This window comes from Myodes glareolus, chromosome 12 (assembly GCF_982192425.1).
Source record: "Myodes glareolus chromosome 12, mMyoGla1.1, whole genome shotgun sequence".
Taxonomy (NCBI): Eukaryota; Metazoa; Chordata; class Mammalia; order Rodentia; family Cricetidae; genus Myodes; species Myodes glareolus.
In genome coordinates this window covers 16,913,413-17,404,764 of record NC_142037.1, presented here as the reverse complement: position 1 = coordinate 17,404,764, position 491,352 = coordinate 16,913,413, and the positions used below count along the sequence as shown (strand labels likewise).

The window sequence follows — 491,352 nt, the reverse complement described above, 5'->3', positions numbered from 1 at the left end:
GTAGACCAGGCTGGCTTTGAACTCAGAGATCCGCCTGTCTCTGCCTCCAAGTGCTAGGATTAAAGGCGTGCGCCACCACCGACCCAGCAGTGGGTTTTATTGGAGTTATTTTCAGGAGCAGAAATGAGTTAAAGACGCTGCATCACCAAAGTCCACCCCGTGGGTGATGGGTCATAAAAAACTGGAGGCAACAAGAAGATGGGTCCAGTTTTCTAAGTCAGTGTGCTAGCCTGTCTCTTTCTATCAGTGACTTGAAACTTCTACTACCTGAGTTATTGTGGAGTGATGTGTGGCATGACTTTGTGGTATTCCTTGGCTTTCCGACTGCCAGGATACCTTTCCCTTTGGAGCTGTAACATTTGCATTAGGGAAACCTTGCCCCACCTGAGCAGAGTCGTAAGTCTTCCATGGAGAAGCATTTCCCCTCAGCACTGTAACATTTACATGGTCTTTGTGCTCCTCCCACCCCGTTTTTTTTCATGTGTATGGTATTTTGCCTGCATATATGCCTGAATGAGGGTGTCAAGTCCCCTGGAATCGGAGCCACAGCCGATTGTGAGCTGCCAAATGAGTGCTTGGAATTGAACACCGGGTCCTCTGGACAAGCAGCCAGTGTTCTTAGCCACCGGGCCATCTCTCCAGCCCCTGTGCTTCTGTGTAGGTTCTTCGTGAAGCTTGCATCGCAGCTGCAAAAATGATCATCTTGAAAGTGACTCTCCATTGCCAACCCCCAAGAAGTTACCCTGCAACCAGACCTGAAGTTGTCCCATCTACCCCGCAGCTTTTAAAAGCCGCCCATCCCTCTGCTGTTGGGTCCACCTTTCCTGATTCCAGACTCACCGTCTTGTTGTTTTCTGCCTTCTCTAATGCCCACTCCAAGTTATCTAAGTGCACAGTGTCGTACATCAGAGATCCCTTCAGGGAATCCACTCCTTCAAACTGAACAGAGCATAACCCTCCAGGTTTGCCTGTGTCTTTGTGACTAGCAGGACACTCCATGTGTTGAGATCCTTAAAGATAGCATCTATGTTGTCATGATTACATTAAATGGGAGATTTCCCATGTGAGCCATGTAAGAGGGCTTTGTGGGCAGCCCTTTCTGGCTTTGGACCCACGGCCACCAACACAGTCACCACACCCTCTACCACCACCGAAGCTGCTGTAAGCCAGACTGTTGGGCTGTGGTAGGTATTGAGGTTTGCCGTTTGCTGTCTTGGCTCAATTTTAATAGATAGCGTTGTTGGGTACAGTAATCAGGGTTGGCATTTATGACCTCTCAGAACTTGAATTACATCTTTCCAGGTTCTTTGGGCTTTGACTATTTCTATATGGAGCTGGCTTTTGTCAGCTTGCCACAAACTAAAATCACCCAGGAAGAGGGAAATTCAACTGGGAAACTGTTTCCATCAGACTGGTCCATGGGCATGTCCCTGGGACATTCTCCTAATTGCTGAACGGTGTGGGAGGGCACAGCTTTGGTGGGCAGTGTCATCCTTGGTTAGGTGATCCTTTTTGTGTAAGAAAAGCAACTGAGCAGGCCATGGAAAGCAAGACAGGAAACAGTTTTCCTCTACAGTCTGCTGTGGTTCCTTGCCATCCATCAAGAGGCGGCGGAACCTGGGATAACGGAGCTGATCAAGGAGGCAGACTAAAGTCTCACGCTGTAGCCACCTTTACTCGGAGCAGCAGACAGTTTATGATCTGAGGGTTAAGAGGGGTCACCTGAGTAAAGTGTGCAGTCACAAAGGCAAGCCTCGTAAGACAAAAACACGTTTTTCCATAACCACATATAAACACGTAACAATAGCCAGTTGTAGTGAATAGAACAGTGAAGTAAGCTCACCTCTGTCTACTACACTGGGGAGGGGCACCAAAACACATTCCAAGAACAATCCTGGGCTTCGAAGAAACTGAGGTCCAAAGCTCTTGTCTTGTTTTCTCACAAGCACATGGACTCTATCTCTCTGCAATCAGAAATCTTCCCTAAGTAGCTTTTGACCAGGTTATATTCTGTCCCAGCAGCAGGAAAGTCAACTCCCCTCCGTGTAAGAAGCGGTGGCTCTTTAAGAGGAAGTGCCTGCCCCATTTTCCTTAAGCCTGGGCTTGAAAAAATGGCCTCTGTAGCAAAGGAGTCAATGCAGGTAAACTTGTCTGTTCTCCAGGGAAGGGCTGGTTGAAGTGTCTCACAGCCGAACTCATACAACTACTGCTATTTGTCTCATGGTTCACTGCAGATTGTGAGACAGCCTCAGATGAGGGTGTGTAAAGTTATTGAGGGGAAGGATTGAGAGAAAGTTAGTGAGTCAAATTGTCCTCCAGGGAAGAACTTTATTAATATTGTCTCAGCTCATAGGCAGGCACACAGTATAGCACAGTGGGGAACAACCGTGGTCTATAATAGGACTTTTTTCTTTTTCTTTTTCTTTTTCAAGACAGGGTTTCTCTGTAGCTTTGAAGCCTGTCCTAGAACTAGCTCTTGTAGACCAGGATGGCCTCAAAGTCATGAAGATCTGCCTGACTCTGCCCCCTGAGTGCTGGGATTAAAGACGTGCACCATCATCGCCCAACTATAAAATGGCATTTTTAAAATAGATCTTAAGCACAAGGGTTGAGAGGAGGAAAAAGATGCCCAGGAAGAAAATAAGACAATTGATAGCATAGGTGGGCTTCCGGGGGGGGGTGGGTGGGAGGGGAGGAGGGAGGGAGAAAGAGAGAGGGAGGGAGGGAGGGACAGGGAGAGAGGGAGGGAGGGACAGGGAGAGAGGGAGGGAGGGACAGGGAGAGAGAGAGAGAGAGAGAGAGAGAGAGAGAGAGAGAGAGAGAGAGGGAGGGACAGGGAGAGAGAGAGAGGGAGGGAGGAGAGAGAGGGAGGGAGGGACAAGGAGAGAGGGAGGGAGGGATAGGGAGAGAGAGAGAGGGAGGGACAGGGAAAGAGAGAGAGGGAGGGAGGAGAGAGAGGGAGGGAAGAGAGAGGGAGGGAGGGAGGGGGGAGGGAGGGACAGAGGGAGGGACAGGGAGAGAGGGAGGGAGGGAGGGGAGAGGGAGGGAGGAAGAAGGAGGGAGGAAGGGAGAGAGAAGGGACAGGGAGAGAGAGAAAGGAAGGGAGGGAGGGAAGAGGGAGGGAGGAAGGGAGGGAGGGAGGGAAGGAGGGAGGAAGGGAGGGAGGGAGGGAAGGAGGGAGGGAGGAAGGGAGGCTCTGCATGCTGCTGCAGACATAAATAGGATTGTGAACGAAGTTCTGGGAAAGAAGACGGACTTTGCCTTGAGTGCTCTACAGGGTTGATGGACTGCTTAAAACTCAGTGACTATGGGATGTGGTGGGGCCAGAGCTTAATTACAATGCATCTTAGGCTATCTTTAGCATCATTAGTTGCCATCCCTTGCCCACCTCTGTCTGACCTAATATCCTTGTGATTACCTGGTGAAGAATTTTGAAATGCATTAACAGATGCCTAGTTTCCACCCGCCAAAGCTAACAATGTCACCGGATAACATCTGAGACCTAGCAGAGGTTTCCATTGTTGGCTACAACCTATTTACCCAATGTACCCCCCAATGTATTTAAAGAATATTTTGATTTTTGACGTTCTCCGTCCTTTTACTATAAAAATTTCATGGAAATTATCCTTTGGGGTTACAGAACTTGGGGTAACCAAAATCTTCATTCCTAGGCCGTGGTCACCCATATTTAGTCTCAGAATGAATCACCTTTCTTCTACTTTGAAGGAACGGTGTTTCCTGCATAGACAAGACTTTGTGGGGTTGAAGCTGCTATTTTCAAAAGGTCACTAAGGAGCCTAAATGAGGTCACAGGGTGGGTTCTGGTGGAATTACAACAGATAAACTAAAACTATATCAACAGGGATGCAGGAAGGTAGGATATTTTGCTAAAAACCAAGTTAACATCCTTTTTAAAAAAATATTTATTTATTATGTATACAATATTCTGTGTGTATGCCTGAAGGTCAGAAGAGGACACCAGACCTCATGTGAGCTACTATGTGGTTGCTGGGAATTGAACTCAGGACCTTTGGAAGAGCAGGCAATGCTCTTAATTGCTGAGCCATCTCTCCAGCCCCCCAAAGTTAACGTCTTGAGAGTCTTAGGGACTGTCTGGGAAATGAATGGGGTCTTCCCTACGGTCTTAAGCCTTTTCCTTGTTATTTTAACTTTATAGAAGCAATATTCTGTGTCCACCGCCTTTGCAGCTCATGCCTTTATGTCAATCGTTGGGATTCTTCCTTCTCGGCTGGCAAGGCTTCAACCACCTTTGTGGGAAGGGACTTCTTTGCCTCTCCATATCCCCATAATCTCCCATCTTTTTACCCTGCCTCAGAAGCCTTCCTCTTTCTCCTTCCAGCAGGGCTCACTCAGGGATGGCAAGGCCTTGGCTCCTTCTTCAGTCTCCCTGTGTGCTTTCTTTCTCTGTTCTGCAGAAAGGAACAGGGTTACATGGTGCTCTGGCTATGTGCGTCCAAGAAAGGTCTACAGATCATTAAAGCCCAAGATTTTCTCTTATTCAGCAAGAGAAGGGTATTCATTCCACTTGAATAGAGGCATGAAGCTCCTTTTTCGAGCAGAGCTGGCTATTTTACAGAAAACAAAGGAGTTATACATTAGCATGGGGTAACTGGCTTTTCTGAGAGGCTACCTAACAATGACGAGAGACAATGGTTTAATTATAAGCCACACAGTTAAAAGATGCCTAGCTCACACACAATCTCTGAAAAAAAAATTCACTATGCCTTTAGAAAGAGATTTAAACTGGTGTGAGTCTAATGAGGGGCCTGCTTTGTTCTCCGTCTCAGGGCTTTCGGAGAGCTTCCGCTGTATTCCAGGCTCTGGCCTTTGCCAACGCTGTTCCCACAGCCAGGGGACCTTATTTCTTCTGTGTATCTGTTCTGACTTCTCTTTCATTGCTTATTTCAGGCATTTCCTCCTGGTTGAACTTTTGGTTTCTTTTCATCTTCAGACTTTTCTGAGTTCTGCTGACTATGGCATCGTATCCCTCAGCCCAGGCTGCATTCCAGCTGCATGTGTGTGCCATGCTGTCCCACAGGACTCAGCCCAGGCTGCATTCCAGCTGCATGTGTGTGCTCTGCTGCCCTAAGGACTCAGCTCAGGCTGCATTTCAGTTGCATGTGTGTGTGATCTCACCTCTGTAGACATGAATTACTTAAGTATTCAAATCATTCTTGTATTCTACCCCCTAACATAGACCATAGCAACACAGTTTTTTTTGAAAATTAAAATATGTACACACACCATTGACAATTATTCAGGTTTTCAGTGGGCAACTGCTTTAAGCTCAGGAAAGGCTGAATCAGTAATCACACATTTATTAAAAGTTATGGCTATCATGGGTATGCCTGCACAGATAAAGACAGATAGTGGTTCAGCACATGTCTCTAAGGAAATGAAACAGTTTTTTGCTTATTATAATATTAAGCATATTACAGGTATAACGCACAATCTTACAGGTCAGGCAGTTAAAGAAAGATCAAATTGAACTATAAAGGATATGCTAAACAAACAGAAAGGGGTGGAAAATGCCCCCAGAAATAGATTACATAATGCTTTATTAACTTTCAATTTTCTTAATGCCAATGAAAAAGGAATAACAGCAGCAGAGAAACACTGGATAATAGAAAAGTCTTTTGAATTAAATCAACCGGTTTATTTCAAGGATGTGTTGATCTCACAATGGAAGTCAGGAGATGTGGTATGTTGGGGAAGGGGTTTTGCTCTTGTTTCCACAGGAGAAGAAAAACTATGAATACCATCAAAGTTAGTAAAGATTCAGTTTGGAAAGAAGAAACCTCTCGAAAAAGAGAAATGACAGCTCATCCACAATGATGACAACCATACAGATGGTAAGGAAACCTCATAAAGGTCGGGGTGAAAGACCCCCGATTTGGGGAGACTCTCACTCGAGCCTCGGGAAGACGCGAACCCCCCCAGTAACTTACGAGAGACCGTCCTTGCTGCAATCACACGAGGTTTAATGACAAGACGACAAGATGACAAGACGGGGACCAGTTCACTGGGGCCGAGACTCATAACCCACGCAGGGGAAGAGTTCGACCTCGAGTGACCAGGAGAAGTAGTTTTTATAGGAAGAAACCACATAGCCCAGTAATTCGAAAGGGGGGGGGCAGGGAGGATGTCACAGAAGATTCCAGTGATGATTACAAAGGGGCAATTCCCTGCCTCTCAAGATCATTCTCAAAGGTCGTAATCAGCTAGTTCCTATTCCGGTGATAATTACTAGGGGGTGACAATTACTAGGGGGAATCTCTTTGTCTCTCAAGATTACAATCCACCTTTATCTTCAGCTAGTTCCTGGAACCCTGGAACTGGTTAACCTTAGATTTCTGATTCTTCTCTTCCTGTTAGATTTTTGGCTCTATTTTCCTGTTAGGGGGATCTGGATTTATCCAGGTCTTTCAGGGGTAGGGTTCTATTCTTATCTTTGCAGGAAAATACTCATCTTCAAAAATTCAAGAGACCCTGGATGTGTGAATGCTGACAGATAGAAAAATAACTCTCCTCTAAGGATCATTGAGAAAAAGGATTATGATTTTTGATGTCAGGTAATTGATACATATACATTTAAACACACACACACACACACACTCACACACACACACACACACAGAGGAATATATAGAGCTTGCTTTGGAGTTAGACACTAGCTCTATCCCTCTCTAAATCCAAGCATGTTGTTAAAATAAAAATTCAGAGTTTCTGTCTCATGTCAGGAACCATGATATGGGACAGAAAGAAAAAATTTAGAAAAAAATTTTACTTTTTTTCATATCTATTTTTGTCTCTATCGTACCTTTCATTAACTATTTATGTTTTTATATGTCTATATAAATAATGTTTAAGTTTTCCACGATGAACAATGAATTTTCCTGCAGTAATCTTTGAAGTTACCAGGAAGAAGATGGGGCCCCACAACAACAACTCCACCTGGTTGATATGATGTCATGATGCTGATAGTGTTATATAAGACCCATTTTGGATACCAGCTGCTCAAGATGGTTCCAACTTGGTTAGCTCAAATGGTGTACTTTTTTTTACAACGTTCTGGCCAGAACTCCAAATAGAAATCTCAGGAAAACCCTAACAAATACTCAGAGACTATTTGCAATTATACCAGACAGTAATCTTGGAACTTAACCATTGTAACACCGGGTTCTGTGTTACCCTCTCAGTACAGTTCGCGTGCCTCTGTACCGATTGTGAGTCCCAGCAAAGGCCTGGTGATTGAAAGAAACACACAAGAGACCTGGGTCATTTGAAAGGAGATCAGCTGAATGCCGCTTTATTCAATTTAGGGGAAAACCTAAATACTTGGCTGCTGCAAAAGGATTACCTCTCAGGCAGGTGGGCTCTGGCTGTTGCATAAGGATTTCCTCCCAGGCAGGTGGGAAATTACCATACCAAAGATGAAACAATGCCCTTCAGCTAATCACCAGGCTAGGGCAGAGGGAGCACAGGAGCAAACAGGATGCTTAGCTGGCTGGCCAGAAACCATCCTCAATATTCACCTCAAGGAGCAAGGGTAGACTGGGCCCTAGAAACCATTATTTTACTTTCACAGGATCCTGAAAGACCCCCGAGGGATGTCTTCCTTTCGAGAGAGGCTCCCGTACCCACGAATCAAACGAAACCACACTTACGGATGCAAACAGCAAGAGGTTTATTCGAATACACAGGTACCTGGGGCGACAAGGTCTCTCGGAAGACTTGCGCGCCCCCAGGTTGGGGGTGAGGGGTTTTTATAGTAGAGCAAAAGCGCGTGTACAGAAGTGGAAAGCGTGGTCATGGGGATTCATTCCATTGGTCAATTCAAATAAGGCTAAGAATGCGCGCCGAGTGGCACATTCTTGACCTTTCACCTAAATACCAAGGAGGGGGTTGTCCAGGGGCTTCCTGTTTTCCTTATCTCTTCCTGCCTTCCTAGCTGGAGACCCGATGGCCGATGGCCGGCTGTAAATATCCTGACTCACATCCTGTCACAGGACAAAAGGCCTCCTCCCCTCCCCCTTATTTTATAGGCTTGATTCTAATGCCTTTCATTCCAACATTCAGGGTGGTATCTTTTCTTTTTTTTCCTTTTCAATCCCATAGAAGGAACATCATCCCCAAGACAGCTGAAAGTAATTCTAGAAGACAACATCCCTTCTCCCAACAAAGTTTGTCCTCAGGGTTAGGGACATAATTTAGGGGTTGATTATAATTGGTATAGGGTTGGGTGTTGTGGGGGGAAATTTTATAGGCTCAGGGTTCTCTTTGAAAAGGGAAAATTGGATGGAATAATAGATTAGTGTGAGCTTACACTAATAATAATATGAGTAATAGAGTGAATACTTGTGAGTTATTATTTATAGACAATTACATTGGTATAAATTCTTGTATATTGATACAAAGTCAAATTATATTGAATATTATATGCATGTATGCTTCTACCTCAATATATTTTTATATATTGATATATATTTATCATATTGCAATGTATATTTCTACCTCTGATCAAGATACTCATGCTTTGTTTACATTCTGAAGTCATTGTCTTCACTCGTTGCACAGTTGTTTATTGTATAATATTCTAACATGAAGTCTCAGCCTTTAAGTTATATAGGTATTAAGAATTATAAATCAATAGTCATCTATGTTTGTCATACTTACAGTTAGACTAATCAGGTTCTTTAGATGCATAGAGATTATATTCTGCATAGATAGGTACTCTTCAACCACTTCAAGAGCTGTAGAATATGGCATTTAAATAACTTAGGGTTCTGTTGAAGTGAGACACGATTGCTCTTGGCAACACTGATCTATTTCTGAGAGAGCGTTGAACACTGAAGACACACACTCTACTTGGAGCTTGTTTTCTTGGCAAAACTGGCCTTGGGGCAAGGAACTGCCCATGCCTCAACTGCTGACAAGGTACATGGTATCCGGAAATGGATAAGGAGGACTGTCAAATCTTGCCAAGATAGGGTAAGATGGTTTTGAAAAATTTCCTGCCTTAGAAAATGGTCTGTCAGTTATTCTAGGCCTTTGCCAAAGTTGGTTGATTCAACATTGCAGATGAGACTTTGGGTGATTGCCCAGGTAGTCAGTTGTCTCTGTTATTTGTTGCACATTTTGGAAGTTGCTTGATTGCACTTCCGGCTTACTCAAGTAATATTATTTCCCTTCTCAGATCTTCAATGGGGTTGAAGACTAGATAGTTGCAGTTACTTTCCTCTCATGACTTGTCCAAGTTATTTATTATACAAGACTTAAACTAGTTAGGACAGGATAATTATTGAAATATTTGTTCTTATTGTATATAATTTTGTATTGGACTTAGAACTCTCTTATTTAAACAAAAGGGGGAGGTGCTTTAGGAAGTTCTACAGCCAGTAGTTACCCGTCCACTGGGGTGTGGCCTCTTATATTATTTATGCTGATGTAGAGCATGCGTCAGGCCTCTTTTCTGGCTGTGGGATTTGGTTTCTGATCTCCGTCCCAGCAGAGGATTCTGATTTGTGAGTCTACCCCTAAATAAATAACCGTCTATTTCTCAGTTCTGAGCTAGTATGGGATTTCTTTTAAGTGTCCTTCTTCACACTAAAATCTAGAGAAACAAGTCATTTTAGTTTCAGGTATTTAGCCAAAATGGAGGAGCTTTGCTGAATGGTGAGGCCATGGTTAGTGCTCCCCATCCAGTCTCAACATTTCAGTGCTGGTCAGACTGAATCCCACCATGTCTTCCTCCAGCATTGGCTCACATTCCCTTTCTTCTTTGAAGGCAGATGATTTAAAAGAGAATTATCTGGTGGGAAAGAGAGGCAATTGGAAACATACTAAAATGTATTTTGTAACCTTGATTTTTGAGGTGTATTCGGTTCCACAGGTTGGATTTTATTCCACAATGATGACCAGGCAGGAAAGGTTTGGCTTAGACTCCACTACACCTTTTTGGAGCAGGAACATTTCACTCAGAAAAAAGTTTCCACCTGGTCATTTCTTGATGTAACACACACTTCTCAACTCAAAGGGGAAAAGCTAATTTATTCTTGAGTCAAATATAAACGGCCCTGGCCTGGGAATACAGAATCCAAAATAGAAATGGTTTCATGAAGTTTTTAGATTAACAGAGCAAAGGAATGTTACAAGTCAAGGCCTCTTCAAATACATTCTTGGAAACATCAGGTGGGAGGTACAGCAAAGCGTGGGCTCCTCTGTTATAGGCCCAGATGCTTTCTGATGACACTCTTAGCTTTTGGGTTGGTGGGAGCTAGTGGTCTGCCAACTAGCATTGGACACATTCCCAAAGAACTTACCTGATGGTCACGAGTTGTAATCAGCTGAATTTTTATTTAAGCTGCAGCCATCCTCAGTTCCTGTGGTCAGACTTGGGGCCACAGCCCATCTACAAGGGGAGGGCCACTTTTCAATCCTAGAGGCCACACTGTTCCTTCAGGCAAGTGTGCTTCCACGGATGTGAGAGAACCCCCCTAGTCTTTGGCATTCCTCGGATTCCTGGTGTCTGAACTTCCTCGGGTGGCTCACAGGACTGGCCTCAGATCTCAGATGCAGTCTTCAGCTGCTATGGCTTTTTTAGACAGTGGTGAGCGATAAATAGCTAGTAAGAGAACTAAAGACAGCCCAGGATGCTTGTCTGGGGATCACCAGCACTTCAGCTCTCCAGAATCACAGAGGTTCCAATCAGTAGAATACTCAACACAGGTGAGGCCTCCGGCCCCGCCCCGACCAACTTCACACAATGTTTATTTTCTCTCTCTCTCCTCCACCCTTTCACTACTGGGGATTGAACCCTGGACTTTGCACATGTTAGGCAAATGCTCTACCGGGCTAGTCTTCAGCCCTTGGATATTATTTATGGAATTGAGAGAGCCTAGATTAATGTCTTCATGTGTTTTTTAGTGGCCAGTTTTCTTTTTTCCTCTAAAGGGAACCTCATTTGAGACAGCAGTGGGTAGTGGGATGAGAGAGGCCACTCTGAAGTCCCAGGTTCCTGCCTCCAGCTGTCTGGGAAGAGAGAAAGGGAGTGGGTTTTAGCTGGAATTTTCCCTCTAAACAATTCAGAGTATTAACGCAGAAGCAGAGTTCTCAGCCCCTGGGGAAGAAATTAAAACCGAGTACACCCATTTGTTAAATCTTTGTCATTGTTTTGACAGAAATGCAAAAGAAGTTTAAAACAAAGTTGGTATTAGGTCTCAGAAACTCAGGACAAATGGCTGAGGTGCCAGTTAACTTACCAAAGCAGGTAGACGCTGGCCAGCTCTCCTAGCATCCCTCAGTACCTGTGGCTCCTCCCAGCATTCCTCAGTACCTGTGGCTCCTCCCAGTACATCTCAGGCCACCCTCTACCCTAAACCTCTCCCTTCCAGTAGCTGGGCTTCTACCCACTTACCTTCCGCCAACCTAATCCCTCTATAACTCAGCCATTTTGGCTATGAAGCTCATTTGGTCTCTTGGCCTGTGCCCCGTTTGTCCCACCACCATGGTCGGGTTTAGTTGGTCAGCCATGTTCAGCCTGGACTCCCCATCCTTTAGGAACAGTCATCTCCTCCTCCTTTTATTTCATTTTTTTCATTCATCTGGTGCTAAAACCGTGGGAACGGTGTAAACGAGCTCCTTTCCAAGGGACGCGGCCTCGCTGAACCAAGTTGCCGATTTGGCTCTTCTAAGTATGTACGGGTCATCTGTTTCTGCTGGCTTTAGCCACCCACCATATTTGTTTCCAAATTCTAGAGCCTGCTTCTTCCCTGCACCTCCTCTAACCAATGGTCTCTCCTTCCCTACTTGGTAAGTGTCCTCCCTGACTCCTGGAGCCTGCTATGCTCTCTGGGACACCCACCCCAGGGACAGCTCCCTACTATGCCCTCCAGGTGACCACCTTACGGGTATCTCCCTGCTGCACGATCTGAGGCCCCATCACATGGGCAATGAATACAGAAGGAACTTGTTCTCTCTGTACACAGCAAAAGGGCAGTGCGGTAACAACCAACAGGAAGACAGCTTGCATGGCTGCGGCTGTGTGCATGGGTGCCCACCATGAAGAAGATGGCCCTGTCTTTAGCAAGCTTATAGTGAAGTGGGGGTTAGGAAGGATTAGTTTTACATATTTTAGAATTTAATTTTCAAATTATGTGTACGTGTGTGTGTGTGTGTGTGTGTGTGTGTGTGTGTGCAAGTGCCCACAGAGGCCAGATGAAGGTCTTGGACCCCCTAATGTTAGAGTTACAAGTATCTACAAACTACCTGATTTGGGTACTGGGAACTGAACTCAGGTTTCTTTGCAAGATCAGACCGTGTTCTTAACTGCTAAGCCATCTCTCCAGCCCTGCTGTCCAATTTGAAGTGCTGTGAATGAGAGGGCAGTAGCTCTCTTCATCCTGACTTTTGACATGAACACAGACCATAAAAGCAGGGCCTCTTCCCTCTATCCGGAAGACTGGATTTTTTATAGATTAGATAGATTTTTTTTTTTAGCACAATGTAAATTACTTCTCAGTCTCTACTTACAAGACAATCAAAGGAAATTTAAACTCTTAAACTTGTGACTGTGATAACAGTAGCAGTGTTTGCCAGAGCTAGATTAATAGGCTATCACAACGCCATCGGTTAATGGCAAAACTCCGAACTTTTGAAGTCTTAATACAACAGTAGCATAGCAAGGGAAAGAAATAGGAAACACTTTCCATTCTTTAATGCACCTTAAATCGCTTTTATATCGCCGCTTAAGCTCTCACACCTTCCACCCTCCATAACCTGTATTTCCATGGCTTAAAACACTTCTTGGACCCTAAAACATTTTTAAGTCCCCACAACTTAAGCTTTTGTATCCTTAGACCTTACACAGACTTAACTGATGTAGGAGGGTCATCTGTCTATATGTTACTTTCATTGGTTAATAAGGAAACTGCCTTGGCTTTTGATAGGGCAGAATTTAGATAGGTATAGTAGACCCAAAAGAATGCTGGGAGAAAGAAGGCAGAGTTAGGCAGACACCATGATTCCCCTTCCCAAGACGGACGCTGGCTAGACTCATGCCGGTAAGCCACGACCTTGTGGTGGCATTCAGATTATTAGATATGGGTTAGTCAAGATGTGAGAGTTAGCCAATAAGAGACTAAAACTAATGAGCCAGGCAGTGTTTAAATGAATACAGTTTCTGTGATTATTTCGGGGGTAAGCTAGCCAGGAGCCGGGTGGTGGGATGCAGCCCGCCACTCTTTTATGCAACACTTAACGCCTTTTTCTAGCTAATCCCTTGCCATGAGGCACAGTCCTTATAAAGCAAATTCTTATAAATAAAGGAATGGTAAAAAGTTACATTGCTATCTGTTTTGTGAGCTCATCTATTTCCTGAACCTGGTAACAAGTTCAACGGTGCCTAGACCTAGTAGTGGCTCTAGGAGAGTGAGGCCCACGGCCTGATCTTTACACACGAGGAGAACTGAGAAGGTAGCTGCAGTCTTGGCTGCCGCTGTTAACTGATAAAGCTGTCACTAGCCTCGCCAGTAACACCATCAGAGACCTGAGAAGGATGAATTTTCCCAGAGTAAACCAGAAGTACAGCCCAGGCAGCTTCCAAATCTCTTAGATATGACAGGGCTACCTGGACAGTCACCCTCGGTTCCTCCATGGTTACTGGGGGCAGAGGTCCCAGGGCGGTCAACCTTCGACCCTCAGGCCCAGAAGATCTGACAGACTTTCCTGTGAAGTAGGAGCTTGGAGGGACTGGCCTGCCTTGTCTAGGCAAAGGGGGCAGTCAACTCCCCAGTGTCCTGCTTGCCCACAGTTTGGACCATGTTCTGGCAGCAGGTGAGGTGAAACAGTTTTTTGCCCAGTGGACAGCTTTGCCACATTTAAAACAAGCTCCTACTTGTTTTCCATCATCTTCTTTGTAGGAGATGGGGCGCTGCCAGGAGCTGGTTCGTCTTTTGATCACAAAAAGCTTTTTTTTTTTTTGATGCAGTTACTCTGAAATGTCCTGAAACTTGCTCTGTAGACCAGGCTGGCCCTGCACTCATTGAAATCTGCTTGCCTCTGCCTCCCAAGTACTGGGATTAAAGGTGTGTGCCACCACTGGGTGACTACAAAAAGTTTTTTTATTAAACATTTTAAATAGCATAATCTGCAGATCTCTGAAGAGTTTAAGAACCATCTATCTATTAAGTATACCTGTCTAGCAGTTTGGTACTAACCAGTTAGCAAAGATGTAAGTAGTTAGATATACATATTAAATCTGCTTTTGTTAATCTGAATAGACCTTTATAACCTTAAAATTTTTGTCATCAAACAGTATATTCTGAATGAGTTGAATCACATAAACAGTGTGGTGTAGCAAATGTAATCTTAAATATCTATCATCATACAAAAGTCTATACCAATTCAAAACATTTCAGACTTGTTGCCTCCTTAGTCTAAAAAGAGATACAGTGATAATCAGGGAGATTATTAGAACTAAGAAGTTTTATAACTCTTGCTTTCATCATGTAGTCATTTTAAGATGTTGAAGTCACATGGCATGTAATCTTTAACCTCAGTAAAGATGGTTGTAAGCCATTGGTCACTTACATCCTGATGAGGTCACCAGCCAAGACGGAGGAAAGTCATTGCTATTAAAAACATCTATTTTCCTAGTAGATCTATCTATCTATCTATCTATCTATCTATCTATCTATCTATCTATCTATCTATCTATCTATCTCCAATAAAGACTCAGAAGTCAGATATTGGGGTGAAACCTGATAGATCAAAGAAGTGGAGGAGGGGCGACCAGCTGATCTTCCCCTTTTTACTGGAGACCCAGAGAGGGAGTATCTCTCCTCATGTCCTAGACCAAAAAGACTGAGAATCTCTAAGTCCCTCCCTACTCCTTCCTGAGCCTCTCAATCCCTTTTCCTGGGTCCTCCATACTTTCTAGGCTAATTTTTGTCAACTAATTGCTGGCTCTGCCTCCGATCCAAGGTTAATTTTACTAACACAGCTTCAGAGTTTCACAGTGTGATCAAATATCCTGCAACATCTATCTATCTATCTATCTATCTATCTATCTATCTATCTATCTATCTATCCATCCATCCATCAATCAATCATCTATCTATATTTTTTAAATGAAAGTTGAATCCAAGTTACATACACACACATAGAGAGTTGAGCCCAAATTATATACACACATATAGAGTTGAATTGTATTTATACACATGTATAGAATTTTAATTATAACCTTTTATAAATTTAAAGCCAAATTTTGTTACAGATTATATAGATTTTTAAACCATAACAGATGAGCAACTTACAAATCCTGAGATAAGATTTGACAGCATAATCTAAAGATTTTTTTGTTTTTGAGAGTAGAGTGCAAAGAAATCACAGTGATAAGAGATTTTTAAGAATGGGGAAGTAGAACCTTAGAGGTAAGAGATATTTGGATGTGAGAGCAGAGCAAGTTTAGATATAAGATATTTGGGGAATCATCTGTTTGTGACAGTATAGTAGTTAATGATTTGTGAGAATTTGGAATGAGGTTTGCCAAATTTTGGCCACTGATTTGTACTGAGACCAAGCAGCTGTAATAAAATCTGAGCCTGTGGAGGAAGAGAGAGAGAGAGAGAGAGAGAGAGAGAGAGAGAGAGAGAGAGAGAGAGAGAGAGAGGCAAAAGTGGAACACTGTGAGGGTGTGTTCCTCTAACTTCCCAGAGAGGGAGGTGCGAGTTGAAGATGTAGGACTGTAAGTTGTAGCCAGAGATAGCCAGCAGAGAGCAGGAGAGGAGGGAGCTGTACACGTGGGACAGAGTTATGTGGAGGATACAGCCGGCTACAGGGAGCAGCGGCTGAAGAATCGGACTCTAGAATGTGGAATCAAATTCACAAAGACCTTAGGAAGGTTAGATCATTTGACGCTACAGAGCTCCTGGGGCTGGCCAGCTTCTTTGCCGCTCCTCTCAGTTTCTGGTAACTCGGACTCTCACTTTGCAACAAGCTTACATGTCCATCAACCCTAGCCTAAAGATATGACATTTACACAGTGTGGGGAGGGAGACGGCACAGAAACAAACAGGGCTTAAGTGAAGAAAATGAAATAGGAAATGAGGATTTTTTTTTTTAAACCTTTCCCCATTGCGTGGTCAGCGGTGGCATTTAGATTGATTAAGGGTTATTGAAACCAGACTTGTCTGGAGAGGAGTGGTTGGATGTCCTCCAAAAGACATCCCAAGAGGGAGTGAGGAGGTAGATGATGCAGTTCCTATAGGTGAGGTGGAGAGAGAGGTCCAGAACCTGAAGTCTGAAGCATCCCAAGGACTCAGGGAAGGCAAGTTGAGTCATCACCTCACACAGCTCAAGGGGCAGGGCTCAAAACCCGAGGAGACAGGGCACCTGGTACCAGGACTTTTGAATGAAGTCATAGGGTGAAAACTTGTGTTAAAAAAAAATGAAGCTCCATTCAAAGGAAATAGTCAGAGGTGGAGACCTCTGCCTCCAAGTGGTAAGTATTTTTCTGACCAACAAGCCTCTCCGCAGATGCAATAATCCCAATCAGACCAAATCAGACCGAGTTAGAAGATGCCCAGGTTTAATGGGTGCCAGCACTCCTGGGTGGCCCCTGGGAAAACACAGAGAGGGGAAAGGAGAACTAGAATAACCACCGGAGAGGGAAAAGGGGAGACCACATGTTCATTCTCTGGGGGCAGTTTAAATAGCCTGTGAGAGTGGTCTTGACTCTCCCTGGGGAGGGGTACCGTCTGGCCGGCTTTCTTGGAGGTGGAGTTTGGACTGAGGCAGCTGCTAGGGGAGAAAGCTTTGAAATGGAACTTTCCACCCAACATTTCAAGATGAATATCCAGGCCTGGGGTGAAACCCCCAACTAAACAATCCAGATTCTTTGTATAAAGGGGTGCCGGGGGGCTGAGGTGATGCTTCCAACCAAACATTTCGGACTCCTTTTGGATAAAGGGGCACTGGCTCAAGTCTGGCTACTTCTTGTGGGCATGGGGCGACGAGGGAGAGGGGAGAGCTGGGAGTTGGTGGGCTCACACACAGCAAGAGGTGTGGCTGGAAAGGCATCCGGTTTACTGCCTTCTTAGGGACATCAGGCATCTGTTCCTTGAGGGAGATGAAAAGACAGGAGGCTAGGAGAAAAAATATTGTTAGTGCCCATCTTGTTTGTACCGACAAAGATGAGTGTGCCAGGATGAGGAGCAGATAGGCCCTTCATTGTGGCATCTTGGAAAACCGGAGAGTGGAGGATCCTAACTGCTGGATAGACCAAGTATCCTGCATAGGGGCCTGCTTGAGCCTGGAGAGATGGTACCAGCATGGGTGTCTCAGAAGCTTTGTGGCTGAGGGGGTGGTGAGGATTACCGGGTGAGGTCCTGTCCATCGAGGTTCAAGAGACCTAGGAACTAGCTGTTTGAGGAGTACTCTGTGCCCTGGGGAGGGTGGGGCAGGTTCAGGGACATTTGGGTCCACTGGTGTTGGGGCAGGAAGACAACTATCAGCATGTGAACAGAGAAGGGACCTCAGAAGGGAGAGGTAGGGGAGATACCCTACCAGTGGAGGAGTTTGGGCTGGGAAGTGATGGTTAAGGAGACAGGGCCTGTCATAAAGGAGCTCAAAAGGGCTCAGATCTGTAGGGGAACATGGGGGTGGCCTGAGACGGGAAACGACAATGGGGAGAAGGGAGTCAATGGAGAGCTTGGTTAGCTGTTGTTTGATGAGTTCATTGGCCCTCTCCACCTTTCTCGAAGATTGTGGGCATTAGGGGTTGTGGAGTTTCCAGATGTTGAGAGCTTCTTACATGAGCTCCATGATCCTGGAAGTGAAGGCTGGCCCATTGTCCATCGGGATGGTGTGTGGGACGTCAAACCAAGGAATGGTGTGGTCCAGGAGTGACTGAGCCACCACATCTGCTATTTCCCTGGAGGCCAGAAACGCTTCTATCCACCCTGTAAAATTGTCCACAAGTGTTAGGAGATAACGGAGTCTTTTATGAGTAGCCGTATGGGTGAAATCAACCTGCCAGTCTTTGCCTGGTTGATGTCCATGAAGCTGATGCAGAGACTGACATATATGAAGAGCTCCTGTGGATTGGCCTGGGCACACACCTTGCAGGAAGAGTGAATCTGTGAAATATAATCTCGGAGATGGGTGGGGTCAAAGAGGGGCTCTAAGAAATGGAACAAGCTTTGGGGCCTATGTGTAAGGTCTGGTGGATGTCTGAAATGATCGACAATGCCTGGTCTTGAGGAAGAATGAGACAGTTATTTAAGTAGAACCATCCATCCTTTGTTTTTTTTTTTTTAAAGATTTATTTATTTATTTAATTATTTATTTATCATGTATACAGTGTTCTATCTGTATGTGTGCCTACAGACCAGAAGAGGGCACCAGATCTCATTATAGATGGTTGTGAGCCACCATGTGGTTGCTGGGAATTGAACTCAGGACCTCTGGAAGAATAGTCAGTGCTCTTAACCTCTGAGCCACCTCTCCAGCCCCATCCTTTGTTTTTTAAATGAGTTTGTCCCTCTCTTTAGGTTGGTAACAGGGCTGGTAGGAGGGAGTCAAGAACAAAATATATTCTGTGGAATCACAGGAGCTGGAGGCCAGCCCCCAGGCCACTGAGCCAGCCTCGGCATTGCCTAAGGTCACTGAGTACTTGAAGGATTGGTGTCCCTGATAGTGAATTATGTCCATTTCTGTGGGGAGCTGGAGGGCCTCTGAGAGGTTGGCTATAAGGAGTCCGTTAACTATGGGAGTACCCTGGGTGGTAAGGAAGCCCCTTTCCTTCCAGAGCGCTGAATGGGTATGGGCTATTAAGAAGGCATATTTAGAGTTAGTAGAAATATTAGCCCATTGGCCCTTGGCTATCTGGAGTGCTCTAGTCAAGGTAACTAATTCGGCCTTTTGTGAGGAGGTTCCCATTGGCAAGCAGGTCGCTTCAACTGTGTTAGTGGAAGTGACCACTGCATATGCTGCCTGGCTGTTTCCTGATTTATCTATAAGGGAACTTCCATCAACAAACAGGGTGAGTTGGGGATCTGTAAGTGGCTGGTCTGAAGACCCAGCCCAGGTGAGGTTAAGGTCTCTACAGCCTCTAGGCAAGAGTGAGAGGAGATACCAGAGCGGGAGGGAACAGGAAGGAGAGTTATAGGGTTTAGGGCAGGACTGGAGGCCAAAGTAATTTGGGGGTTTTCTAGAAACAGTAAGTGAAAAACCTGGACTGGTGAAGACCTAAGGAAAGAGAGAGAGGGATGACTCAGAAGGTCCAAGAGGCAGTGGGTGGAATTTACCATGATTGGCCTGGACAGGGTGATCTTGAGAGCCTCCCGAGTGAGTTCAGCTGCTGCTGCCAGAGCTCTCAAGCATGGTTGCCATCAACGGATGGTGAGGTTCAGCTGTTTGTATAAAAAGGTGACAACCTGATTCGAAGGTTCAACCTGTTGGGTTAGAACTCCCGTGGCCACTCCTGACCTCTCATGGGTGGTAAAGTCTCATGGGGTCTGGAAGAGCAAGAGCAAGGACTAGTAGAAGGGCATCTCACAGTAGAGAGAAGTGGCGGCGGATGATGGCCGTGTAGGTGAGAGGCCCCGTTGGGGTCTCTCTGGCTGCCTGGTACAGAGGCTTGGCTGTAATGACAAAGTTAGGGATCCAATGACAGAAGAACCCTAGCAGGCCCCAAAATGAGAGAACCTGAGCCTCTGTGGTTGGGGGCTGTAAATCCTGCAGGGCCTGGACCCTGTCAGAGGTGAGGGTCTTAGACCTTGGGCTGAGTTGAACACACTAATATACCACCATGGGAGAGCACATCTGAGCCTTAGCTGGTGAGACTCGATATCCTAGGGATCCGAGGGAGTTCAGGAGTGCAGAGGTGGCCTGTTGGGACCAAAGAGAAGGAGATCATCAACATACTGGAGGAGCGTGCTAGGACCTGGGTCAAAGTTTGAAAGATCCTGAGCCAGAGTTTGGCCAAAGAAATGCGGGCTGTCCCGAAAACCCCGAGGGAGAACAGTCCATGTAAGCTGTCTGGAGGACCAGGAGTCAGGGTCCTCCCAGGTGAAGGCAAAGAGGAAGTAGAGTCAGGGTGTAAAGGGACAGTAAAGAAGGCATTTTTAGGTCCAGAACTGTAAAGTAGGAGGTGGCAGGAGGGACGTTAGACAGAAGATTGTATGGGTTGTTAACCACTGGGTGAACTGGAATGACTGCCTCATTTATGAGGTGAGGTCTTGAACCAAGCGGTAAGCGCCAGAGGGATTACACACGGGAAGGATGAGAGTGTCGCAGGGTGAGTCGATAGGAATTAAAAGTCCTTGAGATAGGAGATGGGTGATAATAGGCTTAAGACCGTGGTGGTGGGTTTTAGGCATAGGAAACTGGGGTCTGGAAGGGAAGGACGAAGGGTCTTTGAGGTGAACTAGGACTGGCTGGTGGGGAGTAGCAACCTCAGGAGTGGAAGTGTCCCAAACTTGGGGATCTACTGGATCAGGGAGGGTAGGGACAGGCCAGTCTGAGATAGAACCTTGAGGCTATTAAGGTGAGAGGAAAGTGTGACTCAGGAGAGGGTGTGGGGGACAAAGTGAGTGTGTCCCCAAAGCAGCTGAGAATATCTCGACTAAGTAGAGGTGCAGGACAAGCAGGTGTGACCAGGAAAGAATGAGAAAAGAATCACCCTGCAAGAATGCTGGGCAGTGACAGGGTCTTAAGTAGGAAGGAGTGGGTCTCATCTACCCCCATGACTGAAATTGGTGAGGGGAACGTAGAGCCCGAGTGAGATGTTAAAACACAGTAGGTAGTTCCCGTGTTCAAAAGAAAAGTAATGGGTTTACCTGCTACTTGCAGCGTTACCCTAGGCTCGGAGAGGGTAATGGGAGTCACTAAGTCTGGGCCACATCAATCCTCTACCAGGCTGAGTAGTTCGGAGGCTGGCACAATCTCACTTGCCAATGCTGGTGAGGCTGGACCATCATGGTGTGGCATAAAGAACAAGCCCGCATAGGAGCATTGTGATTTCCAGTGTCCAAGCTGCTGGCAGTTAGGGCATGGCCTCATAGGCAGTTGGAGGCCCAGGGCAATATCTTGTCAAATGGCCGTTTGGGCCACATTTGTAGCAGGCTCCCAGCGAAGTTGACTTAGGTTGAGCTCTGGTGGATGGTATAGAACCTCAGAATCAACTTCCCTGTCCCCCTTCTGGGGGTCCTGGTGGCCTCAGGCAGCTTCTAGGGCTTGGAGCATTGCTGCAGCCTTGTCTGTCGGCAGGACTCAGCTGCCTCTTCTCAGTCATTAAAAACTTTAAAGACCATTTTCAGCAATTTCTGGGGGTTTGAGGACCCTTCTCAGCCTTTTAAAATTTTTTTATAATATCTGGTGCTGACTGAGAAATGAAATGGGCAGCCAGGACCGTGGCTCCCACTGGGGAGGCTGGGTTCAGTCTAGTGTACTGAACCATGGTCTCTTGTAATCAGTTTTAAAAAATGGCTGGGTTTTCATCAGCTAGCTGTGTGATCTCCTGAAGATTGTCGAAATTAATTATTTTTTCTGAGACCATCTCCATACCCTGAAGGAGACAGCGGACCTTGATGTCCCACCTCTGTGGCCTGTTTTGGTCTGGTTGATAATCCCAGTATGGTTCTGTGGTTGGCAAGGCCAATTCTCCCACTGGGACTGTATCGTCTATTAGGTGGGTCTGGTCTGCATATTGTTTAACTACTGCCTGAATTCTACTTCACTATTCAGGAGTGAGAGTAGAGACCTGGATGACAGAAATCACACCAGGTTAAATCGTAGGCCTGGCTCAGATAGTGAAACTCCTTAATATGAACAGAAGGTGTAGTAAAAAAGAGCAGAGGGCCGGTTTCCTGCTGCCCGGCTCCTGGCTACTTTACACCTGAAATAATTACATGGAGACTGTATTCATTTAAACACTGCCTGGCCCATTAGTTCTAGCATCTTCTTGGCTAATTCTTACATCTTGATTCAACCCATTTCTAATAATCTGTGTTCACCACGTGACTGTGGCTTACTGGGAGAGATTCAGCATGTCTGACCTGGTGACTGGCTCCATGGTGGCTCTCTACCTGCCTTCTTTCTCCCAGCATTCCATTCTGTCTACTCCACCTATCTAAGCTGCTGTCCTATCAAAAGGCCAAGGCAGTCTCTTTATTTAACCAATGAAAACAACACATAGAAAGAAGACCCTCCTACACCAAGAAGGATTAGCAGAGAAGGAACCCAACCACTTTTCTGTCTGAGAGAGGTCTAGAAAAGAGAAGGGAACGTGGACTTTAATAATGCCATCAGCTCCTGCTACCTCCCTAGAGGGCAGAGAAGGGCAGGGGTATGGTGAGACCTGGTATGAGAGGAGATGGGAGGATTGGGAGGGGTTATGCCAGTGTGTAGAAGGAGTCCAAGAGGTGGGTTGTGGCGTGGAGTGGAAGGGAGAGGCAGTAGGAGGGAAGGGGAGGGGAAGGAGGTGGGTAAGGAGGAGGAAGTTGACCTTTAACCTTTTTTTGCCTGGGGAAGGAGTGGGAAGGGGTGGGTAAGAGGAAGAATATGGAGAATGTTGCTCCACAGGAGGGGGTTGGGTAGTCAGGGTTTGAGGGAGTGGGGGAGGGGCCAGTGTCTCTGGCAGCATGGTCATGGCGGAACTTTTAGGGTCCAAATTCCCAGATAGTTGGAAATCTGGAGGCACTGTGACCCTGGTGACCAAAGTTGGTGCTGTAAGGTACTGGCTGCTAAGGGAGGGATGGGAGCACAGCGCCCAGAAATCATGGACATATGAAAGTTCTGTCCACTTATCCCCATGCTGGCAAAAATTTTGAGGTCCCAGAGGATGGAAAATTCAAGAGTTCCCTCTGGTGGCCATTGTGTCCCATTGTCAAGGTCGTATTGAGGCCAAATCTTAATGCACAGAGAGATTAGCTGTTTGGGACAGATGGTATCGGGCAGTTCCAATTTGTAAAGATTATGTAGAAGGTAGCCCAGGGGCGATAGAGGATCTGGCTTCCAATTGCAAGAGCCCACTTTACAACTCTATGCCAAATCTTGAGACTCAATGCCTATCACAATGCGTCCACAGTGGTAAGACTCTTGAGTCAAAAACAGAGGGGTGTGAGAAATGTGTGGGTACACGTCCCTACCCATGCAATCCCACCTCAGCAGGGACTGCCTCACTGCTTGTGGGGTTGGCGCCTGGAATGGACCATGGCTTCCACAGACACCCCAACAAATGACAAACATAAACGTAAGGGTCCTGGACCCTAATGGCAAGTACTTGAGAAAGGGGAACTTACCCAGACGAAGCTGATCTTAGCCTGGCAGAGAGCACAGGTGAGAAGGGCATTTTCCAACATGTAGCCCTGGGCCAGTGAGAAAAACAGCCCCTTCCCCTCCGAGGGACTTCCAAATGTTAAGTATTTTTTTCTGACCAACAAGTCTCTCCATCAATGTAATAATCTCAATCAGAGCAAATCAGACCAAATTAAAAGATTCCCTGGTTTAATGGATGCCAGCACTCCCAGGTGGCCCCTGGGAAAACACAGAGAGGGGAAAGGAGAACCGAAATGACCACTGGAGAGGAAAAAGGGGAGATCATGTGTTCATTCTCTGGGGAGCAGTTTAAATAGCCTGTGGGAGTTGTCTTGACCCTTCTTGGGGAAGGGTCACCATTTGATGGCCTTCTTGGCCCTCCCTGGGGAAGGGCCACCATTTGGTGGACTTTCTTGGAGCTGGAGTTTGAACTGAGGCAATTCCCAGAGGAGGGAGCTTTGAAATGGAGCTTTCCACTCAACATTTCAGGATGGATGCCAGGGGCCTGGGGTGAAGCCCCTCCCCCCAACTAAACACCAAGAGTACCAGAAACTCAGAGAAGCATTTATATTGACTGAGAGAGATCACTCACCAATTGCTGGTGATTGATGGAAGGCCAAGATGTTGGTGGACCAGAAGGTGGCTCTGGTGCAGGTGGAATGGGTGGTTAGCGTCCCAGTGTGGGTCAGACCACAGATCTGAAGAGCCTTCCAGTCATCAGCACCAGTGTTAGGATTAGCCAGGGAGAGGTCCCTTGGCAGTCTGGACCAAAGTATGCTGCATAGATCACACTACACAACAGATCTAATGCAAGATCTAACAGCAAGATCTAACAGATCTAACACAAGAGGTCCATTGTGTTGGAGGAGGGCTCCTTGTTGGTTCTTGGTCACTGGACTAGCTTAGATCCAAAATAATCACATAGAAACTGGTATCAATTAAAACACTGATTGGCCCATTAGCTCTAGCTTCTTATTGGCTAACTCTTATATATTAATTTAACCCATCTCCATTAATCTGGGTATCACCACGTGGCAGTGGCTTACCGGCAAAGTTTCAGCATGTCTGTCTCTGGCGGAGGCGCCATGATTTCTCGCTGACTCTGCCTGCTTTCTCCCAGCATTCAGATTAGTTTTTCCCACCTAGCTCTGTTACCCTATAGTACTGTTATAGGCCCAAAGCAGTTCCTTTATTAACCAATAATATTCACTGCATACAGAGGGGAATTCCATATCATCATTGTGTATCATGGGGAGTGAAAGGCCAAGTGGGGACATGAGAGAGAGAGAGAGAGACAGAGACAGAGAGACAGACAGAGAGAGACTGGGAAACAGAGAGAACCCTGATGTCCACAGGGACCTTTTAAAGGGTGCATGTGTTTCATAGGAAAATATGCAACTTGTGACAGTGGAAATGCTCCGTACCTGGAGGTGGCAGGTGATGATGTAAGCTGCTGGCACCTAGTCAGGTTGGTGGAGTGCCTGATTTACAATGCAAGGAGAAACCATTAATGAGTTTTGTACTTAGAAGTAGATGGATCTGGTCATCAGTTGTAAAGCTCACTCTGGCTTCTATGGAGAGGCTTGGAGGTGTTCCAGAGAGGACTAGGAAGGTAGGGAGACTATCAGCCACACATGACAAATCTTAGAGACAAGTAAGTCAGGGTGTGGAAGTGGAGAGAGGGCCATGTTGAGATAGACATTTATATATTTATTTATTTATTTGGTGGGGGTAGAATTAACCCCAACTTCTTTAATCATAAATGACACTAGTTCAGAGCTTCTTGCCTATGGAGCAGACGTGCTACCTCCAAGTGACAATATCTAGACCTCTGAGATAAAATTTCAAGGAACTATTGATAGAGGTTAATTTTATGTTCTTTTCAAAAGTAACAGATGGCTTATGGGTTAAGAGCAGGTGCTAATCTTACAGAGGACTGGGTTCTTCTCCCAGCACTCACATGACAGTTCACAATCATCTGTAACCCCAATTACAGGAAATTTGATTCCCTTTTCTGGCTCCTATGGGTACCAGGCATGCCCATGGTACATAGACATATACGTGGAAATAAACACCCATGCACATAAAATAAAAATCAATTGATCTTGGGAGGCTGAGGCAGATGGATCGTTGGGAGTTTAAAGCCAGCCTGGCCTACATAGTGAATTCCAGGACAGCCATGAGTGAATTCTAGTCCAATAATAATAATAATAATAATAATAATAATAATAAATAAAAAAATGACAAAGCGGTTTTAAAGCCATTCTGAGTTGCTGATGTCAGGCCCCTGGGCCATATCTCCTCTGCGCAGGAATGAGATATCTGTGAACATGTTTAGGAATCTTCCTGAGAAATAGGAAGGAACCTAGAAAGACAGTGGCTAAGAGCATAAAATTATGTGGTAGAAACTTCTAGCCGTTCCCCACCCCAATCTTATAAAAGTCATGTATTTCCTGTATTCAGTATTTGTGTTGGAAGCTTCACCCCAGCTCCTGGCAGTCATCCTTGGGGCATCAGTGAAGCACCAATGGACCACCAATGGAGCAAAAAACTCCATCTCAAGCTTCCTCCCCCTGGGAGTTTCCTTGGGCTGGATTCCACTTGCAGGAAAGCACAACAAACACTAACCCCTCCCCAGGGAGGGTCAGGACCACTACCACAGGCTATTTAGGCTCATGCCAGAAAAAGGAGAGAGAAACATGTGTTCTCTGGGCTTTGTGTGGGCTTCTCTTCTCTGGCTTTCCTGCCATGCTCCTGTGCCACCCGGGAGTGCTGCATTTATTAAACGTGGGCATCTTTGATTCGGTCTAATTTGGTTTAATTGGATTTGTTTGCATTGGTGGAGAGGCTCATCTTAAGATTTCTCTGCAAATTTAGTTGCCACCAGTCATCCCTCTCTTGCAGCTATCTGGCTTTCTCTCACATAAAACCTCTTAAGGAAGATCCTTTTGTGGTTTTCAAGGGAAATCTCTGAAAGGCTCTGCTAAGCTGCTTTTGATACATCAGTGTTTCTTTCTAATGCTCTTGGATTTAGGGCCCTTTCTCCTGATAAGGCTTATTCCCCAAGGGCAGTTATGTGTCCTTTTTCTCTCCCACTGCAGCTGGATCATACTGCTCTTTACAAGGATATTTAGTAGCAATCTTGGTCCGGATTTGTTACATTTGTTTTAGACTCAGACATTCAACCTCCAGATAGAAGTGTTAAAACAGGAAACCAGGAAAATATAATCAGCCTGGTAGGGTTGAAGTTATTTAAAGGAACCTCAAGTCCTGGCTAAGGGACTCGTGAAACAATGGCCCCAAAGAAACTGACTGGAAATCCCATGCTGGGAGAAGAGAAAGCCTAAGGCCTGGACCAGCCAGAAGGGAACCTTAGATTGTCAGATCACCTGCAGGAGATCCTAGCACAGACAATGGAGGGGGAGACCATATGGTACTGCCAAGCTATGCAAAGCTCTGTAGCCACAGCAGCAATTTAAGCCCTTCACTTCGTGACTCCAAAGATGGATTTGAGGAGTCAATGAATCTCTTTGTCCTTCTTTCTAATGTGCCTCATTAAATAAATTCTTGTTTTTTTTTTCTGATGTTCACCATTATTTGACTTTTAATTGGCTTATGGAGGATGGGTGGGCAAACCTGGCTTATTGGGGTATAGGCTGTGACCTCATGCCCTGTAACAAGACCTCCCACATTCTTTAATGGAAAGAATTGGTGCTGGGTCTCAAACGAACTGAGATGCCTACCTGGTAGAGAATCCTGGTTCCTCAGCACTTCTCACCCCACCCCCACCTGGTACAGAATCCTGGTTCCCCAGCACTTCTCACTCCACCCCTACCTGGTACAGAATCCTGGTTCCTCAGCACTTCTCACCCCACCCCTACCTGGTACAGAATCCTGGTTCCTCAGCACTTCTCACCCCATCCCCACCTGGTACAGAATCCTGGTTCCTCCGTACTTCTCACCCCAGTCCTCATCCTAAACTTTCCACCCCAGGGACTGGACTGGGTTTCTCTTCCCCCAGTTTCTCTGATTCCTATATAACCTAGTCATTTTGTCTGCACCAACCATTTTGCCTCTTGGCTCCTTGCTCTTCCCTCTTCCCTCCCCATTTTCCTCACATGGTCCAGATCAGTCTGTTGGACATGTTCACTCTGGTCTCTTCCAGATGTCTCTGCCTCTGCCTGTGCTCCCCCTTAATCTATAATAAAAACCTCAACCTCTTAGGAGCAGTCACGACCTCCTTTTATTTCTTTTCTTTTTCATTCTATTGGTATACAAAAATGACTATACAAAAAACAATCTACAAAATAGCTATACAAAGATTCAACACAATCTCCATAAAAATTCCCATGCCATTGGTCACAAAGATATAAAAAAAGCTTTAGAATTCATGTAGAAGCAAAAATGACCCCAGATAGTCAAGCAATACTGATCAAAAAGAGTAAAACTGTGAAAGGTTTCGGTACCACTATATTGGATCTCTCCACCAGTGTAATACATCAGATCAGGTCAAATTATTAAGTCCAGGTTTAATCTGAACAAAACATTCCCAGGTGGTCCCAGGGGAAGAAGAGAAACCACGAGGAGGGGCTTTTAAATGCCATCCAGGGTTGAAGTTTCCAATGATGTGCTTTCTCAGGGGCAGAGTCTAGAATGGGAGGAGCAGGGCTGAGTGGAACTTCCCAACAACTGTATGTTATGTGAGAAGTCCTTCGGTATATGTGTTGCTTTTATTGGTTAATGAATAAAGAATCTACCTTGGCCAGTGAGAGGGCAGAGTAGAGCTAGGCAGGGAAAACTAAACAAAATGCTGGGAGTAAGAAGGCAGAGTCAAGGAGATGCCATGTTGCCCTGCCAGAGACAGATGCTGGACGGAATCTTGCTGATAAGCCACAGCCATGTGGAGACACACAAATTAATAGAAATGGGTTAAATTAGTATGCAAGAGCTAACCAATAAGAAGCTAGAGTTAATAGGCCAAGCAGTGATTTAAGTAATATAGTTTCTTTGTGATTATTTTGGGAGTCTGGGCAGCTTGGAAATGAATAAGCAGCCTCCTACTACAAATTGGCACACCAACGTGGTCAACTATATGCACATAAAACCTGAGAAAGCTTAAAAAGGAATCCTAGACACAAAAGAACAGAGTTAAGCATGGCTTTTTGGTAGCGACATTTTCACAAGTGGGTTCTGTCTGCTAGAAGCAAGCAGAAGCATGATTCCTTTAAGAGAGGTCTTTGTGATTCAGCAGTAGCAAAAACAAAAACCCAAACAAACAAACAAACAAACAAATGCCTGTGGTGTTATGAAATGACAGCTTCCTGGGTCATGCTGCCAGCATGAGCTCTGGTTCTTTCAGGAGGTCGAACATTTAAATGGGGTTTGTGGGTAGCATGCTGCAAGTTATTTGGTGGCAACATGGGCCAACTGGTTATCAGAGTTGAAGTGGTGAGGATGACTCCCACCCAGCAGTCTCAGAGGTAGTGAATGGACCTCTGCCATGATTAACTAGGTGGAGCCAAAAGGCAAAGCAGCCTTAGTCCTAGCCAAGCTGCTTTAGCATTTTAAGAAGCATTCCTGGTCAGAAAATAATTACAGATACACAATAAAGACAGATTCAGATTAAAAAGACATCTAAATGGGTCACGGTGTTGGATAAATGTATGGAGGCTTGGGAGAGAGAAGAAAAAGAGTATAGATAGTTATAAAAGGAAGTAAATGGTTTATAAAAAAAACAAAGTCTTTAAAGAGACAGAGTACATACAGTCATAGATTAAAGGAGTAAAGATAATAAAATAAATATTAGCAAGTAATAGAGTAAAAACAAATAAGCCACATAAAGATGGAATATACACAGAGAGTCTGGTTTATGTATATTATTATATTTTATTTGAATTTTTTGACTGTTAAGGAGCTAAGTACGGAGAGACATTTCATTGTACAGACTGCTAAACTAAACCAACACATACACTCTAAAGGTATCTTGACTTCAAAATTTGGGTCTAAGAATATGTTGCTTTGGAAAAGAGGCTCTTCTTTTGTTTCCACAGAGGATGAGAACCCATGGAATCCTTCCAGACTAATATGGTTTGATAAACCAAGACCCCCAGAAAGGTTGCTGTAAACACCCAACAAAAAAAATCAGGAAGCAGTTTGGAGAGAACTATGCCCAAGTTCCCTAAATGATTATTTATAAACGTTTGTTTGCATTTAAAGGGGGAGATATGTTGTAGAGATTTGCATTGGTATGGATCTTGGTTTATTAGTACAGATTTTAGGTCAATTTTGTTATATGTATATTTCTGCTCTTGATTAAAGTATTATGTTTCTGCAGCTCATTTAAAAATGTAAAGTATAAATAAGAAATATACGTTAATAGATAATCATCTATAATAGTCAAGCTTGTAGTCATGTTAGTTAGATTTTCTAGATGTACAGAGATATATTTCAGTTAGATAGGTATTCTTCAAACCTTTCAGAGACCTTCAGAATATGGCATTTAAAATGTTTTAGAAACTTAGACTTTTAGTGACTTTTCTGCTCTAGGCAGCACCAATTACATAAAGATGAAGATGAGCATCGAAGAGGCTCCTCATGGAGTTTGCTAGCCATTTGGGTAAGGGACTGCTTGATGAACTGGACATGCAGGACCCACAGAGAAATGACTGCTGAATTTGCCTAAAGGTGAGATGATCCTTTGGGGTTCCTGCTTCATGAAAGAGTCTGTCAGACATTCTGCAGGATATGGAAGAAAGTGACTGACAAACTGCCAATATATGTGGAACTATCTTTGAAATTTCCTGTTTTATTGAAAAGTCTGCCAGATATTATGGGCCAAAAGACTGAAGATGGGTGGTCGCAACATTACAGAAGGACTTTGGGTGACTGTCCAGGCAGTGAGATGTCTCTGTCAATTCTAGAGTTTTGGAAGTTGCTTACAATGCACTTCCTGTTTACTTAGATAATATTATATACTTCTGTAGTCTTTGATGGAATTGAAGAATAGATAGTTATAGTTTTCTATAGTTATGGTAAAAGATAAAGTATATATAGATATTGTAACTGTAATTCTTGCTATTAATTCTTGATACCTGTTTTGTTACATGTAATTTTACTATGTTAAAGTTAAAACCTTCCTTTTTATTTAGACAGAAAAAGGGGAGATGACATGGGATCTCCTTTTGTATATGTGTTGCTTTTATTGATTAATGAATAAAGAATCTGCCTTGGCCAGTGATGGTGCAGAGTAGAGGTAGGTGGGGAAAACTAAACTGAATGCTGGGAGAAAAAAGATGGAGTCAGGAGAAGCCATGTAGCCCCACCAGAGACAGATGCTAGATAGAACCTTGCCAGTAAGCCACAACCATCTTGTGATACACAGATTAATAAACATAGGTTAAATTAATACGTAAGAGCTAGCCAATAAGAAGCCAGAGCTAATAGGCCAAGCAGTGATTTAATTAATATAATTTCTGTGTGATTATTTCGGGAATCTGGGATGCTGGGAAATGAACAAGTGGCCTCCTACTACACAGTGTGACCTTTTTCTTCCAGGTACAACATGAGCTCCATTTTGGAGGGCAGAGTATGGTGGCCTAGAAGCCCCGACAACTAACTGAGTAATGGCAATGGAGTATCTGGCATTCCTTTGCAAGGTAAAGGAGCAGAAGACCACAATGTGCAAGTCATCAGGGATGATACTGGATTATATAGGAAGCAGAAGGTTGACTTAAAAGGGGGCTCCATAATGCATGAGGTCATTATCCATGATGGGATGGGATTTGGTGTTTTGGAATCACCCACACTTCTATAAGAAACTTCTCAACTATGCTCTGTAAATGTGCCCAATAAACTCATTGGACTGTTGTAGGTCATATCCTGGTCTGTTGTTGTAGCTATATCTGGGATGAATAGGCATTTGGTTACATCTCCCCAGGAAAAGTTAATGCAATAGCACACCTGATTTCAAGTTATAGTACAGAGTCATAGTAACATGGAAACAAATACAGAGATCAGTGGGATAGAAAAGAAGAACCAGACCTGAACCCATACAGCTATAGCCATATGATTTTTGACAAGGATGCAGTCATGAGCATACTATGTCAAAGACATAGAACACAGTTGTATCTTTATATGGTGCTAGGATTTATTGAAAAACAATGAGTTTACAAGGTTCAGTGTTTTTACTGACAGCAATTTATCAGATAATCCTGCCTACATTGGTAATATGGCCAAGGCAAATGCAGGTTCTTTTATTTCAATCTTAATTTTGTACCAGGCATCATACAGCAAACACTTATATTTCTCTATATATGCATATATGTTGCTTATAAGGTGAATATGCATAAAGAGGCTGTGATGGCTATTCTTGGTTGTTACCTATATCTGAATTCACAAAGACCCAAATGGAGAGCATTTCTATGAGACATTTTTGATTAATTTGAATTAGAGATGAATCCACTTCTAATCTGGATCTTTGAGGTAGGAAGGCAAGCCCTTAATCCATATCTTTTGAACTGGAAAAACCTACCTTTAACCTGGTCATACTTTCTACTGGAAACCTATCTAAAGACACTGAAGAAGGAAGCTTTTGCTCTTTGCCTTCCCGTTCTCATCTTGCCATCATAGCAACTTCATTCCTTCACTGGTGTTAGGACCTACTTCTTTGGAATTCCAGCATATGCTGAAGACTTTCAGAGACATTTAGCCTTGTGGTCCGAGTAACTATTGAATTCCTGAACTTTCTGTTCATAGTCAGACATTGTTGGATTAGCTGAACAGTAGCCTGTAAGTCATTTAAATAAATTCCATATATATGTTCTGCTACTCTAGAGAATTATGACTAATATAGAGGCTATGGTTGAGTTCAAAGGGTTTCAGAAGTAGTTGATGGAAATGTTAAAGTAATCTGTATAGATAAGGAACCCAAGCCTAGTGGCAGGATGGAGCTGCTGCTGGGGTTGAGTCCCAGCTGAAGTAGAGACTTGGAGAAAAAGAACCCACAAACACCACTTTCCTAAACCAGTATAATATCCAACCATTCTCAATATTCATTCTCATACACAAAGATAAATGTAGTCCTCATCAAAGAGACTTCTTTTTGCAATTGTCGGAGACCATCATGGAAAAACACAACCAATCAAAAGGCAGAGTTGAGTTATGAAGCCCAGTTCCTATTTTGTAGATATATCTACAGAGCAACCATCTGCACCTAAGACTTAGAGGACATTTTGGAGGGAGATGAGTGGTAGAAAGATTTTGAATGCCAGAGGAATCAGGGGTTTTGCTGAGACCATGTCTCCTAGTAATGTCAGAGGCGACACCTATACAGTCTCACCAACATGACCACCTAAGCATGTGCTGAACAAGGACAGTGCTAAAGTGGACGGGGAAAGCCCGCAAGGCCCCAAACCTACACACTAAGAAATGCTGGAGAGTGGGGGAAAGAGTCTTCTCCAGGGAAGAGGGCACCCGTTGATTATATAATACCAAATGGTCAACCCAGTAAACATACATACGAGTAACATTATACAGACTAAGCAGGTTATATTTATATATGTACATACATGTTTGCATGTAAGAAGAATTTATGAAAAAGAGACCATGAAGTTGAAAGAGAGCAAGGAGTGGCATATGGGAGGGTTTGGAGGGAGGAAAGGAAATTGGGAAAATAATACAATTATATTATAATTTCAAAAATAAAAAGACATAATAAACATATCACTACTAAAACAATAAAGTTTTTTATCTCAAAAGAAAAGAAAAAGAAAAAGAAAAAGTAGGACATACCCTGATCTAACAGATGCCAAACTGTTACATTGGGGAAAAGATAGACACTTTCACAAATGGTGATGAAAAAGCTGGATGTGCAGATGGGTTTATCTCTCAGATGTAGATCTGCACACTCACACACAAAATCACCTCCAAATGTATCTGAAACTGTTGGAAGGAAAAGTAGGGTATGTACTTCAAGATACAGCCATAGATAAAGACTTTCTATGTAAGACTCTGTTCACTCAGAAAATAAGGCCAATCACTGCCAAATGGAATCTCATAAAGTAAAAACTACCCACAACAAGGAAGTGGTTGGGTGAGAAGACAGGGTACAGAATGGAAGAAAATATTTTGGTGGCTATACATCTCACAGCTGATTAATAGCTAACAAACACAAATTCCAAACTAAGCAATAAGAAATCAAACATACAATCAATAAATGGACAACAGTTCTCAAATGGACAATAAACTTATAAAAAATGCTCAACTCACTAGTTATCAGATAAATAAAAATCAAAACCACATTGAGATTCTAGCTCATGCCAGTCAGAATAGCAGTCATTAAGAAAACAAACAAACAAAAAATGCTGGCAAGGATGAAGAAAAAAGGAACCATTATACATGTTAAGTTCTTTTCATTTGGCCCACTAAACCTCTCTCCTGACGCAATAAGCCAATCAGACCAAATCAAACCAAATTAGAAGAACCCCAGGTTTAATGGATGCCAGCGCTCCCAGGTGGCCCCCAGGACAACATGGGGAGGGGAAAAGGAGACCCTCAATGACCACTGGAGAGGGAAAAGGGGAGACCATGTGTTTGTTCTCTGGGGGGGGCAGTTTAAAGAGCCTGTGGGAGTGGTCTTGACCTTCCCTGGGGAGGGGTCACCATTTGGCAGGCTTTCTTGGAGGTGGAGTTTGGATTGAGGCAACTCCCAGGGAAAGTGGCTTGAAATGGAGTTCTCTGCCCAACATTCCAAAATGGATGCCAGGGGCTGGGGTGAAGCCCCCAACCATACATTCCAGACTCTCTGTATAAAAGGATGTTAGGGAGTTGAGGTGATGCTTCCAACCAAACAATACTCTGCTAGTGAGATTGTGAACTAGTCCAGCCACTATGGACTATACTGAGACGTTTCTCAGGAACTAAAAAGGAATCTATATATGAATATTTGTGGATATTTACCTAAAACACTCCAAGTCAACATATAGAGCTAATTGCACATCAATGTTTATTCCAGTAATATCCACAACAGTTAAGTATGGAACCAGTCTAGGTGTCTAACAACAGAAGAGAGGAATATATACATTTTAATTTATTTTTATATATTTATACTTACACATGTTAATATTTACTTTAATATTTACACATCCATAAATTTTATATTGCAATACATCATATTATATTTACTTATATATCAATATAGAAACATATATTTTTACAGTAATAAAGAAGAGTGAAACTATGTGATTTGCAGGAAAATAGGTGCAACTAAAGGTTATCATATTAAATTAATTAAGCCATTCTAAGACATATATTTTCTTGTTTGTGGTTCTAGATGTTATACACACACAGAAAATCATGTATGTATACATGATATGGATGTAGAAGCAAAAATATGTAGAGAAACAAAAGGAATAGGAGGAAGAGAGGAGAGAAGAGGATAGAGAGATGGTATAGAGAATACACCTAATATGCTACATATACTTGGATTGAAATGTTCTTCTGTACTATAACACCATGTACAATGAATATACACAATGACAACTTAAATAATAATAGTAAAGCATAGGGGACATGTAGATCCTTGTGCTCACAGATAAGCACTGGAGAAACCAGAAATGTTAAACATGCAGGGCTAGGGGCTGGAGAGATGGCTCAGAGGGTAGAGCATGGACTGCTCTTCCAGAAGACCTGAGTTCAATTCCCAGCAACCACATGGTGGCTCACAACCATCTATGATGAGATCTGATGCCCTCTTCTGGTGTGCAGACATACATGCAGACAGAATACTGTATATATAATAAATAAATATATCTTTAAAAAACATACAGGGTTGTCTCCCATAAGGCTGGGAATGGAGGTGGTTAATAACCTGGTGATCTCAGCACTATCTGTGGTGGCCTAGTCACACCAGCCCCTCACACTCTTGTCATGTACTTTGCTTACATTGAGTCTGCTCTAATCTGTAGATTAAATCTATAGATCTATAATCTATAGATGCAGTTAGTCTACTGAACCTATCTTTATAGAAGATGTCACTTGTACTTTACAAAGAGTTTTGAAGTAATCATGTCTTAAGTTTTGCTTTGCATATGGGATTGAGTTAATTATAACCAGAAAACCTTTTTCAAATTGTGCTATGCTTAAATATGCCTAAATTAAATTGTCCAGTGTCAGACTCTTGAAGTTTGAACCAACACTGGCTACTGAGTAGTGTTGAACTGAATTTTCTTCTTGTCTCTCCTCGATCAATACTCAGCTGGCTGTGGTGTTTGAAGATACCCTCAAGCCCCCAATAAAGCACCTGGGAATAAATCTAACCAAGAAAGCAAAAGACTTCTTCAATGAAAACAATGAAGAATGAAACTGAAGAAGACACCAGACAATGGAAAGACTTCATATGTTCATGGAACAGCAGAATTAATAGTACAAAAATGGCTACTTTACCAAAAGCATCTCACAGATCCAGTGTAATTCCTATCAAAATCCTGATGGTATTCTTCATAGAAATAGAAAATAAATCCTAAATTTCACACAGAAACCCTGAAAGATTCAAAATACCCAAACTAATCCTAAGAGGAAGAACAATGCTGAAGACATCACATTACTTGGTTTCAAATTATACATAGAGCCACAATAACAAAAACATTGTGGTACTGGCACAACAGCAGATACATATATCAATCTAACAGGATAGGGAAGCTGTCAGTGACAAGACCCTAATCTGACAAAGGTGTTGACAACATACGTTGTAGGAAAGACAGCCTCTTCAACAGCTGGTGCTGGGAAACTGGGCATTGCTACCTTGGCCCACAGGACCAGACAGTAAAATGTACAGCTGATACATCACTAGACTAACTAACTGGAGTATTTCAGTGAAGGAAACCCAATTTGCAATGCTTCTAGAACACCTGTCTTTCGAATAGTCACTGTCCTTTCCGTAAACCCTTGTGACGCCATAGCGCCTCTCTTTTTCCATAGTGGGATTTGTCCCAAAAATCCTCAGCAGCAATAAGCATACCCCCTTCTGTACTGGCACTGGATGACCTTTTCCCACACTGTGGGGCCCTGCTGTGGAAGTATTCACTCAGTCAAAGAAACCTTTGTCCTCATGGTCAGATCTACATGAAGCTAGCCCCTCCCCCAAATTATCCTTTATGGCGGAACATCCGAAAAGGAGAGGAACCTTGCATATAGACCACATAGAACCTCAAAAGACAGGCACGGAGTAGGAGAGACAGCATGTCTGCCCTTGCTGATAAACAAGACCAGGAGGCCCTGAATTCTCTACCGGTCAACTCAGGATTGTGTAACCTACTGGCCCTTGCTCTGTTCTAGCAAGTTGTTAATGTTTGTACTTACCTTCACTTCGGTTTTATCTGAAAGAAGATCTTAGTCTAGGAAATCAACAGTTTGCACCTTTACCCCTAGAGATACAGGAAAAAAGCTTGAATCGCTAAACCAGCCCCAGAGAAAGGAATTCCTTCTCACCTGGGCACCAGCGGGTACAGCACCCAGACACTTAACCAGGGACTGGCAGTGGCCGTCTCTGGAGTTTACATAGCTGCAGATCATAGTTTTCACTTTGATCTAGTGTTAAGAAATTCCCTCTAATTCAGCTAGTGAAAATGCCAATGCAAATCAAGCACCATCCGGGTAGCGCTCTCTGGTTGCCATGGTTACCACAAATGCTGTGTTCCCAGCTGCCCTGGAAGGAAGCAGAAGTACTCAGAGAGCGCAACAGCACTGCTGTGTTTTCTTCCTTTCCCCCCTACATTTATTAATTACAAACTTCTACCTTAACTAGTCACACTTAAGAAACGTAGTCAGTACACAACCCCCGGCCCCTTTTTCCACTTCTTAGAATTCTGTACTGATTTAAAGCTCCATCCTTAATTAATCCTTCCAGTAACTGCCAGAGAGCTTCACAGCCACAGGTGCCTGCTTAGTCAGACTTAGCCATTTCTGTGGCCCTGTGAAATGCATGCTTGGTATCATTGCTTTTGCCTAAAGAATTGCTGATCATGTCTGCATGTGTAGATAAACTGAAAGCCTTGTGGGGAGCGAGAACTTTTTTTGAAAAATAAAGAGACCTGAGGAGGAAACACGTTTGACCTGATTTGTTCATTCCCAGCCCTTTTAAAGCCAGATTTCAGTAGCAGTATGTGTCCTGTTCTGATCCTGAGAGGGTGCTGAGGCTGAACTCAGAGCCCCTGCACTCAGGCCATAACACAGAGAAGGATGAAGCTAGATGCTTACCTCTCACTCTGTGCAAAAATCAATTCCTGGATAAAATACCTTGGTGTAGTCTTTGAAATGTTGAGAATTAAAAGTAGGGAAGCATTTCAAGTTATAAACATAGGCAAGGACTTTTTGGAAAGGATCAAAAGGACCACAATAACTCAGAAGATAATTCTAAGAGTTGACAAATGGGTTTGCATAAAATTAAAAAATCTACATAGCAAAGGAAACCATTGACAGAGCAAAGACAAAAATTGTCAACCAGACATGTGTTTGGAGATTAATATTTATCATCCATAAAGCATTCAGAAAATTAAATACCCCCATTCAGTCAATAAATGGGTAAATGCATAGAACAGACAGCTCTCAGAAGAAGAATTAAAATGGCCAGTACATATATGAAAAATATTTAACTTTCTTAACAGTCAGAAAGTACAAATTAAAACTATATGTCTTAGGGTTTCTATTGCTGTGAAGAAACACCATGACCACGGCAACACTTGTAAAGGAAACCATTTTAATGTGGTGGCTTACATTTTCAGAGGTTAAGTCCATTATTATCATGGTGGGGCATGGTAGACATGGTGGACATGATGCTGGAGAAGTATCTGAGAGTCCTAAATCTTGCAGGAAACAGGAAGTGAACTGTAGCATGAGGGCCAGCTTGTTGGGGTTTCTGTCCCGCCCAGTACCCCAACAAGCCAGCAAGTCCCAAGGAAAATCACATGGAGTCTACATCAGGTTATAAACTGATTGGCTCATTAGGTCAGGCTTCTTGTTAACTCTTATAACTTATATTAACCCATTATTCTCATCTATGTTAGCCATAATGGCTCAGTACCTTTTCCAATGTGACAGCTTACATATTGCTTCTTCAGTGATCTGCGCAGGAGTGCCTGAGGGACCTTCCTCCTCCGTAACCTTATTCTATTCTCTTTGCCCCGCCTCTACTTCCTGTCTGGTTGACCCGCCTATACTGCCTACCTGGCCAATCAGCGTTTTATTAAAATACATGATTGACAGAATACAGATAATTCTCCCACACCAGTGAACTGTCTCACTGGGTGTGACTTGAGCATTATATGATAACTCAAGCCTGCCTTCACAGTGACACACTTTCTCCAACAAGGCCATATCCACTCTAACAAGGCCACACCTCCTAATAGTGCTCCCCCCTCTAGGGAGGGTTATTTTCATTCAAACCACCATACTACATTTGCCTTGACTTACATGGCTTTGGGGTTGACCTGACCTGAGTGATGAGGGCTATTTAGTCTCTGCTTCTTGGCTATTCCAGTAGTGTTGGTATGAGTTTCTTGTGGAGTGGTCCTTAGGTCAAATCAGACATTGTTTGGCTACTTCCATGAGTTCTTTGTCACCACTGCCTTAGTATATTTTGCAAACACGACAGTGTATTTTGTAGGTCAAAGGTTTTGTGACTGGGCGGTGTCCATGTTTCTCTTTCAGTAGCCTGCAGCATACCTCCCCACACCAAAGAGACATAGGGGTGAAGGCTCCATGTAGGCAACAGCTTGACTTCTCTATGTTCAATGAGTTGTTCAATGCTGTCCTCAACAGAAGGGCCTGGCAGTCAGTTTGCAGAGAGCAACTGTTTGTCTTAGCTGCAGCCTGGGTTGTTTGGGATTTCCATAGAACCTGCTTTGGCCAGCAACTCAATTGAATTCAACCTAGACCCACCACCAGAACCTTGCCTGACTATGAGAGATGGCCAGTTGAGACTCTGTATCCCCATCACTAGGAATCCTCATTAGGATCTCCTTCATAGGCTCCTAGAAGTTTTTACTGCACTAGGTTTCTATAATACCCCCAAATGCCCCCAAATGCAGCCATTTCTCCCTGCACTCTTTCCCTCCATTCCATCTCCCCCACCCCCGATCCTTCCTACTCCCATCCCCACCCACCCCCAGTCTACATGTAAAGTCTATTTCCCCTTTCCAGGGATGTCCACGCATCCCCACTAGACCTTTCTTCTACCTAGTGTCTCTGGGTCTATGTATTGTAGCTTGGTTATCATTTACCTAATTGCTAATATGCACTTAAAAGTGAATACATACCATATTTGTTTTTCTGGTCTGGGTTACCTTACAGGATGATTTTCTTTCTTGTTCCATACATTTGCCTGTGAATTTCATGATGTCACTTTTTGAAACACCTGAGTAACACTCCATTATGTAAACATACCACATTTTGTTAGTCCATTCTTCTGTTATGGGACATCTATGTTATTTTCAGTTTTTGGCTATTATGAATAAAGCTGTAATGAACATGGTTGAACAAGTATCCTTGTGGTAGAATGGTTCTTGAGATAGATCAAGTCCCAGTTTTCTGAGAACAGGTGTATTGATTTTCATAGTGGCTGTACAAGTGTGCACTCCTATCAGCAACGGAGGACAGTGTCCCCCTTGGTCCACATCCTCGCCAGCATGAGCTGTCACTTGTGTTACTGGTCTTAGTCATTCTGACAGGTATAAGATGGAACCTCAAAGTGGTTTTGATTTGCATTTCCCTGATGGATAAGTATGCTGAATATTTATTTAAGTGTTTTTTTTTATTTTTGCCATTCCTCTATTAAGAATTCTCTGTTTAGATCTGTACACCATTTCTAAATTGGATTTTTTAGTTTTTTGATGTCTATTTTCTTGAGTTCTTTATATATTTTGGATATTAGCTCTCTATTGGATATGGAGTTGGTGAAATTCTTTTCCCATTCTGTAGGCTACTGTTTTGTCCTGTTGATGGTGTCCTTTGATCTACAGAAGCTTTTCAGTTTCATGAGTTCCCATTTATTAATTGTTGATCTTAGTGCATGTTATATCAGTGTTCTGTTCAGGAAGTTGTCTCCTGTGCCAATGTGTTCAAGACTAGTCTCCACTTTCTTTTATATCAGGTTCAGTGTATCTGGTTTTATGTTGGTCTTTGATCCACTTGGACTTGAGTTTTGTGAAGGCTATAGATGGTGTGGGAAGTCCTTCTGTATATGTCTTGATTTTATTGGTTAATGAATAAAGAAGCTGCTCTTGTCCGATGGCTTAGCATTACTGAGATAGGTGGGGAAAACTAAACTGAAAGCTGTGAGAAAGAAGGTGGTGTCAGGAGCCAACATGGAGCCGCCAGATGAAAAAGGCTCAAGCCATCAGCTAGAACCTTGTGGGTAGGTTACAAACCTTGTGTTAAATATAAAATAATAGAAAAAGGTTAGTTTAAGAGGTAAGAGTGAGCTAGAAATATGCATAATCTAATAGGCCAAGCAGTGACTTAATTAATACAGTTTTTAGGTGGTTATTTCAGGGCTGAGCAGCCAGGAATGAACAAGCAGTCTTCCTACAACATATAGATATGGATTTATTTGTATTCCTCTACATGCAGACATCCAGTTAGACCAGCACCATTTGTTGAAGATGCTTTCTTTTTTTCCCCTTGTGTATTTCTGGCTTTTTTGTGAAAAATCAGGTGCCCATAGGTGTGTGGGTTTATATCTGGGTCTTCGGTTGAATTCCATTCATCAACCTGTCTGTTTTTATGCCAATACCATGCAGCTTTTATTATTATAGCTCTGTAGTACAGTTGGAAGTAGAAGATGGAGTTCCCTCTGAAATTTCTTTTATTATACAGGAATTTTTTAGCTGTCCTGGGCTTTTTTTCCCCCCATATGAAGTTGAGTATTGTTCATTCAAGGTCTGTAAAGAATTGTATTGGAATTTTGATGGGAATTGCATTGACTCTGTAGATTGCTGTTGGTAGGGTGGCCATTTTTACTGTGTTGATCCTACTGATCTAAGAGCATGGGAGATCTTTCCATCTTCTGATGTCTTCTTCAATTTCTTTCTTCAAAGACTCTAATTTTCTTTATCAAAAAAGTCTTTCACTTGCTTGATTAGAGTTACCAAAATACCAAGATATTTTATATAATTTGGGGGATGTTGTGAAAGGTATTGTTTCCCTGATTTCTTTCTCAGCCCATTTGTCATTTTTTTAAAAGTTAATCATGTATCCATTCACTTCACTGAAAGTATTTATCAGCTGTAGGTGTTCTCTAGTGAAAATTTTAGGGTCACTTATACACTATCATATCATTTGCAAATAATGATAATTGGATTTCTTTTTTTGACTTCTTCCTTTCTGAGTTACATCTTCTTGATCACTTTAATTGCTTGTTGCCATGGTTAAAACTTCAAGTACTATATTGAATAGATATGGAAAGACCTTGTCTTTTTCATGATTTTGGTGAAAAATGTTTAATTTAATTTGATGTTGGTTATAGTCTTTCTGTAAGTTACTTTTATTATATTGAAGTATGTCCCTGGTATCCCTAATCTCTCTAGGACTTTTATTATGAAGGGGTGTTGGATTTTTGTCAAAGACATTTTCTGCATCTAATGAGATAATCATGTGTTTTTGTTTCTTTCAGTTTGTTTATACGGGTGAATTACATCAACAGAGATATGTTGAATCATCCCTGCATCTATGGGTTGAAGCATACTTGATCATGGTGGATGGTCTTTTTGATGTGTTCTTGGACTTGGTTTGCAAGTATTTTGTTGAGTATTTTTTGCATAAGGAAAACTGGTCTGTAATTTTCTTTATTTTTGTGGTTGAGGTGTCAGGGTGACTATGGCCTCATAAAAGGAGTTTGACAATTTTCTTCTGTTTCTATTTTGTAGAATAATTTGGAAAGTAGTCTGGTAGAATTTTGAGTTAAATCATCTGGCCTTTTTTTTTTGGAGAATTTTAATGACTGTTTCTATTTCCTTAGGATTTATAGGTCTATATAAATTGCTTATCTGTTCGCAATTTAACTTTGGTAAGTGGTATCTATCAAGAAAATAATCTATTTCTTTTAGATTTTCTAATTTTGTGGAGTTTTAAAGTATGTCCTTATGATTCTTTGGATTTCTTTGAGGTCTGTTGTTATATCCCCCTTTTGATTCTGATTTTGTTAATTTAGATATTCTATCTCTGCCTTTTAGTTAGTTTGAATAAGGGTTTATCTATCTTAATGATTTCTTAAAGAACCAACAACGTTGATTCTTAGTATTGTTATCTTTGTTTCTACTTTATTGATTTCAGCCCTCTATTCATTTATTGCCATCTGCTCCTCTTGGGTGTACTTACTTCTTTTTCTTTTTGTTCTAGAACTGTCAGATAGATGTGCCATTAAGTTGCTAGTATGATATCTCACCTTCTTTTTTCTTGGTTTTTCGAGACAGAGTTTCTCTGTCAAACTCACAGAGATCCACCTGCCTCTGCCTCCTGAGTGCCGGGCTATCCATTTATTTATGTAGGCATCTAATGCTCTGAACTTTCCTTTAGTACTGCTTTCATTGTGTCCCATAAGTTTGGGTATGCTGTGTATTCATTTTCACTGAATTCTAGAAAATCTTTAATTTCTTTATTTCTGTCTCGACCCATGTTTTATTCAGAAGAGGGTTGTTCAGTTTTCATGAGTTTATAAGCTTTCTGTTGTTTCCTTTGTTAATATCCAGTTTTAATCTATGTGGTCTAATAGGGTGCAGGGATGTATTTCAGTTTTCTTGTATCTGTTAAGACTTGCCTTGTAACTGAGTATGAGTATGTGGTCAATTTTGAAGAAAGTTCCAGAGGTGCTGAGAAGAAGACATATTTTTTTGTGTTTGGTGAAGTGTTAGGTCTATGTGGTTTGTAACATCTCTTCGCTTCAGCATTTCTCTGATTAGATTTTGTCTGGATGACCCGTCTATTGGCGAGAGTGGAATATTGAAGTCTCCCATTATCAGTGTGTGCAGGTCAATATGTGATTTAAGCTGAATTGAGTTTCTATTGCAAACTTAGGTGCTCTTGTGTTTGGGACATAGATGTTGAGAATTGAAATGCCCTTTGGGTAGATTTTCCTTTGATGAATATACAGTGTCCTTCCCCATCTCTTTTGATTAATTTTTGTTTGAAGTCTATTTTGTTACATATTGAAATGGCTACACCAACTTGTTTCTTAGGTTTGTTTGCTTGGAATATCTTTTTCCAACCTTTTACCCTGAGGTACTATCCTTTATCCCAAGGTCTATCCTTGTTGTTGAGGTATGTTTCTTGCATGCAGCAGAAGGATGGATCCTGTTTTCATATCTGTGCTGCTAGTCTGTGTCTTTTTATTGGAGAATTGAGACCACTGATATTGAGAGATATAAATGACCAATGATTATTGATTTCCATTATTTTGTTGTTGTTGTTGTTGGTGGTGGTGGTGTGTGTCTGTTGTGGGACAATGGTTTTACCCTGTAAAGATTTTGTTTCTCGTACTTGTTTAATAAAATACTGATTGGCCAGTAACCAGACAGGAAGTAGAAGCCATGTAACGAGAATTCTGAAAAGAGGGAAGCTTAGTCTCCAGTCATGAACCAGATGCAGAGGAAGTAATATGTGACTGCCTCACCGAATAAGGTACCGAACCACGCGGCTAACATAGACAAGAATAATGGGATAATATAAGTTATAAGAAGCCTGAGCCAATGGGCCAATTAGTTTATAACTAATGTAGACCTTTGTGTGTTTATTTGGGACTAAACTGCTGTGGGTGGCACGGCTAACATAGAGGGACCGTGTAGGACAGAAAACCAAGGTCAACATCTGTCTGTGTGTGTGCATGCACTTCCCTTCTTTTGGTTTTGCTGGTGTGAGATCATTTATCCCACGTGTTTTTATAGGTGTAGTTAACCTCTTTAGGTTGAAGTTTTCTTAGCACTTTCTGTAGGGCGGGATTTGTAGATATTATTTAAATTTGACTTTTATTATGGAATATCTTTTCTCTCCATTTATGATGATTGAAAGTTTTGCTGGGTATAGTAGTCTGAGTTGGCATCTGTGGTCTGTTAATGTCTGCAGTACATCTGTCCAGCTTTTAGGGCATCCATTGAGAACTCAGGTCTAACAGGTCTGCCTTTATGTTGTCTTCCTTTTTTGAATCTATACTTATGATTGTGCCCAATTTTACATAAGAGTTCTTCATAAGGTAAACAAAAATATTTATTTAATGAAGAGAACACTGCAGTAAAAACAAGCATAGACAAAGCGTGAGTAACTTACAGAAAAAGATAAAAGAAATAAATACAGTCAATAAAGATTTTTTTTTAAGGTCCCATGAAATGGGTCAGCACATAAAGATATTTGCTGCCAAGTCTGACAACTTGAGTTTGATCCCTAGGATCTACGTGATAGAACAGAACCAACTCTTGCAACTTGTTGTCTGACCTCCAAACATGTCACTGTATATGTGTGCAAATATACTCACATAAATAAGTAGATGAAATGTAATCTTAAGACCTTGGGAACATTTTTACAAGGACAGGAAAAGAAAGGAAAGAAAGAAAACTGCTTAATTTCCCTGTCACTGGATCACACTGTGGAGCTCTGGGCTTTGTGAGCTCTGCTGAAAGAATTCAGATGAACACACAAAGCATAGAATAGAAGATAATTTGAGTTCATTACAAAGTAAAGTGAAGTACTCTCGAGGACTGAGAATGGAGTAATAGCCAACAGGACCATATAACACACTCAAAGCTTAAGAGTAGAATAGCCAAGGGGACCATTGCCATCAGGCATACTCAAAGGGTCAGAGCAGAAAAATGGCCTGAGGGAACACGGTGCTGACCTATATTTCATGTAGGCTTTGTAATATTTCTAAAGTTTCTAGAATAGAAACTTTATTTTCCTCAGAGGCATTTTCTTGTGCAGGTGATTGACAGGATCATTTGGATTGACTCTCAGGGAGAGGACAGGGCTATGCCTTTGTTCTTTAGCAGAAAGTTTCTTGCAAGATAATTGCATCATGACCTCATAGGTAACTCAGGCTGTCATATCTCCATCCAGAGCCTGAGAAAAGACTTAAACCCTGTCATTTTGACCAGTGACCAGAGAGTTCTGCAGTGGCAGTCTCTGATACACAACTAGCTACCAAATCAACCCCCTCAAGAGTTAAGACTCTAAAATCACTCAAGAAGTAGCTACTTCTGGATGACACAGGATGTAAAAAGGTTTAGGGTGACCATTCTTGTTGACTTTCACGCCTCAGAGGATAATCAAGGAGACTCAGGAATATGGGGTTAAGTTTCCATAAGGCTGTCTGAAGGCAGATCAAAGGTAAACAGAGAAAAAAAGGCCTAAAGAACAACAGGACGGAGGCAAGATAGAAAGACAGAAAAAGTATAGAGACAAGGGAAGGAAAGCGTGGGGGACAATAGGCCCTTTGTCCCAGGGTCTCATATGCCTAATCTGCAGAGAATCTTCAAATGTTCCTGCTAGTCTAGACTGCATGCACACATAGATGAAATATGTTTTCCAAAGATGTCTTTTGAAAACAATAAATAAACCGTGCTTACTTAGGGCCAAAACAACGCACAACCTCACCCTTCTGGCATCCCTGCCCATTCCTCAATCTGAATCACACTCCCCATAAATCCACTTTACAACTTGGTTTACAGACGGACATTCTTTAACCTTTAACCTTGCAGTAAGTTTCACTCTTTGACTGATGTTGGAAGAGGGAGGAATTCTCAGCAGCCTTTACAGATGTAGCCTGAGCGACCAAAGTCTATGAACACTCCTTGAGAAGATACCTAAGTACGATTCTGCTTTGAGACGGCCATCCCCTTGTTGGGCCATGTCTTGTTCTTTCCTTGAACAGCTCTCCTTCTGAGCCTAAGATCTGTGTTTAAAGTGTCTGTTAGGCCTGGGGAGAAGCTCTGTGAGAAACAACACTGGTCACGAAAGCTTGAAGACCTGAGTAAGAAGACGGGCATGGCTGTGCGTGAGCCTCTAACCCCCATGCTGCAGATGTAGAGGGAGCCGGATCACTGGGGCGTGTGAATCCTACTCCAGTTGATTCTGTTCTTCAGCGGCCTGTCGAAAGGGAAATGAGATTTAGAGATGGCAAGTCTTGGGACAGCGTGTTTCTCATGGTTCAAGAAGCTGACGAGGAAGATATTTGAGCCTGACCGCCCTGCTTGGATCTCACCCAGATAGTGGACCCCACAGCAAAAGGGCTAGAGAAGGACAGTTTTCAAGTGGGTGAGGTAGAAGATGCTCACAGGCAAATCCCTACAGCAGCAGCCACCGAGGAGCCCACAAATGAATGCCTCCACCCAGAGTTCTGCAACTAGACAGCCCAAAGGAGCAAGGGCAGACAATAAAGAGCTGTAACACAATCATTTTAGGAAGCCTTGGGAGCTGCTTCTCCTTTGTTCTTTGCCTCCTTTAGAAGGAGCTAACTTTCAGGATGCCAAAGGCTCTAACCTTAGAGAGGAAAAGACTATATTATACGATGAGTCTGAGATCAGAGAATTAAGCTGAAGACTATTTAATTTTATTTTTATATGAATTTTAAACTCAGCATGTGGAGCAATAGGTTTCCCTGTGGCATTTTCATGTGTCTGTATAACGACACTTCGTTCTAACCTGTTCCCTTTGGCCACTGCCTTCTCTCAGTGAGGACCATTTTAAACTAAACAAGACTGAGTCTTAGAGCACATTTGAGAACCCAGGATGTTTGAACAAAGCTACACACTGAGAGGCAGCTATTATCATGGATCGGTAGACCATTGGACAGTGAGGATTTATGTGGCTAACTGAGGAGTCACTGGGGTAAAAGACGAGAGAGAGAGAGAGAGAGAGAGAGAGAGAGAGAGAGAGAGAGAGAGGAGAGAGAGAGAGAGGGCATCCAGAGTTGGTGTTTGAGTCTGCTAGGTTGCAAGTTTGGAAATAGGAAGAATTCTCTTTTTGCTGGGTTGGGCTATCACAGGGGACTGGCTAATCCAGACATGGAAAGGGAAGCTGATTTGTTACTGTCTCAAGAGTCTGTAAACCTCAGTCCTCCCACCCCCTAGATTTGAAAGTTTCACCTAACAGTTTCCCCAACTGGAGAGGGAGTGAATCCATCAAATCTTTGTTTTGGAGAGTGAGGAGATGCAGAAAATTCAACTGAATGTTTAAGTATATCAATTTACCTACAGCCTCTTCTCCCTCTGTGTCTGCCTACCAGGAATCTATCTGACTCCTAGATAGCTAGGCCCTCAGAATGACCATCGTAGAGGCTGTAATTACCTCTCAATATCCTGGGTACTTTTTGATTTAACTCTGTTTTCATAAAGCAACTCCTTTTTTATTTTTTTCAGGAAGGTGCCGACATGTGACCAGGTACAGCCAATGGGATATAAGTGTTGAGTGTAGGTCTAGAGAGAGGACTTTTGTAGCTGTTGTTTTTATTTTTTTGTAGTTCTAGGAATTGAACCTTGGCTCAACCACGAAACCTTATGGAGTGTCTTAGAGTGGTCAGTGTAGCTACCCCTGAGATCACGAAGCTGAGAACGCTAGAGCATCAGTATAAAAGGCTTCTAGGTTCTTAGTTATAAGCCTGCCATTCCAGCCCTAGAGACTTTCTACATGAGAACGAAATCAAAGTCTTTTATCTAAGAACTAATAACATGTACTTAAGCTCCCACTGGGTGCCTGTCATTTACAAACAGCAGCAGCTAATCCTAGCATGATTGCCCAGGTAGCTCCGGGCCAACAGGCAGGAACCCTGTCTCCATCCCTGGGCACACACTCCTGTCATCACCACTCACCTGGCTGCCGAGGGAAGCCTAGTGTTATGTTTTCCTCTCTGCCCTCACCTTCAGTCCATCAGCAGGGTCTGTCGACAACCTCCAAGACAAGCCGAATCACCGTTCTTCTTCAGTTCTCTATGCAATAGCCTCTGAGGTCATCGCTCCACACCAATGCTTGCCCTTCCCAGGCCAGTATTCAAGGGAAGTCAAAGGGTCCCAGTTCACGTCACACTCTAGTGCAAAGCCCTTCGGCTTCTTCAGTCCCACCTCAGACGCGAATCCAAAACTTTTCAATATGGTGAGAACAAGCTAAGACTAGTCTCTCAATTTCAAATTGCTATAAAATTCTGTCTTTTGACCATACTACGGCCGTTACACTCACGAACTCACAGCTGCAGTGGTTACGTGCATACGACCAAGGCAGTAAACATTCCAGCATGGATGGGGAAGGGCTCACGAGTCTTAAGCCCTAGCTAAGAGCGAATGGCAATTGAGGGCTGATTTTTCTTTAGGGAGTACAGATCCCAGTGATGCCCATGCTCTGGCTCACGGCCCCACTCCCATTTAAATGTCACTAACTGGATTGGGTGGATTATAAAGGAGGAGGGGGAGGGTGATGATGAGGATAAAGATGACAAGGAGGATGAGGAGAGGGGGATATGAAGGTGAGAGGGACAAGCATTCAGGGAGGCCGGAGTGAATTGGAGGAGGGTACTTGGTTTGATATGATCAAGAGATATATTGTGCAATGTATAAGTCTATCAAAGAATAAATAAAAAATTCAAAAGATAATTTCTTAATTTCAAAACTAAGATTAAACTATAATTATCAAGACAATGTGGTATTAGCACAAAGCAGGCTTGCGTCTGTTGAGCTGGCTCAGCAGGTAAGGGTGAACACTGCTTGACTACCCGAGTTCAAATACTCGGTGCAGGAGCAGTTCTTCCCAGAGAGGTGAGTGGGTGCTAGCCTGGGCAGCCTGCCTGCCTCTTCGGGAAGGGAGCACAGCCCTTCCCCCCTCAGCTTCTGCGGCAGGGTCTTCGGTGTTCCAAGGGACCCCTCCCCTCCCCCCACTGCTGCGGGCCCTTTGTCTCCTGAGTCCTGGGAAGACCAGCTAGCCCTGTTGCCCTGCTGAGCAGTTCTTCCCAGAGAGGTGAGTGGGTGCTAGCCTGGGCAGCCTGCCTGCCTCTCCGGGAAGGGAGGACAGACCTTCCCCCCTCAGCTTCTGCGGCAGGGTCTTCGGTGTTCCAAGGGACCCCTCCCCTCCCCCCACTGCTGCGGGCCCTTTGTCTCCTGGGTCCTGGGAAGACCAGCTAGCCCTGTTGCCCTGCTGAGGAGTTCTTCCCAGAGAGGGCTGAGGAGCTCTATCCAGAGAGTGCTGTGAAGTCCTACCCAGAGAGTGCTGAGGAGTTCTATCCAGAAAGTGCTGAGGAGTTTCATCCAGAGTTGGGGAGATGGGCAGGCGCCAATGCAAGAATTCCTCCAACAACCTGAAAGGCAACATGACATCGCCAGAATCCAGGGAGCTCGAAACTAGAAGAATTGAACACCCTACTCCAGAAGAAATAGAAGAAATCGACTCTAAGCGCTTCTTTATGAAAATAATAGAGGAACTTAAACAGGAGGTGAAAATCTGCCATAAAGAAATGGAAGATAAGTATAACAAAAAAATTGAGGAAATGAGTAAAGAATTGGAAGAGAAATATACCAAAAAGTTTGAAGAAATGAGTAAATCCGTAAATGAAATTCTGGGAAACCAAGAAAAAACAATCAAACAGGTAATAGAAACAGTCCAAGATTTGAAAACTGAAATGGAGTCAATGAAGAAATCACAAACCGAGGGCCGGCTGGCTATGGAAAATCTGGGTAAACAAACAGAGACTTCAGAAACAAGCTTAACCAATAGAATACAAGAGATAGAAGAGAGAATCTCAGACTCTGAGGACACCATAGAGAAATTAAACACTCTGTCCAAAGAAAACAGCAAATCCAACAAATTCTCATCACAAAACATTCAGGAACTGTGGGACACAATAAAAAAACCAAATCTAAGAATAATAGGAGTAGAAGAAGGAGAAGAATTGCATTTCAAAGGTCCAGAAAATATACTCAACAAAATTATAGAAGAAAACTTTCCCATCCTAAAGAACGATATTCCTATGAAGGTTCAAGAAGCATACAGAACACCGAATAGACTGGATCAGAAAAAAACATCCCCTCGTCATATAATAATCAAAACACAAAGCATTCAGACTAAAGAAAGGATATTGAGAGCTGCAAAGGAAAAAGGTCAAGTAACTTATAAAGGTAAACCTATCAGACTTACACCAGACTTCTCGATGGAAACCATGAAAGCCAGAAGGTCCTGGATAGAGGTACTGCAGAAACTAAGAGACAATGGATGCAAACCCAGACTACTTTACCCAGCCAAGCTATTGTTCACTATCAACGGAGAAAACAAAATATTCCAGGATAAAAACAAATTTAAACAATACGTAGCTACTAATCCAGCCTTACAGAGAATACTAGAAGGAAAATCACAACCCAAGGAATCCAACATTCCCAACACTGCCTACATTAACTCAGACATCTAGCGACCCTTCACAAGCACAACTCAAAGAAGGAAAACACATACACGCTACTACCCAAAAAAATGACCGGATTCATCGATCACTGGTCATTAATATCACTTAATATCAATGGTCTCAACTCACCTATAAAGAGGCACAGACTTAGAGATTGGATACGAAAACAGGATCCAACATTCTGCTGTCTACAAGAAATACACCTCAACCACAAAGACAGACACCTACTCAGAGTAAAGGGTTGGGAAAAGGTTTTCCAAGCAAATGGACCTAAGAAACAAGCGGGTGTGGCCATTCTAATATCTAACAAAATCGACTTCAAACTAAAATCAATCAGAAGAGATGGAGATGGACATTTCATACTCATAACAGGAACAATTCATCAGGAAGAAGTCTCAATCTTGAATATCTATGCCCCTAATATAAAGGCACCCACATATGTAAAAGAAACTCTTCTAGAACTCAAGGCAGTCATCAAACCACACACACTAATAGTAGGAGACTTCAACACTCCTCTCTCACCAATGGACAGGTCAAACAGACAGAAACCTAACAGAGAAATAAGAGATTTACTGGAGGTACTGAATCAAATGGACTTAACAGACATCTATAGAACACTCCACCCAAATAGGAAAGAGTATACCTTCTTCTCTGCAGCTCATGGAACCTTCTCGAAAATTGACCACATACTTGGTAACAAAGCAAACTTCCACAGATACAAAAAAATATTAGTGACCACCTGTGTCTTGTCAGATCACCATGGATTAAAATTAGAATTCAACAACAATGGTACCCCCAGGAAGCCAACAAACTCATGGAAGTTGAACAGTCAACTACTAAATCACCCCTGGGTCAAGGAAGAAATAAAGAAAGAAATTAAAGTCTTCCTTGAATATAATGAAAACAAAGACACAACGTATTCAAACCTATGGGACACTATGAAAGCAGTGCTAAGAGGAAAGTTCATAGCACTAAGTGCCCACCTAAAGAAAACAGAGAAAGCACACATTGGAGACTTAACAACACACTTGAAAGCTCTAGAAAAAAAAGAAGCTGATTTACCCAGGAGGAGTAGAAGACTGGAAATAATCAAACTGAGGGCTGAAATCAACAAAATAGAAACACAGAAAACAATTCAAAGAATCAATGAAGCAAAAAGCTGGTTCTTGGAGAAAATTAACAAGATTGACAAACCCCTATCCAAACTAATCAAACGGCAGAGAGAGAACTTGCAAATTAATAGGATCAGAAATGAAAAGGGGGACATAACCACAGACACAGAGGAAATTCAGAGAATCATTAGATCTTACTACGAAAGTTTATATGCCACAAAGTTGGAAAATGTAAAAGAAATGGACATTTTTTTAGATAAGTACCATATACCAAAGTTGAACCAAGACCAGGTGAACAATCTAAATAGACCTGTTAGTCGTGAAGAACTAGAAGCTGTTATCAAAAATCTTCCTACCAAAAAAAGCCCAGGACCAGATGGTTTCAATGCAGAATTCTACCAGAACTTTCAGGAAGAGCTAATACCTATACTCCTTAATGTATTCCACAATATAGAAACAGAAGAGTCACTGCCTAACTCCTTTTATGAAGCTACAGTTACCCTAATACCAAAACCACACAAAGACACAACCAAGAAAGAGAATTACAGGCCAATCTCACTCATGAACATCGACACGAAAATTCTCAATAAAATACTGGCAAACCGAATCCAAGAGCACATTAGAAAAATTATCCATTATGATCAAGTAGGCTTCATCCCAGAGATGCAGGGCTGGTTCAACATACGCAAATCTATCAATGTAATCCATCATATAAATAAACTGAAAGAAAAAAGCCATATGATCATCTCACTAGATGCTGAAAAAGCATTTGACAAAATTCAACACCCATTTATGATAAAGGTGTTGGAGAGACTGGGGATACAAGGATCATACCTAAATATAATAAAAGCAATATACAGCAAGCCGACAGCTAACATCAAACTGAATGGAGAGAAACTCAAAGCCTTTCCACTAAAATCAGGAACGCGACAAGGCTGTCCACTCTCTCCATACCTCTTCAATATAGTGCTTGAAGTTCTAGCAATAGCAATAAGACAACATAAGGGGATCAAGGGGATTCGAATTGGAAAGGATGAAGTTAAACTTTCATTATTTGCTGACGATATGATAGTGTACATAAGCGACCCCAAAAACTCTACCAAAGAACTCCTACAGCTGATAAACACCTTTAGTAACGTGGCAGGATACAAGATCAACTCCAAAAAATCAGTGGCCCTCCTATACACAAAGGATAAAGAAGCAGAGAGGGAAATCAGAGAAGCATCACCCTTCATGATAGCCACAAATAGCATAAAATATCTTGGGGTTACTCTAACCAAGGAAGTGAAAGACCTATTTGACAAAAACTTTAAGTCTTTGAAGAAAGAAATTGAGGAGGATACCAGAAAATGGAAAGACCTCCCCTGCTCTTGGATTGGGAGAATCAACATAGTAAAAATGGCAATTCTACCAAAAGCAATCTATAGATTCAATGCAATCCCCATCAAAATCCCATCAAACTTCTTCACAGACCTTGAGAGAACAATAATCAAGTTTATATGGAAAAACAAAAAACCCAGGATAGCCAAAACAATCTTATACAATAAAAGAACTTCTGGAGGCATTACCATCCCTGACTTCAAACTCTATTATAGAGCTACAGTATTGAAAACAGCTTGGTATTGGCATAAGAACAGAGAAGTCGACTTATGGAATCGAATAGAAGACCCAGATATTAACCCACAAACTTATGAACACCTAATTTTCGACAAGGGAGCTAAAGGTATACAATGGAAGAAGGAAAGCATCTTTAACAAATGGTGCTGGCATAACTGGATGTCAACCTGTAAAAAAATGAAAGTAGATCCATATCTATCACCATGCACAAAAATCAAGTCCAAATGGATTAAAGACATCAACATTAATCCGTCCACTTTGAACCTGATAGAAGAGAAAGTGGGAAGTAGTCTACAAGATTTAGGCACAGGAGGCCTCTTCCTAAGTAGGACCCCAGCAGCACAGACAATAAGAGAAACAATGAATAAATGGGATCTACTGAAACTGGGAAGCTTCTGTAAAGCAAAGGACACTGTCAGTAGGACAAAAAGGCTGCCTTTTGACTGGGAGAAGATCTTCACCAACCCCTCATCAGACAAAGGTCTGATCTCCAAAATATACAAAGAACTCAAGAAACTAGGCACTAAAACTCTAATTAACCCAATTAAAAAATGGGGTACTGAACTTAACAGAGAATTCACAACAGATGAACTTCGAATGGCCAGAAGACACTTAAGGTCATGCTCAACCTCCCTAGCGATCAGGGAAATGCAAATCAAAACCACTTTGAGATACCATCTTACACCTGTCAGAATAGCTAAAGTCAAAAACACCAACGATAGCCTATGCTGGAGAGGATGTGGGGTGAGGGGAACACTCATCCATTGTTGGTGGGAATGCAAACTCGTGCAGCCACTGTGGAAATCAGTGTGGCGGTTTCTCAGGAAACTGGGAGTCAACCTCCCTCAGGACCCAGCAATACCACTCTTGGGAATATACCCTAAAGATTCCCTAACATACTACAAAAGCATTTGTTCAACTATGTTCATAGCTGCACTATTTGTAATAGCCAGATCATGGAAACAACCTAGGTGCCCCTCAATAGAAGAATGGTTAAAAAAGGTGTGGAACATATATACATTAGAGTTTTACTCAGCGGTAAAAAACAATGACATCTTGAATTTTGCATGCAAATGGATGGAAATAGAAAACGCTTTACTGAGTGAGGTAAGCCAGACCCAAAAAGAGGAACACGGTATGTATTCACTCATAAGTGGATTCTAACCATAATTAAAGGTCTTTGAGCCTATTATTCGTGATCCTAGAGAAGCTAAATAAGAAGATGAACCTGATGAAGATTATTTAGCTATCCGCCAGGAGGTAGGAAATAGACAAGAGTCCCAGGTAACCTCGGGTGCATGGGGGGGTGGGAGGGTCGATGGAGGGGGAGAGGGCTAGAGAGAAGGGTGTAGGGGAGGAACGGGGAAAGCTTGGTGGCCGGGGATGGGGGGGGGGGAGGGAGGTAGGATGAATATGGGATCAGGGAACAATATATTTCAACTAAGGGAGCCATTTTAGGGTTTACAGGAGACTTGATTATATATGGGATCCCAGGTCCAAGGAGAAATCCCCCAGATTGCTCTCTGGACAGAGGAGAGGGTGCCTGAATCGGCCGTGGCCCATGACCATACTGATGTATATTTTGCTTATCACCATAGATCCTTCGTCTGGCGAAGGACGGCTATGCAGTCGGAGGCCCACATTGGAGCAACGGATTGAGCCCCCCGAGGTCCGGAGGGGGAGCCCCGAGGTCCGGAGGGGGAGCGGAAGGAGGAGGAACATGAAAGACGAAATCAGTACTGCGAGGGATGCTATCACCCACTGATACAAGGGAACGGATCTGATGAGAATTTACCAGGGCCAGTCGGACTGGGACTGAACGAGGACGTGATCTAGCCAGATTCTCGGAATTTGGCCGGATTCTCTGACTGTGGCTGGCCCGGGGTCTTTCTGAAAAGCCATTGACTATGACACTGGGACCTGTTTCCTCTGCATATGCTGGATTTTGGGGATCCAGTCTGTTTGGACGCTCGCCTTCCTGGACCTGGAGGGAGGGGGAGGGAGCTGGAGCTTCCCACAGGGCAGGAAACCCTGACTGCCCTGGGGGACGGAGGGGAAGGAGGGGGGGAGTGGGGGGAGTGGGAGGGTGTTGGGAGGGGGGGCGGAAATGGAAACTTTTATAATTTAATAAAATTTACTAAAAAAAAAACAAATACTCGGTGCACACATGGGGGAAGGAGAGAACTCTGACTTCTATACATAAGGCTCACACACAATAAATAGCTAAATGTATTTTTAAAAATTAAAAAAGAGAATCCAGTGAAATAAAATGAGATTCAAGAGATTTGAAACTTCAGGCATCCAGTTAATTGGTTTGATAAAGCTGCCAAAGCAATTGAATGGGACGACAGGCTTTCATTTAAAGCCTTTTAGACAGGGCTAAGCTAAATGCTTAGCACGAATGCCAGTAACCCCACTACTTAGATATAGTGAGGTGAGAGGTAGAGACAGGAGAATTATGCAATGTTTCAAGGCCAACTTCTAGACAGAGTGGGTGACAAAGACCAACAACCAGGCTTGTCCTCTGACCTCCACATTCATGCCTCTACTGACATCACCACATTAACGCATGCGCGCACACACACACACACACACACACACACACACACACACACACACACGGAAAGAGGGTGACAGGGGAGGACTTTAGCCCAGATGGTAGCTTAAATATGGAAATGTATAAGCAATGCAAAAGAATAAATAATGCGTACAAAGTTGGTAATAAGGAAATCAAATCTGTTTTACTAGAAATTCAAAGGTTGGTTGTTGATGTGGGAAAGAGAGATCAAGTAATATGGGCGTTCTAACCCCAATGTCTCTCTAGCTCTTGTCTTCCACTGGGTTCCAGAATGCCAGGAGTAAATACCAGACAAATACCAGCGCTTGTCTTCTACTGGAGTCTCCAGGAGAATCTTTTTAGGGAACCTGACTAATTTAAGAGAAATGGCCCAGCCAGGTGGTGGTGGCACTCGCCTTTAATCCTGGTTCCCGGAAGGCAGAGACAGACAGATCTGTGAGTTCGAGGCCAGCCTGGTCTCCAGAGAGAGGTTCCAGGACAGGCTCCAAAGCTACACAGAGAAACCCTGTCTCAGAAAACCAGAAAACTAAAAAAAAAAAAAAAGAAGAAGAAGAAGAAGAAGAAGAAGAAGAAGAAGAAGAAGAAGAAGAAAGAGAGAGAGAGAGAGAGAGAGAGAGAGAGAGAGAGAGAGAGGGCCTGACTATACAGAAAGCAGATAATCCTCAAACAAAACACAGCCTCTAGATAGTCTCTAGAGAAGTCCACAGTTGACGACTGTGCTGTATGATTTGCCTCCTGGTAGTCATGGCACTTGCAGCTTGCTTTCACACTGAATGGGAGCTGACAAGGATGAACAAATAGGACGCTGCCCGAGGATGGAGCATAAGTTTGAAAGCTGAACTCCAACTTGTCCTGGAGCACTCGCCAAGGAGGAACTGGCGTGGCACGACAGCACCTATGCAGCCCTGTGCGGGGAAGCGAACGAATTCCCTAACATTTTATGAAGAAAATACATAGATGTTGCTTGAAATAGATAAATAAAGACATGATAATATAGACACGCTCCTTTAGTATAGTGTATGGAGGGGCTGGAAAGACGACTCTGAGGTTAAGAACACTGGCTGCTCTTGCAGAGGACCCAGGTTCACTTCCCAAAACCCACATGACAGCTCCCAACCATCTGTAACTTCAGTGCTGGGGGCTCCAACACACTCTTCTGGCCTCGGCAGATGCCAGGCACGCAAGTGATGCACAAACATACATGAAACACGCATAAACATAAAAGAAAAAAATTAAATCTTTTAGAAAAAGAATAGTAGATATAACCTTGGCATGGTGATGCATGGCTATAATCTTAGCACAAGGAAGACACGATTGCTTGTTGGAAGCCAGCCTGATCTATACAGCAAGTTCAAGGTCAGCTACCCAAAGCCCTGTCTCAAATAAGGACTGATCATGTAACTCAGTGTTTGTATAAGCTGAGTTCAATGTCTGACCCTGAAAGAAAAGAATAATCCATATATAAACCCAATAGAAAGATAGGAAACATGCATACTAAATGCAAACCCAATACATAAATAGAAAACACACATAGTAAATGTAACAACAGACAAATAAACTAATTTGCATGGAGCATGAAACATTTATTAGGGATAAGAATAATGACACTCAGAGAGGAAAGGTCATCAGCTGGGAGACTTTTGACTTTGGCATCAACAGATTTCCCACTTTATCACATAGTTTATGAACCAAGACACTGGCCCTCAGAGCAGTTGCACATTTCCACATGTTTACTGAGAAAAGATCACTGAATTAAATTGTGTTTACACGGCAAAGTTCATGCTAGTCGAATATGTATACTTGTACTCTTTGTGGATTTAATGTAAATATTTAAATGACACTATCTGATGCCGAGAAAGCACTAATCTTCATTTGCAAACTCGTGTGTGCACAAAATTTAATTTTCTAGGCATTTAAACATCCAGCTTAATTTCCCTAGGCACCCTATTAACCTGATAGTAGAAATTAAATCGCAATCAATTTCAAGTTCTCTCCCAGGACACTTTGTTGCCTTTAGAGTTGTGCTGATGTTCCGAGGGAGATGAGAGAGGACAAAGAAGGCTCCAGGTTCCCTGCTCCTGCCCCCTCCCAGCCTTCCAGCCTGCCCTAAGTCATCCATTCCCAGAGGGCAGTTCACGAGCTGTGTGTCACCCTTGGTCTCAGCAGTGAGACCCTTGTGGCTGGATCTCCTCCATCCCCTGTTGCTTTCACGCCCCTCTGGGGCATTCCCGGCTTCATTGCTTTATCTCTGTACTTTTCTGAGTTACAGAAAGCTCTGATGCTTTCAAAGTTTTGCTGGCCTAGAAACTGAGTACAATCTTCTTTCCCCACTGACGGCCGCTGCCTTCAACCTCTCATTTGTGAACTAAGGGCATTCCCTGTCCTCAGACCCACAGTGCTGTGTGAGATTCTCTCATTTCCCCTTCAGACTCAGCCTGGATGTGAGAACCTGCAGATAAAATGTCCCTTACCTGGGGTTCACCGGCTCTAGATACTCTCTTTGCCAGTTTTTCTTTCTATGCAAAATCTAGGGAATAAATAAACCTTGCCATAGCTCCTCCTCCTTCTCACCGCCACAGCCACTGCCGCCTCCCACTAGATTTGAACTGTACTCTCTATAGAATAAATGGTCCTAACAGACATTTGTAGAACATTCCACCCATTCAATGCTGAATGTGCATCCTTCTCCATAGATCTGGATACAGGATAAATCATAATGATAGACTATAGAGGGGCTAGAGACATGGCTCCACAGGTAAGGGTACTGGCTGCTCTTCTAAAAAAACTGGGTTCAATTTCTAGCACCCACACGGAAGCTCACAACTGTTTTTAAGTCCAGTTCTAGAGGATCCATCATCCTCTTGTGGCCTCCACAGGCCCCAGACACACATGTGCTGTGCACACACACACACACACACACACACACACACACAATATTCATACACATAAATAAATAAAAGGGTCAGAACAACAAGTGAAATAGAAACTTCAAGAAACACAAAAGATGGGGCTAGAGAGATGGCTCTGTGGAAGACCTGGGTTCACTTCCCAGCACCCATAGAGTGCCTCACTTCTGTAGCTTCAGATCCAATGTACTCTTCTGGCTTTCTTTGACACTTGCCACAGATGTGGTACACTTACATACACGCAAGAGAGACACCCATACATAGAAGAGATAAAACACACACACACACACACACACACACACACACACACTAATGGAAGAATGAGTTGATCCTTTGAAAAGATGAATTTGCTAATACTTTAGCCAGATTAATGAATAGAGTTATGAAAGACTCAGATAAAATGACAGATGAAAAAGAAGTACAACTAATATGACAGATGAAGACAAAGGTCCACTAGGAATTTCTTTTCCTTGCTTTTCAAAATGTATTTATTTATTTATTTAGTGGCAGGACAGACAATGGGTATGCCTGAACACATGAGGAGGCCAGAGGACACTTTGTAGGGATCTTTCTCTCCTTCAGACCCTGGCTGTCTGCAGAGACAGCAAATGCTTTACCCACTCAGCAGCTTCCAGGCCCCATTTCTATAAAGAAATATATGTCAATAATTTGAAAAATTTAGAAGAAATGGAAAAAAAATTACTGAAACCATGCAGCCTACAATGGCCGTATCAGGAAGAAACAGAAATCCTAAGAGGACCATTAAGGAATATTAAGACATTCAGTAATAAAACCTCTCATACACACACAAAAAAAGCCAAGAACTGTACTACCCACGTGACTTACAGATTCTATGCACTGTGCTTCAGAGTATCAATGAGAATGATAGTCTTCACAGAAATGGAAATAAATACAAAACTTCCCATGAAACTGATGCCATCAAGGTGAGGTTGTCTAGGACTGAAGAAATACCTTTTCATCTGTTGACTTAAACACAAAAGAGCAGAAAAGGCAAGGTTTTAGCATTCAGCCAAGTGTTACTTAAGGTAAACACACACACACAGACACCACCCAGACACACACCACACACAAATATATACACATAGCACATACATACACACACAATACAAACACACAGACACATACCTCACACAAATACACACACACCACCCACACATACACATACACCACACAAGCACACATCATACACAGACACATATACCATACACACACACACAAACACCACACTATCCGCACACGTCACACAAACACAACACACACACACACACACACACACACACAATTTGAAAGTCTCCAGGAACTTTTTCCTCTGGCAGGAAAAAGTCTATCATGTCTGACTTTGAGAATGAGAAGAATCAAGATATTATCCACCACAAATGTTTAGTGAAAAGTACATTAATCCCCCTAGAGTCTCTTTTCTTTTTTAGGGAAAAGTTCGTCTGATTCCTAGTCCTTCAGATCCACAAAAGACCCAAATAGCCTCAGGCTGGTTTGAGAATAAATAAGTAAAATGGGAAGAGGGTTCGTAACACCTGACTTCAGGATACACCACAAAGGTTGGATGGTGGTGGCGCACGCCTTTAATCTCAGCACTCAGGAGGGGAAGGCAGGCGGATCTCTGTGAGTTTGAGTCCAGCCTGGTCTACAAGAGCTAGTTCCAGGACAGGCTACAAAGCTACAGAGAAACCCTGTCTTGAAAGACAAAAAACAAAGCAAAAAGGACACCACACAGCAATAGTAACCAAACATCATGCTACTGCCATAGAATAAATGTGTGGATCCACAAAACAGGATGGAAAATGCACAAATACACTTAGAACCAATCAAACTTTGATGGATGTACCAAGAACACACACTGAAGAAAGGACAAACTCTTCAGTAAATGATGATAGAAAAATCTAGATATTCCACAGCCAGAAGAATTGAAACTAGACCCCCATTGCTTCAAAAATCAACTAAAAATGGACGTACATGTGAGATCTACACTATTAAACTACAAGAAGAAAACACAGAGAGGGGGAACTTCATGCCATTGATCTGGGCAAAAACTTTTTGGGTAAGACCTCAAAAGTATAGAGAACAAAAGCAAAATGATGAATGGAAATTTTTCTTTAAGGCTAGGCCTCATATGGACTGAGCTAGCTTTGAACTCTTGTGTAATGAAAGATGACCCCTTTCTTGGACTCCTGATTCTTCATTTCTACCTCTCAGGTTCTGAAAGTGCTGGTCTGTGCCATCACACCTGGTAACAAACCAAATAAAATATGCTGCTCTACAGCCAAGGAAACAACAGAATGAAGCACTGACCTATGGAAGGAGGTGGAGGTATTTGAAAATTATGCGTCTGACAAAGAGTTAGCATCCAGATTATAAAAGTGACTAACCATTCTCAACAGCCAAAAGGAAACAAAAATAATTCAGTTTATAAATGGGCAAAAGACAGGAACAAGTGTTTTCCTCAAGAAGAAAAGCAAATGGCCAAGGGGTATAGATAAAAATGCTCAGCACATTGATAATCAGGGAGATGACATCAAAACCAAAGTGAGAAATTATCAAAAAGAAATCCAAGGTACAAATTTGAAAGGATCAGAGTGATGGCTCAGTGTTTGGGACTGAAAAGAGAAGGCGGCAGTTTTTGGCTCTGCTCTGGCTCTGTGCGCCCAGGAGTGAGTGTCAGCGGCAGGCTTTCCCACAGGACCCAAGAAACCTGTGCAGCAGTTGCAGAGGGAGGGGTCCCTGAGCCTGCCTGCCGCTCCAGCCGGTTCTGGTGCACAGGCTGGCAGGATTTGCTGAAGGAGGCAGAGGCAGGAGGATCAGTTAAGGAGACTATCTGGCAGTTTGTGTTTTATTTCTGCTGAGTTTTCTACTATGATTTATGGCCAGAGAGCATTATTCATTATGGTGATGGGGACCGCGATCACTTTACAAGAATGTCAGCAAGGATTCTCAGGAGTTTCGTTTCTGGAATCCAGCCAGTGTGGTATAGTGTCTAATTTTCGCCAGGGCATTTTTCGGTTTGACCTAACGGTCGGAGCATGCGGTTGTCTGCTCTCTTTCCTTTAAGTTATATTTGTGCCACGCCCATGCTAGTCCAGCCACTCCCATACAGCCTTGCTTGCTGAACAGCCGGCCTTAGGAACTTCTGTAGCTGGAGGGCTTCTGTTGCTCTGCCTCTACTACAGGCATCAGCAACAGCAGCAGTGATGTAATATCGCTATTCGCCCAAGACACTGGGCTTCCTCCGAGTGCAGTATGGGTCAGCAGGCTATGGAAAGACCAGTGATTAGGACAGGCTTGGTCTAATTATATAGAAAAGAGGGAGCTGTTGGGGGCTGCAGACCCCTGGCCTCTTGACTTTCTTTGCCTGCTGGAGTGAACTGAGAAAAACAACTTGTTTACCTGTGCCTGCAGCTGAAAGATCCCGGGAGCTGGGGAGTGGCTATCAGTTAAGGATCCCTATATCAGCTTTCCTGGAGCACAATAAACTTGGCATTCTTGTCTCAAGGATGACTTGTGTCCCTGTGTCTCTGTCTGTCTGTGTGTTTTTAAGTTTTCAGAGTGGTTCCCAGCTCGCGTCCTGTCCCGTAGTGCAGTGGTTTAGAGCACTGTTGCTCTTGCAGAAGACCCAGATCCAACTCCTAGCACCGGCATGATGGTTTATAACCAAGCATAACTCCAGTTCCAAGGGATCCAGTACCCTCTTCTGGCCTCGTTGGGCACCAGGCACACATCTGGTACACCTACGTACATGCAGGCAAGACACTCATTTGTATAAAATAAAATGAATAAATCAAACAATTGGAAAAGATTCAAAATTGAAAAGAAAGAATATCAACTCAGGCTGTGAGTAAAGGCAGCCCTCATACGCTGCTGGTGAGGGTGCTACTCAGTTTATCCACTACAGAAAACAGTAGAGAGATTACTCAGAAACCCAAATGAGAATTACCTCACAGTTCTCTAATTTCATGTCTGTGTATACTTCTGTCTTAGTGTTATCGTCACTGTGACAAAACAGCATGACCAAAACAACTTGTGGAGGAAAGGATTTATTTCATCTTAAAATGTTAGGTCCGGGGAAATCAAGACAGGAACTCGAAGTCGGAACCTGGAGGCAGACACTAATGCAGAGGTCATGGAAGGGCGCTGCTAACTGGCTTGCTCAATCTGCTTTCTTTCAGAACCCAAGGCTCCCAGCCCAGGGGTGGCCACATTCACCAGGGCTGCACCCTCTTCCATCAATCACTAATTAAGAAGATGCCCTACAATCAAATCTTTTTTAAAAACATTTATTTATTATGTATACAATATTCTGTCTGTTATGTATGCCTGTAGTCCAGAAGAGGGCACCAGGTCTCATTACAGATGGTTGTGAGCCACCATGTGGTTGCTGGGAGTTGAACTCAGGACCTTTGGAAGAGCAGGCAATGCTCTTAATCGCTGAGCCATCTCTCCAGCCCCCCTACAATCAAATCTTATGGAGGCAGTTTCTTAATTCAGAGCCCCTCTTCCCAAATGATTCTAGCTTGTCAAGTTGACATAGAACTAGCCAGTATGATGTGGGATTCCCCTCTGTATCCCGTGAATATGCTTTATTACCATTGGTTAATAAAGAATCTGCTTTGGCCAGTGCCTTAGCAGAGTAGAGCCAGGTGGGAAATACAAACTGAGATATAGACAGAGAGTAGGCAGAGTCAAACAGACTCAAGCCTGCTGCAGAGAAAATAAGACATGTAGAAAATGAGATAATTCCATGGTTATATAGCAATACATAGATTAATAGAAATGGATTAATTTAAGATGTAATAGCTAGCTAGAATTACACCTGAGACATTGACCAAACACTGTAGTGATTGATATAGTTTCTGTGTGATTATTTGGGTCTGGGCAGCTGGGAAATGAACGCACCATTTCTGCTTACACCAGTACAATGTCCAAAAGAAATGAAATCAGTGTAATGATGAGATATCTAAACTCCTATTTTTATAACAACTTTTCACAGCAACCAAAATGTGGAATCAATTTAAATGTCCATCGGGGAGCGAAAAGATCAGGGAGCTGTGGAGTGTTCACACAGGGGAGGACAGTTGAGTTGTCTTGTCATTGGCAACAAGAGAAATGAGTCTGGAGGACACTGTCTTTTAAAACTAGATTGCACATGTATAAAGAGTTCATTATGAAGCCAATTGTTGGTATAGCTAATATATGCTAATAAGACCCCTTATTGTATGGAAATGGAGTGCATATAGAATACTAATTATCGGTAACTGCAAAAGCTGGGGGCAGGGGGGATCTTACAGCAGGAATAAAGTTGAGACAACACATTTTAATGTTTTATTGGACAATAGTGTGACTATAATAGATTTCATAACAATAACATAGATTTCAAAACAGTAGCATGACTATAATATAGATATAGCATAACAATAATACATATTCCCAAACAGCCAGAAAACAGATTCCATGCTATCAGCACACAGGATTATACATATTGTATACACTAATCACTTGATCATTGCATGCTGGATAAGCATGTTCAGAAGTAATATCAGGCTAGGCAGTGGTGGTGCACACCTTTAATCCTAGCACTCGGGAATCAGAGGCAGGCAGATCTCTGTGAGTTTGAGGTCAACCTGGTCTTCAAAGTGAGTTCCAGGTCAGCGGGGCTGTTACAAAGAGAAAACCTGTCTTGAAAAACAAATTTATATATATCTGGGTCAGTAAGGTAGTTCAGTGAATAAGGGCAGTTGCCACCAAAGCTGATCCCCTGAACTTGATTCCCCAAACCCGCACAGTGAAAGGAAAGAACTGACTCCCAAGTTGTCCTCTGGCTTCCGTGTCCTTGCTGTGGTACTCACTCCTATACTCAGATGCACAAAATAAAGAAACATATAAATGTAATAAAAAATTAAGATCAAATCATTCCTTTTTTATGTCCCTAGCCCCCAGGGGAGAGAGAGAGAGAGAGAGAGAGAGAGAGAGAGAGAGAGAAACAGAGAGAGAGAGAGAGAGAGAAAGAGAAAGAGAGAGAGAGAGAGAGACCATCTTTTCCTCAGTTGGGTGGGCTCAAGGTCAGGACAGGACCAGCCAAAATTTTGTTCCCTGGTTCATTTCCTCGTGTCTTTATAACAGGAAGGGACTTAATATTATATAGTTAATTATATATATATAAAATTATATATTTAATATTATATAGCTAAATATTCTAGAACTATGATAGAATTTATTGCCTAAAAAGTTATTCTTTTGACATTATATATATATATATATATATATATATATATATATATATATATATAAACTACTTCAGCATTAACATTTTTTTGAGACAGGGTTTCTCTGTGTAGCAGTCCTAACTGTCCTGGAACTAGCTCTCTGCACCAGGCTGGCCTCCAACTCACAGAGATCTGCCTGCCACCGCCTCCTGAGTGCTAGGATTAAAGACCTGCGCCACAACCACCTGGTTGTGATTATTATTCTTAATCTGAACAAACACCAAAACTTTTTTTTGAAAAGTTGTAAGTTGCAGCCAAGAGATGGGAGAGGCAAGTGGGGCTCATTAGATAAGTCTCTGAGGATCCCAGGCTCCATCAGACTAGGCAGATAATTAGATCTCATAGGAAAACAAAGCCATCCTGCATGTCTCCAGCCCCAGATCCAATTCAGGTTGGTTCCACCTCCAGTCATAGGCTCCACAGCTGGTCCTTTTAGCCTTACCCTGGATGGGACCGCATCCCCTGGATGGGACCGCATCCCCTGGATGGGACCGCATCCCATAAGTAGCTCCACCCCACAGTGATCCTGGCCAACTCTGTCTCTGGTTCCATATGCCAGAGTTGCCCACTCCATCTGTGTGTGGACCATAAAAACTTCACTTAGTCCCTTCAGCATTGGACCCTATGCATCACCTCAACCTTGTCAGCACAGGCTTTGTTTCCTAAAGGCTTCCCCAACCCACCCAGATTGCCACACCATCTTGAGATTCCAGTCTAGTAAACTAAGTATAACTAAAAAACAAAGTTTCTCAAATCCAGAGAAAGAGATTGTTATTCCTTTTGATCTCTGGTCCCTTTAAGGGGCAAGCCACGCCCACTCCCAGTGACGTCTGACCTCTCGTCGCCATCTTTCTCTCTTTCTCTCTCTTGTCGTGTGCACACGTGTTTTTCTGTCTTTTCTCTCTCTCCTTTTCTCTGTTTCTGTCTTTCTTTCTCTCCCTCTCCTTCCCCCTCTCCCTTTCTTTCTCTGCCCCCTCCCCTTTTCCTCCATAGCCCCAAATAAATATTTTAATCTCATTTTACATGTCCATGTCTCTGTCTCCTGCCTGCCTGCCCACAGCCAGCTCTGCTGCTCGCTGCAGGGAATCCGCACCGCTCTGGCAGCCTCTGCCTGGCTCGCGGCTGCTCTGCTGAGCCCGCTGCCTGGGGATCTTGGGCAGGCTGCTGGGGGAGGGGATGCCGCCAGCATTTTTTAAGGAATATTAGAGATATCATCCATGCCCAGAAGTTCACAGAAAATACCAAATAGACAGGAGCAGAAGAGAAACTACTCACGCAATGTTATAGTTAAAACACTGAAAGCACAGCCCAAAGAGAGGAGTGGTCAATCCTGACCCAGTACTCAAGCGAAAGCTACAAGAAAAAGGACTGAGTCACTTACAAAAGTAAGCCAATTAGAATAATGGCTGATTATCTGATGGGAACTTTAAAACTCAAAGAGTCAATAAAAATAAATTCCAAATTCTGAAAGGCCACAGCTGCTAGCCCTGGCTAATATACCCAGAAGAACTATTAAAATTGAGGGAGAAATAAAAACTTTTCATGATAAAAATAGATTAAAGGAATAGATAGCCACCAGACTAGCTGTGCAGAGGGCAGTGGGGGAAATACTTTGAACTGAAGAAAAATATGTACACTCAAGAAATCATAGGGGAAAAGAAACAGGACCAGGACAGTTAATCAAAAGAGATAAAAAAAAAACCCACAAAATTTAACAAAATTACAGGAACTAATACACATATTTCAATAATAAATCTGAATGTTAATGGTCTCAACTTGAAAGACCTGAATAAATCCAGATCCCCCTAGCAGGAAAAAATAGAGCCAAAAATCTAAGCAGGGAGGGAAGAATCATAAATCTAGGATTAGCCGGTTCAGTGTTTCAGGAACTAGCTGAAGATAAAGTTAGATTGTAATCTTGAGAATAATCTTGAGAAACAGGGAGTTTCCCCCTTGTGATTATCATTGGTATTTTTGGGGTACTATGTTTCAGGAACTAGCTGATTATAATCTTGAGAATAACCTTGAGGAGCAGGGAGTTGCCCCCTTGTGATCATCACTGGACCTCCCTACCCCCTTCGGATTACTGGGCTGTGGTTTCTTCCCTTAAAAATCCCTTCTCCCAGCTACTCGGGGTCGAACTCTTCCCCTGCGTGGGTTATGAGTCTCAGCCCCAGTGCACTGGTTTCCGTCTTCCCGTCGATTAAACCTCATGTGATTGCAGCAAGGATGGTCTCTCGTGAGTTACTGGGGGGAATCGTGTTATCCCGAGACTTGAGTGAGAGTCTCCCCATATCTGGGGGTCTTTCAAATTTATCAATAAAAAGACATAGACTAGGGCTGGAAAGATGGCTCAGTGGTTAAGAGCGTTGCCTGCTCTCCCAAAGGTCCTGAGTTCAATTCCCAGCAACCACATGGTGGCTCACAACCACCTGTAATGAGGTCTGATGCCCTCTTCAGGCCTGCAGACATATACACAGACAGAATATTGTATACATAATAAATAAATAAATATTAAAAAAAAGACATAGACTAGCTGATTGGATTAAATGGGAACAATCTAATTAATGAGAACAATCCTCTGCTGCCTCCAAGAAACACACCTCACCACCAAATAGAAATCACCTCAAGGCTGGGAAAAGACGCTGCAAGGAGACAGAACTAAGACAAAAGCAGGTGTAACTATTCAGTTGTCAGATGAAACAGGCGTCACTAGAACTAGTCAGAAGAAATGCTGTTCCTCCAGGGAACAATTCATGGAGAGAACACTACAATTCCAAACATACAATCTCCAAGCACAGATGCACTCAGTTTCACAAAACAAATATTACTTGTTGTAAATCCATAGATTAATCTCAACACAGTAATTGTGGGAGATTTCAATACCTTACTCATAGCAAAATACAGGTCATCCAGACGAAAAGCAAGTAGAGAAAAAAATAGAGCTAAATCACAAATCAAAGGAACATGACAGACATATATGAAACATTTCACCCAAACGCCAAGGAATACTCTCATCAGCTCACAGAACATTCTCCACAATAGAATAATCTTTATGAGACAACAAATACCTCAAATACAGGGAAATGGAAAAATCGAAGTGACATCTTATATTCTATCGAGCCATAACCAAACAAAGCTATATATCAATGGCAATAAAAACCGCAGAAAGTGGTCTTGTAAACTCATGAAGACCAAATAGCACACTCTTGAATGAAGTGGATCACTAAAGGAATTGTGAAAGAAACAAAAAAAAAATCCTAGAAAAGAATGAAAATGAAAACACAACACACAAAAATCTGTGGAATACAATAAAGGCAGCTCTAGGAGGAGAGTTTATAGTCCTAAGGACCTACATTTTTTTTAAAAAGGAGATTTTTTTGACCTGTACCCACAGGTCACTCTTCAGTGGTAGGTTCCTCAGAACCTTTGAGGACCAGGGAATCAGAAATTAGGAAAGTTAGGGTCAGAAAGTCTTACACAAGCTATGTCTGTGTCAAGCAAGCTAATAAAAAGTACAGCATCTTCTATAGTATTGGCAGGGGGAGATTGAAGCAGAGTCAGCAGGAAGCTAAGAAATGTCGACAAAGAGAACGCAGGCTCCTTCAGACTCAGCTGCCTTAGGACTGATAACCACAGCCGAGAGGGAGGACTGAGTTCCCAGGTACTACAGCCATGACTCCTTCCAGGTCCTGGCCTCAGCCCTGCAGCAGACCTTGCCAAGTCGGCCCCTGGACAAGGTCACTGAACCAGTGCCATCTTTATCATCTCACCAGGGCCACTGAGAAAGCCTTGGGTTGGCCATGTTTCTAACAGAGATCCCAGCTGGGTACAGTGGAACTCAGGAGTCAGAGGCACGCAGCTCGGCATAGATTCAGGCCGGTCTGGTTTACAAAGTGAACACCAGGCCAGCCAGGAACACTCAGTAAGAGTCTGTCTCAAAAGATAAATAAACAAAAATTGAGATATCAAATAGCTTAAGGATGTACCCTGAGGCCTTGGCAAAACAAGAATAAATTAAGCTTGTAGAAGAATAAATTAAGGTTGTAGAAGGAGAGAACTAATTAAGATCAGGCCAGAAATCAATGCAATGAGAATTTAAAAGAAAAACAGTGAAGGCAGTGGTGAGGGCTGGTGAGGTAGCACAGTGGTAAAGGCACTGGTGAGGGCTGGTGAGGTGGCACAGTGGTGATCGCACTTGTTCTCAAGCCTGATGACACTAATGAGTCCCTGCATCCAGTGTGGTGGTGCTGCGGGAGCTCCTTCCACTCCTTCAGCCAATAGCCGCTGAGATACCAGCCCAATGGGTGTGGTCTTTCTCTCTTTAAAAAAGCAGCGGCTGTCCTCCACTCTCTCTCTGGTTTTCGGCTCCACTTCCAGCTCCTAGACTCCTTTCCTGATCGTGCTGTTGTTTGGGACGGTAATCTGTTAGTTTTTTCCCCTTTGAATAAATAACCATTCTATTAATCATAATTCAAAACTGGTGTGAGATTGTTTGTGACTTACGCCTTCATCTGGCACCCAACGTTTGGTTCTAGAACCCCCCTTCTTACCCTGCTCAGCTGCCTGCCGCCAACTCGGCTAGGCACGAGCCCTCCCTCAGCTGCGGCCTGTGCCCTGTGTGTGGAGCCAGCAGTTCAATATAAACTATCACGCAGTGGCTTTTCTTGTTGCAATTCTTTATATTCTCTCATTACACGCCTCAGATTGGCTTCAAGCCCCCATGTGGATTTAAACTCCATGCCTCCCGAGCTCCACAGGCTTGGGACAGTCTCTGCCCACCTGGTTTTCTCTTTTCTGAGTTGTTTTTAAATCTCCCTTGCAAGTGCGGCACTTGAGTGGCGTGAATCAGAAACAAGTGGTTGCCAAAAGCTGCAACTCCTCGGGGCCGACTGGGTCACGTGGAGGCATACGCGGCTTCCAGGTTGCTCTTCTCTACCCCTGGATTCTGGGTTTCTGGTTCCGTGTATGGAATTGATTTAATTACATTTTCTTTGTTGAGCAACTTATATTTCCTAGTTTTTAACAAACACTAAGGCAGACACTGAAACAGGACCCCGTTTCCATCACCTTTGCAGTGGTTCCAGTCGCGACTTGGCAACAGCGCCACCTACTAGGTAAGAGGTAATATGGCAGTTTTTATTTCCAACGCCAATTTTACTGTTTTCTTTATTAATACAATGGATTATGTCATGCAAGGTTTATATGACTATGGGAAGACATTAATTTACTTGTTACTAGGTTTCAGTTTTCTTTTCAACATTCTATCATTAAGGAAGATACGATTTTTATGGACTAATAATGAACGGCTAGTTGAAAGGATTAAAATTATTGAAAATCAGGGGTTATCTGAACAAGTAGATACTATGATAGACAAAAATGACTCCATATCCAAGGATACTAAGAAGTTACCTGAAAGAGTTCAGGCTGTTGAATTTGACATTCAGACATTACCACAAAGTTTTGATAAGGTAACAGATAGAATGTACCTCCAGAATGGGAACCAAAAAACTGATACCTTAGTGAAATTCCTAGAAACACAGGTAGGTCAGGAGATTCAGGATTTAAGAGAGACAATGATAAAAAGATTTGAAATGATTGAAGAAATTATTGGAGTTGGTGAACAGAGTAAGAAGGCACAAGGGCGGGATACAATGCCACCACCAGCTGTTAGAACTGGCTTACCCAGGGTTCTAACGACATACCTGTAATTTATTCTGAAAAAGCGTCAACTTCTAAAGGCTCAAAGGAAGTTAAAGAAGCTAGATGGACGCCAATAGCAATGAATGATTTAAAAGAAATTAAGCAAGCTGTCGTTAATTATGGCTTGCACTCTGCATTTGTTAAGGAAATGATAAGGACTTGGGCCTCTAATGTCAGAGCTATCTCCCATGATTTCTCTCAGTTAGTGTCTGCAGTTTTAGATGATGGACCTTCCTTGATGTTTGGAATTTATTTCAGAGAAGAATCCAAACATATGGAACAGTAAGGAAGAGCAAAAGGTGTGGAGGTTTCCCAAGATCAAATTCTTGGTGTAGGAGCATATGCTGATCCACAAGTCCAAGCTCTTTATGACGAAGTACTGTCATTATGTCACAAAGCAGCCTTGAATGCTTTGAATAGAATACAAGATCCAGCAAAAAGGGTCGAATCATATACCAGGGTTAGACAGGGACAGAGAGAACCCTTTACTGACTTTGTGCAAAGATTAATTAAGGCTCTGGACATAGGGGTAACAGACCCAGAAGCTAGACAAATACTTCTTGAATCTCTAACTTTTGAAAATGCAAATACAGAATGCAAAAAGATAATTGGGCCTTTAAGGTCTAGATCAGCGCCTATGGAAGAATGGATACAGCATATAATGAATGTTGAGACGTTTAGCTATAATGATGAATCCTGGGTAGGAGAAGCGATTTCCAAAGCTATGAGGAGACATCAAACTACCAGGTGTTTTAATTGTGGTAAATTAGGACATCTGAAAAGGGATTGCAGGCAAAGAAATTCTAGGAATAATATTTCCTCTGGGAATGACAAAAGTAGGAGACCTCAGCCTTCAGGTATATGTAGGAGATATGGTAAAAGCCGACATTGGTCCAACGAATGCAGGTCAACAACAGACAGACAAGGCAACCCGATACCATTGGGAAACCCCTTGAGGGGCCTCTCGCAGGCCCCCAAGCCAAAAGTGGCCCAGTCATTCCCAGTTACAGTGGAAAATGTGTCTCACCAAGAAAATTGAGAGCTCCAATGTCTGCCGTAAAAAGCAATACTGGTCTAAATGATGAATTACATGTGGAGAATGAGTCAAAAAATTCAGTAGGACAGAGTAAACGTATATTTTGGCAGACCTCTATTAACGATCAAAGATCAAAGCTAAAGACTCTGTATAAATGGCATTTTTATTGAAGGCTTATTAGACACAGGTGCGGATGTAAGTATAATTACTCCAGAATCTTGGCATCCGAATTGGCCTCTTCAAGAGGTAGATGTTCAGTTCCTGGGAATTGGAACCCTATCTCGTGTAAAACAAAGCACGAGATGGGTTGAATGCATAGGGCCTGAAGGGCAAATAGGAAGACTAAGGCCATATATAGCCAATATTGCAATAAATTTATGGGGCCGTGACCTGCTACAGCAATGGAATACCCAGATTAACATTCCTGTAGTTCCAGGAACTCACGATTCTGGGAAGGATATGATGAGGTATTATGGAAAAAGGTCACCAGCCATTCAGGCTGTACAAGAACATACAGCCAATAGCAAACCTTTAGAGGTACCAACAGCCCTACCTTTAAAATGACTAACTGAGAAGCCAATATGGATCAAGCAGTGGCCTCTAGCTGAAGATAAATTACAGGCTTTGGAACAGCTGGTACAAGAGCAACTAGATGCTAACCATATTGAAGAATCAACTAGCCCTTGGAATTCTCCTGTGTTTGTTGTAAAAAAGAAATCTGGTAAATGGAGAATGGTGACAGATCTAAGAGCTGTCAACAAGGAAATTCAACCTATGGGTCCACTACAATCTGGAATTCCTTTGCCTTCTCTGTTACCAAGAGGATGGCCTCTTATAGTTATTGATTTGAAAGATTGTTTCTTTCACTATACCTTTGCAAGAAAAGGATAGAAAAAAATTTGCCTTCACAGTGCCTACTTATAATAATTCTCAGCCTACTAGGAGATATCAATGGACTGTCCTCCCACAGGGGATGCTCAATAGTCCCACATTGTGTCAATATTTTGTTAATAAGCCACTGGAAATAATTCGTAAGCAATTTCCCAAGTCCATAATTTATCATTACATGGATGACATTTTATTATCTGATTCAAATAAAGATACTTTGGAAAGTATGTTTGAAGAAGAAAAGAAAGTCTTGCCTAGGTGGGGATTACAAATTGCCCCTGAAAAGATTCAAAGAGGAGATTCTATTAATTACCTAGGTTACAGAATAGGGTTAGAGAAAATTCGAATGCAAAAGGCACAAATTAGGAGAGACCGGTTACGGACTCTTAATGACTTCCAAAGATTGTTAGGAGACATTTCCAGTCTACAACCAGCTGTTGGGATAACACCTGATCTAATAGTTCATTTAAACAAAACCTTAGATGGTGATAAAGATTTGAATAGTCCCAGAAAATTGACAGCTGAAGCAGAAAAGGAACTGATAATGATTGAGGAAAAATTACAAGAGGCACATGTGGATAGGGTGAACCCGAATCTTAGTTCCATCCTAGTCATACTGCCTTCCAGAATTTCTCCTACAGGGATTTTAATACAGAGGGAAGATATTATTTTAGAGTGGATATTTATACCTCATAAGCCAAGTAAAAAATTAAAAACTTATGTAGAAAAAGTCTCTGAATTAATTATAAAAGGTAAACTGAGACTTCGTCAACTAGCAGGTATAGACCCAGCAGAAATTATAGTGCCTTTTACTACTGAGGAAATAAGAAAGTTATGGGAAGTTAATGAACCATGGCAAAGAGCTTTTGCTAATTTTTTGGGAGAAATAAACAGCAACTATCCCAAAAGTGATAGACAACCTCATAAAGGGAACTTCTTGGATTCTTCCTAGAATTGTACGCGATGCTCCAATAACTGGAGCCCGGAAATTTTATACCGATGCAAATAAATCAGGGAAAGCAGGTTATAAATCGGAAGAATTGAGTAAGGTGGAACAAAGGCCTTATAGTTCTGTCCAGAAGGCAGAATTATATGCCATTCTTATGGTGCTAAGGGATTTTAAAGAACCTCTTAATATAGTTACAGATTCACAATATGCAGAAAGAGTTATCTTGCATATTGAAACTGATGAATTCATACCAGATGACACAGAGTTGACTTCATTGTTTATCCAGGTACAGGACATAATTAGGAATAGGCTTTGTCCAATGTACATAACACACATCTGGTCCCATACCGGTCTGCCTGGCCCTCTAGCACAAGGTAACACTGAAATTGACCAATTATTGATTGGAAGCGTTTTGCATGCCTCAGAATTTCATAAAAAACATCATGTCAATAGTAAAGACTTAAAGAAAGAGTTTTCCATTACATGGCAACAAGCTAAGGACATTATAAAGAGATGTCCTACTTGTTCTTTCTATAATCAAACACCGTTGCCTGCAGGGAATAACCCAAAGGGTACTCAAAGGAATGAAATCTGGCAGATGGATGTGTTCCACTTTATGGAATTTGGTAAATTAAAATATGTACACCACACCATAGACACGTATTCAGGTTTTCAATGGGCAACTGCCCTGAGCTTAGAAAAGGCTGATTCAGTAATCACACATTTATTGGAAGTTATGGCCATCATGGGTATACCTGCACAAATAAAGACAGACAATGGTCCAGCATATGCATCTAAGAAAATGAAATGCTTTTTTGCTTATTATAGTATAAAACACATTACAGGCATACCAAATAATCCTACAGGTCAGGCAGTTATAGAAAGATCAAATCGTACTATAAAGGATATGCTGAATAAACAGAAAGGGACAAAAGATACCCCCAGAAATAGATTGCATAATGCTTTATTAACCTTGAATTTTCTTAATGCTAATGAGAAAGGAACAACAGCAGCAGAGAGGCATTGGATAATAGAGAAAACTTCCGAATTAAACCAACCTGTTTATTTCAAAGATGTGCTGACCTCTCAATGGAAGCCAGGAGATGTGCTACATTGGGGAAGGGGTTTTGCTCTTGCTTCCACAGGAGAAGAAAAATTGTGGATATCATCAAAATTAATAAAGATTCGATTTGAAGAGGAGAAACCTCTTGGAAAGGAGAAATGACAGCTCATTTACAATGATGATATTCATACAGTTGGTAAGAAAAACATATAGAATGGGGGCAGGGTTCTGTTCTTATCTCCACAGGAAAACACTCATCTTTGAAAAATTCAAGGGACCCTGGATATTTGAATACTGAAAGATGGAAAAATAACTGCCCAATAGGGACTATCAAGAAAACTGAATAGGTTCTGTAAGTAAAATAAGCTAAATTATATTTCTAAATTTATAGAGCTGGTATTGGAGTTGGACTCTGGCTCAGTCCCTCTCTAATTCCATGCCTGTTGTTAAAAGAAAAACCCAGAGTTTATGGAGTTTCTGTCTCATGTCAAGAGCCATGATATGGGACAGAAAGAAATATGAGTTTAGAAAACATCTTTACTTTTCTTCATATCTATCATACCTTTCATTAAAAATATCTATCATGCCTTTCATTGAATATATGTACGTCTGTATATGTCTATATGATTAATGTTTAAGTTTTCCACAATGAGCAATGAGTTTTTCCTGCAGTGACATTTGAAGTTTCCAGGAAGAAGATGGGGCCCCATAACAACAACTCCACCTGGTTGATATGATGTCATGATACTGATAGCGCTACTACAAGACCTGTTTTGTGTACCAGCTGCACAAGACAGTTCCAACTTGGTTAGCTGAAATGGTGCACATCTTGTACAACATTCTGGCCAGACCTCCACAAACTACTCAGAGACTATTTGCAATTTTAAAAGACATTGATCTTGAAATTTAACCATCATTTTACTTTCACAGGATCCCCCAGAAAGAACGTTGCCCCCATGACAGCTGGAAGCAATTCTAGAGAACGACATCCCCTCTCCCAGTAAAGTTTGTTCTTGGGTTTAGGGACATCATTTAGGAGTTGGTTATAATTAGTATATGGTTGAGGGTTAGGGGAAGAATCTTATAAGTGAAGGAATCTTTTTTTAAAAAAGAGGGATAATTGGATGATGGGATAATAGATTAATAGATTTATACTTGTGAGTTATTGTTTTTAGACAAATATATTGGTATTGATTCTTGTATATTGATACAAAGTTAAATTATGTTGACTATTGTATGCATGCATACTTCTACCTCTGTTTAAAACATTTTTTATGTATTGATATATATATTGTATTGGTATATGTATATTTACCATATTGCATTGTACATTTCTACCTCTGATTAAGATTCTTATATATTGTTTATGTACTTATATATATATTTGCCATATTGTAATGTATATTTGTATATTGTTTATATTTGAAGGTCATATTGTCCTCATTTATTACACAGTTGTTTATTGTCTTAGTCTTTAAATTAGATAGGTATTGAGAATTATATAGACCAATAGTCATCTAAATTTGTCATTTATAATTAGGCTAATCAGGTTCTTTAGATACATAAAGATTATATTCAGTATAGATAGATAATCTTCAACCTCTTCAAAGAGCTGTAGAAAATGGCCTTTAATCTAATTCAGAGTTCTGTGGTAGTGAGACACAATCGCTCCTGGCAACACCGATCTATTCCCGAGAGAATGTTGAGCACCAAAGACATTCCACCTGGAGCCTTTCTTCTTGGCAGAACTGACCTTTAGGTAAAGAAATGCCGTGCCTCAACTACTGACAGAGTTACAGAGTATCCGTAAATGGATAAAACAGGACTGTCATATCCTGCCAAGACAGGGTAAGATAATTTTGAAAAGTTTTTTGCCTTTGAAATAGTATATCAGTTACGTTAGGCCTTAGCCAAAGTTGGTTGCTTCAACTCTGCAAATGTGACTTTGGGTGTTTGCCCAGGTAGCCAGTTGTCTCTGTGATTTGTTACATGTTCTGGAAGTTGTTTGATTGCACTTCCTAATTACTCAGGTAACATTATTTCCCTTCTCAGATCTTCAATGGGATTGAAGATTATATAAATGTAGTTACTTTCCTCTCATGATTGGCCAAGCTATTTGTTATACAAGACTTAAGCTAGTTAGAATAGGATATTTGTATTTATTGTATATAATTTCGTAGGTTTGTACTTATTGTATATGATTTCGTAGTAGGCTTAGAACTCTCTTACTTAAACAAAAGGGGGAGATGCTGTGGGAGCTCCTTCCGCTCCTTCAGCCAATAGCCATTGAGATACCAGCCCATTGTGGCGTGGTCTCTCTCTCTTTAAAAAAGCAGCAGCTGTCCTCCACTCTCTCTCTGGCTTCCGGCTCCGCTTCCAGCTCCTAGACTCCTTTCCATTAGGATGGTAATCTATAAGTTTTTTCCCCTTTGAATATATAACCATTCTATTAATCATAATTCAAAACTGGTGTGGGATTGTTTGTGACTTACGCCTTCATGGTGGAGGGAGAGAAATGACTTCTGGAAGTCGTCCTCTGCCCTTCACAAATATGCCATGGCGTGTGTCCCCATACACACACACACATACATACATACATAAAACACTGTCCTTTGCCCTTTATAACTGTGCCATGGTGGGTGTTCCCATATATACATGAAACACATAAATAAGTGTGCCATGGTGTGTGTTTATCATATATACACAAAGCACATAAATAAGTGTGCCATGGTGCATATTCCCATACATACACAAAACACATAAATAAGTGTGCCATGGTGTGTGTTTATCATACATACACAAAGCACATAAATAAGTGAATGCAACAAAATAAAAAGAACAATGAAACACATAGTTGGGTTTTTGAGACAATAAATAAGATTGATGAAACCTTAGACAAATTGACCAACAGAAAAACAGAGAAGACCAAATTAATCAAATTAGAGACGGAAAGGGGACTAATACAGCAAATAGTTTACCAGTGGGACTCAGACAATCCTAAGGAATATTTTAAAAGCCTTGTCCAACCATTAATATGGAAAAATCTAACAGAAAGGAATGAGTTTCTAGATAAAATGACTTATCAAAAATTAAACCAAGATGAAATAAACAGATCTGAAACCTGAAAGATGATTGAAGTGCTAATCAAAAGTCTCCCGACTAAAAATACCCAGGACCAGATGGATTCAATACAGAAATCTAATAGAATTCCTGAAAAGAGCTGATACCAATACCACTCAACTCATTACATAAACTAGGAAATGAAGAAATGCTTCCAATTTAATGAGACCAGTATTACTCTGATACCAAAAACCAGAGAAAGACACAACAAAGAAATAAAATTACAGACAGATATTCCTGATAGACATACATATAAAAATTCTCAATAAAATATTTTATAAAAGTTCTAACTCTTGTAAAAACATTATTCATCATTGTCAAATTGGTCTCATTTTAGAGGCACAAAGATGGCTCAATATACACACATCAATGAACTTCATCACATGCTTTTCTAAGCGAACTGAACCTCAAAGCATTCCACTAAGATCAGAAACAAGACAAGGGCGTCCACTCTGCTCACTCCCATTTAGTGTTTCCCTTGAAGTCATAGCTAGAACAATTAAACAAGGGAATAAAAGGAATAAAAATAAGAAAAGTAATCAAGAATATTTTCATTTGCAGATAAAATGATTGTACACAGAAAAAATAAAAAGACCCCAAAGACACCATAAAAGCAAATGTTCAGAGCTGATTAAACGCCTCTGGCAAAGTATCAGAATACAAAACTACCATAAGAATCTGGGACCTTCCTATGTGCCAATGACCAGCATGCTGACAAAAAAAGTGCATATCAGTCCCGTTCACAATAGCACAGCCCAAAATAAAGTGCTTAGGAGTAAGCCTGACCAAGGGAATGAAATCCTTTTACAACAAATCTTTATGACATTGAAGAAGGAAACTGAAGAAGACATTAGAAGATGGAAAGACTTCCATGCTCATGAATTGTAAGAATTAACATCATGAAAATGGCCACCCTAACAGAAGCAATCTACATATTCAATGCAATCCCCATCAAAATCCTTAGATCATTCTTCACTAATATATATATATATATATATATATATATATATATATATATATATATATATAGCATGTGGATGTACAAAAGGATATTCAAATCTACCTTTTAATTTATTTATTAAAATTTTATTCTTTGTGTTTTTCACATCATATATCTTGATTCCGTTAATTCCCACTCCCTTTTCATTTGCCTTTCACCCCTGCACTACTCCCAAAAATAAAATAAAATTCAAGAGAAAAAAACTGAAGAAAATAAAATGAGAATTTTTTTTTAAAGGGAAGGAATTAAAAATCTCATCATGGAAAGAAACTTCAGTGTGACCCAGCAAGTCATACTGTATACTCCTTGGTCCATACATCACTACTTGCAAGTATATATTGTCAGGAGTCATTGGTCTGGTTCAAGGCCACTGGTCTCTACTACATGTACAGTGCTGTCCCACTAGGACTCTTACTGGACTTCCTGCTGGTGCCCTGTGTTGTGGAGATCCTGCATCTTTGGGTCTGTGCGTCAGGTCCCTTCAGATGCTCCAGCAGATCATGGATGGAGTGGATGCTAGGGCAGGCTAAGACATAACCCTGGGTCTGGTTTGGGCAGCTGTAGAGTTGGTCCAAATCAATCTTGAACAAAGAGAATACTGCTGGAGACATTACCACATCTGATTTCAAGTTATACTAGAGAGCTATTTTTAGCAAAAACCTCAAGGACTGGCACAAAAACAGACAATAGACCAAAGGGATTGAATAGAAAACCCAGCTATAAGTCAATGTAACTAAATATACCACATATTTGACAAAGATGACAAAAAGTAGACATTTGGAGAAGAGATAGCATCTTCAACAAGTGGTGCTGGGGAATCTGCATATCAACATGCAGAGGACTGAAACAAGGTTCTCAGGGAGATATGAGGAAGATTGCAAGAGCCAGAGGAGATGGATAATTCCAAGGGAGTAGTGTCCTCCAGACATAATAGGGCTGATGCACATATGAATCCACAGATACTATGGCAGCAGTTATGTGTCCCGCGCTACCGTCTCGCCAGCAAGAACCACGCGGTACACATAGGATACTTCTGCAGTAAAGCTTTAATGCCCCTTGGGAGAGCGGGCATCAGCCAACATGGCGGAGACCCAGATAAGATGGAACCCAACCCTTATAAAGGAAACAGTTCTCGCTTCTGACGTGTCACTCTTGGATGGGTCCACTGCCCATTATCCCAGATGATGCCTCGGGAGTAGGCAGGGACGCAGCGGTAGAGAGTTACCAAGCACGTGCGCTGGGATTAAAGGCGTGTGCTACATCACCTTGAACTCACAGAGATCTGTTTGTCTCTGCCTCCCAGGCATTGGGACCAAAGGCGTATACTACCACGCCTTGAGGTCACAGAGGTCAATCTGCCTCTGCCGCCCAGGCATCAGGACTAAAGGCGTGTACCGCCACACCTTGGGGTCACAGACGTCAATCTCTACCTTTGTTCCTAGAAGCAATGGAGAATGTGGTCCGGCCCTCCACAGTTATGGATAGAGCATCAATGAACATAGATGAGTAAGTATTTCTGTCATAGTATACAGAGTCCTTTGAGTGTATACCCAGGATCGGTGTAGCTGATGTTGGCTGTGGGCTTGCTGTAAGTTGCTTTTATTATGTTGTGATATATCTCTTGTATTCCTAGTCTTTCCAGGGCTTTTATCATGAAGGGAGGTTAGATTTTTGTCAAAGGTTTTTTCTATATGTAATGAGATGATTTGTGTATTTTGTCTTTCATTCTGTTTATGTGGTAGATGCATGTGTAAAAACATTTCTGAAACTCAGGGAAGAAGCCAACTTGATCATGGTGGATAACTTTTCTAATGTGTTCTTGGATTTGGTTTGCAAGTATTTTATTGAGAAATTTTGCATCTATGTTCATAAAGGATATTGGTCAGTAATTATATCAATCAGAGTTCCCTAGAGCAGTGGTTCTCAACCTTTCTAATGCTGTGACCCTTTAACACAGTTGTTTAATTGCAGATGTAGTCAAGTTGATAACCGTGAAAAGTCATCACAAGCCCACCCCTTGTCAACTTGACAGCCAATCATTTATATCTCCTTATGTCATGCTTAATTACTAAATGAAACAATAACCAGGTCATAATTATGCCTAACTGATATAGCTATGCCATGCACATCCACAAACACATATAAGGATAGGTGGCAATGTCTCTTGAGAGACATGCTTTTAGTATCTCAAAACTTAAATATAATAACCACTGATATCTCTCAACTGATGTTATATTAAATGATAAAAAATAGAGAAAAAGCCAAATATTTGTGCAAACACATACATACCTAACAAAATATGGCAGAAACACTCATGCCAGTTATGATCCTCATTTCTGCAACTCGTCACATGACCTTAGCTGGTATTTATTTTTTAAAATTGTTTTTATTGAGCTATATATTTTTCTCCACTACTCCCTCTTCCTCTTCCCTTCCCATCTACTCTCTACCATGGTCCTCATGCTCCCAATTTACTTAGGAGATCTTGTCTTTTTCTACTTCCCATGGAAATTAGATCCATGTATGTCTCTCTTAGGATCCTCTTTGTTGCCTAGGTTCTCTGGGATTATGAATTATAAGCTGATTTTTTCTTTGCTTTGTGTCTAAAAGCCACTTATGAGTGGGAACATATTATATTTGTTTTTCTGGGTCTGAGTTACCTACTCAGTATGTTTTCTAGATCCATCCATTTGCCTGCAAATTTCAAGATGTCATTATTTTTTTTTCCTATGGTGTAGCACTCCATTGTGCAAATGCGCCACATTTTCCTTATCCATTCTTCGGTTGAGGGGCATTTAGGTTGTTCCCAGGTTCTGGCTATGACAAATAATTTAGCTGGTATTTATAAATACCTTCCTCTATCACCCATTATTTATTTTCTCCACCCTCAGCGAGTGCCTTAGTAGGCTTTGCTTCTTTTCCTGGGAGAGTGACCCATACCTTCATTCTTGAAGGGTCTGTGATCTCTGTCATCCTGCCTGATTGGGTTGTTGTAGTTTCTCATTGCCTTTAATCATAAGACGTGGCAGCACCGAGGGATGCCCTAATGATCTTCCGCACCTCAGACATAACCTTTCTAACCTCCATTGTGAAGAAGCAATCCAATTTCCCCAATTTCTGTCTGAGTTACTATCCTATTTCTGTGGACCAATAGAAACCATTAAAGAAAGCATTTAATTGGTGCCTTCTTCAACTTTAGAAGGTTAGTCCATTATTATCATGGTGGGGAGCATGGCATCAGTTAGGCATGTATGGTGTTGGAGAGGCCAACTCCTAGTAACAAGACAAAACCTCCTTCAACAAGGCCACACCTCTTGATTCTTCACCAAACAGTTCATCAGCTGTGAACTAAGCCTGCAAATATATGAGGCTATGGGCGTCAATCTTAGTTAAACCATCACATTCTACTCCTGCCCCCTGGAGCCTCGTTCCCATATTGTGATGGCTAAGAAAAGCTCCATCTTAGATCTGAGGCCAGCCCTGTGAACAACCTGAGGCTGTTAAGACAAAAACAGGAATTCTAGGAATGAAAAAGACCCTGAATGTTCTCTCCTGCCTGTGGAAACACTGTTCACAAGAATTGTGGCCTTGGCCTTTAAAAGCAGCCCTCCCTCTTTATCTTGGGTGGGTTGGGACTCCATCCATAACTCCTGTATCCAGCAGACCTGAAAAACCAGTGCCAAGGCTTGCTGTTAGCTGAACAATAGCCAGGCACACTTTGACTGTGCTTGTAGAGGCCTCTGAATTGCCTGAGGGCAAAATTCAGGGAACACTTTCCTAGGTAACCCTGTGTAATCAAGCAGCTTCAGGGTGATCTTCTCAAAATCATGCTTTTTTTTTTTAATTAAAAATTTCCACCTCCTCCCCGCCTCCCTTTTCCTTTCCCCTCCCCACTTTCCCCTCCCCACCTCCCCCTCCCTCTTTAGTCCTAAGAGCAGTTAGGGTTCCCTGCCCCATGGGAAGTCCAGGGTCCTCCCCCCTCCATCCAGGTCTATAAAGGTGAGCATCCAAACAAACCAGGCTCCCACAAAGTCAGTCCATGCAGTAGAATAAAAATCCAGTGCCATTGTCCTTGGCTTCTCAGTCAGCCTTCATTGCCAGCCACATTCAGAGTGTCCATTTTGATCACATGCTCCAACACTCCCAGTCCAGCTGGACTTGGTGAGCTCCCATTAGATCAGTCTCACTGTATCAGTGGGTGGACACACCCCTCGTGATCCTGACTTCCTTCATGTTCTCCCTCCTTCTGCTCCTCATTTGGACCTTGGGAACTAAGTCCAGTGCTCCAATGTGGGTCTCTGTCTCTATCTCCAACCATCGCCAGATGAAGGTTCTATGGTAATATGCAAAATGTTCATCAGTGTGGCTATGGGACAAGGCCAGTTCAGGCATCCTCTCCTCTGCTACCCAAGGAACAATCTGGGGACCTCTCTTTGGACCTGGGAACCCCTCTAGAGAGAAGTCCCTAGCAAACCCTAAAATGGCTCCCTTAATTAAGATATTTACTTCCCTGCTCCCATATCTACCCTTCCTCCATTCCACCCATCCCATCCCCCCAAGCTTTCCCCAATCCTCCCCTTCTTCCCTCTTTCTACCCATCTCCCCTTACATCCACCCCCAACCCCTGTGCACCCAAGTTTTGCCTGAAAATTTTGTCTACTTCCAATATCCAGGAGGATAACTATATGGTTTTCTTTAGGTTCACCTTCTTATTTAGCTTCTCTAGAATCACAAATTATAGGCTCGAAGTCCTTAAATTATGGCTAGAATCTACTTATGAGTGAGTACATACCAAATTCCTCTTTTTGAGTCTGGGATACCTCACTCAGTAAAGCGTTTTCTATTTCCGTCCACTTGCATGCAAAATTCAAGATGTCATTGTTTCTTTACTGCTGAGTAAAACTCTAATGTGTATATGTTCCACACCTTCTTTAACTATTCTTCTATTGAGGGGCACCTAGGTTGTGTCCAAGTACTGGCTTACCGCGCCTGCGTGGGCTGGAACCAAGAGTCTCGGCGGAGGGTGTCCAGGTTGAATGAATTCATAGAGCATGAGGTTGAGGTGGAACAGCTTCTTTATTGTTCTGCTGAGGCTATCTTTTATACCATGGCACCAAAAGAGGAGGGGGCTGTGAAGGGACTGTCACCTGACCCAAGCAGGGATCAAGGAATGATCACGTGCACTCAAACTTCCTTACCCAACTCCAGGAGCAGAGGGAAGTTATTATGTTTTCTTTGCAGATAAGCACCTCAAATGGGGGCAGGGAAATGTAACTCAGGGCTGCAATTCCCACACTGGCTATTACAAATAGTGCTACTATGAACATAGTTGAACAAATGTTTTTGTAGTATGATAGGGCATCTCTTGGGTATATTCCCAAGAGTGGAATTGCCGGGTCCTGAGGGAGGTTCACTCCCAGTTTCCTGAGAAACTGCCACACAGATTTCCACAGTGGCTGCACAAGTTTGCATTCCCACCAACAATGGATGAGTGTTCCCCTCACTCCACATCCTCTCCAGCATAGGCTATCATTGGTGTTTTTGAGTTTAGCTATTCTGACAGGTGTAAGATGGTATCTCAAAGTTGTTTTGATTTGCATTTCCCTAATCGCTAAGGAAGTTGAGCATGATCTTAAGTGTCTTTTGGCCATTCAAAGTTCTTCTGTTGAGAATTCTCTGTTCAGTACCCCATTTTTTAATTGGTTTAATTAGAGTTTTAGTGTCTACTTTCTTGAGTTCTTTGTATATTTTGGAGATCAGACCTTTGTCTGATGAGGGGTTGGTAAAGATCTTCTCCCAATCAGTAGGTTGCCTTTTGGTCTTAATGACAGTGTCCTTTGCTTTACAGAAGCTTCTCAGTTTCAGGAGGTCCCACTTATTCATTGTTGCTCTTATTGTCTGTACTACTAGGGTTCTACCTAGGAAGTGGTCTCCTGTGCACATGTCTTGTAGACTACTTCCCACTTTCTCTTCTATCAGGTTCAATGTGGTCAGATTAATGTTGAGGTCTTTAATCCATCTGGACTTGAGTTTTGTGCATGGTGATAGATATAGGTCTATTTTCATTCTTCTACATGTTGATATACAGTTATGCCAGCACCATTTGTTAAAGATTCTTTCTTTCTTCCATTGTATAGTTTTAGCTCCTTTGTCGAAAATCAGGTGTTCATAGGTTTGTGGATTAAGATCTGGGTCTTTGATTCAATTCCATTGGTCAACATCTCTGTTTTTGTGCCAATACCAAGCAGTTTTCATTACTATAGCTCTGTAATAGAGTTTGAAGTCAGGGATGGTAATGCCTCTGGAAGTACTTTTATTGTATAGGATTGTTTTGGCTATCCTGGGTTTTTTGTTTTGCCATATAAACTTGATTGTTGTTCTTTCAAGGTCTGTGAAGAATTTTGTTGGGATTTTGATGAGGATTGCATTGAATCTATAGACTGCTTTTGGTAAAATTGCCATTTTTACTGTGTTGATCCTCCCAATCCAAGAGCATGGGAGATTTTTCCATTTTCTGGTATCCTCTTCAATTTCTTTCTTCAAAACCTTAAAGTTCTTGTCAAATAGAGCTTTCACTTCCTTGGTTAGAGTTACCCCAAGATACTTTATACTATTTGTGGCTAACGTGAAAGGTGATGTTTCTCTGATTTCCCTCCCTGCTTCTTTATCCTTTGTGTATAGGAGGGCAACTGATTTTTTTGGAGTTGATTTTGTATCCTGCCACAGTACTAAAGGTGTTGACCATCTGTAGGAGTTCTTTGGTAGAATTTTTGGGGTTGCTTATGTACACTATCATATCATCTGCAAATAATGAAAGTTTGACTTCTTCCTTTCCAATTTGAATCCCCTTGATCTCCTTATGCTGTCTTATTGCTATTGCTAGAACTTCAAGCACTATATTGAAGAGGTATGGAGAGAGTGGACAGCCTTGTCTTGTTCCAGATTTTAGTGGAATGGCTTTGAGTTTCTCTCCATTCAATTTAATGATAGCTGTCGGCTTGCTGTATATTGCCTTTATCATATTTAGGAATGAACCTTGTATCCCTGATCTCTCCAAGACCTTTATCATAAAGGGGTGTTGAATTTTGTCAAATGATTTTTCAGCATTTAATGAAGTGATCATATGTATTTTTTTCCTTCAGTTTATTTATATGATTGATTACGTTGATAGATTTGAGTATGTTGAACCAGCCCTGCCTCTCTGGGATGAAGCCCACTTGATCATAATGGATAATTTTTTGAATGTGTTCTTGGATTCTGTTTGTGAGTATTTTGTTGAGAATTTTTGCATCAATGTTCATGAGTGAGATTGGTCTGTAATTCTCTTTCTTGATTAAGTCTTTGTGTGGTTTTGGTATCAGGTTAACTGTAGCTTCATAAGAGGAGTTAGGCAATGACTCTTCTGTTTCTATTTTGTGAAACACATTAAGGAGTATAGGTATTAACTCTACTTGGAAGATCTGATAGAATTCTGCATTGAAACCATCTAGGCCAGGGCTTTTTTTTTGGTAGGGAGGTTTCTGATGACAGCTTCTATTTCCTCGCGGCTTACAGGTCTGTTTAAACTGCTCACCTGGTCTTGACTTAATTTTGGTAAATTGTATTTATCTAAAAAAGTGTTCATTTCTTCCACATTTTCCAATTTTGTGGCATACAGGTCTTTGTAGTAAGATCTAATGATTCTCTGAATTTCCTCTGTGTCTGTGGTTATGTCCCCCTTTTCATTTCTGATCTTGTTAATTTGCATGTTCTCTCTCTGCCGTTTGATTAGTTTGGATAGGGGTTTATCAATCTTGTTGATTTTCTCCAGGAACCAGCTTTTTGTTTCATTGATTCTTTGGATTGTTTTCTGTGTTTCATTTTTGTTGATTTCAGCCCTCCGTTTGATTATTTCCAGTCTTCTACTCCTCCTGGGTGAGTCTGCTTCTTTTTTTTTCTAGAGCTTTCAGGTGTGCTGTTAAGTCACTAATGTGTGCTTTCTCCGTTTCCTTTATGTGGGCATTTAGTGCTATGAACTTTCCTCTTAGCACTGCTTTCATAGTGTCCCATAGGTTTGAGTATGTTGTGTCTTTATTTTCGTTGAATTCAAGGAAGACTTTGATTTCTCTCTTTATTTCTTCCTTGACCCAGGGATGGTTCAGTAGTTGACTGTTCAGTTTCCATGAGTTTGTAGGCTTTCTGGGGTTAGAATTATTGTTGAATTCTAACTTTATTCCATGGTGATCTGATAGTACACAGGTGATTACTCCAATTTCTTTATATCTATGGATGTTTACTTGGTTACCAATTATGTGATCAATTTTTGAGAAGGTTCCATGAGATGCTGAGAAGAATGTATATTCTTTTTTGTTTGGGTGGAATGTTCTATATATGTCTGTTAGGTCCATTTGGTTCATTACATCTGTTAGTCCTCTTATTTCTCTGTTAAGTTTCTGTCTGGTTGACCTGTCCATTGGTGAGAGAGGAGTGTTGAAACACCCACTACTAGAGTGTGGAGTTTGATGTATGTTCTGAGTTCTAGTAATGTTTCTTTTACATATGTGGGTGCTTTTATATTAGGTGCGTAGATATTCAGGATTGAGACTTCCTCCTGATGAATTGTTCCTGATATGAGTATAAAGTGTCCATCTCTGTCTCTTCTGATTGATTTTCGTTTGAAATCTATTTTGTTAGATATTAGTATAGTCACACCCGCTTGTTTCTTTGGTCCATTTGATTGGAAAATCTTTTCCCAACCCTTTACTCTGAGGTAGTGTCTGTCTTTGTGTTTGAGGTGTGTTTCTTGTAGGCAGAAGAATGTTGGATCCTGATTACATACCCATTCTCTTAACCTGTGCCTTTCTATAGGTGAGTTGAGTTCATTGATATTAAGCGATATTAATGAGCAGTGGTTGTTGTCTCCAGTTATTTTTTCTGGTGCTTTGTTTGTGGGTTTCCCTTCTTTGAGTTGTGCTGGTGGAGGGTTGTCAGATGCTTGTGTTATTATGAGTGTTGTTGGCTTCCTTGGGTTGTGGTTTTCCTTCTAGTATTTTCTGAAGGGCTGGGTTTGTGGCTACGTATTGTTTAAATCTGTTTTTGTCCTGGAATATCTTGTTTTCTCCATCGATGGTAAACGCAAGCTTTGCTGGGTATAGTAGTCTGGGCCTGCATCCTTGGTCTCTTAGTTTCTGCAGCACATCTATCCAAGACCTTCTGGCTTTCATGTTTCCATTGAGAAGTCAGGTGTAATTCTGATAGGTTTCCCTTTATATGTTACTTGACCTTTTTCCCTTGCAGCTCTTAATATTTGTTCTTTATTCTGTATGTTTTGTGTTGATTATTATATGGCGAGGGGATTTTTTTAATCCAGTCTATTTGGTGTTCTATATGCTTCTTGTGCCTTCATAGGAATATCCTTCTTTAGATTGGGAAAGTTTTCTTCAATAATTTTGGTGAATATATTTTCTGGGCCTTTGAGCTGTAAATCTTCTCCTTCTTCTACACCTATTATTCTTAGGTTTGGCTTTTTCACGGTGTCCCAGATTTCCTGGATGTTTTGTGTTAAGAATTTGTTGGATTTGTTTTGTTCTTTAATCAGTGAGTTTATTTCCTCTACAGTATCTTCAGTGTTTGAGATTCTTTCTTCTATCTCTTGTATTCTGTTGGTAATACTTGTCTCTGCAGTTCCTGTTTGTTTACCCAGATTTTTCATATCCAGCCTTCCCTTGGTTTGTGTTTTTTTCATTACCTCCATTTCATTTTCAAGTCTTGAACTGTTTCTCTTACCTGTTTGATTGTTTTCTCTTGGATTTCTTGTTTTTCTTGGGTATCTTTGAGAGATTTATTCATTTCATCTACTTTTTTGTTTGTTATCTCCATTTCTTTATGACAGATTTTCACCTCCTGTTTAAGTTCCTCTATTATTTTCATATAGTTCCACTTAGAGTCGATTTCTTCTATTTCTTCTGGAGTAGGGTGTTCAATTCTTCTAGTTTCATGATCCCTGGATTCTGGTGATGTCATGTTGTCTTTCAGGTTGTTGAAGGAATTCTTGCATTGGCGCCTGCCCATCTCTTCCTTCAAATGGAGCCAGGAGAGTCTTGGTGTCTTGGTTCAGTTTTTGCTGTGACTGACTCTCTGGGTAGATCTCTTCAGTGCAGGAGCAGGAACTGTTCCTGTCCCTCTAGATGGTACTCCTCAGCACCCTCTGGATAGAACTCCTCAGCACAGGCACAGGGATAGCCCTCTGGATGGAACTCCTTAGCACCCTCTGGATGGAACTCCTCAGCAGTGAAATAGGGACAGCTGGTATTCCAAGGACACAGGAGACAAAAGGGCAACTGTGGGGGCAGGGCAGAGTCGAGTGGAACACAGAAGACCCTGCAGCAGAAGCTGGGCAGGGGGACTGTGCTTTCTACCAGGACAGTCCACCCCGGATAGCACAGACTCACCCCTCTGGATAGAATTCCTCAGCACTGAATCAAAATCATGCTTTCAATAAATTGAAACTTTTGAAATTGAGGAGATGGACCACTGAATAGAGATAGACATTAGCCATGTAAACTAGGTGATTTGAGTTTGATCCCCAGAGTCCAGCTGGATGTGGTTGCACACATCTGTAATACCAGCACTCCTACATAGGAGACAGAAGAGAAAGTTGCACACATACACACTCAAAACTAGGTAAAATAATCAACCAACAAAAAACTTTTAAACAAGGCTGAGAGATTTTGATGGTTATTACTATTGTTCCTGGCTGCCACAAGAACTTTTTGGTGGGAGAGATGGCTCAGTGATTAAGGAACACTAGCTGCTCTTCCAAAGTTCCTGAGTTCAATTCTCAGTAACCACATGGTGGCTCACATCCATCTATAATGAGATCTGGAGTCCCTTTCTGACCTGCAGGTGTACATGCAACAGAACACTGCATACATAAAAAATAAAGAAACCTTTCAAAAAAACAACTTACTGGTAAGACATTATTGCTGAAGACAGAACATACTTTGCTCATAGGACATGGAGAAATCAAGTTGATACTGACCAGAAAGCTCCTTCCCTGCTGCTAGCTTTCAAAGTACTAGAAGGTGTCAGGTAGCCTGTTGGGAGAAAATCAACAGTCTTACTTAGCTGCTGATCTTATGAGCTGAAATGATGACAAACTTGGCAAAATATGTTCATGTGTGCAACAGTGGCATGAATGTTATGGGGGATAACCAACTGCTTTCTGGTTGGATTTAAGGACCACTCCACAGGAGGAAACCCATTCCTGTTACTGTAAATCTGACCAATAGCCTAGCCCATAGCTGGACAACTCATAGACTACAGAGGTGAATCTGTTATTATTTTGCTAAATGGATATAGTATCAAGTTGTTATATATATATATCCCTGGACACATAGATTAGTGTGGTTCTCAGACATCATCAGTTTCTTTGTGCAGTGGACTCATTGGGGTTGGGGGGAAAGGACACAGAGGTGGAGGGATATGGGTGGATCTAGGAAGAGGTAAGAAGAGAATGGGGTGGATATGATGTATGAATGAAATTTTCAAAGAAGTAGTCAGTTGTTGGGTTTTTTGTTTTGTTTTGTTTTGTTTCTTCATTCCAATTAAAACTTCATTGGAAGCTTTGGGGCTTCTTGGTCAGAACAAAGTAAACTTTGAAGCTGAGAGTTGAGTGAGGTTAGAGGAAAGGGACTTCCTAGGTCCCTGTTATCACGGATCGTAATGAATCTCACGGGAAGTATAGCACCATCCAACAAGAGCAGAGAATCTCAGATGAGTTAAGTCTGAGCTATGCATCTTTGTGCATCTCTGAATTTCCGTGGAGACCAAAGAGAACTTCTAATACCCTAGGCCTCTTCCCAGTCCACAGAGACAAAGGTCTGCCGTGACTATTCTACCCCAATCTTCTGTGGGCGCAACGGGCCTCGAAGATCAAGTCCAGCATGTAAGATCCCGTCACACGAGTCATCACCGAGTTAGCAGATAGAATCTCTCTAATACAGACTGAATATTTTACTTTCTTAGGAAAGTGGTCCAGCAATCCTTGGGATCAGGAACACTAGAAGCTGCCTAAGGAGTTTGTAAACCCAGTTCCGGTAAGTTTCCAGGGGTAGCTCATTTTTGGGAGGGCCGAGGGAGGGAGTATTGCAAGGGAGATGGGTTGCTGGAAAACGTGAAGGTTTGGTGGCACACAAAGTGCAGCGGGGCAAGACCTGCCTGTGTTTGGGATCTGCACAACATCTGGCAGCCCTGGAGCTCCCATCGTGCAAAAGTCTGGGGATTTCCTGGAGCATAGTCCTTCATGCGTCATTGTAGACCCAGAAGCTTCCACGAAGGACAGTTATTAGTCAGTACCGCAGCCACCAGGGAGCAGGGCAATATACTTGGTACAGTTTTTGGAATGGGAAAAAGCATCCTTTCGGACTATGCCTAACCACCGGTTGTTTGTTCCCAGGTGTTCTTTTAAACAGACCTTTTAAATTAAAACAGATCTTTTAAATTAAAACAGATATGTATCACTTTCCTCCCTTCCCTTTCTTCTCTCCAGCCCCTCTCAGTATGTTTCTTCCAGCCTCTCAAACGCCCTCTTCACAAATCAATAGCCTCCTTCTCTTTGATTATAATTGTGCATACACATCTAGAATATGTACGTATATGTATGCACAGATATATAAGTATGTCGAGGGGGGATAATTCCACAAGGTTCCACTCCTAAATGATGAACTTTAGGTAATCATGATTGCTAGGAGAGGGAGGATTAGTCTTTCCCAGGCACGAGTCCTTTATTGATTTTTCCTATATTTTCAACCTTTTGTTTCTTCTTTGTCAGCAAAATGTTTTGCCAAACTCCAAACCCAAATAATCTCACCATGTCAGTTTCTCTTATTTTTGAATTTTAATTTAGAATATTAATTAAACAATAATATAGAAGAAAAGAAAAGCCACTCATAATACTCTATTTTTGCATGTCCATTTTCTCTCCTAGTGTCTGGTACTTCTCCATAAAAGCACATATTTAACTCATGTATAATGTAGTATGTTGTCATTTCTCAGATATCACATTGGTTCCTCCTCTTGCCTGTGGCAGAGTTCATTTCCTATACAGAAAGAAGCTTGCCTTGAGCAGGTGTGATGGTGCACATCTGTATTCCCAGCATTTTAGAGGGTGAGGCCAGAGGATTGCAAAGCTGAGACCAATCTAAGGGCAATATTAACTCATATAACCTAGAAAGAATAATCACTTAAGGTATTCTCTAAATATTGAATTCACAAACAACTCTGGATGGCAGTTTGTATTACTATCATTTGATTTGATTATTGCGGATGTTATATAAAAGCACTAAACATGATAGAAATGCATCTTTTTACCTCTACATATCAGTTTCATGGACATGTATTCCTAAAAAACAGCAGCCAAATAATTACAAAGTGTTTATAATAATGACATTTCATTTTATCAGTGTATGAGAAGCAAAGGGGTGAAACACACAACCTGCAAGCATAGCCTTATAGGTCAACACATAGATGGTAAACAACATAAAAAACATGGCTGAGTCCAGACAAACCAGAGCTGTGGTGCTTGAAATGAGCCTCAAACATACCTGATAAGGGCTGTGCTGCAGAGCGACCCTCCCAGCCCTAACATCCAAATCTTCATAGCCTGGGAAAAGTGAGATGGCCCAGTGATTAAGGGCACATACTGCTCTTGCAGAGGATCTGAGTTCAATTCCCAGCCCCAGGGAATCCAACACCTCTGGTTCTGTGGGCGCCTGTACTCATGTGCACACAGACCCAACGTATATACATAGTCAAAAATATAAAAATAAATCTTAAAATGAGAAAAAAAAAAACATTGTAGATGCTGTCTCTGTGGGCAAACAGATGAGTCTTTCTATTTCTTTTACTCTACACTCCTGGACTTTCTGTAATGAACTGTTAATATTCTGTATTGCTATTTATTATTATTGTGTGCCATGGAGCAAGTGTGGCAGTCAGGGAAGCACTCTGGGGACTTGGTTCTGCCCTTCCACCTCTACATGGGTTCTAGGGATTGAATTATGGTTGTCGGGCTCCCGTAGCAAGTGCTTTACCCACTGAGTCATCTCACCAGTCCTCAGATAATACTTTTATAATTCTGACATATTTGAAAAGTGCTTCTCCTAAACCCACTATATTTGTGATTACATTACACTCACATTATCCTACGGTTTGGGTCATAAAGGAGAAGTGAAGATAGGCGGCAATATGTAGCTGCTTGCCCTGTGTCCAGCCCAGGACTATGTATCGGCTATGGATTATCTGCTTTAACCTTGGAAAAAGTTTCCACACATACTGTGGGTTTTTTTTTTTTTTGGTTTTTCATGTGGATGAAATGGGATTCTTAAACTGAGGTAATTGGAATCTGGATGCAGTCACAATCTTATCTAAAATACCTTCCCTAGCAAACTTGGCAAGCTTTTTGTCAATGATGGTGATAAGAGTTTGATTCCCATTTGCAAAGTGAAATCTTTTAATGAGTTTAGGAAGCCTCTTACAACATTTAAATGAATATGGAAAAAGGTATCATCCAATCTAAAATAATGAAAAAAATTTCTGACAGAGAAAAGATAGGCTACATAAAAAATTGCTTCAATTTTTTTTTCTAAGACCTACCCCAAATTTTCTAAAATGATGTCAAGGTTTATGGTCTGCTTTTGACTCTGAAAGATTTTAATCACCAGCCTGAGGAGTGAGAAGGCCAAGAGCTGAAAACACCAAAGGAGTCCTCCAGCTCAAAATGTAGTACTCATTCCTCCGTATTTCCCAGCCCGTATTGTCTTCATTCCTCCGTATTTCCCAGCCCGTATTGTCTACTCATTCCTCCGTATTTCCCAGCCCGTATTGTCTTCTCATTTTTCCATATTTCCCAGTCCGTATTGTCTACCCATTCTTCTGTATTTCCCAGCCCATATTGTCTACTCATTCCTCCATACTTCTCAGGCCTGTACTGTCCCCAGGTGCCCAGAACTCAGGTCTGGATGCTGAGCATGATCCATGAACATCCTCAGCAGCGGTGGGAGGAGCCATGGAGAACAGCACCACCGTCACTGAGTTCGTTTTGCTGGGGCTGTCAGATGCTTGTGAGCTACAAGTGCTCATCTTCCTGGGCTTCCTCTTGACCTACCTCCTCACACTGCTGGGAAACTTCCTCATCATCTTCATCACTCTTGTGGACAGGCGCCTGTACACCCCCATGTACTACTTCCTCCGCAACTTCGCTGTCCTAGAGATCTGGTTCACCTCTGTCATCTTCCCCAAGATGCTAACCAACATCATCACAGGACACAAGACCATCTCCATACTAGGTTGTTTCCTCCAAACATTCCTCTATTTCTTCCTGGGTACCACGGAGTTCTTTCTACTGGCAGTGATGTCCTTTGACAGATATGTGGCCATTTGTAACCCTTTGCGCTATGCCACCATCATGAACAAAAGAGTCTGTGTCCAGCTTGTGTGTGGCTCATGGATGTCAGGATTACTTCTCATCGTGGTTCCCAGTTCCATTTTATTTCAGCAGCCATTCTGTGGCTCCAACATCATTAACCACTTCTTCTGTGACAACTTTCCACTCCTGGAACTAGTGTGTGCGGATACAAGTCTGATCGAGTTCCTGGGTTTCGTTATTGCCAACTTCAGCCTCCTGGGCACTCTGGCTGTGACTGCCACCTGCTACGGCCACATCCTTTACACCATCCTGCGCATCCCTTCCGCCAAGGAGAGAAAGAAAGCCTTCTCAACCTGCTCCTCTCACATCATCGTGGTCTCTCTCTTCTATGGCAGCTGTATCTTTATGTACGTCCGGTCTGGCAAGAGTGGACAGGGGGAGGATCATAACAAGGTGGTGGCATTGCTCAACACTGTAGTGACACCAACACTCAACCCTTTCATCTACACGCTGAGAAACAAGCAGGTGAAGCAGGTATTTAGGGAGCGCATGAGCAAGCTTCAAAAGTTGAGCCAGACATGAAGAAGAAAATCATTGCCATTTGCCTGAACAAAGTTTGCTAATGAAATCTGCCCTGGTAGTCGGTGATTTTCTCTGGGAGGGCAGTTCTGTGTGATGTGCTCTAATGTGCAGTCCCTTCTTACACGTGCGCAGTCATCCGTTCTGTCTTGTTTGGGGAGAACAGAAATTCCAATAGACCAGTACTATGTGTTGTGCCTTGATATTTTGGACCCTAGCCTGTATCTAAATTTTAGAATTTACCCTTTCTTAAATGCTGAGAATATACTTGGTATTTCTTTGCTGGTACTTTTCAAATTTGATAAAAGTATGCCCAAAGAATATATTCATGGATAGACTTCGAAGTAATACATAAGGAACAATTGCTTAAGTGGTATAAGTAAAAGTAAAAAGCGGTGTAAGTAGACTAAATAAAAAAATATAATACAGGAAGCACTAAGCCAAGGGCTGACAAGCAGATAGAAGTAACGGTAAAGATGCTGCAGTACATTAAAGGGTCTACCTAGCAGGCAGTGAAAGTCAACTTTCCCAGCAGAATGGTGATGTACATCTTTGAGCCCAGCACTCAAGCAGAGGCAGGCAGACCTCTGTTAGTTGGAGGCCAGCCTGCACTAAATAGTTAGTTTCAGGACAGCCAGAGCTTCACAAGTGAGATCCTGTCTAAAAAGAAAAGAAAAGAAAAAAAAAAGAAAGAAAAAGGCAACTTTCTAACACAGAGTTAAATTTAGGAAGTAGTTCCAAAAGCTGTTTGAAGGGGAAGAGAGTGTATAAGAAATGCCACAGTGAAACCCATCGCTTTGTACACTATCTTAAATGTTAATCTAGAAAGAAAACACTTAACTGTTTAATGATATGATTTTTCAATTGCATCAAACATTATCAAATACTTAGACTAATTCTAACAGAAGGTGTGGAACCCTTTCCTCAGAACTATAAACCAGAGCCTGGAGAGATGGCTCCGTGGGTAAGCGTGTCTGCAGCTCTTTCAGAGCATGGGAATTCCATTCCTGGCGTGATGTTAGGAGGCTCATAACTTCCTGGAAGTCCAGATGAGGGGAATCTGAAGATTTGGGCCTCTGCAGGTACCCCTTAATATATTTTTTTTTTGTCTTTTACATATCAGAAATTGTCAGATCTAGGAACTTTGGCTGCTTGATTGACAAATGTCAGACCCTCCCACATTAGGTCTCCTGGAAGAGCAGCCAAATAAGTTTGTGTCTTTAGCATTTATTTTTTTTTAAATGTAAGAGATTTATCTATTTTATTTTATGCGTATGTATGTTTGCCAGCAAGTGTATATGTGTACCACATGTGTTCTGTGTACCACAGTGGGTGTCCTGTACCCCCAGAGGCCAGAGAGGAACCAGAACCACAACCCACTAAGCTGTTTCCTCAACCCAAGAGTATATATATATATATATATATATATATATATATATGTGTGTGTGTGTGTGTGTGTGTGTGTGTGTGTGTGTCTTATTTGGTGTGTGTGTCTTATTTGACTATTTTTCTTTAATACTGAGAATCTGAGAAATTGTGAGCTGCCATGTGGGTGTTGGGAATGAACCTAGGTTCTTTGCAGAAGTGGTAGGAGCTTTTAACCACAGAATCACCTCTTCAGAACCCTATCACTCTTTTCTTTTATTTCATTTAATTTTTTCTTATACTTTTTAAGATTACAATATAATTACATTATTTTACCCTTCTTCCTTCCTCCAAATTCTCCCATACACATTCCCTGTTTTACTTCAAATTCATGGCTTCTTTCCTCCAATTATTACTGCATGCATATATGTATTTGCGTATATGTGTGTGTGTGTGTGTGTGTGTGTGTGTGTGTGTGTGTACAGCCCCTTGTCCAGCTACAGCAGCTGCTTCCCCATGTGGAACCCAACAAGTGCCCAGGCAGGCAAGGAAGCCAGCGCAGTTTGAATGTGAGCCCAGAGTTTGTACATTGAAAACATAATCCCAATGTATAATCTCAAAACTTTGCCTCGGGGTCATGAGAGCTCTGCCCTCAAGATAGATTAATGCCATTATTACAGGAGTCCTTCCTTGCCAGAGTTCCTCTTCTTCTTGCCCTATGATGCCTCCTGCCGTGTTACAATGCAGCGAGAAGGTGATCACCAGATGCAGTCTTTTGTACTTGCAGAACTATGAGTTTCATAAATTTCTGTTGACCACAACACATCAGCTTGTAGTGTCTTATTGCAGTAGCACAAAACAAAGACACATGGTTCATATTTTTTTTTCAGAAATTTTCAACAACATTTTAAGAGCTTCCTTTTTCTCAGATTCAAAATATGAAAGAAAAGCAGTCTAATATGGTAAAATTATATATTCTCTGGCACCAAGGAGACAGTTCAGTAAGTAAAGTACTTGCTGAACAAGCTTGAGGGCCTGAATTTGGATCCCCAGCCTTAGAAGCTGGGCACGGCTGCTAATACGTGAACCCAGTGGTGGGAGTTTGTTGTACGGACACAGGCAGATCCTTGCCCAGCTGTTCTGTGAATCAGTGAGCACCGGTTCAGTGGAAGAAAAAAAAAAGTGGAGAAGAATAGAGGAAGACACTGACTGCTTGTCCCCACATGTACACATATGTGCACACACACAATTAACATAAAAATAAATAGAACTGTCAAGATGATTCAAGAGGTAAAGGTGGTTGCCTCCTTTAGCCTGAAGACTCGACCCAAGGAAGGAGAAAGCTGACTTCTGCATGTTGTCTTCTGACACATGCAGTGTGGTACACACACACATACACACACACCCCACAGACACAGATACACACACTCTCTCAATGAATACATGTAATAAAAACTTAATTTAGAATAAATAGATACTGCTGTGTGTCCCATGAAGAAGATTTAAAAGATTAAATCTGGGCCATTGCAATCTTCAGTACCAGAAAAAAGGGGTTTACATGTTTCCTAAGTGAAACAGAATGAAATAAGAAAAAAAATCACAGACAACTCAAACATTGGAAGCCAGAAAAAATATTTCTAAACAATCTACCTGTCAAAGAAGATATCAGAAAGGAAATGAAAACGCTTAGAATTTTGAAAACACTTACTTTGAAGGATAACCAAAATATAAGAAAATTGTGAACTGTAACTCAATGAGTGCTCATAAAAAATTCATAGCATTAAATGTTTACATTAGAAAAAGGAAAAAGGTATTAAGTAAGGTCCCTAAGTTTTCACTTTAATAAACCAGAAAAGGATGAGTAAATTAAGCTTAAAGTGACCAGAAGAAATGGCTTGACAAAGATAAGAACAGAAATTGATAACTGGGAAACAGAAAAACAAGAAAAAAAATTTAATTAGTTTTTAAGTAGTTAAAAATGTCAAGAAAAATTTAACTATCTAAAGTCATCATAAAAAAAGAAAAGAAGGTGCCTGCTAAAGGTCGGAAGCAACCAGTTGCCCCACCCAACCACGATGCCTAGGCTAACAATCACAGCCAGCATGACACAGCCCCTAAGGGTGCACACCTTGTCAGGAGCTGCCAGTTCACTACTTGGACCGTTCATCCTGCTCCCAACATCCCTTGGTCCACTTCAGTTCTTCGTTAGTGTCGAGGTCCCATGAGATCCCCCCCCCTTCCATGTCAGCATGTCTTTTGGTGTCATCCTTTTTCAGGTCTTTATTTAGGCAGCCATCTTGGTGAGACTTCATGGGAATAGCTCTCTGTCATTTCTAGGAGACAAAATGTCGTAGCAAACTTCCTGTTCCTCTGGCTCTTAGAATCTTATGTCTCCTTCTCTGTGAGACCCTTGAGCCTCAGGTGTGGGAGTTGTGTTGTATTTGTATCATTGGGGGCTGGAACCGAACAGTCACTTGTTCTCCACCTTTTAATAGGGTTTGGTTTTCTGTAATAGTTTACAACTGTTGCAAAGAGAGGTTTTTTTGTTTTGTTTTGTTTTTAGTGAATGGTGGGATCTATGCTTATCTGTGTGGATAAGGGCTAAGTATTTAGAATGTAGTTAGGGATTGTGCTGCTTTAGTAAGGTGCTGGTTGTAGGTTCTCCTCCAAAATCCATCTTTTTCCCCACCCTGGGGAGTTGACTAGGCTTCTGCTACCATGCATGAGGCTGCTCTTGTTGCTCAATAAATCCTGAGGATGATCTTTTGTCTGGGAGAATACAAAAGGAAAAACGGAGGGAGAAATAGATCACATTGGGCTGGCTTTGCTTAAGTGACTCCAAGAATTAGACACTGTCTTTAATCAGGCACCATCGAAACATGTGAGCTATGTTAGAGAAAGGTCCCTGGCTTTGCAGGAAAACGTATAGCCTGTGCCACTGGACTGAATATTTTGCAAATGTCTGTTAAATCCTTTGGTACAGATTAACTTCATCAATTTGATGCAAATAGAAGCAAGAAATTCATCAGGCAGTTTGGGGGTAGGGACCTTGAAAATCAACAGTTCTGTTTCTTTTATCTTTGATAGCCAGTTATTACTAGGAATATTCCTGGTTCTACCTGAAATTCTGTCCTGTTTGGAGGCTTGGAATGCCCACAATGTTTAAGGGCACTGGTTTGCACTCTGGTTTCCTGTTTTTATCTTTCTTCTCCTTTTACGTGGAAATGCAAAGAATACAATTGCCTGAAGCTACTTGTGGTAAAAGAAAACAAAAAATAAAAAATGCTTCATTGGCCCTGAGAGGTGTTTCTGAAACTCCAGGTACAGGGATGGGAGAGCAGCATGGATACCTTGTGGGTGGGGCAACGTGACCAGGTGACCATCCTACCGCCATTGTCTCAACCCAGTAAGGCCTGCTAACTCTCTGAGGCACCCAGACACTCCATTCTCTGCCTGCTTTAGTTTCTTTGTTGATTACTTTTGTTTGGATGATCTACACATTAATAAGACTGGAATATTGAATTCACCCTGTCTTGTGAAATTGCATCAACTTTTGGTGCACATATTTGTAATTGCTATATCTTCCTGATGGATTGTTCTTTTTATTGATATGTAGTGACCTTCTTTATGAATTCTGCTGGTTTTGGCTTGAAGTCTACTCCACTGGATACAACTATGGGTACTTCTGATTAGTTTTGACTTCTGTTTGCTTGATTTATAAACATTTACCCTCAGTCTCTCTCTCTCTTTCTCTTTCTCTCTCTCTGAGTGTGTGTGTGTGTTTTTTTACAGACAGCAAATATTTATATCATAATTTTAAAATCTAGTCAGCAAGCCTAGGATGGATGTGTTGGTTCAAACCTGTAATTATAGGGCTCAGGAGGCTGTTGCAAAAGGAGCGTAGTAAGTTTGAGGTCAGCCTGGGCTATGTAATAAGTTGAGGTTAGCCTAGGGTACGGAGTAAGATTCTGTCTCAAAAAACCGAACCAAAGAAACAAGGAAAATAGTATTTAAAAAATCTCCGCTGATTTCTTTGTCTTGATGTTTACTGATTTGATGCATGCTTAGTCCTTATTGTTCCCTCCTTGAGAGTCATGTTTGGTGGTTTATTGAGTCAGACATGATGGATTCCTTCCTAATTCCACTTTGTTTATCCATTTCTCTGTAGTGTTTGCTCGGTGCTCCCTTGCTCGAGACAGCCTTTCCTTCTCGGCGTGTAGTGTTTTTGGCTATAGCCCTGGTTGGTGGTCATGCACTGCCTTAATCTGTGCTTGTCTTGACATTTCACTTTTCCTTTATTGATTAGAAAAGATCACTTTGATGAGCATAGTAAATTTTGGTTGATGGTTATTTATTTTCTGGGCTTTAAACAATAATTTTATGCTTTTATGGCTTTGGAGGTGTAATGCTATTCTGTGGATTTGTTTTTGTGAGTTGGCATTTTTCTCTTGCAGCTTTTAATATTGTTCCTCTGCTTTGGACATGCTTAATATAATTTGTCATGGTCAGACTCTTATCTGGTCAAATCTATCTGGGATTATAAATGCCGCTTGTACTTGGGTATCCACCACCCCATCCCCAGATTTGGGAAGTTTTCTGTTACAGTTTTTTCGCTTGGGTTTTCTGTGATTTTGGTTTTTGTCTCTGGTCCTGCTACCGCATGGGTTTGGGGATTTGGTATTGGTTATGTCTGCTAGCTCTTGGGTGATGTTGTGCTTGCTGATGTTTTGTCGAATGAAACTTTCTCAGCCTCGTCTTCCATCCCTGACATTACTTCTCCTGCTTCTTTTAGCTACTGACTTCCACGGTGCTTTAACTCATAGAGTTTTTCATTTCCAGCGTTTCTGTCTGATTTTTCCAAGGTCTCCATTCCTTGTTGACTTTCTCACCTGTGTGCTGAATAGATCTCCTGTCTTTACTGCTCTGCTCGCTTCTTTCCTTTATGACAGAACTGATAATTTTAAAGCAAACTTTTGTGCTTAGTTTTCTTGAAACATGGTAGTGCTCTTTCTTTCGAGGTACCCAAAATGACAAACCAATGGTTGCTGTTTTCAGTCGGAATCTGTATTCGGTATAAACTGAATGTGGATGCCTTACTTTCTCCGATTTCAGGGTTGGGATTATTTTACTGTTTCAATAGTGAGTACACTAAATTGACCTTCTTGTTAATATTTTACACTTCATACAATTCTTACTTTATTAAAAATTTTTAGTTAGTACTATCTGGTAGGTTTTGTGGATGTTCATTCCATTTTTGTTGAAGTTTTTTGGAACCTGACCATTCTATAATAAAAATGGGGGAAAAGTTAAAAACTACTTTTGTAATTACAAAGAAGATCTAAGCATACAATGGAAATGATGGAAAGAGTCGGTCGTGAGGAAGAGCACAGTGCCAGCTGGAGTCACAGGTAGACAGCCACACACTGCTGTTTCCCTTCGGAGCAGCAGACATCCTCAGACGTGTGGCAGGATGTATTTAACTCATATATAACAAGCAATGTCCTTTTATAGAAGAGTACTTGATCGCCCTTAGAGGAAGCATACTTAGGTTCTGGAAAAACAAAACAAAACAAAAAAAAACCCAAACTATTAGAAGGAAAAGTTACACCTTTCAGAAGGATGGACAGACCGGATGGAACTCTGTGGCTTCTCAGTGTGGAAACTGCGCTGGGAGGCAGAGAGCCCCGGGAAGACAAGGACAGCACCTCATTAAAGGGATTTTTATTCCACCCATCTCTTCAGCGTGGCTCAAGGGGAACAAGCCTTCTTAGGGTGGTCCTGCTTCTCTGAGAGGTAGTCTCTTAGCTAAGTGATCGACCCTGTCCATCCTGAATAAGAGGTTTCTACCCAGGCCAGAGTTTCTAGTCTCTTGATCAGAACTTTCTGCTAACGAGCCCTTACTGCTCCGTTATTGCTTCCCTCTCTGGAGCAAAGCTGTGTGTGCTCTCTTGTGGCTCATAACTATATTGTGATAACAGGGCCCCAGCCACTTCCAAATCCCTTGGCTGCTAAATGCTATCGGGCTGGAAGTTTCTAATCCCTTGGCTATTGAGGATCCTAAGTTTAGCATAGAAAGTTTGCCCTTTTCTCCCAGTTGTAGAAGAGTAACTTTGGATAAAGTTAAACGAACCTCATTGAAGGAGAGAAAGAAAAATGTCAGACAAGTCTCCTCTCAGAACTGGGCCTGTGGGGTTACAGACAAGTACAGCCGGGTGTACTGAGACTGTGATGGACCGGGTGCAGACCGTGCTCCAGGAGCTGAAGGGTGATTCCTCCCGCTCCGAACTGGCTCACCCTCCATGCTGTTAAGATTTCTCTGTTCTCTCTCATCTCTGGTCACACTAACACATGTCTGTCTCAGAACTTGGGCGCCCATCTCTTTAGACGAGGTTTCTTGTTTCTCTTACACAGAAAGACCCTCCTTCCTTGACATTTCTGGTCCTCCTACTGTTGTTTTCTTTCTTCCGTAGCAGCGCCTGGTCTTATTTGCATATTACTATTTGTTTGTCTTTCTTACCAGAGGAAAATTTTGAAGGCAGAGACACTGACCTATTCATTTTTCAAAAACCATGGAAACGATTTCTTCCGTGCCGACTTTGCATGGCAGTATCACTTGTCTTTGCCGTTGCTAGTACTGACTGTTTCCAGTAATTGTACACTTTTGCTGATGTGTTTGTAAACAGCCTCAGGGGTTTGAACTGATTGTCTGGCTACTCCTGAGGGGCGAGCTTTGCCATGGGCTCATTCATCATTTGCGTATCTTATGAGTTACTCATTTAGATGCCCTTACACAAGGACAGATGTTTATTTCCTAGCCTTCCTCCTTTCTCACTTTCTGTGCCCTCTTTCCCTCCCATCTCCCTCTCCTCCTTCCCCTCCCCTTTCTCTAGTCTTTGTTTTTGTCTTTCTTGCCCCTCCCCTGCCCTTCCATCTCCTCCTCTTCTCTTTTTTCTAGGACCTTGCCTTGTTGTCCGTCCTGACCTTTATGTATGCTACCCAGGCCTCCAGAGTGCTAGGCGAACTATGTACCACTGAGTTACATCTTCGGCATTTTCTTCTTATTTTTTTCTAATGGAAACTTTTTTTTTCCCACATGAAACAAGCAAAGCTGTTATATAAATGGTTATTCTTTTGACCCCAACACTCAGATTAAGGTTCAGTGGAGTCACTGGAGCCCCTGGAGAATGCAGGGAACAAGACCCTAATGGATCAGTTTAATTCCCTTATATCATAAACTGAGCCTCCAGCCTACTCAAGCCTTTGTTTTGGTTTAACTTTTACACATGAACTGTCCTTGCTTTTTGCCAATTTTATTTATTTTTTAATATGAGAGATTTGTTGTTCATTTCGGCTTATAACTGGGTCACATCAGACAATCAATAATCTATGCGACTTTTTTCTCATGGGCCAATACTCTTATATTTCCTCTGCAGATCTTTTGGGATTGCATGTTTAAGAATACTCTGGGTGTCGCACCCCTTTAATCCCAGCACTTGAAAGGCAGAGGCAGGAGATCTCTGTGAAGTTAGCTCAGTCTACATAGTAAGTTCTAGGACAGCCAAGGCTATGTAGAAAGACCCTGTCTAAAAAAACTAAAACAAAGACAAAACTAAAGCAAAACAAAAAGACAAAAAACAAACAAACAAACAAAAAACACCACCCAAATAAAATCCAAAATTAAACAAAAGAATACTCTAAGCTTAGGCAAGATGACTGACTCATGGAGGTGAAGGCACTTACCATGCGAACCTGACAACTTGAGCTGGGTTCCCGGAGCACAAGTAAATGCAGAAGTAGAGAAACAACTCCACGGTGTCCCCTCATCTTCACATGCACAACATGGCATGCGCACATACATGCACACACATACACACACACTGTGTGCACATACACAATGTATACTCATACACAATGTGCACAAGCACATTGTGCACACACACACAGACACACACAGACACACACACACACAATAACAAATACAATTGCAAATAACAATGCCCTGACCACTTTGGGCCTCTTGAGTGATTTTTCTTGGAAAATGTTAAAATCTAACTTTCTGAAAGCCACAAAAACTGTGTCTGACCCTTTTTTTTTTTTTTTAACACGGTGGTAAGAGAAATTTTCCACACAACAAGAATTGGCTGGGTGATCTGCTTCTAGCAAGAGACAGTGTCCTGATATTTTGAGGCCCAGGACCCTGCTGGAACTTAACTTTGATCAGATACCGATCCAAATTACGAAAGAAGCCCCATGCTCTCCACTCAGCTTCCTTCTGCGCTCCAGTCTAGTTCTGTTGTCTTTTTAGAACTGTTTCCATGGCATGTTATTTACAGGCTACCACGGGCTTCATTATACATCCTCGTACATGTCCACATCCCGCGTTCATAGCACCCTCCTTTCTGTTGTCTTTCTCTTCCTCCCATTGGCCCCCTTCCTTATTCCACTTAGTTCCCTTCTACTTCCAAGTCTGGTTTTCCTTTTCTGGGTATGACCACTGAGTTTCATTAGGGTTGTTTATAGGAGCACGTGTGTCTTACTGGTGGCCACAACGCTAGGTTTTAGAGCTAAAATACATTGCAAAACAAATTATTACAGAGCCACGGGGCAGCGCCTGGCTGCAGTTCATTTAGGACACCATGTTAGTACATGTTGTTTCATAGTTTTGTTTGGAAAACTTTTCTCTTTCCCTGTTTTTTTTTTTTTTTTTGAGAGTTGAGGGAACAATTTCTTCAATTTTATCGGAATTCAGGACAAAACAAGAAAAACACCCCAAACCACATGGAGACCAGAAGACAAGACACAACTCCTCCCCACACACCTCCCTGGCCCTAGAGTGGGGACAGAGTGGGAGTGGGATAGCAGGAGGCAGGAGGCTATTGAACCTCAATCCAATCCTGCAGGTCCCAGGCCTGCAAGGAAGGGCTGTGGGGTAACGGGGATTGAGGGACTCTACTTTCTCACCAATTTGCCTGCCCTGGAGCAGGCAGCCCCACAGCAGCAAGGGCCCCGGGCCATGCACACTTTCACGACAGAGAAGCAGCTGCAGTGAGGCATGAGGGGCGATTATCTGGGCAGAATCACGGGGGGTGGAGGGTCCCATGAGGTCCCCAGGAGCCAAATCTTGAGGTGGCAGGAGCCAGCTCGTGAGTGAGGTCCTGAGTGAGTGTGTCAGTAGCTGGGCCCCTTTCTCCTGCTGCCTACAGTCCTTCCAATACCGCTGCTGGGGCCTGCCTCTAGAGAAGTGGGCAAGAAAGCTGCCCATTCCAGTTGCTGACTTGCATGGCGGAGGTCAGCTGGAAGACCTGGGCAACTTCGGCCACCTGCCCCAGAGGCCTGTGGGAAGAGGACTGGGGTGGGGGGGGGGGACAATGGCTTGATTGGCTTAGATCCAAGATGGTGCACTGCTTGCTTGTTGGGTCCCTCGCGAGCTGGGGGACTGCAATGGGAACCAGCAACTCATTAGACTGGAAGCAGAAGCTTCTCCAGAAATTCTTTACAGCTGCCATCTACTGAAAGGAGCGGTGCATGATTACTGGGTATGTCTTGACCTGGACCCTGGCAGCTGTGACACCAGACTGGAGCCTTTCAGCCGTCAGAGCATCAAACTGAATGGGTACCATGGGATCCAACTCCCCATGACATTGAAGGACGGCCAGGTCCTTGGCACTTCCATTGGCTGCTTGGGGAAAGTTCCGATGCAAGGCAGCCGACAGCTCAGTGCCAGGATGCCAGCCAGAGGTGGGGGCAGGGAAGGATTGTGTAGAGGGACACGGTCCTGCCCTGCGAAAAGTCACCCAGGGCAATTTCACTGGCAGGAATCCCATTCTTCACCTCATATTCAATCAAAGTCTTGACGTTTTCTGCTGCCTTCTTTAAGCCAACTTCATCTCCGGGGCATCTGGACTCAGTCAAACCAGGGAGGTATCACTATCTTCATGGTGCACATCACAGGGTTCCTGGGCAGATGGGGACAGATGCTCTTGACATGAGGATGGCAGTTGGTGGAGAGTGCGTCAGCCTAGTCTTGCCCTGTGTCTCCAAGTCCATGTAAAATAAATAACCGTGGCCGTTTCCAGCCCATTTCCAGACACAGCGGCAGCGCTGGTGAGTAGGGGTGCAGACATGGTGTTACCACACAGACACTGCAGGACTTCTGGCTGGTGGGGACGCACTTTCAGGAGCTTCTGAGGCGATTCTCCCCTTTCTCCCGCACAGACACGTATTCTTCCATACTTTGAAAAATTTAAGAACAATACATGATACCTAAATTAACTTCTGTTCAAATTCATCAGAGGTCAATAAATCTCTTCTGATGAGTTGTGAGCCCTGACAAAAGTCCTGTTCCTGAGTTAGGCACGGTAGCGCACAGCCTGGGAGGTTGTGGTGTGGTGATTGCTTTAGATCAGAAGCCTGTGGTTGGCCTGGACCACACACTGGGGCCCTGGACACTTCATGTCATCAGCTGTATGCTGCAAACACTTCTTTTTTTCCAAAGTCAGGCACTTCAAACCGAGAAAACAAAACATCAACGCAAGCTGCAACGCCCATCTTTTAATCTTTTCCAGCTGTTACTTTGTACAATTTGTTCTCGTGTGTTAGTTAAAATATGCGGTTGTTGAATTACAATGAATTAGGTCTCGGGACACTCCAGGGAGAAGGGACACCAGTCTCTAGTGAGACAAGGTCTGTAGACTTCAGTCCTTTGGCAAAGCCACCGACCAGGGATATGGAGTTTTCCTGGGCTAGAGAACTCTGGGCACCCAGACCATGAATGAATCGTTAGTGTTCTCTAGGAATGAGTTATTATCATAGTGCCCAAGGTGCTAGAGGGGCATTGATTTTCCTTCTTAGTCTCAGTCGAGTGACCTTTGACAGGATAGTGACAGAGACTACTATGACGCAATAGTACTGAATTAACACTACGAACAGTTGAACATGGTGGGACACACCTGAGTCTTAGCACTCGGGAGGACAAAACAGTAGGATTTAAACTCTAGTCTAGTCTGGGCCACACAGCAAGCTCTAGGTCAGCCTGGGCTGTACAATGAGACCTTGACTCAAAAAACAAAAATTGAGACAAATAAAACCTAAAAATAATTAGAGAAGAGATGGTTTGTTCCGAGGTATTTCACCAGACTTGGGTTGTAGCTCACCTTCAAACTCTCAGGCGTCTTGCAAAGTAGACCAGGTCCTTATGGGAGGCCAGAGAGGAAAGAGGAAAGATAAGGAACCTTTCTACCACATCTGCGTGATGACTGGATTCAGAACCACCAGGAAGACAAACATCTGGGTGTGTCTGTCAATTCCAAAGAGGTCTGACTCAGGCGGGAAGACCCGCCCTGAATGTGAGAGGTTTCATTCATGAATTGGGATCCCAGGCTGAATGAAAAGAAGAAAGTGAGAGGGGCTACAGCTTCATCTCTGCTTCCTGACTGTGGACGCCATGGCTGACAGCTTCAGGCTCCTGCTGCTGTGTCTTCCCCATCACGATGGTCTGTGCCCCGCACCCCCCCCCAGTCAAAACAATCCTTTAAGTTCCAAGGAAAAGAGTAATTAATATCCCATCCAAGGAAGACTCTGAAAATCCAAAGGTCACAGGATGTCTAAAGCGACAGACACCACACACTCACCGCACACTATCTGGGACACTATGCTGACACGAGTCATATAGGGTCATTTTCTCTGCCTGTGCATCACACCAGGCATTGTGCTCTTAAAGCGTAGTGATGTATCAGAGAGCAGAGACACACTCCTCAGGAGTTTCCCCTTCTCTTGACAATGAAATCAGACTTGATTTTGGTCTACCTTGATGAAAAAGTTAAAATACAGCATATTTCCTGGTAGTCCCGGCACCTCCTGTGTCTTCAAAGCACTTTATCTGAGCAAGTTCTCCTTACAGACTGCTAGGTCTTTAGGGTCCTGAGGACATGGCACTGTAAGTCCTTGGAGCCCATCATGAATGGTGCCAATTAGGTAGTCTGTTCACAGTCATTTCCTAGTCCCAGCCCTGGGAATGTGAGGAGGAGTCATCAGATGGTGTGTGTGTGTGTGTGTGTGTGTGTGTGTGTGTGTGTGTGTGTGTGTGCGCGCGCGTGTGTGTAAGGCACATGCCATGACACACATGTGGAGGTCAGAGAACAACTTGTGGCAGTCAGTTTTCTTCCATTGTGTGGTTTCCAGAGTGAAACTCAGACTGGAGACACCTTTGCTCACTAAGCCACATCGCCAGCCCCCTACACATCCTCCGACAGGAGAGGCGGCTCAGTGTGTAGGAGCACTTACCCCTGCAAGCCTGACGACGTCTGGAGTTTGATCCCTGGGACCCACACAAAGGTGAAAGAGAATCAACCCCACATGCGCTGTGTGTCATGTGCCCCCTTCCACTGTCCCTCCCCTTTTTTTTTTTCAGAGAGAGAATGAACACATTCTTTACACAGCCATGGATCGGTGTGAGCGGGTTCATGGCAACCTCAAATGCATCCCAGGACTAGTGGTCTTTCTCTCTCACGTTGTCCTTTCCCGCCTGCCACCCCTCCATTCAGGCTCAGCTGCCATCACTTCCGCAACAGGCTCCCTGTGATAGTCATTACTTTTCCAGCTACGGTTTTTAATTACTTTACTTAAAAATTGGTTAAGTGCCTCTCTCCATGGAGACTGGGATTTCTCATCAAGGAAGAGAGCATGTCTTTCATTTTTTCTGTAGTCTTTGTTCCTTGATGTCTGTATTTTTTACACTCATTACAGATGGTTGTGAGTAACCATGTGGTTGTTGGGAATTGAACTCAGGACCTTTGGAAGAGCATGCAGGGCTCTTAGCCACTGAGCCATCTCTCCAGCTGACATGTGTAGTAGTGCTAAAATACATCCACTGTACAACCACCTCCGGCAGAGATGGTCCTGGGACAGGCCAGTTATGTAACAACCCCAGAAGGCATTTGTGTCTGTTTGTCTGTGAGTTCAGCATGTATCAATTGCAGTTAGAGCTGGGATTCTGGGCTCGCTTAGCCAGCAAATGCAGGTACTGTTGGCGATGATTTGAACATTGTTTTGATTATCTGGCATATCTTGCTTATTTGGCTTGATCAAAATCAACATTATGGAAATATGTACCAAATGTGTCCCTTGTCCTTACACAGCTTCTATTTAGGGGAGAAACATGGATATTAAACAAGTGACAATAGCCTTGAGCTTTTTTCAGAGGTTTTAAAATCTATGTGTATGCACATGCCTGTGTGATGTGTGCGTCCACAGGGCTAGAACGTACACTGGATGCCTTGAACCTGGCATTACAAGTGTTTGTGAGCTTTAGAGAACTGAACTTGTTCTCTGCACAGCAAGTGTTATTAATTGCTGAGCCATTGCTCCATCCCGTGTGTGTGTGTGTGTGTGTGTGTGTGTGTGTGTGTGTGCGTGCACGCATGCATGTGTGCATATGCACATCCATGTGGGCATGTGCATGCAAATCACTGCAGAAGCCAGAAATCCACTTGGGAATGGAGTTCCAACTGGTAGTTGCCAGACAGACATGGGACATGGGTGCTGGGGACTTAACTTAGGTCTCTGGAAGAGCAGCAAGGGCTCTTAGCCACTAAGCAGCTCTCTTCAGTCCCACATTTACAATTTCAAAGAGGGGCAGTTGAGTCTCAATGGAGACATACAATAGGAACTTCTAGGTTGGGGATGTGGGAAAGGCAGGTTTCTCTGTGTAAGGGAAATGTGAGCTGAGACTCAGAATGGAGAGAAGTTGGGAAGTAGGGTTGTGAAGGCCTAGTCCTAGGTAGACAGGGGAATGACTGGGCAGAGTATGCGCCCAGCACCTCTCAGTTCTCCTGCTGACTAGGGTTGAAGCCCTCTTCCGTCAGGAGCAGGCTGTCTGAGACAGTCTATGGGAGGCAGCGACACATGAGTGGTACCATTTTGGCTTCATTCTCTTGTTTGGGGACTACACGGACTGCTGTGAGGCAGTGCCGCCCAGTGGTCTTGCTGGACCAATATTAAACAGCATCACAGCAAACAGTTTTTACTGTTCTTTATTAATTTAGAAAAACAGCTCGAGGCAGCTGGACCAGCAGTACAAAGCACCAGGAGTTAATACTATTCTGGTGAAAGGGTTGGCTTTATAAAAGAGGAGAGGCAGGAGCTGCCCTGTTTCTGGGGCCAGGCCCAGCCTAGCACCCAGAGCCTTAGAGCAGGACCTGGAATGAGATCCATGGGAGAGGGCTGATGGGTAATTCTGAAGCAGAGTGAGTTGGAGACCATGGTGACAGATGGCAGGCATAGAGGGTCAGGCAGTGAGAAGCATTTTGTGTCTGATGAGGACAGAGAACTGCTGGCTTAAAGCTCCTCCGTGAGCCACAGGCAGGAGCTCTCAGGGGACCTCAGCTCTGGGGCTAGGTAGAAAATGCTGCAGATACTTGTGGATTTGGTGAGTCCAGACACGACTCCAGGGCAGAAGGGCCTTTCCCCTTCTCTGCCAGGAGCCGTCTTTGCTCTATACTATACATGGGGCTTTAGGGCCCAAGGCACAGGAGAGGCTTAAAGCCTCACAGTGGGAAGAGGAAGGGGAAAAGGTCTCAAGTGTCTCAACTTAGGAAGCCAGGATTGAGACACAGGGCAAGATAAGAGTGTGCCTGTATAACAGGTTAGGATATGGAGCAAGATTAGTTTTAAACCAGCTCCATAGCAGAGGTGTTTGCATGGAAGCTTAGTGAAAGAAGCTTACACTATGAGCTGGAAGCCAGCAGACCTGGGCTATATACCCAGTTCTGTTGGAACCCAGCACGCAGAGCCATGCTTCATCCAGCCCTGATGTGGTCCATCCTTCCTCTTCTGCCAATAAGGTCATGGGACGGGCTGTGCAGGTGAGCAGAGCTGCCCTTGGTGGGTAGGCGGGAACTGGGTTTAGATGCAGGCATGGAGTGATGGAGAAGGAGGACGTTCCTGCATGGAACCTACTCTCTGACACATTCCCAAACTAGAAAGGCTGCGGGGAGCCCCTCTCTGTCCAGAGGAAGGGAAAGCCATGCAGGGAGACTGCACGGCTCCTGCAATCTCCTCATAATCACCACCAGGGAACACTTGGCGTGGAGAGAGTGGGTGGCACTAGGCAACCCTTTATGCTCTTCCCCAGAGTGGGGAGTTCAAGGCCTCTTGTGGATTCTGCCTCTTGCCCCTCAGCATGGGATCAAAAGTGCTGTTTTTCACTGTGGTCCTATCTCGGGAACAGCCCGACTCTGCCTGGCTGGCACGTGTTAGTTGGTAAGGAAAGGACAGAGGTTCTGACTAAGACAGGGAGGTGACAGCAACTCTGGCTTCCTCCTCTTTTTCTCAGAGCAGCTCAGTCGACCGAGTTACAGATCTCTTCTACCACAGCATTGAAGATATGCGGCTGGTCGGCATAGACGTGGTGCGATGCCCCCTCGATCTCCTGTGGACATGACAGTGGGCTCAGCTCTCAAGTCCCAGCACTGGGGAGTGGCCCCACCGGTTCTCTCCCACTCTTCCCTCAAATATTGCTTGCCTGCTGCCCTTAGCTCTTCTCAGAAACAAGACCCCCACCTTTTCTCTGAGCACGGCGTGCTCCTTTGTGCAGTGACTGTCAAAAGCCCATTTTATTTTAGGCAACATCCACTGTGTCTTTCCTGCTCAGAAGCCCCACCACTGATCTGTTTTGTTTTATGCAGGAAACAGGACCGTAGGCACCTCCTAGGAGGTGCAGGGGACAAGTGTGGCAACCACTACCCAGCTACCTAGCCTGCTGCTCACTGCTGTGGTTTAAGAGGGACAATGGGGAGGCGGGAGGTCTGGAAAGGAAGCACATGCCTGGCTGCTTATCGGGAACCTGCCTCTTACCTGAACTGGACTGCACAGAAATGGACATTCCAAACTATCTAGCAGGGGGCTGGGGAGAGGCGAACTTTCAAAGCCAGTGCTCTATCTCATCTGTATATTTTTGTCCTGATTTTGATCACCCTCTGTCACCCACTGTCCGCTGCAACCCCCACTCCTTGGTAAGTCAACTTACCATGTCCCGGACATAGGAATCCGGCCTTTGCATCTTCACCTTTTTCCCCGTGCTGGTATCTATCCAGGTGTTAGCCCCATAGATCATGGTGATGGGCACATCTTTTCGAATTAAGTGAATACGCTCCAACATGGGGCGCCGGGCCCAGCCAAAGGACTCCATCATGGCTTTGAATGCCGTTTCTCCACTGAGGGAATAAAACAATGAGGTGATTGACATATAAACAAACCCCAAAGCAGGAAATGTCAACTTGTTGCTTTTCAGAGGCTGGGCTGGACCTTACTGTCTTTATAATCTTCTCATAGCCAGTGCTGGCTCATTAAATATTGACGAGATTAGGAGATGAGTGACATACCTCAGGGCATGATGAAAACCCCCATGGCAAAGGGAGCTGTGCAAGAACAGACTGATTATTTATTTAACATATATTTACACCTGGGCTGGGTGAAGGGATACAGGAATGGGACAGATGCTGGGCCTTCCCTGCTTGGAGCTAGCACTGTTGCTTACATCTTTGGAAGGTGGTAGCTAAATAAATAATCTGAAGACTATGCTTTAACTCAAAATGTCCTAAGGATTATTATTATTATTATTATTATTATTATTATTATTATTATTATTATTTTTCCCGAGACAGGGTTTCTCTGTATAACAGCTCTGGCTGTCCTGGAACTAGCTCTTGTAGACCAGGCTGGCCTCGAACTCACAAAGATCCACCTGTCTCTGCCTCCCGAGTGCTGAGATTAAAGGCGTGCCCACTGCTGCCCAGCGGTTCTAAGGACTATTAAAAGGGGTTGGAGCTACAGAACACGGGTAAGGGGCTTAGCTTCTGAGGAGACAGAGGGAGAATTCACTAGAGGTGAGCCCTGAAGAGTGAGCATTAGACCGAGAAGGATGTGCTAAAGACACTTAGGGATGAAGAATGAAAACACACCAGGCTTTTGAGACTGGGGATCAGCAGCTGCTGCTAGAGGAACACCACAAATGTGAATTCAATCTCCCTACCAGGTTTATGTGAGGCTGGGGCAGGAGCCAACTTTCTGACTAGCTTGTAGCTTTTTGTGGGAGGTAGGGAGGTTGAGGACAACATTCCCTCCTGGGCTCTGCCTGTTCAGTGTAGTTACATTTCTGGTTTCCTTTGCACCTCGGGATGAATTCTGTCTGTACCAGCAGAAGCAGAGAACATCTTAGGAGACATGGTACCACGAACTCTGCAGTCTGTCAGACATGCATTTAAATCGTGTCTTCTTAGCAAGTCGTGTAACCAGAACATACCTCAGTTTTCTCATATACAAACTGGAGGGAACTATGCCCACTTTCCCAGGACACGATGAAAAGAATGAGCTCCTAAGTCTAGGTGGATGAAGAAGGCACTATTCAAACATTTTCCCTTGGGTCAGAGTCATGTTTTCCAAAGGACTTATGGGAATTACTGAAAATTTGTCAACTAGAGTAAAAGAGCTTGGTGCTATAAAATGTCTGGAGGGAGAGAAAGAGAGCTGGCCACGAGACGGGGCTGATGATGAGCCATGAGGACTGAGAGCAGTCCAAGAGCAGGAAGCTGGGGGTGCCCACTTTAACTGCTGAGGTTCCTATGGCGCACTGCTGAGCTGGAACCCTGCTACTAGCTAGAATCACGTGCAATACTAGCTCCCACACTTCATCGAGACTAATGCTCACAGTGTGGCTGAAAGGTCGAACCTCACCTCCCTCACAACCTTGGGGTCATAGTGACTTGGACAGTCCTGCAGGGTCAGGGTGAGGTCTCCACAGGGTGGTGCTACCAGTGTGCCCTGCTGGTATCAGCCTCTCACAGTGTCTGGCTGTGGGAGATTATTTTCTTGGCTCTGTCCTGGCTGTCAAGGCTGCCACACCTGCAGGTCAGCAGCTTTTGGAGCTTGCCTGTGAGTAGTCAGAGATGAGAACTTCTCAGTTCTCAGGACACTTCTATACTTTGAAAAGAGTGGAAGAATTTTTTATGCCCATTCTAAGCTATTTTGAGGTGTATATAACTGAAATAAACGCACATTCTTTCTTTGAATATATTCCAGACACGTATCTTATAGATATGTCATGTGTATTTATACAAAGGGACACATTCTAAGAGTCTCTCTGAAGCAATGTTACATGAAATATTAAACCGAAAATGAAGAAATTTGGAAATTGAAAATTGTGGGTAGGCAAAGATGTTTCTTTCTCTGTCTTAAAAACAAACAAAAATCATATTTGCCTATAAAATCAAACCAAAAACCAACATTTTTTTTTTAAAAAAAAACAGTCTTTCTGTTAACAACTGCCTTTTAAATGTCTTCCATACTATTTCTCATCAGGCCTGCTGCTGAGGCCTAGGGAAGCCATGAGGTCTGCAGAGAGGAACAGCTTCTTTAATTAAATCTATTATCTTCTATTACCTTTAGTGGCCACCCCTAGGGAACTCTCTGGAAATGATCAAGCCTGCTGGTGCTCATGTTCCCCTGAGTCAGAGTTTTATGGAAGAAGACTCAGTCACAGAGCTGTGCAGCTCTTTAAGCCGCCCACCCTGGGCTGGTCCTGGGAGCTGCCCTCACCTGGGATTCTGTGCGTTGCAGTGGTAGATATATTCCGAGATGGTATCGTCCTCAAAGAAGTCTGCAAACTTGCGCTTGAAGTCAGGACGGAATCTCTGCACCAGCCCAGGCCCTGGGAAAGGATTGAAGAAACAACAGCATGATGCTGGGAGTGTGGCATGTGCCTGCAATCCCAGCTCGCTCAGCAAGCAGAGGCAGAACTGTTTCAAGTTCAAGGTCAGTCAGGGGATCCAGTGAAACCCTATTTAAGCTCCTACCAAAGAACAACAATCACCCAAATCCAAACACAGAAAACCATGGAGTGGTCAGTGTGGGTGGTGGTGTTGGGGACAAAGAATAAACTCCTGCCTGCTCATGTTTAGACAACCGGAACCAAATTTATCTAAGGATTTGGTTCCTTTATGCATTTAACATGGCAGTGGCAAAAAAGGGTGAAGAAGCCTGCTGGGAAGAAACAGATGACTTCAAAGTCAAAGCTTGATTGCTGCTCACCAGTGAGTTTAGAGACAGCCTAACATCCCCAAGGAGCCAGGAGATTTTCACTTCAGCAAGTCCCAAGACTTTTCCTACAGGTTCACAAGTTCTGTGAGTGTCTGCGGTTAAGAGAATTTTCATTTACAGCCTAGGTGTGTCCCCTCCTTCCCCGGCCTCATGGGAACTCTCATAGTTTTTTTATGATAGATAAAGAAGATAGCGGATGAAACTCCCCTTTGCGAGCACTCTCTCACTTTCAGGCTGTAACAGAATACATGGAGAGTGACCTTAATGGCACTGCTGGCCCAGGCTCGGGACACTGCACCTCTCATCACAGTACACATGTACGCCATCAGTATATGCGGGCGGACTGGAGGACTGGACCTACTGGCCGCTTTCTCTGCCCTGTAGGTTTTTTGTCTGTGAGAGGTGTCTGGGGAAGAACTGGGAATATAGCCACAGACCCTGCCCTCCTCTGACACAATCCCATGGCTGCGAGGCAGCCAGCCAACACAGTAGCTGAGGCCCTGAATGAACCTGGCCAGATCCAAGGCCAGGAAAGGAGAGAATGGTTAGAGCAGAAAGGATGGCAGGGGTGTCTGCTCCCCTTTGGCACCCATGTCCCTTGCTTGCCCCTCTTCTTCCAGAACTCCTGTGCTAAACTTCTACATCAGGGTTCATTTTCTACGGTTCAGAAGGACTTATCTGCATGTGCTACGTTAGAAGCTGGGGTTCAGAGCCCTCCTTGCTGTAGGTGCTGGAGAGCAATGGAATGGGACCGAGTGATAGTTACTGCAACAGACAGGTTGTCATATAAACTCATAGCAGAGAAACAGAGAAGCCACATGCCATAACCCCTTCCTTTCTTTGGGATCTGCCGACATATAAGGCAGTCATTCTGTTCTCTCTGCTGATGCAGATGGAGGGAAACTATAACAATTGTCTGAAACCTCCAATAAAGAGATAATGTCCTGATTATCAGTTTTAAGTGATAATGCCAGGTCAGGCTCTGTTTTATGAACAAGTGAGGATGGCAGGAGACCAGGTGCACCAAGGCAACGGTGAATGGGGTGGCCTCAGTTTTAATGCAGAGTTCTTCTCCTGGAGGTGACTCACCCCAAGGCCCAGCCACTCGAAGAACAGCCAGTGGATTGGAACGCCCCAGGACAGATGCCACAGCCTTGACCCAGGTTGGAGGTGCACGGATCTCACTGGGGTCAGTTGGTCGTAGGGGAAAGCCCCATGGGTCCACCAGGATAAGGTGTTTAACTCTACATTAAAAGAAGAAACAAATAGAGGGTACACTGTGTTTGCTTGGAGGTCTCATGACTCTTAAACTGCAGGGCAATGAGACTTTTACTGGAAATCAATATTGGAATGTGCCTGGTAAGGCACGGAATCCATTCATGAGGGGTGAGGGTAGTTCATATTACCTCTCAGGATACTTGATAGAGTAAGAAGTGGCCAGGAATCCCCCCAAACTGTGCCCCAGGAGGATCATGGTGGGGATTCCCATGGTCTCCCGCCATGTCTCTATTGAGGTCACAAACTCATCTTCAGCTCCTTCTGGGTCCCTTGGGAATGTTGGCCTTGAGCTTCTCCCGAAGCCAAGCAGATCAAAGGTATGGAGTGTGCGGCGGGCACTCAGTGAATCCATGTTGAGGATCCAGAGGCCCACGCCGCCCCCAAAGCCATGTACCATCACCAGAGGGGTACGGTCCTTTTGCTCTGGGCTCACAGTCACCGTCCAGATCTTGTTCTGGTTTGGGAGGGAAACATAACGGGCCAGGAACTTGTTCTGGAGACCTGGGAAGGGAAGAATTCCAGGGTAAACCAACAAGCCAGTAGGCTGAAGCCCTCTGTGGTCGCTGCTTCAGTTCTTGCCTCCAAGCTCCCGCCCTGTAATCTGTGAGCCACGTAAACTTTTCCTCCCCAGGTTTGATTTGGTCAATGTTTTATCTCAGAAACAAAAAGTGACCTTCAACAGCCCCCATCCATCTCCAGCCTCATTAGACTGGCTTTAGCCTGAACCCTAGGCTAGTAGGACAAGCCCCTCCCCCAGCCCTGTCTTCAGATCTGATCCAGTTCCTTGGCTTCTACTTTTGATTTGATGTGTAAGTCCTGGACTTTTCTTTGTCTTTAGTGATTTCCATCCACTAACTCTGTTTCTTAGCCCTAAATCCCCAGCTGTTCTTATAGTATGGGGAACCGAGAATGACAACAATTTTATATGGTCATTCTAAAAGACTTAATAAGTACCAGAGTAATTTTTCTTTTATACTTCATAAACTAATGAATTCAAATCCAAGGGAAATGTGCAGACCATTTGGTCTGTAGGCTATAAGAGGGATCAAGATGCTGTACCCAATTCCCTTTGGGTCCCTGATGTCAGATGACCCTTGGACTCATTGTTCTTGAATTTGCATGTGTTTGGAGATGAAGAGAGAGACTGTGGTCTAGCTAGGTAGAGTGGTGATGGGAGTGGGTTGAGCCAAGGACTTATTCCTCTTAGACACTGAGGTGGGGCAGTGTTTTTCCTTTTGCTAGTGTGGCAACAGTCATATGAAAGAGCTTCCTGGGTGAATCAGATGCATCTGGATGGAGGCTTGAGAGCTGTGATTCCTTTCAGGCCAGAGACAGTAGCTCCACCTGGGCAGAACAGCAGGGTTGGTCATGATGGGGTGGGGTTATGGGGAGATATGACCCTGGGGTCTGGCTGGAACCAAAGGCTAGTGCTGCTCATGGGTCACCTTCTTCAATATTGCTCATGCAATCTGGTCTGTGTGAACTCCAAATAGCTGTGGTAACCAGGCAGCTGGTAGGTTACATCTAGTAGAAGGCAGGAAACAGCAATATTAGAAAACACAGGATTGCTGACACTCAAGTAGGAAGGCGGGGAATTAAAATGTTCTTAGTTATGTGTTTAGAAGAGAGGGAAAAAATAAGAAGACAGGGAAAAGATGAAGAGGGCGAAATATCTGTGTGCGTTACTGCACACTGGAATGTACAGGGTCTAAGGAGAGACTGGAGGATGTGGGAAGGACTACCACGGGGCTAGGGAGCTGAGGGACCACTGTCATGAAATACTGTGTCCTCTGTCTGTCCCTCCCCTCAAACCACCGATTTTCTTTCCTCTGGCCCATACACTGCTCATTAGGAATCAGTGGGCTCAGTGGACCCAGCTTGGAGAAGATCTTGTATCTTTTCCAGACATTTTAAAAGGAGGAGCAAACTGTTCCCTCTACTTACACTGGAGGATCCTGGCTTCCACATTCTTCAGCTGAGACATGGAAGTGGGGCGCCAAGTGGGGAGCCAGCTACTCAGCCAGCCCTGAGGCCTACGAGACAGAGAGGCACTTGTTGGCCACACTGAAAAGTTCCCAGTCTTGCTGATAGCCCCATGAGTTATCAGGGTACAAGGTGTTTCCAGCCGCAGGAGGCCTGCTCCTCGAGGCCTTCAGGTCAGCAGTGCCCTAGCAGTCCCATATACTGTTACTTTTCCTTGGCAAATGGCTATTAACAACAATGGCCCTTGACAGATAGCAGAACGCCATGTACACAAAACGACCTTTTCCCATCTAGTATCTTTCTGGAGTGTCACAATTCCCCTTTGTTACTGGTTATCATAATTTATGTTCAAGGAGATTTCAAAGGGAGAAGGAGTGACTTTAATGTTTCCATTATTTCTGTCACCCCCAGAACTAGCTGTTCTTTTAGGGTAGGACAGACAAGTTCCCATGCCATCTGTTGTCTTACACGCTTCAGGAGGTATGGGCCGCTGTTAGTCCCTGACTGCGAAACCCATCAGCTCTGAACTTGGAGCAGGGAGGGCTATCTGGGTTCACGTCCTCCTGTCCACCAAGAGAAAGAGGTGACTCTGGCCTACCTCTTCAGGTTGTAAAGTGAGAAGTACGCTTACCTATGTCCTAGAGTAAAACTGGTAACTCATCCTGCTTTCTCCTTCACACCCAGTGACTAAGCCACTGAGATTACAAGCCCTAGTTCTGGAGGGAACAGAACTCCTGGCTCTGACTTACAGACCTGCCACTGATAAATAGACTGGCTTTGAGGTCTAGATATGAAAGGAACCTTGTCAAGTACCTGTCACAAATTGAATTGCTCAATGAATCATAGTTTCTATTCTACTTTCCCTATCTTTCATGTTATTCCTCTTTTTGTGAACTCTGTCTAGGTGAAGGCTATAGGATGGTTGCCAGAAGCTGCAGCAAGGGCTTGTGGGTATGAGCATGAGAAGACAAGGCCATCCTGTGGAAGAACCATCCCAGCTACTCGTAGCAAACACAGTGGGCTCCCTGAACATCACAGGAAGCACAGATGTTACATTAGGGTGTTTTCTGGGAAACCACCTAGTTCATTCAGTCTCTGCTTCACAGGTGAGCAAGCCGATTCCCAGAGAGGTCACCAGCAAGTTAGAAAACGAATATCTCCTCTGTGGACCTTCGAGTCCCAGCTTTTTGAGGCACATCTGAACACTGTAGTATACAACCACATTTTATTTGTATTTATTTTCTGAAGGGAATGTGATCTAAAGCCAGAAACTAGAGTTCTAATCCCAGCAAGGCCACTTACCAGCAGTAGGGAGTGACACATTAGCTTTGTGTGTCAGTTTCTTCAGCCGCAAATGGGAGGTAATTGTATCTACCTCACAAGTTTCTAAAAAATCTGTGAGTTAACATCTAAAGCATATAGAATAAGGCTTAGAAATGATAAACTCCAAGTCGACACTATCTTCCCTCAGCCGATCATTACCTGTGTATATCATTACTATTTTTAGGTGGCTGCTCTCAATGAAAGTGTGAGGTTTGAAAGAAAACCTAGGGTTGATGTGGGAGTGGTATATAAATGGCTTCCATCATATGAAAGCTGTCAGTCTAATCCTAGGGACATCCAGGACCCTTTTAACAGTCTGCCAGAATTCCCAGGACCACAGCTCTTGACCAGTCTCTAAACAGAAACTTCCTCTTTGCACTGTAGAGACTAAAACCAGTCAGACCACGGCACCTGTAACTGCCTACAGGAGCTCATGAGAAATGCTGTCCTCCAGACAGTGTGCTCCACAGTCCCGAAAGGGGTGGAGGTGGGGAGCACAGGGTATGTGTACACCTTTGCCTTTCTTCCCCAGACACTGATCCAGAAAGAGAACAGGCACGTGTCTGTCTCGCTGTGTGCTAGTGCTATCAGGGAGGAAAGGGCTGAGATGGGAAAGTGAGGCCAACTGCACAAAGCCCCCGAACCTGGCCTGGGTAGTGCCTCGTCCTCATGGGGTAACAGAGCAGCTCTGTGCTGGGAGAAAACCTGTTCTAGACCCCTGTAATTTTGAGCAAGCCTGTAAATTTCTGTGGGCACCAGCATCTTCTGCTTTATTTGTGAAATAGAGCCGAATGACCTGCATCTTCTCTGGCTCTAGTGCTGTTTCCCCGAGTCTCTGTAGGCATCGTAAATTTCTTCTTAGAAAGCAATACTCTCCTGAGAAGTTCCTTCAAGTACCCAACGCTATTATTTACTATCGTTACAAAGTTAATTCCTTCTGCCAAAAGGACAAATATTAGGTCAAGGGAAGGCCTTGTTCCCATGAAACCCTTGGAGCTGAGTCATTCTCCAAGTAACTTTTTCCTGGTCCTGTTAGACCGTCATCACACCACCCACAGGTGGCATCCCAAACTTGATGCCCTTGGGTGAGCGGTACCCTCCCCCTACCCTCAACCTAACAAACCTAATTCTGAACCCACTGCAGTAAGCATGTGTTTATAATGATTAAAAACATCATCAATTAGGATTGCAAGCAGAACGTGTCAAGGCGGCCAAGGGCTAAAAGAACTTGCAAGCCAGGTCCACACTAATCCCAGCACAGTAGGGACTTCTTCTCACGCCTTCTCCTTCAAGGCCTTTCGCACCCACGACTTTAGTCCCGGGGCAAGTCTCAGCAAGCACCCGCTGCTGCCCCCACGTCCGCGTCTCTCAAGCTTGCTCTGGGGGCGGGAAGAGCAAGCTTATCCATTGCACATTACCACCAATCAAACTGCGCTACCAAGGGGTGCTCGCGAAGACTAAGTGGAAGTCAGACGCCCCAGGCTGCACACAAGCTCAACCCTTAGCGCTCCCCCCAGTTCCGCAGCCTCCTCAGCGCACCCCATCCCTCCCTTCAGAAGCCAACCTGAAAAGGAAAGACGGGGAAGTCTGAAGCTGTCTGCAACCACAGACAGTCCCCGGATCTTGACCCGAACAGACAGACAGAGATAGAAAGAGAAACGGACAGGAGTAACTCACTGCTGCTCCAGATCATCAGCCATAGTAAACAAGCCCTGCCGGGTCGAGCTGAGCCAGCCCATCCCTCCGCCTGACGCCAGAACCAGCTGACCCAGAGAAGTATCGGATAACAAAGGGGGCGGAGCCGGAGGCGGGGCCTGGGCCGCTAGTGGGGTTCAAGAACCAGCGTCCCTGTCCCACCGGCCAGCGCCACTCCTGGGCTGGAACCTGTGGAGTACTTCCTTCTGTTTGCTCCCGCTGGCCTGCGTCCGGGCTGAACACTAGGGTCTAGCAAAAGTATGATCCTAAACCATATCACCCACCTTTGGGGGACAGCGAGGGAGACAGGTTTAAAACTCCCTGTTCCTCCCTGAAATGCCATCCGCCCCGCCTCCATCTCTCCCACAATTAAAGAGTGGAAGGAACTGCCTTGACTTTCTCTCACACTCCGGAGCTTCCCTGTATGGCTCAGGTCCCTGACGCTTCACCTGACTTTCCTAGTTCGTCTGTCAAAATGCTTTAGATGTTCGTAGAAACATCATACGTTGCTCCCTAAAAAGGGGGCCTTGGATATTGTAACCCAAGATTTTCAGATTTCAAAAACACAAAACCAAAATGCCTAGATAAAATTGAAATTGAGACAGAAAGCAATTTTTAAAACTAAGTATGCTCCCTGCAGTATTTGGGACATCCTGTATTTACAGCTCTAAACAGAGCTGTGACATCTGTCAAGATAAGTAAGCATTCCTCTGCTCTGGGGATCTGTCTCCAACCTAGTTTCCAAGAAGAAATAGCTCGATCCCGCTGCCCTTTGGAGGAACTCCCCTCCCAGAGAAGGCCCAGCTAAAGAACTAACATTAAGGCTGGCCTGCTTTATGTATGTGGGTGTGAGATACAGAATATGAGATGTGACGACATGTCTTAACCCAGAACATTTCAGGTGGGTTCTGAGGAGGAGTTCAAATCTTGAAGCTGGCTGCAGAACTCACTTGAACTGGCAAAGGGGGTGTGATATCACCAGAGCTGCTCCATTTCAGATTATCCACTCCATTAGCTTAAAACCACACCTCAGGAAAGAGAAATTTACAAAAATACCTTTCTTTTTCCCTTTTCCTTCCTACCTCTTTCTGAGACTCTCTCTCTCTCTCTCTCTCTCTCTCTCTCTCTCTCTCTCTGTGTGTGTGTGTGTGTGTGTGTGTGTGTTATGTGTCCCTTGTGATTCTCCTATTTCTACCTCTGGAGCGCTGGGATTATGTTATGTGCTTCAGGCATGATGGTTCAGGATGGGGACTGAATCCATGGTTTCCTGCCTTCTAGGCAGGCACTTTGTCTGCTGAACTATGTTCCAAGTCCTAAAGTATTTTTACTTTGATCTTCTTGAAAGGCCTAGGAGAGTCTGAGATTTCTTCTTCACTAAAACACAGTAATGTTAAACTGATCATTATAAGGGTTTAAAGTTTAAGAGAACTGGAATTTTCAGATTTTTTTATTCATTCTTTTAGCCAAGCATAGTGGTCCTAAAATTCAGTACGTAGAACCATTGGGAAGCCTGCTAGCAACTTGGACTCCCAATTCCTCACATCCCTACCCAGCTAATTTGTTCTGAGGCTGGAAAGCTGCAATTTTTCAGAAGCATTAATGATATTCCAGGAGACCTGTTAGCTAGTTAAAAGTCTAGAGCCTCTGGTCAGAAATCTGGGCCAAGTTCAAGTTCTTGGCTTTCCCAATTTCCGTTTCCTGATCTTGGGCAAGTAATTTTATCAGGTTGCTTCTTCCTCTGAATTGTGCCTCATGAGAATTAGCTAAGATATTTCAAAGAAACATTCAGCAAACTTACTCTAAAAATGTTACATCTTATGTTCAAAGTAAAATATGTTAGCACAAAGAATCCAATGATAAAAAGACAGGAAATGAAATGCTCTGGTGGTCCCCACCAACTTCGTTAGGAGGGCTTTGGAAAGCTGATAACTATGTAATCAGAACTTAGAGCACCCCCCCACAACAAAGAGACCTCTATTTCTCTACCACATGACTATTTTCTTCAGAACAACACTGAAAGGATGGTGAACATCTATGTTTCTCACTACTAGACACTAAGTTTCATGGGGAATCTTACCTATCTAGTACTCTGCTTTGCTCTCAGCATCAGGTGAGTCAGAGTAGGTACTTGATGAATGGATGGGTGAACAGTTTAGTAAGCAGAAGCATGAATGGTTGTCTACAGAATGAAGGGCTAAGTGCTAGCTAGGGTTTGGGGGCTATAATATAAGTGACACTAGATAGAAATCCGGGGTTGTTTTCACAGGCTAACTAAAGCTCCTACTTTCCTGATAACCTATAAAATGGGGGTCCTTTTGAGGCAAGGCTGATCACGTGGAACTGGAATGTTCTAGATTTTAGAGCGCATCTCACCAGAGCACAGGGAGCATTTGCATTCTGTCTCCACATGTGCCAAGTAAGCTTTAGCATAATTTCCTTTTATAATAATTGTTTAGAAGGAAGAAATTTGAATATATGGAAAATGCCTTTTGCAATTAAAGTTATCCTTAAGGTATCCCTGGAACTGAGATAACCCAGGATTGGGTGGATCTGCTAAAACTAGATACAATGAAATGAACCTTTGGTACCTATCTAGACAGGCCTCTGGAGAGAAAAATGTGTTTTTCCCTTCTTATCTTGAAGTCAAGACACAAGATGTGCACATATGAAAAAAATGCATCCTCCTGTCTACAAGATTATGATTTTTAAATGTACGATTATTGTCTCTTTAACTTTTTAAAAGATTATTTTATGTGTATGCATGTTTTGCTCGATTGTGCACCACAAGCATGCTTGCTGTCCAAGGAAGTCAGAATGCATCTGATTCTCCTGGAACTGGAGGTAAGGATGGCTGTTAACCTCCTTGTTGGTGCTGGGAACCAAACCCAGGTCAACCACAAGAGCAACAAGTACTCTTAACCACTGAGATCTCAGCAGCCCTATTAATATATTCTTTAGGGACAGAATCTAATTGGTTAACCCCCTCCAAAAGTAGGTGGAGCGGATAAGCTGGTTAAGCCCAGGCCTGGAAGGAATGAACCATTCCTTCAAATGGGTGCTGCTGACTTTTGAATGAACAAGGTGAATCTTAGACTATACAAAGGGATTGGTGAATAAAACAGCTTCAACATCCTCTGTCCAGTGATAGCATATGTGGCTTAATTAAAAAAAAATAAGATTCATTTATGTGTGTGTGGGATGGGTGGTGAGGTAGGTACACATGAGAGTGGATGCTCACACTGGCCAAAACACCATGTCAGATTCCTGTAGAGCTGGAGTTACAGGCATTTATGAGCTATCTGACCTGGGTACTAGAAACTGAACTCAGGTCCTCTATAAGAGCAGCAGGCACTCCTAACTGCTGAGCCACCAATCCTACCTTTGGCTTAGTTTTAAATGAACACAAACCAGATAAACTTTCCTTGGCTACTCCTAGCTATATTTCTATTGCTCGGGCAGCCACATGTGTCTAGCTGTCCCCACACTGATTGGCACAGGTGTTCTCATTAAAGGAAATTCTACTCAATAGGGTAGTGCTGCTTAGCATGGTGTTTTCAGTTCCCTCTTGTAGGGAGCTCAACAATTCTTAGTAATTCTCTTCCCTGGGTAAATGATACTCTCATAAAGGAAAATAAGACCAATTCTTTTTTGTTGCCAGAGAAGACAAGATTGAAGTGCTCTCAGTGTGTGTGTGTGTGTGTGTGTGTGTGTGTGTGTGTGTGTGTGTGTGTGGTTTTTCAAGACAAGGTTTCTCTGTGTAGGCCTGGCTCAGTTTATAGACCAGGTTGGCCTAGAACTCACTGAGATCCGCCTGCCTCTGCTTCCCAAGTACTGGGATTACAGGTGTGCACCAACACCACCTGGCAAGATTGAAGTTTTTATGGGACTCCCCAAAGAGCTAGGAAAGAAGGAAATCAGAAAAGGATTCCGAGTTGCTATACTGCAGGAATGACAGGATAAAGGGCTACAGGCTCACTAGAGACATTTGTTGCTTGACTAGAACTTAGATAGAAAGCACCATAGTTGAGAAAAACTCACTTTGTGTTGATTGAAATTTGATTTAGCTATAATTTTCCTTTTGAAAAGAATCCTGTGCTGGAGGTACAGGTCAGAGGTCCAGTATTTGTTTAGCATGCTAGATACCCAGAAACATGTAACAAATAGGCAGCATGCTTTATTTGTTGAATTAGAGAACAAGGAAAGAAGGGTCTTGGTCTAATTCGGACCAAAGTTTAAAACGTGAATAGTTACATGCGGGAGTAGAGAGAAGGAAAAGGAGTCAAGGCCAAAGTGAAATACAAAGCGGGGAAGAACTGAGAGAGTCTCTTCTCCATGGAGAGACTCTCTTTATGAGAGTCTTTTCCTACTCAGACTTAGGATTCATGTTTGTCATAGTAGAGAATATAATTTCTTATTATAGGAGAAAGAATGTAAAATCACGGACTTTGCCCAAGGGCACTTCCTTGGCCTTCCACTCTCCCGTATCTTACGTTGTTGGGCATCTTAGTCATGAGGCCTCTAAAGTCTTCTCGGATTTCTGACTTAACTTTAAATCCAGTTTCTTTTGCCAGCCATCTGACTTGCAGTCCTGGTACCATCTTTTGTATGCCCAAATTATTGGAGTTCTGCAGTATGGCTAACTTTGAATTATTTGGAGAAGCAGAGGAAACAGTTCATATCAGAATGAATCATAGTTCATAAGAAGAAACATTTTCTGAACACTTACCATGGACCATGCACTTTGCTAAATCTTTAATGTTTTACATTATCTCATTTAATCCCAATAAAACATTGTGGGGATTCAGGTATTGTTACTTCCATGTCATAGAAGTGGAAAATGAGACCTGGGTGTCATAGCGATGCATATCTGTAATTTTAACACTTGGTAAGCAGAGGCAGAAGGACTGCAAGTTTGAATTCACTCTGCTGTATATAGTAAGTTCCAGGCTAGGCTACATAGAGAAACCTTGACAAAAAGAAGAGGAAAATTAAACCACAAATTAAGCACTAAGTCATCAGATCGAGATTAGATAATTAGTAGCAGGTGGAATCAAAGTTCAAAGCCATCTTTGTCCAATTCTGGAACTTGCTCTTTTATCTACTGCTAGGCACATGAACTTTTACACATACTAATGACTCACACTACTCAAACCCATGGAGTATGATTTCCCCCATTGCTAGCTTAGATAAACTCATACACCGAACACAAAATTTTTCTTATAAAGTCAGGTAGCTGAGGAAAAGTTTTGGGTCATTCTATTAGAAAGGGTGGTGCTTGCTCAGTAAGTGATGAGACAAGCATTGATTCTGGCTTCCTAGGACATTGCCATGGAGACGTTAATGGTGGTAGTTGAGCAGGAACAAAGGGGAAAACTCCTGGAAGAGGCTGAGTGATGGTACAGAAACTTCTTAAGGAATTCATAATTAGATGATTATGAGGATTAGCCACTTGTCCCCTCTGTTCTTAGGTTGAATACCAGAGGTGTCTGCTCTCCTACTTGTGATGGGACAGTGAGAAAAGTGCAATTGCAGATGTACGTCATATTACGTGGAAGAGGAACCGAACCAGTTTGACTCTTCTTCCTGCCCCTACCCGCTCTACAGTAACACAAGGGCACCGAGGCTAATTTTTTAAAGCAGTGCAAGCTCCTCGTTTGTGAATATGGATTTACCTCTTCTAACAGACTAAGATTTCCCAAGGACACAGATGGTTCGCTGGAACCTACCAAGGGTCTTTACTTGCTGTAGGATTGTGGTGCTAAGTGTTTCCAGGCTACATACAAATAAGCGACAGCAAGAGAATGCTGTTCAGTTGCTGTTTTAGAAATTTTGCCCATTTATCTAGCTAGCGCAGTTGAAGGTGAGACTTAAATGCTGAAATGAAGTACCTAATTATGTGTGGGTAGAAGTGGCAACCGAAAGGTGAGAGATACTATGTTTCGAAGGTCTGTTTTTTTGTGAACTTGTACGGCAATGCAAAGCAGAAGGCAGAGCTTAAGTTTTCTTAAAACCTCAAACTTTCATATCATTTTCTATAAAAGGATTCGGAGAGGGTCAGGTTGAACGAGACAAGCTCCTGCGAGCCTTTCGACGTTGACATCTTGGGATATTACAATAGATTTAAGATGTCAGTTTGGTACGAATTGCTGCTGATTTTGACCTTACACTCTACATTCAAGTGATTACCTCCCTTTTTAGACAATGTCTGTGTTTGATTAACCTGAATGTCCCTACAACTTAACCACAAGTTAAGTTTGTTGGTGGCCAACAAACGTTTGTCGAATGAATGAATACCTGCTGGTTTAGGTCTTCGTAGGCCCAGGTCCGGCCTTCCAGTTCAGGATTCTGTAGAGGTCAACCCTCACCTGCCAGTGTAAACTGGTGCTTGCCCCGGATATACATAGTTCTCAATGCGAAGGAACTTGACTTGTTCTAACGATCTGTCATAGGCATCTGCAGACAGAGGGTTTGAGGGAATTAGGGCCAGGCAGGTTGGATCCCTAGACCGCCAGGTTGGTCCCTAAGCAGAGTCCCACGTTTAGCCACTGAGGACATGGGACCAAAGAGAGTCGGAACTTTCTGGTAAACTACGTTGTCCGCGGTAAAACCTTTCCCCCTGTTCCTGTCACAAATCTCGTCGCCAGGGTAACGGTGGGCGTCAACAAACGCAGGGCGGAAGTGAGGGTATAGTACACGTCTCCTGCTCAACGAAAGCCCAGAAGCAGGCGCACTAATCTATTTCCGGTTGTAGTTCTCAGTCTAGGGATGCAATCTGCGTCTGCGTATTAACTGTGACGCGCCAAGGCCGACCTATCCGCCTGCGTGGGCGTGGCTAGGGCCCGCCAGCGCGCACGCGCGAGCTGCTTCACGCTGTGGTCGTCCGGTGGCCGAAGTGTCCTGCGTCCGTCATGTCGGCGTCGGTGGTGTCCGTCATCTCGCGGTTCCTGGAGGAGTACTTGAGCTCCACTCCGCAGCGGCTGAAGTTGCTGGACGCCTATCTCCTTTATATACTGCTGACAGGGGCGCTGCAGTTCGGCTACTGTCTCCTCGTGGGCACCTTCCCCTTCAACTCTTTCCTCTCCGGCTTCATCTCTTGTGTGGGCAGCTTCATTCTAGCGGGTAATGATTCTGTGTGCTCGTAGGAATGTTCCACTTTGGCGCGCAGCTCCGTCCTCACAGTGCCCTTTGGTAGTTTGTAGGTGGCCGTCGCCTGTGAAGTCACGCATGCTTTTCTTGGGATTCAGGAAACAGGCCCAGAAATGTTGTTACGTTTCTAATGCCAAACAGCTGCCTAGGAGCTGGAACTGAAGATGTTAAGAAACTCTTTTCTGGTGGTCCACCGCAATTAATAATACTTCTCTAAGGAAACCTCCTACTTCAACTTTGATGTACCTTTAATACAAGTTTAAAGTTGGTAGACCCTTAAATGAAAAAGCCAACCCTGAGCCATTTCTGTCACCTTGGCCTAATCCCCACTCCGTCCAGGGGAAGGCAGATATAGGGATGTAAATATTGGTGATTGCTTGTGATTGCTTGTCTAGTGGGTGCTGGTTTTTAGTTGCTCCCATTTATTCTCGTGATTGATGTTCCCCTGTGTTTCTCATCCCCCGAGCTCAATTTTTTATTCACACAATTTTTATATTAGCTTTTCTTTCTGGCCTTCCACATTTGGTAATCTTGTAGTTTCTTGGGATATGTTAGTACCATCAGCCAGAGTTGATACACTAACTCTTTACTGTTCACGATGATAGTAACCAACCAGGAGAAAGAGCTTTGCTGAGAACTTCTGATTTTTTTTATTTTTATTTTTGTGTCTGGTTATGGAAGTATTGAAACAGGATGGGGCTGGAAGCTGATTTTAAATAAACCTTCTCCTGTTGAAACCACCCGGTTTTCATGAGTCTCTGGGTAATTCTGGCTTCCCAGGACTACGTAGAAAAGAATGATCTGCTGGAAAGTTAGGTTTGCATGATAAAGTCAAAGAGTTTGGCTTTTCCGTTTTCTTTTTTGCAGATGGCTTCTGCTTATGCCAAGTGCTTTTTTTTTTAATCTTTCTTTTCAAAAATATTCTTTGTGGGTCTCTGTGTATATATAATGTATGGTGAAGCGTCAGTACATGTCTGCATGCATGCGTGCATATATGGAGGTCAAAGAGCAGCAGCATTCATTGGCTAGACTGGACTGGCTGGTTAACCAGAGAGCCTAAGGGGGGTGTCTTCATGTTGCGTGGGGAACTGTCTGTCCCCGCTCCTGTTCTGTCCAGATCTACAGTTATAGATGTGAATGTCACCATGCCAGGTTTTCATGGATGCTGGGCATCTGAACCATCGGGTCCTTATGCTTTGAGGCAGGCACTTAACCAACTGAGATAGCTCTTCAGCTCCCAGGCCTGTTTTTTGTGCCTGTTGAGGCTAAAATTATCAGGTTCCAGTGGGAGCTGTATGGCTTGTTATTGAATAGACTGCTTAGCGAAAGAACACTGTTAGTAGTGAGACGGTGTCGGCAGTGAGGAAATTATTAGTAGTGAGGTTGGTGTCAGTAGTGAGTAGATTTCCAAATCTTTTAGGTAACAGGCAATAGAATGAGAGAAATAAAAGTGGGCTCAAGGAAGAGAGAAGAATTTCTGATCATTCATTGTTGCTGCAGAAAGTTATCATTTGCATCCCCCACCCCCTGTGAACTCAGGGACATTTTGCCCCTGAGCTAAATCCTCAAATCTGTCCGTCCGTCCATCCATCTATCCATCCATCCATCCGTCTATCTTTTTCTGGACAGGGATTCAGTGTGTAGCCCTGGCTGGGAAGAATTGCTTGTCAGGCTGACCTTGAGCTCACAGTGACCCACGTCCCTTTACTTCCTGAGATATAAAGATGTGTGCCAGGAACCTGGCTGCCATGTTTCTTTTGGTAGCATTGAGTTTACCAAATCCAACCTCTTTTGCTAACCCAGACCATTGTCTGGTAACTTGTTTTAATGAACATTTTGAAATTTGAATGTTTAGCCTTTGTTCCTATTGTTGAGACAGGAAATCTTATACCTGCTGAAGTTTTGTTTTGATTTTTTTTCCCCCTGTGTTTTTATTGGAAGACAATGGAAGGGGCAGTTTGACTGGTGAAGGGAAGTTGTAGGAAATCACGTTGAAGGATTTTGAAGGACCAAGTGGTGCTGAATGCTTAAACTTTGGGTGTCAGACCTATTACTATAGGAGATCATCTAAGAATTAAACACGAGAACATGGGCCAGTGAACTGTCTCAGTGGGTGAAGGTGCTTGTCACCTGAGAACACTGAGTCTGACCCATGGGACCTGCGTGATGGAGGGAGAGAACTGACCTCTGCAAGTCATCCTGACACCTCCACGTGTATACACTACACTAAGTGAATCGTGAGTGGACGTACAGACCAGCCATCCACAGCAGTTCTTTTTTGGAAGTAAAGGACAGACTTGTAAGTTGTTGCATGACTTGGAGGAGGATGCTCTTTCGCTTTGACTCTTCATCCGTGCATGGGTGCATTTGCTCTTGGAAATTGGTCAGTATGTTTTAAATAAGTTTAGAATGCTGCCGTCAAACTTTTAAAAGTCTTCTGTCTCATCATGGCTGGGCGACTTACTCAGGGTCTCAGGAGAGGGGGGGAGGTTACTGGCCGCCAGGATGAGCTTGTTCAACAGTATAGTGTCATAGGATTTTAAAGGACCTTGAGGGAGTAATTTTCCTTTCCTATTTTGTTCTCGCAGCAGACTGTTTATCTTATGGTTAGCTCTCACTCGAGGAGGGACATCTGTCGCTTCTGAGTTAACATTCCAGTGTTGGCAGCTTTCTTAGTTTCATTTTTTTACCTAACTGAAATCTGCTCATTTCAAGTACTGGTAAGTGGGAAGTAGTTCAGTCTGTCCTTAAAATGAGTATGGCTAAAAATAAGTCTTACTAGGCAAGTTTTCCATCACTGAGCTTCATCCCTAGCCGGTGAGATTATTGTTTTAAGTCACTTTGCAACTTCGCTCCCTCGGTTCTCAGACTTAAGAAAATGGTTTTGCCTTTTGAGAAAAAGAGTTTGTAAGATAGCTTAGTGGGTTAGTGTGCTTGCAGAGCAAGCATGAAGATCTGAGTTCAGATTCTCAGCTCCTGAGTCAAAAGCCAGGCATGGCTACATATGCCTGTAACCCCAGGGCAGGGGGCAGGACAGAATCAAGTGGATTGCTGAGTCTTGTTGACTGCCAGCTCAGGTTCAGTGAGAGACCCTGTCTCAAAGGGTGAGAGAGAGAGCAGGACACTCAGTGGCCTCTGGTCTTTGAACGTATGCACACAGGCATGTGCATCTACACACATGTACATACACTACACACACACACACACCACATCCATACACTTAATATGCACACGCCCGCACACACACAAACAATAAATTTAAGACATTTACAAAACAAAGTTTTAGTACTCCCAGTTAAGAAATCCCAAAGGAATTTGAATTTGAGAAACAAGGAGTCTAATCCAGAGTATTTTCTGTCTTAAGGGAGTCACTGGCTTATGTGGACTACTGAGGGAGTCTGGCTACTTGAGGGAGTGTCTGTTAGATTTGTGGACCCCTCTTAGCTGCTATCCAGGAGATGGGAAATTTGCCAACCTCATGGCTGATTGTCCTGTTTGTAAATGTCCTATCCATCACTACTTTTTATTCTCGGTACCTCAGGCTGCGTCCTGACTGTGCAGCCTCTGGTATCTCGTTTAGCTTGATCTGACTTACCAGCCTGATTGTGTTGCTTAACCACATTTGTCTGTGGTTCCCAGAGTAGAATTGTTTTTATTTTGTTTGTTTTTTATGACACATAAGCTCTTTTGGGAGCCGGCCTCATTGATTCCTTCCTCTCCATCTCAGCCTCTGCCCTTTATGCTCCAGTATCGGGAAGTTACTTACCGTTCCATGAGCACTGATGTCAGGCTCCTGTGCCTTCATTTGGCTCTCTTTCCCTCTCAGTTCAATGCTTCCCCCCTGTGGAGAACCTTTGCTGACCTCCCAGCCGACCCAGGGCTCTGTGTCCTTGCTTCACTCTGTGTCTGTGGGGGATGGGGGTGGAGCTAAGGAAGAAGAGAGATGGGGCTTTTCCACCAGGCTGCATGTGCTGTGCTTGTCTGCCCTCTGGAAGGCGAGAGCAGGTGCTTCCACACCTGCATCCTTGGTTAGCACTGTGCGTGTTAAATTGTGGCCTGTGTCTTAATTTAAGGAACATGGGGTGCTGTTTGCCAGACTCTGCTCGGGTGCTGCATATTCACCTGTGAGGAGCACAGATGTGGCCCCTGCTCTTATGGTCTGAAGGGATTGGAGGCAGTAGATGAAGTGGCGCTGGTGAGGATGGGAGCAGCTGGGTGCCCAGTGGTCCTGCAGTGTCCCTAGTGTGTTCACTTTCCCAAAATGTGCTTCGTAACCTCTCACACTTTTCTCCATTCCTTTGGCTGTATTCACGGTTTATTTTAGTTTTCACTAGCAGAGTGAACGTGGCCAGGAGCCCCTTCATCTTCCATTGAATCTCAGCAGCCCGCCTGCCCCATGCCTGTGTTCTCTGCGTCCCACTGGGGTGTCATGTCCCTAACACATCAGCTGCCAGCTCCTCCGCTTACTCAGGGGCGCTTGTGTCCTCTTGTTGGCCGGATGACTTCTGCAGTTATCTCTTTGTTCAACATCATGGATTTTCTCTCTATTGGATCATTCTTATCTGTTAAACATGCTCTAATGTTTAATTTGAAAAAGTTGAACCAGGCATGGTGGTTCACACTTTAATCCTAGTGCTTGGGAGGCTGAGACAGGAGGATCTCTGTGGGTTTGAGGCCAGCCTGGTTTACATAGTAAGTTTCAGGCCAGCTAAGGCCATGTAGAGAGACCCTGTCTAAAACAAAAGAACAAAACAAAAAATTCCCTTTAACCCCAGCCACGCCTAGCAGCCATCTGTTTCTTCTCTGTCGTCACAGAACATCCTGAAGGAATAGTTGCTGTTTCTGCCTTTCCCGCTTACTCCTCAGCGCTGCCTGGTGCGCTCTGTTCCCACCACTTCTGACCCTCTTACCGTGATGCCACATGGAGAGCATCTCCCTCACCTTACCTCACTGCTTAATGTTAGCATGTAGCTCAGCTGCCTCGTTCTTTCTGAGTGAAACTCGCTTCCCCACACTCTTGTGACTGCCTGGTCCTTGCTCTTTCTCACCTACTGCCTTTCCCTCCCCGTTGTGCTGGGTGTTTCATTTTGCATTTTTTACCATAGGTGAATTTAAGTTCCATCTATGTGCATACAATTATCTTATTTATCTTTTTAGTTTGGGCCTGTCCTCTGAGTTTCAAATTAGTAAATCCAGTTTCTGACGTCATTCCTCTTCTTGATGTCTGTCCTGTCTCTCTAGTTTATATATCCCAAATAGATCCTTCCCTGCCCCGCCATCTGCCTCTTCACTAGCAGCATAGAGTGTCAGCCTTGAGTAGATTGTTCAGCCAGATTCCAGGGGTCTCTCTTGATCCCATAATTTCTCCTGACTTTCATGTCCCAGCCAGCTTTTGACGTCTCCAGAATATTGAGTGCTTCTGTCCCTTTCATTTCTGCCCATTTTTATCTCCTTAACCTTGAGCTCTTCAGTTCCTAGGTCGTTCATCTCTAGTCCTACAAGCCATTCTTCACGTTGCCGTTCTAACCTTTAAAGAATGTGAGTCATTTATGCCACCAGCTACCCGGACCCTGCGGTGCTGTTACACTGCCCTTTAAGTGCAGACTTTCCTGAGACTTGGTCACCGATGTCTGGTGTCTCTGACTTGTTATGCCTAAGATGTGTCAAGACTGATTTTACTATCTTGATTGCTCTGTCCCAGATCTTTACATGGCTGGCTTCAAACATGGACTTTAGTAGCATCTTAAAAAGATGTCTTTCTAGTCTTCTCATCCTGCTCCATTTTCTTCTGTGTGTGCCCTGCCCAGAATGTTCTTGTTTGGTTGCTGACTTGTGACTGGAAACACGTGTGTTTGTCTCCACAGACTGTAAGTTCCATGGGAGCCAGACTCCTGGCTGGCTGGCTCTGTGCCACATCCCAGCATCTAGAAGGATGCTTGGTAAATATTGTGCTGGACAAATGAGCATGTAGGAGGTGGATGGACCAGGACTGCTGGCAGGCGCCTGCCTCGGGAGAGAGTCCGTTCCCGTCTTTGGAAGTGCTGGGAGACACTGCAGGCCCATTTCTGGAGCAAGCATGTTTTAAGCAAGCATGTTTCTTTACCTTTCTTGTGTCCAGAGCAGCTGAGGAATGTGACATGTTTAACACATGAGTAACACAGGTCCTGGAGGGGTTTTAATTCTCACGGGACAACTTATCTGTCCCTGGGCATGGTAAGTATCCTTCAGAAAACTTCCCAGGCTATTCTTGGAGGCTCCTCCGCACACCTATCTCCCACCACTTCTCAGACAGTGTCCTGCTTTGCTTTGCTGTAATAAACACTATGACCAGTATCAACCTGGGGAGGAAAGGGCTTATGTAGCTTACATGTTACAGCTCATCATCAAGGGAAGACAAAGCAGGACCATGGAGGTAGGAATTAAAGCAAAGACCGTGGAGGAATGCTGCTCGCTGACTTGCTCTTCCTGGCTTGCTCAGCTGGTTTCCTTATACAACCCAGGACCATCTGTCTGGGGGGAGGGGTTAGTATTGCCCGCAGTGGGCTGGGTCCTACCATATCAATCATCAATTAAGAAAATGCTGGAGAGATGGCTCAGCAGTTAAGAGCACTGATTGTTTTTCCAGAGGGCCCAGGTTCAATTCCTAGCATCCACATGGCTACTCAGAACTGTCTGTAACTCCACTTCTAGGGGATCTGACATGCTCTTCTGGCTTCCTGGGGCACCAGGCACACAAGTGTTGCACAGACATGCATGCAGACAAAACACCTGATAAAGTAAAATGAAAAAAAAAATTTTTTTTTTTTTTAAAGAGGAAAGAAAATGGCCCAAAGTCATACCCATAGACTATTCTGGTGGAGGCAATTCCCCAGTTGAGGTTCTCCTCTCTGAGCTGACTCTAGCTTATGCCATGTTGGCAAAAAAACAAAACAAAACAAAACACCCTCAGCTGACGTAGGCATTTTATGCATCAAATGGGGTGTTGGGAGGGCTGGAGAGATGGCTCAGCAGTTATGAGGACCCAGGTTCCATTCCCAGTACCTATATGGTGGCTCACAACCATTCTTGTGACTCCAGTTCTGGGGAATCTAATGCTGACTACTAACCTCCTTGGCACCAAGCAGACACGTGATGCATGTATATATTTGTAGGCAAGACACACATACACATAGAATAAATGTTTTTTTCAAAAATGGGGTGTTGGTCCCGATGACCTCTGAAGCACATTGGATGCTTGTGGGGTTGATTTGTGCACTGTTACTGAATTGGAGTTATGGTCATTTTAGGGTTAGATCAGCCATGGCTGTATCCACCTTCATAGAGGTGATACATAAAGGTGAACTTTCCTATTGTTCCCTTATAGGTACTCCAAACACGACCTTGTTTTTTATCCCATTGCTGTTAGTAGTTCTGTGTCTTTATCTCCTGAGTTTCCGTCAGATTGCTACCAAGTGATAGAATATTTATCATGTAAAATAAAGTTGTGAACATAACAATTATATATAAAAGCTAAGGTTTTAGAAAGAGCAATATGGGACCCAAGGCAGAGCAGTTGCTGCAGGAGCATGGGTGCTTGAGTTAGGGTCCCCAGCACTCGCCGGAAAAGCTGGGCCCCGCCACACATATCTGAAGCCCAAGCTGGGAGAAGAGGAAAAGACAGGCAGACCCTTGAAGCTCATTGGCCAGCAAACCCTGCTGAATCCATGAGCTGCAGGTTCAGTGAGAAATCCTGCCTCAAAAGTAAAGCGGGTGGACTGGGGGGAATGGCTCAGCGGTTAAGGTCACTCCCTGCTCTTCCAGAGGATCTGAGCTTGGCTCTCAGGACCCACATCCAAGGCTCGCAGCTGCCTGTAACTAAAGCTCCAGGGAATCCAATGCTCTCTTCTGGCTTCCAGGAGCACCTGGACACACGGCACACAGGCAGCGTACAGAGAAACACACACACACACACACACACACACACACACACACATGCACAAAGTAAATCTTTGAAAAAAACAATTAGGTGGGTATGAATAAGGAAGTCTCCTGAATTCAACCTCTGGTCTCCACACATGTATGTGTGCACCTATCCTTATGCACATGCACACATGAACATATACATACAATATATACAACACCACAGACACAATACAGAAAGGGCCTGGAATGAGTGAGTGCTTTTGGCGTTTCACTTAGTGAAAGTGGATAGCCTTATTGTCAGTGTATAGAGAATTTACCTCATTCTGAATAATTGCATAGGATTTCATCTCAGGTCTGTAGTATAATTATTCCCTTTGATGACTTTTGGACCATTTCCTTTTTTCCTTTTTCCTTTCACATTTATAAACATAATGTGTTTTGTTAGGCACATTCATTAGTCAAAAGATAGAAACATTTTAAATACTAAATAACATTACAGTTGCTTCCCCAGAAGGTGGTCTAACCTGACCCTTCACAGCAAGGTTTTAAGTGGTTCCCTTACTCCAGCCAGTGTCCTTTGTAAAGATCAGTGCTGTGGTGGAAGCTGTTGCTATGGTGACGAGCTCTGGAGCAGGAGTCTGACTATCCTCTCCTTTGGGTGGACTCTTCTTTGTTAATGCTGGAGTGGATGCTAGCCTGAAGCAGAAGTGATTTTTTTTATTGCAGCCGTAAAGATATTTGAATAGAGAATACTCCTGAAGCTTTTTTTCATGTCTGAATGAAGTTAGAGACTTCAGGGATACAGAAATATGGCGGGAGAGACCAATCAGGAGTCTTGTGTTGGGTCTTCTGCCATCTTTTGAAATGGATAGGCGGCCACTAGAACTTTATCAGAGATAATTATCTACAGTGAGAGGTCTGCAGGAGCAGAGGAGCAGCTGTATTTACAGTCTCTGCCGTGTATTATGCAGGCATCTTGTAGAAAGTGTTTAGTGTTTCATGGGGCTGTCATTCAGCCCAACTTTTGTTACTGCTGTATCTATAGCCCCATGTAGGTACAATTAGACACCTTTATCAGCTAGATTAAGATAGTTCTTAGGGTTGGGGGGGGATATAGCTGTGGATAAGCATAGTTTTAGCATAACTCTGATGTGTCATTTTTCCCCTTTATTTTTCCTTTAATAAATAATAGTTAAGATTGTAAAAGTGAGCCAGGCAGTGGTGGTGCACACCTTTAATCCCAGCACTCGGGAGGCAGAGGCGGAGGCAGAGGCAGATGGATTGAAGCCAGCCTGATCTACACAGCTAGTTCCAGGATGACCAAGGCTACACACACACACACACAAATCCTGTCTAGAAAAACTAAAATCAGCCAAACAAAAACCAGCAAAACATTGTAAAAGTATATAATTTAATGCATTTCCTATTTAGTTTTTGCAGTTTTATTTATTGTATGTGTGCACGCATGCTGCAAGGCTTGTTGGCAAATGCCCTCACCAGTAAGCTGTCTCGCAGCCCTATTTTTAGTTCTAGCTTCTTGAGACAGTTGTCTTATGTAGCTCAAGTTTACCTTGAACTTGCTATGGCGAAGGGTGACGTTGCATGGAACCCTTCTCCATCTGCCTGGGAAGTGCTGGGGTTATGGGCGCGCCACATCATTGCCTGGCTTGGGATTGGTTTTTAGTTTCTCTGATTTAACTACCCCAGATCAAGACAGAGAAGGCTGTTGTGCCATACAGGATCATCTCCGTCCACGAAAGATGAAAACCACCGTCTTGACTTATTTTGCCTAGTTCATTTGTTATTTCACCTTTTTAAAGACAGAATCTTCTAAAATTGTTTTTATTGAGCTATACATTTTTCTCTGCTCCCCTCCCTTCTCCCCTCCTCTTCTATCCTCTCCCATGATCCCCATGCTCCCAGTTTACTCAGGAGATCTTGTCTCTTTCTACTTCCCATACAGATTAGATCCTCTCTTAGGGTCCTCTTTGTTAAGACAGAATCTTAACTCTAGCCCAGACTGGTCTCAGACTTGTGGCAGTTCCCCCTCCCCCCAACCCTCACACCAAGTTCTGGGATTACTGGTATGTGGTTCTGTGTGTATGGAATCATCTAGCATGTACTCTTTATGTCTGGACTGAAATTCACTCAACTTGTATCTAGCAGAAGTCCCTTTCCTTGCCATATTGTACTTCTTTGTTCACATGCACTAATTGCCCTCTGTGCTGTGAACAGGTGTGAACTGTTTCTAGCTTGGTGCACATGTAGGTGTCATTCCTGTGCATGCATCGTGGGTGTGTGCATTCATTTTGGTAGAGGAGAATTGTCATGGGATGTATTTGTATATTGATTAGAAATGATTTGTTTTCTACTTCTAGATAATGACTTTGTGTTTTGTTTCTTACCCAGTTTGTCTGAGAATACAGATCAACCCCCAGAACAAGGCGGATTTCCAAGGCATCTCTCCAGAGCGGGCCTTTGCTGACTTCCTCTTTGCCAGCACTATCCTGCACCTTGTCGTCATGAACTTCGTTGGCTGAACTGCTCCCGGGTCCTTAGTCGTGGAGCTGGACCGGCAGAACGTAAGTGATAACCACAGCCCTTGTCCTGTTGGGTTGATCTTATCAGGTGGAATTAGAGGGGGCTGGCTCTGCTCCCGGTTGGAAGAGTCCCCGTGGTGCTGTGAGACGTTTGCAGATTTCCTGGAGGTTCAGTGTATGTTGTCGGCGCGATCATCAGCCTGCTGTTCTCGGCAGCCACGTCTTAGTGTCCTGCAGATCATTAAGGTACAGAGTGCAGTGTGCTAATGCAGTGTATTTTACAGTGACTGTGAAGGAAATTAACTCAAGATGTAAAACTGTCCCTTTATTTTTGTTGTTCTAGGCAGGCTTTCTCTACATAGCCCAGGCGATCTCAAGCTAGTCAGCCTCCTGCCTCAGCCTCCTTCCTGCTGGGATTACAGGTGTGCACCCAAAGATTTTTGAAGAATGATAAATTTCAGGCTTTGCTTTTACATGTGTTCCTAAAGTTTTTCCAATTTTGATTGTCGTGATGTTAGGTGTGGCCTTTGTTACCTGATAGGCATTCAGAGTAGTATGAATGAGTGACAGTTGGTAATATGTGTCCCAAACTTAAACGATAAACTTGGATTAACTTGGGAGAAGATTTGGAACCAGACTGATCATTTGCTACATCCCTGTTGGCACTGAAGCCATTTCTTCCCCCTAAACAAACTTTACAGAACTCTGGTAGAGAAACAAAAGTGGGCCTGGATCCTGTGGCAGAACTGAAACCTCTCTGCCCCCACCCTCCCAGAGTGGATGGCCTCTTCTCCACCCTCTCTCTTGCATTCGTTACTTTCCCATTGCTGTGATAGGACATCATGGCAGAGGCAGTTGTAGAAGTAAGTGGTGTTCACGCTTACAAAGGATCAGAGTATGTGATTGTAGTGGTGGGGATCATGGCAGCAGGTAGATACGGCACTGGAGCAGTAGCTGAACGCTTACATCTTGAGCCTCAAGCACGAAGCAGAGAGCTAAATGGGAATGGTGTGGGCTTTTGAACCTCAGAGCCCACCCACAGTGGCACACCTCCTCCAAGAAGGCCACACCTCCTAGTCCTAGCATTCAAACATATGGGCCTGTGGTCTGTCTGTAAGCTGTGATAAGTACTTGGATTTTTTTTCCATGCACATCAATATATGAGAAAATGGGCCCAGAGCAGTTGAGTAGCCTCTCCAGCTGCAGTTATGTGGTTGTAGAGTGGCCTCTGTCTGTTGATGCTTTGGTTGGTGCTCGTGCAGCTCACCAGGGAATGTCTGTGCTCTCTTTGTCTTTGCACTGTGAAGTTTAGTATCATTGTTTCTAGGTAGGAGAAGAGAATCTTAGAAAACAATAACCTTTTGGGGAAAGGTATCTCGGGACAACCTCTGCACACTACATGGCAGCCTGTGTTTTTGTACTAGAAGGATTGGAGCTCTGAGACAAGAATCACCAGAGTGGCGCATTGCAGAGTGCATGCAGTGCTTGACAGGGGCTGCACTTCGTGTTCTAGCAGGAACTAGTCACTCACTTGAGATGGCTCATGAGTCCCCGTTAAAACAATTCTGTTTGTTCAGGTAAAACTTTCATTTTAAGTAGTGGTAACTGGTTGGGATGCTTTAGTCACTGAAACATTGAGAATCTCTTCATCCTACCATCCTCAGACAGCTTTAGTTCTTGGAGACCTGATCTGCTCCCATCCCTCCCTCATCCCTAGTTGGTACCTGTTAAGGAATACAGAGGAAAGGAAAATGCCTTTAAAAGTGAACAGCCGAGACCTCAAAAAGTGTAAACAAAAACTAAAGAACAAAACTGGGTGTCGTAGTTATTGCTTCTATTGCTGTGAAGAGACATCATGACCACAGCAAATCTTATAAAGAAAACGTATAATTGGGGCTGGCTTATAGTTTCAGAGGTTTAGTCCTTTGTCATCATGGTAGGAAGCATAGCATTGTGCAGGCAGATGTGGTGCTGGAGAAAGAGCCGAGAGTTCTACATCTGGATCTATAGGCAGCAGGAAGTGACAGTGAGCCACTAGGCCTGGCTTGAGCTTCTGAGACCTCAAAGTCTATTCTCTCCCTCTCCCCCAGTGACACACTTTCTACAATGCCACACTCCAACAAGGCCACACCGAATAGTGCAATTTTCTTTCACACCACCACACTGGAACTTTATTTCATTTGGTAGAGTGCCCTGGGTTCAGTACCAACATTGCACAAACCAGACATAGTCGTTAGTACCAGGAGGCTAAGGCAGGAGGAGTTCAAGTTCATCCTCAGCTGCATGTCGAGTTGGAGGTCAGCTCGAGCTGTCTTAAGTAAGGGAAAGACCCGTGTAAATACATGGTCAAAATGCAGCGTGATTAGAGTGTTACCAGAGATCAGAACAGAGTGCTGGGAGAGACTGAGAAAGGGTGACTGCCTGGGAGAGGCAGTGATGAGGGAATCCCAGCTCTACGGTTACCAGTTAACTGTTTCCGTTGGGTGCCTTGAGGGTCGCTAGGAAATGGAGTCTCTGGTGTTGCCCACCTTGGGTTTATGAATACGAGGTGTAACTCTTTGGCCTTCTGTGGAGGTGTTGCAACAGCTGTGTTTTCTGATTGCTTCACCAGATTTGCTGAGGTTTTTCTAGATGAGTTACGGTATATATTTAGGAAGGAATAGAACACATTTCAAGGGTGTTCTCAAGGTTCAAAAAGACAGCAGATGATGGAAAATTATTTCCTGGCACTGCCATGATTGGAGGAGGACTTGGCTCCCAAGAACTCAGTATTTCAAAATTATGACAGAAGAGACGAAACAGCAGGCTCAGCAGAACCCATGTAGTGCAGATGATATTAACAGCTCAGGGCCACCTGCTCAGCTGGGAAGTACGGGCTCAGACTGCAGTATCAGTCTCTCTGGAGAAAAGAGGCTCCTAGGAAAGTGGAGTGGTGCTCTTCTCCGGGGTCTGCCCAGCACGCTTTCCAGAGATCTTTGATGTGACATACGCTGCCCTGGCCCACACATTTATTGTCCCATCTCTATGGCTTTAATTTAGCTGTATACTCATGGTGCCAACTATAGTTTCCAAGTGGTGTCTCAGTCTTTACACTAACTCAGAAGGTAGGATAACAAAGTAAAACAAAAGCCAAACCACTCAATGCTCTGAGAAAACACTTATTTACGAGACACTGTAGGAGCTGACTTCCTTATTCCTGTGTAATGACATGCGGGGCTGTAGGGCAGCACGTTTGAGCTAGGTTCTCATGTTGCTGCTTAGAATTTGTTTTTCTTTTTCTTTTCTTTTCTTTTTTTTTTGAGACAGGGTTTCTCTGTGTAGCCCTGGATGTCCTTGAACTTGCTCTGTAGCCAGGCTAGCCTCAAACTCAGATCTACTTGCCTCTGTCTCCCGAGTGCTGGGATTAAAGGTGTGCAGGTGTGCGCCACCATTATCCAGCAGCTGCTACCTACCATTCTTTTTTCAGTTGAGAATGCACATTTTAAAAGATCTATGATGTAACTGATTTTTAATGAATTTGAAGGTGACATTTAAAACCATACAGAGAAGGCTGATCAAAAGAAGATATCATTGGGCTGTGAAAGCCAGTGCGGTTCAGCAGAGCCGAGGAGGAGCAGAAGTTCCCACTGATGTTTTGAGTGCTTGTGCAATCTCATTTTATATTCAAATAGCCTCAGGAAGATGAGTTTGCTGTTCTCAAACTGTAGGCCAGGTACTGAGAGATCCAGAGAGCCTTGTGAGGCATCTTTTGTTTGTTTTGGCTTTAGACAGGGTCCCTTGTAGCCCAAGGTCACTTCAAACATGTCCATACTGGAAGATGACCCTGGGCTGCTGATCCTCCCTCCTCTGCCTCCCCCATACTGGGATTACAAGTATAGGCATCCCGTAGACCCAATTTCAGATTCCTTTCTTAATTTTTAAAATAGTAATTTTTTAATTTTTAATTATGTATATATGTGTACATCTATGTGGGTTTGTCATGTTAGTATCTACCCCTGCCCAGTTACCCACTGTAACACCCTATTCTGTGTTACCCCCTTGGTACAGTTCGCGCACCATTGTACCGTACGTGAGTCGGGCAAGGGCCTGGAGATTGAAAGAACACACAAGAGACCTGGGTCATTGGAAAGGAGATCAGCCGAATGCCGAATGCCCTTTATTCAACTTTGGGGAAATCCTATTATACCTAGCTGCTGTATAAGGATTTCCACCCAGGCAGGTGGGAAATTACCATACCAAAGATGAAACAATGCCCTACAGCTAGTCACCAGGCAAGGGAGAGGGAGCACAGGAACAAACAGTGTTTTAGCTGGCTGACCAAAAACTGTCCTCAAGATACACCCCAGGAGCAAGGGTAGACCCGGGCCCTACAACCCACCCCAGTTCATTTAGTACTGGCTACACATCAGTTCCTCTGGTGGGCACCAGCTCCCGTGGTATAATGGTTAAAGCTCTGAACTCTGAATCCAGCTATCTAAGTTTGTATATTGGAGGAACCTATTCCTTGAGGAAGAGACTTGGTCGGTCATCCTCATCAACTCAGACCATGAAACCCATGTAAACGGGCTGCCCATGCATGCTGCAGCATTGCCAGGGGCATCCCTTCACTTCACACTCCCCTGGAGCTGGACCACGTGTTGCAGCTACCTACCAGCCTAGATGTCACCCTCTAAGCTCTGCTGCCACCTAGTGGATGTACATTTCCTCCGCTGAGATGCTGAGAGTGTATTACAGAGTTATATTTAGGTGGAACAGCAAAAGCTAGTTCCTTCCCAGTCACAGGAGGGCAGCAGAGGCTCAGGGGAGCTGAAATGCTGACTGGCGGTCGCTTTGTATTCTGGCCAGCAGTGGGCAGTGCTGAGCTAGGAATCCTTAGCACCACCCAGGGTTGCCTTACCGGGGTCTCCCTTGTCAGTTGCCTTTATTCCAGACCATTTATTGCCTCTAACATGAATTCTTGCTGGCAATAGATCTTTGATTTTTTAGTTGATGAGTGGGTCCTGTAACCTTTTCTCAACTCCTTAGCCCCTCAGGGGCTGGAAAGTGAGATTAATTCTTTACGGTTAGTCCTGATAGTTAAAAGCATTAATTGACTTTGAATTGGAGGCTGAAGTCTTCTGTCTTTTACGTAGAGAGAGAGAGACCATCAGATGTAGTCAGATGTGGTTGTGGGCGTGGCTGTGTGCAGCCTTGACACATGGTCAGAGGACAGAGGACCACATGGAGTTGCTTCCTTCCTCCTGCCACCAGGGCCCTGGGGCTGGAACTCAGGTTGTTGGACTCAGCAGGTGTCATTGCCCACGGATTCTTCTCATTTAAATTTATTTTCAGTTTTGTGTGAGACAGTTTTGCTCTGTGGCCAAGGCTATTCTTGAACTCATGATCCACTCCTTTGTCTCCTGAGTGTGGCCTACAGGATGTCACTGGTGTACCTGACTCAGGGGATCTGTGCTAAGAATTCTGTTCCTGTCCTCATTCCCTGGGGACCCAAAGTTGTCACCCTGGTGTCTGGGCTCTCAGGTCCACACCTCTCACATCCTGCGTCTGTCACATTGCTTTAAAAGTGTCCACTCTTGTTCCTATCTGCACTGCACACCCAGGTTCCTGAGGGTGGGGATATTTTTATTTATTTTTAAAGAATTTTTTTAATGGTTTGTTTAACTTTATTTTATGTGCATTGGTGTGAAGGTGGATTTACAGACAGTTGTGAGCTGCCGTGTGGGTGCTTGGAATTGAACCCAGGTCCTCTGGAAGTCTGTGCTATCTCTCCAGCCGAGCCATCTCTCCAGCCCTGAGGGTGGGGCCCTTAAGGGTGGTGACAGGCCTCAGTTTTCCTGCCTGTACAGTGGGGGGTTTGGCCTTCATCACAGTTTCTTTTTACTAATGTTGTTTATGATGGTCACTATTTTGTGGACTCAATTTGGGCTTTGCTTTCTCTCTCTCTCTCTCTCTTCTCTCTCTCTCTCTCTCTCGACTTTGTTGCTACCACGCCCCCACATTTTTCGGCGTCATGTCTCTTCCATATGCACCTTTACATCAGTGCGTAGTTTTCTTGTGTGCCCTGTGGTGGGGGAGACAGAGCCTTGCACCTGTGTTATACCACGAGGAAACAGCCTTGGCCAAATTTCAGTTGACTTTAATCCTTGGTACTAAGTGAATTAGTGGGCACTTAAGAGTGGACACTTGGAACTTAAATGCGGGCGTTGTTCTCTAGTTTCAAGAACTTTTGAGTGATGATTTTAGATTTACACATATACATAATTATATATAGTATAATATATTATAATATATGGTACATATATCATATGTATCATAACATAATAATACATATTATATATATATTTCCTATTAAATTATGCTTGTTAAAATACTAAAGTTGCTTTCTTTATTGAATGGGAAAATTGAAGAGAAGTTCATAAGAAGACATGAACATGGAACCTTAGGTGTTTCTGCAGAGTCAGCCATCTTTACTGTGGTACAGGAGAGCTGTATGGGAATGCAGATTGGGAGACTTGACTCCGTCTACTGGCACCTTGTTCTGGGTCTGCACCACCCACAACAGTAACCACTAGTTTTGTGATCTATGTTGGTTGGTGGATATCTGAAAAGTGACTCACTAACCAAGGAAATAAATTTTAATTTCCTTCATTTTTTAATTTTTTTTTTTTTTTTTTAGACAGGCTGTTCTGAATCCTTGACTATCCTGGAACTCAATATATAGCTAAGGAAGGTCTTGAACTTGTGATCCTCCTGTCTCCACCCCCCATCTTCTGGGATTACAGACATGTGCCACCATGCCTGGTTTTATGGATGCTAAGTATCAAACCCAGGGTGTCATGTGTGCTCCGTAAGCACTCTACCTACTCAACTCCATCCTCAGCCCAACCATAGTTTCCCCTAATTTTACTAAATCTGTGTAGATGCTGGCTACTCGGTTGAACAGCACAGCTCTGGATAAAATGTCAGGGCCCTTAAGGGTGATAAGCTGTCAGGTTCTAGTTTTGTCATTTCTAAGATGAGAGGGTTAGCCTGGCTGATTTCTGGAGTGCCCTTGGTTTCCAGACGTTACGATTGGGGCCTTGTAACATGAGCGTGATCCAGACTGACCTGCTCTTGGGAGCTCTGCACAGTGGTCTCTGACTTATTGCAGCCTTGGTTTCCGTCTTAATTGGGTGATCAGAATCCAGGAAAGATGGATGTGATGGTGGCAGTTCAGGTGTCTGAGTAGAGGGCTGGCAGCAGAAGAGCATGTCCTGGAGGGAGCTCTGCCCGGCACTGATTTCACCTCTGTAGACATAGTCTTCAGTGTCCCCAGGTTTCTGCCTGGGTGAAAGACGGGACCTCCTGCACCTTTCTCGGTAGGTGTCTTCTGCTTGTGTGACTCACTGTCAGGGAGGAGGTTCTCAGGCAGTTTGTGTCGCCTTTGCTCTGTTAACAGTTGAAAGCGCTTTTCTGAGTTGTCCACCAGGCCCAGTTGTGCTGAGCTAACATTTCAGAAATCCTGAGGCCTCTGTTGTTTGAATTCCCGCCAAGTACATCTTCACTGCAAAAGGAGGGAATTGAGTTTTCTGAAAACTACTGCCAGAGATGCTTTTTTTCCTGAGCCCCTTTCCTTTTCTGTGGGCTGGCCTTGGTATCTCAGGCTCAAGTGTTTTAGTATCAGAAGGAAGTCCGCCCAGCTCGGGGCAGCAACCCAGCCATGTCTGCGGCCGTTTCCCGTCTTACCCAAAGTAACTTACTTTAAGTAAAAACGAGATCACTTCTTCTAAAGTCCTTGGCCCTCTGTGAAGTTTTGAGAAGTCTTCCTTCTGTCCTGAGTGTCCTCAGACTGGCACAAGTGCTTTGTGAGGAGTGTGGGCAGGACGGTGGTGCTGACAAGAACCAGGAGAGCTGGAGGCTGCTTTCTTCAGCTCCTCTCCTGCTGATGGAGGTGTGAGCGTTGTCTTTATAGACACTCCTCTCACACAGTGCTCGTGACAACAGTTGGCCTCGTTCTGGTTATTGTAGTCTGGCTGAAATGCTGTCTTGTGCTCAGGAGTGAATACTGTAGCTGCCTCGCGGGTTGAGAGTTTAGATGGAAGGATTTCGGACATGACATTTTACCTTTCTGCTTCTGTCTTTCAGGTTCAGAAGAATCTTGAGATGTCAGCTCGTTGAACATTGATTCTTCAGATTTGTTCTTGAGGACTCTGACTGGGTATGAAATGAGTCCCGAGAGCTCCCTTTGCTGCAAGTCCGGCTTCACAGTGCACACCTGTTAATGCGAAACCAGCCTTCCCTAAGTGTAACCTTACTTTCCAAATTAAACAGTTTTTCTGCTGCCTCACCATGCCTCCGACTGCCATATTTTCTTCTCGCACTCGTGTGCAGACTGTTTCCCTTCAGCTCCGTGTGCCCTCTTCTCACACTCGTGTGGAGACTGTTTCCCTTCAGCTCTGTGTGCTCACACTGACATGCTTCTGGAGAAAGGTGAAACGTGTGTCCTTTAGGCAGTGTAAGCCGGGTGCAAAGTGCATGCATATGCTTGTTCAAGAGTGTGTGTGTGTGTGCACACGCACACATGCTCAAGCACACACGTGAGAGAGGAGAGAAATTGAGAGGTAGAAACTGACAGTATGACTGTGTGTGCCTGTGACTTGGCGCAAGTGTCATGTGTCTGTGTGACTCTGTATGGGAGACTGTGTCCCTGTGGTGTGTGACTATGTATCTGTCTGTGGAGTGTGACTGTGGTATGTGCATGTATGTTGAAATAGCCAGGCTAGCTAAGGATAAAACAATTATATTTTATTCATTATAAGGGGAATCCAAGCACAGTGATGTCCCGTGGGAAAAGGCACAGAGAGAGCACACAGGGAGGTGCACACGTTTTACCCTGGGTCCCAGCGAATCTATGCCTTAACTAAGACCCCCACCTCTTAAAGATGATTGACTAACAACGTTCCCCATCATCTCCCCCTTTTGTCTAAACAAGAATGATCCAAACCCAATACAAAACTATATACCATAGGAACAGATATCAAGTATAAAATTACAAACAACATAGGCAATATTAAGCAAGGAACATGATAAATGTTTTAATAAGCATTCTATTTTAAGGAGTCTAAATCTTGCATAGGAAATAAGCTTGGCTAAATCATAAGAGGAAGGTAATTACGACTATCTAATCTTCAACCCCAACAAAGGCCTGAGAAGGGAAATAATATTATGGAGTGGACAGGAAGTGCAATCAAGCAGCTTTCAAAGCGAGCACAATATGACCCAGACAGTTAGCTACCTGAGCAATCACCCAAAGTCTTATTAGCAATGTTGAAGCAACCCTCTGGCTAAGGCCTAGCGTAACTGACAGACCATTTTCGGAGGCAGGGAATTTTTCAGAACTGTCTTATCCTGTCTTGGCAAGATTTGACAGTCTTTTTTCCTTGTATCCTGCATATCTATTTCCAGATACCATGTACTTTGTCAGTGGTTGAGGCATGGGCAATTCCTTGCCCAAAGGCCAATTGTGCCAAGAAGAAAACAAACTCCACGTGGAGTGTCTTTGGTGCTCAACATTCTCTTGGGAATAGATTGATACTGTCAGGAGCAATCATGTCTCATGTCAACAGAACCCTAAATTATTTAAATGCCATGTTCTACAGATCCTTGAAGTGGTTGAAGATTACCTATCTAGGCAGAATATAATCTCTATGTATCTAATGAATCTAATTAATCTGACTGTATGTATAACAAACATGAACAATTATTGGCCTATAATATTGAATACCTGTATAACTTAAAGACTAAGGCTTCATGTCAGGATATTAAATAATCTGTAAACAATGCAAATAAGGACAATGACCTCATAGTGTAAACAATGTGTAAATATCTTGTTCAGAGGTAAGAATAATATATAATACAATACAAAAATATATCCTAAAGATTGTATCAATATACAAATGTCCTAAACAGAGGTAGAAACATGCTTGTATACAATGTGACAGAATAATTTTGCATAGGTGCACACATATTGTAAATAGAAATAACATAATTTGAACTTGCATCAATATACAAAAACTATACCAATGTAAATTATCCACAAATAATAGCTCATAAATATTCACTCTATTACCCACTATTATTATCCCCTCCCTTTTTTTATAAAAAAAAAACCCATAGTTTCCATCCCAACCCTCTACCTGATACAAGTAACAACCCCTAAACGGTGTTCCCAACCCTGAGGACAAACTTTTGGGAGAGGGAGTATGGTCCTCTAGAATTGCTTCCTGCTGTCATGAGGTCAATGTTCTCTTTATGGAATCCTGCAAAAGTAAAGTGATAGTTAAGTTTCAAGATTACTGTCTAGTATAGTTGAAAATGATTTCCAAGTAGTTGATTCGTTTTTTTTTCCCCAAAGTTCTTTTCTGGAGTTCTGGCCAGAACATCACGAGAAGTTGCACCATTTCAGCAGCTGGTACCCAAAAACCGCTCATAATGCCATCTCAGCCAGGTGGAGTTGTTGCTGTGGGGCCCCATCTTTTTCCTGGAAACCTCAAAGATTACTGCAGGAAAAGGATCTATAGGAAAGTCTCTTGTTCATCGTGGAAAACTTAAACATTATTCATAGAAACAGACATTAAATAATATGATATAGACAAAATAGACATGGAGAAAGTGAAATTTTTCCTAAAGTCTTCCTTCTGTCCCATACCAGATGGCTCCCGATATGAGACAGAAACTCTGAATGTTCCTTTTAACAGCGCACTTGGATTTAGAGAAGTACAGAACCATTGTCCAACTCCAAAACCAGCTTGTGTCGCCTTCCAGAGCTCCCCAGTCTCATCACAGTTGTCTTCAGAGATCCCAGTTCCCATCACGGAGGTTAAGAATTGAAGCTCAGATTTGTGCTTCAGATCACGGTCTTAGAGAAAACAGAGAGAACAGAAAATCTCTTTAAGGACAAAGCTTGCTTAGAATACAGGTCTGGTGGCTGAAGTCTAGGCATTGAGTATCAGCTGAGCTCTGCTTCCATCTCAGGAGCAGGAAGTCTGCCATCTATGGGAACAGCCCTGCTGAGTTCCTCTGTAGCTGCTTATCAGATGACCTGTGCTGCGGAGGTCCCCCCGGCTGCACACCAGCGAAGCCTGGGGAGCTCAGCTCCATTGCCTGGGCCACGCTGGATCAACTCGGTCTCTGGGGGGCAGCTAGTTACCTAGGTGATTTGAAGGTGTGGCCAGGTTGCTATTCCATGGACAGACACTCTTCATTAGTAGTACTGACCTCACTCAGGAGCTATTTGGAAAGGAAACTCACAGGCCTTCCCCAAGCACAGAAGTAAAGCTTGTGTTTTAACAAGGTCCCAGGTGATTGTTGTGCACATAGAAGCTTAGATGTGCCGGTCTTGAGCGCTGGATTCCAGCCTTGCCTATCTTGCAATTACTTTTGAGCTTGGCAAAGCTTGAGCCTCGGTTCTTATCTGCTCTCTGCTAAAGGAGACAGAGAGGATGGAGAGAGGTTCTAGATACGGTTAGCAAGCTTTTTAGGATGTCTGGGTTCAATATAATGGCAAAGCCTGGCAGTGATTCTGTGGACCATGACTTAACACCATGGGGAGAAATTCACTAAAATGACTTAAGAGACCCAGTGTGCTTCACACTCACGCACAGACATGTAGCTTTACCAGGAGGACTGGATAATGCTTAGTTTAGTTCTGATAAATAACTATTTCAAAAATAAAAGTGCTCAGATTTCAAGAAAACAAGTCAGCTAGAAATGAGTAATAACTTTGTCAGGGAAGACATTGCAATAGCCTTTAATATGCATGCAGGTTTGCATTTCTCAATGATTTAGAGCCACGTGGGACAGGCACTGAGTTTCCAAGTATCAGATTTGCTTTTGTCTCAGGGGTTGTGATTTTCCCAAAGTATTCTTGATAGCAGCCACATCTTTGGTGTATGTTTCCCCAATTACAACAGTACGGAAATCTGCAAATCACTTTTGGAGTCTTGAGTTCAAATATGAAAGTGCACTGTAGGTTGCTGATTTGCTGTAAGCTTGCTAGCTTGCTCTGTGATTCTCAAGTCCACGTGCACAGGAAGATTAGCAGTGGTTCCCTTTGTCAGGAAAATGCCATATTCCTCCTTCCCCACAGTTTCTGATTCTGAAGGATTTGTTTTGCTGACTCAGGTCAAAGCCTGTGCTTGGAGTCCCACGTATGGACTGAGGGACCTCCTGCTGGTCCCTGCTGCTTCTAGCTCAGGGCACCTCTCTGGGTGGTTATCTTTCATTTCCTGTGCGCTTTCTGTGGGACTGCAAGCCATTTACCACAACCACTGTACATTGTCCAGCTCTCTGCAGCGAGAGGAAGCTCCGCCCTTTGCACCTTCTGCCTACACACTTCCTGCCTCCCCCACATGGAAATGTCTCTCGTGTTTCCCCTCAGCAGCCTTGCTCTTTGATCACGGCCTTTAATCTGGGGCTACAAAACCCTTTCCTTCTGATGGCTGGAAAATACTGGCGGAAGTGTCAGACCTCGTCCTGGTATCAGCTTGTTTCCAGCTCCTGGGAGCTCACTGATCCCGTGGATCTGGGCTCTGGAGTCTAGACGACTATTTGAGAACTCTGTGACTTTAAGGTTCCTGTTGGTGCGATAAAATACCATGACCAAAATAAACAGCAACACCTTGGGGAAGAAAAGGTCGATTTCAGTTTGCAGCATGTAGTTGGTCAGCCATGGTAGTCAGGGAGGAGCGGATGCAGAGGCCAGGGAGGAGTGCTGCTTACTGACTTGCTCCTGGTGCCTTGCTCCTCCTGCTTTCCTATATAGCAGGACCAACCTGCCCCAGGGTGGCCCCACCCACAGTGGTTGGACTTTCCCTCATCAGTTATGAAAAAAGCCCCACAAGCTTGCCCACTGGCCAGTCTACAGGGGCATTTTCTCAGTTGATGGTCTCTCTTCCCAAATGACTGTAGACTGTGCCAAACTGGCATAAAAACTAGTCAGTACAAGACTACAGCTAATTTTAAAAAGATTAACATAAAAATGACTTTTCCCTCAGTGTTTTTCTTGAACATGGATTTCAGTGAGAAAGAAAGAAAGAAAGAAAGAAAGAAAGAAAGAAAGAAAGAAAGAAAGAAAAAAACAGAAGAAATCTTATGTTGAAAGATTTTTTGACAAAATATTTTACCCACTGAAACAGTTTGTCTGAGCTAATGGGAGCTCACCAATTCCAGCCAGACTGGGTAGGAACGAGCATGGGACCAAACTAGTCCCTCTGAATGTGGTTGACAGTTGCATGGCTGGGGCAGATGGAGGGGCCACTAGGATTTATCTCCACTGCAACTGCCTTTTTGGGATCCTATTCTCTTTGAATGTATACCTTGCTCAGCCTAGATATAGTAGGGAGTATCTTGGACCTTCCACAAGGCAATGTGCCTTACCCTTTCTGAGGATTAGATTGGGGTGGGGTGAGAGGGTGTGTGGAGGGAATGGGAGAAGGGGAGGAAGTGGGAACTTGGATTGGTATTTTTTTTAAAAAGTCTAAAAAATTAAAAAAAAATTTTACTTGCTTAATTTTGAATTTATATATCTGAATGCACACAAAACTCTTTGGCACCATGTGGGCAGCCCAGTGTGGTCTGTGCTTGCACGGTCTAGAGGGTTGAACTGAGGCTGTGTTCTGCCACACACCGTGTTCTGAACCTTAGTGGGCCCTCTGTCTCTAAATTCTGTAAATAATTAGGCGCCTGGGCTCTGCTCAGTGGGCATGAGGCAGCAAAGGTAAGAAGCAGCCTTGCTGACCAGGGTGAGTGAGCCAACACGAAGCCCGTGTGTGTTTGGTGTGGTATTAAGTGGCTGTGCCCATCTGCCGTTTAAGGTCTACGACCCCATGAGGTTCTAGAATCCCGTGAGGACAGTAGTCTCATGGAGTCTTGGTTTGCCAGTCTAGGGTGTGATCTTATTCTTTCTGAAGGAAGCGTTTCCGTTAGGCTGTTGGATGAGCTAATCACGACGAGCATGGGAGCGATGGCATTTTGCCAAGTCACTGCTCCACAAACACAGGAGTTCTCATGGGAACAAGGAACTCTGAGAACCCTGACGTGGCGCTTTTCTCCCTCGGTGGCATATCCAGCCTCGTGGGCTCTCGCCAAGCACCTGGCTTGCCAGTGGGAGGAGAGAAGTCTCATAGGATACCTATTCCAGCTGCTCTGACAGAGGCGATCAGCTGTGCTTTAGTGTTGGTTTATGAGTGTGTGTGTGTGTGTGTGTGTGTGTCTGTGTGTGTGTGTGTGTGTGTAGACAGCTTACAGAACTGGTTTTCTCTGTCTACCACGTAGGTTGGAATCAGGTCATTAGGCTGGAAGACAAGCACCCTTTTGCCCTGTAACATCTTGACAGCCCTAATTTTTGTTTGTTTTAATTTTCAAAAACAATTTAAAAGATTTTTTTATAAATTAAAAAGTTGAAATTAAGACAGTACATCATTTTTCCCTTTTCTTTTTCTCCCTCCAACCCCTCCCGTGCACCCCCTCCCTTGCATTCTTTGTAAGTCATGGCCTCTGGCTTCCTTTTCTTTAACTGTTGCTATGTGTGTATATGCATACATGATTTCAGGGCTGACCGTTTGGTGTTGGGTAGCCGACTGGGGGCTCTTCCCCGAGGAAGACGGTTTCCCCTCTCAGTGTTCTTTAGTTGCCTGTCAGCCATTGTCTAGGGCAGGGCCTGGGTGCTTCCCTCCCTCTGCTAATGCGTCTGACTGTGTCGTTCCTGTTCCCGTCTTATTAGGCAGCCATGTTGGTGAGATTTCGGGTATAGCTTCTCTCATGTTTCGAGGGAAACAGACTAACTGCTTGTCTGGGCCTTAAAATCCCATTGCCCCCCTCCATGTTCTCTAAGCCTGAGGCGTTGGAATTGTGTTGAAGACGGATCAACTGGGGCTGGGCATCCCATGATCGCTGTTATTGGCATTTTGACAGGATATGGTTCTCTTTCTTTCTGCACGCACGCATGTGTGTCTGTGGGTGTGAGGGGAAGGACATTTTGGCAGGAGCCGGTTCTCCCCTCTTCCATGTAGGGACTGGGGATCAAACTCGGGTCGCCAGGGCTGGCAGCAGTACCTTTATCTACAGAGCCATCTTGCCAGCTTGTCTTTTGTTTCTTCCTCATCACTGAACTTTTGACACAGGGCTGACAAGACGGCTCAGTGAGTAAAGACACCTTCTATGCAGTCCTGGCGACCTGAGTTTGACCCCAAGAGTCCATGTAAAAGTAGGGAACTGGCCCCACTGAAACTGCCCCCTGACCTTCACATGCACCTGGCACACGCTCCCCACCATGACAACCCTCTTCGTCACAAGGCTAGTACAATTTGGACGCGAGGGAAATGTCGCCTCAGCAGTGAGCCCTGCCCGCCCATGCTCAGTGGAGTGTGCAGGGCTTTGTTCTAATCCCAGAGATGAACAAGTAGGTGCTCACAGTCACGTAAGAGTCACTGGAGCAGAATGCTGGGCCTGGTGGAGCTCCTGCCTGCACCAAGGCCTCACCTAGTCCTGAGGCTTTATGTCCGCTGTGTTTGGGGGGAAGTTAGGGCAGGAGGGCTGATCCACCGTGGTCTTCTGTAAGTCAATTCACTTGCTTCCTAACTTGTAAAATATTGAAATGAAATTGAAATTTATGCCCTGGCAGTGCTGAAGCATGCGTGGGCAGCCCGTATATGGCGGTTCTGTTGAACTTGTCCATATTGGGTTTCATGGTCTAAGTTGATGAGATCTCTTCCCCAAGAGGGCACCAAATCTCATTACAGATGGTTGTGAGCCACCATGTGGTTCCTGGGAATTGAACTCAGGACCTTTGGAAGAGCAGGCAGTGCTCTTAACCGGGCAGATAAATACCTTGCCTCTTGTTGAGGCTTGTGAACCTCAGAGGAGGGAATGTTTGCTTTGGTGTTGAGTAGCACACGCTGTTGGGAGCAGGAGTTCTAGACAAGAATGCTGCCAGTTCATGTCACCTGGTGCATCACTGCAATAACTTAACTTGGGTCAGCAAGGAGAAGGAAGGACATTCTATAGTGTCTTAGAGTCTTCACCGAGAGCGGTCTCTTGAGGCTCACCTGAGTTCCTTCTGCCTAGGCTGACCATGAGGCAGACCATTGCTCCCACTACCTAAACCCCACTCTTTGGTCCCCTTCACCCTCTGAAGCAGGGCTGCCCATCTCACATTTGTATGTGCTTCCTCTAGCTAATGCTTTCCTTTTTCCTGGTTGATGATTTTATGCGGGTGTTTCAGAGAAAGGGTGGAACTGGACAGCTCCACAGTGGGTTTCAGGAGGCTTTGAAACTGCGATGCTGTGGCCTCTGGATGGGGTTTTGTTCACATTCCCAAAGCACAGCCTGGGCTCCTCTCTCAAAGGTGGGGAGCCCTTGGGATGACGTGGAGGTATCCGTGGCCTGAGGAGCTGCTCAGAAAACCTGCCTGTGGAAGATACTTTGAGGCAGGGTGTCCTACCACTGGTTCAAGGAGTCCTACAATCAGGAATGTTCCTAGGGTACCAGAGAGGAGGGAAGGCATGTCTCTCAGCGATGATACAGTGATAGGCATCATGGAGGCCATGGAGCACTGTGGGGCCTCCTTGTTGTCCTGAAGTTTCTCCATCATGACTTCCCGGGACCTGGAAGCCATGGAAGGACAAACATGTGTGACAGTGAGAAGCTGCTGGGGTCACGGTAATGGGAGAAGCGGCCGTCTGTTGAGGGGGACTCCGTGAGCCCAAGCATACCTGGGCATTGATGTTTCTAAGCAGCAGCCTGTTTTTATCTCAGCATGGGGGAGCATGGGTGCATCTGGCCAAGCACGGTCAATCTTGCATGCAGGATTATGGCCTACCCCTCTGCTCATTCTGACATGCCACTGCTTTCCGTCTGTCTTGGGATTTCAGTTCACTGTGCGTTAGCACAGTCATTATCAACAACAGTGGGGAGTAGGTGGGCATGCGCTTCCATCTCCAAGTGAGTAATGAGAAATTGGGACAGAGTAAGGATAAAAGCCCAGGAAAGAAGGACGGCGAAGCTTCCAGAGCAACCCCTGCCTGCTGAGGATGCCAGTGAGATGTGAACAGAAGCCATGGAATTCCGGCCCTGGCGTTGCTCACATTCTGCCTGGATTGTTTGCTCCCTGGTTTTGGGCGCTCTGCTGAGTTTCACTTATGCACACTCAAATGCAGTAAACTGAGGTTTTCAGCTCGATGTGTTTTGACAGGCATCGACCAGATTTCAGGCCAGCAGCCCTGAATTCCAAACCCATGTGCTCCATTCCCACCACTCCTTCCTCTCTGGACACTGCCTGTGAGTGCCTGTCATGGGTGATCCCTTTGGCCTGTTCTTCAACTTCATCTGTACGGAATCTTAGAGTCCCTGAAACCTGGCACAGTGTTGGTTTCCTGACAGGTATCCCGTGTAAAAGAAAGCCTTGGTTTCTAAACTACCCAAGAGAGAAAATTGGTACCAAGTGGGAAACTGAGGCTGTGGCTTCATAGATTAGGAGGAGTGAAGCCACAGATCCTGGGCCAGCCAGGTTCCCATAGTCATTCCATCTACTGTACCCTCCTGGCTTCGTTCAGGGTGGCTTCTCTCTGGGTGCCTCTTGTAGGTGGGTCTCAAAAACCTGGGCAGGCAGCGCCCCCTGCTGCCTGAGGTTCTGGTCCGAGGCTCTCCACAGGGTAGCGGGCTCTCACGAGTCTGGAGTCCGGTGCAGTGACTGACACAGGGCAGGAACTTGTGAAACGAAAGTCACCTGCCATTCTATTTTCCCTTGGAAAGAGTTTTTCCTAGGCTGTGGGGATTTTCCTTATCCAGATAAAAACAGAAAAAAAAGGGAGAAGCCTACTTTTTTGGTGGAGCATTACCGCCCCCGTGTGGTATCTTGCGACACTACAACAGCGGGGTACCCAATACTGAAGCTTTTCAGGTTCCAGGTTCTGCGGCTTCCTTGGACCCTGGGAAAGACGATGTCCACCAGGGCTATAACACTTAAGTATCAGTTTGGAGTGGGAACGAGAGAGTATGGGGCTTCTTGCAGATGGTACCTTTGGGAAACCAGCCTTAGGGGTGTGTGTGGACAGATGCAGCCTTCACATCCTGCCCAGTGCAAGGTGGGCGGGAATAGGCTTTCTCCCTTGAACTAAGTATACAGAACAGTCTAATATCAGGGCAGTAGAGGTTGGGGGGGTGATTTCTGGGGAATGGAGCAGCAGTGCCTCCCCAGCCGGTTGTCAGGCATGGGTGTTAGCACCAGGGCCTGCAAGCCCCTCCCAGTGTGCTTGGTGGCCTTCTTTTCTGCACCTGTGGTTGGGCTGCGGTCTAACGGCCCAGCCTTCCTCTTCTGGGCACGTGGCCTGGAGAGATGCTATCTCCAACTCTGTATTTTTAACTCCTCTTTCCAGAGGATGTGGCTTCTGCGGAGAGCTTCAAAGGGTGCCCTGTTTGCCCCTGTCAGCAACCATGACGTCACGGAAATGGGAGGGGGCTGTTCAGACCCAAACACCTGGAGGGAAGTGGGGAACTTTCCATTTCCTGTTCTACTCTCGGCTATTGATTCGGTATCTGACCAGCTTGCCGTTTCAGGGTGCAGCTGTCTGTGATTCTTGGAGGAGATCCTTACGTGTCTGTGTGAAGAGGCCCGAAGCTGGCTGTGCGGCCATGTGGCCGTCCACAATGCAGGGGCTGCTGGTCCTTCAGACTGCCCCAGCGTAGGCATTAGCAAGAGTCACCTTATTTGACAGCTCTCTCTCACACTCACTCTGGAAGGATCCCTTGGGGACCCAGTCTTAGCTGTGTGTGGGCAGAGGCAGCCTTCACATCCTGGCCAGGGCAGGGTGGGCTGGACATAGCCTTTCCCCCCTTGTACTGAGTGAGCCAAAAGCCATTCTTCCTACGTGTTACTTGAGGGAAGTAGGTTTGAGGGGACTAGTATGGGTCACAGGAGAAACTGAAGGAGACACCGAGTGACCTTTTGGCCCTGGGATGTCAGTGGTCATGTACAACCAGAGCTGAGACGTTTAGAAACCCGTGTTTCCCAGGAACCGTCCTCCAGGATTCAGGGGGCCTGTGGGTGCTGGCACGGAGTGCCCTCCTCAAGGGGCCACCACTCAAGTGTTCATTATTCTGATAGATTTGCCAGCTTACCCTACGCCCTACAGGCGGTGGCTCACCCAGCTACATCCTCTATTAATCCCCCGTTCTTCCCTCTGGAGCGCAGCTCTCTCCCAGGACTAAGTGTGCTGGTCCTCATGGGTTGATTTGTTGGTGTCTGTCGGGTGCCAGGTACTGCACTATGAGGACCGATGAGCAAGGCGCTCCTCCCGCCCCAGTAGCAGACACAGTCCGGCACACGTCCCCCCGGGATGTCATCTGATAGGAAAGTGGTGTCAGGGTTTCACTTGAGACTTGGGAGTTGAACTTCATGGTGTACCCCAAAGCAAAAGGAGACAAAACAAAGCTTTAAGCCTCAGACGGTTCCCTGGGTGGTCAGAGTGGAGCTCCTACCTGGATGCTCCCTAACACAGGCCTGTCCAGCCTGTCTGCTTCCTGTCTGGCTCAGCCGTGACCCCCGCTACACTGGGGAGGGGCTGGGCAAACCTCTGGGGAAGTCTCAGAACACCTTCCACGTCCTAGCCTTGGGACACGGGGTCCAGCTTTCTACTACTGGAGCTGGTCTACAAGACTCCCTTCAGGGAGCAGGGCGTTTGTCCAGACTCTGGAGGCATCCATTTTACAACTGGCCCTGGCAATTTGTTTGCTGCGGATGGGTGCCTCCCTCTGTGAGTCGGTCCAGGCTGGTTAGGAGGCAGCAGCAGCTTTGTGACCACTGTCTCTTTGTCGTGTCTTCAGGTTTCCTCAGTAACCCCTTCCTTCTGGACTACGCAGTGGTCGGCCTAGAACCTGCCATGAAGGAGTCTCTTGCCTGTTCCCAACACTTGTTCAGCCCCTGTGGAGACAGCCCCAGCATTGAGGGGATGTTCTTGTTCTGATAAGATAGCCATTTTTCAGAGAGTGAAGTTGACATCGATCTCTTGATGGCCTCCTGCCTGCCAGGGCCTTGGCACAGCCTAGCTTGGGTTGGGCCTGGAAGGAAGAAACCTTACTCCAGGGGTGTGGGTGAATTTTCAGCCCCTGACACATCCCCTCACCATGGTTCTAGTAACCCTAGGGTTCTAGTGGCCTCTGGATGTTGCTGTCTGATGGCACTGGGCTAGTGTGGTTCAGTTGAGGCCTGGGCCTCTTTCAAGTCTAGAGGAGGGGTCTGTCTTTGGCTGCTCTGTTGCCTTCCAGGCTTTTTGCTCACCCCATGCTCACCAGGGCCCCTGCAGCTTCTGTGTAGCTATAGCCAGTTTTCAGGGGCACCCCTACTCCCCCATTCTCCACACTTTCTTTTCCTGGATCTTTCTTTTTTCTTTTTATAAGAACAAAGTGAATTACTTCTTCCTGGAGGAGAGAGACAAACTAATTTGTCCTAAGTTTTTAATGGTTGATAAAGGCTTGCTCTACTAACCTTCCCAAGGGCATTTTCATTTAATACTGGGAAGAGAATGGTTTAATTAAAAGAAATTCCCAGTGGTAGTTCCCTGGCATCGTGTCAGACAGATGAGGAGGGGCTTTGGGAAGAGGCCTCAGAGCCCCTCCTCCACGTGTGAGGGTGGCCCTGTCATGGTGGTGTCTCCTGAGGCTTTTCCTTTTAGTGATCTTGAAAGGCTTCTGTGTAAGCTAGCGATGAGGCACTTTAGAATAATGAGATTCTGTGGTTACTCTGGAACATGGGTTTTGCTGTAGGTGGCCTGCAGTCCTGTCCGACACTTCATAGGTGGTGACCCTGAAGCTCATAGAAGGGAGGGACAGGCCCTCCATCACCTATACAAGCTGGTAGCCCCATCCCTATGAGAAGAAGCAGGCCTGGGTTACAGCAGGGAGGATCTGCCTATTTCTGGCTAGCATGGTGGTAGACACACGGGCAAACCATGGAAGGATGGGGTGGTGGCGGGGCAGTCCTGGGAATCAGGAAGTACTTTTTGGTCTTGAGCAGTCAGCTGTTGGTTGGTCTCTGGAGTGTATTCCTGTCAGAATCCTGCCCTTGGGGATGACTGACAGCAGAGGCTGGGCAGAGAGCTGTGTGCACTAAGGCCCCAGGGACTCTCACCTATGCTAGTGGTGAGCATTTGGGACATCTACTCTCCTTGACCAAGTCCCAGCCATAGATTTATAGGGTGAAACACTTCTCAATGACAAGACTCTCTGAGCATAAAAGAAAAAAAATGTCCCTGGAGAGCAGGGGCCAGTGGGTGACAATGTTGGGGACACTTGCCATTCCTGTCTTGTAAATTTCAGCTATAGGTCAGGACACCCCTCCCCCACGCTGTCGGCCTGTTATGAGTGGCCCCAAGGCATGGTTTGAACTGGGACCCACACTTGTTAAAACACCTTCCTGGCCCTTGGCACAGCTTGCTTAGTGGAATTTTTAAGAGTTCATTCCGAGAAGAGGTTGGGCAGCATGATACACACACTTCGGTTTCTCTCGCCCTAGCTGGTGATATGCAGCATGAAATGTCCCCACCAAACCCAGTCAAATGGGATCACAGTCTCTGCTCTTCTGAGTCATCTTTAATGAAGCCATACACAGCAGAACGATATACAGTACAGCTCAGATACACACAGGAACAAGGAGGGTCTAGACAAGGAGTTAAGTTTTCTACACATTGAGGAAGGAATAATGTGTATTTCTTTATGGATGCTTTAAAAGAACCAAAACAAAAACATGCTCTTTACAACATTCACCAGGAGCTGCAGTCGCGGGGTTGGGGGTGGGGGAGAGCAGGGGTGTGTGTGTGAAGGGTCTTCACATCCAGGAGAAGCCGCAGCCCCTGCCTGTCTTGAGTGGCCGGCAGCAGTGAGGAAGTGGGGTAGTAGCGGCTCTTCAGCGGTCTCCATCACAGATTCAGGAGGCCCAGTTGATGGGGTTGTGAGCTGCTTAGACTCAAGAGCCTCCTTTAGGAGGTGGGCCGGCTCCTTTTCGCTTGAAGAGGGCTAGGAGGGGTGATGAAGAGGAAGGAGCTTGGGACTTCAGCCTCCTTCAGTCTGGAAGCCTGGAGTGAGGAAGAGCAGAGGTCAGGCTTGGTCCTGAAGACTAGGACTCAGGGATGCCACGGGGATGGCTGTGTTTGGGGCTGGGCAAAGTGACTGGGGACCTTGTCAGGGCAGAAGCGTGAGGACTCTAGCCAGGCTTAGGGGTAATGAATATGGCGTCTTCCAGCACCAAGCTGAGGGAGGCATGAGGTACACAAGCATCAGAGTTGGAATCTCTCCTCTACTCATCGGCCGCGTGGCTTTTGATGTGACCTGGCCTCACTTTCTTCATTTCTAAATAAGGATGATCAGAGCTGCTCCTCATCTGTCTCAGGAGGGGCGTGGCCTAGCTGAGGATTCTGAAGGGAGGGTGTTCTGGTAAACTCCCTTCAGGCCATCACAACAGCGGCCTGTGACAGGCAGTGACAGAAAAGTTCTGCCCATAATCCAGTCTTAGGATTCAAAAGCAAATTCCCATGGGGAGGGGTTGCTCTCAGGGCTGGGTCTTACTCTGAAACCCCCACCCCCACCCCTTCTTCAAGCTCTGATGCTGTCTCACCTCAACTGGACCACAGCCGCAGCGTCATGAGCAGGTTAAATCCGGCCACTTTCAGGAGCAGGATTCGGAGTCCCATTACTGACAGGTTTTGAAAGTTGAGGTTCATATCTGGGAAATCAAGAAGTCATAGCCGTTAAGGGTGTGCGCACAAGAGGTCTGCACAGCAAGGCGCTATGAACTTTCCCAAGAGCTGGTCAGGCTGGTGTGGGTGGCTTCAGCTCCCAGGCCCATTTCTTTGAGCCTTTGCAGACATCCCAGGGCAAAGGTATTTGTGTATTCCTCCAGGGCAAGAGCATCGTGTTTTAAGGCCACAACCACCAAAGGACTTAGGCCGCATAATATTCTGAGGCCCCATAGGCTCTGGGATGAGGCTGGGGTGGGTGCTCAGAGCGGCTGTCACACCCTGTGGGCCTGGGCTCCTCAGTGACACCACAGGAGCGACAACTCAGGAATGAGGTGGCCCCGAGACAAGACAAACCTGAGGCTGTGTGGGTTCTACCACCTTTCTGGCAAAGATTCCCGAGATGCCGAGCGACAGTGCTCTCCGAGCGACAGTGCTCTCCGAGCGACAGTGCTCGCCGAGTGACAGTGCTCTCCGAGCGACAGTGCTCGCCGAGCGACAGTGCTCTCCGAGCGACAGTGCTCGCCGAGTGACAGTGCTCTCAGAGTGACAGTGCTCTCAGAGTGACAGTGCTCTCAGAGTGACAGTGCTCGCCGAGTGACAGTGCTCTCCGAGCGACAGTGCTCTCCGAGCAACAGTGCTCGCCGAGTGACAGTGCTCTCAGAGTGACAGTGCTCTCAGAGTGACAGTGCTCTCCGAGCGACAGTGCTCTCCGAGCGACAGGGTTAGTCAGGCTGCTCTGAAGGGGCTCACAGCTTCCCAGCCTCACAGTAAGCAGCTTCTTTGGCTGTCCCTACAGAGCCGCTAATAAAAGAGGTGCGGAGGCCTGGAGTGGCTCCCTGGCCCAGTGAAGCTGAAGACGCATCTTGCTAAGCACTTAGAATGGGAAATGAAGTTGACCATGCTGGAGGGACTCAAGACAGACCATGGGCAGCTGGGAGTAGGTTTGGAAGTGCTGTTCCCATCCCCAGAATTATCCCTTCTCCTCCCCTAGGCACTAAAGGTTATTATGGGCTCCTGGCTTCCTCCAGCATCGTGCAAAACTGGGCAGGTCCTTCTCTTACCTGTTTCAAAGCTTTTCTCTATCAACTTGGCATCACAGGGAACATCTGAAAGGGAAAAAACAATTTTCTTAGAGTCTAAAGCATGCAGACTTTTACGTGATTCTTTGGAAGAGAACGGGGAGTGGACATACTGCCAGGGGCACCTAATGGCACAAAGGTCCTAATGGGACCAACACCCTGACTTCTGGACACTCTTTCATTCTTTCAACAAATATGGGCTGTGGAAGTATATGTTATGTTACATGGACCGCAGAGTCAAAATAGTCCCTGGACGTGGCAGGTTTCAGTCCAGACATATTCACAGTGACTAGGGCCATACATTTTCATGTATTCCAAAAAAGTTCTGGTGCCCCAATTTTTCCCTTTGTCATCTCTTAGTTAGTATCTAGTCCCATTGACTCAAAGGCTCTGCCTCCTTTCTTGAAGCCCCATTGCTTTTCCATCTTTATATAGTTCTAGTCTTGAAGCCCAGGTAGTGTTGGCCACTGGAGTCCCCACCACCACCTGTCAGAGTTCCATCATCTCTCTCCTGCATTCCCGTTCTTCTGCTGGACCTACTACAGTCTGCCCTCCGCACAGCAACCAGCCTTACAGTTTATGGTATTTAGTTATTTTTTGGAGACAGGGTCCCAGGTAGTCCAGACTGGCCTTAAACTGAACTTGCTGTGTAGGTGAAGATGACTTTGAACTTGTGATCCTCTCGCCTCCACCTGTGGTCTGGCCCTTATTTATATCTTCCAACTCATGTCCTGCAGCTTTTCCTTGCTCTTAGCCTTCCCCTTTTACAGGGTCCTCTCTGGCCTAGACACAGCTGGTCCCTTCTTATCCTTTACATTGCAGAGTCAACACATTTCCTCAGAGCCTTCTCTGAGGTGGCTGTTTCCTTAACTCCATCTTAACGAATATATCAATTACAGTCCGACATAGCGGACATGTCCCTCTGCTGAGAGCTGATCTTCCTTGATCAGAATGGTGCTCCCTAGGGTGCTCCCTCTACATCTGACATCTTACGTTACTCCAGCATCTGGGACTCTGTGCCCACACACTCTAGGCAGACATAGAAATCAGGGCAGACAGCTGTGCGGCAGGAAGGGCATGGGAACCGTGCCTGGGAGAACAGAGAGGGCAAGTGTGGCTCCAACAGGAAGGTGGTGAGAATTCAAAACAGGGAGACCAACTGAGACCAATGCTGGACCAATGCCATGTCCTGTTCTCTCGCCTGTTGTCGGGCTAGACATTTGTGGCCTGCTAGGACAGGACACTAGTAAAACAGGACGTGGGTCTTGCTGACAACCGATGAGTACCTGACCCAAGCAGCTCTTAGACCACAGACTTGAGCTGGGCCTCCCCTGAAGCGAGGAGACAGCCTTGGGTGACACCCACCTGAGCTGGGGAAGGAGGCATTCTGTCTGAAGGCGTCTTTACAGTTCAAGCTACTGTGGTTGCTCCAGGCAATGGCCCCATTGCTCTTGGAGTCCATAGACCGCATGTCCAGCACGGTGTTGTTGGAGACAAACACTTCAGGTGGCACGTCGTCCGACTTGTTGACTTGGGAACTGAAGTCGGTGAACAGGCAGATGGTGTTGTTCTTGGCCTGAGCATCTCTTAGCTGGTACACAGCTGGCTTTGGGTCCTGGATGTCTGTGGGCCAAGAGAAATGATGTGAGAAGATGGTCCTGTTCCCTTCTACCTTTTGTGTCCTAACAGAGGCCAGAACTCGGATGCCAGTGACAGGCACAGACAGAGCGCTCTGGGTTAGCTGGTGGTGTTCTCAGGATTTAGACCAGAAGTGACACCTTAGAAACCAGCTGTTCATGATGGGCAGGGACAGGCACAAATCCTGAGTCCTGGCCAAGTCAACCTCTTAGTAGTTGCTCTCCACGAGGTCCTGTCTGGCATTCTGGAAAATCTGAAAGGTGGGGCCACCAAATCCTCTTGCCATTCTTTAACTTAATAGCATCTTCCAAACTCAGTAACTCTAGCCAACAGTTTTTCTCTGGAAGGATGAAAACAAGCTTAGAAAAAGTGGACCAAGCTGGTCCTCTAGAGTGTTCTCCCCCAAGTAGGCTGGACATTGGTGGGAAATGCAGGCGTGTGATATTTAGAAATTAAGTTGGAAAATCTATCATATCAGCAGGTGATTTCTCTTTCATTGGTAAATGTAATGAGGGACAAACCAAAACACACATATCCAAGTCCCAACTCTCTAATTTACCACCGACAGCCTTGATTAGATCAACAGGCAGCTGAAGTCTCAGAACTTTCACCTATAAAATAGACATGTTGCTTCATCTACCTTTCCAACCAGGCTCTTTTGAGAAATGAATATTTCTCCAAATCAAATGAAACTAATCAAGCACACAGCACTCAGCAAAAGTGCCACAGTTTCACCATGAACACATACAATCAAACAAACCCACTACACTGTCTATTCCAGGAAGTAAAGTTTTACCATGAAAACATACAATCAAAAAACCCATCACACTGTCTATTCCAGGAAATGGGACCCTTCCTCAGTGCTGAGACAATTCTTTATACTTTTTCTGAGAGATTTTTTTTTAAATGTGACTCTCGCTGACCAGTTTCCCCACCCCTTCCACCTTCAGAGGAGGAAGCAGAGGCTGACCGGAAGGAAGGACTTAATACAGCAGACCACCTAGAGAGTTTCCAGCAGGGCTGTGTGTCCTGATCCTGTCCTGTGTGTCCTGATCCTGTCCTGTGTGTCCTGATCCTGTCCTGTGTGTCCTGATCCTGTCCACTCCCACAGTTCCTCACTGTGCATGAACCGTTTTCTGCTCACTGAGACAACCAGGGTGGTCTTGGCAATGCAGGCTTCCAGCTGGATCCTGAACCAGAGCCATCAGGGCCTGGCACAGCTGCCTGAAGCCCGGTGCCACCTGAGGATCAGCAGAGCTGGGAGGGCGCCGCGATCTGACACGGAGCTTTGGCCCCTTTCAGACAAGAAGATAGGGCTGCAGTACAGGAGCTTCCTAGATTTTAGTCCCTTTCATTTTTGGCCCTAAAGACATCTACTGCCACCTCACCTTTCCCCCTGAAAATCAGAAACAAATCACCTTTAATTGGAGGTCTTTGGGTTCTGTCCCTGTGGTGAGACCTCCTATTTCTACCTCATAAAAAAATCACAGTTTTACCACTGAATGGCATCAGAGGTCACTTTAGCGAACTGGATCAATTTCTCAACTACAAGTTCAGCTGTTTTGGATCTTAACCTGTCACCACAATTCCAAACGAATACAGAAGGCCAAGTCTGAACGTATTAGCACTGTAGGTCCCCAGGGGCACTGCAGTGGTGGAAAACACCCTTGCCACTAAATCTGTGCCCTGTAGTTAATGACTGGGAACTCAGAAACAAGAGTTAGTGACACGGATGTGGGTCCCATTCAGGCTTGGATAGCATCAGGAAATGGCCCTGCAGGCTTTTCAGGAAGGATGCCCACCGCTCGTAATGGTTCCTTACAGAGAAACCCATGGTTGTCTTCCTCGGAGGCTGGGATTAACTCCTAGAGTCCACTAAAGACAGAGAACAGAGTCCCCGGCCACCCATGGAAAGAACTGACCCCTCTCACTTCACACCAGACTGCATCCTAAATTGGATTCTCAGTTTTCATGTGGCTGGCCCTGGTCCCAATTTCTTTTCTGTATTCTCTAGAAGGTTCTAATATTCCTTCCTTCCTTCCTTCCTTCTTTCCTTCCTTTCTTCCTTTTTTCAAGGCAGGGTTTAGCCTTGGTTGTGTAGCCCTAGTTGTCTTGGAACTCACTCAGTAGACCAGGCTGGCTTTGAACTCACAGAGATCTGCCTGCCTCTGCCTCCCAAATACTGTTATTAAAAGTGTGTGCCACCACCACCTGGCTAGTATCTCCTTTTTGTTTTCTGGCTACTATCTTCTTTCTGTTTTGTTCTCTTAGTCCATTTTTATTATCAGATTTGCCTACACAGGCCACATCCCCTTGTTCATCCCAAGCTGGGATCTCCTTTCTTGTTGCCCTCTGCTGGAACTCTGACCCCCTCCTCTCTCCGACACGTACAGATCTTATCAATCTGTCAGGGCTCAACAAGTCTTTTCCAGCACAAAGAGTCTCTGTCTAGGGTACCTCCTACCAGGACTTTAACCCATCCGAGTCTGTTTATCTGCACCGCCAGTTAGCGACACTAGAATAGTTTGTAGGTTGCTAAATGTGCAACAGTTCTGGAGCTCCGGCTGACTTTTGTGCTGTTCGGGGACAGGTCAGACATCTATCTTAGGCTTTTTTATTTTCATCCTAACATTATCTAAAATGATAGCTACTTAGAAGGCATTTAAAAGTGTCCGTTGAATGATTAAAGTCATATTTTAATGAGTTTGACCTAGAGAAGCACAGATATTTAAGATGGATAGTGATGCCTTCCCCTTCGCAGACCTCTGTAAAACAATTAGCTCAGAACCCCCAGTAAGCCTCACCCTGCCATGGTAACAGTGGCCATCTCCAGGGGAAGGATTAATGACACTGGCCTACAGGGCTGCAAATGGTGCCACTCGGGATGACTCACCAGATATTACTGCCACGTGGGTCCCTTTCCCAAATGTGAATTTCCCACTAAGTCCTCCAGTGTTCACACTGCAGGTGACACCTTTACAGAAGCTTCAGGACACCTTCCCGCTCTGTAGACAGAGACGCTCGTCCCTCACGGGGTGGAGGGTCATATTCCTAAGACTGAGCCCTCTGTTGTGTTATACTGCAATGCAGTCTTCGTTATTAGTCCTCTCCTTCTGTCCAGTCTACCGTGGTGCCCCGAACTGAAGCGAAATTATGTGACTTCCATAAATTCAGTAGAATCCATGAGCTCGAAACCCCCTGCTCAGAGCAGCAGTACCTTGGATCCTCTAGTTGAAGGATCCCGATTACCACCTGCCTCGTGATTGTCAAGGGGTCAACGCAAGGATAATGTTTTCTCAGTACTTAGTGCTGACTGGGGTGGGGTTTTCTAGAATCATTTAAGATACTCCGGGAGAAAACACTCAAGCCGGTGTCTTGGACCTCAAGGAAGAGGAAGTACTTGTGCGTCCTGCCCTTGCCTCATTCTCCGTATATGGCAGAATGCTTAACGTGGTCCCTGCTCCACAGTTTAGTCTCGGGCTAGAGCTGAATCCCCACTCCAGATAAGGTCTCTGCAGAACCCTGTCTGATAGCACTCTGCTGGAGCCCACTGGGGTCTAGGACACTACCCCAAACTGTCCTGAAGTTCTTGGCTTCTGACCACTTCTGTTTACAAGGAAGCCGCTGCCCTTTACCATAATGTGGACCTTAGGAAGGGGAGACGTGCTGACAGCGCCGAGGGCGCATTAGACTCTCTCCCGGTGACGGCTTTCTCGCTACGTGCAGGCGACGTCCCACATTATGATGTGGTATGAGCACATTGTTGAAAGTGGAAACTGTTAAATACAGCTGGTGAAGGTGCGGCCAGAACTCCCCCTCGCCTGCCATCCTCCTTGTCAATCTCCTGTTCTAGCCTTGTTATAACATGTAGCTCACCAACCACTAACAGAGCGCAGCCATTTACCCTTGGGTGAGGGTTCCGGGACTCAAGGTTCTGAGAGAAGCCTCTGGGAACTAGTGCCCCGTTACCACACTCATTAGCTGACCCGGAGTTTAACTACCTGCTGCAATGAAAGAGAATTTGTGTTTGCCATTAACCCAGCTCTTCCTCCCTAAGGGCACTTAGCTAATTTCCTGAATGTTCAGGTTATCTGGTGCTGGTTTTATCAGCTTCACTTGAAAGCACTGAGTATCTGCATTTCTTTTAATTTTTTCCCCATAAATTATTCTGTTTGGATTTTCATTTATTCAATTGGCTCTCGGCACCTCTCTGACTTCAGTATGTGAACTGGGAACACTTTAGGCTACCACAAGAGCCTGAGGAAATAAGAAATAAAGTTTTGCACACCCCGCGTTTGCTAGAGAGTTCACTAACAGGCCATCAGGTCATTGGCATGGTCATACTCACATGGGCGCACAGCCAGTCTGGTCCCTGACCCAAAGGTCAGCGTAGTGAAGCCACCATATGACACACAATAGAAGGGTACTTTACAAGAACTCTAACCTGGGCTGGACCAGCCTGGATGGGGCATTCGCCTCCTGCCTCAGTTTACCAGTCTCCCACAAGACCGAAGAGAAGTCTCAGCACTGATAACTTTCCTCAGGAATAGTCTCACAGACCTTTCTGTTAGCTGCCCTGGAGCCAGTGGGGCCTTCCTGAAAGGTAGGTACCCATTCTGGCCTCTACACCACAACTAAAGATAAGACAGGCAACTTGGAAGAATGTGAAAAGCCATGGGTTAATTACAAAATTACTTTTAAAGTACACATCGCTTCTTTTTGTTTTCTGACAGAGTCTGGCTCTGTAGCCCCAAGGCTGGCCTTGGACTCGTGATCCTCTTGCCTCAATTTTTTGGGTGCCACCATGCCTGGTATGACATGACTCTTGAGGGAAGACTGCACTGGGCAACACGCGGAAAACATTGGCAAGGTTCAGTGACAGGACTGGGTGTAGGAGGGCCCTCCCTTAAGGAGATGCGTCTGGTATTCCTGAGGGTGTGCAGACTACAGCCGTCACATCCACAAGAGCACTGCCTAGCTGGCAAGCCTGGAGGAAGCTCTGCCTCTTCCTGGAGAGTCCCATGATAAGGACTGACACCGTATGGGGCACAGACCCTAAAGTCAGAGCAGTGTGGAGCAGCACAGCTCTCAGTGAGGATGCCACAGGGCCTCAGTCCTCCTAAATTTGGGTGAAAAATGAATCTGAAGCCCAGAAAGCATAGAAATGTGTGGTGCATTCCGGTCTGAAGGCCGGAAATGCACCTTAGCATTTTAAAGTTTATGAAATCTTACAATAGGGTAAGCCATTGCTTCTCAAGCTTACTATTTAAGGTTAATGTTACTATTCGTTAATATCGTGTGTGTGTGTGTGTGTGTGTGTGTGTATTTATTTCAGCCTTTGGGTGTTTCATTTTAAATGCTCATCTAATTTTCACCGTTAGGTTCTCTCTGCTCTGAATCCGCTTGTTCTCCTATTCACTCCTGCGGCCACAATTAGGGGCCTCGCCGGTGCTGATTGTTTCTTTCTAATCACTATGAAACAGCTTCATTTCCTTCCCACAACTGCACCGAGGCAGCTGAGCTGCACCCGCTTCTGCCCCTCCAGCAGTCCCAGCCTCAGGGATCTGCACACACAGACAGGATGGTGTCTTCCCAACAGGGTTGCCTGCCAGGAACAATGTCAATGTGAAAGCCTTCCGAACACACATTCTTGAGCTTCCTTCCATGATTTCCTGCACACCTGGGAGCTGCGCATTGCAAAGCTGATTCCAATGCCAACGGGACATTTCCTCAGTGCACCTCTTTTCCTGGTGGTCCTCAGATGGACACACAGACACCACACCCTTATCCCAGCTCTTCCTTCCCTGCTAAAACCTATTTGTGCTGAGCCCTCATGGGACACATGTGAAAGTCAAAGGACAACCATTCCCAGAGGTTACCTCCCATTTTCTACCATGTGGATTCCAGGGATTGAACTCAGATCACAGAATCAGAGAGCAAGCACCCCAGGCCAATGAATCATCCTTTGGTCCAGGAGCCGTTCCCCACTCCCAACAGTCATTTGCCTGATGATGCCTACATCCTGCACTGTGCTGAGGGCTAGCAATGAGAGAGCAAGACTTCTGTCCTCGTAGAGATCATGGCAGGAGGATGAAAACAAACACGAGGCAATCTGGAGAGGTTGGCTACACCCTCGTTTGTAGTCATGGCAACTCGTTTGTGCCTCCCAGAACCTGGGAAATCCTGAGCCAAAACTGTCTGTTTAAACTTGGGATCCTGGAGGTAGAGACCCTGCATTTTCTCATCCTCCCTCCCTCCCTTCCTCTCATCCAGCGTAATGGTTGTGATACTGGAGTTGCTCAATAAATAGCTATTGCATGGGTAAACTCTGAATATTCTCTTTTCAATGCAACCCTAATATTTATATTTGTTTGTTATGTCAATTTAACTTCCATAGGGTCTAATTTTCCGAATTTTGTATTGTTTTTGGCATTGTGTGGGCTTTACGTTCCTCCTTATCTCCCAGCTGAGTATGGAGTTTCTTAAGAGTGTGTCCAAAGTTCACTATCTTTGGGAAATTTAATCCATCATCTTTTATGAAACTAAATGGTAACAAAAGTAAAAATAAATCTTTTGTCATACTTGGAGTCACAATTTCTTCTCTGATACAGATCTAGAAACCACAGAAGAGTCTATTCCTATGATAGAAAAGTTAATTCTCCTTGGAAACTATCTTAGAAAATACACCATTAAGTCAACAGCTGGAAATTTAGGATCGGAATCAACCAAATCTTATGAGGAAGCACACAAAATTAGTTCAGGAACCACTGGTTCATTATCTAAGAAAGCGAGGGACTTCCTAAGGCCAGGCACTTACTTGGATAAACGTGGAGTCTTGTTCCGCTCCCCAAAGTGAGCTGGCCTACTGCCTGGCCCCCCACCCTGGCACAGCACAGTACAAATACCTGCACTCCGACTGTGCAGTTACCTGTGACCCCTCAGAGTCTCCCAGGGAACAAAGCTTTTATGTGGCCCACTTCATGGTTTTCATATTATTTCCTCTTTACTTGTAGGTTAATACCCAGTGAATACTCTCCCAATGTTTCTTTTTCCTTCTTTTATGTACCTGCATCTTGCTAACACAAATATGATTTTACTTATGCCTCCAGAAATGCCAAGTCACAATGCCATGGTGACTATGACCAAAGAATTAGGATGTACAGAGACTGGACCAAACCTCCTCACTTAGAGAAGGAAAAATTTACATTAAGGTGGCCTTTGAGGTGTGGGGTCTTCCTTCACATGGTGTAGGTGAGATCAGTAGCTGGGCTGTGGTATGAGTCATAATAAATCCTGTAGTCAAGTAGATTTAACTTAACCTTAGTTCTGTTTTTCTGAGCCATGTGATTTTGGGTAACTTGATAACCCTAAAACTCTGTTTCCTTATCTGTAAAATGGTCTAATATCAATTAGGATTGGTGAATGCACTGGTTTAAGAAGGACATAGCCCAGTCACTGGCATACCAGGTATATTGTAGGCAGTAGCTAATAATAATATGTTATTATTATAAATCCCATCATGTTTTACATGGAGAAAGGGATGAGGCTTCTTGTAGCAAAAGGAGACCAATTTTTGTCCAGGATTCCTCAGCATCCTGACTGGGACTCTGTGGTCTAGGGGAAAAGACATTGAATGGACAGGAGGTGGCCAGTGGCTCCGACACAGAGGGAGCAGTAGGGTGGGCTCCGCGCTCAAGAAGAAAAGGTCTTCAGAAGCCTGACAAGAGTAAACCATCTTCTCTAAATTTGGGTATTCGTCCTCTGAAGCAGAACCCGTATCCATTATTCAGCACAGCCTCATTAGACCTGACACATTATAGTTATTCCTGGTAAGCAAAGGACTCCGTTAACGAGTGCAGACCACTCTGCTCTCACTGTAGGACGTCCTTCCCTAACTCAATCTGTTCCCAGTAATCCCCAAGGATCGTTTCTGGGGTACTCACACGGATGAACAAGGAGGCTGGTCCCTCTCCCAAAAGTCAATTGATAGTTTCCGCCCAAGGCACACTGTGAGGAAAGCCTCTGATGAAACCTGTCTCCTGGGCCCTCCCTTTCCCACTGGTCCTGTTGTATTGGGGCAGCAATGCTGGGGCAGCCAGGAAAGCACTGGCTACACTCCTGTGTTTATCAGAGTATGCACGCCTGAGTCCTGGTGCTTAGTGGGATGGATGGGCACTAAGGATGGGTATTGCAGAATTCCTCATCCCCCAACCCAGTTACACTGAAAACCTACCATTCTCTTGTGAGCATAGAAGGTAGGGATGCCCTAATACCACCACCATCAACCACTTGTCTGTGGAGCAGACAGTCTGTCTAGTCTGATTCCATTTCTATTCTTCCAGATGCAAGGGGCTTCTGAAGGTGCTCTGAGACGGGGAAGCCAGGGGGTTTTAGACAGCGTGTGCTGAGCACCCCTAAGCTTCAGTCAGAGCCCTCTTTCCTCTGCTCCGGTTTTCCTTCCCACACTCTGATTTTTTCAATCCTAGCTTTCTCACCAAGTGAGCCTCAGGCATTTGTTTCCTGCAAAACCCTGGCTGAGTGACTTAGGCTTTTATCCTGTCCTCTTTCCAGCCTGGAGAGGGACCCAAGGCCATCAGATTTTCCCTTTTTTCCAGTGACCTTGATTCAGACAAGCCCTTGGTTCTAGGAATCCCAAAGTCATCAGAGAAGAAAGTTGCAACTTTTGGAAGACTTTGGGAAACAGAGCTCACGCTGCCTACTTCAGAGACGGGAGAGATCACAGAAGTCTCAGCCAAGGCTGCAGTCCTAACTGAGCTGGGCACTCCTGCCATCTTAGGCCCTTGCCTGCTGCTGGCTCCATGCTGATCTCCTACTGTGGTTGAGAGTTGTCAGTGAAGAATCCTGTGGCTCCACTGAGCCCAGGGTGAGAGGAAGGGGCTTTCACAGGACTCAGCATTGACCTGGACCTCAGAGTGTCTCACACAGCAGCGAGGTGTCCCCAAGATCCCTTCAAGCCCTCATTTCTGTGATCCACTGTTTAGTTTGAAACCAAGCCTCAAAGAATAGTGGGGGAAGCTTTATAAAGAAAACAGGAGTTGTCAGATAGAGAGGGTGGGAGAAAGCAGGGCTCCTTGAAGTTTAGGTCATCTGAGAACCCTGTTTGTGAGTAATATATCACAGATGGATATAATATACCACAGATGGATGGTGCATGCTCTCCATGCCCTGGAGTCAGGAGAAGGACTTGTCCAGCACCATGGTAGGAGAAGGAGGAGAGGTTGCAGTATAGGACCATTTGGGGAATAGGTCCCTTAGCTCACTTACTTGGTATCACCTCCACTTGGGTTCCCATCCCCAAAGTTAGCCAGTTGTATCTATAGGCGCACTCTGAGAACGGCCTTCACAAAAATCTTGTGGAGGATACACACCCTTCACAGTAGCTCTGAAGCTGAGACCCAGCAACAGGTGATCTTGAAGTATTTCCTGCAATGGGTGTTATGAGGACTCAAAGACATCCTTGTTATGAGAGCAAGCAGTGCCAGCCCTCAGGGCTACCCATGGCCTCCATTTCCCTCATCACAACCACCAACGGTCATCACTGTTTTCCCTCATTTTGGACAAAAGAGTCTTCACAAAACTGTGAAACACTCTGTCTCCTGTGGCCCTGAAGGGTGGGAGAGTTTCTAAAGACCCGAGGGAGTAGGCAGCCATTTCCTTATCTGCTACCATTGTGTGAAAGGTCCCGCTTTCTTGTGGATAGATACAAAAACCGTTTTTCATTTTGCTAGGGAGAATAGAACCAAGAACACGTACAGCCCACTGAACTAGGGCACATGCTAAGAACACGCCAGGACGTGACTCAGAGCTGCCCAGAGTCTCTCTGGGACTGAGCAAGAGCCGTGGGTGACTCACGCTGGACTCATTTTTGTCTGTCCTCATCTTGCTCTAGGATATTAATTGCTGATGGCTTTTTTGTCCTCAGAAAGTCAGACATCTCAGTAAGAAGAGACTCGAATCCCTCCCCAGAACCACGGGTGCAACTGTCTGTCTCCTGCCAAGGAGCTTTAATTGTCCACTGTTATCTCTGCCCACCTCCACCCCAATTTGCTAACAGACTGAGGGATTTTTAAAATTTATTTTTATTTATTTTTGAGGCAGGGTGTCACTGTAGAGCTCTGGATAGCCTGGAATTCACTATATAGAAAAATCTGGACTTGAATTTAGAGAGCTCAGCCTGTCTCAGCCTATCAGACATTGAGATAAAAGGTTTGCACCATCACATAGAGATCACACCTCAGTTTTCTTCTTTGTTCTTAAACAAACAATGGTCCCTGGTTTGTTGGTGATGCTCAATAATCATTTACTAAGTTGAACTGGATTTTATTGAACATTATTATTGGGACAAAGGGACCAGTTTGGGAAGAAGTTAAAAGCTAAGTATATTCTGAGTTGCAAAATCTAAGTGCTTAGACAAGGAAAAACCAAGAAAGCATTTCTGAGAGATAGCAAGGAGACAAGTACACCAAAGCACTGTGGGGTTCATGTTGATTCTGAGCAGAGAGATGGGAACTGAATGAACAAAAAAGAAATCACTCAACGGAAACAAATGCCACCCCTTTCAGGACCTTGACAGTGATTCCTTTCAAAGGGTAAAAAGAATAATATAGCAGAAATGTGCACTCTAAGTCAGCAGCGTCGTTATGATCAGAAGCAAGACAGTCATAACAATGATCAGTTACACCCAAGACAACAGCTTCCAATACAACAAAGCAAGCTGAGTGGTGTTTCCATCACTCACCAGGGCTCTGTGACATAAATCCATACAAGGTGGCACCTGGAGCCAGGCCTAGGATGCCAAGGGCACACTCAGGTGTGTTACTAAATGTCCCAAGGTCTGTGTACATACACCAAAGCAGTGTGGGGCATGCCATTTTAGCCTTCATTTTCCTAAGACTATTGGAAGATGAAAAGAAATATGGCAGAACCCAATAGGAGATTCTGCTTGGTATACAGCAGGCTTCATTCGGTCTGAAAACCCATTCATACAATTAGTTTCCTTCCTAGATGGGGCCTATGGCAGTTTTCTCTGTTTAAATAACTGGCACGTCCTATTTATTATATGCTGTTTCCAGGTATGATACTGAAGGATACTATATGAAATGTAAGCCTATTGTCTGCTTATTTTCTCATTTAAATAGCATGCAAAGCCTAGAGTAACTCCTTATCTCCCCTCAACAACAAAGAAAGAAATAAATGGAAACAGACATCCTTCCTTCTGTAATGTAAGTCAAGTTAGTCATTGAACTCACTTGGATCAACCAGCAGCCTTGTTCCTGTTCCAAAGATAAGTTTGAAGCCTGTGTTGCTCACAGTGATTTGTCCTGTGACAAAATGGGCTATTCCTTCCCTTGCCACTTTCACAACACAGCTGGGCACAGACAGGTCTGGGAAGCCCATGGCGAGTCTTTAGTAAAAGGTTTTGTAGGTTTTCTGTTCGTGAATGAATCTTGCACTCAGCCTGCAAGATGGTCATTCATTCAACAGTGGTCACAGCATATGGTTCCAGGACCAGGTCCCAAATTCTAGACCCTGCCTGGCTTGCATTAGTATTTTTATGATATTGGATGATTAAAGCAACCTTTCTTAACTGCCTTTTAGGAAGAAAATAAGTTTTGAATTAGATGAATTCCAAAATAAGAGCTAAGTGGTCTATACCCTAACCCTATAATCTAGCAACATCCAAAGTGCATTTTCCTGGAACTCACAAGGAGCCAGGCACTTGCAGACAGCTAACCTGTGGCTGTTCTGCTGGGGAGAGAGAAGAGACAGCGAGGGAAGGGGAGGGGTCAGCATGAGGAGTGTCCGCCATTTCCCTCTTCCTTCTGCCCACTGGGCTAAGTGATCCCAGCAGCCCTATGCTCTGCTGTGTTACAGAAGAGAGGACCCTTTAGAATGGGAGCATCTAGATCAAGACTTTCTGAATCTTTAACTTACGGCAACATCCAAGATGGAAAAGCTAAACTCCATGTATTTCCCTACTCTCTGTGATTGGCATTCTCTCTCATTTGTAAGTGAATCATGGCAGAGTCCGTGACAACATGGAGGAGAAAGGACAGGGCTTTGAGGTCAGACAGGTTGACCAAGTTTGGATTCCAGTCTCTCAGATAACTAGCCATAGAATGTGGGGCGATAAATTATCATCTCCCCACCCTGTAAGGTAGAGAATTCTTCCCCTGCAAGTCTCATTTCCCCACCCTTAAGACAGAGAATATTGTCCTTCCTTACAGAGCTCTGCAGTCAAACCTCATCTAACGCTGTACCCACACGTCATCATGTCATAGGCACTGATATGACGGTTGTTATCATTTCTTTTCCCTCGATGATGCTGATGATGTTGTGTGTGTGTGTGTGCGTGTGTGTCTCTGTGTGTGTGTGAGTGTGTGTGTATGTGTGTGTGTATGTATGTGTGTATGTGTGTGTATGTATGTGTGTGTGTATGTATGTGTGTGTGTATGTATGTGTGTGTGTATGTATGTGTGTATGTATGTGTGTGTGTGTATGTGTGTGTATGTGTGTGTATGTATGTGTGTGTGTATGTGTGTGTATGTGTGTGTGTATGTATGTGTGTGTATGTATGTGTGTGTGTGAGTGTGTATGTGTGTGTATGTGTGTGCGTGTATGTGTGTGTGTGTGTGTGTGTGTTTTCTGTGGACTGAACGCTCACCATCAGGTTTGTATATGAAGCATTTTCCCTGCTGAAGCATCTCATGGGTCAGTTACTATTAATACACTGAGCTAGAATACTGATTAGCGGCGTTATTCATTACGGTTATATAATATCCCCCTCATCAGATTTGTCTCTGAAACATCTCCAAATCCACATTCTTGAATTGCATGAGCTCTAGGGTCACCAAGTGGGGAACCACTGGACCACAGATGCCTGCACCCCTCATCTCCTGGGAGAGTCTGAGGCTCACAGAGGATGATGATTTGTTCAATATCACACAGAAAGTTGATGCCAAATCAAATTTAGCTTCATGTCTGAAACTAGAATCCCTGGGGTCTCTTGCTGGGACCGTGCTGACTCTTTGGGGACATTGGTTTGTGTAGGTGGGCACTTAGTCTCTGGAGTGAATTTAGCTTAGCTTATTTGGGGCATAGGCTAAAGCACCTTGAACATCCTCAATGGTAGTGGAAGCATAAAAGGTCTATTGGATAGCGGCCGTGTGATTTTCTGCTCTTCCAGTCGCCTCTGTCCATTCAACTCCACTTAGCAAAATTCTCAGGTTAAAATTCTAATGTTAGTCACAGCTACTGTCAGCCTCATTCTTAAAGTAATGCTGAATTCCACCTTAGAGAAAATATGCTCAAGTCAGTCTTAAACACTATATCGAGATGGCAATCTTAATACTTCATATAAAAATAAGATACAATGACAAAATCCCATCTTGTCTGGCTCACTGTAGTTAGCACAGCACCCCACACTTACACGGGTCCACTCTTAGCTGGGTTCCCCTTCCAAAGGTGAACATGTTTGCTCCTTTCCAGCTCCCACAGTGTCTGAGGCCTCACAGTAAACAGTCTCCCATGTCACCTCTCTCCTCACCCTAATGATTTTGGAAACACTTGAGATTTAACAGAACTGTGTGACTTCTTCATAGGAAGAACAAGTTCTCGCTTCATAGAGCCCTGGTGGAAAGGGGGAAAAAGGCTATTTGAGTCCGAGACCCAATACCAACTTAAGGGAGAGACAGAGTGGGGCGGAGTGGTCTCCAGACAAGAACGCTGCTGTGAGTTACATTTCTGATAGGCAGCAGAGAAGAGAGCATGCATCTTTTTGATTCTCGGTCTAATGTGTCCCCTTTCTCTACATCCTGGGATGCCCTGTGCTGTTTGGTTCATTCCTGTCTCCCTTCCCTTTGGCCTGGAAATTCTGATGTCTCTGGGCGCTCAATTTCAGTTAAACAAATATTTGTCAAATTTGTAAAAGAACCATGTTAGATATTGTAAGGGATGGAAGAACCTTTGCTCTCACGATCTCCACATTAGCAGTGGATGTGCTTAGCGGTGAGTTTCTGTAGCTCTATGTGTTACAGACTAGGACTGCACAGCTAAGGTGGCCATACAGAAGGTGAGGACTGTGAGGGACACACAGTCCAGGCTTCTCCCAGGAAGCTAGTCTATTTCTAGAGAGGCTACCTTTCCCTGGTGATCTGGGTCTTAGTCCGCACTCCATCCTACCCTGGTGACTTAGCTCTGCTGTCATTTATAGCTCCTCTTTTACTGTCTTGTTCAAATGACGAGCCCAGGAAGGTACAGCCTTAAATTCACACATTGTCAACCGACAGAACAAGGACGATGAAGTCCGTGGAAGACAGCAAGCAGGGGCCTTGACCCAGACTAAGGGACACAGCAGGAAATGAGAGCAGCATTACCTGGGGAGACGAGAAGCACAGTGCCCTTTCCAAAACTGAGTTTGCCGTATCCTGAATTCACACTGTAACAAAACCCTACACAAAAATGGCCTGCAGTGTAGGGCTTTTCAGCCATGATACAGATTGGAAGGAGAAAGAGAGCTCATCATTTATGGGGAACATATGATATTCTAAGAGGCTTAACAATCTACATACATTACATCACCTGGTTAGGATGGTGACCTTGAACATTATTATCGTTTTTTATAACTGAGGAGCAGTAGACCTCAGGCTAAGCAGGCTAGACTACCAGCACTACCAATAAACATTCAAATATCTGCATCTATATGATATTTTAGCAGAGGAATCGCAAATCTCAGAAGACTCTCCTCACCATTCCTAGTTTCCTAGTGTGGGAATACTCTCTCTCTCTCTCTCTCTCTCTCTCTCTCTCTCTCTCTCTCTCTCTCTGTCTCTCTCTCTCTCCCTCCATCCCTCACTACCTCTCTCCATTTTTTGACTAGAACCAGTGGGACTCTAATAACAGTGACTCAATCACTCCCCCTCCTTAGTTTGTCCTTCATTACAGAGCCATTTCTTGGAACATAAAGGCATTTTCCCCTCAGCCATCCCATTATTCCTTTCTTACTCCACTTACCAGGGCTGACCAGCAACCTAGTTCCACTCCCAAAGGTCAATTTATAGTTGCCAGTATTCCCACAGTGCTTCTTAGTCAGTCAAAAACACCCTTGAGCACACACATCAGACTTAGGCTGTAACTTAGAGGCTGTAGCTTTCCCTCTACGAACAGGCTACCCCTTAGCTTTCTTCTATATTCCAACCAAGTGCACAGGTCATTTAACTCAAACCTGGCCATTTGTGGTACCAGGTTTAAAAATGAAGTTGCTTTCTTCCCACGTCTCTGGATCTATTGCCCCAAACTCCCAATTTTCAACTCTATTTATCCAACAGATGTATCTAACCCTTCTCTCATCGCCACAACAGTTATTTTCAGATTCTTGCCACAGTGCCTCCCTAACTTTAATGTCAATCAATTGGCAACTTCAAGAAGCTGTGTCCAGATCGCTGTAATTAAAGGCTCCCCCACCCCAGTCAACTCATCCTGCAAGCTAGGGGCTTACTCAAGTCGCTCTCTGCCTTCAAAGTCAAGTGACCCCCTGATTAGATAACACGACGCATCACACTTGTTAAAGACAAACACCAATTTCACTGCTTTAGCTTTGTGAATCTGCCCTTCAACATTTGGCCCCACAGGCAACGTCTTAGCTTTCTTTCCTATTAGAAGAGAACGTGGGTGAAACAATACTATTAAATGCTAAGAGATGGGTGAGGGATCCTATAAGTGCCTTTGCTCAAAACTCCCGAAAATGACCCGGAAAGAGAAGGTCTATTGTACCCATTATGTGCCCCAAATGCCACCATCTCAGAGACAACCCGTGGGAGAAGAAGGGCGCAGACCCTGGACTCACTTGGGATGACTCGGAGTTTTGTGCCAGTTCCAAAACTCTGGTAACTCCCAGAAGTCACACAGTCAGGGAGGTCTTTACAAAATGGCTCATTTCCCTTGCCATTTGCATCCAGTAGCTCTCAACTCACTCCACCCCCACGAAAGAGAGAGCGTTTCTGACCAGTGTCCATGGCGACAGAGCCACACGAAAACAGCCCCTTTACCAAGAACATGTATAGCCCCTTCATCCTAAAACACTTCCCTGTCTGACCCAGCTTTTAATTTTTTTTTTTTGTTCTATAGACACGTACTTTATATGTGGGCAGCACTTCACAATCTGTGAAACATTTCCACATGCATTAACTTATCTTCCTAATACTCACGAGGTATTATTAAATGCTTTCTTCTTACAGATAAAACTGGTCCAGTGCACTAGTCAAACCAAGTTTGGAGGACCTGGCTCCATTTGGCTAAGCTGCCCTTTCTTTAGGATCAGCTCTGTGAGATATTACTTCTAGGGAACCTTCATGGCTTATTTCATTCACAGCCAGTTCGGTGCCCTTATTTTAATAGTTTTCCTATACAAGAATGCATTTGTCTGCATGAACCATTAATTCTTCGACACTTGTGCTTCCCACATACTGCAGCAGGTTCAGAGGGCCTCAGCCACCACATTAAGCCTCTCTTGAGTGATGTCTTGTCCCACTCCCCAATATGAATATGTTGTAAATCGTGGTCCTGCACTGTCTGACAAAGACGCCCAATCTGCTGTGGTCATGGATTAATATGATCAGCATACAGCTCTCCTCCCTCATGGGAGCTCTGCTGGGGATTCCCCCTTTTGATTGCTGGAATAAATGCTAAGCCATGGATTTAAACCCATGAAAGCCTCTTTTCAGGACTCAATAACAGTGGTACCATACATGTAGCAGAAAGCCCAAGATAGTACCGGCTGACAATTCTCCAGCCAATTCCGAAACACACTGCTTTTAAAAAGATTTGTAAAATTTCACTAAGTAGTTTTTTTTTTTTTTGAGTCAAAGGCTGTCACTTCTGATCCAAACTGTAACCTAGGAACCACCACCTGGGTATACTTTCATTTTCACCAATGTTTAGCAAATCACATACATCCCTCTAGTAATTTTTCTTTTATCATTTTAAGCTATTAAAATAATTATGAACATATAGTTAGACATGGGACTGCAACTCTTAATAATACATTGTTGCTTTCCTTGTTAAACCCAAATTCTACCAAATCTACTTATCTTAGATGATAAACAGGCAATATATAAATATAGGAATTATAATCAACGGCTGTCAGGTCCTTACTGGAACTGACTGACACCACGGCTCCCTTTCTAAATGTCAATGTTCTGCCTGCCCGGTGGGCACAGTGAAATGAGGCCCTGCACATCCCTCGTTTGCTCACTCTTTCAGACTCACCAAGCATACAACTGTACACAACAGAATCCTCTGCTGGCCTTGATGTTGACCAGGATCTTGAGTTGTCGGTGTCTATACACACAGCAACAAAACCATAATTTTTTGAGAATGAAAGACAGTTTGGGGGTTGGATCTTAATTCACACAGAAACTTAACACTAGACACCGAGGAAACACTGGAAACCATTCACTAGCCCCTGTGACAGAAACATCTAGGAGTGGGGAAACAATAAACAAATATATAGATTTATGAGGCCAGGTGATATCAAATGGCGTGCATAGAATCAGGTTGGGTAACAGGATAGAGGGCAGCCAGGCAACAGTGTGTTTGATAGCTTGTTAGACTGGCGAGGCAGAAAATTTCTCTCTGAAGATGTGGAGGAGTTAATCATCACCTTTGTTGACAGACAGCAAACGGAGGGCAGAAAGATCAAAGCTTGGCTTGGAATTACAGTGTATCAGTGAGGGACATTACATCATGCCCCTTTCTGCCGATGTACTATATGAATATCACCAAAAAAAATGCTTTCTAAGAAAAAGATAAAGACAGACAGATAGGCTAGGGAGATAATTCAGTCAATAAACTGCTTTCCATACAAGCACAAGGACTTGAGCTCCTTGCTGAGAGCTCACAGAAAAGACGGGAGTAATTGTGTGCGCGTGTAATCCAGCACCAGAAATGTGCAGGCTCACAGGGCCCTCTGGAAGTCTAGACTTGCTTCGTCAGTGAGAGACTTTGTCTTGAAGATCAGCATAGATGAACCCCAGGAACAACATCCCCCACTCTGGCTTCTGCACGAATGTGTGCACATATATGCACAATTACATGCATGGGAAACTAGGAAGCTAGCTAACTCGGCAACTGGGAGATGTGATTTTGGCTGTTCAGGACATTTCAGCCATCAGATGATGCCAAGTGGAAGACAAGGTGGCACTTCAGAGTGGTCTTTTCCTCTGATTGGGACTGGGTTGGCTGCTGGGCATAAAAAATATCTTTGTAAATTCTGCTTCTCTATTATGGTTGTAACGATGTAAACTACCGCCTGCTTTTCTAGTCATATGGGAAAGGCACAGAGAGAAGAATGGAGACATTTGATAGCCTGCTTACATGTCCAGAAAGCTCGCCACTTGTCTCAACAATGAATCCAACTCAGAATCCACAGAAATACTTACTAAGATACACCTTGAGCATGGTCCCTCTTCCAAAAATCAGCTTCTGGCCACCTGAAGAGGCCACAGTGATCTCCTCCACCACAAAAACCAAAGAGTGCTTGAGCACAAAACCCCCCAGGGTTCTTCTGCTTGGCTGAGATAGAACCCTAGACTAAGCACGTATTTGTTAAATTCAGGAAAAATATTAAACTCCCATGCTCGTTCAGATGGAAGGAGACCCCAGGAATCACTTGGTCCACTCTCCCAACTGCATATTTCTTTACAGATTGTAGTTGTGAGGATCTCCAGAGAAGGCCTGATTCTTATGATTTCTCCTCACAGCTGCAGAGGCTCACCTGATTTCCAGATTCAAGCCTTTCTCAGCCATAGCCAAAGTCCACCAAACTTGCTCACTCTTAGACTTACCCTCAGATTGGAATTTCACATAAAGATAAAACTTAGAAGTCACGAATCGTGTGTCTAACCATGCATTCCAAGGACATTTCCCACACATTAGCTCAGTCATGGTGTCCTCCAGGGCAGGGAGAGCTGGAGTGGTGAAGCCCATGTTACACCTGAACCAGGGCTGAGAGATCTCCGCAGATCCCATGGGAGTATGGCTATCAAAAGGATGTTTGCTATTGTTTGGCTTCTAACTGGACGCCTTAATAATTATGTTGTGCCTGTTCATACATTGATCCTAGCAATTGATCCTTGCCTTTCAAGTACCGTTTCTGTTTTATTCCTCCTTCCAATCTAATAAAAAGTCCCCTCTCCCCAAGAAAATAAATAAAACGAAGCCCCGTCTAGCCTCACTCCTTCTCAAAGCAAACTGTCTTTGTAATCCTTACACATGTTCCCTGAGCCAGGAGATAAGGGTTACCCCTATTTCAGTTATGATAACTGGGAAAATGAGAGCTGGAGGAGACCAACCAGAATGACAGCTATAGAGGCTACAGACAGCGAGATATTGAACCTTAGAAGATGTGGGTCCTTGCTCTGCCATTGTCAAAGTGTTGGAGTCACAGAACCACTCTGAAGAGAAAGAATCACTTTTTCTGCCTTTCTCTGCTCCTTGGGACAGTAAGATAGGCTTATTTTAGGAAATCTGTCACAGGATGCATCAAGATAGCAACGTCCTTTATCTGCACTGAATTCACCCATCCATTTATCCACACTATACAAGAGAAATACTGAGCATTTTAAAGCCAAGTTTGATACAGATTAATTTGAGCCAAACTATACTTCTCTTAAAAACTGATGCCCGGGCTCCCCTTTCAAGTTTGGGAACGGACTGTGGTTCAGGCCCAAACACTCACCTGGCTTGACTAGCACCCTGGTTCCTTTGCCAAACGTTAGCTTGTTCCCTGCACCGTAGTCACACAGTGATCCGAGGCCCAGCAAAAACACAGGGACCAAGGAGATCACACTCAGCAGACACCTGGCAAAGGACATTCCCTACGCTTGAAAAGATGGAGGGCTTTCAGCGTTCGGGGTAAACCTTATATAGAGATGGAATGACTGTACGTGAGCACACATTAAAATCTGACCTGTTTGCTTATTTGATTATTTCTCAGCTTTGGCCATTCAGACCTTGGCATTCAAGGGTAACAGGTGTGAATCATAACCTCATCCAGGAGCCTGTTTGACCGCGTTTAACCCACGAAGGAACCAGGAACTCTGGAATCTTCAGAGTCAGGCTGTTATTCACCTAGAATGGAAATGTGCTAGACAATGCATTTCCTAACTGAGTGTCTCCCTTTCATCTGGTACCCAAGGAAGAAGGAGACTTTAGTCCCGGGGCTGATGTGCACTGTGACTCAGCTTTCCTCTCCTTCTTTAAAGTTTAGATCCAGAGAAGGTGGTAAGCAAGCATCTCGGGAAATGTACAGAACAGCACACAGGGGTCATTCTCCACCAACAGTAGGCAATAGGGCCTCTCACAGGGAGACAGCCAAGAACTACAGGACCCAGGAAAAGCCAATCTTGTACAACTGTTCTTCACTTGCCTGCTCTGGCTTCAAATGTTGGTCAATGGTACAGAGCATGTTTGGGGTTGCTTCCACTCTTTCTAGTACAACTGCTCTCCTACTTCCCTTTGGTAGGAACCCCCACTTTCCTCTCATGGGCTCCTAACAGGAACTTCAGGCTGTCTCGGCCCTTCTCTCTGCTTATCATACCAGACTGCCTGGGAGGTGGTGAGGAGAAGAAATACTTTTATTTCCTATTTTCTTGTTTTTTTTTTTCTTTTTGAGAATAATGGGATTCATTTGTCCCCATTTAAAGTTTCTCCACAGTAATGTGTCCCTGGAGTAGAGAGGAGTCCACTCACCAGGCATGACAGTCAGCCGAGTCCCGATTCCGAAATACAGCTTCCCCAAGGTTGAACCTTGGTCTGCACAGTGCTAGTCGCCTTTACACAAACCGGTGTTCCTCATCCTCCCTCCCTGGCTTCCATCCTTCTATGCAGCCCCAAACTTTTTTTTTTTTCCTGTGCAGTCAGCAGCCTAAGGCAGATAGTCAGTCTCAGAGGCTGTATCCTAAGGGACAAATGATCTGTGGTAACAATGGTCTTTCCGCCTTCAGAGTCCTCGCCTATCAGGAAGCAATTACACAGCCTTTTGAGAGTGTTTAAATTGGAAGGACCTTCATCCCCTGGTCCTATTCCCCAGTCTAAAGGCTACTCAGTTACTAGGACTGACATTTTGCTTGGATCCTATTCCAAAGTTGAACTTGTAAAAACTATGGCAGATTAGATATGTCCTCTGAAAAATCACCCCCCTTCCCTCATTCAACCTCTGGTCTTCCTTTGAGGTATTCCTTTTCTCTCTTTCTTTTTCATCTCTGGTACCTCTTCTTTTCCCATTTACTGCACCGAGAAATCATACTTCATTATCTTTTAAGTGCAAAATTCTCTGTAGGCTTCAACTTGATCAATTTGATGGCCCGTTTCTTGGCTATCAAAATATTAAAAATAGAAGGAGCAGGTTTAGCTCACCCTTTTTGTTTCCATGCAAGAGTCACGGGGATCTTAGCATTTAGAGCTGACAGACTGTCAGAGCTGATGGAGTCCAGCATCTAAAATGTCACAGAAATCCCTTCCACAATGTCCTGTGCAGTGGCTCTGAGGACCCAGGGTGAAGATCTCACAGGGATATCTCCAGACTTCACAGAGTAGCCTGCCTGCACACAGTGGCTCCACCTGTTCAGAAGCTTTCAGGGAAAGCTGGGATACATTTTCATCCACTGCTTTTGATTTTGCCTTTGGGATTAGCCTTCCCTCATCTCCATAACAGTTCTTCAAATACTGGAAAAGCCATTTTCTAAGAGTCTCAGTGTGCCCTGAAGACAGTCTTTCTGTTTCTATCTGACCTTTTGAGGACTTTGTCCTTAACAAATACATCACTGTAAGGGCTTCTATCTGCCAAGGAAGAAGTGGCGAGGAAGGAGAGAATGGCAGAAAACCTAGGGTTCTAACCCGAAGAGAGAATGCATTTTGAATTTATTAATTGGTCGCTAACCTTACTTCCCAAGTGAAATTGCTCATGCATGTATCCACCATTTTGTTGCAAAGCATTCTGGATTTTTGCATCTCACTTACTGATCTTACAGTCATTGCGATTCCCGTTCCAACATGAACTTGTAGTTATCAGAGCCACAGGCTACTTCACTGGGTCCAAACCTCAGCAAGACCCTGGTTATGAGAGTTAGGTGTGGGGACGTGCAGGCCTGCCCGCTGCTCTTGCTTGGCCCTGCATTTCCTCTCTATCATGTGATAACTGTTTCAACTTTACCCCTGAGAGTGGGATAACATCTGCCCCAGGGGGGCATCAAGGGGGTGAATTGAGATAAGGTACAACAGGTTATACAAAACCCAGGGTTTTGTATGCAGAAAAGGCTCAATAAATGTTAGTTATTGGATCTTTTATGAATGCATAAAATATGTCATATCCGCCTTATATGTCTCATGAATATGTCTCAATATGCCTTATGAAATCCTGGATACTCAGAGGTACTTTAAATTATATTCAGTTTTTTGTATGTGTTAATTAGTAGAAACAGTAGTTTTCCTTACATTGGGAATTTCCCTTGTGAAGGATGTCAAGAGCCTCCTTGTCTCTTTCAGAATGTTTATGGGATCATGGGATTTGTTTACTCTATATCTGCTCAAGAGATATAGAGACAAAGAGCGCTAAAATAAAACATTGGGCAAGGACTCAAAACAGAAAGAATTCGAAGCAAATATAGACGGAGAGGGAGAATTGAGAATAATGGGTGAGTAAGTATAACTTACTTGGTTTAACACTGAGTTTGGTGCCAGATCCAAAGTAAAATGCATTGTAATTAGACACACAATGTTCAGTGCTATTACAAAAAGCCCTCTTCTTCAAAGGGAGGCTCCGTATGGAAACGTGACTAACCAAGCTGTGTGCCGACCACAGGAAGCGCGCCTGTTCTCTGCAGTCCAGCGAGAGTCGCGAGCAGTGAGGAATGAGCCGGGAAGACACATTCGTTATCAGAGACAGGCGAGATAAGGACAACTGATTCTCCCCAGTGTTTATCGATTTCTTTTCTCTAGTTTTCTGCTTGGGTCCATTCCTATGTCCCCGTACTCTATGCTCACAACACTCGAGACAAGAATGCTGGGAGTAAATGCTCTCTACTCCTCGCCTTCCTAATCGAAAGAGAAAACTCCCCTAGGTGGACTTGACTGTGAGGAACGTTCTTCCACCTGAGGTCCGGGGCTAGCTGAAGCCTCGCCCTTAACCCTGGGTCTGGATGGTACTGGGCAGGTGCCCCTGCGCTTCTCTTCAGGGCATCCTGAGCCCTGGAAGCTGGAGGGGCCTTCTAACAAGACCACGTGATCCTGTCGACAGCATACCCACTTTATACAACCAAGTGCACCTTGACATCGACACCGACATCCTTTTCAACCTGCACGGAAAAACTCTACATTACAGTTTTATTTTTGCTTTCTACTTGCAGATTTCCCTTCAGGAAAAAAAAAAAAAGAGAGAGAAAGAGAAAAGAGGCTGCGGGGGTGGCTGTCATTTGCTAGTCTAGAAGAAACATTTATGGGAAAATATTTACTGACAATTTCAGGAAACCCCCAGTGCCAAGAGTTGCACACCCACACTGTCTGAATTTAAACAGATCTCAACAAATGAACACAGTTATGAGAAATAAAGTAGAGGTGACTTCAGCCTAAGCTAAGTAATTATACAACTTATGTAGCTTTGAGGGCCGGGGCTTGCTTGCTCTGACTTGTGAAAGTGATAAGCCTGTGCTACAGGAATGCTTTGCCGGTAGGGCGCCCAAACACTATGGAAAACGGGGATGCATTTTAATAGCTTAAGCAGGCACCAGTGTGTTTAAGGACTCGTGTGGCATAAGCTGGAATTTCTAAGCTAGAAATGTAGTTGCCTAACTGGGTGAAGTTAAGACTTAGATAGTTCTGGGTAAAGCCACCTTGTAGCATTTGGTTTGGTTCTAGTGGGACCACAGTGAGGGTAGGAGCTCCCCTGCGGGGCTGCAGGCCTGGTTCAGCAAGGCTCCTGGGACTGCAGGCTTCTGTGCCCCTCCCTTCTGTGGAATCCTGGTAAGCTACTCTTTCTCTACGTGGTCTTTGGTGACCGACTCTCTTCTATTTTACCCTTCCCAGTATACGTTGCTGGTGGCTCTTTCTCATTCTCAACCCCCGACTCTCAAAATAACTTATACACATTTGTTTCCTAATTAGTTGGTGTAAATAAGAATTAACCGTAGTGGCCTACCAGGTTTAACTGTCAGCTGGGTTCCAGATCCAAAGGTGAGTTGCCAGCCGCCAGAAGTTGCACTGTGATTTACCCAAACACAAAAACCTCACCAGAGAGGTTAGAGTACAGTGCAGAGTTCCTTCAGAGAAGGCCTGCATCCTTCAATCTAGGCTGCTCTGGGGCAACCAAATCCCTAATCTACAAACTCTAAATGAGTCCTCCTTTGTCTTTCTAATTATGGAATTAGAAATTCCATAGGAATTCGATCCCTCTAGGGGAATCTTTGATTTCCTTTTTTCACCACAGAGTTCTGAATATCAAATATGTGTTTCTAAACTCTATACAGTAAATGCTCTTTGATTTCAGATGTCAAACCAGCGTGCAGATTTTCCCATTTAAAGAAACTCACAATGGCAGAACAGAGAAAATCTCCACTGAGGGCACCAAGAAGATATGCTTCAAGAAAACTGCCCTAATTCTCATCCTCAGCCCAAGTTTGTAGAACCTAATTGTGGTGGACATGGAGCTGGCATCAAGTTAACTTGGCTCCACTTTCATAATGAAATAATTTCGTTAAGATAAAATTATAAGAATATTGCCAGTTTTTAATTTCAATTTTAGTCATTTTTATATGGGGCATGTCTCTTAAAGGGACAGGATAGATTATTACACCCATATCTGTGTTGATTTTTATCTGCTAATGGTCTTGAAAACTTCAACAGGCGTTACTTTCCTAAGATAGTAAGACTAGCAGACAAGGACCATTCCCAGAAGAAGTCGCTATGTGCATTGGATCGATGGGAGAAAACAATGGGACCCATGTCCAGCAGAGGGTTCTGTGAAGCCATTATCATATTAGTTCTGGATCCTTCTGGATCCCTGGCATTAGCATGAACCTGACACAGGGTTGGTGCATGAGGCCATCTGTTAGACGAGTCCTGTGGATTTCTCAGAATTCCAGCCCCAGACTTAAGGTCCAGTCTCAGTTCAGCCGGAGAACGGCTGTCTCAGGTTGATCAGTGGGCTCAATTTTATTATAAATGATGAGAGTCTGAAAGGATGGTCTCAGAGTCTGCTCAGCGAGTCTGCGTCATATGGACTTTTGGCTAATGTTCCAGGCATGGGGGAGTGTCCTTCAGGACTCAAGGATACATATTTTTCCAATGTAACTTTTCAGATTTGACAGAGACTCATCTCTTACTTTGGTCAGTGCTAATTATTTACAAAAGATTCATTCTAAACAGGGACCTAACCTCAAAGTGAATAGCGCCCCAGAGAGCTCATTAAGGAATTAGAAATCTTGTCACTGATTACTGCACAAATTCAGGGGCTATGATCCTAGCCAAAGCCCAAGGCAATCAGTCATGTATCCTTAGTCCTGACGCATATATTCTGGGAGCAATTCCCAGAGTGATTCCTCCATGGCTCATTTTGCACTGAGCTGCCAGATCCTAAGCAAGGAGACTTCTGGCCTCCTCTTTGACACTCATTCTCCCTCAGTAGGCATTCTTTATATAGTGTATAATTGACTCAAAACCAGCCCTTAATCCATAGACATTGCTTAATCCAAGGATATAATTTTATACTTACTGGGCTTGATAGATAGCTTGGTTCCCAGTCCAAAGATAAGCTTTCCTGCCTGGTTATAATTCACACTGTGTTACATACCCTGTCAAAAACACGTCCAATCTGCCTGAACACATTTCTAATCCTCCACCCCCAAAACCACAGCCGATTGCTCCCAAGCTACAGCAGGAATCATGGCAGTGCTTCTTACTGTAACTTCTTCTGAGGGAGAATAAGAGCGCTCACACGCAGGAGCCTGATAGACAATAATGCGGAGTCTTATTTATCCAAAAATGTTTCTATTTAATGCCAAAAATGCTGTCTCATTATTGCTTAATGGCTCTGGATATTGTTGTTTGGGGGAAATGGCTTCCTTCCCAACGTGTTTCTCAAAGGCTTACTGGGAAATGAGTGTCACACAAAGGTTAAGAAGAAGGGATGCCAAGGCTCCATGCAACTGGGCTTACCTGGGGTAACCATAACCTGGGTTCCCGTTCCAAACTGCAATTTCCCCAAACTGGTAGTTGTCACACTGTGACAAACACTTCTACAAAATGGCTTCCCCAGAGAAGAGCTGCTAAATGAAGACAATTGGCTCATGGGGAAACAGTCTTGCTACAAGATGAGGGGTCTGCATGATTCAAGAAACATTTTCCTCTTTTAATTTCTCTCTTTTCAAGACTTTTAATTCTCTGCTTTCAAGACTTTGAGGCATATTCTCTGTGCAGTACAGCCAGAGAGAGGCACCGTGGGGTTCATAAAGCCTGCGTGACTTTGAGATTCTGCGATGATGGAATCCCTCGCCTCTCAGAGCTTATCTGACCCCAAACCCCTTCCTCAGTGCCACTGGGGTGCGGCCACCACCCGTCTCAGCTCTTTGAAAGAGCCTGGGGTTTGGGTTCTGGAGTCCAGTGGCAAGCCTGTCTCAATGCCTGTTCTGTCCTTGTTGGAACAATGCCAGTCACCGAACTCTTTGTCTCAGTTTTTAAATCTACCAAGTGGGGATAACTATACTGGAATTTACTGCCGAGCAAGACCCTGCCATGAGACAGTTTGTTCACTGGAAGTGTGGCAGTGTGGACAAACCCCAGAACTAGGTTCTTAGTGAAGTCCTGTGCTATTCTTCCCCTTCCACCCTTGCTCCTCCACGGGTGAAGAAGGTGAGAAGATACTGGGCCTTTGTTCATCTGCCCATGTACTTTTGATTCAAGGAGTTCCCTTGCCCCTGGGAAATAGATTGTCCTTTTGGAGATAAATTTACTCAGTGCATAATTCAAATTATTTGCTGCTTACTTGGCTCACAAGCAGGCTTGTCCCTGTCCCAAAGGCAGAGGAGACACTGTCCTTCTGTACAGTGCTTGTCTCAGCATCAAAACCCAGCTCAGGTTTCTCCCTCACAAAGCACCGGGAGAAGGGAACCTCCACTGCAAATCCTCCAGTGGGAGCAACAGCTTGAATTCCCCACACCTCCAATTAGCAAACTCTCCTACTCTGTCCTCATGGGCTTGTCCTTCAGCCCCTCCTGAGATCACAGTGGACCTCTGGCCTCAGGTCCCTCCAGCTGACCCCCATGCCAGCACCGCACTCATTGTGTCTTGTCACTTAGGCGTACTTACGGGGATACACAGCTAATCTGGTGCCAAGACCGAAGGTCAGTCGCCCGCCATAGTTATTTGCACAGTGCTTCTGTGCTCAGCAAAAACTCACTAGTGCTTCCTCTCTGTGCCCCCAGTGCATCTCAGCACCACAAGAGACTCAGGACTGGAACCTGTATTCTGGCTTTAGAATACAAAAGCCATCCCTTTTGAGTCTTGAGAACAAAGGGAGTTTGGGAAGCAAGCAAGCAATGGTTCTAAGACTTAGCCCAGTAAGCCGTGTACGCATCCTGAAGGCTGGAACTCTGCATTAATCAGTCTTGTATTTTCACAGAGAGAGGCTCTGGAGGCTACAGAAAGCTTCAAAAGATTCTCTCATTCCTCCAAATGCCTGGAGGCAGAACTGCACTTCCCTCACCCCTGATAGGAGGTGTCTATCTCCTTTCAAAAATCCTCTGGAGAAAGCGCTCTGGCTATGACTCCTGACAGCTCATTTCCACTGTTCAAAAACCTATTACGAAAGTTTTACCACTAATGTGCTCTTTTCTCGCCGTATCAGCTGCATCTTATACTCTGTGTCCTGGCCAGGCTGGAGAGCGAAGCCCCTCAGTCTTGTCTAATGCATCCTTTCCCAGACTTAGAACTGGGACAGTGCCCACCTGGTCCTCACAGCTTTCCCCTGAAATAAATGGTCCTCATTCACATTCCTGAACTTGGTTGAGCTTCTGTCTCCAGGCTTGAGAGCTTTGTCAGAGGCAAAGGAGTTTCAGGAACCAGATGTCTAATGAGCATCACTGCCCAGAAGAGTAGGGCCGTTTGAGACAGGTTATCTTTCCTCTAGTCTCCCCTGCTTTTTGGTGATACGGAAGTCCCCTTTAGGAAAGAGGCTCCAGGTATCTTGGAGAGAGTTGTGTTGTGCTGGGGTCAAGGTGGTGCGTGGCCCCAAGAGCCTGGCTGTGCAGCTCTGCAGAAACCTTGCCCTGTCCCTGGGTTCCTGCCTCTGACACTGCAATGTTGTTTTTTATTATTGAAATGAGTCAGGGTTCTTTCTATTTTCAGTGTCAAATCCCAGGTGAAGAATTTCATAGAGCAGGCTGACACTCCCCACCCTCCCTCCTATTCCATCTCTGCTCCTGATGCGTGTCAGAGCCTTGACAGCAGGGCCCAAAGGGTGAAGCAAAAGCTCTACTGTGCATCAGAGATGACGTATGTCATTATTATTAATGGCTGAGGCTTAATGATGGCTCCCTGTGTTCTGGGCACTCTGCTAAATATGTGAACTGTATTATTTCATCTGATCGTCACGATAATTCATCAGGGTAGATGTATTTTTATCTTCATATTATGAATGGAAAAGCTGAAAAATTTAGATTTTTTTTTTTGTCTCTAGAGCTCATGCAGTATTGCCCAGCCATCATTGCTTCAGCTTTAAATGTCTAGGAGGACAAAGGACATTTCACAGAAATCTTAGGATTAGACTCAGTGCTGAGCCTCATGTTCCAAGGAAGATATTTATTTTTCTTAATCCAGATGCACAAAGTCCGCCTGGTTCTTTTCAGTTATTTAAATTGTAGCAGAGATCAGAATTAAATGTGAGAAAGTACTTTCAGGCAGTGAGGGTTGCTAGATTTTGGAACTGATTACAGAGAGAAGAAGCCTGAGATCTTTTCTGCTCTTGACCGTTAGACAGAACCAAAGTACATCCCACAGGCCCAGGGAGCCTGCTAGAAAGTCTAGTCAAAAGTGGTGGGGTACTGGGTTCCCTAGAGCTCCCTCCTAATGTCCTCAGTGGCTTAAATATTGTTTATATCTTTATTCCGTGCCCCCTCCCCATTTCCACCTCATTTTAAAGCAGGGGAGAGAAACAGCTCTTTTTTGGCCTGAGGAAAGAATATTAATAAAGATCCCAAGCAGATGCATGAGATTAAAGCATTTTTCAAGCTAATGACTTGATTGATTTCCCCTAAAGGCCCAGGCTAAGAAGAAGGCAACTTACTCGGCTTCACGGTGAGCATGGTCCCGTCCCCAAAGGTTAATTTGCCTGTATTGGTGTTACACAGTGCTCTGTGCTTTTGCAATAACCTTGACTGGAGCCTCTAAGAAGACAGGTGGAGGTGGGGGAGGCAGGCAGGAAAACAAAACCTGAAATGACTGCCCATGGCCAAAACAATCTCCCTGTAATTAGGTTAGAGCGTGGGAGGAATACTGATAACCAGCCACTTCCTGGCTCCGTCCTATTTGCCATAATTTTCCTTGAAAGAAAGACTCTTAGAGAGAACTCCTGGGAAATTCACAGAGTGGCTATGGCCTGTCTCTTGGGGCTGAGTCTTGTTACTCCCACAGGCCTTTTGTCTGTTTTTACCTAGTTCTTGGCTCCCCAACTCCTTACTTTCCCTGCACCTTCCCCCTCCTGGTGGTTCACATATTTTCTCAGGGAGAAACTACATAGATATTAAAAGCCCAAGCACAATGCCTCAGGGAACATGCACATTGATAACCTTGTTCCGACTGCTACCCCAAACCACACAACACAAACCAAGCAACGAAAACACCACCTGTGTTTTGACAACCTCTGCATGATGGAGGGTGGGCTTCTTTCAGAACATAATTAGCTAACAAGAGGGACTTACTCTGTGTGAGTGAGAGTTTGGTGCCTTTCCTAAGAGTGAGCTGGTTCCTCCCAGTATCTGGCAGACACAGATTTTCCTTTCTTTGTGAAAACTCCACAGATGCTGAGGGAATCAAACTCCACACATAGAGTTTGTGTGACATTGAAGGGAAGGGTCAGGGGCAATATTGTCTTTATCCTTACTTGGAACTGTTTACAATAAGAGCATTTTATGTATTACACAGAAAAACTAAAATTTGTTACTAATTAAAAATTAAATAGACATCCACAATAGATTTAAAAGTCACCCCTTAGCCCCAGACTTTCTGTACTTCATGTTACCGGGTCTCAGGTTCTCTCCAAGGCTTTGGGCTCCTGGGGCCAGGGGAAGGAGCTCCCTTGGGATGTGTGGTCAGGGAAGCGAGGGTGTGAGACACAGTACAGGGTAGGTCCAGCCTGTGCTTGCCCATGGCTCTCTGGCTGGAGTTTGGTTTACAGTAGTTTGATTGCTGTGTCTTCCTGCTTAACCGTAGTGACTTAGCTCCTAACAAACATGACCTCTCTCCCATGCTTGAACAGAGGACCTCATGTATGCTATACGCGCTCCTGAGCTACATCTCCAACCCCTAACAGACCTTTGATGGGGGCAGAGGGTTCCCATGAGCACTGAAGGTCAGAAGCCATTGTTGATGAAGGTTAGAGCTGGCTAGGCACTTTCAACCATAGAAAGTCTTGCTTCCTTTCCTAAGACAAGCTCCCCACTTCCTGGATTCCCATGGTGACCATCTTTCTATGCACCCCACACCCCCCAGTGCCTGGCCCAGTGTTTTTCTTGGGCCTTTCTTCTTGTTAATCATTTTTTCCCAGTAGAATCATCCAGAAGTCTCCCCATTTAACCATAGCTGTTATTTTCCCTTTGAGTCCTTATCTCTAACCCTTACACAAGACAGTATAATGAAAACATGTCTGGCTTTGCCTGTCTACCCTGACCATAGAGTTTCCATAGATGGATCTGTGATCCAGGAAGGCGTTTCTGAGCTCCCTGAGAATGTCCAAGTCATGGTTAGCCTGAGAAAACTATCCCAAAGGAAATCCCTGGTCCCGGCCTCGTGATGAGCACATTGTTGGATCTGAATAGACCACAGACATGGAAAGGAGGAAACGACTGAGAGAGGGCTGTGGAGTGAAGGGGCTCCTGCTCTTCGTCTCTGTTGTCTCCAGCATCAAAGTGGCTCTTAGAGAAGGTGTGTCCTGCCCATCCCTGAAACAAGGGACATGATGAATCACAGGGATAGAGTGTCAGGACACCAGCAAAGGCCAAACACAGAAGGTGGACCTTTTATAAAGGATGGGTGAGAGATTGTGGGAGTCATAAAACAAAGCAAAACAAAACAGAGCCAAAAATCACATTGAATGTACAGTCAGCTGGGGACAATTGGGGGTAGGGTGGAGTGGGGCAGGGAGACTTGAAAACGGATTCTGGACAAAGTTTCTTGATTTTCCTTTCACTCCTCATAAACAATGAAAAAGCTCTCTGTGTTAGCTGGAAGAGTGGGAGCATTTTCTTCTGCAGTAGAGGTAGAGGATGTGGTGTTTGGCTGAGCTGAGGAGTGCCCTGGACCTGAGGGTGCCCCTTGTCTCAGAGTGTAAGAAACTTTCCCACACAACACTCAACACAGTGGAAGACAATGTCAGAACGTTAGAAAATGGAACAGCACTTACTAGGGAGAACATGAAGCCGGGTCCTTTTTCCGAAGATGATTTTGTAAGCATTTGAGTCACACTGTGATTGGGACCACACCGAAAACTTCTAGTGACAGTTTTTGGGAAAGCTACACATCCCTGAAAGGATATTTCACCTTCAAGGGACTTAACAGATCCCACATTGCCTCTTTGGTTGTAATAAGCAGTCCCCATTACCTATTTGGCCATCACTCTGTCTCCTTGTTATTTTGCCTGAATTTTTTGCTGCTTATTGACCACATTTTACACCGAGAGTGAGTTCTAAAAGCAGCAGCTCAACAAACTCATTTAGGATCTCAAACACAGTTCTGTTATTGCAGGCAAAAGGAATCTGGCAGGCAGCCCTTTCTCCAGAGCCTCAACAAGGATGTGGACAGGAAGGGGCAGCTTGGGTCCATCTCACTTTTCACCTCACACTCAACACTGAGATGAAAGCTTGGGAACAAGCCACATCGCCAACCTCTGAGGACACTCTCCTTGAGTCAAGCAAATATTTGTTGTACCCATTATAACCTTTCCTAGCTGGGGGCACTGGAGACCACTCATTTTGACTCAGAGGGATTCTTGGTTTTGGGGAAATGTACGTATGTAGCGCATGGATATTCTCTTACCACTAAGAGAAGCTCATTAACTCTGAAAAGACCCCTGCTTGGCACTCAAAGAACAAGTTCCATTGTCTCTCTCCTGCTCGTCCACCTGACCACACAGATGCACCTCATCACAGTCATTGAAAGAGATCGACATGAGATAGTCAAACTGTCAGCTCTGAAACAAGATCAGTGAGCCAGAAAGCCCCTTCCCTGTCTCTCAGCAGTCCCTCAGCAAAGCACTAGAAGACAAACTTCCCCTAGTTCAAATCTCCTTGGTTGCTTATTCTAGAGTCACAGGCACAACCTGCTGTGGGCTTTAATAACCTGGCCAGTCAGTCTGAAAACACTTGCCTCTTAGTATTCATTGTCTGACATTTGTGTAGGTCTTAGCTCCTAAAATAGCAATGTGGAGAAAGCTGACCCCCTAGGAGCACCCCTAGGAGTGCCAGGCTCCTGATTGCGTTTCTCCATCACCCTCCAATGAGGCACATTTCTAAGTTTCTATCCTACAAGGAGGCATTGATTATTGAACAAGAATCTTGTCATGCCTGTCACTTTTTCCATGATGAATTCCCCTTCAGATATTTACAAAACCACCCTGAACAATCTGTTGCTCTCTGAATGGCTTTTCCGGCCCCACTGGATTTGAACAGCGAGGCTGCGTTTTTAGTGGAATTTGATGTGGATGATGAGACCAGATGTGGGCATTTACCAAAGCAGGACAGTGCATGGATTTCCTGTTAGACTTTTGAAGACTAAATATGTGTTAGACATGAGGGAGGAGAAGGTACATCATAAATATCATTAGCATTGAAAATGAGATAGATGCTCATTTTTAATACAAGACAAGTTCTGTGGGCAAAATCATAATAAACACACAAATCATTGCAGACTGTAGTTTCGGAGATACTGAGGCTGTAAATAACTCATGGTTTCAGTATCTGCCTGGGAGAAGAGAACCGAGCTAGTGTATTAAAGGCGATTTGGGCTGGCCTCATTTCCCGTCTATTTATTATTATTGCTGTATTCTCAACATCATGAATGTTTCCTGCGTTAAAATGAACATTCACTTTAAGAAGGACATTTGTTTCCTTAATAAATCACATTTCTGCTATAGTCAGAGGATTTACCTGTTTGGCCAAATACAAGCAGAACATGGACACTTACTGGGCTTCACCGTCAGCTGCGTCCCACTTCCAAAGAAGAGTCTGTTGTTGTTATTCCCACAGCATTTCCTGCCTTTACTGAAACCCTTGGCAAGACCCAGCCAAACACACGGCGTCACAGAGAGTAGGCAGTTAGACTCGCTATGCTTTTTTGTTTTTTTTCTTTGTTTCTGGAAATTGCATTTTACCATAGGAACAAAAAGAGCGGTTCTACTACATAAAGCCAGCCATTTCTCCTTTAAAAAGGCCAGACTTACAAGCTTTTAAGACTCCTCCACTCCAATGTTTCTGAGCTGAAACCTACACAAGATGAATCAAACAATTTGTTAGCAGTTCTGTGTCCTGTGTGGGCTCAGCTCCAGATATGTGGGTCTGTTTTGGAAGGAAAATTAAGATGTGGTCTAAGGAAGAAAGTTCCCAGACAAGCTGACTGTAGAAACAAACAAAGATGGTGTGTTCCTGTAATCCACAGGGATCTCAGCAGCCACAGAACCTTCTGAACTCACCTCCAAACTTGACCTTGGCTCTGTGGTCCTGTCCCTCCCTACTGGTCCACTTATTTTGGCGCCTTCTCAGTGTACAATAATGCTTAAATAATTGTCTAGATATTTCCTGAAGAAATTCCACCATGGGCTGCCATGTGGTTTCAGTCAGGAAGGGTTGGGAGTAAAAAATCCATGATCTCTCACCACCTTAGGAAGATCCAGGCCTGAAATGACTGGAAGAAGTGACCATCTTCCATCATACAAAAGTTTGTATAAGAAAGGATAAGGGTGCCAAAAGAGCTCGATTATCTCCAACTGGACTTCGGTTGGGCTTTAATAGGCATGACATCATTTTATTGAAAGGAGAAGGTGAGCAGTCCAGGCAGGGACAGCAGCAGGACGCTGGCCTTCTGTAAGGTTAAAAGTAGGGATTCCCTGACAGCATTTCAAGTCTGGAGGGACGGCAGTGACTTTATCCCAGCCCCAGGTAACTGTGATGTTGATCCATCAGGTTTGAGGAAGGTTCAGAATGGATTTTATTGTCCCCTTTTTAGTCAGGGAGAAACAGGTGTCCGGAGTAAAGAGAAAGGACTCCTCCCAGGCCAAGGGGGAAGGAGACAAATACAGGGAGCATTAGCTGGGTCACAGTTCAAAGATGGAGTTAATCTACCCCAGCCTTGTTCCCCCCACCCCAGTCATCTCATCAAAGATGACTCTGGAGTCTCTATGGGAAGAAGAAAAAGGTATACCTTAAGGAAACTGATGCAGAAATATATATATAAAATCCACAGAGAGATTCCTCTACACAAGCTGATCACGACTATCAGTGACTAGAAAGCCAAACTCAGAAACAGAGGCTCTTCAGTGTGGGAGGAGAGGACTTTCCCACAATAGACTACACAACCTTCCTAAGGTTTATCTGAAAATTAGCACAATTTCCTCCTTCCTGGCTGAGGTTGCCTTTCAGTGGGGGGGGGGGGCATCAGAGTCCAGCATATTGTGACACACAAAGGAGGACACAGCAGGCAACGAAGCCAGCCTTGGCCCTCCTCAGCAAAACTTCCATTTGCCATGGCCAGATCTAGCACACAAAAGCCATTACTCACGTACTTGGCTTGACAGAAAGCAGAGTGCCAGTCCCAAAGATGAGCTTGTTGCCACTACCCCCGTAATTCACACAGCCCTGCAGAGCCTTACAATAACTCCCAGGAAAGGCCGTGGAAGATGTGGTTAGAAAAGCGTTGTGTGCTTTCATCTCAAGACTGTCTTAGCACCACTGTGGCAGAAGTCAAGAACCAGGAACCCTTTAACCTCCAGATTCTTCTAACACTGACTTTTAGTTGATGTCTTTGTAAAGTTTGAGCTACAGCCCCAAACCCTGAATAATCAACAAGTGACCAGGAGCTTTGTAGGTGTTTACTTTCCACATAGGATGGTGGCCCAAGGTGAGCATGTCAGGAAAGCTGCAGCCACATTTCTGTTTGCCTACTGGTCTTTGACCTTCCTCTCTTCTTTGAATTTATTTTCCTAGTGGGATGGGCTGGCTTGTCTTTGGGAAAGAATTCTAAACATACCAGAGGGAATTAGACATCCCCCTATCCACTTGGCTCTGCTATTTTAGAAGGCTAGTCAAGCATTATTCATTCTGGAAGCAAGCAGATTAAACAAGGGAGTCGGTGGCGGTGGCTGACATTGCCTCTCCCTGGGAGTGAAGACCCCAACGGGCTGAGTGCATTGTCTCCAGCAGTCTAGATTGTTCTTCAAAATAGAATTTGCATGCAGCACATCATGTATTATTCAGCTAGTGCCTCCTTCCTTACTGTCATATATCTGAGACTTACCTGCCTTTATAATTAGCTTGGTCCCAGAGCCCCAGATGAACTGATAGTTGCTATCCACACAGACACAAAAACCTTAACAAAAACACTCACTGTCCTTCTGGGGAGCCTATTAGAGATAAAGCCCAGATAAAAACTCCAGAGCGAAGCACATAAAACAATGTTGGAATATTGACTATTGAAGATTATGTGTTCATTTAATTACATCTGATTCCCTTGCCCATTATAGATTCCAGACACAGATGACAGAATCAAATGACTAACCATCCAAAGTCAGTCTTGGTCTCTCTGCATACAGGGAAGTGGAATTCACAACTGTTTTTAAATTAGAGAAGTTGAACTCACTTTATCTTCCCTGATACTCTAAATAAAACTGTAAATGAGAAATACATCATTTTCTTGGCATCCTAAGGCAGTCAGCTCTCTAGTGTCTCATTTCCAGAAGAACTGTGTTCTCATACAGATGAGATGTATGTTTACAGAAGGTTGTATCTGGCAGAAGTGACTTCCTGTGCTTGTGTGGACACAGCAGTCAGAAGTATGGAGGGTGCCCACAGAACCCAGTGCTAGGCAGGGTGGCCTGAACATACCAGGTAAGGCTGGGGATTTATAGAAAACACCTTCAAACTGCTCCATGTTTTCAGAACTTACTTGGTGAAACTTGTAGTCTGGTCCCCATTCCAAAGTTGAGTTTGTTGGTAGTGGAAGACACAGTGATACCAAGGTCTACAAAAACCCCTGGCCCTGCTGCTCTTTCTGCTTGTGGTAGCAAAGGACTATAAGGAGCAGAGATTTGGGGTACAGTAAAGCTCCAAATGCTGCTTCATCTCCTGAAAATGTCCATGGCCCGTGCTTATTATGTTTCTAATTAACAACCTAACAGTGTGAGAGGATTCACCTGTGAAAGCGATACATCTCAAGCTCTACGCCCATTTTTGAGGTTTTTGGCTGGACTTAAATTATTTAACTCTTCTGCTCATCAACTTTTCTGCCTCTGAAACACGTTTGATGACACGTGGCCCCTTTGATTTTATTAGAGAAAGTGTGAAGATAAGAAAGGTCGCTGGTGCAGTGGGTCACAGCACTACCGTGGGTTAACGCATTCTGAAGAATGCGGGGAAGATGCGCATGTTCAAGTCAGGGTACTATTAACCTGAATAATGGGGAATACGTTGGCTGAAATGTGTTGTCAAAGCGACTAACACAGAAACTTTCTTAGTGAGAAATAAAGGAGACTATGTCTGTCTCATGTATCTTTCACAGTACATTTGGTAGACACAACCACTTCATCAGCCAGAAAAGACAGGCTTGGAAAAAGGCCATGGAATTCGGAAGTCTAAGGATGGGAGAGAAGACACGACTGTCCTCACAGCAGCAATGAGCATAGACTAAGTACCCACACCAGCTATTCCCCTTGGCTGTTGGTTGCGTTAAAAGGAATTAGTCCAAGTTATTTTTAAAAGTGAACTTGACATTTTGAGTAGTTAAACTTGACCCTTTTAAGAGCTAAACTGGCTGTGTCTGCAGACCCAGATATCATATCCTATCAGAGAATCGCTGTGAACTCATGGGACGACAAGAGAAGACACTTACGTGGTTCAACAATCACTTTTGTGCCCGGTCCATATTGCAGCGCATCCCCAGAGCCAGTCTGCCCACAGTGGCTGAGTCTACTACAAAAACCTCTTCAGAGCCACCCATAGTCCAAGGTGGCAGCTAAAGCTTCTTAGGCCTGAGAAGACTTGGGCATGTGTATTACGAAAGAGGTGCTATGCCTTATTCCTGAGGCTCTTCCTCCTCCTGACCCTGCCCGGTCTTCTAATTGGCACCCAGGAACCACAACACTGCCTCCACAACCGTAGGGGCTCTGCTGAAGGCCACCAAAGAGGACTCTCCCAGGTCCCCCGTCATTTGAGGATCATTCAGGGGGTCAAGGAACTGCTCAGAAATACAGCAGGCTTGCCAAAGAGCCAGGCAGTGGTACGTGCTTGGGTTGTGGCTGGGCATTGTAGACAGAAAGTCAAAGGAGAATGAAAACATAGGTGTTAGAGATGAAGGGACCATGGTTGGATTTGGAGACAGCAGGAAGAAGACATTAGACACACTAAGTGCTAAGAGCTAGATAGTAGGCACACTAAGAGCTGATGCCCGCCTCGCCCTTCTTTGCTTTGTGAGTACACATGATTTCTAGGAGGGCAGCTCCTGGCTGTCAGTTGCCCTCACCTATTTAGATTCTTCCTGGGCAAGTTCTCAGTGCGGCTGAGAAACGCACCACACACGTACTGACCACCTCTCGTCTTCTTCCTGTGTTACCAAGCTGTCCGACCAAGTGTTCTACATGAGTGGCTTGGAACTGCAGCCACAAAAAGACACTCAGAATCTGTTTCTCTCTTCCTAATTAGGCTGTCAATCTGTTTAGCTAATAAGTCGTATAAAGTGCCTTAATCTCTTCCATGGAAAAGAGTCATATAAATGTAAGCTAGCAGCAGCAGCAAGTCACATGGCCTGCTGCATGGCTTGTCTTTGTGTGAGGAGATGCTGTTTGGAAGGAAGCCTCTCTGTGAGGGGAGGCCGGGCGGGAAAGCACAACAGCGTTTGTTTTGATTAGGCCAAGTCTATGCTGCACAAAGTGAAACAGATTCGGCAATTACTTAGGTAACGTGACAGTCAATTCAATCAATGTGAGCCCAGGAAAGTTTGCTTAGAGGGGAGCCTAACCATTTGGAGCAGCTACTGGCATTAATCAAATTAACCGGACATTGGTGGTGTACGGACAGGCACTGATAAATGCACCCTGATTGGGCTCTAAAAGGCTTCTATTTTATAAACTTAGTGTTAAACCCAGCTAGATGTTTGTACCTGTTCTCTACTTTGGCACTGCCCTTGACATTCCCCACTTATTTCTAGAATACCCGCCTTACATTAGGACTGCAAAGGTAAGAGTGACCTCTCCCCAGAGAGTCTTATCAGGTGAGCGCTGGAGTCTCATTTAGAAGCTCATTAGTCGTCCCAGCTGAGAGCCCATTGCAGATGAAGGGCGTTTTCTCAAGTGGTAAAGGACTTATGAGGAATAATGGTTAGTCCTGTTCTAGTCCCAAAGACGAGGCTGCTTGTCCAGACGCTGGCACGGTGTTCCTGTCCTGTTTAAAGCTCTTTCTCCCTCTGCTAGATGTGCTCAATCACCAGGGTCATGCTGGACACATTTGGACCCCTACTTAGTCAGAACCAATTCATTAAAACATGCTGTATTGTTTTCTTTAACAACAACAACAACAACAACAAAAAGCCAACAACAAACAGCCCCCTAGTTTTTCAATGGAAAGCTGGCCAATTTTCACACTATTTCTCCTTGTAAGACAGACAGTGCTTGAAGAATCTTGGAGGCTACAGCTGTGGCTTTCACTTTAGAATACTACTATGATAAAAAACAAAACAAAACAACCCTTTCTTTTCTGTGAGTCAATCAAATTTACATTCCATCTACCATAGCTAAAAATTTCAGAGCCAACTCACTGCAAATCTTGCCTGACTTGGCCACAAGCTGAAACCAAACAGGCAGCAAAAATCTTGCTAGTTACTTTACATGACTTCTACTTTATAAAAAGGAAATAAAACCCGAAACCTAGACTTTTTAGTTAGAAATAGAAAAGGCAAGGAAGACTAATAGAAACGAGCTGAGGCGATAGCTGTGGCCCGTAGGGAACATCCAGACTCACCTGGCTGCACTTGTAAAGTTGTCCCTAGCCCAAAGATGAGTTTCCAGTTGTTGCCAGTTCCACCCCAATGCTGCACTTTACAAAAACTGTCAGAGCGGTCGTTCTTATCTTTCCTTCCTTTCTCCAGCAGTCTAAGCTAGCCGCAGTGAGAAGACACTAACCAGGGCACTCACTGTAGGCTCTGCATTGTAAAATCATCTTGAAGGTGCTAGCTGTTAATGTCATGACATCTTGGAAGGCTGGTTACCACCCTACCCCCACTATACAATGGGAGAAAATGAGGTATAAAGAGAATGACAACCTGGTTAGACACAGCAAAAGGGGAAATGGGTCCCACGGTGCTCCTGAACATCCCTAGAGAGAATAGCTTCTCAGGAATAGCCAGAGTTAAAGCAAAATCATCTTCTTTTATGGTATGTCTAGCAAGGTCACAATAAGACTCCAAGCCACAAAAACTACAGGCTGTAAGGTCTATGGGGAACCTTTGATGGGGAAGTATTCCCTGTATGGTCCCTGACTTGGAGATGACCCCAAGTCTTGAGAATTCCCAGAAGCACTTGGCTGGTGAGAGACAGTATTGACCAATAGCCCATGTGGAGGGTGGAACAAGATGTCCAGTCTAACTTTCTCTGACATTCGTGCTCCCTGGCAGCCCTTCTGAGATGAGGCAGCCCAGTTTCCCTGTAAAAAGAGCCTCACACTCCACCTGCCTTCCTACCATAGCCTTCTTGATTCCTTGATCTAGTCATTTTGATTAAGCAATCAGCAAGAACCCAGCTTCAGTGGGCAGGAGAGAAATACTATTAGTGGATATTTTAACATTCGGAGTGGAAAGGAAGGAGATTCTGGGATTTTTTTTTCAAATGGTACAGACAGTGAACATGAAGACTTACTTGGATTTATTGCCAGACTTGTTCCCAAACCCCAAATCAGCTTACGGTTGTTACCAACATTACACAGTTATAGAGAGCTTTACAGAAATGGAGCAGCCAATATGGACCAGAAAATCCCTTTCAATCTCCAAAACTGGAAGACATGCTCCTTCAGCGGGGACCCTGGCCAAGGAGGTCGTCGGGAAGACAGTTTATTATTGTGTCTAGTTCAGGACACAGGCAGAGTGGAAGCGCTCAGCTGAGATTAAACACCTTCCTTCCACCTCTGGGCCCTGATGCTCTCTGACCAGCACAGCAGGGAGTGGTGCAGTCTTGACCATGCTGCTTCAGGATTCCCTGACTCCAGTGCTCACCTCCCTGTGTTGAATAGTCTTTAGGTTCCCAATGGTGAAGTCAAAAAGGACAAGGAGTCTAATTTCTCCAGTGCACTTGTTCCTATGCCACACAACTACACACATGCCTACCTTCACACATACATAAGCTACATTCATACCACACAATCTCTAGATTAACAGAAAAATAAAGTCGAGTAGAGAAAACAGAAAGCTGGACTTAGTGTTAGGGCTTCTCTTTGAAATTAGAGCACTTGTTATTAATACAGTAGAGATACTCACGGGGTTTGACCATTAACCTTGTTCCCCCTCCAAATGTGAGCTTGTCGCCTGCATTATAATTCACACAGTGATCTTCAGCTCAGCAAAAACCTCCTAGAAGCTGAGCTAAGTTTTCCCTAAAGACCTGCTGGAAGGAGTGATGCTGTGAACATAGAGAATATTAAGTAATTGTCACAGTAATAAGCTGGCGCAGAATTCTCACACTAGCTTGGATTTCAGGTCTGTTTCCACATTGGACAAGTGAAGGGTGTTCTTCCTAAACATTCTAAAGAAGGCATTCCCTTGCACAAGCCCAGAACACTGACTGTCAAAGTCCCAGCACATCTTCAGTATTTTACATAATAATTCTCCAGGGTTCTGGACAAAATATGGACAGTTCATGTTCATGGTACCTAAGACTGTCACCACAGTGAGAGAGGCTGAAGGAAGCTGTCACTGTCTCCCTGGCAAGAGAGGTCAGAATGTTTGATCCACATTTCAAGGGTGGGGCCAGGTACTTCAGACCACAGTCAGCTCACACATCTAGGAGGATGGCTTGTCCTCAGCACCCAGAAGGAGAGACAGTCACACACACTTCTCTGCCTTGGATTTTGCCTCTGATCACAGATATTCTCGGTCCTCTGCTTAGATGGTCACCAGAAAAATGACTTTAGGACTTTCCACTTCTTTTGGTCCTTGTTCTAGGGGAGACCTCTCCATCCTCAGCATCCCTTCCCAGGAGCTAGTGTGGCTCAGGAACTAGCCTGAATCATTCCTGTATGACTAAGTAATTCCTTCCATTCTTTCTAAGTCCTCCGCCGTGGAGAAAGGAAGAGGAAGTACTCTTCCAATTTTAACAGACTGAAGGAGAGTCTGAGTCAAAAGCTCCAGGGTACACTACTCATGCCAAGTGTCAGCGTGGTCTCCTTATTGTGTGCCACCTTTCTCATTGTGTGCCAATCGGAGGATTCGGTGCTTAGCAGCTATTAATCAGGAATGGATCTCTCTCTCTCTCTCTCTCTCTCTCTCTCTCTCTCTCTCTCTCTCTCTTCCCCTCTCTCTTTCTCTTTCTGTGTGTATTAGAAACATATAGATAAAGTAGCAACTCATAAATTTCTGACTTGGGTTTACCAAGGACCATCAGCCCACGAACCCTCTTTTTCCTCACACTCACGCAGACGCTGGCATTCCTCTCCCTCCCATTTGTCTACTGGGTCCCTTACTCTGACCTTCTTATTATTTAAGAGAAGTTTACAATTTTTCACATCTCCTTGTGAAATTAGGTCTGGTTACAGCTGTGCTGAATTTTCAGGCTACGTGATAGGAAACTCAAGTGCTTACAACCTGTCCAAGTCTGAGTGGGTATTAGTCAGGAAGTTTGCTGTGTGGACACAGGGCAGAGGTGTGAGTGCATGCAAGTGTTCAGCGGAAACAGTTTGCCTGGGGCAGAGAGGTTACTAAGGGGAATATCTGGAAATCACGTTAAAGTTTAGGAAGCGCCCAGGTTTCAGAGGGAGTGACAGGCCAGGCAGTGGATATGATAAAAACCCTGAGACAAAACTGTGAGTCCTCAGACAGAGCAGTAGGTTAGACAGGGAGAGAGATGCAAAGAGGGACAGGAAAGGCAAGTGGAAAAGTAAGGACTGAGAATATCGTTATAGAAGAAGAGAATGAAGAACACAGGATTGCTATTTAAGAAGTCTCTTGAGGCCTCAGACATACCTTTCTGTTTGTTACATTTTACAACAAAGTCTTAGTAGTGCAGTCCCGGCTGACCTTGAACCTGTGACCCTCTTGTACCCATCTCCCAAGGGCTAGGATTACAGATCTCTACTACCAAGCTTGGCTTCATTAGCTTTCTTCTGAATAATGAGAAGTTCAGCACAGTGGTTCCACAAAGTTCTTTTAACCCTTTCTGTTCAGAGTTGAGGGACCCAGAGCCTCTTCAGATAGCAGTAATTTTAGCCTCTGTCATCATTTGTAATGAGTATTTATTCTGCTTACCCTGTCCCTCACATGTGAGCATCAACAATTTTGAAATCAAATCTGTCTTGCCTATACTACTTACTTGCTAGAACCTTCAGTCTGGTACCCGCTCCAAAGACGTAGTTGTAGCTTCCTGTGTTAGCCACAGTGTTCTGTGTCTCTACATAAACCAAGGTAAGGCTGCCATTGTGAAAAATTAATATCCAGCACTGGAACACGACAGGTTCATCTTCACTGAGAGGACTCAATGCCATGTTTTCACACAAGGAGTTTAGTTGGCATTGTATCTCGTTCTACATAGAAAGTCCTTGTTCTGTCTGTTGGGTTTGAGTTTGCAAAACCTCCCTCAATTTCATGCTACTACCCTGTGTGTTCATCAAATAAGTGAAGAGGCTGACTTAGCAAATGTCCTAGCACTCAAACCCTCAAAAAATATTCTCCTTAGGATTCTCTCTGAGAGTCAGTTTATGAACCATAAAACAAACCAGTGACATTACTTCATAGATATAGTTCATTTTAGATTCCAAACAGTATTGACAATTAGCTGGAGTCCCTTCTCTATTGATGTCTTTTTCTGAAAGCTTTTTGATTATTAATAATAGTGAAATCTACTCTCCGAAGATGAAGCCATCATGGGTTGCTATGGGAAGAAAAAGCTGTGTTCTCTGAGGGCCGTTTCAGAAGAAGAAACGGCCAGTGGTCATGCATGGGAAAGTGCAGACCATTTTAAGCTGAGTGCTTTGGCCACTCACCCACCAGAGTGTACAAGCGCTGTTATCAACACAGAGTCCTATTCCTGTATTGTTTCACGCATTGAAGGAAATTGATGAAATATTACAAAAACACTATGAAGTGGCAGCTACTTCTGTAAAATGTGTGTCTGCATGGAAGATACTTATTTCTGTAATTCTAATAGAAAACAAAACAAAACAAAAAGCTACCCAAACAATTAACAGAAACTCTGGAAGTGTGGGTAGTCTGTAAATCTTCCATATTGCTTCCATTTGCCCATCTCTATAATGCTCTCCCTGACAACTTACAACTCACAGTCTACTGCTTCATCACAGATAACCCTGTGGAGATGGGGGACCTCAGTCTCTCATAGGACCCACTTAGCCAATGACACACAGCAGTAAAATTGTCTAGGATGAAGAGGAGTTGCTGTCCAAAGACAAACAAGTCCATTGATGTGACAAAGCTAGGGTCGTCCTCTGACTAGAGAGAGTTCCATGGTTTGGCCACTTGCTCAGAATGAGAAAGCCAGGAACTGCGGCTGTGTCTGTGTCCCCCACCCCTGTCCTCAGCCCACTTGCGTTACTTCTCAGTTCTGCTCAGATGACATGGCATAAGCCCGATTGGGCCCTCACCGCTTATCTGTTGAGGACACGCTTCCTTGGCTACGCACTGCGGCTCAGCAGACCCCTTTCCATTCGTTTGTTTCTGTCTCTATCACAGAGCTTTGCTTCTTATCTCGCCTTTTCCCCAAAGCCGTAATGTGCTTTGTGGACCTTCGAGAGAAACACTGATTGCAGTATTAGTATAATTCATCAAACTGCCCGTAGACCTGATAACCAAGTCCAGCCTCCAGGGAGACATGTATTCATATCTTGCTCACACATCCGACATAGTTAACAACTGCATGCTAAACGAAGCAATTAAATTTAGCTGTGTTTCAACAGGCCCCAGTAGATTTCTTTCCAGAAAGGATAATTAGTTAGCCACAGGAACTTAGCGGGTGTGACCAGCAAGGAGGTGCCTTTGCCAACATGGAGCTAGTGTTTGAGACCCACAGCACATTCTCTTGAAATGACCCCCTCATCAAGTCTCCTCCCATGGCCCTGACAGAAGGTAATGTCTAAAAGCCAATCACCCGGAGTCATAGATCATGGCTCACTGAGGAACCTCTTCCACAATACCAGCACTGAAACTACCACTGTGCCCCACGATGAAATGGGCCTTTACTCCTGGGGAAGTACCATCCTGGGAACGGGGGCCTTCTAAAGTTAGGAAGCTCAGAGTTTGCTTCCATCCAGCATATGGAAGTACCAGTCTGGACAGAGAACTGCCAGGGGTATTTTGGTGAGTTTGTGGGTGAAGTAAGATGGGAGAACACCCCCATCCCCTCTAGAGTGCACTTCAGTTACACACTGGTGCAGTCTTTGGAGTCTTTAACACTTACTTGACTCAACAGAGAGTTTAGTGCCTTTCCCGAAGGTTAGCTTTCCTAGGCCTCCTCCAGAGTTCACAGTCATTTGGGGCCTTACAATAACCAGCAGGCAGGAAGGATGGGAAAAGACCTCATCTTTCCCTCTAGTGGAAGTCTCACTCCTTGCGGCTGTAGTTCCCAGGGTCTTGGCAAGCTTAGAGCATTCTCTAAAAATGAGTAACAGCTGGCTGTGAAGCTACAGCTGAGCTGGATCATAAACCACTAGCTTTGCTGCCACAACATTGAATTCTGATGGCTGCTCTTGCTTAAGACTTACAAAGACAATAAAAAGGTCAGGTAGAGGCGGTAAACTTAGGGGTCAGAGAGTGACAGTTTTTGGGCAGGTAGCACCATGCTTCCTCCAAAGGCAAAGTGTTTTTTTTTTTTCTTTTTTCTTTACAAAGAATAACAGTAGAGAAAGCCAACCAACTAACCAACAGATAGAAATGCACTTCTTGAGTGAGGCAAATACAACAACCTTTACATGAAGGAAACCAGATACAGTTGACGGCCCTCAGAAGGTGTGTGTGTGTGTATGTCTTTGTATTGAGGAAAACCTGGTTTTTGAATAGTTAGGTTTTAATTTTAACTCACATGAACATACATAAAGTGCCCTCAGCATTCCTGTATAGCCTGAGCTCATGAAAAAAGAAAACAGGACCATTAAATACTTTTTGACTAAATCCTTGGAATGGCCAGAACTCATTAGCTAACAGAGCAGGAGCATTAGGAAGTTGGAAACACTGCTCTTGGAGGTGGTGCTGTGTACCCACTGAAACTGTACGGAACAGTAAAGCCACCCACTTGTGCTGGCCTTAGGATGGGCTCAGTCCTCTCCTTACTTGGTTTCACTGTGAGTCTGGTACCAGCTCCGAATCGCGGGGCATTGTTGCTATAGCCACAGTGATACACACTCTAGCAAAAACGCCCTGGGAGACGCCTGTAGTTATCTCTGAGGTAGGGGCAGGGACAGAGGAACTAGCATGCCTTACTCTGCAGGGCTTTTCTGCAGGAATACCAGAGCTATCTGTCACATGTCCACACTGCGATTTGTCAGGGCATTCAGCACACCTAACTGGAACTCAAATTGGTACTCAGAGACAGCTAATCAGCCTTCAAACAGGTCCCTGAACACTACCAAGCCAACAGAGCCCAAGAAATCCTGTCCAGCTACACAGACTATCTTCTGTGGCCTGTGGCTTGTTCCAAAACTTCTATATTCATCTCACTCATAGGTTAAGAATGCTGAAACTCTTCTTCATCATTTTGTGCTAGTTATCATCAGTAATTTCACAACTCGTAAATAATGAGACAGTAGTGCATTGGAGGAAAAGATCCGTCATTTGCTTCTGTTCTCAGAGGGTCAAGGTTTTGCTTTGATTCCACCAAGAGCCCAGTAAGGTTGTCCTCCCAGAAGGCACGTGCACAAGGAAGCAAGCTCCCCCAGGCTCTCTGTAGAGCGCCCATTAACAGATCACAGTAGCCTATTTCCCGTGCTATACTTATCACCCTTGGGAAGTTGTCAGAGTGACTTGCTGCTCTCTGTTTGAGAGCACTTTCACCCTGTTGCTAAGTGACAAGGTTCCAGTGATAAATTAATTTCCAGCCCCGCTGTTCCCAGGAAAACAAGCAGTATGAGGAATTCAGAAGAAGCCTGGAGCAGAGGTTGCTCTCACGGCTGGAAGGGGAAGATGCAGTGATAGAAATCAAGATAGCACGAATAATAATTGAAGGCTGGTGTCCTCCATGAGGTCTCCTCCCACTGGAAGACAGGGAGGACTATACACAGCCAGGACATCTATATAATACTCCTTTTCTTAAAGGAGTCCAGGTAAGTCCCTAGTACCTACCAAGGCTGACCTGAAGTCTTGTTCCCGTCCCAAAAGTGAGCTTCCTGCCACCGCCGGTATTTACACTGTGAGACACTCCATAACAGAAACCCAATGCTGGTCTTTCTAGTCAGTCTCCACTGCCTGCCTCAGAGTTCTCCCCATGGTGTCTTTGAGACAAAAAAAATTTCCCTGAACTCTAAAATATCAGCTCCTGTGAGGGCAGAGGGGCAGAGGGCAGAGGGGCAGAGGGGCAGAGGGGCAGAGGGGCAGAGGGGCAGAGGGGCAGGGGGCAGAGGGGCAGAGGGGCAGAGGGGCAGAGGGACAGAAGGGCAGAAGGGCAGAGGGGCACAGGGCACAGTTGCAGAGGGCAGAGGGCTCAAGTCAGATAACTGAATGATGAGCATATCCTGCCGGTTGCCCTTTTGGCCCCAGTTGGTCATAGGCACTGGCTAGTTCATTAAAACCAGTCAAGTTCACCTCTGAACACACTGGGCATCGAGCTCTTTGCCCTCTCTCTTCTGGGTTTATGGTAATGGATCTGACTTGTCATTCTCAATGAGTGATGCAGCGGAGTAACCAAATGATTAATAACTGCTCGACTTTAGGTCCCTAAGGCTGAGACAAAGCCGTGAAGACAGACTAGGAGACACCACGAGACTCTATTAGCACAGCGCTGCAAAGCTTCCTGTGAAAACAGTTTGCATTTGCAGAGACGCTGCCGGCTAAGGGCCTGGTGTATCTTTATGCCTTGGCCTTAAGCTCATCGTTTTTGTCTGTGGGAGTCTAGAATGTACCACAGTGGACATGTAGTCATAATCAGAGACAAGGGGCAAATCTCAGGAGTCCTCCAAAACATGGCCCGCGTGACTTCCTTCAGCCACATGGCTCAAAGCCTTCTATACACTGAGAACAGTATCGGCGGTGGCAGTTGTGCCAGCTGCCTGAAACAGGATTTGGAAATGTCCCCACAGACCCCTCGTTTAGATTCCCACCTCCCAGGTAGAAGCACTTACGGGGCTGGATAATCAGCCTTGTTCCTTTCCCGAAGGTGAGTCGGTTTGCATTTCCTGTATTCACACCCTGAGGCAAGCCTTGACATAAACCTCTGTCTCAGAAACGCACATCCTGAGTCCCCAGGATCCCCTACCGAGGCAGCACCAGCTTGTTACCCTGGTTTAAGCTAATGGTCTTTTCTTTCTCTGCCTTGTTGAAATATTTACCACTGGTCACCAAGGCAAAGGATTGAATAATACAGGTCCCATATAGTTACTGATTTTGACATTGTTCATGTCTTCCAGACTGTTTGGAAGTTCCTGCCTACATGGAAGGGTTAGGTAGAATGGAAGAACTTAGCCAAAAGTATTTAAAAGACTATAAAAATAAAACACCAAAAACCACTGACAGTTCATATGTCTGAATCTAAAGGAGGACAAATCAAATGTCAGTCTGGAGCAAACAATAGGAGAAGGCACAGAAAAGACCCCACTTTGTGCTGACATCATGGGCCTGATGTCTGCACTGCTGTTTTCCTCGCTGCCGCCAATAGCAGTACAGAAACAGAGCTGGCACTCGTCACCAACCTCTTCTCACCAGCCGTCTGCCTGGGCTTTCCCCCGTGCTGGTGCGGGATGCCCTGCCAACCATCAGTGCGCCGCTGTACGCAGACCCAAGACGCAGGCTAAGGAGAAATCTCTAAGCTCAACGCCACAGTCCACACTTGCCATTTTGCAAATCTAGACACCAAACAGCAAACAGCAGCTCTGCAGACATGGCAATTTGTTTCCCAAGTTGAAACTCAGTTTTCAAGCTGTGGGCCGCACCAGTGTGTTTGGTGCACAGTGCGCTCCAAGGCGATGGGTGGAAATCCTCACACGAACCACACCAGGGGCATGCGTGTACTGCACCTGGAGCTTTGTTTGCTTCTTAGAACCAAATATGTCTATGCTGGTCTGTTCAGCATACAGAGAAGATCAGTCTGTACGGTATACAGGGAGCCTGGCAGAGCGGAATGCGTTTGTACTTACGAGGTCTGACGCTCAAAATGGTTCCCAAGCCAAAGGTCAGCTTGTCTCCATAACCCACACAGCCTCGAAGTCCTGGACAAAAACTGCACCTGGGCCTGAGTGTGGTGACTGTGGGGGGTGGGGTGAGGTGAGGGGCGGGGGGTGAGTGACTTGGTGCTGGAGACAAGGCTCCCAGGTTCGCATCTAAGGCCTGATGGTATTTGCCCAGAAAGCTGACATTAGAAAGACATTGTTCTAATTACAGACTCTGACGACTGTGTATCAGAATGTGGCTCCTGTTTGCTCACCGCCTGGACCAGATAAATGCTGCAACCCCCCAGGATTCACGGCTTCTTTTCTCTCAGGACTTCCCTAGCCCTCTTGTCAGAGTTGCCTTAATCTCATTAATTCTACCAGGTCCTCCTGTTCTCCATAATTCCACTCTGCTGGAATGTCCTCCATCTCCAACCCCAGTCACTGTCCCCTCCTGACCATCTCAGGACCATCTCTTTAGAGGTGAACTTATTATGGTTTCATCATGGTGTTCGAATGTCTGGAGCTGTGAGCTAGCTTAGAGGCAATCTGTCCCCTTCTGGGGACATCCTATTCCAAGTTTACTTTTGGTAGCGTTTCCCCTGGGTGTACTGTGGTCTCACCTTGAGACATTTTTTCTGAAGTTTCCAGCAACTTCAGCATCAGGGACCAGGCTGACAATTACTGGGTCCCCTGCTTCCAGGGCTGAGCTCTGCTGCTGACATTCTTTAGAACTCTGAGCCACCTGTCCCTACATTCAGAGTGAGGAAACCATTTTCCTGCCTTATCTAGAGAGAAAAGAAAAAAAAAAAGCCCCTTGCTATCTAAAAGTGCCTTATCCAGCGTGGCTGGAAGGTGATGGTAGTGTAAGTCTCACTGTAAGAGTCTGAGGTATCCAGACCCCCAGGATTCAGGCTTCTAGTTTTCAAGGCAGAGAACAGAGACTTCCCTAGGAAACAAAGTAGTTTGACAGCTGGGAAACCCCAGGTTGGAGAGGTTCCATCCCCTAGTTCTTGCTCCCTCCATACGGCTTTCTGCTTTACGAGGCTGCCTTTGGGAGCATGGTGGAGACATTTAACCTCTGCAGGTTGTCACCACAGGTGGGACTCTATCTGCCTCACGTGTGCACATCACTCTGTGTGTCCAGCGTGCCTTTGTCTGGCTATTGTCTTTAACTCTCACGTCAGTTTCCAGCAGTTCAATCTAGATGTCAATTTTGTAAATCTAGACACCAATAGCATGCAGCACGGCCCACAGAGGTGGTGATGTTTTCAAGGTAAATCTCGGTTTTCTAGCTGTGGACCGCACCACAGTGCCTGTGTGTAGGTAGCATGCTCTCAAAGGCAGTGTGATGAACTAAAAGCATATTGCTGTCACACAGACAGGCTCCTTTTGGGGGAGGAGAAGAAACTGGAATTTCCCATAATTTAGTTTTTTTCCTTTGCATTTGGTGTTTCGCTTTCCCACCTTAGGTACCTCTGCCTCTCACAGAGCATCTGTGTTCCCACCCTTCCCAGTGTCTTTGCCATCTGTAAATGAGACACAACACTGGATTGATTCTATATCATGGTTCTGCCAGGAGTTCTCTGCCTGCATCCCTGCGTCTCCTGTGAGTCTCTTTGATAGCTTATGTTTCTACCGTTTCTTCCCAACACTTCCAGCAGCCAAAGTCAGAATCATCACACAAGATAGAGGAGGAGATGCGCAGGCATTCTAAATTCTCTTCGCATGGCACATGACACCAGCGGCAAAAATGGAATCGTGAATCACATTTTCTAGTTATGAATTAAATATTCATGACTGGAGTTTTCCCCCAGAAAACTCAGATACTTGGCTGCCACCTCTCTTTGCCAATAGTGGAAAAGGACATGGAATTTCCCTAAGCCTGTATAGTCCGGTTGGATCCCTAGAATCTAACAGGCTGGTTTCTGGACTGGGATGAAGTACTTACTGGGTTGAATGGTGAGCCTGGTTCCAGCCCCGAAAGTTATTTTGTTGTTTCCATATTGGCACAGTGTGCCACGCCATTACAAAATCCCCCCCGTGCCAACCCTGTGAACTCCCTGAAAGGCCTCGTAAGTTTCTTGTGAGCCTCCTCCCTCCACACTTGCACAACCGTTTCCTCACACTGCCTGCTGCGTCGGCGGAGACTACAGGCTGTCATCGGGAGCGCGTGGTGGGTGACTTTCTGCTAAGTTTGCCTTGAGAGGACGGGAACCCCTTTTCCAGTCTGGGTGCTTTCAGTTCACACTTGTGCCTAAGATACAAGCCGGGGACCCCTGCCATGCTTCTCATGCCCTGACAGCTCCCACATTGCAGTTTTCTGTGAGGTTCCCTCTTGTTCTCCCTGGCCTCTGCCCCTCTTCCCTCAGTTGGGTGGTCCCTTCCACCTCTGTCCCCGAGGTGAGTCCCTGTGGTGGAGACTGATGTCTCAGGTCACGGCCCTCTTGGGGAGCGGGCAAGAGCAAAGGTGACTGCTGCAAGCATCCATTGTCTGTTCTCCTCCCTCAGGAATTAAGACCTGTCCTGGCATAGGCCATCCTTGGAGGAAGGCAAGGGGCCCTTGCAATGTTCCTGACAACATTCTACCCAGGAGCAGGGGAACCGAGTAGCAAACTTTGGATAGCTCCTTCTGTAGGTTCAGGATTTACAGATGGCAACGGGAAGAACATTTTTTTCACTTACTTGGAACAACAGTCAAACTTGTCCCTGTCCCCAAATAGAAGTTCTGGTAACCTGTGTTCCACTGTGACAGGAACCTCAACAAAAACCAGCAGAAGTCAGAGCTAGAGTCTACACCTGGGCTCCCCATGTGGGCAAGCGGGAAGGGACAGGCTTCACTTTCCCTGTCGGGACACTTGGCAAGGGAATCAGAAGGAGGAAGTTGCTGCTGGACGGTGGCCTTCCTCTTGGGAGGGGACTAGAAGGACGGCTGATAGGCATTTGCTCTGGCTTACTGTCTAATTTAGGTGTGGCCATTGCTTTACGCTTGGGTATTTAAATTTTTCCTTTTAAGGCTTAATTTCTCTCTTGTTGATTATATGATTCTGAAACACACTGTAAACCCAGGACTCCTTATGAAATCTCTTGGCTCTGGGGGGATTTTATTTCTTTATTAAACTCTCTGCGCTAATCTAGACTGAAGCTAGGACCACGCTGCTATACCCCACTCTGCCTCACTCCCCAGACCCTCGACTCTCTCATGCCCATCACTCCCTCCACCTTAAGTATCTCCATATTTGGGGAGAAGGCAGCCGTAGACCACAGGCGGCCTTTAGTCACCACCATCAAAGCCCACACTCTCCGCGACACCTTTTAAGGACTGACCTTACACTTGCTGCTCTTTGACCTCTTGTGCTGACCAGAGTGAATAGACCCCGACTCCTTCAGCTTTGCGTCCTCATCCACCCTGCCACCGAGCTCCGCGTTTACGACAATGAATTCCACCATATTCCACGGCAGCGGTTCTCAAGCTGTGGATCGTGACCCCTTTCATGGGGTCGCATATCAGATACCCTGGATATCAGGTATTTGCATTACATTTCATAACAGTAGAAAATTACAGTTATGAAGCATCAATGAAAAGAATTTGAGGGTTGCAGGCTGTCCACAACATGAGGAACTGTATTAAAGGGTCACAGCGTCAGGAAGGTTGAGAACCACCGCTCCACAGACAACATGCAAACTTACTTGGAATCACTGATAGGGATGTCCCCTGCCCAAACACCAGCCTGTTGTAGGAGGAGGATGTCACACAGCAAATCAACCCTTTACAATAACTAGCGGGCGACTCCTAAGAAGCAAAGATCCTAGATTTTTGTGCTACAACATGGGTCCTGTTCAGCCTATGGGATCTGAGAAGGAGACACATTTTGAAGGGACTCTGTTGGGGACAGCAGGACACTTGTTAGGAGTATACAGTTCTCCGTGGCGTCGTCAGAAACCCTGGTACCCTGCAGCAGGTTTTAAAAGGCACCATCGGGCCCTGTTGTCTTCTCTTCCTGTCTTCATGATTTCTCCACCCCCACAGCATTTCCATGGCACCTCATTCCTATCTCCAAACTAGCTTGGTGACACCAGGTCCTCAGGCATCATCGATCTACCATCTCAGAGACAGCGTATGCTCAGCAGCACACTGTCGCTCAAGGGTTAGCAAAGCCAGGCTCTCCAAAGCCCAGATCCAGACTGCCCACACCTTACCTCTGGTCAACGTGTTGTTCTCATTTGTCTGGCTAATGAAGGGCTGACCTTTCTAAGTGGATGTGTTTTCTGAGATGACAGCTGCCAGGGAGTTAACACAAAGACCACGCACTGGAGGCATCTTGGCCTTTCAGACCCCTCTGGCATATTTCAGTCAATTGGTTCCTGAGCTAAAATGTCAAGCTCTCTGTGTTGGTGCTCACGCTCCTGGGCTTGGGAAACTGAACAGCAGTAGCAGCAGCAGCAGAAGCAGCAGCAGCAGCAGCAGCAGCAGCAGCAGCAGCAGCAGCAGCAGCAGCAGCAGCAGCAACAACAACAACAACATGAGCAGTCCTGGTACAACCTGGACTGTGCCCATTAGGGCCGGACTTTACTAGCAGGTGTCTTGCACATTTGAGACATTTGTACAACCCCACAATGAACCTCAGAGCAATGTTGCTAACAACCTTGCTCCACACCCACCTGGTGTGAATCTATGCTGCCTAAGGCCAGATAAAAAGAGTCATGTCTGATACGTCCTCTGCACACTTAGAATCTGTGCTGTGCCCTCTGCCTGCAGAAGAGTAGCCGTTTCAGACAGGACTGGGCACACTTCTCTTTGCGAGAAGACGCTGTCCTTGGTAGAGTTCCTAGGATGGCAACTATAGTGGCGACAGCTTTCTCTTTGATCCCTTCCTCCTGGTTCAGTCCTGCCAAGCTGCACTGAATGTCTCCTCTGCTTTTTAACCGCTTCCTCGCCTGCTTGCCACTCACTGATTTTATTATATCTAAGCACCCATGCTCTCCTAGCTCCAGGCTCTCTCTAATTCATGTCTCTTTGGCTCCCTTAGGGTCCCTACAAGGAAGATCTAGAAGGCCTGAAGTGGGGAAGGGAACCAGGGTGTGGGGGACACAGAGTTGGGCTCTCTCTCCAGCTTGTGTCTCTCTCCACACATCGACTTTGCTTCACTGCCACACATCTCTCTGCAGTGGGGGTTTTACAAAAGATGACAGAAGGAATTTTACGCATCTTAAAAAATAGTCGCATTTCTCTCTTTTCCCAGCAGGATCCAGCTGCAAATATACCGGAACCAAGTCTTCCTATCTGCTCTAGTTATTGGCAAGGATGCAAGTTACTGTGAACCTTAAGAATGGTTTTAAGCTCTGGATCTGACACTCTTTGGAATTATTTGTCATTTTTTGCCCATGGTTTCAGTGATAGGGAATGGACCCAGTAGCCCCTTCTTTCTGGGGCTTCTTTCTCTCTTTCCTTTTGTAGTTTTTGCCTTTATAGATACAGTTGGATATATTCAGGGGACTTAGAGGGATTTGAAGCGAGACCTTATGGTCCTGTACAGTTGTCTGTTTTCCCTTCTCTGCTTCATTTAAGACCCTCCAAGCTGAATAGGACATAGCTATTCACGTTCTGATTCTCTCTCTCTGCTGGGGAGGGCTCCAGTGGAGATGGCCTTAGCTGTGCCAAGAAGAGTTTAAGATTGCTACACGGGGGACCTTTCTGATAGGGAATGCTGTGAAATCTAAGATGACTTACTTAAGAGGAGTCAGTTGGAAAGAGTTCCCTTCTCTCCCCAAAAGTAAGAGCCCCACTTCCAGAGAAGGCTCTGAGAGCAGAGAAGATCCCAGCTTTCCAACATCAGGATTGGCTGCTCTCGGGGAAGAGACTAGATGAGACTACAGATGACTAAGGCCCCTGAGCAGTGTTAGTTTTCTTAGGCAAAGCACGGCTCCTAAACAACACACAGTTCTTTTAAACCCATGCCAGGGACGACCCTTCAGAATCCCATTGTGCTGCCATGTCCTTTTCCACTTACTTGGGTGGACCCTAAGGATGGTCCCTTGTCCAAATGTCAGCTTGCCAGCGTTAGCACCAGTAGTAGCACTGTAACAGAGGCCTTTGCAAAAACACCTGGTGGAACCCCCAGGCTCACAGATAGCTTTCCATTTTAGTTTTTTGGGGGAAATAAACTCACTCGGAAAGGCCTAGGCCTATGAGGCTGAGTATGACCTTCTGAAGGTCAGGGACCATTTCTACATTTGGTCCAGAGACACTGACCAGCCGCACCCAGGGCCTGCCTCCCACCCCTTTCCTCTGGTTTCACAACAAGGCTTCCTGATTTCTCCTGATCAGTGTTCTCTTCTAAAGGTCTCATTTCCATTTACAGCACCACTTTCAGGACAATTTCTCTGTTCAGCTCGCAAGGCATGTCCTTCCCTCCCCTCGAGGTGTCGCACATTTCTGATGACAATGAATTGATTACAAGGAGACAGGAGGATAGTGTTCCGCCATTTGGAGGCTGACTGGAATGAGAAGAGGTTTAGACTCAGCCCTGGGAAATGCTGTCTCCTCAGTTCCCTTCCTGCCTTATCACAGGAGAGGGAAATGGTGGGCACACTGAGCTGAGCCTCCACACAGCGTAGCTTTCTGCTGTTCTTGCACTGATGGCATGCACGCAGTAGCTCACAGGACGTTCACCTCTGAGCCCGGGTATCCCAGTGAACTATCTGTTAACGTAATGAGCTGTTTGGGGAAGCCTCTCAATCTTGGAAAGAGCTGGTGACCCTACCATCTGTGCAGAGGTCTACACACTTACAGAGCAGGCCTGGCACTTCCGTGGAGAATGACATGTCCTCATGGAGACGTCCCTGTAGAGTTACTTGGGATGGCTGTAAATTCCATGCCTTGATCAAATGAAGTTCCTAGTGCTGACAGTCACAACCATGGGAAACTGGGGGGTTTGTTGGCTAGTCTGATGGATGCCACAAAAAGTTGCAAAGAGAAAAACTCACATGATTTTATGATATCACATATTTTAGTCCTTTAACTCAATTTGACTTTTATACTGTTAAGCATTTTTTTTTTTCTCAGCTAAGTTTTTGGTAACATCTCTACCCTGAATCATTCATTAGTGTCCCTTTCCTGGAGCCACTCTTTTTAAGAGCTTTGCCTGGTCTGTTTCACAACAACCCCACCCCACTGTGGCTTTTCTCTTGATCACAGAGGACAGAGCTGAATAAAAGAAACTAGGAATCTGGCTTCTATGCAGCACCCTGGGCACACAGCCTATACCAGCACACCCTTCAAAGTTCTCCTACTTTCACGTTAGCTGAATTTTAGAACAGGTCAGTTTTGAAGTAGATTCTTAAAACCCACCAGCAACACAGATTTTTTTTGAAAGTGTCAATAACAACCACAGTGACTTTTCTGTAAAATTTTAACTGTTTCAGTGCACACACGTCCTCACCAGTGCACACACATCCTCATCAGAGCACACCCATCCTCACCAGTGCACACCTATCCTCACTAGTGCACACCCATTCTCACCAGTGCACACACGTCCTCATCAGTGCACACCCATCCTCACCAGTGCACACCCATCCTCATCAGTGCACACCCGTTCTCATCAGAGAGGGCAAGAGCAGAGACTGCTCTATTTTGTTCTCACAACTCAGAGGATGGACAGATTCCTCTAGTCTCAAGTGAACTAAGAAGAGGCTGAATGATTACCAAGAATATGAAAGGGATTAAATGCTCTTCCCAGTGAACCTCACAGTCTCTTCTACAGAGATCTCAAGTCTTCAGGCAGGACTAAGTACAGTGTCTTTAAGAGAAAGAGCAATAAGGCAAAAGAAAAAGATCAGGTTATAGGATTCCCATCATTAATGAAATTTCAGGGTCCCACATTATTTTGGGGGTAGTTTTAGTATCTACATTACTTTTGGGTCACTAAATTTGAATAGTCACAACATACCAATTTTCTCTCAACCTTTCTGGAAAATCCTTTCCAGCTTTAGCCGAATCCCTCTGAATCCTATATTCAGTTTGCCTTCCTGTACCAATAATGTCACTTAAGGCAAATTGTTAGGATATTTTTGGCTAGAAGCAATTTAGTCTTTGTACTGTGGCATTGGGCATCATCTCTCCATGATAAATCCATTCAGATTTAGAAGCTAAGCTGGGACACTTTGGAGGGGCAATGCTTGGGAAGAGAGGCATCTGAATGTCCCCTTCTGCCACCCCCTTAAGACTTACTTGGATTCACAGTTAAGAGAGTTCCTTTTCCAAATGTCAGTGTGTAGCCGCTTCCACTGTTCCCACAGCCTGGGGAGGCTTTACAAAAACAGGAACTAGGGCTGCTCTTGCAGAAGGGCCCTGGCTGCTCTCGTCCCTGCACTGCATTATAGATTTGCCAAGACGTGGGCTTCTAGAGGCCAGTGGAAGGCTGTGATATAGAAACCCAATACATATATATGTCTCTCTACGTCTTAAATGCGATTTTTTATTGCTCTTTTTATGACTAAGCTGCCACCTTCGTTTTGGTAAGCCTTTTCTCTCTCTTCCTTCCTAATTGTTTTCTCCTGCTCGGTACCCATGTAGTTTCTAGTTTATTGCACTTTTTGGGTCACGATTTCTCTGCTGTTTATTGAATTACTTACAATCAATTCACTAGTTTCTGGTCCATGGGAAAAGGATTTCAGAAGAAAAAGAGGCCAGGGATACACCCATTACATAAGGCTGAGGGCTTGCTCATCCTAAACTGTGTCTGTCTCTTCAGCAGAGCTCTGAGGACACAGCCTAGAAAGATGGTTGTGGAGACCTATAAGCAGCTTCGGCCTCCATACCCAGTCAGGTCAGCCTGTCCCTTGCTCACACACCAGCTTCTAGAAACCACTCTAGGAGTTTGGCCACACCGCACAGCTTTACAAAGCTTGTATGCAAACTGCACAGCAGAGCCTCTTTCCTCTCTTGAAGAAGCCAGGTCAGGTGCCTAGCAGTCAAGTCTGCTATGGAGCCTCACAAACCTGTGGGGTGTGGCTGCACCTCCCTGCTGCGCTTCTCTTGCCCTTCACAGCCTCCTTTACCAGTTGGAGACAGTGTACTGGAAACTTCAGTTCCTTTGTCAAACATTTAACATCTTTATCTTTTTCTCCTTCATAGATCTTAACTTCTTTTCCTCCCACCCTTCATCCAGCCTTTACAGAACTTTCCCTGAAACAGTTGGATTAAAGGAATCTTTACACTTAAAAGTCTCCCGAGTGAAGTTAAGCTGACTTCCTACTTAAAGTTCCTGGACCGACTCTGGGGCCTCCTCTTCGGGGACTCAAAACACCGCTCTAAGACAGGAAAGGTTAAAAGGCACACGGAGGAGCCAGGGAGGAGCCTGTTCCCAGAAATCCTCTCATTTTCTGTGCTTAGGTGGATTTTTTTTTCTGAACACCTCCCCCTCCCCAACCCACAGCCACTAACAGGGAGCTGTCCTCAAAATCAACTCCAGAGTGTCCTTCCCATGTGACCTCTAGTCCTGAAAGAAAACACAGCACAGTTTCTCGTTGTGCAGCACAAGAGGACTGTGGGAGGATCTGTTTGCCTCCCGCCACCTGCCCTTCTTTAATAGTTTCAAACTAGTCACAGAAACGCCCCTTTAGGCTGGAGAAATGTGCTAAGTTTCTAATCGCTTCATCTTTCTTCTTGCTATCCATTTACTACAGTCATATATTTACAATCTAAATTTCCATTTCATTTCCATCTCAGGAGCTCCCTAATGCACTTTTCTATTACTTCCAGAACACTGTGCAGAATGACAAACTCTCAAAACAAAACAAATCACAAGGACTTTTTGGGCAAGAGACTGACATTTCTGTCTGCTGAAGACGGGTCTGGGATGAACATATTATTATGACTGTTCCAGGCAAGACCAAACAGGCAGCCCAGACAACTGGGCAAAGAGGCTCGCGGGATTGACAGGCCATGTCTAAGGAGTTATCTACTGAACATCACTCCTTGGGATTAATTTGGATTTCCTCTTTAATCTGCTTCTCAAATGTCAGTTTCCTATCTTTTTTAGAACCCCTCTGGCAGGGAAAGCTTAAGGTAGATCTCAGGGATGCGTTTTCAACCTCAACTGATATTTCATCTTCACACATCACAAATAGAGGGACCGAAAGAAAGACTACAGCACTATGGGAAAGAATTTAAAACAGTTCCTTGGGAAGTATAAGAATTATAAATAAAATAGAGTTGTATATTTTTCCTGATTATATTTCTCATATTTGGAGAGCTCTAAACAGCCACTCCAGTCTGGAAATGCAGCCACTGACCTGCCTGTCCCTTAGGCCCCTGTGAATCACTAGACACATAGGTCAGCACCTAAATGGTTTTCTATTTGATGCTGTTTTAGCATGAAGGACTTAAGGAAGGTCAAACAGAGGCAACACAGTGGTTCTGAGGACATTTTGATTCTGGGCTTTGTAAATGTGGATAATAATTCAACCATATAAGTGCATTTGCTTTGAGATGCCCAGTTGGGTAACTGATATTTTGGAATTATGAGTCAATGTAACTCCTAAATAATTATTTGGAATAAGCTTCCTTTGGTGTAGAAAATAGAAATTGTCTTGCAAGGCAAAATTTCAGCAACACTGAAGCTGAGAGAGATTAGGTTGTTTTGAGAATGGCGAGGCAGCACCCAAAGCATCCTTCTGGCCTCAAGGGGTGAAGAGAAGGGTTGTTAAGATGCCTGGCCTAAGAGTCCTTTTCCAAGCCCAGAGGCCAGTTTATCAGCAAGAACACAGAAGTGAGAGAGTATCAGAAGTCTCCTCTGGTGCACAGAACTCAGTCCAGGCAAGGACGCAAACATTCCGGGAGGACCCAGTTAGAACACAGCAGTGAGCATCATCCTGCGACATAGTCTCAGAGGCTCCTGGTCCTTCTGACTCATTTGAAATTTGCTTTAAATGTTGCCTCTCCCCTAAACATCAGATTTTCATCATCAGTACCAAAGAATCTTACACAACTTTGCCTAACTAGCTTGACTCTAAGAGTTTGACTTATAGAAATTCCAGATAGTTCATTTCTTAATTGTGTCAACATGGAAGCCTCTCCTAGTCATGTATGTGAAAGGAAGGTGGTCATTCAGTGTCCAACGTGCACCTCACTGTCTCCTCCTGGGTCAGGCTGCTTGTGATCCTATCGCTGTTGCCTTGTGACCAGCCTATGCTCTCCTCACCCTCCTTCCTTTCTAGATGTATTTTGCTCCTGAACACTAACACTTCACCTCAGCAGCCTTTAGTCAGACATAACCCCCTTAACAGAGTCAGACTTAACATTTCCAAGTGTTTAAAAGTGTCGACAGCAGTCTAAGGTTCTGGTGTAGGGGCTGGCTATGGTGCCACCGTGACCAGTTAGCAATGTAGCGGAAGATGCTGGTCAGCGGGTTATGTGGTTGTTTCCAAAGAATTTCTAAAGTGATGGCTTAGGTTTAGAAACAAGTAAGTGTCATCAAACATACCTGGTGTGACCCTCAGAATTGTTCCTTTTCCAAATGTCAGCTTACTGTTGGTTCCAGCAGACACACAATGACACATGACTCTACAAAAACTCAGTTGTCCAAACTTCCCCTGAAGCTCCAGTGTTTGCTTGTTGGTCTAGAAAGCTCCCAATAAAGCCAGCATTGTATAATGAAGAGCAGTGGTGGGTTTTGTAAACTATCCGCAAATTCCCTTTTCCTCGTAGTTTTGGTCACTTTTCTGGAAATGTATTAGCATCCATCCCCACTGCTTGCCCGCCCAGCAACACAGAGGCTCAGACTCCTTCTCTTCCCTCTCTTCCATTTCATGAGAGAAAAACATAGAAGCCCAAAGAGTAGGTTGATTTTCCTTTAGTTCCGAGGAAAATCCCACCAATTGCAGTTTTCACAATCACGTGCACAGTAGCCCGACTCCTGGTGCAGTGGGCCAGTGTCCTTCTCATCATATTATCAGGTAAATAGCGTGTAGGGCCAAGGGCGGTGTCCTGCATGTGGCAGGAACACACCAGAAATTGTTTGGACTGGAATCAGCTAACTAGCTGCCATGGTGTGGACTTGGGGTATAAAACAGAACAGAAAATTTGCATATCAGGGGTCCAGAGAGAAACTTGGAATATTAGAAATTAAAACTTACACACGCTGACTGTCAGTTTTGTCCCTTTCCCAAAGATGAGCTTCTCAGATCCTCCTTGGTTCCCACAGCCACACACTGCTTTACAAATACTCTCTAGACTTTCCTGCCAACTGCCAGGAGCCAGAGCTCTACCAAGTCTCCCAGGGGGACAAAGGCAGAATCATGGTGCAATTGTGCAATTACAGGGCTATTTCTGAGTGGGACAATGGAAAATTTTTGATCACTCTTTTACCTAAGAGATTATTAGATCACTGCCTTATTAATTAGGTAAGTAATCAATCCAGTTGGTTGGCAGGTACAGATAATTTGAAGGAACTCAAGGCTCTGGGGTCAGAGGCTTAAGTTTGACATTAACGGCAAGTGCTTTAATTTGCTTTACCTCAGTTTCCCTATCTGCAAAGTGGGAGAATGGCAACAGTTTGTCAGTGCTGGTTTGGGGGTTAAGAGTTTATGGCTGGGTGACAGGAGTCTGTCTGTCCAGTGCCGGGCCATCTGTAAGACACACCTCTGGTTCTTACAACTGGGGAGAACGAGGCTCCAGCGACTTCCCAGATACAATCTCAGTCGTAAACACTCATCTCTGGTACCTAAAGGTCATGAACTAGAGGCTTACCTCTAGTTCTTCCTTCCTTTTTTGTTTGTTCAATTTTATTCATTTAGCCTTTTTTTTTCTTTGTCTGGGTCTCACTAGCTAGCCCTGGCTAGTCTGAAACTCACAATCTAGACCAGGTTGGTCTTGAACTTGCAGTGATCCTGTGCCTCTGCCTCCCATGCACTTAGCTTACAGGTTAGACCACTACGCTTGGCCCTTGAGTTCTCTTTCTTACTGCATGGACTTTATGAAATTATTTGCCTCCCAAGCATCCTTAACAACAGGGAAGTCATGTTTAAAATGAGGGTTGCAGCTGCACCGAGCTCAGAGCCACATCAAGAGTAAGTGTGATAATACATAGAAAGCGTGTGGCCGGTAGATAACAGGCCCTCATTGTTATTTTCTTCCATGTCAAATATATTGTACATGACCTTAAAAAAAATAATGACCTGAAGGTTTGGAAATTCTTGTGAGATTGTAGAATTCTAGAGTTGTCTCTTTACCTGAAGACCAGCACAGCATGAAGGGCACAGAAGAGCTGCCAGACAGTTTGACATGGGGGTGAGGGCTGTTATGTGAGCCTGTGGGAAGTTGGACAAAGCGCTATCCACTTGCAGGTGGATCAGGTACTTTTCTCTTTTTAAAAAACCTGACTGAACCTGAGTCTTGGCAGACATAGGGCAAGAAGCCGTATGCCCATTAGTTGGTATGAAAAAGATCTCAAATCACATTTAGAAAGAGGGTTAGATACTCCCACACTTACCTGGATTTACTGTGAGTTTTTTCCCCTTCCCAAGTATCACCTTAGAGCCACTGACTTGCTGGGCACTGTGCTGAAGGGCTTTGCACAAACCTGTGACATCAACCTAATGAGAACAGCTTGGCAGAGCTTCCCAAGGACTAGAAGCTTCCTCCACTGTCCAGGTCTCAGAAGAGGAAGAAGGGACATCATTCTTTTAGTTAACCTGGGGAGTTGTGACTGAGGCAGTGCCCAGAGATATGGTTCTTACTTGATGATTCCAGAAGGCTTTGCAAGACAATTCTGTATCTGTAATCCACGGGTCAAAGCCATCACATCATGCAATCTCTCCGAATTTAAGCTCCCCTGGGAGAGTCAGCTGTGCAGTGTTGACGAGCAGGGTCCGATAGTTACGTCATTATCTGAAGGCAAGGCCAGTGTTCCACCCAGGCTTCTATTTTCCTGTCTCTGTGGACAGCCTCTCCTCTCTGCTGTTATCTGGTTCAGTTGCTGTCAGTCATTGTCCCTGCCTCAGCTCGCTTCTCCCAACCCCAGCTAACAAACACATAGTGAGTTTACTTCTTTTTGGAATCAGAAATTCTATTTTGGCTAAACTTTGTATAAAGAGTGTGCTGTCTTCCTCCATTCTGGGAGGATCTGGACTGGTCAGGGTTAGGAGACATCTGGGCTCTGCCCTGGACCTTGGGATCAGGCTCAGCCGTGTGACTTTGAGCACCCTTACTTCCTCTCTGAGTTCCACTGTCCTTATTTGCAAAGTTGGGAGGTCATTAAGGAATCTAAGCTGTGAGTTTTTCATTTGCTTCTCTGGGTTTAATGTGTTCAAAAATGCTGTGTCATTTTTACCCCCTGGCTCATCTAATTCACCTCATCTAAACAAAATCAAACAAAAAAAAAAAAAAAAAAAAAGGAAAGTAGGTCTCTACTTAGCACACTAGGAAGTGGTGGTTTCCAACCCTGCCATCTGCCTTAGTGTTTGATCTTCTTAGAGTTTGAAGTCAAAATTCTGGAACCAAATCCTTAGGGGGAGCTACAGTTTCTTAAAGGAATTCAGATAATTTGAAACCCAGCAAATAAACCAACACCTTTGGTTTAAACACAGCTCTTCTTAAGCTTCATGCCCTTCAGTTGCAAATGTGGTTTTTTCTCCGGCTTTTCTGCAGGACCTGCTGTCTGTCCTTGAATCTGAGACCCTCTGGGAAGGGAGACTGACCTCCCATTGGATAAGGTGATTCCCTATGCAGCTTGCTCCAGGCCTCCAAGTACCAGGTGCTCTTACTGAGCGAGGCTGCCGAGGCACCTCTGAGTGAGGCTCGCTGGGCTGACAAGTCACGAAGCACCTCAGAGTTCTTTACGGAGTGCTGGGTCTGTTCCTCAGTGTCTCCAGCGATATCAGGCAGGAGTGGAGGCCAGCATCTTGAACTGCCATTTGAGGTTATCTCTCTCTGACTACTGCAGCCTAAGATGCAGGCCACGAGAAGGAGAGACCAAGCGTGTCAGGATGCTCCAGATTTCTTCTCTGTATTCACAAGGATCAGAGAAACCTGGAAACCTTACTAAGCTATTTCTCGCCTATGCTGTTCTATAGGTGTCAGGAAGGTTAACTCTTGGTTCTTTACCACTGACCTAGAGTGGAGGAGAGCCCGGGGCCATCAAGTATACCAGGCGGGCCAGGTTTCTCTTTCCACTACACAAATGTACAGAGTATTGCCTGCCCTTCCTTGGGTACCAGGAACCCAATATCAAAAACACTGTTCTTTAGATGGTTTCTCCCTGTGGACTTCAGCTTAGGAAAACATACAATAGTGGGAGAGAACTCTACCCTACAAAGTAAGAAAACACACGCTAGAGCCAATCAGAAAGTATCACTGCTGATTACCTGCTGTTGAAGGTTATCGCATGTTGCACACGCTTTTTTTTCTGAAGTCATGTCGCTCAGGGCCACTGTTAAATAAGTCTTGACTTCATGACGAAAACCGTCCGTCCACATGCCCGGCCCACTGACAAAACATTTGTCTCTGTCTTGGGGCAATGACAACATCTTCTCAGAAATCTTTTCGGGTGATCCTTGGGAAAACGGTGGATTCCTAATAAGCATTTGTATTATGAGTATGTATTAAATATTCATATTTTGTTCCTATTCCTTAAGGAACACATCAATCTCTTCTCCAACAATTTTCAGGTGGAAAAAAGTAATTCGGTCAGATGTTATTCGCTGGGTTTCATGACTCTTCCAGTCATGGCTTCAAAGGCCAGTTCCTATGAATTCTGTACCCACAGAAGCAAGCACCTTTGCTAAAGCTTGCCGCATCATCGTGGCTCAAAGGCAACGACTTTGCTCTTTCCTCACCAGAAAGAGACACCCTCTGTTACTCAGAGACACCCACCTTCCCTGAGAAGCGGCTGGCCTCTTTTCCTCTGGAGTAGACGAAGGAGGGATAAGAGTCCATTTCAGGATGAAGATGATAAATAAGATCTCAAAAGCTTATCACACCACGCAGATTTTTTCCCCTAAATTGATGGTTTTGTCAAAGGTTGCTTTCAGCACTCTGTTCTCTCCCAGATGCAGTAATAACTGAATTTCAAGTTGGCATCTGGACATGGACCTCAGGCTCCAATGAGTCACACACATTGAACCAAGACATTCTGCTACCTTCAATAAAGAAAACATGCTTTCCTTTCTCCTCCTGCTGGACAATGGGGACTCAAGCAACACACGGGGTGATATCAACTCTTAAGCCTTTGGTTAGCCTCACTGCTCAATACAGTGGTGAGCTGGAGCGAGAGACCCGGAAGAGATTGCCTTTCCCAGTGTGCTCGCTGGAAAGGTAGAGACAAATTTGTCTCAGGTCCTGTAGGTAGGTTTGAGTCATGGCTAAGACTAGAACTCAGGGCATTTGAGTTCCAGTGTTACCTTCTGCATCTCTCTGCATGTGCTACAGAGAGCAGGACTTTCTCCGGGCAATCTCTCCCTACAGGATATTGGCTGGCCCAGGGGATGATTCTCCCTCTTAAATAGTGGATATGGCACCATGAAGAAGGACTTGGCAAATGAGAGGTAGAACTTCTTCATTTATCTCTAAGCAATCAGGCACTAACAATTGATAGCAAGGGAAATGGCCCGCGGGATACCCAGGGAAGCCAAGGAAAAGACAGAGATCGAAAAATTTGCCCTTTACCGAAAGGATAATCCAGCAGGGAGTTGGCTTTGATTAGTGTCTCTTCAGGACTCATTATGCGGCACGACACTGCATGTGTGGATGGCAAATACGAAACAGTGTGGTCCTGCCTCCTCTCCTCGCTCCCACAGTGGGACGATGAAGAGAAGAGCACTCTTCCCTCTGAGTGTAGATGTGACCAAAGCATCCTTCTTACCAGCGTGCTCCAGGGAGCCACTACCAATCGTCAGCTCTTGGTAGCTGAGATGCAGCCTGCTGGCTCTTGCTGGTCAAGAGAACAGCTGTGGAGCAGATCCAACAGATTGCGGTTGAGAAATCTGACTGTTGGGAGTCAGACACAGTTCCATCATAAAAGATATCAAAGACCTGGTAGGACGAAGACCATCCTTCCCCTAGGCTGCTCCGGAAGCGGCATCCAGGACATCATCTTCAGAGCGTTTTTCCAAAAACCAGCTTTCTAGAGGGTAATGCGGGTGGGTGGGTGGGTGGCTGGGATCATGGTAGGGTTCTTCATGCTTATTCTTTCCCAAATCTGAAAGGTCTCCCCCCAAACCAGGAGCTTGGGGATGTGTTGGCCCTTGTCTTTCTTTGGAGCACTTCCTGGTATTCATCAGGCCGGGTTGTCCCCAGGCATCTTGGAATGGAAGGTGCCACAGGAGGACAATGGTGCCAAAGCTCTTTCTCTGGACACTTGTTCCATAGCCACACATGCCAGATGCCGCTAAGGCTTCCCTTCCAGCACGGATTTGTAGTATCCCACAGTGTATCTAGTGTTCTGCATTCGTCCAGACAAGCGTCCCTATTCTTGACTGTGACTTAGGCATTTTGAAGGCAAAAATGTCTACTTCTCTGGGTCTCTTAGAGTAAATCTCATTTCCTTGAAGCCAGTCCTCTTTTCGTGACTGGCGAAGAACGGGCCCACAGGACCAATACAGAAGCAGCTGTCAGTCTCAGAGGTGAACGGGGGATGGAAATAGAAGAGCAGCTTGAGATCAGGTGTGCAAGAGCCTGTTTTCCCTCCGACCAATTTTCTGCTGAGCTCCAGCTGGACCTGTTTATGGAGATGGGTTGGTTAGGGCAGCAGAGGGCGCTGCAAGGTCAGAAACAAAGCCACCCCAAACAAAACCTCTCCCCTATTTTATTAGTTAAATTCATTCTTTGACAATTTCATATGCGTCTATAATGCATTCTAGTTCCCTTCACCCCACTTTCTCTGTTTTTCCCCTCCTCCTGCTATTCCCCTTCTGCCTTATAGGTCCCTTTCCCATGGTCATGACTTTGTGTTTTGTTTGGTGAGCCACTCAGCTAAGCCAGGGTTACCTGTGTGACTATGGGAATGGAGCTATCCAGTGGAGCCTGGAAGGCCGACTGCTGGGTACACAGCTGAACATAACCTGCCCCCCAATCCACCACTACCCAATAGTTCAGCAGGGAGAGGTAAGGGCCCAGGAACCCCCTCCCCATGCATGACTGGCTGTTGATAGGTCCAGGCTTGTGCAGACCCAGAGCAGGCCACTGTGGCAGTTGAGTTCCTGATTCCAGCAGCTGGGTCACATGCAGGAGACAGCATTCAGCAGCCCTTCTCTCTGTCTTCTGGTCCTTGCATTCTTTCCAACTTTCTTCAAGTAACAGGAGTTATCAAGACTCAGACTGAAGGATAAAGGAGGTTTTGTTTACCCCTCTTGAGAGTTGATTTTAAGCTATGAAAAGCAGTCCTGCCTTTTAGGTGGTAGGTGATGCCTGCAAACTTCTAGTTCCCTGAGAGCTGCTCGGGCTGCAGGTAGCAATGTATCAGGGAGATGACTCTAGCTCTTGAGGGCGGCATTTAGTCAGTAGTGGGCTACCACATCCAGATAGAACTTGGGGCTCACTCAGTCATACAAAAGTTGCAGCCTTTTCGAAGACCCAAGAGCAGTGGGCGTGAAGGCTTATTTCTCATGATCCCCAGAGTCTTTGGATTTAGGGGAGAGCACAGCGGGCTCAGGTCTCAGGGGAGAACAGTGCTCTATGACAACATGTTTGCAGCACTGACATCATAAAGATAAAAAATTCTGGGCCAGTGAGATAACACAGCATGTAAAGGACCCTGCTCCCAAGCTTGTTGGCCAGAGTTCCACCCTCAGATCCTCAAGATAGAAGGAGAGAATAGAGTTCTGCAAGTTGTCCTCTGACCCTCTGCCAAATATGTCATAGTTTTTGAATAATGCATTTGAGTATGTTCAAATACACACACACGCCTTTGAGAGGTATGGTCTTTAGTTTTTGGTTTTTTTTTTAGCTGTTGATTGATAGAACAAACCTTCAGCTAAATTTAACAGCCACCCCCCCCATATTTAGTTAGCATCTTCTCTCTGAATAGTTTTGAGAACACTGATCTTAGGACCATATTAATCTGCATATTTGATGAATGGGTGCTGACTGCAGAAGCCCAGCTGGCTTACTGTGCAGCCCCTCAGAAGTGCCCTTTCTGAAGAATGCCTTTCAGGAAAAGGACACCACATCTGGAGATGTCACTCATGCCACCGAGCATGGCACCCAGCATCTGTGCCTCTGTGTGAGCTGGCTGCATGTGTCCCCTGTGAGGGGCCGTGGAACCCATGCTCTTGCATGTGGTCAGATATCACTGAAGCTGGGCAATAGGAGAAGTCATTAAGAAAATGGCTCAGTCCAGGGGTGGACTAGGGACCTGGGAGCTGTGAAAATGACTTCTGCCAGCAGGGGTTGAACTGTGTGCAAGGATCCCTTCAAGCTGCAGGCTCTGAGACGGAGGGCAGCCCTTGCACTCTGAATCTTCCTCTCCAACATGCAGGGCCTTAAAGATGCTCACAGTGGGATGTTGGCCCAGGTAGTATTTCCCCTGAGAACTCTCCATGCCTGTGGCTGCCAGATACAATTTAGGAAGTCAAATGAAAATAGAATTCCAGATAAATAATGAATACCATTTTTTTAAAAATGTAGAGTGATGTCCCAAATACGGCATGTTCCAGATATTAGTAAATTTTAGCTGTCACTTATTTGAAATAAATATTTACTGCTCTCTTGTGTTTGTGTTTGTGCTTCTGCTGAAGTCTTTCCTCTTCTCTTTCTCCTTTTCTTCCTCCTTCTTTCTCTCTTTTTCCCCACCCCTGGAGATGGAGACCAGAGCCTCAGGATGCTAGGCAAGTACCTCACCCCTGAGTCTCTCTGGTGAGCTTTTCAGTGGAGCAGCCTTCTTCTATTGCACATCTACTTATTGAAAGACAAACTTTTCATCAGTGAAAAGATGAATGCTGTCATTAGTCTTGTGTGTGTGTGTGTGTTGAGACTAAAGAAAGAAGTGATAATATACATATTACAAATTCTTGTGATTTCAGATAGCAATCTGAGGTAAAATTCCAACAGAGTTGTAATTCAGTAATCCAGGGTGGCAATGAGTTAGGAACAAAGTGGAGTGGCCAGGGACATCTCACTGGAATGAAGTTAATGAAGGACTAGGACCAGAGTTTTAGACAGCTAGAACTAGCTGGGACAGGGAAGTCGACGGAGGACTACAAGAAAGGCTATAACAGCTGAGGTAGACAGAGAAAGCAAGGAATACATGTGAGTAGGGCTGGAAAAGAGGCAAGGGCCAGAGCTTTGTAGGAGCTCAGAGACACAGGCAAAGAGAGCAGTTAGCGTTCGAAAGACCTGGAAAATGGATGGCTCAGGACAAGAACAGAAGCAATGGGACCAGTTAGGACTCTTTGCAGTGGTCCTTGTAAGAGATGATGTTTGCATGAAGGGGCAGAGGGGAGAGGGGGAAGGAGATGGGTTGGTGATTCCAAGTGCTAACAGGTCTTGTTGATGAAGCAGATGTAGGAAAAAGGGTGGGAAGGAAGGGCCTTTGTAGACACTTCATGGGGTTGAGGAGCGAATTAGTGTTTCTGATTCCAGAGCAGTGCTTCCTAAATACTGTGTCATGGCTTACATGTAAAACTGGGTTGTTGGGGTGCGTGACTGGGAGGGGATGGCACAGGGTCTCCAGACACCCCAGGCATGCAGGGCTTCTCAGAAAGTACCTGAGTAAGCTTCATTGCATTTTACCTGCCAGGAAGCTCTCTCTGGGGCAGTAATTTTACCGCTGTAGCCAAGTGTAGGCTGTGGACCGTCCCACGAGACAGGAAGATACATAGCACAATGCAGTAACCACTGTCAGGATCAGCAAACACCCCCTAAGCACCAGAAACCAAGGACTTGTAGGGTCCAAGGCTGGAAAAGGTGTTAGAAACAATCTTTTTCAGCCATTTTCCCACCTTTACACAGAGGGGTAACGGACTTACGTGTTGATTTTACACATTGCATACTACACAGGGACTAATCCATTTGCTCTGTTTATCGAGCTCTACAAGGTGAATGCACAGATGTCAGGTGCCCTGAGACAGGGCTACTTGAAGTGTGATTCATGGACTGGTCCCAGCCTACGATCAGAGACCCTCAGAATGGAGAGCGAGTTACTTTATGAATTGGGTATGCCAAAGCACGCCGTTGCGAAGATGGCAGTTTCCTTCCCTTTATCCCACTTTCTCAACCTCCCTCTGTCCTTCCCTCCACCCCTCCTCACATTTATTTTTTAAACCAATTCATTTTCACTGTCAGAAGTCTCAGTCCTAGACGGTTTGGAGACCAACATTTCTGTAAACAGCAGCAGTCCCTCGTGGAGGCGCTCACCTCACAGTTTCAGCTGACCCAGTCACGTGACAGTCACGTGAGCGTCTGCCTGCCTCCCCTCATTTCCGGTCTATCTCCAGCCTGTCCAGAGCCCTGTGAAGATTAAAGAGCTCCCAGCGGCCTCCTCCATGCGCTGCCTCCTGCACGAATCTAAAGGATGATTCTTGGCTTGACTCTCAGCCTTTTGTTCACCTGTAAGAGGTGCATTCCTTTTGCCTGTACCCGTTTCCCTTTCTCTGACCTTTGGAAGCTTGGTCCCTTGTTCTTGCCTGCTTAGCTTCTGTCTAGTCATTCTCTGCCTGTGACATTCATTCCTGTTCTCTATTGAGTTCCTCTGAGCTGGTCAGCGTCTGGGAACTCAGAAGTTACAGTTGTCTCATTTCCTCTTCACAGACAAGGATGCGCTATGTATCCCGCTGACCCAGAGCTCACCTGACAAGACAGTCGCAAGTGGCAGTGAAGTAACATTGCTTTGCACTTACGATGGAAATTTTCCAAATCCAGATTTATTTTGGTATCGCAGAAGGCAAGATCTGTCTTTTCAGTTCATCCTTTTCAGGGATGATACAAGATTCTATGAAGCAGATTTTGTTCAAGGTCGGTTTTCTGTAAGACACAGCAAGGTCTACAGAACCTTCCACCTGGTGATCTCTCCAGTGAGACCGGAGGACAGTGGCACTTACTATTGTGCTTCAGACACCACTGTGATGCAGGTGCCCAGGCAGCCTGTACCTAAACCCCTGGATCACAGTTGAGGAGTGGCCTCCTTCTACAGGAAGTCACATATCAGGTTGTCAGGCATCCTTCTCAGTCATCTGTACCCAAGCCTAGCCTTTAGTGGTGCCCCCAAGTGATTGCTAATAAAAGGCCTGGGCACAGCTGGGGAAGACTCTGGCTTCCAAGGAGCAGAACATCTCCCTTCTGGCTCACTGGGCCTTTGTCACCTGCGTCTCCTGTGATTGGCTTTGGAGAACTACAACTTGAGGAAATACCTTTTCTCTACCCTCGAGCCTGTGCTGTTTGCTGTGAGGGTATCAGGATGGTGCAGGTGTCAGGCCAGGGACATCACCACCACTGCATCTCCACCATCTCTTACTCGTTGCTGTGTATTAATTAGTAAGCATTCATCTGAGACTCCAAGTGGATTACTAAATCCACTCTTATCTTACCTTCATCCTGTATCTTGCTATGTTAGTCATGTTGTTCCTCCTGAGTGTGCTCTGAAGCCTCCATTTTACTTATTTTGTTTGCACAACGTTTCTCTCTCTTCATTGAAGATCATCCCTGGCCAGTTGTCTAAGAACTGCACACATTTTCTAAGGTGCTGAGTGTGGAGTTTAATGGTATCCTGAGACAAGACCATTTCCTCTAGGAATAACTGGTGTGTGATGTTGAAACAGATGCCCCTTCAGTTTCTGAGACATGCTCTCACCTTTCTCTACTTCTTTATTAATGTCTGCATCTTAAATATACCGTCAGTTATTAGATACAACCCTAGGGATGGAAGAGCCCAGAAGTAAGAGATAGTCTCCCAGTCTCCCAGATGGCTCATGACAGCCAGGGATACCGTGTTGTACTTCTAGAACTCTGTTGGAGCCAGACCCAGGAGGCTTATCAAAATGAATTTGGGCAGGAGTTTGCACACATTTTAGACACAGTAAGTGAAATGTAGCCAGTATGTGGAGCAACAGAGAGGATGAGGTGAGCAAACCACAGGTCACGGTCCATCCCAAGGCAGCATCTTTCCTGGATCCTGCCTCCAGTCTTCACATACACACACACACACACACACACACACACACACACACACACACACACACACACACGCGCGCGCGTGTGTGCACGCACACACACATGGGAGCAGAGGAAGAACAATTTCTGGGAGGGAGAGGGCCAGTGGGAGGGGTTAGGAACATGAGAGAGTAATGTGGGTGGTGGTGGATCTGAACAAGAAGATAATGTCATCCCTGTAGGAAAATCTTGTAATCAAACTTGTTATTAAAACTTTTGGAGGTTCATTTTGGTGGAAGAAATTTATAATCCCGTGATGTGCTAGGATTTTTTTCCGTGGCATGCTGGGTCAGACTCGTCTCATTTGTTGCTGACAAGAGGCAGTCCTGAAGCTCCATGTAGTGACATTTAGATTGACACATTGTCCTCATTTCGGTGATGCAGTGAGCTCATGGGACAGTAACTTTGGGCTGACAGTCTTGAGACCTTGGTTCTGTTCCTAGCAATATATCTGCCTCACTGAAAGACTTTTGCCCAAGTGCAAACCTTTTTCTCCTGGGGGTGGGGCGGGCAGGGCAAATGTTTTGGTCCCTTTGAAAAATGAGGATGTGATCTTTTCTAACAACTTCAGAATAGCATTCTGATGTCACAGCCAGGAAGCAGAAGTGAGTGTTGGGGACTAGGCAGTCTTCATACGTACCAGGTGAAGTGTGGAATGCTGTCATTGCTGTTCCCTGGGTAGATCTGACTTATCCTCCTAGGTTTTCCTGAGCCCAGGGCCTCCCAGCATCATTACCTCCTTTGGTTTGGAGTCTGTGGCCGATGGTGGCAGAGGAATTGCCAGGGGTAATTGCTCATGTCACACCACGGTCCCTGCTTTATATTTCTTGTAGTAGCTGAGGAAACCACAGCGCTCCTACCTTAGTGATACCAATAAAGCTGTGGCCTTGCTGGGCTGGGCTGACAGAGCCGAACCCCACACTGAAGGTGCTGCTGTGCTCACAGAGCAGGAAACCAGGGCCTACTCCTCCAGACAGGCCCCTCAGGCCTGGGTCAGGAAGCTGTGGTGTGGCTGACATGCCCACTCTGGCTTCCAGCAGACTAATAGCTCAACAGAGCTGAGTGCCTTCTTCCCAAGCGGTCCACTGTAAGTGACAGCAGAGGTTGTGGCTTAACAAATGCAGCAGAGGCCTGAGAGGAAAGGCAGAAAAGCACCAACATCAAAGACCAAGGCAAAAGGATCTGTGCCCAGTGATGTCAAAGCCCAGGGCACAGACTGGCCAGAAAAAGACAATAAAGGTGCTGCCTTCACAGGGAGAAAGAGAGAGGTCACATTCCTGTCCCTGCTTCCAAAACTGTTGCCCAGTGAGTGGTTGGCAGGCCGGGCACAGGTCTCAGTTCCATACCCTCTGTACTGTGTCTGGGACTCAGCCAGTTTGTGCACGTGAAGTCAGTTCACAGAAAGAGGTATCCTTCCTCTCTGTATTTTACTTTCATCTTTGGTAACAGAGTGGAGAATGATTAGATGTGATTGTAGAAGCTTTATTGCCTGCTTGGAGTGCCTTCAGGAGCCAAAAATGAACATAAAGTATTAGGAGAAACAGAAAGTGCTGAAGTCCTTGGCGCCCTAGTGCTGCTGGGAAAACTCTCCGCATGGTGTGGGAGCAAAGACAGAGAGTGGACCATACTGGCCTCAGGGGAGGGAGGGGCGCTGGCTAGGAGTGGGTTGATTGCAGCTTTCCATGTTTAGCTAACAAGACACACGTTCTCTCTCCCAAGACCATTTTCCTCCTGGGTAATTAAGCTGGTGACTTACTGCTCCCCACTTTCTAGTTCTGGGTAAATAAAGAAGGATGGAACACCATTTTCAAAGTATAACAGTTATAGGGGTAAAAGAAAATAAGTCTATATTTCCATAGCTTTCCATGCTTTTATAAAGCAGCGTGTAAAACCAGGCCCACAAACATCTCTCCCCAGGCCTTTTCTACTAGAATGGAGGATTAGCTGGCTGCAGCCATCACAGAAAAGCTGGTTTTCCTTTAGCCCTTTAGATGCAGTGGTGATGGGTCAGTTCGAAGCACTAAGGAGTTGGAAGCCTTGTAAGCTTTTGGTTTCTTTCAGGAATCATAGTCTCCTCATGCCAGCCAGCCTGTAAGTCAAGGAAAGTCATTACAGAATCATAGACCCTGAGTTCTGGAAGGGGTTGCAGGGGTGATGTTATTTTGGGATGCCATGCTTCAGCACTACAGACATCATTAATCAATTGTGGAACATGGCAGAGGTTCTGCTGGTATAGTAACCATTCTTTTAACCATTCTTAAACCCAGACCCAGAGAGGTTAAGCAAACTGGCCATGGAATCAGGGACCTAGTCACAAGGTCAGGACTAAAACTTGGTTTTCTGATGCCTAGGGCAACATTCTTTATACTGCTGTGCTGCCTGTGGCCTCCGGACTGCGAGTGAAGTAGCAGGTGGGACTAGATATCCATTTGGGAATTATTGGCTGTACTTAGGAATCAATCCAAACCTCAAAATTTTGGGTCATTCCTTGAACAGAAATTGATAAACATTTGGAAATACTGGGGAAAATAAGGGGAGGAAAAAAAATAAATTATTTTTGTGCATGGGTGTTTCACTCACACGTGTGTCTGTGGACCATGCATGTGTAGTGCTTTGGGCAGCTAGAAGAGGGTGTCAGATACCTGGAATTTGAGTTACACATGGTTGTGAGTTGTCATGTGGTTGCTGAGAATTGAGCTCTTGTTGTCTGGAAGAGCAGTCAGTGCTCTTAGCCACTGAGCCATCTCTCCAGCCCCAGGAAAGAGGAGTTTCATAGGCAAGTCTAGCATGTTCTCTCTCTGTCTCTGTCTCTCTGTCTCTCTGTCTTCCTCCCTCCTTCCCTTCTTCAGTCCCCCTCTTTGTTCCTTCCTCCTTCCATCCTTTCTTTTGATAGCCCTGGCCAGCTTGATGCTATAAGTCAAGGGTGGTCTTGAACTCACATCAATCCTATTGCCTTAGCTTCCCAAGTGCTAAAATTATGGGACGGTACCACCATACTTTCCTTGTTAACAAACATCCTTCCCAATTTATAGTATAGTTAGGGTGGAGTTGCGAATATGAAGTGAGAAATTCTTACCTTAAAAGAAGAGTAACTTGGCTGTAAAGAGAAAGTTGATGGCGACACTCTTGACAAACAGCATTCGGAGCTCCAGCACTATGAGAGACGTCATGTTTACCTTCTCGCTGTGAACTATGATGGAATAAAAGTAAAACAGCGGCTTCAGGAGGGGCCAGATTTCTCTCTACAGTGCCAACAACTGTCACCAGTCTGTTCCAAATGGCCATGGCTCTTCCTGGCCTGTACCCCCAGCGTGGTGCCAGACAGCACTCAGAGCCCTCAGGCTCCTGTGCCCACCCAGACAGGAGGGAAACACCGGCTCACAGTCTGGCCAGCTCTGCTGGGATGGAGTCGGGGAGCCAGTGGACTCAGTATGATTTTTTGTTTTCTTTTGAAGTTTGACGCTTTGAGGTCTCAGGTGACAATGACAGAATTTGTTTTAACCACTTTATTTGAACTAACCTTTTGAGCCATGGCAAGTCTCTGAAGTTTTTGTGGCACTTTCTGGTTCTGGTGGTTTTATGTCATCTAGAAAAAACAAGAATGGTTGAGATTAAATTGGCAAGCAAGAAGCAAAAGGAGGAGACTCTGGGTTGGTAAACTGAGGACAAGAGGGTCATAGCTGTTTCTACAGAGGATTTCCCCGATTTGGGGCTTTTGGCGTCATCAGGACAACATCAAGGTCTCTAATCTGTAGGCAGAACAAGGGTGTTCAGTCAATGATGAGACAACCACCCTTGTTGAATTTTGGGATTTAAATGATACCTTCGGTGCCAGGCATTTATATGAAAAAGACCGTGGTTGGTGAAGATGAGGGAGGGGATTAAATAAGAGGAGAGACGCAGAGCAATTCCTTCTTAGCCAGAGATGAGTGCTTTCGGGGTTTATTTTTATTTATTTATTTTTTTAACAGCATAATGCTAAATCAGAAGTAATCTATGCTGGGCTCACACTGCCCGCTTCTCTTTTCCTCCAGTTTTCCCATCTTAGCTCCTTCAAGCTAGATACTCACCGGGAGAATGTGCATGTGGTTCAAAGTCTGTGGAGAGCACAGTTCCACTGTTGTGCTGAACTGAACATGTCACTGAATTCGGATCTCCATACTGACCAAGCTTGACGGCACTGTACTTCCCGCTGGGGGAGATGACTATAGCAGGGTCAAATTCCGCTATCTTCTTGGACGACTTGAGACTTATATTCACGTCCTTGGGATAGAAGTCCTTCACCAGACAGGCAACATTCGTTCCATTTTTCATGATGAAAACAGATGGCTTGGTAGGAGGCTGAATTTCTGAAAATATAATGAACTGAGATGATAATTTACAGTCTTAGGAGAATTAAACTGGTGTTGGCTAGAATCTAGAACACTCTATACCTTGTTGGTGGTAGCCCTGATAGCCTTTCATAGACATATGGACAAGGTGAGAGGAAAGAAGGGACAGTTAGTTTGGCTTCTATTAAGGAGTGGAAAGAAGACAGGATTGGAAGAGAGATGGGGTGTAGCAACTATAAAGAAATATCTAGAACTGAGGATCTAATACAAGGCCCTGGGTGTGATCCCTGACCTGCATAAACCCACCATGGTGCTATATACCACTGATTCCAGCAGGAAGATGGAAACAGGAGGATCAGGAGTTCTGGGTTATCCTTGAGTAGCAGCACAGTCTCGGCTATAGATACCCTGTATCAAACTAAACCAAACCCAAACCCCAACCCAAAGTGTGGGACCCTGTCCTCTCTGATCCTTGAGACCAAAATACTGGATGCAAATAATGTTTACGCTAACCAGCTAAGCTTCCTGCTAGTTCCGTCCTTGGTTCTGCTACAGCCTGGTACATTAGCCTGAGGGATCTATTTTACTTTAAAATGGTAATTTCTCAACCTGCCTCAAAGAAGCTCAGGCGCCAAGGCCCATCTAATCTGTCTGACATTGCCTTGTACCCTCGACCACCTGCCTGGGGAAAAACTCCCACAGAGGCCAGTTTCCCCAGCCCCCTCTGGGTGGGAGGAGTTTTCCTTTACTGGGGCCTTTATTCTCCTTCCTGCTTTTGTTGGGAGGAGGCCTTGCCTTTTTGATCCTGGTTGCCCACTGGTATAAATACCTGACTTGAGTTTAATAAAGTGGCCATTTACTCTGGTAAATGAGCAAAGGTCTCTTTTTTTTGTGTGTGTCTCTTTTAACCCTCAGGACAGTCGTCCATTCTCGTGGGCCCGAGTTCGGGAAGGCGTGCACCTGAATCGGGTGTGGATATCCACTGGAAAGCGGACTCTAACACCAAAGAAGGCTGGATAGCTCATTTGGTGAAGTGCTTGCTCTGCAAGCACGAGAGCCTGAGTTTGATTTCTAGAGCCCACATAAAAATGCCAGCATGGTGGCAAGTGCTTGTAATCTTAGCACTGGGGAGCACAGATGGGATCTTCAGGGCTTGCTGACCAGCTAGTCCAGCCTATTTGGTGAACGCCAAGTCAACAAGAGACTCTGTCTCAAAGGAGATAGGTAGTATTTCTGAGGATAATACTCAGTGTTGTCCTTTGGCTTTCCTGTGCTCATGTGTGTGTGCCCCTGCACACACATGTCTATCTGTGCATATACAAACATTTTTTTTTAAAAACCCAAGCTGGACTTTAGTTATCTATGATTTGTTAGTTAGTTGGACAACTGAGGTCAGGATGAATATCTGTCTGGGTCAGCTGGTTAATTTTAAATATGGGAGCCCTTGGAGGAGATTATGGAAGGCACTCATACTTTGCATTGTGTCAGTTAAAAGCACAGGCTTCTAGAAAGGTCTGCAAAATCAACTCAAACTCAGAGGGTGGCAGTTGGATTACTGTAAGGTGTTTTCCTTGTTCTGTAGACTGGAACAGACTGCACTGGAAGGAAAGGCTGGATTTCTCTCCGTTTGGGTGGATATGAATTCTTTTCCAAGGGCCTGCCTACTATACAATCTGAGTGTTTTTGTTTATGTTTGTTTGATATAGTCTTTAAATGTATATCAGGCTGATCAAACTCTTGATCCTTTTACCTCACTCAGCCTCCTAAGTGGTGAAACTAAAGGTGTTTGCTACCTCCTTGGAGTCATTTCTTTGGAGACAGGGTCTCATGCATCCCGGACTGGCTTTGAACTTGCTATATAGTCAGGGATGATCTTGAACTCGTGACTCTTCTGTTTCTGTCTCCTGAGTGCTAGTACTGGAGACAAACACCATCAGCAGATAACAGCTATCATCCCCAGAAAGTACATAGAGCAAGCTAAACCAATTACTTACTTTATTCTAAGAGGGGCTGTGGAATGAACGCTGGTCCCAGAACTGGATCCTCTACCTGCCTCTACTTTCATACCTTGCTTTGACTATAACCCAGCGCTATTCTAGGTATGCACTTTTTTCTTTCCTTAAAACTGGCAGTTTTGACACGTTGAGAAAGACAGTAATAATTCTCATACTGCCTGATAGAAGCTTCTGAATTGTGATAATTTTGTGTCTATAGAGACTTGGATTCTACATTATCTTTGAATAACCACAATAGAAAGAGCCTTGTTCTTCCCTACAATAAGGAGCAGCCACTGACCTGTGAACAGATTTCTAATCCTAAAACTCATTTCTGACTTTCAACAGTAATTTCTCTCGTGAACAGAGCCCATAGGCTCATAGTATTTGCTAATAAAGAGCTGGGGTTGTTGGTATCAAATGAAAACTATGTTGAATTACAATGTACGTATCTCTTATGGATTATGATCAAGACAGCAGGTCTTTTTCTAAGCAGAAAATCTTGGTAGTGCATATGCAAGTAAAAAAGAATTGACTTTTCTAGTGCTGTATCCAGAATCTGGGTTTGAGTTTTAGCAATGGGATCCATGGTAGTAAAGCTCTGACCAGGTCAGTGGGTCCGGATTGGTTGAGAGGAGTGGTTGTTACTGGGAAGGTGCCTGCTGATCTCCACAGTATAAATAGATCATGGTGGATCTGGGTGAGCCCAAGAGAACAAGCTGCCCCGAGAAGGCTTGCTCATGTCTACATCATAATTCTTTTTATTTTTTCTTCATCAAGAAGCTCAAATGAAAGATTGGGATCTGGCACTCAGGGAAGGAGACAAATTTCCAAGATTTTGACTATTTTGGCTTTAGCTCTAGACAAGATTTGGCTTTTTCTTTCTTTCTTTCTTTCTTTCTTCCTTTCTTTCTTTCTTTCTTTCTTTCTTTCTTTCTTTCTTTCTTTCTTTCTCTTCCTCTCTTTCTTTTTTAAAAGAGTTTCTTAGAATATTCACTCGTGAGAAAACCTTTGCTTTTTTTTATTTCCTGTTTTGTTTTCTTACACACTGCAGTCGCTGCTAGCAAAACTGATAACCCCAGCACTAACGGCTGGAAACCACAAGTCTTCATTACTTGCCTCCTTCCAGGAGCATGGCATTTCTTGTTCATTATCCTGTTTGTGGCTTAAGATGTATTGTGACTGATTTTCAAGAGAGTTAGGAGTTAGAAATTTGTTCAATTGGAAAAAAAAATCAAACTAACCAAAGCAAACTCAAACCCATCTTGTCAGTTATTCAAGAGCACGATTCAATTTGAGTAAGTTGGACAGTGAAAGCTTGCTTGTGTTTTCGCTATTTGAGACAGGGTCTCTAAGTAGTTAAGGCTAACTTCACACTCAATCCTCCTGCTCAGCTGCTTGTGTGGGATTTTAAAATCTAAACACATCAAGAGATTATCATCAATTAACATTTGGGTTAGGGAGATTTTTCTGAATAACATGAATATTATTATATAGCTGGCAAGGTTTTCTGGAGACATGCATGCACACACAAGCTGAGACTTAAATGTATTTGTTGGGGTTTCGAATTGAACACAGAGCATTGACTTAGTAAAACATTTTCTCAGGCTCTCTCCCTAAGTTAAGATCCTTTCATTTAAAACAATTGAAAGAAAAGTTTATTCAATCAATTCATTGGCCTCTGGTTGGCATGGTAACCAAAGAAAACAGCTATCTGGTTTGAACTGACCCTTTCTTTTTAAAGAAGTAGAATGTACTCCATGTAGTTGTCGTATGGAACTTAGTCGACTTTGCATTTGATTTAAACAAATATTTGAAGATAACATTTAAAGGAAAGATTCCACTGTGTATCTTTGAGAACAATCTCTTATTATTCCACGAATGTGACTGTATTTCAACGCTTTCTTTCAAATGTATTCACTTGGACAATACCATTCATTTTCAGTCATTCTCTTAAGACACTCATACAGTGCTAAAATTACATGTGGGCAAACAGCGGAGAGATAAGAGACCACGCTCTCTAAATGCTCTTTATGATCTTATTGGTTCTCTAGGAACTGTGGCATCTATAACACATGTCACTCAGAATTTCACGGTTCTTTGCCAATCTGGGATTTTACTTAAGCCCTAAGGTTTGCTCTACCTGGTCATTCTCACCTGGTTAACCACCTGTCTCCAAAGCCTTCCTAGCGGAGGGATATTTGTGCTCTGTCAGGAGGCATGGACTAGTCAGCTTAGCCGAAGGTGTGTGTAGGAAACAAGCCACTTCCTGGGGAGTTTGAGCCCGAGTGCGCCTGTGCCTGCCGCCCTTCCCCCCAGTGCTACATTTACTAATATAATTTTAAAAAGATTCCTCTGTTTTCTAGGTTGACCTGAAGATTTGAGAAATAAGTGAAGACTAGAGTTTTAGTATCTGTATACTAAAAATAAAAGCAATTACAGAAACATGTGAGTAGCTCAGTGTTCTCGTGCTGGCTCCCTTCCTTTCTGTTCCACTCTGTCTCTGAGATGTAAGCAAATCTACTAGTTATAATTTGTAATATAAACTGGGTGGTAGTTCTAGTCTCAGGACTCAAATTATCCACAGAAGTGAAGAAAAAGATCTACTTACGGGGCTCCACAAAGAGCTTCGTGCCAGCTCCAAAAAACATCTGCCGGGTGTTCCAGGAGCACATTATAGCCTTGCTTACAGATAACCAGTCTGGGACTAGCCCTGGGCCTGAGCCTGAACATCTGTGCCATTCCCCACACCCTGAGCCTCAGCCTGTAGAGCCCACAGTTCAGAGAATTACAAAGTTGTCCTTGATAGGACAGGGGCCGAGTACACAGAATGCCCTTCTTTGAGCTAATAGTAGCTGAACGTTTGGGTAGGAAAGTGAGCAGGGTGTTTCCATCTCAGAGGCGCCGGGACAGGGCTGAAGTAGGGCAAGAGAGGGTGACAGACTGCTGGTTTCAAGAAGTCAAATTGAGCTCCCAGTTTTCTGAGAAGGCTTTCCAAGAAAAGCACAATAGCGGGATACAGAGATAGCTTACTAACTTCCTTACCCTGACTGAAAAGCAAGGACAGGAGGCCTTTGAAACATCATTTTCTCATACTTTGGTTCCTTTCTCTTGAGCCACAGATAGTGTGTCCTGATTTGAGTCCTATTTTTCCTCCATTACTCAGGGAGTTTCATGGTAGTAATGAGTTTGCTTCCTAATTGCTGAGCCTAGAAAAGGGCCAGGGACCCGAAAGTTGAGTAGCAAAGTGACTGTGTTTGACAGGACCCCACTAGCGCTGTGTAGTGCGTGTAGGAAGGAGGTCTGTCCTTGTGCTGCTGTCCTCATTTAGTTTGGTTTTATAATTTCTTCTGATTCTGGAGCCTGATGGACGTCTCAGGAATGTATAGTAATCATATGACTACGTGGATCACACGATCTCTCACCAAACTCAGGACGTAGAGCGAGAGCCAGGGAAAAGAGACTGCCAGTTAAGGACCATTAATCGAAGCTGAAGCTCTTAGACCTGAAGACTTGATTTAAAATTCTTACTTTCCCCAACCGAGCTTCACATATCGCATTAACTTCCACCACCGCTGGCAGAACCCAGAGAAGAAAGTAGGATATTGCTGGGACGTGTGGTCAGTGGCCCAACAGAGGGTAAGCATTTGTTTTTCAACCCCCTTTCCCTCACCCAAAGGAGTAGCCTCAAAGATTTGACTCTTAACACAGAAGATAATTCTGAATTTCAAGTAGAAATGGTTTAAAGAGAAAATGAAACACAGTACTATTTGCTCAGATGCAATTTGCCAAACATCAATCAGGCTGCGATCACTATAACATAACATGGCTTCCCTCCTTCTTTTCGTTGCCCTGGCTTCCTCTCCTTAGAAATAAGGATACTAAGCAAATCCCTGGAAGCAATAGGCAATGAAGAACCCTTACCTATTAAATAAACAAAAACCCTTAAGGTTTTATTATCCTCTGAAAGGCAGAGACCGAGTTGACAGTACCAGTCACTTAGGACTGCCAGACTTCCTATTTCCCTGTACTGTTCCCACTTTATTTCCTCTAGAATACGGAAACCTCTCATGTCACCATGTAAGAGATATGGGCTTGGCATTTTGGAGGTCATTTGAAAGACCGTTGCTCTCTGTCTTGGCTCCAGCTCTTGACTGTTGGTAGCCAAATCACTGAATCTAGAGCCTGGATTTGCAAACCCTTGACTGTGTTACCTTTGGACAGCGCCTCTAGGAGAACTCCCTCACTTCCCTACTGTTCTGCAGCCAGTAGCTGTGCTTCCGTGGGTGAATACAGGTCCCCAAGACCTTGTGCAGAGTCTCCAGGTTCAGAGCTAATAGAAGAGGTAAGCATGACCCTGGCTAGGATGGGATCTTGGGGATCACCTAGCCTGCAGTCAACCTTGCTGGTGTAATGCAAGTTTTCAAGGAAAAAGAAAAGAGACCAAGATGACAGATCAATCGATCTCTCAATAGACAGATAAATAGATGATAGAGCACATTTAATGGCTTCTTTTGAGTCTTTTCATTGTTTCTAACCCAACTTTTCACCATGACAACAACCCTTTTTCCTCTGAGAGTAAGAGAGGCTCATCTGAGCAAAGCTGCTGTGGCCCTAGTTCCCAGCCAGAGAGAGGGCCAGAACCAGAAACCCGACCTACGGCTTTTCAAGGTAGTTGTAGAAAATCTATTTTTATTAGTCTTCAGGATAGAGTTTCCCATTGTGCATCAAGTATTTTCTTATGAAAGACCTATTGGCCCTCAAATTCTATTGTAATTCACTGCAGCAACTAATAAATTTCAGATTTAGACCCCATCCCCAATATCCTGAGAAACTTCAGTCATTGAAACTGAGCTATAGTAACTCTAAGGCCGTGGTTCTCACCCTTCCTGATGCTGAGACCCTTTAATACAGGTCCTCATGTTGTCATGAACCCCAACCATAAAAATATTTCATTGCTGCTTCACGACTGTAATTTTGCTACAGTTATAAATTGTAGTGTAAATATCTGATAAGCAGGCTATCTGACGTGTGACTCCTATGAAAGGGTCACGCATTCCCTTCCGAGGGGTCATGACCCATAGGTTGGGAACCACTGCTCTAAGGGTACGAGCACAACGTGGTTCTCTGATGAGTGGGCGCCCATTCCCGTAGACAGGCTGCGCTGATTCAGTGCCAGCTTAGGCATCAGCTGGGCTCTTTGCTACTCATCCCTTCCAGTCCACCTCGTCTGTTGGCCTAGGGTTGGCGGATGAGGGTAGCATGAGGAATAGAAGCTTCTGAAGGTTTTGGGGTTCTGCATTTTGAAGCCCGTTTAACTCCTTTTATCTTCCAATTGTTGATATTTAGGAATGTCTCTAGGTTTTTGGCAACTAGCTCCTTAATCTACCATCTCTTATCCCTAGATTTTTTGGCTGAATATCTTATTTTCCCTAAGAGAAAGGAATCATTTTGGTTTTGCTGAAATGCTAAATGGCCATTGTAAGCAAAAACAGTTATAGGAAGGCTCAAGTAAGCTAATGACCACCAGGTCACGCCGCGTCAGCTGGACAGGAAAGGACAAAGTGCTTGAGGGCGAGGGTCGCTTTGGTCTGGTCAAGAGTTCATAACAAGAGCGTTGGGTCTGTTCAAGAGTTCCTGTAACTAAATAAAACATTCACATCAAAACCTTATACTACTTAAACACTGGAGTCTATACTATAGCAGACATTGTAACCAACTTCATGAGCTGATGCTGTCACTGGGGATAAGTATAGAAAATGTGTCTGGGCCTCTTTCTTAAGCCCTGGAGAACCCAGTTTCCATTCACGGAGCCAGGAAAGTGGGCGCTAGGACCAGAAATAGCTCTGGCTCCCATTTGTCAAAGCCCCTGTGATCTACACAGGCTCCTAGAAAGATACATAGAAAAAGCGGAGTCTCTTTCTGTGCTATTTTTCACAAAATCACAGAATTTTGGTGGTCACAAGATATTCATGATGCTGCACTTCCCTTGGTTTCTTGCCAGATTTGGTCTTATTATTTGGAGCATTGTTAGCATCACAGTGAGTCCAAGCCAAAGGCTCATGGGAGCTCTTTCATGTAACCAGAGGAAATCAGAGTTCAGTGATGTCTCATAGTTGCCAAAGAGAAGGAACAAAACTTGGTTCTCAGTTGTCTTTGAATAAATTTCTTGTCACACCTTATGACAGCCACCTACCAGGACAACAGCCATGGCCTGGGCCGGGTTGTGGTGAAAGCACAGAAGTTGAACCATTTTTCTGGAGGACAATGAAGCCTTGCCAGAAGGGACATGAGATCAAGAAAGTTAACTGAAACACAAACCCACCCTACATTTAATTAAACACTTAGTCCCTGATCCTAAAACCATCTCTTGGGCAATTAACCCTGCTGGGTGAAGTTTTCCATCATTTGAGACATCTGATCTGGTGACTTAGAAACATAGGCAACAAAGATATTGTCAAAAAAACAATGGTCACAGAGGAAGAAGAACGAGTTACATGATTCGACCTCTGGATAAACAGGCTCCTCTGAGAAAGGTCAGTGCTTTGCCTCAGCCAGTAGCCTAATCCAAAACCAATGTGCTCCTTTTTACAGCAACCCTTGCTTCAGATGCCAAGCTATGTGCTATCCACTGGGTAGGATTTCCTGTCCCGCTGGTCTTATTTCTCTTCTTCTAGGGGCTATTCTCCAAGACAAACAGAGGGGAACTTCTGCGTCATGTAGAAATCCAAGCTTTTCACTTGTGACATTTTAACAAAATTTGTCCTCCAAAGGAGAGATAAGGAATGTAAACTGGCAAGGAGTTTTTATTATAAATTGTTATTATTATTACTATTTATTCAATAGTGACAAAATATAGAACATTGGTCCTAGAGCAGTGGTTCTTTGACAGGGTTTCTCTCTGTAGCTTTGGAGCCTGATCTGGTATTTGCTCTGTAGCCCAGACTGGCCTCAAACTCACAGAGATCCACATGCCTCTGCCCCCCCCCCCCCCCAGTGCTGTGATTAAAGGTGTGCGCCACCGCCGCCCAGCCTAGAGAGGTGGTTCTTAAGCTCTGGGCAACAGGAAGGTGTGGCAAAGTCCACTGAGCTATGGACGTCACTCAGCCCGATCTTTTAAAATTCTGCTCCAGTTCAGTGAGAGCACCGTGTCTTTGTCAAGTGTGAGCAGCCACTAGACTTTCCAGTGCATGAGAGAATCAGAGTCCCTTGCCCACGGGAGGTACATGTCCATGAATGCCACACTTCAGAAAACGTAAATGCCATATGCATACTTAGAAGTGCATATGACATACTTAGAAGTGACTGATAAGTTAGCTCTGTTATTTGTACAACATCCCTCCATTAGATTGCCTACATGTCACCCAAAACGCAAGAAGAGACTGTATGTTTCACGGAAGATGAAAGTTCTCTGAGAATCACTAAAATAAAGGGTTGTTGTTCGCTTGTGGTGAGCGAGATGTCAGGAGACCCTTAGTGGTTATGATATTTATTTTTTTCCTTATAAAGTGAAGAATTGTCTTTCCTATTGGCAGGTTGTAAGGTAAAGGGAGAATAAGTATAGAGCATCTGTAAGCTACACAGCACCAATGTAATTCCTAGAATTTTGTTAGGTCTAGACTGAGGAAGGAGGAATTTTGCTTGAAGCGGGAGAGATGTAATTTCAGTAAGGACAGAGCTCAGACTCAGGGGGAATGCTGGGAGCAGTTGCAGAGGAGAAGGAGTCTCACTTTTGGTGTTCTTTGATGTGAGGATGGTGCTCACTTCCTAGTGTTACAGCTGAAGACGGGAACCCAGGTTTCTCTGTTCCTTGATCCAAGTCAGTTATGATCTCCATTCCACTCTCTAGCCTTCCTTCTCAAATCAAAGAGTGTAAGTCCTTACAGTAGCTTGTAAGCAACCCCTTCCCACCTTCACTGCTGGCTTATTTTCCCTATCTGTGTCTCTGGTTCCTTCCCACCCATCCACCCACCCACCCGCATAGCTTATGTAAACAAGTTAAGTTCACACTGTTGTGTGTGTGCATGCGTGCGTGTATGTGCACGTGTGTAAACTAGAGGCAGATGTTGGATATCTTCCTCTATCATTCTCTGCTTTCTGAGCTAGGATCTTTCACAGAACCTGGAACTCATTGGTTAAACAAAACTCTCTAGCCTGGGAGTTCAGGGGTCCGCCTGTCTCTGCCTTTCCAGTACTAGGACAGCAGGCATGCGCTACTGTGCCTGGCTTTTTTTACGTGGGTTCTGGAGATCTGAACTCAAGTTTTCATATCTGCATGGTAAATCCTTTACAGACTGAGCCCTCTCTCCAGTTTCTCTTTGAAATTTGTTCCCTGGCTCTCTCTTTCATACAGCCCTCGCCTCCTGACAGTTCCTCACACACTCTGGAGAGCACTATGCCCCCTTTGCTTGGAAGTTTCATTCCTCCAGGGACCTGCAGGGCGCATTCTGCCATGCCAAATGCCACCTTTCCAACAAGACTCCTTCATTTAAAATCTCACACTGGTCCTTCCTACTTGGGACTTTTGTTTTACTTCTTGGATCTTGTTGTCACCTAGCATGCTTCCATTTCGGTTTCCTTTCCTTTAGACACAAGTGAGGTGTCCCCAATGGACCAAATCACTCAAGTAACAAAACACATTCAGTATCTTAAATGTCCTTGTGGATGGTAAATCTTATCATGGTTATCTCCATGGAGAGATAGATAATAAACCAACAGATATTTTTAGAAGGACAGGACTATAAATAATAGGTTTTTGGGGGTGGGTTGGAAAGGCCTCACATTTTAAGCAGGGATTGGGAGAAAGCTATACCTGTCCCTGGTGGGAAATGGCTCTAGGGAGAGAGCTGCACACTTAAAGACTCTGTTCTGAGAGATACTCAAGAGAAGGGAATGGGGGAGGGGCACTGTTGAAGAGTCAGTGACTGAGAAGAATAAGAAAGTTAACCCAGAGTCTCCTGGGGGAAGGAAGATATTCTGACCTCTGTCTGGGCATTTTTAGTTTAGGGACTCTTAGGCTCGAAAGCTGCAATGTGAGTACGGAGGAGCCTGTCCTCGGCCTCCTGGGAGGGATGACTCTCTGGGTATTTGGCTTGGGTATGGGGTAGGAGCCCTTCCTTGGTGAGGGAGGTGCTGGAAAGGAAACACCACAAAGTCCTGCTGGAATGGCTTTTCTGAGAGGAAAACCCTCCACATATGGAGATGCAGCCCGACAGAACAGCAGAGATCTTAAAAAGCACAGGTACTGGAACCACACAGATGATTCAAACTAGAATTGGGCTAAGCCGTATGATCTCGGGTAACCCCCTCCCAGCAAGATTTATTTTCCTTGTTTGCAAAACACAAAATGCTAACTAATCCCAGAAGGTCACCGTGAGCCTGAATACCTGAGCTGATGCAAGGCAGGCACTCAAAAGTGATGTTTGATGTAAGGGTGGTGTATGATAGCAGTTAGCCCTGGAAGGCATCGTACAGCCGCTTTCATTCAGGAAGAGGTCTTTTAGGACTGTGGTACCCCCGGGTTTATTCTCCATGTAAACTCTATCCACCGGCCTAGAATACCTTGTGGGGCTTGCTGCTGTGTGATAGGATCGGCCAGTCTGGGGCTTCCTGGAAGCCTTGCAAGTAGGAGCTTGAAAGAGGCTTCCAAAGAAAGGATCAAAAGAAAGTTGGCTTCAGAGAAGACAAAGGCCCTGCTAGCAGCTGTACCTCATTAATCCAGCACTGGGTGGCTGAAAGGAAGACGCCATTCAAAACTATTCTGGATCCTACTCCTAGATGCGCCTCATCTTTTCTAGCTCACAGAATAATGGGGTGCACCAGCTGGGGGTCTGGCAAACTTCAATTAATCACATCTCTCTCTTTTTTTTTTTGGAGGGGGAAGAGGGTCATTCATATCCACCTGTCACAGTCTGCCAAATCATTTTTCTTAGGTTCACTCACTTTTGAAGTTAGAATATAATTAAAAGGAAACTTTAAGTCATATGGATTTGAGAGTGATGTCTGCTATTCTACACCTAGGGGACATCGGACCAGTAGATCAGAACAAGTTAACTCATTAAAGAGCCCTGTAAACCAAGGGGGATTAGGGAAATTGGCCACCACCTCACTGGGTGGGGACACACTGCTGTTTTAGTGAGAAGTTTCAAAGTCAAAGAAACTGAAAGCAATAAATAGCCCGAGTTGCTCGACTTTACGAACTTTTCCTATAACAAAAGCAAAAGCGGTGAACATGAGCTTCCCTGCTTCACTGTTCAGCCTCAGGTCTGTCTCTTCTGGCTCTGAGCCTCTACAGTGGGTGGCTTTGGGGGGTCTGAAGATGCCCCCCAGGTTTGAGTATCCCTTCCTGTCTCCAGATCCTTTGCTTTCTTCACTGTCCACACAAGGACCCTCCTGCACCTACAGTTCTCTGAGTGAGTGGAGCCTGCCCCACCGCAGTCCCCCATCGGGCCTCCCCAGAGCCCCTTCTTGACCTTGGAAAACAAACTGAGCTTCAAAATAGCAGGGCATCAAAATAGCAGGGCAGAGAGCACAGGCTAATGAGCTGTGACTACTGGTGCTTGTCACTAGGCTAAGATTAGCTTATCGCTGTACTTGTTTAATGGAGTTTGCTGAACAGTATACCCCCGGCTTAGGGCAATATCCACTACCAGACTGCAATAACTGGCCACTTCTACCAAGTAGAAACCACTGTCTTTTTTAATAACAAGAAATTGTTGAATTTAGATGTCAACTTCAATGACACTAAAAGACACCTTTTGTGTAGAGCACACTCAACACTTTTAGCCCGGCTGCATTAGAACAGCTAGGAACCCGGGTTCTGAAGGCGCATAGGGACTTCCCACAAACTTTTAAGTGTCTCTTGGCTGGAAGTCCCACAGACTCACTTAATTCTCATTCTTGGATCTGGTCTCACTGGGACCCACACTGCTTTCTCCTTATTTCTCTCTAGTAGCGGCTTCCATCTACAGTTTGAACAAGTAGACCTGAGTTTGCACACCTTCCTTCCACAGAGGACTGTGATCACATATTTGTAGTGAATGGCCACTTATCCAGGCTCCGCATCCAGGACTCTGATTCAGTCTATGCTCTCCCAGGAGCAGGCGTTTGACCTATGGAAGGTCAGCATTATTTAAATCTGGAGCCCCTGCTACAGGATCACCCGGGCTCAGATTCGTCCTGACCCTGCTGAAGCTGTCCTACTTTGGTTTCTACAGCTGGACTTGATTCCATGGAGAAGGCACAATTCTCTTAGGTTCTTCTGAGCACACAGGTAATTTTAAATCCCCCAATTCTACCTTTTTATAGGTGCCCCAGCTCCTATGGAGAAGCTAACCATAGCTCACCTCTTCTATACATCTTCCTTGACAGTACTGGACCGCCGGGCTTATCCATATTATTCTTTTCACATTTCCTTGTACTTCCACCTAAGTAGAAGATCCCTTAGCCCCAAATCCAGACAAATAAACAACTTACTTGGTTCCACAATCACTTGGGTTCCTTGTCCAAAGACGAGCTTGTCTGTTGCACAGCCACTGAGGCCATTCCAAAAACCTCCATGGCTCTTCCCCAACTTCTTTCTGTTGACTTCATGGCTGGAGGGTTTTCATGCTTCTGTACTTTAAACATGGCACTAGCCGCTCATCCAGATGGCTCATCATGACTTCACAAATGTGTGTGAGGACAGGTTTGCCTATAGGAGCTTGTTGCTTGAGAACCAAGTGGGAACAACATATTCCACAGTGAACGTTTCTGGCACAGAACACATGACATTCTCTTAGCTGAGCTTTCTGCTGCTTAAAACTGTTCCCATTTCTTAGACCCACAAATAAACTGCTTTTCTCAAACATCCAGCACTATCAGGTCTTGGATCCAGGACTGCTCCAGAGAGGAGACTTCTACATCTTGTGTGGCTTTAAGGTCAGAGAACACATCACACAGAAAAGGAGAGGGAGAAGGGGCATGAAGTGCCAGTTAGTTCCTCCATATAAAACTTCAGAGTTCCTAAGTGTGGCTGGCAAATTGGCCTACTGACAAATCAACCTCCCCTCAAGGCCACCTTCCCAAACTGCAAAAAAAAGGGGGTGGGGGGGGACTTGGGCAAATTTCTCCAGGGACCCGACTTCCCAAATTCCCCATGGAACGGCTCATTTAGCTCACCGAGTGTTGCAGAACCGACAGGAAAGCAAGACAAGGGTACGTGTTTAACAAAGCCCTTTCGTCTTCCTCAGTCGCCATGTAAGGAAATGACGAGATAACGTTTTTACCCGGTAAACAGGCAGAGGCCAGCAGTTGGGGTCATCTCGTGTCCAGTCAACTTCCTGACATTTTCCCAGGCTTCCAAACAAGGAGGACAGGCTGTCCCACCGGGTTTATCCTCCGTGGCACCTGACAGGCAGGGCACTTCCCAGGGAGATGATTCTGCACCCTTGCAGTTTTTGTACAGGTCCCCAGTGGGGTTTGTAACACTGTGCCCGTATCCCTCCAATCACGGTGTTGCAGAGCTTTACAGAAACCTTCCCTGGGCTCGGCATCATGTGAGTCTGAGAACCCCCAGCCAGATGTCTTCTGCAAGTCAAACCACAGCAAGATCAAAGGATTCGGCAGTTAGTTCAGGCCCGACTTGCCTGGGCACTACTGTCTAATGCTCACTGCCCTGCTGGCTGGAGACCCTGAGGGTCAGAGTGGACTGTTAGAAATTGTCAAGTTCACTCCTATCCATACTTTTTGTCCAGTCTTCTCTCAGATGGTTTCCCACGGAGGAGCGTGTTAGCTGTCTGAAAGTCTCCCGTGTGTTCTACATGCTGTGGGTTAGGCAGAGAATGTTTGTGGCCAATATAATTTTTCCTCTCTCCCGCTAAGCCTCAGAACCACCTTTGCCGGCCTACTTTTCACTTGAATAGTGTTATACGGTCCACAAAAAGGCTTTCAAGTAAATTAAAAATTTTATCCTCTCCATTGACCTCCCAGTTGCTTAATTTGGAGCCAGTTGCCCATATGGCGCTTTGCGTGAGTTAGAAATGACAGCCTGCTGGGCTAGCAGAGGCGGCACCATAGCTTCCAGCTTGGCAAAGAGAACTCTCTTTTGTGGGCTTTATAAAAGGTATTCATTTCTCCAACTGGTGCTGTCCAGTACTAGGGCCTCATACAGTCTAGTTAGGTCTTCTGGCCCAGTGCCCTCGATCAGGGCACAACCAGAGCAAGCAGAGACAGTAACTCTGCCTGAATACAATAGATACATTTTAGTTATACAGATATTTGACTTCTGCTTTGGGCTGAGTTATGCCCTTAGGGTCTTTCCTAGAGGCCTCCGATGCTAATCTTGTTTGTTTTTGATCATTGTGAGGATGGCTGTTGAGACATGGCAACAAAGAGGTTCTTTTTTTTTCAGATTTTTTTTTATTAATTTTACTGAGTTGTACATTTTTTCTGCTCCCCTCCCCTTCAGACCTCTCCTATGGTCCCCATGCTCCCAATTTACCCAGGAGATCTTGTCTTTTTCTACTTCCCGTGTACATTAGATCCATGTATGTCTCTCTTAGGGTCCTCTTCGTTTAGGTTCTCTGGGATTATGATTTATAGGCTGGCTTTCTTTGCTTTATGTCTAAAAACTACTTATGAATGAGTAGATATGATATTTGTATTTCTGGGTCTGGGTTAACTCACTTACTATGATGTTTTCTAGATCCATCCAAATGTCCACACATTTCAAGATGTCATTATTTTTTTCTGCTGTGTAGTACTCCATTGTGTAATGTACCACATTTTCCTTATCCAGTCTTCGGTAGAGAGGCATTTAGGTTGTTTCCAGGTTCTGGCTATGATAAACAATGCTGCTATGAACATAGTTGAGCAGATGGCCTTGTGGTATGATTGAGCATCCTTTGAATATATACCCAAAAGTGATATTACTGGGTCTTGAGGAAGGTTGTTTCCTAATTTTCTGAGAAATCGCCACACTGGCATCCAAAGGGGCTGGACCAGCTTGCATTCCCACCAGCAATGCAGAAGTGTTCCCTTTACCCCACAACCTCTCCAGAATAAGTTGTCATCAGTGTTTTTGATCTTGGCCATTCTTACAGGATGTAGTCTCAGAGTTGTTTTGATTTCCGTTTCTCTGATGACTAATGATGTTGAACATTTTCTTAACTGTCTTTCAGCCATTTTAGATTCCTCTGTTGAGAGTTCTCTTTTTAGGTCTATATTCCATTTTTTTAAAATGGATTATTTGTTCTTTTGATGACCAATTTTTTGGGTTCTTTGTATATATTGGAAATCAGCCCTCTGTCTGATGTGGGATTAGTGAAAATCTTTTCCCATTCTGTAGGCTGTTGTTTTGTCTTGTTGACTGTGTCCTTTGCTTTACAGAAGCTTTTCTGTTTCAGGAGGTCACATTTATTAATTGTTTCTCTCAGTGCCTGTGCTACAGGGGTTATATTTAGGAAGTGACCTTCTGTGCCAATTCATTCAAGTATACTTCCCACTTTATCTTCTATGAGGTTCAGTATGGCTAGCTTTATTTTGAGGTCTTTGATCCATTTGGACTTGAGTTTTGTGCATGGTGATAGATATAGATCTATTATCATTCTTCTACATGTTGATATCCCGTTATGCCAGCACCATTTGTTAAATATACTTTCTTTTTTCCATTTGATATTTTTTGCTTCTTTGTCAAAGATCAGGTGTTTCTAGGTGTATGGATTAATATCTGGGTCTTTGATTCAGTTCCATTGGTCCTCCTGTTTGTTTTTATGCCAATCCCAGGCTGTTTTCAGTACTGTAGCTCTATAGTAGAATTTGAAGTCAGGGATTGTGATGCCTCCAGAAGTTCCTTTATTGTACAGGATTGTTTTGGCTATCCTGGGTTTTTTGCTTTTCCAAGTGAAGTTGAGTACCGTTCTTCAAGGTCTGTGAAGAATTTTGCTGGGTATTGTATTGATTTCCCTTTTTTTTTTTTTACTATGTTAATTCTACCTACCTAAGAGCATGGGAGATCTTTTCACTTTTTGGTGTTTTCTTCAATTTCTTTCTTCAGAGATTTAAAATTCTTGTCATACGGGTCTTCCACTTATTTGGTTAGAGTTACTCCGAGATATCTTATGTTATTTGTGGCTATTGTGAAGGGTAATGTTTCTCTGATTTCTTTCTCAACCCATTTACATCATCTGTGTAAAGGAGGACTTTTGATTTTTTTGAGTTAATCTTGTTATCCTGCTACATTACTAAAAGTGTTTATGAGTTGTAGAAGTTCCTTGATAGAATTTTTAGGGTTGCTTATGTAAACTATCATATCATCAGCAAATAGTGAGAGTTTGACTTCTTCTTTTCTGATATGTATTCCCTTGATCTCCTTTTGTTGTCTTATTGCTCTAGGTAGGATCTAAAGAACTATATTGAATAGATATGGAGAGAGTGGACAACCTTTTCTTGTTCCTGATTTCAGTGGGATTGCCGTGAGTCTCTCTCCATTTAGTTTGATGTTGGCTTGCTGTATATTGCCTTTATTATGTTTAGGTATGTTTCTTGTATCCCTGCTCTCTCCAAGACCTTTATCATGAAGGGATGTTGTATTTTGTCAAAAACTTTTTCAGCATCTAATGAGATGATCATGTGATTTTTATTTTTCAGTTTGTTTATGTGGTGGATTACATTGACAGATTTTTGTATGTTGAATCATCCCTGCATCTCTAGGAAGAACGTGACTTGATCATGGTGGATGATGTTTTTGGTGTGTTCTTGTATTTGATTTACTAGTATTTTGTTGAGTATTTTTGCATCAATGTTCATGAGTGAGGTTGGTCTGTAATTCTCTTTCTTAGTAATGTCTCTCTGTGGTTTGGGTATCAGGGTAATTGTAGCCTCATAAAAAGAATTTGGTAATGTTCCTTTTGTTTCTATTATGTGGAATAATTTGAACAGTATTGGTATTAGTTCTTCTTTGAAAATCTTGTAGAATTCTGAGCTGAAACCATCTAGTCCTGGGCTTTTTTTGGTTGGGAGACTTTTGATGACTGTTTTTATTTCTTTAGCATCATGGGCCTATTTAATTTGCTTATCTGGCCTTGATTTAATTTTGGTAAGTTATATTTAAACAGAAAGTTGTCCATTTCTTTTACGTTTTCCAATTTTGTAGAGTACAGGTTTTCAAAATATGACCTAATAATTCTCTTTATTTCCTCCATGTCTGTTGTTATGTCCCAATTTTCATTTCTGATTTTGTTAATTTGAATATTCTCTCTCTGACTTTTGGTTAGTATGGATAAAGGTTTGTCAATTTTGTTGATTTTCTTAAAGAACCAACCCTTTGTCTCATTGATTCTTTGTATTTTTTTTGTTTCTATTTTGTTGATTTTGGCTCTCAATTTGATTATTTCCTGCCGTCTAGTTCTCCTGGGTGAGTTTGCTTTTTTTTTTTTTTTTGTTCTATAGTTTTCAAATGTTCTGTTAACTCATGAGTGTGGGATTTTTCCAGCTTCTTTATGTAGCATTTAATGCCTTAACACTGCTTTCATTGTGTCCCACAAATTTGAATATGTTGTGTGGTCATTTTCATTGTATTTTAGGAAGTCTTTAATTTCTCCTTTTATTTCTTTCTTGACCCATTCAGGTGAGCATTTTTTAATTTCCATGTGTTTGTGGGCTTTCTGGAATTATTGTTGCTGTTGAATTCTAATTTTAATTCATGGTGATCTGATAAGATACATGGGGTCATTCCAATTTTTTTTTTGTATTTGTTGAGTTTTGTTTTGTTACCTACTATGCGGTCAGTTTTTGAGAAGGTTCCACGAGATGCTGAGAAGAAGGTATATTCTTTTCTGTTTGGATGGAATATTCTATAGATGTCTGTTAAGTCCATTTAGTTCCCTTAATTCTTTGTTAATTTTTTTTTTTGTCTGACAGACCTGTCTAGTGGTGAGAGTAGAGTGTTGACGTCTCCCACTATTAATGTGTGGGGTTTAATGTAAGTTAAGCTTTAGAAGTGTTTCTTTTACATATGAAGGTGTCTTGTATTTGGAGCATAGATGTTCAGTATTGAGATTTCCTCTTGATGAATTTTTCCTGTGACTAATATGAAATGTCCTTCTTTGTCTCTTTTGATTGATTTTAGTTTGAAGTCTATTTTGTTAAATATTAGGATATCTATACCAGCTTGTCTCAGGTCTGTTTGATTGGAAATTTTTTTTCAACCCTTTACTCTGTGGCAATGTCTGTCTTTGAGGTTGAGGTGTGTTTCTTTTACTCAGCAGAAGGATGAATTCTGTTTTTGTATCCAATCTGTTAGCTTGTGTCTTTTTATAGGTGGGTTGAGTCCATTTATATTAAGGGATATTAAGTGATTGCTATCTTTTGTTAATTTAGTTTTCATTGTTGATGATGTTATTTTGTGTGTTTTTCCTTTCTTTGGGATTTGCTGCTGTGAGATCATCAATTGTCTGTGTTTTTGTTGATGTAGCCAACTTCCTTGGATTGGAGTTTTTCTTCTAGTACTTTCTGTAGGGCTGGGTTTGTGACTAGGTATTGGTTAAATCTAGTTCTGTCATGGAAATCTTGTTTTGTCCTTCTATGGTGATGGAAGTTTTGCTGGGTATAGTAGTCTGAGCTGGCATCCATGGTCTCTTAATGTCTGCACAATGCTTGACCAGGACCTTCTGGCTTTCATTGTTTCCATTGAGACATCAGATGTAATTCTGATAGGTCTGTATATGCGACTTGGCCCTTTACTTGCGGCTCTTCACACTCTTTCTTTATTCTCTATGTTTAGTAGTTTGATTATTACGTGCTGAGGGGACTTTTATTTTTGATCCAGTCTATTTGGTGTTATGTAAACTTTTTGTATCTTAGACATATCTTTCTTTAGGTTGGGAAAGTTTTCTTCTATGATTTTGTTAAATATATTTTATGTGCTTTTGAGTTAAACTTCTCCTTCTTCTATACCTAGTCTTCTTAATTTTGGTCTTTTCATGGTGTTCCATATTTCCTGGATATTTTGTGTTAAGCTTTTGTTAGGTTTAATTTTTTTCTTTGACCGATGAGTTTATTTCCTCTATTGTATCTTCAGCGCTTGGGAATCTCTTTCATCTCTTATATTCTGCTGTTTATGCTTGCAGGACAGTGGTTCCTGAACATTTTCTCATGATTTCTGTTTCTATAATTCCCTCCGCTTGTGCTTTCTTTATCATCTCTCTTTCAGTTTTCAAATCTTGAATAGTTTCTTTCATATGTTTAATTGCTTTTTCTTGGTTTTCCCTAAGGGATTTGTTGATGTCTTCCAATATCTTGTTTGTCTTTTTCTCCATTTCTTTGAGGGAACTTCTCATTTCCTCAAACATTCTTCTAAAGTTACTTTTTAGGTCATTTTCTTCTGTTTCATCTATATTTGGCTGTTCAAGTCTTGTTGTTATGGGTCACTAGTTTACTGGTGTTGTGTTGGTCTTTGTGGTGTTGCACATGTTCTTACCTTGTCTACCCATCTTTTTCTCTGATTGGTATAGTTGAGGCTGTCTGTGACTCTGGTGATCAATCTTCCAGGCGCCAGTAGATCCAAGGCTCAGATTGTTGCTATTCGTGGTGTAGTCAGGACCATGGGTCAATCTGTGTTCCTGGAGGTCACTCGGTCTCCTGGGGTTTGCTCTGTAATACCAGGGGTCGTTCTGGCCTGCTCCCACAGAGATTGAATGCTTGGGGCTCTTTATGCTGAGGTTGCTGCCTTGGGCCTGCTCTGGCAGATATCCTGGCTCAGGCCTACTTTTTCACTGCTTCTAGATTCATACCCTGGATCCACAGAGGTCTCTGGTTTTGGCCTATTCCCTCGGAGGTCACAGACTTGCATCCAGACCTGCAGAGCTCCTGGTTCAGGCCTTACAAGAGGTTCTTCGTAAGTGACTTGGTTAAATGTTGAGTAACGTGCATGTGTGAGTGTTGTGCTTACTGATTATCAAAAAAGATTAGGATTGAAAAAAATATTGATATTCACTCCCTGGAGGTCTTATAGGAGTCCATGACTTAATTTAGATGTTGCTATTTTACTTGTGGTCTTTTAATGACCCCGTCCACCTAGATGCAATGGCCACATGCAGAGGTCCAGAGCACCTCTGTAACTCAGATCCTTGACTGTAACTCCTGTTGAGGGTTAGTCTTTGAAATGTCCAGAGGTGGATGGGCAATGTGCTGAAGAACTAATCAAGCTGGCTAATATGCCTTGCACAGACTCTTCCTAGTATTGGTGTAAACTTTACCAAGAAGCAGCCATGAGAAACTGCTCTGAGTGAGACTATTGCGGGAAAGGAAAAGTCGGTACCCCCCATGAGGATGCAGCTGTTAGAGTTCCCAGATCTTCACTCCCTTCCTCCACAGATGTGCACATCCAGATTTGATAGCGCATGATCTGCTATAGGTGTGATGTACCCCTACTCTCTTGACATTGGTGTTTTAGATGCGAATGACAGTATTTCGGTTCCAAGCAGGGACTCCTCATTGTGGATTTCTGCCAGCGTTCTATGATGTAGAAATTTGTTGCTGCTTCTGCCTGGGTCCTTTTATATCATACAGAATAGACTTGAACACAATTCATGTCTTGAAGCCAAGTTCAGCTGGTCTGCTGCAATGGAAGACATTAAACAACTGAAAATTTAGAGACATTGACTACAGAACATAGTCACAACAGAAATAGCTGAGTGCTACAGATTGAGAGTAAAGAACTTCTACCTGCAAGCTAAGCCCCTACACTGAACTCAAAGTCTCAGGAAACTAACCATTTGGATACTGCAGGAGAAAAGCAACTGACCCTGACCTCAGATACCAGCCTTGCAAAAAGAAACAACAGAGTCTTCCATTTCAAACACAGTTTATCTGAGAAATCATCCAATTTCTCCATTCTGCCCTTAAGGAAACCCTCCATCCCTTTCCCTACAGTACCCTAGCTTGAAGCATGGAGTCTACATTCTCTAGATCTCTGGTCATTGTGTTTCTGGGTCATGTGTCCACATCGTTGCTATCTCTCTGGCATTAACTAAATGTTTGGGGTTTAGCTGTCATCTAAACTCCCATCCTTTATGTCTTCCAACACATTTAATTCTTATATATAATTTTTTAGTCATCGACACCAAAGACCAAGTAAGGCTTCCCAGATGGTTCCAGCCTCACCAGACCCCTTCCCTCACAGGACTTCTAGCCTATCCCCCAGCTCTGGTTTCTCATCTCTCCTTCCTTTAGAAGGTCACTCTACTCTTAAAACTAAGGCTGAATGTTGGCCAGCCATTATGCCACCCAGGACCTCACCCCACCTGGGGTCAGGGTTTCTAGCTCCTCATTGCCATGTGATAGGGGTAAGAGTTTTGTCTTAACTCTGTCAGCAGGAGTGGTAAGCTCACTGTCTTATTCTAACGCTATCTCCAGCACCTGAGAGGGCTGTCTTTGCCACTCCCAGTTCTATGCTTAACACAGGTCATTCCACTGCTCAGCACACAGTAGGTCAGGGGCACCCTGGGATGTCCCTTGTTTCAGGCCTCAGGGAATTTGATTCCTTGGGAACTTTCTTCTGATGACACTTCCATCTCTGGGGGACATTTCAGAACAGGAATGAGCCCTGGCTCATTTAGAACTACAAAAATAGGCAGTAGCTCCTCAATTCCCAAAGACAGTCCTTTGGATTGTCCTCTAAAAGGTTTCAAACGGCCTTCAAGTCAGATCTTGGGCTGGTCCCAATATGTCCCTTGACAACCCAAACCTCTGGCCTAAATTTGATTTGCTTTAACCTTTCCTTTGTAGGACCTTGACAAAACTCCTCCCGCGAAGCCGGAAACAGAGGTTCCCTGTCTTCAAGCCTCCTTCAATCCCCACTCCTGTCCTTCCCTTTGTTTCTCTGTCTGTTCTACATGTCAGGTTTTATTAGGTCCAGCTTACAAACCTAATTCTCTCAGATCCCGATTAAGCAGGTGAGCCCCTCCTGATTAAACTCCATCGGGGCTGCCCCCAACTCCGCTTTTCCACACATTCCTCCCTTCTCCCATACTTTCGTTCCCACAGTCTACTCACCACAGCCCTCTGCCTCTCTCTGGATCCCTAAAGCTTGCCCTCTCTGTATCTCAGGGACAGCAAGCACTTAGAGTCCTTTGATACAAACGGTCCCTTTGGAGTCGGGGACGTCTCCTTCCTGAAGGACTCTGACACATGGGTCTGAGGAGAAATATTTAGAAGGCATTTGACAATGTGTCTGGCTAGCCAAAGGGTGGTAGTAGGTTTTTAAGGGCACATGTTAAACATACTCTTAACAATCCACAGCTACAGGCTGTTTTGTGCATGCATGCCGATATTGTTTGCTTCTATTTTAGAGGCAGAGTCTCACTAGGTAGCCCAAGCTGGAATTCACTTCGTAGCCCAGGCTAGCCTTGAGCTCATGGTGATCCTGCTTCCTCGGCCTGCATACTGTTGGGACTACAGGTATGAGCCACCATGACTGGCTTGTGGCAGTACTACTTTTGCTAATACAACCAAAATGTGTCAAGAGATAGTTTCTTGAATGTTAGAACCTGGAGTTGAAAAACATGCTAGTGAATTTATTGTATTATGCTATATTTAAACGTTTATTCTTCTGAGATTTAGATGGAACGCCTGCCCAGGGATGGCTTTGTGACACCATCCATCATTCATCAGGGAAACAACTGCTTCACTGAGTAAAGCAACTTCATGGTTACACTGAATTATATAGTATGAAAATATAGCCGTAATTAAGGCCACCACCACCACCAGTAACTCTTCTGTTTTCATGTGCATGTGGTATACATGTGTGTATACCTGTTTGCATGTGTGTAGGTATATTTGTGCACACTCATGTCCATGCATACAGAAGCACAAGGTTAAGGTCTAAAATTACCCTTAATTTCTCTTCCATCTCTGGCTGAAGCAGGTTCTCAAGCAAAGTCTGAGCTCACTGACATGGCTAATCTCGCCAGCCAGCTTGCCCGGAGGATCCCTCCCATCCCTGCCTTCCAAAGCTGGAATTGCAGGCGGCTGTCACGATGGCCAAACATTCACGGGGGTTCTGAGGATCCAAACTCCAGTCCTCACATTGGCACAGCAGCCGCTTTAACTGCTGTGCCGTCTCCCAGCCTCCAGTCGCTAGCTTCCCCTAACTGATGCTATGCTGCTGTTTTCACCGAATGCAAACATTCTCTCATGGAGTGGGAATCAGGAGACTCCGCAGCTAACCGACTAAGCTTAGAAGGTGCGGGGAGTTCGTAGTTTACCAGGCTCCTCCTTAAGACTCTATGAGCTGCAAACTTTCGCTGGGGAGAGATGAGTCTGCTGGACTCGACTGCAAGTCTTCTAGCAAGCTCTGTGGTGCAGCTTTTGTGAGTTATCGCCAATGCTCATGTGCCTTTTGCTCATCACATTTTTGGTGATGCAGTTGCCTTTCAGTTGCCGATGTGCTTGGAGCCCCTCTCCCAGGCTGCATCAGCAACTCCAACACACCCACTGATTCATCAAGCTAGGCTTGGAACCATTTCCTTGATCTGTCGTTTGCGCCCTATCTGGGGCCAATAGATCTGAACAGGAAAAGTCATACAACATGTGACCAGCTCAGCTTATTCATTTTAAAGAAAATGTCTCAATTTTGAATTGCCATGGCTGCCAATCACTCGAATAAAACTGTTTCATGAAAACAGTGTTTCTGTTTACTATGGTTGGGGTTTAAATCATGTTGCAAAATGATTTACGTATACATCCAATTTTGTCATACAGAACACCAAGAAGATATAGTCAAGGGTTGAATATTTATTAAAATCAATGTTTTTACTTGTATGCACATGTTGAATCCTTAACCCCAGTTTTCGTTAATCTCTCTCTCTTTCCAGGCAGCTACAATATTGAAGAAAAAACTTCCCATTCTTGGGCAACTGCCAACTTATATATACTTTTATATCAATTTACAACTTCTGGGGCCCTGCATACTGCCCTTTGAGCTCCCTGTCCATCCACTCTGTCAATGGATATCCTGCAGGTATTCATATATGCTCAGATTTCAAGTTAGAAACATCCATGTTATGCCCCAAAGACAGAGCTCCACAACATCCTCTAACTTCAGAACATGATTGTACTTGGAAATGAAGCTGCCATGGTGAGACCTAGTTTATAACTGATATTCTTGGCAATTTGTTTGCAGGTTCTATTTTGGAAGCACAACAGTGGCTTGTTTGTTTTCCCTTTATTTAAGATGGTCTTTCTCTATTAGGGAAGGTTGTCTTTTTCTACCTAGAGCATTGTTTTGGGAGGGATACATATGGAGTTAACAGGAGGGAGGAGAGGGACACTATGTAGCCAGCCAGATCAGCTAAGTCAATACCCTGATTAATGACATGACAGATGTTATTGCTACATCGTCTGCACACCCAAATGATGTCCTTAGAAGAGGAGACTTTGGAATGTGTGCACACAGAAGAAAGTCCATGTGGAAATGTGGCAAGAAGCTGTCTGTCTGCAAAGCAAGGGGAGAGGCTTCGGAATAAACCAACACTGCCAGTCCTTGATTTTAGACTCCTAGACTCAAGAACTGTGAGAACATACGTTTCTATTGTTTAAATCTATGATGTTCACTCATGGCAACCTGAGCAGACTAATGCAGGGCCCTAAGCTGTAACTATCCAATAATATATGCACGCATTCATACAAACAGGCAATGCAACCCCTGAAAACTGATAGAGTTAATAAAATGTTTATCCGAAGTCACCTTTTTCTCATGAATATGTGGTAGTGAAGAACACAGTGGATATTATTAGAAAATTGATGTGACTCCATTGCCTCATGTTAAAACACACAACATTTGACCCAACATGGTTGTTTCTGCAACATCAGTGCAAATGTCAACACGATGAGAGGAAATATCGTTTTGGTGTTATGAAAATAGATCTGAGTGTCATGCGTTCTCTGAGCAGGTCTCGGGGTCCTGAGGACCTGACAGGCTGCACTTTGAGAAGATTGTCCCAATTCTCTGTTGTTTGTGCTGTCTAAGATGCAGCAGCAGTGGGAGACTACAGTCTCTCTACCACTTCATCCCACTACCTGCCTGCTAGTGGCTGTGGGCTCCTTTATCATGTGCTTTCGCTAATCATTTGAGCGACAGCTTCCTATGTTTGTAGATATGATGGATTTGATTTCCACTTTTTTGTTTGTTTGTTTTTTTGAGACAGGGTTTCTCTGTGTTTCTTCGGAGCCTGTCCTGGAATTCACTCTGTAGACCAGGCTGGCCTTGAACTCACAGATATCTGCCTATCTCTGCCTGCTGAGTGCTGGGATTAAAGGTGTGCACCACCATTGTCAGGCTTCACTTGCACTTTTGTTTGGAATTTCTAGAGTGAAAGGCTGTGAATCTAAATGTTGTCTACTATAATTTCTTCTTTCTGGTCGCACTCTGAAGGTCAGATGTTGCACCCTTGGTGACTGTGTTTGGTGACACAGGTAGGACTCAGTGGTGGATCTGACTGCATTATGTTCAATATGCACAGTATGTTTCAAAATATAAGTATTCACTTATTTAAGTGACAAATTTGCTGGCATAGGGAGGTTCAACAATGATCTAAGAGTTTGGTTGCATATCTTTGATATACATACTATATTTCTTTAGCAATAATTCAGTATTCTCATTAAAATAAATATCCCCTTATTTAGGTGGTTGATACTTGGGACTGATAATGCAATTTTACAAAACCATGAACGGGGAGAATGAACCACCATGGCTTGTGGGTTAATGAGTCAAATAGTAGCTTAGCAACCAGACAGGAATGAAAATTAACCATGTCTTTGGACTGAGACTCTTCTCTGGCCTCAAAATGTTTAATTTTTTTGTGTTAGGTACTTGTATATTTGGTATGAAAATACCTGACAACAGTGGCTTGAGAAAATAAGATTAGATTTTGGCCTATAGTTCCATGGGATGCAATCTGTAATGCAGGGGAGGTAAATGCCAGCAGGAGCAGGAGACAGGTGGTCACATTCTGTCCAGTCAAGAGGCAGAGAGCCATGAATGTCTATGCTTACTTAGCTCACTCTTCCTTTTTTGTTTCAGCCTGTGACCCTGTCCTACAGAAAGGCGCTGTCCACATTTAGAGTGGTTTTTCTATCTCACTTAACCTGATCAAGATAATCCTTTCATAGATGTGTCTAGAGATTTGTTTCCATGGTGACTAAATTCTGTCATGTTGACAATTGTAACCATCATGATTGTCAAGTTCTCATTTGGGAGATTGAGACAGTTTCAGTTCTGACAAAACTTCCTCTTGCCATCTCCGTGACACCTGCTCACCTGAAGGAAATGAGAGCCTGGCAACCAGCAGAGGGGAGCCCACTGGTGGAATGTGGAAGTCTGGAATGCCCTCCTCCCCCACTTAAGTGTAATACATCTCCACTTTTAGCTGTTATTATAATCTCAGATCTTGAAAGGATTTTAAGACACCCCCAGTTATTCTTGTGTCCTGCAAAAGAATAGTAAGAATCCAAACAGACACATAATTATTAGTGTTTTTTCTTTATTTGATGTGTGTATAGTTATAGACAGGATGCATTATTATGTGAGGAATAAATCAAGTTTTTGACTCACTGTCATCTGGACATACCATGGCCATTACCCTCTTGAATTGCTGCTACCTGGAGGAGACCAGTATGTGATTGGGGCCGCTGACTTGTTCTCATGGAGGGGTCATTGCTCACGAGTCCACATAGCTCTCTAAGAGTTCATTGGCCACTAACAGTCGCTAGAAGGAGGGTCTCATTAAGTTCTAACCCTTCTCAAGGATATGCAAATAGTTATCAGTTGATGGAGAAAGATTTTTCTTTAGTGATATAGCTGCCCACAAATTGCTCATGGTCCTGTGCTTAACCTCTCCAACACACCTGTAAGTATCACCAACCACGCTCACTGTTTTGTTTTGTTTTTTTTTTTTTTGGCCAGGCTACATTGATTGGACTGTTGTTGTCATCTTATCTATGGTGAATAGGAACTTACCCATTTCCACAGGAAAATTTACACAGCATATGTGTGAGCACAGAGTTTTAATTGATTCCGACTTCTATAGATTTAGGCAGAATTCTTCAAGAAGTATATGAATTCTCAAAACAATATCATGTTTCATTTTTTCATTTGTTTAAATATGCTGTAGTTTTGTTGAACAATTAAAAAAGACATTCTATTAAAAGTTTTTGGAATATTCCAAAAGGGATTAGTAGAGTATTGTTGCAGGGAGCTGCTTATTCGTCCCAGCGAATTAGCTGTATTAATTAAATCACGACTTGGCCCATTAGCCCCATGTTGACTGCCAATTTGTAGGAGGAGGGCCCACTTGTTCATCCTGGCCACCCAGAACCAAAATAATCACACAGAAATTGTATTAATTAAAACCTTGGCCCATTAGTTCTAGATTCTTATTGGCTAACTCTTATATTAATTTAATCCATTTCTATTAATTTGTATATTGCCACGTGACAGTGGCTTACGAGCAAAAATTCTAATGGGCATCTGTCTTAGGCGGAAGATCCATGGCTTCTCCCTCTGCCTCTTCTTCCCAGCATTCCATTTAATTTTCCTCACCTAGCTCTGTTCCCCTATAGCTCTGCTAAAGGCCCAAAGCAGTTTCTTTTTTAACCAATGAAAGCAACACACAGACAGAAGGACCTCCCACATCAGAGTATCACAGGCTTGTCACCTAGCCTTAGCAATTGTTAGCATTCACCATGTTTTCTATTTATTTTGTTTAAAAATTTAAAAATACATCACAAACATGACAGGTCATTACTGCACATTTCAATATACATGACCATTAACTTTGTGTGTGGCTTTTTGAGGCAGGGTTTCATTCCATAGCACAGGCTGACCTAGGATTTACTATGTAGTCCATATTGGTTTCAAACCGACAGCAATCTTGGTAGCTCAGCCTCTTCAGTGTCAGGATTACAGGTGGAGCCATTGTGATTGGTTTTATTATACATTAACAAAGAAGAGTAATTTTTTTATGCAGTCACAATCTCATTCCAATCTACCAAAGTCAATAGCAATTTCCTCAAATCACTTAATAACATCTCTGTTGTCAAATTTGTTCAGTTTCTCCATTTATTTTTTACATATTAAAAATGGAGATCCATTTAAAGACAGTATAGTCCATTTGGTCAAAGTGGTTACAGTTTTCTCTGTCCCTTTTACACACTTTAAGTCCTGTACCAGTCGGCCCTCTGTTTCCCCTTCAGTGTGCCTCGCCCCTTCTCACATCACTGTGTATGGGAGTAATGGGGCCGGCAGTCTGCAGAATATCTCACTGTACCCATCCATTCTCCTTTACTGCAAGGAAATACTCAAGCGGAATGCCGTATAAAACAGAGAGATTTATTTTCTCAGCCTTGGATCAGGAAGTTCAAAAAGCAGCATGCTGAGCTTATGAGTTCCCCATGTCACATTATAGAGAACAGCATCAAACAGGACAGTAAGTAAGGAGCACACAATTCCAGACCAGGCTAGAGAGCCCGGAGGACCAACCTTGTTTTTTTTTGCAAGCCTATAATCTTTCAGCATTTGCTTGCTCCTCTTGTAGAGGACCCAGGTTTGGTTGCCAACACTTGTATAAAAGCTCACAACTGTCCACTACTTCAGTTCCAGGGGATCTAACATCCCCTTCTGGCCTCTGTGGGCATCACCATGCATGCATGTGGTGCACATTTGCACAGGCAGACATAGCACATAAAATAAATAAATAAAATAAATAAAGTAAATCTTTTTTCAAAAACCCAACATTTGACTGGGGCCCGAGAACTACATCAACTCCTTCCAAATGGAGGTCCTTCAGCAGTTGTTGTACTTCCCACTGGGCTCCGCTTCTAAAAGAATCCACACTGCTTCCCAATACCATGAGCAACACCTAAGCCCTTAGGACACAGCCAGACCAAACCCAAACCACAGTTCTCTCTCTCTGGGTTTGATTAGTTGTTCCATTGTGCAATAATTCAGCTGACTCTTCTTGCTTCCTTGCTTCTTACTAGAATGGAAGGTTAGATTGGATTTAACTTATTTACTTCTATCAAAAATACTGTGAAGGTTGTGTGCACCAAGGACGGAGTCATGGCCAAGATGGACTTGTAGCTGATAACACGGGCGACATAGTGACAGATAAATCTGCTGCTGCTTTGTTAGGGTACCCATTCCCATTCCAACCAGCAAGAACCCTGAGACTTTCAAATGTTTTAATCCTGTCTTGACATGCCGTTTGTTTTCTGGTGTGTTTTGTCTGGGTAAGGCAGGAATTCATCACATTTATTTTTGTAGCAGTGAATGTCTACAGTCTGCTGTAAGAAAGAAATTATAAACCATTACTCTATTCAAAAGTTAACATCTAGGAGTTTGCACTTTCATCAAATAAGCAATCTATTTCTGTGTGAAAAAAATGAGAATTTCATTAAAAGTGTTATGTTCGTGAATTGCTCATATTTTCTGAAAATGGGCTTTTTTGATTTTATTTTGATTGGGCTGGTGCTTCTATCACTGAAACCATATCACCAGTCATTTTCAACAATACAGAAAGGAGCCCCTGACATCGTTCCTCTTTGTGCATGGGTTTTGCCTTCCTGGATTGATAAAAAGAGGAATCTGACCCAGTGTTCTCACTGAAGATTGTCACCCTGTGATGAAAAGGTCAATATTTGTGTCTCTGGATGGACTCATGCTGGATCACGAAGAGAATGGAGAAGAGTCTGAGACTGGCAAGCTCTCAGATTTGTGGTATTAGCTGGTCTGTCTCTGACATGAGCAGAACTACTGCTTAGTTCCCAGGTAACATCACACCCAAAACTAAGTTCATGTGGATGGAGAGAAATTGTCTTTACTATGGAATGAGGGAACTTCTGGTGGGTTAGTGAAAGAGAGGGATGGCTTGATTCTGAAGTTCCCAGTGATGCTCTACCATACTGTCTGCAAAGACCAATTAAGGCTTATTTCAAAAGCTCTTCTGACTGTTGTGATGCAATAAAAAATTTCTTCCACCACATCTTTTTCTCTTTCCCTGTGATTTAGGTCTCCCTAGGCACGGTCTACACTTTTCATCACAGAGGCCGTTGTTTCTGTGCAACCTTCTTGCTCCATTCTTACCTCATTTGACAATTTTCTCATCAGAATGAGGTACACAGGATTTGGGAATTCAGTATCATAGTGTCCTGCCAGGATTCACTTCCAGTCATGACTTTTGAAAACCCATCATTGGAAGAAGCTGGGATTCTGCAAGCATGTCATATTCCAGTCTAGAAATAATTTCACAACTGCTTTTCTGAGCACTTGCTTTGTTATCTACAAGATTTGAGGTCTTTGGAAGAAGGAATTGTGTAACTGATACAGATTTGGACTCAGCGTTTGGTTTCTCGTTTATGTTGTGCGATCCATCTCTCAGTCACTGTCATGTCAGTTCACTCGATAAGGCTTAGGGGGTGTGGTTAGGATTCGGTTACTGAGACTTTGGTGATACTTGTTTCTGTTCTACAATTATTGCAGTAGCAATATAGAGAAAACATCTTAAGACTCAGGGCAGTGATGGTGCACACCTTCAATCCTGGCACTCAGGAGGCAGAGTCAGGCAGATCTCTGTGAGTTCTAGGCCAGCCTGGTCTACAAGGCAAGTTCCAGGAGAACCAGGGCTCCAAAGAGAAACCCTGTCTGGAAAACATCAAACAAACAAAAATAAAGTCAGGACAAAGAGGCAATAAAGCTCTGACATAATTTTCCACAGCTCTCGTGGACTCTGCAGTGCTGAGGCCGGCACAGGGAATCACAACTGGGTGTTTCTGAACGTAGGTTTAATATGCTTCAACCTCTGTGATGTCCCCAACACCGTGAAACACAGCAGAACAAAAACCCTTTATTCCTTTTCTTGGTATTGTGCCATCACCACCCTCTACCTTAGAACCTTCCATCAAAGCTGTTACTGTGGTTTAGTGTCTGCAAACTCAAGGCATCAAACCATCACCACTGTTAACAAAGCCACACAGAGAAACCTTTTCTCGGAAAACCAAAAACCAAACCATCACAGCTGTAAGTTAAGTACTGAGAACTTATAGAAAAAGAGATGAAAGGTGGAAAAAAGAAGAAAGTTCCTTGTTAGCAGACTTGGAAGAATAGTTTAACCCACTAGCAGTGAAAATATAAAGCCTTAGCCAACTGCTGTTTTGAGCTGCTAATTAAGTGATGATTTTCTAGAAAAGGTGATGCTGGTGACAACATAAACTGTTTACATTTTTGGAAGCCAATTATCAAAATTCAGAGAAAGAGCTGCTTATATTTTATTGCGTCAATGATGGCAAACCCAACAGTACAGTGTGTATACTCAGCCTTTGTTCTTTCGGCAATGGAGTAGAGTTGAGTACATCCTGACTTAGATGATCGCACAGTCAGTGCTTGTTCTTGGATGCTCATGGCTGCCAGCTGAGTTGCCATTTAGGTTCTGGGAACTGACCCAGGTGCTTTTCAAGAGCAGCAAGTATTGATAACCCTGATTCATCTCTCTACCCACTCTCCAACATTTATTCATTTTCCTTGTTTGTATTAGTTAAATATTAGTGCAAATTGAGTTCAGGACCCTTTTTGAGGTTGAGTTTTAATGGAATAGATTGAAAGCACACTAAGGATGTGACAAGGGGAGTGTCCAAGAAAACGACACAGTAAGAAAACCAGAGGCCACAGATCACCCACTTTATAGCTCACAGACACCAGTCACTGGCAGCCTCTCTCATTCAGTACTAAGCCTCTAGATTGTTTACACCACAATTAAGCATACCACTCCATCACAGCTCTTCTCTCCCTCTTTCTTTCTTGCCTTCCTTGCAGGTCAGTAGCACTCATGGAATTCTCCTGCATTTTTCCATAGCTCATAAGAAAATACATTTTGTAATTTGGACCTTGACACTTTCTGGGGAGGTCAGATTAATGTTAACTCGAATGATTAGCATGCTGAGTGAACAATAACATTTCCTGGCATTGATATTTTTGTTTCTTACTTTGTTCTTTGTCCCTTTCTTCCTTATCGTCTCTGTCTTTACTAAGTAGAAGATATATAACAAAGACTATGTTTTTTTGAGGGGAGAAAAGTATTTTTAAAAGACTTTCAGACAGCCAGAGTATAGTTCCTCCCAGACAACTGGAAATGAAGGATGCCCTCACAAGACCTGACACAAGCAGATGATATTGCTCTGGTCACCAGAAACCTCGTCTCATTGTCCAGTATGCAGAGAGACAAGGTTCTGTTGCATGTGACTTTGAATGTCTATTCAGTGTATGTCCACTACATGGGACTCAGAGAGTGAAGGGACAGGGACAGTGACGTGGGACATTAACTATGTCAGGATATATATTTTGCAGCTTTCCAAGCAGTACTAGTAAAATTATAGCACCTAGTTTTCAGTAACTTGCTCACCTCTTTCTAAGCCTTCTTAAGTCTCTGAAATATTTCAACCTTCTTAATTCCCAACAGAATGAATTAAACATTAGGAGAAAGTCTACCAGACCCCTCTCTCTGAGCAGGTATTAAATGATTGAAGAGATCCTGATTATGAGAATTTCTAAGAAGCTGATTCTCATGCCTGCCCCTGTGAAGCTCCTTGGGTAGTTGATGGTTATGGCTCACATCTGTTGTTGATTGGCCCGATGCCAGCAGCTCTGGTTCTCTGAAATGGAAAGGAATTCAACTGTGGGGTTTAAGTGGTATGGAGAATCACAGGATGTGGCATCCTGGGCCTCTGGTGCCTCATAAGGAAGCTGCATCTGCTGGACTAAGGAGCTGGAGAGAAGACTAAGTCAGCAGCTGATGTGAGCAGTTTCCCAGCACTTGGTCCCCATGTGTCCCCCCACTTTCCACTTCTCTTGGAAAAGGGGCCCTTCCAGGTCCCTTCGCCAAGCTGCAGAGTCAGGTCTGACAAAGGGTGTTAGTATGGTGCATGCACAATGCTGAGCAAGGAGGCCGGATGGCTTGGGTGTGGAGGCTGAAGACTATGGCAGAACTATCTTATGCCCTGCTGGCAAGCAAGATGAGAAAAAGCGAGAGTAGGGGCAAAAACTTTTTTCATGTTTTCCTCATTAAAACCATGGTTAGTGAGTTTTGGTCCCAATGTGTTTTCCCTCCATGTCAATCGGCACTGACAGTTGAGTTGGTTAGTACACGGATGACGGGGGCTCAATTTTCATCACCAACTTTTGTGTGAGCAGAAATGATGTGCAGGAGCTACAATAAATATATCTAGCTGGAAAGGGAGAGTACCTGCTTCCTGTAGCATTCTTGGAGTCTTTGTATTTTAAATAAAGATTTATCTGTGTGTCAGATTCGCTTATTTTACACTTGGTCTCTATATCAACACAAGCTGGGGCTGACTTATTATTCTAGACTATTATCAACTAGACCAGAAGAGGAAGGTGTGGTGTTAGAGAGGCAAACACGGACCAGGGAGTTGGAACTGTCTAAGGTGCCAGTGTTTCTTCTGTCACTGAAGGCCTGTGATCTGAGCATCTTCCTCAAGTCCATAAAATTTGTACAGTCAGTGTTTTCCTCAGAGCTTTGCAGAATCTGTGCAAGTTAAGATTCAGTCGTGATTCTTTACAATAGAGTTAGCACAAAGACCCTGCGTTTCCTAAAGATACATTATAGTGAGGAGGTAGCTGAATCTGGGAATAGATGGAGATGCTTGGATCTTTCTGCTCCAGCGCTTCCAAGGATGATGAGGTTGATGGAGCTCAAGTCAATGCTGTTCTGTGGACAAGTCTCAGGAAAGAACACCCAAATGATGTGAAGTGATGGTAACTTTCAGTCTGTGGAATGGGATGGGCCTGAAAAGTGTATCACCCAAGCCCCAGAGAATCCTGCCAACCAAACCAAAATAAAACACCCAGGAGAAAGAAGGGAAGAAAGACCTGTTTTGTAAATAATCCAGGATGATCACTGATGGACGACTGGACAGAAGACCTAAGATGTGGAATATAAACATTGTGCAGTAGTAGCTTAATTTAAAAAGCAAAGGCCACATACACAGGAAAGAGAGAAAGACAGAGAGAGAGAAAAAAAGGGGGAGGAGATTTTATTTTAGAAATAAATGCTTCAGGAGACACCAATGAACCAATGAATGATTTGGTTTGTAACAATAACATACAGAGGATTTTTTACTTGTGTTCTGACATGAGTGGGTCTTGGTTGCCTAGAATAACAGAAAAATGAAAGGAGAAATCTCCCTACAGAGATTTCTGAAGAGATTGTACAAGTTAACTTGTACATTGATCTTGTACTGGAAATGAAAATACACAAGAAGGCCCTAATGTGAGTCATCTTCAGACGGGAAGTTATGAGAAATAAAATAAGTCATAGAATTTGCATAAAGAGTGATAATTCCATGCTTAATACATGGTCATAGTTAATGTAGTTTGGAACATGTAAATTATCTGGAATATTAGTGAGAGTTCAGTTCCAATGAAAAGCTGGGTGTGAATGTCCCTGAATTCAATCAGGGGACATGGGGTGATGCACCTTGGTTCAGTGGAGTCACTGCGAGGTGTCCTGTGTTTCCAGGCCTGTTTTGAAGGCTGTGCAGGGCTGTTATTGTGTCTGCAGACTTTACTTTCTTTATATCCTGCGCAAGTGTGGTGCCTCATTCTGAAGATACCGATGACTTACTGCTCGCTCTGTCTCAGACCTAATCAGTGTCATTACCTCACATAGTTTATAAGATTGAACTTTGAGGCCATAATATAGGCATACACACTTTCTGGTTTTCCTTACTCTTCTCAAATGGAACCAGATAATGCTCTGTCTGGTTACTTAGCAGCCAGCTGTGTATTACATTCTCTCAGGGACATTTCTAAAAGCTTCCTTTAGACGACTCTGGAAAGGGGAAGACTGAAGACGACGCACAGCCTGAAGCTCCAGCTGCTGACTTGAGCATGGAAGGGAGAATCACAGCTAAGAAATATGAGGTCTTTGGCCCCTTTCCCAGAATTGCCAGGCTAAGACCTTGGCAGAGGCGCAGCAGGAAACTGAACTCTATTTGCACATCCTTTTATACATGGGAGATTAAAAGCTTCAACCTTGAATGATCACAGTTTCTGAGCATCATGACAAGGCATTAAAGAAGTGGTGGAGTGTCCCGAGGGAGGTGAGCGGGAGTCTGTGCAAGGTAGGTGTGAGGTTGGTACTGACTTTCAATTCCCTTTGATTAATGGCGAATATATTTCATTTAGTTCTTTGAAAATAAACTATTCTTATGGGGGTCACATAAAGGAATCAGCAGGACAGGGATCTTTAGTTCCCCAAATATTGGGAATCTTTCAAAGTTGACCCCTTTTATTCCATAGCTAAAATCCTTTTTCTGTGCAGATGCCTACATAGCTTACTGCTAAAGGAGGCTTATAGATAATCCAGTATCAACTCAACTGTACAGATGCCATTAAGACTCAAAGAGGTCTACTGACCTGCCCAAAGTCAGACAGAAAGTTAAAAGTGGAGTTTTGACTCCCACACGGGCTTCTACCCCCTGTCCCCTCAGCAGATGGTGGGTTCCTCAAGTCTCAAGCGGCTTCTCTCAGGCCTGTGACTTGGCACAAGCACCCTTTACTATTGTTTCCTACCAGAACATGCATTTCTCTGGGAAGACTGTGACTCTGATTCCCTGCCTCTTTCTCCAGTTCTCCTAGACCTTGTGGTTTTTAATCAAAGAATGAACATATTTATCCTTGAGATTCATTTAGGAGAACTTGGCTTTCTTGGCCAAGCAGCACTGTACAAACTAACCTCCTGGGACAAGATCGGCAACACAAGAATGTGTGAACAGAACCCTTCATATTAGTAATTAACTCAATCATTTTCAAGGACAGGTAAAGCTCTCTTTTTAAAAGGGCACATTAATTATAACCAGGGATGAGGGGGGTCCCTGCAGGTGTCATGGCAGGCAGGGAAACGATTCACAAAGAGGTGAGAATGAAAACTTAGTTCAGCCTGGCTTAGGCTGGATCAAACTTCTAGAGAGTGTGATACCAGGCGGTTTGTTGCCAGCATATTTAAGCATAGTACAATTTGGGAAAAACTTTCCAGGAAATAATTATTCCCATTCCAGGCTTCCAGGTGACAATCATTCCAATTGCAGGTTCACTATAAAGCCTAAGGTGTGACTACATAGAAACTCCTTCACAAAGTACGTGCAACCATGAAGGTGGGTTCATAGCTAAAAGGCTTAGAATCTGGTGAGGTGTCTGACCAAGAGAGCACAGAGGTCAGCAGGCCGTTGAAAACATGTGACATCTCTCCTAAGGATGGGTTTATTATCTGGGAGCTAAAGATAAAGATCTAGGGATGGAGAGTCTGGGATAATCATTCTGTTGGATTTGGTGAGGCCTGGTCCCACAGACAGCTAATGATCACCAGGTCATTAACAACATCTACTCTCAACTTTCTGGGTAGAATGCAGGTATTTTATCTTCTCCATTGAGAAGACACTCCTGAGTGTTTAACATTCCTAGTTTTCCTAGTCATCTGTGGGTGCAAAGACCTCTGTGTCCACAACATGGGGAGGTCCTGCATGAGAGCATTCCTAAGGCAGGCAAGGCCCAACTTCCTAAAAATTTAAATCCTTTGCCTAGTTCTTATCCAAGATGTCTGAGCAAGTCTACTGGAAAACGGTTTGTATGAAATTTTTTTCTTTCTGCTACTTGAATGAAGTAGAGACATGTTCACTTGGCACAGACAAGGAGCCTTAAGGCCACTATTTATTAAGAGGGTATTTTCCCCCAGCCAGTGATGATCTGGCCTTTAGGACTTTCATTATCAATAGCACAGGGTATAGTGATATTACATTTGTATTTTAATAGATAAAGCTTGCCTGAGGTTCAGAGAGTAAAACAGCCACACTGATCAGCCTTACAGACCAGGTAGTGTGATACACACCTTTAATCCCAGTTTAGTTTACCTTAGAAACTGGGTGGTAGTGGTGCATGCCTTTAATCCCAGCACCAGAGAGGAATATAAGATGGGAGGAATAAAAGAAAATAATATAAGACAACTCTCATACACAATCTCATTCTGAGATTCCTGGTGGCAGGATCGCCATTTCAGGCTGAGGTAAAGGTCAGAGCCAGTGGCTGGCTGTTTTGCTTTTCTGACCTTCAAGTTGAACCCCAATTTCTGTCTCTGGATTTTTATTAATTGTGCTACAACAGGTAATTAATTTAGAGTAGTCTTTGGAAAGAAGACTCCTGATAAAAGTCACTTTTATGAAAAACCGCGCTGGCAGTACATTGGATTTGGAAAATGCTAATAGTTATTAACACTGAGCTCCATCCCATTCTGGATCCTTTTGTGTTTTCTAGGATTTAACATTGCTGAGAACTTTTGGGTGTTCACCACAGGTATCCCAACTAACTAGTTGCTGTTTATTCTTGTAATAACCCTGTGAACTTATTCTCCCTAGTTTATGGACGAAGGATAAAATAAAGGCTTAGGGAAGTTGGGCAACCTACTGTAAGGTCTGGAACTAGTAAAAGAGAGGAAAATATACTTATTTAAATTGAGGCATGAAACTTTTTGTTAGGACAAGAAAGAAGTTTTCATGGATTTGCAGACATGGGAAGACTTTAGACTCAGGGAGAAACTCATATCCTTTGTCTTGACATGGTCCTATCTTTTGCCCTTCTTGTTTATTTTTTCCAGTGCCTTAGAAAAAAGGAAAACAGCAGCAGTGGGAAGCCCACTCCATCTCAGAGCAGGTGTCAGACTTCCTGTCTACCTAGCCGTCATGTCCTTTGACCAACAGGACTTCTGAAAAGGTGACTCAGGACCTTTGTGACTCATCATGCTCCTCCTTACCCTTTGGTCTAGCTCCACATGCTCTTATTAACAAGGAAAAGACAAGGAAGATCTGAAGGACCTCGGGGGATAAGGAAGTTGTCTAAGTATAATCATGATGGAACTATAATGAGAAGATCTCAAGGGAGGGGGCCTTGCCCCTGGTCACACTTGCATATTTTACTTTGCTCTGCCTATTGGGGGGGGAGTTTCAACTTCTGCAGTTTTTCTGGATTCCCAGTCATAAAAGTAGAATACAGAAGAGTCTTCCTGTTTTGATCCCTTGGTTAATAAATACAAGTGCCTGTGAGCATCCTACCTAGTGATAACAAGTATCATTTCACAAGATGTTCAGTGATTAATATTCCCTGTCTTAGCTGATTTTCTATTGCTGTGGTAAAACACCATGACTTACAATAGAAAGTATTTAATTTGGGGTTCACTGTTCCAGAAGCATGTGCGCATGCACACACACACACACACACACACACACACACACACACACGGGCACAGAATAGCAAACATCTTTTGAAACTTCAAAGTCCACCCCTAGTGACACACCTCCTCCAACAAAACCACACCTCCTAATCCTTTCCAAACAGTTCCACCAACTGTGGACCAAATATTCAAATAAATGAGTCTATGTGGCCATTCTCAAACTACCATACTTCTCAAAGGACTAAATTTGCAGATGTATTCATGTAGTCTTTCTGGAGCTTGTTAATGCTAGTTTATACAGAAAAATCCAAAGTTAAACCCATCAGAGTGACCACTACTTCTCACTGAACATCTGAACAAAGCGAAACACCGGTAAGGTTCATAGGAGGCAGACGTCACATCCTGTAATCTAAAAATGACAACTACTACATCACCTTCGTCATCCAAGATGGCAACAGCTGCATCTCCACAGGGAAGCACCACAGAGCAGTCAGTTCAGGCAGACCCTAAATGCTGTGTGGAGGCTGGGATGTGGCCTTGGGCAATCTCCACACCTCCTCTCACTTTAGTTTCTTCATCTGTAAAATAGAGATAACAACAGCAGTGGTTGTTGGGGGACTAAGCAAGTGGAACAAGCAATGACTTTATGCAGACGCCCTCAGAGGCTGCAGGCCGCACTATTTACCTCACTACTGGTAACTCTGGAGTGACTAATGATTCCCGCTCGGAGGGGATGTTTTATTTTTAACTTCTTATTGCTGAAAGTCAGAAGGTTTTCCTTTTGTTTCACCTAATAGGAAATGAGGACAGCTGCTCGTAGAAGGTGAGAACCGGAAGAGACCTTGGCTGTGTCAGGCCCACCTTCTTCATCTTACAAATGAGCGTGAGAGCAGGCGTGCTGGGCTCAAGTTCTCACAGGGCAGACGCAGGTGTGGAATAAGTCACAGTCATGGGGGTTTCCTTCCCATTTGTCACAACTCTTTGTGTGCAACAATTCAATCCTGTCTAATTCTTTGTCTCTCACCAGAGCCGACTCAGGACTGTGTCCTGCACCTATGGAAGACTGACCAGTGCTGAGCAGAATGAACCATCACTGCTAACATATAAAAACACTTTTAATAACTTGGTTTTTTCTTTACAGCATTGTCATACTGGTAATGTGCTGGTTAGGTCTATGCCAACTTGACACAAACTAGAGTCACCTGAAAGGAGGGACCCTCGATTGAGAAATGGCTCCTTAAGATCTGGCTGTAGAGCATTTTCTTAATTAGTGATCGATGCAGGAGGGCCCAGCCCATTGTGGGTGGTGCTGTCCTTGGAATGGTGGTCCTGGATTCTGTAAGAAAACAGACTGAGCAAACCATGAAGAGCCTTGGGCTGGTGGTTCTGGGTTCTATAAGGAAGCAGACTGAGCAAGCCATGAAGAGCCGGCCAGTAAGCAGTGCTCCTCCATGGCCTCTGCATTAGCTCCTGCTTCCAGGTACTTTCCCTGTTTGAGTTCTTGTCCTGACTTCCTTCGAAGATGAACAGTGATGTGGAAATGTAAGCCAAATAAACCCTTTCCTCCTCGAGTTGCTTTTTTGGTTATTGCGTTTCATGGGAGCAGTAGAAACCCTAACTAAGACAAGTAGCTTCTTTTATTTTGAAAAAGACAGAAATGGGAGATGTCTTGTCTCTGAACAAAAGTGAGAGGAAACGCTGCCTGGCAGGCTCTGGTCATCGACCCATTTATTCCCCAGCAGAGTGAGCCAGAGGCCCTGTGGTGCGGGGCAGGGGTTACCCAGGTTGAGATGAGAGAGGGGAGCCTGGCTTTGTTCTTTCCCCAGCTTTGTGCTCAGTGTGGTGCAAAGACCTGCAGAAGTGCCCGGAATCCAGGCTGGGGGTGGAGGTTTTGAGGTTCTTCAGAAAGAATCAGAAACCACAGGCTGAGCTTCAGGCAAGCACTCTGACTTCATTGAGAGCTTTGTACTCTCACAACGTAGAAGAAACTACTTACTCTGCAAACCTTAAAGGACCTTGTTGGGGGCTCAGCCAGGCTGGGTGGAGAAAAGTTTTTCAGTTGACTGGCAGGGACTTCCTTAGCGGGGATGTGGGCTGGGAACACTGGGTGGGGGTGTGCGTGGTGGCTCTCAGATGTCAGGGTCTGGTGGAGGAAGCTCTGAGCCAGAGATGGGAGAGCCGGGTGCTTTTGGCCACGAGTTATCCGTGGGGATGGGAAGATCACTGAAGTCCTTTCATTTTGACAAGCTTAGTGAGAGGGGCTGGGCAAGGTGCCGATTAAACTCCCTTCACTTCTAACCCTGCATGAAGAGTAGGTAGCCTGGTTAGGGTGCTGAACCCAAAGGCTTTCATTTCTCTTCCTGCCCACACGGGTCTCTCTCTCTCTCTCTCTCTCTCTCTCTCTCTCTCTCTCTCTCTCTCTCTCTCTCTCTCTCTCTCTCTCTGATTTCAGCGATCCTCTGGTCCATGTGGAGCCGTGTCCTTACTGACAACTCGCTGCATGAAGCCTTAGTCACTTTTATAGAGGACTGGAGCAGTTGGCCCGTTACTCAGGGGTAAAGCCAGATGTGACATAAACACCGCTGAGGTCTTTCTGCAGGGGGACGCCTTTGATGTGACAGCGCTGTGACCACACACCCAGGCTGTGTCTCCGTGGCATTGCCCTTGTGGGTGCTGGCTTCCCTCCCATTGCCTCGTCAGATGACACGGAGACGGAAACAAGTGCCGGGGCTTTCTCTGGGCCGTGCGGTTCCAGAAGCCCTGGCACCTTAGGCTGAGTACGGATTGTAAAGGCATTCCCATTTTCTCATAGTCACCCCGCTCCTCTGGTTCCCCCCTGGCACTCACTGGGGTGCACACCCTTGATTTCAGCCCCATTGCTTATTAAGGCAGTTTGGGGAGGACAGTGACCTGCTGCTGTGGACAAGGAGGAGGTTGTGTCCCAGGGAGACTGGTGTCAGCCTGGGATGAGGCAGGGGAGTAGGTCACGCTCTCCACATCCTTTCCTGCTGTGGTGGACAAGGTGAGCTTGTTGGTCTGTAGAATGCGGTCAGGTAGAGAGAGAGAGAGAGAGAGAGGCAAGGTAGGGGGCTCAGTGGCACGCACCCTATGTATTTCCCACCTGTCGACAATTGAATTCTGTCTTCTTTCTCCTCCTGTGCTAAGTTTCGATCTCTTCTGGACCCATCCATGCTGCTCCCTCACACTTGTCCCTTGACAGTTTGTGCCAATCAATCCCATTTCATCATTCAGTCTTAAAAGAACAACAGTGCCTGTCAAAGAACGCTTAGCAAGATAAGGGAGACTCTCCGACTTACAGAAAAGCTGCTGCTCTATCCTAAAACTGGACAAAAAGTTAATTTTGCCAGAGGTCTTTAGAGAAGACAAATGCCAGGCTGTCTGCGTGGAAGCCCCACTGCGCTATCGCCTTTGGCCTACAGTCTGTTTGAGAAGCCGTAGAAAGCTGCAATCTCACCACCCTAGGGACACCTTCTCTGAGTCTCCCTTCCCTCTTCCCTCTTTGCTCCCTCCCCTTCTTTCCTTTTCCTTCTCCTCTCTTCCTTTATTCTTCTGTATGAACATTATCACCATGTAACAATTACTTTTAAGTTTAATTTACCATTTATTTCCACTAAAATATAAACTCCCTGAGCTTTCAAAAGCCATATTCCTAGGACTTTAAAAAACGTACTCAGCACACAGTAGGCACTTAATAAATTGCTATTAAATGAATGAATGAATGAATGTTGTTACATTCCACGAAAGCAGCTTTAATCTCCAAAGGTCTATAGCTGAGATCGATTTTTCTCTCTTAATGATTTGTTGTCATAGTGATATATTTATACTGACATTTCTGGTTCTGAGAGTTATAAATACTCATGAGGTTTGCCCTTAAGCTGGGGAAGGATAATTTGAGCCTCCCTATTGTTTCATATGCATGCAGGTGAAGAGGAAACCTAAGATTGCTGGATTTATTAGTTAAGCACAGCACTCGAGATCTGACCTTACTTTAATGTATACAGCTGTTACATTCATTCGCCTTAACTTACTTTGTCCCATCACCAGGTATTTTTTCCAATTGAGTGTGGCGTGTGGGCAAGTGCACTGCTCCACTGACAGGAGCCCTTGGGCATCTCTAGGTCATGTCTTTGGGGAGTTCTTTCCATATTTGTTTCATGCTACTGCATGCTGCTGCCACTCATAAATGTGTGTGTACAATATCTGAAAAACTTTAAAGACGCCAGTAGAGTTCCTGTTCTTGAGGAGTACCCCCATCATGTGGGGGTGGTAGGGTGCAGAGCTGTTAAGAATCACACACACCTTTTGATACTGTGGATGGAATAGTCTTTGTTTAGGAAAATGAGTTATTAAAAGTTTTAATTATGCAATAGCAGGCTCTTGTGTGTCTGTTTGGGGGAGAAAGTGCAGAATTCCTTATGAAATGAAGTAGAAGCATACAGCTTTCTTCTGGCAGCCCAGGACCCAGGGTATATGGCCCTGGGGCTCATCCATGAAAAGAGGTGGTAGAAGGGGAAGCCCTGTCACCTGCCCCGCACCCCCATTTCACAAAGCCATCATCTGGTGTCCAGGGGACATAGAAGGGCTGAGGGCTGGCCTCTCAGAGTCATGTAGCTGGCGTTTGAGCGTGTTGGATTGTCAGAGTGTCACAAAATCTTGTTGGAGCCAATAGCCTTTTGTTAGTGGGTGGTCAGTCTGAGGCAAAGCGGCTCAGAGGACAGAGTGAGCACCAGTCTTGTGCCCCCAGCTTCAGCATAGAGTGGAGCACGTAGCTCTCATGGTGATGGATTTCTCCCTTCAGTGAATGTCTAACATGCTAGACTTTTCCAAATGCCAGAGTTAAAGAAAGAATAAAACAGAAAAAAAGCCCAAAAAACAAAAGAACGTTGCCACCAAGTACCTGTATTCCACAACAAGACAGACAGGAAAAGCATTGTTTGCTTTTTAATAACGGAAAACTCTGATCACAGAAGGACAAATCAGAGCTGTGTCATCATGTCACTTCAGTTCAAGTTGAGGGAAAATGTGTTCAAGTGAAAAGGAGGGAAGGAGGAGGATTCTGGAGTTCGCTCACCTTGACAGCAAGGAAAAGTTCTCAGGCAGCACACATCGCCTGAGGCGCTGCAGTGCGCTCATGCCCTGACTCACAGCAAGGAAGATTTGGTTAGAAATCCATTCCCATTCTTTGCAGTTCTTCCTGCACTGGAATCCAACATAGTACTTTGGGGCACATTACTTCATCTCTCAATGTGAGAGCTATTGATATCAGATCTTGAAGCTCATTCGCTGCCTCGTCTAAATGATAAGTGGATGAAAATAAAAAAGAAGGCAATTTGAACATTTTGCCTCAGTGTACGGATATATATGGGTGGTAAAGATAGCGATCCCGTGGACTTGACAGATCCCATGGAACTTTACCCAACCCTAGTGACTCCCATCGCAAAGCTTATCACCACCATTCCAGGTCTGAATCCATGAGAGTCCAGAGAGACTTTACCTTTGACAGCATCAGCAGCAGGGGGCACATAGACCATTGCTCATGTTTTGGCTTTGGAGAGCAGCAGGTGGAGTGGTACTAGAGTAAGGCATCCTGGCAGGACACCTTCTGCACTGCCATTGCACATTCAATTTAAAGTAGGGGAGGAAGGTAGAGTGGTCGCACACCCATCCCCTTTGCCCTGGAGACTGGTCAAGGAATCCAAAGCAACCTTTGCATCAGCAAAGAAGATAGGACTCCACACACCCTCAGCCATTCTTTAAACAGGTAAGGCATTTATTCAGCTGATCCCACAGCCCATTTCCCAGGACATGAGCAACCAGCCTTCAATCAGATTCAGTTTCTGGGTCTGCTTCGGAGGTGAATTGTCCAGTCTCTACAGGGCTCAGTACCCCTGTGGGTACAATAGCTGATAATGACCTCGTGGAGGTTGTCACAGACACAGTTTGGAAGTAAGGAGACAGGGATGGAAGGGGAGAATGAAAGGTCCAGTAGGGTGCATAGTCATCAGAACACGCAGGATGCTGGAGGAGGAGTCTGGCACTTGTTAGACGAGATGACAGTGGTACTAACTATTTGGAGCTGGAGAAGCAGAGTATCCTCCCCACTTTCCCAGTCTCTCTTAGTACACTTGGAGTGAGGGGTAAACGGGGGAAACTGGACATTATCCTAGCTACACTTCAGCACTGTCTTTTTAATCACATCGCAGCCTTAGAACTTTGGGCAGATAAGCCAAACATTTTGTGAAGCTTCAAGAACACAGAGGAAATGCAACAATTACTTCCTTTCTCTGCCCCATGTTGGACTGAAACCCACAGCCAGACTGCCTATCAGAGCAAACAGGAATGCACAGATGGGTTAAGAGTAGCTGATCCCCATGTAAATCGTACATTCAAGAAAACCACAGTCTTATTGGCCTGCCGTTTACATGGATCTCAGTGGTTTTCAGCTGCTCAGAAGTAACCCTAAAGCTGGCTGCAGTAAGAGCCCTCAGATGCCTCAGCAATATTGAGCAGAGCCTGACTGTTGGCCATCAGCTTCACCTTGGAACTTGTCCTTGAAACCAGAGCCACAGGTTTTCTCTGTATGAACGTCTTCGTCAGTCTACTCTTACTGTGCGAGTTAATTACAAGTGTTTCCTTCTATGAAGTACCTGAGGCTCCCCAGGATGCCCAACTGCCAACCTGAGATGTCAGCACTTCTTCTGTGTCTCCTGAAAGACAAGGCATAGAGGGGCCTCATAAGGGTAAGGACTGAGGCTGAGACAATCTCATGGAGGCGCTGTCTATAACTAACAGGTCCTAAGATCCTGGGTGCCTCTTGGCAGCTTTATCTCCTCCTCCTCCTCCTCCTCCTCCTCCTCCTCCTCTTCCTCTTCCTCCTACTCCTTCTTCTTCTTTAAAAAAAGTTTTTCCAGACAGGGTTTCCCTGTGTAGCTTTGGCTGTCCTGAAACTCACTCTGTAAACCAGGTTGATCTTGAGCCCACAAAGATCTGCCTGCCTCTGCCTCCCGAGTGCTGGGATTAAAGGTGTGTGCCACCACTGCCCACTATCTCTTGGCTTCTTAATCTTGCTTGGTTTTTCAGCTCTGGATTGTGAATAATCTGCGGAAGATGAGATGAACAAGGAAGAAGATTCTTCTTGGGGTTCCGCACAGGGCTTCCCTGGTTGCTGGGGTCTCTTCCCCTTTCACACCCTGCTTCTTCTGTGGCCAACTTGCACCCGAGAAAGTCAGCTCTTATTTACAGCTGCCCACTCCGTCTTTCTCATAGGAACATTTCCCACTTTATTCAGGTAAACACCCTGAAGTTTTCTTTCTCTTCTCTCAGCTTCCCAAGGCAGGGATTACAGGTGTGCACCACTATACTCCGGCTCAGAGGAATCTCCTTCCAAGCATGGAGGCTTGCTGCGCCTGCCTCCCGGTGATGCGATGATTAAACCACCTTCAAGATCTGCAGTGTGACCAAGTCAGGGCCACTAGAGAGGTGGCCGAGGCGGCTTACTGGACTGACGACTTGATAGCAAGGTTTCATTTCCTTCCCTAGAAGTAAAAGTTGACATAGTTACTTCATTTTTAATTAGATGTACATGCTGGACCATTTGCTGTGATGTTAACAGCTAATATAAAGAAGATGCATTGACTTTTACAATGCAATCAAAAGAAACATCAAAGGGGGAGATCGATGTGTGTGCAGTGGCTGGGGATGCTGTAATGATTGTTGTGCCTGCTGCAGATTCCCTCTGGGCAAAGCTGGGCAAGGATAATTCACCTTTGTGTAAAAGCACAACTCAGCGAGACATCCTCTCCCAATCTGAGCCATTTCCTGATCTTCACTGGGTTTATCTGTCCTCCTCCTCCTCTCCCTTCTTCAGAGTCACCTGTGCTGAGTTAGGAAAATCAGTGTAAATTTTTCAGATATGACAGTTGGTTGTCCAGTGCCAATGGTCAGTCCTGAAGACATACATACAAGGAACATTTGTGTATATACAAGTACATATATTAATACAATAATAATTGATAAAAAAGAGGGTTTGAATTGGAAGAAAAGTGTGGAGGGGTATATGGGAAGATTCGGAAGGAGGAAAGGGAAGGGAGAAATGTTGTAATTAAAAAGCAAAGATACCATCACTATATCCCAGATTATGGCAAACTAAATTTCCACTGACTTTAAAAAAGGGGGATGTTTGAATTCTTTTAACTTGCCCTTTGGAAGCTGAAAACCATAACCTTTGAGGTCAAACAGGTCAATTAATAATAGGAATTAGAGAGTGCAGGAAAAACATGGAATTGAGTTCGTGGCAAATAAGAAAGCAAGAACGGGGTCTCCCACAGCGTTTGAGTGGATCCAGGACCTACATCTCCAATGACAGTGTTGAAAACAGCACCCTAAGTACTGATTACCCTTCCCATGTTACAGGGACCAGACAGCCCTGGGGAAATTTAGATAGAAATAGTTCAAGTTTGCTTGGCCCTGTGGTAGTTGCTCAGTCAATGCTGTTGCCCTTGGCCCCAATATCTATTTATCCATGAATTCTGAAGGATGTAAGGATGCTGAGGGTGGACTCATTGTATGTTATTGCAGAGTATTTCATTAGGGTTCCCACGAAGGGTAGAATGCTGCTCACTGTCAAAGGCAATCTCTCTGGGTTTAACGCTTGGTCTTTTCATGCCAGGCTAATTAGCTCTCGGTACACAAGTCTAGGCATTCTACTGTGTACCCCACCCTGAAGAGTTACTGAAGAATGGCAGATGTGGTCTCCTTTCTCATGGTGCTTATGTTTGAGCATCACAGCCAGATATCACTCAGATATCTGTCTAGTCAGTTCCTTCATCACAGCAGTGGTGAGTATCCAGAAGACAAAGAAAGATCCTGAGAGCTTGGTGCACAGGAGAGGTTCCAGCTAGAAGGGATGGCGGGCAACTATGGACTTGGCAGTGAGTCTGCTGTTCAAGGCAGACTGACTTTAATGGATTGCACCCACCTGCTTCCTTTGCTACTTGGCAACCCCTCTGGTTTGTCCAATGAGATTCAGGAGGAGAAGGGAGTCTGGAGGATCAGAAAGTGAGGTCCAGATTTCATTCTGCAGGGCTGGTGTTGGCAAAGGCTGCCTTCCTCCACTGAGAATATGGCTCTCTCACAGTCCCTGGTTTTAGCGAAGTTCCTTCCAGCTACATTTCAGACCCAGGGTACTGCCAGTTCCTGGCTATTTCACCATCTTAATTGGTTTCTTATTTCTTTTCAAATATTTATTATTGTATGAGTTTTTTTTTTTTTTGCCTGCATGTGCGTCTGTGTACTGCACACATCCCTGACATTCTTGGAGGCCTGAGTTGTCACTAGAGCTCCTCGCATTAGGGTGACAGGTGGCTGTAAGCTGCCCTGTGGGTGCGAGGAATTGAAGAGCAGCCACTAATTTTAACCGCTGAACCCACTCTCCAGTGCCATTTATTGGGTTTCTTACACCCCAACTCTGGTAGTTTTCTGTAGTGAAGTGGCTTATACTTTGTCTCATTTCTGGAGTCTAAATGTCTGAAGTCAGGGTGTTGGCAGGATCACGATCCTGGGAAACAGGAAGGAGGCACTTTCTGGCCTCTCCTTGCCTCCAGTGCTTTGCTGCTAATCTTTGGATTCGTTTCCAGAGTACAATACAAGTGGCTTCTGGTTCCCAACAGGGCCCTTGTTTCACTCAGAAACCCCACGCACCCAGGTCCCGCTGCACGTATCCCTACCTGGTCTTTCGAACTTCACCAGACTCTCCCATTCAGCTCTGTTCCCAGAAGCCTCAGGTTTTTCTAGCCACATCTCCAAAATCTTCCCCATTCTTCCTGGAAGCCGGTTTCAAAGGCTTGTGAATCACATGGACAAGATACACAGCGGTTGACAATGGCTCCACATTGTGGTGCCAATCTCTGTATTGGTTGATTGTCTTATTGTTCAAACAAAAAACCAAGCCAAGCCAAAATAAACATCTTACAAGGAACATCAGGGAAAGAAGGATTTATTTCATCTTGCAGTGTGAGGGAGCAGCTCATTATGGTGGGAGGCGTGGCAGCAGAAACCTGCTCATATCTGGGTGGTTGCTGGGCAGACAGGGTGGTTTGGGAAAGAGTATTCAGTTGGCTTTTTATTAAGGGATCTTAACACATGTGGTAGTACTACCCACATTCAGAGTAAATTTTCCTTTTTTAGTTAAACCTCTTTGGAAATGCCTTTGATACACTCAGACATGTGTTTTCTAGGTGACTTTAAACACTGTCACGTTGTCAGTAGAGATCAGCCATCTCACTGGGCCTTCAGGCTGTGGTTCTGAAAGTCAGGCCATCATATCATAGGCCCTTCCATCCCCTCCTGCCATCGTAGGAACTGCTGGCCCTTATGTGTAACCCATCTTGTTTCTCTGTTGTTGTAAGATGGGTAGTGATGGCTGTAAACATGGTTAACATATCATTGAGTCAGCGGGCTTCCTCTGAGGACCAGACCAATCAACTGAAGGATGAGAGCATGCTGGGGGAGGACGCTATCTGGCCTTCTTTCAGAAAAGAAAATCTCTGATCCCTCCTAGTCCTCTCTTCTCTGTAATCTCACGCAGAGCTTTAGTGCCTGGTTTTTAAGTGAATTCCTTGAACTCTTCCCCAATTTTCATTAAGTTTAACTTTGTTTTTAACGATGGTTTTAATATACATGCATTTATGGTGTACTAGGTGATGTTTGGAACATGTTTACACGATGTTATATTTAAATCGGGTTATGTACACCCCCTGAAACACTTATTATTTGATATAGTGAAAATACCGAGACTCCTTTCTGCTGTTTTGAAATATGCAGCAGGGAGTTGCTATCCACAGCGACCCCACTGTGCAGCTGGAAGCCTTACTTCTGACTCAGCACGACTTGGAGCCAGTTAATCAGCCTTTCTCCATCTCTCCTCTTCCCATTCTCACCTGCCTCCGATAACCACCGACTTCAATAAGATCAACTTTTGAGATTCTCCAGGAGTGGGATTATGGCATGCTTGTCTTCTGTGTCTGGTATGGCTTCATTTAATAATTTTTTGCATAGACTGCCGAGGAGTCAGCTGACTTATCTCTGCTCACACAAACCTCAGACTCGTCTGGAAGTGTCCCTGGAACTTTCCTCACTGCCTACCTTAGTTTCCAAGCCGAAGTTGTGCTGTTGTGGAAACACTGAATTGAGATTCACAGCCCCTGGGTCTGAAACTGATTCATCTCTTACTCCAGGTCTCACATCACCAGGCTTCAGTTTACAGGACAATTGAATAGGAACGATTCTCTTCTGCATGGGTGGTGGCAGTCATGAAATTGCAGGTGTGATCAACAGTTTGATCTGTGTCAGGGACTAGCTGCTCAACGAGGACCAGGCTGAAGTCTGTGACTGGAGACAGAGCAGTGGCACTGAGGGTGGGGTGGACAGAAATAATGAGCCTTCTTCACCATGGCGACAACAATCTCTGGGAAGACTTGGCTGATTGAATCCCCACCATTACCAAGAATGGAAAGGTGAAAAATTTGCATTGCAACTCTTTACTTCTTCTAAAAGAAACAAGTGCATCTAGCCTTTATTAGTCAAAAAGACTATCTGGCTTGATTCCTGAAAGAAAAACCACAGTAAAAGGAGATAGAGAAATTGGGAAACAATACTCTTCCTTAGTGCTGCTGGGAGAGAATTGCCATCAGTTATCTTGCTCAGCTGTGGAGAGGGTGTGCAACAGTATCTGGTGTGGGAGGTCCTTCTGTCTATGCATTACTTTTATTGTTAATGAATAAAGAACTGGCTTGGCCTATAGCATGGGAGGAGGAAAGCAGAGTCAGAGAGAAGCCATGGAGCCTGCCAGGGACAGATGCTGAAAAATTTGCTGGTAAGCCACTGCCACGTGGCAATACACAGATCAATAGAAATGAGTCAAATTCATATGTAAGAGTTAGCCAATAAGAAGCTGGAGCTAATGGGCCAGTGATTTAATTAATATAGTTTCTGTGTGATTATTTCGGGTCTGAGATAGCCGGGCAGCCCAGATGAACAAGCGGCCTGCAGCTACAAGTATCAACTGGTTAAGTGAGGAGAGTCAGCTGGTACAATAGTGGCAACTCTGTTTGGGGGGTAACCAACTTTCTGACAGATTTGAGCTTACTCCACAGGTGAGACTCCTGTTTGCTACTGTATGCTTAGTCAAAAGCCAGTGGCTAGGGGGGCCATATGTCCTAATGCAGAAGCTACTGCTGTTGTTTTGCTAAATGGACAGGATTGTGTCTGCCTTATTGTTTTCTAAATAACTATGTTTCTGTTCATAGGGACTACATTTCTGCTACTGTCAGCTTTGGTTTAGGTCAGAGAAGCATCTTTTTGTAAGGGTCAGTAGTGACTTCAGAGACTAAAAGTTTAGAGAAAAAAATGCTGTTCAAAACCTTGTCATAAAGGGGACATCTACAACTTCTCCAGAGCTCAGGGAACATCATGGAAGGAGTCGGAAGAATATAAGAGCCAGAGAAAATGGGCATGGGGAAGCAGTGTGGATCACCGACTGCTGGGTATGACACTGATGCTGCACTCCTGAATCCACAGCAAATACGAGGACCTGCACAATATCTCTACAAGTCTGGGTCTGTCATGGAAAGAGGAGGGGCTTGTAAGACCCAACATGGTCTGTGGTTTATCCATAGGGAACAGGTAATGGGGCAAGGAGAGAGATTGTCTTCAGTGGTATAGCCAGTGGTAACATGCACACAGTTCTGTAAACAAACTCTTCCCTGCTCCTGTAAACAACCCTAATGAAACTCATTGGGCCATAGAGAAGAAAAGAGAAGTAGGGCTAATTGGGAAGAAGGAGGGGACTGTTGGGAGGAGGAACACAAAAGAGGGTAGTAGGGATGAATATGATAGAAACACATTATGTACACATATAAAATTGCCATAATGAATCATATTATTGCATATAATTAACATATGTGGATAAAACATTTTTTTAAAAAGGAAAATGAAGATCAATGTTAGAATATTAAGGGATTTGAGGCATGAGTGTAGGATTATAGAGCCATCTTCTCAGGCTGGGTCTGTAGGGAAGACAATGTTTCCAGCTTTCTGAGCTTACCAGGCCCAGGAAATTATTCTCTTGGGATTCTGAGGTTTCAAGGTGACTCTTACTTACAGGGCAGGGCAGCAGGACAAATGGACAGATGCCCTGTGTGGCTTCCTCTAAGAACTCAGGGGTTCTGTTTCTGGGACTGTCTTCTGGCCTGCTTTCCTCTTCCACTTCCTCTACTCCCATCACCTCCTCCTCATTTCTTTTCCTCTACCACCTTTACCACCTCCTCCACCTATTTTCCTCCTTCATCTCTTCCTCCTCCTCTTTTTCATTTCAGAGACTGGCCAAATGCTTCTGGCTTGCTTTCAGATTGTATTAGTCAAGATTCTCTAGAAAACAGAAGTTATAAAATGACCCCAAATATATATATATATTTTAATTTATATTTATTTATAATATATTTAATAGATTTTATACAATAAATATATTTTATGAATATAAATTTAGAAATATATTTCTTTACAATATATTATATAATCATATATAAATATCTATATAAAATATATATGATAAAACTATATATGAATGTATGTCTTTATTTAGGCTTCCAGAAGAAGATGTGACCCAGATTAGAGGTAGATTTTCTAAGTTCAAATGATCTGGTTGAAAGGTGTGTCTTCCCAACTCAAAATCCAGATTAAAGGCATGTCTTTTTCCACCTCAAAAGGTCTAGATTCAAGGCATGTCTTTCTACCTCAAAGATCCAGATTAGAAGTGAATCTTCCTACTTTAAATTAAACAAAAATTCTTCACAGATGTGCCCTCCATATGTGGGTCTTAGTTAATTCCAGATGTAGTCAAGTTGATAACCAAGAAGTCATTGCACAAATGAAGAGAAAAGAGCCTGCATCAGCAGGTATTCTGTCCCCAGAAATAACCTCACTGGCTGTACAGTCTGGGCCTTTTCCTGTCTGCCGCAAACTGAGCATCTCCTTCATAGAATAAGGCTGAATTGGTTAGAGGAGATGTTGATGTTCAGTTTCTGACTGCTGTTAATGTTCTTTGGCCTCTATTTGTGGGTACTTCTTTAATATTTTACTGTAATTTATTTATTTATTTTAGATTTATTATTTATACACCAAGGCAGATGTTTCCTTGGGAGAGAAATAAATTATGCCAAAATGCCAATTATCTATCAGACAAAAATCCATAGCTGTAGCACAGACCTTAATAGAGTGTGTTATTGCATTAGATTTGTTTTCAGCAGCAGCTAAGTGCTTACTGTACTATTCTGCCCATATCAAGTGCTCTATAAATGTTGTTAAGAACTAAGGAAAATACAGAACCAAATAAACATAATGAAAGATGAATCAGCAGAAAGGACATGGAGATTATAGGAGGAAAATCAAAGCTAAAATACAAGAAGACTTAATGGAGTGCTGTAGAATTATCCTCTGAAGGACAAAGTAGAGCAAACCATATATGAAAGGGACTAGGGCAACTTGGCCAACAATAGGGAAGTGGAGGGAAGCTGACGAGGCTGTCAGCACAAACCGCCCATGATCTGACACCACACTGGGATACCTGGGAATCTTAGGAGTTACTAAAGCCTGGGTGTTACCTCCCCGGAGTCTCCTTCGTCAGTCTGGGGCAGATTCTGGGAATCAAGATCTTAAAAAATTCCTTCCAGAGGCTGGGGCGATGGCTCTGTGATTAAGAGCATTTTCTCTTCTCCCAAAGGACCTGAGTTCAATTGTCAGCACCCACCTGAGATGGTTCACAATCACCTGAATCTCCAGCTCCAGGGGAACCGACGCCCTCTTCTGACCTCAGTGAGCACTGCACTTGATTAGTGTATCCTCTCTCTCAAAAATAAATCGTAAAAATAGCTTCCCATGATGCACCATGAAATATAAACAATAAGCAATATGGTTACCTAATCAAGACCTGTGTAATGAATTCCTCATTGATATGCCAACGGGCATGAGGAAAATTTCACAGAGTTCCACCCCTAGATGAAGAGATACAACCAACCAATTAATATCTGCTGAGGGAGGGAAATCAGCCTTCTCCAGAGAAAGGCTCTCAGATAGGTTATCCAGTCCTGTGTTCAACTCTAAACACATATACATATAAGTGACACTAAATGTATTCTACATATATATCTGTGTGTGTGTGTGTGTGTGTATGTGTGTGTGTGTGTGTGTGTGTGTGTGTGTGTGTGTGTTATGGAGTTCCTGATCCTAGGGAAAAGACCACAGGCTCAACTTAATTATAATTAAAAGATTTATTAATTACTGCCAGCAGGACAACAATCTCTGAGCCAATCTTGAATTGCCATGAGAAGAGGGGCGAGGGAGGACTTTTTAAAGGTGAAACCCACAAGAAGACCTTGAGTGTCTGCACAAGCAAGCCAAGAGCTGTTTTGCTTGTAATTCCCGACTTTTAGCAAACCACAGTTATCCAAGGAGATTTGCATAAAGAGTGATGTGTTCGGTTCTTGAGGTAAACATTTCCTTCAAGAGACTGGCAGATTACTTTCTGCTTTCCTGCAATTTCTAATTTCATAGAGAAGATTTTATGTCATAGGATGTCAATTTTATGCCATTTGGATAGAATGTGAAGTTCTTTTTGTTTATTTAATATTTTTTTTATTTTATATACCAACCTCGCTTCCCTCTCTCACATCCCCACCTCTCCTCATCCTACCGCCCATTCACTCCTTAGAGGGGGCAAGGTTTCCCTTGGGGTGTCAGTAAAATCTAACAGACCAAGTTGAGGCAGGACCAGGCCCTCCCCACTGCATCAGGGCTGAGCAAGGTATCCCACAATGGGGAATGGGCTCCAAAAGCCAGTTCATGAACCTGGGATAAGTCCTGGTCCCACTGCCAGCCCCTTTCCAACAGACCAAGCCACAAAACTGTCACTCACATTCAGTGACGGGGAAGGGCCTGGTCTTGCCTTTACCTGGTATGTCAAATTTTGTTGATACCCCAAGGGAGGCCTTGTCCTCTCTAAGGAGTGGATGGAGGGTGGGATGAGAGAAGTGGGATGGGGGGCAGCAAAAGAAGAGGAGGGAGGGGGAAGTGGGGTTGGTATGTAAAATGAAAAAAATTAAATAAACAAAAAGAACTTCACTTTCTATGCAAGTGGCATAGAATGTGCCCTAGTTCCGTCCTACACAGGTCCCCCAACTGTCAGTTCATAGTCCGTGAGCTCCTACTAGCTCGCGTCAGCTGTCGCTGTGGTTCATGTTCTTTACCCCCCTGGTTCTTATGATCCTTCCTTCATCTCTTCAACTGAACTCCAGGAGCTGAGCCCAGTCCTTGGCTGTGAATCACTGCATCTGCTTCCATCAGTTACTGAATGTAGGTTCTATGAAGACAGAGTAGTCAGGAAGTTCTTTTATTTTTTTTTTAATAAACTATTCGTTTTATGTGTGTGGGTGTTGCGCCCACAGAAATGTCTGTGCACCATGTGCATGCAGCACCCATGGAAGCACAAAGAGGGCATTGGGTCCCTTTGAACTGGAGTTACAGACACCAACTTCCGTGTGGATGCCCAGAGTCAAACTTGGATCCTCTGGAAGAGTGGCCAGTGCTCTTAGCAGCTGAGCCACTTGTCGAGCCTGGAATGAGGAGTTCTTTCTGTTTCTAGAAACCTTCTTTGTTTTTCCTGCTTTCTGGAAGCCTGAGGAACCAGGGGAACTTCAGACAGATCCCAGAGTAACAACACTAGAGGCTCTCGTGCTGCTGGTAGATGAAACAAGTTTTTATTGATTGAAGGCCAGCTATCACGACTAAGCAAAGCGTGATTTTGTACTTCTGTCCAATAATATCCCAAAAGAGAGGTAAAATCTGGAAAAACTTGAATTAGATGCATAGGGCTACTGATTTCTAGAGACCCTAATAGACCCTTCCTCTTTGCATCTGAGGAAAAGCTCACAGCTCAAGGTTGGGAAGTCGAGGCATCAGAACCTTGGAGCATCTGGTCACATCCTATCCATGAACAGGAAACAGAGATGATGAAGGCCTGTGTCATGCTGCCCGGTTCCCTTTCTCCATTCCATACAGCCTAGGATCTCCTGCCCAGGGAATGGTGCCACCCACAGTGATGGGTCTTCCCACTTTAATAAATACAATCGAGATAAATCCTCCACAGGCACACCCAGAGGCCCTACTCCCAGGTGACACTAGATTGTGCAAGTTGACAATCCACCAACCACCATGAATGCTTTCTCCCTCTTCTGGTGGCGAGACGAATAAAAGGAGAACACAGCCGCTTTAGGAAGCTTGCATTCTGTAACTCAAATTATACAGCTGTCAACTGAGAAGAGCTGTGCAGGTCGTGCATCCTTCACCTCTAGTCATCCTGTTGTGCACAGGCTGGTGACGCCGATGTGCTCCCTCAGAGCCCTGCGGAAAGGCTCCACTTCATCTTCCTTCAGGAAGCAAGTAACAACTCCTTATTTTTCAATCAAAGGGAAAGGAGAAAGGTGTAGGAGCCTCTGTGGGAGCACCACCCTTCCCACTTGCCACACACGGGAGAGAATGGGGTGACCCTGCCTTCTGGGTAGGGCTTCAGAAGACAGACTGGGAAGGCAGATGGAAAGGGACTTGTCCTCTTGTCCTTGGACAGGCGTTGGAGGTTCTGACCCTTCGTGCCAGTGGTTTCCACAGCCACCAGCGAACATTTGTGTCGCTTATGATTCCACAGCGTGCCCAGATCTTGGCTCTGTCTGAGCTAAGTATACCTAGTAGTTTTCAATTAGTTTTATTACAGATTGGAAGGGAAAAAGGAGTGAGGCTGAAAGAACGGCAGGATGGAGTTAGCACTAACTGAGGACATAAAGGGAGAAAAGCACGAAATCCCTGGGGGGACTTTTGTGAAGACAGACGTGTCGTAAAATAAAACGGTGCCTCCGAGGGCAGCCTTGGGACTAGCTGAAGAGAGTTTCAAAACCGAGTAAGGGAAAGTTGGTATTCAAGTGGCAGCTTGGACTACAACAGCTTAGATCATTACCACCCTGTGTCCTTGTTGTGTCTCAAAGCTTCAAGCACTCTGCATGTGCCACTGTCCCACTGCCGTGGCCTGTGTACCCCAGGTGCTCTCATGGTGTCTGTGGGATTTGTAGGGAATTTGATGGTAGGTAGAGATGGGTTCAGGGGCAATGACAATGTACACAACCTGTAACGTTCAGCACAATTAGAGATGCCGTAATGAAGAATGGTTGTTTTCCAGCTACCACTGTACCGCTGTGCTGTGCACTGCTGCGCTGGCACCTAGTTTGAATGCATGTGCTGTTGTATACATCATACACATGACAAGTTAGGGCTCTTAATATTGAGCTGTGTAATGAACGCTCAAAATGAGTGAATGGAGATTAGTGAATGGGATACAAGCTATCCTGTTGGCAGGGCTCTAATTGCAAAGTCATTTGAGAGTCAGTGCGTGTACTTGACCGAGAAGTGACTCTGGGAACTCGGGAAGCTACCAGAAGAGGGCAAAGGAAATACCTCAAGGCTGCCTTTGCCTGGTGGACAATCTCGGCATCCAACAAACTGAAAGAGCACTGGGAGGGGAATCAGAATCCGTGACAAGGAGCACAGCCTCCGTCTCCCCAGTGGCAGTGTCCAGGCTGTAATGGGAAGAAGCTTGGGGTGCATAGGTGGTGATCCATGCCAAAGAGATAGACCAGAAGAGCCCAGGGATATGGGACTTTAAAACTCAGATGACAATGGTTTCTTTCAGAATACCTTATTTTAAAAAGTGTCGACTCAGTTTCCAGAACCGTGACCCAGAGGGTGCGCTGAGAATCACAGCTGTAGAACACCACTGTCATTGTTGCCTTGATTCACAAATTACTGTGTCCGCGCTGACCTGCAGAATAGCGGGGGACTCTGCTGGGCCCATCACAACACCACTGTTGGCCCAGAGGACTGCTCCTTAGTAAGAAATATTATAGCACAAACTGGTTATCTAGGGCTAGGTACAGAAGGAACATAAGTGGAAAGGAAAATAAAATTCAAAATGCTATTGCAGCTGAGAAATGTTTATTTTTGCAACAGTGATACAACCAGGCAAAGGCCCTCTATGCTGATAGAGATTAAATCCTGAGTTCCAAATAGATAGAAGCTTGCGACAAACCTTCTTGGCAACCAAGGTGAAAAAAATCAGCCAATAACACATAGCTGTTCAAAGGGAAACATGAACCAGGGATTTCTCAGCTGGCATGAATGGAAGGATCAAGTGTAAAGATGTCCTTAGTTTGTATCTGGACAACCCAGTTGAACTTGGGCTGTCGGGACATTTGAGAACTAACTGACTGTAATTAGTACAAGAGGATGTGGGAGGATGGGATTAGAATCCAGAAAAAGCACTGGGAGACTCTTTTCCTGATCCAGGGAGTTTTTCCTCTTTGGCTTATTTCTGTGGCCTCAGGTCTGAATCAGGGAGCAGCATCGTGTGGTTAAATTGAATTGCTGCCCTGCTGAAGCTGGAGGGATTTACGAGAATCCAGCATTGTTTCCTTCTGTCTTTTCATGTTGGAGTAGAGAGTAAACGTGAGTGGACTGTGGCGAGGAGCGGGTCATCCCTTGTTCCACACCAGCTCAGCAGCTGGGGTGCAGGAGACTAGGTGGTCATCTCTGTTGCTCCATGTCAGCTCAGCAGCTGGGGTGCAGGAGAGAAGGTGGTTCAGGAAATCCATGCGTTCCTTTCCATACCCACAGGGGATGATGTTAGCTCAATTTAGCGTTCTAAAGTCAAGCATTCACACGCCAATGTCCTGTCTCATTTGATACTGCTTATTTAGAAACACACGAGAATGCGGCATTATTTCTTTCAATAAAACATTCTCGTTTGTGTTGTCTCGGTGATCCCTAAGGCAGAAGTTCAGATCCGACAGTGAACTCAATATTTATATTTTAAGCACTTACTAATAATGCATTGTGGAAACTGAAGATGGAAGACCAAGGTGTCCTGCCCTGGGGGGGGGTTATAAATTGGGGGCGGGGCCGATGAAGGAAATAACTGAACAATCACGGCATGAGAGAAAACACATGAAATAAGCCAAGACAGGCAAGTACTTAGGTGGTGCTGTTGAGGGCAAATGCGATCCTTAGAAGAGTTTTACATTGGGAATATAAATTCATGAGCCATGAGCACATCTGTGAAATTTAATGCTGTGAGAATGAATGGGGTCACTCAGGAAGAGACAGAGTAAGGGTCCAGTAGGAGCCCTGGGACTCTAGACCTCCAGAGAGGAGTAAAAGCCACCGAAGGGAACTGACAACGAGAGGCCTACAATGGAATGAGCTGCAAAGTGTGGCGTCTCAGAAGCTAAGCCCAGGAAGCATTTCCAGGGGGAACAGATGTCCCACAGCTGTGAAGTGGTGTGACAGTCAGCTACGAGTCATGTGTTGGCCTTAGGCCAGTTTTATTTTCTTTTAAACAAAGCCTTGTGGGCAGAATCTATGTCTACCTTGCTCATGTTATATACTCAACGCTGGGCACAGCATTTGGCACAGTACAGATTGCAGGATACAACTGTTACAAAGAACAGAAAAATATGAACTAGTTTCAGGTATTTGTAATTTATCCAATAGCATTTGCAGGTTCGTGATATGGAGCTGAATCTCGGCAAAAACAGGTACTTCCTTTAGAGGTTTATATAGACCTGGTGGCCTTGTGTGTAACTCACTTCACTTTCCCAGCTGTTGTTCCTTGCTCTGTTACTAAGGCTGTGTTTGGAGGACAGGAATTCAGCTTTGACTGTTCTACAGCTCAGTGTGTGACCCAGCATCAGGAGCACTGTGCTGGCTCAGTGCATGTTTGAGGGATGAGGCTCTGCCTCTCTGTAATCACAGGCTTGTGCATTTTAATAATACGGTTTCTGAAAATAGCCAAGTGGAGAAAAATAACCAAAAGGCTATGTTTATTCCAGTTAGGGGTCACTGAGAAAAATAACAATCATGTTAGACTCCTGTGGTGTCCACAGAGTCATTGGACGTCCTGGGAAGGTTTTACTTACCTGCAGCACGGAGACATCTTAGACCTATGGAGGACCATGGGCCCTGCTGTTGTCCTGTGTGCCCAGAATGTGCTCTTAAGGATGTCATACAGCGGGTAGAAATCAGTAGCCTCTGAAAACCTTTAGATTCCATCTTAGGGTCTCTAAGATCACTCAAAATAGGGCCTTACTGCATCCCAGAGTCTACAAAGAAGGCCAAATTCTGAAAGATGAATCCATTTTTTATACAGATACATTTATGTAATTTTCAGGTCCAATGAAAAGCAAAATCAAATTTGGTCCTTATTCTCTTGGAACTTACAATCTAGAGAAAATAGGCACGGTGAAATTAATGGAATACCATCCTAGGTTACAGTGTGAAAGTACTAGGGAGAAAACAGTCTGAATTTGCCATTGAGCTCAAGATGCCCCTGAGAAGCAAGAGTCAGACAAGGAGAAGAGAGAAGACCCTGGGGTGGGATAGCACGTGCCTGGCCCCTCTAGCAACATCAGGAAGACATATTAGACTGAAGCACAGTAAAGGAGAGAAGGTAGAGCAGAGCTGCACAGGGAGGCGAGGGGGTCAGACTGTGCCGTCTTAGGGACTTTGAAGGCTTCAGCTCTTCCTGTAAGTAATGAGAAGTTGCAGGAGAATTTCTAATGAGGGACACGACATGCTCATATTTGCATTCAAAAGCTCACTCTGGTACTAGAGGCTGGATAGTTTATTCAACAGGTCATAGGCCTAAACACCAGCTGAGCAAGGGTGATGTTAACAGACATGCCAAAGTGAATGAGAGAATGCCCACAAGAACTACGGGTAACTATGGAATTCTGAGAATGAGAGAAGTCTTCCCTAGGGAAGACACCAATTGATTACCCAATCCTAAATGGTCAGCCCTGACAACACTCACACAAGAAACATTATTCAGACACAGCAGGTTTTATTTAGGAAGGTATTTATGTAACTACATATGCATATATGGGTGTAAGAGCAATTAATGAAAAAAGAGACCATACATTTGAAAGAGAATGAGGAAAATATGGGCGAGTTTAGAGGGGAGAAAGGGGAGGCGAAAGTGATGTAATTATAGTCTCAAAAATAAAAATAACTAAACAACAAGAAGACCCAATTTATTTTGATCATATTTTTTCCCTTTCCTTGACCTCCTAGAGGAATTTTATTTTTTAAAATAAAAATAGTCATTGAAAATATTTGAATGGAGAATGGGTTATCATTTATTCAATCAATATTTGATGAACACGTATATTGATGGAGGACTTCCTTTTTGACCTTTTGCATTCTTTCTGGTTTTCAAATTCAATGATTTTAACTTCTCATTTCAAACCTTAATTGTTCAAAATGAAGGTCACAGTTTGGAGTTGTTCGGATTGATTTTATTTGGAGAGTAGACATATAATCCCTAGGCACTTTTAAAATGCCACAATTAGTGCCTTCCTCAAGGCTGAGACACCCTTGGAAGAGGGGACATGTTGTATGGTAGAAGCATCTTTTCTTTCTTGACTGCATGGAGCCTTGGCCTCAGCTGGGGCAGGGGAAGAAACTGAGGCACATGTTGTCAGTTTCCCTCTTTGCTCTTGCCTCTCATCCTTAGGGGTGGCTCTGCAGTATTGGGTGACCTTCTGTCCCTGTAACTAGATGATGGCCCTGTTCCTGGGTATAAGACACATTTTACCTGATCTTGAATCTTGTATTTCCAACCACAAAGCAGGCCTGCAGACAACCCTGCTTGGGGGTCTAGAGGAAGTGGTGTCTATTCCTGTGCCTAGGAACTGAACTCAGACTTTTTTTTAGGGAGAGATTCCCTTCCACTGAACGCTGTTCAATCAAGTTCTTTCCATGATGCATAAACATTACAGAAGAAGAATGCAAGTAACAGTTATACAGACTGGTTTGGTATCAACTGCTTTATTGGAAGAATTGGAAAGAGTGTGGACAATATAAAATTAATAGACAATTTTTGTGTCATTCATTTGGCTTCAGGATTTTTGCAGAGATGTTTGGTCCAAGTTCACACTGGGTGAGGCTCCACTTAAGTATGAAGTTTGGGTGTCATATAAAGGCTTCCTACTTGTAGGTTGGGAACTGCTCTATACCTTTGCTTTAATTCTCTTCTTTCTCCTTTCTTCTCTCTCTCTCTCTCTCTCTCTCTCTCTCTCTCTCTCTCTCTCTCTCTCGTTCCTTCTCCTTTCTCCATTCTCCTCCTCTTCTTCCTCTCCCTTTTCTCTCTTTTTCTTCTTCGTATGGATTCTCTCAGGACACTGGGGACATAGTGACTGTTTTTCCTAGTATGTCTTTCTCCCTTGGCTGCATGCTGTGTTTTACTTGCTTATCCCAAGCTCATGTTTTAAAATTTCCCATTTCAACATGTCCCTATGTAGCCTATAAAGCAATGGTTCTCAACCTGTGAGTTGTGACCCCTTGGACAAATCTCTGTCTCCACAAATATTTACATTATGATTCATAACAGTAGCAAAATTACAGCTATGAAGTAGCAATGAAAATAAGTTTATGGTTGGGGTCACTGCAGCGTAAGGAGCTGGGTTAAAGGGCAGCAGCATTCGGAAGGTTGAGAACCACTGCTGTGAGGGATTGGGTGAGCCCTCTCCTCCTATCCTCTACTGTTCTTCTTGTAATGAGATGTAAGCGTGCACTGAAGACTCATGTTATATTTCCAACTTGATCTTAAGCTGGTGGGAGGAGAGGCTGGATTTCAGTGGATGATCTATGAATTATATATGGGCAAATATAACTTGTTCAGGGACCTTGTTAAAACACAGATTCTGATTTAGTAGATATTGGGTGATATGTAGGATTTCTCAATTGGAAAAACAACTAGGTGATACTGATGACATCAATTTGGATGATGCAGAGAAGACTTTGCTTAGATCAGTCATTTTCAGTCTTAGAGGACAGGAAGCAAGGGGTTACCTGAGTTATTCTAGAAGCCAGAATGTCAATGCAGGTTGAATCAAAACCTCTGGAAATATATACCAGACACTGATATTCTCAAAGAATTTCCCCCAGGTGATTCAAATATTAGAATGGAATTGAGTGAGAATCATTGTTCTAGAGGTAGAGTGACCACAGCTACTGGCTGTTTCCATGAATCAGGGCAAGAGACAAGAAGCAAGGCCCTGGGTTCAATCCCAGGTACTGTATCAAACAAACAAAACCCCAGCTCTTCCTTGTCTGCTCACACAGGGGCTCTCACAGCAGGCCTTTGGATTACTTGCATCAAAGTCACCGTGGGCACTTGCTGTGAAAAGATACTTGTTTCAAGCATAGTGGTACGAGTTGATAATTCCAGTGCTGGAGAAGTTAGGAAGGAGCATCTGGATGTGTTAAAGGCCAGACCAGGCTGCATATGGGCAACTTGTCTCAAAAACATAATCAATTAGTTAATTGACTGTGGACCTTCTCCCGGGAATCCAGAATTAGAAACTGTACATCAAGCTCAAGAACATATATTTGAAACAGTTTCCCCAAGGTGTTTTATATGTGCAACAACATCTTGGTCTACTGTAAGATAAACTCACATCTCCTTGCCTCATAGCCAGAGATCTTTCAACAAGTCGGTTATACCAACTTTTAGACTTCTCTTTCCATGCTCTCTGCTCCAATCCCTTACCACAGGCAGCTCCTAAGGTCGCTGCTTCTGGTACTCATACTTAGATGTAACCCTTCCTCTTCAATGCAGCTTCACTTACCGACTCACCACTGTTAAAGGAATATGGCAGTTGTGGAATGTCTCTTCCCAGATAGACTGCGGAAAGGCTGTGGCTTCTAATGCAGATGACTCCTTTCCTCAGAGTCCTGGCCTTAGTCCCCATACTGGGTCACCTTGCCCAGCCTTGATTCAGGGGGAGGAACTTGGTCCTGCCTCATCTTGATGTGCCATACTTTGTTGATGTTCATGGGAGACCTTCCGCTTTCTGAATGGAGACAGAGGAGGAGTGGTTGGGGAAAGGGGTCCATGGGACGGGAGGAGGGGGTACAGAATGGGAGACGAGGAGGGAGGGAAAACTGTGGTTGATATGTAAATAAAGGAAAAGTTTTCATTAATTTTTTAAAAAGAAGAGCTTTATGGAGAGCCCCATGTTGAGGACTCAGGTTGTGTGATGGTTTGAATGAGAATGGCCCCATAGGCTCGTGTGTTTGAATATTTGGTCACCAGTTGGTGGGGAAGGATTAGGAAGTGTGACCTTGGAAGAAGTCCCAGGGAAGGGACTTGAGGTTTCAGAAGACTTATGCAGTTCCTAGTTCTCTCTCTTCTTCTCTCCCTCCCCCACCCCACTCTCTGCCTCATGGTTGTAGATCAAGATGTGAGCTCTCAGGTTTTCTTTTGATCCACCATCATGGACTCTAATCCTCTGAAATCATGAGTCAAATTAAATGCTTCCTTTTCTATGCTGTCCTGGCCATGGTGTCTTACCACAACGATCAGAAATGACTAGCACAAGCTATCAATACCGTGTGGGTGAGCTTAAAGTAGATCCTCTAATCAAGCTGTAACCTGAGGAGAACTCTGGAGCCAGAGGAGTCAGCTACCACACTCGCATTCCTGACCCACAGAGAATGTGGCGCAATGAAATGGATGTTTTGAGGTTGAGCCTTTAAATTTTGAGGTAATTTATAATAATAACTTGTATGCCTACTGGGATAAACCTTTCTTCATTTATTCAAATCTTGACTCTTTCAAGCCTAAAAGTTCTAGGAAAACCTTTTTCACAGAGATTGGTCTTGCTTGAGCCCTTAGGGCATTGCTAATAAAATCAGTAATATTCATTGTTATATAGCTAGTATGTGTATATTTTTTAAATTTTGATATTTTCAAGTTTAAGTTAGTTTACTAAGTAACAGGCTTCAAAACGACATTTTCGTACATGAATCATTATTTGTTCATACTTAGTCCTTGTATTTTTCTGTTCTTTTGTAATCTTGTAATTGCTGATGCCAGGCCTACTAAAGAAAACTGTAAGCACTTAGATAAGAATTTCCCTGTTCTGTTCTCATGACCCAGCCTAATACCATGAATGCCGTCAGGGGCTTTTAAATCATGTGTGGTAAGGTGGCATCATAAGGAATGCTGACTGGAAGGCATTGCAAGACCTTACTTTGAATTTCCACAGTCATTTCTTCTAGGTATGCTTGCTAAGTTTGGCTTTACATGAGGAGAAGATTCCAAATGGACTTCTGAGCAGAAGAAATGCTGGCTACTAGAATATATCCCCAGTGATGTTTGAATGCCTGTATCTTTAAGTGCCTGCCCCCCAGCCTGTTTACTGGGCTCCTCTGGACCTCACACCCTGTGGACTCAGCCCTTCTTAGGTGATAATCCATGTATTTTATTCATCTGATTCTTGGTCAGCTCAGTCCATATAATGGTGACTGCTAACTGTTTACAAGATTCTTCTAGGGACCTGTGAAGGAAGTCTGTATGTGTATTACCCATCTCTGCCTGTGCCCCTGGGGCCTCAGAACTCTTCTCTAGTCAAGACAGAAAGTCTTTAACCTGAAACTCACGAAAACATTTCAGAAAACAACCCTACTCACTCTGCAGAGGAAGAGTGAAAACTAGCGCTGATCGCTTTGGAAACTTTGATTAGAATGCTGATGGAAAACAATCTTTGTGTTAGCTAGTTTCTGCAAGGCCAGCTTCCGGTGAGCTACAGCACTCATGATGGAAGGCAATCAGCCAGCCATTTGGACCTTGGGGGGCTCAGTCCGGTGCTCCAATGTGGGTCTCCGTCTGTATCGCCATCCTTCGCCAGATGAAGGATCTATGGTGATAAGCAAAATATTCATCAGTATGGTTATGGGCCAAGGCCGGTTCAGGCACCCTCTCCTCTGTCCAGAGAACAATCTGGGGATCTCTCCTTGGACCTGGGATCCCATATATAATCAAGTGTCCTGTAAACCCTAAAATGACTCCCTTAGTTGAAATATATTCTTCCCTGATCCCATATTCATCCTTCCTCCCTCCCCCCCATCCCGGTCCACCGAGCTTTCCCCATTCCTCCCCTACTCCCTTCTCTCTAACCCTCTCCCCTTCCAACAACCCCCCCCATGCACCCGAGGTTACCTGGGACTCTTGTCTATTTCCTACCTCCTGGCGGATAGCTAAATAATCTTCATCAGGTTCATCTTCTTATTTAGCTTCTCTAGGATCACGAATAATAGGCTCAAAGACCTTTAATTATGGTTAGAATCCACTTATGAGTGAATACATACCATGTTCCTCTTTTTGGGTCTGGCTCATCAGCTTGCCTTTTGAATAAGAAGCCATGTTGGCAGCAGAGGTTGAGGGCCTGTGGGTCTCTCCACATAAACTCTTAGCAGTTCTTTCTTTTAGCCTCAACTGGCCTTGAAACTTCAAAGATCAGGCCTTGCCCCAACTCTGCTCCAGTCCCTCTTATCAGAGGTGACTGTCAGCGCAATCAGGAGGTCCCATCTCACATGTGGTGCTAAGTTCAGCCTGAGATGGTTGCTCATTGGGTCTGCCGCTTTTGTTTGACCGACCCTAGACTTTTTTTTTGAAGCGATTAGAAGCAGTAACTGCAGCACTGTGGATATCTGACCCACAGTAATAAGTCCCGGCGTCTTTCGTTGTTGCCTTTTGAATGTCAAGTATAAACCGGCGTTCTGAAATGTCAATTTTCCCTTTGAAATTGCCCATTAAATCCTCAGTAGAATTGTTATTTAGTTTGTATACTAGAATCAGAGCATTATCTTCACTCTTCTTGTACCAGCTCATTTGAAGCTTCCTCAGGTCTTCTCCTGTTACAGTGCAGTGGAAGATGGCATGGTCCCCAGCTACAACAGTTATCTGGTCAACTTGTTCCAAACTTACATCCAAAGAGACCCCTGGAGGGAAGAATCTAAAGTCAGAGAGTTTGCAAAGAACTTTTTGCACCCCAAGTAGACGGAGTTTTGGTGAATGCTAGGCATCAATTCACCCTACTACAGCCCCAGAAAATTATCCTAGAGATATACTTCCCAGTGAGTGAAAGGCCCAGGCGTCTGTCCTTACCTGTACAGAAGAGGAAAACGTAAAAGCCTGGACATCTCCAAAGCATGGCTTCCCTGAGGATGACTTTGCAGTAGGCTGGTGCTTCCCCGGCTGCCTTGCCAAGACTCGCCTCTGTCTGGTCTCCGTGAGAATCCTTATCTGCTGTCGAGGTGGTTTGAAATTAGTCACTTCCTTAGAGAGGTGTGTGGCAAGCTAATGAGGTCACGGGCTGTCACGATATTAATTCAACAAACACAGACTACCCATCTATTGCAGGCCAGATATTATTTGGAAGATGTAAAGTAAAAAGGATATGGCTTCTGGCTTCAAAAAATTCATGTTTTTTTTTTTTGCTTGTTTTTTTCACAGGGAAGTAGAGAAAACAGACAACAGTGACTGGAGAATTAGGTTCTACAGAAGAGGTGGCCCTACGAGTTCCAAGAGCACCAAGGAAGAACTGCCTGGGATGCTCAAAGCAGGGAATCCTGGACTGAGCCCTAATTGCTGAGAAAGACATGGCAGATTTTGTGTCTAGAGAGCTCTGCAGGGGAGAGAGAAGGCATGAAATGTGGTGATCCAGTGTGTGAGCTCTGCCTTCCACCTCCCGATAACCTCTTGCATGGTCCCCCACACTGACTGGTTGCCTCCTCCAGTCTTAGGCCTTTCCCTACTTGTGCTCAGTACTGACAGAAAAGTACTCAAGTTCAAAGATGTGTTATATAGTCTTGATCTACTTCCTGCTGCTCCTTCTTCCTGGAATGCTAACAACATCCTTCTCCCTTTCCCACTCCCATGAGGGAGGCATCCCCTGAATTCCCTGAAACGTTAGACCGTGGCACTAATCAATTTCACTCAATTGTCTGAGATTTGGTTTCCTGCCTGCCTAGGGTTTTAAGATTATTTAAAACAGAGACTTATTTACATGTACACTCCCATTACCAGACATAGATTATGTCAATATTAGTAGCTCGGTAGATAATTTACTGGCCAAGTAGGATTTTTGCTTGGAGTCCCTGAGACTGGAGAGGCCCAGATGGCTGCTTGCTCACTCTAGTGAAGGCTGAGATTAGAGAAAGATTTGTTAACAAACAGGATAAAACCTGAGCCACCTATGTCTTCTGCCTACTTTGTGATGTCTTCATCCTCACCTATCTAAACAGAGCTTGCCTGGAATAGCATGAGGCTCACTGCTATTGGATGCAGCCTTTCAATAACCACCATTATGGAAACAGAACACTGCTTTTGCAGGTCTGACTGTGGCTTGAGTCTTGCTTTGAAACTTGCCAACATGAGGCGATTTATGTCTTGAAGCTGTAATTTCCTCATTTGTAAACAGGGAAATTTTAGTTTGTAGGGTTGCTGTGGGGTGGAAATGAAAAAAATATAGCAATGCAAAACAAAACACAAATCCCCAAACGACAGATAAGCAGAGGCTCCTTTGTCTGGTGCGTTGTCTGCAGACTCGCCAGAGAGGCTGGTTTCCTTGTGTCGCCTCTTCTGTCCTGTCGCGGTGTGCTGTGACCTGGTCAGAGCTCCCTGCCTCAGTCATAGTCACCAGGGAAGACCCAGAACTTGTAATTTCAAGTCTGATATAGAACAGTCCTCTGAGGAAGGGAGGTTTCTGCTAAGTGTGTGAGTTTGTCTGCAGGTCTCTGGGTCTGGGTCTGGAAATGCAGGGAGCCGTGTCAGAGATGTATTGCTATCTTCTGTGCCTTTAGGCAAAGGCCCTAAGAGCAGAAAACCTCCGTTATTCCAGCTTACGTGGGATGAACAGGATTTTCAAGATCAAAAAATGGTCAAATAAAACCAACTCCTACTCCATACACACCCAGCCTGCTAGCTTTCCTTCTGATGGTCTTCTCCACCCTGAGGTCTTGGTACTACCTGCTGGTCTCTAGAAATGCTCAAGTATCCATGAAGAGAGTTAGCCTGATGCTTTCTGCTAGTCAGAACTTATAGACTTGCTTTGCCTTTGGTTTGAGAACAAATCCACTCTCTCCACCTTCCTTGGTTTTTTGAGCAAAGAAAAGGGTGAGTGTGGAGAAGAGCTCTTTCTTTGGTTTATCTTTTACACTCCACCCTCAGACTTCTCACGTAACAGTTAGCTGTCACTCCAATGGGCTGTCACGTGTGCTTGTGATGGCGTTCTGTTTGGGATGGCCTTTATCAGCTGTCACTCGACTTCTATTCTGTTTCTAGTTTCTCTGCCGCCATTGGCTGGCTGGATAAAAGAGCAAGAACAGAGGTGCCTGGAGAAAGGAGTGGGATTTGTGTTTCCCCCAGACAGATATAGGACCTCGGCTGCTGGGTATCTCAGGAATGCCATCAGTAAAAAAGCGATTCTTCTCCCTTGTCTGTTTTGGGTTTCGAGTGTGCAGGCTGCTGGGATTTCTTTATTTCTTTTATTTGTTTTCCTGAAATGTCTGTGCCTCGTTGGTTGTTTTGAAGCAAACACGAGAGATTTTTTGCCAATATTCCATTTGCAATTCACTTACCCAGCTGCACAGCACTGAATGAAGCAGCTGCCAAGGAAAACAGAGGTGAGCTGAGATTCCTTCATGTTGTAACTCTGCTGCTGCTGCTGATGTGGGACCTTGGGATGTAAATAAATAAACATTTTCATATTTAGTTGCAGCTCAAGGTTTGATCCCACTAGGACGGTTCCTTGGTTCCCACCAGCAGCAGCTCATCCTGGGATCTAAATGTCACAATTCCAATCCATGCTCCACTCTAGCCACACTCCCATAATCACTGCCAAGAATCAACCTCTTGTTCCCACACACGTCTGCAATGGCCCCTCTGCTGTGCTGTGTGCTCCGCCACTGTGTGAACTCCATAGTCAGTGGGGTTTGTGCTTCTTCCCTTGACTTTGATTCTTGTCAGGATATCAGGACCATAGTAGACACTCAATGCACATTGTCGAATGAAACGTTAATCATTCCTATTCTATATGCTGAGACTTGTTGGTAGTTGAGCACTTAATTAATTGAATGTTCTTGGTCACTGTTTCTTTAGTGTTTCACCTTCATAGATGAGAGAGGGAGACTGATGGGCTTGCTATAGAAGTTAAGGTGGTTAGAACAGACAGAAAGCTTCCGTTAGCTCCAGTGTGATGTTTATTTTGATTCCCACAAATTAGTACCTACCTGGAAACCTGCCTTTGGGCAGTGCTTGCCAGTCAGTATATAGATCACCAAGGCATTGCCCTTCTTCCTTCAAATGTCCCTTTACCATTTGTGGTAGCTTGTTTTGGAAAAAAAAAAGTTAATGTAATCACAGACACTCAGTATTGGCTAATGAAAAGAAGATTGGACACCTGACAGTCACTTTTCCCTCTTACATGTGATGGTAGAGTTCCTTGCTGGTAGACAATACATCAGAGCACTTCAGAATGTGCATCCTAAATTTTGCTCAATAGTTCTGAGCATATGTCCTCAGTGATCCCAAGTATCTTGGGGAAAAAGTGAGCCTAGGAAGAAAAGCCAAGCTTATTGAATTGGTCCAGCAAAGATAAGCCTTTGAAATCTGATCCTAAGACCAAATTCAACAAAGAATTATCTCTGACTTCTCACCCCAAGAAAAAGTCCATTTTGTGCTTCCATCTACTTTGGAAGAGCTGATCTCAGGGCACACGAGTGCTGATAAGCCTACATACTGGCTGCAAATGAGAAATCCAGCAAGATGGCAGGGGATGAAGCTTCCGTTCAAGGATGAACAGGCTGTGAAACCCAGGAACACAGGTGTCCTTAGAAGAGACATGTGTATGAAGTACATGAATGTGTGTAAGCATGTGGGTTGTATGTATACATGTGGGCACATATGGAGACTAGAGGCTAATGCTAGATGTCTTCCTCTCTTGCTCTCCACCAATAGGAGGTGGTCTTCACCCACTGACCGCCCCCAGCTCAGTCATTCACACCCAGGAGTCACTAAGGTGGTTGCTGCCATTATTCTAGGCTGATGTGGAAGTGTCTTAGGGCAGCCTGGACCCTTTGGCTAAGCTTGGCATATTTAAAAAAATGATCTAGTAAGGTCAGATATTCTTAGACTTCACTTGTTGGAAGCGGGATCTTTTCCAGGTTGTCCAGTATGCTGATATTTTGATAGAACTAATTCATTACCTTTATTTACGTTCACAAACAGCCTTAATTTTATTTCTGGGTATATGTTTGTAAATTATTCCATTATTCTGTCCAGTTAATGAGTAGAGGCATTGTTGCATTTTAATATCTCACAAAGTCCATGTTTGCTTGTTTTATGAGGGCCAAACAAAAATTACCTTCTTATTTGCTTTTTCCTATGTAGTAGGCCCTTAATAATTTATTAGCATCCTTTGCAACATCCTTTGAAAAATATTTTCAAGGTCTTTTCAATTGTGGTTCTCTAAATTCCCATTGATATTTAGTTCTTTCTAGAGAGGATGTTAATATAGAGAAATGCTTACGTTTCTAAGAGATCGACTTAATTCTGGTGTGTATGTAATATATGTATGTGTGTGTACGTGTGTGTGTGCATGTGGGTACATATGGAGACTAGGGGTTGATGTCGGATGTCTTCCTGTCTTGTTTTCTACCTTATTTTATTAAAACAGAGTCTTTTGCTGAACTTGGAACTTCAGCCAGCCAGCAAACTTCAGTCATCTTCCTGCCCCTGTCCCCTTAGCACTGAGATTACAGGTCTGTGCACTGTGTTCAACTTTTTTACATAGGTTGGGGAATATGAGCTCATATCATATCAGGTCCTCATGTGTACAGGGAAGGCAATTTACTGACTGACCCATAGTCCTAGGCCAGAGATTGACTTAATTCTTATAAACAACTTCCTAAAGGCTAAACTTAGTCAACTGTGGAAAATGTGGTGATTATCACTATGATAACACCTTCAAGAACACAGGTAGTTGATATAAGTGTACTGGGCCTTGTTCTAAATATATCGACACTAGATAGTTCATTTAATTTTAGCAACAATTCTCTCACGAAAGTTCTGATGTGAGAAGAAAAGCACAAAGTAACTTGCCCAAGGTTATGTGATTCATGAGTTAATCAGAGGAGACCTAGGAGTCATACCTGAAGAAATCTGACTTCCAAACTTAACTCAGCAACTTCACTAGGCTGCCTGCTTCCCATCCATCCGTCCGTCCGCCTGTCCATCTATCCTTCCATCCATTGATCCATTCATCAACCTATCATATATCTATAATTTATCTACTTTACTGTATCTGTGTATATAAATATGTACTATCTTTCAGGCAAATGTTGGTAAGCTCTCAAGGGTCTGTAATTAAGATGTTAATTGCTGCCCTTGCACGTGTGTAATTCATTTGTCCTTCTGGGAATTAAGGACTGTGCTTTTATTTTCAGGTAGAAAATTCAAGTAATTCAACAGGATTTAATTTTCACTTCTCATGATTGAAGAAGATAAAAGTGAGGAACTGATACCTGCTGAGTGCATTTTATGTTTGAGAAGTACTCATTTTTAATTCGTATTTCCACAGCATTCAGTGTATTGATTTGTAAGGCATAGGGCTTCTTAGTTCTGAATGCATGAATGATAAATTAATGAGGTCAGTTCATGATGACACTAATGCTTGTGTCTTGTTGGCAGACTCTCTCTGGACTTTGTATGGAACCTGCTTGAGGCTTATAGTCTTTTGTTCATAGTGCTATCAACAAACACCACAGCGCCTTTCGTTCACAGTAGTAAATGGCCTTGCCCTTGGCTTCGCATCTCAATGTATTGGAGGACAGTGCTCTGTCCACAAACAGATGGCCATGCTCTGATTCCCTGGAGTCTTCGAGGCATCAGAGAAATAGGTGAGCCTTTAGTTAGCTCTTTGCAGATACAAGAATTGTGACTCCCATTAACATTTTTATACTGAGACAAGAGCCACCTCCACTCCAGTCATGATGGTCATGTTTGGGGATTCTGTGACTTTGGCTCTGCAGGAGATGTCTGGTATGCAGAATAGGAAATGGAAGATGAGAAGTGTTGGGAAGACACACGCCCATGTACCAGGGAAGCCAGTCCTCCTGCTTTGCAGTTCTCAGTGCTGCGCCACATGGCCTACTTTGCATGCACAATACACTTGGGCCACCTTATCTACAACTGCCAGGCGGCTGCTTCATTGCAGGAGCAATAAAAGAAAGAGGTCCTTGGGGGTGGTTGGTGCCGGTGCTATTGAAAAGCACACTCGGGCTTTTCAGAGGCAGCGATCCAAAAGACTCCCATAGAGGGGGCCTGGGACCCCCTTCACTACCCTGGGCTTGTGTTCTCAGCATAGGGCGCATTTGCTTATCAGTCCCAGGAGGCTTATTCTCTGAAAGGAAACAACTAGGGAGATAATCTGGTCATGATTTCTTGGCTCCTTGTTCCTAAATTTCAGGAATCTAAGGTGCCCAGAAGACTGGGTGGAGGGAGCAACAGTCATTTTTCCAAGTGTATCCGGCTTCGGTTGCCCTACTGGAAATTTCTGGTTCTGAAAGTCGCTCTTCAGAAGCCACAAAGGGAGGAAGCGGTTTGTTCATTTGTAATGAGCCTATCAATCAACCACCTATTGAGCAAATGTTCTCTGAGAGACAACTGCATAGAAGCTTTCTTCTGAGTGCTGTGCATACAATGGAAACAAAACTGCCCAGCATTTCTGCCGTCATGGACATCAGCAACTCTATTGCTGGCACTGAACTTGAAGCATGTGAAGAAGGCAGTGTAACAGTGACTACATAACGAGAGCGGGCAGGGGTGAGGTGAGGGTGTGCTTTGAATCTGTGTCTATCAGGCAGGGCATTGCCGCAGCCCACACTACTGGTCATGAGGGCCACTATGGAGGAGACCAATCTGAAACTTTCCCTGACTCCTCATGCTCCTTCCAGCGTCAGAGGACTCCCTTCTCACCTTCCTTTGTAGCTACCTGCCCATCAGGAAGTCTCTGTTAAAGCTCTGTAGTTCCTGAGTTAGCATTGTCGCCATTCTATTCTTGGAGCTGAATCAGCTTGCCTACTGTGCCCACTGTGCCATGACTTCTTTTTCATTGTGTATACAGTGAAAGAATGCAGAGCCAGGACGTTTAAATTTAGGATAAATACTAGGCTATCTTTAGGGCAGATCTTCTTTTGGAACTTGAGATCAGGGACTTTTTTGTTGCTGCTTTTCTTAGTCTTTCCTCCTACCTCTGCTCTCCCCTTACCTTGTCTCTCTTTTCTCTTCCAAGGCCACTTGTCTGTTTGGAAAACATTCTCATGACAACTTGCAGGGGGTGATAGGTCAATGGATAGACATAAGGAAATGTGATAAAGGTGATGTCTGGTTTTAGAGTAATACAGGGGAGAGTTGTAGCTGGTAAGGCTGTGATTGACTGTACCAGAAGTGGGGAGGATAACACTGAGAGCCTGGCCAAATGGTGCTGATGTTGTTTGGCACAGTGGCACTGGTTGGGGAAGATGCGTGTGTGCTGCATGGTGGCCCTGGGCGGTCCATTCAGAATTTTTAGAGAAGGCTGTTCCTGGTGAGGAGGAATGCCCTCATCAGATGAGATGGTGCTATGGCTGAAAGAGAAAGAGGGGTGCTGACAGATCCTTTCTGGATCTGAATTCCCTTGTGCCAATGCCAAAAGACAGAAGAAAAGAGAATTTATAGAAGGAAAGAATGCTCCACATGGAGTTACTATTCAAACATTATGAATTAGTAACGAACACTAGTTGTAGTTTGTAGTTGGTTGAATATTTATGTGATGGGCTTTATAAATAATAATTAATCAAGTACAATGACTGAGCCTTCCAAGAAGACTCTGGCCTCCCAAATCTCCTGTATTGGTGCCTAGAATTCTGCCTTTGGAGACTAATCCTTTGGATTACAGAAACAAAAAAAAATAGTACTGGAGGGGCTAGAACCTTAAATCTAATGCACTAAAAATGAATGAGAATGAATTTTGAATGATAAGACCTTAGGGCAGAGACCTAGAGACTCCTCCAGCACACAAGTACCAGGCCAGGAAGAGACCGCCTTTCCCTTCTCTTCGCCCCTCATGCCCCACTCACCTGCCTTTAGCCTCTTTCTTAAGCTTGAACCTGTAGTGTCCACCTCAGGTTTTGCATTAACCTTGTGGCTAATCTCGCATCTTTTGTCCCCAGACTCATCTCCTCTCCACGCTGACAGCGATCTTCCAAAACACTTTCTGGGTCCATTTCTTCTATGGGCTTCTGATTCCTGCTCATTTTCCATAGAACAAAATACACGTGCCTTAGCCAGGTCCCCAAGACGTTTATCAGAGAAGACACAGCCCACACTTCAGCCACTTGTCCGCTCTGGCTAGTGTAGACTTCTTTTCCAGCCAGTTCCCAAATATGGCGCATATGCTACCTTTGCTCAGACTTGGAATTGAGGCCTCAAGCAACTCATCTTCCAGAGGTTAAGACCTGGAAACCAAGGCTCCAAGACAGGGCTGTGTTTGAGCACAGTGACCTAATCCTGGGGACATCCCTTGTATCTTGAGTCTCCTCTGTTGGCTGTCAGTCTTCTCTCTTATGGAAATTTTTGTATTGGCTTTTTTTTGTGGGGTGTGGGGGGGGAGGTTGGGTTGAGATGAGAGATGTTACCTTAGAGGCCTTTCCCTTAACCACACCAAATCATCCTGAGCAAGACATAGTATAGGATATGCTTCATATACAATCACCTTAACTTCCATGGGCAGTAATAGAAAAATGCTATTATAAAATGCTTTGTTTTTCAGTTTGTTTGCTTCTAGGAAGGCATCAAAGAACAGCTTTCTTAGGTTTTTCTAGATTAAAGCTAGGGGCGTGTACTCCGAGGGCCAAGGGGTAGACTTTAAGGGCAGGTTTAAGTTCAAAGTTTTTCTAACTGCGCTCACTATGAAAGCAGCCCCACCCTTTCTCGGCTCCCTTTAGCAGAACTGTTCCTTGGAGGCTGCAGACACTGTTTGGGATTCTGTGGTTGGAGTGACTCCAGATGAGATCCGGAGCACTCTTCTTCTGTAGAGAGCGAGTTCATTTGTGTTTAGAAAGTGTTCTCTGCTTGTTTGGAGATCGTGAAGTGACCGCAGTACTAAAGTGGGTATACCGAGGCGGTGCTGCATTGAGAAATCTTAAACGGTGGCTGGTAGTTAGGATGCTTTTCTCAGGTGTGAATTTACTTGGGATGTTGGTGCTCCCCAGTGCTGTTAGATCTAATAACACAGATGAGCCCCATGTTTGCCCTCTCAGGGCTCTGAAGGTAAGTAAGTCCTACCTGACACAGTAGAGGGGCAAGTGCAAGATTTCCCCAGAAGGAATATTTATTTCCCCCTGTCAATGATTTCAGTACAAGAAGACTTAGGGTTATATTGAGAAGAAATGGCATCTGCTGTTCTCGACACATGGGGCTGTCACATTGCCCACAAAGTTTTAGTTGGAGGCTCTGAACTGGTTGCTGCTGTGGGAAGCCAGTCAATGACTGGGAGAGGCACAAGCTGAGAGTCTCACTCTCAACCAAAGAAGAGTGACTAAATCTCATTAGAGTCTTTACTCCAGTCACAGCAGTCCAACAGCATCTGCGGTGTTCACGGAACCATTCTGTTAAAGGGAGCCAAGAAGAAACTCCTTTTATAACACATCCCAGTTCAAATGGTTTTGGGTTTCAAAACATGCGTGACTTTCTCTCCTTGAGCATCCAGTGTTGCTCTGAATGAGTAGACCAGGCTGTGTCCCTGATGTCACAGGATCCATTGCAATGAAAGCAGAGGGAGTGTTTTCTCCCAAGACCTCAGGAAGCTGAAGAAGAGCACAGTGAAGCATGCTGGATGTGGTGGGGTCCACGGAGAGCCATGGGATCCCTACTAATTACTTAGGAATGCACTAAGTGCTACGTATTCTACAGAAAGAGGCTGCAGGCTTTTGTACATTGGGCTATTAATGGTACAGTGTCTGGTTTTGTCAATTCCATGTCTAGTGAGGCCCAAGAACTTTGGGGCAATGTCATGAAAGAGCTCCTAAAAAGAAGAGATTTAGACTCAACTTATGCTTGAAATAACAATTGCACAACATCAGCCACTGGTTCAGCCTAACAGTCTGGGCATCCTCTGCCATCTTCACAAACGCACGTTCAGCAACTGAGCATTAGGTGTGTAGACAGCTAGAAATGGGAGTAGTAAATAACAAATCTGGAACTGGTAAATTTCATTATACATTTGTGTTCGCCCATCCGCCCAACAAGAATTTGCTGATAAACACCACACTATTCCCAGGAATATGAGTATGACACTCCCAAGGGCTTACATCTGAATGGGTGGAGACAAGCATGGTTGAAAAGATACAGATTGCCCTGCTTGTTGATGTGATTAGGCAAGCTCTCTCTCTTTCTCAGGTGTAGGTCACCCTCAGGACTGGTCTGTTTGCCAGTGAACTGTGTTTTATTTCTATGACCTCAGGTATTAGAAAGGTATCGCAAGAAGCCTGGCCATGCTGTTGGTCTAGGGGTGCTCTGAGGGTGGGTCCTGTTTTTTGGCTTCTGTAAGAAGCTGCATTCTGAAATGATAAGGCAAGGTAGGGATAAGATGGCTTGGAACATCCGGAGTTTTGCCTGATCCAGCATTGCCCCCTAGTGGTCAAAAGCAGAGCTGTAGGGAATGATGAATTGCAGGAATCAGTCGATGGATATGCGGATTACCGAAGGGACTCTGGAGCAGCTGCCTCAGATGCAGGTTGGAAAGATGGATTGGAAGCCCCCTCTGAGAAATGGAATTGAAGATTAGTGTTCACTTATGGCCGGATATTTTAGGAACTATATCTAGAAAGACTCGGAAACAAAAACCAATTTATTTTCCTAACCTGGATTTTTGCCAGAAGCAATAGTAACTGGTTGACACAAAGGGGACAGGGGATGCTCAGAGGTCAGACAATGTGGTACTGCTGGAAAGGGAGGGAGTGTCTACCTAGAGCTGGTCATCTGGTCTCCCAGATGATCTTCTCAGGGACCTAGGGAGATTTTGACTGAAAATTGCTACTTTAAGGTTCTCTGGCAGTGACAAGCACAAATCTGCCGAAATGAAGTAGGATGCAGTTTCCTGTAGATAAGGGATGCTGTTAGGTTTGCAAAAGAGTCCATCACAAAGTAAGCTTGTATTTCCCTTGGGGTTTAAATGGTTTAAGATTAATTATTAATCTGACTTTGAAGGAAAGATTCTCTTAACAGGAAGAAGCCACCTCTCCCTCTGCCAGCACACAGACGCACAGACACAAGGACACACAGACACACACAGACACTCAAACACACAGGCGAACACACAACAGCAAAACAACAAAACCAGCTACAATTGGGTCAATGTCACCAGAAGATTCTCATCACAGTAGGTTATTCTTCCCCTGAGATCTTCGGTGTATGAGTCGAGGCTGAAGTTGTCTTGGCAGCCGCTCTGTTCTTGGCAAGATCTGCAACGAGTGCAATGTTTGCTTCTTGCCTTCTGTTTCACCTCAACACACAGTGTCCACTAGATGCATCATCACCTGCCTTCCAAGGTCACGGAAGCAGCAGAGTTACACTCCCACCCTAGGCTTTCTCCTGCCTTACTCCCTCAGTTGACTTATGATTTGGCATTCTGGACCTAAAGCTTAACATCTTCTCTATCCTTGACCCCTTGGCTCTCTTGTACTGTGCCCATGGAAAGAGAGAGAAACAGGCGAGAGGAACCTGCTAAATTTAAAAGTGAAATAGAAGACTGTCTGGTTCACTAGCTGGGTAATTACAGCACAATGCACAAAGGTTGGGTTGCTCATATGACTGTTATTAAGTTCAAGTCCCAGAAGTCTCGCTGTAGAAGATCTTAGCAATAGGGAAATAGAGGGAGAGGGTGCAAGGTGGGAGGGTTGAGAGAAGAACAGTGGGGATGGATGAAACAAGGGCAGTTTGCTTGTCAAAGTCTTGGGAGAAGATGCCAGAAGTTGTACCAATGGTATACGTAGACACAGCTGTCTGTGTTCTACTGTGTGGCTAAAAGGGGACTTTGTGAAATCAGGACCTGAGCCTTTTCTGCTAAGCCATATTAAAACTCCAGTGCCTCATGTATAGTAAGCACTTGAAAATGAGACTATAGCTCATTGCACAGTGGTTAGAGCCAATGCTTTGGGATCTACCCACCTGGAATCTAAGTTCTTCTTTAACACTGTAGCTCTTGAATGTTAGAAGAGCATTTCAGCCTGACTGAGCCATTGGTTTGCTAGCTGTAGAGTGGAGACATGATACCTTCTCCATCTTCTACACACCGATCCAGAAAGTGAGTAATATTATGGAGGAAGGTGTGGTATGACTTCCTCTCTCTCTCTCTCTCTCTCTCTCTCTCTCTCTCTCTCTCTCTCTCTCTCTCTCTCACACACACACACACACACACACACACACACACACTATCCACTGAGTCCACTTAGTGCTGTCAATGTCTATATAGGTGGCACCATCTACTAGAGAATAGCAATATTTGTTTTTATAACTGTAAAGACTTCGTCAAACTTTCTAGGGTCTATGCACTATTGAACCTGGTTTAAGATGGGAGACACCCTGGCATATGCATACTCTCCCCAGAAACAGACATGAAGTGGTAGTGGCTCACCCTTCCCTTTGCTACAAACCAGGATGCTGTGGCCACAACTGTCTTCCGCCACAGACAATTGTGGTTCATCCAGTCGTATGAGCGGCCAACAGAGGAAAGACTTGAAGGTGTTGTACTCAATCACCACTGAGAGCCTATTAGAAAAACAAGGTACTATGCAGCCACTTGAAAGGTTAAGAGTCTAGAAATGGCCATTACTGAGGAAACTCCTTCCGCTTGACTGACTGGGGCAGGGTCATGTCTTTACAGCAATTGGTACAGATGCTGGGTGAGGAGGTGCATTCATTTTGTGCTCAGTAAAACAACTTTATTCACAGATGTGAATTGTTATCCCCGCAGGAAAGGAGAAGATATAGAAGCAGGTTGCAGTTTCTAGGAGAATCTAATTCCCCCTTCTCTCTCTCTCTCTCTCTCTCTCTCTCTCTCTCTCTCTTTTTCTGTGTGTGTGTGTGTGTGTGTGTGTGTGTGTGTGTGTGTGTGTGTGTGTGTGAGAGAGAGAGAGAGAGAGAGAGAGAGAGAGAGAGAGAGCATACAATGATGAAAAGGAGCTGTGTTATCCTAGGTAATTACCCAGCCTGAATTTCTCCTGGATCTTCTGGACAGCGGTGCCAGATGTGTTCAATCCTCTGTGCACCACCCCACAGAGCAGGCATCCAGAGCCTACCTCCTCTTCCTGGCTGCTCCTCATGTCTGGGAACACATCAAAGGGGGCTTGATATTCATAACCGCTGTGAGTCATTTTCACATAGAGCTGCGGGGAGCTGCCTGTACTGCTGCTTGCTGTATTCAGCCCTTTGTAGGAGCAGCTGAGCTAAACCAATCCCCCGTTATGGGTGAGTGTAGAGCCCTCCTAGGAGACCTGATTTGCCCCCAAGCCCCCATGCTGACTATAAAAGGTCTTTTTAAAATTTGAGAAACAGTTATTAAAACGCCCTCAGTCTTAGACTGGGCATCTCCAGTACCCACAGGGACAGCTCTGCAGGTTCCGTCCACAAGGGAGTGTCCACCTCCAGGCCCTGCTGTCAGTGTCAATGACATCTGAAGCCTCCCAGTTTGCTTCACTCAGAGGACAAAGAATGTCAACAAGACTTCAGTCACAGCCACAGTTCTTCTCCACTGGAGGATAGGTTTTGCTCGTTCCTGTTGAGTTTGTCTGTTGTTGGAAGCAGGGTCCTGTGTGCCATTCTCTGATTGCTGATGGAGGTTTGATAAAGAAAAGCTGCAAGATGGCAGAAGTGGAAGAGGGTTAAGTCATCATCTGATTCCAGGACCTCAGGTTACTCATCCCTAATGAGGCGCAGACAGGAAGCATGAAGTGTTGAAGGTCACAAAGACTGGCAGGAGTTTCTGGCGTATGATGTCACTCTAAAAGGGAAGGCAGACAGTGGCAGGGCACCTTGGTATCCGCGGAGGGCTAAATATAGGAACGGGATGAGGACCAGGAGAGAAGAAATTGTTTGGCAGTTCTGCACCTCAGTTTCTCTGCACGGAACTGACTCTGGAGGACAGTCTAGTTTTCTCAAGCAGCCAGAGAGGGGTGCCTGTTCTCAACAACACCCAGGACTTCAGAATCCCCCTGGTCAGGAGAATTCAGCAGGGAACTGGTACAGGGAGTAGACAGTGCAAAGGAAGTGTGTGCAATCCAGGAACAAAACAGCAACATCACCAGCTTCAGATCTGGGGTATCCCACAGAGCTGTGTCTTCCAGGCTGAGCCCCTTCTGCTGTCTGCAGGACCGGGCCCCTATTTTGTTTTGGGCAACTTAGAAAGCATGCCCCCTATTCAGGTGCTTCCTAATGCATTCTGGTCATGCCAGATCTTTTCAGTATGCTAGAACACAGAGTATGGTTTGCTCTTTAAAATGCCCAGAGCGCCCTTTCCCATTTGGGGTTTGTGGATTAAAGGTCAGACCACTGAGATGATCTAGCGGTCATAGGGGTTCTGGATAAATGAGGCCCAAGGTCTGCCAAGGAGATGAGAGGGCAACAGTCGCCCCAGGGGAGGAATGTGGCAGCAGAAAGCGACACAGGGTCCTCTCCAGGTAGCCCTTGGGGTCTCTCATCTTTTGCTAGTCATTTGCCCTGTACCTCAGCTTGGCGATGCCCTGTAACCGTGACTTCCACACCTCTATGCCATGTTTCTTAACCCCTGTCTCTTGTTACTACCGAGTCAACACCAGTATCCAGCGACTTAAAGGAAACTGTGCCAGAATGCAGGGCGACTGGTTAGCTGCCTCCTGTTTCATAAACAGGGAAGGATTGCTGTGCGGCATCTCTCCATATGCTGTGGCATCTGGAGCTGGCTTGTAAGGGACTCATTTTCCTCACATAGCTCATTAAAGATGCAAAGGAAAATGGAGGGCTTCAAACCCTTCTCTCCAGGAGCCTGCCTAGAGCTCACATTTCTTACCATCTGCCGCCATCTAGTGGCTCCTTGCCCTTTCTTCATTGTGTGTTCAGAATCAGATGCCGCCTTAGCTCTCACGAAGCAGAAGTGAGATGGTTCCATTAAAAACAACGAAGTAGAACAAAACGCTAATCATGGCCTCCTCAGATTTCTTGTTATCAACGGATGCCCACCTGGGCCACCCTGGGACTGCTCCCGGAGCCCGAGAGCCCCCTCCCGATAGACTTTCTTGCTAACCTGCTGTACCCTGACTTTAAATGCAAACCACAAAAATTATTGTATATAATTGGAAGATCTTGTGAGCCTCGAGGCAAATTCTTTGGCTAAGGTGCTGAGTCCCACACCCCATGCTAAATACTATCCAAACACATTGAAAACCCCTGAAAGACTGGGGGGGGAGGCACAGAGCAGAAATGGAACCCCACGAGTCTTCTCTGCTATCCACCCACTTATTCCATACAGAGTCTCTGGAGGCTAATTCTAGACCCAGGCCACCGCCTCCATGTATCGTATTCCCCGAGCCTGACCTTGTCTGACATCCATCCTGTTGTCTGTGCTGGCATCAGAATGAGTTTCCGGCCTTTACTCAGCCGCTTGGGGTTCAGGGTGGCTAGAAAGCACTCCTTTAGGAAGATCTAACGCAGCACAAAGAGCTGAACTAACTGCAGCCCGTGAGCGTAGAGACTGACGCCGAGGCAGGACCCACACCAGCTGTGGGTTTATGCACAGCGTGCAGGTGTCTGTGCACCACTGTGGGCTCCTTACAGAAAAGGATGGAGACACTCCTGGGCTGGAGCCTTAGACACAAAGAATGATGTTGCTTTTGTGCTTAAACCAAGCAGTTAATGTCTTTTTCCTTAGGCCTTGACACGCACTCATTAATTTCATTAATTGATCCATTCTTCCATATGTACTTGACATTTCAATATTCAGCAAACTAGACAAAAGTAGCACACGACACAGCTGAATCACTAAGGATATTATCATTAGAGCAGGGAGAGACAGAGGAGGAGAACAGTCAAGATGGCACCAGTTCTCCAAACGGAAAAACATCTCCACAAAAACTGGGTCTCACTGAAGATTGGGTCGCAGGAGTAAACTATTCAAACTGCCCAGGGGAATCAAGCTGGTAAAATGTTCTCTGAAATCTATGGCCTCTTAAAGTTCCAATGTCCTCAGATCTCTTTTCTAGCTGTCTGCTGTCTCCCTGAGGAAGGAAGACAAAGAGAGATACAGGGACAGGGGTGGGGTGTGTTTTCCAGAGCCCCCGTTCAATGATCTACAACAGCTATCTCCCCCTTGTAGATATTGCTATTCATTCATTGGTTGCCAAGTCCATTCATTATTCATTCAAGACCCCACACTGTCCCAGCACTGACATCACAGACACAACAACAACAACACAAATTCCCAGGTTTTCGCACCAGCCAACATAGAGTTTCCCAGACAGAGAAGGCCAGCTCCCTGTCATTTCTTGCCCCAGCTCCAGGTACTTCATCAGTTGAGCATCTGTTCGATGTTTTGATACTTTTAGGTGCATGCTCAGGAGGTCCCCCTACCTCCTGCCTGCTGCCCGCAGTGTCTTGCTGCCCTTTCCCCATAATCCCATTAACCTTTATCCTTAGGATGACTGGCTAGGCTGCTGGGGCTCCCAGCTGGCAGGGGTGGTCACAGGGAACACAGCATTTGTCATGTGGAAATAGTCTTCAAACAAGCGAAGAAAAGAACCTCTTGATTTATTATTGGTTAAAAGCAAATTAGACTCCATTCTGAAGCATTGTTTGATATGCCTTGGGAAGAGGAAATTTGATTCTGCCAAAATTTCAGGCGCCTGGACTGCTGTGATAAAGGCAGTTACAGCCCCTGACTGTAGAGGCCGGTGAACGCGGGCTATTCTGAGACCGGGCAGTGAGGAAAAGACTTTATGTAATTTAAATTTACAGAGATTTGCTGACAAGGAGCTAGAAGCCTTGATACCAGCTCCACAGGAGCATAACCTTTAGCTGAAGTGTGTTGGTCAGGGAGAGCTCGAAAGAATGTAATGCTGTTTCTTTAGTCCTCCGAGTCTGTCTGTAGGAAAAGAATCTGTTCAGTCAAGCTGGGCATTAACTCACTCCTTTTAGTTCTCTCTCTCTCTCTCTCTCTCTCTCTCTCTCTCTCTCTCTCTCTCCCTCATGCGGTCTTTGCTTCTAGTCAGAGCAGCTTTGGACTTGCCTTTCCGCTTCACTTTTTCCTCGGTGCCTAGTATCCTCCTTAGGTGAGCCACGTGAAACCACGGACTAAAGCAAAATCCAGCCCAGCACCGAGTTCTTAGCCAGTCCTCTCGCTGGGGGTTCTTGTTCCAAGGCAGAGCCAGGGAATGGTTGGCACTAATGGCCCAGGACTTTCTGTAGGTGCTGGGACCTGGGACAACTGCTTGTCTGTTTTTGTCTATGCCTGCAGACAGGTGGGGCCACAGTGGTATTTTCTGTTCTTTCTGCATAGACAGGTGCTGATCTTGGACTTCCACAGTGGAGTGAAAGACCAGAGTCTCTGTCTGAAAATGTCACAGAAGGGAAACGAGCTTCACGGACTTCTAGGGGTGTCCTATCACCCCAAGTCTGATGTGGACTGTTGAGAACTGCAGACCCTGAGCTTTACACCAGCTCCCTTGATCGCCATTACAACTTCCCCGAGACTGCGCATTTAACCTCCGGCTCACAAGCTAGGCAGTGGGAAGGAAACGTAAAGTTCATTGAGCATTTGCTATGTGCGTTCAGCTTTTTCATCATTTTCCCTGATGGGTACAGGTGCAGGAAGAAAGGGGAATCTTTATAGGGGACTGCTGAACAGAACTTTATATTTTCTGTTTTGTAGATGAGGAATAGACAGCCAGAATAAGGTCATTCATCTTGCAAGCAGCAGAGACAAAGTTGAAACCAAATCTTCACCTTCTTTCGCGTACATACTGCCGATGCTGAATCTGATCCCTGGTCAAGCATCAAACGTTCCGTGTCTGCCATGGCACTAGAGGACAGAGCCTTCTTTCTTAGCATTGGTCTCAAAGATTAAACTCTAACCCTCAAACTCATTTCCATTAATAATGGAGGCCTGGATGCTTTTGAATATATTTACTATTTTTGGACTATCAATCTATGTGCTCATCTTCATTGATGAAGTATGTAGCACATAAAACCAGCCTCCCTTTGTTGACGTGTCAATTTTAACTCGACTTCTCAGTATGCTATCCCAGCCATTCTGGAGCATCAACAGTCTACAAAGTTTGATGTGCCAATCCTCCAACGAATAAATTTTCATTTTAACTTGTGCCTTCAGTGGCTGAACTCCTAAGGATGACTAATGGATAGAGTTCAGATCTCATGGCAGGTTGATGGGTATATAGTTCTTTCTGTGCAGTGTGTGTGTGTGTGTGTGTGTGTGTGTGTGTGTGTGTTAAATTTTGCCACATACATTTTAACTCTATAGATAAGGCTAATTTTGTCCTACAATGATAAAGTCTGGACATTTTCAAAGCAAATTCTGCTTTATTTTCAATGTTAGAGAAGCCCCCGAACGGGAACAGCAGTGACATCCTTCTGGTGTTTTGCTGAATCTGTGGAGAAGCAGTTAGTGTCCCTTCTCTTCAATTCATGCATGTCATCTTCTGCAGTGGCCCTTCCGAGGCTGCTGCTGTTACTGCTGCTGAGACTGTCATCAGAGCTCAGAAGGACAGATGGAATCCCTCCATGGAGAAGGAATTATTTCTTGAGCAAGAAGCTATTACAGAATTAATTCTAAAAACCTTTGACCAGACTTTCCTGCATTTCTTCTGGATATTCTAGAAGGCATAGAGTCCCCAGTACATGGAGCTGCACTCTTCAGTGAACCCGAGCACTCACTGTAGGCCCTGTTGCTAATTGTACTGCCACCCATTTGGGAAAATCCCCACTGAATCTAGAAGACAAGATTTCACGCTGGGTTACCGAAGAACAAATGCCTTTGGGTAGCTTCCAACTGGAACCATTACACAGTCTACTCATGGAAAAACATCAGATGACATAAACTTGGGAGAGGAAGCATTCCCTATGGGACCGCCATCACTAGAGAGAATACAGCTAAGGAAATAGTCCTAAGGGATCCTTGGGCAATGATGTCCCTGAGTTTTTCTAAGGAGGAGATCTTTAATCTGCTATTGTTGAGCATGTCCTTTACCCTAGGCATCTCCACCACTCCAGTTCTCTCTGATAGCTCTGAAGCTGAAGAGTGGATCGATTGGATACCTTTGAGAATTGATTGAACAGGTGAGTTGAAGCGAGTTGATGGGGTGCCTAGACTAGGGGAAAGGTAGGTCAAAGGCTATACATACGTGGCCTCAATCAGTGGAGGTCAGATGAAGAACAAATTTCTCACTAGACCCCACTCTAATGACTTTCAAATATTTTTCCTTCTGATATACACTTTGTCTAGAATACTCCACGGGCCTTTACGTCTCCAGCTCTTTCTCACTAATGTAAAATCAGCTCATTGGCAAGAATAGAGAGGATGGTTTTACTTTGACTTAAACACTAATGAGCACTTTCATTTTGTCATAGTGTAAATATTAAAGTTATAAGAGACAGCCCAGGGACGAATTAATTACTTTAAAGACCCAAAAGTGCTTGCACAGTGTCTAAAACTCTGTGCCGAGGAGCTATATCCTTACTTGGTTCAGAGTCTCTGGTTCTTAGAGAACCAAAGTCTGCAAGTGATTCAGTTGCTAGCCAGGACGGAGTTCCTCGCAAACCCAAGGGATGTTAGAACTGGAAATCGGTCAGTTTTTTTGTGCTGCTCAACAGTCTGTAAGTGGGAGGCTGCGAATGCCCAGGTTGGTTCTGTAATTAGTTCCAAAGGATCACAATTAGAGCATGGGTCTGACCCTGGTCCAGCTGAGTCCTCTCTCGCTCCCCATCCTGACAGGAGAGGACAATGGCCAGGACAGGTGCAGAGCAGAGAATGTTTTTATTTCTCAAAGGGCATCGTTATCACCTCTTTGTATTAGCCCTGCTCCTGGGTGGGGGAGACACGGCATTTATTCATCACTTGCTATTTTATTATAAAAACACCTAGCCAGGCATGGTGGTGGTGCTCGCCTTTAATTCCAGCCCATGGAAGGGAGAAGCAGGTGGATCTCCAAGTTTGAGGCCAGGGGTATACAGAGAAACCCTGTCTCAAAAATCTAAAACAAACAAACAAACAAACAAACAAACAACAAAACCTGTAATAACTCCATTTTTGTTCTGGTGCTGTTGGTAAAGTAACTCTTTAGCTGCATTGGCCATTCTTACAAGCAGAACAAGAACCCAGGATGAGTTGCTCACTGCCACCTGCCAAGCTTGTCTTTGCACCCACCTCATTCCAGTCATCATGGCTTAGCAGAAATGACCTGTGGAACTCATGTCAGAATTATTGAGTTTATTTGAATCTTTCAGGGAGTTGTGACCAAATATGATCTGCTGATCATTTAGATTGCTAGATCTGGGATAGTTGACATGACACTGAGTTATATAATAAGAACAAGACAGGCTTTGCTTCCTTCTTGGGACTTCACTGGTGAGAAGTGACTTGGAAGCTTGTCTTAACAATGGAAGAAGCAGACTTTTTTTTTGGGGGGGGTGAGTTTTTTAATTTTTTTTTTATTGTGCACAAGCATGGTGGCCTTTAGGCTGATGGGATAATGAGAGTGACTTAAACTGGGAGCTACTGATGTTGGTGTCATCATCTTGTATAAACAACTTGATCTCAAGTTTTGGCTTTGGCTGTGATATAAAACTGAGGGGCTGTATGCACTCGAACTGGGAAGAGGCCATGAAAACAGAGCAGAAGAAATGCATATCTTCTGCCAGGAATGCAGAGCATCATCCAACTCAGAGGTTGGGGCAGCAAAAGAGTCACGCATGGTATGAAGACAGAAAATCCAGAACTTTCCTGTGTAGTCACCCGGCTGTCATCTGTAGGCTCAGGTGAAGAGTTAGTGTCAGCGCAGACGGCCTTCAAGTTTCTGCAAAGTAACCCAAGCTAACCGATAGCACAACACACAGCAGGGCATTTTCAGAGCTACAGAGCGCCCAGTGCCGTACTGCTTGTGACCTTCAAATTAGTCATCTTTAAAAGTCAGGACAAAATGTTGTGATTTTGCTCTAACAGATTGTCTGATACCTGAGCTGATTGTGGGGCTTGCTGAGGACATTTGACATGACAAGGCTTGTCCTTGGTCACAGTTCCCGCTTGTTTTGTTTGCTATTTGTGTGGCCGTTTCATACTCCACCAGCTTTAGCTCTGTCTGCTACAGGGGCTTCCAGTCTGAAGCATTCTGACCCTGTGGCCACTCTGGTGTCTTATGACAACCCTGCTGACTGTATGCTTTTAGGGACAGGTGGAGGGTCTGCAGTTGCTGCCTTTTGTCCCTTTGCAATGGTCCCTCCCTGCCTCGCCTCTGTCCCCTGCAGTTCACCATCCTTGAGCTTCTGGGAGGATTTAGAAATAAAGCATTATTAGCTTTGGAGTAAGAGTGGCTCGTTAAGCAGATTAACCATGTAGCTTGTGTTTCTGAATGGAAACAGTAGAGAGCTTTACTTGAAGTTTGAATAGCTAAATTCAGGAAAAAAGGGCAGTTCTATTTTCTGTAATAGGTAACAAGTTCTAGGAAATCCTTGTTCCAGGGTCAGAGCATATGAATGTGTGTTACAGAAATTCAGACATATATATTCTTGGCAACCCACTTTCAGAGACAATAGGAGTGTCTTAGTATTCTACTATCGTAACCTACTGTTTAAAGGGTTCCTTTTCAGATTATTGTTTTCCTCATTTTAAAGTGCTTCAGTGTTTGCTTGCAGCACTATTCACAACAGCTACGCCATGAAGACAGCTGAGGTGTCTGGCAATGGAGATAAATACAGTGGGGTGAGCACACACAATGGCATCCTTATTTGTAAAGAATAAGATCATGTCATTTGCAAGAGAGTGGATGCTACTAGAGATAGTCATATTAACCAGTCTTAGAAAGACAAATTCACATACTTTATCTCATTTGTAGCTCTTAACCTTCATAGGTTTATAAAACTGTGTATATAATGTCACTAAATAGAAGCAAAATTGTTCAGGGGGGAGGCAAAAAAGGGCATTGCTCAAAGCACTGTATATACGTGCATGAAAATGCTCTTATGCAACCCTATATAATGGTGATTATTCATGTTCTCCTCAAAGGGAAAACTACCTAGAAAAAATGGAAGAAGGGTACCATTAAAGATTCCCCTGTCAGAGAAAGCAACCATGCAGTTGGTAGGTTTCCTTGTAGTTCTTGGTTTTAAGTGCATTTTCTTACATTGCTGGGGAACTTCATATTGTAGAGTCAGTTTTATAATAACTCTTTACCGCTTATAGTAAAACAAAATATTTTCCTCTGTAATTTGAAACTGTTCAAAATGTAATTTTTCTAACATCAGTTTTAATTATAAACTGACAAATTATAGCTGAATTTGTTTATGTTCTACAAAGTGATGTGATGACTCATGAATAACATTATGAGTGTTGTATTTATCATCTCTAGGACTTGTTTTTTGTAGTAAGAACACAGGAAATGTATCCTGTTTACATTCTTCATAACGCTCTACTGTGTCTCCCATCTGATCGCTGCTTGTACTCTTTGACATTACATCTTTATTCTCCTGGCATCCCAGCCTCTGGTACCCACGTCCCACACCCTGCTCCTTCTTCCTCTGCTTTAGATTCAATGAGGACAGACTGTGTTTGTCTTTCCGAGCCCCACTTTTCCACTTGTTCTCTGGTTTCATCCACATTGCTGCAAACGATGATGATTTCATTTAAAGAACTGGATAGTGTCCTGTTGGGTTTGCTGGCCTCGCTTTCCTGTCTGTTGGATGGCTTTAGTACTTAGGCTAACTTTATATGCTGGCCTTGTTTTTTGATCTGTTAGATGGCTATAGTACTTAGGTCAGCTTCATATGGCAGAGCGTAAATAAGAAATATGGGCTAATTTAAGATGTAAGAGTTAGTTAGTAGCAAGTCTAAGCTTTCAGCCAAGCATTTATAACTAATAAGTCCCTCCGTAGTTATTTTGGAACCGGCTGGTGGGACAGAGCTGACTAGCGGGACAGAAAACTCCACCTATATAACCCATCTCCAGGAGTCTCCAAGGTTGAGTCTAAGTCTGAAGTCTCCTCTGAGACCCAAGCTGTGCGCTTATCTGTAAGCCCTTATAAAACACAAAAGTTACGTTCTTCCAGGATGTTATGCCACAAAATAAACTTTCCTGTCTCATAGGAAGGACTGGGGAGACTCCCAGAAGGACATGTGATCCTGAATGATGTGTAGCAGCTGGGTCACTTGGTGTCATGATGTAAGCTTTACCAGACTTGGAGAGCCTGACCCTAGTGCAGTGCACAAAGTCTCTCTTGCACTGACTCCACTCATTCTCTCTGATTTTCCTGAGAGACATTTCCAAATTCCTGACACTATCAACATTTTCAGGGCTCTACTGTAGTTAGGATCCATGAGTCACTCTTTCTAACTGCCTCCAGTGGCTCCTCCCATCCTATCACACATTGCCTGCCTTCCAGGCCTTCCACTAAACACATCCATCTCAATGGCTTGTAAAACCAGATTTCTAGTAGTTTTTGCGGGCTTGTTGCTGCTGCCTGTGTGCAGTCCCCGTTTCCTGGGGGGCGGGGTGTGCAGGGGGTGAGAAGATAGGAAGTCAAGGGCACAGACTCTGGGAGATTCCAATGCAGAAACTCTTTATTGGAAACAGGTGACCTGGAACTGGAAGCATTGTCTGCTCAACGGAGGTTTTGTTTGTTTGTTTTTTTACTGAGTTTGATATTTCATACCTGTGAGCCTGGGATTGGGGAGGCCTTGTTAATCCCTGGTATGCCCCCAAGGCATCTCATATTATCCCAGTACAAAATACTTTTCTTCTTCTTCCTTCTCCTCCTCTTTATTCTCTTCCTCGTCTTCTTTACTTAGCTGTTTTTCATTCTCAACAGAAAACACACCTTCCTTAGTCTTGTCTTTACATAGCCCTTTTTGACCAAACTGCACATTTCTTAGGTCGACTGTAAACCCGATTGAAAGCATCTATCCACAGCCATGGCACAGCCTGAATTCCGAAATGTCTCATTAGCTGGCATATTAATAAATCCATCACTTTTAAATTTAGCCTGCATAAAGTAGTAGGGCACAGACAAAATATAGACAATTCCTATGTAACAAGAATGGACTCTAGTCTGGTTCCCAATAAAGCCCTTGTTTTTATCTGAACCATCACAAACTGTCTTTTTACTGGTAGCGCTCTGTAGGCATTCAGGTCCTCCGAGCCCTTTTGGGAATCACATATGATCTCTGCTTATAGCATCTTGGGGCTTCTCCATCTTACATCCCCAAACTTCCAAATTCCTCCTCCAGAGAGTTCCAGAGAATTAAAAACCACACAGTTAAGTTTAGTCAAAACAATGACTCCACTCCTCTGACTGCACTTTTTAAAATTACAAAAGTGCCTGAGAGAAACTATTTAAAAGAGATTTATTTAGCTTGTGAATTTAGGGCTGAATTAGTTCAAAATTTTGGCTCCATTGATTCTGGGCCTGGGTAAGCCAAACTCTCAATGTGGTGGGAGCATGTGGTTACTCACTTCATGGTGGCCAGGAGAGAAGGGATGGGGCAGGACAAGTTGCTCTCCAAAGGTGCAACACAATGGCCCATTTCCTTCACCTAGCCCCGAGTCTTACAACTTTCATTATATCCCAAGATAACAATGCTGGCAGAGAAATGAGGCTTTAGCACATGAACCTGTAGGGCCACTTTATATTTAAATCACAATTCCAATACCTCTGCTTTACTGTTCAATCTATCTTTGCTTTTGATTTTGCGTTTGTTGTCTGATATTTAAGGTTAACAAAATCTTCTTCTTTCTCCTCCTCCTCTCTCTTCTTCTTCTTCTTCTTCTTCTTCTTCTTCTTCTTCCTCTTCCTCTTCCTCTTCCTCTTCCTCTTCCTCTTCCTCTTCCTCTTCCTCCTCCTCCTCCTCCTCTCCTTCTCCTTCTCCTTCTCCTTCTCCTTCTCCTTCTCCTTCTCCTTCTCCTTCTCCTTCTCCTTCTCCTTCTCCTTCTCCTTCTTCTTCTTCTTCTTCTTCTTCTTCTTCTTCCGTCAGGGTCTCACTATGTAGCAGCCTTGGCTGACCTGGAGCTCACTATATAGAATAGACTGACCATGAATCAGAAAGCCTAACCCTGCCTCCCAAATGCTGGGATTAAAGGTGTGTACATTGGAACAAAATCTAATTTTTAGTAGTGACATATTATTCTAATTGGGATATTATGTTATTTCTAATTACTTGAAAGCATAATAAATATTTAATGAACATCTTTATAAAAATGTTCTTAGATATGCCAGGTCAAATATATATATATATATATATATATATATATATATATATATATATATATATATATATATATATATATTTCACATGCTAGCTGCAGTTTCCCTGCTCTCCTCTCCTCCCAATCCCTCCCAATAACCTCCCCTCTGTTCCCACTCCCCAACCCACTCTTCTTCTGTTTCTGTTCAGAAAAGAGCAGGCCTCCCATGGGTATCAATACAACATGATATATCAAATTGCAGTAAGACTAAACACCTCCCCATGTATTAAGGCTGGGCAAGGCAACCCAGTTTGAGGAGGAGGGTCCCAAAAGCTGGTAAAGGAATCAGAGACAGGCCCTGTTCCCACTGCTGAGAGTCCAGAGATAGAATTTTAAATATAGAAATTTGGCGTTGATCTCAATGGCAAACAAGAGTCCCTAATAAGGAGTAGTCCCTAATCAAGGCACAGTGTGATACTGCCTGGTAATCCCTGCCACAGAACCAGAGTGGGAAGGAGGGAATAAGGAGTTTGTTACATTTCTCAGTTGCTTCACAGTTCCGTGCACAAGGTAGAGAAACAATAATGAATTCAGGGCATTACACTCTCAACTCAAAATTGAGGCAAGAAACTGGAATATCTGTCACCTTCTCTAATGAAACCCTTTTCTTCTATTGACTCCAAGGACTGATATTTCTGATAACCACAGCAAAAAAGTAATCCTGTGTGTAGCTACTCACAGTGCCAATTTAACTTTAAATCCCTCAGACTTACAATGTAGCCCAGTATGGCCCAGAACTCATAATACTGTCTTAGTGCTGAATCTTGATAAGGCCCTATTACCCAAGTGTACTGTCAAGTGTATTACATAGACATCCTTTCTACTTAAAAGGGTCGGTGATTTATTGTGGTGGGATACACATGTATGCTAAGTATGGATTTGACTTTTTCTGTCTGTAGAATCTGAATCAATAGTCGCAAGAATGGTTTTATGGCATCCACCAACAATGGAATCTCACACACATGGAATCCACAAACAGTGGACTCTCACACACCGGAGGCTTACTTTATAGTGAAGGAGAAGAGGGCTTGCAACTGTAGTTGAATCAGACGCCACCCTTCTCAGAAACTAGCAGCGTCATGCAGTCCTGGAATGGCCCACTAAATCCATCATTTAGTCTGAGTCATTTAGCCTTGACTGAGTCAGTACATTACAAAGATGGGGGGCTGTATTTCTAGGTTCAATGTATTTATCTAACTAGAAATGTCTATGCCTCTATGTCTTTAAATGGAGGAATATGTGAGCTTCCTTTCCTTTCAAGTAAGAGGTGGCAGCAAGAGAGACCTCAACTCTGACTTCTAATGACCTATGAGGTCTTTTGTGGTTCCAGTTCCCACATCTTGAAATCTTGCGGGCGGGAGGGATTGGTAAATTGTTCTTGACATTGGACGTGACAAAGGTCTCATAGCAAATCACAGTCCGTATAAGATAATAAAGCCCAGACTGCAAGGGAAGCACTCATCACATATACTGGCCCTGCAGGACCAGGAAAGGCCACAGTGCAGTGCAGGAGCCCAGGGGAACTGCCAGGAAAGGCTTGCGACCATCCCTGCACTTGTTAGAATCCACAGCACCGCAGCACCGTGTGAACTTACTAGAGCCCAAGGGATCGGAGGACTTCACCTTTCAATTCAGGGTAGCCATACCAGCAATTCATTCTGCGTTTTCTTTTTTACTTTCGTATGTCCTATTTAATTTCCACTCTTGTATATATGTCTCACGTTAATTTTGCTTTTGTTTGTCTGTTGCTCATTTAGGTTTAGGACTGTGTCTGTTTTCGCACCCAGTTTCCTGTAAGGCCTTCTTACTACATTCTCTACCATATCGCTTACACTCCCTTCTTATTCCGGTGTCTTTCCCATGGTCTCTCTTCCTTAGTCCGTCTTCTTTTCAGTTTGTACTTGTAACCTTCTACACACAGCATTAACAACAACACAGCTTTTTTCCAGTTCCCCCAACCCTGCAGATTTCAAGATGTGACTCCTGATTATATCCCAGATTGTTCTTCCTGACTGTGCACCTCAATTGTTCTTTTTCCAAGTAGATGTAGTACTTAGTCCTTACCTTACCCACCCTACTACTCACCTAGTCCCAATCTTAACTAATTCTGAACATATTGCATGCTCTCTTTAGTTGTTTGTTCTCTAACAGTGATTGAAGTGAGAGGTACCACTGCTTTTAAATAGCTGCCATAACACAAGCATAGTGATAGTACCAAGCAGCTGTGGCTGCTCTTGAAGTTAGCATCCTACTCAAGGAGAACATAGAGCTCGCACTGGGAACCCAGGGCTTCTGGGCTGCAGAATTCTTTCCTGAACTATTCACTGAGCACTGGTGTGTCTGAGTTGAACATTTTACGTGGCACAGTTATCTTCAGTTGTATTCAGTTTTTACCAAGTGACATACTTTTGTCTCTCTGTGGCTGAGTAAATAAATCTCCAATGTATAGAGACACTTTTTTCTTTGTCCATTCATCTGTGGATGAACATTTAGGCTGTAAATAGGATAATTCTTACATTTGTAATTATCTCCACACCAATAAGTATGAAAAAACATTGTATGTGCAGAGCCTGAGTGTAAGCAGAAAAAGCAACAAAGGTATTATGTCTATCTTCAAAGTATGTGCAGTCTACCATGAAATATTCATATTAACATAGAAGCTAAAAGGAGGCTGAGAGTCCCAGAAGTGAGAATTAATGTACTGGTACTGATGGACAATGTGTGCATTATAGCTCTCTGAGGGAAAATGAATATATTGATAATAGGATTCTGTACATAGTTGTATCAACAATAAAATGATGGAATACATCCTTAGCACTAAATTTTCACAACTCAATCCTTAATCTGGTAATTCATTCCTCAGAAGACCTACTTACCTCAAAGGATTATTTACTAGGATACAGCGAAGTGTCAGAAAAGGTCTTATAAATTATAAATGATGCTACAAATGTAAGAATTACCAAAAAGGAACTTATGATAAGCAGAGTATGAATATGTGTTGAATAAATGAAATAGAAAATAAAAACTTACTTCAAACATATTTATTATATGACTAACTAAAATGCCTTCCCATCCCCAATTAGATTATCATCAACTCAGTCTTATTATATTTTCACATTATTGAAGTTTGTATCTTAATTTCCTTTTTTAGTATCTCAGATTTATGAACTATTGTGAAAAACAACAGACAAAGAGAAAGGGAAATTGGAGAGACAGTGTCATGTTTTGTTATAAATAACATCATTTATTTATTCAGAACTTCATTTATTGAATAATTCAGGCAGTCTTATGCTTTATGATGCTAATATTCTGGTGAGTACCCAGAAAAGAAATACATAGACAAATATAAAGTCTATCTGCTGCTTCTGTTTGCCATGAAATAAATAAGAAAAGAGAAGGGCAAGATGCATTAGTCAGTTGGGCACTACCTCACATAGAATTGAAAGAAAGACCTCAGGGGAGGGGTCATCAATCCAGATGGTGTGATGGCATCTGGGGCAAGAACATTTATGACAAAGACATTGAGATGAGGGCAACCTGAGCATTCAAGGAGTCTCATAGGTGTGTCTAACATGTGGCCTCTAGGCCACATGCAGCTAAGGGTGGTTATGAATGCAGTTCAACACAAAATCATAAACTTACTTAAAACACTAGGAGATTTTTTTTAACCTGATTGTTCAGTTCTTGAGAATAACTTCATAGATGAAAGTGTCATGTCTCAATATCAGAAGAATGGTCCTGTCTACTAGTGGCTAAATGTAGTCACAGGGTAATAAAAGTGAAAAAAAATAGGAAATGGCAATTAAGTTTTTCTGTCATGTTTTGTATGGTGTTTGGGATACCAAGGTTGAATGACACATACAATTTTCTATCAAGGAATAGAGTATTCTAGAGACAGCAGGCTCTATAGTGTGTTGAGATGACCTCTATGTTGGAAGTATACAAAGTTCAATGAAGCTGGGGAGGAGGGGAGTGTGGGAGACTCAACATTTTGCCTGGAGGATTAAGGAAGGTTTCAGGGAGGAGGTGTCAGGGAACTACGAGGAGAGGGTGCTGATGAGGTTGACACTCCAAACAGAGGGAAGAATAACACCAATGGAGAGAGCTAAGGGAGTGATAACTTTTATTTCCTGGGACTGGTAGCTTGGCATCTCTAGAGTGTCAGAGCTGATAAAAGAGGTATGCCAATAGATGAAGTTGAATTGAAAACTGTGTAGGTGTTGTGAGAGGTTTGTTTCCTGGCCACCCAGACCCAAAATAATCACACAGAAACTTCATTATTACAACAATGCTTGGCTCATGCTTTTTGTTGGGTAGCTCTTATATCTTAAATTAACCCATTCCTATTCATCTGTGCATCACCACAGTGTTGTAGCCTGTGTAAGTTGTAAACTGATAAGTTTCTATCTGGTGTCCTGTCTCCTGTGGCAGCTACATGGCTTCTCCCCGACTCCACCTATTCTTTCCCTCCCTTTATGCTTGGAATTCTCGCCTTTTCCTATTCTGGGCTGCAAGATGCCCAAAGCAGCTTTATTTATTAAGAAATGGTATTCACAGCATACAGAGGGGAATCTCACATTATGTAGGCTTTACAATTATGAAAAGTCTTATGAATTTTGAAAAATGAAGCAACATAAAAATTAATCTTTAACTGAGTCATAAAGGAACTTGTTCAATGATGGTTTCTAGTGGAGGAAAAGGAGCTTGGATGGAGAAGTGAAAGATGCTAGACTTTAGGCATCTACAGTTTAGCTTACTCAAGGGTCATCTGACCCAAAGGCAGTTAGATATGAACGTCTTGAGCAAAATTATTGTTTAAGATAAAATTATGGACATATTAGTTGTAGTCATTGTATGAATAGAGAAGTAGATTGAGGTTGGATGGAGCAAGAACAACAACATTTAAAATGGGAAGGAGAGAATGAATTGACTCTTTAGGAATCACTGTCTTATCATTGACCTTATTGTATTTTAATATCTTACTTGTTAGTCCTTCCTAAGTGGATTGTGAACCCTTAGAAGGAGTAATTATAGATCATTTGTTTGTAGCTCTCTTGGTACCTTTAACACTGACACTTTATATGTGTGTATTTAAATGAATGAATTTAATTTATTTAATTGAATGATTTTGTGGTTTAAAATTTCTACTCTATGGGCCCATTGTTTAGTGTTACATCTGGAAGTTTTTTATCTTTTTACTTCTTTTCTTTTCCCTTCCTTTCCCTTCCCTTTCCTTCTTTCCCTTCCCTTGACCTGCCCGTCTTTTCTTCCTTCCTCCCCCACCCTCCTGCCTTTCTTTTTTTTTCTACATGGTCTAAGCTAGCCTGGCTTCAAATTCTGTATGTAGCTGGGGTTGACTGTGAACTTCTGCTCTTCCATGTTGGAATTCCAGGCATGGACCTTCTAACCTGGTTTATGTGGTGCTAGAGATGAAAGACCAAGGGTTTGTGCACGATAAGCAAACACTCTAACAACTGAGCTACATCTTCATCCTCTGTTCTTTCTTTCTTTCTTTCTTTCTTTCTTTCTTTCTTTCTTTCTTTCTTTCTTTCTTTCTTTCTTTCTTTCTTTCTTTGACATGGTCTCACAGTGTAGCTCAGACTGGCCTCAAATTTTCAGTCTTCTTGCCTCAACTACCTGGTTGACTGTCACAAACATATGACAGTATTCCTAGATTTTTATGACTTCTTTATTGTATATACACATTCATTGAAGAAAAATTAGAGAATAGGGAAAGCTAAAAAACGGTCCCAAACTCCACTTCTAGGAACAGCTATTGTTAATATTTTTATGTTTGTTCTTTTGTATCACAGGTATCAATAAAAATACAGTGTGAACTACAGGTATAACTTAATTTTTTAGTAAATGCATTAAAAGGATTAATTTTTAAAAATTTTAATGCTGAGGATTGAACCAGGGTCTTTTTCATGTTAGGCAAGTGCTGTACCACTGAGATATTTCTGTAGTTACACAAATATTTTAGTGCTATATTTATTTAACTCAATGTACCCCCAATACCATCATTTTAACATACAGTGTACCCCCAATACTATCGTTTTAACATACAGTCAACGTGCAAGGCACTGAGGCAATGTTTTCCAACTTCTTTCTTCATACTGTCTCCGAAGCCCAGTGTGTTTTATGCTTACAGCAGCTCAGCTGGGACCAGTCACAGTTCAAACAGTCAACAAATATATTGTGACGTAACTCCATAAAACCACAATTCTTCTATGAAAATCAGATTCTATGAAACCTGGAGTTTGTAAGTGTTTCAAATAAAATTTTAATTTATAACAGTTTGGGTTTGATACAAAAATTGTGAAGGCACTCTGAGATGCCTTATACTCAACACCCATGTCACACACGGTTGTCACTCAGAGTCAATGCTCTACAGACTTCTTCGACTTCGCTCTTGTCTTTGTGCTGTTCTTAGAATTATGCCAAGAATGTTACATTATTCTAGTCATCAGGTCTCCTTATGGCTTGCTTGGCTGTGACAGTTTCTAAGATTGTTTTTGTTTTTTGATGATCTCAGCACTTTTAAATGGCTACTGTTCAAATATTTTTTAGACTCTCTTCAAGAGAAATTTGTATGATGCTGTCATCATGTTTAAATTAGAGATATGAGTCATTTATAACCAGTATTGAGTCATGGATATTTACTTTAGTCTTTGCATTTTTACTCAATATTACTTTTTGTGTGTTATTGCTCAGATTATTATGATTTGGGTCAAAAGATGCTTTACTACCTATTGGATCAAAATTTGAGTCCTTATTTGTGATGTTTCCTTGAAGGTGGCCACTTTTGTACTTGTAAGCTGACTTGATTACTCAAGTTAAATATTTTCTAACTTGATTTTCCTCTGTGTTTTTGGTGTCTGGAATAGGTTTTAATGTCATCTTGTCACAAATTAGAATCACCTGAGCCGAGAGCCTCTACTGAAGCTGTACTGGTTGCTTTAATTGACGTGAAAAGACCCACTTTGATGGTGTGACACCTCCAAGTAGCAGTTCAGTTGAAAAAGACACGGCAGGAGGATGATCACTTGCCTTTTGCTCACTTGACATCTTCCTTGCTGGCTGCAGAGTTGGGTTACCCTGCCGTGGCTTCAGACTTCCAATGTGGGCTAAACAGTTCTTGCGGAACATTCCAGATTTGGGCGCTAGACTGAGACTGCTAAGACATGCAGTCTTGAGAACTGAGCAACTCCTGGATTGTTGGCCTCTTTAGTAATCATAGCCACTCTGGTATTGTTCCCATCACTGAGCCACCCAGCCTCAAGGACCATGCTACTACCAGGTTCTCATCCTCTCAGATGTGATTCAGCGGTTGCTACTACTTTAACATAAGCCAGCTTCACACACACACACACACACACACACACACACACACACACACACCACTTGTTCTGTCCCTTAGAGAATCCTGATTAATACACCAGCCAAAACTTTATTAATAATTCATGATTAATGCCCAAACCAACATCCCGAGATTTACATCCTAAAGCATCACTACTAATTAGCCTTCTATCATTGCAGCTCATAGTCTTGTTAAAAACAAAAAACAAAAAAAGGTCAATACTTTCTTGAAGTGATCTAGCCCTGCTTCCTTATTTTAAAAATAAAAGAAAGCATTGAAACACAAAAATAAGAGAAAGCATTTTTGTAAGACAAGCAAGCATACAAACAGCTGCCACACTTACTATAGATTCAGTATTCTTTGCTCCGTTCCTATTACCTGGTTCTCTCACACTCTGAATTGACAGGGTACAGAAAGGGTACAGAAATCCTATAATTTTCACCTGTGCAGAGACAGAAAATTGCTTCTTTCTATTCTGCTAAAATCTTTGGATGGCTTAAGGATGAAATTGACATAAGACGAATTAATAGGGAAAACCAATTTTAATCACATGCATGATCGTGGGAGTCCAATGAAAAACATAAAAGATTCAATGAAGGGCTAAGTGGTGAAGTCTTGTATGTCACAGAGAGACAAAGGAGGGTTTGGGTGTTAGGATTAGGGAGACCGAGACCCAGGGTGGAAAGGTGAGGGGAGGAAATGTATGGTGAATTAATGTTTTATTATGTATATAAAAACCTCTGGGTTATGACTGCCTATGAGCAGCTCTCTCCTTGGTGAAGATACATTTACCAATGGAAATGTCCTTTATAAGTGAGCAGTTCACACTTTTTCTTACATAGCCGAAGGGGGCATGAAGATCTTTTTCTGTATTGGTTCATTCTCAATTTTCTTTTTGTGACTTTAAAGTAATCAAAATTAAGTGGCTTAATTTGAGGTGACATGTTCTGAACCACTCATGTGCAGTGCATAAGTTACTCCTCACTGGAACTCGTAAAGCATATATGTATATGTATATGTATATGTACACACACACATATAAAATCTTCTACACTTTCCTTTCGTTGTCACTATGTGGTCTAATTTATTTCTGGATGTATGACCAGGGGTGTGGAACACCAGGTGAGCAGGAGAGAAAAAGCTCCTGGACTTCTTTCCGGGCAGGCCATTCTTCAAGCTTATAAAGAAGCTCCCTGAGCGGACTTGACCTTCTGAGATAAAGCTGGATGCCCCTGTGAGGGCAGTCTGGAAAATTCTACTAAATACTGCTCATCTGTTGTATTGAGGTGAGAAGACTCCCAGACTCTGGTGTTGAACCTGTTCATCAGCGTCCCTTCTCTGCCTTTGTTAATCTTCAATTTCTGCAGTTTCTGTGAGAAGAAACAAACAAAGACCTGGGAAGACAGCTCAGTGGCTAAGACAAGGCAACCATGAGAACTTGCGTTTGGATCCCAGCACCCACGTAACAAGTGTGGCATGGCCTTGTGGGTGCCTATTGCCCCAGTACAATGAGAGGCAGAGACAGGAAGATGTCTGGGCTCACCACTGTCAGCCTAGCTGAAAACCAGGAGCTGTAGATTTGAAGACAGAGCCTCTGCCTCAAAGAAATATGGCAAAGAACAAAAGAAGATGCCTGATGCTCTTCTCTGGCCTCTACATACACACCTATACAAATACAAACAGAGAGAGAGAGAGAGAGAGAGAGAAGAGGAAAGGAGAGGAGAGGAGAGGAGAGGAGAGGAGAGAAGAGGAGAGGAGAGGAGAAGAGAAGAGAAGAGAAGAGAAGAGAAGAGAAGAGGAGAAGAGAAGAGACAAAAATTCTGCTCCCAGCTTGTCCTGGCTAGTTTTATGTCAACTTGACACAAGTTAGAGTTATCTGAAAAGAGGGAGCATTAATTGAAAAACGACTTCCATTAAGATCCATCTGTACGGCATTTTGTTAATTAGTGACCAATAGGGTAGGGCCCAGCCCATTGCTGGTGGTGCCATCCCTGGGCTTGTGGACCTGGGTTCTATAAGAAAACAGGCTGAACAAGCACCCATCCATGACTTCTGCATCAATTCCTGCCTCCAGGTTCCTATCCTGCTTGAGTTTCTGTCCCAACTTGCTTCAGTGATGAACGGTGCTGTGAAAGTGTAAGCCGTATAACCTCTTTCCTCCCCAGCTCACTTTTGGTCATGGCGGTTTGTCACAGCAATAAAAACCCTAAGACACAGCCCCTTGTGGTTACAGGTTTCTAGTGGACACTTCGTTAATCCCATAGGAGTCTATCCAGAGCATGTTTTCCTGGAAGAACGTAAGTGGTACACTAAAACCACACCCCGTGGTAGTTTGTTATGTAACAGGACAGATGAAGACATCCTTTGACGTCTAGAAATGGGGGCAGAGCTTACATGACAAACATCTAAGAGAGGCAGAAAGAATTGTAAAGAGCATACCTAAATTACCTTGAGAGACTGATGTTAGAAATTTGGATGTTAATATCACTATATTTGGAGGCTCAGAAGGAAGTAAGAAACATGCTTTCAAACCCAGAGGAAAGGGGATCCTCGTCAGGTTATAGCCGAGCTCTGCAAACTGTCTCCTCCTGTTATGTGAAAGGCAGAATTTGTAAGTGATGGATTTGGTTATGGAGCTGAAAGGGCATTGCCTAGCAACGTGATAAAGATGTCATGCATTTCTTCTGGTTGCTGACAGTGAAAATTTGATAAAGAAAAATTAAGGTAAAAATTGTTAAATGAAGAGGAGCCATAAGTAGATTAATCCAAAAAACCCTTTCAATTTCTCTAAATGGAGAGAAATACTAAAATTAAAACTGACACAGAATAAATTCTGAGCGCACGGCCATGTAATTTTTAATTAAAGCGTCAGAAAGAATAAAAGTGAGAGCATTCAATTGTACAAGTGAATCTCTTCAAAGATTAGGAGTGTACCTTGTAGACTCCTAAGGTTGAGGAGCCTTGGTGAAGCTTGAGAATATTGTCCCTTGGCCATCTGAACAAGATCCCGACGTACAGGTCATCTGGGCTTTGGGGCTTGTCTCTGTTGTTGGCTTTGATGGCATGAGCACAGAGAACGTAAAGTGCTGGAGAAATCATCTTAACAGGAACACGACTGATGTGAAGTAAGAGAGAGGGAGGACAGAGGGAAAGGAGGCAGGCAGACCCTTCAAAGTCTGTTGGCAGCCTCAGCTGGTGGCGCTGCTCTAGGTGAACATGTCACCTATCACGACAGAGGGAGGATGACTCAGAGACTGGAATGAAGACCCAAGTGGGTCGAGCTTGGAAAAAAAAAATCTGAGGCCTTCAGTTGACTTGAGAAACTTCAAACATTTGCTCAGCTGGATTTTAGAGGTGATTTCACCCAGTGGCTCCTTTTTGTTTTGCTCGTCTCCATGCTTTAATCAAAATGTCTACAGACAGCACCTGCTGACCTAAGCCTCCCCAGTTACATCCATTCCAACAGTGGATGGCGTGAGTGTGGGAGGACAAGACTTACCCCTCGGGCTATGAACAGATGGAGATGACTTGTACCCCACAGAGGCTCCTTCACAGATTGTTCTGAGGAGCTGCTTGTGAACATGGCCATGACTGCAATTCTGACTTTGGGTGATGTTGTTGGAATGAACTCTTGAGAGTTTTAGGGATGTGTACATGTTTTTCAAGTATGGAGGGTGGTTATAAATCAGTATGACAATTTCTCAGAAAATTAGCAAACAACCTACCTAAAGACCCAGCAATACCACTTTTGGGTACATGCAATACAATACATTTTTGGGTACATACCCAAAAGATACTCAATCCTACCTCAAAGACATGTGCTCAGCTATGTTCATAGCAACATTATTTGTCATAGCCAGAACCTGGAAACAACCTAAATGCCCCTCAACCAAAGAACGGATAAAGAAAATGTGGTACAGTTACACAATGGAATATTACACAGTGGAAAAAAGTAATGACATCTTGAAATTTGTCGGCAAATGGATGGATCTAGAAAACATTATATTGAGTGAAGTAATCCATACCCAGAAAGATAAATATAATACGAACTCACTGATGAGTGACATTAAGACATAAGACAAAGAAAAACCAGCCTACAATTCACAATCCCAGAGAACCTAGACAACAAAGAGGACCCTAAGAGAGACATACATGGATCTAATGTATATGGGAAGTAGAAAAAGACAAGATCTCCTGAGTAAATTGGGAGCGTGAGGATAATGGGAGAGGGTAGAAAGGGAGGGAAACAAAGCAAGAATATATATCTCAATAAAAGCAATAAAAAATAAATTATTGGGGACCAGACAATGAACTGTGAGTAGACATACAGATTCTACTTCTTGGTGTTCACATTTTCATGTAACCCCCTCCCGTGAGCATCAGCGGGACCTGTTTTTAACCAACAGAATGTGCAAGATGGTGGGATGCCATTCCTACTATGCTGCGTCAGAAAGACTGTGCCTTAGGGGAACAAAATGTTGTTGGTTTAATGGTATAGTGTCATGGTGAAGAAACTTGTTGCAAAGAAATGTCAGGTGACCTCTAGAAAGTATGGGCAACCTCTAGGAAATGAGGGCAGGTTCCCACTGGCAGCTAGTAAGGGTCACGATACAGCCTAAAAGAAATGGTTTGTGCTTATAGCCTGAATGAGCTTGGAAGTGCATTCATCCATAACTAACACTCAGACAATAAAATTACAGCCCAGGAAATACCCTGTTTAGAGACTTGAGGTACCCTGAGTGGAGAATCTATCTAAACAGCATGGGAGACCCTGATTGACTGAAAACGTGCGACAATAAGTGTGTGTTGTCTTAAGCTTTGAATTTGTGATAATTGTTGCAAGACAATAGAAAATTAAAGTTGCATGTGTCATTCATTTAAAAAATTCCCAAAGCTTTTGAAAACTATATGGATGTGTACGTCACAGACTAGTCAAAGTCGGGCATATTCACTGGACCATTGGCCACAGAGTCATGGAGATGTTTTGAAGAGGCTACATCAGAGGCTGCTGGTGAAGAAATTTTATAAGTTAAACATTTCTCATGAGACCATTTATGTGGGAGAAGACTATGGCTGGCTATAGGAAATACAAAGATCAATTTCTTTGTAAGTGACAAGTATAGAGACAGGAGAATGTTTTTGATTATGTTTGTGGGCTACAACTTATAATCAAAAAATATATTTTTGACATTTAAGAAATGTATTTAATTGGTCTTTTTTTAAAAAAAAAATTTCAGGAAGTTAAAGGACTACTGAAAATGTACTCCCAGCATCAAAGCAACCATAACTAGTGTCCTATTACCATGGACAGTTATGCTTTGTTGACTGTTCATTGTACCCTGTCAATAATACAATACAATACAATACAATACAATACAATACAATACAACACAACACAACACAATACAATACAATACAATACAGGGCCTGTTAGATGTACTGGCTTGGAGAGACCTCCCAAGAATTTACTTTGTATCTGTATATGTTTAGGGGATCCAAAGCATGTAATAACATGATATTCAGGCCAACAAAGTATTGCATTGCTGGCAAGTGGTGTGAAAGGAACTCAATCTTGAGTCTTGGCTATATGTCATTTCTGAAATATTATTCACACTTGCTATTCTGCTTCTCCACTCCTTACTACTTGTCTGCCCCTATCTGTCTGCACACTTATTACATGATCAACCCTTGGCATAGGCATTGATGGGATATCTTTGGATTATTTGCCATTATCAAAATACGCTTCTTATAATGAGATAAGGTTTTTAGTAATTATAGAAACCCAGAGAAGATTGAGCTTACCCTAAGACCTTCATTCAAGTATCAGTAAACAGACAAAGTGAATGGCACAATATTCAGTGTGTTCTTGGGATATAATAACCTCACCTGAAAACATATTTAATTTCAACCGCAAAAAATTGTGGTTGAAATTAAATATAGATCATTTTAACCACAAAAAAATGTGGGAGTGAAAGGTTAAATGTGCTCCATATTTAGGGTTCCTGAACCAGAGCTACAAAGAATAGTTGAGTAGCTTCCCTTATACTCATCATGAAAAACAGCGAGAACTGAATTGGGCATTGGTAGATGTGTCACCAGTCAGAGAAACACTGATAGAGACACGGAAACCTAGGATGGAATGTGGAGGCAAAGGAGCGAGTCAGCGGCAATCTCAAGGCTTTGCTCTTGGGCTGAGGGCACAGTGACCTTCCACAAGGTCACTAAGCTAAAACGCCACATAGAGTGACGTCCTAATCCAATGGGGCTAGTGTCCTTATAAGGACAAGACTCCTTAGGAATACTGCACAGAGAAAAGACTACACGAAGGCACAAAGGGAGGACAGGCATTTGTAATCGAGTGAGAGAGCCTTCAGGATAAATCAAAGGAGGACAGGCATTTGTAATCGAGTGAGAGAGCCTTCAGGATAAATCAAGCCTGCTGACACCTTGGGCTTGAATGTTCAGCCTCTGGAACTAGGAGGGAATAATTTCTGTTAGCTTCAAGGTACCAGCCTGCGTTATTTTCTTATCTTTTTCACTGACTAATGTACCATACATCCCAGGAAGCCCACGGCTAGGAGTCTCTTTGATTTCCAGTTCAGTTGCGTTTGTTTAGAGACTCGATGCCTATCAGCGTGTATTTGAGACCGAGATTACTGATGGCAGATCCTTGTGAGGAGGGAGGCTGTGATACTCCGAGTCCAGGAGAGACTTTGTTGTTGCTGCTGTTTTGTTTTTACAGCGCCTCTATTTCAGACATAGCTGTCACTTATGTGGAAAGGAAAATCACTGTGTTTCCTTGGTCTCTTTTATCTGTTCCAGCAATTACATTCCGACTTCTAACCTAAGCTCTTCAGTGTGTGGAAATGGGAGTGCTGCCTTGTGGTTGTTATGATCCAAGACACTTTTACATCCCCTCGCAGATGGGAGCTCCTTTTAACTTGGTCATCATTTTCAAGCATTGGGTTGTTCATCAGTCCAACTGATCTCTCTGTACCCATTCACCACTCCCAGAAGAGGGAGACATTTCTGGAATAACCATTCTTAAAGTGTGCCTTCCGTTCCCTCCTTTGGCCTCCTATTTTTCACCTTCATAGTGCTCAGTCTTCCTTGCACAGACATTGCTTATATGTCTCATTACCACATCACTGTAGCATAGTGCTTGTGGCCTATCCACAAGTGGATGAGATCAGAGTTAACGTGATCACTGTAAGGTTTTAGATTTGCTAAGGGTGAACAAGGTTGACTTCAGGTAGGTACAGTTCAGGGTGGGACTTCATCACTAAGAAATGAATAAGACGGCTTCTGAGTCAAATGGGATGGCTGATGTAAGAGTGTGGCAGTGTCAGAACACAGCATGCTTTCAGGAAAAGCCTGGCCTCACAAGGAATTCTGGGATGGCATTCTGTGCAGAAGAGAGATGCCCTAGAGGACTAGCCTGGCATTGGAGGGCAGGATGGGCTAGGACAGTGGGGTAGGGTTAAAGGCACATATGTGGAGGTGGATCCTGGGAAATTGCAATTGAATTAGCTGTGAAATGCCTGTCCTGGTGAGCGATGAGGAAGACAAAGCAATCCATGTGGGACATGCTGCCAGCTGCATGGCTGCAGGAGGTGGTGTGCCTTCATTCCATGGGGAGCCAACGCTCAGACTGGAGGCTGTTTAAAAAGCAAAAACAAAGAACTATTTGCTGGGTTTGGGAAAATGCTATTTCAATCTTCTGCCCAATTATTTCAGGTTCTAGGTGTGTGTGTGTGTGTGTGTGTGTGTGTGTGTGTGTGAGAGAGAGAGAGAGAGAGAGAGAGAGAGAGAGAAAGAGAGAGAGAGAAGCTTCTGAGAATGAGGCCTGAACATCGTGACCTTTGAACCTTGTTATAGAATATCCCCTCTACAATACCAGCACTTTCCTCTCTATGCCCCATTGGCCATTTGCACTCCCATTAGTCATGAGGGGGTTTGCAAGTCTTCCAGCTCCTGAGCTTTTGTTGGCCTTATTCTCCATATTTCCCAGACAGCTCAGATATAGTTTCCTGGTTGTAGTTGTGAGTTGTTGGGCTTGATACATTTGGCCTCTTCCTGGAAGTCCACTGAATAGCAACCATTAGTTTGATGATAGTTTTACTTACACAGAAGGGGCTATTTGCAATGCTCAAATATGAATTGTTATCAATTATGGCTTAGAACAAAGTCATAGCTCCTCTTTTCTACACAATTACTGCGGGAATCAAGAACTTCTCTAGGCTTTGCTGACATCTAATGAGAACAGGAGCCTCTCCTGATGGACTTCCTGGAAGATTGGCTGGAATTCCTGATGTTGGGTATCATTGGCCTCATTTCCAGTACTACCCTCTGAATGGCCATAACAAGTCTGAACACCAGTTATCTAAAGTTAGGTAAAACTTCTCAAATTAAAAGCACCATACTCCATATGACTGCCCTCATGTTAAATACTAGCTAAATGTTCAAGCATCTCCAGGCCTTCTGACAAGTTCGCTGCCCATCTATAGTGGTTTAATAGAGCCTCAGGAAACTCAATCAGATAGTACATTGGAGAGTAAAATTTTGCTATAGCAAATAGGTACACATCAGATCCATTTGAAGGGAGAGACCCATGGGACAACACCTGAGCAGATTCTGAACATCAAGTTTCTGGAGATGGGATGGTGCTAACCCTCCTGGCTATGTTGTGTATTAACAAGCACAGTTTTATTGACTGGGCAAATTTTCATGAGCCTCTGTATCCTGGGTTTTATTGAGGTTTGATCATTTTGTCCAAGTGGGTAAACTTTGACCTCCAGAACCTCCAGGTGGTTCGAGCCAATTCCTTAGTCTGTTTTCCCCAGAGCTCAAAATTCATATGGCTTGTTCCCAAGCTAATGTCATAAATCATACTGAGAGACTGACTCATGGATGGAGCCCTCTGGCAAACAGTGATACTCTAGTTAGAAGAGGCAAGGGGTCTAGTGCACATCACCAAATAGCTGGAAGCCAAAGGACTGCTCTGGAAAAGGAAAGGAAATATTACCGCACAAGTCCCCAGCCAAGGCAGACACAGGTTCTCTGCATTTCCAAGGTCTCAGGGCCTGAGAGGGAGCACAGTTCAGGTTGGAGCTGTCCTCACTGGCAAAAAGAAAACGGTCCCAGCTCAGGCTAGAGTAGGTAGCTTGTGAACTGTTTTGAACATTGGGGCAGGAACTGTGTCAAATTCACATTATAACTTTCATCACTATCTAACTTTGTGCTCTACCTTTAGAAAGTTAAATCTATGTTTCTAAAATTTTATGAAGCATCTTGGTCCTGTTCTTTAACAGTTTGAGACTTCCCCATTTTTATTTTCTAATATGTAGCTTTCACTTTCTCCTTTGTAAAAATTAGAAACAAGAAAGCTTATCCACGTAATACTTACGAGTCAAAAATGAGTCTCCGTGGTTATAAATAAGTGTGACAGTTTTCTACAGACATTGTTTCTCAGGGGAACAGGAGAGTAACTGTGTTCGAGGAAGAGGATTTTGAAAATAATAGAATACCATAGGTATCAGACACTACTGTTTTTGATGGATTTTGGAACAGTGTGAGTACTTTTCCTAATAAAATTGATCTTGATAAGTCTATAAAATGAAAAGCATCCATAAATAATTAAATTTTAATGACTCAGCATAAAAGTGGATGAATCGAGGCAGGATAGATGGACACAAAAATTATCAGGTTATGGGAAAAAATAGGAGATCGTCAAACCACAGTCTGATTGAAGCCTAGGCTCTTTAAGAAAGGTAGAACTGAACGCGAGTCTAGGAACAAGCCAGTAAGCAGCATTCCTCCATAGTTTCTGCTTTAAGTTCCCGCTTTAGCTCCTGCCGAGGTTTCCCTTGATGAGGTCCTGTAACCAGCAAGAGGAAACAAACTTTTTCCTCCTCAAGGTGCTTTTGATCATGGTGTTTATCACAGCAATAGAAAGCAAACTAGAATGGACATTTGTGTGAAAAACAGTGCAATTGCTGCTATTATGGACCTGACTGTGTTTTTTTGGGGGAAGATTATGGAAAGATTGTTCTATGTGTATGTAAGTACTGCCCACATCGTCCCCTAAGGCAACCTCAGGGAATAGCTATTTTCTATCCCATATTTATTTTAAACTGGGAATATGGAGAAGCCCAATAATCAGAGCCATAAAGCTAAAGCACAGGAGCTCTAACTCAGACAGCGTGACTCGTGGCCATGCTCTTCACCTTTGACCTATACTGTTAGTTCTCAAGCAAAACAACATTAACTCAATGTTTTTCAGTATCAAAAGTACTTGAATCAAGAACCCTAAATTTCTCACAAAAATATGTTTAGTTTTAATCTGATTTTAATCAGAGTTGAACTGCAGATATTTTGGGTTCATAAAATCTTGCTTCCACAGAGAGACCCTGCAAGAAAGGGCACATCTGTTCCTGGGGCCATATTTACAGAGGCAAGAGTGTGTGCAGCCTGGGTCTTTTCTGCACTCCAACAAAGCATAATTCAATGAGATGAGATCAGCAAGCAGCTTATATTTTAGTAGGGAACAATAGGTAAGAAAAAAGGGGCTTCATTTTTTCTTTTTCTTTTCTTTATTTCACTTTATATTTATTCATTTATTTATTTGAGGCAAGATTTCTCTGTTCAACAGTCCTAGCTGTCCTGGAACTCACTTTGTAGGCCAGGCTGGCCTCGAACTCACAGAGATTTCATCTATCTCTGAGTGCTAGGATTAAAGGTGTGTGCCACCACCTCATGGTTGGGGCTCCAATTTCCTCTTGGCTCATTCCAATTTGTGCTTGGTGACACCCGCCGATTGATGTTCCATTTTAGTGGCCCAGTTTGATGGAAGAATTGACACAGATTGTGGAGAAAAAGATTCCCATTTTGAGGTTAGATTTATAGTTTTTATATTGGTAACAGTGGCTCTTTGGAGGTTTCTAAGAAGGTGGAGAAGAAATTTGTTAGGATTTGAAAGTCAATTGTTGAGAAATTCCCAAACATCGGTTGGTCAATGTGTTTGCTGTCAAGACAGAAATGACTGATGGAGAGGAGGACATCGTATAAGAGTGCGACTTGCAATTTAACTCCTTTGAGTGCCCTCAAGGGAGACCAAATTACAACGCCAGTATTCACTATCAAATTTGACTTAGTTGTGGCATTTACATAGTAATGTTTGCGGTTTAACTTGGGAATGCTATTTTCAGTCCTATACATGCTGCATATAAATGTGTCCAAATGAGTTATCTTATGTGTTTACTGTTTCTCAATGCTGTTTATGTGGTTATTTGAAGTTGTTGTTTGCCAGTTACTGCCTTCATTGGAATGCACTCACTGCCAGCAGGGTTCCTTAACAGAGAATATGGCATGCCTTTGCTGCCCCTTGTAATGAACTCCCACATTTAAGCCTGCACCAAATTCTGTACCAACTCAATATCTTTCTCTTAGTAAATATGCAGGTCCCTGGTTTTCAGTTATGGTATTTTGGTTTCCTGGTCTTAGAATGATACATAATCCTTGGGCAGGCCTGTTTGTATGTAATTCATGCGGAAGTTATTTGCTATCTGTGCAGAACAGGCTTCTGCTGACCCAGTGAATAGAGATGTAGTTGGTAAATTTGCAGTTTCTTGGATGTGCATTCTAGGAAAACTTCATTTCCTCCTATGTCTTAATTATAACTTCAGTAATCATTTTGGCTGCTGTACTAAGCACTTTTCTCCTTGCTGTTACAAGATTTCTGACTGAAGCGATTAAGGAAGAGAGGGTTTATTCTGGATCACCGTTTGAGGAAGCAGGCCATTATGGTAGAGAAGGACTCGTGGCAGAAGCATGGTGCAGCAGCTCAGGACATACTGTGAGACGAACGCGCAGGTCACTTTCCCTTTGTAGTCAGACAAGAACCCCAGCCCATGGAATGATGTCACTCACGTTAACCCAGGAACAAATTAACCCTCATAGACACATCTGGAAGTCCAAAGTGGTTTAAAGTTGACAATGATGAGAAACCATTACCATCCCTTTCGAACATAACACCTGAGCTCATCACTTTAAATTGTAACATTCTATCCTTGGCTTCTAAATTTTCATTTTTATCTCCTAGTGGGCAATACATTTAGTACATCTCTAAAAATCCCCATAGTCTTTAGCAGTCTCAACACTGTTCAAAAGTTCAAGATCTTTTCTGAACCTCAAGACAAGCTCTTACTTGTATGCTTCTAGTCAAGCAAAACAACAAAACAAAACACCCAAACAAAAGCAATGTAACAAACAGAACAAATATCCGACTACTAATACATAGTGGTACTTTGTAGACAATCCTATTCCAAAAGGTTGGAATAGAGGACTAACAAGGAAAGATTAGACCAAAGCAGGACCAGAAACCAGCAGGGCAGTTATCAAACCTTATAGCTTTATGTTTAGTGTCTGGGGCTTATGATAGAATCCTCTGGTCTCCAACAGCCTTGGGCAGCCCTACAACCTGCTGTAAATGTAGCCTTTGTTTGGGAATGACTCTGTTCTATACCTAATGTTGTCCTTGACAACATTCCACTGTCTAGGCATCTCTGACATTCTGGGTCTCCATCAAAACTTAGACTCCACTTTCACAGCATGATGCAGTGGCCTCTCAGGGCCTCACAGTGGGGACTCCGACCTCCCACACATTGGTTGGCCCTAGCAACTATATGGTACCCCTGAACAAACCTCCCTTGCTTCAGTTCAGGATTTCTCCTCTCAAATGAATTAGTGTTTTCACAAATGAGAGGCTTTATGAGCAGGTTCTTGTCTGAAGGATACATTTCCTGCTGTCCTAGTACAGAGTGTACTAGGTACTTGTAGGGTGAGAGTCCTCTTTAATTATGATAATCGTTCTAAAAATTGCAACTGATTTCTCAACTTTCTTTTCTGCAACTTTAAACTTATTGTTTTCTGTACAAAATGGCACGTTTTACATAGTGGTCTTCTCTCTCCCACAGGCATGAATATGGGTGATGGACAGCAGCCATGCTATTCAGAACGGTCTGAATGCTCTCCTGTGTTGAGGCTTCCTCTGACAAGCAAATTCATCTATTGGTGTTGAATTTACCACTAATCAGATTCGCAGGACATGGGTAGAATGTGGTTGTATTCATTTCCAGAACACAATATAAGTGGTTTCTAGCCTGGTTCTCAATAAAGACCCCTTTCCCTTCTAAAACCTCAAGTTAGGTTTCCACTGTCTACATATCTCTAGACATTGTGGGTTCTAAACACCATCAGATAGTCTGCCCATGAAGCTTTCTTATAGCATGCTAGGACTTCTGTAGCATAAAACTTCAAACTCTTCCATATTCTCCTTGTAAAACCAGTTCCCAGAGTTCTAAGAACCACATCATCAGGTTTATTAAAACAAGAACCCCACCTCTTAGTACCAATATTAATTGTTGCTATGGCAATACCTGACAAAGGAATATAAATAAGAAGGGCTTGTATTTTGATTTCCAGATTAAGGGTGAAGTCCGTTATGGAGGGGAAGTCATGATGGCAGGAGACTCCTAATCACACTGTGCCCATAGTTAGAAATCAGAAAGAAATGTTTGTGCTATTTTCCTTTATTTTTCATTGAGTCTGGGATTCCAGCCTTGGCAATCTATTTAGTGCTGAGAGCTCCAAAGTCTCTTACTCTCTGCACATTGTTCAGGTTTGGATTTCTTTGTTTATTACTGTCTACTACAAGAAGTTTCTCAGAGGAGAGCTAGTGATGCTCTGCTTTATGGATATACAATGTCCTTAAAAATTATGTTACTGCTCTGTTCATGTGATAGAATTATGGAAATAAGTTTTCCCCTAGGCCCATGACCTATTTTGCCTCAGATTCTTGGCCTACTTTAGCAATGTCAAATATGGGATCCATCTCATGGAGTAGGCTTCAATCCAAAAATAATAATTTAAGGAGTGGTTGGTGTCAAGTCCCTAGGAAACCTGGGACAAGGCTCATCCAGTACCTATGGCCCCTTCCAGCACCTCTCACTCTGCTCCTGTCCTACACTTCTCCCACCCAGGGGCCAAGCTTCCCTTCTCTTCTCTTCCCTTCCCCTAGCTTCTGATTCCTATATAATCTAGCCATCTTGGCCACATACTCTTTTGGCCTTTTGTTCTTCTCTTACTCTGCTTGTCCTCTTTCCTTTGCTTTCCCTTTCTTCTTACTCTCTCCCTCTCTCCTCTTATGGGCTGGTTCAGTCCTGACACTTCCAGATACCTCTGGGCATACTCTTTCTTTATATTTACAATAAAAAAATCTTCAACCATACTTTGGAGTGGTCATGTCCTCGTTTTCATCCAGTTGGTTGTTTCCATAACATTTGTGCCGTTATAGAACTGATAACAGCACAGCAGGTCTCTGTTGTAGGTCCCAAAGATTTTAGCTGACAGAATTTGATTATTTTTTTCTCATCCAGTTGCCCAACCTGGGTCTTAGTAATGTGTGGTGGCTGTGGGGTCCCTGGTAGAGAGTAGTTTTGCAAATTGTCTGGGAGTCACAGAAGGATAGGCTGAAAGAGGCTCACGAGAAGAACTAGAGGGACCCTGGAAAATCAGGCCGAACCCCAAAGGGATAGAGGTGGTTTGGGACGAGGGGCTCAGGCTGGTTGACTGGAGTTAAGTCTGGAGAGACCCGTATGGAGGACAGGAAAGAAAATAAAGATCCCTTAACTGATTCCTGTTATGCCCAAATCTGCGAAGTTCCCGCGAAAGCCAATAAGGAGACTAAGTCCCATAGGTAAATCAAGTTTGCAAACTCGGTCTCTCCACATGTTCAACATTTTGGAATAACCAAGCGCCCTGAGCTCAATTAGAATTGGGTTTTTATAGTAGTAAAGGTGGGGGTGAGAGGATTTTGAGGTTCAGGACCTCTGATTGGCTGACATTTGTCTAGGGGTGTCCTGGTGAATGTACACTGGCATTCTATCTACAGCGGTTGGAATTTTAGGCATTTCCTTTTAATGGTCTGTTCTTTGGTGGCGCTCTGATAATCTCAGCTTGTGGTTCCTCCTGCAACCAGGTATTACCTCAGGGTAAACTATTGAGACCCAGGCCTCTTATTAAATTTATGGATGGCTGAGTTCTATTCTGGCAGGTGATAATGGTTGGAAGTAAAGAGCTTCCTTTGGGTGACCTGCCCATACTTAGCTTATCATGACTGGCCCCCACAATTTCCAGCCTGGTGTGGAAGCTTTGAGTCTCTGATGGAGAAAGATCCCGAGGGTCTACTTTTTTAAAGTTAAAATCCAAAGATTCAGAAATTTTAAATTTAAAAAAATTCTACTTTCTTTACCTTGGGCAGTTTAATCTAAAACTAATTGAAATGTTCATTTTAAGCATACTTCTTAACATGATCTGGGTCTGGTACTTTTAAATGTTAATAATGGGACCTCTAGTTGAGAAAATAATCTGACTACAAATTTTAGGAAAGATAATCTGAAGGTAGCTAAATGTATTTTTATTAAGTGTTGGAAAAAACTCTGAACAGCTTTTGCCAGACAAACTTGAAGTAAAATTAAAAGATTAGTTTCTGGATTGATCTGAATACAGAGGTCCTTTTGCCTTAGTTCATTTAACATATAAGTGATCTGACAATGTTGTGAGGGGATAAGTTTTGCTTTGATATAGTTACTAAGAGATGCTACACTGTGTTGTAACTAATGTATTTCAGTGTCTGAATATGTTGCCAGCATTCCCTTTCCCAGGCTGATGTAAGAAATTGAAAGCCAGGCTCAGAAGCAAGTTGAGGGGCAATTAGGGATTTGTTTGTTTGTTTGTTTGTTTGTTTTTGGTATGCGGGAGGGAATAAAAGCAGGCTTATTAGTGGTTTCTGCAGGTTCTACTTGCAACCTTAACCAAAACAAATTGGAAGAGAGATTGGTGGATGAGAGTCCTGGTTTGAGAAAATGCCTTAGAAACCATATGCAGCTGCCATTTTCAAAGTGAGAGGCCATCTTGAAAGTTTTTATGGGGAAAATCAGTGTGGACCTACCCCCCAGCCCCTCATATTTAGGTGAGTTCTTGGTTCTCCAAAGAGAGTTCCTTGAAGAGTGAGATTTACTCTGAAGGCCCTGGAATTTTTCTCAGGACTAGCAAAATCTTGCATCTCTATTAACATACTAAAGGAAGGAAGTCTCCAAAAGTTAGAGCACCAGGGGGAAAAGCTTACTTTGCAAGTTGTTAATGGTGGAGTGGGTCAATGGGTTCACTCTGTGCAGTGATGCTTCCCTAAGGAAAGCTGTTCACTGAGGGACAGATCCATTTTGAAGACTTATTTTGAGAAAGGGATTCAGGGAGGTAGAGGGAGAGAGAGGGAGAGAAGAGGCCTAAACAGGCTAGTTCAAATCTAACAAACTTTCTCATTAAAATCCAGCTCTGCAAATCTTTCTGGCTCACTTTTATTGCTCTTCCTAAGACCAGCTAACAGCTCACTATTCTGACCTGCTCAATGGTTTTCATGTAATTGCTGTGTCGTGTTCTCATCTTAGTGTGTGCATTCATGTGTGTGCATGTGTGTGTGTGTGTGTGTGTGTGTGTGTGTGTGTGTGTGTGACTTAGGAGACACAGGGAAACTATTTTGTACATTTTCATTTTTCAAACTGTGTAAACCCATCTAGTTATTGTTGTAATGATCTGTTCTGTCTCTTTAAGAGACAAGAAACAGGGGCAGATCTTCTTGCTTGCAGCCTGAGTCTCTTTCTTTTTCCATCCCCCCCCCAAGTGGCAGATTCTGCCTTGCTCCATTCTCCCCACTTCTCCCCTTCCCCCTACCTCTCTCTCTCTCTCTCTCTCTCTCTCTCTCTCTCTCACTTTTCCTCTCTTCTCTTCTCCCCTTCTCCCTTTCCCCTCCATAACCCACTAAATAAACATTTAACCTCAGTCTGCATGGCATGCCTATCCATGTCTCTGTCTCTCTCCTGCCACATGTCTCCCTGCCTGGGGACCAACCGCCTTCAGAGACCTGCAGCTGGTCCCATGGCATGCATGCCAGTCTGTCTGTCTTTCCTCATGGGATGCATTGTGGCCTGTTGCAGCCACTCGGGGAACTGCGCCATCCCTGCCTGGGACTGGCTGCTCTTGGACCCGCTGTTCACTGCCTGCTGCCATATGGCCCACTGGCGTCACTCGGGGACCTGTAGCGTTTCTGCCGGGGATTATGCAGCATTTTTATTAATCCATTACAATTGTTAAAAGGACAGCTCCTTTAACTTCAGTTTCTTAGCTCTTAGTGTGTGACAGATAGAGCTGGGTGGTTATTTTAACAGAAATCTATGTGCTTTGTATGGTATTTGTCTTTTGGGAACTATATGCATGCAGCGCTCACAAATGGCTGCCTGCCAACTTCTGAAAAAAATTATTGTTTGTTCTATATGGTAAGCTTAAGACAAGAGTTAAAACAAAACAAAACCATGTTTTATATTTTTGGTCATTTGTGTTTCAGACTTTTGACTATTTATCAAACTATCTTAAAAGCAAGGTTCACTTAACCCACCAGTTTTTAACTTCAGTTTTTAAACGATGGCTTTGTCAGCAACTATTTTGAATTGATCTTAATGCTTTTAATGCCCTATGTATCTGACTAGAAACATGTATAGCGGTGTATCGAAGCTTCATATGTGCTGAAGGAGAGACAAAAACAGAGGCTGCATCTACCCAAAGCAAGTTGGAGCAATGGGGACAATAGGCCAGAACAGGCCCTGCTTCCCTTTGACATGGGCCAGGCTGAATAGCCCACGCTAGCTCCACTGAGGATGGGAAGATACAAGAATGTGCGCTACAGCACCCTATGGAGAACTAGCGAGGACCCCCCGCCCCCACCCCACCCATGCAGCTGTACATCACTTGGTCTTTCTAAAGGAACCACAAATACAAATGATGCAAGTTTTTTGTGCTGAGTTAGCCTTGCTAACAGTTTTTTTTTTCTTCTTTAGTTCTTCCAGCTACTGGCTCCTGAAACCAACTGGTTTCAACCTGTTTGGATAATGATGGGCCTTCGGAGACCCACCCACTTTCTATAAAATGTTTCATTACACGCGTGATATAGTGCTGACCTCTTCATGTCTTACATACTTAGAAAGGGCATTCGAAAGGTTGCCATTCTGAAAGATCCTTATATATTGCTTTAGAAGCAGCTTCTGTTTAGTTCTTCTGCATCACGGTGCTAATTGTTGCTGACTCTGTGTGGAGATACACAGTTGCTTAATTTTCAACAGAATTTTAGTATTGTTCTGGTGGTTTTGTAAAGCTGTATAGATAACTGTTGTGTATTATTTGATAGTGATCTTTTGTAAAGCTTCATAACTACATTAGAAAACTGCACATTTTAGAATACCTTTCTGTCCCATTTGTTGCGCTTTTACGATGTAGACCTGATGATGTCTTGCTTTGAATGTTCTCTGCCAAACACATCCCTCAACTACTCCAGCACTTAGCTCCATTCAGATTCTTAGGATACAGGGAGAATGCAGCCAGATTCTTTGCCCGAATATCACGCAAATGACTGAACTCTTGCCCAATCCCTAGAAGAGCCCGTCCTCGCCCCTAAAACCTCATGATCACTATTGCCTACATGTCTTTCAGTGTTCTGGTCTTCCAAGCTCCCACCAGGGAAGTTTGTTGAGCTCTTCTTGCTAGCAACTGAGGGTTTTTTAGTCCAGAGTTGTAAACTCTTCTACCACCATGCTGCAAAGCAGTTCCAAAGGGCTTATCACACCCATGACTCTGCTTGCTGGCAGCAATTCTCTGCAGTAACGACTTGTTTCATCACTGTGACAACATACTTGACAAAGGTAACTTAAGGGAGGAAATTATTTTGGCTTACAGTCCATTATGGCAAGGATGGTATGGGGATAGGGGTAGGGAAAAAAAGTTGGTGGTTTTGTGTCCATAGTCAGGAAGCAAAGAGTGAATGCTGGTGCTCAGCTCTGTCTCCTGTTTATGCTGCCGGAGACTTCAGCCCATGGAATGGTGTTTCCTACATTTAGGGTAGGTCTTCTTACCTCAGTTAGCTTAGTTTAGATAATCCCTTGCAAACATGCCTGGAAGCTCATTTCTTCAGTGATTCTAGAGCCAGTCAAGTTGATTGACAAGGGTTCTATTGGACTTCTAGTCAACAAGCCTTTTCATCCCCCTTTTGAGAGATACTTGCTTTCTATGCTATGTATAATACAGGATATTTCCATCTCCTGGAAAAGGGCCTCCTGGCTCCTCCCTGAAGGTAAAACCACCCATCCTTACAAATGAACAACCCCTGTGTCCACACTGGCAATGGTTTTAACTGTCTTTCTTGGGCCAGGTGACTTAGAATTTGGGAGTTACCACTCTATGTTCAACTACTATCAGAAGATACTGACAGGACCATGAAAGAAATTGTACAAAGTCTAGCCCAAATTTAGATCAAATATACTCTCTTGATGGAAAGGTTCTCCAAAATCTGAAAGCCTTAGATCTATTCACTGAAGGACAGAGGGAATCTGCTTGTATCTCCTGAAGGAATGTTAATTTCATATTAATCAATCTAGACAAATCCTACGAATATCAAAATATGAAGATTTAAAACTATCCACCATGGCGCTCATTCAGTTGACATTCTAGTCACCAGTCTTCCAACTCCAGACGGGAAACACTAGATACCAACGTTACAACTCCCTCGGCCATGTCTCTCGTCTCACCTATCTTCTTTCTTACTTCTGGACTTTTCCCAATAAGATCACAAGTTAACTGATTTGAGAATCCAATAAGTCTGATTTTAGATGGCCCTTCAACAGCACTGCACACAGGAACAACAAAGGCACTCATGTGATCATGACCAAGGGACTTGTCTGTCCCCTGCTGGACCATTAGACAGAGAAGTTCCTAGATGCTTTTCAATGAGGTCCCAGGACATAGAATAGCTTTAAGGATAGAATAGCGCTCAGTTCTGCACTGCTTTGAGACAATTAACCTGACTTCTATGACTCCAATGAACTAAGGAGAAAAGTTTCTCAGAGAGAAATTGAGGCAGGCAAGCATAGGCAATAGTTTAGCCACCTGGTACTCCTGATTGGGGTTATGCACTCACCCTTTTTTAAACAATGCACTTGGAAGCCTGAGACAGCTGGTTCCACATACTGCACACAACCAAAACTCTGAATAATGCAATGACAACCTGTCAGCTACCTAGGACCTCCTACTGCATCAAGCTACACACACCACCCTCCTTTTCCAAACAGTGGAGTAAGTTTCCCCCTTTCTTAATGATAGTCAAATTTAGATAGATTAGAATAACTGTAGTCTAATTATATTAGTTACGTCTGGGTGTGTGTGTGTGGGGGGGACCAATACAGCTTGAACTGGTGTTGGGCAAATTGTATCCTGTATGTGAATTGGTAGAGACAATATACTATTTGCCATTTCATGACTATGCGTAAATGATTACACATTTAACTAAAATTAGATGCGTTATGGAAAGGACATGTGCAGCAACAAAGGCTTATATAATTCAAGTTTGTCAATCAAAATGAGGAATTACTAGGTCTTTTAGTGAACACCTTCCTTTAGAAGCACCCAGGAAATAATACCCTGGGTCCTTGAGTATTTTAATTCTTCTGGCCCACTGTCACTCATGATAATGTATCTGACCTGTCCTGTCACTTCACTATGAATTAAATTTCTTTGCTACTGTTACAACCTCTGCTGGCCTTTATTTTAATTCCTTACATAAGAAGCCAAGAACCTGGAAATCCCTGGCCTGGACTCAGTTACTTAGTAACAGTTCTGTGAGACAGTAATAGGGAATAAATATGTATTGGAGAGCAGGAAGGTGCTCATTGAAAAAAAATGACAATGAATTCAAGATGTGAAAGAGGGTAAATGGTAGATACGGGCCAGTGAGATTTCTTAGTGGGTAAAGGAGCTTGTAGCCTAGCTGGTGATTTGAATTTGACTTCCAATAGCCACATGGTGGAAGGAGAGAACCGTCTCCTGGAAGTTGTCCTCTGACCGCCACATTGTGCCGTGGCACACGTACATGTGTGCACATGTGCATACACACAGACCACACTAAGTAAATGAATGTAACAGAGTATTTTAAAAGAGTAAATATTGGCCGACTACCTGGGAACGCCGACTGGACATGAACTAAGGTGGCATGACGTAAGCTCTAAGACTGGTATCCAAATGCTTCTCCGCCCCTTCCAAGGGAAATAATTAAATCGGACTTTAACAGTTTTTCTCAGGGAAGGTCCTTTACTTGCTCTCGGAGGTAGAATGAACCCCGGTGAAAATGTTTAACAACGCTCTGAGAAGATGCCTTTGGAAAGTTTCCTCAGTGGTCTCTGCTCCCGTCTGTAGCAACCAAAGATGCTTTTCTCTCAGGAGCTTTGTACCTGTGGGTCTGATTGATGCCATCTACTATGCTTTCAGTTCCTGATACATCTAGGGTCTATCATCAAAACTGGTTTTATTCTTCTGCACAGTCAGTTTTCAGCTAAGGGATCCAGGCGACGTTGTTCAATGCTAGGGACGATGCCTCCTAAGCCAAGTAACTGTGCTGTGATGAAAAGTTAACCGGCCTGATACTTGGTTTAAAGTATATGAGAACAAAGGCGTGCTGGGTCTCAGAGCACAGACCCTGTGAGACACATGAGTGCTAAGTGACAAGAAAGAAATAGGCCACTTTACCTAGCTGAGCGTGTAGAGATTTGAAGAGGGGTGCTAGAAGGCCAGAGGTCACAAGACAGGCTGGAGAAAGAGACTCTGCAGTGGCCTCCAGCAGCGATGGACAAAACTAACCATAAAGCAAGCTTGTGGAGGGGGTTGCTTCCCTTTCTCAGTAACAGCTGCCCTCAAGTGCCACCAACCACAAGGTGTACAGCCAAAATGACCACAGAGAAACTCTCTATATTTCACCTGGTCAAGAAGTTGTTACTACTACTGCCAACCCAACTGAGCATGGAGTCTCCACTCCCCTCAAACCAAGAGAAGGAACAGGCCTGCTCTTGTGGTATTCACAGTGTATGGAACCGTCAGTGTGGAGACAGCATTGGAATCCTTTTAGGATGCTCTTAATGACGTTTTTTTTTTTCCTTTTTTTAAAAAAACTTAAAGTAAAAGGAAATGCCCAGATATGCAACAACAAAGAAGGTGCAGAGATATGCAGCAGATTCTAAAAGTTAGGAATAGACTGTCTTAGATGATAAAGAATGAGGAGAAACATGCTCAGAGTATTTAAAATATTAAATAGCAGCAGACAGTACCAGTGAGACGGGCCCGTTCAGACAGTAGGCATTTGCATTTGTAGGCTTCCTAGCACTGACATCACGTTCTTCCAGGCTTAAATTTATCAAAGCTTAACAACATGTATAAGTGAATTCAGGGATGAGAAACTGAAACTAGTTTTTAACATGGTTGTGTTATTGATGGAAAAAGAAAGTTTTATCTATAGCTACTGTGCCATGACATGGGGACAGCTGAAGGCACAAGTCACAAACAATCCCACACCAGTTTGTAATTATCATTAATAGAATGGCTATTTATTTAAAGGGGAAAAACTTACAGATTACCGTCCCGGATAACAGCACTCTGAGTGATCAGGAAAGGAGTCTAGTAGCCCGAAGCAGAGCCGGAATCAAGAGAGTGAGTGGAGGGCTGTCGCTACCTTTTTAAAGAGAGACCATGCCCCAATGGGCTGGTATCTCAGCGGCTATTGGCTGAAGAAGTGGAAGGAGCTCCCGCAGCACCTCCCTCTTTTGTTTAAGTAAGAGAGTTCTAAACCTACTACGAAATTATATACAATAAGAACAAATAGCCTATTCTATCTAGCTTAAGTCTTGAATAATAAATAACTTGGCCAAGTCATGAGACGAAAGTAACTACATTTATATAGTCTTCAACCCCATCGAAGATCTGAGAAGGAAATAATGTTACCTGAGTAATTATGAAGTTCAATCAAATGACTTCCAAAACATGCAACAAATCACAGAGACAACTGGCTACCTGGGCAATCACCCAAAGTCATGTTTGCAGCATTGAAGCAGCCAACTTTGGCTAAGGCTTAATGTAACTGACATTTCATTTTCAAAGGCAAGAAACTTTTCAAAACTATCTTACCCTGTCTTGGCAGGACATGACAGTCCTGTTTTATCCATTTATGGATACTCTGTATCTCTGTCAGTGGTTGAGGTATGGACATTTTTTTCCCCAAAGGCCAGTTCTGCCAAGAAGAAAGGCTCCAGGTGGAGTGTCTTTGGTGCTCAACATTCTCTCAGGAATAGATCGGTGTTGCCTGGAGTGATTGTGTCTCACTACCACAGAACTCTGAATTAGATTAAAGGCCATTTTCTACAGCTCTTTGAAAAGGTTGACTATTATCAGTCTATACTGAATATAATCTCTATGTATCTAAAGAACCTGATTAGTCTAATTATAAATGACAAACATAGATGACTATTGATCTATATAATTCTCAATGCTTATCTAAGAGAATAAACAACTGTGCAATAAATGAGGACAATGACTTCCAAATATAAACAATGTACAAGTATACATTGCAATATGGTAAATATATATCAATACATAAACAATATATAAGTATCTTAGTCAGAGGTAGAAATGTATACTGCAATATGGTAAATATACATATATCAATACAATATATATATTAATATACATAAAAATAATTTAAACAGAGGTAGAAGCATGCATGCATACAATAGTCAATATAATTTAACTTTGTATCAATATCCAAGAATTGATTACCAATATATTTAATATATTTGTCTAAAAACAATAACTCACAAGTATCAATCTATTATCCCATCATCCAATTATCCCTCTTTTTTCTTTTTTCTTTTTTCTTTTTTTTCCAAAAGATCCCTGAGCCTATAAAATTTCTCCCCCTACCCTCAACTGTATACTAATTATAATCAACCCCTAAATGATGTCCCCAAACGCAAGGACAAACTTTACTGGGAGAGGGGATGTCGCCCTCTAGAATTACTTCCAGCTGTCATGGGGGTGATGTTCTTTCTGGGGGATCCTGTGAAAGTAAAATGATGGTTAGTTAGATAGACATTCTTCACATCTTTCAAAGACTACAGAATATGGCATTTAATATTTTAATAACTTAGGGCTGTTCATGACAGTGAGACACATCTACTCCTGGCAGCACCAATCTACTTCAAGAGGAAGATGGGCATCGAAGAGGCTCCATTTGGGCAAGAAACTGCTCTTGCCTGGACTGATGCATAATCTGAACACAAAGAACCCGCAGAGAGAGGACTGCTGAACTTATCTAAAGGTGAGATGATCTTTCGGGGTCCCTGATTCATGAAAGAGTCTGCGAGACATTCTGCAGGATACAGCAGATAGTGACTGAACTGTCTTTGAAATTTCCTGCTTCATGGAAATGTCTGCTGGATACTATGGATAGTAGGCTGAAGATGCATTCCCCAATGGTACAAAAGAACTTTGGATGACTGTCCAGGCAGTGAGATGTCTCTCTCATTTCTAGAGTTTGGAAGTTGCTTATTTCTTGTTTACTTAAGTAATATATCCTCCTGGAGTCTTTGATGGAGTTGAAGAATAAATAGATAGTTATAGTTTTCCTTAATTATGATAAAAGATAAAATAGATATAAATATTGTAGCTGTAATTCTTGCTTGATAACTGTTTTGTAATATGTAATTTTACTATGTTAATGTGAAAGTTTTCCTTTTTTGTTTAAACAGAAAAAGGGAAAATGGAGTAGGAGGGCCTTCTGTCTATGTGTTACTTTCATTGGTCAAATAAAGAAACTGCCTTGGCCTTTAGATAGGACAGAAGCTTAGAAAGGTGGAGTAGACCGAAGAGAAGGCTGGGAGAAAGAAAGCAGAGTCAGGCAGACGCCATGGCTCTCCTCTCCGAGACGGTTGCTGGTTAGACTCATGCCGGTAAGCCACAATCAAGTGGCGATACAAATTATTAGAAATGGGTTAAACTAATATGCGAGAGTTAGCCAATAAGAGGCTAGAACTAATGGGTCAGGCAGTGTTTAAATAAATACAGTTTCCATGTAATTATTTCGGGTAAAGCTAGCCAGGCGGCCAGGAGCGGAGTGAAACAAAAAGCAGCCTGCTCGTTCATTTTTACAACCAACAGCACTTATTTTCATCTCCACTCGTTATCTAAATCCAGCAGGGCATTTTAAGATATCTACACAAAGACTCTTTAAAACTGGTCAGCAGAGATACAAAGCTAGAGCTGGAGCAATGAATGAACTAGAGAATTAAGGAGCAAGCGGTCCAGCAATAGTCTCCTTCCTGAATTCTAGATATACTCAAAGGGGCCCTGCTACTTCTAGTCTTTTGGATATCTCTACCCCCAGCCCTGGAAATATTTCCCACACCATGTATAAACTAGCACTCTATTGAATATCTGTGGGCACTCTCTTCAGAATTCTGGGGTCCTTATTTCCCTTGCATATTTGATGTACTGGCTGTTTTTTTATGTCACCTCTACATAAACTAAAGTCATTTGAGATGATAGAACTCCAATTGAGAAAAATTTCTCCATAAGATTGTACTGTAGGCAAGGCTGTAGGGCATTTTCTTAATTAGAGATTGTTATGGCAGGGCCTAGTCCATTGTGAGTGATGCCACCTCTGGCTGGTGATCCGGGGTGCTGAAAGAAAGCAGGACTAGCAAGGCATGGGAAGTAAGCCAGTAAAGAGTGTCCTAAATGAGCAGGAATAAGGGTACCAGATGATGAGGGTGCTAAGTGAGAGGACCAGGAATAAGAAACAGAGAAGACGAGAAGAAGACAAAAGCAATAGGTGGGACCAGGAGGTCTTCCAAAAACTGCTTGTGAGCACTGAAGCTCAGATGGAAAGATTTCCTGGCAGTTGGGAGCCAAGGAAAACCACAAAGTCACAGTGCACAATGAACGGAGGTGGAAAAAACGCTTGGGCAGGAAACAGCAGAGGACTGAACAGGATATATATATATATATATATATATATATATATATATATATATATATATATATATATATTCAATGGGCTTATATAGAGTTTCTTAGGGAGGAGGGTGGAATTTTTCAGGGTGAAGCTTTCCAGGATGGAGATTGCTGGGATTTCAGACCTAGAGAGTGGGCTTTTCACTATGTAGGGTGGGGGACTGGGTCCAGGAAATAGGGAAGTTAGAGTGTTCTGTGTATGGAACCTGGGAGTTGGAGGTCCTTGGGGGAGGAGCCTGGTCACTTATGTGGCTTGAGCAGCTTACCCTGATGGTTTAAGCAAAGCAAGCTTATCGAAAAGTACAGCATTATACATTCAATTTGCAGGAAAAAAAGCTGGCAAGGCCAGCAGAGAGCTAAGTCAGGCAATGTTGGTGAAAAGAACACAGGATAACTCAGACTCAACTGCCTGAGAACTGTTAACCATAATTGAAGGGGAAGAGTAGGGTCCCCAGAAACTGAAACCTTGACTCTTTTGAGGTGGTCATGGTTCAAGGGGTACCCAGGCTTTTTGTGAATGAGAGAGTTACCACAGAGTCACCCCATGTGGCAAGGTCTCTTGAGAGATTTCTTAAGCCAAGACACAAGATGGCCGTCTCTGAGAGGGAACCAGAGACAGAAGTAGGTTAATCTGGCAAGGTGGTTCGCATAAAGTGAGCCGGAGAATGCATGGAGAGAGGTGGAAAAGTACGGTCTTTGTAGCTGAGTCACGGAGGGCAGGGGTGGGGGAATCTCCATAAAACCTGGTGGTGGCATGGATCATGGAAGTCTTCCAAGAAAACTTAACCCAGAAAATGACCAGTCTTCATTTTTCATCTTGTTGCTGCTCAGAGTCGTGATCATGCACGCCATTGGGCAGTACATCAGGGGGCAGGACCTGCATGAGCTCTAGGCTCCTGTGTACCACTGTGCCCTCAGCGCCTGCCAGTGCCCTGGGCAGTGCCCAATTGTATTTGACCTCCCCAGTGCTTGGCAAGCAGTAGCAGCGGTAACAGTGGCTCCACACCTTGCACCAGGCTTGCAAGCTTAATGGCAGCACTGTCCTAGTAGGTGGTGTTGGGGCGAGGTGGACATGGTGGTGGTCTGAGCCTCCCGGTGGGTGGCCTGAGCACCAGTTCTGCTCCACTAAGACCTGCTTCTTTGTCCACTGCAGTTGCATTCCCAAACCTGCCGCTTCTGCTGCACCTCTGATTCTGCTTCTCTCTGCTGCACACTGCTCTGCTCCGCCATCTTTTTTTCCATCTTGGATATCTTCAAAATTCTATTTTTAAAAATAATTTTTAAATTTTTTATTTAACTAGGACTTTTTAAAAAAATATTAAATTCTGCTTGGCCCGCTAGCTCTAGCTTCTTATTGGCTAACTCTTACATATTAATTTAACTCATTTCTATTAATCTGTATATCGCCACGTGGCTGTGGTTTATCTGCTAAAATTCCACCTGGCTTCAGTAGGGCTACATGGCTTCTCTCTGCTCTGCCCTTCTTTCTCCCAGGATTCAGTTTAGTTTTTTCCACCTACCTAAGTTCTGCTCTATCAGCAGGCCAAGGCAATTTCTTTATTCACCAAAGCATACAGAAAGGAATCACCTTTCCTTTCATGTTTAAATAAAAAGGAAGGTTTTGACTTTAACATTTAACTAGGACTTTTTGCTTTAAAATCTCTGTTATAAATTAAAATGAATTTGGACTATTTTTAAACAATTTTAATATATATGAACATTCACTCATAAGTCAATTTAATATCATATAAAAAAATTTAAAAAGTACATAAATAGTACATACATACATACACACACGCACACACACACACACACACACACACACACACACACACACATGATAGATGAACTAAAAGCCAGAGAATTTTGTAGTTCTTATTTAGAAACTTTTTAAAAAAACAATATTATATTAGGGATATTAGGAATTGCCTCATTGTTTCCATCTTCTACTAATCACTATTAGTCATTTGATTTCCATACAACATCTTGAACACTGTTGCTCTAGGTAATTGTCTTGGGTAATTGTTTTAAGCAATGGTAAATCTGGTTCTTGCTATTCTATTTTTATTGGAAGCAAATGTCTAGTTCACATAATGTTTTGTGGTTGTATTTATTATAAAATCATATTCCCAATTTTAAGTCAATTTCTTATTGAGACATCCTGGTATCTCCTTTTCTCCATCCTTGAACAGCTTGCGATGAGGAGACTACTGGCCTCTGTGTCTTTATGCCTTTCTGTGATTAGCATTTCCTTGCAGCCAACACTGAGCTTGCAGAGAAAGCTGAGACCAATCAGCTTGCCTCCCAGTGTCGTGTTGATTCTGTGAGCAAGGTTTTGTTCATGCTTGTGTTTTCCCTAGACATTCACCTGATGACTCATTAGAGGACCTGTGTGTTGATTTTCAGGATGGACTAATAGACCGCTCCTCTGATAAGAAATTTTAAAGATATTTTAAAGAAACTTGAAGCCTTATAATTTTACAAGACTGTGGACTTGTAAAGCTGTACATTTTAATATTATGATATATTAATGTGAGATCCTGAGGACAAACAGAAAGGAACAGTTATGTCTTAACAGTTATGTGCTTGTGTGTCAAGCTGAGAATGAGTGGGCTTGTGATTGCTGATTTTGGTGGTAAACTCTAAACCCCTGGGGAGAGGAAATCTTACTGAAGAAATTGCCTCCATCATATTGGCCTGAGGGTACATCTGTGGAGGCAGTTTCTTGATTTTTAAGGGATAGAGGGAAGCTTCAACTTCTGGGTAGGGGTTCCCACCCTTGGGCAGGTGGACCTGTGTTGTGTAAGAAAACTGGACAACACAGACTATGTAACAAAAACTCTCTTCCACGCATGGGAAATCTTCCTTCCAGTTGTTGGTCGGGGGCTCCAATAGACTCCCAAAATAATATAGGCTTTAGCCATTGCCTTTGTTTGCCTGTAAGAACTTAAACATGAGACTGTATTTCAGAAGATACTACACACTTCACACGCAGGACTTGGAGGATTTGAGCCAGGTCTGACTTAGAGGCCTCCTCTCAAAGGTCTAGCTCTCACAGTATCAGACAGTGTTGGTAATAGTCTTTTCTAGCTGTAAAGGCTACAACCACAACAATGATTAGCTTGGCAAGATATCTCCAATAGTACAATAGTGGCATTTATGTCTTTGGGGTAACCAGTAATGTTTAACTTTACTTAAAGCCCACTCAATAGGAGGGGATCTACTCCTGGTGGTGTAAACCTAGCAAACTGTCAGTGGGGTTTCTGGGCTGGAGCACTGTCATACGCACAGAATTTTGACTGTCCTGACACCAACTTGTCTGTTCTACATTTCTAAGCTGAGTGTAGCAAGGAACTAATGTCTCCTGTAGGATTCTCGTTACCAGTATTTGGTGACCAGAACTGTAGAAATTCTCCTTCCCCAGAGCTCAGACTTTGTTCCTTAGTTTTTGATACTTACTCTGTTCTTAAAGACACAATCAAAAGCAGAGTATCACCTTTATTGCAGCATTTCTATACATTTTAATGCAAATTTTCTGGAGGGTATTCTTGACTAGGTACTTGAGGTCCCCCTCTTCCAGCCTCAGAATTAGGAGAATTTCCTCTTAGTCACCATATTCCCACAGCTAGAAATTCTTCAATTTTCATCTTAGTTGAAGCTGTGAAACTTGCTGGTTCTTTGCAATTACTACTATAGCTAAAGTTTGCAAATGTCTCTGTTAGAGAGATTTGGAATAAACATTTGTTCAACTAAGGATTCTTTTCTAATTGCAACTTTATTTCTGGTTTTTCAGAGACCCCAGAGCTGCACATGCACTCATCACAGTGTTAATAGGGTTACTTGCGAAGGGAACCATTCACCATCCTTTAAATACAATGCTCACAGTACCATCTGGCAGCAAGCTCCATAGCCGCTTACTAAACAGGTAAAATGCTTGACTAGAAAAAGAAAGATACAGAACCAGGCAGCCCCACCCAACTAGAATTCCCAGGAGTGGGCATAGCTGGGGGAATCGATGCCCAATGAGTTCTTGACTTCAGCCAGCTGTACCCCATCAAGCAGAGCAGCGGTCTTCCACCTCTCAAAGATCCGAGGGTAAGTGCCTCGTCTTTTCTACAGGTGTCACTATAAACATCCTTGCTTTCTTCCTATGGCATTCTTTTTTCTCCACATGTTATCCAGCTCGTTTTTGTTGGTCTCCTTACAGTCTGTCAATGTCCTTTCAAATATGTTTTTGTTGCTTTCTTGTTAGAGTTCTATTTTGTTCAGGTAGGTTTTGCTCAACCGTGATTACAGTTCATGAGTCAGTGGCTTAGCCTCAGTGGTTAATTACTTCCATCTTATAGTAATTTTCCACCTTTGATATTCCTTTCCATCCCATACCACATTCATTAGAAGTGCCTCTTAAGAGAATGCATGCCTTTTGCCCATGGGAACAGCTGACTGAATCCAGCTAGATCTGAAAGTCATAAATTTGGACTGAGCTGTAGAGTCAGTGGCTAGACTGTGCTGGTGTCTGTCAGTATAGCTGTAAAATCCTGTGGGTCTGAACCAGATTATCTCTAAATGACAGCTCAGATATTGGGTTGAGTCTGGTTTCTCAAGAGGATAGCTTATTGTACATTCAAGGAAGTAGGTTCAGAAAGAATAGCCAGTTAATTGTTTCTTTTCTCCTGTGAGACACAGCTATATTTTTTTTTTTTTTGCAAAAACATTTTGTGAGATTTCCTTTTCAGAAAAAATTCTTTTCCTTCAGCCAGTTTGCATAGGTATATAGAAAGTGCTGTAAATTCAGGGTCCTTCACACACACACACACACACACACACACACACACACACACACACACTTTGGCTGTTTTAATTCATCTTTTATATTTGTTGACATACTTTTCAATCTATAACTCATGCAATCTCGGTTGCATTCTCAGCCATGCACTATTTTGTACTTGACGAACATAATTCATATGAATTATGCCAGATGCCTATAGATCAGGATGAAGCCTGTGGTGTGGCGGTGAAATGCTGCTCTGCATAGGTTTTTACATACGTTCTTTCTGGTTCTTGGACTGAGCCAGGACCTTATTTACACTGTACGTGAGCTCTGACTTTAGGTCTTCACTTTGCTTTCAGTTGATGATACCCCAACTAACTATGTCTTGTGTCATAACTTGGTGCAAAGTGAACTTACATTTGAGTCTTATTAGACTGTGGGTTTTGGGAAGTTTTCCCAGCTCTTTACTGTTTAATGTCTTCCTCTCTGAAATGGGATGATGATACCAAACTCAGTTTTGTGATGAGGGTCACAGACAGTACTGAGAGTTAACGCAGCACAGCAGTTAAGATTGAAAGCTTTAGGTTAATCCCCTTGGATCTGTGAGCCATCTCTCTTCTTTTATGTCCTCAGGCAAGTAAGCTAACTTCTCTGCATTTTAGTTTCTTTGTCTTAAATATGGGGGTGATCATGGTACTTACTCCTTCATGAGACTGTTGTGAAGATTGAATTGTTCATTCATTCACTTAATTATTTAGTGTGTGTGTGTGTGTGTGTGTGTGTGTGTGTGTGTGTTGGTCAGAGGACAAAGTTGAGGTATTGTTTGTGGCCTTCCACCTCTTTTTTCAGGCAGGGCTTCCCTTGTTTCTGCTGTGCTGCATACTCCAGGTGTCTTAGGGTTTCTATTACTGTGATAAAACACCATGATCAAAGACATTTGGGAGGAAAAGGTTTATTTAAGCTTACAATTTTGTAGCACAGTCCATCACGAAGAGAAGTCAGGGCAGGAACTCAAACAAGGTGGGAATCTGGATGCAGGAGCTGATGCAGAGGCCATGGAGGAATGTTGCTTACTGGCTTGCTCCCCATGGTTTTCTTAGCCTGCTTCTTTTTTCTAGAACTGAGGACCACCAGCCCAGGGATGGCACCCCTTACTTTGAGATGGGCCTTCCCACATCAATAATCAATCAAGAAAATGCCTCACAAATCTTGTCCACAGGCCAATCTGGTGGAGTATTTTCTGAAGTGATGTTTCCTCTTCCCAAATGACTCTTGTTTCTGTGAACAGACGTAAAACCAGCTGGCATTGCCCCACTACCCAGTTTTAATTTCCTTTTGTCCTTTATGCTTCTCTTCTGGATTCCAGTTAGAAAAAAACAGAGAACTCAGATTCTAACCAAAACTATCAATAAGGGAAACAGGAAGTATTCGGGAGCCTCTGAAGAAAGCATTAAAAAACAAAAATCAAAGTAAAGCTAAATCTTAAAGAAAATATGCTCAAGCTAGTTAGGATAGGATATTTGTTCTTATTGTAAGTAATTTTCTAGTGGGTTTGAAACTGTCTTACTTAAACAGAAGAGGGAGGTGCTGCAGGGAGGTGCTGCAGGAGATCCTTCGGCAAATAGCCTTTGAGATACCAGTCCACTGGAGCTTGGTCTCTTTCTCTTTAAAAAGCAGCAGAAGCCCTCCTCTCTCTCTCTCTCTCTCTCTCTCTCTCTCTCTCTCTCTCTCTCTCTTGCTCTGGACTCCTGTTCCAGCCACTAAACTCCTTTCCTGGCTGTTATGTAGGAAGGTGTTCTGTAAGTTTTTCCCCCTCAAATAAATAACCCTTTTAATAATAATAATAAAAAAGAAAATATGAAGTACAATATAAAGGCCATTAGAACAATTTGGGGAAAAAAAGAAGAGTGTGGGGTGATTTGCATATTCAGCAGAATGGACCCATGTTTCCAGAGGAAGGCATAATGCAGGGAAACTCAACCCCCAACTCCCATTTTATCCTCTACTCTCTATCAGACACAATAACTTTCACACTGTAAAAGAAAAAGGCAAAAATTGAAAAATTTGCCAGATTAATAGTATTTTGCAGCTATTTCCTCTAAATTACGATATTCATTTCTGGAGGACAAGTCTCTAAGACTAAGGAATTATATTAGTTATTTTTCCTATTGCTGCCAAACAATGCAATCAATGAAGTGCAATGCAGTATAAAACAATAGCAATGCAGAAGAGAAAAGGTTTATTTTGGAGCACAGTTCAAGGATCTAGTCCGTCATGGTGGGAAAGTCTTGGCAGCTGGAACTTCAGTAGCTGGTCACACTGCACGCAAGGTCAGCAAGCAGAGTGATGAGCCCTAGTGTTCAGGTCACTTTCTCCCTTTCTGGTGGTTCGCAACATCCCTAATGCTACAGCAACCCTTTAGGACAGTTCCTTCTGGATTCCTGGCCAGCAAGAGAGAGTGAACTTCTAGCAGACTTCCATTGGAGGAGTGGTGAGTTTTCTCCTGGCCAGAGGGCTTCTGCTAGGAGAAATTCAGCCTTTCCCCGCCACCCTCGACAATCTGGTCACCAGGCAGAGGCGACTCCTCCCTGCGGAGCTCTCCTGAATCCCGTCCCAGCCTTTATCCAGGTACACCTTCCTCTCTTCCCCCCTTCCCTCTGGGGCCACAAGATCTCCCCAGAGCAACTCCCTTGCTCGCTGGGCCTGGGTTGTGAGTGCAACCCGGTAGTAGGGAGTGCCTGTGTTTCAATAGACTGCCTGGGGAAAGGTAGGTTTTCTGTCAGTGAATTCCCTGCCCAACAAGGGAACCTGACCTGGTACTAGAAGATCCAGTAGAGAGCATTTGAAGGAAGAGATGGGCAGATGCCAAGGCAAGAACTCCTCCAACAATCTAAAAAGCAACATGAAAACACCAGAACCCAATGACCCTACAATAGAAGGACTTGAACCTCTTAATTCAGAAGAAGCGGGAAAAAATGCCCTTATGAAAGCAATAGAGTCCCTTAAACAGGATATGAATAAATCCCTTAAAGAACTGGATGAGAAGTATAACAAAAAGATTGAAGAAATGAGTAAAGAAATGGATGAAAAATATAAAAAAAACATCGAAGAAATGAGTAAATCCATGAATGATATACTGGGAAACCAAGAAAAAAACAATCAAACAGGTAATGGAAACAGTTCAAGAATTGAAAACTGAAATGGAGGCAATGAAGAAATCACAAAACGAGGGCCGGCTGGATATGGAAAATCTAGGTAAACGAACAGAGACTACAGAATCAAGCATAACCAACAGGATACAAGAGATGGAAGAACGAATCTCAGAGTCTGAAGATACCATAGAGAAAATAAATGCTCTGATCAAAGAAAACAGCAAATTCAACAAATTCTCATCACAAAACATTCAAGAAATCTGGGACACAATAAAAAAAACCAAATCTAAGAATAATAGGGATTGAAGAAGGAGAAGAACTGCAGATCAAAGGACCAGAAAATATATTCAACAAAATTATAGAAGAAAACTTTCCCAATCTAAAAAATGATATCCCTATGAAGGTTCAAGAAGCATACAGAACACCGAATAGGCTTGATCAAAAAAAAAAAACATCCCCTCGCCATATAATAATCAAAACACAAAACATACAGATTAAAGAAAGAATATTAAGAGCTGCAAAGGAAAAAGATCAAGTAACATATAAAGGTAAACCTATCAGACTTACACCGGACTTCTCTATGGAAACCATGAAAGCCAGAAGGTCCTGGATAGAGGTACTGCAGAAACTAAGAGACCATGGATGCAAGCCCAGACTAATATACCCAGCCAAGCTATCATTCACTATCAATGGAGAAAACAAAATATTCCAGGATAAGAACAAATTTAAACAATTCGCAGCCACAAACCCAGCCTTACAGAAAGTAATAGAAGGAGAATTGCAACCCAAGGAGTCCAACATTGCCAGCACTGCTTACAATAACTCAGACATCTAGCGACCCTTCACGAGCTTAACTCAAAGAAGGGACACATACAAACTCTATTAATCAAACAAACAAAAAGTAATAATAACCGGAGTCAACAACCACTGGTCATTAATATCACTTAATATTAATGGACTCAATTCACCTATAAAAAGGCACAGACTAAGAGACTGGATACGAAAACAGGATCCAACATTCTGCTGTTTACAAGAAACACACCTCAACCACAAAGACAGACATTTACTCAGAGTAAAGGGTTGGGAAAAGGTTTTTCAAGCAAACGGACCTAAGAAACAAGCAGGTGTGGCCATTCTAATCTCCAACAAAATCGACTTCAAACTAAAATCAATCAGAAGAGATGGAGATGGACATTTTATATTCACAACAGGAACAATTCATCAGGAGGAAGTCTCAATCCTGAATATCTACGCCCCTAATATAAAGCCTCCTACTTATGTAAAAGAAACACTTCTAGAACTCAAGGCAGTCATCAAACCACAGACACTAATAGTAGGAGACTTCAACACTCCTCTCTCACCAATGGACAGGTCAATCAGACAGAAACCTAACAGAGAAATAAGAGAATTATTGGAGGTATTGAATCAAATGCACTTAACAGACATCTATAGAACATTCCACCCAAATAGGAAAGAATATACTTTCTTCTCTGCAGCTCATGGAACCTTCTCGAAAATTGACCACATACTGGGTAACAAAGCAAACTTCCACAGATACAAAAAAATATTAGTAACTACCTGTGTCTTGTCAGACCACCATGGATTAAAGTTAGAATTCAACAACAGTGCTACCCCCAGGAAGCCATCGAATTCATGGAAGTTGAACAGTCAACTACTGAATCACCCCTGGGTCAAGGAAGAAATAAAGAAAAAAATTAAAGTCTTCCTTGAATTTAATGAAAATAAAGACACAACATACTCAAACCTATGGGACACTATGAAAGCAGTGCTAAGAGGAAAGTTCATAGCACTAAGTGCCCAATTAAAGAAAATGGAGAAAGCACACATTGGAGACTTAACAGCACACTTGAAAGCTCTCGAAAAAAAAAAGAAGCTGATTCACCCAGGAGGAGTAGAAGACTGGAAATAATCAAACTGAGGGCTGAAATCAACAAAATAGAAACACAGAAAACAATCCAAAGAATCAATGAATCAAAAAGCTGGTTCTTGGAGAAAATCAACAAGATCGACAAACCCCTATCCAAATTAATCAAACGGCAGAGAGAGAACATGCAAATTAATAAGATCAGAAATGAAAAGGGGGACATAACCACAGACACAGAGGAAATCCAGAGAATCATTAGATCTTACTACGAAAATTTATATGCCACAAAGTTGGAAAATGTAAAAGAAATGGACATTTTTTAGATAAGTACCATATACCAAAGTTGAACCAAGAACAGGTGAGCAATCTAAATAGACCTGTCAGTCGTGAAGAATTAGAAGCTGTTATTAAAAATCTCCCTACCAAAAAAAGCCCAGGACCAGATGGTTTCAATGCAGAATTCTACCGGAACTTCCAGGAAGAGCTAATACCTATACTCCTTAATGTATTTCACAATATAGAAACAGAAGAATCACTGCCAAACTCTTTTTATGAAGCTACAGTTACCCTGATACCAAAACCACACAAAGACACAACCAAGAAAGATAATTACAGACCAATATCACTCATGAACATTGACGCAAAAATACTCAATAAAATACTGGCAAACCGAATCCAAGAATACATTAGAAAAATTATCCATTATGATCAAGTGGGCTTCATCCCAGAGATGCAGGATTAGTTCAACATACGTAAATCTATCAATGTAATCCATCATATAAATAAACTGAAAGATAAAAACCATATGATCATTGCATTGGATGCTGAAAAAGCATTTGACAAAATTCAACACCCATTTATGATAAAGGTGTTGGAGAGACTGGGGATACAAGGATCATACCTAAATATAATAAAAGCAATATAAAGCAAGCTGTCAGCTAACATCAAATTGAATGGAGAGAAACTCAAAGCCTTTCCACTAAAATCAGGAACACGACAAGGCTGTCCACTCTCACCATTCCTCTTGAATATAGTGCTTGAAGTTCTAGCAATAGCAATAAGACAACATAAGGGGATCAAGGGGATTCGAATTGGAAAAGATGAAGTTAAACTTTCGTTATTTGCAGACGATATGATAGTGTACATCAGCGACCCCAAAGACTCTACCAAAGAACTCCTACAGTTGATAAACACCTTTAGTAATGTGGCAGGATACAAGATCAACTCCAAAAAATCAGTAGCCCTCCTATACACAAAGGATAAAGAAGCAGAGAGGGAAATCAGAGAAACATCACCTTTCATGATAGCCACAAATAGCATAAAATATCTTGGGGTAACTCTAACCAAGGAAGTGAAAGACCTATTTGACAAGAATTTTAAGTCTTTGAAGATAGAAATTGAGGAGGATACCAGAAAATGGAAAGACCTTCCCTGCTCTTGGATTGGGAGAATCAACATAGTAAAAATGGCAAGTCTACCAAAAGCAATCTATAGATTCAATGCAATTCCCATCAAAATCCCATCAAACTTCTTCACAGACCTTGAGAGAACAATAATCAAGTTTATATGGCAAAACAAAAAACCCAGGATAGCCAAAACAATCTTATACAATAAAGGAACCTCTGGAGGCATTACCATCCCTGACTTCAAACTCTATTACAGAGCAACAGTATTGAAAACAGCTTGGTATTGGCATAAGAACAGAGAAGTCGACCTATGGAATCGAATAGAAGACCCGGGTATTAACCCACAAACATATGAACACCTGATTTTTGACAAGGGAGCTAATGCTATACAATGGAAGAAAGATAGCATCTTTAACAAATGGTGCTGGCATAACTGGATGTCAACCTGTAGAAGAATGAAAATAGATCCATATCTATCACCATGCACAAAACTCAGGTCCAAATGGATAAAAGACATCAACATTAATCCGACCACTTTGAACCTGATAGAAGAGAAAGTGGGAAGTAGTCTACAAGATATAGGCACAGGAGACCACTTCCTAAGCAGAACCCCAGGAGCGCAGACAATAAGAGAAACAATAAATAAATGGGACCTACTGAAACTGAGAAGCTTCTGTAAAGCAAAGGACACTGTCAGTAAGACAAAAAGGCTACCTTCTGACTGTGAAAAGATCTTCACAAACCCTTCAACAGATAAAGGTCTGATCTCCAAAATATACAAAGAACTCAAGAAACTAGACACTAAAACTCTAATTAACCCAATTAAAAAATGGGGTACTGAACTGAACAGAGAATTCACAACAGATGAACTTCGAATGGCTAAAAAGCACTTAAGGTCATGCTCAACCTCCTTAGTGATCAGGGAAATGCAAATCAAAACAACTTTGAGATATCATCTTACACCTGTCAGAATAGCCAAACTCAAAAACACCAATGATAGCCTATGCTGGAGAGGATGTGGAATGAGGGGAACACTCATCCATTGTTGGTGGGAATGCAAACTTGTGCAGCCACTGTGGAAATCAGTGTGGCGGTTTCTCAGGAAACTGGGAGTCAACCTCCCTCAGGACCCAGCAATTCCACTCTTGGGAATATACCCTAGAGATTCCCTAACATACTACGAAAGCATTTGTTCTACTATGTTCATAGCAGCACTATTTATAATAGCCAGAACCTGGAAACAGCCTAGGTGCCCCTCAATAGAAGAATGGTTAAAAAAGGTGTGGAACATATACACATTAGAGTTTTACTCAGCGGTAAAAAACAATGACATCTTGAATTTTGCATGCAAATGGATGGAAATAGAAAACGCTTTACTGAGTGAGGTAAGCCAGACCCAAAAAGAGGAACACGGTATGTATTCACTCATAAGTGGATTCTAACCATAATTAAAGGTCTTTGAGCCTATTATTCGTGATCCTAGAGAAGCTAAATGAGAAGATGAACCTGATGAAGATTATATAGCTACCCGCCAGGAGGTAGGAAATAGACAAGAGTCCCAGGTAACCTAGGGTGCATGGGGGGGGAGGTGGGAGGGTTGTCGGAAAGGGAGAGGGTTAGAGAGAAGGGAGTAGGGGAGGATTGGGAAAGATCGGGGCACTGGAATGGGGGGGGGGAGGCAGGAAGGATGGATATGGGATCAGGCAAGTATATACCTCAACTAAGGGAATCATTTCAGGGTTTTCAAGAGACTTGATTATAAAGGGGATCCCCGGTCCAAGGAGAGATCCCCAGATGGTTCTCTGGACAGAGGAGAGGGTGCCTGAACCGGCCTTGGCCCACAACCATACTGATGAATATTTTGCATGTCACCATAGAACCCTCATCTGGAGATGGATGGAGATGGAGGCAGAGAACCACGTTGAAACACTGGACCTAGCTCCCTAGGTCCAAATGAGAGGCAGAAGGAAAGAGATCGTGAGCAAAGAAGGCAAGGGCACAGGAAACCTTCATCTGACGTTGGATGGCGATACAGATGGAGACCCATATTGGAACACCGAACTGAGCACTCCACAGTCCAAATGAGGAACAGAAGGATGAAGAAAATAAAAAAAGTAATCAGGACTGCGAGGGATGCGAGCACCCACTGATACAAGGGGACTGATATAATAAGAGTTCACCAAGGCCTGTTGGACTGGGACTGAACGAGGACGTGATCCAACCAGATTCTCTGAATGTGGCGGGCCCGGAGCCTTTTTGAAAAGCCATTGACAATGACACTGGGACTTGCTTCCTCTGCATATACTGGATTTTGGCGCTCCAGTCTGTTTGGACTCTCATCTTCCCTGGACCTGGAGGGAGTGGGGAGGAACTTGAACTTCCCACAGGGCAGGAAACCCTGACTGCTCTAGGGGATGGAGAGGGAGGAGGAGAGGGAGTGGGGGGAGTGGGAGGGTGTTGGGAGGAGGGGCTGAAATGGAAACTTTTATAATTTAATAAAAAAAAAGAATATAACAAAAAAAAGACAGTTCCTTCTGTTGTGGTGACCCCCAACCATAAAATTATTTTTGTTGCTACTTCATAACTATAATTTTGCTACTGTTATGAATCACAATATAAATATCTGTATTTTCTGATGGTTTTAGGAGATCCCTATGAAAGGGTTTTTTGACCCCAAAGGGGTTGTGACCGACGGGTTGAGAGCCACTGTTTCTTTTATTCATCCTGGGACCCCCGGCCCATAGGCTGGTACTACTCATAAGTAAGGTGGGTCTGTTTTTTAGATAGTCCCCCGCAGTCATGCCCAGAGGCTAACCTAATCCGAATAATCCCCCACAGGCATGCCCAGAGGCCCTAGGTGATTATAGATCGTGTCAAGTTGGCAGTCACTGTGCAAATCTGGCCAAAATAATTGCTGCCTCAGAGCTTTAGTTTTCCTGTTTTGCAAGTTTATTAGTGGACATTTGTTGTTCAAAGCAGCTGGTGAGCAAAGCTCACAAGTCTCTGAAAACTCCATACACTGACAAGTGCAGCAAGCCCTGCCCCCAAGGTTGAATAGGCAGGGACAATTGTTAGAAGGGCTCTCCAGACCACTAGCCTAACTAGCTGCCCGCAAGCTGTGTGGGGAGCTCCAGGGATGCCCCCTTTGTGAGTCTGTTCCCATGCTGGGTGAGCTTTTCAGTGGTGCCGCTGCCCTTGAGTTACCTCTGCTCGTGGAAACTTCTACCCATCTCCTGTAAGTACCACCAGTAGACCCATTGGTTCACTGGAGCAGATGGCGGGAGACTAGTACCTGTGACTTGTCACCAGTGTCTTATCTGAGGCCAATAGATGTTTATTCGTGACTCCCCAGGAGAAGTCATATTATGATGAGCTACTAAGGGGACTCTCATGGATCCCTCAAGATGGCTCAACAAGTCAAGAAGCTTGCTGCGCACCCCTGACAACCTGAGTTTGATCTTTGGGACCCATGTAAAAGGATGAACGTAATAGCATCCATCTACATCCCCAGTGCAAGATGGGAGGAAAAGATAGTTGATTGCCAGGGAACTCATAAGCCAGTGAGCTCAATGTGCTGGTTGGTTTTATGTCAACTGGACACAAGCTAGAGTCAGTTTAGAAGAGCAGTCGATGGATGGAGGGGCACGAAAGGGTAATGAGAAATGAATCTGGTCAAAGTACATGATAGATTGGAACAAAATTGCCATCGTGAAGCCTGCTGCTTGGTACAACAAATGCTCACTCACAGACTTTAAAAAAGGAAAAACTAAAGCTCCGAGACAGCAATTAACTTGGTCAAATCTGCACAGTTAGTAAGTAGTAGAGCCAGAACTGGCATCTAAGTCATTAGACATTAATTCCTAAGCATCCTGCAAGGTGCCCCCAAGGACAAGAGTTAGCACAACTGGGAAGAGGGACATTGTCTGTGACTCTTCCCTGACCTTGCCTATCCTTAGTCAGAGAAACCACCATGCCTTTGGGCACTTGCAGATAATTTTTTTTTTGTTCTTGTAATAATGTCCCAACCAGACTGCCTGTGTTAGACAGAATGAGGTTCCTCAGCTTGGGTTTCACAGTTTCAAAGCATACTTCATCTGGGCCCTTGTGGCTTTTGTAGAGCTCCCCACTGTGTCCTTGGCACTGTGTCTCTCAGAAGGCAGTAGTACATGGTGGAGTCTGATACCCACACTAAATATTTCACAGTGGGCAAGGTTTTTTTCTTTAATGTTTCTGACTTCAAAATTTTTGCTGTTTTCCTTTGTCTCTATCTTAAACTGAGGAGCTTTGTTGGGATATCAAACATAACAGAAAAGAGTGGGGTACCTCTCAGTATACAATTACAACCCACAGTCACAAGTTCCTCCTGACACAAGCACTTGATTTGTCTCTTTGACTGAATTGCCAGTAGTTCCTCCTGCAAAGGAAAAATGTTTATTTTATAGGTGTTACCATAATCATGTTATTTGGAGAAAGCTTTCAAGATTTTGAGACTATACAATCTATTCTTATAAAATGTACTGACCAAACCTAAAGATCGGATTTAGAGAGTGCAGAGTGTTCGTCACCAGGTACTAGTTTGCCTGCAGGATCCTGCTGCAGCGAAGGCACTGCAGAGAGGCTCTTGCATTTTTGGTGGACAGCACCTCCATGTGGCAAGTCCACAAACAGACTGTAAAACACTCACCTGCTTCCAAACTCCACTGTTCTCTCCAGTGCTCATACCTAAGAGACACTGGTGTCATCCAGGAATGGGCTGGGGGAGGCTCTTAGAATAACAGAGAAGATATGAGAAAGAATTCCATGATTATGTGCATATATGTGTGCATGTAACTTTCACTATTTTTACAGGTAGAAAATGAACATACTTATTCATGTGTTGTTTTAGTTTTTGAAGTACTGGAGATTAAACTGAGGGCCTTGTGCACACTAGGCAAGTGTTCTGTTACAGTGCTCAATTGCTTCATCTCTATTAAAATCCTTTCCTTCTTCAATTTTAAAAACAGAATACAAAGAAGCAGACTTCCTAATGGCATTTCACACATCCTTTGTTCCAGTTGATTGTCCTGCTCTCCTTTCATATCACGTATACACACGTTATTATTCTCAAATTCCTTCTTAAAAACATCTTCTCTATTGTCATGATCTACTTTTTAGTTTTTATGGTTTATATTCACACTCACACCCACATATATAGAAATTAGAAGCTAGAATTCTAATATGAGAGACTAGAGGCATTGTTCAGTTTTCTGAACCTGGGTTACTTCATTCAACACAATGATTTCCAATTCCATTCATTTTTTCTGGGAATTTCATGATTTTATTCATAATGTCTTTGTTGGTGATGTTCCTTGAAGACAACAGATAGGTGGATCTTGCTTTCTAACCCAGTCAATCTGTGTCTTTTAATTGGTGAGTTAAGCCCATTTGCATTCAAGGCTATTATTGAGAGGGGTTTACTCTTCTTATTTTGTTGGATGTAGTTTTGGTTGATTAGTAAATTGGTGGTTCTTTTCTTTTTCCTCGATAATCTTGAAGATTTACTAGTTTGCTGTTTGGGCATGATTGATTCTTTCTCTTCTCTCTCGTTAACCTGTTCCTATCATAAAATGTACTTCCTTGTGTTCTTGTGTACAAAGCTGTCTCTTCTTAGTTCTCTTTGTATGATGTATGATATATGTTTAAGATGTTCTGCATACTGGCTTGGTTGCTGTGAACTATGTTAACTTGTGCTTATTTTGAAATTATCTTTTTTCTATATCAGTTTATAGAGATTAATTTTTGCTGAATATAGCATTCCTGGCTGACAATTATTTGCTTTCAGGGCTTGAAAGATTATTTCATGAGTCCCTGGCTTTCAGGGTTGCTGATGAAAAGATGATGGTTCTGCCTCTGTATGTGAGTTGACATTTTTACCCGATAGTTTTTATTATTCTTTGTTTCATAGTTTTGTTACCTTGACTTCTGTATGTTGTAGAGAAGTTGTTTTCTGGTCATATCTACTTGGTTCTGAATGGTTCTTCTGTTTGGGTGTCTATCTCTTTTGTAGGTTTGGGAAATTCTTGGCTACAATTTCCTTGAATAGATTGAATAGATTGTCTAAGCCCATGGGCTTTTAGCTCCTCCTTCTTAGTCAATGGAGTTTTAGGTTTCATCTTTTGAGAGTATCCTAGACTTTTTTTTTTTTTTTACCAGTTCTGAGCATGTTTGCTACGCCTTTCCTTTACATGAGTCTGCATGTTGCATTTTCTTATCTTCTGTCTCCAGAATTCATTATTTTGTTTTGTCTTGTCTGCTCTTGGTATTTATCTCAGTGGGTTTTGTTTGTTTGTTTGTTCAATTGATTGATTCTTGCGTGGCTAGAATTTCTATTCAGTTGTTTTTCAGCATCTTAATTTACTTGTTGAACTTTTATAATTTCATCCTTTTTGGTAACTTTCTTGTCTAGTTTCTGAATTGCTTTCTGTTTTTGAGTCCTCTGCATGGTTATTGTTTCTTTATAGAAGTAAGACTCTGGAGTCTTTTTCTGACTTCAGCTATCTCATTGTCTGTGTTGTTGTTTGTTTGTTTGTATTGTGGAATTGTCAGGTTTTGGAGGTGTCATGGTGGAGTGATGCATCACAATTTTTAATGTTCTTTTACTATACTTTTCACATCTGTTGGGATATATATGTCCTTAAGTTTGTCATTCCCCATTTTCCCACTGTTTTTCCAGTTTGTTTTATCCTAGATGAGTCCTGGTAAGCTGTCATTGCTTCTATTTGTGTTCAGGCAGAAAGTCTACTGCAGTAGCAACCACGATGGTTTGAAAGCAGTCCTACTGTTAACAGCAGAAAGCATTCTTGGTTACTGTGCCCCTGCTAAGTTCAGAGACTGCAGTAGTAGGGCGCCGGATGGGGAAGGGGAGTGTATAGTTTGTTTAGAATTAAATGTATCAATATTTGTAGTGAACTGAAGAGGGAATGGGAAAGAGAGAAGGGGATTAAGAAGAAGGAATGTTCAAGGTATGAAATGTTCAAGGAATGTTCATGGTATGGAATAAAGTGTTGTCTGAGGATGTTCGTTTTCTCAGATGCCTATCATTTTTCCCGGCTACCTAAAATAACCACTCAGAAATTGTATTAATTATATCACTGGTTGGCCAATAGCTTAAGCATCAACTCTTATATCTTAAATTAACCCATTTCTATTATTTTATATTTTACCACAAGGCTCATGGCCTATTGGCAAGGTTCTGGTGCGAATGTCTCTGGCAGCAGCTACATGGCTTCTCCCTGACTCTGCCTTCTTTCTCCCAGAATTCTCTTTAGTTTTTCTCACCTAACTCTATTCTGCCCTATCACAGGCCAAAGCAGCTTCTTTATTCATTAACCAATAAAAGCAGCATATAAACAGAAGGACTTCCCACACCATTTCTCCTTTTCTGTTTAAATGAAAAGGAAGGTTTTAACAGAGTAAAATTACATATAACAAAACAGGTATCAAGCAAGAATTACAGTTACATAATTTATATCTACTTTTTTATAATAACTAAGGAAAACTATAACTATCCATTCTTCAACTCTATAAAAGACTCCAGAAGGATTTAATATTACCTAAATGAAAAGAAGATGCATTTTAGCAACCTCCAAAACTCTAGAATTGACAGAGACATCTCGATACCTGGACAGTCATCCAAATGTCTTCTGTAATGTTGTAGGCACCCATCTTCAAACTACTGGCCTATAGTATCCAGAAGACTTTTCCATGTAACAGGAAATTTTAAAGACATTTCCACCTATATTGTCAGTTTGTCAGTCACTTTCTTCTGTGTCCTGAAGAATGTCTGTCAGAGTCTTTCATAGCAGTAACCCCGAAGGACTGTCTCACCTTCTTTAGGCAACTTCAGCAGTCATTTTTCTGTGGGTCCTGCAAGTCCAGTCAAATAATTTAGGCTAGAGCAATTTCTTGCCCAAATGGCTAACAAACTCCATAAGGAGCCTCTTCTATGCCCATCATCCTCTTGAAGTAATTGGTGCTGCCAGGAGCAGATGTGTCTCATTGTCATGAAAAGTCCTAAGTTATTAAAACATTTTAAATGCCATATTCTGTAGTCTTTGAAAGATCTGAAGAATATCTATCCATCTGAAATATATCTCTGTACATTTAGAAAACTTAACTAACATGACTACAAGCTTGACTATTATAGATGAATCTCTGTTAACCTATATTTCTTAATTATACATTGAATTTTTGTATGAGCTACACAAGCACAATACCTTAATCAAGAGCAGAAATATACATGTAACAAAATTGAGCTTAAGTTTGTATCAATAAATCAAGATCCATACCAATGCAAATCTCTATAGCATATCCCCCTATAAATATAAAGTTATAAACAATATTTGGGCATAGTTCTCTCCACACTGCTTCCTGCTTTTTGTTAGGTGAATTTTGTTGGATGATTTTTGGGAGTGTTTATGGTGACCTTTTGGAGGGTCTTAGTTCATCAAACCACATTAGTTTGGAAGGGTTCAATAGGTTCTCATCCTCTGTGGAAGCAAAAGTAGAACCTCTTTCCCAAAACAACATATCCTTAAACCCAAATTTTGAAGTCAAGATACCTTTAAAATACATATGTTGGTTGAGCTTAGCAGCCCTCAGAATCAAATATCTCTCTGTAGTCAAAAAATTCAAAGAAAACATAATAATATACATAATCCAGACTCTCTGTGTATTTTTCATCTTTATGTGTCTTATTTTTCTTACTCTTACTTTTTCTACAAGTTTAATGTTTATTTTATTATCTTTACTTCTTTAACCTATGACTGTCTATACTCTTCCCCCCTCTCTCAAGCTTATGCACATTTATCCAACACTGTGACCCATTTAGAGGTTTTTTTGTTGTTGTTTTTGGTTTTTATCTGAATCTGTCTTTATTGTGTATCTGCAATCCCTTTCTGACCAGGACCACTTCTTAAAATGGTAAGCAGCTTGGTTGCAGTGGCTCTGGATGTTGGCTCCACTTCTCTCTGCCCTTCAATATTGCGGAGGTACCATTATCGCTAGTTCTGGGACTGCCCGGGAGGAGACACACTCACTACTCTAACTCCAAGAAGGAGCATACAACACATCAATTCTTTTTATCTGAGTAAAAGCTAAATCTGCCATGAAGTGCACTGTGTGGCCTGGAAATATCTCTGTTTATGGTGGCAGGAATCGGCCATATTATACATAAAGTTTACAAAATGGAAGGACAGACATAAAAAATTTTTCCAGTGATATGCAAGGTACAATTCAAATGAACACTTAGTTGGAGGGAGGAAAGGACTTGGGGGGCAGATTGGAAGTAATGGAGTGAGGGGAGATAGTGGTCAGAGTGTATTGTATGAGAGAAGAATAAATAAAAAGAAAAAAAAAGAAAATTTCTGAGATCTGTATAATGAAAAACAAGCTCTGAAGCATAAGCACAAAAAAGAGAAAAAATAAAAAGTAAATGAAAAATGAACGAAAGAGTAAATCTAGGGGCTAGACAGATGGCTTGGCAGCTAGGAACACACACTGTTCTTGCAGGGGGCCTGAGTTTAGTTTGTAGCACACAGGTCCAATAACTCACTTTGGTCTGCAACTCCAACTTCAGGGGACTTTGATGCCTGTAGTCTCCGTCGATGCCTGCACTCATGATACTACGCTCCCCACTCACATACACACATATAAAAGCAAAACAAATCTTTAAAAAAGTAAATTAAAGACAAACACATAAAAATGGGCATTGAGGTGAAGAAAGTGCTGTGTGTCTGTGTGTGCTCAGCTCTTGGTGGCGGACAACCCCCCACCCCCGGCCCCACCAGTGTTGACCACGGCTCTCTCAGGTCACCCCAGTCAGTTCTGCCACATACCTGGCTGACTGGGACCAGATGTTGAGACATCTTCAACTTCAGACTCCCTTCCACACCCCTGCTGTCTCTCCAGCTCCACTGCTCCTCTGTGGCTTATTCCCCAGTGGTGAGCAGGACCCAATAATTGGTGCTTCAAGATCAAGCTCTTTTCTGGTGCTGTGTTTGTGGTTTGCTGTGCTCCATTCTCTTCTCTGGGGATGCTGATTTCAGCCTCTTATTTGTCATTGAGTATTATGTGCTGTATACAATTATATGTATCGCATGTATTATACTTTTATACCTGGCAGTGAAATAGATTTGCTTTTATCAGAATTACTCACAAACACATGTATATTGCTCATGGGAACTTGCAAATCATTTTAGTTGATATATACGCACTGTACATAGTGCTGAGTTTCATCAAGACATTTTCATGCAAGTTTTTAGAATTTGAACACATCCCTTCCACCCTTCCCTTCCCCTTTCTCTTCCTCTCTCCAGTTAGTTCCCTTCTCTTCTTCAGAGATTTCTTCATCTACTGCATGTCTATGTGTTTGTGTGGATGTGTTTGTGTGATCCACAAATAAGAGGACACTAAATTTATCTTTCTATGTCTGCTTAGCATAATAACTTGAATAGCATAATGATTTCCAGTTACATCCATTTTCTGACAGATAGCATACACTTTCTTATGTATTCTTTATGGCTTCTTCTTTATGGTTGAATAAAATTTTATTGTGTGTATTCCATATTTCCTTCATCCATGACTTTTGTTTTTATTCATTTGTTTATTTGGTTCTGATGATTTTGAGTTAGGGTCTCATGCAATCAAGGCTGACCTCAGACTCACTGTGTAGCTGAGAATGACCTTGAACTATTTCTTCTATGGCACAGTCCCTTTCCACAATGCCTTGCTCTAACTCTTTGCTGATGGACACTTAGGTTGATTCCTTAACTTAGCTTTTGTTAATGATGTGGTAATAACCATCAATGTGTAAGGATTTCTGTGATGTTGACTTAAGGTATTTCAGGAACAGACTGAAGGCTGTATGCCTGGGTCATGTGGTGGATTTCATTTTAGCTTCCATACTGATTTCTACACTGGCTAGACTAATTTACATTCCGATCAGCAGCAAATAAGGGTTCCCCTCTTTTTGCATCATTGCCAGCATTTTCAGCTGTTTTCTTATGATTGCCATTCTGAGTGGGGTAAAAGAAAAAAGAAAAATGTCAGTTTCACTATAATATTCTTGAGCCATTATTATATGTGTAGTTTGTCTTTGACTGAAGTAGCATTATGAGGTATGAACAAATATATTTTATTTCAGAGCCTGATTATTTAACTAGTGCATACACCCTTCCATGGCTATTTTGTCAATTCTTTATATTTTCACTCTTTGCCTTCGAAGAGAAAACAAAGACCTAAGCAAGAATTTCCAGATGGGTAATGCTAAGTGATTTTAATAATGTAACTTCCCCTGTGGAGGTATTATTGAAAATTTTGGAGAGCACTGCTTGGTGTACAACATTTACAGGGAATTTGGGATTCTGTCTCAAGATTTCTAGTTTCATTAACAAAGTAGTTTAAGAATGAACTCAGAAGAAAGCATGAGAACAACTTTATCAGTATTTAAAAGAAACACCCCAGGGCAGGCAGGCTACAAATCCCAGCAGCCGTCCAGAGGAGGAATATGAAGAAGAGGAAGAGAGAAAATCACACCATTTCTAAGCAGCTACATGGCCATATGTGAGATTCAGAAAAAACAATGAGCAGGTTCCGAGTATCTAAGAAAGATGAGCAGACTTTGAGAAGTATCCAGAAGAACAAAAAAGACATTAATATTCTTTAAAAAATGCTGACCTGCTCCCCAAGCGGCCTGTTCAAGATCCCTGGGTAGCGGGGTCGCAGAGCAGCCACGAGCCAGGCAGAGATGGCTACCAGAGTGGTGCAAATTCCCCGCGTCAAGTAGCAAAGCGGTGGCTCATTTGGGACAGGCTGGTGCTGCCATGCGGCCGGGAGAGTCACCCAAGCGGGCGGGTGAGCAGGTGGTGGATAACAGGCTTACAAGACATAGTAAATAGACAAAAAGCTAAACATAAAGCTAAACATTTATAACTTAAAGGAGAGAGAGAGAGAGAGACAGAAAGACAGAGACAGAAAGAGAGAGACAGAGACACGTGTGTACACGCCAAGAGAGAGAACAGAAAGAGGCCAAGATGGCGAGGAGAGGTCAGAAGTCTCTGGAAGTGGGCATGGCTTGCCCCTTAAAAGAACCAGAGACCAAAGGAAAAGCAGACATAAAAAGAAGAGAAAGGATAAATTAGACTTTCCCAAGTCATTCAGAAAAGTGAGCCGGCTTAGCCTGTCTGCAGGTCTGTGGTTGCCTAAGCAATTGCATCTGGGGTAGGCGTTCCAGGAAAGAACAGTGCATTATCTCTGAAAGGTCAACACAAAGGAAAGACATACAAGAAAAGGACCTAACACAGTACAGACCTTTATTTTAGGGAAAAACCTACAGAGGGAGGTTCCTTTAAGAATCAGAATTCTTGTCTGTTTGCATCTGGGGCAGTTATAGGGTAGAAAGGGGGAGTGGTTACATCTGGGGCAGTCATAGGGTAGAAAGGAAGGGATTATATCTTGGGTAGTTATAGGGTAGAAAGTCAGGGGTTACATCTGGGCAGTTTTAGGGTGGAAAGGGTGAGGGGTTACATCTGGGCAGTTATAGGGTGGAAAGGGTAAGGGGTTACATCTGGGCAGTTATAGGGTAGAAAGTCAGGGGTTACATCTGGGCAGTTATAGGGTAGAAAGGGGAGGGAGAAAAAAGAGGTTCATAAAAGTTTCCTGTTTTGGCTGGCAGTTGGCGCTTGCTGGGGGTAATTGATGAGAAGTTAAAGTCCTAGGTGATCAGGTAATTGATAAGCATTCTTCCTGGCTAGTTGTTTTTGGGGGTCAACAGGGCAGCGAAGGAAAGAATCTACAGTAACAAGTTACTTTAGATCTGAAACAAAATTACTGAAGTGACTAGCATTGTTAAAATCCAACCAAAACCAAGGAGCTTTGCACAAAGGAGATCCCACAGCTAACATTCCGGATATAGACAGGTGGAAAGGGGAACACAGTTGTCATTCTTGCAGCTGTTTCCTGCTGGAAAAGGGGGTGTCTTCACTGGGAGGTCTTGGGGAAGTTTCCGGTACCAGAAATTTTGGAAGAGAAGGAGGCTTTTGACATCTCTTTTGACAGTGTCATGGATAAAAATCTCAGTCTTTGGCAAGCTCATGAAATGGATAATTATTCCTTCCATCTCTCTCATGGCTTAAGGTGAATCCTCCTTCCTGAGGCATGGATTAGGCTAGGTGATTGACTGGCTCAGCTGGATTAGTTTTTATGTTTCGTAAGGTTTGAAATGTAGTGTCTCCACCCACGCCAGGAAACTAGTTTTCTTTTAATGGGTTTTCCCTGATCCCTGATCAAGTCTCCCATAACAGAGGGATGTTTCTGATGTTATCAGAAGGGAACAAATCTGTTATCCCTGCCTAGGCAGTTCTTGTGGGTAAAGACAATGAATACAATGAAGCTGTAAAAACTCAGCCCCAGTTTTGGTTGGACTAAGAAGACCTCCTCTATAGATAGAGCTCTCCTGGCATCAGGGATTATATCCAATTTTTGATACCCACATGATGGGGTATCTCACTAGCTTAAAATAGGGCAAGTCTAATCTGTCTTTTCTTGCTGTAACTGTAGTGAATTATTATCACATTATTGTGAGCCCTTTTATGCTCTTATCTGTAATATCAACACCTGAATAATTTGACTATGAGTAATTAAAACTGAAGACCAGGGCTAGCACAACCCCTGTGCAGTGCAATTCATTTAAAGCTCTACTACCATTGTCTTAAGTTTGGATAAGAAGCACATGTTTCTTTATTTGCACTGGACCCTGAAAATTATATAGACAATTCTGCTGATGGTTGATCTCTCCTGTATGCTCAGGAGTTCACATTCTTTTCATCTGTTAATTACCCATCATTGTGCAGAACTGTTTCATTAGCCATTCACTGTCCCTTCTGCCCCAATTTCTCCATTACTGTCAACACCACATGTTTTGAAGATCCTTAACATACCTGACTTTGAGTCTACAGAGTCTTCCATGACAGAAGGAAGCATCATTATGTTATTCCTTCTGGAAGAGGCATAATGAATCTTCCTATTATTTCCTCCAACCTCGCAGGTCAGCTCACAGGAGCTCCTCGGCCAAAGAATCCCCAGAAATGCCACTTAACATGTCTACATCCCCCTCCATAGCAGGAACAGTGTCAACAGCTACTCCTGAGTGGGCTTTCATTGTGCAGGGAGCATCTGAGCTCAGTGTAGCCAGCCCCCATCTGCTCTGATGTTAATTCAATAGTTTTCCTGCTTTCATCTCACCACCTCTATTCTCAGCAGAACAGCTGGAATGAGGCTTCTGAATGGAAGCGAGATCACATCATCCTCTTCTCCCAGGCTTCCTGTGGCTTCCCATTTCACCTAGCCCTTGAATATGTGAGGTGTTTACTGGCTGAGAACTGGTTCCTTTTCTCTCCCTGGGAAGCTCTTGCCCCAGATATCTTCAAGGTGTTCTCTCATCTGCTTCAAAGCCTTTCACAAATGTTACTTGCCTATTCTGACATCCTCCTAAAATTTCAAGGGGACTTATCTTCCTGTCATCTTGCATAGCAACCGCTGTACCTCTAACCTGCTTTGATTCTTTTCTCTCCCACTTATCTAACACACGTGTAATTGACTTATGTTTGAAGCCCATTTAATTCAATTTTTATAAAATCTGACATTTTTATGCATTTGTTATAGATACAGCACCCAGAATACAGTCTGGCACACAGGGAATGCTAAATAAACACCCATTAAGTATACTTTTGAACTGAGGACAAATAGACTTCCTGCATTACAAAGGGGTGGTCACTGTCCCCATGACTACACACATGCCTTCCCCAGCTGCATCTGTGCTGCTTTTGGATTGGATTTCACATACAGGTCAAGTTGCTTCTCTGTGACTCGCGTTTCTAGGGAGGGAATTGATTTACTTAAGTTGTGCTTTGGTCTAGTACTTGAATCAATCGACTTTGTGCTGAGGTTTCAGGGCAGGCCTAGAAGTTGCTGGTTCCCTTATATTGATAAAAAGACATTATGTGGAACCTACCCTCAATACCAGGGTAAAGCACTTAGAGTTCCTGTGACTTAAGACTGTGAACCGTTTCTTAGGATCTGACATAAGCCCTGATAATTTTCTGTGTTGCCCCTGAATATGGGCCTGTCTGCTGCCTCCAGAGAAGCCACTTACTTGTTCTTTCCCTTGTCTTTGTGAATTTTACCCAGTAAATACTGTTTCAAAAGCTCTAGTTCGTGGCATTATTTTAAACGTCAGAGTGATACAGCTGGTAAACACTTTCAGCTAACAGGAAGATATAAGATTAACTTAAAAAAATCAGCAGCCCTCCTATGCACAAATGACAAATGGGCTGAGAAAGAAATAATGGGAACAACGCCCTTCACAACAGCCACAGATAATAAACAAATAAAATGCAAGATATAAAATATCTTGGGGTAACTCAAGCCAATCAAGGAAAAGACCTGTATGACAAAAACTTCAAATATTTGAAGAAATGAATTGGAGAAGATAACAGAAGATGGAAAGATCTCCCATGCTCATGGATGGTTAGGATTAACATAGCAAAAATGGCCATCCTACCAAAAACAATCTACACATTCAATGCAACCCCTATCAAAATTCCAACATAATTCTTTACAGACCTTGGAAGGACAATTATCAACTTCATATTGAAGAACAAACAAACAAACAAACAAACAAACAAAAAACCTGGATCACCAAAATAATCCTGAACAAAAAAAGGAACTGATTTCAAGCTGAGCTGTAGAGCTCTACCAATAAAAACTGCACAGTGTTGGCACTGAACAGACAAGTTGATCAATGGAATCAAACTGAAGACCCAAGCATAAGTCCAGACACATATGGACACCAGAGTTTTTATAAAGAAGCCAGAAACACACACTAGAAAGAGATAATATTTTCTTTTTTTTTTCATTTTACAACTTAACCATAGTTCCCCCTCCCTCCTCTCTTCCCGCTCTTCTCCTTCCTTCCTCCCACCCAGCCCCCCAATCTCTCCTCAGAAAGAATAAGGCCTCACATGGGGAGTCAACAAAGTCTGGCATATCAAGTTGAGGCAGTACCAAGTCTCTCCCCACTGTATCTAGACTGAGCAAGGTCTCCCATAAGGAGTGTGGTCCAAAAAGCCAGTTTATGCACTGGGGATAAATCTGGTCTCACTGCCAGTGGACCCATAGATGGCCCAAGACACAGAACTGTGATTCATATTCAGAGGGCCTAGTTAAGTCCTATTCAGGTTCCCCAGCTGTCAGTCCAGAGTCAGTAAGCTTTCACTAGCTTGGGTCAGGTGAAAAGGCAGCATTTCAACAAATGGTGCTGGCATAACTGGATGTCTGCATGTAGAAGAATGCCAATATATCCATATTTATCACCCTGCACAAAACCAAGTCCTTGTGGATCAAAGACTTCAACATAAAACCAGATATACTGAACTTGATAGTAGAGAAAGTGGAGAATAGCCTAGAATGCATTGGCACAGGAGAGGACTTCCTGAACAGAGCACCAATAATGCAGGCATAAGATCAACAATTATTAGATGGGACCTCATGAAACTGAAAAGCCTCTGTAAGGCAAAGGACACCATCAATGGGACAAAATGGCAGCCTACAGAATGGGAAAAGATTTTTACCAACTCTGTATCTGATAGAGAAATAATATCCAAATTATATAAAGAACTCAAGAAACTAGACATCAACAAACCATACAATCTAATTTAAAAATGGGATACATTCTAAACAGAGAATTCTCAACAGATGAGTCTCAAATGGTTGAGAAACACTTAATGAAATGATCAGCATCCTTAGCCATCAGGGAAATGTAAATTAAAATGACTCAGAGATTTCATCTTACATCTATCAGAATATCTAAGATCAATAACACAAGTGACAGCTCATGCTGGTGAGAATGTGGAGCAAGGGGGAATACTCCTTCATTGCTGGTGGGAGTACAAACTTGTTCAGATGCCCTTGAAATCAATATGATGATTCCTCAGCAAATTGGAAATCAATCTACCTCAAGACCCAGTTAGACCAATCTTGGGCATATACCTAAAAGAGACTCCTTACTACCATAAAAACACTTTCTCAACCATGCTAATTGCAGCGTTAGTCATAATAGCCAGCAGCTGGAAACAATCTAGTTGTCCCTCAACAGAAGAATAAATAAGAAAATGTGATGCATTTATACAATGAAGTACCACTCAGTGTAGAAAAAAATTATATTATGAAATTTGTAGCCAAATAGAAAAACATCATGCTGAGTGAGGTAACCCAGACCCAGGAAGATAAATACGGTATATATTCACCGCAGATGTGGATATTAACCATTAAGTAAATGATAACTAAGCATAACCCTTAGACTCAGAGAAGTTAAGTAAAGAGGTGAGGTCCTGGGGAGACTGAATGGATCCCCTTGAGGGGGCGGTGGGAATAGAATAGATTTTACAGGTGGACTGGTGGCAGGTGGGGTCAGGAGTAGGGAGGGATCAAGTTAGGATGGAGAGAGAGATGTGGCTAGAGATGTCTGGGATTGGAAGACATTTGGGGGGTGGTGTGGAAAACTTGTGTGGTGGAAAGTCCCTAGTGTCTTTGAATATGATCCCAATGAGGGCTCTTGGTAATGGGGGTATGGAATCTCATCTGGCCATCTTTTATAGCCATGCAATGGTTCCAGTGGAGGGGGATGGGTTGCATTTAACTGAGTTATTGGCAAAGGGGATTCTATGGAAATCCCCAAAGAATCCAGGCTGATGCTAAGACAAATGGTTACTCTCCAAAAACTGACAGTGAAGTTCAATTGCTAAGGACAGCATCCATACAACTCACTGAACATGGAGAAGTTGAGCTGGTACCTATGGGGGCATTCATTTCTATGTTCTAGTTTCTTTGGTGCAAGAAGGCACTATACAAGCTACCAAAAGAGAAACATGAACACCAATCCAGCCATAAAACCTTTGACCTATCCTGCTTGCAAAATGTGCTAGGATAGTGGTGGTAGAGAAGTTGTGGGAATAGCCAAGCAATGTCTGACTTGACTTAAGGCCCACTCCACGAGAAGGACCCATACCTGACACTGCTTGGGTAACCAAGAACTAGAGACTAGAGAGCCCAGAGGCATAGGGTAAAACCAAACATGACTGGTCTAAAAAATTAATAAAGTGATTCCTAATGCTATTCTGCTATACTCATAGATCAGTGACTTATCCAGTCATCTTCCTCTAGCAGAAGATGGGAAAAGATGCAGAGACCCACAGCCAGATATTATGTAGGGGAGAGAGTTGAAATGGAGGTCTCCATAAAATCCCTCCCCTTAGAGCTCAGGAAACCTGTAGAAGATGAGGCTCAGAGATTATAGGAGCCAGAGGGGATTGAGTACACCAGGAGAACAACTGAAGCAACTAAGCAAGGCATATATGAGCTCACAGAGACTGAAGGAGCAAATGCAGGGTCTACCTGGGTCTACATCAGGCTCTCTCTCTCTCTCTCTCTCTCTCTCTCTCTCTCTCTCTCTCTCTCTGTGTATATATATATACATATATATACAGAGATATTATATATCTATATATAATATAGATATTAGCTTAGTATTTTTATGAGATTTTTGACATTGAGAACAAGTTAATCTCTGACTCATTTGCTTGCTCTTAGGACTCTCTTCTTCCTGTGGGGCTGCCATGCCCAGATTTGATATGAAAGTTTTTTTGCTTCATCTTATTATAGTTTAATTTGTCAAGTTTTGTTAACTCTTAAAAACCTGTTACTTTCTAAAGAGAAACAGAAAGGGAGTGAATCTGGAGAGGAGGGGAGGTGGGGGAGGAACTGGAGGACTAGAGGGAGGAGAAATTATAATCAGGATATATTATGTGAGAAAAGAATCTGTTTTTCAATAAATAAATAAATGTCAGAGTGATGAGAAAAGGAGATAGGAACCAATCAGGCAGATGGCTCCAGACTAAAAACACGCAGCTCTGATTCTTGGTTTTGGCTAGGAATGTCAGAAATATTCTGGTGAGAGTCACTGATTCATGTCTTGTTTTCAATTCTTCTCAGGACAGCAGATAAACCTGTCAGAAATGTTCTACCTAGAGGCCCTGGAGTATATTGGTATCCACAACCCAGCTACAGGAATGGAAAGATACTTGCATACCTGGTGGGTGGGTCACATGGGCTGACCTCATCATCTCTCTAGGTCTCAATCCAGCCTTTGGCATAAGTCTTAGAAAAATCCCCCAAATAAACGTCTTCATGGTGCCCACCTCTGGGAACCTCCTCTGCTGTACTGGATCACTGCTTGCTTTCTCTCAAGTTCTCACTAATAAACCCATAATAAACTCCTTTATTAAAGCACACCCTACCTGAGGTTTATGAAATTCGTTATTCAAAGCTGTGTGACAAGGATTCTGGAATAGGTGGCTCAGGGAGTCTGGTGAGATTGTGAGCTTTTAAGCTCACCTGTGTTTAGAAAGTCTCCACCAAATCCAAGGACCCTGCTTTCATACCATACCAATAAACCTTTTCCAATATCTATCATTTTTTACAGGTTCTTATGAGAAAAGCGAGATGTAAGTACACTACAAAATTTTCCTAAGAGCGCACTGTTCATGATAGAGATATTTAAACCCCAAGGAATTTCTTTTGACATCCAGCATGTTGTTTGTGTTGCTAATGGTGAAGGGCTAGAGGCACAGTGCCATGCTGTCATCCTCAGTAGCATCAAGCCTAACCAAGATTTGTGGCTTCAACGCAGAGGAGAATTTAGGGACTAGCCAGGAAGAAATAGAACTTGGGTTATATTAAAAATAGGAAGATGAGAGCTAGTAAAATGGTTCAGTGGATAAAGAAGATTGCTGCCAAGCCTGGTGACCTGTGATCAACCCCCAGAGTCCACATGATAGAAGAGAATAGGTTCCTGTGAGTTGTCCTCTGACCTCCACACCTGACCCAAGAGAATTAGTGTGGGCTTCTCTAGGAGAGATTGACAGTTTATTAATTACTTTTACTTTTATTCTTGTATATGGGTATCTTGCCTGCATGTATGTCTGTGAACTTCTTGTGTGCTTAGTGCCCAAGAAGGCCAGAGAGGGCATCTGATCTCCTAGAACTGGAGTTACAGGCAGTTGTGAGCCAGTTTGTTGGTGTTGAGAATGGAAACCTGGTCCTATGCAAGAGCAGCCAGTGCTTTTAACTGCTGAGTTTGTTCCAGCCCCACAGAATGGCAATTTGTTAAAAGAACTTTTTAACATAGATACATATGCATAAGGGTTAAGGAAAATAAGGTGTTTGGGATGTGGGTATGAGGCCCTTAGTGGAGAGGTACAGCTAAGTGTCCTGCAGTAGACTGCTCTACCCTCTCTGCGGATCCCAACTGATGCCTCCGCAGGTTGCTAAGAGACTTCTTACCCCCTCCACCCCCCTTTTTTATGAGATTCTAGGGTGGTTCCTGTGAAAGAAAGATTCCAAAGAGAAAGGGGACATTACATGGAACATTCTACAATTGTGATAACTGTCTAGAACACATAAAGCCCTGAATTCAACCTCCAGCACTTCAGAAACTTGGTGAATGCCTGAAATTTCAGCAGCTAAGAGGTAGAGGCAGGAGGATTAGGAATTCTACGGTTGACCTCAGCTGTGTAGTAAGTTTGAGGTCACGTTGGGCTACCTGAGACTTTGTTTCAAAACAAAATTATTTTCTTCCTGTCATATTTTTGCCATAAACTCTGAATGTGAATTGTAATGATCCGGGAAGAAGTGTATGGTGGTTTGAATAAGAATACCCCCATAGGCTCATATATTTGATGCTTGGTCCCCAAGCATTTGATTGGTAGAACTGTTTGGAAAAGATTAGAAGGTGTGGCCTTTGAGATTTCAAAAGCCCACACCATTCCCAGTTAGTTTGTTTTCTCTCTCTCTCTCTCTCTCTCTCTCTCTCTCTCTCTCTCTCTCTCTCTCTCTTTCTCTGTCTGTCTCACATGCCCACCTAGTGCCATCCTGATTGCCATGATGGTAGTGGATTTTGTTACCCTTTGGAACCATGACCCCCAAATTAAATGATTTCTTTTATAAGTTATATTGGTCATGGTGTTTTGGCAAGGTGATAGAAAAGTAACTAAGGCAAAGAGATTGCAAAAAATCCCAATGAGACTAAAGTTTTTGAGACTTTGTATCCCTGGAACTGTATAGTATAGGCAGACCTAGGACTTGTGGTGATCTTCCTGCCTCTATTTCCTGAGTGCTGGGATTACTGGCATGTGCCATCATGCCAGGCCAAAGAGTCAAAGTGTTAATCCCACCAAGCAAGACAAAAGGCCACAACCCTAAATTCAGCTTCAGAATTTGGGTTTGGGTCTTGCTCTTGCCGAGACCTCCAAGAATGTTATTCTCACCAAGTGAGAATAAAGACAACCACCCAAATAAAGGCCAATTAAGCAAGTTTTATTTTCTATGCATAGCGCTGACTCTCCAAAGAAGGATTTGAGAGAGGAGTGTTGGAGAACTTTTCAGGCCTCTTCTTATAAGGGAAAAAGGTACAAACTGGGTATTTTCAGAGGAATTTGGCAAAGTAAGGACTTGGCAAGCAAACTACGGATGCAGACAGCAGATAAGATTATTTATTTGATAGATCGTCTTGGCAGAACATCTCAGGATTCCTTGGCATCTTATTTCAACAAGGTAGAGTTCAGGGTACTTTCAAAGTGTGAGTCAAAATTCATAAAGTGGGGAGCATGTCAAGTTCCATAAGTGTGCTAAAGCACAATCAAACTTGCCTTATACAGAAAGGAACTTATTCTGACCTTATAACAAGATCACTTACAACCTTAAAATGGAGTCAGGCTGCTCCATCAAAATTCCTGACTTGGCATTAAAATGAACTTGAAAGTCTTCTGAGAAAATATCCTTAAAAATAAAAGCATTTGGCAATATTTTTGAAAATGTGCTCATCAAGAGCTTTTATCATGAACCTTGAGTCTAAAACCTGCAGTAATAACACTACTGCTAAACACCACAGCACAGGATTGTTCACCTTATGCAAAGAGGACTTTCATCTGCTTCCTGCCTGAACTCCAGGAAAAACTGAGCTTTGAAAAAGCGACCTACACATTTCAGACACAGAAGACCATGAATGACAGTACAATGTTTTTAAATGTCACCTTCTAAAGGCGTACAAAATCACACTGCTTCCTTAAAGCTGTTCCTGGAAGGTACGTAGGATGGAGAACTGTGTGGTTGTCAACTGGCCTTTCCTGAAGAAAGTTCACAGTACATAGATAAGCCAAGGTTGTGGTTGAGTCTCAGAGGATCAATAACTGCAGCAGGGGAGGAGGAAGGAGCCGAGGAATCAGGGAACACCAATGAGCCTGAAGACTGAGGCTAGAGAAATCGCTCCAGCAGCCACATGGTTTTACACTTACATTTTATTGATCAGAATTGAATTCATGGCCATACCTGGCATCAGAGAAATCTGGGAGACAGAGTCTTTTATTCTGAAGCAGAGGAAAGAGGAGGTAAGCAATGAGAGAAAAATAGCAGACATTACCACCCAGGAAGAGGGACACTGTATCATGATTAAAATCTAGATAAAGTGGATGGTTTCTCATGCATTATACAGTGTTAAAATGACTATATAACGAAATACATTATAAACCACATGTATATATACATATAATGCAACTAAATAAGTTGAATGAATTAATTTCCTAGAACAATTTGGTAAACTTATTAGACTATTTTAATCATCATTTGCATTTTTGTGTGTATTCACATGTGTGTGAGTACAGTGTATGTGTGTGTATGCACATGGCTATGGAAACTAGAGGAGGATATCAGAAATCCTGTGCTATCATTTTCCACATTATTCCTTTGAGACAGAGTCTCTTCTGAACTTGGAGCTACTCTACTAAGGCTACAAGCCTGTTGAGCAGTCATGTCAAGCTGTGTATGTGAATCTTAGGATCCAGGCTCAGGTCCTCACGCTTATACAGCGAGCACTCCTCTCCACAGAGCTGCCCCTCCAGCATCTCAATAGCACCTTTAAAGGCTAGGAAAGATTTTTGCAGAAAGCAAAATGAAGATAGAGGAGAATTTAATGATATGACAACAAATGTTGAAGATATTGATGCCCATATAAATGTTTCTAGCTTCAAATAAAATTAATACAATTATGTACTTGGCCTTAAAGAAAATCTTTTTTTTAAAAAAGGTATGTTCTTCAATCATGATAAATGAATATAAAAATTAAGATCTCTCTCCTCCAGCACATGATTCTGATAAAATATATATTATATATATAATTATTTAAAAAAATCTATGTCCTCCTTGGTTAGGAAACAGGACAAAAAGGGAGGTACCAAAATGTCTTAAAATTCAAATGAGTTCTTAGTCATACTCATATTCTGAGGGTTTGCTTACTGTTGACTTTAAGAAGTTCTAATGGTTCTCACAGAGTCCAAGAGTCTCTACAAGAAGGGAGAGAACAGGAGGCTTGTTATTCCTTCAGCAGATTAGGTTGGATGAAGATATCTTTTCCTCATCATCAATGGTTTCTTTATGAAGTTGTTTCAAAATGGAAATTGGAACGTGAAGATATGATGCTAAAGTTTACAGAAATCTGATCAAAAATCTCTCACAACACCCTGTTTCTGATTATTATATAACAATATGAACACTGAGTTCAAAATGCAAAATAAAAATTTTCCAATGAGCAGTCATCAGCAAAGAAGCTTGCTCTGTAACAGTTCTGGGAAGCTGAAATTTATGGCACCTTGCACGTACTGACAAGTACAAGGGCAGAGTTCGTCTGCCTGGTGTGTTCTGTGCAAGGCCCCGTGGAATTGAGTTAGTTTTTCATGTCAAGTTTCATTTTGTCAAAATATGGAAGTCATTATTGGCAGAACTGAAAGCTCTGCCTGATGACAGGAACATTTGCTCCATCAGGTGCTGCTGCTGACCCCTTCCACCTGCTGTGGAAGCTGATTGGCCCATGCAGATGCTGGGGCAACCCAGAGGAGATGGATCATGACCACTATTTATTGTTAATGATTACACTTTACTTAGGGCATGTTGAAATGTTGTTCATTTTTACATTATAATTGTACTATCTGGAACATATTCTGAGCCCACCTGAATGAAGATAATCATTTTCTTAGAAGTTTGGAATGAAAAGTCCAAGGAAATTGGTATCTGAGGGTGCTGATTCAAGCTTTTTATCTCAATGTTTGTATGAGGAGGAAAGCTTGATTTCAATTACTATTTTAGAGAACAATTTGGACATTTTTTGAAAGAGAAATTTGTTTGCAATTAGCCTGAAAAGATGAAAAGTTTAAATTTCTATATTCAGCTAAAACATCAAAAATATAAAAAAATAAAAATAAATGGAGAGAGAAGAAAAGGCTCAATGGATATATGAAAAACAAGATATTCTCCCAACTGGCAATACTTCTAATTTACTTGAGGTAAATCTGGATATAAGCTAGAATATAGAATTTCCTTCAAATTGCTCCTTGAAGCTTTTCCTTGAGAGTCCTTGGGCTGTAGAGTGTTTGAGATCATGTGTGGACATAACTGTGTGGCTAGTGCGCCCTTTTTTTTCAGTGCTGGACATCGGACACAGGGCCTTGAACATGTTGCATAACTGCTTTATCACTATGTCTTCAGCCCCAGAGTATCTTTGGTGCAGCTTTGTTGATTGGCTTCAATGAGCATCTCAATTATGTAAATCTTTGTGGGAGTGAGAAAGCTGTGCCTGGGCTCCTGTCTATGGGTGGAGAGATGGTGGTGGAGGAGAAATACAGTGAATTCCCCATTCAAAGACAATTGCTGCTGGTATTATCCATACCTTTCCCTCTTCTGCAGCTTTAACAGGCGTAGGAGGAAATACCACTATGCCCGGAGCTTTTTCCCCTCTTCATGCATACCAGCTTCCTTTCTTTTTCTAAAATTAAAACGGGAAAAATATGCTTTCTATAACAGGAGAAGTTAGGGACTTTCTATTCTGTCCTTTCTTTTAAAAGACACCCAACCAGCTGTCAGGGCTCTCTTCTGACTGTGTTCCACAGAACTCTGTTGGTAATACTGTTGATAAAACCATTGACTGATAATAATTGCTGTGGATAATTGTGTTTTGTTCCCAGTCATGTGCTCACTCTTCTGTTGTGGCCACAGAGGAAACGTGAAGTGAGCACTGTGAACCTCACTCTGACCTTTTGTTTTCGTACTATGTAAGGACACATGACAGAATGAGATCAACTTCCATATCTTTGCAACTTATAGCCCAGCTGAAGCCACAGTATGATTTTCGCAGCTTCTACATTTGTGAATTTGGAATGAAAAGGAGAAGTTTTAGACAAAATCTCTTTTGTTTGTGGCGCAAATAGCAAAAACCTAGAGACAGAAGTTGGGGTTCAACCTGAAAACCAGAAAAGCAAAACAGTCAAGTCACTAGAGAAGTCTTCCCTCTACCAAGGCTGGGTGACTGCAGACTAAGCAGCCCAAGCCTCTCTCTCCTCCCATTTTATATTCCCGCTAGGGCTGTGATAAAAGGCATGACTTCCTAGTACTGGGATTAAAGGTGTAGGCTACCACCACCTCGATTTGATTCTGCATTGATCTTGTGTACCCAAGGGTAGCCTTGAACTCACAGAGATCCATCTGCCTCTGTCTTCCAAATCCTGGGAATAAAACTGTGTACAACCATTACCTGACCTCTAGTGGCTTTAATTTTGCCTCTGATCTTCGGGCAAAGTTTATTTACTAAAATACAAATAATATACCGCTGTACTTGTTTATTTTCTATTTACTTTTTGATAAGTTGGTCTGTCACACTGCAATTACCAACCATGTGGTTTGAAAATGAAAAACATGCCACGTTTAAGAACTGAGAAAATGTGTGTGCTTCTTAGTATGGTTGCTATGCTAAAGTTATTAACTGACTGACTTATAAGCAGCAGATATTGATCTCTCCCAGGTCTGTAGGAAGAAAGCCAAAGAACAAGTGCCAGCATGGTGGGGTTCGAGTGAGAGCCCTCTTCAGAACGATAGTCTGCTACCTCTCTCGTGGACAGAGCCAGAGAATGGAAGGCATCTTAGCCTTTGACTCTGAGTGCACTAATCCACCCCTACAGGTTCTAACTGAAATGCCCTGCGTGGAATACCTCTATATTGGGGTTGGGATTATGGCAATCAAATTTCAGGGGTACAAACATTCAGTATTTATGTGAATATTCAGTGAATATATAAAATCAGGAACACACTTGGATTTCTTGAGGGTTTCTCATCTGCTTACTGTCCACTGTAAACCTTTAGGGAAAACAATTACAGACACACAGAGATACAGCAGGACCTAGAAGAAAACAAATCTTTTTTTTTTCTTTTTCTTTTTTTTTTTTAAGTAAGTTTTATTAAATTATAAAAGTTTCCATTTCCGCCCCTCTTCCCAACACCCTCCCACTCCCCCACTCCCTCTCCTCCTCCCTCTTCATCCCTTAGGGCAGTCAGGGTTTCCTGCCCTGTGGGAAGTTCAAGTTCCTCCCCCCCCCCCCAGGACCAGGAGGTGAGTGTCCAAACTGACTTGATCCCCAAAATCCAGAATATGTAGAGGAAACAGGTCCCAGTGTCATAGTCAATGGCTAAGAAAACAAATCTTTAAACAGTATTTTTTCTCAGTGCTTTAGAAGGGAGATTTGAGCTTAATGTTCAGTGTTAATTCTTTTAATTAAATTGTACTTAATTCGCTGAAATTATAAAAATTGAATGCTCCCCTGCCATAAAGTTGGGGTTAATTCTCTTATTCAGGAAGGAAACCTTGGAAAATGCACATAGACTCACTGAGGACAGTGTCCATAGGTGTTGCTACTGTGGGATCATTCTGGGTTCTTGTTTCCCCACTGCAGGATACCTTTCCATCCGAGATTTAACACATTCAGGGGCCCTGCTATGACCATCAGAATCCATCTAAACCTACACATACAGGGGCCCTACTATGACTACATAGAATCCATCTAAACCTAGCAATCCTCGATCACCAGGGCATAGACAGTGGTCACTGATCTGTGAAAAGGGTCCTGACAAAGTCTTCATGCTTGGGAGCCCAGAATGGAGGTGAGCTTGACCAAGCTGTGACCTATGGTGCAGGGTCGTACTTCCGGGACTACATTAACAATTGTCTAGCATTTCCTCTCAGACTGTGTGGAAGACTGAATGCCAGTAAGAAATAAGGGGAGGTCCAGTGTTGGCTATGGATGTGGCACAACCTCCTTCAGTGGCTTATCTCATGTATTCTCAAATGATTCAGGCAGTAGTAAGCGAGGGAGGGAGGGAGAGAGAGAGAGAGAATGAGATTCCTATGTATTTGGTAGTTAGTTTTTCTAACAGTAGTGATTTCACTCCCCGAGCACATGCTCAGGGCTTTTCAATTAGTCTGTTTATTACCTTTGAAAGTCCTACAAAGATCTCCCCAAATACTGTGGCCAACACATGCCTATCTCACATGGTTTACTTGACTGCTGCATTTTTTGCTTTATTGAGGAACACTAGGCAAGGAACCGCTCATAGAATATTCTCATAAATTATGTACTCCTCTTTCTTCCTCTGGCAAGTGTTATATATTACATTCACATACAAAGCAAACAATGACTCCGTATCTCACAGGAATTACCTGTGAGGCTGCATCAAAGGCAAACTCATTTTGTGACGGAAGGCTGATGAATGCTGAATGTGAAGCCATAGAGAACAAGACTCCATAGTTTCACAAAAACCATGTCCAGGATTTTCGGTCTTCAATTGCTTTCCTTTAAAGAAATAAATGTTAAGTACTATCTTTTCCCATTTGTTTCAGAATTTTTCTTGCAGAAACATGCAGAAATAGAGCTAAGCTATACAACCAGAGTTGTAAGGAAGCCTGGAGTGTCAGATACAGGTTTGGGCACAGCCCGACAACGTCAGGAGAGCTCTGTGTGCTCACGGCACAGAAGGAGGTGCAGAGCGGCTGTGCTGGAGACCTGAGAAGTGCAGGGTGCTGACACAGGCTTTGGTATCAAGTGAGCCTGATAATCTTCTATCCCTTTTCACTGCTCCATTTGACAGCAACACGAACAGAAGCTGCAGGTTTTCCCCCAGATCCTGCCTGTACCAGGGCAGTCTGTCTGCCACAGTGCTCGAATAATTGCGGCAGACAGTACTGTTTCTTCCTTCCCAGGCGCTCAACAGCAGAGGGTTTTGCTGTACTGTCATCTCTCCACTTACCCCTGTGCAAAGAGAACATTCCAGGAGGATGGGGCCACCGGTTACTCCATCACCCAGGTCTTCCTCAAGGAACCCAGGTGAGGCAACCCGAACCTTGTTGCTACACACGGCACAACGTACAGGTAGTTCCTCTACTCTCATAGCGCCCTTAACCAGGAACAGTCAACTCACAGGCTAGCTGAAACCACAGAATCACTGCTACGGGTGTCTTCATTTTTCTTCATCCTTGTGCCAGCTCCCTGAGCATTCAGGTTCAGGAGACCTGCAAAGTAACCAGAGCTCTCCCAATACCGCAATACAGCACTTCTTCCTTTTGTAGTTCATGCAGCCCTTCCTTTTTATAAAAAGGAAGGGGGGAAGAGGGAGAGAAGAAAAGAGAGAGAGAGAGAGAGAGAGAGAGAGAGAGAGAGAGAGAGAGAGAGAGAGAGAATTGTAAATGCAAACAGCACCCTCTTCAGGACACTTAGATTACTGAGAAGCACTTCTGAGACAGGTGTTTACATTTTTCTTATTAGAAATGAATTTTTTAGAATCTCACTGATTCCATAAGGTTTTTTTTTTCCAAGGTGCATCAACTGAATAAACTCAGACAAGAAAGAGAAACACGCTGACTGATTTGTACAGCGTCTCTGGGCTTCAGGCCAATGGGTACGAGAGAACTGAGTCTTGAAAGTGCACCCATTTCTCTACTTCTCTCTGTGTGTCAACTTCTTCCCCTGAGATGGATGCTGCCACTAAGCAGAGGATGTGATTACAAACATTTCCTAGCTGGGGTTTACCTCACAGTATAGTCTCCAAACACCAAGGAAACAATCAAACTTCCTCTTCCTAGTTTCAAATTTTAAAATTTTGAGACAAAGCATAGATTACCTCCATGCAAGTACAACGCACCACATTCATATCACATTCTTAGAATTTATCCTTTCTTCAAATCAAAACTTGAACCATTTACTCATGCTCAGCTGAGTTGCAAGCCTTGACTTAAAAAAAAAAAAAAGACAGATGTGGATTGTTTTAGGAATGGCACGAAAGGGCCTTTTCCTGAAGACTTCCTTAAACACAAATGGTGACTTCTGATGAACTGGGTTAATTTATGAGTCACACTACTCTTCTGTGGGAAGAATAACCTTTCTGTTCCAAGCTAACTGCCAGAGTCAGAGTCAGCTTCTTCACTTTCTCAACTCTTACGCAAGAATGTGGGAGAAAGAGCAGAGATCATAACCACTGATATGTATTTAGTTTTACTGCAGACTAGGCATTATGCCAAATGAAGAATCACATTGCATCATCACAGCATCTAACTTTACAGAAGAGGAACTGGGGCCACCAGAAATTGCACAAATTCTTAAGCTTATATAACTTGTTAATAGTGATGGATTGGATTCACCAACCTTCACCCACTTTTTGGGCTAACACCCAATGCCATGTTTTTCTCTGTGTGTCTATCAACGTTTGTAAGGATTTGGGGTATGTGGGTAACAAGGAGGATTTTTCCATCATGTTCATTGCAGTCAATGTTAGATAGTTTTCTACATAATTTTTTTCTGTATTTTAAGTCCTAAACTCAATTTCCTACTGTCTCAGGCAAGGTCCCACAGAAACACCATTTTCTACATGAACTCTATGACATCTAAGACACCTAGAACTAATTTTCCCCCATTAAAACCACTTGAGGAAAGGAAATACATTAGTGGAAACCAAAGGCATCACAGTCAAAATCACCTCCCTGAGAATTAGCTGAGTTGATACAGGTCAAGGCCAGTCTAGGTTAGCTCCAAGGAGGAAGCTGGGGAGAGTCACCTTGACCTTCTACTTCTTCCCTCTGAGCTCTGTTGGATCTCCTCTTGCGTAGAACCCAGAAGGCAAGCGTGTTCATGGATGTATTCTCCACAGATTGGTGGCCTGGGGGCTGAGCACGGGGTGGGGGAGGTAGGGAGAGGGACTTGGAAGGTCAGATGGGAGACAGCAGGTAACAGCTCAGTACAGGTGATGGACAAGATGAGGCCTGAGCAATGGCGCTCTGTGAGTCTTGGTAATGATTTTGGATTCATATTAAATTGATCCTACTTACAGTTTTCTACTTTTATTAACTTTGTTCTTTGAAAATTTCATGCATGTACACAGCGCACTCTGATTACTTCTACACCACTACCATCTCTTATGCGCCTCCCATCCCTATAACCACTTCTTCGCCCCAAGTCCCATTTCTACTTCTCTGCCTTTTAGTTTTATGACTTAGCAATGAAAAAAGACATAGAAGAAGACATGACTACTCCTCAAGTATAGAGAATTTTTTTCATAGATAAAGGGAGAAAGCAAGCAGAGGGAAGAGTCCATGCTGAACATTTCCAGCAGACTGAACTGTTAAGTTTTTTACCAGACCAACAAACCTCTCCACTGACGCAATAATCCAAATTAGACTAAATCAGACAGAATTAGAAGAAGCCCAGGTTTAATGGATGCCAGTGCTCCCGGGTAGCCCCCTGGGAAAACACAGAGAGGAAAAAGGGGAGACCACGTGTTAGTTCTCTGGGGGCAGTTTAAATGGCCTATGGGAGTGGTCTTGACCCTCTGTGGGGGAGGGGTCGTTTGGCTGGCTTTCTTGGAGGTGGAGTTTGGATCGAGGCAATTCCCAGGGGAGGTGGCTTGAAATGGAACTCTCCACCCAACATTCCAAAATGGATGCCAGGATCTGGGGTGAAGCCCCCAACCAAACATTCCAGACTCTTTGGATAAAGGGTTACCAGGGAGCTGAGGTGATGCTTCCAACCAGACATTCCAGACCCTTTGGATAAAGGGGTGCCGGCTCAAGTCTGTCTACTTCCTGCAGACATGGGGTGACGTGGGAGAGGGGAGAGTTGTAAGTTGGTGAGAGGTGTGACTGGAGAGACATCTGGTTTACTGCTATCCTGGAAACCTCAGACATCTGTTCCTTGAGGGAGATGAGAAGATAGGTGGCTAGGAGAAAAAGTATATTGATATTATTGGCCCTATGAATGGGGCTAGCAATTGGAAGGGGCATTAACTGCCAGAAAGAATGTGACAGAGAAATGCCCTGGTTTTACAGGAGAGGCTCGGGTGAATAGGTGAGACATGAGAGCAGATATACCCTTTAAAACCAAATTTTCGTTGGTTGGTGTCTTTTTGAGCCAGAAGAGTTGGTACCAATGGTGAAGTCCCAGGAGCTGTGCAGGTTTTGGTGTTGTCTAGAAGGCTGTTTATAAGCTGGTCTTGGCCCAGACAGCAGGAGTGACCTGTATTTTTTTTTTAACCAGACCTGATTTCTTGATAAAGCAGCAGGACTTTTTCAGGAACCTTTAGGTATCTGTAAGACAACTGGAACAGATTTATATCTTGGTGTCATAGGTTAAAAGGTATGAACATTTTAGAAGACAATTAAAGGGAATTTGGAACTTTGGATCTTTGAAGATACATCTGAGACCTGTTAATCCTGGACTATGAAGCCTGTTAAAGAGGCACACCTTTCTATATTTTAAACAGGAAACTTAACAAATGAAGTAATGAGTTACCAGTACCTTAAGTCATCAAATGCCATTAGACAAATCTAAGTAGTCAGCCTAGGCTTTTGTATCTAGGATACAAGGGTGCATTTTAGTAAGATCATTTCAAGTGAGATGCAAGTTCACACTGGCATATTTAGGCTCTTGTCATATCCACAGAAATATGAAGTCCTTCCACGAAGGTATAGATTAGAATTTGCTTCATGGAGATTTCTTTGCTTGTGGAATATGTTTCTATGAAGTTGTTATTCAAAGTCAAAATGTGCCAGATGGCTATGAAGAAAGGTCTAACATATTTCACAGAATTTGATACTCTTGACATAAATTAATCAACTTTTCTTTCCTTCAAGGCCAAATTCAGACTATTAAAAAGTAATTAAGAATGTTCTGAAGTATGTGCTTTATTAGAGTTCTTCTAACAGAATATTTAAATGTTAAGATGATAAAATTAAATAAATAATGACCATCTACCTTTCTGTCCAAATCAGATGGATATGGAATAAGGATTTTATAGTTTAAGAAACTGGTCATCCAAATCAATGATAGAATATCCCTAAATGTGGCATTTTTGCCATAATAGGTACCAAATTAGGCACGTTATCCCTAAAGGTATTACTTTTCACAAAAATTAGGAGTGAGATTGTGTCCAAGTTTTATTAAAATCTTTACTGAGAAAATCAGTAGTAAATCATACTGATTCCACAAGGGGTTGTAGGAAAAACATGCAAATGAGTTGACCTCAAATTAAGGTATCATTTGTGTCCATGTGGTGGCTTGAATGAAGATGGCTCCCGTAGGCTCACATAGTTGAATGCTTAGTCCCTAGTTGGAAATGTTTGGGAAGGATTAGGAGGTGTGGCCTGTTGGAGAAGATCTGCCACTGGGGGTAGGCTTTGAGCTCTAAAATACCCATACCAGGTCCAGCCTTGCTTTCTCTGTCCCCAACTTGCTGAGGAGATGAGAGCTCTTGGATACTGTGCCTGCTGCCATAGTCCTCGCCATGATGGTCATGAACTCAGCCTCTGAAAACAAGCCTCTAATCGAATGCTTTCCTTTGTGCATTGCCTTGATGATGATGACAGCATTCAAACAGCGACTAAGACAGTTCACATTAAAATTTGGGGTTAGATTTTCTTTCTGTTTTGCAGGTTAACTTCCAACTCACAGCCATGTAAAGCATCTGCACATTTTCCTCAGTAACAGATTGCTAAGTAAACAAGCTGCGTCAAGAAACAAGTGCATTTCCCAGGAGTGTCAGATTATTGTTCACTTGAAAATGTTCTCCTGAGCCCCTATGCTTCTCCCACAAAGTTAACTCTTTCTTAGCAGATCCATGACATTTTCTTTCACAGTGCTGTTAATAAATGACCTTGTCATTTCACACTGTCCTTCCTAAGGAGAGATGCTTGTTCAAATGCCTTTGTATAATGCAAGAACTCAGTCTTCCATAGGTTTGTTTTTGTTTTTTGTGAGAGTTCGTGTATAGAGTTTATTTAGTGGATTATGGAGGGAAAAGGAAAAGGGGAAGAAGAAAGAGAGACAGAAAGAGACACAGAGAGAAGGGGGAGAGAGAACAAAAGTAACCTTTTCAGGAGAGAGATGGAAAGAGTCTTCCATAGTTTTGAAACTTATAAGCAGCTCTTTGTCCAAGTCACAAATGCCAATCTGGTTTGAGGAAATTTATTAGGTTTATTGAAACAAGTTTTCTTTTGTCAAATCTCCTGTTGATCTTTCTCAAACATCACCTTATGAAGATTGGCTGAGAATTTATTTGTAATGTTTAGCATAGTAGTCTCCCTGCTGATCAAGGGAATATATTTCAAGGGAGTGCATTCCTAAACCTTGTATTTTCCTATGTAACCTTCCTTCAAAATGGCCTAAGAACTTGATTATAGTTTTCATATATTTGCCCTTATTTCCCAGCTGCCTTTGCCCAGTTTGTACAAAAGGGATAACTTACAACAGTGCCTTCTACTCGAAAGATTCAGGGATGCCAATATTTTTTATTTGCTGAAAACCATAATATACCAGCAAAAGAGCAGTAAGACAAAACAAACAAACAAACAAAAACCACTAAACAAATAAATAACAAAATAAACCCAGTGAAACTTTATTGGGGGAAAATAAATCTTTCTTTTGCAGGAGGTATCAGTTGCCAATAGCTTCTTATTTAGAGGTGAGAGCCCTTGTCTCCCATAGCCTGAAGCTGTGTAGGCCCTCTGAATGATGACACCATCTCTGTGAGTTCATATACTCATCAGTCTTGTTGTATCCGGAAGACACATTTTTCTTGGAGTCATCTATCCCCTATGGCTCTTACTATATTTCTGTCTCCATTTCTGTATAGCATATCTGTATAGTCCTGAGGAGGGAGGTTTGATCAAGATATCTTATTTAAGGCTGAGTATTCCAAAATTTCTTTCTCAGCACATTGTTCATTTGTGGGCCTCTGTGTTAGTCCATCTACTGCATAAAGAATTTTCTCTGATGATGGTTAAGCAAGGCATTGATAGATGGGTATATCAAAATTCCACTAAGAAAGTCATTGTATTGCTATGTCCCTTTAGCAGAATAATAGCATTTGGTGTTCTCCTATCCCAGACTCAGATTCTTGGTCACTTTAGCACGGTCAAGCATGAGTTCCATCTCATGGTGTGGGTCTTAAATTCAAGCAGAGAGTGGTTGTTTACCCCACAATGTTCGTGCCATTATTGTACCAGTATTCCTTGCAGGCAGGTTATCATTGTAGATGGTAGGATTTGTAGCTATTCTAGTGGTTACCGTCACCTTTAGCCTCATGACTCTTTGAGTACCATGAATGTTAGTCATGGGTGAAGGCACAAGTGTATCTTCTCCATGTTCAGAGAAATGTATGTGCTATTTGCAGAAATAGGGCCTTACCATCGGTTTGTGAAGAGGTGAAGAGCAGACAATAGTCTTGGCCATAGCTTGAGTTGTTCAGGCTCTTTGCCCAGTACTCAACTAGATGAAACCATTTCTGACACTAGAAGTTTCACTTGGTGGTGAAAGATATCTAGTTGGGGTGTTGTCTCTTCCATCATTTTGTTACTCCATTTAGATTTCTTTAATATATGTAAATATTTTAAAAACTTCTTCAGTAGGAGGTTTCAACATGATATCTCAAAGGACCTTTAGTGTTAATTGTTTCTCCCCATATTTCCTCTCTTAATTCTCTATTGCAGCCAACCCTTTCTCCACTTAGTCCTCCTACTCCACATAACTATATATTCTATTAGCTTTTACTTGGGGATTCTCCCTTCCCCCCTAGTTCCTTACTTAATATCTAGTGTCTGTGGTTGTATGTATTATACATAAACATTGAAGGCTTAAAAGCTAACATCCACATATTAGAAAAACATGCGTTATTTCATTATTTGTTTTTGTAACAGCTGAATAATATTCCATTGTGTAAATATATATTTTCACTATCCACTTATCCATTGATGGGCATCTTAGGCTGTTTCCAATTTCTGGTTATTATGATAGAACACAATGAACATGGATGAGCAAGTGTCTCTAGAGTAGGATGTTGGTGTGGGAGAATTGTCTGTATTCTGTCAATCATATTTTAATAAAACGCTGATTGGCCAGGCAGGCAGTATAGGCAGGAAAGCCAGACAGGAAGTAGGGGTGGAGCAAAGAGACTGGGAGTATTCTGGGAAACAGGAAGCTCCCTCCGCCATTCCTCTCCAGACCACCGAAGAGGCAACATGTGAGCTGTCACACTGAGAAAGGTACTGAGCCGTGTGGCTAACATAGATAATGATAATGGATTAATATAAGTTACAAGGACTAATAAGAAGCCTGACCTAATGGGCCAATCAGTTTATAATCTTATGGAGTCATGTGTGTAATTTTTTTGGGGCTTGCAGGCTGTGGGGTACCGGGTGGGACAGAAACCTCAATAAGCTGGCCCTCATGTTATAGGATGTGGAGTCCTTTTGGGATACACACAAGAGTTGTATAGCTGAATATTGGGGTAGATCTATTCCCAGCTTTCTAAAGAGCTGCCACACTACTTCCCATAGTGGTTGTATAAATCAGCGCTCTCATCAGCAGCGAGTAAGTGTTACCCTTTCCTCACATCCTCACCAGCAAGGGTTGCCATGTTTCATTGATCTCAGCATTTCTGATGGGTATAAGATAAAATCTCAGAGTGTTTTCATTTGCATTTCCCTTGACTAAGAATGTCAAACATTTCTTTAAGTGTTTCCTTGGTCACTTGTGCTTCATCTCTTGAGATTCTGTTTAGTTCTGTACCTCATTTTAAAATTTGTGTTGTTTTCTAAATGTCCAGGGTTTTTTTCTTTTGTCTTTATATATTTTAAATATCAACCCTGTATTGGATGTACAATTTGTAAAGATCTTTACCTATTCTGTAGCCTGTCACTTTTCCTGAATGATGGTGTCATTTACCACACAGAAATCTTTCGGCTTCATAAATTCCAGTTTATTAATTGTTGGTCTTAGTGCCTGTGCTATTGCTGTCCCTTTCAGAAAGTTCTTTCTTGTGTCAATGAGTTCAGACATATTCACTGAACACACTTCTATCATGTTCACGATATCTGCTGTTACACTGAGGGCCTTGATTCATTTGGAATTGAATTTTGTGCAGGGTTATGGATATGGATTTAATTCTTTTACATGCAGCTATTCATTTGACCAGCACTACTTATTGAAGATTCTGTGTCCTTCAGTGTGTGTGTGTGTGTGTGTGTGTTTTGGCAAAAATCAGGTGTCCATAGTGTGTAGATTTATGTCTGGGTCTTAAATTAGATTCCATTGATTAACATGTCTGTTTTCAGGTGTGCTGCTAAGTTAGCAATATGAGATCGCTCCAGTTTGTTCACTTATGTTGAAAACTTGTCTCTTAGAATTGCCTTGATTATGTTACATAGGTTTGTTGTGTTTTTATTTTCATTATTTTCTAAAAAATTTAAAGTTTCTTTTTTGATTTATGTCTTTACCCATCTTTCATTCAGTAGGGAGCCGTTAATTTTCCATGAGTTCATAAAATTTCTGTTGTTGATATCTATCTTGAATCCATGGTGGTCAGATAGAATGCCGGATGTTATTTCACCTTTCTTGTCTCTGTTGAGACTTGCTTTGTGTCAAGTGTGTGTTCAATTCTAGAGAAAATTCCATGAGCTGCTTGGAGAAAGTATATTCTTTTGTGTTTGGGTACAATGTTCTATAAATGTCTGTTAGATCTATTTGATTTATGACATTATTTAGCTCTAATATTTCTCTGTTTTTGTCTGGTTAACCTGTCTATTGATGATAGTGGAGTATCGAAGTCATCCATTATCATTGTGTGAGGGTCAATATGTGATTTTATCTGTAGTAATTCTTCTTTTATGAACATAGGTGCTCTTGTGTTTAGTACATAAATATTAAGAATTGTAATATATTTTGGTTGGACTTTTTATTTGATGACTATGTAGTATCCTTTCCTATCTCTTCTGATTAGTTTTGAAGTATATGTATTTTGTCAGATATTAAAATGGCTATACTGTCTTGCTTCTTGGATATATTTGCTTGAAATATCATTTTTTTCCATCATTTTATCTTGAGATAATTCCATTTTTGATGGAAAGGCATCTTTCTTGGATTCAGCAGAAGGCTAGATCCTGTTTTCTAATACATTCGGTTAATCTGTGTCTTTTTATTTGACTAACTCTTCTGATAGTATTTGCTTCTTGTATTTTCTTAGGTTTGGTTAGCATCTTCAACATGAAGTTTTTATTCTAGTGCCTTTTGTAGAGTTGAATTGGTAAATAAACACTGCTTAAATTTAGTTTTTACAGTTTAAATGTTTTTCTTTCTCTGTCTATTGTGATAGATAGTTTTTCTGGCTCTAGAAGTCTGACTTGGCACCTGTGGTCTCTTTGAGTTTTTAAAACACCATTAAGAAGTCAGATATTTGTTGAAAATCAGATATTCTTAGGTGTGTGGATTTACATCTGGGTCTTTGATTCAATTTGATTGATTCACCTGTCAGTTTTATGCTATTACCACGTGGCTTTCTTTTATTATTACTATAGCTCTGTAGTAGAGCTTGAAATCATGTATGGTGCTATCTCTGGAAGTTCGTTTATTGTACAGGATTGCTAAATCCTTGGAATTTTTGTTTTTCCATATGAGGTTGAGTATTGTTCTTTCAAGGTGTAGAAGGCCGCAGCCACATTCTCCATTATCAAGATGGCGCTGACATCCGGCTTCACCACCAGGTGAACGCACATGTGCTCGGTAATTTCCCACTGAGTCCCCGCCTACTCCCGAGGCATTCACCTGGGATTATGGACAATTGACCAATCCAAGAGTGACACGTCCAAAGCAGGGTCTGTTTCCTATATAAGGGATGGGTTCCATCATATCTGGGTCTCCGCCATGTTGGCTGATGCCCGCTCTCCCAAGGGGCATTAAAGCTTTACTGCAGAAGAATCCTGTGTCCCGCGTGGTTCTTGCTGGCGAGATGGTAGCGCGGGGCATCTGGTGCCATACCCGGGAAGAAGAAAAAGAAGAACTTTGCACCGCCGGAGACCCCTTGGACACAAGGAGGATTCAGAACTGCAGGCATGCGTGCTCAGAAAGGTACGCTCTAAAGTCCAGAGAGCATATCAGAAACTGAGCAGCAGTGGGAGGTTGTGCGCGCACCCAGATAAGTTAAAAATGACCCTCCGGTAAAGAATGGGGGAGACAGAAAAGAAAATAAGTTAAAAAGGACCCCCCAGTGATTCTAGAAAGTAAAAATGGGGGAGAAGACTGATTTACAAGGTCAAAAGCTTTATGTTATGTTGTTCGTGTTGTTTTTTATGTACTGGACAGGAGAAAGATATTTGAATTTAGGAACTGCTAAAAAAGGTAGTTTAAATTTAAAACATGGGCTTAAGAATATGATGTTTTGGGAGAGAGGTTCTGTTTTCGCCTCCACGGAGGATGGGAGCCTAAGTATGTGCTTGAGATTCACGTGGTTTGAATCACCGAGACCTCCTGAAATGTTGTAGTGTATACCCCTAAGAATGCAACGGCCCAATAACAGCAGGAAGCAGCCAAAGAGACTAAACGACGCCCAAATTCCCTAAAAGATTAAATGAGGTCCTTTTAATGATTGCAGACCAGCAAGCCTGCTTCTCTGAGTTCCGCTTTGCTCCGTACACCGGTTTGGGCTTGGAGTGGGTGCAGATGGGGCTGGAGGGCGGCTGGAGCAGAGCTTTGCTCTGTGGCAATGGTGGGGAGCACATTGCGCCGGCTCAATTGGTGCGGCTCGGTTGGTGCCTGGCCTGGAGGATGTCACAGCGGTGCCACAGGCAGCCGGGCCAAAAGGCTTACAATGTACCTAAAACTGTGCTGGTCTCTGAGGGTAAAATGGCTCTGGTTCCATTTGGCTATGCTAAATGATGCTGACTTCAGGCAGGGCTGGTCGTATTTATCATAATAAAGGCGCAATTAAGGTTTAGACGCAGTAAACAGGCAGTACCGTACTACATCTACATAGTGCGACTTAAGTTTTTAAGAACTGCTTAGCATTTTAAGAACTCAAGTCCTCCTGAAAGATTGCTGTGTATACGCTTGGCTTGTCTGGTGTTTCAGGATCCGCAGGGAGGTGGATGCGAAGGGCCCTTGGATTTCGGGGTGATTGGGTGGTTGGCTGGATCTGTGAGAGTTTACAGTCGCTTTTGCTGTGGCACAGGTGTTGAGAGTTTGCTAGTAGGGAAGCGGCCCTGTTCGCCGCCTCTCCCATCGGCCCCTTGAGCCGCAGCGGCTCTGGCGCGAACCTTGAGATGTTGCGGCCTATGCCGTCTCGGTCTGAGTGTCGGCTCCCGCCACACTCCGCCACCAACACAGCCTCAGAGAACTAGGCTAGCCCCGCGGGGAAGGCGGGGGCGCCTGGGGGTGGAGCCGCCACTTCCTGGCCTGGGACACGTGGGAGCCATGCAGCCGCACACAGCCCTTGGATGGCGGGCGGGCTCTGGAACCCAAGGCAAGGAATACAGGAGCCAATAAATCTTAAATCTAATATCAACAAACAGGGCCTGGATTTTTCCTAGGCGCCACTGGGGCAGCACGGCCTATACCATGGAAAACAAAGACCCTCAATCAGTTATCTACCACAGTGGCTACAGCCCTGGATCAACAGGCTACCATAGATACATCTATTAGAAGTAAAATAAAGAACAGGTGGATAGCTTATGGCAGCTTGCCCAATTGGGCTATGAATGGAAAACTCCAGCCTTATGTGTGACCAGTATACCATATGAGAACTTTATAAAAGTGGCTAACTTGTCCCGAGAATTGTCTTTGTATCTTGCAGGAGAATTTTGATGATTTGCTGTCCTCCTTGAGACGGTCCATCATGACAATCAACTCCACGCGAGTGGACATAAGCTTGGCCAAAGAATTCCAGTCCTGGATTATGTCCTTCATCCCCTACTTCAAAGAATGGGTGGGGGTGGAAATGTTTTGGAACGGTCCTGCTATGGAATAGTGTTTCTCCTCTGGATGGTCTGCTGACTCAAATCCCAAAGTCATAGGGACAAAGTGGTTTTTGCACAGCGCTGGCTGCCCTGGAACAGGGAGCCTCTTCTGATATGTGGTTATCTATGTTAAAGCAGTAAGGTTTAAGCCAACCAGCTCCTGCACCCCTAGGACTATGGTCCATTGCACAGGGTGGAGTGCTTGGCTTAGCTAGCCCTGAAGGTTGTGGAGCTGAAAAGCATCGCACAGAGAATGGCCCTCTCTGAGAGATAAGTCGCTCTGCTTAAGGGTTTCCTGCCGTATATTCCCTTTCCCAAAAAATTGGCAGAGGGCAGGCCGGATAGGTTCCAGGTGTCATGAGCCTAGGGACAGATTCCGTGTAAGCCCATTTTAATGTTTTCATTTTGGGAAGTGCGACCTCTATCTTTACCTTCCTAGGGAGTTGCCTTTCTGCAAAGAAGTAAAATTAGGGGGAGATGTAGAAGGCCGCAGCCACATTCTCCATTATCAAGATGGCGCTGACATCCGGCTTCACCACCAGGTGAACGCACATGTGCTCGGTAATTTCCCACTGAGTCCCCGCCTACTCCCGAGGCATTCACCTGGGATTATGGACAATTGACCAATCCAAGAGTGACACGTCCAAAGCAGGGTCTGTTTCCTATATAAGGGATGGGTTCCATCATATCTGGGTCTCCGCCATGTTGGCTGATGCCCGCTCTCCCAAGGGGCATTAAAGCTTTACTGCAGAAGAATCCTGTGTCCCGCGTGGTTCTTGCTGGCGAGATGGTAGCGCGGGGCATCAAGGTCTGTAAAGAATTGTGCTGGGTTTTTTTTTTTAATGGGGATTGCATTAACTCTGTAGATTGCTTTTTAGTAAAATGGCCATTTTTATTACATTAATCCTACTAATTCATGAGCATGGGAGATCTTCCCATCTTCTGATTTCTTCAATTTCTTTCTTCAAAGACTTAAAGTTCTTGTCATACAGATCTTTCCCTTGCTTGGTTAGAGTCACACCAAGATATTTTATATTTTTTGAGTCTATTATAAAGGCTGAATATTCCTTGATTTCTTTCTTAGCTCATATATCATTCAACAGAGAAGCCAAAGTTATACAATGGAATACAGAAAGCATATTCAACAAATGGTGCTAGTCTAACTGGATTTTGGCATGTAGAAGAATGCAAATAGATTCATATCCTCCACCCTGTACAAAACTCAAGTCCCAGTGGATCAAAGACCTCAACATAAATCCAGATATAATGAACCTGATGGAAGAGAAAGTGGAAAATAATCTTAAATGTATTGGCACAGGAGACAACTTCCTAAGCAGAACACCAATAGCACAGGTACTAAGATTGATATTTAATAAATAGGGCGTCATGAAATTGAAGAGCCTCTTTCTGTTAAGCAAAGGACACCATCAATGAAATAAAACAGCACCCTACAGAACAGGAAATGATCTTAACCAGCCCCACATCTGACAGAGAGCTGATTTCCAAAATATATAAAGGACTCAATAAATTAGATATCAACAAACCAAATAATCCAATTTTAAAAAATAGGGTATAGATCTAAACAAAGAATTATTAATAGAAGAATCTCAAGTGGTTGAGAAACATATAAAGAGATGTTTAACATCCTTAGTCATTAGGGAAATGCAAATCAAAATGATTGTGAGATTTCATTCTACATATATCAGAATGGCTAAGATTAAAAAATACAAGCTCATGCTGGAGAAAATTTGGAGCAAGAGGAATACTTCTCCACTGCTGCTGGGAGTGCAAACTTTTTCTTTTTCTTTTCTTTTTTGGTTTTTGAGACAGGGTTTCTCTGTAGGGTGCCTGTCCTGGAACTAGCTCTTATAGACCAGGCTGGCCTCGAACTCACAGAGATCCGCCTGCCTCTGTCTTCCTAGTGCTGGGATTAAAGGCATGTGCCACCACCGCCCGGCTGAGTGCAAACTTTTATATCCACTTTGGAAATCAGTATGGCAATTTCTCAGAAAACTGGAAATCAGCCTACCACAAGATCCAGCTATACCACCCTTGGACATATGCTCAAAGGATGCTCAATCATGCCACAAGAACACTTGTTCAGCTATGTTCATAACAGCTTTGTTGTTTACTATTAGTTATGATTGCTAATCTTTTACCATTCCTAGTCTAAAAGTTAAACCTTACCAGGGAGGTTCTTAGCATTCACATCAGGCAACTCACAACCAACTATAACTCCAGCACCAGGGAATTTGCTATCTTCTGGTGTCTATGCGACCTCCATGTATGTACAAACTCATGCAGGTACACACACTTATACATAAATAAAATAATAAATAAATAACTAAAAAAGAACTTACAGTATGCTGAGCAAGGACTTCTACAGGACTATTACTTTGAAATAACCCTTCACATGTGCCCTCTGGTGCAGTAGTGGCTTGACTGTTATTGGGTAACTAACTGCTTTCCGGCTGGATTTGAGACCTACTCTGAAGGAAGAAAATAAAAATCATGCCTGGTATTTTTAAACCTGGTAAAGAGGCCTAACTGGGGAAGTCATGAACTTTTATTTTGTTCTTATTTTGCCATATGGTCATATTTTCAAGTTGCCTTCTAAATACTCATGTTTATTTCCTTCTATTAGTACTGTGGTTAGCCTTGTCGGAGATGCTTCTTATTACAGCAGCAAACAACAGTCATGTAAGTACTCATAACTAGTCAACATGCCAAGAAAAGTGACAGTGGAGTGCTAAGGCCCAAATGGGACATCTATAGCTCAAATGCGACATCAAGGCTCAGGGAACATCATGGAAGGGGAGAGTGTAAGAGCCATAACACACACGAATTCACTGCAGCTCTGGCTACTCACATAAGACCTGCACAACACTGGGCCTGTGTTGTAGGAGGCTGCCTGTTTGCTTCCTGGCCACCCAGACTTCCAAAATAACCACACAGAAACTGTATTAATTAAATTACTGCTTGGTCTATTAGCTCTAGCTTCTTATTGACTAGCTTTACATCTTAATTCAACCCATTTCTATTAATCTGTGTATCACCATGATGCTGTAGCTTACCAGATAAGGTTCTGATATCTGTCTCCAGCAGGGCTACATGGCTTCTCCTTTGACTCCACCTTCTTTTTCCCAGCATCCAGTTTAGCTTTCCCCACTTAGCTCTGTATTGTCCTGCTATAGGTCTAAAGCAGTTTATTTGTTCATTAATAGTAATTACAGAATATAGAGGGGAATTCCACATCAGGCCTGTCACCATTTCATCATGAATGGAGGAGCTGTCAAGATGACCCTATCAAGGACTGTTGGAAATTAATAGTTGCATTAGGAGGAATGTCATTTTCTTTGGTGGTGTAGTCACATGATCAATTCCCTTGCTTTAATAAATAATGCCTAATTATGCTCATGTAAACAACTGTAATTAAACTCAGAGGGTCACACATGAAAATAAACAAAGGTAGAAGAGAACTTATTGGAAATAAGAAGGGATCAGAGACAGAAGATTGAAGAGGACAATAGTAGATAAAGATGAGTAAAATTCCTTATAAGCGTGTATGAGATTGCCAACAGTAAATTGCTTATATGCAAGGCACATTTCTGTGGAGGGAAGGGAGTAGTGATGTGTTCGATGAATAGGAACTCTTCACAGAGAGAGCCAAGATGAAGAACAATCTGACTACAGAGGACTTCCACAGAAGAATCTCCAGGGAAACCTAAGACTGAATCTAGCAAGAAGTAGGGAAGGGTAAATAAAGGAACCTGACAGAATATGATCTATCTGAGAGTAGTAACTATATATTTCTTTCTTTATAATATTTAATATATACTATAATACACACAGATAAGTATTTATAGTATATCCAATGTTGATACCACTTGGGGGAAATTTTTATCTGAGTTTAATTTTTCTTATTTTCAGTGTTTGTGGGACAATTCTGTATTCTGTCAATTATGTTTTAAATAAATGCAGGTTGGCCAGTAGCCAGGCAGGAAGTATAGGTGGGACAACCTGACAGGAAATAGAGGCAGGCCAATGAGAACAGGAGAATTCTGGGAAGGAAGAAGCCCATTCCTCCCCACTTCAGTCCAGACACTAAAGAAGGAAGATATAACCTGCGCTACCAAAAAAAAAGTACTGAGCCATGTGGCTAACACAGATAAGAATAATGGGCTAATGTAAGTTATAAGAGTTAATAAGAAGCCTGAGCTAATGGGCCAATCAGTTTATAACTAATGTAGACTCTGTGTGATTTCTTTGGGACAAATAACTGTGAGAACTAGGCAAGACAGAAACCCCAACAAGCAGGCCCTCATGTTACATCAGTGTATGTTTGTGTGTATGTGGTGTATAGGTCAATAACCTCCTTCTTTCATATGGGTCTAGGGCATGTTTGGTGGGCTTCTAGGTTGACAAATCTAATGGCAAGTACTTATATCTACTGAAACATCTTGTCAGATTGAGTTTAGTGTTCTAAAACTAATACGTTGACTATTGCAATTCCCAAGTGGTCTCTATAACTGAATATTATTTATTCTGTGTTAGAGTTCATTATTTATTCTTTCATATATGAAGTATTTGACACCACTTTCTCTAAATTATATTAAGCTGTGCTATAGATGACTTTGATTTTATATATATGTGTATATATAATCAAATATATATATAAACATATATATATATATATATACATATATATATATATATATATATAAATATATATATAATCTGCATTGGGTGTCATTTTCTTTAGACTAGCATTTTGAACATTTGCCAGTATCCCTGGCCAAACTTGTATTTTAGATTTTTAATTTAAGTTTAATTGAAAATTAAATGAAAAATTGTTGTTTCCCTTCATTACAGTGGCTGCACTAAGGCTGTATCTGGGGGGATCCTCTTCCCCTAGTCAAAGGCTCTGTTGCTGCCACTAAAGGTTGTTCTACTCTATTGTTCTAATAAAACTTGAGACTCAGACAGTAAGGTGAAAACCTGCCAGCTCACAGAGTTAGAATAGCAACTGGCTAAATTTCTCTCTCTGCTGGCCTCCTGGAAGCCACTCCCTTCCACAATGCCCAACTTAAAAAAAAAAAAAAACCTATGCTATGCTCCTCCCAGCTACTTCCTATCAATGTGATGCTAACCCCGCCTCTCTGAGCCCAGGTTAATTTTTATTAATTAACACAAATGCAACACAGTTTTACATAACTAACAGATGAAGCATGAACAAATGTAACAAGTCTGCCTGGTTAAACAAATAGTCCACAACAAAAAAGTTTAAAACATTGCATAATTCAAATTAATAATTATAAACAAAAGTTAAAAATCAGTAATTTACCAGTGTTAATCTTACATTGAACTACTAATAAAAGTCAGTGATGTCAGGTTCATTTTGTGCTAATTCTTATGTGAGAAACACTCAGAAGTAGACATACAGCAACAAAATCATTTATATATATATATATATATCTTATATCCTATCACCATTCTATTAAATTAATAAGACATACTATAAATTCTTCCCACCTTTTGGGGAGCAGAGAATTCAGTGACCATTTATATTGTCTGAATCTCGGCAATGTTAGCTCTTTCAATGTTAAGTCCTTATATAAAATTGGGATATCATTATTCCCTATACCTAGATTTTTTCAGACTAATGAAATAAAATAACACATTTTGTACATGTGTCAGAGTGTGGGACAATATACATAGTAAATGAGCATTAGCTGTGATATCTACTATTATTGCCAACACAATACTGTCACTGATACTATATTTCAGTGCACCACATGTCCCTTTAAGTTAGCCTGAAACCCCAAGTTAACTACACATAGGTTAGCAATAGAAAGTTGTTTTTTTATAATAATTTATAATTAAGAAATTCCATGAATTATTTTCACTAGAAAACTTGACCCTCTACATCTTTGAGTGAAAGAGTGAAGGCACTGCTGCTGTAGAATGAGCAGCACTTAGTTCATGAAGACTAAATTTTGTTTTAGTGAGCAGCCATGAAAAATGTATGGATAGTAAATGGCTAGATCTGGTGTCTTGTAACCATGCTTAGGATTTTAGGTACGGCCTAAGGGAGGAAGTGCTCAGCTCTACCTGGGCAAGTATACGCTGATCATAGTTTCTCCTCCCTCCTACGCCTCGCAAATCCTCCCGACTTCTTCACCCACCTGGCTTCATGCTCTCTCATTCTCTCTCTCTTTAGAAAACGAACAGGTAAAGAAAAAAGAAAGGAAAGACGGAAAGAAGGAAGGAAGGAAGGAATGAAGGAAGTTAACCCAAACAAACCTGAATTAAGAAAAAGAGAAAGTCAGCCTTGATACTAGGGGGAGGGCTTTGATTCTGCTTCAATTTGGTATGCTAAACTTTGATGACTCCCCAAGCTTAACTTCTCCATGTTCAAGGTGACCTGTCAGTGCTGTCTTCAGCAGTAGGGACTGACCATCAGTTTGAGGAGGGCAAGTGACAGCCTTGGCAATAGCTTGAGACATTGGGGATCTCCACGGAGACCCTTTGGCCAGTAACTCAACTAGGTGTAGCCCATTCCTGCCTGGCAATGGAGGTTCCACTTGGTAGCGAAAGAGGTCTAGTTGAGGCATTGTCTCTCCCATTATTTGGTGACTCCATTTAGATTTTCTCATATATGTACATATTTTCAGAAGCGTCTACAGTAGTAAGTTTCTATAAGATCACCCAAATGGCTTGTAGAGGTCGTTGTCTCTCCCTGTATCCTTCACTTTACTCCTTTCTTCTATCCTTCTCTTCATTCAATCTGCCTGATCTAGTCTTCTGACTGTTTCTCCATAGAAGGAGATCCTCCCCAATGCTTTAGTCCCTTACTTAATACCTAACTCCTGTGGTTATACGGATTGTAGCATATCGACTGAATGCCTAAACTCTAACATCCACATCTAAGAAAAGCATAAAACTTTGCCTTTTTGGGTCTGTGTTACCTTACTTAGGATGATTTTTTTCTAGCAAATTTTATTAATTCTATTTTTGATAGATGAGTAACATTCCATTGTATAAATGAAATATTTTCATTATACATCCATCCACTGATGGACATCTAGGCTGTTTGTTTAGAAACATCTTAAATAACAGCCAATTGGTTAGGTAGGATGAGTGTTCAGTAATAAGGAAAAGTTCTAACAAAAACATAAATTGGAGATATAAACTCATGTAGAGGTTACAGTTGGAGAGGGATGGGATATGATCATAAATTAGGTTGAATTGGTAAGTAGGGAACTAATTAATTTATCAATTAGTAACTTTTTTTCTTTTATCCTGCAAGGCCTAGTTGTGAATCCATAGTGATACCCTCTGCTTTGGTGGGACTTACATTCTTTAACAATCACAGGTTCTTTAGTGGAAAATGGTCTTTATTGTGGAAGGCCGGACCACATTCTCCATTGCTCCTAGGAACAAAGGTAGAGATTGACCTCTGTGACCCCAAGGTGTGGCGGCACACGCCTTTAATCCCAGCGCACGTGCTTTGTAACTCTCTACCGCTGCGTCCCTGCCTACTCCCGAGGTTTCACCTGGGACTGGGAGCAGTTAACCAATCCGGGAATGACACGTCCAAAGCAGGGTCTGTTTCCTTTATAAGGGATGGGTTCCATCTTATCTGGGTCCCCACGGCCGTGTTGGCTTATGCTCTGCTCCCAAGAGGATTAAAGCCATTCCTGCAGAAGGATCCTAGTGTTCCGTGTGGTTCTTGCTGGCGAGACGGTAGCGCGGGACAACTGGTGCCGAAACCCGGGACGCCGAGGAATCCTGACCACCGCACCGACGGGGATCTCTTGGATTCACTTTGGATTCAGGAAGGATTCAGAACTGCAGGGTCTGCATATCAGAGAGGTAATGTCTGTTCCTGGATTTTTCGGTTTTGAGCTTGACTTGTCTCCGCATTGGGAAGGTTTCATACAGGCCTTGATGCTTATCTTAGCAATTCTTTTATTTTTCGTCAGAAATTGCTTAAAAGATGAATCTTGCCAAGCGGTTGTTGCAAGGGCGGAGGAAATTCAGGACAGAATATCAGAAACTGAATGCAGTGGGAGGTTAGACGCGCGCGTGAGAAAAAAAAATTAAGGAAAAAGGACCCTCCAGGAATTCTAAGGAAGTAAAAATGGGGGAGAATATTGGCCCACAAGGCCAAAAGTTTTCTGCAGGAGAAGAGGAAGGAGAAATGGATACAGAGGAGGAAGTAGAATTAGCCAACGGCAGGGCCATGAGGTTATCCCAAACGGTCCATCCGCCTTATTATAGGCTACACCTTCCCTCAATTGCCCCTTCGGCGCCTCCTTATGAGGAAAGCCTTGGGCCAAAGACCTTTTCATTTATCCCTGATAAGGTCAAGAGAAAGCTACACTTGGCCTTCCCCGTTTATGAAGGGGAAAACGGGCGATTACATGCACCTGTGGAGTACAATCAAATCAAAGAATTAGCAGAGTCAGTCAGAAAGTATGGAGTGACTGCTAATTTTACCTTAGCCCAGTTGGATAGATTGGCCTTGTCTGCCATGACTCCAGCGGACTGGGAAACAGTTGCAAAAGCATCGCTCATCAGCATGGGTCAATATTTGGAATGGAAAGCGCTGTGGCATGAGGCAGCCCAGGAACAGGCCAGAGCTAACGCTCAGGCCTTAACTCCAGAACAACAGCAATGGACATTTGACCTCCTGACTGGGCGAGGGCACTATGCCGCTGCCCAGACAAACTACCATTACGGCGCCTACCGCCAGATAGCCGATACAGCTGTAAGAGCATGCCCAAAGATTTGGTTAAGTGGAAAGATGTGCTTTCTAATGAATGGAAAGGCCCGGATCCCATCTTATTGAGATCCAGGGGAGCTGTTTGTGTTTTCCCACAGGATTAAGAAAGCCCATTCTGGCTGCCAGAGCGATTGACCCGAACAGTGAAGAGTGATCCACAACACACGGATTCGCCTGAGGACCTGGCTGCTGTTCCTCCTGCCATTTTGCGGATGGATGACAGAGCACCGATGGAGGACACTCTCAGCCTTCCTGAAGTTGTTACCAGTCAACCATAGGATGGCTGTGTCTCCCCAATTTTTTACAACCAATAAGACTCTGGGCCCCCTCCCTACTGTCCTAGAGATGATTTATAAGCTTGGCCGTAGGACTTCAGTCCTGGGCCGTGTCTCTCATTCCCCTACTTCAAAGAATGGGTGGGGGTGGAAATGTTTTGGAACAGTCCTATGCTATGGATTAGTGTTTTTCCTCTGGATGGTCTGCTGACTCAAATCCCAAAATTGTAGGGACAAAGTGGTTATTGCACAAGCGCTGGCTTCCCTGGAACAGGGGGCCTCTACTGATGTGTGGTTATCTATGTTAAAGCAGTAGGGTTTAAGCCAACCAGCTCCTGGACCCCTGGGACTGTGGTCCATTGCACAGGGTGGAGTGCTTGGCTTAGCTAGCCCTGAAGGTTGTCGAGCTGAAGAGCATCGCACAGAGAATGGCCCTCTCTGAGAGATAAGTCGCTCTGCTTAAGGGTTTTCTGCTGTATATTCCCTTTCCCAGAAAAATGGCAGAGGGCAGGCCGGATAGGTTCCAGGTGTCATGAGCCTAGGGACAGATTCCGTGTAAGCCCATTTTTATGTTTTCATTTTGGGAAGTGCGACCTCTATCTTTACCTTCCTAGGGAGTTGCCTTTCTGCAAAGAAGTAAAAAAAGGGGGATATGTGGAGGGCCGGACCACATTCTCCATTGCTCCTAGGAACAAAGGTAGAGATTGACCTCTGTGACCCCAAGGTGTGGCGGCACACGCCTTTAATCCCAGCGCACGTGCTTTGTAACTCTCTACCGCTGCGTCCCTGCCTACTCCCGAGGTTTCACCTGGGACTGGGAGCAGTTAACCAATCCGGGAATGACACGTCCAAAGCAGGGTCTGTTTCCTTTATAAGGGATGGGTTCCATCTTATCTGGGTCCCCACGGCCGTGTTGGCTTATGCTCTGCTCCCAAGAGGATTAAAGCCATTCCTGCAGAAGGATCCTAGTGTTCCGTGTGGTTCTTGCTGGCGAGACGGTAGCGCGGGACACTTTATTAAGGAGAAATACTCACGATCTGACTTTTATTAGATCATTCTGTTGGCTGTAAGAAGCAACATTTGAAGGGGAAAAATTGAGGTGAGAGAGATTAGGTGAATGTTTATCAACTCAAATGAGAAGAGCAATATACAGGCACTAAATTCAAGGATGGGAAGAAGGAAACATTGATGAGACTCATGATATTTGACTGAATTTGTAAGCCTTAATGACCAATGGGTCTGGGGGATAAAGGAGAGAATAAAATTTAGTGGTCTTGAAGGTTTCTGCCTTGTGAGAATAATGCTCTCACTAATTTTAGGGCTTAGCCCATGTTTGCCATTTCAAAAGATCCTGTGTATGGATCAGAGGCTCAAGTGCGGTGTTCTTAGAGTTGAGGTGAGTGTAGGAATGGATGGGCTTTGTAAAACAATTTGTCAACCTAAATTGTATTTCAGCATTTGGCCTTGGACTCTCCTAAACACGACTCATTCTAATATGATTCTAAACCTCAAGTATGGAGCACACCTATTGGGGCTATCTTATTCTTTCCTGTGCTTTCTAGAGTGAGTAGATGCAAGAAAGTGTTGCGCTGGGATGCTAAGTAGTGAGGAACAACTATTATCTGAGGATTATGGATATGAAAGAAATATTTGTGTCTTTACATTTTAAAAAAGAACTTTTTTCTTAGCCTAAATAGGGTGGGGACCCTTTGTGGTTAGGAAACACCCCATTCCTTCGGGATATAAATAATGGGGGTTACTGTGGTCTGATAGCTGCTTGACCCCAACTTTTAGGTCTGATTTTCCAAATGGCTCCTCCAGTTTGCCTCGTCACCATTACTTTAGTATCATATTTTGTAGACAAAGGAGGAATCCAGGTCAGAAAAATAGGTCAGTCAGATAGGTCAACCAGAAAACAATGAGATAGACAGGATGTAAATTTGCAAACTATTGCATAATTAGAAAGAAGTAACATATGCATGAAAAAACAGACAGCTTATGCTGGAGAGTGGAAGATGGGAATTTTTAGGGCCAGGAATGTACCTCAATGGTTGAGCACTGGCTTAGTGTAGATGAGGTTCTGGATTTAGTCCTTAACACTGCCAAACAAACAAACAAAATCAGATTTTTACAATATGTCAGAAAAGTGAACAAAGTTGAGGAAGAAAAGCAGTGTATAAAATTAAGATCTGTAGAGCAAGTAAGAAAGTGAGTCATATATGGTAAGTCCTGGTCTCTCGCCTCCCCTGTGCCCGCCAGACCTTGGCCCCTCCCACAGTCTATTTAAACTGCTCCTGGAAAGTCCCTTCCTGTGCCTCCCCCACCTCTGCCCCTGAGGTCATGTTAATGGTTTCCCAGGTCCCCCACTGGAAAGCGCAAGAGTCCCATTAGACCTGGCTATCCTTTAGTTCGGCTCATTGTAATTTTTGTGTAGGCAGAGTTCGTGTTAGGAAAATTCCTAACATATATATGAATATATATATATGTACACACACATATATACATATGAATGACTTTGATATGATTGTGGTATATGACTTTGGTGTGATTGGTGTGATTATGGGATATGAACATAAAATTGGTAGTGTAGTGGCTTGATTGAGAAATGTCCCCCTGATTTCATGTATCTGAATACTTGATCCCAGCTGGTGATGCTGTTGGAGGAGACCCAGGAGATGTGGTCTTGTGGGAGGAAGTGTGCCACTGGGGGCGGGCTTTGAGAGCTTACTGCCCCACACTACCGCCAGTTTGCTTTCTCTCCTCGTGCTCATGGCTGAGATGTGAGTCCCAGTCTCCAGCTCCTGCTGTCCTGCCTGCTCCCTGTCACCTGCTGTCATGCTGCCGTCATGGCTCTAGCTCTCTGGAGCCATAAGTTCAAATAATCTTTTTCTTCTATAAGTTGCCTTAGTCATGGTGGTTTATCACAGCAACAGAAAGTAATGAGTATAGGTAGTTTTTTATAATAATTAACAAATTGAAAGACTTGGACAAAATTCTCAAAGAATAGCTTTAGGTTACGCTCAGGAATTTGCTTGATCACAGTGACAAGGAAAATGTCTGACCCGTCCTATGCAACACAAGCATTTTGATAGCCAACAAAATAATACACTTTGCAGAACTATACAGTTTTGTGCATCCCCTATATTTTATGATTGTTTTGAAAATTACAGCGTATAGAATTATGCTTGTGTTTCCTACGGTTGCTTATGAGTACTTTTTCCTCCAAAGAAAAGCAAGTCTTTCTGTGTATGCCACTGGTACCCCCGGCCACTTCCTGCTATTTCTGCACAGACGCTGAGATCTGAGGTTTCTGTTAGCTCCTCTCTGTTGCCTGTGTCACCGTGCCCCTCTCCATAAGGGCGCAGAAATACATCGCAGCGTCTTCCATGTGCAAGTCTGTGATCTCCAGGCTGAAAGACTTCGCTGCTCTCTGGAAGTTCACGGAGAAACGGTCCTCCTTTGCGTTCTGCTGCCTATAAGCTTCCTGGCGAATAACGAGAGTCATCTGCCCTCGTTGCTGTTTGTACCAGAACAAGTTATAATTACTAGTATCATTCGTGTCGTACGTGCAGTCCAGGGTTGCCGACTCTGCCTCCTGCACGAACTTTTCCTGCTGAGGCTGAGTGACCGTCTGGGCCGTGCTGGCTCCTGTGGAACAGAAGAGGGAAATGACTCCATTGCGGTATCTGTCAGAGAGAGAAACACTGTCGACCTTGTTCCTATCTTATCTGCCTTTCCTCTTGATTCCAGTGCCAGGCAGCCCATACCAGCCTTATGCTTCCAGGAAGCTGGGCCCAGTGAAACCGGTCTCAGAATTCAGTGCTGTTAATCTTTCTCCCCACTTCCCATTCCTAAAGAATACTAGTAAAAGCAAATGGATTTGCCCTCCTACCAAGAGAGGTGGAAACCAAGAGCGTCCACAGCAAGTATGGCCACGCCATGTTGGAAGCTAGATGCTGATTCAGTTCTTGCTGTTAGCTAGACTCGAAACACCACGCCTTCAAAACAGGAAGTGGTAAGCCGAGGGGCCTGTCATTGATGTCTGACTTAGAACACTTGTCAATGTGTTTTATCTTTCAGTCAGAGAAACAATCTTTCTCGAGTGAAAAAAAAAAAAAAAGACATGGTCAGAACCAAACATTCTCTGTAATAAGAAAGAAAAGAAAGTGATAAATTGTGTTTGTAAAGACAAAATGGGGGAAAAGCCAGGTGTGTGGTGCACACCTTCAGTCCCAGCACTCCGGAGGAGGTATAGATAAGATCTTTGACTTCAAGGGCAGCTTGGTCTATGGAGTGAGCGACAGGACAGCCAGAGAAGAAACCCTGTTTCAGAAAACAAAAAGGCAAGAAACAAAAGCAAAGCACAAACCCAAAACAAACAAAATCTTTGAGTGGTGGCGGTGTGGTTGAGAAGACAGTCAAGGTCAAGGTTAACGCAATGGTGAAGTTTTCTGTACGCAGCGGTTTTCTTTATCCCTCCTCTTCACCCCACTCCCTTCCATCTCTCTCTTTCCGTTCCTCATTCTGTCTGAAAAAGTTGATATCATAAAATAGTCAGTGGGTTTAATGACAACCCTTTGACCAATAATTTAAAAAAATATCATATGTAAATGTGGACGTGTGCCTTGGTATGTGTATGGAGGTCAGAGGGCAGCTTTTAGAAATCGCCTTCTACCTTGTTTGGAGGCAGAATTTTCTCAGTATTTCTGCCACTGTGCTGTCTATGGCAGGGAAGCTGCTGGTGATCCTAGGTGATTCTCCTGTCTGCATCCCCCGCTCAACACGTGAATCCGGGGATTTCAAATACATTTTATTGTGTCTAACTTCTTATGTGGTTTTGAGGATTTGAACTCAGGTCCAGGAACACGTGAATCCGGGGATTTCAAATACATTTTATTGTGTCTAACTTCTTATGTGGTTTTGAGGATTTGAACTCAGGTCCAGGCTGTGTAGCAAATGCTTCACCCACTGAACCATTTCCTCAGGCCCATGACCGGTAATGCTTTGATGGTTTGAGACATGATTAACATAATCCTAACAGCGAGAACGCTCAGATAATGGAGAAAATTGCAGCCAGGAATTTCAATACTAACTATTATTATTTGTGGGAGATAATTTTTCTTTTTGTGAGAGATGCCTGGCTTTGGTTATGTCAAGGACCTTTACCACACTGGTGGGAAGCATTATTGTGAAGAATTTCGTCAATGTTTCTTCATGATTTTGTGGAGGAAAAAAACCCCAAACAACAAAACAGCGCAGCTTATTTATGAGCATCGTTTCCTGCACTGCTGACAGCTTGTCATCAGCCCGCCATTGTTCTCCAGACACGTCTTTTTCCATGAGAGAAGAAAGGGCACACATTACAGTCCTTATTTTATAATGAGGCACCTGAACAAAAAACGAGAATCCACAATGCAGAGAACCGTGAATCTCATTTCCATGAATTTTCTCTACCTACAGAATCGGTGTCACTCAGCTGTAGTCAAGGCCACCTCCATAGTGTCAGGCCTTCTGTAAAAGTCTCTCCCTTCATAAAATCAGACAGGGAATAGAAGATCAAGTTAAAAGCTTCAGGGAGTGGTGGCTCTAATTCTCCTGTCTTGTTTGTTGTTTCCGTTTGGAAAGCTTGGTCCATGGTGATTTTTTTTCCCCCAGAGATGTTTTCAACAGTGGAGGATTCCTTAAAAGCATGTGTTTTGTCCTACTTACTGTCTTGTGGTGGAAGCCATGGGAAATTGTTAGATATGTTATGGGTCTACAGTTTCCCTTTACCTGCCCAGCCTCCTATAGGAACCCCTAGGTGATGGGAATGAATTCCCTTTCAAAGTCATCCCAGTTCAAGGTGTGGATTTACTAACAAAGGTCTTCTAACTGATGTTTTTCTGATATGCTGTGCCTGTCAGGTCTCAGATCCCAAGCTCCATCTTGCTCTTGATAGCTTCTCCTGGTTCACCAGGCACAGCCAATAGAACTTCAGAATCTGATAGTCACCATCCAATCATGTCCCAGTAAAGTTACTGAACTCTGAAGATTCAATACGATGATGTATGCCACCGAACTTTCAAGTGGGCAAATGTAATGTGAGGATCGGCAGAGGGCAATCCATGAAAAGTTCCAGTATGCAAGCTTAGCTGAGCAATCCCACATGGCAACTCTGGTCACAAGGTTTCTCGCTAGAGTCAGACATAAAGCTTGAGAAACGCCCCATGAATATCGTACACCCACTGTCGTGTTCTCATGAGAACTACAGACGCAGAAGGCAGGCACAGTGGCACCATGGGAAGAAGCTACCCTCCTAGCTGGCAGTTGACTAAAGAGAACCAGGGTTCCCAGGCAAGAGCACCATCCTGAGGAACCAGGCACATTCCCTGGTCAGGAGAGGGCCTATAACTAGGTAATAAAGATGGTAAACTTCCAAGATAACCCAAGATCGCTTGCTTCTTCCTCCTCTCATGACCTGAGACAAAAGCCTGGAAGCTTAAAACAAGGACTGTGTGGGCTTTTTCTCCTGCCACTAGGCCTTCTGCAGATGGACTGGCTGCACAGGTTCAAGTCCAATCAGGTCATGTCACAGAACAGTTGTGTGTTAACCGGTCATCCCATCCTTCTTCAAACTGATCAGCCCTAAGCTTGAGGAGGAAAACTCTTCAGAGACCTAAAACCCAGCCCTCGAGAGTAGGTGGGAGTAGATGGGAATGCTGTCCCCTCTTTGTGCAGAAGGTTTTTTTTCTCTCTGTGTGTGTCTGCTGCATGATTACATGGGTTTCTTCATTTTTCTTTCACTACTGATCCTGTCTACTCCTGTCTGCTGTAGTCCAGAATTCTCTTCTGCTACTTGTTGAACTCACCCCCCCCCCCCCACCGCCTTTTAGTTTTTTAACTGGCAGGAAAAAACAGAGCTGATCAAGACAGCTAGATGGTAACAAGCTCATACTGACTGTCCATATAATTCAATTTTTAGAAGGAAATAAAGCGATCAAAATACTTTGGACAAGTTTCCTTAAAAGGTTTATATCATTCACTACATTAGCTTTATGATTTATCTTACCAGAGAAGGCAACAGAGACTGTTTCCTCAGCCCGAGGACACCCAAGTGTCCCCCAGGCACCCTGACTTCTGCAGCACAGGTGACTGTGAGGTCTAATGGGAAGGGAATGGTGGACCAGATACTCCACCATGAAGGGACGGCAGCCCCTCGTCACTCTGGTTAACAAGGACAGAACCAGCCTTGAGTGTAGGCCTGAAACGCTGCTCAGAAACTTCCAATGTGTCCCTTTGTGGTGGTCAGCTGGGAGGCATTGGAGGCTAATTTACTTAAATATATGATGTTAAGGAGTTTGTTGAAACATTAATTTCTTCTTTGTGGCTTCTGTAAAAGAGAGAGACCAGTTCTCAACCCTGTAGGGTCCTGACAAAATGAATCTTAGGTTCACAGGAGGACTGGAGCTCCCAGATAACAGACACGGCATCTAGAAGCATCTCTGCGTTTCAGTCTTTTGAAATTCATGGAAAATTTAGTTGGAGTAAACGTCTGACTCCAAATGTCCAGATACAGGGCGATTTGTATCTGTTCTTTGGGTGTGTATCAGCGATGTAACTTTTTTAAAAAAACTTTTTAATGATTTTTTTGTGGATTTCCCATCATGCATTCTGATCCCACTCATCTCCCTGTCCCTTCACTTCTGCCTTCTGCCTTTGCAACCTCCGCCCCATAAGCAAAGTTTAATAGTAAAGCCAAACCAACCAAACAAAAACAAATAAACAAAACTTGGCATAAAAGCTGCAGTGTGGCCCAGTGAGACACACGACGGACCCTTCAGTTAATATATCTTTACTTGTGAGTGCTCAGTGCAGTGAGTCATTGGCCTGGCGTCTGGCTTCTGCTACACCCTTGATACTGGGGCATCACTGAAACGTTGCTTGGATAGCCTATCATTGCCTTGTGTCATGGAGATGCTGTAGCCTTGGATCTGCAGGTCTGGCCCTTCACATGCTCCAGCAGTTCATAGATGAGCTGGGTGTTGGGATGGGGTACCTAGCAGTCCTGGTTCTGGGCCTGGGTGGTAGCTGAGTTGGTCAGCCTGCCAGTTTTTCCCATCATCACCATTTGGGAAAGCTCCCCAGCACTGCCGAGGCTAGGTCCTCCAATGTAGCAGACAGCAAGGAGCGGGGCTTCTCCTGCTTTCCCAGCCTTTTTAGAGATCTTCTGTGGATAACTATTAGTGCAAGGAAGTGGCGCCCTCTTCAGGTCAAGGACATAACTACTGTTATCATTGGATTTTAGGGCCCACAAGATGGCTCAGTGGGTGAAGGAGCCTGAGCCGAGCCTGACGACCTGAGTTCAATCCCTGGGACCCACAAGTCCACAGGGAAAGGAGAACCGACTCCTGAAAGTTGTTCTCTGACATCCACAGGTGTGGCTCTGCATCACGCAGCATAAATTAAAAATCAGTAAGTAAATAAATAAAAAGCTATCACGAAAGCAATGTGATTTTCAGGTTTATATTTATGCTAAATGTAAATAACGATATTTAAAATGTACCCAATTATTTCCTTTATCACTGCTTTTAAGTCTTACCTTTTACCACGCCTTTCTGCCTAAAAAAAAAAAAATCCCATGACTGCACTAGAATACACTGATGCACCTTTAGTCTCTTTTAAAATTCTGATTTTTAGAATTCTGATACAGGGTGGGGTTTCTTTTTTTTTTTTTTTTGGCTGCCCTTGAAATTCCAAAGGAGTTGGGGACTACCTGAATTCCGGATCCTCCTGCCTCCACTTCCTGAGTGTCAGGATTACAGGCACGCTCTGCATTGCCCAGCGGCACTAGGTATTGCATTCAGACCTTCCTGCATGCTAGGCAAATGCTCTATGGACCACACCGTATCCCTCATCTCTGATGCTTCCCTTTAATGTTCTTCCAAGTGTATAGAATGATTATAGAATACATTTTGAGCCTAATCTTAGAGATTTGTCAATGCTTGCCGAGCACTGTGCTCTGGGTAGGATGAATGCTGACGTGTGCAGGGAAATACCTTTCCTTGTGGAGATGATACTTCTTGACTTCACGTACTTAGTGGAGGAACGGTGAGCACATCTCACAGTGGTGTGCCACTCAGAGCTGAATGACTTGATTCAGATTCAGTACTGTATGACCTTGGAAGAGAAGGATGACTCTGGCAACCAGCGGGGACAGTGCTGGAGCTGGCAGTGAGCTTGAGGCACCATGGGTCAGTGAGGAAAATAAACTGTAAGACAAGGGAATTTGGAGAAGAGCTGGACATGCAGTTAAGTAAGTGGAGGCAAGTTGATTTAGGGGGAGACCACGGTGACAGTTAAGGGAGTATAGTAAGTGAGAGGCCAGCATAACAAAGAGACAACGAAAGGGCATCTTCTACAGCAGAACAGGCTAACCAGAGGAAACCTCAGAAAGGAGGTCCCAGATTGGGAACCCACAGAACATGCTATTCCCGTGCACTAGGGTGGTTATACAGGAGGAAAAGAGAGGAGCAGGACGGAGAGGGGGAAGCAAAGTCTTCCTTTTTGGAAGGCCACTGGCCACTATTGGAGTTCTGGAATGCTAATTGCTGTGGTTTTGAGAAATTTTCATAATTTAACCAAAAATAGGAAAACTTTTCAAAATGCTGTGGCCCTGACTAACCCTGCTGACTTTTGTCTTCATAGATAGGTGGCAAAGGGTGTGCGTGGCTGTCCATCAAGCTTTTTCTGGACGGCGTCTGTGTTCTCATCACAGGGCTCTTGAGGCGTCTCTAGTATTGAAGCTCTGAGGAAAGGTGCTGTCTCCATGCCTCAGCCTCTGGGGTTTGCAGTGGGCCATTGTTTTTCTTCAACTCATTAGCTCAAAAGACATATTTCCTATAACCAGCAGGGTCACCCCTGTGATTTACTCTAACAATGAACACTTTGAGTCTGCCCAAGGCTCCCTATAGGGACCACTCTCTACTTGGCATCTCCTTATCTCATAGGCTCCTTTCTACATATCCCATTTCTTCCTGGTTGCAGCCTCCATAGGTTGCCTCCCTTCTTCCCTTTGCAGCCACGCTCTTCCTCTTTCATCCTATGCTGATTACCCAAACCCGGATCTGCCCACCACTCATCTGTTTATACAGGAAAGGAGAGGCAAGACTGTTTTCATGGGAAAGTCCCCTCTGCTTCTTAGTCTCCGCCCCCAGCCTTCTCAGGGAAATCTTACTATTACTGCCCAACAATACCAGGCCCTATGGTAATTCTCTAGCCACTCCCTGGAGGCACACTCTTGCCTCTCCCTCTGGTACCACTCTAACCATATCCTGTTTGAATCAGACAACCCAACTCACCTCATTACCCAGTCCAAAGACTCTGTGCTTCATGGTTGAACTCCAAGGACACAGGGACCCCATATACTCTTCAGGTATACTAGCTTCTTACTGAGGCGGTCCTCTCTTTATAACGCTCAGCCTGAGAAAGTGAGGTTACTGTACAGGAAAATGGGGATGTCTTTCTAACCGTTTTTGTTCCATCTCATGTTCCTTTTGCCTCAGCTCCTCAGGATTTTTCTTCCTCTGTTGAACTTCAGTCTACGTCTATCTCCTGGCTACTCAGCCCAGCGGCTGTATCCTTGTATTCCCGCATCTAGTCATCGGACTCCTTCCCAACAACCAGCTGCTCATTTTCCTCAGTTCCAACTTCTAGCTCTAAGATACGCTAACCCACTCTCCCTCTTTCCATGCCTGTGTGTCTTTTCCACCCTTAACATGGGGCCAGCTGACATCACCACTGCAACACTGTTTGCAACAGTGTTCTAAGACTCATTCAGATGCTCTCTCTATAAAATAGCGACTCCTAGTTCATCCCTCCGTAAAATCACCTACCATCTCTGATTCTTACAATCTTTCTGCCCCCTTCCATATAGATCCCTGAGCCTTGAGGGTTTGATAAAGACATCCCAATCAAAGCCTATCACTCTCTGCACACTGTACACCTGTATATTATTTCTGTGTTAATTACTATTTACTGCCAGAAGAAGCTTCTCTGCTGAGGGTAGAGTGATGCACTGGTCTGTGGGTGTAGCAATGCCTTTAGGAGTAGTTTTATCATTATGTTCATTTATCAGAAAAATAGTAGTAGATTTCCCCATGGGCCCATGACTTATCTAGATTTTATTCTTGATATCATTAGTGATATTAGGTATAGGTTCCATTTAACAGAGTAGTTCTTAGACATATATATATATATATATATATATATATATATATATATATATCCATATAAAGTTTGGTCATTCCTTAACATATGTCACTGTTGTGCCCATGCACATATCTTGCAGGCAGGTCATTATAATAACATACAGGTTTCATATCTGGATGATATGGATTATAACTTTTCACCCCTGACCTCTTGCATATTACCTTCTAACACTATGAATGTTAGCCAGTATGGGTGAATCTTCCAGTTGAGAACCAGCTAGATTTTTCCATGGTCTACCAGAAGTAGTTGGTGTCTTCAGCAACAAGGTCTTCCCATCAAGTTCTGGAGGGTGACTAACAGCATTGACAATAAATAGCCTTTAGTGTTTGGCGGGTATATGTCTATAGGACCTCCTTTGGCAAATGACTTAAAAAGACGTAACCCATTCTAGGTACTCAGTGTTTTACTTGGTAGCATATAATATCTAGTTAGAATATTTTCTCCCTTCCTGATTATATAGTAACCTCATTTAAACTCCATATACATACATACATGCATACATACACGCATTATTCCATATAGAGGTATATTTAGTGTTAGGTATCTGTCCCCATAATCTGTCTTCCTCTATCCCTTCTAGCCCTTCTTCCAATTCTCAGCTTCTTTAAACAATCCTCCCAAACCAAATAACCTTACTCACAAGTTTCATTTTTCAAAACCACAGAGCTCTGGATTCATTACTGAAGGAAGGTTCCTATTTTTTTTCCTTCAGGAACAGCATTGCTCTAGTGAGAGGCTGGAGAAGTTTTCCATTGGCAGAGATAGTAATATGTTTTTGTAAAAACTAGTGAGTGTGTGCTAAAGAAGCAGAATGGATTTTCTCATTGAGAGTCTAGTCTTTTAACTCCCTGTATAAACGGATAGGTAGTGAACAGATCTAAGGTTTCTAATCAGTAGAGGCTGAAAGGAGAAAAGTACTGATGCAAAGGAAGGCAGGGAGGTTGCCCACAATAAGCACCAGTTGAAATCCTGAGAAACACAATGGGGCATAAAGGCAAAGAGGGTCTAAATAGAGTGTGGTCCTCATAGAAGGCACTGGGCAGATATAAGAAGTGGTCATATTAGAACATTGGAGTGAGCCTGGTGGTCATAGAAATGTGTTTATTGAGCTAACAAGTCAAAGAAGCGCAAGAGTCTGCTGGTCAGGATTGCAGAGAGTGTAAGAGGCAGTTAGTGGGCAGAAAAGACAGAGGCGTCTCCCAAGGTAAGTGATAGGAAAAGGACCAGGAAGGGACCTGAATAGGCAAAATGAAGTTTCATGGATGAGCCCACCCATCCAAGTAGTTAGAAGGGCTGGGCTTGCTAAAGAACACTAGTCATGATTGGACAAAAGGGCCTAGCAGCCAGAGGCAAAGGAAGAGTATCATTTAGGAGGCAGTGAGAGAAGCTTGTGAGGGGACAGCCAGACAGGGAGAGTAGTAAGCAGAGAGGGGAGAAACAAAGAACTCAAGGGTGTATTGTGGCTTGTTTAGAGGGAGGCTTGTTCTGGTGTTAGCTTAGTCCAGGAAAGTTCAAGATCTTGTGTATTATTTGTAGGGAAGTTGGACCTGTAAGAGTAGAGGCTTAGGCTCTGCTGGCTCCACCCTGCTAGCGCCTCCGCCAGCCATCCCAGCTTCCATCCAGAGGGCCATTGGAGGGGTGAGTGTGATTCGGGCCCTCGGCAGGGGCCTGGCGAGGAGGAGCTAGGACTTTCCCTGACCCCATAGACTCCCAGGTCAGCCTGCTCTGCTGGCTCCACCCTGCTAGCGCCTCCGCCAGCCATCCCAGCTTCCATCCAGAGGGCCATCGGAGGGGTGAGTTTGCTTTGGGCCTGCGGCAGGGGCCCTGCGAAGAGGAGCTCGGTCTTTCCCCGACCCCATAGACTCCCAGGTCAGCCTGCTCTGCTGGCTCCACCCTGCTAGCGCCTCCGCCAGCCATCCCAGCTTCCATCCAGAGGGCCATCTGAGGGGTGAGTGTGCTTCAGGCCAGTGGCAGGGGCCCAGCGAGGAGGAGCTAGGACTTTCCCCAACCCCATAGACTCCCAGGTCAACCTGCAGTGCTGGTTCCACCCTGCTAAGCTCTCCCACCTGCCAGCCCAGCTTCCATCCAGGTACAAATTTCTATATTTCTCCCCTCCCACTGGGGCCATAAAATTTCCCCAGCTCAGCTGCCTTGCACACTGGGCCTGCTCTGTAGGCGCATCCCGGAAAGAGGGAGTGCCTGTGCTTCAATAGCCTGCCTGAGGAAAGGTAGGCATTCTATCAGTGAACTCCCTGCCCAACAAGGGAACCTGACCCTCTACCAGAAGTTCCAATAGAGAGCATTTGATCGAAGAGATGGGCAGATGCCAAGGCAAGACCTCGTCCAACAATCTGAAAAACAACATGAAAACACCAGATCCCAACGACCCTACAACAGAAGGATTTGAACACTCTAACCCAGATGAAGTGGAAAAAAGTGCCATTATGAAAGCAATAGAGTCCCTTAAACAGGATATGAATAACTCCCTTAAGGAACTGGTTGAGAAGTATAACAAAAAGTTTGAAGAAATGAGTATAGAAATGGATGAGAAATATGACAAAAAGTTTGAAGAAATAAGTAAATCCATGAATGATACCCTGAGAAACCAAGAAAAAACAATCAAACAAGTAAAGGAAACAGTCCAAGAATTGAAAACTGAAATGGAGGCAATGAAGAAAACACAAAACGAGAACCGGCTGGATATGGAAAACCAGGTAAATGAGCGGAGACTACAGAATCAAGCATAACCAATAGAATAAAAGAGATAGAAGAACGAATCTCAGATTCTGAAGATACCATAGAGAAAATAAATGCTCTGGTCAAAGAAAACAGCAAATTCAACAAATTCTCTTCACAAAACATTCAGGAAATCTGGGACACAATAAAAAACAAAATCTAAGAATAATAGGGATTGAAGAAGGAGAAGAACTGCAGATCAAAGGCCCAGAAAATATATTTAACAAAATTATAGAAGAAAACTTTCCCAATCTAAAGAACGATATTCCTATGAAGGTTCAAGAAGCATACAGAACGCCGAATAGACTGGATCAAAAAAAAACGTCCCCTCGCCATATAATAATCAAAACACAAAACATCCAGATTAAAGAAAGAATATTAAGAGCTGCAAAGGAAAAAGGTCAAGTGACTTATAAAGGTAAACCTATCAAGCTTACACCAGACTTCTCTATGGAAACCATGAAAGCCAGAAGATCCTGGATAGAGGTACTGCAGAAACTAAGAGACCATGGATGCAAACCCAGACTACTATACCCAGCCAAGCTATCATTCACTATCAACGGAGAAAACAAAATATTCCAGGATAAAAATAAATTTAAACAATTCGTAGCCACAAATCCATCCCTACAGAAAGTAATAGAAGGAAAATCGCAACCCAAGGAATCCAACATTGCCATCACTGCCTACAATAACCCAGACATCTAGCGATACTTCACAACCACAACTCAAAGAAGAGAAACACACAAACTCTACTACACACACACACACACACACACACACACACACACACAAATAATAAACGGAATCAACAACCACTGGTCATTAATATCTCTTAATATTAATGGACTCAACTCACCTATAAAAAGGCACAGACTTAGAGACTGGATAAGAAAACAGGATCCAACATTCTGCTGTTTACAAGAAACACAGCTCAACCACAGAGATAGACATCTACTCAGAGTAAAGGGATGGGAAAAGGTTTTCCAAGCAAACGGACCTAAGAAACAAGCTGGTGTGGCCATTCTAATATCTAACAAAATTGACTTCAAACTAAAATCAATCAGAAGAGATGGAGATGGACATTTCATACTCTTAACAAGAACAATTAATCAGGAGAAAGTCTCAATCCTGAATATCTATGCCCCTAATATAAAAGCACCCACTTATGTAAAAGAAAAACTTTTAGAACTCAAGGCAGTCATCAAACCACACAGACTATAGTAGGAGACTTCAACACACCTCTCTCACCAATGGACAGATCAATCAAACAGAAACTCAACAGAGAAATAAGAGAATTGCTAGAGGTAATGAATCAAATGGACTTAACAGATATCTATAGAACATTCTACCCAAAAAGGAAAGAATATACCTTCTTCTCTGCAGCTCATGGAACCTTCTCGAAAATTGACCACATACTCGGTAACAAAGCAAACTTACACAGATACAAAAAAATATTAGTAATCACCTGTGTCTTGTCGGATCACCACGGAATAAAGTTAGAACTCAATAACAATTCGAATTCCAGAAAGCCTACAAATGTGTGGAAGTTGAACAGTCAACTACTGAATCATCCTTGGGTCAAGGAAGAAATAAAGAAAGAAATTAAAGTCTTCCTTGAATTTAATGAAAATAAAGACACAACATACTCAAACCTATGGAACACAATGAAAGCAGTTCTAAGAGGAAAGTTCATAGCGCTAAGTGCCCAATTAAAGAAAATGGAGAAAGCATATATTGGAGACTTAACAGCACACCTAAAAGCTCTGGAAAAAAAAGAAGCAGACTCTCCCAAGAGGAGTAGAAGATTGGAAATAATCAAACTGAGAGCTGAAATCAACAAAATAGAAACACAGAAAACAATCCAAAAAATCAACGAAACAAAAAGTTGGTTCTTGGAGAAAATCAACAAGATTGACAAACCCTTAGCCAAACTAATCAAACGGCAGAGAGAGAACACTCAAATTAATAAGATCAGAAATGAAAAGGGGGACATAACAACAGACACAGTGGAAATTCAGAGAATCATTAGATCTTACTACGAGAGTTTATATGCCACAAAGTTGGAAAATGTACAAGAAATGGATTGGTTTTTAGATAAATACCATTTACCAAAGTTAAATCAAGAGCAAGTGAACAATCTAAATAGACCTGTAAGTCGCGAAGAATTAGAAGCTGTTATCAAAAACCTCCCCACCAAAAAAAGTCCAGGTCCAGATGGTTTCAATGCAGAATTCTACCAGAACTTCCAGGAAGAGCTAATACCTATACTCCTTAATGTATTTCACAATATAGAAACAGAAGAATCATTGCCAAACTCTTTTTATGAAGCTACAGTTACCCTGATACCAAAACCACACAAAGACACAACCAAGAAAGAGAATTACAGACCAATCTCACTCATGAACATTGACGCCAAAATACTCAATAAAATACTGGCAAACCGAATCCAAGAATACATTGGAAAAATTATCCATTATGATCAAGTGGGCTTCATCCCAGAGATGCAGGGCTGGTTCAACATACGCAAATCTATCAATGTAATCCATCATATAAATAAATTGAAAGAAAAAAACCATATGATCATTTCATTGGATGCTGAAAAAGCATTTGACAAAATTCAACACCCCTTTATGATAAAGGTGTTGGAGAGATTGGATATACGAGGATCATACCTAAATGTAATAAAAGCAATATATAGTAAGCCGACAGCTAACATCAAATTGAACGGAGAGAAACTCAAAGCCATTCCACTAAAATCAGGAACATGACAAGGCTGTCCACTCTCTCCATACCTCTTCAATATAGTGCTTGAAGTCCTAGCAATAGCAATAAGACAACATAAGGGGATCAAGGGGATTCGAATTGGAAAGGATGAAGTTAAACTTTCGTTATTTGCAGACGATATGATAGTGTACATAAGCGACCCCAAAAACTCTACCAAAGAACTCCTACAGCTGATAAACACCTTTAGTAATGTTGCAGGATACAAGATCAACTCCAAAAAATCGGTTGCCCTCCTATACACAAAGGATAAAGAAGCAGAGAGGGAAATCAGAGAAACATCACCTTTCATGATAGCCACAAATAGCATAAAATATCTTGGGGTAACTCTAACCAAGGAAGTGAAAGACTTATTTGACAAGAACTTTAAGTCCTTGAAGAAAGAAATTGAGGAGGATACCAGAAAATGGAAAGATCTCCCCTGTTCTTGGATTGGGAGAATCAACATAGTAAAAATGGCAATTCTACCAAAAGCAATGTATAGATTCAACGCAATTCCCATCAAAATTCCATCAAACTTCTTCACAGACTTTGAGAGAACAATAATTAAGTTTATATGGAAAAACAAAAAACCCAGGATAGCCAAAACAATCTTATACAATAAAGGAACTTCTGGAGGCATTACCATCCCTGACTTCAAACTCTATTACAGAGCAACAGTATTGAAAACAGCTTGGTATTGGCATAACAACAGAGAAGTCGACCTATGGAATCGAATAGAAGACCCGGGTATTAACCCACAAACATATGAACACCTGATATTTGACAAGGGAGCTAAAGGCATACAATGGAAGAAGGAAAGCATCTTTAACAAATGGTGCTGGCATAACTGGATGTCAACCTGTAGAAGAATGAAAATAGATCCATATCTATTACCATGCACAAAACTCAAGTCCAAATGTATTAAAGACCTCAACATTAATCTGACCACTTTGAAGCTGATAGAAGAGAAAGTGGGAAGTAGTCTACAAGATATAGGCACAGGAGACCAGTTCCTAAGCAGAACCCCAGGAGCTCAGACAATAAGAGAAGCAATGAATAAATGGGACCTCCTGAAACTGAGAAGCTTCTGTAAAGCAAAGGACACTGTCAGTAAGACCAAAAGGCTACCTTCCGATTGGGAGAAGATCTTCACAAATCCCTCATCAGACAAAGGTCTGATCTCCAAATTATACAAAGAACTCAAGAAACTATACACTAAAACTCTAACTAACCCAATTAAAAAATGGGGTACTGAACTGAACAGAGAATTCACAACAGATGAATTCCGAATGGCCAAAAGGCACTTAAGGTCATGCTCAACCTCCTTAGTGATCAGGGAAATGCAAATCAAAACAACTTTGAGATATCATCTTACACTTGTCAGAATAGCCAAACTCAAAAACACCAATGATAGCCTATGCTGGAGAGGATGTGGAATGAGGGGAACACTCATCCATTGTTGGTGGGAATGCAAACTTGTGCAGCCACTGTGGAAATCAGTGTGGCGGTTTCTCAGGAAACTGGGAGTCAACCTCCCTCAGGACCCAGCAATTCCACTCTTGGGAATATACCCAAGAGATGCCCTATCATACCACAAAAGCATTTGTTCAACTATGTTCATAGCAGCACTATTTATAATAGCCAGAACCTGGAAACAACCTAGGTGCCCCTCAATAGAAGAATGGTTAATAAAGGTGTGGAACATATACACATTAGAGTTCTACTCAGCGGTAAAAAACAATGACATCTTGAATTTTGCATGCAAATGGATGGAAATAGAAAACGCCTTACTGAGTGAGGTAAGCCAGACCCAAAAAGAGGAATATGGTATGTATTCACTCATATGTGAATTCTAATCATAATTAAAGGTCTTTGAGCCTATTATTCGTGATCCTAGAGAAGCTAAATAAGAAGGTGAACCTGTTGAAAATCATGTAGCTATCTGCCTGGAGATTGGAAATAGACAAGAGTCCCAGGTAACCTCGGGTGCATGGGGGTGGGTGGGAGGGTTGTTGGAAGGGGAGAGGGTTACAGAGAAGGGAGTAGGGAAGAAATGGGGAAAGCTAGGTGGACTGGGATGGGGGAGGGAGGAAGGATGGATATGAGATCAGGGAAGAATATATCTCAACTAAGGGAGTCATTTTAGGGTTTACAGGAGACTTGATTATAAATGGGATCCCAGGTCCAAGGAGAGATCCCCAGACTGTTCTCTAGACAGAGGAGAAGGTGCCTGAACCGGCCTTGGCCTATAACCATACTGGTGAAGATTTTGCTTATCACCATAGATCCTTCATCTGACGATGGATGGCGATACAGATGGAGACCCACATTGGAGCACCGGACTGAGCCCCCCATGGTCCAAATGAGGGGCAGAAAAAGGAAGAACATGAAAAAAACTCAGGACCGCGAGGGGTGCGATCACCCACTGATACAAGGGGACTGATCTAATGAGAGTTCACCAAGGCCAGTTGGACTGGGACTGAATGAGCATGTGATCCAACCAGATTTTCTGAATGTGGCCGGATCTCTGAATGTGGCTGGTCCGGAGCCTTTCTGAAAAGCCACTGACAATGACACTGGGACTTGTTTCCTCTGCATATGCTGGATTTTTGGAATCCAGTCTGTTAGGATACTCACCTTCAGGGACCTGGAAGGAGTGGGGAGGAACTTGAACTTCCCACAGGGCTGGAAGCCCTGACTGCTCTTAGGGATGAAGAGGGAGGAGGAGGGGGAGGGGGGGAGTGGGAGGGTGTTGGGAGGAGGGGCGGAAATGAAAGCTTTCATAATTTAATAAACTTTAAAAAAATAAATAAAAAAGAGTAGAGGCTTAAGCAGAAGAAGAGTTCCCAAAAGAGAGAGGAGTTTTAGATTCATGATCTTGCTGCTGTTGGGACAGTCAAGATTACCTGATTAGCTCTTTGGAATTTTGACTGCAAAGACTAGGAAGAGTCAGAAATGTAGCCATAGTTACCTCAGTCGATGTCTAAGGAGACTGAAGGATGGGGTTGAGGTTTTCTCTTTGGAGAAAAAGTAGTAGAGTGTTCTAGTCAGCTGCAAGGCAGGCTGGGAGTGGAGCTTGAGAACACATTCTACATTGAGAGATGATGGCATGAATACTCTGTGACAAGGTGGGGAGTGGAGTTAGGACTTAAGTAGGTGAGCAAAGGCTGACGTCCCACGTAACGCTGATCATGCAGGGCCAAACGAAGGGCCTTCTTTTGAGCAGAAGGGGGAATAAAACAGTTTAGAGAACATAGTGAGAACCTTTGAGGATGGCTTCCCTTTTATCTAGTTGGAGAGCCTCATCAAGGAGCGAATAGGTTGAAATGAGATAAAAGCTGGAAGGACGAGAGAGCAAGCAGAGGAGGAGACAGGCTCTGGCTGAGCAGGATTTGGAGAATCAGAAGTGTGTGAGGTGGAGGCCAGCACTACCTGCTCGAGCACAAACGCTCCTTTGGGTGATCTTATTGAAGAGCTCCATGGGTTTGCCAGTTAAGGGTTTGAGCAACAGGAACATCTAACAGGTGACTAAAATGATGGAAGGAAGAAGCCAAGAGACCAATGTAAGAGCAGGGTGTGTGCATGTGTTTCTTCTGAAAGTCTATAGGAAGGAGGGTAGCTGGATCAAGAGTTTTACAACATTGAAAGGTGACTAAGTGATTTTACATAAATAGTGTGTGTTTCTAGAAGAGAGAGAGAGAGAGAGAGAGAGAGAGAGAGAGAGAGAGAGAGAGAGAGGGAGGGAGGGAGAGAGAAAGGAAGAATACTGGATCAAGAATATTTAAGGAAACAGAGACAGTATTGGATCGATAGAGTGATCCTTAATGGCTTTCCGGCTTCTGTCACTAAAACAGAGGCAGCTTCAAGGATTTTTAAGCAAGAAGGCTGTTTGGATAGGCAGACTACCGCTTAGAACATACCATCATAGAATTGACAGAGGAAACTTAGGGTTAAATTATTGATGAAGGTACAAACAGGATGAGAGGTTTGGAGTGGTCTGGATATCCCAAGGCAGGATCTACCAGAATGCCTCTGAGCTGAGAGAACAAGAGTTAGATGGGTTGAAGGTGTCAGAAGTTCTGTAAAAGGGCTGTAAGCAGCCTGGTAAAAAGTTTTAGCTAAAACCCAGAAATTAGGTATCCAGATACGAAAGTAACTGGCTAGGCGTAGAAAGGAGAGAAGATCTCAATTCATTTCGGAGATGGGCATGTCCTAAGTTAAAATTTAGAGGCCTTGAGGAAGTAATTGCGGTCTTAGAGGGGTCGCTATAGTGCATGCCAGACAGAAATTGAAGGAGAGTTGAGGTGTGTTGTAGAGACGGGTTATGAGAGGAACTACTGAGTGCAGGCTGCCTCCACACTGGAGGAGGATGCTGGGAGTGAGGTTGAACAGGCTGTGAGAAAGAACCTGGCCAAAGAGCTGCATCCTAGAAAGGACTGCCCAGGGTACCTGGGTGACATTTTCCGTCAGGGTCTTTCCGGAGATAAATGTGAAAAGGTCTTGGCAAGAGAGGTCCAGGGAAGGAGTGAAGGAAGCATGTTATAAAATCAAGGACTGAGAAATGAGAAGTGGAAGGAAGTAAGAAAAAGGGTGTCAAGGGAAGGAATTCAGCTCAGTTAATTAGGTTTAAGTCTTGGACTAAGCCCAAAGAGTGTTCTGGCTTTTGGACTTTCTGAATAGCAGTTCTGTAGGGGAGAATTAGGAGGCCATAAAGTTTAGTCTCTTGGAAGGCTGACAATTACAGGTTTAAGTCCCTTCAGTCCCTGAGGCATGAGTGGATAGTGAGATAAAGGACAAGGGTGGAGGAGTCCTGTAGCTTACTTAGGAGAGGTGTACAGTGGGTGAAGTACGGAGTGAAGAGGCATCTCAGATCCCAGGATTGAAAGATGCTAGGAGAATTAAGAGAGTTCCTGGCAGGAGGCAAGCCTGGACGGCAGAGTAACAGGAAGTAGGTTGCTTCTGGAGGTCCGACAAGGAAAAGGTGATGGAGACAGAACTATTCTAGAATGTTACGTCCAAGGAGAGGTGTTGGACAGCCAGGAACGAACAGTAATGAACAGGAAAAGGAGTGTCCAAATAGACTGTATGGCACATAACTAGATACAGTCTGTGTATTATAGGAATGCTTTCTAACCCCATTTCAGAAAAGGAACTCTTTCAGGGATCCAGCAAATTCAGGTAAAACTATTATCAAGCTCCAACTTTCCTGCAATCCAATTAACATTGCATGATCTTATAGGCTATTGGCAGGGTTTCTAGAGTTCACTGAGGGGGACAGTGGTGAGGGTGACCATTCCTGGGCTCCCATCAATCAATAGAAGTCGATCCCAGAAAACTCACTGGCCTCTAGTTCAGAAGTGGACTTTCAGAACCTGGCGGTTTGCTGAACACAATCTGGTTTCCAGTGTCGTTTCCCCCACAAAGATGGAGGAGGTGAAGCCGTGACTGTGGTTTGGGACAGGCTCTTGTGCAGTAGCCTGCTTGGCTATGTTTAAAGCAGGCCTTGGGTGGGCCAGACTTGAGTTGGGAGGTCTTTGTTTGAGTCCTCATGGGGCTACCCCTAGGTCATTTGCTGTTTAACCTTATTTGGCTTGAGTTGTGTGTTTTGAGAGCCTCCTCTGCTGTAAAGAGCCTTGAAGTCGATCTACTATTTTAGGTCTCCAAGGAATGTGAGGGTCCTCCTGTAATCTTTGAGACGTCTTTCTAATACCAGGTGCTGACAGGGAACTGAAACGGAGGTAGAGATGTAATCTTCCTTTGTCAAAGTAGGGAGTGAGAATTGTATGTTTAATCGTAGTTTCTGGGAGGAAAATAAGGCTAGATTTTTCACTGGTGCCCTAGATAATCTCTTTGAGCTCGCCATAGTTGGCCACCTTAAGTACTGTCTTTCCTATTCCTACCAGGGCATAAGCAATTGGAAAGCCCCATTTTTGGAACTCCTTCAAATTGCATTGGCATCCTAGTTACTTTTCTGTGGCTGTAATAAAATACCATGGCGAAAAACAACTTAAGGACAGCAGGATTTGTGCTAGCTTTTGCCAGAACACAACTCAAGAAGGAAGTTCTGTGAGAATTCTGAGTGCTTGCCAGAAAACTCCAAGAACACAAGACAAGAACATTGTGACCTCAGTTTCTTCAAAACACATGATTGTTCTTGGAATAGTGTTTTGTGCTCCTCCTAGGTGTAGTGGATAGGAGTGGGCTTATTTCAGTTGTTGTTATTCATATTTCCCTATGGAAAATATGGTTTTGCCCCGCTTAGCTTGTCCTTGTGACTGTCTACTTTACTCATGTGATTCTTCTTAACCCTTGGAGTATAAACTGTCTGAGGCTCTGAATAAAGTTGGCTCTTGAATGAGTCTTTAGTCTGCCTCATTTTTAGGCCCTGTTCTTCCAGGTTCACAGCCAACTAGAGTGGTAAAGAGGCTTGCAGTTCCAGAGGAAAAGAGTCCTTTGTGGAAGGAAGGGCATGCTTGATAGCTGGAGGAGGTTGCTGGATGGTCACATTTTTTTTTCATATGCAGGAAGCAGAGAAAGGGAACAAGAAATGGGGTGAGGTGTGAACCTTCAAAGCAAATGTCCAGTGACATAGTTCCTCCTGAAAGGTTTCACCTCTTGAAGTTTCCCTATTATCTCTTTAGTGGTTTGAGTGAGAATGGCCCCATGGGCTTATGTGTTTGAATACTTGGTCCCCGGTTGATGGAACTATTTGGGAAGGATTAGGGGATGTGGTCTTGTTGGAGAAGTTGTGTCACTGAGGGTGGACTTCAGGGTTTCAAAAGACTCAACCCACTTCTGGTGTGCCACCTCTCTTTCTTTACTTCCCACGTGCAGCTCACGTTAAGAGTTCTCTGATGTTCTTGTCACCATATCTGTGCTCCACCAACAAGGGCTCTAACCTCTGAAGCCAAAAGTCCAATTAAACACTTTCTTTAATAAGGTGCCTTGGCCATGGTGTGTTTTCATTACAGAAAAGGAACTTAAACAGAAGTTGACACCAGGATATTGTTATGACAGGTCTAACCATGCACTTTTGAGCAATGTGGAAGACTTTGGGACTTTGGACTAGGAAAGAGGTCAGATCTGTACGTAAGGCTAATGGGCCATTCTAGAAGGAGCTTGGAAGACAGTAGTGCTGAGAGCAGTGTGGACTATGGAGGCCCAGATGAGGTTTCAGAGGGGAACAACATTAGCAACCGATTAGAGACCATTCTTGTGCTATTTTGGCACAAGTTACTGTGGTTGCTTTCTGCCCAAGGCTAAATTGAAAAGTAATGGACTAATTCATTTTGTGGAGGAGATTTCAAGACAGCAAACTATGACTAGGAAGAGTTATGGAGAAAATGTTGAGGGGGAAGGATGTAGAAGAGGTGGACACTGGCTATTTCTAAGAGTGAATAAAAAATGGTGAGAAGAAGAGAAAGGATGTCTGGTGATAAAGACCCCTTGTGGACAGCTATGATCAGGGGCCTGCTGGGGTGATGGTAGGGGTCTAGGCAAAAGAGCTATATTATTCCTGAAATGCTAAGTACTATGGTTTCATGAATTTCTCACAATTTAGGCAAAATAGAGAAACCTTTCAAAATGTTCATGGCCCACAATAAGTACATCCTTTGGGTGGTGAAACGATGTACATCTAGAGACTGCTGTTTGGCAAGTGTGACCTTAGCCATTTGGGTGAGAAACTGCTTTTGCCTGGACTGCTTCACTGGGCATACAGTACCCACAGAGAGATGACTGCTGAACTTGCTTAAAGTTGAGATAGTCCTTCGGGGTTCTTGCTTTTAAGCTAACAGAGCCTAGTGTTGTGGGGAAAGGAAACACAGCTCCTGAAAGTGAATTCAGCGAGTGAGACGAGGTGCTTCAATTCTACGTCTACTTCCTGATTTCTAAACTTGTACCTCAGGGCCATGTACAGGTCAGTTATTTGAAGAATCTCATCACACCCTGGTGGAGAGCATCACAAATATCGAGCACACTACTGGAGTTGGTGCTTTAAGATTCATTTAGCAGGCCACCCCATCATTCTTCTAGGCCGTCTCGTGTATGCGCCACAGACCTACGTCATCTTACCGCTTCCTCCATATTTGCACAGATGCTGAGGTCTCTGTTCGCTCCTCTCTGTGGCCTGCGTCACCGTGCCTCTCTCCGTGAGTGCAGAGAAACACATCGTAGCATCTTCCAGCTGCGAGTCTGCGATCTCCAGGCCGAAGGACTTCGCTGCTCTCTGGAAGTTCACGGAGAAATGGTTCTTCCTTGTGTTCTGCTGCCTATAAGCTTCCTGGCGAATAACGAGAGTCACCCGCCCTCTTTGCTGTCTGTACCAGAACAAGTTATAATTACTGGTATCATCCGTGTCGTCCGTGCAGTCCAGGGTTGCCGACTCTGCCTCCTGCACGAACTTTTCCTCCTGAGGCTGAGTGACCGTCTGGGCTGTGCTGGCTCCTGTGGAAGAGAAGAGGGAAATGACTCCATTGCGGTATCTGTCAGAGAGAGAAACACTGTCAACCTGGTTCCTGTCTTATCTGCCTTTCCTCCTGATTCCAGTGCCAGGCAAGCCGTACCAGCCTTATGCTTCCTGGAAGTGTGGTTTTGAGTTTATGCAGCATTTTTACTATTACTCTTCCCGCTTTCTTCAAAACCCTAGATGTCAATAGGAATAAAGACTCACAGCAGGTGGTGATCACAACTGCCCAAGGCGAGCTGACAATTGCCATGCTCCCAGCTGTCCCCTGCAGGGCCAAGTCTCCTGCTCTGATGTTGCCTTCTGTGTTTACTGGCAGTTCTTCAAAGCAGGAGATGCTTTCACAGGTGGGTGGGTGATTATATGTCATCAAGGAGAGATCTTCCTGGCCCTTTTTTGTTCTGTTTCTCCAAAAGCAGGCCTTTAGTTATAGTTTCAATGAAAGTAAATAAATAGTGAGGTTTTATTGTTTTTGAAAAGAAAGAAGATATGAAGTTAGAAAATTTCTTACAAAAATAACACAATCAAGTATGCTAGGTAAAACATAATTATGGACAATAAAACATACCTGATATGCTAAGGTATTTTTCTAAAGTGGCAAATGAGAAAAAAAGATGTTTCTGAGAGAAAAGAACTGACTAAATTCAGAAATAAATGGAAGAAACAGAACACATAAGATCTAACTGTGCTTATATTTTCCAAAGATATTAAAAAATGTCTACCTCAAGAAGCTCTGAAGTAGCGACTGCAGACATTCTCATCAGCATAATTGCTATAGATGGTTTGATTTGTATTCCGTTACTCTTAAAACTCATTTTGTTCTGAGAAAATATGAAATAAGAACTCTAGGAAGTCCCTCACTGGACTCATTAGATTTGTGCTTTTCCAGAACAAGTGGCAAAGGTCTATGTAATTCCAGGGCTGGAGTCCCACGCTGGAGCATGGGCTGGAGTTTGGCACACGATGGTTGCTGTCTGGGGAGCACAGACAGGCAGCTATGCGTCTCCACTCACAGAAACAGACAAGGAGTCGGGAAGATTGCAGCTGACGCCGAGAGAAGCTACTGAAATCTCATCCTCTCCAATGATGGTGATGGAAGGGGCACTCGAATTGCTCCTCAGCATCTCCATCCTGGCATCATGATTGGAATTCCTGTATCTTGAGTTTAGATCCCATCAAGTCAGCACCAGTACAGAGATTTGTGAACAAGTTTCTCATTGCCGTTGAATTTGGGGAAAGTTGTTTGGAAGTGAATTTGATAGGGAAGGAAGATAATACATGTCAGAAAGTCAGCTCCCACTGTGGTGAACTGGAGAACAATATAGTGGGTATGTCTGGGAGACATTGATAGTATAATCTTTGGGATTATCCTAAATGAATCTTGAGGAGGATGGAGAAATCACCTGTGGACTTTTAAATCGCTGATTAATTACTGCTCTTACAATATAAACTCTGATATCTCAAGGATTACCCAAATGTTGTTGCTGTTGCTACCCTGGCCAGAAAGTGGTCCTCAGAGTTGCTAGAGTTTTCAGCAAGTAATGCCCAGTGTGCAGAGGTAACCACCACAGAGGTGAGTAGGTCACCATAGCACCTGTGCAACAGGTGCCCAGACCTCCTTGTGCTTTGTGGTCTTACCACTTAGAACTCCAGTATTTGCAAAAGAGACAGGAAAGGTTAACGGGACAAGTTGAAGTTGCTACTGTTTATTCTACGGCTCTAATTCACATTTATTTTCTCCCAAATCATCCATTCTTAATTCCTCTTACCATTTGAGAATACTTACATGGTCCTAGATTTCTTTCTTCAGGAAACTACCTAGGCTTTCATTCCCGAAGAGTAATTCTGCCCTCGTCAGGTCATAGTTTCCACACTTGTCTGTTTATAGTAACTTACACTAAAAAATGTCCAAAGCCATTGGAAGGGAAATGGTAAAAAATAATGTAAATGTACAAATGAGTTTTTGACATATTTTCCCGGCTCCTATTAGATAGCTGCAGCCCCACATCTTCATGATGTTCAGCATCAGCTGTGGAGTTCCTAGGAACATAGAAAGTCTGCCAACAAAAGCTTCAGGCACAGAGAGAGGAAGGTCCAAGGGAGGGGCTGTATGTATTGCAAGTGGCAGACCTGGGAGCATTTGGCTACTCAAACCTGTTGGAGACCAGATGACATCACCCAAGCCCCAGATGTTGGAAATGGAGTGGCAGGGTATGATATTTGTACTGCTGGCTTTTTGTCTTGTTTTGGTCAGAGCGTTCCTTGTTTTACCACCATCCTTCCCTTTGGAAATAGGAATATTTAATCTCAGCCACTGTCTGATGGAAGTATGTAACTTGTTTTTGATTCTGCCAGGGCTCATAGATAAAACTTTAACTTGAGTCTCAGAAAAGAATATGGAGTTTTGAACTATTTCTAAGACTATGAGGAATTTTGAAGTTAAACTGAGTATATATCAATTATGAGTTGACCATCAGCCATGTGGCTGGAATATTATGGCTTGGGAGTCAAATGTCCCCAACAGGCTCATGTGTCTGAACAGTGGGGCCTCAGTGAAGGGTGCTGTTTTCGAAGGTTGTAGAACTTTGATTTGAGATGGGGTCTGCCTGGAGGAAGTGGGGTCCTGGGGACGGGACTTGGAGATTGCAGCAATACCTTACTTCCACCCCATCTCTATTTCTAGTAGGTACTGAAACCTGGGCAGACAATACCACAAGTTTAGATGCCACAGGCAGGATTAGGAAGACATTGCCATGCCTTCCCTGCTCTGCCTCGAGCCAAGATTATCCATTAAATTGCTTCTTGTGCAATATTTGGTGTCAGTGATAAACAATAATAAGGGTATTGTTTCATATCACAGGCTCAGTTGTAGCTACTAGAGATAGGTTGGATGTTTGTTACCAACAGCAGCTAAATTTTACCTGGTAAGAGAAAACCCTATTTCTGAGGTAATAGCAAACCTTGGTTCTGTCATCTTGGATGATCTATTCATAAGTATTGCTGAAGCAAGGCAAGGGTGTGGACAGAGGCTGACTGGCCGTCTTTGTATGGATCATCTTATCCACACAGCCACTGAGAGCATCATCTGTAGTGGACGCTCCCTGGTGGCTTAGACACGAGAAACAGTGCTCTGAATACCTGGTGCCTATGCTCACTGCTCCTCTCCCATGCACCAGGCCTTCAGCACAGTCTCCCGCAACCCTCCTCCTCTCTACCTGCTTCAGATCCTGATTCTAGAGAAGACCAAGGCATTTGCTGTTTTCCAAAGGCCACTGCTCACTATCTGCAAGCACAGCCTTAACTTCTCCCTGGTTGGAGCTCTGCTCTCAGGAGGCAGCGTCTTCCCATCGCTCCCTCTTCTCTCTCCCCTGCTCTGGTAAGTTTTACACCAGTTCTGTAGGTTTTTATACCTGATCTTCTAAGATAATCTTTTTGAAATGTCAAATATATTTTCTTTCACAACCCAATTGGATGGTTCTGGCTTTCAAGATTTGTATTGTAACATCTTTGTAAAAGACAAAAGGAAGCTCAAAGGCAGGCATTTAAGCTGGTCCTTTGGTGCTTTCTCTTTCTGGTATTGACTGAGAGTTTGGGCTTCACACTGAGATGCAAACCGCCTTGGACAGTACCTGAAGGCATTGTCCAGTAGTGCGTGCCCTAGAAGGAAACATTTCCATGGTTTTGCAGGGCCTCCCCGCATCTTCTTTTGCTCATAGAAAAACTGAAGGAAGTACTCTTAAAACCCAGATGAAAGGGTGTGCTCTTGGGCCTCTCAGCAGGGTTTAGGTAAAGGCTGCAGGTGGCGGAGGGGCACTGTGTGCTCACTCCACAGAAGAACAGAGCTGAGTCTTGGAGCTTAGCATCCTTTGCAAGCATGGAAAAGAGTTGACTTTCTCTATCCAGCCTGGTTGTGAATCTTCCACTGATCTTCTCTCTCATGGTTGGAAGCATTTGTATCAGGGTGGTGAGGCCCACCTCAGGGTCCTGCCTAAACCACTGGAAGACAGTGGAAGCTCTGTCTCGGTAACTACAGTTCAGTGCGAAGGCCTCACCTTCCTTAGCTGTCAGGGAAGGAGGGCTCTGTTGCACCAGTGGTTGTCCATTTGACCCTGGGTAAGAAGGAAACAAAGAGATTTTCATTCATAAAAAATGCTTTATTAGCCAAGCTTAGATACTTCTTAGAATAAGACCCACACTGTCCCGACTCCTCTATATTTCACGGCCAAGGCTGTGTGCTTTTGCCTCATGTGTATTTCTCCCCCACTCACCACTGCACCCACTCACAGGTCAGCTGCACACAGAGGAGAAGCAGTGAGACTGTCAGAGAAGGACCCATTCTTTCTTCCTGGAGCATCAGAGGACGGTCTGGGGGCTGCCCCTGGTGGTGTTCAGTAACCCTACCCTTTGCTCTAGCCTTGTTTCTTTCAGCTGGGACCTTCTGTTTTCACAGCCAATGAAAACATTCCTGTCACAAGAACCAGTGTCTGCCCTCCCTGTGGTGACTCTCTCTCACCTACTTTTAGTTGTCAGCAGTTACTTCTGTCACAAATCAGAAATTTTAAATTCAACCCCATTTCGTTGTTCTTTAACACAAGGTAACTAAATCCATTAGATTAAAAGTTAGGATAGAGAGATGAGAAGCAAAGAAATGAAATCCACATGGTCTTAATACTATCACACAGCTAGTAATTGTCTGAAAAGCTGAACAAGTTTGCTATATTCCTGCAAAAGCAGTTAGGAGTTATGGATTATTGGACATTTTGTTCCTTAGCATTCCACATCCTTAGGATTCCAAGTTAAATCCGTGTGACATTTTTGTTGTTGTTGTGCAAAGGAAGTGCTAAATGTGTCTTTCTTTTCCACCTCTCTTCAAGAGCACTTTAGAAGTATTCGAGTGATAAAAAGAAACCAAAAACCAAAACAAAACAAACAAGCAAAAACATCACCAAGACCAGGCATGATGGTGCATGCATTTAATCCCAGCCACCTGGAGGCAGAGATAGGAGGAGTTCTGAGTCTGAGGCCAGCCTGATCTACAGAGTGAGTTCCAGCACAGCCAGAACTATATAGAGAGACCCTGTCTTGAAAAACAAAACAAAACAAACCAAATCACCAAATGGAGGCTGCATCAATTCTATGCACCATTAGTTCTTTAAAGCAGAGAAATCATAAAATTCATATGAATTTTGCCAAAATGTGTATGTGTGTGTATGTGTGTGTATGTGTATATGTATGTGTGTGTGTGTATGTATGTGTGTGTGTGTATGTGTGTGTGTGTTTGCCTTTGTTGGTATGGATTTTAAGTCACAATAGAAAAGTTTTAAATTTGCTTTTTTAAAAAAACACATGGACTTTGTTTTCTACTGCTGTATGCACAGTGATTCACTATGCAATTTGCTACATTGAATCTCAAGAGGACTGTGTAAGGGATGGATTTAGCTGATGTACAATGAATTTGCACAAACTTGAATATTATCAAATTCTTTCTGCATTTTAGCTCAGTAATGTCTGATGAAATTGTTCTAGATTTTCTCACACATCTACTAGAAAATATAACTTTTCATGGAGTGTGATCAACCATCCAGGGGCCACATCCTTCAGGAAAACTGACTCTGCCTCCCTCAGGAGTTATCAGTTGTCCAAAGCTCCTAAAGTAAAGATGAGGGCTGCTGAGCCCCTTCCCACTCCATGAGGGATATTAACTGGCTTCATCTTATGCAAGGAACATGGCTACTGTGAGCCCGCATGTGCAGTGGTCCTGTAATGTCCAGAAGACACTGCTGTACCCTGGTCTTCCTTAACCTCAGGTTCTTGGATCTCTCTGGCCCCTCTCCTTCCAGTGATCCATGAACCTCAGGGAAGCGTATGATATAGCGGTCCCAGTTGTGACTGAGCCGTGCACAAGTTATATTCTTTACTTAGAGCAGTTGTCAGTTCCCGAATTAACCACTTTCTACTGCACAAGCAGCTTCCCTGATGAAGTGCGAGGGCTGTGCCAGTCTAAGGCAGCACGGAGAAGAATGTAGACGGTGGCTTGATGCTTGGTTCATTTAGCAGAATAATAGGTTCACCTATGAGCTTCCTAACTATGAGCTCCTAACTATTAGGACTAGGAGCTTCCTGACTGTGAGTTCCTAACTATTAGGACTAGGAGCTTCCTAATTATGAGTTCTTAACTATTAGGACAATGAGCTTCCTAACTATGAGCTCCTAACTATTAGGATGATCAACTTTCTAACTATGAGTTCTTGGTCATGTTTTCAGTACCAGATGACTTTATTATGTTCTCAGGCAGGAAGAAGCTGCCTGCCATCTGGGAACTTTGAACATGTTAGTGCATTTGCAAATGTAGAAATTCTTCTCATATTTAGTCTTAGGTACATGGGCTGATTGGGGGACTTAATATCTCACATATCAGTTATCAGAAACTCTTCACTTTGGCTAAGGTGTTTGCAGAAAGTGTTGGTAAGATCTCAGAAGGAGCAAAAGTTTGTGGAGAAAGTTCCTTTCCATTCTTGTATCTAGTCCTCATCCTGCTAATTGTAGGTGCTTACCATGCAAGGTCATTACCTTGGATGCATTCCCTGGGTAAAGCCCTGGCAAATCTAACTCCACTTTTCTTTCTTTGTCCTTTATATGGTTATGAAGTAAGGGGTTGAATCCCAATCCCGAGAGTCTGAAGTATAAAGACTGGTGATCCTCTTGAGTGTTGATTGTGGAAATGAATCCTTTGCTCCTTTTCACGCATGGAATTATGAAAAATAGGGAGGCTCCCTTCCCTAGCATTTCCCCTGTGCTTCAGAATAGAGTTAGCTTTCTCCTGAAGAGGAGAGCTTTGAGTAGGGCAGGACTCTGCCTTCCTCTGTCCATTCAATTTTTTGCTTGAGAAAAACCAGTCACAAGGGAGCAAGTGTGTGGGCAGTCACCAGGAATTTGACTCTTGGCCACCCTATGCTGGGAACCATGAAATCACTCTTCACAACAGAGCAGTTCTCAACTCATACCATCTCTGGAACACAAAATGCTGGTGGTGCTTCTATTGTGTAAAGATTTTCCTCTTTGGTAAATCACACTCTTGCCAGGGATGTTTTTCTGGTGAGAACCGAGGGGAGATGCCCAGCTGCTTGGAAGAAGTACTATTTACGTGAGCTTTGTCCTTACAATTGCTTCTCTGTGTTCAACTACGACAATTTCAACATTCTAGACAGGTATTAGCAGAAGTAGATCTAAAAAAAATCCTGAATTTTTCTAATCGATGATCAACAGGGGTTGTAGCAGGTCAACGAGTATTGTTTTTGTTACCTGTAGTCCGTTCCATTTAAACTTATGGGGATATTTTATAAAGTCACAAAATAGAACATTCTAATTGCATAGTTGGGAAGGCAAGAAAATCATATCATAAGATTTAAAATTAACTCCAGGGGGCAGTGTGTGATTGGCATCAGCACTGGTTACTGTGGTTGTCCAGAGCAGGAAAAGCCACAGCCACAGCCCAGGAATCAAGAGATAACTCACATGAGCACCTCCGTTGACCCAGAAAAGGAGTTTGATGAAGTGGTCCTTGTGCGTGTTAAAAGCATTTGAAGTAAGAATGAAAACAAATCCCTTATAAGATCACACATGTGCCACAGTCTTAGCCGTGTTTCCTTATGGAAGTACCCGGAGCTCTTCTAGTACAGAGGGAGAAGGTAACGCTGTCCCACACCTCTGTCCATGGTTAACACTGTTTTAGAGCTATGGGCTAGAGAAATCAGGAAACAACAGCAACAGCAAAAAGTCAGAACTATGACTTGGAAAGAAAGTTGCAAGATACCATGGGTACATTCCTGGAAACCTGAAAGGGAACAAAATTGCTACCAAAAATGGTTTATAACAGCATAGCATTAAAAAGTCTGCACATTGTTCATATGACAGTCCAAAAAAAGACAGTCGAAAGAAACCAGAAACTGAGAGTACATTTCATAAAAGAAAGACAATTGTCTTGTAAGTAAAGTCAGCATACAAAACTGAGGGTGTCATGGCATCTTTGTCCTAATTTACCCCTCTCGGCACCTTTCCCATCCCTCCACCCTCATCTCGTTAGTCCCCCTTCCATGCCACATGCGTTTTATCCCTGGCTTTTCTTCCTTCCTTCTCTCTCCTTTAAGATCTCTTCCTCCACTTCCATTGTCCCCTTTCTGCTTTTATCAAACACACAGGATGTGAAATGGAAATTCTTAAATGAAAATTAAGCCTTGTTTGACAGGCAAGATAAATGGACTAGCGAATCCTTACTTAGGCCTAATCGTGCATGGAAACTCACACATGACAAGACCAGCGATTTGGCTCATTGGGGGAAACGACTTCGGGAAGTATGCTGGGGTGAGTTGTGTTTCTCTCAGCTGGAGACTGGGGCAGATATGATGTAATTTCTGTCTCAATTCAGACCAGGAGCCTGGCCAGACTACAGGGGGTCTGCAAACTTGGAGTGGTGTGAAGACTTTCCTAAAATTGATCTGCTGTGCAACATTCTGGAAGTTCAGAGGTCAACTTCTGTGGAGCTTTCCGGAAGTTCAGAGGTTAAGCCTTCCTGTCATCACTTCCACTCAAACCACTGAAAGGAAGGAATGTATGCCAAATCTCAACTTTCCTGAATAGTACATTGTTTCCTGGTCGGGAAAAACATCTTGGTACTGAACAGACAATTTATTGACTTCAGGATCCTATGAGTAACAGAAATATGGAAAGATGGGGTATTTAACAATTAAGCATCAACCTCAGGCAAAGTTCCATATCTTATTCATTCATCTGTATTTGAATTGAGAATGAAATGGCTTGGATGCCATTGGATCCACCATGTAACATCCTATTTTGATTTGAAAAAATGATTCCCGACTTTTCCCAACAGAAAATAAACCTTCATGACTAGGCTGCCTAACAAAGTGGGTTGTGGGAGAAATAGAAGTTAAATAAGATTCCAAAACTTTCAGCTGTCATTATTATGTAAATTATTTGCCATTTTATCAAGATCAGCAAGGGTGAAGATGGATTTTATGCGAGGGAATTAGATGCTGTGTTTTTGACATGCTAAATTCTGAGTGTCAGTTAGTCATGCATGGCACCTAGGTGTCTTAGTTAGGATTTCTAATGCTGTGAAGAGACACCATGACCACAGAAACTCTTTTAAAGGAAAATATTTAATTAAGGTGGCAGCTTCCAGTTTCTTAGGTTTAGTCCATTATCATCATGGCAGGGCACATGGCAGTGTGCAGGCAGACATGCTGCTAGAGAGGTGGCTGGGAGTTTTTACGTCTTGATTCACAGATAATAGAAAGTGATATGTCTCACTGGACATGACTTGAGCATATGTGAGGCTGTAAAGCCCACCTCCACAGTGACACATTTCCTCCAACAAGACCACCTTTGCCAACAAGATCATACCTCCTAACAGTGCTGTTCCCATTGGGAGTCATTTTGTTTCAAACCACCACAACAGGCAGAACCATATATGAATATCTGCCTTTCCGCTGGGAAAGCCAGGATGGAGATCGCGAAAGTCACTAGTGCACAGATTGTAATTAAAACCACATTTCTGAGTATGATCATTTGAATATGAACATAGATTAAATATGTGTTTTGGAAATGAGCTGCAGGACACACTAACTAGAGGTCAGCAAGTAAGACTGGACTAGAAAGTGAGACTGAGAGGGATTGATCTGCGGCCACAAGCAAACCAGAACTTGTGGCTGCCCAGAGCTAAAGCAATGGTGTTCCAAGGAGAGAAGAGGTATTATAGAAAATGCTTCCAGGAGATCTCAATAAAATAAGGAATGGTAAGATCACCAGATTTGTAGGTATAAAAACTCATGCAAACCTCAGCAAGAAGGGTCACATTAGACTAAAGACTGACCAAAATGGGTTCTCTAAGAAAAGGGAACAGGAGTAGAGATAATGAACTTAGAATGGATTTAGAAAGCTTGTTAGTAAACAAGGAGCAATTGCAGGCTCACTGCCCCTGCAAGATCTTTTTACACACTGGATCAACAAACCCTGTTCTAGCAGTCTGTCTTAAAGACAAGATGAGAAATTTGGATTATGTTTTATACTTAAAGATGCTTATGATGCTGCTATTTAAATGACTGAAAATTGGGTATGAGTTACCAGAATAGGAAAACTAAGCAGTTTGTTACGGTTATGGTATATCAATGATGTGGAATAGTAAACAGTTTCAAACTATGAATTCAAATCATTCACAATGTTGATAAAGAGATTGTTGAGGAGGGAACATGAATAGCAACATAGAAACAAAAGCAGACAAAAATAAAATATAGAAACAAGTATAAAAAAAAGAGCCATCATGTTGCCACAGCAGAATTGTAAATTTTAATACTTTTCTAGTTTTTTCTATCCTCAGTGCACAAACCTGTGTATAAACCTTTGTGGGCTCAATAAAGCTCTAACATCTGTGATTTACTTTATACCACCCTGGTCAATCTGACTGGACAGTGCTACTATGCATTGTAAATTCAGTTCTAATTAGATTAGCCTGCAAGTGTCTCTCTTCTTTTTGACTGTAATAATTATGGCTATAAATGAAAGAATTTCAAAATGAAACAGTATTTTGACTTTTGCTGCTCTGAGTAGAGCTAGATTCATAGGTTCTGAGGTACTAAGATATCTGTCTCATATCTTGGTATTGCCTTTCTCCATCTCTCTTCTTTTTCATTTTATCATGGCATCTTAGTTAGGGTTTCTGTTATTGTAATAAAGCACAATGACCAAAATAAATTTGGGTTTATTTTTATTATACACCTTGGTAACAGATAGTTCCTGAGGGAAGTCAGGGGAGAACTCAAGGCAAGGCAAGAACCTGGAGGCAGGAAAAGCAGAGGCTATAGAGGAATGCTATTTACTGGCTTGCCTGAATGACTTGCTAGCCTGATTCCTAAAGCATCCAGGACCACCATCCCAGGGATGTTGCTGCTCACAGGGAGCTGGACACTTCCACATCAAACATCAGTCAAGAAAATGCCCCACTGGCTTGCCCACAGGCCGGTCTGGTGGAGACATTTTCTCAGTTTAGGTGCTGTCTTCTCAAATGATTTTAGCTTGTGTCAAGTTGACATAAAACTAGCCATTACACATGGGATATTAAAAAAAGTAATTTTATTCATTTTTTTGAGAATTCCATACAATGCATTTTGATTGTATCTATTCCTCCCATTCTTTTTTAAGATCTATCTTTATTGCTCTGTCTGCCCAACTCTGTGTCCTCCATTTTTCCTCATTTTAAAAATTAGTTTGTTGTAAGGGAGGCTGCTTGTTTGTATCCCCACTTTCCAGACTCCCAAAATAATCACACAGAAACTGTATTAACTAAATCACTGCTTGGCCCGTTAGCTCTAACTTCTTATTGGCTAACTCATACATATTAATTTAACCCATCTCCATTAATCTGTGTATCGCCATGTGGCAGTGGATTACCAACAAAGTTTAGGCATGACTGTCTCTGGTGGCAGCTCCATGGCTTCTCTCTGGTCCTGCCCTCTTTCTCCCAGCATTTTGTTTAGTTTTCACTGCCTAGCTCTGTTCCCCTATAGCTCTGCTATAGACTCAAAGCAGTTCCTTTATTAGTCAATGATATTCACAACATACAGAGAGGACTCCCACATCACCTTCCCTTTTCTGTTTAAATAAAAATGAAGGTTTTAACTTTAACAAAGTAAAATTACATATAATAAAACAGGCATCAAGCCTGTTACAGTTACAATGTTTATATCTACTTTATCTTTTATCATAACTAAGGAAAATTATATTTTATAATTTATAATTATAAATTCTTCAAGTTCATCATAGACTCCAGAAGGATATAACAATACCTAAGTATACAGGAAGTACATTATAAGCAACTTCCAAAACACTAGAAATGAAAGAGACATTTTGCTACCTGGACAGTCATTTAAAGTTCTTCTGTACATTGGGGCATCCATCTTCAGCCTACAGATCCGTAGTATCCAGCAGACTTTTCCATGAAGCAGGGTATTTCAAAGACAGTTCCACCTATACTGGCAGTTTTCAGTCACTTTCTTCTGTGTCCTGAAGAATGTCTGGCAGACTTTTTCATGAAGCAGGAACCCTGAAGGATTGTCTCACCTTTAGGCAAGTTCAGCAGTCATTTCTCTGTGGGTCCTGCATGTCCAGTTCATCAAGTAGTTCAGGCAAGAGCAGTTTCTTGCCCAAATGGCTAACAAACTCCATAAAAAGTCTCTTAGTTGTCCATCATCCTCTTGAAGTAGCTTGGTGTTCTCATGGTCATGAAAAGCCTTCAGTTTTTAAACATTTTAAATGCCATATTCTGAAAGTCTCTGAAAGATTTGAAGAATACATATCTAAGTGAAATGTATGTCTATACATCTAGAAAATCTAATATGACTACAAACTTGACTATTATAGATGATTATCTATTAACCTATATTTCTTAATTATGCATTGCATTTTTAAATAAACTATACAATCATAATACCTTAATCAAGAGCAGAAATATACATATAACAAGACTGACCTTAAATTTGTATCAATAAACCAAAATCTATAACAATGCAATCTCTATAGCATATCCCCCTTTAAATGTAAAAAAAACATTTATAAACAATATCTTGGAATATGGGCATAGTTCATCTCCAAACTGCTTCCTGCTGTTTATTGGGTGAAATAATTTTTTGAGGAATATTCTAGGCAACCTTTCAGAAGGTCTTTGTCCATCAAACTGTGTTAGTCTGAAAGCAGTCCACAGGTTCTCATCACCTGTGGAAACAAAAGAAGAACCTTTTTTCCAAAGCAATATATTCTTAGACTCAAATTTTGAATTCAAGATACCTTAGAAATAAATATGTTGACTTAGCTTAGCAATCCCCAGAATCAAATGTGTCTCTGTAGTCAAAAAATTCAGCAATAGCACAATAATATACATAATCCAGACTGTGAATTTTCCATCTTTATGTGGCTTGTTTTTACTCTACTATTTTTCTACAAGTTTAATATTTATTTTATTGTCTTTACTCCCTGCCTGTACTCTGTCTCTTTAAAAACTTTGTTTTATTTTTTTTAAGAACCATTTGCTTCTTTTTATAACTCTCTGCACTCTTTTTTATCCTCTCTTTCCCAAGCCTATATACATTTATCCAACAGTTGACTCATTTAGAGGTCTTTTATGTCTGAATCTGTCCTATTGTGTATCTGTAATTATTTATTGTACAGGAGTGCTTCTTAAAATGCTAAGCCCTTCTTACGAATTTAAGCAGCTGCATTACTAGGGGAAATACAGCCTTGCCTGCTTGCCCTGCCCAGTCCAGCATGGTGAAGCTGTTTGCTGCCTCCAAGAGCTATGCACAGTGCCCCATTTCTAGGCACACAGCCAGTCCATGTTGCCACCAAGCAAGCTGCAGCATGCTACCCACAAACCCCATTCAAATGCTCATTTTCCTGAAAGGTCACACTGGCAACACCTGCATTTCAAAATGGCACAGCATTTTTCTGCTGCTGCTGAGTAAGGAAAACTTCTCTTAAAAGAGCTCTGGCATGCCACCAGCAAACATCAAGAAGCTGTGTTAAACTCTGTATTTTTGTGTCTAGAGTTCCTTTTCAAGCTCTCTTAGGTTTTTAAGTGGATTTTAGTTGGCCATGTTGGTGCCAATTTGTAGGAGGGAGACCACTAGTTAGTTCCTGGCTGCTTAGCCCTGAAATAATCACACAGAAACTGTATTAATTAAATCACTGATTGGACCATTAGCTCTAGCTTCTTATTGGCTAACTCTTACATATTAATTTAACCCATTTCTATTAATCTGTGTATCACCATGAGGTCATGGCCTACCACCAAAGTTTCAGCATGTCTATCTCTGGCCACAGCTCCATGGCATCTCTCTGACCCCACCCTTCTTTCTCCTAGCATACAGCCTAGCTTTCCCTGCCTAGTTCTGTTCTTACCTGCCATAGGCTCAAAGAAGTTCTTTATTCATTAACCAATAAAAGCAACAAATAGACAGAAGGACCTCCCACACCATCAGTTCTCTGAGAATGTCATACTTTTTATCAAATTACCCACTCTCCTGTTTCCTCCTAGATCCATACCCTCTTCCCCCATCTACTGAACTTTGTGTCCTATTTTTAAATCCTTATCCATCAAGTATAACTGGTGTCCCCCATGGATCCATGGCCTTCTTTTGGATCCTTCCCTCTTCCATCTCCCAGCAGTTATTGATTGCCAACAGCTCCTCATCATACCCATCCCACCTCTATATGGGAATTTTGTGTGTCTTGAGCTGGCACAGGTCTTGTGCACCTTGTCAAGGCCACCTTGAGTTCACACATGCAACTACCTCGTTGTGCCCAGAAAACACTGCTTTATTGGAATTGTCCACTACCTCTGACTCTAACCAACTTTCTTCTCTCTTGTGAGATATTTTCTGAGCCTCACAGGGAAGAGTGTGATATAGATGTCCCATTTAGGTCCGAACATTCCACAGTGTCTGTGCCTCTCTTTTATTTTGATGAAATTAAAGATAACTGTCATATAAAACAATAACAACCCCTGACTTAACTGAGAGTGAACCCACAGCACCTTCCAATCATAGCAATGGTTCTGCTGGAGTTTTATCCCTGTGTTACAGAACTACAAAATATTGTTTGCTTCTCCATTTATTTATCATTTAACAATTGTCTAACATCACAATAAACAGGTGCTCTTTTCTTCTGATCAAAAGTGTTAATGTTCCTGACAAGACTTCAGTTCCGTTTTTGGTTTTTTTGTACCATCAGAGTCATAGATAACAAACTACAAGTGACATGCAACAGAAAGGAATAGCAATGGTATAGGAGTAAAGGCCAAAAGGGGCTGTGGGAAAGAGCTTGTGGGACCTGTGGAGCAGAGATGTGAAGTATATGTCTGTTTGGAGAGACAGAGATTAAAGGGCTGAAGGAACACTTGGTTTGTACCAAGAGGTAGAGTTTTCAGGGAATGAAGTTGGGGTAGGAGAAGGGGCACCTGCAAGCAGGCTGCTACAGAACTGTACATGACACTTGTGAGATCATGATGGAGGACAGGAAGGAGAAAGAAGATCATCCACCTGATTCCCAGTCTTGTATGGCCACTGGAGGTTCTTGGTAGAAAGTGATTATGGGTATTGGTGGCCGACACAAAAGAATGGAGATGGGTTAGACAGGAAGACTACAAGGATCTATGGGAAAGAACTAAGCTAGTCCACACCACTGACTCCACAGTCTCCGATTCTCTGTGTGTTGACCAGTTCTGGGTCTCTGTTAACTGTCATCTACTGCAAGAAAAAATTTTCCTAATGAGGGTTGAGAGATGCACTATGCTTATAACAATAAGTTATTAGGAGTCAGTTTAATGCTGTATCTATCTGTTTATCAGAACAATAGTAGTAGATTTTAGAATAATGGTAATAATAAAGCCTGTGTCTAACTTTATAGGTTCTTGGCTCTGACAAGTGTTCCAAGTATGGTTTGCATCTTGTGGAACAGGCCTTAAATCCAACCAGAAAGTGTCTCTTTGTTGCTGCTCTAATCACAATAACCAGGAAATGGAAATAACCTAGATGTAATCAGCTGACAAATGTACAACGAAAATGTGGCACATTACACAGTGGAATATTATTCGGCTGCTAGGAAAAACAAAATTTGTTAGTGTGTGCTTTAATCCCAGTACTAAAGATGCAGAGGCAGGTGGAGCAATGTGAGTTTAAGGTCAGCCTGATCAAAAGAAGCAAAAAGAAAATTATGAATCTCAAAAGTAAACAGATAGAGCTGTAACCTATCATAAGGTAACCTAGACCTAGAGAAAGTGTCACATGTTTTCTCTGAGCTGCAGGTGGTAGCTTTGAAGCATGCACTGGGTGTGCTCCATTTGGTATACCCATAGAGGTCAGGAAACTAGTAAGGGTCTTGGCAGGAGGCTGTAAAGCGAGAGGAGTTAGGATGCAGTGTTAGAAATGGGGACTGATGTAATGGGAAGGGTTGAATGGGTTGGGGAATAAGAGGCCGCTAGGGTGAGTATGGGAAGGGGTAACTGACACTAAAGGTCTCTTGAAAAAGACGTGTAGAAGCCTACTACTGCAGGCAATTCATAAAACATATACATGTACATATAAAAAAGAGTTTAAATGGGATTTCCTCACAATGAGGGCAGGGGAGGGGAAGTTAATTCACTGACACCACAGGCTGATAAATAAACCCAGTGCCAGGAATGGGCTACCTTGTTTGGAGCTGTCCAGGGGTTCCCATAGACCCCTAAACATCACAGACTCTTGTCATTGCTCTTGGTTCCCCACAGAACTTGATAAGACTTTAAGATATCACAAACTCACATCATAGAACACGGAGCAATCTGGCTGGTATTGATCTGGAAGCATCATCTCTCCTGGCAAGATTTCACAGAGCTGGAAGGTAATATGCAGGGCACTGTGGGAGGAGGCAGTCATCAGTCTTACCCAGCTGCCAACCCTGTAAGCTTCAGTAGGTACTGCTGACAGGATACTCTAACTGGTGCAGTAGTGTCATGGATTTTATGGGGTAGTCAAAACCTTCCTCCCTCTCCTAAACTGAATGTTAACGAAACCCCCAGTGTTGGACACTGATTAAGATCTAGCCGTTTTTTAAGAGTAGAAACAAAAACTAAAACACAAATTAAAAAAAAAAACATGAGGAAACTATGTACATCCACTGACAGGAATCTATCCTCAGAATAGGTATGTTCACCTATAATTTCCCTCCCTATGCTTAGCCTCTTCTGTAGTGGTTTCTAGTTTTATGTGTTGTGATGCTAAATTCCAAATTGTTCCTGACAATCAGTCATACTTAAGATTTTTTGTTTATATATACGATTATTATTGTTGATCATCTTTGAGATAAGGGATTAGGTAGTTTAGACTAGATTTGAACTTACAATGAGCCTGCTTCTACTCAGTTGCTGGAACTTGCTTGTTAAAATTTTGTTGTTAGTAAGTTTATTCTGCCTGGAATGTGTTCTCTTCATATCTATGCATCAAGTACAGATTCAAAGTACAGCTTCTGTTCTTTTGTACAAAATCTTTTTTTTAGAATGCCATATATGAGCACTGTATTTATATCATTCTTCCTCCCTCTCCCCTCTCCAGCTCCTCTCATGATCTCCCTACTCCTTAACTCCTCAAATTCATAGCCTATTTACACACATACACACACAGTCACACACACACACACACACACACACACACACACACACACATATGCACACACTGCTGAGTTCATATGTGTTGGGTCTGACTTCTTGGGTTCAATAATCTATCAGGAGGCTCATCCCTGGAGAAGACTGAGTCCCCCTTTCTCAGTGGCCATTAATTTCCATCTAAGAGTGGAGCCTTGTGAGAATCCCCATCCACACTGATGCATTAGCTAGTGCGGTCATTATGAAGGTCTTGTTAAAGTACCCAAATGGTTACTGTTGAGATATCATGAGTTCAGCTTCCCTATCAAACACAGAAGACAATTATTGTGTTTTCTTTGAATTTTTTGACTGTAAAGGAGCTAAACACAGAGAGAAATTTCATTGTACGGGCCGTTAAGCTAAACCAGCATATATGTTCTAAATTATCATGACTTCCAAATTTGGGTCTAATGATATGTTGCTTTTGAAAAGAGGTTCTTAATTTGACTTCACAGAGGAAACCTGTGGATTCATTCCAGTCTAATATGGCATGATGGACTGAGATCCCCTGAAATGTTGCTGTGAACACCATCACAAAGAAAATACTTCACCCAATAAACAGCAGGAAACAGTTTGGAGAGAAAAAAACTATGCCCATATTCCCAAATATTGTTTATAATTGTTTGTTTACATTTAAAGGGGGATATGCAATAGAGATGGATTCTTCGCATCAGTTTGGATCTTGCTTTATTGACACAAATTTAAGATCAATTTATTTCTGATCTTGATTAAGGTATTGTGTTTGTGTAGCTTATTTGAAAATATAACGTGTAATTAAGAAATATAGCTTAATAGATAATCATCTATAATAGTCAAGCTTGTAGTCATGTTAGTCAGATTTTTCTAGATGTATAGAATATATTTCAACTAGATAGGTATTCTTCAAATCTTTCTGAGACCTTCAGAATATAGCATTTAAAATATTTAAGAACTGAAGACTTTTCATGACAATGAGACACATCTGCTCCTGGTATCACCAATCTACTTCAAGAGGAAGATGGGCATTGAAGAAGCTCCTTATAGAGTTTGTTAGGTGAACTGGACATGAAGGATCCACAGAAATGACTGCTGAACTTGCCTAAAGGTGAGACGACCCTTTGGGGTTCCTGCTTCATGAAAGAGTCTGTGAGACATTCTGCAGGATGCAGAAGAAAATGACTGATGAACTGCCAACATAGGTGGAACTGTCTTTGAAAAGTCTGCTGGATACTATGGGCTTGTAGGCTGAAGACGGATGCCCCAACGGTGCAGAAAAACTTTGGGTGACTTTCCAGTCAGCGAGATGTCTCTGTCATTTCTAGACTTTTGGAAGTTGCTTACAATGTACTTTCTGTTTACTTAGATAATATATCTTTTTGGAGTCTTTGATAGAGTTGAATAATTTATAGTTATAGATTTCCTTAGTTAAGATAAAAGATAAAGTAGATAGAAATATTGTAACTGCAATTCTTATTTGATACCTGTTTTGTTATATGTAATTTTACTATGTTAAAGTTAAAGCCTTCCTTTTTGCTTAAACAGAAAAGGAGAAATGGTGTAGGAAGTCCTTCTGTCTATGTGTTGTTTTCATTGGTTTATAAAGAAACTGCCTTGGCCTGTTGATAGGGCAGAACTTAGGTAGGTGGGAAGACAGAACTGAATTCTGGGGGAAGAAAGTAGAGTCAGAGAGACACCATGCCAGAGTAAGACATGCTGCTGAAACTTAGCCAGTAAGCCACTGCCACATAGTGATACACAGATTAATGGAAATGGGTCAAACTAAGATGTAAGAGTTAGCCAATGGGAAGTTAAGAGTTAATGGGCCAAGCAGTGCTTTAATTAATATAGTTTCTGTGTGATTATTTCAGTTCTGGGCAGCTGGAACGAACAAGCAGCCTGCTCCCTCCAACACTGAAGTGCAGTTTGTATAAAGTTGAATGTGACTTTTAAAAAGTACATTGCAAATTTAATAAGCTTTTTGGTTAGTCAGTTCTGTATGCAGTATAAATGTCCTTCAGTATAAAATGTCAAATTTTGCTTCTCTTATAAGTGTTATCATTTTGTTATTTTTTCTGTAACATCTCTGGAAAAATGAACATTTCACATTTCTTCCATGATTTCTTGTGAAATGAAATATTTTATCTCACAGCTGCCTGTTTCATTTAAGAAAGCTTCAAATTACAATTCTTCCTTATGGTGAATGGAAATGTGCTTTTATATGACTGTTAATTTCCTTTCACACCTAAATGTAAATATAGCCGGTCATTTATGCATTCAGCCATTGTTGGCTGGTGATTAGTAGCTTAGAACCCTTGAATGTATCCACTAGGTTTAAATGTAATGAGGGATGCTTTCTTTTCCTATTCAATTTTTGTGTGTTTTCTGTAATGATCATGAAATATAGTAGGTCTCATTTTCCCTGTGACATTTTCATAGCATTTTGTATTTGTTGATTCTTCTTCCCCTCCTGCTCCCCCATGCTTGCACATTTATCTTATCACCTTTCACCCTTAAAGCCCCTTTCTCTCCCGTTCCTTTTTTAGCTTCATGACCCATATCCATGCATGCATGTCTATTACATCAAAGATTAAAAAGGTATTTATTTTGAACGACTTTAAACGGCATACTAAGATAATTAGAGACAAGCTTGAAGTATACAGATAATAATCATGTGCACTGATGTTTTCCCTTGAGGTGTGTACAAACTTGAAGTATACAGATAATAATCATTTGCACTGGTGTTTTCCCTTTAGGTGTGTGTCTTCGGTGATTTGGACCACAGGATGCCCTGAAGCAGTCTGGACGCCGTGTGCTCAGGCTGGCTCAGGACCCACATATTCTTCAGCGCTCAAAGGATTCACTTCCTAGCTCGGTCTCACACGTTTCACTGCTATCAATGAAGCACAGAAATTAGAAATCTGTTAATAAGATATCAAACACCGTTTTGCTCAGGGGATTTATTTACCCAACCTGAGAAAAGGGTGAAGAGAGTATACAGTTTACAGTTTACTCACTAGGGGCTCACTGTGGGGTTCTCTCACAGTGCTGTTTTGTATGGGACTCCACAGTGAACCCCTCAGGAAGAAGTAACTAGAAAATAAAATATTAGTGCAAGAAGTTGCTCTACTTTTATTTTTATGAGGAATATCCGCACTAAATTCCATAGTGGCCAGAGGTGATGGTTCATGGTAATTGCTAATTTTAAAGAATCTAGAATCACGGGAGACAGGCCTCTAGGGACACCTGAGAGGAATTTTCTAGGTTAGGCTGGTCTCTGGGCATTACTGGGGACTATTTTGGTTAGATTGGTTTAAGTGGGCAGACTTATCCACTGAAGGTGGTAACATTGACTGGGCAGATCGGAGCCCAGGCTGTATAAAAAGGAGAACATGAGCCGAGCATATGAATCATTGCTCTCTGCTTCCTGACTACACACGCTGTGGCCAGCTGCCTCGGACTCAAGCTGCCCTGACTTCTCTTCCCTAATGGACTTCATGCTCATATTTGGTTATGGATTTTAAAGATGTTCTCATTTTTGAAGAAAAATGGAGGTTGGTTTTACATGACTTAATTTTTATTTGAATAGTACATCTTACATGCCTCACCATATCATTGCCTGCAAACCCATTTTATCTTCTTCATTAATGGCTTAATAGTATTCTGCAATACAGATTAAAAATTTTTTATCAGCTATTGGTCACTGAATACATAGACGTTTTCTGCTTTCTCTATTCAGTACAATGCTTCCTGTTAAGTTTCAGTAGATTATTTATATCTGATTCAGGGAGTATTCTTCTATTCTTTATAACACATTGACACGTACTTTTTGAAATCTATTGAAAGGAACTTTCTGGATTTCTCTGAGGTGGCTTTTCTCTCCTGATGAAAGACAGACAGAAATCTGTTGCTTTCTCTCTCATGTCTTTCTTTCTTTAGCTCATCTATGGTCCCTGTGGTTAGATCACTGGCTTGTGACTGGGCAGCAATGAAAATTTCCACCAAAGGTGCTGGTGACAAAGGAAAAAGAAGAGGCTTTTGGTGCCATGTGATATCACCACAAAACTCTCCTCTTCGCCTCCTGACTCCTTCTACTGAGGATCTTGAAGGTCTTCATTGCTTAATTTTTTTTATTGCAAAAAAAGTGTAAAATTTTTCATGCGGGCAATCTCTACTGATCCTGTGAGTTATAGTAATTGTGGAGAAAACATCAAGCTTTTGTTTTCCTGGAATGACTTAGACAAAAGAAAAATAACTTGATAATTTCTGACATTGGCAATCGCATGTTTGAAAAAAAAAACATCTGGCCAGTCGCTGGAAGGGAGTGTCTATATTTGGAAGATTTAGCTGAGAACATGAGGTGAGACTTAAAGAGGTAGAAGAATAAGGGATGGATGCTTTTTGTTTTTTGAGGCTTTGTCAAAGTGCTATTCCCAGGTGCACAGGAAGTAGGAGAGAGAGCAAATGCACTTTCCATGCAGTACAGTGGCAAAGCTTCAACCTGAAGTTGAAGCCTTCAAACATGATTTTCCACTCACAAATCCTTACATCCTTTCATGTTCTACACAGTGCTTCCAGCTTTATCTTCTGGATTCCGAGGACAAGACTGAATCTCCATAGCGCTCTGCTTTGTATATGTCGCTAACAGGACGCCCTAGCATTTGCTTCTGCTGTGACTTATTCAGTCACCATTCTTAGGACTCCACTCTTCATGTCAACTTAAAATATTAGAAAAGAATGTTTATGGGTGCATGCCTGTGTGCCATGTGCATGCAGAGATGGGAGAAGTCAGAAGAGGGCTGCAGATCCTCTAACTAGAGTGAGAGACCATCGAGAGATGCCGCATAAGTTCTGGGAATTGAACCCGAGTCTTCTACAAGAACAGACAGTGATTTTTAAAAACTTATTTATTTATTCTTCTCTCATACACTACATCCTGATCACAGCTTCCCCTCCCTCTGCTCCTCACAGTTCCTCCCCACCTCCCCTCTCCCCCAGAAAGAGCAGCCCTCCCAGGGATGTCAACCAATTATGGCACAACAAGATACAATAAGACCAGGCACACACCCTCACACCAAGGCAACCCAGGAGGAGAATAAGGGTCCTAAGAGTAGGCAAAAGAGTCAGAGATACCCCACTCCCACTGTGAGGAGTCCTCCCCTCTAACACCAAGCCATAACATGCATGCAGAGGACCTAGCACAGACTCAAACACGCTCTGTGACTGCTGCTTCCGTCTCTGCGAGCCCCCATGAGCCCTATTCTGTTGATTCCACAAGCTGTGCTCTTCCTGTCAGACAGCGACCTTAATCATTGAGCCATTTGTCCTGCCCATCATTTTGTTTTTGAGACAAAGGTTCTATTTATTTTTATGGCACCAGAGAATCAATCCCAGGACCTGTGTGCCAAGCAAGTGCTCTGTTAATAAGTCATGTCCCAGCCCAAGTATGTGTTCCAATTGAATATTTTTGTAAGATTGTGAGCAACAATTTTCATACCAGAATATTCCAAAAGACATCATGACTCAATAACACAAATGCTTGTCCTCTAAGAAGTGAAACTTTTGAATATTTAGTGTCACTTAAACTTGACATGGAATTCGAAGTTTTCAATTTGACATCTTCCTCGGATACTTTTTATATTGTGTGTTGCAAGAGAAAGCTTTTATGCTTTATTTCCTATTACAATTTGTCTTTTGATTTAACTCAGTTGGAAAATATGGAGCACTTACCGAATGTCAGACCTTCACTCGGTGCTGAAGTTCATGAGCTAAGACAAAAGCTTCCACTTTGGCAGATGGCATACTAGTTATGTTAAGTACTCCCTCTCTGAAACCTACTGATTTTCTGGTGAATTACAGCAAATACACAGCAGTGAGCTGTTCAAAGTCCTCAAGAAAGGAAGAACCATTCATGGATGAATAAGAATGTGAGATCTAGCCAGTACCGGGAAAGGGAAGATAAAAGTAGTCTCAAATTGTTCACAGCGACAGACTAAACCTTAGAGGGAGCTGAGACTGAACCTGTGTCATTAATATTATGATTAAAGTATGTTTTGTTCATGTAAGCATATGTTCACTTACAAACAACAGGCTTCATTATGGCATTTTCAAGAGTGTGATCGTTTTCACGCCCCATTGCTTTGACTTGCTTGCTTCCTTCCTTCCATTAGCAACTTTCCACTTTATAAGTAGATCCTTTCTGCTCCTATGCTTGTGTATGCACACATTCGGATTAGTATAAACTCCACCTTTCTAATTCCCCTCTCACCCTTCTGTTTCTATGCTTGTGTATGCACACATTCGGATTAGCATAAACTCCACCTTTCTAATCCCTCTCTCACCCTTTACCCTTTCCTCCTTCCTGCAAGTCCTTTCTACACTCATGGTTTCTTGTTAGTTTGAGACTCACCAAGTTTCAGCAGGACCATGTTTGTAGCCACAAAGGGTTGAACTGTTCACAGAAATCTGGTGGACTCTCCGGTGGGTACACAGTTAAAGATGATGACTGACCGTTTGTGCTCCCTGCCCCTTTTATCAGTAGCTTGGCTTCAAGTTTGGTCTCCTCTCTTACCAGGGATTTTGTGCTTTCCAATGTTTTCAGTCCTTTCTTTTCAGAATGTCACATATTACTGTTATCCTGACGCTTGCTTTTAGTTCACCCTCTCTGTTAGTTACTGGCAGCCATATCTGACGAAGCACCTTCAGGAAGGAAAGCCTTAATTGGATTCACTGTTGGAGGGCACAGGGCATCACAGAGGACATCGTGGGCAACAGCTAAGGCAGCAGCATCCGCAGTCAGAAAGCAGAGGAAGAATGTGGCTGCTCGGTTCTGCTTCCCTTTTCAACCCAGCCCAGGACAGCTATGGAATGTTGTCATTCACACTCAGGGGCAGCCTTCCTGCTTCAAATAATCTACTCTAGTAACTACTCACAGGCATCCCAGAGGCTTACCTCCCAGAAGGCCAGGCATCCTGCCAAGTTGGCAAATAATTGTAACGATCACAACTCTACCCTTTGTCTACCGGACCCAAACTCATTCATTTTCAGCCATGACCAACTCTGTTTCATAGGTTCATGAACATTTCAGAATGTAAGCCAAACTCTGAAAGTTCCCATACTCTTCACCAGTTCCTACACTGTTCAAAAGAGTAAATACAGAGTTTTTTTTCCAGAGATTCAGGCTATTTGTTACCTGTGAGTCTCTATAACATGAAAGAAATGTTACCCACTTCCAACATGCAATAGCACAGATTCAATATTAACATTCCAAAAGGGAAGGATGACGGCACATCAAGGAATGATTGTACCAAAACGAGACCCACACCTGGAGAAACATGAGATCCTGCAGCTTCATGTCGGACACCTATGGTTTGTGATGAAACTATCCGGTTCCCAAAGGGCCTAGGTGAACCCTGTAGCCCCATCTCTGCTAACTGTAGCACGCAGCCTCTCTTGCATCGACTCCACCTGATGTTTGCAGCTTTCCTCGGTGACACCCCATGGTTCTGTCATCTTCAATATCCTAGGATATCTTCTGCAATTTTGTTTCCTATTCACAACTTCCCAGTGATCCCCCAGGACCTCTTTTCAGAGACTCCTACCTTTGTGCAGTTTGCCTGGCCTCAGCAGCTCTCTGAAACTGTGGAACTACACTCCCTAATCGACTCAGTCTTGCATCATTCATGGTTTCAAAACCAGCAACATGTGGATAGTTCTCCCAAGTTCTGCTGCCAGCTAGAGATGTGGCATGCCCTCTTTGACCACAGATCTAGGTGGCCCCTGTGTGCCTTGGTGATTGAATCCGCAAAGATCAGTTTTCTAGACAATTGTTTTCAGTTAGGAGGACCCTTCTGTGGGATTCTGAGTTCAGGGTTTCTCCCTTCAAATGAATTTGCATTTCCACAAGTGGATGCCTTTCATGGGTGCGTTCTTGCTGTCAGCACTTCTCCTATTCTTCCATGGAGAGTGGGGCTTCCCTTTAGTAGTTACAGATGCTTGCCGCGGGTGCTCTCCTTGTTCACAACATAAAAGTTTTCACCCACCTTTCTTCACCAAATGTCACGTTCTAACAACTTTATCCTCTTGCCCTTTCTCTGACTTGGATGAGAGGGAGTGAGAAAGACCACGGTAGAGGCTGAAGGCTATCCTATCTTGAAAGTTCCTCCACCAAACAGTTTGTTCACACCTTTAAATCCAATCTCACTCATATTCTCAGGAGATAGTAACGATAACACTGGATTCTTTAAGACACAAATGGCCCAAGTCCAGATTCTGACAGCATCCTTTTTCTCACCTTAAACTCCACGAGCTGGGTCTTACTGCACCAATTCCTTCTCCTCCATAAAAAGAGGCCACAAACAGCAATACACTTGCTCACTCTAGCTCATGTAGAATACTGCTCCCCTGAGTGTGTCCTCTAATGCCCCCTTAAATAGGGAGTTCTGACACTTTACCATTTGAGTGTGATTTTATAATTTTTTTAAATAAGATGTGACGAGTCTAGAAAGAGTTGGTCCAAGTAGTGACCCCTGGTAGCAGTGTCTGCCTTGAGCTGACCCTATTCCTTAACCTGTATCTGTCTTGCAAGATTTTCCACATTCATAGGATGTTTGACTCCTTGGGTTTTCTACTGTTCTTTCAGAGTCAGCCTTTTAGTAGCTGCCTATAGGGTTCCTGACCCTACCACATATTGCCTAAACTCCCAGGCTTTTCTGTAAAATCTCAGTTGAAGCCTTTGTCATTGTATATCTGCAAAGTCAGAATCATAGGATGATGACAATGTTACTACCAGTTTGAACATGAGCTGTGTCCCAGTAGAGAAACCACAAGAACCACAGAGGCTCTTCATCTGAGGTCTGTTTTGACTTTCCTGGTGACAGTCAGGAGGCTTTGGCTATCACCGGCAAAGTCAAACCTGCCTATGGAGACAATACATGGTTCTCTGAAGACTTGTTATGTAGAGCTTTCTTTAAGATTGAAACATTCCATCCAGCATGGAAGTTTCTTAAGACAGAAAGAAAACAGTGCAAAGAAGATCCGGGAAGTCCCTAAGACTGTTCAGATTCTCCAGGCCCCTCTGCTCCCAAGAATAAACATTAAAGACTACTGAGAATCATTCTCAGACTATACAGCCTGCAAAGATGGCTCTCAGAGGAGACGAGCTCAGAAGATGGCTCTGAGACTAGCCAAGTATTCTAAAGGGAGCAGAAGTCAGCTGCGCTGCCTGGTGATGACACTCTGCAGCCTGTCCATCTGCCTAGGGCTAGGCAGTGTGCTGCAGGATCCCAACTCTTGTGAACTCTCACTCATGCTGAGGTGGGCTTTTGGTAGTAATCCTGTGTTTGAATCATTTCTGACTTGTAAATAACCCTCCACCCGTATTCCTGTAAGCAACCACAACAAAACTCCTTGGTTCACCAAGTTGAAGCTTGATGATATGTATACTGTAGTCTGTCAAGGGCTCTCTATGTAGGGTGAGTAAATGTGTGAGTTTGTTATGTCTTTTAATGAAAAGTGTGTTGAAGACAATATAAAAACTGGGCTTTCTCAGGGTCAGCATGATCTATCTATAACCTTGAGTTCTGAACACTCCCCTCTCATTCCTAAGTCTGACAATATCTCTCATAAGTCTACCTTACAATTTTGTTGTACATGCACTGTGTTGGGAACATCAGTTCTTTGTGTCTTTTCATAATGTCAGAACTCATGGAATAACATTAAGTTCACAAGGAAACAGAGAAGCTGGTGGTTTCATTGGCACAATTTGCTGATGCTTCTGCTTTCCTTGACAGTCTTGGCTGAGTTGACCACAGATTCTTGTATTCCAATTATTATTATTTCTCAGGTCACGTGTCACACATAAGTTACAAATGGTTGAGAGCCCACAGCAGAGGTCAAGGTATTTTAAAATTCCCAATAACCAGGGAAGTTGAAGACAGTGACACAAATAGCGTCTGTGAGGAATAAGCCTGCCAACAGGTGGAGAGGATGTGCTGCTGTGAGCCGGGCTGTTGCAGGTCACATGTTGAAAGTGAAACTGCGGAGTTGAGTGCAGCTTCAGAGGTGAAAGGGCACAGCCAGGTCCAGCCCAGAGGAGGTGTGCGGATGGATGGCTGGACCAGATGGGGATCAGCAGGACGGTGTATTAGCTACTTTGTATAGCTGTGATACACGCTCTGGTAAAAAGCAACTTGGAGAGAAAAGGGTTTATTTCACCTTACAGTCCATCAACAAGGGAAGTCAGGACTTCAGCAGGTTACAGTCCATCAACAAGAGAAGCCAGGGCAGCAACTCAAGGTAGGGGCTTGTGTAGCATGATTAATAAAAACTCAGAAGATATTGGGGTTCAACCTGAAGCAGAAAAGTAACTAGCTCTTTCCTTGATGTCAATCCGAAAATGGTGATCCTGCCTCTAGGAAACCTCAGAATGAGACTGAGACTGAGAGCTGTCTCCTCCCATTTTATAATCCTATTTCTGGGATTAAGGGCATGCACCTCTACCATCTGGTTTCTATGGTAAGCTTGTGTGGCTTGTGTGGCTACTGGGATTAAAGGTGTGTGTGGCATTGTGATTAATGATATTCAAGGTGTGTGTCACTGTTGCCTGGTCTGTAAGGGTACCCAGTGTGGTTATCTCACTTTTCTGATACTCATGCAAGCTTTATTTATTAAAACACAAATAAAATACCACTACAAGTTTGAAGTAGAAACCGAGGAGGAGAGGAATGCTGCTTACTGGATGGTTGCCTGGCTCACTTTCAGCTACCTTTCTCTAACAGGCTACAGTCACCCGCCTGGGGATGGTACCTTTCACAGAGGGCTGAGCTCGTCTGTGTAAATTAACAATCACTGAAATGCCTCACATTCATGCCCACTGGCCAAGCTGATCTAAGCAACTTTTCAATTGGGGTTCCCTCTTTAAAGGTGTGTCAAGTTGACAACGACGACCAGCCATCACAGATGGGCAGGTGGCAATTTGAACAGCCCAGCTCAATGACAGGGCCCTGGGTGAGAGGAAAGCCTGAGATCCTTGGGAGCTCTTTGTCTGTCACTGGGTGGTCAGATGATAGGTTGGTGGGGAATGTTGTCATCATAGTTCTAGGTTTCCACCTATTTATGGGGCCCAGGTGAGGGAGTTATCCCCTTTCCTTAGTCTTCTGTGTTCAATAAGTTCTTGGGTCTGGCTTTCTTGATGAAATTTTAATACCCCCATGTGTTTTTGCAGTCTCAGTTTACTCCTATAAATCTATAGGTGACCCATGTCTACTCCCAGGAATAAGTCATTTGTCAGTTCATGCTGTATAGATGGTGCCAGACAGATGCTGCTGCTCCTGTGTCTGCCCTGTGCACAGTTGTCTTCCATCCTCAAAATGGAGTCAGAAGCTACGTACAAAACTAGTCTTTCAATACAAGGCACCACCTGGAAGATGGCTCTTTTATACAACATGGAGTAACTCACGGCAAGGGGCAGCCTGGTCTAAACAAACTCTGTTTACAAGAGGAAATTTTGTAATCTTTAAACCTTATTGGAAATTACGCTCTGAACAATGTAACTTGGAGAGTCACAGTGTCTTATAAACACACACTGTAAAGATGGCTAAGGGCATCTCCGGTGGGAAGCCCACACTTATCCCTGGTGTGTCTTATCTGTCCTGAGCACCTGTCTTTCTTCACTCCCATGTTTGAAATCTTCATTGTAAAATCTCAATAAATCCTACTTCATATTGTCTCACCCTGAAATTGTTTTACAACACAGCCAGGAATTGGTTTTCCTTACTAGAGATCTCTGGAAAGAATGCCCAGTGGCAGGGTGAAGTCTCTCCTCTCTGAGTTTGCATGTTTGTTTTTGTTTGTTTGTTTGTTTCCAACGGAACTTTGGTGATAAGCAGTCAGGGAAATGGCAGGCTACCCTGAAATTTCCTTTTCCTTTCTAATTAGCCCATTGCGTTTCAATTCAATCTCCCACAAAACTTTAAGACACAGAGAAAGTGGAGACAATTCTTCACCAGAATGTGATGTCTAGTCCCTGTCCCTGTAGAGTTTTCCATCCCATCTAAAGTGCCACGGCTGCTTGTCACTTTCCACATTGCATTTCTGCTATTGGCATCTGATCTTCTCAGCTTCCACCAGAATTACACGGATCACATGTTAAGTTCTGCTTCTAGCATTCTAAGTCTTCTGCAGCCTGCCTCTCTAAGTATCTCCAAATTTCTACAGCAAAGTAATTCTAAAGATTAGGAACCACAGGGTCAGATCTAATCAAAGCAAAATTTGACTAATAGTAACTAACTTTTTTCATGTGCATGTTAATTGAACGTTCCCACCCCCACCCTGTGGCAAATACCTGAGAAAAACAAGAGAAAGAAAGAAGGATTTCTAGTTTCAGAGACTTCAGTCCAAAGTAAGTTGTCCCTTTGTTGAGAGTGTGAGGTGAGGCTGAGAAGCAGAGAGGAGAGCATGTGGTGTATAGGTATCTCATCTCAAGGCATAGTTGAGGGAGAGAGAGGGAGGAGAGACAGAATGAAAGGGGAGATAGGGAGAGACACAGAGACAGAGAGATTTCCAGGCGAAGCTATAACTATAGCCTGGCATTCACTAAAATTTCCACTTGCCACCTTGGTCTCCAGAGTTCAGTACTGAACTGTTGGGGAGCATTTTGTTTTGTTTTATTTTGTTTTTCAAGACAGGGTTTCTCTGTAGCTTTGGTGTCTGTCCTGGAACTAGCTCTTGTAGACCAGGCTGGCCTCAAACTCACAGAGATTTGCCTGCCTCTGCCTCCCAAGTGCTTGGATTAAAGGGATGCACCACCACTGCCTGGCTTCATTGGGGAGCATTTTATAGTTGAACTGTTGCAGAGATCTTGATTAGCAAAACAAGAGGAAGGGCCTAAGGACTTGCAGTAAGAGCAGCACAGGCTGAGGTGAGAGTTGACTCACTGGAATAACAGTGGTGCTTCCTCATGGAACACAGCCAGATTTTCTGATATAGACATAATCACTAACACTGAGAGTTACTGTTGCCTAGAAACATAAACTCTGGTGTACTGCCTCTTCTATTTAGTCTTTCAGTGTTTGGACACTCTCTCTAGCACAATGAAGGGAGACATTTTATATCATTGTAGCAACAAAATTCTTCACAAACGTAACATGAGGAAAAGAAGGAGTTATTTTGGCTCTTAGAAACTTCTACAACTCATAAACACTTTCAGTAATGTAGCAGGATACATTAAGATTAACTAAAAGAAAATCAGTAGCCCTCCTTTACACAGAGGATAAAGGGGCTGGGAAAGAAATCAGAGAAACAGCACCCTTCACAATAACCACAAATAGCATAAAATATCTCAGAGTAACTCTAACCAAGCAAGCAGAAGACTTGTATGATAATAACTTTAAATCTTTGAAGGAAGAAATTGAAGAAGACACCAGAAAGTAGAAAGATCTCCCATGCTCTTGGGTAGGTAGAATTAACATAGTGAAAATGGCAATCTTACCAAAAGCAATCTACAGATTCAATGCAATGCCCATCAAAATCCCAGCAAAATTCTTCATAGACCTCAAAAGAATAGTACTCAACTTCATATGGAAAAGCAAAAAACCCAGGATAGTCAAAGCAATCCTGTATAATAAAAGAACTTCTGGAGGTATCACAATCCCTAACTTCAAACTCTACTACAGAGCTACAGTACTGAAAACATCCTGGTATTGGCATAAAAACAGACAGGAGAACCAATGGAATTGAATCGAAGACCCGAATATTCATCCACACACCTACGAAAACCTGATTTTTGACAAAGAAGCAAAAAATATTAAATGGAAAAAGAAAGCATAGTTAACAAATGGTGCTGGCATAACTGGATATCAACATGTAGAAGAATGAAAATAGACCCATATCTATCACCATGCACAAAACTCAAGTCCAAATGGATCAACGACCTCAACATAAAGTCAATCACACTGAACCTTATAGAAGAGAAAGTGGGAAGAACACTTGAATGCATTGGCACAGGAGACCACTTCCTAAATATAACCCCAGTAGCACAGTCACTGAGAGAAACAATTAATAAATGGGACCTCCTAAAACTGAAAAGCTTCTGTAAAACAAAGGACATGGTCAACAAGACAAAACAATAGCCAACAGAGTGGGGAAAGATCTTCACTAACCCTACATCAGACGGAGGTCTTATCTCCAAAATATACAAAGAACTCAAAAAATTGGTCATCAAAAGATCACATAATCCAATAAAAAAAATGGAGTATAGACCTAAACAGAGAACTCTCAACAGAGGAATCTAAAATGCCTGAAAGACACTTTAGGAAATGTTAAAACATCCTTAGTCATCAGATAAAAGCAAATCAAAACAACTCTGAGATTCTATCTCACACCTATAAGAATAGCCAAGATAAAAATCACTGATGACAACTTATGCTGGACAGGTTGTGGGGTAGAGAGAACATTCCTGCATTGCTAGCAGGAATGCAAGCTGATACAGCCCCTTTGGATGTTAGTGTGGCTATTTCTCAGAAAATTAGGAAACAACCTTCCTCAAGACCCAGTAATACCACTTTTGGGTGTATATACAAAGGATGCTCAATTGTTCTACAAGGATATGTGGTCAATTATGCTCATAACAGCATTGTTTGTCATAACCTGAACCTGGAAACAACCTAAATGCCCCTCGACTGAAGAATGGATAAAGAAAATGTGGTACATTTACACAATGGAGTACTATACAGCAGAAAAAAATAATGACATCTTGAATTTTGCAGGAAAATGGATGGAGACAGAAAACATTATTTTGAGTGAGGTGACCCAGACCCAGAAACACAATTATCACACGTACTCACTTATAAGTGGTTTTTAAACATAAAGCAAAGAAAACCAGCCTACAAAACACAATCTCAGAGAAATTAGACAGCAATGAGGACACTAAGAGAGACTTACATAGATCTAATCTACATGGGAAGTAGAAAAAGACAAGATTTCCTGTCTTAATTGGGAGCATGGGGACCTTGGGCGAGTGTTGAAGAGGAGGGGAGAGGCAGTGTGGGGAACAGAGAAAAATGTAGAGCTCAATAAAAATCAAGAAAAAATGATAAAAAAGAAGAATCAGATTAGTGTTGTCTCATAAGGAGGTGTAGGATCCAGTGGTTAAGAGGCGAGTTTTGATGTAAGAGTCCCGAAGGTTGGTAATAAAGTGTTTGCCACAATAAAGGAGGACTCAAAGAGAAAAGGGTTGGTCTCCAAGTATTTGCAATTATGCAAAGATGTCACAGAGCCATAGCCTCTAATTTCATGAACACATGTACATATATGGTTTTTTAGAAATTTTGATGATAGGTTTAAAATGTACATCGCAAATTCAAAGTAGCCCTGGCTATTGGGCAGATACAAGAGGGTGTCCTGAGCAGCGGGGCCTACAAATTTATCTATTATATAGTAACTTCAACAAAATCAGAAGGTATTCACTTCTTCTATATGTAAATTAACTTAAATACATGAACATTTTGAAACAATTTTAAGACAATCTCATTTGAAGCCAGTAGCTTAATCTCTTGTAAAAGCCTGTTAAAAATTTCTGTAAAGAATCCCATTCTTTTTCCATGTGGTGCTTTCCATGCTGTTCTGTGTGTAAGAGTGAAGTCCTTGTTAGAGACAGACACATATAGATCAAGCAGACACACAGACACATAAGCATACGCTTGTGTACACACAGCTCATTTAACAGACAAATACACAACACACGGAGACAGTCACACACAGACACATGCAGCTCATACACATGCAGCTCATACAACAGGCAGACACTGAGGCATAGGCACACACACATAGGGACAGATTCACAAGATAGCCCTGAGACAGGCACCGGTTCCATCTCCTGCAACAGACAGAGGACAGAAGATGTAGGGAGCAAGAAGTAGAGAATTCAGATCTGTACTCATTCTTGGTTAAGGACTCCAAGGGGAAGTGTTTTTATTTTTTTCCTTAATGAGACACTGATGCATTATTAATAACTCAGAATTAATCTCTAATGCATTATAATCCAAGCAAATCAGGGCAAAGGCAAAATAGGAAAGATGAGAAAGGATCGACTCAGCCCAAACAGTGAAACCATGCGTTATAATAGCCTCTGAGCTAGAGTTATGATCTGTTATTACAGTAACTTAAATTCCCAACCTCTAGAAGTATTTTGCTTATACTGATATGGTCATTATGCTTACTATTTCACAGAGCACATTTCCTCCCAACCCACTGTCTCCTCACAACCATGATGTCTTTTGCAGAAAGACCAAAACCAAAACCAAAACCACAGGAAAGCACAGACTTCCATGCTTCTGTGCGTCATGCCTTCTGCCTGTTTCTGTGTGGCTGCCCAGTGAGATGCTATCTTTGTGCTTGCCAGTGCACAGAAATAAAGGGCCGTATCAGCAGGAATCAGATTTCTGATCTGCAAATCTATGGAATGGGCTGTGCTCTTTGAATAGAACCGTTGTACGGCAAAATCAGCAACCCCCTTCTCATGGTTTTCCCACCCTCTGTGGAGAATGTATTCTGGTGCCTTGTTTGGATACTGTCGAAACCAGTAGAGGACAACATAGGAGGTGGATGAGGCATTGTAACTACAACGCAAGCTCACAGACCTCCCTTCTGCTGCAGATACCTCTGTGTCCTGGGATGTGATCCAGTCTGCCCTTCCAAGCCCTGTCACATAAAACACACAGCACCAAACATAGAGAGATCAATAAGGATCTTCTGCCGCAAGGACAGCCCAGGTCAGCATAGAACTGTTACCTGGGAGAGCCAGTGCTAGAAGTGAAGTGAAGATAAATGGCCTATGCATTGTTTCTTCTGAAGTCCTGATGGATCTGAGATCTTACAATATTCAGTGGATTCTTCAGACTGGTAGCATCTCTCAGTCAAGGTCCTGGGACATGGCTTCTGATTGGTTCTTATCACAGGTCAGAAATGGGAGGAGCTCAAGTTAACTAGAGAATTGCCTGAAGGAGCTGAAATAATTCTCCATGACTTGAGAAACACTCACTGCTCATCTGAGGTAGTCTGAATATACTGTATCTGTCTGGATTTATTGTTTCCATGCTTGTGGACACAGGTAAACGGGTCAAGAGTTAGCAGTGATGATGCCTATAGGTTGGGGTTGTGTGTTCCTTTATTTGCCTTTGACAGGTGATGAACATGAGTTTCAGAACAAAGTTACTCTGGTGGCAGGTTAATCCTGTAAGATGTAAGTTCAGTTTGGTGTTTGTGACAACGGGAAGGAGACAAGAGAGCAAAGGGAACCCCAGTCTGTTGCACAACCTCACCAACAAGAGCTCCCTCTCCAGCTTTATGTTTTAAACTCACCACACCTCTGCATGGTGAGTACCAGAAAGGCTTACACAGGATGTGTTCTGTTTTTGGAGGCTGCTTATGATAGTACGTGTTCAAATTAGTGAGTGCTATTCGCAGGAAAGTCTTCTCTCTTTCAAAGGAAGCACTTGACACAGGAAACACCATCGAAACAAAGAGGATAAGTAAGAATTGGGAAATGAGGAGGAGAAAGACTTTTGCTTGAATGAAATAATAATGCCCAGTGGTTTCTACCCTTTGTTATTTGCTAAGTCTGGCAATAAAAGTTTCAGGCTTTCTTTTTTCTTTTTCTTTTTCCTTTTTTTTGTAATTTTAAAAAATTGATTCTTTGGTAATTTCACATCATGCATCTCAGTCCCACTCATTTCCAAGACCTTCTATGTCTGCCCTCCACCCTTGTAGACTCCCTACAAAAGAAAATTAAAAATAAAAATAAAAATAAAAAAATCACTTCATTCTTTCATTTGTCTTACCTTTCCATCACCTATTCCTTTGTCTTAGTGGCAGTGGGAACTCCGGTCTGTCACACAATATACACTTTTGCCCAAACAGCTTTACTCACAAATGTTCATTGCAATGAGTTGTTGGTCTGGTTCAAGGCCTCTGGTTTCTGCTACACCATCGATACTGGATCCTCTTCAACACTTCTCTCTGTTATCCTGCTGTTGTCCCAGTCATGGAGATCCTGTGGCTATCGTTCCAAACAACTGCCCCCCTCACATGTTTCAGCAAGTCATAGATGGGGCTGATGTTGGGGTCGGCCAAATCAAAGTCCTGGATGTGGTTCTGGGTGGTAGCTTGATGCCCACACCAGTTCAGAAGAATGGATAATAAAAGCTTTTTCTATTTAAGGGGAAAACTTACAGATCACCATCCTAAACAACAGTCCTCTTAGTGCAAACAGGAACAGAGTCTAGCAGCTGGATCAGGAGCCGGAAGCAAGAGAGTGGGCCCACGGTTCCCACTGTTTTTTAAACTATAAGAGACCATGCCCAAGTGGGCTGGTATCTTAAAGGCTATTGGCTGAAGGAGAAGAATGTGCTCCCACAGCAGTAGCTGAATTGGTGAGCCCACTCTTCCATCAGCACCCCTTTCACCCTCTTTCCCTACAAGGGGCGGTGGCAGCTAATGAGGGGCAGGACTAGTTCTCCTGTACCCAGGCCATCAGGGCCAGCGCTTCTGCATCCTTGCCACTGTGGCTTTCCTGTTAGAGGCTGGACCAGCTATCCCAGTGTCAGTGAGGGGTGGGACCAGCTCAGCATGGCCCTTGGACATTAATATGGCCTCAGGTGGTGGTTCAGACCACAGGCATCTGCATGGCCTTTGGTGGTAACATGGGCCATGAACATCAACACAAACCCCAGATGAGGTAGGGTCACAGAACCAGACATGGCCCCCGTGGCAGCACAGGCCCAGACATCACATGGTCTCAGGTGGCAGTGTAGGGCACCCACATCAGCCTGTTGTTCACCACTGTTTTGTCTCCAGTTGCCCCTCTCTTCACAGCAACTGAACTGCTGCTTCCATTTCTCCTCCATCACATACTTACTTATTGTCGTAGTGCTCACTGAACCTGTGGCCTCCGTGCTGTGCAGTGGTGAGCCGGGCCTGTGGCTTCTGTCGGTCTGTCTTCTACCTGGCCTGTGCTGTGTAGTGGTGGACTGGATCTGTGGCCTCTGTCTGACTCCAGGCTTTCTTATTGTCCAGTTTAGCTCGATGATAACAGATCTGTAACACTAGGGACAATGTAGATACTAGCTTCAGGACCAGTCCTGATGAAAGAGGGTTTCATTGTCCCCATTGGGCAGAATGCACAGAAGTGTGGTTCATATACACAGTCCAGGGTCTTGTGGTGGCAATCGAATACAGGATGCAGATGATGAGGAGTTCAAATACCTACATAACACACGAGGAGGGAGTTGAGACTCTAGCCTGGGAGGTGGCTGTGTGCAGGGTGCTGCATAGGCTTTTTTTTCTTCTGTCTAGGTGTTTTTTTTTAACCTTCTAGACTTTTTTCCATGTGAAATCAGTAAGTGGGAGCTTTCTTTTGCTATTTGTATCAATGTAGGCTTTGCAAAATGTCAGTTCATAACCAGAGATGCTGTGTTCCCTCACCATCGCTGTTCACCCTGTTTAGTAAGATTAGCACACCAAGGAAAGTGATGTCAGATCATCTTCACTGAGACCATGGTTATGCTCTACTGGAAGTACAGGGCTTCCTCAAAGGCAGAATGGGTTCTGCCTTCCTGCTTTTCTAATGATCAGTTCTCAGGTTTGCTTGGTTACCCCTGACTCACAAGCCCAGTTCAAGGCAAAAGATCACTAGTGAAATCTGTGTCCACTCTATCCTTTGAATTTTGGGTTTATTTTCCAGTGAAATGTGATTACTTGCCCTGTTATCAACACCATGTTCCTTTACACACACACACACACACACACACACACACACACACACACACACACTTGCATGTACACATGCATAGAAATAGCTATTTAGTTATTAAGTTAACAAAAGAATTATCATTTGACTCCAGTTTAAATTCAAATCCTTCCCACTAAATCGTCTGTGGGAATCTCTGCAATGGCACACTGCCATCTTGTGTGCTGGCACAGAATACCTGGAGATTTTTATTTGCTCCTACTGCCAGTGACTGCAGTTTTACTCTGACCTTCTCCCTCTGTTGAAGGACAGACTATGTCGAGCCACTCTCATTCTATCACTCAGTGGCCTCAGTGACCACATAGGTATTGAAGAAAATGTGCGAAGAAAATGTGCGATCCTCCCAAGGGGCCAGTGGAAAAGTACAGACGACCACAGCCTAAGCCTTATCCCCAAAATGCCTTTACCCAGAATGCTTTTTGCTACTATCTGAATAATAAATTATATTGCATTTTCATTAAAATTGCAGTACTTATTTCTCATCATGTCTCATAAACTCACTTATGAGAAGTTAAAAATAAAGGCATGAATGTTTGAAATTGGACTATAGGGATGAGAGGTGGAAGGGAGAAAGGAAGGGTGGGGGCTACAGTATTTAGAATGAACTTTATACATATATGAATTTGTCAAAGAACAAACTCAATAAAAATAAAGTAGATCTCTCTTCCTGTTCTCTAAATAATTTCTAAAGCATCATAAATTGTAATAGTACATGTGATGGGATTCTTGCTGCATATTTACACAGATAGTAGGGTATTCTCACAACTGTTGAGGATCTTGGTACCCTAGTGCATTTAATCCTTGTGTTTACCTTGCCATCTTCAAGTAATTTTTTTTGACACAGGGTCTTGCTATGTAACCCAGGTTGGCCTCAAACTTAATATCTTCCTGCCTTCATGTCTAGAATGCTGTGATACATTTTCAGTTGTTTTTGAGTAAGGCTACTTCCTTCTCTAATGATTTACATGAGCAGCTAAGATTTCATTTCAAGATGACTGACTTGTACAGCTTTGATTATGTGTCTTGAAGAAATGTTCAGTTTTTAAGAAAATGAAATTATAT

The 491,352-nt window shown here is 43.4% G+C and overlaps 3 protein-coding genes, 4 long non-coding RNA genes, 1 pseudogene and 3 gene segments (V, D, J or C); 3 read left to right on the top strand and 8 right to left on the bottom strand.

The window, feature by feature from the left end:
• Positions 1 to 94,060: 94,060 nt before the first annotated feature.
• Positions 94,061 to 95,002, top strand: Or6j1 (olfactory receptor family 6 subfamily J member 1). Its single transcript, XM_048445399.3, has one exon. The coding sequence runs from the start codon at positions 94,061 to 94,063 to the stop codon at positions 95,000 to 95,002; it is 942 nt and encodes a 313-aa protein (XP_048301356.3).
• A 10,100-nt stretch (positions 95,003 to 105,102) lies between these two features.
• Positions 105,103 to 106,588, bottom strand: LOC125407610 (acyl-protein thioesterase 2 pseudogene; annotated as a pseudogene).
• A 3,790-nt stretch (positions 106,589 to 110,378) lies between these two features.
• Positions 110,379 to 128,292, bottom strand: Abhd4 (abhydrolase domain containing 4, N-acyl phospholipase B). 3 transcript variants are annotated; one of them, XM_048445185.3, is made up of 7 exons: positions 128,030 to 128,292; positions 118,679 to 118,767; positions 116,863 to 117,235; positions 116,546 to 116,700; positions 114,956 to 115,067; positions 112,389 to 112,575; positions 110,379 to 111,791 (listed from the first exon to the last, which is right to left on the bottom strand). In XM_048445185.3, exons 2-7 carry the CDS (start codon positions 118,716 to 118,718, stop codon positions 111,702 to 111,704), a joined length of 957 nt encoding a protein of 318 aa, XP_048301142.1. In that variant the 5' UTR covers positions 118,719 to 118,767; positions 128,030 to 128,292; the 3' UTR covers positions 110,379 to 111,701. The 3 variants fall into 3 exon arrangements, with proteins under 3 accessions (XP_048301142.1, XP_048301137.1, XP_048301147.1); XM_048445180.3 differs by lacking the exon at positions 128,030 to 128,292 and adding an exon at positions 121,718 to 121,830; XM_048445190.3 differs by lacking the exon at positions 128,030 to 128,292 and adding an exon at positions 121,605 to 121,735.
• Positions 128,293 to 128,586: 294 nt separating this feature from the next.
• On the top strand, positions 128,587 to 147,649 carry Dad1 (defender against cell death 1). Its single transcript, XM_048445206.3, has 3 exons — positions 128,587 to 128,854; positions 139,193 to 139,365; positions 147,448 to 147,649. Exons 1-2 carry the CDS (start codon positions 128,644 to 128,646, stop codon positions 139,321 to 139,323), a joined length of 342 nt encoding a protein of 113 aa, XP_048301163.1. The 5' UTR covers positions 128,587 to 128,643; the 3' UTR covers positions 139,324 to 139,365; positions 147,448 to 147,649.
• Positions 147,650 to 160,929: 13,280 nt separating this feature from the next.
• Positions 160,930 to 457,619, bottom strand: LOC148120162 (T-cell receptor alpha chain constant-like). The segment is given in 6 exon segments: positions 160,930 to 161,429; positions 161,969 to 162,076; positions 163,154 to 163,198; positions 164,537 to 164,794; positions 457,321 to 457,377; positions 457,553 to 457,619. Coding segments are annotated over 5 exon segments (519 nt in total).
• Positions 231,008 to 232,506, bottom strand: LOC148120164 (uncharacterized). The gene is made up of 2 exons (XR_015739390.1): positions 231,842 to 232,506; positions 231,008 to 231,572 (listed from the first exon to the last, which is right to left on the bottom strand). It is a non-coding gene; the product is annotated as an uncharacterized LOC148120164 (long non-coding RNA).
• On the top strand, positions 235,160 to 236,120 carry LOC148120163 (uncharacterized). Its single transcript, XR_015739389.1, has 2 exons — positions 235,160 to 235,401; positions 235,601 to 236,120. It is a non-coding gene; the product is annotated as an uncharacterized LOC148120163 (long non-coding RNA).
• On the bottom strand, positions 238,465 to 246,013 carry LOC125401954 (T cell receptor delta constant-like). The segment is given in 5 exon segments: positions 238,465 to 239,087; positions 240,075 to 240,188; positions 240,519 to 240,584; positions 241,069 to 241,347; positions 245,935 to 246,013. Coding segments are annotated over 4 exon segments (522 nt in total).
• Positions 431,184 to 432,083, bottom strand: LOC146892240 (T cell receptor alpha variable 38-2/delta variable 8-like). The segment is given in 2 exon segments: positions 431,184 to 431,706; positions 431,951 to 432,083. Coding segments are annotated over 2 exon segments (384 nt in total).
• Positions 457,620 to 464,396: 6,777 nt separating the features above from the next.
• Positions 464,397 to 478,119, bottom strand: LOC146892238 (uncharacterized). Its single transcript, XR_015004803.2, has 2 exons — positions 477,811 to 478,119; positions 464,397 to 465,612 (listed from the first exon to the last, which is right to left on the bottom strand). It is a non-coding gene; the product is annotated as an uncharacterized LOC146892238 (long non-coding RNA).
• LOC146892239 (uncharacterized) lies at positions 473,070 to 477,363 on the bottom strand. Its single transcript, XR_015004804.2, has 2 exons — positions 476,896 to 477,363; positions 473,070 to 473,379 (listed from the first exon to the last, which is right to left on the bottom strand). It is a non-coding gene; the product is annotated as an uncharacterized LOC146892239 (long non-coding RNA).
• Positions 478,120 to 491,352: the final 13,233 nt, after the last annotated feature.

Bases quoted from the DNA above. Each gene is read 5' to 3' on its own strand.
- Or6j1 (XM_048445399.3), top strand. From the start codon at position 94,061: ATGGAGAACAGCACCACCGTCACTGAGTTCGTTTTGCTGGGGCTGTCA.
- Abhd4 (XM_048445180.3), bottom strand. From the start codon at position 121,779: ATGGGCTGGCTCAGCTCGACCCGGCAGGGCTTGTTTACTATGGCTGAT. The intron at 116,701-116,862 runs GTAATATGAACT...CTTTTAATGTAG, and splicing joins TCTATCAAGTATCCTGAGAG to AGTTAAACACCTTATCCTGG. The intron at 111,792-112,388 runs GTAAGTTGACTT...TCATGTCCACAG, and splicing joins ATTCCTATGTCCGGGACATG to GAGATCGAGGGGGCATCGCA.
- Dad1 (XM_048445206.3), top strand. From the start codon at position 128,644: ATGTCGGCGTCGGTGGTGTCCGTCATCTCGCGGTTCCTGGAGGAGTAC. The intron at 128,855-139,192 runs GTAATGATTCTG...TTTCTTACCCAG, and splicing joins GGGCAGCTTCATTCTAGCGG to TTTGTCTGAGAATACAGATC.